The sequence below is a fragment of the Balaenoptera ricei genome, chromosome 2 (genome assembly GCF_028023285.1).
Source record: "Balaenoptera ricei isolate mBalRic1 chromosome 2, mBalRic1.hap2, whole genome shotgun sequence".
Lineage (NCBI taxonomy): Eukaryota > Metazoa > Chordata > Mammalia > Artiodactyla > Balaenopteridae > Balaenoptera > Balaenoptera ricei.
This window is the reverse complement of record NC_082640.1, coordinates 138,203,495-138,672,227: the sequence shown is the minus strand read 5'-3', so window position 1 is coordinate 138,672,227 and position 468,733 is coordinate 138,203,495. Positions and strand designations below refer to the sequence as shown.

At 37.6% G+C, this 468,733-nt stretch overlaps 6 protein-coding genes, 2 non-coding genes and 1 pseudogene across 13 annotated transcripts; 7 read left to right on the top strand and 2 right to left on the bottom strand.

Moving 5' to 3' along the window:
• Nucleotides 1-46,142: 46,142 nt before the first annotated feature.
• On the top strand, nucleotides 46,143-82,008 carry SAV1 (salvador family WW domain containing protein 1). The gene is made up of 5 exons (XM_059915700.1): nucleotides 46,143-46,596; nucleotides 49,376-49,819; nucleotides 71,784-72,054; nucleotides 74,736-74,879; nucleotides 80,615-82,008. Exons 1-5 carry the CDS (start codon nucleotides 46,503-46,505, stop codon nucleotides 80,814-80,816), a joined length of 1,155 nt encoding a protein of 384 aa, XP_059771683.1. The 5' UTR covers nucleotides 46,143-46,502; the 3' UTR covers nucleotides 80,817-82,008.
• Nucleotides 82,009-83,137: 1,129 nt separating this feature from the next.
• Nucleotides 83,138-170,741, bottom strand: ATL1 (atlastin GTPase 1). 3 transcript variants are annotated; one of them, XM_059914197.1, is made up of 15 exons: nucleotides 170,466-170,741; nucleotides 160,179-160,348; nucleotides 120,931-121,178; nucleotides 118,789-118,923; nucleotides 118,219-118,323; nucleotides 112,797-112,847; nucleotides 110,595-110,651; nucleotides 95,860-95,952; nucleotides 94,621-94,759; nucleotides 90,838-90,965; nucleotides 89,614-89,670; nucleotides 88,734-88,805; nucleotides 86,656-87,087; nucleotides 85,413-85,427; nucleotides 83,138-83,525 (listed from the first exon to the last, which is right to left on the bottom strand). In XM_059914197.1, the coding sequence occupies exons 2-15, from the start codon at nucleotides 160,210-160,212 to the stop codon at nucleotides 83,415-83,417; spliced, it is 1,677 nt and encodes a 558-aa protein (XP_059770180.1). In that variant the 5' UTR covers nucleotides 160,213-160,348; nucleotides 170,466-170,741; the 3' UTR covers nucleotides 83,138-83,414. The 3 variants fall into 3 exon arrangements, with proteins under 3 accessions (XP_059770180.1, XP_059770181.1, XP_059770182.1); XM_059914198.1 differs by lacking the exon at nucleotides 85,413-85,427; XM_059914199.1 differs by lacking the exon at nucleotides 110,595-110,651.
• On the top strand, nucleotides 170,589-315,215 carry MAP4K5 (mitogen-activated protein kinase kinase kinase kinase 5). The gene is made up of 33 exons (XM_059914200.1): nucleotides 170,589-171,004; nucleotides 171,214-171,430; nucleotides 193,732-193,789; nucleotides 230,699-230,789; nucleotides 231,276-231,340; nucleotides 234,255-234,310; nucleotides 238,205-238,252; nucleotides 238,673-238,715; nucleotides 239,495-239,567; nucleotides 243,049-243,180; nucleotides 245,083-245,145; nucleotides 247,458-247,539; nucleotides 248,703-248,819; nucleotides 261,151-261,229; nucleotides 270,405-270,463; nucleotides 271,490-271,557; nucleotides 274,058-274,100; nucleotides 274,737-274,890; nucleotides 275,820-275,917; nucleotides 276,086-276,127; nucleotides 277,021-277,105; nucleotides 285,001-285,080; nucleotides 285,381-285,441; nucleotides 288,661-288,663; nucleotides 288,747-288,861; nucleotides 289,234-289,292; nucleotides 291,695-291,798; nucleotides 293,633-293,810; nucleotides 303,298-303,366; nucleotides 305,757-305,849; nucleotides 308,401-308,471; nucleotides 311,145-311,200; nucleotides 313,590-315,215. The coding sequence occupies exons 2-33, from the start codon at nucleotides 171,323-171,325 to the stop codon at nucleotides 313,675-313,677; spliced, it is 2,541 nt and encodes an 846-aa protein (XP_059770183.1). The 5' UTR covers nucleotides 170,589-171,004; nucleotides 171,214-171,322; the 3' UTR covers nucleotides 313,678-315,215.
• On the top strand, nucleotides 268,485-268,588 carry LOC132361139 (U6 spliceosomal RNA). Its single transcript, XR_009501450.1, has one exon. It is a non-coding gene; the product is annotated as a U6 spliceosomal RNA (small nuclear RNA).
• A 26,381-nt stretch (nucleotides 315,216-341,596) lies between the features above and the next one.
• On the top strand, nucleotides 341,597-397,030 carry CDKL1 (cyclin dependent kinase like 1). Of its 2 annotated transcripts, none has more exons than XM_059914192.1 (10): nucleotides 341,597-341,700; nucleotides 342,334-342,621; nucleotides 371,307-371,428; nucleotides 381,675-381,747; nucleotides 384,149-384,239; nucleotides 384,824-385,024; nucleotides 387,845-387,927; nucleotides 391,455-391,511; nucleotides 392,675-392,830; nucleotides 395,058-397,030. In XM_059914192.1, the coding sequence occupies exons 2-10, from the start codon at nucleotides 342,454-342,456 to the stop codon at nucleotides 395,163-395,165; spliced, it is 1,059 nt and encodes a 352-aa protein (XP_059770175.1). In that variant the 5' UTR covers nucleotides 341,597-341,700; nucleotides 342,334-342,453; the 3' UTR covers nucleotides 395,166-397,030. The 2 variants fall into 2 exon arrangements, with proteins under 2 accessions (XP_059770175.1, XP_059770176.1); XM_059914193.1 differs by lacking the exon at nucleotides 341,597-341,700 and adding an exon at nucleotides 341,933-342,187.
• DMAC2L (distal membrane arm assembly component 2 like) lies at nucleotides 395,378-408,393 on the bottom strand. Of its 2 annotated transcripts, none has more exons than XM_059914195.1 (5): nucleotides 408,303-408,393; nucleotides 402,474-402,585; nucleotides 400,967-401,175; nucleotides 400,204-400,375; nucleotides 395,378-398,433 (listed from the first exon to the last, which is right to left on the bottom strand). In XM_059914195.1, exons 2-5 carry the CDS (start codon nucleotides 402,575-402,577, stop codon nucleotides 398,319-398,321), a joined length of 600 nt encoding a protein of 199 aa, XP_059770178.1. In that variant the 5' UTR covers nucleotides 402,578-402,585; nucleotides 408,303-408,393; the 3' UTR covers nucleotides 395,378-398,318. The 2 variants fall into 2 exon arrangements, with proteins under 2 accessions (XP_059770178.1, XP_059770179.1); XM_059914196.1 differs by having other exon boundaries at nucleotides 400,204-400,372.
• Nucleotides 408,188-467,419, top strand: L2HGDH (L-2-hydroxyglutarate dehydrogenase). Of its 2 annotated transcripts, XM_059914190.1 has the most exons (10): nucleotides 408,189-408,676; nucleotides 416,447-416,562; nucleotides 417,245-417,396; nucleotides 422,399-422,530; nucleotides 445,541-445,703; nucleotides 446,962-446,996; nucleotides 455,095-455,262; nucleotides 456,160-456,317; nucleotides 457,412-457,543; nucleotides 465,431-467,419. In XM_059914190.1, exons 1-10 carry the CDS (start codon nucleotides 408,537-408,539, stop codon nucleotides 465,624-465,626), a joined length of 1,392 nt encoding a protein of 463 aa, XP_059770173.1. In that variant the 5' UTR covers nucleotides 408,189-408,536; the 3' UTR covers nucleotides 465,627-467,419. The 2 variants fall into 2 exon arrangements, with proteins under 2 accessions (XP_059770174.1, XP_059770173.1); XM_059914191.1 differs by lacking the exon at nucleotides 455,095-455,262 and having other exon boundaries at nucleotides 408,188-408,676.
• LOC132359706 (histone PARylation factor 1-like) lies at nucleotides 449,647-452,665 on the top strand (annotated as a pseudogene).
• Nucleotides 467,420-467,510: 91 nt separating the features above from the next.
• On the top strand, nucleotides 467,511-467,674 carry LOC132361498 (U1 spliceosomal RNA). The gene has a single exon (XR_009501783.1). It is a non-coding gene; the product is annotated as a U1 spliceosomal RNA (small nuclear RNA).
• The last annotated feature ends 1,059 nt before the right edge of the window (nucleotides 467,675-468,733 follow it).

Genomic DNA, 468,733 nt, shown 5'->3' with positions numbered 1-468,733 from the left:
TAGTGCTAAGCCACAGAGTTTGAATTTCATTCTATAGTAGATAAGAGTCATCAAGGTGTTTTTTAATGGCAGGAAAGGAGGAAAGGTTGTATAAAAACAGTTCGATAGAAAGTATGTTAGTATTATGTTAAACTTGCCAGTCACTTAGGTTCTGGGCTTCAGTGTGATAGTCTTTATCATTGCCCTTTGAAATGCTATTATTTAAATTAATTAGCCACTCCTTAGTTTTCTTTATTCCCTTAAACCTTGATACTTGTAGATGCCCTGCCTGAAACTGGGTGTAAAATGAGGAGTTAAAGGTATAATGAGGGAAAGGAGATTATAAGATATTAACTAACAGGAGCAATAATAAAATTATCCTAAGGCTGCTGACAAGTTTTCCCACCCTAACCAAGACTATATATTCTAACCATAAAGATTAGAATATCTCTTCTAGACAAGGTTTTATACAGAGGAAGAGTTAAGGAAAAGTAACTGCCAAATCTTACCTCTTTATTTTAAAATTTGGCTCATGTATTATAACAATCAGTAGGTTGTATGTGGTTATGAATGGGAAACTCAGGCACCTATTGTTAATAACAGTTAAACACAGTTCACACCCTCAGAAATTTAAGTTATAAAAGTATTTTTATATTTTTAGAGAATGAATAAAGAAATAATACCTAATTTATTAGGTTGAAAAATACCTTCATTTTTGAGCCCTCAAATATCAATTTGTTCTTTTTATTAGTGACTTCTACAAACATATTATGCAAAGAAACAGCCTGGAATAAGTGGATTTGCTCTACTTGTATCCCTGGTGCCAAGTCTGATGTTAAAGCTGTATTGTAAAATGAAATAATATAATTGATAGAAGCCATTTGCCTTTATAAACAACTGTCCTATGTCAGACCTTAAATTTAAAAGAATTACAGAAATGGAGTCAAGATGTTTCTGGTTCTGTTTCTAGCTCTGCAAGAATACTAAAGCAGATGAGATGGTGAAGGATTTGTATGTGGAAAATGCCCAGTTGTTGAAAGCTCTGGAAATAACTGAACAGCGACAAAAAACAGCAGAGAAGAAAAATTACCTCCTAGAGGAGAAGATTGCCAGCCTCAGTAATATAGTCAGGAATCTGACACCAGCACCATTGACTTCTACACCTCCCTTAAGGTCATAGCCAAGCCAAAGGATAAACACTCATAGTTGTGCACTTTACTGAAATGGATGGAGCATTTCAGTATGTTCTCTCAATCGTTGTTTTTTGTGGGTTTTTGTTGGTTTTTTTTTTTTAACTTTAATCGCTTAAAGTTAAGCCTAACGTAAAACTTCCAGCAAAAGAATTAAAAACTCCATTCATTGTAATTAGTTTTTCTAAATAGACTGTAATGGAAGTTGCAAACAAATACATATTTCACTGTTTGAATTATTCCCAAGCTTCGAATTTTTAAAAATATTCTAATAGCCACCAAGAAGGTGATATGAAAACAACTCAAGAATCTTAAAACCCCAGTTTTGAATGAGTTTTTGAAAATTACTATTATGTATAAGTTTATATGTAAATTGCAGATATTTAAAAGTTGAGAAATTATTAGCTGGCTGTTTTGATCTTTATTTTATAACCAAATGTATGTCTTCTCATACATTTACCTATGAAAAAGTCATTCCGTTTCTAATAGTTCTGGTTTTTTTGAATTAATTGTTAGACTTTGTTTGGTAAGAGAAGCTGGTCTTAATAACCACTGAGGTCAGAAATGCCAGAGTCCATAGAACTCTACCTTCTAACACCTATGACAGTATTACCACTCTTTATGTATTACAGATATAAAACTCATTTACTCAACTGCACTGTTAACTAATGTTAAAACTTTACCTTCTTTAAACAGTCTTTTTCTTTTTTTTTTCCTTCTTAGAAGTTTCATTTGGGAGCTTGTCTTCTAAGAAATGGATAAAGCCACATTCTTAAAGCATTTGAACTATAGGGTAAGCACTGAACAAACTGCTTTGGAGTAAACAGCTACTCCTAGAAGAGAGAGAAGCAAACCATGTGGGTTTTTCTCTCTCTAAAGTCTTGGATTTCATGAACTTATATTTGGGGTTGCCTCAAGAACTCAGGGAACAATACTTTAAGATGTCTTCCTGAAATACTGTAGGGCCTCTTTAAGAATTTGAAATGTATAAACCATGTGACCTTATTTATTTGTCATATATTTAGAGCCATAGTGGGATTTTTATTTCTACATTTTTAGTGAATTTCATTTTCTGGAAAAAGGCCTTGATTTTAGAGTTAAAAACCTCTTCTAACATATGGAAGAGTTATTGTTTGCTTGTTTGTATAATATAGGTCAAAATTTCCATGCTTCCTATTTCTCTGCACCTCAAATCTGATCATAAGAATTTCTTATTGTGATAAGCATTCGCATGCCATCTGAGGTAAAGGAGTGCCAAATAGGATTTTTCCATTCAGTCTCAAGACTAGAACATTATAGAACAGTAAACATTTTGAATAACTTTTTTCCCCAGGTAAAATTTCTGCTTCTAGCCTACTTCAGCCAGGAGTTGGTTGGTAAATAACTTACTATGTGTGGGACACAAACAGAGCTCATCACAGCCACCTATTTGTTTTTGTGGAAGAGTAATTAGATCAGAAAAATTCACTTTGATATATTCCAGGAAAGCCAAGCCCATCAATTTATAAGAGGTATCACAGCAAAATCAAACACTGCCTTATGGGCAGGAACAAAAGATGAAGCAAACTGCTTAAGAAGCCACGTCAGAAACTCAATATCAACAAAATAATTTGCATTAAGGAACTTTAGAGTTCCTTGGGCCTAACCGTATACTATTAGTCCTACCTGCCAACACAGGAGTCCTTGCTACAAGAGCCCTGACAAGGCAAGGTCATTTGTGGGACTGGGAGTTCACGCTTCAGAAGCAGACCTTTTCACTCTTGAACAGCTCTATTATCAGAAATATCTGATTTTCCCTTGGAAAAGAATTAATTTTAATCCTTCCCTATAATTATACTTCAAAACATTTGATATCTGCTGTCATGCCTCCCCTAATCATTTTTCTCCAGTGCAAACATTACTAGTAAACTCAACTACTTGTATGGCATTGACTTTAACACTTAAAACTGTGGATAGGCCTAGGTTAAGGTCATAAATAAACTAAGCACCTGTGGTGTATTTATGTGATATGCTTTAAGTTATTCAAGGTTTTTGCCATCAGAACTGAACACCAAGCATATTTTTCAAATAGATGGCTTACCATATGATCACATATGTTGTATTTTTTATCTTTATTTTTTACATTATGAAAAGTATAGGTTAATTTGTTTCTTATAAATCTGTATGTGTATATAAAGTGTTGTACAATGAATGTAAATATGACTTCTGGAAAATTTTAGACTACATTTAGAATCCCTTTATCTAAAATCAAAATGCTGCTCAAATGAAAGTTAATTTAACTAACACCTCGGTGCTTACTTCTTGCTTCACTGCACTCATAAAATTGGAAAAAAGATCAATACAAGAAATATATAGTTACCTTAAATTATATATTTGTGCAGCAGATTATTTTTGTAGACTAGAGTGGGAATTTAACTGGCAATTTATAATATAGCTTACAGCTTTTAAAAGGCCTTTTAAAGAGATTAAATGTAAACTATTAAATGTTTAGATTTTGCTTTCAGACTTTATAATAGAACTCTTTACAGTCACCTTATATATCTTATAGGCATTTAACTCCTCATTTATTAAAAGTACTGGTTGTTAAATTCTCTTGATTTCTTAAGAACAGTTATTTAAATTAGTCTTAGGAGATAGGATCTTCATTTCAAGGAAAGAGAATCAAGTTTGCCTTTGTGATAATGTTACCCTTAGAAAAGGAAAGTGTGGATAATAAAACCTACATTGTTCTATTTTGCTTTCTTCTGCTTTTTAGAAGCCTGAGCTATTAAGTTCAAATTTGTGAAGGGAGAGAAGTAGAAGAGAGGGGTAGAACCAATCACAGTATTTATTTTTCTAAAACTTAATAAACCCAGATTTTTAAAAACTATTTTAAATGTGAATTCTTCCCAGAAGCTTCAAATGCATTGTTTATATATTTAACCTTAAACATAAGTAGATCACAGTCATAGGCTTTCAAGGTTTATGAGGAGTTCTTACAGGTCTAGTATTTCGATAATGTACCAATACCCAGGGCAGGTATTATGATGAGGAACTTTTGTTTTTTTAAGAGTGAATAAGACTTTATGGTGGACTTTAACGTGTGAAAATGAATTTTTTATTTTTGTGATTTTTTTTTCTGAGTAAAGGAAAAGAGAAATGTGTTGCTATTGTCAGCATCTTAAAGGTAGTCTGACTCAAGGCAAGGCTAAGTGCTTCGTGATAGTATTAAGCAAGTCTTGTTTTGAACGGATTACCTAATGACTCACTAGAATGATATAAATTATACAAGTATTGCCAAAACTAAGTCAAAACCTAATAACCAAAGCATTCCTTATTTAAAACTTATTCACTATATCATGTTCGGACCTATTCGAACATCTCAGCCCTGTAAAACAGTTTTGGTTTTATGACATATGGATAGTGGTTTAATAATAAATCCAAGTTAGCTTTTTGTTTCTCAGCTTTTTTTGAATGATATACATTAAATCTATTCTTATTGGAAGACATTATCACAGCATGATTGAAGGGAACATTGGTTTTATAAAGGAAAACCCGAGTTCATCAATAGCCATCACTAGGATTCTTTTCATATAAAGATTAATGCTTATGTGTTTATATCGACTTTGTATATTTCATCTTAGCCATTCTATCCTATAAAGATTTTACCATGAGCTTAAAATGTAAATAAATAATTTTGCGAATATGGCTCTTTTTTTCTATACACCTTGAACTTTTATAAACAGTTTCAGTATGTTTATCATTGGTTTTTAGAGTGAAAGCATCAAAACATTGCACTAAACATATTTTATAAATGCAAAATCTCTGGAGCATTCACTCCAGACCTACCAAAATAGAGTCTACATTAAAAAAAAAAAAATCCCCAAATTATTTGTATGTGATTTAGAGCACTGGGACTCCATTTCTGTCACAGAATTGATGACTTTCACACCAGCCAGTTTGAGATCCCTGTACCCTGTGGTGGTTCATAATTTACTTCTAAAATCCTGACAAACTCAGGTGAGGCCCTGCTTGGGATTTTGGGTGCTTCAGAGGTGGCTTTATTTCATTTTGCCATATTTATGGGTGACTCAGACTTTTTTAGTTGAGCTACTTGTAAATGATGAGATATATGCAACTATTGGTATAAAAGTTAACCTAAAAGCACATTAAGTTAATATGCTGAGTACTGAAATTTAGAATGGAAATATTGGCCAAACTAGACCTATCTCACAAGGCTTGTTTTATTTGCAAAGCTTTTATACCAATCTCACACTGCCTTTATGAGGCAATAACTAATATTAACCCCATTTTACAGATGAGAAAACTGAAACTTAGCAAAGTTATGACTTACTCAAGGCCACACAGCCAGCTAAGTAGGGGACTCAGGACTCACTAAGCAGGTTTGTCTGTATTGATATGTTGCAACAGGTATCCATTTCTCTTTCCCGCAAACAACATTTAATTGGTGCGATTGAATACTTACCTTGTGCACTGCACTCTAAAGAAAAATATAAAAAATTCTTGGTTTTCTGTTTACAGACTTGGGTAGAGTAGTAAGATTTATGCACGAGAAAAAATTAGAAAAAATTACATCGATAACAGAAGACAATCAAGTTTTATTGATGGACTCAGTGCTATAGGCACTAAGATATGGAATATTAGTGCCCTCAGGTATTTTAATACAGGAAATGGGGAAAGTTCTTAACCTAGCATTAAGTATAATTCTGCACTTATTTGAGATTAGTGTAACCTGTTTGTTTTGTAGTCTCTTTTATTCATTTTGCATTGAAAAAGTCTTATTTTTCTAATATATACCTGATATACATTTTCCCATAATAATGGTCAAATTTTGTCCAAAAGATCAGAATTTTGACCTAATGCAAAATGTCTATAATCTGTAAAGTTAAATTTAATATAGTTAATATGTTATAAGTCACAAAATTGTTTATTCTTTGTTTGGTTTTGCCTCATTTGCAATCAGGAAAAATGGCTAACTTTGACAAATGGACATGTTAAAAAAATTAAAACTTCAAAAAAGGAACTATAAACTGAATCAGTGAAATGCTATAAATTAAAGAGTAGGTAACAATGTAAAAACAGAGCTGGAAACCCTTAGGTTAAAATAATATTTAATTCTGAGAAATGATTTCATGACATGTGCTTTACTAGTTAAGGCAAAGTAAACAACTCTGAACAGTCCGTATGGCCCAGATGAGCATTTACCAGTCATTTTTCTTTCCTGTTTGAGTATCTGTCTTTAAGATCTTAAGCAATAAATAAGCATTAGAATATGGATGGTAGATTAGAAAACAGTATTGTATCAATGTTGATTTACTTAAGTCTATAAGTACTGTGTTTATGTAAGAGTATATTCTAAGGAAATACACACTGAAGTATTTAGGGATATGTAACTAATGTATGCAAATTATTCTCAAATGATTCATAACAAAATTACAGAAAGGTATAAACAAATCAATGAAGCAAAATGTTTTAAAAAATAGGTAATGGGTATGCAAGCATTATTTGCATTATTCTTGCAATCTTAAGTTTGAAATTATTTCTAAATAAAGCATTTAAAATGTTACAGATAGAAATTTACTAAGTGTGGTACTAGGCACTTAACTTTACCTTCCTTACCCTCATAGCAATTCTGAAGAGTAGACAGTATTTCAATGGTACAGAAGAGGAAACTGACTAGAAACCATTTATGGCAGCCTATCCGCATGCCTGTGGTCTATTATGAAAAGTTCAGCATAATCAAACATTTTTCCTATTTCCCTGGCATGTAGAAAATGGGGAAACAGGGGAAACTGAGGCAGTTGGCAGAAGAGGTAAATGCCAAAAGGAAGCATTAAGGGGGCACATAAGGAACAGGACAGGCTGTTAAGCAAATGAATCCCACACACACACGCAAATGACAGTCATGAAGCAACACCTAAAGGTCCAGTGGGGGCTCAGGATATCTCTAGTATACACTGCCCCCTCCTCTATCTCTACACCTGATAGCACACAAGTATTTTTCTTGAGGTAAAAGAGACACTTTATCCATGTCTTTTACTCTGTTGCTACCTTAGGAAGAATTTGACAAAGAAACAGAAACCTGTTCTGACTAGTCTACGTAAAAGGGGATTAACTATAAGGAATTATATTTGGTTCATGGAACCAAAGGGCAGGAAATACAGACTTGATGAGGCATTAAAACAAAGACCTTTGGTGCTCTTCCCTACTCTCCCCCTCCTTCTCTATCTCTACTTCTCATCACTTGGTCTCATGTTTTTCATTCTCTGCACCTGTTTGTTGAGGCTGGCGGGGTGGGGGGGGGGTGGAGTTGTTGTTTGTTTTTCCTGCTTTATCTCACTTTCTTGTTTAAGTGCCAAATGGAGTCCAACAATTACTTCCAAGTCACAATTCCAAATTCTCAAGGAATCTGATTGACCACGCATAGTCTTTCCATAATCCAATCAACTATGGCCAGCAAGGGTCATGGTCTTGGGGTACAAGCTGCAGAGGCCACCACATCACAGAGAATACTGTCACAGATAAGGGGTTGGAGCAGTTAGTGAGGGAAATTTGGACTCAAGATGTGTAGACAGTAGATAAAAATGGCTTTAAAAGGTAGGATCTCAAAGAAAGATTTTCCTCTTTACTCACATTTTTATGGAAGTGTACTGTCTATTCAAAGAGAAACACCATTTTAAAATGCTGCCTGGTGACAAATGTCACTATTACTCCTGTTATCCTATCTTTTGTCCTTGTCCCCTGCCCATACTCCTTTGTCCTGATTCCTACATATTCTCTAGATATCACATATAGAGCTTCATCAAGGTGTCCATCCAAGTCACAGTGGGTATAATAAATGCCACCCATCATATCCTACTTAAGTGGCATAATCCTGCAGTAACTTATTTCAAATACTGCCAGAGAAGGCAAAAGTTAGAGGTCTTTTGAAAAATATAATTAAAGGAGATTTAAATTTTGTATTAAGACCATGAATAAAAGAAATTCTATTGAACTTTTTCAAGATACCTTCCCTTACTCTTGAAGAATGGGGTAGGAGCCCCTCCTATGTGCTCGCATGAGCACCCTGCACATTCCCAGGTAAAGCAGATGCCACTGTGTGTAACTGCCTACTGACTTGTCTGATCTCCATTAGACTCATCTTTTAAGACAATGATTGCTGTCTTATCACCATGCTATTCCCAGTTCCCAACTCAATGCCAAAAACAAAACTGTTGGTCAATATTCATTATACAGATGGAAGAGTATGTACATTTCTATTTTGAGTTTGTCATCCTGAAGAAATTTTTCCAAGTAATTTAAGGAAAAATCATCTTTCAGCGTGATAAAAGTTAAGTGCTATATTCCAGCAGTTGAAAGAGTATCCCTTTTGGGCCCATAAATCACAATCTAATAACTCTGACAATAAGTAGTACAAGCTCATGATATTTACTCAGATTAGTGGTTTGTAACAACTGCAACAAAGTAAACGTGACATTTTCTAAAGAAAGAGAACAAAATTCTTGTGGCTCTCTTTTTGGTAGCGGTGCTTGGCTTACGTTATCTCATATAATATTGTGATGTTTAGTTTTTGCTATTCAATACATTCCAACATTATCATTTTTTCTGATGGAAGCAAAAACTTGAAAGTTGGTTTATGTTCTGATTTCAGGAAGTGGGGTGAGCCTCTGCCTCTAGGTTTGTGCCTAGATGTGATTCAGATGTCTTCCTACAACAAATTTTCACCCACCTGCTTAAATCTAATAATCCCATGGTACAAGAAGACTAAGTCACTTCCCATCTGCTCCTTATTTCTATTTTCCTGCTCATTATACATGTAGTTAAATTGAAGATAAGGCAAGGACCAGAGCCACTTCAGAACAATCCATTAAAATTTTCTCCCAAAATGATAAGTAACTTTGCATCTTCCTAAATTCAAAGATGATACATATTTTGAAAGAATATTCAGGCATTTAAAAAGAGCACTATAAAAAAGGTAAAGATTACCCAAAATCCTACCACCCAGTGGTAGCCGCTATCAATATTTTGGTGAACTCTCTTCCAGACATAATTTTATGCTTACAGACACACATACACACATTCACACTTACACAATTTCATATAAATGATAGCATACACATATATGTGTATACATATTTACAGACATGTACATATGGTTTCTTCCACAATGGTTTTCCTCCCCCTCCCTCTATGTAAAGAATGCCACATTATTTCCTTTAACTAGTATAAATCTGGCTTCAAGCTCCTCATTCTGATATCAGTGATTGGTCATAATTGAATGGTTCTTCTCCTCTTTAAGTTTGTACAGCAGTCCCATCTCCTGACCTTTAGGCTACTGCCCTCCTTTACCCCCATTTATTGAAGAGTTTAGCACCTGGGTCACTGTCTTCTCAACAAATATTCCTATCATTATCCTTGGTGACTTCAATTTGCACATAAATGACAAGAGCAGAGGAAGTAAAGAGTTTAGGCAGCAAATAAGTTGGGCTGTGAAAGGGAGGAGGGAGAGTAGGTGGTAGAGGGAGATATGGCCTAGAGAAAAGACTGTTGTTTTTCAGATAGGAGATGCTTGAGTTTAAATGCTGTGAGAAGATGCCAGTGGAAAAGGAGGGAATAACAGAAACAATAGTCATGATAAAGTGAAAATCGGGGATGTGTCCAGGGTAGAGGTTTAGTTAGGAGCATGGAATCTAAGCTAGGTAAAGAGGGCAGTGAGGACAGGAGTTGGATATGGGTAAGTGGTTGATATACAGAAGGCCAACTGTAAAGGAGGTGAGCATCTATAGACTTTGGTATCTGAGCAGGGGTGAGGGAGTGTCCTAGAACAAATATCCCATGGAAACTGAGAGATGACTGTATGCTGAGAAGTGATAGAGCCAGTGTTTTGGAGTAAAGACATTTTGAAGTGAGGGTGCTAAAGTAGATGAGTTTGAAAGGTAAAAAGTGATGTATAAAAGACTTCTGAGGTGGTCTACATAATGGTGGTAAAGGGGGTAGAGGAAAAGATCAGGAGAAATGAGATCAAGGATCTGAAAGGCCAAGATTTGGGACTGCTTTCTTGTCAGATGCCTGTCCACATTATTTCACCAAATCTGCTTGCCAATGTCACCATGAATGGTAAAGTTACCCTACTCCAACCTGTACTCCACACAGCCTCAAAAAGTAGTCCTAAAATAAAATTGCATGTCACACTAATGTTTAAAATCTTTCAGTGGCTCCCCATGTCCTCAAGTTCAATCTCTGTTCTTTAATATGACTTAGGGCAGATCATCCAGACAGAAAATCAATAAGAAAACACAGGCCTTAAATGACACATTAGACCAGATGGACTTAATTGATATTTATAGAGCATTCCATCCAAAAGCATCAGAATACTATTTTTTTCAAGTGCATATGGAACATTCTCCAGGACTGATCACACACTGGGCCAAAAAGTGAGCCTCGGTAAATTTAAGAAAATTGAAATCATATCAAGCATCCTTTCTGATCACAATGCTATGAGATTAGAAATCAAGTACAAAGAAAAAACTGTAAAAAAAAAAAACACACACACACACACACAGAGGCTAAGCAATATACTACTAAATAACCAATGGATCACTGAAGAAATCAAAGAGTAAATTTAAAAAATACCTAGAGACATATGAAAACGAAAGCAAAACAATCCAAAACCTATGGGATGCAGCAAAAGCAGTTCTAAGAGGGAAGTTTATATCAATACAAGCTTACCTTAGGAAACAAGAAAAATCTCAAACTACCTAACCTTACACCTAAAGCAACTAGAGAAAGAAGAACAAACAAAACCCAAAATTAGTAGAAGGAAAGAAATAATAAAGATCAGACCAGAAATAAATGAAACAGAGATAAAGAAAACAATAGAAAAGATCAGTGAAACTAAAGGCTGGTTCTTTGAAAAGATGAACAAAATTGATAAACCTTTAGCCAAACTCATCAAGAAAAAAAAGGGAGAGGGCTCAAATCAATAAAATTAGAAATGAAAAAGAAGTTACAATGGACACCAAAGAAATACAAAGGATCATAAGAGACTATTACAAGCAACTATATGCCCAAAACTTGGACAACCAGGAAGAAATGGACAAATTCTTAGAAAGGTACAATCTCCCAGGACTGAACCAGGAAGAAATAGAAAATATAAACAGACCAATCTCAAGTACTAAAAATGAAACTGTGATTTAAAAAACCCCAACAAACAAAAGTCCAGGACCAGATGGCTTCACAGGTGAATTCTAGCAAACATTTAAAGAAGACTTAACACCTATCCTTCTGAAACTATTTCAAAAAATTGCAGAGGAAGGAATACTCCCAAACTCATTCTGTGAGGCCACCATCACCTGGATACCAAAACCAGACAGATACCACAAAAAAAAGAAAATCACTGGCCAATATCCCTGATGAACATAGACACAAAAATCCTCAACAAAATACTACCAAACCAAATCCAACAAAACAATAAATGATCATACACCATGATCAAGTGGGGTTTATCCCAGGGATGCAAGGATTTTTCAGTATCCACAAATCAATAAATGTGATACACCACATTAACAAATTGAAGAATAAAAACCATATGATCATCTCAATAGATGCAGAAAAAGCTTTTGACAAAATTCAACACCCTTTTATGATAAAAAACTCTCCAGAAGGTGGGCATAGAGGGAACATACCTCAGCATAGTAAAGGCCAAATATGACAAACCTACAGCTAACATCATACTCAATGGTTAAAAGCTGAAAGCATTTCCTCCAAGATCAGAAACAAGACAAGGATGTCCACTCTCGCCACTTTTATTCAACATAGTTTTGGAAGTCCTAGCCACGGCAATCAGAGAAGAAAAAGAAATAAAAGGAATCCAAATTGGAAAAGAAGAAGTAAAACTGTCACTGTTTGCAGATGACATGATACTATACATAGAAAATCCTAAAGATGCTACCAGAAAAGTACTAGAGCCCATCAATGAATTGGGTAAAGTTGCAGGATACAAAATTAATACAAAGAAGTCAGCTGCATTTCTATACACTAGCAATGAAAGATTAGAAACAGAAATTAAAGAAACAATTCCATTTACCATCGCATCAAAAAAAATAAAATACCTAGCAATAAACCTACCTAAGGAGGCAAAAGATCTGTACTATAACTATAGAAAACTATAAGAGGCTGATGAAAGAAATCAAAGATGACACAAACAGTTGGAAAGATATACCATGTTCTTGGATTGGAAGGATAAATATTGTCAAAATGACTATACCGCCCAAGGCAATCTACAAGTTTAATGCAATCCCTATCAAACCGCCAATGGCATTTTGCACAGAACTAGAACGAAAAATTTTAAAATTTGTATGGAAACACAAAAGACCCCGAATAGCCAAAGAACTCTTGAGAAAGAAAAACGGAGCTGGAGGAATCAGGCTCCCTGACTTCAGACTACACTAAAAAGTTACAGTAATCAAAACATTATGGTACTGGCACAAAAATCGAAATATAGATCAATGGAACAGGATAGAAAGCCCAGATATAAACCCATGCACCTATGGTCAATTAACCTATGACAAAGGAGGCAAGAATATACAATGGAGAAAAGACAGTCTCTTCAATAAATGATGCTGGAAAAACTGGAGAGCTACATGTAAAACAATGAAATTAGAACATTCTCTAATACCATACACAAAAATAAACTCAAAATGGATTAAAGACCTAAATGTACGACCGGATACTACAAAACTCTTAGAGGAAAACATAGGCAGAACATTCTTTGGCATAAATCGCAGCAATATCTTTTTTGACCTGTCTCCTAGAGTAATGGAAATAAAAACAAAAATAAACAAATAGGACCTAGTTAAACTCAAAAGCTTTTGCACAGCAAAGGAAACCATAAACAAAACGAAAAGACACACCACAGAACAGGAGAAAATATTTGAAAACTATGTGACCGATGAGGGATTAATCTCCAAAATTCACAAACACCTCATGCAGCTCAATATCAAAAAACAAACAAACAACCCCATCAAAAAATGGGCAGAAGACCCAAACAGACATTTCTCCAAAGAAGACATACAAATGGCCAAGAGGCACATGAAAATATGCTCAACATCACTAATTATTAGAGAAATGCACATCAAAATTACAATGAGGGGGCTTCCCTGGTGGCGCAGTGGTTGGGAGTCTGCCTGCCAATGCAGGGGACTACGGGTTCGAGCCCTGGTCTGGGAAGATCCCACATGCCGCGGAGCAACTAGGCCCGTGAGCCACAATTGCTGAGCCTGCGCGTCTGGAGCCTGTGCTACGCAGCAAGAGAGGCTGTGACAGTGAGAGGCCCGTGCACCACGATGAAGAGTGGCCCCCACTTGCCACAACTAGAGAAAGCCCTTGCACAGAAACGAAGACCCAACACAGCCATAAAAAAAAAAAAAATTACAATGAGATATCACTTCACACCAATCAGAATGGCCATCATTAAAAAGTCTACAAACAAAAAATGCTGGAGAGGGTGTGGAGAAAAATGGAACCCTCCTACACTGTTGGTGGGAATGTAAATTGGTACAGCCACCATGGAGAACAGTATGGAGTTTCCTTAAAGAACTAAAAATAGAGTTATCATATGATCCAGCAATCCCACTCCTGGGCAGAGCCAGGATGTGAATCGAAGCAGACTGATCCTGGAGCCCTGGAGACTTAACTGAAAATAGAGGCACAGTCAGGTGACCCGGCACATGCCTTCCCCTCTGGTCCTCAGTTTTCCCATCATCCTTTTTTTTTTGGCCACACCTTGCGGCATGTGGAACTTCATTGACCAGGGATTGAACCCACATCCCCTGCAGTGGAAGCTCAGATTCTTAACCACGGGAACACCAGGGAAGCCCTCCCCGCTTCTGGGCCTATATTTGGACAAAGCCATGGTTTGAAAGGATACATGAACCCCAGTGTTCACTGAAGCACTGCTTACAATATCCAAGACACAAAAGCAACCTAAATGTACATTGACAGAAGAATGGATAAAGAAGATATGGTACAGGAAATTCCCTGGCAGTCCAGTGGTTAGGACTCCATGCTCTCACTGCCAAGGGCCCAGGTTCAATCCCTTAGTTCAATCAGGAAACTAAGATCCCACAAGCCGTGATTTGTGGCCAAAAAGAAGATGATGAAGAAGAAGAAGGAGAAGAAGATGTGGTACATATATACAATGGAATATTACTCAGACATTAAAAAGAATGAGATAATGCCATTTGCAGCAACATGGATGGACCTAGAGATTGTCATACTGAGTGAAGTAAGTCAGACAAAGACAAATGTCATATGATATTGTTTATATGTGGAATCTTAAAAAAAATGATAAGAATGAAATTATTTACAAGACAGAAACAGACTCACAGATTTAGAAAACAAACATGTTTACCAAAGGTAGGGGGAAAGGGAAAGGTAGAGGGGAGGATACATTGGGAGCTTGGGACTGACATATACACACTACTATATTTAAAATAGATAACCAACAAGAACCTACTGTATAGCACAGGGAACTCTGCCTAATATACTGCAATAACCTAAATGGGAAACGAATTTGAAAAAGAATAGATATATGTATATGTATAACTGAATCACTTTGCTGTACACCTGAAACTAACACAACATTGTAAATCAACTATACTCCAATATAAAATTTAAAAAATTTTAAAGATAAAAGAAAAGACAGAGTGGCAGATAGGACTGAAAAAACAAGAGCATACAATATGTTGCCTAAAGGAGACCCACTTTAGGTCAAAGGACACACATAGATTGAAAGTGAGGGAATGGAAAAAGATATTTCATGCAAACAGAAATGACAAGAAAGTGGGCATTGCAATACTCATATCAGACAAAATAGACTTTAAAACAAAGGCCATAAAGAAAGATAAAGAAGGACACTCTATAATGATAAAAGGATCAATACAAGAAGAGGATTTTACACTCATCAACATATATGCACCTAATACAGAAGCACCCAAACACATAAAATACTAACAGACGTAAAGGGAGAAATTGACAGGAATACAATAATAGTAGGAGACTTTAACACCCCACTCACATCAATGGACAGATCATCTAGACAGAAAATTGATAAGGCAACAGAGATCCTAAATGATAAAATAGAACAGTTAGACTTAATTGATATTTTCAGGACATCACATCCAAGAAAAGCAGAATACACATTCCTTTCAAGTGCACATAGAACATTTTCTAGGATTGACCACATACTAGGACAAAAAAACAAGCGTCAAATAATTTAAGAGTATAGAAGTTATCTCAAGCACCTCTTATGACTACAACAGCATGAAACTAGAAACCAGCCGCAGAAAAAGAAATGAGAAAAAAATGATTACATGGAGACTGAACAACATGCTACTAAAAAACCAATAAGCCAACAATGAAATCAAACAGGAAATTTAAAAATACCTTGAGACAAATGACAGTGAAAACACAACCATACAAATCAATGAGATGCAGCAAAAGCTGTTCTTAGATGGAAGTTCATAGCAATACAGGCCTTCCTAAAAAAAAATACAAACAAGAAAAATTGCAAAAAACAATCTAACCTACCACTTAAAAGAATTAGAAAAAGAAGAAAAAACAAAACCTAAAGTCAGCAGAAGGAAGGAAATAATAAAGATCAGAGAGGAAATAAATAGAGATTTTTTAAAATAGAAAAAAAAAATCAATAAAACCAAGAGCTGGTTCTCTGAAAGGGTAAACAAAATTCACAAACTTCTGGCCACATTCACCAAGAAGAAAAGAAAGAGAACCCAAATAAAATAAGAAGTGAAAAAGGAGACATAACAAGCAATACCACAGAAATACAAAAAACCATAAGGGAATACTATGAACAATTATATGCCAACAAATTCAAAAATCTAGAAGAAATGGACAAGTTTCTAGAAACATACAGCCCACCAAAACTGAATCAAGAAGAAATAGATAATTTGAACAGACTGATCACTAGAAATGAAATAGAATCTGTAATGTAAAAAAACTCCCTACAAACAAAAGTCCAGGACCAGATGTCCTCACAGGCGAATTCTACCAAACATATGAAGAAGAACTTATACTGAGTCTTCTCAGACTCTTCCAAAAGACTGAAGAGGAGGGAACACTCCCAAAGACCTTCTATGAAGCCATCATCACCCCAATACCAAAATCAGATAAAGACACCACCAAAAAAGAAAATTACAGGACAGTATCTTTGATGAATACAGATGCAAAAATTCTCAACAAAATATTAGCAAACTGAATCCAACAACACATAAAATAGATCATACACTACGACCAAGTGGGATTCATTCCAAGTTCACAAGGATGGTTCAACATATGCGAATCAATCAATGTGATACACCACATTAACAAAAGAACACACAAAAACCACATGATCATCTCAGTAGATGCAGAAAAACATTTGACAAAGTTCAATATCCATTCATGATAAAAACTCTTACCAAAGTGGGTATAGAGGAAACATATCTCAACATAATAAAAGTTACTTATGACAAACCCACAGCCAATATAATTCTCAGTGGTGAACAGCTGAAAGCCTTCCACTAAAATCTGGAACAAGACAAGGATGCCCACTCTCACCTCTTCTATTCAACATAGTATTGGAAGTCCTAGCCACAGCAATCAGACAAGAAAAAGAAATAAAAGGTATCCAAATTGGAAGTGAACATGTAAAATTGTCATTACATGCAGATGACATGATACTATATATATAGAAAACCCTAAAGACTCCACACAAAAACTAGTAGAACAGATAAACGAATTCAGCAAGGAAACAGGATACAAGATTAACATACAGATATAGGTTGCATTTCTTTACACTAACAATGAAATATCAGAAAGGGAATGTGCAAAAATCGTACCTTTAAAAATCACACCCCAAAGAATAAAATACTTAGGAATAAACCTGATGAAGGAGGTGAAAGACTTAAACTCTGAGAACTATAAAAAATTAATAAAGGAAATTGAACACAATTCAAAGAAATGGAAAGATAGCCCATGCTCTTAGATTGGAAGTATTAATACTGTTAAAATGGCCATACTACCCAAAGCAATCTACAGATCTAATGCAATCCCTATCAAATTATCCATGACATTTTTCACAGAACTAGCACAAATAATCCTAAAATTTATAGGGAACCATAAAAGACCCACAATGGACAAACAATCCTGAAGAGAAAAGAACAAAGCAGGAGGGCTTCCCTGGTGGTGCAGAGGATAAGAATCTGCCTGCCAATGCAGGGGACACAGGTTCATTCCCTGGTCCAGGAAGATCCCACATGCCACGGAGCAACTAAGCCTGTGTGCCACAACTACTGAGCCTGCGCTCTAGAGCCCGCGAGCCACAACTATTGAAGCCTGCGCACCTAGAGCCCGTGCTCCGCAACAAGAGAAGCCACCGCAATGAGAAGCCCATGCATCACAACGAGGAGTAGCCCCCACTCGCTGCAACTAGAGAAAGCCTGCGCACAGCAACAAAGACCCATCACAGCCAAAAATAAATAAATAAAAATGTTAAAAATAAAAATAAAAAAAGAACAAAGCAGGAGGCATAACCCTCCCAGACTTCAGACAATACTATAAAGCTACAGTAATCAAAAGAGCATGGTATTGGGACTTCCCTGGTGGTCCAGTGGTTAGGACTCTGTGCTTCCACTGCAGGGGGCACAGGTTCGATCCCTGGTTGGGGAAGTAAGATCCTGCAAGACATGTGGCCACTTGGCATGGCCAAAACAAACAAACAAACAAAAAACAAGAAACAGAAAACAGCACTGTAATGGCACAAAAACACACATACGGATCAATGGAACAGAATAGAGAACCCAGAAATAAACCCACACATATGGTCAATTAATCTTCAACAAAGAAGACAAGAATATACTATGGGAAAGAGTCTCTTCAGCAAGTGGTGTTTGGAAAGTTGGACAGCCACATGTAAATCAATGAAGTTAGAACACACCCTCTCACCATACAGAAAAATAAACTCAAAATGATTTAAAGGCTTAAACATAACACATGACACCATAAAACTCCTAGAAGAGATCATAGGCAAAATATTCTCTGACATAAATTGTACCAACGTTTTCTTAGGTCAGACCTCCCAAGGCAATAGAAATAAAAACAAAAATAAACAAATGGGACCTAATGAAAGTTACAAGCTTTTGCACAGCAAAGGAAACCATACACAAAAGGAAAAGACAGTCGACAGAATGAGAGAAAATATTTGCAAATGATGAGACCGACAAGGGATTAATTTCCAAAATATACAAACAACTCATACAACTCAACAGCAAAAAAAAACAAACAACCCAGTCGAAAAATGGGCAGAAGACCTAAATAGACATTTCTCCAAAGAAGACATACAAATGGCCAATAGGCACATGAAAAGATGCTCAACGTCACTAATTATTAGAGAAATGCAAATCAAAACTACAATAAGGTACTACCTCACTCCAGTCAGAATGGCCAGCATTAAAAAGTCTACAAATAACAAATGCTAGAGAAGGTGTGGAGAAAAGGCAACACTCCTACAATATTGGTGGGAATGTAAGTTGGTGAGGCCAGTATGGAGGTTCCTCAGAAAACCAAAAATAGAATTAACATATGATCCAACAATCCCACTCCTGAACATATATCAAGACAAAACTATAATTTAAAAAAATACATGCACCTCAGTGTTCATAGCAGCACTATTCACAATAGCCAAGACATGGAAGCAACCTAAATGTCCATCGATAGGTGAATGGATAAAGAAGATATGGTATGTGTGTGTGTGTGTGTATATATATATATATATATATATATATATATATATATATATATATATATATATATACACATAAAAATTATATATATATAAAATAGAATATATATGAAATATATATATTATATATATAAATTTATATTTGTAAAATATATAAAATGGAATAGCCATAAAAAAGGACAAAATAATGCGATTTGCAGCATTACTGGATGCAACTGGAGATCAACATACTAAGTGAAGTCATTAAGAGAAAGACAAATACCATATGATATCATTTATATGTGTCATCTAAAATATGATACAAATGAACCTGTCTATAAAACAGAAGCAGACACATGGACATAGAGAACAGACTTGTGGTTGCCCGGGGGAGGGGGTTGGGAGAGGGATGGAGTAGGAGGTTGGGGTTAGCAGATGTAAGCTATTATGCATAGAATGGATAAACAAGGTCCTACTATATAGCACAGACAACTATATTCAATATCATATAATAAACCATAATGGAACAGAATATTTTAAAAAAGAATCTATATATATGTGTATAACTAAATCACTTTGTACAACAGAAATTAACACAACATTGTAAATTATACTTCAATTAAAAAAAAATAACAGAAGTATAAAACCAACCAGAAAACAAGTAACAAAATGGCAGTAAGCACATACCTCTCAATAATGACTTTAAATGTCAATGGACTAAATGCTCCAATCAAAAGACATAGGGTGGCTGACTGGATAAAAAAATAAGTCCCACCTATATGCTGCTTAGAAGAGACTCACATCAGAGCTTGATGACACACACAGATTGAAAGTGAAAGAATAGAAAAAGAAATTTCATGCAAATGGAAACGACAAGAAAGCTGGGTAGCAATACTCATATCAAAGTAGACTTTAAAATAAAGTCTATAACAAAAGACAAAGAAGGACATTATGTCCTGAGAAAGGGATCAATACAAGAGGGTATAACATTCATTAACATATATGCACCTAAAACAGGAGCACATTAATATATAAAGCAAATATTAACAGACATGAAGAGATAAGTTGACAATAATAATGCAACAATAGTAGGAGACCTTTAACACCCCACTTACATCAATGGACAGATCTTCTAGATGGAAAAATCAGTAAATACTGGCATTAAATGACACATTAGATCAAATGTACTTAATAAATATACACAGGACATTCCACCCCAAAACAACAGAATACATATTCTTTTCAGGTGAAAAGGAATGTTCTCCAGGTCAAATCACATGCTAGGCTACAAAACAAGTCTCAACAAATTTAAAAGGATAGAAATTATATCAAGCATTTTTTTCTGACCACAACAGTTATGAAACTAGAAATCAATTGCAGAAAGAAAAATGGGAAAAGAAACATGTGAATGCTAAACAACATGCTACTAAAAAAAAAAAAAAAAAAAAAAAAAGGTCAATGAAGAAATCAAAGGAGAAAACAGAAAATACCTTTAGACAAATGAAAAGCGAAACACATTCCAAAATCTATGGAATGTGGCAAAAGCAATTCTAAGAAGGATGTTTGTAACAATACAGGCCTTCCTCAAGAAACCAGAAAAATCTCAAATAAAAAATCTCACCTCCCACCTAAAGGAATTAGAAAAATAACAAAGACCAAAGTCACCAGAAGGAAGAAATAATGAAGATCAGAGATGAAATACAATAAAGAACAAAAAACAATTTAAAAGATCAATGAAACCAAGGGCTGATTTTTGAAAAGATAAAAACAATTGATCAACCTTTCGGCTCACCAAGAAAAAAAGATAAAGAACCCAAATAAACAAAATAAGAAATGAAAGAGGAGAAACAACAAAAAATACCACAGAGATACAAAAAATCATAAGAGAATACCATGAACAGTTATGTGCCAACAAATTCTAACAACCTAGAAGAAATGAACAATTTCTGGAAACATGTAACTTTCCAACAGTGAATCAAGAAGAAATAGACAATTTGAACAGACTGATCACTAGTAGTAAAACTGAATTTGTAATTAAAAAAATAAAAATAAAAACCTCCCAGAAAACAAAAGTCCAAGTCTGGAGAGCTTCACAGGGAAATTCTACCAAACATAAAGTAGAACAAATACCTAGCCTTCTCAAACTATTCCAAAAAAATTGAAGAGAACAAAACACTCCCAAATTCATTCTATGAGGCCACCAGTACCCTGATACCAAAACCAGACAAAGACACCACACACACACACACACACACACACACACACAAAGAAAAAAAAAGAAAGAAAAGAAAAGAGAAGAAAAGAAAATGACAGGCCAGTATCTTTGATGAATATAGATGCAAAAAGCCTCAACAAAAAATTAGCATACTGGGGCTTCCCTGGTGGCGCAGTGGTTGGGAATCTGCCTGTCAATGCAGGGGACACGGGTTTGAGTCCTGGTCTGGGAGGATCCCACATGCCGCGGAGCAACTGGGCCCGTGAGCCACAATCACTGAACCTGTGTGTCTGGAGCCTGCGCTCCGCAACAAGAGAGGCCGCGATAGTGAGAGGCCCGCGCACCGCGATGAAGAGTGGCCCCCGCTTGCCACAACTAGAGAAAGCCCTCGCAGAGAAACAAAGACCCAACACAGCCATAAATAAATAAAAATAAATAAATAAAATTTTTTAAAAAATTAGCAAACTGAATCTAACAATATATGAAAAGGATCATACACCATGATAAAATTAGATTTATTCCAGGAGCTCCAGGATGGTTCAATATTTGCAAATCAATCCAAGTGATACACTACAGTAACAAAAGTAAGGACTAAAAAATAATCACATGATTACCTCAATAGATGCAGAAAAAGTACTTGACAATATTCAACATCGATTCATTATAAAAACTCTCACCAAAGTGGGTATAGAGGAAACATATCTCAACATAATAAAGGTCATTTATGATAAATCCACAGCTCACATCATACTCAACAGTGAAAAGCTGAAAGCATTTCCTCTAAATTCAGAAACCGGAAAAGGATGCCAACTCTCACCATTTCTATTTAACAAAGTATTGGAAGCCCTAGCCACAGCAATCAGATAAGAGAAAATAGAGAAATAAAAGGCATCTAAATTGGAAGGGAAGAGGTAAAACTGTCACTATTTGCAGATGATATACTTCCCACAGAAAACCTTAAAATCGCCATCAAAAAACTATTCCAACTAATAACTGAATTCAGCAAAGTTGCAGGATACAAGATTAATCTAGATACCTGTTATTTTTCTATACACAAATAATGAACTATCAGAAAGAGAAAGTTTAAAAATATCCCATTTAAAATTGCATCAAAAGAATAAACTTAACCAAGGAGGTAAAAGACCTATACTCTGAAAATTATAAAACACTCACAAAGGAAATTGAAGATGATACAAAGAAATGGAAAGATACCCTGTGCTCTTAGATTGGAAGAATTAATGTTGTTAAAATTGCCATACTACCCCAAGTCATCTATAGATATAATGCAATCCTTATCAAAATACAACATTTTCACAGAACTAGAAAAGTTATTTCGAACAAATAATCCTAGATTTATACGGTAGAACAAGAGACCCAGAATTGCTAAAACAATCTTAAGAAAAAAGAACATAGCTGGAGATATCACTCTCCCAGACCTCAGACTATACTGCAAAGCTACAGTAATCAAAATAGCATGGAAATAAGGAAACACAAGCTTTAAATGACACATTAAACAAGATGAACATAACTGATATTTATAGGACATTCCATCGAAAAACAATACACTTTATTCTCAAGTGCTCATGAAACATTCTCCAGGATAGATCATATCCTGGGTCACAAATCAAGCCTTGGTAAATTTAAGAAAATTGAAATTGTATGAAGTATCTTTTCCGACCACAACGCTATGAGACTAGATATCAATTACAGGAAAAAATCAGTACAAAATACAAACACATGGAGGCTAAACAATACACTACTAAATAACCAAGGGATCACTGAAGAAATCGAAGAGAAAATCAAAAAATACCTAGAAACAAATGACAATGAAAACATGATGACCCAAAACCTATGGGATGCAGCAAAAGCAGTTCTAAGAGGGAAGTTTAAAGCAATACAATCCTACCTCAAGAAACAAGAAACATCTCAAATAAACAACCTAACCTTACACCTAAAGCAATTAGAGAAAGAAGAACAAAAAAACCCCAAAGTTAGCAGAAGGAAAGAAATCATAAAGATCAGATCAGAAATAAATGACACACAAATGAAGGAAACAAGCACAAGGATCTATAAAACTAAAAGCTGTTTCTTTGAGAAGATAAACAAAATTGATAAACCATTAGCCAGACTCATCAAGAGAAAAAGGGAGAACACTCAAATCAATAGAATTAGAAGTGCAAAAGGAGAAGTAACAACTGACACTGCAGACATACAAAGAATCAAGAGGGATTACTACAAGCAACTATATGCCAATAAAATGGACAACCCGGAAGAAAGGGACAAATTCTTAGAAAAGCACAACTTTCTGAGACTGAACCAGGAAGAAATAGAAAATATAAATAGACCAATCACAAGCACTGAATTTGACACTGTGATTAAAAATCTTCCAACAAACAAAAGCCCAGGACCAGATGGCTTTACAGGTGAATTCTATCAAACATTTAGAGAAGAGCTAACACCTATTCTTCTCACTCTTCCAAAATATAGCAGAGGGAGGAACACTCCCAAACTCATTCTATGAGGCCACCATCACCCTGATACCAAAACCAGACAAAGATGTCACAAAGAAAGAAAACTACAGGCCAATATCACTGATGAACATAGATGCAAAAATCCTCAACAAAATACTAGCAAACAGAATCCAACAGCACATTAAAAGGATCATACACCATGATCAAGTGGGGTTTATCCCAGGAATGAAAGGATTCTTCAATATATGCAAATCAACCAATGTGATACACCATATTAACAAATTGAAGGAGAAAAACCATATGATCATCTCAATAGATGCAGAAAAATCTTTTGACAACATTCAACACCAATTTATGATAAAAACCCTCCAGAAAGTAGGCATAGAGGGAATTTACCTCAATATAATAAAGGCCATAGATGACAAACCCACAGTCAACATCATTCTCAATGGTGAAAAACTGAAACCATTTCTACTAAGATCAGGAACAAGACAAGGTTGTCCACTCTCACCACTATTATTCAACATAGTTTTGGAAGTTTTAGCCACAGCAATCAGAGAAGAAAAAGAAATAAAAGGAATCCAAATCGGAAAAGAAGAAGTAAAGCTGTCACTGTTTGCAGATGACATGATACTATACATAGAGAATCCTAAAGATGCCACCAGAAAACTACTAAAGCTAATCAATGAATTTGTTAAAGTTGTAGGATACAAAATTAATGCACAGAAATCTCTTGCATTCCTATACACTAATGATGAAAACTCTGAAAGAGAAATTAAGGGAACACTCCCATTTACCATTGCAACAAACTGAATAAAATACCTAGGAATAAACCTACCTAAGGAGACAAAAGACCTGTATGCAGAAAACTATAAGACACTGATGAAAGAAATTAAACATGATACAAACAGATGGAGAAATATACCATGTTCTTGGGGTGAAGGAATCTACATTGTGAAAATGACTATACTACCCAAAGCAATCTACAGATTCAATGCAATCCCTATCAAACTACCAATGGCATTTTTCACAGAACTAGGACAAAAAATTGCACAATTTGTATGGAAACACAAAAGACTCTGAATAGCCAAAGCAATCTTGAGAAAGAAAAACGGAGCTGCAGAAATCAGGAGCCTGGACTTCAGACTATACTACAAAGCTACAGTAATCAAGACAGTATGGTACTGGCACAAAAACAGAAATATAGATCAATGGAACAGGAAAGAAAGCCCAGAGATAAACCCATGCACATATGGTCACCTTATTTTTGATAAAGGGGGCAAGAATATACAACGGAGAAAAGACAGCCTCTTCAATAAGTGGTGCTGGGAAAACTGGACGGCTACACATAAAAGAATGAAATTAGAACACTCCCTAACACCATACACAAAAATAAACTCAGAATGGATTAAAGACCTAAATGTAAGGCCAGACACTATCAAACTCTTAGAGGAAAACATAGGCAGAACACTGTATGACATAAATCACAGCAAGATCCTTTTTGACCCACCTCCTAGAGAAATTGAAATAAAAATAGAAATAAACAAATAGGACCTAATGAAACTTAAAAGCTTTTGCACAGCAAAGGAAACCATAAACAAGACAAAAAGACAACCCTCAGAATGGGAGAAAATATTTGCAAATGAAGCAACTGACAAAGGATTAATCTCCAAAATATACAAGCAGCTCATGCAGCTCAATATCAAAAAAACAAACAACCTAATCTGAAAATGGGCAGAAGACCTAAACAGACATTTCTCCAAAGAAGATATACAGATTGCCAACAAACACATGAAAGGATGCTCAACATCACTAATCATTAGAGAAATGCAAAATCAAAACTACAATGAGGTATCACCTCACACCGTTCAGAATGGCCATCATCAAAAAATCTACAAACAATAAATGCTGGAGAGGGCGTGGAGAAAAGAGAACCCTCTTGCACTGTTGGTGGGAATGTAAATTGATAGAGCCACTATGGAGAACAGTATGGAGGTTCCTTAAAAAACTAAAAATAGAACTACCATACGACCTAGCAATCCCACTACTGGGCATATACCCTGAGAAAACCATAATTCAAAAAGAGTCATGTACCACAATGTTAATTGTAGCTCTATTTACAATAGCCCGGACATGGAAGCAACTTAAGTGTCCACTGACAGATGAATGGATAAAGAAGATGTGGCACATATACACAATGGAATATTACTCACCCACAAAAAGAAATGAAATTGGGTTATTTGTAGTGAGGTGGATGGACCTAGAGTCTGTCATACAGAGGGAAGTAAGTCAGAAAGAGAAAAACAAATACCATATGCTAACACATAAATATGGAATCTAAAAAAAAGGTTCTGAAGAACCTAGGACCTAGGGGCAGGACAGGAATAAAGACGCAGATGTAGAGAATGGACTTGAGGACACGGGGAGGGCGAAGTGTAAGCTATGATGAAGTGAGAGAGTGGCATGGACATATATACACTATCAAATGTAAAATAGATAGCTAGTGGGAAGCAACTGCATAACACAGGGAAATCAGCTCGGTGCTTTGTGACCACCTAGAGGGGTGGGATAGGGAGTGTGGGAGGGAGACACAAGAGGGAGGAGATATGGGGATGAATGTATATGTATAGCTGATTCACTTTGTTATACAGCAGAAACTAACACAACATTGTAAAGCAAGTATACTCCAATAAAGATGTTAAAAAAAAAAGAAAAAAAAATCAGAAAAACAAACAGCCCAATCCAAAAATGGGCAGAAGACAAAATAGACACTTCTCCAAAGAAGACATACAGATTGCCAACAAACACATGAAAGGATACTCAACATCACTAATCATTAGAGAAATGCAAATCAAAACTACAATGAGGTATCACCTCACACCAGTCAGAATGGCCAGCATCAAAAAGTCTACCAACAATAAATGCTGGAGAGGGTGTGGAGAAAAGGGAACCCTCCTACAATGTTGGTGGGAATGTAAATTGATACAGCCACTATGGAGAACAGTATGGAGGTTCCTTAAAAAACTAAAAATAGAACTACCATATGACCCAGCAATCCCACTACTGAGCGTATACCCTGAAAACCATAATTCAAAAAGAGTCATGTACCACAATGTTCATTGCAGCTCTATTTACAATAGCCAGGACATGGAAGCAAGCTAAGTGTCCATCGACAGATGAATGGATAAAGAAGATGTGGCACATATATACAATGGAATAGTACTCGGGCATAAAAAGAAATGAAATTGAGTTATTTGTAATGAGGTGGATGGACCTAGAGTCTGTCATACAGAGGGAAGTAAGTCAGAAAGAGAAAAACAAATAGCATATGGTAACACATAAATATGGAATCTAAAAAAAAAAAAAAAAAAGGTTCTGAAGAACCTAGGGGCAGGACAGGAATAAAGACGCAGATGTAGAGAATGGACTTGAGGACACAGGGAGGGGGAAGGGTAAGCTGGGACGAAGTGAGAGATTGGCATGGACATATATACACTACCAAATGTAAAATAGATAGCCAGTGGGAAGCAGCTGCATGCACAGGGAGATCATCTCGGTGCTTTGTGACCACTTAAAGGGGTGGGATAGGGAGTGTGGGAGGGAGATGCAAGAGGGAGGGGATATGGGGTTATATGTATACATATAGATGATTTACTTTGTTATACAGCAGAAACTAACACAATATTATAAAACAATTATACTCCAATAAAGATGTTAAAAATATAAGTAAATAAATAAAAAATTTTTTAAAAAACAAAACAACAAATCAGACCTAATTAAACTTAAAAGCTTTTGCATAGCAAAGGAAACCAACAAAACAAAAAGACAACCCACAGAATGGCAGAAAAAATTTGCAAACAATGTGACCAACAAGGGCTTAATATCCAAAATATATAAACAGCTCATACAACTCAATATCAAAAAAACAAACAACCCAATAAAAAAATGCACAGAAGGGCTTCCCTGGTGGCACAGTGGTTAAGAATCTGCCTGCCAATGCAGGGGAGACAGGTTTGAGCCCTGGTCCAAGAAGATCCCACATGCCGCGGAGCAACTAAGCCCATGAGCCACAACTACTGAGCCTGCGTTCTAGAGCCCGCAAGCCACAACTACTGAGCCCGCGTGCCTAGAGCCCATGCTCTGCAACAAGAGAAGCCACCACAATGAGAAGCTCATGCACCTCAACGAAGAGAAGCCCCCACTCGCTGCAACTAGAGAAAGCCCGCATGCAGCAACAAAGACCCAATGCAGCCAAAAATAAATAAATAAAATAAATACATTTTTTAAAGAAATTATTTTTAAAAAATGGGCAGAAGAACCAAATAAACATTTCTCCAAAGGAGACACACAGATAGCTAACAGGCACATGAAAACATACTCAACATGGCTAATTACCAGAGAAATGCAAAACTACAATGAGGTATCACGTCATAGCTGTCAGAATGGATATGGTCAAAAAGACCACAAATAACTCCCAGGTATATTTCCAGAAAAAAGGAAAACGCTTATTTGAAAAGATACATGCATGCTAGTGTTCACAGCAACAGTATTTACAATAGCCAAGATACGGAAGTAACCCAAGTATCCATCAACGGATGAATGGATAAAGACTTGGTGTGTATGTGTATGTGAGGGATTAAGAGATACAAACTAATATGTATAAAATAGATAAGCAACAAGGGTACATTGTACAGCACAGCAAATTATAGCCATTATTTTGAAATAACTTATAATGGAGTATAATCTATGAAAATACTGAATCATTATGCTGCATACCTGAAACTAATATAATACTGTAAATCAGCTATACTTTCAAAACACACACACACACACACACACACACACACACACACACACACACACACACAAAATGAGGTATCACCTTAAACCTGTCAGTATGGCTATGGTGAAAAAGACCACAAATAAGGATGAGGATGTGGAGAAAAGTGTACTCTTTTTGGGTTTTTGTTTTTTTGTTTGTTTTTTTATACTGCAGGTTCTTATTAGTCATCAATTTTATACACATCAGTGTATACATGTCAATCCCAATCACCCAATTCAGCACACCACCATCCCCACCCCACCGCGGTTTTCCCCCGTTGGTGTCCATACGTTTGTTCTCTACATCTGTGTCTCAACTTCTGCCCTGCAAACCAGTTCATCTGTACCATTTTTCTAGGTTCCACATACATGCATTAATATACGATATTTGTTTTTCTCTTTCTGACTTACTTCACTCTGTATGACAGTCTCTAGATCCATCCACGTCTCAACAAATGACTCAATTTCGTTCCTTTTTATGGCTGAGTAATATTCCATTGTATATATGTACCACCTCATCTTTATCCATTCGTCTGTCGATGGGCATTTAGGTTGCTTCCATGACCTGGCTATTGTAAATAGTGCTGCAATGAACATTGGGGTGCATGTGTCTTTTTGAATTATGGTTTTCTGTTGGTATATGCCCAGTAGTGGGATTGCTGGATCATATGGTAATTCTATTTTTAGTTTTTTAAGAAACTTCCATACTGTTCTCCATAGTGGCTGTATCAATTTACATTCCCACCAACAGTGCAAGAGGGTTCCCTTTTCTCCACACCCTCTCCAGCATTTATTGTTGGTAGATTTTCTGATGATGGCCATTCTAACTGGTGTGAGGTGATACCTCATTGTAGTTTTGATTGCATTTCTCCAATAATTAGTGATGTTGAGCAGCTTTTCTTGTGCTTCTTGGCCATCTGTATGTCTTCTTTGGAGAAATGTCTACTTAGGTCTTCTGCCCATTTTTGGATTGGGTTGTTTGTTTCTTTAATATGTAGCTGCATGAGAAAAGTGTACTCTTGTACACAGTTGGTGGGAATGTAAATTGGTGCAGTGACTATGGAAAACAGTATAGAGGTTTCTCAAAAAACTAAAACTACCATATGATCCAGCAATTCTATTTCTGGGTATATATCCAAAGAAAACAGAAACACTAACTGGAAAAGACACATGCACCCCAATGTTCACAGCAGCATTATTTATAATAGCCAAGCTACAGAAGCAATATAAGTGTCCATCAATGGGATAAAATGTCCATAAATGGATAAGGATGTGGGAGATACACACACACACAAACACACCTACAATGGAACACTAATCAGCCATAAAAAAGAATGAATGAAATTTTGTCATTTGCAACAACATGGATGGAACTTCAGGGTATTATTCTCAGTGAAATAAGTCAGATAGAGAAAGCCAAATACTGTAATGTTATCACCTGTATGTGGAATCTAAAAAATAAAACAAAGGAATGAGTTTAACAAATGAGAAACATACAGTGAACAAACTAGTAGTTACCAGTGGGGCGAGAGAAGGGAGGAGGGGGCAAGATAGGGCATGAAGATGTATGAACTCCTATGTATAAAAATAAATAAGCTACAGGTATATGTTGTACAGCACACGGAATATATCCAATATTTTATATTAACTTTAAATGATATATTAACTTTAAATGGATTATACTCTATAAAAAACATTGAGTCACTATGTTGTAAAACTGAAACTAACATTGTAAATCAAGTATACTTCAATAAAAATTTTTAAAAAGGAAATGTGGTATATATATACAATGGAATATTATTCAGCCATAAAAAAGAAGGAAACCCTGCCATTTTTGACAACATGAATGAGCCTTGTGGGCCTTATACCTTGTGAAATAAGTTCAGACAGAGAAAGACAAATACTGTATGATCTTACTTATGTGTAGAAAACAACTGAACTCATGAAAACAGAGAATAGATTGGAGGTTGACAAAGGTTGGGTAGGGATGGGATGTGTGGAAGAAATTGGTGAAAGTGGTCAAAGAGTACAAACTTCCAGTTATGAGATAAATACCTTCTGGGTATGCAATGTACAGCATGGCGACTATAGTTAACAGTACTGTATTGTATATATGAAAGTTGCTAAGAGTAGGTCTTAAAAGTTCTCACCACACACATACAAAAATTGTACCTATGTGAGGTAATGGATGTGGTAACCTTATTGTGGTAATCATTTTGCAATATATACATGTAAACCTATCATCACATTGTACACCTTAACTTACAATGTTATATTATATATCATTTATATATCTTGTTTATATCTCAATAAAGCTGAAAAAAAGAATGATAGGAAAACTATAGTTATTCAGATCTGGTATCTGGACGTTTTCTTGAAAATGAATGAAGCGAACCTATAATTTCAAGAACTGACTATTATTTATTGTCAGTGACCAAATTTAAGCTTTCAAGAGAAAGTTAGAATTTTGAAAAACCTGTATCTGCTGTCTGACTTTGATAGCTTCCCAATATTTAAAGATATTTTAGGCTAAATCAGTGGTGATATCTATGAATGTGATTTTAAGATATTGTAATGATACACATCAGCAGGTAGAAGACCTGCATAACTCAGTATCAGTAGTTTCCAAATGACCAATGCATGGTGTTATAAAATCATTGGTAGATAAAAGATACAAATTCCAAGACAGACCAATGGGTATTAATGTAACAGAGTACAAAAAGTTCATTGGTATCATTTCAGATTCCACACTACAACCTTCCTTTGAGAAACTACAATTTGTTGTATTCGGTTTAGTATCAATAAATAATATCTGTAATTAACTGGAAAAGATATAAAAATATTCCTTCCTTTTCTAACTACTTACCTATGTGAGACCAGGTTTTCCTAATATTCTTTGAACAAAACAATACAGACATACAACAGATTGAATGCAGAAGCAGATGGGATAATTCAGCTATTCTCTATTAAGCTAAAGAGATTTATTTATAGCTCTTCTCAACAGATAATTTTGTTTTGGAAAATATGGTCAATTCACAAAAATATGTTATTTGTACTAACATGTAATGGGCTTATTATTATTGTCTTAAATAATACTTTAAAACTTTTCTCAGTTTGAAATTCTAACATAGGTAATATTGATAGATATAAGCCATATAAGCAAAATTTCTTTGAGGTTCTCAATAATTCTTAAGAGGGCAAAGTGGTCCTGAGACCAAAAAGTTTGAGAACCATTATTACATGTTATATACAGTTAGCCTACAGACAAATCTAATTTTGTCAACCTGATGTTATTTTATCCACTTTTCATCAAAGAATACATTTTTATGGTACCATAAACCATGATTTATCAATCTATATTCCACTCATTTTTCTGCAGCAAGAGAAAAAGACATATTACATAGAGAGTAACAAAATCTAAAATGACAGTGGATTTTTCAAGAATGTAAGTAAGAATATACTGGAATAACATCTATAAAATATTGAAAGAAAATAAAACTGCTAGCCTAGAATTCTTTACCCAATGAAAAAACAAAAACAAACAAAAAATTATTAAAATAACAAAAAGTGAAACAAGGACTTTTTCAGACATAAACAAGCTGAAATATTACATCACCAGTAGACCTGCACTACAAAAAAGTGTTAAAGGAAAGTTTTACATTGATAGAAAATTATACCAAATGGAAATCTGGATCTAAACAAAGAAAAACAAAATGAAGAGCACTGGAAATTCCAACTACATGGGCAAATATATTATTTTTCTCTTGCTGCTGTAGCAAATTAGCACAACTTCAGTGGCTTACACAATACATATTTATCTCACAGTTCTGTAAATCAGGAGTCCAACACAGGTCTCATTGGGCCAAAAATCAAGATGTCGGCAGGGCTGCATTCCTTTCTGGAGCCTCTAGGAAAGAATCCATTTCTTGATCTTTTCCAGTTTCTAGAGGTCACCTACATTTTCTGGTCATGAATCTCTTTTTCCCTCTTTAAAGCAAGCAATGTTGAATTTCTCTGACCCTTTTTCCATAGTAAGTCTCCCTCTGATTGTAACAGGGAAGGACAAATCTGACTCCATATTGGATCTGTTTCTTTTACATTAACTTTTGTATTCTATTGTTTTTGCTACAAGTTAATCACTAAAGGAATGTTGCCTATAGCTTAAAATATATTACATAATGGCTCACCTCCAGGAACCCTGCCTCCTGTGCCTGAGCTTAAGCTAAAATACCTTTATTTAGCTCATAGGAAACATCCTGACCAGGCCCACCTGTGAATAGCTGCAGGAAAGAAGAAATTAACACATTCTCTCCAGAGTCTCTCCAGAACAAGGAAATATTTACAACAACTTACGGCCTTTTTCATGGTACCTTCTCACCTCCTCCTCTTTGCTCTATACAAGAAACTAGCATCCAAACCCAGGCAAGATGGTTCTTTGGGACACTAGCCCACCATCTTCTCAGTCTGCTGGCTTTCTGAATAAAGTGTTATTCCTTGCCCTAACAGCTCGCCTCTCAATTTACTGGCCTGTTGTGCAGGAGCAGTATGAGCTTGGTCTTGGTAACATGATTACAGCTGGGAAAAGTTCTTTGCTGTTAAGGACCTGTGATTAAATTGGACCCACCTGAACAATCCAGGATAGTCTTCCCATCTCAATACCCTTAACATGATCATGTCTGCAGAGTCCCCTTTGCCATGTAAAGAAACATATTCACAATTTTGAGGATTAGGACATGGATATCTTTGGGGACTGTAAGTGTGCTTACCACAGATGTAGAAGACTTGAACACTATCAACAAATTTAAACTGACATTTATGGAACATCTCACCCAACAACAGCAGGATACACATTCTTTTCAAGTGCATATGGAACATTTACCAAAATAGACCATGTTCTGAGCCATAAAACAAATCTCAATACATTTAAGAGGATTCAAGTCATACAAAGTAAATTTTCTTTTAAAAGATTTTTACTAAGTATGATGAACTCCCAAAACTCAACAATAAATAAACCCAATAAAAACTGACAAAGGGACTTCCCTGGTGGTGCAGTGGTTAGGAATCCACCTGCCAATGCAAGGGACATGGGTTTGATTCCTGCTCCGGGAAGATCCCACATGCCACAGAGCAACTAAGCCCGTGTGCTGCAACTACTGAGCCTGCACTCCAGAGCCTGTGAGCCACAACTACTGAGCCCACAAACCCTAGAGCCCACATGCTGCAACTACTGAAGTCCATGCACCTAGAGCCTGTGCTCTGCAACAAGAGAAGCCACTGCAATGAGAAGCCTGCGCACCACAACCAAGAGTAGCCCCCACTCGCCGCAACTAGAGAAAGTCCATGTGCAGCAATGAAGACCCAAGGCAGCCCTGCCCCCCCAAAAAACTGACAAAGACTTGAACAGGCACCAAATAATATATAAGAATGGCAAATAAGCACATGAAAAAAATCTTAACATCATTAGTTATTAGAGAAAGGCTAACTAAAACCACAATAAGATATCACTACATACCTACTAAAATGGCTAATGAAAAATGACTGAACAAAACAAGTGTGGGTAAGGATGTAGAGTAACTGAAATTCTCACACACACTCACTGATGGTGAGACTGTAAAATGGTACTTTGGAAAACAGTTCGGCAGTTTCTTAAAAAGGTAAATATATGTATACCTTGTCATTACTTTCCTGATATTTTACCATGAGAAATGAAAGCACATGTTCACAATAAGGCACATACATGAGTGTTCATAGTAGCTTTATGATGGCCAAAAACTAAGGACAGCCCAAATGTCCATCAACAGATGAATGTATAAACAAACTGTGGTATGTCCATAGAATGAACTACTATTCCAATAAAAAGCAATGAGTTATTGTACAAACAACATGGATGAGTGTCAAAATAATTATTTTGAGTAAAAGAAACCAGAGAATAAGAGTACATATGTATAATTTCATTTATATAAACTTCAATTACCTGCAAACTAATCTGTAGTGACATAAAGCAGATAAGATGGAAGGTTGTGGGAAGGAGTGGAAAGGGAGAATACAAAAGAGGACAGGGAAACTTTTGGGAGTGATGGCTATGTTCATTATCTTTATCACGGTGATGGTCTCTCAGGTTTTATACACATGTTAAAACTTATAAAATTGTATATTTTAAACACATGCATTTTATTTTATGTAAATTAAACCTCAGTAAAGCCGTTGAGAAAAAAAAAAACATGAAGGGTAAACCTGATAGAAACTTGTGTTAGAACGCAGATGAGAAAAAAATATGGAAGAATGTGTTAATCACAATCTATGCTCAGGTGTATATAGACCTGTGTAGTATATTTATATTTATTTCCTATAATTGTTTTTCCAATTGCTTGTATCATTTTGGTAACAAAATAGCACAGTGGGTCTGCTAAGCTTGCCCTTTTACCACGAGATAAGGGATTTCTGATACTTTTATACCTACTACTTTATGCTTTTCTTTTCTTTTTCTTTTTAACTCTAAAACGCATGATATGATACCCAGCCTAACTCAGAAGACTCAAAGTGGAACTTATTTCTTCAAAAATAAAAAACAATTCAGGTCAAATTTTTCTTCCATGCCTTCTTACTCTACTGAAATGCATTAACATTGTTAATATATACTTTTGTGGATCTATCGGGTTCAGGATACTTGTGTGAGATGAAAAGAGAGATAGAGGACATAACCTACACCATAGCAAAGTTTACAGACTACTGATATGAAAAGGGACATGAATAGAAAAAAGCAGAGATCAAAGAGAGACACTCTCATACATTGCTGATGGGAAATTTGGCAATTAAAACCTTGAAACTATTTGCAAACTCTCTGCATTAGTTTCTTATTGCTGCTGTAACAAATTACTACAAATTTAGTGCCATTAAAAAACACAAATTAATTACTTACAGTTTTGGAGGTTAGAAGTTCAAAACCAGTCTCACTGGGCTAAAGTCCAGGTGTCGGCAGGGCTGGTTCCTTCTGGAGGCCCGGAGGGGAGAATTAGTTTCCTTGGCTTTTTCAGCTTCTGGAGGCTACTTGTACTCCTTAGCTCACGGCTCCTTCCTCGAATCACTCCAACCTCGTTTCCATCATCGAATCACCTACTTCTAATCTTATACGTGTTGCCAGAGCCGCTCCAGGCCTTTGCTCAAAACTCGCCAACCCCCACCTTAGCAGGAGTTAACATAAATCTTTAAGTCAAATGTTCCAGAAATAAGAAAGAAAGCTACAAACAAACAAAAAAAACCCAGATGGAACCGGCTGAGACCAAGATGGCGACGAATGTGACCTCCAACAGACCCTGAATCTCGCATTATACAATCATTTTGTTACATTAACATATTAAATGACACACCTACCGATGGCCATGACCAGGCATTAAGGACCAAAACAAGGATTAAAGGGGGTGGCACCACACTCCCTCGAAAAACCACTGCCCCCTTCCCTGGTAGACTAACGTGTATGCCTCCCCATCATTAGCCTCACGATCCTCCTCCCGCTGTCTCTACTCTTTAAAATTAAAACTCTCTTGCCAGGTGGGCGAGAAGTTGATCTGTGAACTTAGTTCCCGCTTCTCCATTCTTTGGCCACGAAATAAAGCTTGTGCTGCCTCTATCTCAGCTTTGGTTTCCTTATTGGCTGCTCGAACCCAGAAAGAAAAAGAACCCTCCCCCGCTCAGGCGGGGAGCCTCAGGTGGGCTAGGGCCCCAGCAGAGTCTGTATGACTTAATTCGGTAACACAGAACGCTTATGATTAAATTGGGCCCACCTGGAAAATATAAGCTGCTCTCCCCATCTTGAGATTCTTAACTTATTCACATCTGTGAAGTCCCTTTTATTATGTTAATGTATTCACAGGGTCCAGGGATTAGAGTGTGGACATCTTTGGGGTGCCATTATATAGCCTACTACACTCTTTGACCCAGATATTCTGCCTCTAAGAGTTTAATCCAAAGGAAATGTGCACAGGAATTCAATTATAGGAGTATTCACATGAGGGACCAATCACTGATTTGATCCTAGAAGAAGGAATTTTCTCCATATAACAAAAGCTACAGTGCTTGTATTTATCTGAACTGTCCTGGCCATGGATCCTCATATTACACTCAGTAGTGTCAGTACTACAAATATTAGTTACTAACGTTACTATTAATAATATTAGTTATTAATATTAATATTACAATAAAGTTTAGTATTTAGATGGAAGCAGTTTTGTAAGAAATGATGTGTGTGTTTATGGGGTGAAAGAAATGGAGACAGTAAAGAAAGTAGGCTGAAATTTCTTTTTTTCCCCTATATTCTCAGTCATTGTAATCCCAAATCAAAAATACCATCAAAGTTGTCATTGGAAAGATTGATGATACTATAATTAAGAAAACTGTCTTGCAAGGGCTTAATTTCCAAAAAATACAAAGAGCTCATACATCTCAAAAACAAAAAAACACAAACAACCCAATTGAAAAATGGGCAGAAGACCTAAATAGATATTTCTCCAAAGAAGACATACAGATGGCCAACAGGCACATGAAAAGATGTTCAACATTGCTAATTATTAGAGAAATGCAAATCAAAACTACAATGAGGTACCACCCCACACCAGTCAGAATGGCCAGCATTAAAAAGTCTGTAAATACAGGGGTGGGGGGAGGGATAAATTGGGAGATTGGGATTGACATATATACACTACTATATATAAAACAGATAACTAATAAGGACCTACTGTATAGCACAGGGAACTCTATGCAACACTCTGTATTGACCTATATGGGAAAAGAATCTAAAAAAGAGTGGCGAGGGATTTCCCTGGTGGTCCAGTGGTTAAGACTCTGAGCTTCCAATGCAGGGGGTGTGGGTTTGATCCCTGGTTGGGCAACTAAGGTCCCCCATGCTGCACAGTGTGGCCAAAAATAAAAATAAAATAATAAAAAAGAGTAGATATATGTTTATGTATAGCTGATTCACTTTGCTGTACACCTGAAACTAACACAACATTGTAAATTAACTATACTCCAATAAAAGTTTTTTTTAAAAGTCTACAAATAACAAATGCTGGAGAGGGTGTGGAGAAAAGGCAACCCTCCTACACTGTTGGTGGGAATGTAAGCTGGTGCAGCCACTATGGAAAACAGTATGGAGGTTCCACAAAAAAATAATAATAGAGTTGCCATATGATCTAGCAATCCCACTCCTGGGCATATATCTAGAGAAAACTATAATTCAAAAAGATACATGCACCCCAATGTTCATCATAGCACTATTTACAATAGCCAAGACATGGAAACAACCTAAATGTCCGTCGACAGATAAATGGATAAAGATGTGGTAAATATATACAAAGGAATATTATTACTCAGCCATAATAAAGAATGAAATAATGCCATTTGCAGCAACATGGATGGACCTAGGGATTATCATACTAAGTGAAGTCAGTCAGTCAAAGACAAATATTACATGATATCAGTTATATGTAGAATCTAAAAAATAGTACAAATGAACTTATTTACAAAACAGAAACAGACTCACAGACATTAGAGAACAGACTTGTGGTTGCCAAGGCAGAGGGGGAGTGGGGGAGGGATGGATTGGGAGTTTGGGATTAGTAGATGCAAACTATTATATATAGAATGGATAAACAAAAAGTCCTACTGTATAGCACAGGAAACCATATTCAATATCCTGTGATAAACCATAATGGAAAAGAATATGAAAAAGAATGTATATATATGTATAACTGAATCACTTTGTTGTACAGTAGAAATTAACACAACATTGTAAATCAACTATAATGCAATAAAATAAATTTAAAAAAATTAAAAGCTCAAGAAAAAGAAAAGAAAAGAAAGTTGTCTTGGCTGACAGATATGATCATTCAGGTCTTCTAACTAATCATGTATGAGATAATCAGGCCCTTGAATGCAAGTCCATACATGCTCTAAATGTGGAGGACACTATTATGGAAATCCCGAACATTAATTTGTTTAGAGGCCTAATAGCACTGTGAATTTAACAATGAAGCCCATCAGTGAAATACAATGTTTTCATGGTACTATTAAACGATTTGGAATAGAAGTTCCAAAAAAACTTCTCAATAGAAGTTCTAGAATTTAGAGGCCTCTGAGTAATACATGAATCATAAGGAAGCAATCTGTTATTTTTATGCCTTTTATTTGTATTATCCTGGGACATTCCCTTCATCCTTTTTCAGTGGCTCATAGTTTGTTTTTTACCATATTCCATGTCTCTGACATGCTGCCTTCACATTCCTTAACTTTCTCATTTCCATCACTTCCACCTCTACTACACGTACTGGCTAACATGGCCAAACTTGCTGTCATTTAAAACTCTTGAAATTCCCCTCTGACCGCAACCTCCTGTTCATGCCCTCCAATTTGCTCACTCCACTGAATCTACCCTTTGTCTACAATGTTATTGTTAGTTCCTCAGTCCTGATCAGCATGAGGTAAACAGATCACTAGCCAAAGGCAGAGGATCTTGATATTTAGTGTCTTGTTCAGACCTGTCTTGACTAAATGCATGATTTGGGTCAAGTTTTTAAAGATATTAAGCTCTTAAGGAAAGAATTTTAAAGACATATTGACATGGGAAAACCCAAGGCAAAGTCTGCTTTCTTTAAAAATCTTGATTCCCACAATTGTTTAGGCTTTTCTATATTAAAGTGTTTTTAATATTTATCACCAATCCATTTTCAACTACTCCTCCAATCCCAAATTTTAAATTTTGACTAATCTTGGTTTGTTGGATTTCATCCTCAAGCAAGTCTTTTCAGAAGGGTCACAATGCTGTATTCCCTCAAGTTTTGCATGTTTCATTGCCTTCGTTCCTTGAATGGTCAGCCTTTATCATCTTCTTAATTTGTTCCAAATTGTACAGATTTCTTAAGTTCCATCTTTTCCTAGGTACTTCCTCCTAGAATCCTCGTAAATTCCAATCTGGATTAATTAAGTTCCAGCTGTGCAGCTGTGATACTGAGACAAGTTCATTTCTCTCCTGAGTTAGAGTCACTATTTCTTTAATCTCCATTTTCCTATCTTTGTTTTGTTTGTTCTTTGTGGTGTGAGAATTATAACATCATTTTGTTAGAACTTATCTTCTGGTAACTTACTAGGATAGGATATTTTCCGAGTCCCTTCATGCCCCAAAATGTCTTTATTCTCCCCTAGCTTTTGATTGCCCTTTTGGGTGGATATGGAATTGTAAACTAAAACTGATTTTCCCACATTTATTAGAAGGCATTGTTCCATTGTCTTTTCGCAGTCCCTGATGATTAAAACTATGATGCTAGTCTGATTCTCATTCCTTTATAATTGACCTTTACTTTCACTGGAAGCTTTTAGGATCTTCTCTTTATCCTTGGTCTGAAATTTTACAATGTCACATTAAGACATGGATCTTTTTTCATTATTTTGTAGGGCACTTGGGAAACCCTTTCAACTGGGAAATTCCTTTCCTTCATCTTTGAAAAAATATCTTGTATTCGTTTTTGATGATGCCCTCTCCATTTTCTCTATTATCTCTTTCTGGAACTCACATTTTCAGGATACTGGGCCCCTTATATAGAACCTATTTCTCTTATCTTTTCCCTCACATTTCACACCTCTTTTTATTCTGTGTTCTGGGAGATTTGCTCAACCTAGTCTCCTAACTTTCTTTTGAATATTTTACTTGGCAACCCCTATCTTTAATTTCTAAGAGCTCTGTATTGCTGATTGTTCCTTTTTTATTTTAATTTTAAAAAATTTATTTATTTTAGGCTGCGTTGGGTCTTTGTTGCTGCATTCAGGCTTTCTCTAGTTGCGGCATGTGGGAACTAATTCCCCGACGAGGGATCGGACCCGGGTCCCCTGCATTGGGAGCACGGAGTCTTACCCACTGGGCCACCAGGAAGTCCCTCTTTCCTAACTTTCTTAACTGAACCAGTTAATTGTGCGTCCTAAGTCTCTTCTAGATCTTTGGCTGTATGTGCTTTCACAAGTATTTTAGGCTGTGGCTTCCTCTGTCCTCCTTCCTCTGCTCTCTTCAACCTCTTTTCTACCTTGCCTCAATCCCATCACTCTCTAGTTGAAATTCATTGATGTCATGTCTACCAGTGGCCCATCTTGTGTTCTCATAATGAGTTCATTCCCCTTTTATTTTTTCATTGTCATTTAAGTGGGGTTCCAGGAGGGAGAGAAGATATATTTATGTGGCCAGTCTCCATATGGAACAGGACAGTTCCATTTTGTTTCCCTTAGAGCTTTGCATTCTGGCTCTAACTGCAAGAATTCCACTTAAACTGCTTTCTTGAAAATATTTCAAACAAGTGTATTTTTCATTCCCCCCTTCCCCATAAATATGTTTACCTTGCACCCTAAGCCTAAGCTTATTGCCCCAGAGAAAAATATCAGTGGGTCCTTCAAGAAAGCAGGCCACAAGATAGGGAAGAGGTGATATAGAAGAAGTTCCCACAAGACATGAAATGAAAGTAAAGAAATTTTGGCAGGGAGAAGAAAGACTTTGAGCACAGAAAGTAGGTCCCAGCCTTGAGTAAGAGATGGTAGCATTAAGAGTCTAGTGAAATCCGTACAGCTATTGAAGACAGAGGAATGCTTTATCTTGATTTCCATTTGAGACTCCTGAAAATCATCTTTGCAGGGGGCCTCTGCATCAGCCTGGAATGGCCACAGCGAAAAAGAAATAGTGGTGTGGCTTGTTAGATGGTGTTTCTGATTATCCCTTGGCTCCCATGTGGTGTAGAAGGGATGCAGGTGTTTCCCCAGTAGATATACATCAGTAGACCCCTCAGAATGAGAACCCTGGGTGAATTTTTACTGGGTTCTCAAAAAAAAAAAACTTACTAAAAGCCAAGTAAATATTCATCATTGCGAAGAATAGTTAAAAACAAAGTTGAAAGTGACTGAAGACACGGCCAATGTTGGAAGAAAGATAAAGGTTTCTAGGGTTAGAGAGGCAGAGAGACAGAAAGGCCTATAAAGACAGGCAACTGAAGTCAAAGGCTAGCGTTGCCAAGCATAAAAGATTCATTTTGGCTACCTATCACAGTTTTAGAGGACCTCTAAATCCAGGCAGTAATAGTATATAGGAACCAGACCTAAGGTTAGTAACACTGAATCTCCTAGCTTGATTCCTTTTGATCAGACTTGTGATACTAATTTTCTGCATTATTTGGGGGTGGGGGATGATTCATCAGACACTAGAAGAGTTTGGGAACCCAACTTAGTTGTTAATACTAAGTATATATTTTCAGAGCTGTATAGACATCACAAATCCTTCTCCTTCATAGGAAACAATTAAAGCTTCTGCTTAAAAGGGTACTCAGGAATTTACCTTCCCAGATTTTAAGAGTAAAACTTTGGAGGCTTGAAGAGCCAGCCCTATATTCTAGCATAATCATTACTTCTTCCTGAGACAGATTGTTTATCTTGTTATATGACCAGGAAGAGTGGGTTGGAGAGTAGAAGATCCTCTTTTTTTTTTTTTCTTAAGAGGCTCCATATATAGGGCTTATTTCCACTTCCACTTGGTTCTTTCTTGGACAATCCTCCATTAGATAGTTCACCCTTTTAAATTTCACATGCTTCTAGCAAGAGAAAGTAAAAATAGGATAACAACTTTGGCTCTCTCTTTTTTTTTTTAATGTTTATTTATTTATTTATTTATTTTCTTATTAGTCATCCATTTTATACACATCAGTGTATACATGTCAATCCCAATCTCCCAATTCATCACACCACCACTCCCATCCCCCGTTTGGCTCTCTTTGAAAGTAGCAACTTGGCATAAAATTTTATTTTTATGCTAATGATGACTTTATATGATGCTGATATTTTAACACTTGCTTTAACAGTTTTTTAAATTTAATTTACTTTTAATTAAAAATTAATTAATTAAAATATTTTCTTTATTGCTACGGTTTTATCTAAAAACTGTTATTTAATCTTTTAAATAACAGTTTTTAGATAAAACCGTAGCAATAATGATAAATATTTTTAAAGAAATCACCTATATCCCTATTATACTACTAGGATAATTGTTTTTATTTTTGTATACTTCCTTCTGCCTATGTGGCACAAAACTGTAGGCCTGAAAGACACTTTGGAAAACAATTAGTTCAAATTCTTAATTTTCATGTGAGAAAACTAAGATTTTTCTCCACAGAGAATGCAACTGCAAGGGGAAAAAAATATCGCTATTATGTAATATAATATTAGCCTTCTCAAAAGCTATGTCTGGAGAATTACAGCTGCAAAATCTAGATTCCTTAATAAAAACTACCAGAAATCCAGGAATTTCTAGAAAGTAGATGTGAATTCAAAGTGTCTGGATTTAAGGATTTGAATTCAAAGTTCACATAATGCTACTGCTGATGCTGTCTGCAGACTGTTGATTTTGGAATGCACCCTCCTTGATAAAAAGGTAAATTACATCTCTTAAAAAGAGCACCTAGTTGAGGCTTTCTCTCAATTCAAAGAATTGAAATAACACTGAAAAGGGGAGTTCTTTGTTTGGAACATGAATGGCTTTCAAAATAACTGTTAGAAACTGGACTTGCATTAGCGGGACTCTTCATGTGCTGGAGCAGGAAAAGGTCCAAAATGGGAATAGAAAACTCCAGTTCTGAGATGTGTCTGCTACTGACAAGGAATAAAATCTGAAGCAAAACATTTAACTTTTCTAGCTTGGTTTCCACATTAATAAAGTGAGGTTAGCCTAGCTGATCTAAGATTCTTTTCTAACTATAAAATCCTATATTTTTCCTTACATAAATGTGCAAGGCATCCTGTATTTCAGTCTCTAGGAAAACCACAAGTGTGAAGAGTTGGCTATATTAACAAGGTCTTAATATGCTTTTGTTCTCTTATCCTTCTGAAGTAAGCCCTAGGCAGAAACCTGGCACTTCTTTGGCGCCCCCTTCCCTCCCTTCATCTCTCGCCATCATACCCTATCTGTAACAAAACCCCATTGTCTCGCCATTTATGTTTCATCACTCCTCCCCATCCACACGACCAACACTTTAGTACTGGTCCTTATATCTGAACAACAGGAACAAGTAACTGCTTTTCTGATGTTCCTCTCAGAGTACAATCTGCTATTCTGGTGAGATTCTATTCTATTCTTTTTTTTTTAATTGAGATACAGTTGATATACAATATTATATGTTATAGGTATACAACACAGTGATTCACAATTTTTAAAGGCTATACTCCATTAATAGTTATTATCAAATATTGGCTATATTCCTTGTGTTGTACAATATATCCTTGTAGCTTATTTATTTTATACATAATATTTCTGTTTTATTGTTAAGATTTACATACCCACAGGAGTGATCCTTGATTTCTCTCTCTCACATTCCGTATTCAATCTGTTAGCAAATCCTGTTGGCTCTGTCTTTAAAATATATCCAAAGTCTGACCACTTCTCATCATCTCCACTGCTGTTAGCCTGGTCCAAGCCAGCAATAGCTTTTGACTGATCTCCCTACTTTTACCCTTGCTCCCATTCAGTCTATTTTCAACACAGCATCCAAAGCCATTCTATTTAAAAACATTAACTTAGATCATGTAACTCCTCTGCTCAAAGTGAAATTCCTTACCTACAAGGCCCTAGGTGCCATTGTTACCTCTCTAACTTCATTTCCCACTACTACTCTGCTCCAGCTACATAGACCTTCTTACATTACTTCAAACTGCCAGGAACATGGTAACTTGCAGTGACTTTGCACTTGCTGTTCTTTCTGCCTGGAATAATTTTCCTCCAGATAGCTGCATTGCCAATTTCCTTTGTCACTTAACTCCAGTGGCTCCTTCTCATGAGCTAGTCACACTAAAATCACAAACCCTCTTTTTCCTGTTTAATTTTCACCTCAGCACTTATCACTATGTAGCACAGTACATTTTATTTATTTTTCTTCTTTATTGTCTCTCTTCCCTATGAGAGTAGGGATTCTTTGCCTATTGCTATATCCCAAGCACCTAGAACAGTGCCTAGCAGAGTGGGTGATCAATAAATATTTGTTGGTTATTGAATGAATTGTGAGAGATTTGTACCAAGGGACCATAACAGTATGCAAAGATGGAGACAGGCACTAGACACAATGTCTTATTTGTTTGTTCATGGCAAAACAAAATTTGAACAGCTTCCTAACCTTGTATAAGTAGAAAATTCCTGCCTTTTGTTAACTGTTTACATCTCTTGTAGGATGTTTCCTATCTCAGGGAAAGCACTTTCCATTGTCAAAGCCTCAATTTGGTCATTTGGGGTTGGATCCCATCTTATTTTCCAAATGTTATCCTGTACATTTTGCCCCTCTGCTAAGTTATATAGAAGAAAGTAGGGTCTATTTTTGATTCAGAAATCCCAGGTCTTGACCTTTAGTGCTCAAAATTCTCAAAAAATCTAATACTGGAATATTTAAGAAAGAAATGTTCACATATTGAGCTATAAGGAAGTCATTCTGGATTACACGAGTTAACTTTATGTTAGCTAAAATAGCCTGTGGCCTATCAAACACACATTGTACATGTGCTTTAATTATTAAAAAAAAGAGCTCACTTATCAAAACTAAAGAATGTCAGTGTTAAAAACAAAAATTAAATGCCTCCCTTCATGGGCCACCAATGCTGTTACTGCTTCAATGATAAGACGCCCTTCCCAGGTGCTAAGGCCATACTGACTCGCTGTATTCCAAACTGATACATTTTTTGGAAACCTTGAAGGAACGCATCCCTGACTTGTTGAATGTTCTTTGTTCCCACTAGACAGAAACCTACGCCGAAAACTATGCTTCCCCCAGCACTTCCTTAGAGTTATCTGAGAAGCTGTCTTCTGGGCTTATACTTCCCAGTTTGGCTCAAATAAAACTCTTTTCTATGCCTATTGTAGATTATTTATTGATTTTTTCCATTGAGAACTCCAAGAAGAAATATGTGGTTAGTTCGTATAATAATGATAGTGGTGATTAAATAAATTATGCTAATAATCAAATTTATCTTACATCAGAGATCGTAGAAACTCCATTTTGGCCTCTTCCTCCGTTTTTTCCTTTATCAGAAAGATGCACACTCCCCGGCACTTGGGAGACTACAGATTCATACTGTTTAATTAGTATTGGCCAGACTAATGTTTTCAACAAAAAGAGGGATCTAGATTTTTTTTTTGGTGCGGCACTAGCCTAAGCGTGGTGTTCCTTAAACTCTATTGGTGTTCTGTGCTATCACGGACTTGAATTTACCAGCCCAAAAAACTCCAAGAGGGACGTCCTCTTTCGTGGCCGGGGACGGGAACGCATCTTGGGGGCGTCACCGGCTCCCTCGAGGTCCTGAGAGAAAAATCTGCGGGTACAGGAAGCTCCTTTGCAGGAGCGTGCCACGGCCTCCCGCGCTCACTCTGGCGGGTTTCGTCCTTCGTGTCCGCGGGACCTGCTTCTCGCCAAGGGGTAGTGAGGGAAGCCGCAAACCCTCCTGTAGACACCGGGGCCAGCCCGTTAGCTAGGAGCTCAGCAGGCGTCCGGCAGCCCGAGCCGCGCCCCGGAGCTGGGGTGGGGGAGGGGCGCCGGCGCTCGTGCTGCGTCGAGTTTCCCAGAATTCCCAGCGGCCGCGGGGAAAGTTTACGGGACGTAGGCGGCGGCGGCGGCGGCGGCGGCGGCGGCGGCGGCGGCGGCGGCGGCGGCGGCGGCGGCGGCCGTAGCGGTTATTAGGCGGCCCGCAGCGGACCATGGCCCTGCGCGGGCGTCTCTGGCCTCTCTTCTCTGAGTTCTCGGGCAGCGTCGCGGAGCGGGCAGACTTCCGGGAAGGAGCTGACAAGAGATTGAGCGGTGGCCGGCGCGCTTAGCGCCCCGAACATGCGGCAGTCCCTGTGGGCGACCCGGGGCTGCGGAGAGGCGGCGGCGGCGGCGGCGGCGGCTCGGGAGGGAAGGAGGCGGCGGCGCCGGCGGAGGTGGCGGCGGGGACGCCCGGCGCCCGGCGCGGAGCCCTAGGGCGGCTGCTTGGTGTGGCCTGGGGCCTCGTGGACAAGGATGCTGTCCCGAAAAAAAACCAAAAACGAAGTGTCCAAGCCGGCCGAGGTGCAGGGGAAGTACGTGAAGAAAGAGACGTCGCCTCTGCTGCGGAGTGAGTGTCGGGCGCCGCGCCCACACCTGGCCGGGGCAGCCACGGGCTGCCACGGGCTGCGGGGACCCGGGCGGGGTGCCGGACGCCGCTCCCCGCGGCTTCTCATTCCTTTTTGGTCTCTGTGGAATATTGGTTTTTGTTTTGTTTTTGTTTTTTAATTTTATTATGCCTGGTGTTCGTTGTTTGAAAGCTGATAAAGAGTAAGAAACTTAGATTAGTCCACCTCCGCCCCTCTCCCCCCAAATAACCACAGACTTCCCGGTCCCCTTGTGGCAGTGTCGTTGGTTTTGATTACTGGAAGAAAGAGGTTCTTTAGGAAACACTTAAATTGCTGATCCCCTGATTTTATAGGAATTAAAGTGTTTACACTGGGGCACACGTTTTTCTCTTCTCGTTACGTCGAGATTTGCTTTGTGTTTGTAAACATTGAGGGTGTCACTCGCCCGTGCTGGAAGCTGTGCGAACACTTGGGTAGAATTCCTTAGCCCGTCAGCTGTTGGATGCAGAAGTAAGGAGGTGAAAGCTGACCGTCGTTATTGTAGCCACTACCCAAAGCCTCATCCATAGTAGATCTCAGGGTGGAGGAGCCAAAATTATGTTTGGCTGTGTTCGTGAGAATTGCTTCAAATAAAGCACCCTAGAGACCCAAAAAAGAAAGTACTCAAAATAAATTCTATCATATTTCAGGGTACATTACGAAAAAGTTTTTTTTTGTTTTTTATTTGGTTTTTAAAAAAAATTTAATAGAGTGCATTTTTCTCCCCCCCCCGCCCCCCACACTGGCGCTTTTCTTATTTTCAATTTAAGTATTTGACTCTGATTTTCCGGCGGAATCTTTTGAATTTTTAATTCTTGCTTGTGTGTTCAGAACATCTGTGAGCTTAGGAGCTAATTTTTTGGTGCTCATACTGCTGGGCCCTTTGTGTAAGTTTACTTCTTGGAAGCTGGTGACTTTGTGACTTAAGCATTACCTCATATTGTAATTGGGAAAGCTTTTCATAGAGGTTCCTAGTAATATTTGCCCAAGATCACACAGAAAGGTGTGGAGAGCGTGTTTTTTCCCTTATAACCACATCATCAACTTTCCAGATTTATCCTTGTATTTGCAGTGCTTTCTTACAGAACAGAAGAGATCAGATGGGTACATCAGTAACCTGAAACTTGATTTTTAAGCCTTTTTTAACATTTTGATTTTTGGTTACACATCCTCTTAGGATTTTGGCTAAAATAGCTTGCAGTTTGCTGCAAATAAAGTTTATTGAACATTACTTGAAATCATGAAATACATTTGCCACACCTTTAAGCAAATAACTTTTGATATAGTACTTTCTTAGTTTCATCAAATGTTGAGCCTTGTTTATTTGGATACTTATTTTTGTCTAGTTAGCTTTTGTTGCATATTAATATGAGTGCTCTCCGATACTGTTTACTTAATGAACTAATAAAACGGTCTCCAAATCCAGTTTTCTTCTTGCTATAAAGGTATTTGCTTTCTAACCAGGAATACCTAAGCTATTTAAGTTCTGTGTTAAGAAGTACTGTATCCTTAAAGCCATTGTTCTGTTATCTTCTGTTTTGAGTTATAATTGTTCTTAAAGGAGCCATAGTTTTAGACTTGGCGTTTTTTTTGAACTGATTCAACATTTGTGTGTCTCTTTGAAATGAGATTCTTTTTTTTTTTTTTTTAAAAGATTTTTGGCCGCACCCTGCGGCATGTGGGACCTTAGTTCCCCGACCAGGGATGGAACCCACGCCCCCTGCATTGGACGGCGGAGTCTTAACCACTGGACCACCAGGGTAGTCCCAGAAATGAGATCTTTTCATTTTTTAATTTTCATAGCTAAATTTTTAGTTTTTCCGTGTTTTGATTGCTGTACTACTGCTACATAATTCCAAGAGTAGGAAGGCCAGGTTAATAATATTAAAATCTTTTTAGAGGAGTTCACCTTTACATGTTTGGGAATAGCATTATGTTCTGTTTTATTTTTTAAATTGTGTTTGTTTGAAGAAGGGCTTGGGGAATTTTGAAAATGAAGTAAAATCAGCAAAACAAACTGTAATGTTAAGTTATGCTGGTAACTTTGTATCCATTTGTTAGATTGTTTACACGTTTATTCATGAGTGTTTCATTAATGTGTATTTCATAGTTAAGCTTATTGACATTTAATCATATTATGTATGGTAGTATGCACAATATGTCCGATTCTGGCAGAGCTTACATATAACATGTTTATACAAATTATAAATTCATTTGAGTGGGAAGACGTCAATCAGCCTCAATTTAAAAATACCCAGGGACCTCCCTGGTGGCGCAGTGGTTAAGAATCCACCTGCCAATGCAGGGGACACGGGTTCGAGCCCTGGTCCGGGAAGATCCCATGTGCCTCAGAGCAACTAAGCCTGTGCGTCACAACTACTGAGCCTGTGCTCTAGAGCCCGCGTGCCACAGCTACTGAAGCCCACGCGCCTAGAGCCCGTGTTCTGCAATGAGAAGCCACTGCAGTGAGAAGCCCGCGCACCGCAACCATGAGTAGCCCCCGCTTGCCGCAACTAGAGAAAGCCTGCACGCAGCAATGAAGACCCAACGCAGCCATAAATAAATAAGCAGACAAACCCAAATACTTTCCTAGAATTTTAAATTGTGTTTTCTTAAGTCCAAATTTTAAATTGTGTTTTCTTAAGTCCATTGAAATTTTTCATTTTGGGGTGATAGATGTAAATGAACAACTTTTGAAAAGTGTATTACTTACTGGTCATTTTACTCTTTGTTCTATTATAGATCTTATGCCTTCATTTATCCGGCATGGTCCAACAATTCCAAGACGAACTGATATCTGTCTTCCAGATTCAAGCTCTAATGCCTTTGCAGCTTCTGGAGATGGAATAGTTTCAAGAAACCATAGTTTCCTTAGAACTCCAATTCAAAGAACACCTCATGAAATAATGAGAAGAGAAAGCAACAGATTATCTGCACCTTCTTACCTTGCCAGGAGTCTAGCAGATGTCCCTAGGGAATATGGCTCTTCTCAGTCATTTTTAACAGAAGTTAATTTTGCTGTTGAAAATGGAGACTCTGGTTCCCGATATTATTATTCAGATAATTATTTTGATGGTCAGAGGAGGCGCCCACTTGGAGATCGAGCACACGAAGACTATAGATATTATGAATACAACCATGATATCTTCCAAAGAATGCCACAGAATCAGGGGAGGCATGCTTCAGGTAACTTAAAATTAGTTTGTATTTAGGTTTATTAACACTTCATTAAAAAGATGTTCTTTTTCTAGATTTTCTTGGGAAGCTAACAGATACTTCTAGAGAACTACTACTCCATTTTGCTAGTCTTGCTAAGCCTGCTTGCAAATAATTATTAACCTACATTGAGGGAAAGAATTTTGTGTCCATTAACTCACCTAATTAACTTGTTTTATAAAAACTTGATACGTATCTGAAGGCTATCTAGACTGTTAACAGTATGAACCTTGAAAACTTAGAGATTTTAATGTCTGTAGTTGGATTGAATCTATGTTTAGATTTGGTAGAATGGGACGGTTAGGGATTCAGAGAAACTGGACTTAAACCTGGGAAAGGAAAGGCAAATAAGAATTGGGCATGGTAGGTGATACCACAGGCAACTGCATCATTACTTAGCTAGCACTTGCACTGTTTCTTTTTTAACAGAACTGTTTTTGTAGTTAAAGAATTATTTCCCTAGGTTAAAAAGACTTATTGTCAAATGATTGTGTGTTAAGTGTGTCTTTTTGTTGTTGTGCTTTTTGCAATGGGCAAAAATATTTGCCATATAATTTTCAGAAGTCTGCTCTCTATATTTCATGACTTTGGGATAATTTTCCTGACAGGGAGCAGAAGAGATAGGAGAAATGCACAGTTCTACTTTATTCCTAAAGTACTAGATTACACTAGGTAAACTGAAGCAAGCTGAAAATTAAACTTTTTAATCTGATTGGTTTTTTTTCCTAGTAACTTGTAGGCTTTAAATTTTGGCAGGATAAAAATAAAAAATACATGAGATTTACTTTTTTAGCCCATGAAACTTCAAATAAAGTGACTTAAAAACAGTTTGGTGTATGAGCGTTTTGAGTGTAGAAAACATTTCATTCACTTAGTATTAATCATTTATGATTTATGTGTCTATCATTTTCCCTTTTGGTATCTGACTTCTGGTACCTTATTTGGGAGAACAAAACCAATATATGAAAAATGATGACAGAACAGTTAGTTGTTATACTATGTGGTACCGACTGAGTGCATTAGGGAGCCAGAAGAGAGAGAGATCAGGGTAGGCTAGAATACTTAGAGAATGGTTCATGGAAGAGGTAGGACCTGAACTATTTTTCTTTGTGCTTGGACTGTAGATTGATACGGGATATAGGAAGGACATTTTAGGTGAAATAATCAGTGAAAACAGCAGACATGTAAATCCAAGTAACTGTGTAATTCTGTCTAGTTTGAAGAAATAAGTTGTAAGATGGAGTGGAGATTAGTGATGCAACAACAGGCTGTAGGATTTAAACTTGAGTCAAGCAGAAGCCATTGCAGATTTCAAAAGGACAAGATTTTCATTTTATGAAAGCAGTGTTCAAAGATTAGTTTACTAGCTGTACTCAGGATAGATTGCTAGAGAAAAGAGAACCTCAGGTACCAGTGGTAATGCAAATCTATGATGCTTTTGGAGGAAAAATGAGACTTAATTATGGTTTTGGGAGAAGGTAAATCACTGAAGTTTTGAAAATTGAAGAATAGTATGGAACAGTTGGCAAGAGCAGCTTATTTTGTGAAAGCTGACGTTCAAGTCTCACTGGGATATTGAAGAGGAGAGGTTTTCTAGGCATATAGAAATACTGTAATGAAAATAGGTGAGTGCCGTTTTTGTTTGTAAAGAAATTCGAGGTTAAAGGATTAGACAACTTGCATACTTCAGTGTTTATTTTGGCTATTTCTGATATCATGTAGTTTTAAACCTCAGAAATGATTTGTTATCCAATCAAAATAGTAAGTTTTAAAAATAAATTCATTCTAATATATTTTTTAGAGTAATACCTGCTTATTATAGGAAATTTGCAAAATGCAGAAAAGTAAAGGTAAAGCACTCATTATGCCAGAGGTTCTTTGTATTTAGTTATTTCCTTCATCTTTTTCCATGACATTTTTTTTTAACATTATCGTGATTACACTCTGTACAGTTTCATATCCTTGCTTTTTTACTTTAATGAGTTTCTTAATGTTAAACACTATTTATATGTAGTTTCAAAGCTCCATAGTTTTCCATTTGGTGTATGTCTTATGGTTAATATTTTAAATGTTAATGAGGATTTGACCTAGGCTGGGGACATTTGGAAAGGGGCGAAGTGAGACACATCTGCATTGATGGGCCTTGGCCACTAATGGTTATTGAGGGATAAGGGAAAGAGAAGAGTCAGATAGGATTAGCAAAGCACTTGACTGTATAAGAGGTGCTCTAAAAATGAATGGTTGAATAAGTGAATGGATCCACAGATTTCAAGTCTGGAGTCTTAAGACATTTTTGGTAGCCAAGGGGTAGCGGGAATAATAGCTTATAACAATCTGTTTTTCATTAATACAGATTGCTGTTCTTCGTACTTAACATTTCCCATGTATATTTATGTTGCAAACATCACTGATAGCTCATGACACTTTTATGCCTGAAGTATGAAGAATTAATGATACCAAGTTAAAAATCTTATTTTAAAATTCTGATTCACAAAATATCTTTGAGGAAATACTGTAAAAACTAAATTTCTACTGATCCTCTCTTAGGACCCTTTTTATGCAATTTGATATAGTTTTTGTAATTTTTATGACAGACTTTAAAACAGCTTTCCCCAATCATATTTTAGAAATGAAATACAAGTTAATTGGATACTTTTTCAAATTAAAGAATGTCATTTAAAAAAAGATCTGCACTTATTACGACAGTGATACATGCTTGAGAAATTTCACTTAACATTAATTTATATCAGGGCAATAAGATTAATGTTTTACCTTTCAGAAAAAAACGGAACTTCTTTGCAGGGGTCTCTTAAGTGGCAGGGAAGGATTAACAACCAATTATTAACCAAACAGAAAAGCCTAACAGCTGTGTCTTCCAGAAGAAAAAAAATCTGAATATGAGACAATAGCTGGAAGTTTCTTGAATTCATCTTGAAAAGACTTGTAACTTCTTATATTTTCCAGATTTATGCTGGAGAGAGTTCAGGGAATTTGAATGAATGGAAAGGAGAAAGTAAGTTTGTGGGAGAGTAAGGATGTGCTATAGACAGATTTATTTTCACAAGGTTTAAATTTTGATTGCTGTTACTAATGTAATAAGCATAAAAAAGGTGTGAAAGAAAATAGTTTTGTAGTGACTTGACAGTAGTAATTCCTGCCAATTAGTTATTACTTAGACTTTTAGGAAACGCCTTATCTCAGGGGTTAATTTCATCGTACTGTGTTGAGCAGAAGTACAAAAAAACAAGTTGTATAATATCTTAAAGGGTTTTAGGGCCTAGCACAGTTCTACATTTAGCTGTGAAATTTGACCTTTAACATTTTGGCCTACAGGCAGTTACTGTATGTGCCAGAGGAAGGAATTCTGCTGTTAACAGGAAGTCTTTAGTTGGAATACTAAAGGCAGATTGAATTCCTTTGTTCTGCGCCTAAATAATTTAGTTCTATGCAATTTTAAGTAACAAACTTTTAACTTTTATTGTTAAAGACAGCTAAAGAAATCAAGTAATAAAGATCAAATTAAAAAGTTCCAGGCTTTACCAAAAAAAAAAAAATACTAGAGTTGTGTTTACTCCAGGAAATGCATAAGTATTAGTTAACCAGAATCTTCTTTTGAGGAAGTGTTAATAATCCTTAGGAGCACAACTTTATTTGTAGTTATTTTGGAGAGGAGGAAAAAAGGCAGTTGGCTTAGTTTAATCCTTATATCTTTTTATCAGCGTCTTGATTATAACATGGGCTGTAATGTTTAGTATTACCCTGGAGCTTGTAACCTTCATTAGAGTTCCATATTCTATTTTATTCTTTGTAGCCACTTCAACATTAGGAAACTAGAATTTTTGAGCTTGTCTCTAAGGGCAGATCTCGTAGAAATCTGCCAATTTTGTATGACAGTAAGTTCTTTGGAGGCATATCTAATGTGAAAGCTTGGTGGAGAGACAAAGTAATACTTTATCTGTGTCTTTGGGAAATCATGTATGTAGCTTATTAATGTTCTAGTTTATTTTATGTAAGTGGAAGGTGCTTGTGCTATTAATTCCTGCAAATGGAAGTTATTTTGAAGATTATGAATGCCACTCATTCTTTTCTGGGACTAATAATTGAAATTATGGAAAACTATTTTTTTCCTTGTAGCTCAGAAACAAGTTCAGAATTATAGATTGCATTTTCTTTTATTAGTGGCAGTCATATTTTCTTTGAAGAATTACAGTTGATCTTTTGGGGTAAGATTACGTGGTTGGTAATAAATTTGTCATTTGACCTTATATCATCTGTGTGGCCTTCGGTAAAATAACTTACTTGAACCTTTGTTTCCCCATCTGTAAATTGGTAATGATACCACTACCTCATAGCGCTGACTGAGTATGAAATAGTACACATGGAAAGGGCCAGGGACAGAGTAGACATTCATTTGTTAGTGCTCATGTTTTTTGTAAGGTATCATATGCTCTTGTATGCTTTTTCCAGATTTGGCATGTTTGGTTATTGAAGTTTCAGCTTTCTAACTGAACTTAAGAGTGGAGGTCTTGTGTGTTAGAGCTTGATATAGCTTTTTTTTTTTTAAGTCTGCTAGACTTATTTTATTACTGATAATATTTTATGTTTTAGATTGGTGGTTTCCAGTCTTTTTGTACAATACATTCATCTCTCAATAGTTTTATAGAATTATCCAAATAATAGTTTGAAAAGAATTTAGTGCACATGGCAACTTCAGAAAGTGGGGGGGTGGTTTGTCATTGAAACTAAATAAACTGTTTATAGACAGCTCTGAAAAGGTTAGGAATCATGGTTTCACATGGCATTGGTAAAGCTGATGAACCTATTTGGGACTTTGTGGACTTCATGGCTCCCTTATCAATAACTTGTCAAGGTTTAGTTCCTGGACACAGAGGTTTTACAGAGAGGTCTTTGTGTTTCCTCTAAATGTGAATTTCAAGTTTATCATGGTTTAAAATCTGCTGTTTAGTACCTACTATTGTTTACATGTAACAGTACATGTGTTTCTAGATTTAGGCAAGTTCAGTATATGGAAATTTGGATTTTCTAAGCAGATGAATGAAATTGTCACAAACTCTCTAAGCCTGTACAGTTTTAAATTACTGTAATAGCTTTTTGTTTTTAATGCTGCATTTAGAAATCTGTGTGTTTCCAGGGGGACCTCTGTCGGGCCAAAATGTTATAGGTCTTATCAATAACTCAATTTGAATACATTGAATTGACTATAATTCTTTTTAAAAATTGCTATCCTTGGTTGTGGCTAGTACTACAACATTTTTAGTGATGGAAGTATGAGAAAGTATAAAGCCACTGCATGCTTGAACAGCATGATTTTAGTTATTTGCTATGTATGTCTTTAGTACATTGGCTTATTTCTTTTCTCTTTAAATATTTTCTCTTTAAGTACTGAAGTTGCTTAAGCTACACTTACTAAATAAACGTTCATTTGCAGGTGACAGAAGCCAAAGTCAGTTTCACCGAAAGGCTTGTTAGCTTTGTTTTGTTTTATAGTCACCATATGTTTTAGAAATATATGCCTTTCTTCCCAAAGGGTACTGAGCAAGAGTGATTTTGTTTTCTTTCTTGCATTTTCCGTTCTGCCAGAGTGCTTCATAGGTGGCGTTGTGTACGTTCTATTGCATCAGTTCCAGACACACATAATGACTGATTTCTCTTTTTGTGATATTAAAATTGATCATGGGATCAGATGTCATACCAATTCATCATCATGATGTTGTCCATCAGCTTTTCACCTATTGATTTGGAAGCCATTAATCATTATTGGCTAGATCCAATATTTCGTTAGCTGTTGCAAATAGTGACAAGTATTCCTCAAAACTGTCGTTTCTTTATTAGTTGGAATTCTGTCATGAAGAGCTCTATAATGAAGAACTTTCCTTTATCAATTATTTGGTTTCATTTATCAATATTTTGGCTCTTCATATAAGACAGGATAAATGCTAGATCTTTTCCTTTCTTACTATTTTTCAGAATAATCAGTTGATACCCTAACCACCTCCAGAGGTAAACAATGAGGTTTATTTTTTTAGTGTCTTTATGAACTCAAGGATTTTAAAAAAATTAAATACCAAGCTTTATTTGGATTTCACCAGCTTTTTCCTTAATACTCATTTTCTGTTACAGGATCCAGTGCAGAGTACCACATTGCATTTAGTTGTCATATTTCCTTAGTGTTCTTTGGTGTATGACAATTTCTTAGTCTTTTCTTGTTCTTCATGACCTTGACAGTTTTGAGGAATACTTGTCAGATATTTTGTAAACTGTTCCTCAGTTTGGATTTTGTCTGATGTTTTTCTCATGATTAGACTGGGCTTATTGGTTTATGAAAAGAATACCACGGAGGTGAAGTGTCTTCATTATATATAAAGGAGATACATGATCTCTATATGACATTGGTGATGTTAACCTTTAGCACTTGGTTAAGATTTGCCAGGTTTCTCCACTGTAACAAACACTGCATGTTTGTTCTTCCAGTTTTTATCTTCATCTTTATTTCTTTCCTAAGCACACCTATTTTCTCTATTGTCTTTACGTCTGTTTTGGGGGTTCTTGCTTTGCTTCTTTGTGGTCTTCCTTCAGAGAGTTGATTGCTTCATTCTTTTTTCTCTTTTAATTTATGGCAGTGGCAGAATATTTAATTTCATTTTGCTCTCTACTTTGGGACTTTTTTTTTTTTTAATAAATTTATTTATTTATTTATTTATTTTTGGCTGCATTGGGTCTTTGTTGCTGCGTGCGGGCTTTCTCTAGTTGCGGCGAGCGGGGGCTATTCTTTGTTGTGGTGTGCGGGCTTCTCATTGTGGTGGCTTCTCTTGTTGCAGAGCATGGGCTCTAGGCGCGCGGGATCCAGTAGTTGTGGCTCACGGGCTCTAGAGCGCAGGCTCAGTAGTTGTGGCGCATGGGCTTAGTTGCTCCGCGGCATGTGGGATCTTCCCAGACCAGGGCTCGAACCCGTGTCCCCTGCATTGGCAGGTGGATTCTTAACCACTGTACCACCAGGGAAGTCCATGGGACAAAATTTTTTTGAATGTTCTTTTTTAATCAACTTTGTACCTTTTTGCCTCTTTAATTTTTCTTATAGACTTGATGTTGGGCTGTCCTAATTATACATTATTGAATAATTAGGGATTTTCCTCTGCCAGTTATTTGAAATTGGCTCCTGTGGTTGCGAGGGGTGTAGGGGGTTGCGTAGGGAAAAGGAAAAATTACCAGGGTAGTGTGTTGAGCTACTTGGTTTTGCACAGTGCTCTGTTCTTATTTCCACTTCTTTCTTTACTGTTCTTCTAGCCCAGCTGCTTTTGGCAGTTTTTGTATGTATATTAGATTTAGGGATTATACCTCTCTAATTTTTTTTTGAAGTCTAGTTGGTTTACAATATTGTGTTAGTTTCAGGTGTACAGCATAGTAATTCATTTTTTGCAGATTGTATTCCACTATAGGTTATTACAAGATATTGGGTATAATTCCCTGTGCTATACAGTAAATCCTTGTTGCTTATCTATTTTATATGTACTAATTTGTATCCGTTAATCCCGTACTCTTGATTTGTCCCTCCCTTCCCCTTTTGGTAACCATAAGTTTGTTTTCTATGTCTGTGAGTCTGTTTCTGTTTTGTGTATAGATTCATTTGTATTATTTTTTAGATTCTACAAATAAATGATATCATATAGTATTTGTCTTTGACTTATTTCACTAAGCATAATATTCTCTAGGGCCATCCATGTGTTGCTGCAAATGGCAATATTTCATTCTTTTTTAGAGCTGAGTAATATTCCATTGTGTGTGTATGTGTGTGTGTATACATATATATATGTATGTATACACACACATATATACACCATATCTTCTTTTTTTTTTTTTTTTTTTTTTTTTTTTTAAATATTTATTTATTTATTTTGGCTGTGCTGGGTCTTAGCTGCAGCATGTGGGATCTAGTTCCCTGACCAGGGATTGAACCCAGGCCCCCTGCATTGGGAGTGTGGAGTCTTACCCACTGGACCACCAGGGAAGTCCCTACACCATATCTTCTTAAGCCAATCTGTTGATGGGCACTTAGGTTACGTCCATGTCAACTATTGTAAATAGTGCTGCTGTGAACATTGGGGTGCATGTATCTTTTCGAGTTAGAGTTTTCCTCTTTTCCAGATATATGCCCAGGAGTGGAATTGCTGGATCATATGCAACTCTATTTTTAGTTTTTTAAGGAATCTTCATACTGTTTTCCATAGTGGCTGCACCAATTTACATGCTCAACAACAGTGTAGGAGGGTTCCCTTTTCTCCACACCCTCTCTGGCGTTTATTACTTGTGGACTCTTTGATGATGGCCATTCTGATCAGTGTGAGGTGATGCCTCATTGTAGTTTTGATTTGCATTTCTCTAATAATTAGCAGTATTGAGCATCTTTTCATGTGCCATCTGTATGTCTTCTTTGGAGAAATGTCTGTTTAGGTCTTCTGCGCTTTTTGATTGGGTTATTTGTTTTTTTAACATTGAGTTATGTGAGCTGTTTGTATATTTTGGATAGTAACCCCTTGTTGGTTGCATTGTTTGCAAATATTTTCTCCCATTCCATCGGTTGTCTTTTCATTTTGTTTATGGTTTCCTTTGCTGTGCAAAAGCTTGTAAGTTTGATTCGGTCCCATTTATTTGTTTTTGCTTTTTTTTTTGCCTTGGGGACTGATCTAAGAAAATATTGCTACGATTTATGTCAAAGAATGTTTTGCCTATGTCATCTTCTAGGAGTTTTATGGTGTTATGTCTTAAATTTAGGTCTTTAAGCCATTTTGAGTTTATTTTTCTATATGGTATGAAGGAATGTTTTAATTTCATTGTTTTACATGTAGTTGTCCAGCTTTCCCAATGCTGCTTGTTGAAAGAGACTGTCTTTTCTCCATTGTATATTCTTGCCTCCTTTGTCATAGATTAATTGACTGTAGGTGAGTAAGTTTATTTCTGGGCTTTCTATTCCATTCTGTTTATCTATTTGTCTCTTTTTGCATCAGTACCATGCTGGGGGTTTTTTTTTGTTTTTTTTTTTATAAATTTATTTATTTTTGGGTGTGTTGGGTCTTCGTTTCTGTGCGAGGGCTTACTCTAGCTGCGGCAAGTGGGGGCCACTCCTCATCGCGGTGTGTGGGCCTCTCACTGTCACGGCCTCTCCTGCTGCGGAGCACAGGCTCCAGACGCGCAGGCTCAGTAGCCGTGGCTCACGGGCCCAGTTGCTCTGCAACATGTGGGATCCTCCCAGACCAGGGCTCGAACCTGTGTCCCCTGCATTGGCAGGCAGACTCTCAACCACTGAGCCACCAGGGAAGCCCACCATGCTGTTTTGATTACTGTAGCTTTGAAGTATAGTCTGAAGCCTGGGAGACTGATACCTCCAGCTTTGTTCTTTTTCTCAATATTGCTTTGGCAACTCTGGGTCTTTTGTGGTTCCATATAAATTGTAAAATTATTTGTTCTCATTCTGTGAAAAATGTCATGGGTGTTTTGATAGGGGTTGCATTAAATCTATAGACTGCTTAGGGTAGTATGGCCATTTTAACAATATTAATTCTTCCAGTTTAAGAGCATGGAATATCTTTCCATTTCTTTGAATCCTCTTCAGTTTCCTTTATCAGTGTTTTGTAGTTTTCAGCATATAGGTCTTTCATCTCCTTGGTTAAGTTTATTCCTAGGTTTTTTTGTTTCTGTGTTTGTTTTTTTTGGATGAGGTTTTAAATGGAATTGTTTTTATCTTTACTTTCTCTTTCTGATATTTCATTATTAGTGTATAGAAACGCAACAGATTTCTGTATATTAATCTTGTATCCTGCTGCCTTGCTGAGATCATTTATTTGTTCTAATAGTTTCTGTGCAGAGAATTTAGGGTTCTCAATATAGAATATTTTATCTGTGAATAGTGACAGTTTTACTTTTACCCTTCCAATTTGGATACCTTTTATTTCTTTTTCTTGTCTGATTGCTGTGGCTAGGACTTCCAATATTGTATTAAGTAGAAGCAGGGAGAGTGGGCATCCTTGTCTTGTTCCTGAATTTAGTGGAAAGGCTTTCAATTCTTCACTGTTGAGTATTATGTTGGCCATGGGTTTGTCATAAATGGCTTTTATTGTGTTGAGACATGTTCTCTGTATACCCACTTTGCTGAGTTTTTATCATAAATTGTTGTGGAATTTTGTCAGTAGTTCTTTCTGCATCTGTTGAGATGATGATATGGTTTTTATTCTTCAACTTGTTAACGTGGTGTGTCACATTGATTAATTTGCAGATATTGAACCATCCTTGCATCCCTGGGATAAATCTCACTTGGTCATGATGTATGATCCTTTTAATGTATTGTTGAATTTGATTTTTATATTTTGTTGAGGATTTTGCATCTATGTTTATCAGTGATATTGGCTTGTAATTTTTTTGTGGTGTCTTTGGTTTTGGTATCAGGGTGATGCTGGTATTGTAGAATGATTTCATGATCATTCCTTCCTGTTCAGTTTTTGGAATAGTTTGAGAAGGATAGGTGTTAACTCTTCTGTAAATGTTTGGTAGAGTTCTCTTGTGCAACTGTCTGGCCCTGGTCTTTTGTTTTTTGGGAGTATTTTTTTATCAATGATTCAGTTTCATTACTAGTAATTGGTCGGTTTGTATCTTCTATTGAATATTTCTTCCTGGTTCCATCTTGGGAGATCGTGCATTTCTAGGAATTTGTACATTTCTTCTAGGCTGTCCATTTTATTGATGTGTAATTATCCATATTAATCTTTTACGATCCTTTGTATTTCTGTGATATTTGTTGTAACTTTTCCCTTTTTTTCCTGATTTTATTGATGTTAGCCCTCTCTTTTTTTCTTGATGAATCTGGCTAAAGATTTATCAATTTTTCTTATCTTTTCAAAGAACCAGCTCTTAGTTTCATTGATCTTTCCTATTGCTTTTTTAGTCTCTATTTCATTTATCTCTTCTCTGTCCTTTTTGATTTCTTTCCTCTTAGTAACTTTGGGTTTTGTTCTTTTTTTCTAGTTCCTTTAGGCATAAGGTTAGATTGTTTATGTGAGATTTTTCTTGTTTCTTGAGGTAGTTTTGTATTGCTATAAACTTCCTTCCCTTCCTCTTTCGTTCTCTTCTCTTGTGATTTGATGACTAACTTTAGTGTTGTGTTTGGATTCCTTTTTCTTTTTTGTGTGTGTATTTATTGTAGATTTCCGGTTTGTGGTTACTATGAGGTTTTGATATAGCAGTCTGTATATAAACAAGATTGTTTTAAGTTGCTGGTCTTTTGATTTCAAACGTATTTCCAATATCCTGCATTTGTGTTCTCCTTTTCTCACAATTGCTGGTTTTGATATATTTGTATGTGAATGATTTTCTAGCTTTACTGTATGTTTGCCTTTACCTGTGAGCTTTTCCATGTTTGCTTGTCTGTTCTTCAGTTTTTCTAGGTCTTTGTTAAACATTGTTCTTCTGCGGGTTTCATCTTGTTCCATCATCTGGGACCTAATCCTCTGCCGTCTCCTTTTGTCTAACTTTCTGTGATTGCTGTTTCCTTTCTGCAGGCTGCAGGATGGTAGTTCTTGCTTCTGCTGTCTGCCTTCTGATGGATGAGGCTGTCTAAGAGGCTTGTGCAGGCTTCCTGGTGGGAGGGGCTGGTTCCTGCCCAGTGGTGGGTGGAGCTGGGTCTTGTCCCTCTGGTGGGCAGGGCTGTGCTCCGGGAGACTTTTCAGCCACTTGTCTGCTGATGGGTGGGGCTGTGTTCCTGCCCTGTTGGTTGTTTGGCCTGAGGCAACCCCAGCACTGGAGCCTACAGGCTGTAGGGTAGGGCTAATGGCAACCTCCGGGAGGGCTCACACCAATGCATACTCCCCAGATCTGCTGCTGCCAGTGTCTTTGTCCCTGCCATGAACCACAGGCACCCCCCCACCTCCGCAGGAGATCCTCCAGTACTAGGCAGGTAGGTCTGGCCCTGTCTCATATGGGGTCACTGCTTTTTTCCCCTGGGTCCTGGTGAGCACGAGACTTTTTGTTTGCTCTCCAAGAGTAGAGCTTCTGTTTCCCCCAGTCCTGTGGAAGTCCTGTGATCAAACCCCACTGGCCTTCAAAGCCAGATTCTCTGGGGACTCCTCTTCCTGTTGCCAGACCACCAGGCTGGGAAGGCTGACATGGGGCTCAGAACTTTCACTTCTGTGGGATAACTTCTGTGGTTTAATTGTTTTCCAGTTTTTGGGTTGCCCAGCCAGTGGGTATGGGATTTGATTTTATCGTGATTGCGCCCCTCATACTGTCTTGTTGTGGCTTTTTCTTTGTCTTTGGTTGTAGGGTATCTTTTTTGGTAGGTTCCAGCGTTTTTTTGTCAATGGTTGTTCAGCAGTTAATTGTTATTTTGGTGTTTTTGTAAGAAGGGGGTGAGCTCACATCCTTCTACTCTGCCATATTGAGCTAATCTCTTCTGTTATAAACTTCCATCTCAGAACTGCTTTTGCTGCAGTGTGTAGATAGTGGATTCTTGTGTTTTCATTTTCATTTGTCTCCAGGTATTTTTTTAATTTCTTCTTTATTTCTTCAGGGATTCGTTGGGTTGTTTATTAGCATAGTTTAGCCTCCACTTGTTTGTGTTTTTTGCTATTTTTTCATTGTAGTTGATTTTTAGTCTCAAAGGGTTGTGGTTGGAAAAGATGCTTGACATGATTTCAGTTGGCTTAAAGTTACTGAGATTTGTTTTGTGGCCTAGCGTGTGCTCTATATCCTGGAGAATGTTCCCTGTGCAGTTGAAAAAAGAATGTGTATTCTCCTTTTGTGTGGAATGTCCTATATATATTAAGTCCATCTGGTTTAATGTGTTGTTTAAGACCAGTGTCTCCTTATTGATATTCTGTTTGGGTGATCTGTTCATTGATGTTAAGTGGGATGTTAAAGTCCCCTAGTATTGTTGTGTTTCTGTGAATTTCTCTCTTTACATCTTTTAATATTTGCTTTATGTATTTAGGTCCTCCTATGTTGGGTGTATACATATATATACAATTGTTATGTCTTTTTCTTAGATTGCTCCCTTAATCATATGAATGTTCTTCATTGTCCCCTGTTACAATCTTTGTTTTAAAGTCTGTTTGGTATAAATATTGCTATCCCTGTTTTCTTTTCATTTCCATTTGCATGGAATACCTTCTTCCATCCTGTCATTATCAGTCTTTGTGTGTGTTTGGATCTGAAGTGAGTCTCTTGTAGGCAGCATATATATGGGTCTTTTTTTTTTTTTTTTTTGTATCCATTCAGCTACTCTATGTCTTTTGGTTGGAGTGTTTAGTCCATTTACATTTATAGATGTGTACTTATTGACATTTCTTAATTGTTTGGGGGGTTGTTTGTAGTTCCTTTTGTTCTCTTCTCATGTCATTTGATGACTATTTTTAGTGTTATATTTGGGTTCTTTTTCTTTTTTGTGTATTTATTATAGATTTTTGGTTTGTGGTTACCATGAGGTTTATATATAGCCATATATATGTGTGTGTATATATATGGTTAAGTTGGTGGTCTCTTAAGTTCAAATGCATTTTAACAACCCTGCATTTTTACCCCCCCCCCCCCCACATTTACCGGTTTTGTCATGTTTTATTTCTTTTTGGTTTGTGTATCCCTTAACTTCTTATTGTGGATATAGATGATTTTATTACTTTTGTCTTTCAACCTTCCTAATAGCTTTATACTTGGTTTTCTGTTGGGCAGAGCCATGTCCCAGGGTCCCTGGCTATAGGGCCCTGTGGGATCCTGGAGCTGGTATTGGCCCTCAGATGGGTGGGGCTGGTTCCGGATACAGCTGTCGGCATGGTCCTGGCAGTCCCAGAGCTTGTGTTGGACCACTGGTTGGTGGGACTGGATCCCAGGTTGGCTGCCTAAATTGGCTTAAGGTGTCCCAGATCTGGTTTTGGCCTGCTGGTGGATGGTGCCAGGGCCCAGGGGGTCCTGGGGCTGGTGCCATCCTACTAGTGGGTGGGTTGGGTCCTGACAAGCCAGGCTGCAGGGCTGTGGTGGTCCTAGGGCTGATGTCTGCCCACTGGCAGGTGGGGCCGGGGCTCAGGGGATCCAGGGGCTGGTGCCTACTGACCAGTTGGTGAAACCAGGTTCTGGGGCTAGTGCCACCTCACTGGTGAGCGGAGCTAGGTCCTGGGGTCTCTGACTACAGGGCCCTGGGGGTCCTAGAGTTGTTTGTCAGCTTGCTGGTGGGTGGGTTCAGGTCCCAGGGGGTTCTGAAGCCAGTGCCTGCCCACTGGTGGGTGAGGCTGGTCCTGGGGCTAGTGCCAGCCCACTCGTGGTTGGAGCCAGGTTCTGAGGTATCTGGCTGCAGGGTCCTGGGGATTCCAGGACTAGTGCTGGTGCACTGGTGTGTGGGTCTTGGTCCTAGGCCCTCTGGTGAACAGGGGCATATCCTGGAGTGGCTGTGGTCACAGGGGGTTTTAAGGCAGATGGCCTGCTGGTGAGTGGGGCTTTGTCCCAGCTGGGTTAATTGCTTGGCTTGACCTGTTGTGTCCCAATACTGGTGCCCATAGGCTGGTGGGCAAGGCCAGGTTCTGGTGCTAATAAGTTAGAGGGAGAATTCCAAAATAGTGCTTGCCAGCACCAGTGTCTTTGTGGTAGAAGAAGCTCCCAAAATGTCTGCCACAAGTGTCTGTGTCCCCAGGGTCAGCTCCAGTTTCCTCCTGCCTCTCTGGGAGGCTCTCCAAGATTAGCAGGTGGGTCTGACCCAAGCTTCTTTAAAATTACTGCTTCTGCTCTGGGTCCCAGAGTGTGTGAGTTTTTGTGTGCACCCTTTAAGAGTGGAGTCTTTATTTCTCACAGCCCTCCAGCTCTCCTGAAAGTGAGCCCTGCTGGCCTACAAAGACAAAGGTTCTGGGGACTTGTCTTCCTGGACAAGGTCCTTCCTGGTGTAGGACCCCTGGGCTGGGGAGCCCAGTGTGGGGCTTGGGCCCCCTTGCTCCTTGGGGAGAATCTCTACAGTTGTAATTATCCTCCTGTTTGTGGGTCGCCCACGTGGGGGTAAGGTTCTTGACTATACTGCGTTTCCACCTTTCTTATGGTTCCTTCTTTGTATTTTTAGTTGTAGAAGATCTTTTCTGCTGGTTTCTAGTCTTTCTCATCAATAGTTGCTCTGTAAATAGTTGTAATTTTGGTGTGCCCAAGGGAAGAAGCAAGCTCAGGGTTTTCTTACTCCACCATCTTGACCACACCCATTTCATTTCTTTTGTCAGTGTTTTGTCATTGTCACCGTACAGATCTCACAATTTTTTTTGTTAAAGTGATATGTAAATATTTAATTTTTGGGAGCTAAGTGGTATAATTTATTTTTAATTGTTGTTAGTATAGAGATACTTAATTGATTTTTGTATGTTGACCTTATACTGTGTTATCTTGGTAAACTTACTTAATAGTTCTATGGTACAGCCAGGTTACTTTTAAGAAATTACAAACTGGGAATAGTTTTACAAGTTCATTTTTGCTGTTTTAGATGAAATGTCAAATCTTAAATCTTGAATGAGGTGAATTTTTCTTTTCCTCACTTTTTCTTTAGCAGTATACATGTAATATTTACTTATTAGCTTTGTTAGTAGTTAAATATTTGTATGGCCTGGTGATGGAAGCATCAACCAAAAAAGCCTGATTTCAAAGAGGGAGCCTAGTTTCTCTCTTCTTTTGTAATTAAATAATAGTAACACTGGCTAGTTTTATGAAAAATTTTATTTGCAACAGTAAAATCGTGATTTTTTTTAACAGGAAGAATACGATTGGGATAGTTAATTTTTTTTTTTTTTTTTTTTTTTTTTTTGTAATGTCTGAAACATTTATATTAACATGTTTCCATACAAATAACCCAATGAAAGTTTAGTATTAGTTGTTTTGTTTGTTTTTTTATACTGCAGGTTCTTATTAGGCATCAGTTTTATACACATCAGTGTATACATGTCAATCCCAATCGCCCAATTCAGCACACCACCATCCCCACCCCACCGCAGTTTTCCCCCCTTGGTGTCCATATGTCCATTCTCTACATCTGTGTCTCAACTTCTGCCCTGCAAACTGGCTCATCTGTACCATTTTTCTAGGTTCCGCATACATGCATTAATATACGATATTTGTTTTTCTCTTTCTGACTTACTTCACTCTGTATGACAGTCTCTAGATCCATCCACGTCTCAACAAATGACTCAATTTCGTTCCTTTTTATGGCTGAGTAATATTCCATTGTATATATGTACCACATCTTCTTTATCCATTCGTCTGTTGATGGGCATTTAGGTTGCTTCCATGACCTGGCTATTGTAAATAGTGCTGCAATGAACATTCGGGTGCATGTGTCTTTTTGAATTACGGTTTTCTCTGGGTATATGCCCAGTAGTGGGATTGCTGGGTCATATGGTAATTCTATTTTTAGTTTTTTAAGGAACCTCCATATTGTTCTCCATAGTGGCTGTATCAATTTACATTCCCACCAACAGTGCAAGAGGGTTCCCTTTTCACCACACCCTCTCCAGCATTTGTTGTTTGTAGATTTTCTGATGATGCCCATTCTAACAGGAGTGAGGTGATACCTCATTGTAGTTTTGATTTGCATTTCTCTAATAATTAGTGATGTTGAGCATCTTTTCATGTGCTTCGTGGCCATCTGTATGTCTTCTTTGGAGAAATGTCTATTTAGGTCTTCTGCCCATTTTTGGATTGGGGTGTTTGTTTCTTTGATATTGAGCTGAATGAGCTGTTTATATATTTTGGAGATTAATCCTTTGTCCGTTGATTCATTTGCAAATATTTTCTCCCATTCTGAGGGTTGTCTTTTCGTCTTGTTTATGGTTTCCTTTGCTGTGCAAAAGCTTTGAAGTTTCATTAGGTCCCATTTGTTTATTTTTGTTTTTATTTCCATTACTCTAGGAGGTGGATCAAAAAAGATCTTGCTGTGATTTACGTCAAAGAGTGTTCTTCCTATGTTTTCCTCTAAGAGTTTTATAGTGTCCACTCTTATATTTAGGTCTCTAATCCATTTTGAGTTTATTTTTGTGTATGGTGTTAGGGAGTATTCTAATTTCATTCTTTTACATGTAGCTGTCCAGTTTTCCCAGCACCACTTATTGAAGAGACTGTCTTTTCTCCATTGTATATCTTTGCCTCCTTTGTCATAGATTAGTTGACCATAGGTGCGTGGGTTAATCTCTGGGCTTTCTATCTTGTTCCATTGATCTATGTTTCTGTTTTTGTGCCAGTACCATATTGTCTTGATTACTGTAGCTTTGTAGTATAGTCTGAAGTCAGGGAGTCTGATTCCTCCAGCTCCATTTTTTTGCCTCAAGACTGCTTTGCCTATTCGGGGTCTTTTGTGTCTCCATACAAATTTTAAGATGATTTGTTCTAGCTCCGTAAAAAATGCCATTGGTAATTTGATAGGGATTGCATTGAATCTGTAGATTGCTTTGGGTAGTATACTCATTTTCACAATGTTGATTCTTCCAATCCAAGAACATGGTATATCTCTCCATCTGTTGGTATCATCTTTAATTTCTTTCATCAGTGTCTTATAGTTTTCTGCATACAGGTCTTTTGTCTCCCTAGGTAGGTTTATTCCTAGGTATTTTATTCTTTTTGTTGCAATGGTAAATGGGAGTGTTTCCATAATTTCTCTTTCAGATTTTTCATCATTAGTGTATAGGAATGCAAGAGATTTCTGTGCATTAATTTTGTATCCTGCAACTTTACCATATTCATTAATTAGCTCTAGCAGTTTTCTGGTGGCAGTTTTAGGATTCTCTATGTATAGTATCATGTCATCCGCAAACAGTGACAGTTTTACTTCTTCTTTTCCAATTTGTATTCCTTTTATTTCTTTTTCTTCTCTGATTGCCGTGGCTAGGACTTCCAAAACTATGTTGAATAATAGTGGTGAGAGTGGACATCCTTGTCTCGTTCCTGATCTTAGAGGAAATGCTTTCAGTTTTTCACCATTGAGAATGATGTTTGCTGTGGGTTTGTCATATATGGCCTTTATTATGTTGAGGTAGGTTCCCTCTATGCCCACTTTCTGGAGAGTTTTTATCAGAAATGGGTGTTGAATTTTGTCAAAAGCTTTTTCTGCATCTATTGAGATGATCATATGGTTTTTATTCTTCAATTTGTTAATATGGTGTATCACATTGATTGATTTGCGTATATTGAAGAATCCTTGCATCCCTGGGATAAATCCCACTTGATCGTGGTGTATGATCCTTTTAATGTGTTGTTGGATTCTGTTTGCTAGTATTTTGTTGAGGATTTTTGCATCTATATTCATCAGTGATATTGGTCTGTAATTTTCTTTTTTTGTAGTGTCTTTGTCTGGTTTTGGTATCAGGGTGATGGTGGCCTCATAGAATGAGTTTGGGAGTGTTCCTTCCTCTGCAATTTTTTGGAAGAGTTTGAGAAGGATGGGTGTTAGCTCTTCTCTAAATGTTTGATAGAATTCACCTGTGAAGCCATCTGGTCCTGGACTTTTGTTTGTTGGAAGATTTTTAATCACAGTTTCAATTTCATTACTTGTGATTGGTCTGTTCATATTTTCTATTTCTTCCTGGTTCAGTCTTGGAAGGTTATACCTTTCTAAGAATTTGTCCATTTCTTCCAGGTTGTCCATTTTATTGGCATAAAGTTGCTTGTAGTAGTCTCTTAGGATGCTTTGTATTTCTGCAGTGTCTGTTGTAACTTCTCCTTTTTCATTTCTGATTTTATTGATTTGAGTCCTCTCCCTCTTTTTCTTGATGAGTCTGGCTAATGGTTTATCAATTTTGTTTATCTTCTCAAAGAACCAACTTTTAGTTTTATTGATCTTTGCTATTGTTTTCTTTGTTTCTATTTCATTTATTTCTGCTCTGATCTTTATGATTTCTTTCCCTCTGCTAACTTTGGGTTTTGTTTGTTCTTCTTTCTCTAGTTTCTTTAAGTGTAAGGTTAGATTGTTTACTTGAGCTTTTTCTTGTTTCTTTAGGTAGGCTTGTATAGCTATAAACTTCCCTCTTAGAACTGCTTTTGCTGCATCCCATAAGTTTTGGGTCGTCGTGTTTTCATTGTCATTTGTCTCTAGGTATTTTTTGATTTCCTCTTTGATTTCTTCAGTGATCTCTTGGTTATTTAGTAACGTATTGTTTAGCCTCCATGTGTTTGTCCTTTTTACGTTTTTTTCCCTGTAATTCATTTCTAATCTCATAGCGTTGTGGTCAGAAAAGATGCTTGATATGATTTCAATTTTCTTAAATTTACTGAGGCTTGATTTGTGACCCAAGATGTGATCTATCTTGGAGAATGTTCCGTGCGCACTTGAGAAGAACGTGTAATCTGCTGTTTTTGGATGGAATGTCCGATATATATCAATTAAATCTATCTGGTCTATTGTGTCATTTAAAGCTTCTGTTTCCTTATTTATTTTCATTTTGGATGATCTGTCCATTGGTGTAAGTGAGGTGTTAAAGTCCCCCACTATTATTGTGTTACTGTCGATTTCCTCTTTTATAGCTGTTAGCAGTTGCCTTATGTATTGAGGTGCTCCTATGTTGGGTGCATATATATTTATAATTGTTATATCTTCTTCTTGGATTGATCCCTGGATCATTATGTAGTGTCCTTCCTTGTCTCTTGTAACATTCTTTAATTTAAAGTCTATTTTATCTGATATGAGTATAGCTACTCCAGCTTTCTTTTGATTTCCATTTGCATGGAATATCTTTTTCCATCCCCTCACTTTCAGTCTGTATGTGTCCCTAGGTCTAAAGTGGGTCTCTTGTAGACAGCATATATATGGGTCTTGTTTTTGTATCCATTCAGCCAGTCTATGTCTTTTGGTTGGGGCATTTAATCCATTCACGTTTAAGGTAATTATCGATATGTATGTTCCTATGACCATTTTCTTAATTGTTTTGTGTTTGTTTTTGTAGGTCCTTTTCTTCTCTTGTGTTTCCCACTTAGAGAAGTTCCTTTAGCATTTGTTGTAGAGCTGGTTTGGTGGTGCTGAATTCTCTTAGCTTTTGCTTGTCTGTAAAGCTTTTGATTTCTCCATCAAATCTAAATGAGATCCTTGCCGGGTAGAGTAATCTTGGTTGTAGGTTCTTCCCTTTCATCACTTTAAGTATATCATGCCACTCCCTTCTGGCTTGCAGAGTTTCTGCTGAGAAATCAGCTGTTAACCTTATGGGAGTTCCCTTGTATGTTATTTGTCGTTTTTCCCTTGCTGCTTTCAATAACTTTTCTTTGTCTTTAATTTTTGCCACTTTGATTACTATGTGTCTCGGCGTGTTTCTCCTTGGGTTTATCCTGTATGGGACTCTCTGCGCTTCCTGGACTTGGGTGGCTATTTCCTTTCCCATGTTAGGGAAGTTTTCGACTATAATCTCTTCAAATATTTTCTCTGGTCCTTTCTCTCTCTCTTCTCCTTCTGGGACCCCTATAATGCGAATGTTGTTGCGTTTAATGTTATCCCAGAGGTCTCTTAGGCTGTCTTCATTTCTTTTCATTCTTTTTTCTTTAGTCTGTTCCGCAGCAGTGAATTCCATCATTCTGTCTTCCAGGTCACTTATCCGTTCTTCTGCCTCAGTTATTCTGCTATTGATTCCTTCTAGTGTAGTTTTCATTTCAGTTATTGTATTGGTCATCTCTGTTTGTTTGTTCTTTAATTCTTCTAGGTCTTTGTTAATCATTTCTTGCATCTTCTCAATCTTTGCCTCCATTCTTATTCCGAGGTCCTGGATCATCTTCACTATCATTATTCTGAATTCTTTTTCTGGAAGGTTGCCTATCTCCACTTCATTTAGTTGTTTTTCTGGGGATTTTTCTTGTTCCTTCATCTGGTACATAGCCCTCTGCCTTTTCATCTTCTCTATCTTTCTGTAACTGTGGTTTTTGGTCCACAGGCTGCAGGATTATAGTTTTTCTTGCTTCTGTTGTCTGCCCTCTGGTGGTTGAGGCTATCTAAGAGGCTTGATGGGAGGCTCTGGTGGTGGGTAGAGCTGACTGTTGCTGTGGCGGTCAGAGCTCAGTAAAACCTTAATCCACTTGACTGTTGATGGGTGGGGCTGGGTTCCCTCCCTGTTGCTGTGGCGGTCAGAGCTCAGTAAAACCTTAATCCACTTGACTGTTGATGGGTGGGGCTGGGTTCCCTCCCTGTTGGCTGTTTTGCCTGAGGCAACCCAACACTGGAGCCTACCCGTGCTCTTTGGTGGGGTTAATGGCAGACTCTGGGAGGGCTCACGCCAAGGAGAACTTCCCAGAACCTCTGCTGCCAGTGTCCTTATCCCCACGGTGAAACAGAGCCACCACTCGCCTCTGCAGGAGACCCCCCAACACCAGCAGGTAGGTCTGGTTCAGTCTCCCCCAGGCTCACTGCTCCTTCCCCTGGGTCCTGATGCACACATTACTTTGTGTGTGCCCTCCAAGAGTGGGATCTCTGTTTCCCCCAGTCCCGTCAAAGTCCTGCAATCCAATTCCCACTAGGCTTCAAAGTCTGATTCTCTAGGAATTCCTCCTCCCGTTGCCTGACCCCCAGGTTGGGAAGCCTGACGTGGGGCTCAGAACCTTTACTCCAGTGGGTGGACTTCTGTGGTATAAGTGTTCGCCAGTCTGTGAGTCACCCACCCAGCAGTTACGGGGTTTGATTTTACTCTGCTTGCGCCCCTCCTACCGTCTCACTGTGGCTTCTCCTCTGTCCTTGGACGTGGGGTATCCTCCTTGGTGAAGTCCAGGGTCTTCCTGTCAATGATGGTCCAGCAGTCAGTTGTGATTCTGGTGCTCTCGCAAGAGGGAGTGACAGCACGTCCTTCTACTCCGCCATCTTCGGGATAGTTAATTTTTTAAGTGTTTTTCATATGGCATATTTTTTAGCTATGAATAATTGTTCTATTTCTTCTCTTTTTCTCTTTCTTCTCAGGTATTGGGAGAGTTGCTGCTACATCTTTAGGAAATTTAACTAACCATGGTTCTGAAGATTTACCCCTTCCTCCTGGCTGGTCTGTGGACTGGACAATGAGAGGGAGGAAATATTACATAGATCACAACACAAATACAACTCATTGGAGCCATCCTCTTGAGCGAGAAGGACTTCCTCCAGGATGGGAGCGAGTTGAGTCATCAGAATTTGGAACCTATTATGTAGATCACACAAATAAAAAGGCTCAATATAGGCATCCCTGTGCTCCGAGGTAGACTATCAACTTTATCTTAACTCTTGGTTTTGGGATTGTCTAATGTTAGATTTTGAACTCATATTTTCATCAAAGAGAAAGATATCCTGAAGTTTGATTTAAAAACTTTATTTTTCACAGCTTATGAGATTTTTTCCTCTGGACTTATATTTAGTAATGAATGACTTTAATAATTAAAAAACAACTTTTTAAACAAACCTCAAAAACAGGATCAATATTCTTATGATCAGATTCTGCTTTCATATGCCAGAATGCTTTTGTTAAAGATACCCAGAAATTAAAGTAAATAAATAGAATATCTGCCTCTTTACATTTAAATTTCTATAAAAAATACACATCTACCTTCTAATGTGTCAGAATATATTTTGAATTATAATGTTTTGCTGATTTTATTCAATTTAGAGATATTTTATGTTTTTTAACTGTTGCCACACAAGAAAGTGAAAATTATCTATTTTATTTATTTATTTTTGGCTGCATTGGGTCTTTGTTGCTGTGCGTGGGCTTCCTCTATTTGCAGTGAGTGGGGGCTACTCTTCATTGCACTGTGCAGGCTTCTCATTGTGGTGGCTTCTCTTGTTGTGGAGCACAGGCTTTCGGCACGCGGGCTCAGTGGTTGTGGCGCACAGGTTTAGTTGCTCCATGGCATGTGGGATCTTCCCGGACCAGGGCTCGAACCTGTGTCCCCTGCATTGGCAGGCGGACTCTTAACCACTGCACCACCAGTGAAGTCCCTACATTTTAATATTATCACCCAGAAAACTAAGCTTTGTCACTATTGCGCTGTTTTAATCATTTTACATACTTGGATTTTTAATTCAAGTTTGAAAAACAGTTTTTTTCCAGTGATTCCATTTAGTGGCACTCAGTGTTTATTGAAAAAGTGAGGTTGTCATCCCTTCAAAAGAACCAAGTCAGCCTCTCTGCCTGTGTTGGGCTCTGGCCCCTTTGCCTGCTCTCCTTACCATCTCAGGCAAGCTGCTGCTCTCCCTGGCTTCAATTTGCAGGCCGGTGACATAGGGGTAATTTGTAGCCTCCCTCCCACCTGATCACAACCCTTACCCAAGGGCAGGGATGAGTTCCACGTATTCCTGCTGTGTCCCCGGCACCAAACACAGAGACACACACAGGTAGATGTTTTGTTGAATGAATAAATGATAGAAATGCACAAAAAAACCCCTAAAAACTCCCAACAAAACGTGGTTACGGTTTGCTGTCACTGGATCTCAGAGGCTTTCTGGTCCATAGAACCAGATTTGAGAGTATATTGAGCTTAGTTTTCTGTTTATCATCATTAATTTTATATTGAATATTATTATAGAATTTTATAGTTTACAAAGCATTTTCACAATTAGTTAATTTGCTTCTCTCAGCAACTCTGTAGACTTTAAGCAGGAGAGAATAAACACCTTCCTTAAGCTCAGATAGGTAGTATTGGCAGCTATTTGGCTGTCTGTATTATGCTAATCCTTATACAGAACTCTTGACATATATTAGGTCATTTAATCCTTAGAAGAGTCATTTTTGGTATGAATTTATTCTGGTTTTACAAATAAAAAGGCTAAGGTTCAGAGAAGTGAAGCAGTTTCGCTTACATTCGTGCAACTTGTAATTGGCCAAACTGAGGTTAACCCGCACTCCCCCCAGGGTGTATCTGACTTCGAAGCCTCAGTTCTTTCCCACCTCCCAATTGTGCTATCAAGGAATATTTGACTTTGCACCTACTTATGAAAGAAGAGTTGAAGATAAAATTCAGTGCCATTTGCACATTGATCTTTAAATTGTTAACTACAGTCTAATCCAACAGTTACTTTAGTCCTGGTTTAGTATTGGAATGATCTTTCCTGATACACACATAAACCTTTATGTTTGGAGGCAGGCTCTTCCAGTTTTATCTCCAAGTCTGGAATAGGCCATTATGGTCTCCCAGAATTCAGTCTTTAACCTTCAAGTGGGTCAGTGCTTTCCTTAGCATCTTCCCATTAAGAGCCCTTACCCCACCTTGCTGTTCTTTCCTTCCCCCCCAACTTATAGGCTGTTAGAACTAATTAAAAGCACGGTCTTTTTTTTTTTTTTTTTTTAAGTCTCTGACTTAAAACAGGTTCTAATCAACGCTAACTCCCATATGCTCTCTTAAGGTGGTAAAAGTGGAAAGGAAATAGTATAGTTATGTGGATATTTCAAGCACAGTACTCACTCCTACTGTAGTACCTGTTCCAAACCCCCTTTTCAGCCTAAAGGAGAAAGAAAATATCCATTCTTATTTTGAGAAAAATTATCAACTTTTCCAGTATAAATTTATAGCTAATTACTAGTTATTACTAAAATTTGATTCTAGTTTTAAGCCTCTGTATAAAGATTATAACAGCTCTGACTTTTTTAATAGCCTTCTTTAAAGTTGCCCTTGAAAAGAATAAATATCAGCCAGATGAAATCTCTTAAAAATATGTAAAGATTTAGCTTAGTTTTATATCCATCACTAATGACCTACAAGTTTCCAAGAGAAGGTGCATTTTACTTCCCCTATAGTATGGTTTAAAAAAAAGCCAGATCCTTATGTTTTTTAGGTGGTAGAAGTTTGGGCAAGAGGCATATTGAAAATCACTTAAATATTATTCTTATATTTCATGTTTTATTTAGGGCCTTTATCCTAATGAACATTGATTGTTTCTTCTTAGTGTACCTCGGTATGATCAACCTCCTCCTGTCACATACCAGCCACAGCAAACTGAAAGAAATCAGTCCCTTCTGGTACCTGCAAATCCTTATCATACTGCAGAAATTCCTGATTGGCTTCAGGTTTATGCTCGAGCCCCTGTGAAGTAAGTGAATTTACAGCACAGATTTTTGTTGAGTGGTGAGTAGAAGCCTGAATGGAGTCTCAGGGCTGCTTAAAACACACAGCACCATTTTTTTTTTTAATATTATTTAAAAGCCCATTATTATTTAAAGAAGGGATATCACAGCTTATGAAGTTGAAAAGTCATTGATTAGAAATAGAAGTTTTACAAATATTTATTGAATCTTCATTTTCTATTGTGTGCAGACCTAGGCTATTACAGGGATGCAGTAAAAAGCTTACATTCTCATAGGGGTAGAATAACTTGTAAATAAGTGATGCAATACCTTGTGATAAAAGGAAGGAACCAGGTAAGTCCTAGGTACATAGGTGAATCAAAGCAGGACACAAGAGTGTTGAGGAAATAGTATGTGTGGTGGCTCAAGTTCTGGGAGGAGATGACCTGTGTTCACTGATACTTTAGCTTTGTTACCCTGGGGAGGGTGCTTAACTTAGTTTTGTTTTCTGTAAATTGGAGATAGTAATAGTACCTTCTCTTAAGGTTATTGAGTATTCAATAAAATAATGCATCTAAAATATGTATCACAGTGTCATGCACATTGAGAGAGCTTAGTAAATGGTTACTGTTATTATTGTGGGTAAAGGTATAGAATAGTGGTTAAGATCAGTCAGGAAGGAAACTGGAAGGAAAGCGTGATTTCTGTCTCCATCACCTACTTACCGAATGACCTTGGGCAAGTTATTGAACTTAGTTCTAAGTGTTTTTCCTCTACTGAAATACAGGGGATAATAATCTTATCTACTTTACTTGGTGTGGTGAGGCTTAAAAGTGATCATGCTTTTTTTTTTTTTTAATATTTATTTATTTTTGGCTGCACCGGGTCTTAGTTGTGGCATGCAGACTCTTAGTTGCAGCATGCATGCGGGATCTAGTTCCCTGACCAGGGATTGAACCTGGGCCCCCTGCATTGGGAGCATGGAGTCCCAGCCACTGGACCACCAGGGAAGTCCCTGATCCTGCATTTTAAATCAAATGGCACAGTGGCTGACTTGAGTAAGCCCTTAACAATGGTTTCTTATTATTATGAGTGAGCAGGGAAAGCTGCACCAAAAAGGAAAATACATGCACTAGTTTTTAAAGATGGCTATGAGTTTGCTGGCTCATTGAGGATATTTATTGGGTGCCATAGTAGGTACTGTTCTTGGAATATAATCATGAATAAATGAAATATTTGCCTCAAAGAGCTTCTCTCTTCTGGGAAAACAGAAGTAGGTATTCAGATCAATAATCCAGTGTGGGTAAGGATCAGTGACAGTGGTATATACGAAGTGCTATGATTTCAGAAAAGGGGATGTCTGAAAGTAAATAGTTATTGATAATCCAGTGCTTCCTGTACCATACTGTGCTAAACTTTTACATATAATCTTCCCAAAACCTATTTTACAGCTGAAAAAAACTCTGTCTTTGCTAAGATCACACAAATATTAAGTGGTAGATTTCAAACCTTTCTCTCTAACTTCAAAGTTCATACTCTTAACTTTTGTCATTACTACTTCTTATTTAATAATAATTATCATTTACTAAGTATCTGTTAAATTCCTGGTACTTTGCTAGGTATTTTACACATAATAATTGCATGTACAATACTGTTAACAATTATATAAGGTGACATTTTGCAGCCTTACTCTTAATATTCCATTCATATTTCAAAAACCAAAACTATCAGCATAAGATAGCCCAAAGAAGAGTTTTTAGAAAGCTTAAGATGATTGTACAATGAATTCAGAATAAAATAATTAAATCTCATAACGTTACTGGTCATTTACTATGAACTATTTGTTAATTCTTGGCCAACATAACATTCCCTTACATTCCCTCTGATCTTTTCAGACTGTAAATTCATGGCTGTTGATCTGTGTGGCCTGATGCAGAGAGACAAGATGATATTATAAGGGTTGTAGTCTAAAATCATCAGTTTTTTTTTTTTTTCTAAGTCAAATTTAAGCCTTGTCAGTGTAATTTTTAAAAAGGTTTTAATTATAGATATTATTCTACAGAGTATAAACAGTGCTTGTCAGAAGTTTGGTTTTAGTTTATTTGAAATTACGTACACATTCATCCATAAAATTAAGCATGGTTTGGTGTCTTAGCTAACCTACAGAAACCTCTTTATCTGATAATATCCATATACTGTAGGAATAGGATGAGGAATGATAGCAGATGGACTTTTCTTCCCTTTTTCCCTCTCTTCTTTCACTCTTGATACCACTTGATCTACTGCTGTCTGTGGCCTTTGTTCATATGCTGATCCTAAGTCATATGTAATATGTGCATGTATTTATATTTCCTTAAGTCTGGAAGAATATGTGCCTAACTGTTTAACCTTTGTTATTTCTGGGAGTTGATAAGATTGAGTAGGGTTATTCTTTCTTCTTTATGTTATTTGTACTCTATAGCCGTTGTTAGAAAGAAATAACATAAAAAGCTTTCCTTCTTGGGGGAAAAAGATGGTACTTAAATGGAATTCTTTGCTTCTGATGAAAAGAAATGACTCCTAAAGATTACAGTCCCTTTCAACTCTGGCTCTGTGAGCTAACTATTAGAACTTTAGGAAACTAGCAACTTAAGTTTTTTTCAAATAGATCAGAACTCCTCCCAGAATGGGCCAGTGAGAAAAGAGAGCAAGTACTTCTTTACTGCTTAAAACAAGAGGTCTAGGTCTACCTTTTAGTTGATACTAAATTTTTGTCTCTAAAGAGGATTGGAAATGGTTAATATTGTTCTATCAACAGAAGGTGAGTTGTTATCCATGAATTAGGTAATGGAGAATCAATTACTTATCCAAAAAATTAGCTTATTTCTTCCTTTTGTTTAACAAACAATTGACATTATCTAGCTTTCTAAAATGCTTTATTTCTATCTCTAGCAGTAACTTACCAAAATAATTTTTGCATATACTTCCAGAACTGACTTAGAACAGATAATGTTCTAAATTTTTATTTATTAATTTTAGTAAAGGTATGTTTCTAAGTTTGCTCTCAAAAGTCTGTAATGTATCATGTACCTGTAAGCAAGCTGAACTATAGGATAAAATTAAAAGATTTAATCTTTAACGGGAAAAAGACCATCAGGAACATGTTTACTTTCCATTATTCCTCATGCCCGCCCCACCCCGCAACACCAGTCCCCAACAGCATTGTGGCACAGACTCTATTTTATCCCTGTGTCTGTGATCCTGCAGTATCACTGCTGACTCACTTCTGGGTGTAGGAGGAAAGGAAGAGTGGGCATACTGTTACATAAGACAGGCACAGGGAGCTTGGGCTACATTACAATACCCGGGGCTGGAATAGCAGTACTTTTGGCTCCTGAAGGCAGCATCCACTGGAGTGTGAACAAGGTTTTTTGGTAGCATTACAGCAATTGCTGTTTGCCTATATGGGTTATTTATAAGTACTGTTTGAATAGAATACTGCTGTAGGAAAAATATAGCAAGAGAGATGCTATGAGAAAAGGATACTGGAGTAAACAGCCTATTTTCTGAACGATTTACCTGTATATTTAGAGTATAGTGGCTAAAAAGTTAAACTGAAGCAGATTATTTGGCTCCTTAAGAAGAAAAGAATGGGAATTACATACTTTTCTTAAGAAAAGTAAATGGCGGGCATAGGCAGAAGGGAAGTCACTATATAGAAACAGCAGGGGCAAGGATTTGGAATGGAAATTGACACATTGCATACTTTTCTCATCTGTGGTCTTCCTTAGAGTACTTTTTCTTCTTCCCAAAGTATTTTCACTAAATATTCTGATTTTCTTGCTTCTACACAAAATCCTATTCTTGATGCTAAATGCTGTGATTGGGAAGTCAGAAAATTGTCTGAAGCTTTTTTCTTTTTCCCTTTAAAAAAAAACTTAAATGCTTATACAGAATGATATTCATGTGTTACAAACAAGTTTGATATTTACCAATATTACCATATTCTTCTCCCTTCTTTTCCTTGCTAGAATGTACCCAGATGATACATGGGCTTTAGTGTTCTTATGGTTCACCTGGCATAAATTTAAGTATCTTGAATCAGTAGACATTGCTGAAATGCCCCTTAGCAATGGAATTCAGACTTGGGAAGATTAAGGTTTTTTGTTAGGAGTTACGAATTTGTTTCAAACAAATAAGTAAAATCTTAAGGTACATGAATGGCAGAGGTTCTAGGAAACACCTTGCAATTGTTTCTTCATGGAGGCTCATTGAGTATTTCTTGTAGTATTTCTCCAATATATGTTGGCAAATAGTTGGAGTTTCCCACTAAAGAGAATATAAAGCTTTCTGCCAAGTATATCTTTTAGTAAATTTGCAGTGCTCGGTAAGTAAATTAGTAAATTTGGGATCCAACAAAATACGTTTACCTTGTGATTTTTGTGTACTGTGCTGTGCTTTTGGTATTCCTGGTACACATAACCAGGTTGTACAGAAATGTATGTCAGCATACCAAGCACAGTATGTAGCTCATACTGGCTGCTCTGTATTTGTTTACTGTTTCCCTTTTTTAAAAAATATTACGTGATCCCCTTGGAATAAGATGGTAAATGAATTACCAAACAAAGGAAATGGGTAGGAAATGTTATAAATGATTATTAAGAATAAATTTACTAGAATTTACATTTAAAGTTCTTTCTTCCTATTATGTCTGTTGTGCAATGTGATTTGAGAAGTGTAACTTTAATATTATATAGGTATATGCCTTGCTCCATAAAAACTTGTTCAAGTTTTTTCTCTAGTCTTAGTAGGTATTATCATTCAAAACTATTACTGTGATGTGCCTTGGTCCATACAGTTCTCTGCCTTTCTGATCTTTTAATCACTAAACAATTTTGCAAGAGATATGTATATAGCCTCTTTAGGTTTCATCTATAAAATGAGAAGATTGGAGTAGAGTGCTGTCTTCAGGTCCCTTTCAATTCAAAGTGTAAATTACTGCTTTAGTAGTTTGTTGCATACTTCATCTCAGTATGTGATCTACTTACCACTGAAGAAGGACTAAAAACCTTCTGAACTGTATATAAATAAACTTATGTGAGTCCGGCCCTATATTGTGCAGTCTTCTACAGTCTGTTTATTCTGTCATTTTGAAAACAGCTTATTCTTTCCTTTCTGCTTGAGTTTTTCTGTATTTTTTGTTGTTTGTTTGTAATATTGTATACTCAACCTCAGGATTATTCAGCCCACAAATGATGGTTCCTTTTCATTCCTCTACCTGTTTAGTTCCTTGTTTGCTGTAGTAAACAGTATGCCTCAAAAAGCTTTATCAACACTAATGACACAGATGATCTTGCCTATTTTTCCATATTATTCATTGCAGGAACAATGTGGTCTAAAGTATTCTTACCTTCCTGACAATTAACTTTGGATGAACTTATGAATAGCATGGAATATGTTCTTCAGAAATTATAGAACCACAGTGGTTTGAAATCTTTGTTCATTATTATCTAGCATTAATATTAGAATAACTGATACATAAGATGAATGGAAATGGGTATTTTTTAACTTAGATTGAAATGAAGTAATATTAGTAGTTTTCTCCTCTCCCTAAAAAATAGTGTATTTAACTAGCAGTTAATAACTCGGTTATTTTAAATTGAAGTTTATGGTTTATTTAGTTATAATAAAATTGAAATTTATAAAAATAGAACAGTTTATTGTTATAAATACATATTTATGAATATGTTGTGAACATATGTCTGATTGTGTTTTAAAACAGATATGACCACATTCTGAAGTGGGAACTCTTCCAGCTGGCTGACCTGGATACATACCAGGGAATGCTGAAGCTGCTTTTCATGAAAGAACTGGAACAGATTGTTAAAATGTATGAAGCCTACAGACAGGCTCTTCTCACGGAGTTGGAAAATCGCAAGCAGAGACAGCAGTGGTATGCCCAGCAACATGGCAAGAATTTTTAAGTTAATTTTTTAAAAATAAAATTTAAGTTTTATAAGGGCTTTAAAATACTTTCACAGATTTAAAAAAACCTGCAAACAAGTACTTTGGTTAATAAAGGCAGCTTACTTTTTTGGAAATTATAAAATTCTAATTTTACATGTATTTTGTTATTAAAAATATTCTTTTATTGAGAAAAAAATGAGTTTATCATTTTAAGAGCCAACATGGCAAACACTTCTAAATGCTGTATATTTGGAAACGGCTTTGAATATTCTCGATGGAGACAAATGCAACAAGAAATGTCATTTAACCAGATATTAAATAGGAAATGATCAGTTGTTAAACTCTCACAGTAGCAGTACCTTTCTTCAAAAAACAGAGAATGAGAGAGATAACCTATGCAGTATTTAAAAAAATACGTTTACTGCTTTAGTGTGGAATATTGTCTGGAATTGGATGGTTGAAATATTACCATTGTATAGAGCAAAACATAAAATGGGACTTGGGACCTTTATTGTGATAAATTTTTATATGTAATGTATGGAGTCACCCCCCCCCCCCCCCCCCCGCACACGAATGTAAAGACCCCTTTTAAAACATGTTGAGAAAGTATTTTTTGGTATGAAAGGGTGAAGGGTCTATAATGTTTCAGGAATAAATTTAGGTATAAGGCCTTAGCCTGTGTGGGAAAAGTGTGCACAGCACTCAAGAGTTGCTAACATTACAGTACTTCCTTACTTTGGACTAGGGCTTTTATGGCATTTAGTAACATGGTGCTGATGAGACAGTGGAGGCTTTTCAACAGCATAGCACGTTGCCATCCCAACAGACTGGGTTGAACTGCCAAAAATGACAATCAGGGACTCATTAAGAAATCTTGGTCATTAAATTGATTCTACATATCTTTTATCTTCTAAGAGTTTGTCACAGAACTTTAAAACCCAGTATTTCTCTCCCAGTTTTTTTTCCTTTGGTTTAATAGTTATTAAGACATTGTTCATAATTAGCACAGTACGTTTGATTGCAGGCAAATTTATGGCATGTCTAGCCAAAAATCTCTAGAATTCTGTGAATTTCAAAACTTGTTGAAATAGCTCTTCAGTTATATTTACATGTGTTGTAAATATGTAAATAAATTTTTAGTTTAGGTAATCTTCCAAAATATAAAGCTCTCCCAGTTAGATATCAGTGAATCTGAATTATTGATAAAATGTTGAAAATGTTAAATGTTTGATTTTATATAACAAGCTTATTAAATATATTTTTGTGGAAACTAAATGTGTTGCGTTTGAGTCCATGTTTTATGCATAGCACTTATATATATTCGATTTTTCCATTCAGAGGCCCATAGGCAAAGGAAGCAGTATAATGAAAGGGGTATTCCACAATGAAAATTGACTAGTGGAATGTTATCAGTGGGAAAAGTTATTTTGCAGGGCATGTGATCAGACTTTCCTAAGATGTGAGCTTAAATATCTTATGAACTCTCACACACTCTTCTATTTTAATCATTCTTTACTCCTTACTAAATATTACCATTTCATTTAATTAAAGCTTAGCCATTTCTAAGAAAGTTAGAAATTACTCTGTTTTAGAGCTCCCAGATCAGAGGCATTACTTTTTTTTTCATTACCACACTTTTTTTTCCTCTAGAAAGTAAGCTCAATGAAATTCCACTACAGATTTTAGTAATTAGAAAAACAATATAGAATCACTGGTTTAAAAGAACTGGAAGATACCTAAAAGGGCTTAGTGTACATTCCTTAAAATGGAAACCTAAATTTGTTATGGTGTCAACATTAAAGAAAATGCATTTTGAATTTAAAAAAAGAGATAGAAATCTTCATCATTCTATATCATCACCTCCCAAACATTTCCAAATTCAGTTGTTTTTAATATTGGGAACCAGAGTAAACTTTAATAATAGTTCACATGTTAAAAGAATAAACCTATGATGAATACATTTCTTTGTGTACCAAATGAAAAAATATACAATGCAGTGAAACTCAAATACATATACAAAGTGATTTTTTGTGCATTTTTGATCAAGAGGTTTATATTCTATATTAAATCATGATAGAAAAGCAATATATAGTTTTTGATAAAGCAACTGAAAAGCTCTCTTATATGTCTTTTATAATAAGAGCTAATGGTATATGTAAGATGGTATAGATTGAATCAAGCCTATTGAGTTATGATGCTATGTTTTAACAAATGACTATGTGAAATAATTTAAAAATTCTTCTGTAGAAATTAAATGAGCATATCCAAATGTGGAGTAATATTACTACATGGTTTAACTATAACCCGGTAGTAGAATTTAGTAAATTCAAGCAGAACACGTGTACTGTTATCATAAATAGACAAATTCTTTAAATTATAACAGCATATTTGAAGACAAAATCAGGAAACTGTACATGTTAACAAAATAAAACCATGCATACATACATCTGCTTATTAAACACTGAAATAAAGGAACTAAACCATTTTGCAATCTTCAGAGGTGCTTGGTATTTTACCCTGTTCTGATGGAAGCACTTTGAATGTTTGCATGGAGATGTAAAACAATATTTAACTGACAGCTTGGTCATGCACACCTGTATTTTTGAAATTTTGGATTAAATTTTCTTCTTTTCTGATTGTTCAGTAGATTCTGACTTTGGTGCAGGAAAAGCTTGATGATACAGATGTCTGTGGGTTGCTGCTGCACTATAAAGCTTGTATAAAGCCTAGAAATAAAAGAATCAAGATTATAAAACATTGTATTAAATACACAGATATAAATTTTTTCCTTTTTAGTGTAATTAGTTTATGGTACGATATCAAATTTAGCATGCTAAATTTGGAATCCTTGTATCATTAATCTGTATGAGATATACATTAATAGCTAATATCTTAGAACGCAAAAGTATTTTCAGCTGTCCAATGTGTGGGTCGATCTTCATGGTAAATGTCCTATTCTCAGACTGCATTTTCTTTTACCTTTCACACCTTTTGGAGCAGAGCTTCCTAACCACTGTGCCCCAGGGGTGTGTTGAAAACTCATACTGTGAATATTATTAGTTTTAGGGGAATTATAGGAGCTCATAACTTCTGACTGCCAATAGCTACTTTATTATACATAGGTAGACCACTTGCTATTGGAGCTTCCTGATAGGTTTTTCAAAAAGGGACCACTTTTATTCTCCATGATTTCCTGATATGGTCATGCAAATAAGCATGTGTGTTACCCTCTCTCCTGCCACACTGGGCTCTCTCAAACATGCTCTCTTGCCTTGTTTCCATTAATTAGTTCATATCTTACGAAATGTTATTCAGAAGCGTTACCTCAGAAAGTCTTTCTTCACTAAAACTACCTCTGTCATTGTCTGTTTAAGTGTGTTTGAATCATAGGAATTTTTATTGCTTTATGTAAGTGTCCATAAATATTTTTATGTTCTTTTCTTTCCCCTCAGCTAGTGTCTAAGATTCATTACCTCCTCTGACTTTCTCATAATGAACACTCAGTTAAGACCAGTTTATCTGATGTAATTCTGAAGTCTGTAAAAAGTCTGAATATTTTTAAAAGTTGGATAAAAGCTTGATATCCTTAAATAGTAATCAATTCCCAGGAAATTCCATTCATTTTTATCTTTTTGAGTCTGCATGGCTACTTTCTTTTGATTTTCTTAAGTCTGAATTGTACCATCATCAATTCTATGAATGCATATTGGTGCAACCTTAGTTCTATTGTATTATGATTCTAACACATTCAATTTAATCCATGTTCTCTTAAAAGCTTAGATTTTTTTCTTAAGGCTTGATTTACAAAGTTGAAATTTGTTTTTACCTTTTTAGTGAATTCATTTTACTGAATCTTACATAAAATAATTCCTTATTGACTTGTAAATATTAAATGTATCCTTGGTATTTGATTGGAGGACGTAATCTAGTTATATATGACAGCAGAAACTGAGGAAAGAATTATGTGCTGTCTCTGTAGTTGTTGAAGATCAGTTTTGCTTCCTGAAGATAATGACCTAAATGATTCCACAGAGATAATTTTTCTTATGTAACAAGTGATTTCTTCTTAGAAGCTTAGATTTTTTCCTCCAATATAGAGTTTTGTACATGTGCAGTGGGAGAAATGAACACTAATGTACAGGAAATTTACACTGCATACTGGTCTGGAACCTGCTTAAAGTGGTATAGGTAACTCACTCAGAAGCCAAAGTTAAAAACAACTTCTAAAGATTGTAGCTCCATTTACTCTCCAGTAGTTAAGTTTCCTGAAGATTCATAACTGTACTTGTTTCACTCTGCAGTAGAGCAAAATGCCCAATGTTGGAGCTTAAGAATTTTGAAATTTTCTAAACATTCAGGAAAAAAACCAAAAAATATTCATGATAATTCTTATGTTTCATATGCAGATAAAATCATGTCCAGAATAAGTTAAATATTTTAAAACCATTGCCAAAATTCACAATTAAAATTGTAAATGCTAGAAGAACATAGGAGCTGTAGTCACCAAAGATTTTTTAATCTACATTGAGATATCCTTTAATGGCTACTTGGTTTATAAAATATCATAATGTTTATAAATACATGCTCTTAATTTAAGAAAAAATTTAACTTACCTCATTTGTACTTCCCTGTGGCAAAGGCAGTTTAAAAGGGAGAAAAGAAAAGTATATATCCTGCTTCATTAATAGCATTATGATAATCAACTTTGTTTACAGTAGTAATTTGTGAGCATTTAAGAACAAATAACCCTGCAGATTTTTTCAGTTTAGATTACATATTTAATGTGAATCTTTTGAAGAACCCAATTCTATATTCATCACAGGTTTCAGCATCATATTCTAGGTGGGCTTTGGGATTTACCTCAAATAGCTTCTCTTCATCTTTTGAGGTTGAAGGGCTATTTGAGGCAGTGGCTCAGAGGATCCAATTTTAATTCATTCTTTTCCCGTAGTGTTACCATTTATTTATCTCAACTAGATTCTTCAAAGACACACGGAAAATCCATCAGTTACAATTCTCTTTTAAAGAGTATGTATAATTACACTCTTAATGCTGGGAGAACTGTACCTATTACTTGCTACCTGGAGACCATAAATACAAGTCTTAACTCCAAACTTTTAGGAAGAATGTCAACTTTAGCTTCACTAAATTCCCCTAAATTTAACTGAAGACACTTCCAGAATGACAGTGAGTTGATTATTATTCTAGGTGTGTTTATAATTGTCTCCCCTATCCATACTCAATTATTTGAACAGTGGACCATGGTGACCCTGGGTTGGTTAATTGGACCATAAAGGACAACTGACCCATAAGCAGCTGATCCAGAGGTTGACCTGGACTCATGCCAGGGCCTGGTACAAATGTAAAGTTCAAATAGAGACAATGTGAAGTGATCAGATACTGTGTTGAGGGGTTTTACTGAAAGAGACAGTGATATGACTTCAGATGGTGGTTTATATATGCTCCTAACAAAGCCAGTGCTAGTCAAATGATAGGTTTTAAGTATGAAGTAATCAACACATAATTGAATCACAATCAGCTAAATAAAAACTTGATTGTGTCTTCTCACTTAACAGCTTTAACTTTTAGGATAAGAAAAAGTGAAAACACTACCTAATCCACGTATTTTTGAAAAATATTGAAATGTTGACTGGAAAACAGTTGTGTAGGACTTTACATGTTATATTATAGTTAGCTGTTTGTATCTGGCCATCTTGACAGATTCTAAAGTTCTTGAAGACCGGGGCCCAAGTCTCCTGTTCACCTGTATATTTACAACATCTAACATAGTGTCTGGAACATAGATAGCATTCAAATGTGTGCTGCATTTAGTTGAAGAGAATTAAGTGTTCCTACCTGGTCCCACAAGGCTGCAGCCACTTGGTCTATTACAGCACCCAGCTCTCGGTATTCTCCAGAGTACCGGATGTATGCCCAGGTGCACAGAGTGATAAGGGTCAGTCCCATTATCATATTGCATAGGCTAGCTATGATGTCCAAACCAATGAATCCAGTCACACCAGCAATCACATATGTGATAAAGATGACAACAAACAGTGTGGCTGGGGTACGAGCTGCATGGAAGATATTTTTGCTATCATTGTGCTTGATGTACTGGATGTAAAGGTCATCTATTTCACTCTCCAACTGTTGCAGGTAACGCCGGCTAAATTCCTCCCCACCCATCTTCTTCACCCCTCGGAATAGCTTCACAGATTCTTCCTTAAGTTCCAGATGTCTCGTCTGCAGGTCATTAGGGGCCAGAAATGGTTTGTCACCACCACAGATCTGTATCGGATAGAGAAGTATTCATGCAGTGCAGAGTACAACTAGCAACTGTATCACAATTTTGCACTTAGCTAGTTGAATTTGTTAGAACACATTACTAATCAGAAGGAGCCTGCATTATGTTTTGTCAACCCACATCTTTCCATACTCCATTTCTATCAGGCGGGGTTATAAGTGGGACTTGTACTTTACAGGTGACTTATATAAAGCCTTTCTTAATTTTTATTCTCTTTTCGACATGGGAAGGAATATTCATGACTTAATCCAATTTCCTCAAGATGAGGAGGTGAACTGCAAACTCAGTTCATTCATAGAATGAATCCAAATTTAAGAAAACTACTTACAGTCAAGTTCCTGTAGGAAATTTATTCTAACTACACTGAACTAATTTTGACCAAATGAAGTTTAATTTAAAACAATGAGCAATGCTATAAAGCCCTAAAGTAAAATTGTGAAAAACGTTTCCTTCAGCAGTTTCACCGAGTTTTGTTTGGAGCCCATTCGGTATTTTCTTCAAGAGACTAAATGGAAGCGTATTAAATGTTCTTGGACCAAATTTTCAACTTTTTTTTCAAAAGTTACATGGGAAATCTCAGGTACCCATACCATTCACTTCAGTTATTTGTGATTTAACTATATAAAGGAGACTCATTCCACTTCCCCTTTAATTATGTTGTAAACACCATTCCATATACTGTATTTCCCTTGATTCTAAGACTCTATCAATTTTGGATGCAATTTTGATTTTATAACATTTTCAGTGGAAAGAAAACTCATCATATTAGTAGATACACACCATAATCATTAGATGCCCCCTAATTCAGAAAGTTAAAAAGAGGAAATATAGTACTTAGAAATATTGGTCCTTGCAGTTTATTTTTTTCTAACAGGTTTTTATATTTAAGATAGAAGTTGGACTGTGGAATGTAGGGAGGTATAGTGGAGAGGGTAGCATATGTTATTTTAGCCACTAGATCTTATAAATAGTGGGAAAATCTGTACCCCTCCACCCCCGCAAAATGTGTGTGTTATAAAGAGATAATTCATTTAAAATACATTTAAATTGTGCAAACGTCATGTTCTCTTCTTGATTGGTTTTTAAAATATTTTAGGAATACCATAAAAAGAAATGTGATACACATAGTTTGAGAAAGAATAAGTAAAAGCCACTTCTGCATGTGTATACAGTGTAACTTGGAAGAAAAAAGAATGAGCTCATGGAAGAAATACTGATTTTATTTGAAACATCATTTAAGGGACTTCCCTGGTGGCGCAGTGGTTAAGAATCTGCCTGCCAATGCAGGGGATGCAGGGGACACGGGTTCGATCCCTGGTCCGGGAGGATCCCACATGCTGTGCAGCAACTAAGCCCGTGCGCCACAACTACTGAGCCTGTGCTCTAGAGCCCGCGAGCCACAACCACTGAGCCTACGTGCCACAACTACTGAAGCCCGCGCGCCTAGAGCCCCTGCTCCGCAACAGGAGAAGCCACCGCAGTGAGAAACCCGCACACCAGAACGAAGAACAGCCCCCACTCGACGCAATTAGAGAAAGCTCGCACACAGCAACGAAGACCCAATGCAGCCAAAAATCAATCAATCAATCAATTAATTAAAACATCATTTAAAATACTATTTAATTCTTACCTCTTCCATTTTTTTATTGTATGTATCCTTGGCAGTTGCCACGGCTGCTAAATTGTTAGCTTCTGCTGTGGCCTTTGGACAAAGTACAAAATATGATGTAAAATGGAATTCATATTTTAGTAAACTTCCACAGGCAGTTTTCATATATGAGCATCATGTGCAAGAAATACGCAAGGACCCAAGGTCATCACATAATTTGAAAAGTGTTGAAATATTTCTACTACATCTTTTAAAATTAGTAAAATTAAAATTTCAAAATGCATAAAATATAGTTTACTCAATAAACCATAGTTCTAAAATGAATTTTCATTTAGAAGATTATTCCTCTTTATAAATATTTTTAAGCCTTTCACCAAATATGGGGGGGGGTCTATAAATCCAAACACATGGGAAATAATATATAGTACATTTTATATATACTAATATATAAAAAAACATGTCAACTTTAAGGATTACTGATAGAACAATGTATCACTGATAACAAAAAGAAACCATCAAGAACTTAAGAAATTTAAGAAATAAGTATGGAAAAAGTGAGTTTTTCCTTTCCTAAGTATAGAGGCCACTTGTTTAAAACCTGCTTTTCTACTTCTTGTTACATGTGTGAATCTAAACCACAGTCTGAGTCTTCTCTAAACACATTTAGTACAAAGACAATGCAGACTCTTGTATATCAGCATAAGTGAGGCTGCTATATGTGTATGTGAAAATGTTTAGATGAACACACAAATGGGTAGTTACTAGAAAAATAATCTTCCAATAAGTCATTCCATCTACTATTTTTATTTGGTGATTTCCAACAGCCAGATTGGAGCATATCGTTAGCTTAGCTTTAGTGACAGTATGTTTTAGAATGTCAAGCCTCCTGATGGATAAATACCTGTAACATGGATTTGGGATGTGGTAATTCTTCACCTTGATAGATCTTTATATAAGCCTAAAAAAAAAAAAAAAAAAAGAGAGAAAAAGAAAAAAAGAAAAAGACTCATGTTCAAGTAATTGCATTCAATATTTCTCTAAGCCTGTTAAATTGTATTCTAAGGTCGAAGGTCTTGACGGTTCAAAAAAATAAATAAGGTCTTGATAGTTTCAGGAACTGTTATCTCTTTCTCATACTTTAATTCCCTCTTTCTTAATTCTTGTTCCCTTTTCCTGAAAGGTCCTTTTCACACATCTCCACTTGCCAATCCCACCCTTCTTAAAGGCTTAACTCGCTACCACCTCCTTTAAAACTTTCTGAGATCCCTCTGCTAGGAGTAACATTTCTTTTTCAGTTACTCACAGGAATTTGTACCTGCTGCTGCCACAAGCTTTATGGAACAGATCTGTTCAAGGGCCCTGAGTCTCCTACTAAATTCTAAGCTCCTCCACAGTGTTTTATGCACAGCAAGAATTCAAATTTTAGATAAATAACATGTCATTTATTGCTGAGAGTGGTGAAGGTAAATAATCACACAGGAGATATACAACCACATTTTAAATGACAAAACGTGGATTTTAAAAATTGATATTTTAGTCTTTGGAGCATCAATCCAAAAATTATATTGGTAACTGAAATCCACTATATATGTGTGTTGGTTACAAAAAAAAGTGTTGTATTTGGGGCTCCCTGAGGTAAATAGGTAAATGCAAATTAAAATAGTTCCACTTCAAATTGGCCCTTGGTGCAGAGAGCAGGAAGTGTGGAAGAATTTTCTCCAGTAGGAAGGCCAAGTATAGCCCGTTAGGGAAAATCTTCAGAATGAAGGTGAAATTCAGTACAGGTCATGACTGAAGACTAAGTGGTATGAACCCTGGGAAACACCTCCTCCCCCAAAAAGAGATAGACTTTTCCAACTCCTGGATACATTTATGTTTCAAAATATATTTCCCTCAAGATGAAAGGCGATAGTAAAGTTACCTCAAGGAGTTTTCTCAAAAAATAATTTCAGAAAGCAAGCTCCTCTTGGGAGTCTAATCTTTTTAAAGATCATTTCTATATAGTCCTCATGCCTTTGCCCCTATATTACAAAGTCTATAATTTTTTGTTGTTTAAAACAGGAACTGCATTCCCAAACATGTCAAATCTAAGTACTCACAAATTCTCTAGAAATGAGAGTGATACCTTGAAGTACTCCACCAGACCTCGGCAGGTGATTTTGTTCCCATTGATCTCTTTAACGTCTAGGCTCTCAGGACTAAGTAGCCAAGGAATTAGTATTTTCAAGTTTTTGATGAATTCTTCATCTATTTCTACAAGTAAAAGCAAATTCATCATTATTTTAAAAATCCTGTCCAGTCCTCCATGCCATAAAATAAAACATCCTTTGATTTCCTCTGTTTCTTCCCCAGTGATAAAGCTATTACATACTTTCCCATCATCTAAATTACTCCCGAAACCCACTTTTCTCAGGGTGAACGATACTCCTCGCCAAGTCTCCTATGGCTGATCTTTCTTATCTTCACTCCAATTACTTATTTATCTTGTCTTCCACCTATAAAATAGCTTTCTTGATATTAAATGCTATACAAATGTTTTACACCCCATTCACATAACCAGTTCATGTATTCTGATGCCTTTAAGTCCTGTTCATGGTTCATGGTTTTATATATATAGGGTCATAAAGGGGGAAAGGGTGGATATTTACTGCTTTATAAGATGCATTCCCTCCAGAAAATGTATCCAAAAGTTGTTCTGTATTTAGTGTGCCCACCTTAGGACAAGTGTATAGAAGTGGGTAAGGTGTGGTAACTACGACTCAAGTTCAAAAAGATAGTGATGCCGCTGCTGCCTCTAGTAGTGAAACGCAGCAACACAAAATAACATCGAAAAAGGCAATGGAGGCCTCGTAGCTAGTGGATCAGAGGTAGTCTGAGTTATTTGGTACGATTGATTGCCCATAACCCATTTTATAGCATTAGGTTCAAACTTAACATTACGGATTTAGCAAAGTAATACGGAAAACAGATCTTCAGAGAAGACTTTTGAACACAGCAATAATTTTTTTAAATCATTATTTCAAAACATATAGAAAAATACATAAAAAGCAAGATATGTCCAGAGACTTGGTATCTAAGAAAATGCAGTAACTGCCTATAATTTTTTAAAATCTGAATTTCAGCAGAGTCACTTCAGCAAAGTCAGGCTTTGGGACTGGTGATTTCTGAGGTCTTAAGGATAAAGATTCAAACCTTATGATTGTGTTCGCATGTTCCCTGCTTGTTATTATGACCCCAACATACACTGAAATACTAGTTCACATACGAATTTATGGTTCTCTTCTCTTGCTTACTGCTTTTATGACATGTATGAGCATGACACTGGAAATTCTTCCAACTTTTTTGCTTCATGTTTTGTACAGCTTTGAAATTCGTGTCCGTATTTCATGAGGACTTGGACAGGAGTTTATTCAAATTTATTTTTCTGTTTGCACTGTACCAATTTTTACTGATAATTGTGCTTTGTATTAGTATAGGTTTATTCAAATGTATTTATTATTGTGGTTTGCTTTTAGTTACCAATTTTCACTGAAATACTGGTATTTGTATTATGTTACTATGTTCCTTTGTTGTGTTTTGTTGCCTACTATGTATTCGTATTCACTGATGCTAACAGTTTCCTTTTTTGCTATATGATTTTATGCTTTTTTCAACATTAGTAGAATATTACTATATATCTAGAATATATGAATTCTTCCTGAATTTCTGTATAAAACAAAAAGATTTCTCCTTATAAAACCACTTTAAAATCACCTTCAAAACATGTACTTAAATTCCACTCCCCCCAAAAATTTCCTTATAAAATTGTTAATGGAGTAAGATACAACCTGTGTATCTAATGCACCAGCAACTGTGTGAATTATCATCAAAGTAACCAGTGTAGCACCATACATTTGGATTAAAAATGTGTTCTGAAGATAGCATTAGCCATAGTCTATTTCTACAAGTGTGTTGAAAGAGTATGTGAGAAACTATCATCAAAGAATTTTTGCACAATTGTTTATTCAAAGACATTTCTTCCCCAGAGGCAACCACTCAGATGCCAGCCCTCTGGAGAACAGCATGGCCAGCAGACAAGACATCCTGGATAGAAATAACACAACATTGTAAGATTCAGGATGGAAAAATAATGTAGATAGCAGACTTTCAAAACTGCCCAAAGAAACAATGAGGCAAAGTAGAACATTTGGGCACACAGAGGGATTTAGCAGCAGTTCTATAAAGCCTCAATTAAAATGGAAATTTGATGGGCAACTGAAGCTGCCTTTCATTTCTCTTTCTCTCGGGCTAGCCACTTTGGTAAACTCGCAACGTATGGGTAACTGTAAACCAACTGTATGAGTCAATATATGTTTAGACATGTGAGTAAAATTAGATGGAGAACAAATCTATTAAAAAGTACAATTTATATCTGCATGATTGTCTTAAACTCTCTCCCTGAGTTCTTTCATTGCAAACTGTATCCATTAATTTAAGAACTGTAGCTGTGTACTACAGGAATGAAACAAGGCAAAGTACTTTTTTGTCCCAGTAAAGGACTGTTGTTGAAGGCCTGCCCCTGCTCTGCCTGTTTATGGCTCTCCAACCCCAGAGAAGAAAGAAAGGCCTTGTGGGAGCCCTCTCTTTATGTAACATATTCAAAACACATTGAAGCCATTAGGTAATTGCACAGTATCAAGAGGTCTGTGTGCTCACTAGTGGGTTGGAATTCATAAGTGACAGTGAAATTGTAGGATCCTTGAATCCATGCATTAATATGTGCCTACAGCTGTCTGTTCTGTTGTATAAAGAAGAGACAATTTAAAACATGTATAAAAACAATGCTGATGATTGAGAAATTGGGGGTTCTATTTATGATATTAGCTGCCATAGTGAAATATAAGTTATCTGAGAATAAACGCCATGGATACATGGGGAAAAATATAGGTTTGCTTTTCAAACTTGCCAGTTCCATAAAACTGGACACAATGTTATGTTGTCCTTTTTAAAAGTAATTTCAAAGCCCTTTGAGAACAACTGTGCTGCAAAGCTTGTTATGTCACTGTCTCATCACCCCTGGCACAATGCAGAAAGGCCACAGTAAATTAAGCAAATGTCTGAACTCAGTGGTGTACTCAATGCTAGGCTTACAAGTAAAGAAGTCAGAAATGTCTTTGTACCACCTTGTATCAACTGCAAAGCAAATATCTAAAGACCTGGTGATTATTAGGCAAGATTAGCTTCTGCTTCTGCAGACCCCTGCCTCCACCTCCCACTGCCCCCTCCCCCTTTTTTTTTTAACAATTTGAGTTGCTTTGGAATCTTTAAACATTAGTCATGCCTCTGTTTAAGAGATAATTACATGCTGTTAGTTTGAAAAACACTCTGGTGCTTTTGGTTTTTTAAGAAACTGGTCCTCATCCAGAAGAGGATTTCATTATTACTGAAGTTTTTAATGATTTATAATTAAATTCTTTAGCAGCAGTTTTAAAGAGCTTCACTTCAGTACTATGCAATATTTCTTTCTATCTCTAATTATATAACTTAATACAAACATTCCAATAATATAGGCATCTATTTTCCTTTTTCATGTAAATAAGGAAAATTAAAAAGAAAGATATTAAGGAGCATTTCTCAATACAGAGGTGAGCAGGAACCTATGAGAAAGGGCGAGGGTTACTGCCTCCCAGGTGAATGCAGGATTTAGCCTATTTTCTCAGTGTACGTATTCAGTACCCATAGAATCCCACAGTTCACCAAGGAGGTACTCTAGCATGAGCCCGGGATTCCCAATCCTCCTGAAAATGTCTAATCATTAGCCTCACATCAGTGGATAAACTAAACTAGCAGCCATAAGCCCAACGGATAAAATGACATTTTTGTAATCAGACTAAGTGATATAAACAAATACATTAAAAGACAGACAAACCTTTCAGTTTTCCATCAAAGTTTGGATTGGTAGCTACTTTTAAGCCAGGATGAGGTAGCAGAAAACAGGAAATTTTGGTGAAACAGGAATGGATGTGTTTTCGAACATTCTGTAGTTCTTCATGCTGGTTCCCCGAGACCTGTAGTAAATCATTCTGAAGTTTAAACTACTTTCAACACAAATTGAACTCCAAAAGAATTCTGTGGCATTTATATTTGCTGTGTCTGTCTGGTCACAATGATAAAAAATGATAGGACAGGGCTGATACTAAATAAGGAAAAGTTTGGGGTGAATTTGCCACATGGCCATATCTAAGTATAGCATACATATGGCATTATTATTACAATTAACAATCGTCTACTCTTACGCTAACTTAGATGGGCCTTCCCATTTTTTAGTATAAATTAGTGGGGTTTCACTCTAGCTAGTTCCTACAAATTCAAATTTTAATTCAAAGTACTCACAAGAGACATGAGTAGATCATAAGATATTCCTACCTTCTTTTCAGGAGGTACTCAAGACAGCCTCTTGTCACCTGGTAGGTATACATTTAAATTCTAGAAAGGCATCTGGATAGTTGGATGTTTATTTGAAAGCTAAACTGCCCCCTTTTTTCACATGTATTTGACATTTAACAGTACAAACTACCCTAAAAGTAACCATCATTTAAAAAGGTAAGCTTAGAGATCCTGATTATCGAGGAAGAGTTTTTAATCTCCATTTTTTTTTTTTCTGATTACTCAGTAGGCATTTTGGGAGATATCTGTTCAGTGTAAATAATTCATTCAGTATTGAACTATCATGACACAGCAAGTGGAAAGCCTCCTAATATCACCTTCTGTGAACTACTAGCAAAATGTCCTGAGATTGACTTTGGGGATTTCAAAAATTAAATATTTCTGTTAAATTGACTTTAAACCTCTATTAAAACACGAATCCAGATATTTGTATGTCAGTCTTGAACTGATTTAATTCTTCAAATTAAAAGTTTTATCTTTAGGAATAAATCATGGTTTTATAGATATTTACAAAAGAACTCCTTTTCTGTATCATAATTATTGATCATGTTTACAGTTGTAACTCTGACATTATTTTAAGTATCAATCTTAGTTTGTTCATAGAGATACTATGAAGGTCAAATGAGATTGTGACTACTGAGTATCTATTCAGCAAATCATTCAACAAAAATAATTTAGGTTACTATTGGCGAAACTTCATGCACCTAAATAGTTAACAAACCTTGAGGCGTTTTTCCAAGAATTTGGAGCCACCGTCAGCTCCATATGAAAATTCGTATGGGAAACTCCAGTCTCGAACAAGAAATATCAGACTCTAAGAAATAATAAGAGAAGATTGATAAAGGAACTCTAAATTTCCTCCCTCTGTTTTTTATTGAAATATATTAGATACTATTGTCATTTGAATAGTGTTCTTCTCCACATAATGGAATTAATAAGCAAACATAAAACCTAAGAAAGTTGTTTCTGAGCAATCTCCCCGCTCTGAGATCATCCTCCCTGTTTCCACTGAATGTGAACAGAAAGCTGCTCCCAGACTGATTATTAAAGTTACATAGTGCCATTCAGCCAGTTTGGGGCATGTCTGTCAGTTTTCAGGAAGCTTTTTATGACGATTCAAGTTTTATTTGAGGAAAGTTTTCTCCTTTCATCTGTCTAAATATTTTTCCTCTATTACATTTGTTCCACTCTCTTCTGCAGGGGCTCTCATTATGCATATCTGGTAGGCAGAGGGGTGAGAATCCAGGTTTTGCGGGGCCCTGAAGGTTATACAATCTGGGGGGGGGGAGGGCTCAATAGGAAAAAGGTACAAAAATGGGCTTGAAAGTTAATTTATTTAGAGTAAGATACCTTTGTAATCCTTTTTTCCCCCCAGTTTTCAGCTGCAAATGCTTTGATCACTTCTTCATATGATAGTTTTGAAATATTTTCTGTTGGAAAGCTAATTCAGTCTTTCCTCTAACAAGGCCAAAACTTTTTATTATAAAAATGTTTTTATTATTAATAGTTTAGAAATATTTCAGCTTCACAATTTTTTATGTGTAATGTCATATACATTTTTAGTTTCTTCATCTGTCAAATAGAAATAATAATGGAACATGCCTCACAGGAATACTAAATGAGATAGTATATATAAGGCATTTCGAACAGCGCCTGGCACCTAATGCTATGTTAGCTATTTGATTTTGATTTCAGTGCCCACATAATATTTTCACACACAGATAGGCCATAGTTTACTTTGCCATTCTCCTAGATGTCTTCCAGTTTTTCTACTATTCTAAGAAATACATTGATAAACATTCTTGAAGCTGAATATTTGTTCACATCCAGAAGGATTTTATCAGGAACTGTTTCCCAAATTAGAGTAATCATTAGAATCATTCGAGAGGCTTTTAAAAGTACAGAATTCTTGGGTCCCACCCCATACCTACTGAAACCAAAGTAAGAGTAGCTTTCATTTATTGAGTGCCTATTATAAGCCAACCACAATACCAGAATTATACACATGGTATTTCATGCACTCCTGCAACAGCCCCAAGAGAGGTTATAATTTATTATTCACCTTAAAAGAGATATATAAAGATCACCTCCACCCTCACCTGACATTAAGTAATATGCCCAAAGCCACACAGCCAGAGTGGAAGAGTTGGCATTTAAACTGGGCACTTATTCAAAATCCCTGCTGCACTGCCTCAAAGTTAAGTATAAAACATATAGTTTACAATCTGAGGCATTAAAGCACTCTTTATAAGTTAGATTAAGTTATAGTTCAAATTTTAGTTTCTGAAAAAATGTAGGAAGTTGAGAAAAAGTAAGAATATTTAATGAAATTAGCTATCTTTGAATATTCTAAGAGTTTACATCTTTGGGTTTCTCATTGAAGCTTTTAGTCTTCCCCATTAAATTTTATTGATATCTCTTCTAAGCTATAGGTTCCTTTTCCATCCCTTTTTTCCCTTCACAGTTTATCTGCTGAAGAACCTAGGAATTTGACATGTAGAGAGTCCCACAACCTGGACCTTGCTGACTGCATATTCACGGGGCATTAACATGTTCTTTTGTCCTCTGGATTTCCTGCAAATTGGCAGCTGGATGCAGAGACTTGATCTGACTCTGGTTTTATTTTTTTGGCAAGACTATAGGAAGCAGAGTGTTCTTTTATTAGGAGGCACATAGTATATGATTATTTCTCCTTTGGTGAAGTTATGTTATCTTTGCTTAACTGAAGCTCATTCTTCAGTAGATTTCTCATTAAGGGCTCATGGAAACAACATTCTTTGTGTTCTTACATGCTGATAACAGTTTGTGCCCTTTATAAGTGAAAGTCAGTTTTGCTGGATATAAAATCCTTGGCTCACATTTTCTTACCTTAAACAGGGACACTTCTTAGTTTGAATTATGGATATTTCTTGTTTCACTACAGTGGAAGCCCGTCCCCCCACCTCTCGCTCGCTCGCTCTCGCTCTCTCTCTCTCTCTCTCTCTCTCTCTCTCTCTCTCTCTCTCTCGTGTGTGTGTGTGTGTGTGTGTGTGTGTGTGTGTGTGTGTGTGTCCTGTGGATTCTTGTGGGGAGAGGAGAGGTTCTTGTGGAGAGGAGATTTTTAAAACACCTATATACACTATCTTTAAATAGTTCACTATCTTTAGATAGATGTCCATTCTTGTCAACATTTTGTCAAAATATGATAATTTGTATTTAGAACACTTCTACCTAAAACATGCATTTTGAAAACAGAGGTTAGCTAAGAAGCAACTTTTGCGAAATAGAGGCTCACGAACCAGGATAAATGAAACCAACTATGTGGATTTGGCAATTTTCGCATTTTTCTTGGGAGCGTTTAGTCTCATTTCTTGGTCTTTTTCACTGGGCATCTTCCCAAGTCAACATAATGAGGACCATGTGTAGAACAGGATCAAAGATGAAGTCTTATTTGCTTAATAAGCAATCTATATTCTATCTCCCTATAGTGTCAAATTCCAAGCTCCCTGCCTAATGGTCCCATCCAGTGACGTGCTGGTGTAAACTGGCTCTCCAGCAGCAGCAGCATGCCTTGATTTGTAGCATTTGACAATTTCTGTTGTGCAAACATGCCTACCATGGCTGATGTTAAGCTACTAACAGTTTAATACTTGGCTTATATAATTCCTGAATATTTACTAGTTAGCTCTCAAAGTGGTATGAGCCAGCTACAGTACCGCCACTGGCCCCATCGCCTCCCAAAATAATTTGTATGCTTTACATTTATCCTGTATGGAATGCTGTGAATCTCAGTTCTTATTTCAAAGGCCATCCATTTTTCCACACTGCTGAATTTTGATTTGTTCATACATATAGGTAGAGATAAAAAATCAAGAATACAAATTACCCTAAATTGCTCAGATAAGAATATCTGAAGTCATACTTTTTAAAATAAATTAAATCCAGTCAGGCAACTGGGGCAAATGATGGACCTACACCATGCGTATCCTACAAATGATCATATTTTTAAAATCATGAAAAACATCGTAACCTTTGTTTATTTCCCTTTGGAGACCATATCCTTTAGGAAATTATTCAAAAGGAGTGCTATAGCACTACTATTAGTAGTAATGAAAATGGAAAAAAAACCCAAATGCTTAACAATTAATTGGGAATGGCTATACAAATTATGGCATATTCATATATTACATAGCTATTAATATTACAAAATGTGGAATATATCAATACATGTGTTGATTATGTCAGTATAAAAAAGCCTATATAAAACAATGTTATTTGAATTATAATGCTAAATTTATGTGCACATCCATTATAAATATGTGAAAATACTCCCAAACTCCCAGGAAAAAACTCTTGTAGTGCCATGTAGCCAGTAAATACCTGAACTGGTTGTAACCTGTTTAATCAATCAATTTCAGTTTTAATTTCAGTTTCGGGTAATAAGTAAATACTAGAGCTTGTTTTAAACCCATCTAATTAACTAGCAACTCACTTCAATCAACAGCCCACTGAAAGCCAACCAGTGACAGCTTCATACTTTAAAACTCAGTCAAGTAGCAGAAGACTTGCTCCAGAAAACTGACTGAGGCTGGTGTCAACCCATTTCTCACCTCTATAACCAACACGAAACATGCTTCTGTGTACGACAAAAAAATCATTCAAAAACTGATGTCAACCCATTCTTGTTTCTTTAAACCATGCAAATCCAAAACAAACAAGCCCCTAAATCCTACATATAATCGTTAGTTTGTTCTGCTCAATGAGACTGTGCCTCACAAGCATAACTCTTTCACTTAGCTCACCAATAAATTCAGCTTTAGTTTTTGTATCAGATTTTGAGTGATGGTCTCATCCTCTGGCGATTCTGGAAGCCCCACTGAGACAGTTTTAAGTGCCCTCACTTGGCAGCTTTCCCTATGACCCTCAGACTAACATGTGCATTCTCCTTGTCCTTGGTTCCCAAATTTCATTTGTCCTTCGAATTTACTTGCAGGTGAATTTATCTCAACAACGATCTGATTTGAGTTCTGATTTGTTTCACTGAGCTCTTGTTGCTGATTGATTTGTTACCCTAGGATTTTTGTTATAAAGACTCAGTGGGTCTTTATATGGGTCATTCGTTCTAAGTCTTTGTTTAACCTTTAGTTTTGGAAGTGTACTCATTGTATAAATAATTATACCTAATTTCTGTGTAAGGTTATTAGAAATTTTGGTTTAGAGGTATACTATTTAGGAAATGTTTTTGCCATTAATCTGTTTATGGTTTTGCTGCTTGCTTTACCTTCTTTTGTTTGAAAATTTGTACAAAGTCTTGTCTCATGTATTTTATCTTGAATTGTCTTTTGTCACTGAATGTACAAGGAAGTGCTCTATAAAGGACAGATAGAGGCAAAGGCCTAAAAAGTCCCCAGATTAATCAGGATGCCCCAAAGACTAATGGCTGGAGGTCGGTTAAACTAGCAACAAATTTATGCAAAAATAATTAGTCAAATTTTGCCTTGGGTCCTCTAACAAAGCTTTCAAGAGGACACTCTCGCTCTTGTCAATTTGTGAGTCTCTTTGTTTAGTCCATAATGCAGGATCAATGATTGTCAGATTATTGATTGTACAGCACTGTTCTAACCTCTCATTGCTTGAGGAACCAGATGCTTTTCATAAACACACAATTTGACCAGCTTGTTTGTTACAGGCGTGTATATATCAAAGCTGCAATCTCCTCCTGGAAGAATTTCTGCTTCCTATTTGCATTGCATTATAATCCTAATATTTGCACTTACAATAATAAATGATCTTTAAAAAATTTAGAATAACATTGTGTTGAGCTCTGGACATGTCAAAATAAATAATTAATACAGTTTAGAGGTGCTCTATAAAAATCAAGAGAAAATATCAAACACTCATTAGTTAGCTTCTTTGATTAGTAAACTGAGGCCTCAAAACAAACTGCTGACTCCCAAATAATGTTTGATTCAACTCTATCTTTCTGAAATTACCCTCCCGTATCTCTCTCTACTCAGTTTTGTCACCAATCACTTCACCCCTTCAATTCCTTCTGCTCCTTCCCCTGACCTCCTAAACCATTTCCTAAGGAATTTTTGCAGGAAAAAAACGTAGTCACATTGCCCCAAACTACTTAAAATTGCTAGACCGGAAGGCTGTTGTAAAGAAGCTGAATTTAAACCCTGGTCTAGAGTTCAGTTTTAACGAATTTCTTTTAGCCCAGGAAGACAGAAATTTGCTGCAGAAATTCAGGATTTTGTTACTTACTGTCCTGAACTATCAGTTATTTTCCAACTAGTTCACTTAATTGTTAGTCCCTCAGGTGGGAAAAAAATGGCTAAAAGCAGTAGGATAAGAAAGCCCAGAAGGACATTTAAATAACTCAGGTCATTACAAAAAAAATTAAAAATTTTTAATAGCCTTTCAAGGGCAAGAAAAATAGAAAAAACACCAAACAAGGCCATTTCAGAAGACTTTCTCTTCAAGATGAATTGGACATAGATTCAAAATTGTGAACAATATAAGAATGAATCAATAGGAAACTTTAAAAATAGGGTTCAGGAGATTTTCAAACAATACTCTGGGTACCTAAATAGTCAAAGTAAAGGGAACCTTGTCTTCTCTTTTTAAAATGTGCTCAGACATAAAATACAGGAATCAGAAATAAACTTGAATGAGAAATTATCAACTTAGAAATTTCCAATTTATGGGTGGCTTTTCAGAAGGGCTTGGATAGTTAACAAGGTAGAAATAAAAAAATTTGTGGCCCTCCAGATAAAAACGACCAAAATATCCTCTGTTCTCTAAGACTCAGGGAGCTTATCCATGAGGACAGCTATAGATACTGCAAGCAGAAAATCCACTGGAAGAAACAAAGTTTCATATTAGCTAAAGATACCTACAGTGTGTATGATTCAAAAAGAAACTGAAGAATCTCTTTGAGTAAAAGTCTCTAAGGACATAGACAGAAAAATTAGAGAAGACTCTATAAGAGTCCAGATTAACCCCTTTCAAATTATCGTAAATCTTTCTTTTTTATATACATAAAAAGATTAGGTCATGGCAGGTATTAAATCAGCAACACGGTCAACATCAAAGACTCATTGCCTTTTATGGCCTATTCCTTGTTTCTGTAGCCAAGGCTTATCCTCCTTGCCTCAGAGCAGTTGCAGCCTTGTTAATTACTTGAAGCATCTACAAACTGTACTAGGACCACCTTTAAATCTGATGGTACAACATACAATCACTATTGCTAACTGAAAACACCTCACTTTTTTCTGTTCATCTTAACTAATGCAATGTGGTGTTTTGGTTTTTTTTTGGTATTACCATCCATTGATTTAATACTTTCAATTAAGAAACTCTACTAACTTTATCCACTGAAAAATAATTTCATGATGGTGTTTCTGCAGTTCAAGAAGGGCCATGGCACCTAGTATAAATATTTTGGACACTCTCACACCAATTTATGACTTACTCTTTCTTAAAAATGTAAAGAGGTAATACTAGGCTGGGTACATAATAGCACACCAAACTTGAATCCAGGTATTCCAATTTTGAGTCCAATGAGTTTACTTGTATAAAAACTATATACAATCCTAAAAATGCATATAACACCATAATTAGCAAATATTAATTGGACATCTGCTGTATGAAAAGTAGGTGCTCTAGACTAAAAAAAGTAAACTACAAAGCTCCTGTTCTTAAGATATTTATAATTTAGTTAGTGGGATGGGATGTGCACATTCAAATATAAGACCACAAGCTATAGCTCAATAAGTGCCTAGGATTAGGAGGAGGAAGAGAGACATTAAGGTGTGGTGGTGAAGTGCAAGGGCTTTGAGCCTGTGGCCTAGGTTGAAGGCCAGCTCTGCAACTTAAGGATACATGTGACCAAGGACAAGTTTCTTAACTACTTTAAGCTGCGGTGTTTCCTCATCAGTTAAAAAACAGAAAGAAAAGAATAAAAAGGAGTAATAACATTACTTATTTTATATAACTATAATGAACATTCATTTGAATCATGTAAGAAACATATTTAGCACAGTGCCTGGCACAAAAATAAGTGCTCAATAAATTATTATTATGTAGGCCTTCCAGACATTTCATGTACCTACATGTGGCCATTGGGAGAATCCTGGTCTACACTGCTGACCTAATTCTGTGTAACCAGATGAATATTTTATTCTAATTTCATGTTATTCCCAGATCACCTAAATTGCTCTCCAAACAGAACGTGGGATAAGGCAACTTTCCCAGACAGAGAGAAAGCTTTTCCTTTTCCTCAGCCCCACCAATGTGTCTTTTCCTTTCATTTACAGCCCAAGGAGCCAAACGACAGCTTCTCATTTTCTCAGTGAAATCATGGATTTCTCTGGTATGACTTGGCAGTTGCAGTCATCATAGATATGACCAAGGATGTTTTGTTTCAAAGTCGCTGAAATCACTATCAAAGAATTTTATTCTGTAGAGGAACACTCTTAAATCATGGGAAAAAGGGTCCTTAAATATAATTAAGTAAACTAGTGTAAAATAATTCCTAATTTGCCATATGTAGGCCTAATTTGAATGGGAAATTGTGAGAAACAGGTTTATCCTAATATAATAGTACATTATTATATGCTTCCTCTACTATTATTTTCTAGCAATCTTCAGTTTAACCTTAAAACTGGCATGGACTGATCTCCTCTCTAATAATTACAAATCTACTGAAAAGAACATGAAGAATTGAGTTTCACTCTTATCTCACAAAGAGAATTCAGATCTTTTTTTCCCACTTTTTTTGAGATATAATTGACATATAATGCACTGTGTACATTTAAGGTCTGCAACGTGATGATTCGAGATACCTATATACTGTGAAATGATTAACACAGTCAGGTTAGCAAACACCTCCATCACCTCACATAGTTACCATCTGTGTGTGTGTGTGTATCTGGAGAGTCAAATCTATTTCTAAGGTTTAGGGTACTGGTGGGCCTTTAAGTGTATAAAAACGGTTAATAAAAATGCTATGGGAGAAAACTGGGATGAATTAATCCAGGAGATGGAGTACTTAATACTGGGGAGATGAAAGAGAAGAGAATAAATGTAATTAGTCCTAAAACATATGCTCAAGAATCTTTCATTCTTGAGCATAGGCTTCTAAGAGAAGGGAATTCAAGTTTGTGTGCAAGAAAATTTTTTTAGGGTTTATTCTTCTTTCTATTACAGGCAAATCTTAATTTACTAACTACCTGTGCATAGAACTGTACATAGAAATGGTATCCTATCTCTCTGCTACCAGAACCTCCCCTACCATAGATGTCCTCTGCTGGCGTGTACCCAGTTGCTAATTCAGTCCCCAAATATCATGTACTTAAGAATGACCTGGCGAGGGGCTTCCCTGGTGGCGCAGTGGTTAAGAATCCACCTGCCAATGCAGGGGACATGGGTTCGAGCCCTGGTCCGGGAAGATCCCACATGCCGTGGAGCAACTAACCCCGTGTGCCACAACTACTGAGCCTGCGCTCTAGAGCCTGTGAGCCACAACTACTGAGCCCACGTACCACAACTACTGAAGCCCACGTGCCTAGAGCCCGTGCTCCGCAACAAGAGAAGCCACAGCAATGAGAAGCCCGCGCACCGCAACAAAGGGTAGCCCCCGCTCGCCGTAACTAGAGAAAGCCCGTGCACGACAACAAAGATACAACACAGCCAAAAATAATAATAAAATAAATAAATTTAAAAAAAAAAAAAAAAGAATGACCTGGCGAGTGCTGATTCCCTGGTCCCAACACAAGGATTTAATTCAACAGAACTGGGATATAGCTCAGAAATCTAACTAATAAGCTCACCAGGTAATTCTAATCTAGGTGCTTATAAAATCTTGCTCTGTGTCTATCACCAAGGCTGCAGATCTCATTAAAAGTCATCTCTTCTGTGTTAGCACACAACCTAAATACTGACAGCAGTCTTACCAACCTATCTCAGGGCTCCATGCCTCAGAGAGGTCCAGGAATTATTGGATATATTCAAGGCTCTGGCTTAAAGGGACCAGGATTGAGGAATAGGACCAGGATTGAGGAATATTGTGGCTAGTATTTAAACTTACTAGAAATTAAATAGGCTTTTGTAGACTGGCTTATAAAGATACCCACCATACAGAAATGCCACTGGGAAATGTACTGATATCTAAAAATTGGTTCAAGTGAAGCTTGAGAATATACTTTAGTAAATTGGGGGATGTAGCCTATATAATTAAGAGGACATGAAATGGTTAAAGAGTAAACTCCTGGGCTGCTATAGCCAAAAGGCACATTTCATGACATGAACGCTTCTTAGAGTTCACTTTCCAGCTTACTGGGGAATCCTTTTCAGCTCAGGCCCAACAGCAAACTTACTGTTATCACCACATTATAGAACAAGTGGAAATCCTCTCCACTACCTCAGCCCAGCAGAGTTGAGAGAACATGAATGCCCAGCACATAAAGAGAAAGCTGTAGAGCCACGCAGTGGAAAATGAGCCTTTCCCAGGGTAGGAAGTAACTAATGGCTGACCATTTAGCACAGAGCATTAGAGGAAGACAGTCTTGCTTGGTACTGAAAATCAGTCTGCAAATGAAACAGTTCATTTAAAGTGCACTTCAAATAAGGTCTAACAATCTGAAAAACTCCTAGTAAGGATTTTGTAATAAGTAATAAGGATTTCGACACAAGGATGTAATCATCTCACTGTAGAGCTATGTGGGGCCTTATGACCAAGGAAGAAAAATTCATAGACCCAGATAGAGACACATCTCCTACCACACCTGCGGAGATATTTTCACCAGGTCCTTAGAGCAAATTGGAAATTATTACCTAAAGTCCTTGTCAAATATGTATGGGTATTACATGTTTAAATTAATGGAAATGTATTCATTCTCAACCAAACCTCTTGACGTCCTAAGGTAGAGAAGCTAAAGAACCTAGTTATTTTTAAAGAATAGTTGTATTAATGAGGTAGCTCCTGCTGGATCATTATACTTAAGATTCAAGTGCTCATCATGAGCAAACCAAGTGAGAAAATAAGTAACGTCACTCAGAGAATGCTATATTATGCCTTAATTTGGATTATACTTCTTGAGTGTAGTTTACAGCTGGCTTTTATAGGCTTGCAAGGAAGACTTATTACAATTTGAGGAATTTTACAAATCAGGTTTGTAAACAAGCTATAGCATGTTGGTAGCTTGAAACTGGCCACAGTAGAAGTATTTACACCACAGAAATCAGCAAATGCTACAAATCAGACCCACCTCCCCCACTTCCCTAGCCAGTTGTAAACATTAACCAGCACACCATTGGCTAAACTTAACACTTCAAAATTGCTTTTAAACTGAATTCACTTAGCTTTTAGTTCTCTTTTTTTAAATATAGTTTTAAAATACAATTAGCACAGATATTTTGTTTGCTTGGTATAAACTGGCTTTTGGTTTAAGAATCCAATTACTCTGTTAATTCAGCTATTCATTTCATTGGCTAATTGCCCTCACTTTTGCTGCCTGAGACAGATCTTGTTTATTATTTATAATTTCACTCTGTTTCAGAGTTAAGAATTCTTCTATTTTAAATTTGTTAAATTTAGTTTTAGTAAAAATTATTATTTTAAAAATATTATTGCCCCTCACTTCATTTTCTCAGGCAGTATTTAAAATTTCTCCACAATTTTATCCAAATAAATAAAACTATCTTCTCAGATAGAGGAAGAGGGTAGAAAGTGACCTGCTGAAAAAACTGCTGAAATTAATTAAACTTTTATTTAAAAGTTATTTTATTTTGGAATTTTTTCTATGTTTTTTCTAATTTAAATGTGAATTATTTTGCTGATAGCTTAAATGTTCTGAGATTTGAGTATATTTGCATTTTATCTTTTAATTTCATGATGTGTAGTATTTTTGTCTTGAATTTGGTTGCTTTAATTTTAAATATTATTTTTAAAAATAAATTTATTTATTTATTTTTGGCTGTGTTGGGTCTTCGTTGCTGCACGTGGGCTTTCTCTAGTTGCGGCGAGCGGGGGCTACCCTTTGTTGCGGGGTGCGGGCTTCTCGTTGCGGTGGCTTCTCTTGTTGTGGAGCACGGGCTCTAGAGTGCAGGCTCAGTAGTTGTGGTGCACGGGCTTAGTTGCTCCGCAGCATGTGGGATCCTCCCTGACCAGGGATCGAACCCGTGTCCCCTGCATTGGCAGGTGGATTCTTAACCACTGCGTCACCAGGGAAGTCCCTTAAATATTATTAAAGTAGCTTTGGAAGCTACTTTTGCTACTTAATGAGTTTCTCATTTCAATTTCAGATACTTAGATTTATAAGTCCAAACCTGTTCAGGAGTCACTCTTGACTCAGTCAAAACTTTTTCTTTTCATTGACATTTGTTAACGCCAACAGTTTACCAACAAGTAGTGATCTCTTAAAGCTTATTCTATTGTTTGTTTTCAGTTTGTTGTTTTTTGTTAGTTAGTTTAGTTTAGTTTTGTTTTACCAAAGGTCTGTTTGCCTGCCTATCTATCCATCTATCTATCTATCAACAGAGCACTGGTTGGTCTCTTTTGGTTTTAGTTTATCTAGCAAAGTATAAGAAGCAGTGACATCTGCTGGTAAGACTGAAAACTCCTTTCCAGAATTTACTATGAAGTTACCCAATCTATGTCAATGAGTCCTGAGGTAGCAAGTTCAGAAAAGAGAAAAGTCAAAGCAAATAGCCTAATCACTATACAACACTTCAGCTATCAACATGACGAATGATTTCTAAAAAAGACAACAGAGTCTAACGGGTATTGTAAACCACACAGACGATTGTAAGCAGGGACTTATTTCATTTTATATCAGCTCCTCTCCCAATCTGCTTTGCCAGATCTGAGAGGACAGATTCATACTCCTTCAGTCACAGCACACCAACATCTCTCCATGCAAAGGTCCCTTTTTTGTTTTACTTTATCATATTTTTTCCCAGATTCCCACTCCCATTCCTCAACTGTCTGCTCTCAACTACACTTACTCTAACATATATTATTTTGTGTATGTAGAAGTTTTTAAATCACAGATAGTGTCATACTATAGAACTCAAACTTTTTCCCGACTTAATTCAGTATTAATTTTAACACTTTACTCATGCCACTCTATACTTTGGGTTCATTGCCCTTGGATGTTGCAAAATATTTCAGAGTATGCTTTTCACCTTATTTTACGTATCTGTTCTTCTAGTGATGGACACCTAAGTTGCCTACAACTTCCTGCTACTACAACTCTATCAGTGCTACAGTGTCCTTATATATTTGCCCTGCTCCACAGAATGGTTGTTCCAATCTGCACTTTAACCAACAGGGCTTGAGTGTTCCCATTTACCCAAATCCTAGCTATCATTTCATATTTATCCCCATGTTCTACTTTTTTGCCTATCTAATGAGTATAAAGTGGTATCTCATTGTTTTAATCTTTAGCTGATTATCAATAAGACTTAACATCCCTTAGAAAATGTGTTAGCCATTCAGGTTTCCTTTCTGTTAATTGTCTATACATCCATTGCCTAATTTTTTTATTAAGTTCAGTTTATCATTTGTGAATGGCTTGGGATTTTTTAAGACCTTCTTTTAGAGCAGTAAAACTGAGAGGAAGGTACAAAGATTTGCCATATATATACCACCTACCCTGACACATGCATAGCCTCTCCCACTATCAACATCACTCGCCAGAATGGTATATATTTTTTTAAGCAAGAATGAACCTACACTGACATCATAATCGCTCCAAGTCCATAGTTTATCTTAGGGTTCACTCTTAGTGTTGTACATTCTATGGGTTAGGACAAATGTATAATGACATACATCCATCATAATATCTTACAGAGTATTTTCACTGCCCCCCAAATCCTCTGTGCTCTGCCTGTTCATTTCTCTGCCCCTCATGCTGCACCTTTGGCCCACCCCGAAACCATTGATCTCTTTATTGTCTCTGTGGTTTTGCCTCTTCCAGAATATCATATAGTTGGAATCATACAGTGTGGAGCCTTCTCAGATTGATTTCTTTTGTTTAGTAATGTGCATTTAAGATTTCTCCATGGCTTTTTGTGTCTGATAGCTCATTTCTTTTCTTTCGTGTTGAATAACATTCCATCGTCTGGATGTACCACAATTTACATATCTATTCACTTACTGAAGGACATCTTGGTTGCTTACAAGTTTTGGCAATTACGTATAAAGCTGCTACAAACATCTGTGTGCAGATTTTATGTGGACATAAGTTTTCAACTCCTTTGGGTAAATACCAAAAAGCACGATCATTGGATTGTATGGTAAGAGTAGGTTTAGCTTTTTAAGAAGTTACCAAACTATCTTTGAAAGTGGCTGTACCATTTTGCATTCTCATCAGAAATTTATGAGAGTTCCTGTTGCTCTACATCCTCATTTGTGAAGCATGTGGTGCTGTCAGTGCTCTGAAATTTGGCCATTCTAATAGGTGTGTAGTCGTTCCTTTGCCTGTTTTTGATGGGCATCCCAGTCTTATTTGCAAAACCTCCTTGCACATTCTATATATTAATCCCTTATTGATTTTTGACATTGTCATTATCTTCTACCAATCCAGTTACTTTGCTTATAGAGTCTCCTGATAAATAGAAATACTTTATTCTGATATAGTAATATCCATCAATTTTTCACTACATTTTTTTTAGTGGGGGGGGTCTTAGTGAATAACTTTCTTCACCCCAGTTCAGAAGGATATTCTCCAATATTTTATTCTATTAACTTTATAGTTTTAAATTTCATATTTAGTTCTTTAATACAATTGGAGCTCTCTTCCACATATGGTGTTCAGTAGAAATTCAACTTTTTCTTCAAAAAGTGAATTAGCTTTCCCAAACCCCAGCTATTAATCCATCCATTTCCCACTGGTTTATGACATGACCTCTACTGAATACTAGGTTTCCATATATAGAGGGATATTTCTGAACTCTGTTTAGTTTCATCTGGTTTTCTCGTATCTGTGCAGAATCACACCATTTTCATTGCTATGGTTTTCCAGTATGTATTCAATCCCCCAATTTGGATTTTCTTTTTAAAAACTGACAAATCAAAAGAGAACTTAATTTTTCCATGTAAGTTATAGAAAAATGTGTTGAATTTCTCAAAAAATCCTGTTGTAGTTTTAATTGGAATTGCACTGAGTTTATTGATTAATTTGGGGAAAATTAAATTCTCTACAACATTAAATCATCCTGTCTGGAATCATATTATATCTCTCTGGTTTATATAAATTTTCCTTTATGATCTTTAATGAAACTTTGAAAATATTTTCTCCATAAAGGTCTTTATATTTTGGATTTTGGTAGTTAACTATCAAAGCTTTTTTTTTTTTCTTTTTTGCTATTGTGAATGGAGAAAGAAACATGACCCTCTCAATTAATATACCTGGTTATAATCTTCAGGGAACTCTAATAAGAATTTATCATCATTTTATACCCACTCACCTGAAATGGCTTCAGGAATGTTTCCTCCATTGCCAGCCTGCCATACTCAGTGAAAAGCTACAAGGAAAATCACACACACACACACACACACACACACACACACACACACACACAGAAAACTTCAGTATCTGCAAAGTTCTACTTCTTGGTTTTCTTCCACTAATTTTTTTCTCTAGCTGTAACATAATACTATATTATTAAGATTAAAATAATCATTTTAAGTAACTAAGTATTAGATAAAGCAGAGCTACAGTAATTATATATTTTAAAATTAAGGACATAAAGTACATTTTAAAAATGAAGTTTCCATTTTAAAGGTAACACCTTTTATATCTAAAATGTAGGGCAACTTTTTTTGTGGGGAAGATGGGGGACAAAGAAACATGTTAAATGACCTTTCAAAGCAAAACTTGCATAGATTAGACCAGAGAGCTATAAACTAAGTAGGATAATTTACTGTTGTTGCCAGAGGAAATTTAATGTCCCGATGGTCTTGATCATTGCAAAGACATACAGGCATTTGGTTTAAGAAGTGAAGAGTCAAATACACCACCTTCTTTTATTTTTTTATTGCTCCCAATTGAGAGGTACCATATCATTTTGTGTTGCCAGAAATGTAAAGTTTGGGAGAACGTAGACTTGAGGGGGTGATTGTGATTGGGCCTCTGGTGAGAGTTCCGTCCAGAATGGCCAGGTGGATTTCCCCATATGTACACAGGAAATGCCGCTTCATCACACAAGAGTACCAAGCCACAGAGGCTTCTCAGAGCTGGGGAAGGATGCCGGCACAGAGGATTCCCCTCCTTTGCCCCTTTAGAATAGCCCCCAAAGTACCACACTGCCTCTCCTGTGAAAACTATGGGAATCTAGAAAGCAAATGGTAATAACTAGGCATCTGATTAGAGTGATTAAATGAAAGTCTAGAATATGTCTAAAAGGCAGCAGGTCCAGGGATTAGAATCATTACTCATTCTCATTAGAATCATTTACTAACATAATTTGAATTCACAATCTTTTTTGAGGAAGGATGAGGTGTTGTCATTTACAGGAAAATTTTTAAATGATCTCAAAAAAGATCACTTAATATCAAAGTCCAAAATCAGTCCTTTTTTAGAAATCCTAAACTGGTATTGAACAGTGCCATGTCATTAACTTGCAAGGCAACTGGCTAGGTTATGACACATGCCTAAAGAAGCAATTGCACTCATTCTAAGATACGTCTAACAATTATTGGGCATATTGCCTATTTGTCATAAATGGTCAGTGTGATGTACTAGAAACATATTTGGGAGTAATGCTAGATGTGAACTCCAAATGATATTTCCACTCTCACAGATCACCCTGCATTATCATCCTTTGTTATTTGTTAAACTGCACAAGGTTCTTATTGGCAAGATAAAATAATACATTGAAAGCAAAATTTTCTATAAAATATGCAGAGGAAAACTATCAGAGAAACAATAGGTTTTTCTATGTAGCCAAGAATAACATGAATTGAAAAAGAGTAGACAGCGTGACAGAGATGTGAACTATCTTTAGGAAACATCTGATCTTCTACTTATTTGAGATTTAAATGCTGCTTGGAGAGTGGAAGAAGCACCGAGTCCAACCAGATGATCAAATTTCTATTCCCACTCTGCCACTAACTAGCCACATGAGTTTAGGCAAGTCATTTTTTTTTTTCAGAAAAAAATTTCTCATCCATAAAATATTAAGGATAAATTAGGTGTCACTGAGATCTTTTTCAGATATAAAATAGAATTCTATGAGTAATCATCAGGTAGTCCCCCATAGTTCTTAGCTATAAAGTGGTCCACAGGAAAAAAAATCTGGCATACAACTGATATCATACTAACAATTATTAAATCCCTAACCATAAGACTTCAACTTCACATTTTGGGTCACTTTTAAACCAAAGGTTCTTTCTCCACTCTAATTTGCCATATATTTTTCCATATACAGGGTTGACAGCAAATAGCTTTACTGAAACAAAGGACTTTGAAAACTGAATTAGAAAGAATATAATCATACAGGGCTAGAACTAGAAACTTGGAAATGGGACAACCTCCATTTGGTTACATTTTTAAATCTTTCTGACTGTTATGTTTTCCAAGTACAAGAAGACCCCCAAAAATCCTAAAGTTCTGCTGTACATGCCCAAAAGATTACCAGATATACAAAAGAGACTGTAAATATTGTTACCTGAAGGTGCTGAAGATCATCCTCCTGCACATTTTGAGATAAGTTATATACCTTGATTAAGAAATAAAGTCAAAATAAGAAAATAATTAGCAGCATACTAAGCACTTATTTTGTTATTCTCTATTTTTTGAAATATCAATTTCACAAAATCAAACTCTCTCACATATATTTATAAGACCTTGAGAGAGGAGTAAAGAAAGCCTGAGAGACAATAAATAATGTACAATGATCATAAAACTTTTCCAGAAATACAGTAGCTACCTGATTTGGAGACAGAATATTAAAATTATTTTATGAATCTAATTCAACAATTAGTAATAAAATAATCATTCTTACAAGCATATCAAAATAATAATAATCTAGATCTTAATAACCCATATATAAAATTTTGTCTTGAAAAATTATGTTGGCTTCTTTACAATCAATTATTTAAGTCTATAGAGAGTTCCATCACATGAAAGTTAAGTTCTGAATATCATGCTTACATCCTCAAACATATGCATTATTGCTTCACGAACAGATCACAGCATTAAGGTGAAATTCTTTTTTTCTAAGTAGGAGGATAAATATCAGTAACTTCAAAGAAAAGTTAATGATGTTTATATGTTTATATACTGATACAAACAGTATACTCTGTGTACTTATTTAAATAATAGACCACTTCTCAGATAATAATAAAAAATAGTCATACTAAGGACTTAGATTTTTCAGCAAAAATATTTAATGTCTCCAGGAAAAATATAAATAGTAAATAATAAATATTTAAAAGGCAAAATCAATCTGGTTTTAATTGACTTGTGTAAATTGCACATACTGTTGACTATGAAGAAGTTAGATATTAAGTTGGTATTTTAAAGGCTAATTAAATTAAGAAGTATATTTTTAAAAGTTAGTCAGTCTTACACCTACATTAATGAATAGATCATCCAGACAGAGAATCAATAAGGAAACACTGGACTTAAACAATACATTAGATCAGATTGACTTAATAGATACATAAAGATCATTCCATCAAAAAGCAGCAGAATACACATACTTCACAAGTGAACATGGAACATTCTCTAGGACAGATTATATGTTAGGTCACAAAACAAATATTAATAAATTCAAAGAAGAATGAAATCATATCAAGCAGCTTCTCCAACCACAATGGTATGAGACTAGAAATCAATCACAAGGGGAAAAAATGGGGAAAAAAACCACAAAAATGCTGAGATTAAACAATGTGCTACTGAATAACCAGTGGATCATCAAAGAAATCAAAGAAGAAATTTTTTAAAAACCTAAAGATAAATGAGAGCAGAAATACAACATACCAAAATCTATGAGATGTGGCAAAAATGCTTTTGAGAAGGAAGTTCATAACAATATAGGCCTACCTCAAAAAAACAAGAAAAATCCTGAATAAATAATCTAACTTTACACCTAAAGAGACTAGAAAAAAGAACAAACAAAGCCCAAAGTTAGTAGAAGGAAGGAAATAATAAAGATCAGAGCAGAAATAAATAAAATAGAGACTAAAAAAAAAAATAGAAAACATCAATGAAACTAAAAGCGAGTTGAAAAAATAAAATCAATAAGTCATTAGTTAGACTAACCAAGAGAAAAAGAGAGAGGGTTCAAATAAATAAAATCAGAAATGAAAGAGGAGAAATTACTATTGATACCACAGAAATACAAAAGATCATAAGAGACCACTATGAACAGTTATATGCCAACAAATTGGACAACCTAGAAGAAATGGATAAATTTCTAGAAACATGCAATCTTCCAAGACTGAATCATGAAGAAAAAAAAAGTCTGAATAAACTGATTACTAATAAGGGATTGAAACAGGAGTCAAAAATCTCCCAACATACAAAAGCCCAGGACCAGATGGCTTCATTGGCAAATTCTATAAAACATTCAAAGAAGATTTAATACCTAGCTTTCTAAAAATATTCCAAAAAATTGAAGAGGAGGAAAATCTTCCAAACACATCTTACAAAGCCAGCGTTATCCTGATACCAAAACCAGAGAAGGACACCACAAAAAAGGAAACTACAGGCCAATATCCCTGATGAATATAGGTACAAAAATCCTCAACAAAATATCAGCAAACTGAATCCAACAATACATTAAAAGGGTCATACACCATAATTATGTGGGATTTATTCCAGGGATATAATGATGATTTAATATCCACAAATCATTCAACACAACACATCACATTGAGAAAATGAAGGTTAAAAATCATACGATCATCTCAATAGATGCAGAAAAAGCATCTGACAAAATTCTTCCATTTACGATAAAAACTCTCAACAAAGTGGATATAGAGGAAATGTACCTCAACACAACAAAGGTTATATATGACAAACCCAGAGCTAACATCATACTCAAGGCAGAAGGCTGAAAGCTTTTTCTCTAAGATCAGGAACGAAACAAGGATGCCCACTCTTGCCACTTTTATTCAACATTGTGTTTGAAGTCCTAGCTACAGCAATTAGGCAAGAAAAATAAATGGCATCTACACTGGAAAAGAAGTAAAACTGTCACTGTTTGCTATTTCATGATACTATATATAGAAAGCCCTAAAGACTCTAACAACAACAAAAAAAACTGTTGTAAAGTTTTTTTATCCCAGTAAAGTCATGGGATACAAAATCAATACATAGAAACCCATGGCATTTCTATATACTAATAATAAACTATCCGAAAAAGAAATTAAGAAAACAATTCCATTTACAATTGCATCAATAAGAATAAAATACCTAGGAGTAGAGTTAACCAAGGAGATGAAAAACCTGTACACTGAAAACTATACACCACTGATAAAAAGTTAAAGAAGACAGCAAAAAATGGAAAGATATTCAGTACTCATGGATTTAATATTGTTAAAATGTCCATACTACCCAAAGCAATCTATAGATTCAATGAAATCCCTATTAAAATGCCAAATGCATACTTTACAGAACTAGAACAAATAATTCTAACATTTTTATGGAATCAAAGAAGCCCTTGAATAGTCAAAACAATCTTGAGAAAGAAGAACAAGGCTGGAGGTATCACACTCCCTGATTTTAAACTTTACTACAAAGCTATAGTAATCAAAATAGCATGGTACTGGCACAAAAAAGACACATAAATAAATGGAATGGAATTGAAAACCCAGAAATAAACCTATACATATATGGACAAGTAATCTATGATAAAGGAGCAAAGAACATACAAAAAGGAGAAAGGACAGTCTCTTCAATAAATGGTGCTGGTAAAACTGGACAGCCACAAGCAAAAGAATGAAACAAGACCACTATCTTACACCATACACAAAAATTAACTCAAAGTGGATTAAAGACTTGAATGTAAGACCTGAAACCATAAAATTCCTAGAAGAAAACATAGGTGGTAACCTCACTGGCATCTGTCTTAGTGATGCTTTTGTGGATCTGATTTGAAAGGCAAGGGAAACAAAAGCTAAAATAAACAAATGGGACTGTATCAAACCGAAAAGCTTTTGCAGAGTGAAGGAAACCATCATTAAAATGTAAAGGCAACCTACTGAATGGGAGAAGATATTTGCAAATCATATGTCCAATAAGGGGCTAATATCCAAAATATATAAAGAACTCATACAACTCAGCATCAAAAAAACAAACAACCCAATTAAAAAATGGGCAGAGGATCTGAATAGACATTTTTCAAAAGAAGACATACAGATAGCCAACAGGCACAAGAAAAGATGTTCAACATCATTAATTATCAGGGAAATGCAAAACAAACCACAATGAGATACCACCTCCCACCTGTTAGAATGGCTATTATTGAAAAGATAAGAAATAATACATGTTGGAGAGGATGTGGAGAAAAGGGAACCCTCATACACTGTTGGTGGGATTGTTAATTTGTGCAGCCACTAGGGAAAACAGTATGGAGATTCTTCAAAAAGTTAAGAACAGAACTACCATATGACCCAGCAATTCCACATCTGGGTATTTACCTGAAGAGCATGAAAACAATATTCAAAAGGATATATGCACCCCTATGTTCAATGCATCATTATTTACAACAGCCAAGATATGGAAACACCTTCAGCATCCAACAATGGATCAATGGATAATGAAGATGTAACACACACACACACACACACACACACACACACACACACACACACAAAACACACACTGGAATACTACTTGGCCATAGAAAAGAAGGAAATCCAGACTTTGTGACAACATGGATGGACCTTGATGGTATTATGCTAAGTGAAATAGGTCACATGGATAAAGACAAATACCATGTGATTTTACTCATAAGTGGAATCTAAAAACAAAAACAAAATGAACAAATAAAATAAAATAAAAATGAACTCATAGAGATCAGATTAGTGGTTACCTGGGGAGAAGGGGGGGTGAGGGCTGGGAAAAATGGATGAAGGGGGTAACTGTATAGTGATGGGTAGTATCTAGACTTGTGGTGGTGATCACTGTATACAGATGCTGAACTATATATAATGCTATACACCTGAAACTTATATAATAATTTTTTTAAAAAGCTAGGCAATCATAGGTTATAATCATGACTTATTTTAAAGTCCTTTACAAAAAAATTCAGTCTTCCTTCTATCCATCCTTTCATTGTCCTAACTACACATAATGCCCTGGTTGCCGGTTCACTAGCTCCATTCTCCCCACATACTTATAATTTCAGCTTTGACTTACTCATCCTAACCACTTTGCCTTTCCTACCTTTTAAAACTATTTTACCTTTCTTTGATGGTCTGCTTCTTGGTTACTGTCTCTTCTCGCTCTTTCCAGTGAATAGAAAATCTAAAAATTGTCTTAAAATTTTTATGCTATGTGTTCTGTGATCATAGTAAAACCCTCAAGGACTTTCAGGACAACTTATAAAGCACACAATAACTTCAAAAACAATACTTAAAAAAGAGAGAGAGAAAAGGAAAGAAAGACATTTACTTTCCTAAATGCACATTAAGATACTACAAAAAGTTGTGAACATATATAAATGTTTTTACATTTAGAAATGTTTCTACTGGCTATGTAAAACAAAATTTGCATTTATAAATCTTACTTCATTAACTGTAACTAATAATAGGTAGTCTCAGTGCATCTACATACATTTTAAGATTTAATATTATTGACTTTACTGTAGGCTTGAAATAGAAAAAATTATCAATAAGATAATATAACATTTTCTGACTAAAGCAGGCAATTTGAAAACTGATCAGAAATTAGATTACAGTAATAAAACAATTCCACTCTTAAGGAAATCATAAGAACTGGTATGCTAATTGAGTCAAATAATATTATATAATTTACCATTTCTGTTGTTTGTCTCACTACCACATGTATATAGAAATACATATATTCATAATTTTTATTTAAAGAAACATCCATCAAAATGGATTTATTTTATTCCATACCTGTATTGAGCTGATCATTGTGCTAAGGGCAAATACTGTGGCCGAATCTCTCAAAGTTGACTGACTATCAAAGGTTCCCTGAGTATCCATCAATAGCACTGCAACCTATAGGCAAGTAGAGTACATTATTGGTATTTTATAGAACATGCAGGGTATTAGGGTTACTACAAAGTTAACACCATAAGAACTAAAGCAAACCATTAGCAATGAATACTTAATAGGTAATTTTTCACATGTGCCATGAATGCCACAGAAAATAAAAATATTAATTAGCTGCTGACTACTGTAATGATTAATTTTCACTGGTAATTCAACATAACAGAAATAGCACTGAAACAAAATATGGATGTTAGCTAGCTGATCTGCTGTTCTATTGTCCCTATGATTTTGCCTACTGTGATCAGTAGAAAGGGAAACTGGGAACATGAAATAGGACGCTACCCACTGCCCTTTTAAACTTCATGTCAAATGGTCAAAATTAGTTTTCAAAAGAGCATTTTGGAGGACCCTGAAAAGTGGTAACTGTTGGCAAGTGAAAACTCAATTTTCTTTAAGAAGTTCACACCATACCTTTTTACCGTCAGGTTTATTGATAAGGAAGACTTCACTCCATATCTGGATTCCCGTGGTCTCTCGTTCAGATCCACCTCTCCACGAGAAGCCAGTCAATGGTTCATTGTAATCTCCAACCCAATCAACTGATTCCTATAAATTAAGAAAGTCTATGATATTGAACTAGATATGTAGTACAGGTTCTTCCACTCATCCATACCAGTTTGTATCCCTCCCCAACTCTAGACAAAAGGAAACAACGTATGCACATCTATTATATTGATACACTTACTTTATTTACTCATCCAAAAAATAATTATGAAGGAGCAACCATCTGTCACATTTTATGCTACATCCTGGGGATACAAAGATATCATTCCAGAAAAGAGGAAGCTCACAGCCTAACAGGGGGACAGACGTGCTAACAAACCATTATGAGGCACTATATGCATGCCAAAATGGGCGTGTATACTAGATATAAATGGAAGCACAGGAAAAGAAACAACTAACTCTTGGTCAGTTAAGACTTCATAGGAGAAGTGATATTAGAGCTAAGACTTGAAGGACGTTTAGGAATTTTCCAGGTGAGCAAACTCAGGGAGGGCATTCCAGAAACAAAGAAATAAAGGTATAAGAGAGCGTATTATGTCAGGATATATACAATAATAATATACACAAATGTTTTGCTGTTGGGGGAGGAGGGAGCGAACAGCAGGAGGAGAAGCACCTAGTAAAAAAAAAAACAAATCTGTTACACTTTAATCTGAGCAAATGTTATTTAACATAAGCAACATGACAAGTGTTATTGAGTATTTCATTCTAATGTTTATCGCACAGTTAAAATTATGAATATGCCTAAAGCTATATAATCCCAAAGAATGGAAAGTATACTAATTTTGTTCACTCAATTTTCCCACCTACGTTAAGTAGTGTACTAATGTTGGTATGATAGAAATAGAAAGTGGTAAGAATTTTGTTTGCTTTCAAAGCCTGGAAGTATTTTGGTTGTTCTGTTCTTGATTTGTTTGGACTGAGGCTAGAGATAGAAGATGTTAAAGTTAACATTACCAAGTTGTTCAAAAATACCCTACCTATAAAAGATCAATCTAAAATGGATAATTATGATATAAATGCATAATACAAAGTTTCTTTGGGTAGTATGTCTATTCTGCCTCAACATCCATATTGGCATCCGAATTACTAAGGGTAAAAGTGTAGAAAAAAAATACTGGTATGCTCTCTACTCCTAACCTTCTGTTCCCCAACTCTAATCTCCTATTTATTCTTCTGCTTTTGGTTGATCCTAGGCCCCTTAAAGTCTCCTTTCTATGCCACACTATTGTCTCGAATGTTATGACACTGTTGGTTGCCTTTGGGGGTGGGTTAAGGGTGAGACTGAGCGGGAAAAGATAACAGAACTTTGTGGGATAACAGCAAGATACACTTGATAGGTTTTGGGGCTACCCAGGTATTTACATTTTCCAAAAAAAGCAAATGTACACTTCATACTGGTGCATGTAACTATATGTAAATTTTACAACAAAAGAAAAAAACTAAATAAATACTGAAATATATAATAATGATGTATATTGAAATATTTATAGGGAAGCATACTGAAGTCAACAATTTACTTAGAAATGAACCAAAAAATAAGATGGAGCAATGGATTGAAACAGGGAAGAATAGCTGGAGACACATGTGATAAAGCAAGAATATTAATGTTAATGGTAGAATCTAGGTAGTGCATATCCAGGTGTCTACTGTAAAATTCTTTTAAGTCTGCTGCATGCATGAAAAATGTCATAGTAAATGTTGGGGGGGAAATGATTATAATAAAAATTATGACAAAAGTTATTTGACATTTTAAACACTATTTAAGATGTAAAGTTTATAACCATATCACTGTACTTGTCTATTTTCAAAAGAGTTTAAAAAATGTTATGTTCTAAGGGAAATGTAGCAAAGTGGCTTCAGACAAAAGTGGCCTATATAGTTTGGTGCCAAAAGCACCAAAGTTGGAATGGTTACACAATAGCATTTTTAAACTAGTTCATCTTTAGGGAACATAATAATGGAAATATTGGACACTACTACTAAATAAAAACACAAAGTCATGAAAGCACAGAAATCAGAAAACTTTTCAAAGCACCTCTTCCCTACCTGCTTATACATGTATCTCAACATGAAGTCCATCAGGAATGATTTTCCTTTTCTAAATGCTCCAGCAACAGATACAGCAACGACCTCCTTGTCCCTGATAGCCTCTGAGAGAAGGATCCGATTTAGTGCAGTTTCATCTAATTCAAAGGAATGGTCATCTCTGACAATGAGGACTTGGACTGGTCCTGCCTTTTTCACTGGCTCTTCCTCTTCAGAGCTCCATTCACACCCCTTTTCTGAAAAGCCGCCTATTGAATAAAATAAGAATTTATTCAGCAAATGATCTCAAAACACAGGAAATGGATATGTACCTCTCAACATTCAAACATCTGAAACAGGAGCACAGTGGAATTAGAAATGTTCATTTCATTGACATATATTTATGTCATTTACACCATATCTCTGAAAGACTTACATCTGGTCTTTCTGATCAAGTGGCCAAATCAAACAGAATTTTATTTTTAAGAAAGCTCTAAATCAGTACAGAGATCTCTGTTTGCTGAGTAAGAAAAAAAAAAAAATCAAAGCAAAGGACTCTACTTTTGGAGAAGAATAAAATAGCCTTAGTTTACACTTAATCCCTTAGAAATAAGTTTAGTTATTCACATGAAAGATCCTTGCAACACTTTTTAAAGTTGAACATGCATATGAGGAAATACACAGAGGGACTCAGAATCACATATTCTTGAAACTGGAATAAATCTCTAAAGCACCCAGTTCAGCTCCCTCCAATGCATGCAACCCATCTACAAAATCTTAGACTCTTAATTGTCTAAAATTATATTTTCTAGCAATGGAAGTTACAGATAATTAAATTGGGTAGGGCCAGATTACAGAAGACCTTCAAATCTATGGAAAAGAGGTCTGGATATAATTCAATAAAAAAAAAATAAGAAGCTTTTCAAAAGTTACTTTGTGTGGAGATCTTATAAAAAAGGTTTGTGACTCTGGGAAATTACTAAATCTCTCAGTTTCTCTACCTGTAAAACAGAAACTATTAATAGTACCTATTTAATAGGGTTGTTGGAAAGATTAAGGGAGTTACTATACGTGAAGTGTTGAGAACAGTGCTTGGCACACAGCAAGCTCATAAAGGTTAGCTATTATCATCATCGTCACCATCACTACCTTGGGATTATAAACTGAACTAAGTATTCCCGGAAGAAGTTTCTGCCTATTTTCTATAAATTTATGTGTTTGTGTATGTGTGTGCATGGATGTGTGTGTTCACATGTGCGTGTTTTCAGAGTTTTCTATTTAATTGTCAGAAATACTGTTTCTGACAGAGGTCCTCTTTTAGAAATCATCCCTAATATACAAGAATTTTAGAACCCTAGACCTTGGCATTTGCAGTATATTACAAAACAACTTCAATGTGTCAAGTGACACATTCCTATATCCATAACCTTTTTAATGTAACTTTGTAATGTCTTCCCACTTTGACTCCGGGGTCAGCCATGTAATTTGTTTTAGCAGACATGACACAGCAGAGACTTGAAAAAGCACTTGTGTGTTTCCATTTTGCTCTTTTGTCTCTGCCATTCATCATGAGAATATTCCCAGACTAGTCTGCTGCAGGATGAGAGACACTTGGAGCAGAGGCAAACTGTCCAGGTCCAGCCAAGGCCCATAGCAAGCCAACCCCCAGCCACATGAGGGAGCCCAGCCAAGATCAACAGATTTGCCTAACAACCATTTCAACATGTGACCAATAAATACTATTGTTCTATGCCCCTGAGGTTTTGTGACTATTTATTATGCAACATAACAGGCAATAAATAACTGATACACCCTACAACCCCTTCCTCTAGAAAGACAGTATAGTGTAGTGGTTAAAAAACACAGGCTCTGGAACCAGACTGCTGAGATTCCAATCAAGACTTCCCCATTTCTTAGCTGAGTAACCTTAGATAAGTTGTTTAATCTCTTTGTGTCTACCTCATAAAGTTGTTATGAATTAATATATGCATGTAACACACTTAGAACACTGGCTGGTATATGTATTGGTATATGCTATTAGCATTATTAAGATTTACAAAACTAAAGCCAAATATGTAACTGACTTTGCCCAAGGAAAATAAATGCAATTTCTATATCAGGCAATCTACCATGGATGCTTTCTTGTGTTATTTATTTATTGCTTTCAATATTGTAGCAAGGTATTTATTATTATCTGTATTTTTGACACATGAGGAAGAACTAACTGGATTAAGTAACTTTCCCAAGATCACACCCACTAGAGTTCACATAGTAACTGTCAATTTGGGTTTAGATCCCAGGTAATTAAACTTTCATCTCAGAACTTTCCACTATAATATTCTGCCTCTTTAGTGGAAATCAAATAACTTTTGGACAACACATAAATGGGCTCATTTGCCTTCTATCAAAAGAACAGAAAGTCAAAACATACATCAATTAATTCCTCAGATCAGATATATGACCTAGCCTCAAATCAACCCTTAATAATATTAATTTTGAAATAAACTGGGCTCTTAAATAACCTTTCATCCAAATTTTTGAAAACATATTTAACTAGACATTCTTCATTATGTCTATTTGATAAGAAGTCTCACAACTAGAGAAAAACAAGGCAGTTATATCTCTCAGCATAATTTTAAATGTTTTCAGATCATATTAATGTATGTATACACATATATCACGTTGATAACTACATATATTGCTGTTCATCTGTAAGATAATGCTACTGAAATATTACAAATCTAACACATAATTTTAGTTTTTCATTAGTGGAGATAGACATACACCATTACTTTCTGAGCAACAGTATGAAGCATCTGGAGACAACAAAACCACTGCGTTAGCCATGAATCAGAGTCGTTCTCTCTGCAAAGTTAAGAAAAATTGATTTTACATCCAACAGACAATAGCTTCTATATTGCCATATCACAGATGCTGGAGTCAAGAGAGTCTTTGTTTAAATCCCAGCTTCACAACTTACACATATAAGAAGTTGTGGAATTTATTTCACTTCTCAATGACTCACCATCTTCCATCTGAAAAATGAGATTAAGAATGGTACCGGGCTTCCCTGGTGGTGCAGTGGTTGAGAATCTGCCTGCTAATGCAGGGGACACGGGTTCGAGCCCTGGTCTGGGAAGATCCCACATGCCGCGGAGCAACTAGGCCCGTGAGCCACAACTACTGAGCCTGCGCGTCTGGAGCCTGTGCTCCGCAACAAGAGAGGCCGCGATAGCGAGAGGCCTGCGCACTGCGATGAAGAGTGGCCCCCGCTTGCCGCAACTAGAGAAAGCCCTCGCACAGAAACGAAGACCCAACACAGCCAAAAAATAAATAAATTAAAAAAAAAAAAAAAAAGAATGGTACCTACGGGACTTCCCTGGTGGTGCAGTGGTTGAGAATCTGCCTGCCAATGCAGGGGACATGGGTTCGATCCCCTGGTCCAGGAAGATCTCACATGCCGTGGAGCAACTAAGCCTCTGTGTCACAACTACTGAGCCTGTGCTCTGAAGCCTGCAAGCCACACCTACTGAAGCCCGCACACCTAGAGCTCGTGCTTCGCAACAAGAGAAGCCACTGCAATGAGAAGCCCGTGCACTTCAACGAAGAGTAGCTCCCGCTCACCGCAACTAGAGAAAGCCTGCGCACAGCAACGAAGACCCAATGCAGCCATAAATACATAAATAAATAAAAGAATGGTACCTACATCTGAGGCTTTGTGATGATTAAATGAAGTAATATTCATTAACTGAAGACCAAAGAGCTTGATAAATATTACGTACCTAATAATGGTGACCACCTAATATTGCTATTATTTATTACCTATTCATATTTTATTCCAGCATTACTTACCCATCTTATTTCAGCCTCAGTAAAAGGTTCTTTCTGAGGACAACAACACACATTCTTTGATGAACCTCCTTACCTATGGTGTAGTTTTTTTTTTTTTTTTTTTTTAAATTTTTATTATTTATTTATTATGTTTATTTCTGGCTGTGTTGGGTCTTTGTTTCTGTGTGAGGGCTTTCTCCAGTTGCGGCGAGTGGGAGCCACTCTTCATCGCGGTGCGCGGGCCTGTCACTATCGCGGCCTCTCTTGTTGCGGAGCAGAGGCTCCAGACGCTCAGGCTCAGTAGTTGTGGCTCACGGGCCCAGTTGCTCCGCGGCATGTGGGATCTTCCCAGACCAGGGCTCGAACCCGTGTCCCCTGCATTGGCAGGCAGATTCTCAACCACTGTGCCACCAGGGAAGCCCTATGGTGTAGTTTTAATCTGCATATACAACTGATGTGAATCAGGAAGGCTGCCTAGACATAATATTTTGGATAGAAAAACATCTTCAGAGCTGAAAACTAGATCACAACTTTCTACAGACTGAAATAATTCTCTAAGATTGCTTGTAGCTAACTACATACATGCAAGAGGTACTCTGAATGGAATTTATGGGTTGTAATTTTTTTCAAATATTCAATTTCACAACGTGCTCAGAAATTTTTTCTAAGTGGCTGTAGCAAATTCTCACTCCCCACCCACTCCCAGCAGTTTATTAGACAGTCTATTGACTCATATTCTTTCCAACACTTGGTTTTGTCTGACTTTTAAATTTTTGTCAATTGGATAGGTATAAAATGAGTAAGTGGTATCTCACTATAGTCTTGATGTACATTTCTCTAAACGCTAATGAAGTGAGCACATGCCTTTTGTTCATTTTTTTCTATTAGATTGTCTTTTTCTTAATGATTTATAGTGGTTCTCTATATATTTTGAATGCTAGACCTTTGTTAGTTATGTGTATAGCAAAAATCCTTTGGTTTAGAGCTTGTCATTTCACTTTCCTTAAGCTGTTACTGATGAACAGCAATTATTAATTTTGACATAATAGATTTTATTAATTATTTTATCATTAGCACTTTGTATGTCATGTTTAAGAAATTATTCTTTACAAAAGCATGAAAGACATTCATATATATTGTTCTAGTTTTTAAGTTTTGCTTTTGATATTTAGGTCCTTAATCAACCAGGAGCTGCTAACTGTATAAGAGGTGAGATAGAATTCCAACTTGATTTTTTCAATATGAGTAACAAAATTTTCAGATTTCTATTTAACAAAGCCACTTTTTCCCTCTAGTGGTCTGCCACATCATAGTTAAGAGTTACACACACACACACACACACACACACACACACACACACACACACGGACCCAGAAAGAGACAGGGAGACAAAGAAAGAGAGACTTTGTTTCTGACCTCTCAACTTTTTTTCTTTTTTTTTAACATATTTTTTTTAACATCTTTATTGGAGTATAACAGCTTTACAATGGTGTGTTAGTTACTGCTTTATAACAAAGTGAATCAGCTATACATATACATATATACCCATACTTCCTCCCTCTTGCGTCTCCCTCCCATCATCCCTATTCTACCCCTCTAGGTGGTCACAAAGCACCAAGCTGATCTCCCTGTGCTGTGCAGCTGCTTCCCACTAGCTATCTACTTTACAATTGGTAGTGTATATATGTCCATGTCACTCTCTCACTTCGTCCCAGCTTACCCTTCCCCCTCTCCATGGACTCAAGTCCATTCTCTACGTCTGTGTCTTTATTCCTATCCTGCCCCTAGGTTCTTCAGAAGCTTTTTTTTTTTTTTTAGATTCCATATTTATGTGTTAGCATATGGTATTTGCTTTTCTCTTTCTGACTTACTTCACTCTGTCTGACAGACTCTAGGTCCATCCACCTCACTACAAATAACTCAATTTCGTTTCTTTTTATGGGTGAGTAATATTCCATTGTATATATGTGCCACATCTTCTTTATCCATTCATCTGTCGATGGACGCTTAAGTTGCTTCCACATCCTGGCTATTGTAAATAGAGCTGCAATGAACATTGTGGTACATGACTCTTTTTGAATTATGGTTTTCTCAGGGTATATGCCCAGTAGTGGGATTACTGGGTCATATGGTAGTTCTATTTTTACTTTTTTAAGGAACCTCCATACTGTTCTCCATAGTGGCTGTATCAATTTACATTCCCACCAACATTGTAGGAGGGTTCCCTTTTCTCCACACCCTCTCCAGCATTTATTGTTTGTAGATTTTTTGATGATGGCCATTCTGACTGGTGTGAGGTGATACCTCATTGTAGTTTTGATCTGCATTTCTCTAATGATTAGTGATGTTGAGCATCCTTTCATGTGTTTGTTGGCAATCTGTATATCTTCTTTGGAGAAATGTCTATTTAGGTCTTCCACCCATTTTTGGATTGGGTTGTTTGTTTTTTTGATATTGAGCTGCATGAGCTGCTTGTAAATTTTGGAGATTAATCCTTTGTCAGTTGCTTCATTTGCAAATATTTTCTCCCATTCTGAGGGTTGTCTTTCTGTCTTGTCTATGGTTTCCTTTGCTGTGCAAAAGCTTTTAAGTTTCATTAGGTCCTATTTGTTTATTTTTGTTTTTATTTCCCTTACTCTAGGAGGTGGGTCAAAAAGGATCTTGCTGTGATTTATGTCATAGAGTGTTCTGCCTATGTTTTCCTCTAAGAGTTTTATAGTGTCTGGCCTTACATTTAGGTCTTTAATCCATTTTGAATTTACTTTTGTGTATGGTGTTAGGGAGTGTTCTAATTTCATTCTTTTACATGTAGCTGTCCAGTTTTCCCAGCACCACTTACTGAACAGGCTGTCTTTTCTCCATTGTATATTCTTGCCTCCTTTATCAAAAATAAGGTGACCATATGTGCATGGGTTTATCTCTGGACTTTCTATCCTGTTCCATTGATCTATATTTCTGTTTTTGTGCCAGTACCATACTGTCTTGATTACTGCAGCTTTGTAGTATAGTCTGAAGTCCGGGAGCCTGATTCCTCCAGCTCCATTTTTCTTTCTCAAGATTGCTTTGGCTATTCGGGGTCTTTTGTGTTTCCATACAAATTGTGAAATTTTTTGTTCTAGTTCTGTGAAAAATGCCATTGGTAATTTGATAGGGATTGCATTGAATCTGTAGATTGCTTTGGGTAGTATAGTCATTTTCACAATGTTGATTCTTCCAATCCAAGCACACGGTATATCTCTCCATCTGTTTGTATCATCTTTAATTTTTTTCATCAGTGTCTTATAGTTTTCTGCATACAGGTCTTTTGTCTCCTTAGGTAGGTTTATTCCTAGGTATTTTATTCAGTTTGTTGCAATGGTAAATGGGAGTGTTCCCTTAATTTCTCTTTCAGAGTTTTCATCACTAGTGTATAGGAATGTAAGAGATTTCTGTGCATTAATTTTGTATCCTGCAACTCTACCAGACTCATTGATTAGCTCTAGTAGTTTTCTGGTAGAGTCTTTAGGATTCTCTATGTATAGTATCATGTCATCTGCAAACAGTGACAGCTTTACTTCTTCTTTTCCAATTTGGATTCCTTTTATTTCTTTTTCTTCTCTGATTGCTGTGGCTAAAACTTCCAAAACTATGTTGAATAATAGTGGTGAGAGTGGGCAGCCTTGTCTTGTTCCTGATCTTAGTGGAAACGGTTTCAGTTTTTCACCATTGAGAATGATGTTGGCTATGGGTTTGTCATATATGGTCTTTATTATGTTGAGGAAAGTTCCCTCTATGCCTACTTTCTGGAGGGTTTTTATCATAAATGGGTGTTGAATTTTGTCAAAAGCTTTTTCTGCAACTATTGAGATCATCATATGGTTTTTCTCCTTCAGTTTGTTAATATGTTGTATCACATTGATTGATTTGCATATATTGAAGAATCCTTGCATTCCTGGGATAAACCCCACTTGATCATGGTGTATGATCATTTTAATGTGTTGTTCGACTCTTTTTGCTAGTATTTTGTTGAGGATTTTTGCATCTATGTTCATCAGTGATATTGGCCTGTAGTTTTCTTTTTTTGTGACATCTTTGTCTGGCTTTGGTATCAGGGTAATGGTGGCCTCGTAGAATGAGTTTGGGAGTGTTCTTCCCTCTGCTATATTTTGGAAGATTTTGAGAAGGAGAGGTGTTAGTTCTTCTCTAAATGCTTGATAGAATTTGCCTGTGAAGCCATCTGGTCCTGGTCTTTTGTTTGTTGCAAGACTTTTAATCACAGTTTCAATTTCAGTGCTTGTGATTGGTCTGTTTATATTTTCTATTTCTTCCTGTTTCAGTCTCGGAAGGTTGTGCTTTTCTAAGAATTTGTCCATTTTTCTTCCACGTTGTCCATTTTATTGGCATATAGTTACTTGTAGTAATCTCTCATGATCCTTTGTATTTCTGCAGTGTCAGTTGTTACTTCTCCTTTTTCATTTCTAATTCTATTGATTTGAGTCTTCTCCCTTTTTTTCTTGATGAGTCTGGCTAATGGTTAATCAATTTTGCTTATCTTCGCAAAGAACCATCTTTTAATTTAATTGATCTTTGCTGTCATTTCCTTCATTTCTTTTTCATTTATTTCTGATCTGATCTTATGATTTCTTTCCTTCTGCTAACTTTGGGGGTTTTTTGTTCTTTCTCAATTGCTTTAGGTGTAAGGTTAGTTTGTTTATTTCAGGTATTTCTTGTTTCTTGAGGTAGCATTGTCTTGCTATAAACTTCCCTCTTAGAACTTCTTTTGCTGCATCCCATATGTTTGGGTCATCGTGTTTTCACTGTCATTTGTTTCCTGGTATTTTTTGATTTCCTCTTTGATTTCTTCAGTGATCTCTTGGTTATTTAGTAATGTATTGTTTAGCTTGCATGTGTTTGTATTTTTTACAGATTCTTTCCTGTAATTGATATCTAGTCTCCGAGCGTTATGGTTGGAAAAGGTACTTGACATGATTTCAATTTTCTTAAATTTACCAAGGCTTGATTTGTGACCCAAGATATGATCTATCCTGGAGAATGTTCCATGAGCACTTGAGAAGAAAGTGTATTCTGTTGTTTTTGGATCGTCCTATAAATATCAATTAAGTCCATCTTGTTTAATGTACCATTTAAAGCTTGTGTTTCCTTACTTATTTTCATTTTGGATGATCTGTGCACTAGGGAAAGAGGGGTGTTAAAGTCCCCCACTATGATTGTGTTACTGTCAATTTCCCCTTTTATGGCTGTTAGCATTTGCCTTATGTACTGAGGTGGCTCCTATGTTGGGTGCATAAATATTTACAATTGTTATATCTTCTTCTTGGATTGATCCCTTGATCATTATGTAGTGTCCTTCTTTGTCTCCTGTAATAGTCTTTATTTTAAAGTCTGTTTTTTCTGATATGAGAATTGCTACTCCAGCTTTCTTTTGATTCCCATTTGCATGGGATATCTTTTTCCATCCCCTCACTTTCAGACTGTATGTGTTCCTAGGTCTGAAGTGGGTCTCTTGTAGACAGCATATATACAGGTCTTGTTTTTGTATCCATTCAGCCAGTCTATGTCTTTTGGTTGGAGCATTTAATCCATTTACATTTAAGGTAGTTATTGATATGTATGTTCCTATTACCATTTTCTTAATTGTTTTGGGTTTGTTATTGTAGGTCTTTTCCTTCTCTTGTGTTTCCTGCCTAGAGAAGTTCCTTTAGCATTTGTTATAAAGCTGGTTTGGTGGTGAATTCTCTTAGCTTTTGCTTGCCTGTAAAGGTTTTAATTTCTCCGTCGAATCTGAATGAGATCCTTGCTGGGTAGAGTAATCTTGGTTGTAGATTTTTCCCTTTCATCACTTTAAATATGCCCTGCCACTCCCTTCTGGCTTTCAGAGTTTCTGCTGAAGGATCAGCTGTTAACCATATGGGGATTACCTTGTATGTTATTTGTTGTTTTTCCCTTGCTGCTTTTAATATTTTTTCTTTGTATTTAATTTTTGATAGTTTGATTAATATGTGTCTTGGCATGTTTCTCCTTGGATTTATCCTGTATGGGACTCTCTGCGCTTCCTGGACTTGATTGACTATTTCCTTTCCCATATTAGGGAAGTTTTCAACTATAATCTCTTCAAATTTTTTCTCAGTCCCTTTCTTTTTCTCTTCTTCTTCTGGGACCCCTATAATTCGAATGGTGCATTTAATGTGGCCCCAGAGATCTCTGAGACTGTCCTCAATTCTTTTGATTCTTTTTTCTTTATTCTGCTCTGCGGTAGTTATTTCCATTATTTTATCTTCCAGGTCACTTATCCGTTCTTCTGCCTCAGTTATTCTGCTATTGATTCCTTGCAGAGAATTTTTAATTTCATTTATTGTGTTGCTCATCATTGTTGGTTTGCTCTTTAGTTCTTCTAGGTCATTGTTAAATGTTTCTTGTCTTTTCTCCATTCTATTTCCAAGATTTTCGATCATCTTTACTATCATTACTCTGAATTCTTTTTCAGGTAGGCTGCCTATTTCCTCTTCATTTGTTTGATCTGGTTGGTTTTTACCTTGCTCCATCATCTGCTGCGTATTTCTCTGTGTTCTCATTTTGCTTAACTTACTGTGTTTGGGGTCTCCTTTTTGCAGGCTGCAGGATCATAGTTCCCGTTGTTTTTGGTGTCTGCCCCCAGTGGCTAAGATTGGTTCAGTGGGTTGTGTAGGCCTCTGTCTGTGTTTTGGTGGATGAGGCTGGATCTTGTCTTTCTGGTGGGCAGGACCACATCTGGTGGTGTGTTTTGGGGTGTCTGTGACCTTATTATGATTTTAGGCAGCCTCTCTGCTAAGGGGTGGAGTTGTGTTCCTGTCTTGCTAATTGTTTGGCATAGGGTGTCCAGCACTGTAGCTTGCTGGTCGTTGAGTGGAGCTGGGTCTTAGTGTTGAGATGGAGATCTCTGGGAGAGCTTTCTCCATTTGATACTTCGTGGAGCCGGGAGGTCTCTGGTGGACCAATGTCCTGAACTCAGCTCTCCCACCTCAGAGGCACAGGCCTGACACCCGGCCAGAGCACGAAGACCCTGTCAGCCACAGGGCTCAGAAAAAAAGGGAGAAAAAAAGAAAGAAAAAAAGTAAAATAAAATAAAATAAAGTTATTAAAATAAAAAAATTATTAAAAATAAAAAAATTAAAAAGTCATAATGAAAAGAAAGAAGAGAGCAACCAAACCAAAAAACAAATCCACCAATGATAACAAGTGCTAAAGACTATACTAAAAAAAACCCCCCAAAAAACGGACAGACAGAACCCTAGGACAAATGGTAAAAGCAAAGCTATACAGACAGAATCACATAAAGAAGCATACACATACACACTCACAAAAGGAGAAAAAGGAAAAAATATATATATACATATATCTATATATATTTTTTAAAAAAGAGAGCAACCAAATCAATAAAGAAATCTAGCAATGATAATAAACTCTAATTACTAAACTAAGATAAACATAAAACCAGAAACAAATTAGATGCAGAAAGCAAACACCAAGTCTACAGTTGCTCCCAAAGTCTACTGCCTCAATTTTGGGATGATTCTTTGTTTATTCAGGTATTCCACAGATGCAGGGTATATCAACTTGACTGTGGAGATTTAATCCACTGCTCCTGAGGCTGCTGGGAGAGATTTCCCTTTCTCTTCTTTGTTCACACAGCTCCTGGGGTTCAGCTTTGCATTTGGCCCCACCTCCACATGTTGGTCACCTGAGGGCGTCTGTTCCTGACCCAGCCAGGATGGGGTTAAAGGAGCAGCTAATTAGGGGGCTCTGGCTCACTCACGCTGGGGGGAGAGAGGGGTAAGGAATGCGGGGCAAGCCTGTGGTGGCAGAGGCCAGCGTGATGTTGCACCAGCCTGAGGCATGCCGTGTGTTCTCCCGGGGAAGTTGTCCCTGGATCATGGGACTCTGGCAGTGGTGGGCTGCACAGGCTCCCGGGAGGGGAGGTGTGGAGAGTGACCTGTGCTTGCACACAGGCTTCTTGGTGGCTGCAGCAGCAGCCTTAGCATTTCATGCCTGTCTCTGGTGTCCGTGCTGATAGCTGCGGTTCGCTCCCGTCTCCGGAGCTCATTTAGGCGGTGCTCTGAATCCCCTCTCCTCGTGCACCCCAAAACAATGGTCTCTTGCCTCTTAGGCAGGTCCAGACTTTTCCTGGACTCCCTCCCAGCTAGCTGTGGCACACTAGCCTCCTTCAGTCTGTGTTCACACAGCCAACCCCCGTCCTCTCCCTGGGATCTGACCTCCAAAGCCCAAGCCTCAGCTCCCATCCCCCACCCGCCCCAGCAGGTGAGCAGACAAGCCTCTCAGGCTGGTGAGTGCTGGTCGGCAGTGATCCTCTGTGCGGGAGTCTCTCTGCTTTGCCCTTTGCACCCCTGTTGCTGTGCTGTGCTCTCCTCCGTGGCTCCGAAGCTTCCCCCCCGCCACCCCCCCCCACCCCGTCTCCACCAGTGAAGGGGTTTCCTAGTGTGTGGAAACTTTTCCTCTCTCACAGCTCCCTCCCAGAGGTGCAGGTCCTGCCCCTATTCTTTTGTCTCTGTTTTTTCTTTTTTCTTTTCCCTATCCAGGTACGTTGGGAGTTTCTTGCCTTTTGGGAAGTCTGAGGTCTTCTGCCAGCGTTCAGTAGGTGTTCTGTAGTTGTTCCACGTGTAGATGTATTTGTGACGTATTTGTGGGGAGGAAGATCTCCATGTCTTACTCCTCTGCCATCTTGAAGGTCTCTCTGACCTCTCAATTTTGATCCATTCACCAATTTGTCTATACCAGCACCAACAGTACACTATCTTAATCAAAAGCTTTATAAAAATTCATTATATATAGTAGGTCCAGCCTCTCTTATTCTTCTAATTATTATTGGTCTTGGCTATTTTGACCCTTCCATATAAATATTAGAATCAATATGTTAGTTAAATTTTCTGAAGTTACATTAAATTTATAGATCAATTTGGTAGGAATCAGTACTGTTATGGTATAGTCTTCAAATCCATAAACATGAGATAGCTCTCCATTTATATTTGGTCTTTTATCCCCTTGAATAAAATTTTTATAATTTGGAGTGGTGGGGGAGAGGAGATTTGTTACATTTATTGCCAGAAACATTAGTTTTTGTTGCTAACTATAACTGGTGTCATTGTTGCTTTTTTTAAAAAAGAATTATTTATTTATTTATTTATTGGCTGCGTTGGGTCTTCATTGCTGCGTGTGGGCTTTCTCTAGTTGCAGCAAGCGGGAGCTACTCTGTTGTGGTGCACGGGATTCTCATTGCGGTGGCTTCTGTTGTTGTAGAGCATGGGCTCTAGGTGTGCAGGCTTCAGTAGTTGTGGCTGGCAGACTCTAGAGCACAGGCTCAGTAGCTGTGGCACACGGGCTTAGTTGCTCCACAGCATGTGGGATCTTCCCGGACCAGGGCTCGAACCTGTGTCCCCTGCATTGGCAGGTGGATTCTTAACCACTGCACCACCAGGGAAGCCTCCATTGTTGCTTTTTGAATTATGCTTTATAGTTGTTGCTTGAGTAACGAAATGTAACTGACTATAATACATTAGTCTCATGTTGCAACTTTTGCTAAACTATTATTTCCTATAAATTTTGTGTAGATACTTTTGGTTTCTTTAATGTAGAAATAGAAATAATTTTTACAAATAATGAGTTTTATTTCCCCCTTTTTAATCCTTATGTATTTCTTTTCTTTTTCTTGTATTATTGGACGTTGAATACAATGTTGAATAAAAGAGGTAGTAGTGGGCACAACTTCCTGATTTTAATGCAAGTGCAATATTTGAGGTTGTATTTGTTATAGTTTGGTTGATAGATACACTTTATCTTATCAGGCTAAGGGAGTTCTACTTCTAGTTTACTATTGATTTTTTAAAATCATAAATGGAAAATAAATTTTATCAAATGTCTTTTCTGCATCTATTGAGATGATCATATGGTTTTTCATCTCTAGCCTGTTAATGTAGTGAGTGATATATCTTTTCACTTTTGTATGATCCTAATATTTTCAAGGTGCAGTAGCTTAGTTATACACTATTGGATGCAGTTTGCTAAAATTTGTTTAGGACTTGCACAACTATATTCATAAATGAGTTGAGTCTATGACTTTCCTTTCTCATTTTGTCTTTGGCTGGTTTTATTATCAAAGTTACATTAGCTTTATAAAATGAATTCGCAAGTTTTTCCTTTTCTGTCTTCAGAAAGAGTTTATAGTAAAACAGTTTTTTGAAATTTTGATAGAGCTTGCCTGTAAAACCATCTGGGTCCGATATTTTCTTTGTGAGATAATTTTTAACTGCTACCTCAATTTTATTAATACTTATGATGCTATAATTATATTAGTAGTAATAAAGTTTTGTATTTCTTCTTGAGAAGCTTTTGGTACATTATATCTTTCTAGGAATTTTTCTCCATCCTCTAAAATTTCAGACAATATGTCAGTAAAGATATAGATTTGAACAGTATCATTAGTCAACCTAACCAATCTGACATCAATAATTATAGAACCAGGCATTCTTTTTAAGTTCATATGGGACATTTACCAAATAGACCAGGTACCAGTTCATAAATCAGATCTCAGCAAACTTCAGAGTATTAAAATAATACAAAATATGTTCTCTGACAGTAGAGAAATTAAACTAGAAATCAATAACAAGAAGATATTTAGAAAATTCCTAAATGTTTGGAAATTAAGCAGTAAATTTCTAAATAACTTATGAATAAAAGAAGAAATCATAACAAATTAGAAAATGTTGTAAACTAAATGATCTAATGAATGTTCTGATCCATTCATCAATCTGTCTATCTACAGCAGCAATACTACACTATCTTAATCAAAATAGCTTCATGAAAAGTCACTATATATAGTGGGCAAGCCCCTCATTTTTTTTTTTTAATTTTTTTAGGATGAGATTTGTTTTTTTTAAAAATTTATTTATTTATTTTATTTATGGCTGTGTTGGGTCTTCGTTTCTGTGCAAGGGCTTTCTCCAGCTGTGGCGAGTGGGGGCCACTCTTCATCGCGGTGCGCGGGCCTCTCACTGTCGCGGCCTCTCTTGTTGTGGAGCACAGGCTCCAGACGCGCAGGCTCAGTAGTTATGGCTCACGGGCCCAGTTGCTCCGTGGCATGTGGGATCCTCCCAGACCAGGGCTCGAACCCGTGTCCCCTGCATTGGCAGGCAGATTCTCAACCACTGCGCCACCAGGGAAGCCCCATATTTTAAAATTATTATTGGTTGTGGTTATTTTGATTCTTTCCATATAAATATTAGAATCAATATGTTAGAGTATAGTATCTTACTTATATAGAAATAGAGAAATATGACATGTTGGAAACTTGCTTAGAGGAAATTAACACCTTGGAATGCATTTAGTAGAAAAGATGTTTGAAAAATCATAATCTGATATCCATCTCAAGAAGTGAGAAGAAGAATGGCAGACTAAATGCAAAGAAAAGGTAGGAAATAAACATAATGTCAGAAATCAATAAACTAGAAATACAGATTAACAAGATTAATTTAGTAATCTAAAACTAAGCAAAGAAGATAAAAGAGAAAAAAACAAATTATCAATATCAGATATGAAAAAGGGGTATCACTACAGATCCTACAGATATTTAAAAGATAATATGAGGATATTACGAATAATTTTATGCTAACAAATTTGTTAACTTTAATGAAATGGACAAATTCAAAGAAAAACATTTATTTTAAAAATCACACAAGAATAAATAGAAAATATGAATAATCTTACATCTGGAAAATAAGTTAAATTCATACTTTAAAACCTTCATGCAAAAACAAAACGAAAAATAAAACTCCAGGCTCAGCTGGCTTCCATGGTGAATTCTTCCAAACATTTAGAGAAAACAATAGGCATCTTACACAAACTCTACCAGAGAACAGAAAATGAGGGACCATTCTCAACTTGTTTTGTGATTTCAGAATAACTATCTTACCAAAAAGTGACAAGAACATTAAAAAAAAAGAATATTATAAGCCAGTGTCTCATGAAGATAAACTCAAATATTTCAAAAAAAATAGCAATTCAACTCCAGAGACAATAAAAAATATAATACATCACAACTATACAGTATTTATTATTATAGGAATTCAAGGTTAGTTTAACATTCAAAAGGCAAGCAATATAATTGGCTACATTAAGTGAAAGAGAAAACCATATCCTCTCAATAGATTCATAAAAGCAGGTATGAAAATGCAACACTTATTTCTAATTAAAAAAAAACTCTTAACAAATTAGGAATAGAAGGAAAATTCCTTAAACTGATCAATGGTATTGACAAGTACAGCTAATATTACACTTTTTAAAAAATTTTTTATTTTTTATATAGTCATGCTAGTGAGTGTGAAGTGGTATCTCATTTTTGTTTTTGGGGCCACACTGCATGGTATGCAGGATGTTAGTTCCCCAACCACCAGGGAGTGAACCTGCACCCCCTTCAGTGGAAGCGTGTAGTCTTAACCACTGGACCACCAGGGAAGTCCCAGATTACACTTATTTTTGAAATACTGAAAGTTTTCCCTGAAATTGGGGATCTGACATGGATCACTCGTTCTAATCAGTATTATATTGGAAGTCTTAGCCAGTGCAATAGGGAAGATAATAAACCAAAAATAAAAGGATTGGAGAACAAGAAATCACATAGCATTAACCACAGATGACATGATTATGTATGTAGAAAATCCAAAAGAATATACAGATAATTATTAATAAATTTAGCAAAGTTTCCAGATATAAAGTTGACTTTTTATTATATTTTATTTTTATATACTTGCAACAAATAATTACAAAATGAAAGTTAGAAAAACACTCACATATATATAGTCAATTGACTTGTTCTTGGTCAGTTGACTTTTTGCAACAGTTTAATTGGGATGTAATCACATACCATATAATTCACCCACTTAAAGTCAAAAATCCATTTGATGGTTTTTAATATATTCAGAGTTGTGCAAACCATCACCCTGATTAATTTTATAACACTGTGGTCACCCCCAAAAATACCCACACCCTTTAGCAGTCATCCCCATTCTCCCTTACCCACCTCCAGCCCTAGGCAACCATTAGTCTGTCAAAGATTTGCCTATTCTGGACATTTCAAATAAATGGAATCATACAATATGTGATTTTTTGTGACTGTTTTCTTTTACTTAGCATAATGTTTTCAAGGTTTATCCATGTTGTAGTATGTATCAGTACTTCATTTTTTGTGGCCAAATAATATTACATTGTTTGGATATACCACACTTTGTTTATCCATTCATTAGTCGATGGGCATTTAGGTTGTTTCCACTTCTTGGCTAAAATGAATAATGCTGTTATAGACTTAATGTACAAGTTTTTGTGTGGACATATGTTTTCATTTCTCTAGGACGTTCAATTGATTTGTGACAAAGGTGCTAAGGCAACTCAATGGAGAAAGAATAGTCTTCACAACAAATGGTGCTAGAACAACTGGATATCTAAATGCAAAAAAGTAAATTTCAATATATCACACCCATACAAAATATTAACTCAAAATGGATCATAAATCTAAAGGTAAAACCAAAACTATTAAATTTTTGGAAGAAAACAAAAGAAAAGTTTTATGACCTTGGATTAGGCAATGATTTCTTACACATGATGCCAAAAGCATGACCCATTGTTTTAGTCTCTTCAGGCTGCTATAAGAAACTACCACAGACTAGGTAGCTTATAAACAACAGAACTTTATTTTTCACAGTTCTAGAGGCTGGAAGTTTTGAGATTAGGGTGCCAGCATGGTCAGGAAAGTAGCTTTTTCCAAGTTGCAGACTTCTCATTGTATCCTCACATGGTGGCAGAGACTAGGGAGCTCTGTGGGAGTCTCTTTCATAAGAGCATTAATCCTATTCATGAGGCTCCACTCTCATTTCCTAATCACCTCCCAAATGTCCTACTTCCTAATACCATTACATTGGGCTTCAGGATTTCGACATATGAATTTTGGGGAGATACAAATATCCAGACCATAACACCCATAAAAGAAAAAATTATAAACTGGACTTCCTCAATTAAGAATGTCTGCTCTTTGCAGAGGGCGATTGCCCCACCCACTCAGGCCCCGGGAGCCTGCTGAGCTCCCAGGCGGATCCCCTGTCCTCTAAAGCCCTCTCCAGGTCTGGTGTGTCCTTGGGCATAAGAAGTAGGCCGGGGGGATCAAGAGAGGCAGGCGGGAGGGGCCCTCTGGGGGGGGAGTGGGAGAGGAGTGGAGGGCGATGGTCCCGCCCACTTGCGCCCCAGAAGCCTGCTGAGCTCCCAGGCCAATCCCCCGCCCTCCAAGGCCCCTCCAGGCTGCATGGGTCCTTGGGGGCATAGGAAGGAGGCCAGGATCAGGAGAGGCAGGCGGGAGGGGCCCTCCCAGACCCTAGACTGGAGGAGCAGGAGAGGAGAGGAGGGCGTTTGCCCCACCCACTCGAGCCCAGAAAGCCTGCTGGGCTCCCACGTGAGGTCCCCTGCCCACTGAGAAGAGGGGTGGGGGGCATGCCTGGGCCCCTTCTGTTCTTTGAGCCTAAGTTCCACCTCCCACAGCCCCCAGGGCCTTTTTTGCCACCCCACGTGGCTTGCGGGAGGAAGCTCCTGTGGTGGGAGCTCGGAGTCTGAACGACTGGACTAACAGAGGACCTCAGACCCCAGGGAATATTCATCAGAGTGAGGTCTCACAGAGTTCCTCATCTCAGCACCAAGACCCAGCTCTTTCCAATAGCCTACAAACTCCAGTGCGGATAGCCTCAGGCCAAACAACCAGTAAAACAGGTACACAATCCCACTCATTAAAAAAAAAAAATACTGAGACGGCAAAAAAATACGTCACAGATGAAGGAGCAAGGTAAAAACCTACAAGACCAAATAAATGAAGAGGAAATAGACAATCTACCTGAAAAAGAATTCAGAGTAATGGTAGTAAAGATGATCCAGAATCTCGGAAATAGACTGGAAGCACGGATTGAGAAAATACAAGAAATATTTAACAAAGATCTAGAAGGACTAAAGAACAAACAAACAGAGATGAACAACACAATAACTGAAATGAAAAATACACTAGAAGGAATCAATAACAGAATAATGGAGGCAGAAGAACGAATAAGTGAGATGGAAGACAAAATGGTGGAAATAACTGCCAAGGAGCAAAATAAAGAAAAAAGAATGACAAGAATTGAAAACAATCTCAGAGATCTCTGGGACAACACTAAACGCACCAACATTCGAATTATAGGTGTCCCAGAAGAAGAAGAGAAAAAGAAAGGGACTGAGAAAATATTTGAAGAGATTATAGTGGAAAACTTCCCTAAAATGGGAAAGGAAACAGTCACCCAAGTCCAGGAAGCACAGAGAGTCCCATACAGGAAAAACCCTAGGAAAAACACACCAAGACACATATTAATCAAACTAACAAAAATTAAATTCAAAGAAAAAATATTAAAAGCAGCAGGAAAAAACAAAAAATAACATACAAAGGAACCTCCATAAGGTTATCAGCTGATTTTTCAGTGGAAACTCTGCAGGCCAGAAGGGAGTGGCAGGATATACTTAAAGTGATGAAAGAGAAAAACCCACAACCAAGATTACACTACCCAGCAAGTATCTCATTCAGATTCGATGGAGAAGTCAAAAGCTTTTAAGACAAACAAAAGCTAAGAGAATTCAGCACCACCAAACCAGCTTCACAACAAATGCTAAAGAAACTTCTCTAAGCAGGAAACACAAGAGAACAAAAAGACACACAAAAACAAACCCAAAACAATTAAGAAAATGGTAATAGGAACATACATATCGATAATAACCTTGAATGTGAATGGATTAAATGCCCCAACCAAAAGACACAGACTGGCTGAATGGATACAAAAACAAGACATATATATATATATATATGCTGTCTACAAGAGACCTACTTCAGACTAGGGACACATACAGACTGAAAGTGAAGGGACGGAAAAAGATATTCCATGCAAATGGAAATCAAAAGAAAGCTGGAGTAGCAATACTCGTATCAGATAAAATAGACTTTAAAATAAAGACTGTTACAAGAGGTACGGAGAGACACTACATAATAATCAAAGGATCAATCCAAGAAGAAAATATAACAATTGTAAATATTTATGCATCCAACACAGGAGCACTACAATACATAAAGCAAATGCTAACAACCATGAAAGGAGAAATCGACAGTAACACAATAATAGTAGGGGACTTTAACACCCCATTTACACCAATGGATAGATCATCCAGACAGAAAATAAATAATGAAACACAAGCTTTAAATGACACAATAGACCAGATAGATCTAATTGATATTTATAGAACATTTCACCCAAAAGTGGCAGAATACACTTTCTTCTCAAGTGCACACAGAACATTCTCCAAGGTAGATCACATCTTGGATCACAAATCAAGCCTCGGGAAATTTAAGAAAATTGAAATCGTATCAAACATCTTTCCTGACCACAACGCTGTGAGATTGGAAATGAATTACAGGAAAAAACTGTAAAAAACACAAATACATGGAGGCTAAACAGTGCGCTACTAAATAACCAAGAGATCACTGAAGAAATCAAAGAAGAAGTAAAAAAAATACATAGAAACAAATGACAACGAAAACACCATGACCCAAAACCTATGGATTGCAGCAAAAGCAGTTTTAAGAGGGAAGTTTAGAGCAATTCAATCTCACCTCAAGAAACAAGAAAAATCTCAAATAAACAATCTAACCCTACACTTAAAACAACCAGAGAAAGAAGAACAAAGAAAACCCAAAGTCAGTAGAAGGAAAGAAATCATAAAGATCAGAGCAGAAATAAATGAAATAGAAACGAAGAAAACAATAGCAAAGATCAATAAAACTAAAAGTTGGTTCTTTGAGAAGATAAACAAAATTGATAAACCCTTAGCCAGACTCATGGAGGAAAAAAGAGGATGCAAATCAATGAAATCAGAAATGAAAAAGGAGAAATCACAACTGACACTGCAGAAATACAAAGGATTATAAGAGACTACTACAAACAACTATATGGCAATAAAATGGACAACCACGAAGAAACGGACAAATTCTTAGAAAGGTACAATTTTCCAAGACTGAACCAGGAAGAATTAGGAAATATAAACAGACCTATCACAAGTAACGAAATTGCCGTAATTAAAAATCTTCCAACAAACAAAAGTCCAGGACCAGATGGCTTCACAGGCGAATTCTATCAAACATTTAGAGGAGAGCTAACACCAATCTTTCTCAAACTCTTCCAAAATACAGCAGATGGACAAACACTCCCAAATTCATTCTACGAAGCCACTATCACCCTGATACCAAAATCAGAAAAAGATATCACAAAAAAAGAAAATTATTGACCAATATCACTGGTGAACATAGATGCAAAAATCCTGAACAGAATACTAGCAAACAGAGTCCAACAGCACATTAAAAGGATCATACACCATGATCAAGTGGGATTTATCCCAAGGATGCAAGGAATCTTCAATATACGCAAATCAATCAATGTGATACACCATGTTAACAAACTAAGGAATAAAAACCATATGATCATCTCAATAGATGCAGAAAAAGCTTTCGACAAAATTCAACACCCATTTATGATAAAAACTCTCCAGAAAATGGGCATAGAGGGAAATTACCTCAACATAATAAAGACCATACATGACAAACCAACAGCAAGCATCATACTCAATACTGAAAAACTGAAAGCATTTCCACTAGGATCAGGAACAACACAAGGATGTCCACTCTCACCACTATTATTCAACATAGTTTTGGAAGTCCTAGCCACAGCAATCAGAGAAGAAAAAGAAATAAAAGGAATACAAACTGGAAAAGAAGGAGTAAAGCTGTCACTGTTTGCAGATGACATGATACTATACATAGAGAATCCTAAAGATGCTACCAGAAAACTACTAGAGCTAATCAATGAATATGGTAAAGTAGTAGGATACAACATTAATGCACAGAAATCTCTTGCATTCCTATACACTGATGATGAAAAATCTGAAAGAGAAATCAAGGAAACACTCCCATTTACCACTGCAACAAAAAGAATAATATACCTAGGAATAAACCTGCCTAAGGAGGTGAAAGACTTGTACTCAGAAAACTATATAACACTGATGAAAGAAATCAAAGATGACATAAACAGAGGGAGAAGTACACATTGTATACAGTGCAATCCCTATCAAACTACCAATGGTATTCTTCACAGAATTAGAACAAAACATCTTACAATTCGTATGGAAACACAAAAGACCCCAAATAGCCAAAGCAATCTTGAGAAAGAAAAACGGAGTTGGAGGAATCAGGCTCCCTGACTTCAAACTATACTACAAAGCTACAGTAATCAGGACAGTATGGTACTGGCACAAAAGCAGAAATATAGATCAATGGTACAGGATAGAATGCCCAGAGATAAACCCACACACATATGGGCACCTAATTTACGACAAAGGAGGCAAGAACAAACAATGGAGAAAAGACAGCCACTTCAACAAGTGGTGCTGGGAAAACTGGACAGCTACATGTAAAAGAATGAAATTAGAACACTCCCTAACACCATACACAAAAATAAACTCCAAATGGATTAAAGACTTAAATGTAAGACCAGACACTATAAAACTTCTAGAGGAAAAACACTCTTTGACATAAACCACAGCAAGATCTTTTTTGATCCACCTCCTAGAGTAACAGAAATAAAAACAAAAATAAACAAATGGGACCTAATTAAACTTAAAAGCTTTTGCACAGCAAAGGAAACCATAAACAAGACAAAAAGAAAAGCCTCAGAATGGGAGAAAATATTTGCAAATGAAACAACAGACAAAGGATTAATCTCCAAAATATACAAACAGCTCATGGAGCTCAATATCAAAAAAACAAACAATCCAGTTAAAAAATGGGCGGAAGACCTAAACAGACATTTCACCAAGGAATACATACAGATGGCCAAGAGGCACATGAAAAGATGCTCATCATCACTATTAGAGAATGCAAATCAAAAGTACGATGAGGTATCACCTCATGCTGGTCAGAATGGCCTTTATGAAAAAAGCTAGAAACAATAAATGCTGGAAAGGGTGTGGTGAAAAGGGAACATTCCTACACTGTTGGTGGGAATGTAAATTGATACAACCACTATGGAAAACAGTATGGAGGTTCCTCAAAAAACTAAAAATAGAACTACCATATGACCCAGCAATCCCACTACTGGGCATATACCCTGAGAAAACCATAATTCAAAAAGAGACATGCACCACAATGGTCACTGCAGCACTATTTACAATAGCCAGGACATGGAACCAACCTAAATGTCTATCGATAGATGAATGGATAAAGAAGATGTGGCACATATATACAATGGAATATTACTCAGCCATAAAAAGAAATGAAATTGAGTTATTTGTAGTGAGGTGGATGGACCTAGAGTCTGTCATACAGAGTGAAGTAAGTTAGAAAGAGAAAAACAAATACCGTATGCTAATGCATATATATGGAATCCAAAAAAAAAAAAAAAATGGTACTGATGAACCTAGTTACAGGGCAGGAATAAAGACGTAGGCATAGAGAATGGACTTGATGACATGGGGTGGGATGGTGAAGCTGGGGCAAAGTGAGAGTAGCATCGACATATATACACTACCGGATATAAAATAGCTGGTTGGTGGGAAGCAGCAACATAGCACAGGGAGATCAGCTTGGTGCTTTGCGATGACCTAGAAGGGTGGAATAGGGAGGATGGGAGGGAGGCTCAAGAGGGAGGGTATATGGGGACACGTGTATGCATATGGCTGATTCGCTTTGTTGTGCAGCAGAGACTAACATGGTATTGTGAAGCAATTATACTCCAATAAAGATCTATTAAAAGAAATATATATATATATATATACTTGATTTACAGTTTTGTGTTGATTTCTGCTGTACAGCAAAGTGATTCAGTTATACATATATACCCATTCTTTTTTAAAATATTCTTTTCTATTATGGTTTATCACAGGGTACTGAATATAGTTCTCTGTTCTATACCATAGGACCTTGTCATGAAAATTTTTGATAAGTATGTCGGCTAAAAAAATATTCACAACCGAAAAAAAAAAAAAAGAAGGCCCGCTCTTCAAAAAATATTGTTAAGAAAATGAAAGGACAAGCCATAGACTTGGAGAAAATACTTGCATATCATATATCTAATAAAGAACTTATATAAGGAATTCATAAAGAACTCTCAAAACTCAATAATAATGAAATAAATTACCCAATTAAAAATGGGAAAAAGACTTGAACTGACAATTAAGGAAAATATATGGATGGAAATTTTACTGTATGTATATTATACCTTAATTTTTTAAACAATAAAAACACCAGTTACACGTCATTATAAAACCTGATACATCTAATAATAAATTTAAATGATGTGCTGGTAGATATTTAACAACCAGCTCTTAGAGGTAGGTGGGTGTGGAAAAGTCCTGATTTGTAGCATTTGCCAATTTCTGTGATATAAATACTACCACTATGACCCCTTTCAATCACGGAGTGTGCTGCTGGGTAAAGATGCACCTGATCATCTCTCATGAGCTAGTATGAGCTGGCTCCAATGTACCACTGAAATCTAATGACAGATATTTAAGACTTGTACAGAAATATACAAAACATTATTGACAGAAGTATATATTGATACATGTTCTCAGATTAGAAGGCTCTCTGTTATAAATGTCAATGCTCTCCTGGATTCTTAATTTGGTTATAATACCAATCAAATTCTCAGCAATATTTCTAGTTGATTAACAAGTTTATTTCTTTCTTGTACAAATCCTTTTTATGACGATTAACTAGCTCATATGGAAAGGCTAAGAGCCAAGAAAACAAAGACCACCTTAAAGAAGAACAAAGTTGGGGGATTTACACTAACAGACACCGATAGATATTTTAAATCTACAATAATTAAGGCAGGGTGATATTCTCACAAGGATAGACAAGTAGACGAATAGAGAAGACTAGAGATTTCAGAAACAGACCCACATAGACACAAGCATCTGACTTACAACAATGTGCAATTGCAATAAATGAAGAAAGGATGATCTTCAATAAAGGATGCTAATTAAATTGGATATTCATATAGGGAAAAAAAAAAATGAACCTTCATCCCTAGCTCTCACCATAAATAAAAATCAATTCCAAATAAATCTTAGATCCAAATGTGAAATAGGAAAAGTGGACAGAGGATACGAACAAGCAACTGACAAAAACCACAATATCAAATGGTTCCACACACAGGAAAAGATCTTCATTCTCATGCAAATAAAAATGAAAAAATATATTGATACATTTTTTACATATCAGATTTACAAAGATCAAAGATAATTCCTTTCATTAGTTGGAATGTGAATCTGTATCCTCAGACACTGCAGGTAGGAATTTAAATGGATTCAGCACCTTCAGGCAGCAATTTGGCAAATAATTGTGAAAAATACAAATATACATACTCCTTGACCAAGCAATGCTATTTCAAAGAATTCATCCTGCAGACAGACTCATACACATGCAAAAAACCAGAAGCAGTGTTAATGCCCATCAACAAGGGACTGATTAATGAACTATGGTTCATTCACCTATGAAATATAAGGTAGTTACAAAGAATAAGGAAGCTCATTTGAAATAACTGCCAATATATATTATGAAAAAATAATACAAGGTATAAAACAGTGTGTATTGTATAGTATAGTATCACTGGGGAAAAAAGTGTGTAGGAGAGTGTGTTTGGCATATGTGAGGAACAGCAAGGAGTATGGTATGGATGGAGCAGGTTGGGAAGATTATGAAGGGCCGGATCATGCAAAGCAAGACAAGCCAAATCTGAAAGGATTTTGGACAGAGTGGATATTGAGGGTGAGGGAAAGAGAAAAGGCATCAGTGGATGTTTGTATATGATTATCCTGTCCAACTCTACCTTTATATGTTAGGTGTGGATGAGATACATAACTCTGAACTTTTAGTTTAGATGTTCAAGGTCTTTGAGGAGCTACCAACAGGCTAAATGAAGAGGAAGGAGATTATATATTAAGTGTGACGTAAGTATGCTGTAAAATAAAACAAATATCTGAGTTGTGACTTTAAAACAATGAGATAGTTTACAGGAAAAAGTCTCATGACAATGTAAGCCAATTACCATATTAAATATTCCTTTTTGGTATGGAAACTTTTAAAAATACAGAAATATTTTGTTATTAATAGAATGAAAAATGGAATTGAATTAATCTGTGGAATATTCATAAATATATAATCATTAGTTTGTATTTCATCTAAAGTTAAGAAAGGCTTCCTATCTAAAACCTATTGCTACCATCAATCTATACATATATTTATGGTAATCAATATTTACATATAAAACTATTTAGATAAGCTAAACCCAGATGTCTATCAACTGATAAATGGATCAACAAATGTGGTATACCTATACAATGAAATATTATTCAGCAATAAAAAATGCAGAACCAATACATGTTAAAACATGGATGAACCTTGAAAACGCAATGTTAAATGAAAGAAGCCAGTCACAAAGGACCACATACTGTATGATTCCATTTATATGAAATGTCCAGAAGAGGCAAATCTATAGAGACAGAAAGTGGATTAGTGGTTGCCTAGGACTGGGGAGTGGAAGGGGATTAGGGGGTGATGGCTAACAGGTATAAATTTTCTTTTGGGGGCTAATGAAATGTTCCAAAATTGTGGTGATGAGTGCACAGCCCTGAATACACTAAAAGCCATTGAATTATACACCTTTAAGTGGGTGAATTGTATGGTATATGAATTATATCTCAATAAAGCTGTTTAAAAACCTATTCAGAAAAACTTCAGTTTCTGTAAAAAACGTCAAAATTGAAAACACAGACTGAAAATATCTGGAGAGCAGAGATTGTCTTACTCATGTTTCCATTTCTTAAAAACTTGTAACAGAAGCTTACACAGTAGGCACTCAATAAATATTTATATGAATTTAACAGAAAATAACTGAAAAGTATTAGAATATACAGGATAATCAAGAACAAATATTTTGAGCTTGATTCATTATTCATAACTATATTTTATCTAAGCAATAAATATTACTCTTGCTCTAAAAGAATCCAAAAGTCCATTGGAATGCATGCCAAATCTCTTTAGCACCAGATTTCTACCTTCTTAAATATGTTTTGCTTAAACTAAACTTAGTTTCAATTCCTGGAGCACTATGTAAATCTTTAAAAAGCAGGAAACAGGTCAGAAGCAAATCAGATTGGGATTAGCATTTTACTATGGATAATACAAATGTATAGCTTACAAGGAGAGAACCAAAAAATATATATCGTTTCGCCTTTTTACAGACTAAATCTTATATTCAGTAAAGGGATTTTAGGGACTTTTCCATTCTATGTGGTGTTTTAAATCACTGGAAGCTGGCCACTCAGCTACCGAATTAAGATATGTTGAAAGGGAATCTTCAAAAACTTATATATGGAGAATAATCATTTTAATATACTGGAAATGCTGTGGGTGCGTATTTCTAATTTTAATTGTAAACTCTGTAAAAATAAAATCTATACTTCATGTCTCCAGCAAAAATTAAACCTCACAAGATGACTAACTCTGAGTATGTTGAAGCCTTTATAGAGAAAAAGACATAGCACCTAGGAAACCGTCTCTTGGCAACTGAAATTAAAAGGAAATATTATTTCTTCTTAAACTATTATGTCTCTTTCTAACAGTAGAATTTGAAGAATGACAGAGAAAACATTTGAATGAGCACCTGAGAATGACTTCCAAAAACACAGCAAAAGGGAGTATATACAGAAAGGGACAAATAGAGTTGAGGAAACAAAAACAAAAGATTAACTCATAAAACAAATTTTAAGAATGTTTCAGCAAGAGTAGAGATAGAAATTACAATGAGATGATTACACATAACAGACCACAAAACACTACCATGCAGACTCTCAGATTGTTCTGCTGTTAACACCCTTGAGGAGGAGGGTTAAAAGGAATAATGCAGGTCCTGCAACTTCAGAGCCTTGGAAGAAACAAGTAAATCATTTGGCAGGCTGTTTATTTATACTGAATCCAAAAGCATTGCATAAATGGTTAAATGATGCCTCTAGAAGAACAATGTCATCATGATTAGGGCACTGTGTGTGTATATATATAAAATATATATACACATATATTTCATATGTTCATGTATATACATGAAAAGACTTCAATAGAAAGATAAGTAACTGATAAAAAGAAGAAATACTAATGGTTAATAGACACAGGGGGAAAAGTTAGGTCTTCTCAGTAATTAAAGAAATAATGCTAATTAAAAGGAGATAAACTTCTTAGCTTTTATAACTTGCAAAGGTTAAAAAATATATACAGAGTTGGAAACATTAAAAAACACTAAAAAAATATATATACCCTTTAATGAAACAATTCAATTTCTAGGAATTTATCCTAAGGAAATTATCAGGATTGTGCATATGTATTTACCTACATAAAGGTTCATTACAGCATTATTTATATAACAAAAAATTGGAAACAATCTAAATCCCTAACTCTAGGGTACTGTAAATAAATTATGTCACAGCTATACTATGCAAAATATGGAGCCATTTGAAAGCATGTTATAGAAAAATACCTAATCATGAGAAAATATGTTCACATATTTTAAGAAAAAAAAGCAGATGGGAGTGTAATCCCCATTAAGGAAAACAAATCCTCATGCAGTTATAGTATTTGTTTTCTAAGGAACTGTCTCATCCTTTAATCACCTCTGAGTCAGCTATTTTGAAAATGAGTGGCTACTCTTTCTGCTGAATATTGTCTGTGTCATGCTCAGGTCTATCTCCACCATTCTAAGCTCTTCTTTTTTTTTTATTTAGCCACTGTTTCTTCTTTTTTTTTTAATTATTATTTTATCTTTATTTATTTATTTTGGCTGCATTGGGTCTTTGTTGCTGTGTGCGGGCTTTCTCTGGTTGTGGTGGCAGGGGGGCTACTCTTCGTTTTGGTGTGCAGGCTTCTCATTTCGGTGGCTTCCCTTGTTGTGGAGCACAGGCCCTAGAGCGCGCAGGCTTCAGTAGTTGCCGTGCGTGGGCTCAGTAGTTGTGGCTCGTGGGCTCTAGAGTGCAGGCTCAGTAGCTGTGGTACATGGGCTTAGTTGCTCCGCGGCATGTGGCATCTTCCTGGACCAGGGGTCAAACCCGTGTCCCCTGCATTGGCAGGTGGATTCGTAACCACTGTGCCACCAGGGAAGTCCCTCTAAGCTCTTCTTTACATTGCAGAGACTGGAAGTGTGGAAACTACAGTACTACAATTCTTACAATCCCTTCTTAGCAGGGTTCTGGTCTAGACTTTGCCCATGAAAGGCACTCATGACATTCGGAGGCAAGAGTGAAGATGAAACCTTTACTGCCTTCTAACAGAGTGGACAGATATGTGAGCAGATATGTGAGCACCTATGAGGCTTGCAGCACATGCCAAAAGGAACAGAACTGCAACAATTCACAGACAGTAGCCAACATTTTGAAGGTACTTTCAAGAAGTATGTGCCTGGACCTTTGGAGTGGGAAGAAAGTGTAAGAATATTTGGTCCCATGTGAATGCTTACCAAGGGGCATTTACTGTAGAGGAAGCTCTCAAAAATCAGATGGACAAGGTGACTGACTCATTTTGTGAACGTCAGTTAGCCTCCTACTCCAGCCACTCCTGCTCAGTAGGCCCATAGACTAAAACAGCAAATGACGTATGAAGCATCTATATTAGTATCAGACAAAATAGACTTTGGGGCAAAAAGCAATACTCAGGAGAAAGAGGTTCACTACATAAAAATAAAAGGCTCAGTTCATCAGGAAGATGTAACAAGTCCACATTTGTGTGCACCTAACAACTTAGCTCAAGGTCCATAAACAAAGCTTAAGGGAATATTAAGGGAAAATTGGCAAATCCACTGTCATGTTTTAAAACATCTCTCAGAATTTTAAAGTATCTATCAGATATCAGTATCTGGTAGATCAAGCAGTCCAGAAATCAGTTAGAGTTTGAAAGATATGAACAATACATTTAATAAGCTTGAGCTAACAAACATATATAGCACACTGCATCAAAAATTAGTAAACAAAAAGTGCTTTTCAAACCTACATGGAATATGTATAAAAATTAAACACGTAGTAGGACATAAAACAAGTTTCAACAAAGTTCACACCAGGTATTCTATAAACCTGAACTGCCCAATATTGCAGCCACTAGCCACATGTGGCTGTTTAAATTAATTAAAATTAAATAAAATTAAGTGTTTGGTCCTCATTCTCACTGGCCATACTTCAAATACTCAAAAGACACATGGCTAGAGGCTACCATATTGGACAGTATAGATACAGAACATTTCTATCAGCATAGTAAATGGTGCTACTGTACAACATATTCTCTGACTAGAATAAAATTAAGTATGAAATCAATATCAACAAAAATATAATTTAGAAATCCATACTTTCTGTATATTCACAGGTAAAGAAAGAAATCATTGTGGACATTTAAAATACTTCATACTGACTGAGATTGAATCTACTGCATATCAACACATATAGAATACAGCAAAATTGATATTTAGAGAAAACCTATAGCCCTAAATGCATATATTAGAAAAGAAGGCAAGCTCAAAATAAATGAGCTCAGTATCCAACTTTTTTTTTTAAGTTAAAAAGAGAATATAGAATGAAACCAAAGAAAGTACAAGAAGGAAATGATAGAGATGCACAGAAATTAGGTAAATATAAAAGAAAAAAAGGAGAGATTAACAATAAAAGATATAATAAGGAAGATACAGATAAAATTAAGCAGAGAAAATAATAGAAAATTAAGAACAATCTCATGCCAAGTTGACAAAATGGACCGATTCCAAGAAAAATATAAATTACTAAATCTGTCTCAAGAAGAAATAGAAAGCTTTAATTGTTCTATAACCAATACAGAAGTTGAATCAATAGTTCAAAATCTTACTAAAAGAAGACAGGAGGTCCAGATGGTTTAATAGATTAGTTTTCCCACACTGGATCATTCTAATCTCACATAAACACTTCTAGAGAATCAAAAAGAAAAGAAAAAAAATTTCCCCCCACTCATTTTATAAAGTTAATATAACCTTGATACCAAAGTCAGAAAAGGAAAGTATAAAAAAAGAAAATTAGTTGTAAACATGCTTGGAAATATCTTTAAAAGATTAGCAAACCCAGCAATGTATTTAAAAAGGTAATACAGTAGGTCTAGCCTGGGTTTATTCCAGGAATGCAAGATCACTTCAACAAAGAAGATCTTTTAATATAATTAAACACATTAAAAAATTAAAGAATACAAGCCATATGATTATTTCAATAATTACAGAAAAAGCAGTCATTATAATTCAATATGCAGTGATGAGGTTTTAAAAAAATATTACTTAGGAATAAAGGAGAACATTCTTAATCTGATTAAGACAGGAAAAAGACATAATAGACAAAGATTAAAAGGAATGAACAAAGCAATAACTACTGCAGACGATAGGTTTCTTTATGTAGAAAACCCTAAAAAATCAAAAGGCAGTTTAGCTGAATTAATAAGACAGTTTAATAAGGTTCCTAGATATAAGATAAATATGTAAAAGCCGATTACATTTTATATACTATTAATAGCCAAATATATATATATGTATATATATATATATATATATACACATACATATATATATATATATACATATATATATATATATATATATATATATATATATATATGTATATATATATACACACAGTTGATATTTGAACAACACAGGTTTGAATTGCGCAGGTCCACTTACATGTGGATTTTTTTTTTCAATAAATACACAGTTGGCCCTCCATACTGGCAGGTTCTGCATCAGTGGATTCAACCAACTGTGAATCATACACTATGTTTACAATTCGTGGTTGGCTGACTCTGCCTAAGCAGAACCCACAAATACAAAGGGCAGACTATAGGACTTGAGCATCTGTGGGTTTTGGCATCTGCAGAAGGTCCTGGAACCAATCCCCCACAGATACTGAGGGATGATTGTAATAGGGGAAAAAAAATCATAACAACAAAAAATGTAAGGAACATAAGAGCAAAACTAACAAATGATAAGCAGGCCATTCAAGGAGAGTTTTTAAACGACTGCAAGGAGAGTTTTTAAACTACTGCAAGACCTCAAGAAACAAAAGCTAAATAAATGAAGGAATATGCCACGTACATGGATAGGAATATTTAATATAGTAAAAATCTTGATTCTATCAAATTAATCTACAAATTGGATGCAATTTTAATTTTAAAAATCCCAACTGGGCTTTCCAAAGAACTTGAAAGCCAAAAGCCAAGAATAAAGAACAAGAAAAAGCTATAAGGCATATAGAAAATAAAGAGCAAAATGACAGAAGTAAATCCCTCCTTATCAGTAAGTTACATTAATGTAAATGGATTCAGCTCTCCAATCAAAAGACAGAGACTGGTATAATGAATAAAAAAAAATATGATCCAGCTACATGTTGTCTACAAGAGATTCACTTTGGATCCAAAGACACAAATAGGTTGAAAGTGAAAGGATGGAAAAAGATATTCCAATTCTAATGGTAAGCAAAGGAGAACAGGAGTGGTTATATTAATATGCGGACAAAATAGACTTTAACTCAAACAGTTGAAACAAAGAGGGACATTATATATTAATAAAGGTTCAATGCAGCAAGAAGATATAACAATTATAAACATTTATACATTTAATAACAGGCCATCAAAATATGTGACGTGTTAAGTTGGAGACTTCAATACCCCACACTCATAATGGATAGAACAATCAAACAGAAGATAGGCAAGGAAATAGAGAATCTGAACAACACAGTAAATCAACTAGGTCTAACAGACTTATATAGAACATTCTACCCAACAACAGAATACACATTCTTCTCAAGTATATATAGGACATTCTCTAGGATAGATCATATGCTAGACCACAAGATTATATGCTAGACCACAAATTAAGTCTCAGTGGATTTTTAAAAGATAGATATCATATAAAAAATATCTTCTCTAACCCATAGTGGAATTAAGTTAGAGATGAGTAACAGAAGTAAAACTGGAAAATTCACAAATCTGTGGAAATTAAGCAGCACACTCATAAACATCCAATGAATCAAAGAAGAAATAAACAAGAGAAATTAGGAAATGAAATGCAAATAAAAACTACAATGAGATACCACCTCACACCTATCAGGATGGTTACTATTCATAAAAACAGAAAAGAACAAGTGCTGGTGAGGATGTAGAGGAATTACAACCCTTGTGCACTATTAATGGGAAAGTAAAATGGTACAGCCACTGTGGAATACAGTATGAAAGTTCCCCCAAAAATTAAAACTATAACTACATGATTCAGCAGTTCTACTTCTAGGTATATACCCAAAGAATTGAAAGCAGGTCTCAAAGAGATGTATTTGAACACCCATGTTCATAATAGCGTTATTTACAGATGCCAAAATGTAGAAGCAATGTAAGTGTTTATTGACAGATGGATGGATAAGCAAAATGTGGTATATACAGTCAATGAAATGTTACTCAGTTTTAAAAAGGAAGAAAATTCTGACATATGCTACAACATGGATGAAACTTAAGGACACTACGCTAAGTGAAATAAGCCAGTCATAAAAAGACAAATACTTGATTCCACTTATATGAGATACTTAGAGTAGTCAATATCACAGAGGCAGAAAGCAGAATGATGGTTGCCAGGGGCTGGGGGAGGAGGGACTGGGGAGTTAGTGTTTAATGGGTACAGATGCTTTGCAAGATGAAAAGAATTCTGGAGATGGATGGCAGTGGTGGTTGTACAACAACATGATGTACTTAGCACTACTGAGCTGCACACTTAAATATGGTTAAGATGGTAAATTTTATGTTATGTGTATTTTACCACAATTTTAAAAAAATGAAAAAAAAGAGACATGCAAAATTTTAAAACCAAATATTATAGGAGAAAATTTTATAACTTTGAGGTAGAGGAAGATTTCTTAAAACACAAAGAGCACAAACCATAAAGGAAAATATTAAATTGACTATTTTTAAATATAAAATTTCTGTTTACTAAAATATACCATCAAGAGAGCAAAGTCACACCACAAAGTAGCAAAGGACAAATAACCTGAAAAAAGATCAGCAAAGGGCAAACAGGCAGAGTAGGAAATAGTAATGGTTAATAAATGTATGAAAATATACTCACACCTCATTGGTAATCAGTAAAACACAGATTTAAACCATAGTGAGATATCATTTCACATCTATTATAATACCAAGTGTGGGTATTATAAGTAAACAAAATACTTTGTGGAAAAATGTATATGCTAGATTCCATTTATTTTAGGTTCTTAAAAATGTAAAACTAAATAATATATAATTTAGTGATATATGTTACATATATATACATATACATATATATTATATATATAACATATATATAATATATATGTTATATATATAATATATATATATATATATAAAATGATCAGGAAATGAGAAACACCAAATTTATGAAAGTATTTATAAGGAGACGTTGCCATAAAGGAGGGGCACCCAAGCAGTGTCAAAATATTGATAAAGTTCTATTTTTTCAGCTGGGGAGGGGGGATACAGGTGCTCATTATTATACTTTTTAAAACTGAACATCTATGTTTTATTTTTCTTTTGTATATATAGACATTTTTATAGAATAATTTTTATGTAAAAGAGCCTCCAAATTTTAAAATATGCAACTATTTTTTATGACTAAAGTTTCTCACAGTAAATCATTTTCCTGATGATCACAGGTTATACTTACAGTCTAGTCACTGGTTTCTAAAGATAATAAAGGCTACAGAGTTTGAAATGGAGGAAAGATATAACCCAAGAGCCATCAAGACAAGGTAAACAGATATAAAGTATAAAATATATATATATGAAAAAATATGTAGGGAAGGCAAATTAAATTAGAATAATGTGGAGGGAAGAGTCTGTAGGGGAAGTACATGTATGACCCAACAGAAATTTTATTTTGTTTCAGGAGGAACAGATATATAGAAAATAAGGTAAGTACAAAGGGACACAGGGTCTCATTTCAAGGAAAACAGAATACAGCCAATTGGAAAAGAAAGATCAGGAGATTACTATAATCAAGGTTGTTTTTAACCTTTCCTCAAAAAACAAAAACAGAAACCTAAAAATTAATTTTCAACAAATGCCTTTTCAATAAATAGACATTTCCTACACTTACTGAGAAGCTAAGAGTTTTTTTTAAAGGGGCAGGAAAAGCTGACACTTTAGTGCAAATATTCTTCTTCTAAAGCAATATTGCACCAACAGTTTCTGTTATATTGCAGAAAACTCAAATTTCCAGGTGGTATCCCAAGTTTTTAAGCAACTGTGATTAACAGAAACAAATAAATAAAAACGGGTACACTTCTGTTTTGTTTCTGGGAGTACTTAAACTCTAAGCCCAACATTGAAATACTGCTTTCTGGGCTACTGCTTCTGATATTCATCTGTCTCCTTTGTCTTCCATACTAGCATATTCTTTGCCTTCTTTTCTAGTCCAAAGCGATCAAGTTTATAGAGCATTGATTTCTTATACCAGCTTAAGCCTAGACAGGCTTGTTGTGGCACCTATTGGATTCTATTTTAATTCCTTGTCCTCATCACATGGACCAGGTAAACAAACAACCCTTAATTTATATCCTAGGTCTATAACATAAATTATCAAACCTCTGGGAAGTTATACTCTCTGAGTCTCAGATTCCTTATATATTAAAATAAGGATAATAATGCCTACCTTTTAAGAATTGACTTTTAAATGCTTAAATTTATTCAAACTTCTAGTTCAGTGTAGATTCAGGTACAGGTGGTGGGATTCTCAGTTTTGGAAGCACAGATTTGCTTCCCAGTTGTATGTATGGGTATGATCCTCAAACACCACCCAACTCTGGGTGTCAGCAGAGATGCTTTTCTGTTTTCTAGCTTCCATGGCCCCTGTAGGACCTAACAGCTCTCTGACCACTCAGATAAAAATAATACCTGTTATTGGTCCTATAGGGCCCTTATCTGAACTTTAGGTCCCCCGTACAAATTTTGCAAGTATCTCTCTTGCCCTTTTCTTGGAAATGCTATATTTTCCAATTCTGGATAGTTTAGCTTTCCCCTCTGCCCTTTGATTTCTAACTCGTCTGAAAAGTATGTGTTTAGCTAGATGATAAGGTCAGTTTACTGTCTTCCTTTCTAAGCTATCACCTGAGTTTTTTTCTCATCAGAGACCTCTGCCTTCTATGAGGGCCTGTTTTCTCTATTAATCTCACACCATGCCCCATTAAACATAAAAACACTCCATAGCATTATGTTATAGAAAATAAATTAGAAGACAACTCTAGGTTCTAATCTCAGTCCTTTAACTTACTAAATACTATGTGACTTTCACCAAGTTATTTAACCTACCTGAGACTCAGTTTTTTCATCTGCAAACAGGGAATATGTCTTGACAACTTAGGAGGCGAAAGATCAAATGCAATAATGCAGATGAATGTGTCTTTAAAACTATAGTTCTGGGGCTTCCCTGGTGGCACAGTGGTTGAGACTCTGCCTGCCAATGCAGGGGACACGGGTTCGAGCCCTGGTCTGGGAAGATCCCACATGCCACGGAGCAACTGGGCCCGTGAGCCACAACTACTGAGCCTGCGCGTCTGGAGCCTGTGCTCCGCAAGAAGAGAGGCCGCGATAGTGAGAGGCCTGCGCACCGCGATGGGGAGTGGCCCCCGCTCGCCGCAACTAGAGAAAGCCCTCGCACAGAAACGAAGACCCAACACAGTCAAAAATAAATAAATAAATAAATAAATTTATTTAAAAAAAAAAAAAAACTATAGTTCTAAACAGTGCGGAAAGTATTATCCATTCAACAAAATACTGGCGATGGCAAAAAAATCAAGTCAAACTGCCAGAGTTGGAGTCCTAGCTCTATTATTTACCTTTTAATATGTAAAATGAGGATTATAATACCTACTTCATATGATATTAGCTCAGTGATGTTAGTTATTATTGTTATTATTAAATGCCTATTACATGTTAGGCATTGTACTAGATGCTGGTAATAAAATGGAATCAAGACAGACATGGCTAACATCTTTGCCAAAAACTTCTACTATGTCCTACTCCATATGCTACATTTTCTAAGTCATTTATGTCATATACACTTTACAGCAAAGAAAAATCTGAGTAGTAAAGCATTTCCATAGAGCATCAAGATAAGACCCTACAATTCCACTATTTCTTTTCTGTGAAATTTCCAGTGAACACATAGTAACTGTGGTATTTCTTTTCTTAATTCATCACTTGACTCAAAACTCTTTTCACGACTTCTGGGTAAACTGCCTAGAATACGTTTCTATCAAATGTAAATAAGACAGTGTTTCTGAAGGTAACATCCAAAGATGATCTGCTTCTCAATCACCTAAAATGCTAATAACAGGCAGATTCCTAGACCTTATTTCAGACGTATTGATTCAAAAGCTCTGGCTGGAAGATGTGGGAATCTGCATTTCTAATAAGTTCCCAGTGTGATTTTTATGCAAATCCCATTTGAGAACCACATTCTCAAGAAAGAAAAAACCTCCACTACATAAGAAATTTATAACCAAAGGCAATACTGAAAAATAATGATCCAAAGCTTCGTGAAGGAGAAAAATTTTAATCGTCAGAATAAATTTTCACATGCCTGTCTCTTAACAGGGTTGAGTCAACAGTGCACAGACACACCTTAACTGTGACTGTTCAAGAAACTCCTATTCTGGAGGCCAAGGGAAAGGATGGAAAGGGGACACTCTGAAAAACTTTACCGATATTTCAGAAGACGCAAACAAAACGGTGTTATTGCAGTAGTCACGCCTACTAAAATTGGGATTTGGTGACAACAGAAAATGGAACCGATTTCTCTTAAACTCAGACAACTAAAGACAGACCTCCCTGCTCCAACTTCCCACATCTACCATAAACCTTGGATAATCTCTCAAATGTAGACTTTGTCTACTTGGGAGTTAAGCTGGTCCTGTGACCAATCAGAGGCAAGGAAAAATATGATCTTTTGATAAAAGATAATCAATTTTCATAAAAGATAACCAAAATGACTAATGAAAATTTAAATTTATACCTCTCAATCTGATGGACAGTTATAGAAGAGATCTCACTGAGACACGGAAGAGAGTCAATCAAGGAGCTCTGAACTCCTAGTGCCTGTAAACTTTCCAAATAACAATTCAAAGCTAATGAACAAACTACTTCTCTGCCCACTAAGCCACACTGGTCTGAGATCTGCTCTGGTGCAGATAATAAAATGCCCTAAGATGGCAGTGGGTTCACTGTGACTGGAAGAAGTCGGGAGCCCAAAGAGGAAAAAGACGCCCAACCTGCCCACACTAACCGTCCGTCCGCACCCAGTATGGAGCAGCAGAGCGGGCGGGGCTGCGATTTCTCCCGCATCACTGCGCTCTCTCTTCTCCGCCTGCGTGAGCGCCGCCCTCCCACTCGCGGCGTGAACCCACTGGGCCTAGCCTTTCCTTCCCCCTCCCCTCGGCCTGATGCTGAATCATGAGCCCTATATCTCCAAAAGGTAAAATCTAAGAACAATGCCACCCTTAGGGCCGGCCTGAATGGGGTACCAGGTCGGGGTGGGGCGGAAGGCTGGAAACCACAACTTTGCTCCCCTTCTTCCCAAATTCCCCACCCAACCCCCAGATGAAAATGAGTACCGCAGCCTTAGGGGATTCCCAAGCGGCACCCCTTCTCAGGCGTCGCTCGGGTTGGCAACGGTCAGACCTGGGCCCGGCGCGCTCCGCCTCATTGTTCCAACGCTGCCTGCCAGCCCGCCCGCCCTCCTGCCCGAAGTCCGAGCCCTGCAAGGCCGGGGAGCTCGCAGCTCGTGGGGAAGGGGTGGGCGATCTCCGCCCCTCTCCTGTAACCACCGCCCCCTGCCCACCACCCTCGCCCTTCCTGCCAACCTCCTTTCGCTAAAGCGGAACCAGCGAGTCCCCCGGAGGCGACCGGGTGGGTGCTGTCCAAATGCTGGGAGGAGGAGGACTGGGGTGGGGAGGGTGGGGAGAAGCGAGAGTCTTCGGCCTGCGCTCGGCTGCAGCCTTCGCCCCACCGCCCCACAGCGAGATGCCGGTTCCACGGGTCCCGCTCGGCCACGGTTCCTCCCGCCCGACAGGGAGCCGCTCGGCGGTGGCCATCTCCCAGCCCTGGATGCTGGCGCCGAGCAGCCCTTGGCCCTCCTCGTCTCCAGAAGCAGAAGGCGGAGGGCCCGTCCCCGTGCAGGCTGCAGAAGTCACCATATGCTACTCACCCCAACTGTTTCTGTCCCTGCGGTTCTTGGCCATGGTGGTCCGGGGACTGGTGGCGGTGGGGCGCTGTCACGGCGCTCGCTCTTCCCCCGGCCGCAGGTTGCTGGCGGTGGGAGGCTCTGTGCCTGCGCTGGGCGCAGTTCACTCAGACTCTGAGGATGTTGCTGTGGCGCTGGTGGGAAGGAGTGGGGAGGAGAAGGGAGGAGAAAGGGATGAACCAAGCTCAGCATCACAAGCCCAAGTTCACACAAATACCAGCGTCACACCCTCCCTACCTCAGCCCACCCCCAGAGCCTGAAGACAGTGACAATGTACTGCAACATTTTCGATGGAAAAAACATACAAATAAACAGCACCCCCTTACACACTCAAAGAATTTAACAGCATTATACAGTCAGAAATAACACAAGCCAATATACTGCATGACTCTGTATGTTCAAATACCTGTTTCCTAGACGAGTTACATATTAGTAGAAACATGCTGGCAACATTTATATAGCCAAAGAAATTTTAAAAATCTGCATTTATCTACCAGGTACCATTCCCCCCCTAATTTAAAAGCAAGGTCACATTAGTAAAGAGGGTATCATGCATTCTTGTACCTGTATACTGAACAGGCCTGTCTTTTAAAATTAGGATATCAAATTTAGATTAAGATCAAGATAAATGAAAGCTGGAGATTCACCATAATCTGTAACTAACTCCATTCTAGAGGGCAAAATTTCCCACTAGATGTGCAGAGATATCATCTGGCATTATACTGACAAATATTCTAAGTAAAGTCATACTACATAGTCTGGAAGAGCCTTGGCCGTAACAAAGGTTGCAGGCAATTTTGAAAGCAAAAGGCAGTAAATACTTTAAAAAAACACTCTCAATCTCTCCCTTTTCACTGGTTTCTTCCTCTTTCCCTATAAACTTAATTTTCAATGTCCTAGAAACACTGTCCCTTCATGCTACCTGACCCTCAAGATACCATCATCCCATTCCTCACCTCCTCACACAGTTTTCACCTGCATTTGGTTGTTGCCCATACTCTACACAGATCAGTTCTGCCTAGGAGATTATTGCTAGCTTCTTAATTACCAGATCCTTGGTCTCTGTTTACTCCTCATCATAAGCAACTCTTCACTCTGTGTGCCCTCAATGTAATTTACTATGATGGCTTCAGACAGGACCTCCATCCATGCTGTTGATTCCCAAATCTACTCTTCTAGTCTGAAGCTCTCTTGAGGAGAGATAATCATCATTCCAGAGCTGAATTTATAACTGCCTGAGGTCATCTTCACTTTGTTTTCCTACTGACACTTCAAAATCAATATGTCAAAAACCAAACTCTCTCACTCACCACTGCCAAATCTTATGCATTTCATATTTCAGTTAATGGTTCTATGACCTCAGAACACTGTAAACAAAGTTTACATTACAGTTTTAAAGGAGACTGTGTTCAACAGAGTTGCATTCCCTAAACACTAATGAGACAACATAGGAAGATAGAAATTAACTCACCCCATACCTACAAACCAAATTCATTAAATAAAAAGAAGCGTGTTCTGCTTTTCTTGTATTTCTTTACTATAATTCTCAGCTCACATTCTAGCCTGACAATCCCTTTCAGGTGAATCCCATTAAAAAAGAGTACAGTAGATTCCACCCCAAAAATGTTATATATGTAATTCAGTATCTATTCCTAATTGAAAAAGAAACTTATCTTTAAAAAACCCTTTTTCTGTTGTAATCTGTGAGATAATACTTGAGACTGTGTGAATGTCTTGGCCAAGAACTTTTCATCCAATGGTTTTTAGCATCCACTGACATCCTTGCCTGAACTGACTTTACATTAGTGATTTTAAAATAATTATACCACTTCTTTTACATTCTACATTTAGTAGTTGGCATTTCTTCTGCCACCTTTGTTTGTTGAGTACCACTATCCACTTCATGGATTCATAAAATCTAAAAAAACTTCACTGTATCATTTACCATCATTATTCTTTCTAATGCTCAAATTGCCCTAAACTTGACCAATGGTAGCCCCTTCAAGTTAACACCTGTGTCCTTTTAACATGTCCTATTTGTCTTTGATCATTTTCCTTGTTTTCTGGCACAAGAAAATGTTTCAAGTTTCCCTTGTATTTTCCCTGCCTCAGAACTAGGATTAACTGGTCCTCCAAGAAACTCTGGCTGCTTTTAATGAGAAAAGGAATTTAGAAACCAAGATCTGAATGCTAGCTGTGCTCACTGCTAGCTGGAATTTCACTGTTTCTAGACTCTTTCAGTGGACATTGTTAGAACACATTTATTTTTTAAAACCATAAGTTTAATCTACTCTAAAGAAACACCTCCAACAGTACGAAAATACATACATACAGAGTAATTTATTGCAGCATTTTTGTTATTGCAATATGTTGGAAATAACCTAAATGCCCATATATAGGAGAGTGGTTAAATACACTATAATACATGTGCACAATGGAATACTATGTAGCTATAAAAAAGAATACAGAAGATCTTTATGAACTGATAAATACTGATTTCCAGAATACACTGTTAAATGAAAAAAAAAAAACCCCAAAGCACAAATACTTTACCCATCCTGTAAGAAAGAAAAGCATATAAAAAATGTATGTGCTCCTCTGTGCAAAAGAAATACAGGATAAACCAGAAACCAATGAGATAAGTTATCTACAGGAGATGAGTGAGAATAGGATGGAAGCAATGGAAGAATGGGAATAGGGTAGCAAGGATTAGGAGGACTGATGCTTCTCTAAGCGTAACCTTTTCATAAAGCCCTGATTGTTAGAACCATGGCAATGTTTCACATTCTCCAAAATAAATAACTAAAATCAATCATGGTGGGATGAAGTGGGAGATTGGGATTGACATATATACATTAATATGTATAAAATAGATAACTAATAAGAACCTGCTGTATAAAAAATAAATTAATTAAATTTTAAAAAATAAATCAATCAGGATATGGGGCTAGGGGTGGAAGGAACTCAAAATGGAATTACAAACAGTAAAAAAAAAAGAAAAGTGAACCTAACTATATTACAGGGGAATAACATAACTACACTGAAGTGCTTTCTAAACCTGAGGAGCTTTAGAAAATAGTATTTTGATTGTATGCTGTAAGACTAAAGACAAAAACTGTATACAAGTATTGCTCTTTAGTTCATATTTTTTTTTCTCCCAGGACATACGTGGGTTAGCAATTCTGAAATTATTTATGTTTGCAGTATAATTGCAGTAATTTGCAGTAATTTGCAGTATAAATATATCATGTGTAATCAGAGCCAGATTTCTTGCTTTTGGAGATGAAGTTATAATAAGGAGAGTGGAAGGACAGAATGAACCCTGTGGTGTTGAACTGGAATCTGAGGTATCAGTATGATACAGTAAAAACACAAATAGCAGAATTAAAAAAAAATGGGCAGAGGCTCTAAATAGACATTTCTCCATAGAAGATATACAAATGGCCAAGAAGCACATGAAAAGATTATTTAATGTTTTTAGTCACTAGGGAAATGCAAATCAAAATTTGAAAAACTACAATGAGACATCACCTCAGACTGTAACCAAAAAGAAAGACAATAAAAAGTGTTGGTGAGGATGTGGAGAAACTGGCACTGCTGGTGGGAATATAGCCACTTTGGAAAACAGTCTGGCTGCTTCTCAAAAAGTTAGATATAGAGTTACCAATTGGCTCAGCAATTCCACTCATAGATATATACCCAAAAGAAATGAAAAACACATGTTCATGCAAAAACTTGTATAGGAATGTTCATAACAGCATTGTTTGTAGTAGCCAAAAGGTGGAAACAACCTAAATACCAATAACTATCAATGGATAAACAAAATGTGGTATACCCATAAAATGGAATATTATTTAGCCATAAAAAGGAATGAAGTACTGATAAATACTATACCATGAATGAACCTTGAAAACATTATGCTAACTGAATGACGCCAATCACAAAGACCACGTATTGTATGATTCCGTTTATATAAAATGCCCCAAATTGACAAATCTATAGAGACAGATAGTAGATTAAAGGTCGCCTAAGGCTAGAGAGGGTGGGTGGGAGGTTGGGGAGAAATTGGGGAGCAATTGCTACTGAATACGAAGCTTCTTTTGGGGGTAATAAAAATGTTTTAAAATTGATTGTGAAATCAATTCTGTTCAACTCTGTGAATATACTAAAAATCACTTAGTTATATAAATTGGTGAATTATATGGTATGTGAGTTATATCTCAATAAGGCTGTGTTTTAAAAGTCAAAGTCAAGTTTATTTTAAATCAGAAAAAAAGAAGAAAAGGTATTTGTACTTTAGTACTCTAGATCCTCTCTTCTCCTGACTCCTCTGGGATATTACTCCAAAAATTATTCCCTCCCTCCTATATCCTCAATTATTTTTTCTTCTATTGGTTCCTTCACCATGCTCATTTTCCCCCAAAAAACTCTCAATCAGGAGTTTTTCAGTAATCGATGATCCAACTTGCTCCTTCCCTCTATAACTAGCAATCTTGGAAAAGTATATCAGTTAGAATGCTTTTGGCTGTAACTCAAAATGGCTTAAATAAAAGGACATTTACTGTCACATAATTTTTTTGAAGACAGGTTGGTTCTATGGTGGTTCATTCATCAGTGCAACATCATCATGGATTAGTTAGGATAAAGAATTGGCTGCTGTAAAAAAAAAACTACAGTGGCTTAAGACACTTATTTCTCTCTCATGAAATAATCTGAGTGTAAGCCATCCAGGGCTAATATGGTGGCCTCTTTATACTTTCTTCCACCCTTAACTTGGGACTTCCATCATGTAATCCAAGATGGCTGCTTGGACAGTCACATCCTCATTCCAGCCATGTAGAAGGGAAGAAAAGGAAGAAGTGGATATATCCAATCTGAGGGTACAACCCAGAAGTTGCACACATCACCTCACCTCAAATACCATTGACCATACATGTCCCATGCAGTTGATAAATATACCATGTATTTAACTAAAATTTTGGGAATCTAATACCACAGAAGGAAGGGAAATGGATATTGGAGAATATAAGCAGACTATTTCACTAGGACCAAGATTGCATTCTACCATACTGTGTGTGGGCTTATTTTCTAATGCAGGCTCCTGCCATAGTTCCAAAACGGCATCTGCCATTCCAATCATCAGAGGCAGACAGCCATGCCTAGAGACAGAAAAAGGCATGTCTATGTCTTGTGTACCTTGTTAAAAAGCACTCCAGCAGACTTTTCCTCATGTATCATTGTCCACAATGGTCTAAGCCTAAACCATCCCCTTAACAAGAGGAATGAGGCTAGGCCAATCGACATTTACCCCCTAAGATTGGGGAAGGTCTCAGTCTCCTTTAATGGACATAGCCACTCAGAAAAGGTCCACAAAACTGTGGTTCTGATAATACAGAAAGAGGATCGTTTCTGAGCAGAATGCCCAAGGTCATAACCATAACTTCCATTTCCCCCTTACCCTCCACTAGTATCTCAGCTGGTAGGGCGATCCAAACTTTACTCCCATAGGATCCAAGTCCTTAGTGGTCTTATATTTACTGGATTGCTGCAGTTCCCCATTGTTCAGTAATTTTGGACATATGAAAACCAAGAGGTACCCTAGTGCATACCTGGGGTTCCAGATATAGTCCTTATTCTCTTTGTCGAGCAACAACCAATTTCCCCTTGGTAATTAAGACCAATCACTCCAACCAGTACAATGACCCCCTCTCTAACTGTTGGCTCAGTGGTCTGAACACCTCATATAGCCCAGGTGGTAGTGTCAGCTTCCTATTTAATGGAACTGTGACTGGGTTATCTGGGGAAAGTATCTGTCCCTTGCACACCAGGGCCTTCAGATCCACCAAGCCCGATGTTTTAGTCAAAGTTGTACAGACAAAAATTCTTCAAGTGAATTACTAGGAATAATAAAAGGGTCACTCCTACCTCCACCCCCTGGTTCCTCGGCCCATGCATTCTGAATATGGGGTAGATGGCAATATATAGTGGCTACTGAGTTAAAACCTCACAGGGGTTATCTCTCAGCCAACTGATCCTTCAGCAGGACTTTCCTCCATTGTATCATACTAGATGCTTCTAAGTGATGGGTTTGAGGTTAAGATCAGTTAATTTCATGGGCATGACTCCATTGCCACACTTCCTCATAGTAAAATGAGCTACTTGCTCAAATTTAATGTTGTTTGTGATACATAGTGATGAAATAAGGCATTCTGTAAGTCCATAATTGTGGTACTAGTAGAAGCTTTCCAAGCAGGGATGGTAAACCTGTATCTGGACTATGTATCTATTCCCATGAGGACAAATTGCTCTTCCCTCCATAATCAAAGGGACCTGGTTTAATTAAACTGCCACCAGGTAACTGACTGGTCTGTCTAAGGAATAGTACCTTACTAGGGTCACTGCAATGGCCTCTGCTGTAAGGAAGTTAAATACACCATAGAGGCAGTAACCGCATTACCCTTGGCAAGTGGAAGCCCGTGCCACTGAATCCGTGTTTAGCCTCCATTCCTATTGCCACATGGCCCCACTGAACTAGTACTAGGGTGACTAGGTAGAGGCTGACTGACATCCGTAGGACAGATCATCTTGTATACCTGATTACTGGGACGGATGCCCTCTTGTGGGCAGTCAAATGGTTCACAGACATTTTCACATTCCAGGTTAATTTTGAGACACCATCCATAATACATCTCCCACTGACTTCCTTATTTCTGATCATCTTCTTTCCAAGTTATTGCCAGCCTATTAATTACTGTGCATAAATCAGTATAGATCCATACCTCAGGCAATCTTTCATTCCTAACACAGAGGACAACCAGATGTTTTATTCAAAATTATGCCCTCTGGGAAAATTTCTCTTCATCTCTATTTTTCAGGTCCACTTCACTATGAAGTAGGGCCATAATTCAGTGGGTGTTAGTGTATCATCCAGACCATTAATAAACCAGGCCCAACTTTTCCTTCCTCTGCTAAATGACCATGAGCCCAAAGATAGGTTCAAAAAAAGGTGGCAAAGAAGTAGGGGCAGGTACAATGAAAGTTAGTCCATGTACTTTACTTGTGCCTTCCAGATCAGCTCAGGCCACCCCAGTATATACCTTTCCATTTGACAATGGAATTCTGCTGCCTATGTTCAATTTATGAGTCATCAGATAAAACCCAGTTCCTAAAGAGCAGTTCGCAGCACAAAATCACTTAGAATCCTGTGGTCAGGTGTTTAGTATCTGCCGAGCCCTGGTAGCAAGCCAAGAGTTGCTTTTCAACTGAGCTGAATACAGGAACCCTGATATCAATTCTCATATAAACTTTCAAACCACGCTGGGGATCAAAGTTACATATCAGATGATCAATTTAAGCTGGATAAAAAAAGGATGTGCACTGCCTTCCTCAACTCTTCTTTTTAAAACTCCCATTATAATGACCTGATACTGATTCTGAATGAGACACATGTTCTACTGCTCTCCAGAACAAAACAGAATTCTCCTACACTTTGAAAACACAGTTTTGGCCTCAACAGACAACTGATCTTCATTAGTAACAGAAAGAATAGTTTAACTATTTCAAAATCCAAATGATAATTATGGCAAATGTCTTCCAATATTTAATTGATTTATATTTAACAAACCTATAAAGCTCAATCACATAAAATTACATTTTGCAACTAGTTTATGTTGGAAGATTCATCAGGAAATTATATTGTTTAAGCCTATATGTTCCATACTGAAATTATTTTCCTCATGCTCTGTTTTGTCACACTTGAGGGTTTTAATTAGCCATTCTGTCTTGGTTACTAAATTGTGAAACTTACCTAGGTAGAAGTTAAAAAAATTTTATGTCCTTCATTTTGTTTTCTGTTTTTTTGGCTGCACTGTGCTGTATGCAGGAACTTAGTTCCCTGACCAGGGATCTAACCCACGCCCCCTGCAGTGGAAGCGCAGTGTCTTAACCACTGGACTGCCAAGGAAGTCCCTGTGTCCCCCAATTTTAAAAAATTAAGCCTTGGCTAAAATTGAAACAAGAGGCCACAGATTATAATTAGCATTTTACTAAAGAACTTTGAAAGAAGGGAAAAACACTATAAAGCATAGAGCAAACCATAAAAGGTTGTTAGGCAGATAACAGGAAAACATGGAATATATTAACATGTCATATTATGAAGACACAAAGAATATATGACAGTTATATCAAGCCATACTTATTCTTACTCAATACCTTGGCATTATGAAATTTGGTAGTTTGTAAGAAACTCTTCTGTGCTCAGTTGAAAACTTTTTATTGTTATGTTACCTTCAACCTTGAAACCATGTGCTTAATTGTTTAGGACGTAAAATTAAATTTATGCACTGTATGTTTATTCTATGGAAATTGAATGTGAATTTCTTTACTAACCATGAAATATTTAACAGACAAGCTATGACTTCACTGATCTTGATAAAATTAACTCAACCAGTATTTAAAAATTCTAAAGATTCTCTTGGAGTTAGTATAAAGCAGATGTTTTTTGCTTGCAACAATTGTGGTACAAGTAAAAGAACGATTATGGCAGGCACTTCTTAACCACCACATAAAATCTTGACTTTTTCCATGCTAGCCACCTCTGGGTTGATGATCAAAGCATGTGGATCTGCCATTACTGGCAGCATAAAGTATCTGCACTCCAGGGTCTTGTTGAAGCCTATGACCTCAAACTTTTTATTGCCTAATTCAAATCAAACATTGTGTTTCAAGAATAACATGCTTAAAGGAGTGTCAGAAAGACATTTATCCTTGTTTCAAACTGGGAATTCAGAGTTTCCATTTTAGGAAGGCCCATGAGGTAAGTTTTCCTAAACTCTTAGTATCAGGAAAAGATGTAACTCTCTCTCAATTAATTGGTTTACTGTGGTCTCAAAAACACTATGAAACCCTCTGCTTTGGCCAATTTGCTGTATTGTTCTGGTATCTTATTTTTCCTTTCTTTAACATCATACCTATTTCCTCATTTTTATCTTGTGTTATAGTATGCATTTTCTGTATGCTGCCTCAAATTCTCTGAGGAATAATGTAGGTATAAATAAGTAACGATAAATAAATTTCAGACTAGAAAAAGGATCAATGCTTATAGGGTCAAAGGGGGAAAAAAAGAAATCTATGACAGTAAATAAGTACTAGGATACCAATAGAACATTTGAAAAGATTTTGAGTCATTGAAGCCAAAAGTATTTGCCCACCAAAACAAGTGCCAAGAAGCTTTGAAAGAAGGAACTGTTCTTCAACAATTTTTTCAATGCAGCAAACACATAGGCTTTGTCCATAGAGCATGTAAGTCTGAGCTTACTTATGTTCCCTAAATAAGTGCCCTTTGTGCACGGAGCACAAGAAAATACATATATTCCCTGTCCTGTTAAGGTGTGAATTTAATTTCTACATTATGCAATTGATTACAATGATCAACAACAAGGAGTACATTGCCCAAGAATGGAATTGAATTGGATGTTCAAAGCCACAAGCCAACATCTGCAACTTGCTCTTTTGTGATTTTTTCAGTCACTAAATGCAATGGCCAAGTGTTAGCTGGCTTTTTTGTTCAAAACCTTCACAGGGCTCTAGAAATAACTTTGCCAGTATACAAACTGGCAACTTTATTTCTACCTTCAGACCAAGACTGGAACTGAAACTACAAAACAGCTTGTTAAATATCAGCCAAATTACTTCCCTAAACTCCTGTTTCATATTCTGTGCATTGTGAAGTATTTTTAAACCTTTTATATTTTGAGAACCCTCTTTATAATCCTGTAAAATGCTTTATAAACACTTCCTTGGGTGTCAGATGCAAAACCTTATCCTCTTCATGCTGCAGATAAGGAAACGGAGACATTGCCAAATACGATGTCTTTCTTATCCCAGGTCACATACTGAGGAAGTGGTAGAGCCAGAACCAGGTCCCTGACTTTGTTTCAGATTCTGCAAAACTCCTGACCCAAGGAGCGATACCCGCGTTCAGACAGCGCGTGTGCCCAACAGGGATAAAGGCCATCGAGACTACCTAGGAATTCAGACTTTCAGAAATGTCTTGGGAAAACTCAGTAGAAGACAGGTTGCGCAGGTGTGCAGTGAAGCCTCAAACTCATACCACTGAGAATAATTTGCAAAACAGGACGGTGCAGTAGGGTGTGCCGCGACTTAGTTAATCTGGCACTCCACTCCCCCACCTCCTTCCCTGGTGCCCCACTGCCAGGTGACTTCTCACCTGGCCCAGTGCCCTCAACGTACCTTTTCTGAACTGGGAGGGCTGCGTTCCCTTCGCCCTCGTGCTCACCCTTCTCCCTCTAGCCGTCACCTTCAAAGATTACCCGACAAAGCGGGGGGCGGTTTAGCGGATGCGCTTCGGCCCACGAATGCCCGGGGGCTTCCCTAAGCCCCGAGGGTGGGAAGCAGAGCCTGGGCCCGGAAAGGACGCGCCGGCCTGGGGGGGGGCGCGGCGGCCCGGCCGGGAGAGTGTCGTGTCCCGAGCAGGCCTCAGGGCGGCACTCTGGCCCTGCGGCCGGCGTGCTCGGGCCGGCAGCTGGGCGCCGACCTACGCTGGCCGGGAACGTGTCTCCCGGTGACGCAGCCCCGGGTGGAGAACGTGGTGCGGCGGCAGCGACGGTACGCCCCTCCGCCGTCCGCGAGAGAACGTGCGGTGCAGCGGTAGGCGGCGACGGCGCCGGACCGGGAGCGGCCGGCGGGCGCCGGGAAGCAGGACGCTGGCGCCGGCGAGGAAGTAGGTCCCGGGCGCGGCGCTCAACAAAGAGTGGAGCCGCCCCCCTCAGGTACCCAGCCGGCCCCGGGCCCCGGCGGGCGGGCAGACCCGGCTTGGCAGTTCGCGGGCGGCCGGGGAAGGGGGAAGGGCCGAGGCCGGAACGCGGCGGCTAGGCGCCGGGGAGAGCCTTTCAGGCCCGCTGGTTCGCTGGCCCCAGCCGGGCGGAAGGGACGGGGCTGGGCCGCTCGGGGTTGTAGCCTCTGCTCGTTTCTCGTGCAGGCGGAGCTGCGGGCAGAGGCTCCATGTTAGGAAGCGGCGCCGCTCGTCCTTGTTAGCGGGAATCGGGGCGCCGCGGGCAGAGCCGGCGGGAGCCGGGCCCTGTGCGAATATGGAGGCCCCTATGCGGCCTGGCGCGGACATCCTGAGGCGGAACCCGCAGCAGGACTACGAGCTCGTTCAGAGGGTCGGCAGCGGCACCTACGGGGACGTCTATAAGGTGAGGCAGGCCGGGCTCTCTCCCTGCGGTCCGCTGGCTCCCGGGTATAGGGCCACTTTCTGGGGAAGTATGAGGAGGGGGGAGGATGCTTTTATTGTTGTATCTTGGAGATGCCGCGGCCGGGTTCCGTGTACTCGATTCAGGGCACCTTCTATTCACTGCTTGCTCTAATCGCTCCAACAAGCAGAACTAAACACACCTTTGCAAACTACCGTAGTACTTTTTTGTGGTATAAAGGCTTTTTAACGCCTATTTATGGTATCCAAGGGAGTTCGAATCCGCTTATGGAGTTGCACTTGAGGATATTCTTGTCTTAGCATGGAAGAATGCTTCCTGGAAGACAGTAGACAAAGTATGTTGGCATTCCGACATTTGCATAAAAAACTTTTTGATGGATAATCTTGGTTTAAAAAGTCCTATGAAACCCTGTCTCTCAATTTTATCTGTAAGCAGGCTAATACTGGGTCAGAGTGACTTGTGCACAAACATTACCCTATGAAGAACGATTCTTTTCCCGGCAGAAGTTTCATTATTTGTATCTGATTGATGATTCTTTTTCGACTTTAGCAGTTCCTCTCTTTGGGATTTATAACATACCATGACCAAGAGTGGTTAAGAGCTGCTGTATTTTTATTATGCTCGTTTGTTTTATTTGAGACAAATGATGAGGATGAGTTACTCTTAATTTGAGATTTAAAAAAACATCATAGAGAAGCAAACCCAGTTCTCTAAATCCACTGAGTTCTTGAAGGATGAAGAGGAAAGATTGTTTTAGATTGCCTTATGCTTTTTGTTCTCTGTTCCAAAAAGGGAGCACTAATGCAACTCACATGGGTATATCAAGGGGCATTTCCTTTGATTTGGAACAGCTTTGTTTATTGGATTTAATCATGTTAGGTATCCCATTATTCCAAACAGCACTCCTGCATATACCTGAAATGGCCTTGTGTCATATGGGTAATTAACCAGTAGAAGCCTTTAGGGTATGTTGTTTTTTACAGGTAATATGGAAGAAAAAACATCCCTTTTTCCTAACCTTTCTGTTTTTGTTTAATATTCTCCCTATTAATAGTAACAATTTGAGGTTGTGTTATGACAGTTCTAGCACTGTTTGATTCTATTGAGATGAAATGTAATGGGTAGGCTTTTTATTCTTTAAACAAGGATTTGAATCTTCTGTACTAGGTACTGTTCTGTATGGGATGTTGAATTGGGAGGAAGGTTCCAGCTTTTGCCTTGTGAATAATTTTAATTCAAAGTAGATAATTATAATAGAATCCTCTTCTTTATGTAGAATTAGGGGTAGTTAACTCTTAATTGTTTATTCATGGATTAGCCATTTTGTGGAATGCTTTTTAAAAAATTGAAATTCCTTTTTCCCTTCTCAGTCCCACTTTTTGGTCACCTCCATCTTATGATTCACTATGTATTACACTAGTTCATGTTAGTCATACAATTGGTAATCATCAATTCAGTTCATGTTCATAATACAATAATCTGAATTCCAATTCTTGTATATTTTCTCTCCTCCCTACTACAAGAAAATTTAAAATGTTTTCCCCACAAAAATCCCAAGGCCTTCACCTTTTTTCTTTATAAATATAACAACTAAAGCAACTATCTGGAGCAGGATTTTATCCTTGCCAGGGAAAGCAAAGGGTTATATTAAAGGGACAGCTAATGCTTGCCTTTTACCCTGGTGCCTCCCTGCCCTATCTCTCTCTTCAACAGCTCCTAAACAGAGGATCAAGAAAATATTTATCATACACCACTTTCAAACACCCTCCCCCCAAATGATCCCCTTCCCTCATATTCATGCTCCCTCACTTTATGTGTATACTCATTCCACACCAAGCCAGCTTCTAATTCCTAAATATCCTCAAAACCCTGGTTCCTTGTCTTTGTTTTCCTTTGTTCTAATTACCTGGCATCACCTCCCACCCCCATTTCCAACTGTTATAGCCTGCCTTACTCAAAGCCTCCAGGAGGCCCCAGCCCCTCCGCCTTATCTCTCCAACCTCATTTATTACTCTTCACCCTGCTTCACTCTCTTCTAGCAACACTGGCCTGCTTGCTCTTCCTTAAACATAAGGAAGAGCAAGCAGGCCAGTGTTGCCATCTTCCTACCTTTGGGCCTTTGTTCTGGCTATTGCTTCTGCTCAGAATGTTTTTCTTCAGACAGCCACATGGCTTGCTCCCTTCCCTCCTTGCTTTTATATCCTCTCAGTCTTTTTTTCCTACTTCTTTTTTCTTTGCACTTATCACCATCTAATGTCATTTTTAAAAAATTTTATTGGAATACAATTGCTTTACAATGTTTTGTTAGTTTCTGCTGTACAATGAAGTGAATCAGCTATATGTATACATATATCCCCTCCCTCTTGGACCTCCCTCCCCCCCACCCATCCCACCCATCCCACCCATCTAGGTCATCACAGAGCACCAAGCTGAGCTCCCTGTGCTATATGGCAGGTTCCCACTAGCTGTCTATTTTACACATGGTAGTGTATGTATGTCAAACCTAATCTCCCAATTCATCCCACCTTTTTACTTATTTTTTCTTGTTTATTATCTATCTCAATCCACTAACCTACTCTCTATGAGGGCAGGAATTTTATCTCTTTTATTCACTGCTCTATCTCTAATAGTTCCTAGAATTATGCCTGGCACAGAGTAAGTACTTTCTGAACATTTGAGGAATGAATGAATGAATGGCTATCAGCCTTTCTGCCCCCTAATTCTCTGGGCATATACTTTATACTTTATACTTACTGGGCATATACAACACTAAGTTAGCATTTAATACTCTATATATTCCTGTAATGCCTATTATGATATCCTGTATATGTATTTTTATTACAAATTTCAATTATTTGAGCCCTCCAGGAAAAATATTTCTGGAAAACTATTTCATAGCATATCCATTTTCAGCATTCGAAGTCCTATAGAATTTTATCAGTTTATATTTACTCCTTAATATGCCTAAAAACATGTAACATTCAAACTGTAGTGCTGAAGTTTTTAACTCAGAGCACTTAGAGTAATTTTGTTATTTATCACTGTGTCTAGGATGAGCTGAAAATCCTAAGAAGTTTTAGGAGAATTTCAATCTGTGATGTAAACTAGCAAAATAATTACAGTTAAGAATAATGCAGGTAAATTAGTTGCTGTTCTAGTCAGATATTATCCCTACTTCTTTTTTTATCTTATGGAGCTGGAGCTTTAAAAGTACCACAGCTTTGAGATTTTTTGTGAATTATTTTTATGTTTTTCAAAAACACAGATCCCCTTTGAAGCGCCTGTCTTTCCTGAGACTCCTCAAGAGGGGAGAGCTCAATCTTAAACTGGCTATTCCCTGGTTGAAAGAAGAATACTATAAAGCTTCTTTTAGATAAATAGGGTAAATCATTGAGGGTGAAAGCAGGAAATAGTGGAGGGGAAAGAAACACAAAAGAGAAAAGAAATGTGGTGGAAGATGAAGGATTAAATTTTAACTGAGCAAATTTTATTTATAATTATCATTAATTTTTAAATCTTCTAACAGGAAGAGGAAGCTTGGAGATTTAGTGCCTCTCCTACCTTCTGTCCATAGTGACCTGGACTATTGTAGTATCATGATACAGTTCACAATTAACAGTACAAGCCATTTGGGTGGTCTTTATCCAAATATTTAGATCAAAACTGTCCGCAATCTAGATTCCAGAGAAGTTTTAGTAATTTTTTTTTATTTTTTGTGGGTTATAAATTTGGAGTGGGCAATCTCATGTATTTTTTTCTAACCTGTATTGCTTTTTCCGATTGATTATAAAAGTGTGACATGTTTAGCTCCAGGAGGACAGGAACAGATGTCTCCTGCTTTTCACTGTACAGTAGCAGACAGATAGATGCTCAATAAATATTTATTGAATGATATTAGTTGTAGAAAATTACCAGAGATGAATACTGTTAATAATTTAATATAGTTTATTTCAGGCTTTTTTCCTAAATGTTTTTAAACCAGTATGTTTAAACATGGCTTTTATAAAATTGGGATCATGATGTATCTCTTTTTTCTACTTGATTGGAATGGCCATCATTTTCCCGGTCTTTAAATAGTCTTCAAAAATACCATTTTTAAAGGATCCATTGAACAAACTCTCATTTAGTTAATCGTTATGAGTTTCATATTTGTTTTCAATTTTTAATTTTTGCAATTTTAAATGTTATAATTTGTGTAGAAATCTGTGTCACTCCGTCATATCACTTCTGTGGGTTCTCTGGGTGCTGGATGAACTGGGCCCACTGTAATGAATCCCCTTTTTATATATGCCCTCCCTCTCTCTTCCCCAAGCCAGAAGTCACAATTCTGGAACGGCTTTTGATACTTTAAAGCTTACCCCAGGATCCCATCGTATAGAGACAAAGCTTGTTACATCACAACACTTCTGTAAACATTCATTTATTCAAGAAATACTTATTGAGTGCCAACTGTATGGTAGGGTATGGGGATGCAAACACGAGAAAGAGAAAGTACACTGTCAACATATAGGAACATATAATGTAGTCAGGAAAACAGACATATAAAAGCAGTCATAATTTGGTAAGTGCCAGAATAGAAGTGAAGTGGAAGATATGCCCAACTTTGTTTTTTGTGGGGACTGGGGAAGGGAGGAAAGGAGAGAGAACTATGATGTGAACCAGGGAAGATTAAAAGCGAAGGGGACATTGACTGGATTTTAAAAGAGTGCAGGGTGATTTCCAGGTGGACAAGACAGGAAAGAAATTTTAGGCTGTGGGAATAGGGTGTGCAAATACCTGGTGGCTTGAGAAACCATAGTGAGTCTTGAGGGATCTGCATCTGCTTTCCAAGTTTGGTGTGACCAAATCTGGCAGGGATTCCATAGATGGCAAACAAAAGCTATTTTCTGGCAGAAAAGGACCAGATAATGGACCTTGTATGTCATAGCAAAGAATTTGGACTTCTTCCTGTAAACTGAAGAAAGACTTTAGGAGGGAAACTCTCATGGTGTAGAGGCTGGATTAGACAAAGTTTCTGGAAGTATAGGGAATGAAAGGAAGTGATAGATTCAGATGATCGAATTTACCTGGTGATGAGTGAGGGACAAACAGGTAGTCAGTGGCATTTAGAATTTCTGCCTTGGGTGACTACATTTATTGGTGCCATCAACAGAATTAGGAACTACCAAATTTGTGGGGTCTGGATCTTGTGTTTGGTTTTGGATGTATGACAGTGTATAGGTGGTTATGTCCAGTGTATGGTAGGAAATTCACCTCTGGCCTTAAGAGAGCTGGACTGGGGATACAGGTTTGGGAGTCATTGTCACTTTATGGGGTGGTACCTGTGTACTATAGGTGAGGTCACCCAGGAGAGTACATTTGTAGGAGAGCTGAGTAAAGGCAGTAGTCTTAGAGTAGTGGCAGAAGAAAATAATGTATTGAAGGTGTCTGAGAAGAAACAAAATGTTATGACAAAGTTCTTTCCATAGAAATCAAGTTTCAAGAACTCTTCTCTATCATCACCTGTGTTCATTCTTGTTTCCTCCCACTCTAGTAAGGCAAATGTTTTCATCTTCCAAAAAATATAAATCTGAGGTTTTGTGTCATTCCCTTTTATTCTCCTTGTCCATAGAATAAAGTCTTAGAATGATATGGCTTTTAAGGCCCTGCCTGTCCTGAGACTAACCATACTGAATTTCCTTCGGTTCTTTATATGCACTCTACTCTTGTCCTTCAGGTTTCTGCAGGTACTATCTCCTTTAACTAGAACAGTCTTCCTCTTGTCTTTCATCTGTCTTCTGTTTGCATTTCTCTTTATAAACATTGCATTTTCAGTGAGGCCTGTCCTTTAGATAAGGTCATATCTGTCTGCTGTTTGACTTCTTACATAATACTTACCATTTGTCACTCATCATTGTTGCTGTCAGTCTTCCTTCTCTGCTCAAACTGCAAGACCAGGGACTTGTGTTTACCACTGAATCAGCTAGCCTAGCATAGTGCCTGGCATATAATAAGTGCTCAATAAAAATGTTTTGAAGGCGTGAGCAACATAGTGGTCATTTAAGTAAGGAGTTGAAAGGGTTCATTAAGAGCAGAAGAGTTGAGGTGTGAATGGTCAATAAGGAAATAGGAGAAATGTAGACCACTTTTTAAAGCAGCTTAGCTATGAAGGGAAAAAGAAATGAGACACACAGATGTTTTTTCCACTGTTTCTGTTTTTTTTTCTTCCATTGAGTCTGATTATATTTTTTCAGTTATTATTCCTTAAAATTGTTTTATCACTCAATTGACCAGGAGTATTGCTGAGTTTAGAGAAGGAATTTCACAGAGAAGGCAATCAAGACAGAATTTGGGAGGAATTGAAAATTTAGGAAGATTAAATGTAAAAATTTAGGGTGGAATTGTTGGGGACCAAGGTAGGGGATAAATTTAAAACCTCCTTCCCTCCTTTTCTTTTTCCTCCCTCTTTCCCTCTCTCCTTCTCTGAAATAGAGCCTCCATTGATTTCCAGCCCCAGTTTTTCCCCTATGGGTATGGTTAGGATGAGGCACATTGATGAATGGGGAACTGGAATGCAGCCGGGGAATGACAGGGTAGAAAGGAGTATTTAAGATTCAACCAGTATTTATAGAGAGCCTCTGATGTGCCAGACACTGTTCTGGGGTCTTGGAATATACCAGTGAACGATGTAGACAAAGATTCTTGCCCTCAAACAATAAACATAATAAATAAGTTGTATGATATGTTAGAAGGTGATTAAAGATGTGGAAAGAAGAAAACACTGAACAAGTTAAGGGGTTCAGGATTGCCAGGGTGGGATGGGGAAGGCAGGTTGAGGAATTATATTGGGATGGACAGGGTAGGCCACATTGAGAAGGTTAGATTTGCGCAGAGACTAAGGAGTTGGCCAAGTGGATATCTGGGTAACCAGAGGAAGTCTTAACTATCTCTCTCTCTTACTGAATCACCTGAACCTATCTCTACAGCTAAATTGTAAGCTTAGGGTTAGAAATTAGAACTGAGACACAGTCATTGCCACCATTGCATCTCATTGGCTTGTGCAGGGGTATAAGTCATTGTGATTTAAATTAAGTTCAGCAGTTGTATGTAAGTTACCCATTTCTATGTAATTTTTTAAAATTTTTATTTATTTATTTACGGCTGTGTCAGGTCTTTGTTGTGGCATGTGGGATCTTCGTTGCTGCACACGGGATATTTTTGTTGCAGCACGTGGGTTTCTCTCTGGTTGTGGCATCCGGGTTTTCTCTCTCTAGTTGTGGCGCATGGACTCCAGAGTGCACGGGCTCTGTGGTTTGCAGCACACAGGCTCTCTAGTTGAGGTGCGTGGCCTCAATAGTTGTGGCACGTGGGCTTAGTTGCCCCACGGCATGTGGGATCTTAGTTCCCTCACCAGGAATCGAACCCATGTCCCCTGCATTGCAAGGCAGATTCTTTACCACTGGACCACCAGGGAAGTCCCTCTATGTCATTTTTTAATAGCATGATTTTGCAAACAAAGGATATGTAGCTGCTTCTACTATATCTTTCCCCACTCGTGTTCTCTAATCTTTAAATGCTAATAAAATAGACATGCCTAATGGCCCCAAATGTGAAGGTGATAGAGGATGGATGTATATTCTGCTTGTACTTTCTCTGACATTTGATATCAAAACATCACCCACTTCTTCTTCTTCTTTGTTTTTTTTTGGATTCTAACACAGTTTGTGTGAACATACTATCCTTTCTGTGTCCTGGTAATCTGACATAAGAGACTGTTGGGTTGTCATGTTAGGGTGAGAGAGAGTGAATAACTTGCAAAAATAGGTTAACAGCGGGAAATAAGAATCTTATTTAAAATTATGCTTTTTATTAAGCTAGTCGATATCTTATTAAAAGTTATTTAATTAGATATTATGTTAAATATTGTGAAAGGTTACTATGAAAATAAAACATGTTTTATTAGGATGAAGTGTTCTGTTATGGATGTTTACCATTGTGCAAATCATCTGGTTAAACTCTTATTTTGTATTTATTTTTCTTACTGCTTAGAAGTAGGCTTATGTTATGACTGCCTGGAAAAAGACCATGGTTCTGATGGTGGATGTGAAGCTCTGGATCATGGTTAGAGGCAAATAATTTAAAAACGCCTTTCTACTTTCATAGAAATGTTGTGAAAACTATAAAAGTCTTAAATACTTTCAACGTTGTGAAAACAGACATAAAACAGTGCCATCACTGGTGCAGGTATATAAATTCTAGTTCCAAAATTGACTTTTAGATACAATCTCTGCCTTAGGCTTATAATGTATCTAGTATTCTTTTTATTTTCATAGGTTCAGTGTTTTCACTTTAACCATCATTTCCACTGTTCTTGATGAAGACAATGGGATAGAATGCAGATGGACTTAGATTTCTTATTCTAGTTTTCCTTTCAGAATTTATAAAAGTTTCACTCTTAGCTTAAAATTGTGGTTTCAGACCAAATACACAGGAAGAGGAACATGTGATACTTATTAACTTATAAACAAGTGATACTTGTGTTTTCAGGGCTTTGTTTTCAATTTGAGAACTTAGTCCTAGATCAGATAAATTGGAGCAGGCACTTTCTCTTGGCTGCATTGGACTATTTTGAGTATTTGTACATGTTTGAATGTTAGTAGAAGGCTATTGCTTTTCAATTATGTGAAGGACTATTTAAGTTAGAGAGTGTAGATAACTCTTTGAAAAAGGCAAGATGAATTGATGTCTGGTGTAACTCTATGTCTGTTAAATGTCATAATCTCCCACTGAGGTTTTGAGAAGATGATGTGGGAAGCCAGGCTGATAGACCAGTCTATCCTCGGAGGTGTTTGGGCCCATGAATCATATAGGCCCCCACCTTCTAACATTTTTATAAAAATGAAATTGGATTAAAATGAATGAGTGACTAATGTTTGTTTAGCTCTTTCATAATCAGTATATTACTTGTTTCTCACAATAATCCTATGAGGTAGGTGGTACAGATGCATTATCATCTCTAGTTTACCCAAGAAGAAGTTGTATGATATTTGCTTGTATCATAAGTTGTATGTTGTATGTATATTATGTTGTATCATAAGTTGTATGATATTTGCTCTAGATCTTACAGATAGTAGGTGGCACTGTGAGGACATGAATCCAGATCTTCTGGCTCTATGATCTCTGTTCTTTCCACTATACCAAACTGCCTCGGGACTACATCTTTAAATTCGTTGCTGTATACATAGCCCTTAACACATTGTCTAGCACATAATAAGCTCTAAGCAAATTATGGACAGATGGTCAAATGAGACTTGGCAGCCTTACCCCTCTGCTGAGAGGAGAGGGATCTTTTGGATTGATTTGAATATGCATATAAGCTTCAGGTCTCAGCACCAACTCTCAGAAGTACTATTTCCTGGTTACCCACCTGGTTGTTACTCTTACCCTTAAAACTTCCAAATTGGAGCCCAGGCTTGACTTGCTTTTACTGTGGAGAGGAACTTATCAGTAGCTTATAGCCACCCTACAATGTTAATAAGTAAAAAGAGAAACTTTTTTTTCTTGGTTGTTAGACACCCTTCCTGATGTGCCTTCTCTTGTGCTCATTTTGTTGGAACTTTAGACTTATTGTTACCTAAGATAACTGAGTCCCATAGACTAGATTTGGTAATGCTATTCTAAGTTAAAATAAACAAAATGCTAATTCTTTCAGGCAGTAGAATAGCCTACCTTGTGTAGCATTAGCTGGTTACTTCTGTTTGCCTATGTCTAATTTGTCACAGCCTGAGAAGGATGTCTTGTGAACCAATGTGTTACCCCTCACATACATGCACCCTCTTTTCTAGGTACCCTGTGCCTTTTTGTCCTTTTTTAAACCTACCTCTTATCAATATCAGGAAGGATCCAATGTGGGCATGACAGTATATTTTAATAGACATAAGTTGCAATAAATTATTTACAACTTTTGCATTTTTGCAAGTTTTTTAGTTCCTAATTGTAATAGTGGAGATGCTTGGGTCCCCTATAATGTTTTTTTTCCAGGAATAATTTCCTATTCTTTCTGTAGATCCATGGGTAGGACTTGCCTTCCTATTTGCCTCTCTCGTCCTCGCCTCAGAATAGATAGCCTTCTTTCCTACCTTCTTTTCAAAAAATACATTTTAAGTAATATGTGTTTATTTTTGAAAACTTGGATATAGGAGTAAATGAAAAATTACATGTACCTCTTTTACCGAAAGATGAACATTTTTGTGTATCTTTCAAGACTTTTAAAAAGTCATATTAAGGACACATACATAGATCATAATATATATTATATAAGCATATATTTAAGCATACTATATGTAGTATATTATATAGCATATATATTTGATAAGGTACTTTTTTCATTTAACAGTATGTCACAAACAACTTTTCATGTGAGTAGATATACACATTTAATATTTGTGTATTATTTCCTTGTATCATTGTACAGTGTTTAATTCATTATTGTTGAACAAGCAGATTATCTCCAGTATTTCCTTATTATAAGCATGCTGTGATCCGTATCCTTGAACAAATTCTTTCCACATATCTAATTATTTCTTTAAGTAAATTTCTAGAATTAAATTTTCTTTTTTTCCTTGTGTTGAGATCTTTATCCACGTTGTTAATTTCACACTGCATGAAAATGTGGCTGCACATGGGGCAAGAGATGCCAATCCTGGGGGAGTCCTTCTGGCTAAAGTTTTAGTGAATTTGACCTATTATTCCCCTCAGTAGTTGCACCCACCAGCAGTGATTGAGAGTTTACATATTTCCTACCTCTTTTTTTTAGTATTAATAATGTAATGTAATGTATTTCTGTTACCTTATTTTACACTTACATTTTCATGTTTGTTTTTTCCCTACCTCTTTTAATCTTAACTCAAGCCCTTTTCTCCCTTTGCTTTGCCATGAAGGCCTCCAGATAATTACAATTTAAGTAATCCTCTAGAAGGAATGCTCCCTTTAATAAAATCAATCTGTATTAGGAGAGGATTAGAAAAATTCTTTTCAAAGACAAGTAAGTATCCTAACATACTAAGGCTTTAGTGTGTCCTGAGATATAAGTCATCTGGACAGATTTGGGGTCACCCTAACAGGCAGGCCTTAGACTCTGAATATGTCTGCCTGGTAGTGGGGAAACCCTGCAGTACAGCCTCCTTCTGTGGGAGACGGAGCACCTGTCTAGATCTGGAAGGCAGCTTGGAAATAACTTGCCTCACAAAAATTAAGGAATTTGGGAGCTGGCAGGGACCTCTTACACAGTACATGTGTCCCCTACCCTATCCTTGACAAAGGGTCATTTAACTTATTTAAATAATGATATACTAGAAGCAGTTGGTTCCTTTTTAAGTGCTATAGAAAACTTTCCTGTTTGGATCTAAAATCTGTCCCATTGAAACTCAAACAAGGCAGATAAATCTTTAATTCTTTGCTGTCACCCCACCAGTACTACCCTCATACCTGAAGTACCTGATGCATAAGGGATGCTGAGTAAATGAAAAAATAATGAATGACTAATCTTTATACTAAATTTTCATGTGGAGGATATGCTATGTGTGGCTCCCCCCTTATTATATTTTGTTGACATAAATTTGATAATCTTATTGGAAGTGGTTTCCTTGAAATTTACATAATTTATATAGTATATAATATGTGTTTATGACCTCCCTTTTTCCCAAAAAGATTTATAATAGAAGTAAAATGAAGCACTTTACTCTTACCACAGGATAAAGTACTGCATTGTGTTTTGAATATAACACTTTCAACATTTATTTTTAAATTTTAAAAATATCATAACTTTATAGAAATTTGAAGAAAGAAAAGTCACTTATAACATGACTTTTGTAATGAATCTAATATTTTAACTACTATCATTTTTGTTGGACATCAGACTTTGAGCACATAGTCAAAACACATAGTAATCAGAATGGTGGTAAGGGTCTGGAATCTGTATGTAGCATGTTGAAGAAGTTAGCATGTTTCATCCATATATAGAAGGGAGCTTTTATGTTTCTGTCTGAGCAGAGTTAAAATTAGAACTAGGCCCCCTAACTGCCATAGGAATGGCAATACATACTTACTGAATAAATCAATACATACTTACTGAATAAATCAATGAATTTAGATATCTGAAATCTGTCATAGGAGGAATAGACTCAATCAACTTTATCTCATAGACCAAAACTGGGACCATTGAGGAGAAATTATAGGAGAGTAGATTTTGCTTATCATAAAAAGTCTTTATACAACTAAATTTATCCTACAAAATGAATGTATGAGATTGATCAAATGACCTCCATAAACTAAGAAGAAGAAAATTGCTTTTTTAGAAAAAAGATTGAGTTAGATCATTTCCAAAATTTCCTCCAAACTGAGATTCTAATAGAACAGTATCTCTAGAGTAGTTGTAGTTTTAGTTTTGTCTGTTTCCTTCCTCCCTCCCTCCCTTCCTTCCTCCCTCCCTCCCTTCCTTCCTTCCTTCCTTCCTTCCCTCCTTCTTATCTACCTACCTACCTACCTATTTTTAAAATTTTTATTGAGGTGTAGTTGACTTACAGTATTATATTAGTTTCAGATTACAACAGAGTGATTTGATATTTTTATACATTACAAAATGATGACAGCAGTAAGTCTAGTTACCATCTGTCACTATACAAATTTATTACACACTGTTATTGACTCTATTCCCTAGGCTGTATATTACATCACTGTGACTTATTTATTTTGTGACTGGAAGTTTGTACCTCTTACTCTCCCTCACTTATTTTACTCATCCTTCATCCCCCTCCCCTCTGGCAACCACCGGTTTGTTCTTTGATCTGTTTCTGTTTTGTTTTGTTTTGTTTATTTTGTTCTTTAGATTCCACATACAAGTGAAATCATACAGTGTTTGTCTGACTTATTTCACTTAGCATAATACCCACAAGGTTATCCACATTGTCACAAATGGCAAGATTTCATTTTTTATGGCTAAGTAATATTCCTGTGTGTGTGTGTGTGTGTGTGTGTGTGTGTGTGTGTGTGTGTGTGTGTGTATCTCCACTTGGGTTGCTTTCATATCTTGGCTGTGGTAAATAAATCTGCAGTGAATAGTGGCACACACGTATCTTTTTGAATCTGTATTTTTGTTATCTTCACATACATGCCCAGAAGTGATATTGCTGGATCATATGGCAGTTCTATTTTTGAATTTTTGAGGAACCTTCATAATGTTTTCCATAGTGGCTGCACCAATTTACATCCCACCAAGAGTGCATGAGGGTTCCCTTTTCTCCACATCCTTGCCAACACTTTTTATTTGTTTGTTTGTCTTTTTGGTGATAACCATTCTGATAGCTGTGACATTGTGGTTTTGATTAACATTTCTCTGATTAGTGGTATTGAGCATTTTTTCATATGTATGTTGGCTCTCTGTATGTCTTCTTTTGAAAAGTGTCACTTCAAGTCCTCTGCCCATTTTTTAATCTGGTTTTTTGGGTTCTTTTTTGATGTTGAGTTGTATGAGCCGTTTACGTATTTTGAATATTAACCCCTTATGGGATATTATGTTTGCACATATCTTCTGCCATTCAATAGGCAACATTTTTGTTTGTTGGTAGTTTCCTTTGCTGTGCAAAAGCTTCTTAGTTTGATGTAATCCAGTTTTTTTATTTTCGTTTTTCCCTTACTTGAGGAGACATTCAAAAAAATATTGCTAAGACCAATGTCAAATAGTGTACTGCCTGTGTTTTCCTCAGTTTTATTGTTTCAGGTCTTACATTTAAGTCTTTAATCCATTTTGAGTTTAAGGTATATGTATATGGTGTGAGACAGTAGTCTAGTTTGATTCTTTTGCATGTAGCTCTCCAGTTTTCCAAGCACCATATTTTGAAGAGTCTGTCTTTTCCCCATTATATAGTCTTGCCTCCTTTGCCATAGATTAATTGTATAAGTGTGGATATTTCTGGGCTCTCTATTCTGTTCCATTGACCTATGTGCCAGTACCATACCATTGTGATTACTGTAGCTTTATAGTATAAATAAATCAGGGAGTGTGATACCTCCAGATTTGTTCTACTTTTTCAAGATTGTTTTGGTTATCTGGAATGTTTTGTGTTTCCATATAAATTTCAGAATTATTTGTTCTAGTTCTGTGAAAAATGCCGTTGGTATTTTGACAGGGATTGCATTGAATCTGTAGATTGCCACCGGTAGTATGGTCATTTTAATAATATTAATTATTCTAATTCATGAACATGACATATCTTTCCCTTTGTTCGTGTTGTCTGCAGTTTCTTTCATCAGTGTCTTACAGTTTTCCTAGTACAAGTCTTTTACCACCTTGGTTAGATTTATTCCTAAGTATTTTATTCTTCTTGATGCAATTGTAAATGGGATTGTTTTCTTAATTTCTCTTTCTGATAGTTAATTACTAGTGTATAGAGACACAATAGGTTTCAAAACAATCTTGAAAAAGAAAAACAAAACTAAAGGTATCATGCTCCCTGATTTCAAACTATACTATAAAGCTACAATAATATATTAATTTTTATCTTGCAGTTTTACTAAATTTATTTATTAGTTTTAATAGTTTTTTTGTGGTATCTTAAAGATTTTCTCTCTATATAATATAATGTCATCTACAAACACTGACAGTTTTACTTATTCCAGTTTGGATTCCTTTTATTTATTTTTCTTCTCTAATTGCTGTGGTTAGGACTTCCAAAACTGTGTTGAATATAAGTGGTGAGAGTGGACATCCTTGTCTTGTTCTTGCTCTTACAGGAAATGCTTTCAGCTTTCCACTGTTAAGTATGATGTTGACTGTAGATTTGTCATATATGGTTTTTATTGTGTTGAGGTATGTTCCCTTTATACCCACCCACTTTGTTGAGAGTCTTTATTATAAATGAATGTTGAACTTTGTCAAACGCTTTTTGTGCATCTCTCAAGATGATGATATGATTTTTATTCTTCAGTTTGTTAATGTGGTGTATCACATTGATTGATTTGCAGCTTTTGAACCATCCTTACATCCCTGGGATAAATATCACTTGATCATAATGTATAATCCTTTTAATGTATTGTTAAATTCAATTTGCTCATATTTTGTTGAGGATTTTTGCATCTATGTTCAGTGATATTGTTGTTTAATTTTCTTTTTTTGTAGTGTCTTTGGTTTTGGTATCACGGTGATGCTGACCTCCTAGAATCAGTTTGGAAGTTTTCCTTCTTCTTCCATTTTTTGGAGTAATTTGAGAAGGATAAGTGTTAACTCTTCTTTAAATGTTTGGTAGAATTACTTTTTAAGATGTCTGGTCCTGGAATTTTGTTTGTTGGAAAAAAAATTTTTTTACTGATGTAATTTCATTACTGGTAATTGATCTGTTCATATTTTCTGTTTCTTCCTGATTCAGTCCTGAGAGCTTGTATGTTTCTAGGAATTTGTACATTTCTTCTGGGTTGTCCATTTTATTGGCATATAATTGTTTGTAATATTCTCTTATGATCCTTTGATATATGTGATGTCAGCTGTAAGTTCTCTTTCATTTCTGATTTTATTCAGGTCTTCTTTCTTTTTTTCTTGATGAGTCTGGCTAAAGATTTATCAATTTTCTTCATCTTTTCAAAGAACCAGCTCTTAGTTTTATTGATCTTTCCCATTTTTAAAAATTTTCTATTTCGTTTATTTCTGCTCTCATTTTTATTATTTCTTTTCTACTGACTTTTGGTTTTGTTTGTTCTTCTATTTCTAGTTCCTTTAGGTGTATGGTTAGATGTTTATTTGAGATTTTTCTCGTTTCCCGAGGTACACTTGTATTTCTATAAACTTTCCTTTTAGAACTGCTTTTGCTGCATCCCATAGATTTTGGATGGTTGTGTTTCCATTTTCATTTGTCTCCAGTTATTTTTTGATTTCCTCTTTGGTTTCTTCAGTGACCCATTCGTTGGTTAGTAGCATATTGTTTAGCCTCCACGTGTTTGTATTTTTTGCAGTTTTTTTTTTTTCTTGTAGTTGATTTCTAGCCTCATATCATTGTGGTTGGAAAAGATGCTTGCTATGATTACCTTCTTCTTAAGTTTATTGAAATTTGTTTTGTGGTCTGGCATGTGATCTGTTGTGGAGAGTTTTTTTTCCCTATCCCTTAAATGTGGGTAATATTCTAGGATTCTGCTCTTGAATCTCTTTTCTTCTAACTCTACATACTCCTCCTAGGTTATGTCATCTACTGGCCTGGATTCAATAATATTGATTATGCCAATCTGTCTCCAATCCATGTTAGCTCTTGAGCTTCAGGAGCTATTAAGTGGCTTACCGGATATCTCCATATCTCCAGTTAGTTTTCCATAGGAACCTAAATTTTAAATATGTTCAAATCTGAGGCCCTTATCTATGTTCCTTCACTGTCCTTCCCCTCCACCCATAAAATGTGTCCATCTTCCTGTGTCTGTCTTCTTAGTGAATGGAATCACAGTGTGTATTCACTTGTACAATCTAGAAACTAGGGGTTATCCTAGACTTGCTATTCCTTTGCATTCACATTAGTTTGCTAATTCCTAATGGAGACAAGCTGGACTAGAGCATAGCAGAGAAGATAGAGGAAAGTTAGTGGATTTGCTTTATATTTTTAAGCCATCACTATTTGCTGAGATATCAGATGTGAAGAATGTGAAGGAAAGAAATGAAGAATGACCTTGGGTTTTGTACTTGAGCAACTGGCTGGCTGCAGTAAATTTTATTTAGATTGGGAAGATGTGAGGATGAATGGGTTTATGGAGCAGAGAAAACTGAGTGTTATGTGTTAGGCATGTTAGGGTTGACATGCCTGTCAGGTTTCCATGGATTTAGGAGTCTGGAGCTGGGTGAGGAGAGATTTATCCTGGAGATGGTTGTTAAAGCCATAGGACTACATAGGACAGTGTTAGGTAAAGAAAATGTGAAATTCTGTGTTAGGATAGGTAACAGAGGAGTGAGTAAACAGAGGCTTAGGCATTATTGAAGGCTTTAAGAGAGAGGTATAAAATGTTCTTTTTGAAGAGTAGAAAATCAAACCTAATGGAGAAGTTGTAGTTTGTAGTTTGAGGTTTGTGTTATGATTTGAAAATAACACCAGTTAGTCTGATTTTATACATTTTTCCCCAGTATCATTTAGCTATTCAATATCAGTATGGAATTAGTGGATAATCAAGTTTAATCAGATTAGCATTTTGCTACACTAGTATGACAGAGGATAAGAGGAGAAGGAAGTTAAGGTTGTTTGTAAGGGAGTGATTATAAATAGAGTGGTGCACCATGGAACCCTGACAGTTAAGGGAAGATGTGAGGAATTGAGAGATGTAATTGGTAGTCATATGGGAATGCACTGGATTGATGAGGTGGAAAGATCACTGGAATGGGAAGACTAGAGTAAATGAGCTGAAAGGGTAGGAAGTCATGATCAGGAATTACGATGTTTGAAGTCAAGATTCAGATAGGAGGCTAAGGATTGAAAAGTCAGAGAGTAGATCTGGATGTTGAAGTCTCTAAGAATGGTACCAAGAAAAGGGGTGGAGAGGAAGACTGTGAGCCAGGAACCATAAAGTCCTGAGTGAACAAGAAGGGGTGACCAAGAAGTTAGTAGATGATGGCTACAATAGGATAGTGGGTGATATAGTCTTTCCTGAGCTTCAAAGGAATGTTGTCTCTCACCATCGTCTCTTTACACTCTTATGTTTCCCTTAATACAAGATAATTTTACTACTTTGAAATGATCATGTTTTCTCCTATCTTTACACCTTTGCCTGGAATTCTGTTATAATCCCTTACCCCACCCCACTCTTCCCAAGAAAGTCTCTCATAATATCCATGTTTAGATTTACTTTTTCCTGGAAGCTTTCTGCAACCAGCTTTGACTTGGCTCAGAACCCTCCTGTGTTGTCTTGTATCACCTTTGAGAGATTTGTCACACTTTGTTGTATTTACTATTCACTTCTCTGTCTCACCAACTGATAAAAAGCTTCCTAAAGACAGCACTGTTTTGTTTCGTTATATCCCCAGTATCAATATCAGTGCCTGGCACATATTTGTTAAATAATAATATTTGGTATTCAGTGTTCAGTAATATTTGTTGATTGAATGAACCTGTCAAAAACAATGTTCCATAAAGAATCAGATATAGAGGTTTTACAACCTATAACATAATTGACTGCTTACTTCTTGTGTGGGCAAACCAGCTACTTGGCTTTCTTCAAACTTTACAGATGCTGTGTTACTACTTTTGTATCGTAGTTCATATTCTTAAGTTTGGGATGCATACTTTTGACTCTGAGAAGTAGTCACTAGCCACAAGAGATAGCTTGTTAAATATTGAGATATCTGGATTATCTATTGTTATATTAAAGAATATTTTTGGAGGAAAGGTGTATATTTGAAATTGATGCCCCCAGTTGGCTTCATGGAAAAGTTTTGTGACCCTAAGAAATGCTGGAAGGAAGTTACCTGGGGATAGGATGAGGGGCCTAATGTGAAGAACAGTGAAGTGGAATACAAGAGCTGATCTCATTTATCTTCATGGTGACCGTCTTGGTTGCTATAACTTTTAGATGACTGTCAATACTTGCCAGTTACATTTTTAACCCCTGTTAAAAGAAATTATCTTCCAGCTTCCTCACCACTGAGAGGTACTGTGCCTTAAATCATATCTTTCTATTCTTTGTTGATAACTCAAGACTTTTCTTTTAATTATTTTTTAGTCACATTAAAAATTTTACAGCATGTTGGAAAGTTCATGGCTTATAAAACTGGCAACTGCATAATATTGTTGAAATAGAAATGGATAAGTTAGGAAGATAAACATCTTTAATTGTTTTTTCTTGGTGCAAGTGGAAATTTAACTTTTTACTATGAATTAAAAATCCAGACAGGAGAGTTTGAGTAAAAATACGTCTCCGGTAGTAAATTGACTTGGAAATATTAAGAGATAAGGGAAACACCTTGGCAATGAGAATAGAAACTTAATTTAAGTGAAAAGGCTCTTTTATGGATTTTATAGTGACATTGATCCCATTTATTATTTATCTTTTTCCACCTAATAATTTTAATTCCTGATTAATAAAGAATTAAATAAGAGATAAACTATAGTAAAATATTTTATTGGACTTCTAGGTGTTCGGTATACCCTTAAGTCTAAATATTAGTGTATAGCAATAACCTACTAAAATAAATAGGAATCAGAAATATATTTAGATCTTTTTGTAGAGGTGCTGTGGTATTTCTGTTAGTTCCTTTTATAAACACAGTGTAGGATCTTTAAATTCTTGTGTGTTAAGGTTAAAAAAAATACTTGAGAATATCACACTTAATTTGTTGAAAGGAAATGTTGGGTTTCAAAAACTAGTATTGCGTATGACTCCACTGGATTATAGTGTGAAATTGTATAGTTAAATTTCTGAAAGATCTCTTTAGTAAATTGAATCTGTGAAGTCTCTGTTTAGATCTTTTTTTCTGAAAGCCTCTTTGCCTTTCATTATAAAAGAGCCTGGTACTGCTTTCTGTTTAAAAATCCAGCTGGAAAATTACAGAGTATGAACATTTGCCCATCGGTTCTTCATTTGGAGAGAACAGAAATATGTCTTCAAAATGGAGACTGACACTTAAGTGTTTACTCTGTCAGTGGGAGTTATAGCTTATATTCTTTTTTTTTAATTTCTGTAACGGCATATAGTACATTTTGGCTTATGCATGGTGTAGCTGAATTTTAAAATACCATATTTATTTTATGTGGTTCTGTGATTGTTCAAATCTTCCAGTGATCTGTTCCTTCCCGAGTCCCTCAGAATCTCTAAAAAAAGGTGTCCTTGGTTCTTGCGTCATTTTGGTTCTGTTAAATTGAAATACAACATATTTGTGTTGATTCTAATCATAAAAATTGACTTAATATGTCTGAAAGTATCAATATACTTAAAATTTAATTTTATGTATATTCTTTTAAAAATAATTAATAGATTTAATTTTAGTATAGTTTTATATTTACAGATTAGTTGAGCAGATACATAGACTTACATTCATCCACACCTCACCCACCACCCACCTATGCAGTTTCCCCTTTTATTAACATCTTGCATTAAGTGTGGTATATTTATTACAATTATTGAACCAAGTATTACAAGTATTGATATATTATTATAGTTCATAGTTTACGTGAAGGTTCACTCTTTGTGTTGTACAGTTTTATGGATTTTGACAGATACCTAATGACGTGTATCCATTACAGTTTCATATGAGAATAGTTTCACCATCCTAAAAATTCCCTGTACTTCACCTGTTCATCACTCTTCACCCAGACCCCTGGCAACCATTGTTGTTTTTACTCTTTCTATGGTTTTGCCTTTCCCAGAATGTCATATAGTTGGACTCATATAGTATGTAGCTTTTTCTGACCGGTTTCTTTCACTTAGCAGTATGCATTTACGGTTCTTCCATATCTTTTCATGGCTTGATGGCTCATTTCTTTTTATCACTGAATAATACTCCACTGTATGGATATAAAATGCTGAAAGATCTTAGGAATGGGGAAAAGACCTGAGGCGATTCTTTTGTCACAGGCAAGGAAGAGGAGAGGGTAGGAATGGTGTGAGGCTTCTGGCTGACCTTTTCCCATTTCTCTAAATGCGTTTGCAGTTGGGGGAAGGGTAACCATGGATGGGGGGAGTTAAATTGTTTGTTTTCTCTTCCTGAGACTCCTCCTTACCCTATTTACCGCCATAGATGGGGAAAATATGAACTTCTCATCAGAAAATATTTGAGACTGCTGCTGTAGAAAAAATCCTTTTTTCTTCTACCTTTCTGTTTGTGACTTTCCCTCTGCATCCGTCTCCCCCATTCTATTATTTTTCTCACCCTCTATATGTCATTTCTAGAAATATCCCTTCTGAGGCTCTCTTCCCTACATTCTTTGTCATTCTTTTCTGTTTTATCATATGCTCCTTATTTATGCCAAGTGTGAAAATTCATATTCAAATCTAATATACTAAAATGAAAAATGTTGCAGATTATTAAATAGCATTTCCACATAGAGCGTGCCACACTGGGTGTAATGAAAATGAGCACTCATATTAACGTTGACAATATTATGGCACAGTGCTTTTAGACGATTTTGGCAGTATGTGTTGATGGCCTTAAATGTTCATATTTATACCCTTGACCTAGTAATCTCATACCTTAGAATCCATTTGAAAGAAATAGTCTTAAATAATGAAAAGACTATGTATAACATCCTTAATATCTAACAGTAAGGGAAAATGGTTATATGAACTATTATACAGACATTTAAAATTATGTAGAGCACTGAGAAAGTACATAATTTTAAAAAAATAAAATAAAAATCTGTACCTATAGTACAACTTGGCAGATGTAGATTTAACATCTAAGGTTGGTGAGAGTATGAATCCCCATAATTTTTTTCAGAGCAATATGGCAATATGTCCATTTTAAATCCACATACTTTTTAACTTAACAATTATGTTTATAGGTTGCCTTACTGATAAACTTTGATACATGCTAAAATATTTGCAGTGATAATCATTGAAGCATTAATTATACTAAGTCTATCCATGATATTTTCTTAAGTGGTAAGTAGTTTCTCTTCTAGGAATTTATTTGAAGGAAATAATCAAGGCTGTGGATAGATATAAAGCTATGAGATATATATATATCTCTCTATAATTCCAAAATAATATTAAAATCCTAATAACAGATAAATTAATTCCTAATAGCAGATAAATTAAATAAATTATATATACCATCAGTGGAAAATCAGGCAGCATTGCACATCATGTTGTCGAAGACTGTGATGGCACATCTTCTATAACACGTACACACTTGAGCACACATACACAGGGCAAAAAAGGAAATACGTACACTAAGCGTTAACTTTTTTTCTCTAGGTAGTAAGATACAGATGATTTGGTTTTTTATTTTCCTTTAATGACCTATGACTGTATTTATAAAATATATAAAAACCATGAGTATTTTTTAAATTAAGTAAATATAAGGAAAGACTTGGAGGAAGGACACCAAAATTTTAAACAGTAGTTGTTTTTTAGTGGTGGGATTAAAGAGAATTTTGTGTGTGTGTGTGTGTATTTTTTCTATATTTTCTTTATTGGGAAAATGAGTATACTCATTTCACTGGAAATAAAGATTTTGTTTTTCAGTTTTGTTAAAAGCCTGATTGATAAGCAACTAATTAACATAGTACCAAGTAACTTTTATATAGTTGACAGACTTTTTTAAAGTTTTACTTTCATTTTTATTTTAGGCCAGAAATATACATACGGGAGAGCTGGCTGCAGTAAAAATTATCAAATTGGAGCCTGGTATGTATTAAAACTCTCAAGACAATTTTTGAACACTTTTCTTGTGCAGTTCATAAATATTTCACTTAAAAGCATTTTCCATATTTCCTTCCTTGTTTCCCTTCTTCCAAAAGAGTCTTATGTTGTCATAAAAAGGGTATCTCCTATATGGTTACATTAAATTCCACTGGAGGTTGTTGGTTAAAGACGAATTTGATGCAGTAGTTTTGTTGCTAAAGTCTGAAATATGCACATTCAAAAATTGAAAGACACATTGACAAAAAGTAATGTTAAAGTAATGTTAAATTAATTTTCTTTTAAGATGATAGTGAAATATTTGGACTTCAATTTTAGCTTTTATGAGAATTTGATTAGTAAAGTATTCATTGATTTGGGGGAATATTTGGTGAAATTCAGGATAATTATATTTTATATGTCAGCCATTCCCTGGCTGGTTGATAGGTTTAATAATTCTGGTCTTAGCCTAATGCTTGTATTTTTACACTTCTATCTGTCCGAAGACTGTTTGTTTTAAAACATACTGAGTAACTTGCTTTGAAAGTAAAACAACTGTATAAAACCTGAAACTATTTACTTATTTTGATATCCTAAAAGTTTCTAATGAGAGCAGTAGTAGCTTTCTTTTTTCTCCAATTTCTTTTTTTTTCTCTTTCTTTCCCCTTTCTTTCATTCTTTTTACTGTGGTAATGTACACATAACATAAAATTTGCCATCCAAACAATTTTAAAGTGTACATACAGTTCAGTGGTATAAAATACATTCATAATGTTGTGCTACCATCACCACCATCCATGCCAGAATTCTTCTATTTTTATTTTTTTGGAGGACCACCATACTGTTTTCCACAGTGGCTATACAATTTATATTCCCATCCATACTACACAAGTGTTCCAGTTTCTCCACATCCTTTACAACACTTGTTATTTTTCTGCTTTATTTGTTATAGCAGCCACCCTAATGGATGTGAGGGGGTATCTCATTGTAGGGTTTTTTTTGCATTTCCCTAATGATTAGTGATGTTGAACATCGTTTCGTGTGCATATTGGCCATTTGTATATCTGCTTTGCAGAAATATCTATTCAGATCCTTTGCCCATTTTTTTTTTCACATCTTTATTGGAGTATAAATGCTTTACAATGTTGTGTTAGTTTCTGCTGTACAACAAAGTGAATCAGCTATATGTATACATATATCCCCATATCCCCTCACTCTTGAGCCTTCCTCCCACCCTCCATATCCCATCCCTCTAGGTCGTCACAAAGCACCAAGCTGATCTCCCTGTGCTAGGCAGCAGCTTCCCGCTAGCCATCCATTTTACATTTGGTAGTGTATATACGTCAATGCTACTCTCTCACTTCATCCCAGCTTCCCCTTCCCCCCCATGCCCTCAAGTCTGTTCTCTACGTCTGCATCTTTATTCCTGCCCTGCCACTAGGCTCATCAGTACTGCTTTTTAAACTTCTATACATATACGTTAGCATACGGTATTTGTTTTTCTCTTTCTGACTTACTTCACTCTGTATGACAGATTCTAGGTCCATCCACCTCACTACAAATAACTCAACTTGGTTCGTTTTTATGGCTGAGTAATATTCCACTTTATATATGAGTCACATCTTCTTTATCCAGTCATCTATTGATGGACATTTAGATTGCTTCCATATCCTGGCTATTGTAAATAGTGCTGAAATGAACATTGTGGTACATGTATCTTTTTGAATTATGGTTTTCTTAGGGTATATGCCCAGTAGTGGGATTGCTGGGTCATACGGTAGATCTATTTTTACTTTTTTAAGGAACCTCCATACTGTTCTCCATAGTGGCTGTATCAATTTACATTCCCACCAACAGTGCAAGTGGGTTCCCTTTTCTCCACACCCTCTCCAGCATTTATTGTTTGTACATTTTTCGATGATGGCCATTCTGACCGGTGTAGGTGATACCTCATTGTAGTTTTGATTTGCATTTCTCTAAGGATTAGTGATGTTGAGCATCCTTTCATGTGTTTGTTGGCAATCTGTATATCTTCTTTGGAGAAATGTCTATTTAGGTCTTCTGCCCATTTTTGGACTGGGTTGTTTGTTTTTGTGACATTGAGCTGCATGAGCTGCTTGTATATCTTGGAGGTTAATCCTTTGTCAGTTGCTTCATTTGCAAATATTTTCTCCCATTCTGAGGGTTGTCTTTTCATCTTGTTTATGGTTTCCTTTGCTGTGCAAAAGCTTTTAAGTTTCATTAGGTCATTTGTTTATTTTTGTTTTTATTTCCCTTACTCTAGGAGGTGGGTCAGAAAGGATCTTGCTGTGATTTATGTCATAGAGTGTTCTGCCTATGTTTTCCTCTAAGAGTTTGATAGTGTCTGGCCTTAGATTTAGGTCTTTAATCCATTTTGAGTTTCTTTTTGTGTATGGTGTTAGGAAGTATTCTGATTTCATTCTTTTACATGTAGCTGTCCAGTTTTCCCAGCACCACTTATTACAAGAGGCTGTCTTTGCTCCATTGTATATTCTTGCCTCCTTTGTCAAAGATAAGGTGACCATATGTGCATGGGTTTATCTCTGGGCTTTCTGTCTTGTTCCATTGATCTATATTTCTGTTTTTGTGCCAGTACCATACTGTCTTGATTACTGTAGCTTTGTAGTATAGTCTGAAGTCTGGGAGCCTGATTCCTCCAGCTTTGTTTTTCTTTTTCAAGATTGCTTTGACTATTCAGGGTCTTTTTGTGTTTCCATACAAATTGTAAAATTTCTTGTTCTAATTCTGTGAGAAATGCCGTTGGTAACTTGATAGGAATTGCACTGAATCTATAGATTGCTTTGGGTAGTATAGTCCTTTTCACAATATTGATTCTTCCAATCCAGGGGCATGGTATATCTCTCCATCTGTTTATGTTATCTTTGATTTCTTTCATCAGTGTTTTATAATTTTATGAGTACAGGTCTTTGTCTCCTTAGGTAGGTTTATTCCTAGGTATTTTATTCTTTTTGTTGTGATTGTAATGGGATTGTTTTCTTAATTTCTCTTTCTGATCTTTCATTGTTAGTGTATAGGAATGCAAGAGATTTCTGTGCATTAATTTTGTATCCTGCAACCTTACCAAATTCATTGATTAGTTCTAGTAGTTTTCTGGTGGCATCTTTAGGATTTTCTATGTATAGTGTCATGTCATCTGCAAACAGTGACAGTTTTACTTCTTCTTTTCCAATTTGTATTCCTTTTATTTCTTTTTCTTGTCTAATTGCTGTGGCTATGACTTCCAATACTGTGTTGAATAATAGTGGCGAGAGTGGACATCCTTGTCTTGTTCCTGATCTTAGAGGAAATGCTTTCAGTTTTTCACCATTGAGAATTATGTTTGCTGTGGGTTTGTTGTATATGGCTTTTATTATGTCGAGGTAGGTTCCCTCTATGCCCACTTTCTGGAGAGTTTTTATCATAAATGGGTGTTGAATTTTGTCAAAAGCTTTTTCTGCATCTATTGAGATGATCATATGGTTTTTATCCTTCAGTTTGTTAATATGGTGTATCACACTGATTGATTTGAGTATATTCAAGAATCCTTGCATTCCTGGGATAAACCCCATTTGATCATGGTGTATGATCCTTTTAATGTGTTGTTGGATTCTGTTTGCTAGTATTTTGTTGAGGATTTTTGCATCTAAGTTCATCAGTGATATTGGTCTATAATTTTCTTTTTTTGTGATATCTTTGTCTGGTTTTGGTATCAGGGTGATGGTTGCCTCTTAGAATGAGTTTGGGAGTGTTCCTCCCTCTGCATTTTTTTGGAAGAGTTTGAGAAGGATAGGTGTTAGCTCTTCTCTAAATGTTTGATAGAATTTGCCTGTGAAGCCATGTGGTCCTGGACTTTTATTTGTTGAAAGATTTTTAACTGCAGTTTCAATTTCATTACCTGCGATTGGTCTGGTTATATTTTCTAATTCTTCCTGGTTCAATCTTGGAAGGTTGTACTTTTCCAAGAATTTGTCCATTTCTTTCAGATTGTCCATTTTTTTGGCATATAATTGCTTGTAGTAGTCTCTTACGATCTTTTTACTTCTGCGGTGTCAGTTGTAATCTCTCCTTTTTCATTTCTAATTCTATTGATTTAAGTATTCTCCCTTTTCTTCTTGATGAGTCTGGCTAATGGTTTATCAATTTTGTTTATCTTCTCGAAGAACCAGATTTAGTTTCATTGGTGTTTGCTATTGTTTTCTTTGTTTCTATTTCATTTATTTCTGCTCTGATCTTTATGATTTCTTTCCTTCTACTCATTTTGGATTTTCTTTGTTCTTTTTCTGGTTGCTTTAAGTGTAAGGTTAGATTGTTTATTTGAGATTTTTCTTGTTTCTTGACTTGAGCTTGAATTGCTATGAACTTCCCTCTTCGAACTGCCTTTGCTGCATCCGATAGGTTTTGGATTGTCATTTTTTCGTTGTCATTTGTTTCTAGGTATTTTTTGATTTCCTCTTTGACTTCTTCAGTGATCCCTTGGTTATTTAGCAGCGCACTGTTTAGTGTCCATGTATTTGTGTTTTTTACTGTTTTTTTCCTGTAATTGATTTCTAATCTCATAGCATTGTGGTCGGAAAAGATGCTTGATACAACTTCAGTTTTCTTAAATTTTCCAAGGTTTGATTTGTGACCCAAAATGTGATCTGTTCTGGAGAACCTTCCATGTGCACTTGAAAGAAAGTGTATGCTTTCGCTTTTGGGTAGAACATCCTAAAAATATCAATTAAGTCTCTCTGGTCTGTTTTGTCATTTAAAGCTTGTGTTTCCATATTTATTTTCTGTCTGGATGATCTGTCTATTGGTGTAAGTTTGGTGTTCAAGTCCCCCACTATTATTGTGTTACCATTGATTTCTCCTTTTTATGGCTGTTAGCATTTGCCTTATGTATTGAGGTGCTCCTGTGTTGGGTACATAAATATTTATAATTGTTATGTTTTCTTCTTGGATTGATCCCTTGATCATTATGTAGAAAGATGGTTTGCAAATATTTTCTCTCATTCTGTGGGTTGCCTTTTTACTGTGTTGATAGTGTCTCTAGGTGCACAAAATGTATAAATTTTTTTGAAGTCCAGTTTGCCTGTTTTTCTTGTGTTGCCTGTGCCTTGATCATTATGTGCCTTTGGTGTCATACCCAAGAAATCATTGCCAAATCTGATAACGTGAAGCTTTTGCCCATGTTTTCTTCGAAGAGTTTTATAGTCTTAGGTCTTTGATCCATTTTGAGTTAATTTTTTGTATACAGTGTTAGGTAAGGGTCCAACGTCATTCTTTTGCTTACGGATAGCCATTTTTCCCTAATATCATTTGTTGAAAACACTGTCCTTTCTCCGTTGAATGGTCTTTTTTTTGTTTGTTTGTTCATTCTTGTTGGCTGCGTTGGATCTTTGTTGCTATGCACAGGCTTTCTCTAGTTGCAGCAAGATGCAGCTACACTTCATTGCAGTGTGCAGGCTTTTCATTATGGTGGCTTCTCTTGTTGTGGAGCACAGGCTCTAGGGCGCACAGGCCTCAGTAGTCATGGCATGTGGGCTCTAGAGTGCAGGCTCAGTAGTTGTGACACATGGGCTTAGTTCCTCTGCGGCATATGGATCTTCCCGTACCAGGGATCGAACCTGTGTCCCCTGCATTGGCAGGAGGATTCTTAACCACTGCGCCACCAGGGAAGTCTCCTGTTGAATGGTCTTATTAGCACTCTTGTCAAAAATCATTTGAACCGTATATGCGAAGGTTTATTTTTGGGCTCTTTATTCTATTTCATTGGTCTATATGTCTGTAGAGTACCTGTATCACACTGTTTAGATTTTAGTAGCTTTGTAGTAAGTTTTGAAATCAGGAAGTATGTGTCATTAGTTCTGTACTTCTTTTTCAATATTGTTTTGGCTCTTCAACATCCCCTGTGATTCCATATAAATTTTAGGATGGGTTTTTCTGTTTCTGCAAAAACTGTCATTGGAGTGAGGAGTAGTAATTTTTGACCAGGTGAGTGAATATTTGATCTGTTCATTTGCTACTTCATAAAGTTAGACATGTAGAGTAATTGTGTCATCATAATTATGCCAATTTCTTAATTTGCGTAGTTAAAATGGTTTTACATTTCAAATACAATATTTTGATCATTATGTGTATGATTCATTAGGGAGAGATTACTGAGGTAGCATATACTGCAACACTTTAAAAATAAGCTTTCAGATACAGCACAGTATCTTTTTTTTCCTGGATAATAGAAATCATTATAATAATACCCTTTTAGAGTCTTCTAGTTAAGTTCCACCTAGTAAGTGTAGGATGGTCTCCAAAATGTCACTAACGCACATAGAAGAGACTATAATATAACAGAACTGTGTAAGCATTTGCCTCTCCTTGAGTTATTTGAACAAATAAATATTCAAGTTATGTTCAAAGAACAGTTATAGTCCAGATAATGAATGGGCTGTTTTTGCAGAGGAAACAAAGAGCAAAACAAATACCGTATGCTAACACATATATATGGAATCTAAAAAAAAAAAAATGGTTCTGATGAACCTAGGGGCAGGACAGGAATAAAGACAGATGTAGAGAATGGACTTAAGGACATGGGGAGGGGGAAGGGTAAGCTGGGATGAAGTGAGAGAGTAACATTGACATATATACACTACCAAATGTAAAATACTTAACTAGTGGGAAGCAGCTGCATAACACAGGGAGATCAGCTTGGTGCTTTGCGACCACCTAGAGCGGTGGGATAAGGAGGGTGGGAGGGAGATGTAAGAGGGAGGGGATATACATATGCATATAGCTTCTTCACTTTGTTATACAGCAGAAACTAACACAACATTGTGAAGCAATTATACTCCAATAGTTAAAAAAAAAAAAAAAGATGTTTATCCCTTGTCTGCCTTCAGCAAGTACACTGGGCTCATCATAGCACAGTTTCACTTATTCTACTTAAGGGCATGGCCTACTTTTGATTATGATTCATGTAATGAATTAATGAATATATTTTTAAAATCCTACAATTCTGACTTCTCAAGAAACCATAAAAAAGAAAGTGTACCATTATATGATGTTATTATTTAACAGATAAGGGTTAATTGCTGGGACTGTAAATTAAGACTCTTTGAAAGGTTGTAATTTCTCACTGCTTGGCTTTTTAAAGTTGCTGCCTTTATGTTAGAGTTCACTCATATACAAAGGTTGACTAATGTTTAAATTCTTCCACCCCAAAAGAATCACATAGAAGTCCAGTAAATGCTTGATGATGTGATTTTAATGCCTGGCCATTTTAGTATTGTTAATTGTTTATAGTTATGCTTTGTTCAGTTCTATAAGGTTATTTGTTTTTTTTAATTGATTTTTTAAATTTTAAATTTTTTAATTTTGTAATACAATTTTTAAAGGTTATACTACATTTACAGTTACTGCAAAATAGTGGCCATATTCCCCATGTTGTATAATACAGTACATGTTTGTAGCCTGTCTTACACCCAGTAAGTTTGTGCCTCCCACTCATCCACCCCTATATTGCTCTTCCCCCTGCTTAACTGGTAACCACTGGTTTGTTCTCTGTATCTGTGAGTCTGCTCCTTTTTTGTTATATTCACTAGTTTGTTGTATATTTTAGATTCCGCATATAAGTGATATCATACAGTATTGGGTTTTCTCTGTCTGACTTATTTCACTTAGCATAGTGCCCTCCAAGTCCATCCATGTTGCTGCAAATGGCAAAATTTCATTCTTTTTTATGGCTGAGTAGTATTCTAGTGTGTGTATGTGTGTGTATACACCCCCTCTTCTTCTTTATCCGTTCAGCTGTTGGTGGACACTTAGGTTGCTTTCATATCTTGCTTACTATGAATGTTCATGTATGAAAGATACATGCACATTGGGTTGCATGTATCTTTTCAAATTAGTGTTTTTGTTTTTTCAGATATATATCCAGGAGTGGAATTGCTGGGTTATATGGTAGTTCTATTTTTAGTTTTTTGAGAAACCTCCCTACTGATTTCCACAGTGGCTGCACCAATTTACATTCCCACCAACAGTGTGCGTGGTTCCCTTTTCTCCACATTCTCGCCTAACATTTGTTAATTTGCATTCTTTTTGATGATAGCCATTCTGAGAGGTGTGAGGTGATATCTCATGGTTTTGATTTGCATCTCCCTGATGATTATTGATATTGAGCATCTTTTCATGGGCCTGTTGGCCGTCTGCATATCCTCTTTAGAAAAAATGTCTATGCAGTTCTTCTGCCCATTTTTTGATTGGGTTGTTTGCTTTTTTGATATTGAGTTGTATGAGTTGTTTTTAAATGTTGGATATTAATCCCTTGTCAGTCATATCATTTGCAAATATTTTCTTCCATCTGATAGGTTCTATTTTCGTTTTGTCAGTGGTTTCCCTTGCTGTGCAAAAGCTTTTAAATTTAATTAGGGAAAAAATGGATGACAGAGTGATAAGTTAAAAGCTTTTAACAAAGAGTTAGAAAATATAAAGAACAGCCAAACAGATGAAGAATACAATAACTGAATGAAAAATAAACTAGAAGGAGTAAACAGTAGAAAAATACACTAGAAGGAATAAACAGTAGAATAAATGATGCAGAGGAATGGATCAGTGAGCTGAAAGAGTAGTGGAAATCACTGCTGCTGAAAGAAAAAGGAATGAAAAGAAATGACCATTTAGGAGACCTCTCAGACAACATCAAGTACATTAATATTCACATTATAGGAGTCTCAAAATATTTGAAGGCATTCTAGTTGAAAGCTTCCCTAACCCAGGAAAGGAAATTGTCCCCCAACTCCAGGAAGCAGAGAGTCCCATACAGGAATAACCCAAAGAGGAACACAGCAGGACACATTGTAATTAAAATGGCAGAAATTAAAGATAAAGAGGGAATATTAAAAGCGGCAAGGGAAAAGCAGCAAATAACATACAAGGGAACTCCCATAAGGCTATCAGCTGATGTTTCAGCAGAAACTCCTCAGCCAGAAAGTAGTAGCATGATGTATTTAAAGTGATGAAAGGGAAAAAACTACAACCAAGAATACTGTATCCAGCAAGGCTCTCATTCACATTTGATGGAGAAATCAAAAGCTTTACAGACAAGCAAAAGCTAAAAGAGTTCAGCACCACCAAACCAACTTTCCATTAAATGTTAAAGGAACTTGTCTACGTAAAAAAGAAAAGGCTGCAACTAGAAACAGAAAACTACAAAATGAAAAAGCTCACCGATAAAGGCAAACACATAGTAAAGATAGGAAATCATCCATACACAAAGCTAGTAGAGAGGTTAAAAGACAAAAGTAATAAAACCATCTACATCCACAATAAACAGTTAAGGGATTCACAAACAATTAGATGTAAAATATGATATTAAAGATGGTAATCATGAGGGGAGGAGAGTACAAATGCAGGGTTTTTAAAATGCATTTGAAATTAAGAGATTGGCAACTTAAAACAATCTTGTATATATATAGACTGCTATACAAAAACTACATGGTAACCACAAACCAAAAATCTTCAATAGATATACATACAAAAAAGAAGAAGGAATCCAAACACTAAAGATAGTCATCAAATCACAAAAGAAGAAAAGAAGAAAGGAAAAAAAGACCTACAAGAACAAATCCAAAACAATTAACAAAGTGGCACTAAGAACATATATATTGATAATTACCTTAAATAAACAGACTAAATTCTCCAACCAAAAGACATAGACTGGCTGAATGGATACAAAAACAAGACCCATATATATGCTGCCTACAAGAGACTCACTTCAGATCTAGAGACACATAAAGACTGAAAGTGAGGGGATGGAATAAGTTATTCCATGTAAGTGGAAATCGAAAGAAAGCCAGAGTAGCAATACTTATGTCATACAAAATAGACTTTAAAATAAAGACTGTTACAAGAGACAAAGGAGGACACTACATAATGATCAAGGGATCAGTCCAAGAAGATATAACAATTGTAAATATATATGCACTCAACATAGGAGAACTTAAATATATAAGGCAGATATTAGCAGACATAAAAGGAGAAATCAACAGTGACACAATAATAGCAGGGGACTTTAACCCCCCACTTACATCAATGGACAGATCATCCAGATAGAAAATCAATAAGGAAACACAGGCCTTCCATGACACATTAGACCAAATGGTCTTAATTGATACATAGAGAGCATTTCATCCGAAAGCAGCAGAATACACATTCTAGTGCACATGGAACATCCTCCAGGATAGAACACATGCTAGGCCACAAAACAAGCCTCAGTAAATTTAAGAAAATTGAAATCATATCAAGCATCTTTTCCAACCACAACACTATGAGACTAGAAATCAACTATAAGAAAAAAACTGCAAAAAACACAAACACATGGGGGCTAAACAATATGCTACTAAACAACCAATGGAACACTGAAGAAACCAAAGAGGAAATAAAAAAAGTACCTAGAGACACATAAAAATGAAAACAGGATGATCCAAAACCCATGGGATGCAGCAAAAGCAGTTCTAAGAGGGAAGTTTCTTATTGATTTTTAGATGCTGTTTACACTTTGAAAATAATAACTTTTCATGTGTTTTAAAAGTTTTCTTCAGTTTGTCTTCTATCTTTGTACTCTGCTTATGGTACTTTTCTGTATGGAAGGTTTTTTTTTCCCTCCTAGGTAAATTTGGTTGTTCTCTTTCTCTATTCCTCTCTTCCTCATACTTAAGCTTTTTGTACTAGTCAACTCTAAAGATATTTAACTGCAGTTTCTTCAAGTTTTTTCCCCCTTCCAACATTTAAATATTTGCTCCATCAGGGACAGTTTTGTTTTAAGATGTGATGGAGATCTTTGGTCTGCTCTTTTTCAAATGGCTAGACAGTTTTCCAGAGCTGTTTATTCACAGGTTTGAAATGCCTCACTTGTCATGAACTGAATTTCCATGTAAGTATGAGTTTTGTTTTCTGTTTCAGTGATTCTTTTCTGCCTCCCATTCGTACTTCAGGATTATCCTGTTTTTACTACTCTGACTTTTCATTGCATTTTGTAATCTTCATTGCTTTTATTTTTCAGTTATTTCCTTTCTGTTTTAATAATTTTCTCCCAGGAGAACTTTAAAATCATTTTTATCAAAGTAAACAAAAAGCTTGTGAGAATAATTTAGACAGCATTTGACAATAGTAAGGATTTTTTCTTATTCAGGTCTTCAGGAAAATATTATAGCTTTTGCCACAGGCCTTCATATTTATGGTGATTCTTGCTACTGTGAATAGCATTTTTCCTCCTCTTATACTTTCTAGTTGGTTACTGTTGATACTTACGTATCATTGATTTTATTAGATTTATTTTCTCTGTGACAGTCTTACAGAATTCGTATTTTTTCTGATAGACTTGTTATTTTTAGTGTTCTTTGATGCTCTTTTGGCGTTGAATATAACTTTGTCAAACATTGCTATTGCCAACCCTCCTTTCTTTTTGTTTATGTTTGGGTAGCATATAACAAATGGATAATGCTGTTATATTTGGGCCTATCATTTTACTTTAATCCTTTCTAGATCATTGGTTTTTAGGGTTTGTCTTGTAAGTAATCGTATTGAAATTTTATTTTATAACCCAGTTTGAATCCTTCTCCTTTTAATAGATAGGTCAGTCACTTTATTATTGTTTAGTGAGATGATTAATCATCTGTTACTGTGGTTTTTAAAATGTTTTTCAAAGGTTTTAAACAAAAAATGGCTAGAGGTTTCCTTTATTTTTATTGCTGATAATTTGAAAGATACACAGTCCATAGTTTTGTCAGAGGATGGCTTCTAAGACTTTGAATAATATACTTAAATTTGTGTTTTTAACTTACCAACTTAAGAAATGAAACAGGCATTGACTTCCTAGGCTGAAAGATGTTGAACTTTATACTCCTGCCTCTTCATCTCCCAGTTTTCAGACGTTTGTTAGTTTATTTGGAGGTTTTAGTCTGAGAATTTTTTGATTATACTGGGGCATGAGTGTGCATTTAATCTGCGTCTTTTTTTTTTTTAATTATAAGATACCAATTATTTAGACTTAGTTTTATATTTAAACAGAGTCACTCCCGACTGTTTGTCCTTTCATTCCAAGTCCTTGTCATTTTGACTGACTTATTTTGTATCAGTTGTTGATAAGTTGGATCATATCATCACATTGATTTTCCTGTGAATATCAGGAATAATATAATTTTGATCCACAAGTTAGTTGTTCTTCTCAAACTTGCTCTTCCCTCAGTCTTCCCCATTTTGCTAAGCAGTTAGCCAAGCCAAAAATGTAGGCATTGTCCTTGATTTCTCTTTCATTTGCACTCCAGAGTCAGTCTGTCAGCAAGTTCCTTCAACTTAACCTCGAAAACATATCCTGAATCCATCTACTTTTCCTTATTGCCATCTTTACTCTCTCGTCTCCCTGTTTCTTCTCCCAGACCTCCCATCTGCCACCATCTAGTTTCCACAAAGCCACCGGAATGATCTTTTTAAAACACAAATCAGATCGTAGTGCTCTCCTGCTTAAAACCTTTGTGGAGCTTCCAAATTCCACTTAGAATAATATTCAGATTTTCAGCCTTGCTTATAAAACCCTATGTGATTGGCCCTACTTCTCTGAACTCATTATGTATCTTTTTCCCTTCTCTACTCCTCTCTTCTTTTTTCTTCTTATTTATCCAGTCCAAGATCAAACTGGCTCTTGCATTCTGCCTAAAGTACCGTTTTTCACAATCTTTGCCCAGAAGACCTCCTGGTCATTCGGATTTCAGCTTAAATGTTATATATATCCTTGTAAAGACCCATTTCTGACTACCTAATTTAAAGTAGTCACCTAGACCCTTGTTATTTTAGTTCTCTGCCTAGGACATGTGACTGCCTGACACTTTTCTTATTTATTTGTATTTGTTTGTTTAATGTCTGTCTCTCCTAGAATGTAAGAACCATGAGAATAGTGTTATGTCTTTACTGCTATATTTCATCACCTGAAACAGTTTAGGCACATAGTGGGCATTCAATAAATATCTTTGTACAAAGGAACATTATAAATGTCTTTCTGTTGCCTTTGAATGAGAATGACCAGTTGACTAGATAGATATAGAATTAGTAGTACATCATACATTCTTTTATCCTCAAAAAGTCTGTAGACGTTTTCTCCTTTGAATATTGTTAGAGAAAACCGTAAGGATTGCCTGACATTTTTCCTCTTGTAGGTGACTTGCTGCTTCTGCCCTATTGTCTGTGGCACTAATACTGCATATCTTCTCTAATCTGTGATGTTCAGAAAATAAGGTCTTAATATTTATTATATCTTTAGATTTCAATTCACCCTTAACAGTAATTGTGATTTTAGTAAATTTAGTAAATAACTATAAAATTAGTCACCTGAGAAATAAGTTTTTCTTATGCTTTAAATATATATACTTTTTTTTAGTAAATAGTTTCATTTATTTTCATAATCTATGTTTTAGAATTTGAGAAATTGGTCTTCTCTTTGTGACAGTGATTTTATTCATTTGGATTGTTTCATTACATTTTATTTGTGGATTTGTTTTGTTTTGTGCCTTAAAAAATGTTTTCTATATTGATAGTAGGTTTTTTTCTTTTTTAGCATTTTCAGAAAAGCCAGAGCAGATGGTGGTTTTCACATTTTTGAAACAGTTAGGGGAGTTTTTATGTCAAAAATATGATGGTATAGTAATGAATTTTGTCAACATTCAGTTCAGATACCTCAAATAATTCTGGAGACAGCTATATTTCAGAAATGAATTCTTGACTGTACTCAGCAGCTTTTTAAAAAATTGCGCTAAAGCCGGTATAATGCAAAAGTGCTTCCTTGTATTTAACAGATGAGCTGGTTTAGAATTTTATTGAGACATGAGAAGATAATCATTGTTCCTGGTAATTTAATTTTATAATATTATATTTAAAATTTCACTGAGACAGATTGCTTTTGAGAGTCTTCTAATATTTATAAAATTCCTAAAGTGAACCTAGGGTTAGGAGCAAAAATAGATTAGCACAGAGAACTGTTTTTTTTAATTAACCACAAAAATAATTGATAAAGAAAATGAGTGGGTATTCTTCCCTATATTTGTTGCCCTTTGTATATATATACAAACAAATGATTATTTTCAAGAGTGATTTAACCATTTCTCTATCTCATTTTTATAGTATATACTTATTAAATATAGGTACCATTTTATAAATGGTGACATTTAAATAAAGTTTGACTTACTAGTGAGTAGTATTGAAAATAAACAATACCAATGATACCATTTTGAGTTTTGTTATCTCTTTGGTCAGGCATCAGGACTGCCCTATAAAAGTAGGCAGATATTATGATGATGCGTGTCACCATGTTTTCCTGTCTGTGTCTGAATTTCAGCCTACCCTCTAACTCATTTTACAGATGCTTGATTTGCTCAACAAGTCTGTAGCTAGTGCCTGCTGACAGCCAGAACAAGATCAAGCTTTCCTGGGAAAGCTGATCATCAGAATCCTAATTTGCCTTCCCATCTCTTCTCTCCTCCCATTATCCCCTTATTATGGTGGAACTACATGACAGTACTTTTAAATTTTGCAAATTATCATTTGTTTAAAACTGTGAGCCTTGCATACAGGGATGGAACTTAATAAAATCATTGCCCAGGGTGATTAATGCAATACTTTTTTTGTTTGCTTGTTTGTTTTTTAAAGTGCTAAATTGGAAATATTCATGAAACAGTCCAATATTCATGAAATAGTCCAATAGTCCAAATATTCATGAAATATTTTATTTTTAAATAAAATAACAAGTTAAATGTAATTTACTAGATTAGTCAGTTTTCAGAGTAAGTGGGAATCTTTAAAAATCTTTCATTAGGTGTTTAAAAATTTTTTCAGTTTTACTTTATGATATCTCATCTTATTTCCTAGAAGTATAAATGGAGAAAGTACAGTAAATTTTTTTAAAGTCAGAAAGTATGTAAAGATTTAAACAGCAATTAATTTGCCTTGTTAATGTTCTTGAAACAATTCCCAAAGTAGGAGGTTTAGCCAAATAGGACAAATGTCAGCTATTCTGATTAAGTGGTATGTTCTTGCTTTTCAGTATTTACTTCTATTTTAATGTGTTCGTTATTTTCTTTTTAATAAATTTATTTATTTTTGGCTGTGTTGGGTCTTTGTTGCTGCGCACGGGCTTTCTCTAGTTGCGGCGAGTGGGAGCTACTCTTTGTTGCAGTGCGTGGGCTTCTCACTGTGGTGGCTTCTCTTGTTGTGGAGCACGGGCTCTAGGTGTGTGGGCTTCAGTAGTTGTGCCACTCAGGCTCAGTAGTTGTGACTCGCGGGCTCTAGAGTGCAGGCTCAGTAGTTGTGGTGCACGAGCTTAGTTGCTCCGCAGCATGTGGGATCTTCCTGGGCTGGGGCTCGAACCTGTGTCCCTGCATTGGCAGGTGGATTCTCAACCACTGCGCCACCAGGGAAGTCCCTGTATGTTCTTTAATACTTCTATTTTAAAATGTTCTTTTATTGGTTTTAAATAATAGATGCAGAAAACTAATAAAGGCTAAGTAGACATTTTCTGCCATTTAATAGGTAAAAATCACTTGTAATGCTAGAGTACTCTGTTTCCCTTAGATTCCAGTTTCCTTCTGAACACAAGATAAAATTGAAGTGAAGATACTTTTTGTTACAATATATAGAAAAGGTGAATTTCAATATCGGATTCTAATTTAGAATCGATAAATAGATATTTAATCAAATTTAAAACTGAGAGGGATTTTCTGTCTAGGTGAATTTTCAGAATCTAAGATAGGCATTCCAGAGAAAATGTTTTGTTAGAAATGATTTTTATTTATATTTTACATTCATTTTGCTCAATGGAAAACATTCATGAATATTTCCTTATTAGCAACCAAAACAGTCAAATTGACAAGATTGCCACCACTATATTTTTCATGGACATTTGAAAATTAACTGACAGAATATTTAGAATTGGATTAATTGATTTTCTGAAGATAATACTGCCAATTTATTACTGTACAGTAAAATCAGTTTTCACTTCAGAATCTATTTTTAACACTGATTTTATTTCATAAACTTCACAAATGTATTTAGTACTTAGTGCAGAAATCTTTTGCCAGTGCTTGACATTGTAAATATATATATTTTTATAAATAGAAATCCATTTTTAATTTATTTATTTTATCTCTGGCTGCATTGGGTCTTCGTTGCTGCACGCAGGCTTTCTCTAGTTGTGTGGAGCCGGGGCTACTCTTTGTTGTGGTGCACAGGCTTCTCATTGCGGTAGCTTCTTTTGTTGCAGAGCACGGGCTCTAGGCACGTGGGCTCAGTAGTTGTGGCTCACGGGCTCTAGAGAGCAGGCTCAGTAGTTGTGGCGCACGGGCTTAGTTGCTCCATGGCATGTGGGATCTTCCCACACCAGGGCTCAAACCCGTGTCCCATGCATTAGCAGGCGGATTCTTAACCACTGTGCCACCAGGGAAGCCCAACATTGTAAATACTAATTAAAAGATCTACTTCTTGCTTTGTAGTTTTGCTATATATATTTTTATATATATGTATTTTTTGGAGTATAATTGCTTTACGATGTTGTGTTAGTTTCTGCTGTACAACGAAGTGAATCAGCTGTATGCATCCTTATATCCCCTCCCTCTTGGACCTCCCTGCCATCCACTGCCCCCATCCCACCCATCTGGGTCATCACAGAGCACCAAGCTGAGCTCCCTGTGCTATACCACAGATTTCCATTAGCTATCTATTTTACACATGGTAGTGTATTTATGTCAAACCTAATCTCCCAGTTCATCTCACCCTCCCCTTCCCCTGCTGTGTCTACACGTCCAGTTCTCTACATCTGCATCTCTATTCCTGCCCTGGAAATAGGTTCATCTGTACTATTTTTCTAGATGCCATATATATGCGTTGATATATGATATTTGTTTTTCTCTTTCTGACTTACTTCACTCTATGACAGACTCGAGGTCCATCCACATCTCTACAGATGACCCAATTTTGTTCCTTTTAATGGCTGAGTAATATTCCATTGTATATACGTAACACATCTTCTTTATCTATTCATCTGTTGATGGGCATTTAGGTTATTTCCATGACTTGGCTATTTTAAATAGTGCTGCAATGAACATTGGGGTACATGTGTCTTTTTGAATAATGGTTTTCTCAGGGTATATGCCCAGTAGTGGGATTGCCGGGGCTATATATATTTTTAAAGAGTATTTTTTTAAACTTAAATATTCAACCATAATGAAATGGTTAAATAAATTAATCTATATTTACATAATTTGAAATTATTTTATATTACAGTAAGAAACATAAACTTTACCATCTTAACCACTTTTAAGCACATGGCTCAGTAGTGTTAAGTATATTTACATTGTTGTGAAAGAGATCTCCAGAAATTTTTCATCTGGCAGAGCTGAAACTTCATATCCATTAAACAACTGTTCCTCTTTGCACCCTCCCCCCAGTGCCTGGTAACCACAATGTACTTTTCATGTTTTTAAATTTGACTGCTTTAAATACCTCATATGAGTGGCTCATATAGTATTTGCCCTTTTCTGAGTGGCTTGTTTCACTTAGCGTAATGTCCTCAAGGTTCATCCATGTTGTAGCATGTTACAGGATTTCCTTCCTTTTTTAAGGCTACATGGTATTCCATTGTATGTGTATACCACATTTGATTTCTCCATTTCTCTGTTGATGAACATTTGAGTTGCTTCTTGACTATTGTGAATAGTGCTGTTAGGAATATATATATTCATAGTGCCCACTTAATGGGCATGCAAATATTTCTTTGAGATCCTCTTTCAGTTCTTTTGAATATATACCGAAAAATAGGATTACCAGATTGTATGGTAGTTCTATTTTTGATTTTTTGAGGAACTGCCAGACTGTTTTCCATAGTGGTTGCACCATTTTATAATACCACCAACAGTGTATCAGGGTTCCAACTTCTCCACATCCCTACTAACACTTGTTCTCTTTTTTTTTTGATAGTAGCTTTCCTAATGGGTGTATCTCGTTGTGGTTTTGACTTGCATTTCTCTGATGATCAGTAATGTTGAGCATCTTTTTAATGTATTTGTTAACCATTTGTATACCCTCTTTGGAGAAATGTCTTTTTACGTCCTTTGCTTAGTTTTTAATCAGGTTACTTGTTGTTGAGTTGTAGTAATTCTTTACATATTTTGGATATTAACCCATTATCAGATACATGGTTTGCAAATATTTTCTCCCATTTCATAGGTTGCTTTTTCACTCTGTTGATTGTGTCCTTCAATGAACAAAAATTTTTAAGTTCGATGTAGTCCCATTTGTCTATTTTTGCTTTTGTTGCCTGTGCTTTTGGTGTCATATCCAATAAATCATTGCCAAATCCAGTGTCATGAAGCTTTCCGTCTATGTTTTCTTCTAGGTGTTTTATAATTTTGAGTCTTGCATTTAGACCTTTAATCCATTTTGAGCTAAATTTTGTATATAGTGTAAGATGAAGATCTAATTTCATTCTCTTGTGTGAGGATATTCAGTTTTCCCAACACTTTTTGTTGAAATGACTGTCTTTTCTTCATTGAATGGTCTCGACACCCTTGTTGAAAATCATATATATGTGGGTTTATTTCTGGGCTCTCTGTTTTGTTCCATTGGTCTGTATGTCTGTATGCCAGTAGCACACCGTTTTGATTACTGTAGCTTTGTATTATGTTTTGAAATCAGGAGGTGTGAGTCCCCCAGCTTTATTCCTCTTTTTAAAATGGTTTTAGCTGTTTGGGTTCCCTTGAAATTCCATATGAATTTTAGGATGATTCTTTTCTATTTCTAAAAAAAATGCCATTGGGATTTTGATAGAGATTGTGTTGAGTCTGTAGATTACTTTGGATAGTATGGACATGTTAACAATATTAAGTCTCTTAATCTGTGAACCTGGGCTATCTTTCTGTTATTTGTGTCTTTTTAAATTTCTTTCAGCAATGTTCTGTAGTTTTCAGTGTAAAAGTCTTTTACCTCTTCAGTTGAGTTCATTCCTAAGTATTTTTTTTATCCTATTGTAAATGGAATTGTTTTCTTAATGTCCTTTCTGATTATTCATTGTTAGTGTATAGAAATGCAACTGATTTTTTTGCACTGATTTTGTATTTTACAGTTGACCCTTGAACAATTCAGGGGTTAGGGGCACCAACACCCTGTGCAATCAAAAATCCAAGTATAACTTTCAACTCCCCCAAAAGCTAACTACTAATGGCCTACTGTTGACCAGAAGCCTTACTAATAATATAAACAGTTGATTAACACATATTTGTATGTTACATGTATTATATACTGTATTCTTACAATAAAGTAAGCTAGAGAAAAGAAAATGTTATTAAGAAAATCATAAGGTGCTGTACACCTGAAACTATCACAACATTGTTAATCAACTATACTCCAATATAAAATAAAAAGTTAAAAAATTAAAAATAAAATGCACATTCCAAGAAAAAAGAGAAAATCATAAGGAAGAGAAAATATATTTATAGTATTGTACCATATTTATCTATACTGTAAGTTTACATCATGTGTTTACAAGATGAATTGTCATCAATAATGACATCAATATTCTTTTTTTTTTCTTGTGAAAAGTTTTTATTTTATTTTATTTTATTTTTAACATCTTTATTGGAGTATAATTGCTTTACAATGGTGTGTTAGTTTCTGCTTTATAACAAAGTGAATCAGTTATACATATACATATGTTCCCATATCTCTTCCCTCTTGCGTCTCCCTCCCTCCCACCCTCCCTATCCCACCCCTCTAGGTGACCACAAAGCACCAAGCTGATCTCCCTATGCTATGTGGCTGCTTCCCAGTAGCCATCTATTTTACATTTGTTAGTGTATATATGTCCATGCCACTCTCTCACTTTGTCACAGCTTACCCTTCCCCCTCCCCATATCCTCAAGTCCATTCTCTAGTAGGTCTGTGTCTTTATTCCTATCTTACCACTAAGTTCATGACCTTTTTTTTTTTCCCCCTTAGTTTCCATATATATGTGTTAGCATACTGTATTTGTTTTTCTCTTTCTGATTTACTTCACTCTGTATGACAGACTCTAACTCCCAATATTCTCTTTTGTGGTACAAAACACTGCAGATGTTTTATGTATTTCTAACCCTAGACATAAAAAATGAAAAGATAATGTGAGAAAGAGTTTTATCTTTATTTACAGGTATAACGATTCATGCATTGATAGTGAAGAAACAGCAATAAGATTGCTTTATGGTAGCCTAGTGTAATCAGTACAGTTGCTTCATAGTAGCCTAGCCTATACACTGATGAGTGAATCATAAAATTTTTATAGCAGACAGTATTGAAGTTATGTAATACAGTCTTGAAAACATTGTTACATTTTTTTTAAAAAACCATTTACCCATGATAGTAAGCTGATATGTACTTTGTCCATTTATGAGGGAGAGAGGCACAGGGTACAGTAGTGTAATTCTTTGAAAGCAAAGTTATAAAATAGTAAGAAAACTAACACATTGTTAATTTTATGTTAAGTATCACTCACTTATGCCTATGTAAGTAGACCCACATAGTTCAAAAACCTGTGTTGTTCGGGGGTCAACTGTACAGTTTTGCTGAATTTGTTTATTAGTTATAACAGGTTTTTTGGTGGAATCTTTAGAGTTTTCTACATAATAAGATATGTCATCTGCAAACATAATTTTACTTATTCCTTTCCAATTTGGATGCCTTTTAAATGATTTTTACTTCTGATGAAGTAATATTTGAAGAAAGAAATGGATATAGTGAGGGAGCAGATCAAATGGATACCTAAGAGAACAGCATTCCAGGCACTGAGAACAGCAAGGATAAAAGCTTTAAAGCAAGAGTGTGTCTGGCATGCTTGAAAATGAAAAGCCCAGTGTTTCTAAACTGAACCAGAAGGGTGGCAGAAGATAAGATCAGAGAGGAAGTAGAAGGCCAGATCAGATATGGCCTTTTCAGCCATCGAAAGGACCTTGGATTTTATTCTGAGCAAGACAGCAAACCTTTGAAAGTTGTGAGCAACATAGTGTAGTATCTTACCTTAGTATCAGAAGGACTGCTCTGGTTGCTGTTTTAAAAACAGATTCAACATAGTGTACGGAGTGGGAGGGAGAAAATAGGGGAGGTTGATATCAAGGTCTAAAGCAGGAATATCATGACCATAATTCATGCTAGGGTTCAAGTGGCTTAGACCAAAGTGGCAGCAAAGGTGTTGAGAAAATGAAGAGTCTGGATATACTGTCATCCCTTGGTATCCATGGGGACCTGGTTCCAGGACCCCCTTAATTTTATGTAATAGTTAATAATAATTAAAAAATACTTTTTCGCTGTCCTAAGGAGTTTGTTTTGTATTCCTCATAATATAAGCAACAACATATAGCTTTACTCAGTTCTCCATTTTCAGAATTGACATGTTAAAAGCTATAGTATAAAATAATTGATTAGATTTCTCTTTTTAATTGCTCAATAGCCAGTTACCTTATCTAAATTTACTATTGCTGAAGAAAAAAACCAAAACACAAAGTGATGAATTTAAACTTTTCTAATCTTCTGAAATACACCAGTGCAGTAGAAGTGATAATAACAACAGACATTTACGTGGTACTTATATATATCTTAGAAATATTAACTTAATTCTCAAAGTAATTCTCTGTGATTTTATTATATCCTCATTTGTAGATGAGGAAACGGAGACACAAAGCAGTTGAGTGTTTTGGAATTAAGTAAGGAATAATGAAATGCTAAAACCTGGAGAAATGGCCAAGGTATTGAGGCAGGCTTAAATCTTGAGGAAACTGTTTACAACCAAATAAAATTGTGATTTGCCTTTTAGATCCTTCACATCAGGCATAAAGGATAGGAGACAAAGTCCAAGACCCATCCTAGGTGAAAAGTCAGTATCCTACAGAAAGCTGGACCACCCCCAAAGGCCTTTTACGTGGGAAAACTAGGAATAAATTAGCCCATCCCCCAACCAGGGACTACAAAAAGTAATGCTTGTCTTGAATTGCAGTCACGCTATTTGTTTGGCTTTAAAAACATTGGTTTTTTAGTAATAAATATCTCCTAGGGTAGCACGTCCAGCCACCTAGCAGAAGCTAATGTAATCTCTCACCTTTAACTCACGCTTCAAAGAATTCACATAGATAAAATTCTAAGAAATAAGAGCTCGGAGTCAAAAATTGCAGAAGACACAAGGTGCCTTGAGTAAGAGTAAGCAGAAACAACAGACTCATGAAGACATCAGATTTTGGAATTACATACTCTATATATGACAAAATTAGATAAATAAAAGAGTGATTTGAAGCTATGAGTGAAAGGTAATAAACAAAAGAAAGAAGCAGATTTGAAATATCTATGCAGATTGGCCTTCTAGGTATGAAAAATAATTATAGATTTAAAATTCAGTAGATATAGCAAGTTAAATGTTGTTAACTTGGGCAAAGGCAATATTTGAAACATTTATGTTGAAAAATTTTCCAGAACTGATAGAAAATACCAGATATTTAAGAATTCCAGCCAGAATTAATAAAAAGAAATGTGCATGTGCATATGTCATAGTGAAACAGCAGAATACTCAAGACAGAAGAACCTTGAAATCAAGAGAAGGATGACGTTACATAGAAGGACTATTAAGACTAACAGTGATTTAAAAAGCCATGAAGGAAGAAGGCAGTGGATAGCTTCAAAGAGCTGAAAGAGAAGGACTATCAATGAAAATATTTTTCAGTAATGAAGGCAAAGTAAAGGCATTTTCAGACAGAAACCAATGTGTTTGGCACAAGTAGACCCTCACTAAGGAAATTCTAAAAGATAAACATTAAGCAGAAGGAATATGATCCCAATTGGTAAGTCTAAGATGCAAAAAGGAAGGAAGAGCAAAGAAAATGATATATTGGGTTGGCCAAAAAAAGTGCCTTTGGTTTTTAAGTTAAAAAAAAAAAAAGCCACATTTTTCATTTTCACCAAGAACTTTATTGAACAACGTATTCACCCTTTTGTTCCACTACCTTCTGCCACTTTTCAGGCAACTTCATAATTCCATCTTCCCGAAACTTTTATCTTTTTGAGTAAAGAACTGTTGCAGGTGCCTTTTACAGTCTTCCAGAGAGCTGACGTTTTTTCCAGAGAATTTTGTGAAGACCGAAATAAATGGAAATACAAAGGTGCAATGTCTGGTGAATATGGTGGATGAATCAGAACTTCCCAACCAAGCTGTAACAGTTTTTGCCTGGTCATCAAAAGACATGCGGTCTTGCGTTATCCTGATGGAAGATTATGTGTTTTCTGCTGACTAATTCTGGACGCTTTTCGTCACAAGCTGCTTTCAGTTGGTCTAATGGGGAGCAGTACTTGTTGGAATTAATCATTTGGTTTTCCGGAAGGAGCTCATAATAGAGGACTCCCTTCCAATCCCACCATATACACAACATCACCTTCTTTGGATGAAGACCAGCCATTAGTGTGGTTGGTGGTGGTTCATTTTGCTTGCCCCACGATCTTTTCATTCCACATTGTTGTACAGTATCCACTTTTCATCGCCCATCACAATCTGTTTTAAAAATGGAACGTTTTATTTATGTTTCAGTAGAGAATCTCATGTGGAAATATAGTCAAGAAGGTTTTTTTTGCTTAGCTTATGTAGGACCCAAACATAAAAGAGATTAACATAACCAAGCTGGTGCAAATGATTTGCAACAATTGATTTGGATATTTTGAGTATGTCAGCTATCTCCCACGTGGTATAACATTCATTGTTCTCAGTTAATGTCTTGATTTGATCGCTGTCAACCTCAGTTGGTCTACACAACGGTGGAGCATTCTCCAGCTCTCCAATCCACAAACCAATTTTTTTTTTTTAACATCTTTATTGGACTATAATTGCTTTACAATGGTGTGTTAGCTTCTGCTTTATAACAGAGTGAATCAGCTATACATATACATATACCCCCATATCTCCTCCCTCTTGCGTCTCCCTTCCACCCTCCCTATCCCACCCCTCTAGCTTGTCACAAAGCACCGAGCTGATCTCCCAGTGCTCTGCGACTGCTTCCCACTAGCTATCTATTTTACATTTGGTAGTATATATGTCCATGCCACTCTCTCACTTTGTCCCAGCATACCCTTCCCCTTCCCTGTGTCTTCAAGTCCATTCTCTACATCTGCCTCTTTATTCCTGTCCTGCCCCTAGGTTCTTCAGAACCATTTTTCTTGTTTGTTTGTTTTTAGATTCCATATATATGTGTTAGCATACGGTATTTCTTTTTCTCTTTCTGACTTACTTCACTCTGCATGACAGACTCTAGGTCCATCCACATCACGACAAATAACTCAATTTTGTTTCTTCTTATGGCTGAGTAATATTCTATTGCCTATATGTGCCACATCTTCTTTATCCATTCATCTGTTGATGGACACATAGGTTGCTTCCATGTTCTGGCTATTGTAAATAGAGCTGCAGTGAACATTGTGGTACATGACTCTTTTTGAATTATGGTTTTCTCAGGATATACGCCCAGTAGTGGGATTGCTGGGTCGTATGGTAGTTCAATCTTTAGTTTTTTAAGGAATCTACATACTGTTCTCCACAGTGGCTCTATGAATTTACATTCCCACCAACAGTGCAAGCGGGTTCCCTTTTCTCCACACCCTCTCCAGCATTTATTGTTTGTACATTTTCTGATGATGGCCATTCTGACTTGTGTGAGGTGATATCTCATTGTAGTTTTGATTTGCATTTCTCTTAAGGATTAGTGATGTTGAGCATCCTTTCATGTGTTTGTTGGCAATCTGTATATCTTCTTTGGAGAAATGTCTATTTAGGTCTTCTGCCCATTTTTGGACTGGGTTGTTTGTTTTTGTGACATTGAGCTGCATGAGCTGCTTGTATATCTTGGAGGTTAATCCTTTGTCAGTTGCTTCATTTGCAGATATTTTCTCCCATTCTGAGGGTTGTCTTTTCATCTTGTTTATGGTTTCCTTTGCTGTGCAAAAGCTTTTAAATTGCATTAGGTCATTTGTTTATTTTTGTTTTTATTTCCCTTACTCTAGGAGGTGGGTCAAAAAGGATCTTGCTGTGATTTATGTCATAGAGTGTTCTGCCTATGTTTTCCTCTAAGAGTTTTATAGTGTCTGGCCTTCCATTTAGGTCTTTAATCCATTTTGAGTTTCTTTTTGTGTATGGTCTTAAGGAGGGTTCTAATTTCATTCTTTTACATGTACCTGTACAGTTTTCCTAGCACCACTTATTGAACAGGCTGTCTTTTCTCCATTGTATATTTTTGCCTCCTTTATCAAAAATAAGGTGACCATATGTGCGTGGGTTTATCTCTGGACTTTCTATCCTGTTCCATTGATCTATATTTCTGTTTTTGTGCCAGTACCGTACTGTCTTGATCACTGTAGCTTTGTAGTGTAGTCTGAAGTCTGGGAGCCTGATTCCTCCAGCTCTGTTTTTCTTTCTCAAGATTGCTTTGGCTATTCAGGGTCTTTTGTGTTTCCATACAAATTGTGAAATTTTTTGTTCTAGTTCTGTGAAAAATGCCATTGATAGTTTGATAGGGATTGCATTTAATCTGTAGATTGCTTTTGGTAGTATAGTCATTTTCACAATGTTGATTCTTCCAATCCAGCACATGGTATATCTCTCCATCTGTTTATATCATCTTTAATTTCTTTCATCAGTGTCTTATAGTTTTCTGCATACAGGTCCTTTGTCTCCTTAGGTAGGTTTATTCCTGGTTATTTTATTCTTTTTGTTGCAGTGGTAAATGGATGTGTTTCCTTAACTTCTCCTTCAGATTTTTCATCATTAGTGTATAAGAATGCAAGAGATTTCTGTGCATTAATTTTGTATCCTGCTACTTTACCAAATTCATTGAATAGCTCTAGTAGTTTTCTGGTAGAATCTTCAGGATTCTCTATGTATAGTGTCATCTCATCTGCAAACAGTGACAGCTTTACTTCTTCTTTTCTGATTTGGATTCCTTTTATTTCTTTTTCTGCTCTGATTGCTGTGGCTAAAACTTCCAAACTATGTTGAATAATAGTGGTGAGAGTGGGCAGCCTTGTCTTGTTCCTGATCTTAGTGGAAATGGTTTCAGTTTTTCACCATTGATAACGATGTTAGCTGTGGGTTTGTCATATATGGCCTTTATTATGTTGAGGAAAGTTCCCTCTATGCCTACTTTCTGGAGGATTTTTATCATAAATGGGTGTTGAATTTTGTCGAAAGCTTTTTCTGCATCTATTGAGATGATCGTATGGTTTTTATCCTTCAGTTTGTTAATATGGTGTATCACATTTATTTATTTGCGTATATTGAAGAATCCTTGCATTCCTGGGATAAACCCCATTTGATCATGGTGTATGATCCTTTTAACAGCTGTTAAACCTTATGGGGATTCCCTTGTATGTTATTTGTTGTTTTTCTCTTGCTGCTTTTAATATTTTTTCTTTGTATTTAATTTTTGATAGTTTGATTAATATGTGTCTTGGCATGTTACTCCTTGGGTTTATCCTGTATGGGACTCTCTGTGCTTCCTGGACTTGATTAACTATTTCCTTCCCCATATTAGGGAATTTTTCAACTGTAAAGTCTTCAAATATTTTCTCAGTCCCTTTCTTTTTCTCTTTTGGGACCCCTGTAATTCGAATGTTGGTGCATTTAATGTTGTCCCAGAGGTCTCTCAGACTGTCCTCAATTCTTTTCATCCTTTTTTCTTTATTCTTCTCTGCAGTAGTTATTTCCACTGTTTTATCTTCCAGGTCACTTATCCGTTCTTCTGCCTCAGTTATTCTGCTATTGATTCCTTCTAAGAATTTTTAATTTCATTTATTGTGTTATTCATCATTGTTGGTTTGCTCTTTAGTTCTTCTAGGTCCTCGTTAAACGTTTCTTGTATTTTCTCCATTCTATTTCTAAGATTTTGGATTATCTTTACTATCATTACTCTGAATTCTTTTTCAGGTAGACTGCCTATTTCCTCTTCATTTGTTTGGTCTCGTGGGTTTTTACCTTGCTCCTTCATCTGCTGTGTGTTTCTCTGTCTTCTCATTTTGCTTAACTTACTGTGTTTGGGATCTCCTTTTCGCAGGCTGCAGGTTCGTAGTTCCTGTTGTTTTTGCTGTCTGTCCCAGTGGCTAAGGTTGGTTCAGTGGGTTGTGTAGGCTTCCTGGTGGAGGGGACTAGTGCCTGTGTTCTGGTGGATGAGGTTGGATCTTGTCTTTCTGGTGGGCAGGTCCGCATCCGGTGGTGTGTTTTGGGGTGTCTGTGAATTTATTATGATTTTAGGCAGCCTCTCTGCTAATGGGTGGGGTTGTGTTCCTGTCTTGCTAGTTGTTTGGCATAGGGTGTCCAGCACTGTAGCTTGCTGATCGTTGAGTGGAGCTGGGTCTTAGTGTTGAGATGGAGATCTCTGGAAGAGGTTTCGCCTTTTGATATTATGTGGAGCTGGGAGGTCTCTGGTAGACTAGTGTCCTGAACTCGACTCTCCCACCTCTGAGGCACAGGCCTGACACCCGGCCGTAGCACCAAGACCCTGTCAGCCACACGGCAAAAGAGAAAAAGGAAATATATATATATATATATATATATATATATATATATATATATATATATATATATATCATTGCTCACAAAGTCCACCACCTCACTTTTGGGATGATTCTTTGTCTATTCAGGTGTTCCACAGATGCAGGTACATCAAGTTGATTGTGGAGATTTAATCCGCTGCTCCTGAGGCTGCTGGGAGAGATTTCCTTTTCAGCTTTGGATTTGGATTTGGGTTCAGCTTTGGATTTGGCCCTGCCTCTGAGTGTAGGTTGCCTGAGGGCGTCTTCTTCACTCAGACAGGACAGGTTAAAGTAGCAGCTCATTAGGGGGCTCTGGCTCACTCAGGCCACGGGGAGGGAGGGATATGGAATGCGGGGCGAGCCTGCGGCGGCAGAGGCCAGTGTGACATTGCACCAGCCTGAGGCATGCCGTGTGTTCTCCCGGGGAAGTTGTCCCTGCATCATAGAACCCTGGCAGTGGTGGGCTGCACAGGCTCCCGGGAGGGGAGGTGTGGATAGTGACCTGTTCTTGCACACTGGCTTTTTGGTGGCTGCAGCATCAGCCTTAGCATGTCATGCCCGTCTCTGGTGTCCATGCTGATAGCTGCGGCTCGTGCCCGTCTCTGGAGCTCATTTAGGTGGTGCTCTGAATCCCCTCTCCTCATGCACCCTGAAACAATGGTCTCTTTTTTTTTTTTTTTTAATTTTATTTATTTATGGCTGTGTTGGGTCTTCGTTTCTGTGCGAGGGCTTTCTCTAGTTGCAGCAAGTGGGGGCCACTCTTCATCGCGGTGCGCGGTCCTCTCACTATCGCGGCCTCTCTAGTTGTGGAGCACACGCTCTGGACGCGCAGGCTCAGTAGTTGTGGCGCACGGGCCTAGTTGCTCCGTGGCATGTGGGATCTTCCCAGACCAGGGCTCGAACCCATGTCCCCTGCATTGGCAGGCAGATTCTCAACCACTGCGCCACCAGGGAAGCCCAACAATGGTCTCTTGCCTCTTAGGCAGGTCCAGACTTTTTCCCAGACTCCCTCCCGGCTAGCTGTGGTGCACTAGCCCCCTTCAGGCTGTGTTCACGCAGCCAGCCCCAGTCCTCTCCCTGGGGTCTGACCTCTGAAGCCCGAGCCTCAGCTCCTTGCCCCTGCCCACCCCGGCGGGTGAGCAGCCAAGCCTCTCAGGCTGGTGAGTGCTGGTCGGCACCAATCCTCTGTGTGGGAATCTCTCTGCTTTGCCCTCTGCACCCCTGTTGCTGCGATCTCCTCCATGGCTCCGAAGCTTCCCCCCCGCCACCCCCCCGTCTCCGCCAATGAAGGGGCTTCCTGATGTGTGGAAACTTTTCCTCTTTCACAGCTCCCTCCCAGGGGTGCAGGTCCCATCCCTATTGTTTTGTCTCTGTTTTTTCTTTTTTCTTGTGCCCTACCCAGGTACGTGAGGAGTTTCTTGCCTTTTGGGAGGTCTGAGGTCTTCTGCCAGCGTTCAGTAGGTGTTCTGTAGGAGTTGTTCCACATGTAGATGTATTTTTGATGTATTTGTGGGGAGGAAAGTGATCTCCACGTCTTTACTCCTCTGCCGTCTTGAAGGTCTCCCCCACAAACCACTTTTGACACGTTCATTCACTCACAGCACTTTCTCCATATACTGCACAAATCTTTTTTTTGTGTTTTGGTTGTGTTTTTACCTTTCTTGAAATAATGAAGCATGATATGCCGAAAATGTTGCTTTTTTTCTTCCAACTTCAATATTAAAATGGCTACACAAAAATTCACCAATTTTGATGTCTTTTTGTAAATGCACGCTGATATGACAGCTGTCACATACAGTCTAACAAAATTGTTCTGAATGAAGTTAGAGACAACTAAGTGCTACTAGAGCCATCTTATCGAAGAAACCGAATGAACCTTTTGGCCAACCCAATATATGGGTAAATCTTCAAAAAGGAAGATATACCTATATAAAATAATAATGAAAATGAAGATGATGTTTTGTGAGGTTCTAGAAAAGAAGTAAAATTCTGACCAACAATAGGAGGTGAGTTGGGAAGGGGTAATAGAGTTAATGCATTCTAAGGTTATTGTATTATTTGAGAGGAGAATAAAGATATGAATTATGCGTAACCTTTACCAAGGAAAGTATGTGCGTTAAAATTTCTAGCGTAACTTCTGAAGAATAGAGATAGAGGATGTCAATTCCAAACTGGTTGTGGAGAAAAAAAAAGACAAAAACAAACCAAACAACAACAAAAAACTCAATCTAAAAGAAGGTAAGACAGGACAAAAAGAAGTATAGAATATGGAACCAGTAGAAATCACAAAATAAGAAGTAGATAGTTATCCATATATTTCAGTAATTACTAGTAAAAGAAAAAAATATTTAAATGACCTAGTTGACAGAAAAAGATGTTCAGACTAGAGTACTATCTTTTGTTAAAGTACTGTTAATGATGTTTTTGTTTTTTAAATCAAACCAACACAGAATGGTTTGAAGTGGAAAATAAGTTCTCCTGGCTGCAAGTCTTTTTTCCCTCTCACAGAAGTAACTACTATTTTTTTCCATTTCCTTCCAGACATTTTCTATATATTGTTCTCCAGACTTCTTTTTTTGTCCTCTCACTTTACAAGTGTTTGAACATTTTTCCATGTTACCATATATTGCTGTTATTTGTTCTTGTTAATAGCTGCAGAGTATTTTGTTGTACAGAGGTAACATTCATTTAATCCCTTATCGATACACATTTAGGTTATTTCCACATTTTTTTGCTGTTGGAATCAGTGTTGCAGTGAACATCTTTGTATGTGTTGTTGGGTATATAAAGTTTGATTAATAGTGCCAAATGGCTTCCAAAAAGCATGATCAGTTTTTCATTTTCACAAGCAGATTTGAAAATATGTTTCTCAATACTGTCTCCAAAATATATATTACTGGGAATTGTAAAACTTCTGCAAAACTGATGGGATTAAAAAATAGCTTTGATTTGCGTTTCTTTAATTTGAGAATAAGCATCCTTTATAAGTTTATTGGCATTTATATTTCCTTTACTATGAAATACCCATCCATCCTCTTTTCTTAGCCTGCTTTTGAAGGTGTGTATGAGAGTGGGGTTATTTGTGAAATACTTTTTGAAAGTTGATTTTGAAATTCCAAGATTCTTCTTTTTTCTTTTTATAAATTTATTTATTTTTATTTTTTTTATTTTTGGCTGTGTTGGGTCTTCGTTTCTGTGCAAGGGCTTTCTCCAGTTGCGGCGAGCGGGGGCCACTCTTCATTGCGGTGCGCGGGCCTCTCACCGTCGTGGCCTCTCCCGTTGCGGAGCACAGGCTCCAGACGCGCTGGCTCAGTAGTTGTGGCTCACAGGCCCAGCCGCTCCGCGGCACGTGGGATCCTCCTGGACCGGGGCACGAACCCGTGTCCCCTGCATTGGCAGGCGGATTCCTAACCACTGCACCACCAGGGAAGCCCCCAAGATTCTTCTTTATCTCAGGATAATTTTTTATTATTTTTATGGAGTGCTTAGAAATGTCTGATGGAGAATACTAGTACTAGAAATTAGTTGGTGCAGTCCAAAGGATTCCTTTCAAAGACTTATAGCCAAGTTCAGAGATCCGGAATATGACATTGGTTATCAGTTGTTATGTTTGGTTCTTCTTGGGCTAACATCCATAAAATGGATGTCCAGAAAGTCTACTCTACCTTTGACTATATTCCATAGAAATCAGCAGTTCTTTCTGGATTTAATCTCTTCCTTGCTCTGATTTTGTTTATTTTTTAGTCCATGCTGTGTTGGCATTCTAATCATAGGCCACATTTCAGTAAGGTAGTTGTTCCTCTTTTGCTGGAAAGGAAGACATAGTAGTAAGTACTTTGCCAGGGTCCTGGGAGTTATTCAGCTTCCTCCCAGATACTCGCTTTCCAGTTGCCAGGATCCTTTTTTTTTTTTTTTTAATTGGTTGCAGTTGGAAAGTCAGCTGGGGTTACAATGCAGCAACTCCAGAGATCACTTTCTGATTTTGGTTTAGGCCTCATAATGATGCCGTTTCCCTTTATGTCTTGGGCCAGGCATTCCAGAAATTAGGATTGTCCTTTTCTTGCTGCAAACTGCCCTGTTGTTTGAAGCACTAAGTGACTCTTCCACACTATGGCTCATTCTTTAAGCCCTTTAAATTGACCTAGGTCAGCAGCTATTTATGTAGTTATAGATATTGGTTTAATTAATTAACCTCAGTATTAAATTCATGACCTACTACCATATTGTTTCAGGGAGGGATGTGATGAATCGTGTGGCTGCCTTTCATTTTGCCACAATCAGATTTTTAATACCTAGGACCCTTTTTGTTGTTGTTGTTAAAATCTGAGAGGCATATTGCTTTTAGTCATTTCCCAAGTACTATTTTTTAGGACCCATTTGATTACCAAAACCCTTAAGAGGATATTGAATCCAAGTGTAATCCAAAGGACCCTTATTATACACGAGGGGTGCAACCAGCTTACCTCAATTCAGTTCATTCCCAGAGTGGGAACACTTAAGCCCTTTATGTCAACTTGCCAATGGTATCAAAAGGCCCTACAGTTCCAGTCTCTTACCTTCCACGACTTCTACTCTTTCCTTATTATGTTTTTATAAATGTCTTAAGTGTGGCATTATTAGAGTCTAACTTAACGCTATTTTGATGGACTGATTGTAGCAGAAGCAACTGGTAGCTAAGTAAACACTGGCATTGGCTAATTGTATCCAGAGCTAAGAAGTTGAAAGCAAAGACCAGACTCCAGAGTGACCCCAGATACTAAGGCCGTATCTTATAGAGTAGAATGTTTTGGGGAATGGGCTTCCTACATCAGTTAAAAATTGTAGTTGAGGGTTGCCGTGTGCTGCTAGACAGGAGATGGCTTAGGAACAATGTACAGTGGTAGAGTTTGTCCACCTTTAAAACTTGGTCTTCAGAATCTTGTAGTGCTTGTTACCCTTATTATTAGCAAATCTGTCTCTGAGTTTTAGCCTTGAAACACTGTGATGAAGGCTGGGATCACTGAATGTGCCAAACAAACCTTAATACAGTGTTTTTTTCAAAAAAATTTAAAACATGAATCCCTGTGTCAATACCATCTAGAGGGACTTCTCTGGCGGTCCAGTGGTTAGGACTCTGCACTCCCAACGCAGGGGGCCCAGCTAAGATCGCTGGTCAGGGAACTAGATCCCGCATGCTGCAACTAAGGATCCCGAATGTGGTGACAAAGATCCTGCATGCCGCAACTAAGACCCGGCACAGCCAAATGTAATAAATAAACAAGCAAACAAACCATATAGAACTCTATAACTAATACTGCACTTTTCAGTTCTTTTTTACAGCTACCTCTCAGAGCTCAAGCCAGTCTTAAAAACACTGAAAATCTGAAGTGGTTCCACTATACCGTCTCAAACACAAGAGCTACTGTCTCTCTTTCTTCTCTATGGATCACCTTTCTGGCTGAAGGGGGCCACTTGTTTTTTTCCTAGGACTGTCAGGTTGAGTTCCCTAACACACAGCTGCCCTTATCAGAGAAGAAGGGCAGAAACACCCACACATTCTGTCTCTGGTGGATTTTTCCCTTCCTATATAAGGACATACCCATCAGCCAGGGTTTTAGTAGGACATTTCTAGGAACCTTAGCCACAGTCACTCATGGCTCTTATTCTAATATTCTACTTTTAATGTGATTCTCCTGTAACTAACAGCTGACTCAGTTTCCATGCTTCAGGTTTTCAAGACACCAAATGTGATTGGCTCATCCCATTTTTTAACGTCACTTGTCCCACCTCAGTGCGTTCAGCAAGTAGAAAACCACAAGGCACACACAGTAGGTCCTGCTGCATGGAGGTGGATTCTCTTAGGAGGGCTGTGGTCAGGCTGGCAGTGGTTAGTCCTTTAGAAAAAAGTGCCATTAGCACAAGTAGGAAAGTCCAAAGAGAAAATTGGTGTCTGAGAGAAGATGTGGCACCCTCAGGCGTATTAAATTCAAGGTGCTAGCAAGGCATTCAGGTGAAAATAACAGGTACGTAGTCAAAACAGCAGATATGGGGCTCTGTTCCTCAACTACTCTCGTTGACTCCTGGGGTTTGAAGAATGAAACTTCTCTTTTTTGAGAAAATAGCTTCTCAAAACCCATTTATGCATGAACAACAGAGCTGGAACCTACAGGCCTGAGGCCTCTGTACTTAGTGGATTTTATGCTGTATCTCAGTGAAAGGTAACAGTGATCTGGTATCACCCAATCAGAAGAATGAAATGAATCCAAATTTCAAGTAATTTTGATGAGGCTGATGTAAGCCATCAAAGAATAGCTATATCTGTGATAAATAACTATTTAGCTTACTTGCCTTTCAGGATGAACTTCAAAATATTATCTTTATGTAAAACTGCTTCATGGTACAATTTCGGTTCATAGAAGATTCTGCCCAGTTTGCATTAAAGCTTAAGACAATACTGTGAAATAGATATTTGAATAACATACTCAGAACTGAAGTTTATTCACTAAGTTGCATATATTAAAGAAGGCACAGTCCCCAAACATCTGAGTTATTAATGACCTGTTCTTGTGAATTCTAGCTTCTAGCTACAATCATAAAAAGCTGTCGCTCAGTCTCAGCAAGACCCTGTCTTTCCTGGCAGAAACCTCACACAGCTACTACTGGGAGCACAGTTGTGGTGTGGAACTCAGCTGATTTTCCTGAAGAATTAGTGTCTGTTACTCGTAGTTTTAATTCAGCCATATTATTGACTTTTACAGGTCAGTTTAAGAATTTAGACATCATTAAGAAGTTAGGCACCATTTGTGAAGTTACTCCTGTGAGAAAATATATTCTAAATCCTAGACTTAACTAAAGAATTGTTCAGCACAGCTCAGATATAAGACTTCTGTGCACATTTAAAAGTGATTAGGTAAGGAATTCCCTGGCAGTCCAATGGTTAGGACTATGCGCTTCCATTGTAGGGGGCACAGGTTGTTTTTTTATTTTGTTTTGTTTTGTTTAAATTTATTTATTTATTTATTTTTGGCTGCGTTGGGTCTTCGTTGCTGCAGGCTTTTTACTGTAATCTTCAGGAGTTATCCCGTACTTCTGCCTCGGTTGATAATGGGGAACATGAAATTATCATCTATTTTGGATTATCTTCATTGATCCCCTTTTACTGGCAGATTATTTTTTAAATAATTAATTAATTTAATTAATTTATTTTTGACTGCATTGGGTCTTCGTTGCTGTGCGCAGGCTTTCTCTAGTTGCGGCGAGTGGGGGCTACTCTTCTTTGCGGTGCGCGGGCTTCTCATTGTGGTGGCTTCTCTTGTTGTGAGCGCAGGCTCTAGACGTGTGGACTCAGTAGTTGTGGCATGAGGTCTCAGTAGTTGTGGCTCGCGGGCTCTAGAGCACAGGCTCAGTAGTTGTGGCGCACGGGCTTAGTTGCTCCGTGGCATGTGGGATCTTCCCAGACCAGGGCTCGAACCTGTGTCCCCTGCATTGGCAGGTGGATTCTTAACCACTGCGCCACCAGGGAAGTCCCTATTGGCAGATTATTAAGAAATTATTTTCTTCCTCACTTTTTAAGAACTCTGTTTGGTGCTTGCTGAAATAAATTTCTAATGGTAAAATGTTGCCACTGTGCACTTATGTTTAAGGTATATGTAACCATTCATGTGATACAGGTTTTGCCATTTTTACAAATAAAAGCTAAATTTTCTTTAAAGAGTTTTACTCAGATTTTTGTTAGAAAATTGTACCCTTATTTGATTTACCTAGTTCTTTAAAATTGTTAACACTAAATTATTTAACTGAATTATCAATTAATGTTAACATGAAAGGACTGTTGAAAAGAGTGACAATGATTATAAATAAATTTGGTGTGTCATACCTAAATTAAATATATGTATAAACCACATCAGTAATGACTGGTTTTTTTAAAAGGTATTTTATGGCATAGAAAAATATTTAAAGCTTTGTTTTGGCTCTGAATTGAAAGTTGTAATATAAGGGGAAAATAACTCTGATTTGTGTGAGAATTTTATTTGTTTATTTATCTAAGGCCTAATTTCTAAGTTTTTCCTTCTTGGCCTTGTATGTTATTCTAAGATGACTTTAAGTTAGAGCTAGAGCTTATCTGGACACCACTGGTTTTAAACCTGATGTTGTTTTACAAAAGACCATTGCAAAACACTATCTAACAAAAAATATCTTATGGTGATGTCCTAACAAGGAACACTTTTGTTTGTATCTTTCTTGCCTCCAACATATAGTAATATCGCTATTGCATTTATTGTGTCAAATATTGTATTAAATGCACTACATACTCTTTCTCACAGCGTTCCCAACTGAGGGACTTGCATAAACAGAAGCTTAGGGGCACGAGAATCTATTACAAAAATGGCCAGCAACTGGTATTACCAAAATGTAGGGAATGTTTCTGGAAAGTGGTAGATAGGGAAGCCAAACAGGTGGAATGAATTCAGATGATACTTTAATGGATTCAGCTGTGATTCAGAAGCGTTAGATTGCCCAAGGTTACATTGCCAGTGAATGGCTGAATCGGGACTTGAATCCAGGTATGTCTAACCCAGACCTCAAGCTTTTCTTCATTATATTGCATTTACATAATACAAATGCAATCATTTTATCAACTTCTAAACTCCTTTTACTGGAGTAAAACACTGTTTCTATGCAAAATGAAGTTTGGTGGTGACAGTGTCATTCTAGGCAGTATTCTCATATTAACCATAAAATTCCCATAAATAACCAATATTTTATTTTAATATAACTTTTTCTAGTTAAACAACCCAAATAGGTTTTTGGTAGACAAATTGGAAAATACAACTCAAAAAAGAAGAAAGCAAAGTTACTTTGAATTTTACTACCCAGACATAAACATTTTGTATGTTTTTGAGACATTTTTTTCTATATACATATGTACTTATATAATATATATATGATATCCCTTTTTCACTTAATATATCATGAACATGTTTTTATATCACAACATGTTTTAACTGTGTTGTAATATCTGTGACTGTACCATAAGTTATTTTACCATGCTTTCATTATTAAGTAACACTGTAGAGAATATCATCTCTGCATATCTCAAGAAAATGAATTTTGAAGTGAAATTATGAGTTCTAGGATTTTATACATTTTTAAGGCTTCTGGCTTTATAGAAAGAATGTACCAGTGTACATTCCCATTAAAGCATTAAGAATGTCTAATTTCTCATCTCTGATACTTATTGTAAAGTTTTCCTTCTTCCTATAGATAGAGACACAAAATGTAACATGGTGACCAAGTTATTATCATTTTGTTTTTCAGGAGATGATTTTTCTTTGATTCAGCAAGAGATATTTATGGTTAAAGAATGTAAGCATTGCAACATTGTTGCCTACTTTGGGAGCTATCTCAGGTAAAAAACACAAAAGCATCTACTCTGTATTTCATATTTCTTTGGTCCCACACCCCCTCCCTTTCATGTAAGTGCTGTTTTGTATATAAATTTTAAAAATTATTTGTCTGAAGTTTTAAAATTTCTCAGGTCTTCTTACTTCTACTCTTTTACATTAATAATGACAGCTTCATTTATGCATTTGTACCTTATCTGGCAACCTTAATGAAATACTATGAATGATTACAAGTAAGTGTTTTAGCTTATAAAACTGATCACATTCTAAAACACTTAAGGTGGGAACAAAGCTGAAATTAATATGCTTTTCTGTATTCTGAAGAAAGACTGCAAGGGCAATTTCCTGTTGCAGTCTATCCTAAACCTGCAGTGTGTCCTAAACCTGCAATGTATCCTAAACCTTTGTGTGCTGAAGAGTGACAGCCTTTCAAAGTATGTCAGTCGCTGAGAATTACTAACTAATATAATTTTCTTTCTCTTTCATGTTAGTCGGGAAAAACTGTGGATTTGTATGGAATACTGTGGTGGCGGATCACTTCAAGATATTTACCATGGTACTGTTAATTTGACTCCACATTTTAAAACTTTGACCTTAATGACTGTTATTTGACATTTCTTGTTAACAAGGGATACTAACAGATAGATTTACTGTTCTTCTGTCCTGCTCCTGGAGTATTAAGTAAAAGAAACCTATATTTTATATTTTGTTGGTTATTCAGTTAAATTGCTGGAGACTGAACTGAGAAATCGGAGAGTACTTGAACAATCCAGATTTTACTTTTCAGACGTAGTCTCTAGGAAGTCTTATGTAGTCTCTAGGGAAGTATTTTATCTACAAACAAAACTGCCTAAACTTCCTTGTAAATTAGAATTGAAATGCAAAGGGTGACTCTCACATAAAGCAAATTACATGTCTATCTTAGTAATAACTTAAGCTGCTAACTAGGAAAACAATTTAGTTGTTGCTATAATATTTTTGTGTTAAAAATATATAATTTTAAGAATTTGGAGTATTTTATTTAGCATTATGTTAATTTAGACAACTTTCTGAATTGAATTTTCCCTTATAATACTATATTAGAATGACTATTCTCTTTTATTTTACCCCTGTTGTTGATTTTTAAAAATTATTGGTAGAAAACAGCTCTGTGCCACTTGGTTTAAAATTCTTTTCTATGGGACTTCCCTGGTGGTCCAGTGAGTAAGACTCCGTGCTCCCAATGCAGGGGCCCCGGGTTCGATCCCTGGTTGTGGAACTAGATCCCGCATGCATGCCGAGACTAAGAAGTCCACATGCCGCAACTAAAACAAACAAACAAAAGATCCCGCATGCTGCAACTAAAGATCCCACGTGCTACAACTGAGACCTGGTGCAGCCTAAATAAATACTAAAAAATAAAATTCTTTTCTATGATTTTATGAAGAATTATGATCTTTTATATGAAGAATTTTTATCTAATATCAATATTTATAATTTTTATCCACACTTTCACAGAATGAGAAGTCAAGGATATGGATTAATAAAACTATGCAGTGGGCATTTTTTTTTTTTACTACTTACCCTTTTAAATTGAAAGAATTGTTTTGAGACATTAATTTTATTTCTTTATGAAATTTCTGCTTTCCATTATTAAACCTGCTATTTATTGAATTAAACTGAATCTAAAAAGTATTCATCCCTGTAAATAATATACTAGATAGCATAATAATCACGAACAACTACACTTATAATACCTGTTAATAAAGTGGTTTCCCTTCTTTTACTCCTATTTCATCAAGTTACTGTGAATCAAAATTCTATGTTCCTGAGTAGGTGTAGAGAACCAGTGATTAAAATATGTAGTAAAATATTTTCTTAAGTAAAGATTACATGTAAGTATATCTGATTTTGATTTCACTGTCAGCAAATACCACCCCGGATTTCAAATATTCTTTCATGATATTGGAAGGCGTATTTCCAAAGCCCCTAGTTGGGTACTTGCAGAAGTATTTTATATTTCATAGGGAGAGATTTGATTGTCAGAAGTGACCTAATTGCTTTTTGGATACTTAGGTAAGGTATTGGATCAAGCTCCTTGTTTCGATAGATATAGTAAAGAATTATGCTAAGGAAATAATATCTTGACTTTAAAAAAAAGTATATGATGCTTTTTAGTATATTTCAACAATCGATCCCTTTATGGTCCTCTAACTTGTGTATGTAACTGTAATTAATTATATATGTTTTTCTCATTTGGGGGCTTTATTGTTTAAAAAATTGTTCAGGATTGAGATCATGTCCATTGCTTTGTATAGAACATCCTGTGATGTCTAGTACTGTGCTTTGCACATTATGGGTGCTTAATATTTTCACTGTCCAAAGTTGTTACAGAACAAATCTTCCTTTTTTTTTTTTTAACATCTTTATTGGACTATAATTGCTTTACAATGTTGTGTTTCTGCTGTATAACAAAGTGAATCAGCTATATGTATACATATATCCCCATATCTCCTCCCTCTTGTGTCTCCCTCCCACCCTCCCTATCCCACCCCTCTAGGTGGTCACAAAGCACCGAGCTGACCTCCCTGTGCTATGGGGCTGCTTCCCACTAGCTATCTGTTTTACATTTGGTAGTGTATATATGTCCATGCCACTCTCTCACTTCGTCCCAGCTTACCCTTCCCCCTCCCCGTGTCCTCAAGTCCATTCTGTACATCTGCATCTTTATTCCTGTCCTGCCCCTAGGTTCTTCAGAACCTTTTTTTTTTTTTTTTTTTTTTTTAGATTCCATATATATGTGTTGGCATACAGTATTTGTTTTTCTCTTTCTGACATACTTCACTCTGTATGACAGACTCTAGGTCCATCCACCTCACTACAAATAACTCAATTTCATTTCCTTTTATGGCTGAGTAATATTCCATTACATATATGTGCCACATCTTCTTTATCCATTCATCTGTCGATGGACACTTAGGTTGCTTCCATGTCCTGGCTATTGTAAATAGAGCTGCAGTGAACACTGTGGTACTTGACTCTTTGAATTATGGTTTTCTCAGGGTATATGCCCAGTAGTGGGATTGCTGGGTCAAATGGTAGTTCTATTTTTATTTTTTTAAGGAACCTCCATACTGTTCTCCATAGTGGCTGTATCAATTTACATTCCCACCAACAGTGCCAGAGGGTTCCCTTTTCTCCACACCCTCTCCAGCATTTATTGTTTGTAGATTTTTTGTTGATGGCCATTCTGACTGGTGTGAGGTGATAACCTCATTGTACTTTTAAATCTTCCATTTTTAAAGTACATTTAAAAATTTTCAACTTTACTATTTTTTTGTTTCCTGATTATAAGAATAATATATGCTCATGAGGAGAAGTCACCCAATGATTTATACAGAAGAAATTTTATAATTGTTAGTCATTTTTAAAATGTTTTTAATCTGTTGAATTCAAATGTATAACGATGTGGTCTCTTTTTTTCTTTCTAGTTACAGGACCATTATCAGAATTGCAAATAGCCTATGTATGCAGAGAAACTTTACAGGTACTATGTTTGCTTATGTAGATAGAAATGCAGTTCTAGTGTCACAATTGAAAACGATAAAATGGTGATCTGCCCAAAAGAAAAAGAGTAAACCAAATTTTTCTGTTAACCTCTCGTAATTCTGTAAGCCTAGTTATTTCTTTTGTGAATGAGTCCCAGAAATTCATTGAAGTTGATGTTGGTATACACAATGGTGATGTTTGGTGTTCTACTTTGTAGTGCTTAGCCCTCAATTGCTGCAAAGCTGAGGAAAGCCATAGGTGTGAATTGTTTTTCATGAATGAATCACCAGACCTCAATTATAACAACTTGTCTAAGCTTTCCCTTCAAGTTTTATGACAGTAAAAGGAATCCTTTTGCAAAAGACATGAGTTCTTTTACCATTTCTCCCAAAATGAGAGTAGAGTTGCATAACAATAACCCAGAATGTTATCTGGAAATCTTTGTTCTGTGTAATATTAATAAGTGCTATCGTTATCAGAATCCTTTTTAGAAGCTTCTAAACATTGTATTAAGTCAAGATTTCTTTACTTCCTTATTTCACATCCTGTGAGCGCTTTTAGTATGTTAAAGTAGGTTATGAATCTTCAATAGGTATATAGAGTATGCAGCATTTCTTCCAATTTATTTTGTTAGTTCCTTGAAAGATTACTCATTGAAAAAATTAGCAGTTAATAATTTTGTTCATATACTTTAAGGCATTTAATTTAGGAAACAAGATTAAGTAGTAGGGACTGTGTTTTTTATTTTGGCAATTCACAACTGATACTTGTTAATTGATGCTTCTATCTCTACATTTCCTAGATTGTGTAATTTGTTTAGAAGTGAAATTGATGTTCTATATGTTATTCTTCCATATTTTAGAAATTGGGAATTTGACCTGATTTAAGAGAAAGCTTTAGTCATTTCCAAAAGAGTTGGTTTCCACATGCTTTAAAATTTTATTGTTAGATATATGAAAGTAAACATATATATAAATAATTTATATTTCTGTAATATTTACATAACAAAGAAATCTGCTTTTTTGGTATCCATATAAAATAGAAACCTAATCATGCACTCAGAGCAGAAGATTGTTGACAGATTAGTGTTCTTTATGTTTTAATTTCCAAAGGTCACTGCCTCTTTAAGTAATGGACAGAGTACTGAATGGAGGTAGAAAACAAAACAAAAACTTGTGTTTGCAGTCTGGCCCTGGCATATGACCATGATCTCATCTATGGTTGTAGTTCCCCAAGTATAAAATGAGGCTGTAGAAGGGATGACCTCCAAGATATTAGTTCCAATTTTAAAATTCTCTTATGCTGACAAAGTTCCACATCTAGTGTCTGTCAACCGGTGAATGGATAAAGAGGCATGGTTTATAAATACAGTGGAGTATTATTCAGCCATAAAAAAAGAAATCCTGTCATTTGTTACAGCACAGATGAACCTGGAGGACATTATGCTAAGTGAAATAAGCCAGGCACAGAAAGATGAATACTTGTATGTAGAATCTAAAAAAGTTGAACTCACAGAACAAAATCCTCAACTTCCACCTTAAGAAACTAGAAAAAGGTGATCAAATTAAAGCCAAAGTAAGCAGAGGAAGGAAATAATAAAGATCACGGTGGAAATCAGTGAAATAGAAAGCAGAATAATATGAGAAAGATCAATGAAACCAAAATCTCATTCTTTAAGAAAATCAATAAAATTGATAAATCAGATTATCAGGAAAAATAAAAAGAGAAGATGCAAACTACCAATATTTGGAATGAATGGGGGGACGTTATGACAGAATCTACAAATATTAAAAGGATGACAAGGATATTTAGTAGCCAAGGAATATTATGAACAACTTTATTCCAAAAAAGCCTGCAGTTTAGATGAAATGGAAATGGACAGTGTCCTTGAAAGGCACAAACTATCATAGCTCAATTAGAAATCATCTGGGTAGTCCTCTATCTATTCCCACAAAGAACAGTCCAAGCCAGATGATGTCATGGATAAATCCTACCAAACATTTAAGGAAGAAATAATGCCAATTCAACACAAACTCTTCTAGAAAATTGAAGAGTAGAGAATACTTCCCAGATCATCTTATGGGTCAGCATTGCTCTGAAACCAAAATCAGACTTTACAAAAGAACAAAACTGTGAACTAATATCCTTCATGAACGTTTAATAGATACAAAAATTAAAAAGGAAAGTAAAAGGTTAGCAAAGGTAATCCAACAATATAATAAAAAGATAATACATCATAAACAAGTGAGGTTTATCCTAGAACGCAGTGTTGATTTAACATTCAAAAATCATTTCAAGTAATTGATTATATTAGCAAACAAAAAGAGAAGCAAAACCATGTGATCATCTAAATAGACACACAAAAAAGCATTTAGCTAAATCCAACATTTATTTCTGATAAAAATTCTTAGCATAATGAGAAAAGAAAGGAACTAATTCCGCCTGCTAGAGAGCACCTATGACAAACCTATGACTAAATCATGTTTAATGGTAAAAGACTAGATGCTTTCCCACAAAGGTCAAAGTGGAACAGAATAGAAAGACCAGAAGTAATTCCACGCATATATGGCTACTGATTTTTGACAAAGGTGAAAAGACAATTCAAAGGAGAAAGGATAGTTTTTTCAATAAATGGTTCTAGAATAATTGAACATATATAAATATAAATATAAAACCTCAACCTAGAACTTCTAGAAGAAAACATAGAAAATTTTGCAGTCTTGAGTTAGTAAAAGCCTTTTCGGACATAACACAAAAAGCATGATCCATAAAAGAAAAACTTGGCAAATTTGACTTTGTCAAAATTTAAAACTTCTGCTTTTCAAGACACACTGTTAAGAGAATAAAAAGACAAGCTGCAGGCCAGAGGAAGATATTTGCAAAGTATCAATCTGATTAAGGACTTGTATCCAGAGTATATAAAGAACTCTCAAAACTCAATAATAGGAAAACAACCACCAAATAAACAAATGGACAAAAGATTTAAACAGATGCTTCACTAAAGAAGCTGTATAGATGGCAAATAAGGACATGGAAAAGATGCTCAATATCATTAGTTATTAGAAAAGTGTGAATTAAAACTACAATGAGATACCACTACATACCAATTAGAATGGCTAAAATTAAAAAGACTGACCTTCGGAAGGTTGGTGAGAATGTGGATTAACTGGAACTCTCATACACTGCTAGTTTCAATGTAAAACAGTACAGCTGCTGTGGAAGACAGTTTGGCAGTTGCCTAAAAGTTTAAACTTGTACCACCATCTGATCCAGCCATTATACTCCTAGGTATTTACCCAAGAGGGAAAAATCATACAAATACTTGACATAAATCTTCAAAGCAGGTTTATATATAATAGCCAAAAGCTGGAAACAACCCAGCAACCCAAATGTCTATCAACAAGTGAATAAATAAACAAATTCTGTAATATCTGTACAGTGGAATGCTACTCAGTAATACAAAAGAATGAAATATTGATAACACATTAACAAGGAATGTCAGATTAATTATTGTGAATGAAAGAAGCCAGATGAAAAAGAATATACTGTATGATTCCATTTACGTAAAACTCTAGACAATTTTGAAAGTATTTATCGCAACAAAGTATATCAGTGTTTATGTGTGGGAGGAACTTTTGGGAGTGATGAATATGTTCATTATCTTGATTGTGGTGACGGGTGTTATAGTAAAATATTTCTGATTTTTATCAGAAAATGAATTCAAAGGTCTTAAAATACAATAAACATTGATTAATAAGAAGAAACACATCTAGGTGTTTTCCCCTCAAATAAAGGACATTCTAGTTTTTCTTATTCAATAAGATCTTTAAGTAGAAATTTAGATATGAAGTTTGTAGTTTTGCTAATGCATAATTTTTTTTTTAAACTTCAGGGTCTTGCATATTTGCATACTAAAGGCAAAATGCATAGAGATATCAAGGTAAGTTTATTTAACTCAATTTAAACTCTGTGTTTAAGACTCAAAGGCATAGAGAACAGACCTGTGGTTGCCTAGGGGGAGGGTGGTGGGGGAGGGGAGGACTGGGAGTTTGGGATTAGCAGATGCAAACTATTATATATAGCATGGATAAACAAGGTTCTACTGTATAGCACAGGGAACTATATTCAGCATCCTAAGATAAACCATAATGGAAAAGAAGATTAAAAAAAAAAGAATGTCTCTATGTGTATAACTGAGTCACTCTGCTGTACAGCAGGGATTAGCACAACACTGTAAATCAACTACACCTCAATAAAAGAATAATAATAATAAAAAATAAATTCAATATGTCTAAATTGATAATTTTATTGAAAGGAATTTTATGATGCTAATTTAATGGTATTTGTATTTTTGTTTTAGGGTGCAAATATTTTATTAACAGATCATGGTGATGTAAAATTAGGTATGTTATTTCATATTCCTAAAATTTTTTTTCAAAAAATTTTAGTATAATTTTAAATGAGAATAACATTATACAAATTTAATATTCACATGAAGAGCCACAATAATGTTCATCTTTTGACCCAGTAATTTTGCTTTATTCAGTTTAAGGAAGTTAATCCTAAAGATAAAAAATCCATATTCACTGAAGTATTAATCATAACATTATTTATAATAGGGAAAAAATGGAAACATAGGTCTAGCAGTAGCAAAACTGTTAAACTGTGATAAATCAACTTATGGAACATTATTCAGTCATCAAAATTAATAGTTTAAGAAGAATAAGAGTAAAATCCCCTAATGTGTTAAATGACAAAAATGAACTATATGAGTCTTTAGTTTTTTACAACCATGTTTAACAGCAATAAGAGAAGTTTATACATAGAAAAAGAGACTTTTAAGAATAGCACCAAAATTCTAACCTGGTTGTGTTAGAATAAAAGCAATCCAAGTGGATTTTTTTTTTTCCAACTTAACTCAAGGTACCTGTAATGGAAATTTTTTTATTATCTGTGTTCTTAATAAAGTATGTTTTCATTCTAATAAAGTACCAATAAGTTATTTTCTTTTAATGATTATGTTTTGAACTAAGCAAGAAGAGATTTAGGTATTCAGTATATATACATTTCTTTAGTATTACTATCTGAATTATTAATAATGGCATCCCTGAGTGTGAAATATAGAAATGGTGGTGGTTTTATTGAAAACCAAAATTTTCTGTTCTGTTTTTTTCCCCACCAGCTGACTTTGGTGTGGCTGCAAAAATAACAGCTACCATTGCCAAGAGAAAATCTTTCATTGGCACCCCTTATTGGTAAGATATTATTATAATTGAATTTTGTGCATTTTTATTTCTTCAAGGTTAGTGATCAGCATTGTTGCTTAGTAATACAATTCATACTTGACTGGAGTCTGGAGACTTGCATGTTCCTTGACACTATCATAGGTCTGATTGGGTTAGGGAATTTTGGTACTCATCTCCATTGTCCAGCTTTCCCTGTGTTAAAGTGCTAATAATTCCTACTGTCCCTCAGATGCTGTGTTGAGAGGACTCATAGGTAGGAGATTTTCAAAAGAAAATTGCATTATAATCTTTTGCATTTTATTACCCTTTCTTTGGTATTGCTTCTATTTTAATCTAGGACTTTACTTTCTTGTTAAAAGTCATGCATCCTACACTACCATTAGTCCTCACCAGCCACCCTACTTCTAATGCATCCTACCAATTACTAACAAAATAATCTTTCTAAAACACTGCTTTCATTAAAGAAGTTAGATAATTGAAATATAATAAAAAGCCTAGTAATAAACCTTAGTGTGTAAAATAATTTAATCAGTATTATAAAAAGTGACATTTAAAGTTTATGTGAAAGATTGGATTCTTTAATATACAGTGCTTGGATAATTTATTATTTGGAAAGAATTTTAAAGTAGCTCCATACTTCATACCTAATGCCAAAATAAATTGTAGATGGAACCTCAAAGAGTTATTGATCAGGGATGATGTTTATACTAGATTTGATGTGTTCAGTCTTTTTATCTCATTAGCAAGTTTTTATATAAAGGGTTTTTTTTGAGGGGGGGCTGCGTTGGGTCTTTGTTGCTGCGCACGGGCTTTCTCTAGTTGTGGCGAGCAGGGGCTACTCTTCATTGGGATGAGTGGGCTTCTCATTGCTGTGGCTTCTCTTGTTGCGGAGCACAGGCTCTAGGCGCACACGCTTCAGTAGTTGTAGCACGTGGTCTCAGTAGTTGTGGCTCGTGGGCTCTAGAGCGCAGGCTCAGTAGTTGTGGCGCACATGCTCAGTTGCTTCATGGCATGTGGGATCCTCCCAGACCAGGGCTCGCACCCGTGTCCCCTGCATTGGCAGGTGGACTCTTAACCACTGCACCATCAGGGAAGCCCTATATAAAGCTTTAAAACTCACATTGCTAATACTTTTTCTTTAAAAATAAAATTCACAAGTTATACAATAAAAATCCTCACTTCGATTTTCAAAAGTTGTGTATGGAAATTGTTAAATATAAAGATGAAACCAAAAGAACTGTCAGTGACTGACTGCTTCAAGAGTTGAGTAAGCCTTTCTTGGCATAAAAGTATAAAACATTGCTAGATTTGTTTGATAGATTTAACTACATGAAAATTTAAAGCTTCTATATGTCTACCAGCTTAAACAAAAGTAAAAGGCAAGTAACAAATCAAGAAATAAAATATGACAAATTAGGTTTTAATATCGTTAATATATAAGTTCTTAACAATTCAATAAAAAGAATGTTTCTGCTAATTAGAAGCAGTTATTAAAATATATGAAATCTCATAAAATATGAAAATTGTTTCCCCCAATGATGACCAAAACTGTACATTAAATAAACAATGATAATCTTTTCTATCAAATTAAAAAATATTTGGAATCATGGGTAATACCTATGACTGTCACTAAATATTTGACAGTGAAAGTGGAAGTTAGTAGAACAGTTTTGAAGGATAATTTGGCAGTAATGTTTTTCAAAAACCTTAAGCAATGTTTATGTTCTTTAGTCTCAATTCTGCTTGTAGTAATTTATCAGAGAGGCATAAATTGATATATGAAAAGCTTTATCACATTACTTTAATAATGAAAAATTGAAAGTATGCATATGTAACAGGAATTATAAGGAAATTATGTACAGTCATTCAAGTCAATGGGATAAGTTGCTGATATTAAAAATCATGTTGTAAAAGATGAATGGTTAGTGGATAGGCTCACGACTGTTGACAACAGTCCTGGTCAATTTGGCGCTCAGTTAGCCACCACTGATTCTAGTGGGCACAGGAGATGAAATCTATATGTTTTCTCTGGATTCCAGCTCAACTTCCTTACTCTGTGAAACTTGCCTGTAATCATCTTGTTCCATGGTGATCATTTTCTTCTCTTTAATCCTATACCCATTATTATGTATGTAGTACTTGCATGTAGCATGTACATCTACATGTTGCATTTTTCATATAGGTGTTTTATATCCTTAACCATACTTAAGTTGAGAGACATTGTGTTATATAAGTTTGTGCAACCTAAGTGCACATAAAAACAACTTCTACCTTGTGGATATTCAACATAAATAAAAAATAATTTAAAAATTATAAACATTCAAAAAATAAAAGAGTATGTCCCCTGAGCAATATCATCTATGCTTTATAACTTCAGATGCCATCATTATACTCCATTGACTCCCAAATAGATAACTCCAACTCAGCTACTCAATTGACCTCCAGTCTTATATATACTCAACAGTTGTTTGGTAATAGCACTACTTCAGTATCCACAAGCATTTTATACTCAAATCAATCTCTTCAGTCAGCCCCTTTCATTCTATCCCCCCTGCCACTGCCTTTGAAAAGTCCTTTATTTTTCCCTTGTGTTTTTCAGGTAGTCTTCTAACTCATCTACCTGATTCTGGTTTCACCTCCTCTCACACTATCCTTCATGTTGCCATGAGTTTTATGTCATAATTAAATCTTTCATTTTTATAGTAAAGTCTAAACTTCCTTATATAATCAGTAGACCATTCATTATCTAGCCTCTGTCTCTGAGGTTTATTTTCTGAATACGTTCTAGACCCTCTCAAACTGTGATGAATGACCTTGTTTTATTTTTTTTTCATTTTCTGTCCATCACAGACTAATACCTTTATAAAATAAATTAAAAATAAATTACTAAAAAAATGATCATTTATCTGGATGAGAATACCTACTCTCAGTTTCTGCACTTATCACAGACTGATAACAAGCTGTTTATGGCCCCATACCTGTCTGTAGATCATACATTGAGTAGCACTGTCCTATCACCTTTCCAGGTGTTCCGTGCTCTCCTGTCCCCCTGCATTTGTACTTGTTTCCTCTGACTAAAATGTCCAGGTTCCTCAAGCCCCCTTAGCTCCCTGCTAATTCATTCTATAAATCTCTCTTCCTTTGGGAGCTTTTCTCTGACCTTCACAGAGATTAAGGTGTTCTTTTTCTTTTCCCATGTTATAAAACAAGATTCACAAAACAGAAACTAAAGTAAGACAACACAGCTTTTCCTCAGAGCAACAGTATTCAGAGGAGAAGATTCGAAATTTTTAAATAATAAGTTTTAAAAGAGTGTGTGTATCTGTGTATATATGTGGTCTTATATTAAGTCTTTTCTAGTTAAGTTTCTTCTTTCCTAGTAAATGCCTCTCAGCCTCTTTCCCTCCAAGAAGTCTAGTGAATATAACAAAGAACAGATTTCATACCATTTTTTAAAAATAAAAATGTTATATTAATTGATTCCTTCTAGGATGGCCCCAGAAGTTGCAGCAGTAGAAAAGAATGGTGGCTACAACCAACTCTGTGATATCTGGGCAGTAGGAATAACAGCAATTGAACTTGGAGAACTTCAGCCACCTATGTTTGATCTTCATCCCATGAGGTGTTCTCAGTATTTACAATTATGCAGTTACTAGTAAGGTCTTCAGGGAGAGTGAAATACTCATAACTTGGGTATTCCAGGCTCATTTTAAAGTATGTTGAAATAGTGAAAGTGTTCTGAGGGACTTAGGGATAATCTTACTTAAAACCTGATCTCTCTTGTATTGCTACTTCTAAGACAACATAGAGTGAATCATCTATACTGTCTGAAGCGTGTAACAAATTTCCTTTAAAAATCATACTAGGATATAGCAGTTATCATTAAAAAAGTCTTTTTAAGTCTTTGTTTATTCTTCTATTAATTAAAAATGTTTTTTTTTGTCCTAAGTGGATCTATAAACAGATGATACAATGCAAATGAGGTTTTTTTTCTATTCTCATTTGATTTTGTTTCTTTTTACTTTGTCTAGGGATAAGGAGCAGGTAGATGCTTAGTATAATCATTTATATTTTAGAGTATATTATCTCAAAAAAATATTTGAGAGACTGTGAAGGGGTTTTTAATATTTGAAGGAAAAAATAAATTGGGCTACAATTTAAACTTTTATTGTAAATAGTATAAAGTTAAAAAGAAAATCAACAAAATAAGGAGAGTGTTCTCCTAACATATGATAGACAGCAGATTACTATATATTACGTAGGTAGCTCATTCAAAGAGTCTAAGAGCAAAAGATAAATTGTTTATGAGCAAGTACCAGATACTAAAGAAACATGGAAGACTATTTAACCTCACAAGTACCTAAAGATATATAAGTTCAAAGGTATCTGCTTTTAGCTGAAATGCTCTTAAGTACAGACCTTTAGGAAAATAATTTAGATGTTATTTGTTATGGGCAATAAAAATGTTGTACTGATTCCACTATTGGGAAAGTTATACTTAGGAAATAATTTAAGAAAAGAAGAAGCTAAGAATTATTCACTTAGGGATTACAGGGGAAAATCTAAATGTCCATTCGTTGGTGAATTGTTAAGCAAATTATTTAGCAGTTAAGGGCAGCAAATATATATATATATATAAACCAAAGCAACATGGAAAATTGATTATTAGTGAAAAAAGCAGAACATAATATTACCTATTATAATAATTTAGTAATTGGTTAATATTTAGATAAAGACTGAAAAGAAAAGCAGAACATTTTAAATAATGTCTTAAGGTGGGAGGAATCAGGCTTTTTTTCTTTTAAGGTTTTCCTTTATATATGAATCATTTAATTTTAAAAAAGAGAAAATATCTTTGGTATTTAAAAAAAAAGACTAAGGAGTTTACTTGGAAATATGGGGTTTTGTAGGAAATAGTGAAATAAAACTTCCTTCTTAAATCCTCCATCCGTCTAGCCCCATAGTCCATTAAAAAAATTGGTCAAAGGTAAATTCATCGAGAAGGAAAGTCCTCTTGTAGGTTGATTTCTGTATCATTCATAACAAGAGAATGTGGAAAATTATTGTCCAAAAGGGGAAACAGACTAGGAAGTGGGTATAATTTGCCTATTCACCCAAAATAATTGTAGAGGCTAATCTTTGGTTAAACATACAACCTAATGTTAGAGCAGCGTATCATCTCTGTGTGTTACAGAATGATACACAGTTATATAGACTTGTGCTTAAGATATAACACTAGTTATATATGTAATGGTATGGTAATAAAAACCTTCTCAAACATTTGGTCACTTTGCCATGTGAATAAGAGCTTGTTGGAAACTTAAAGATCCTCTCTGTAACCAGGAGAAATTTTTCATAGGGTATCCAAAATATAAAATATTAATTTCCATATTCCATATCAGTTGTCATGAGTACCTACATGTGTAGTAATCTTGCATAAATTCATTACAGAATATGATTCTGATTATTCAATGTAATAATAAAGGTGTTTTGTATTGCTCTTTAACTGAAATTTTTATTCCAGGGCCCTCTTCTTAATGTCAAAAAGTAATTTTCAGCCTCCGAAACTAAAGGACAAAACAAAATGGTGAGTTATAGAATATATATAGATTTATAGCATTTTATGGCTGAAAGGGACAGAGGTTCAATTCCCTTATTTTAAAAGTGGTGAAACTGAAACCCAGAGGCATTAAACAGTTTCCCTGAAGTTACACATATAATTTACTTGCAGAGCTATTGCAAGGATCTAGGTTTATTTTCTGGTCAGTGTTCCTTTATAATGTACTTCTCTCATAAAACTCTGAGCATTTATTAGTTTTTGGCAGCTTGAATAGGAAGTGTGCTGAGGAAATGATTTGAAATGAATATATATATTAAGATTTTGGAGATTCATATTTTGCCCTGTATTCCTTTACTTCCATTAATTACATGTTGACTTCCATGAGAAGTAATAGGAGAAGATTTCCCAGATACAGTGACATTTAAGATCAATCCCTACTGGCTTTTCTCTACTTCTTTCCCTGACATTCAAAAGGTTATTACTTATTTGCATCCTAATCTTTTGTTTCTCGTACAAAGTAAAGCAGTTTGCCTATTACAGTCCGTAAGGACATCTTCAATTAGATGGGAAAAATTGAAAATTGTTTTTCTAGTAATGTCTTTCCATACATTTAATAAAAGAAACTGTGGAAATAAAAGTTTCCAAATTCTTAAATTCAGTAATTCTTCATCTAGATTACATGCATCTCTTGGGAGATCTTGGGAAATCCATGAGCCCCCAGAATTCTTTATGTGTATTCATTTTTTCTGGGGAGACAGTCCGTATCTTATTTCAGATTCTAAGAGGCCTGTCCCCAAAACAAGTTCTAAACCACTTTTTTTAAAAAATTAATTAATTTATTTATTTATGGCTGTGTTGGGTCTTCGTTTCTGTGCGAGGGCTTCCTCTAGTTGTGGCAAGTGGGGGCCACTCTTCATCACGGTGCGCGGGCCTCTCACTATCGCAGCCTCTCTTGTTGTGGAGCACAGGCTCCAGACGCGCAGGCTCAGTAGTTGTGGCTCACGGGCCCAGTTGCTCCGCGGCATGTGGGATCTTCCCAGACCAGGGCTCGAACCCGTGTCCCCTTCATTGGCAGGCAGATTCTCAACCACTGCGCCACCAGGGAAGCCCTAAACCACTTTTTTATGTTTATTAGCCTGTCTGTATGTACATAGTATTATTTAGGAGCCAGGCTATTCTGGGGATAATGCCAGGAATGAAAGGCAAATCACACTGTAGAAGTAAAGGAGTTTATATCCTTCTGCTAGCTGTATTCCTTTGTATTGACGTGGGTTTCTTCCTATTCCTTGTTAGCCTAAGTTCCTAAACAACTGGAACTGGAGGACTTTATGCCAGGAATGACTGAATATTCATTCAGGAATAAATAACTGTTAGCTAAAACAACTGCGTTCATAGTCAGATTCCAGAACAGTCATTACCATTGGAGTACCTTTGCCAGTCTCAGGTACCTTCTCACTCCATGATATGTGTGCCACAAGCTACCAAATGTAATGTAGCGATTTGATTTCTCTGAAGAGAACTGCTGTGTTGTTGCTGTCATTGGTAATGATTAAGGTTATTCTCTTTGGTTCTTGCCCAGTCCCTCCTCCAATGGAATCTCGGCAGTACCTCTCTTTGCCTTTAGTTCATAATCAAAATATGATTCCCTTAATTAATTAATTAATTTTTTGGCTGCTCAGCTTGCGGGATCTTCGTTTCCCGACCAGGGATCAAACCCGGGCCCACAACAGTGAAAGCGCCGAGTCCTAACCACTGGACCGCCAGGGAATTCCCAGATTCCTTTAATTTATATCTTCTTCCTTTCCCATTTCATCAATACAGATAGCAGGAAAACTCATCTGTTTACAGAGATCGCTCCCTCCTCTTTCACCATGTTCCTGAGAAATTCAGTGACTTTTTAAGGGTTTAAATAGTCTCTTACATTACTCACCCTACCTCATGCCACCCAACAATTTGGATATAACAAAACATTTACATACTGTATAAATTAGGCAATGAGAAAAGGTCATTTTGACTCCTAAGTGGTACCTAGAACACAAGGTTATAAACCTTATAGATGACACACCTACCCATTTCTAGTTTTTAGTGTATGTTTTAGAGATTATATATTAGTGTTCTGTTGACTTATTGCATTTTACTTAAGAGATGAAGCTGGTATATTCTCCAAGGAATATACTGTGCTTTGGGTTTAGTTTTTTGGCTTATATAGAGCTAAGAAGCCAAAGAAAAAAAATCATGTGTTTCAGTCTTTCTAACTGCTTGTAAGTTAATTTTATTTAGTAACACCAAAGAACTAATATTAGTGAAATATTTTTGTACGTGTCTCTTTTTATTTGAAGGTCATCAACATTCCATAATTTTGTCAAAATAGCACTAACCAAAAACCCCAAAAAAAGACCAACCGCTGAAAGACTTCTGACTGTAAGTCATTGAATTTATAGGAGTATTTTCTGTAGTCATGCAGTAATTAGACGTATCACTAGAACAATAGTATTTAGATTTTTATTATAAAAATGTTAGTGATCTCTTACAGCAGGGGTCAGCAAACATTCTGTAATGAGCCAAATAGTATATATTTTATGCTTTGTGGGCCATACAGTCTCTGCTGCATCTCCTCAGTTTTGCCGTGGTAACACAAAAGCAGCCATAGACAGTATACGTGAAGGGTATGGCTTTAACACCCAATAAAACTTTATTTACAGAAGGAGGCAGTGCACCAGATTTTACCCATGGACGGTAGTTTGCCAACCCCTGCCTTAGAGAAAACTCTTAAAAATGTTGCTTTCATCTAAAATTAATTGCTTTAGCCGCATAGCACAGGGAGAACAGCTCGGTGCTTTGTGTCCACGTAGAGGGGTGGGATAGGGAGGGTGGGAGGGAGACGCAAGAGGGAGGAGATATGGGAATATATGTATATGTATAGCAGATTGACTTTGTTGTACAGCAGAATCTAACACACCACTGTAAACAATTATACTCTAATAAAGATGTTTAAAAAATAAATAAATAAAATTAATTGCTTTTCTTGGCTTCTTATGTAAATTTGTAGAATGCTCTTATGTGTGCATGTCTTTATAAAATACTTTTATATTAGAAAAAGTTGATTATAACAATCTAAGAAAACTTTATTTAAATGTTATAAAATTTAATTATGTATCTTTCTATATTAACATAATTTTATTGAATTAAATTTATGCAAACATAGATGCTTTTTTTCTTATTGTGATATGGACTGTACCTCAGTATTCATTTGCATATTATTATAATGACATGCATAATAAATGTCATTGTTATAGCCAAGGTTGTAATTTGACAACCTAACATGGATTGGTTAACTTTAAATAGAGAAATTATTCACGTTATAAATTTACCTCACAGTGGTTCTTTAGCTTTATATATAATTATGAATTCTCTGATTAACAGTAGTAGTTTTACTAATACATTCCCTAATTTATTTGCATTAGTAGGCTTCCATATGCTTGTCTCTGATAGTTACTGAATGGAAAATAACAAATAGCCATTTCTATGAGCCATAGATATAAAAGCATACTCATGAAGTTTTGTTTTGTTTTGTTTTTACTTAGCATACATTTGTAGGACAGCCAGGTCTCTCTAGGGCCCTAGCAGTTGAACTGTTGGACAAAGTGAATAATCCAGACAACCATGCACATTACACCGAAGGAGATGATGATGACTTTGAGGTAAGGAATGCTTGCAGTCTAATATTTGAAAATAAATGTTTAATGTAGCCTTAGACTTTGTTTTTTAATTCACTCTTTTAAGTTAGTTAAAACAGATTTAGTAACAAAGATTAATTAGCAATGTAAACTACACTTGTCCTCATAATTACCAATTGATACTTTTCTTAATCCTAGTTTTGGGAAGGAACTAGGATTACTGTTCTTCTTAGCACTATAACATTTTGTTTTCTTAGTTGGTTTGCTTAAAGTTATTAAGAGGTATCTACAATTAGAATCACATCTGTGCCTTTTTCCTCCCGAAATCCACAAGTGTTTTCTCCCTAGACCTCAGCTTCTGTAGTGAGAGTCTGATCTTTTCCAAGACAATACAGGTTTTAGGAGCATTGCTTTGCACTAAGAGAACAAAAGTTTAGCCAGAGCACATGTACATATTATTTTTCACAAAAGAGACTCCCTAGAAATCCATGTGGTCATTTTTTTTTAGTTTTTCTGTTACACAGATCATAAACAGAATACAAATCATTTTTTTAAATTAAGCTGAGGTTCCCATAGAAAAAGCTATATTTTCTAATACTTATTCAAAACTATTATTTCTTATGTAATTACATATAGAGCTATTCATAACTATGCTTGTCTTCTCTGAAAATATGTAGAATTATTTTGAATATATTTAACAACACAACTTGTAAATCAGGAATGAGGGACTTCTGCCCATTGTCGGGTACCTGTTTATGCCTCTCTATATATAGAACAAATGTATTTTTTCACTGGTATCTCTTTCTCTCTTTTATGATTCCTTTTTATTTCTGTCTCTTCATTTCTCTTTATGCCTTTATTTCCCTTTATACCTCTGTCTTCAGTTCTGGTGAGACTATAGGACTAAACTTTATGTGTTATCATTTATAGAAGGAAATTTTCTACCTCAGGTACTTAAGTTTTAAATTATATTGTATAAGTATCATGATAACTACGAAACACTCATTGGGTAGTCTTCGTGTACCAAGTATTAGGCTAAATAATTTCCATGTTAACTCATCTAATACTCAAAACAGTCCTTGGCAATATGTACTATTACTATCCCCATTTTACAAATAAGAAATGAAGGAGAAAGAATAGAAGTAATTTCATTTGCCCAAGATCATATGCCTAGCAAGTAGTGGAACCAAGATTTGGATCCAGGCAAACTGACTTTAGAACCTACTCTTAGTTAATATACCATCATTTCTATATATGTACTTAATACAAATAGTCATTAAACAGTCTTTGCAAACTAATCATTGTCTAGTATATAACATAGTCTTGTCATGTCATAAGGTACCCAGTGAATATTTTATTGACTGTTAAGTGAACTTTAATTGAAAATATTAAATAAACCAGCCATACATAGATTTTTTTTTTACTTAAACCATCATTTGCAGACTTGTAATAATTAATAATAAGATTTTAATCTCTTAAAAACTCAAAATTGTTCAAATTGTTATAGTTTAAATGAAGCATTAGATATTACTTGATTCCTCAATTAGTGTTTCACTGGTTATGTAAATAACTAAACTCCTCTTTCATTCCCCACACAATTTTGCCAGGCTTCCTAAATCCACTCTTACCTTTGGAATTCTCTATTTCTGTTTAATGATATCGCCATAGTTTTTAGTCCTTGAAATGCAAAACCTTGTTCCAGGCAGTTGGAGACACAATAGTGCATGAGATTGACATGATCCCAATCTTCAAAGAACTTACAGAATGGTCTCAAAGGAAATTTAGAAATACCAACAAATAATTTGCAAGTGTGATAACTGTTACAAAATGGGAAATACAGGGTGCTATGCAGGCATATTTTAGGGACAGGAAAGGACTCACTGTAGAAGCAATATGTAAGATGAAAGCCTGAAGGATAAATAGTAATTAAAAGACCAGTCAGAAGTGTTCTGAGCAAAAGGAATAATAGCATGTTTGAAAACCCTAGTGATAAGAGAGAGTGTGGTATACTTGAGGAACTAAAGAAAAGTTAGTCTGTTCGAGCAGAAAACAAGGAAGGAATTTGGTGGGAGACGAGGTCACAAAGCTAGACATTTCAAATGAAAAAAATTGGGGGCTTTAAGGGCAGTAGCAACCATTAAAGGGTAAGGGAGTGATGTAATCAGATGTGCATTTTTTTTTCTTTAAAGATCTCTGACTTCAGAGTGGTGTTTTCATTCCTAAAGTCCTGTTAAGAGACTGTTGAAGTTATCCAGGATAGAGATACTGATGTTTTGTAATAGGATGGTAGGGAAAGGATGGGAAAGACTGAACTAATTAAAGAATTATATGAGAGAGTTGGTGATTGGATGTAGAAATGAGGGAGGGGCATGATAAAAGCGTTACTCCCAGATTTTGACTTGAACAGCTGGGTGGATATAAAAGTGCTACTTGTTGAGATAGAAATACTAAAGATCAGATTTGGGAAGAAAGGTGAGTTCAGTTTTGTATATGGTAATTTTAATGTTGTACCAGATTTCCAAATGGAGAAGTCTCATTAGGAGTTAGATATGTGGTTATAGCTTGGGGAGAAAAGTTTGGACTAGAGATATAAATTTGAGAGTTATTAGATATAATGGTTGTAGTTGATACCTTAAAGAGTAAATGTGATCATCCAAGGGAAGCATGTAGAATGAGAAGAAGGCCTAGGACAGCTTTTGGGGGAAATTTCTCCCCCAAATTAAAAAATCTGGTATGCTAAGAGGAATGGCAAAGGATTAATAAAGAACATTAAAAGTAGGAAAGTTTCAACAAGAATACTGCCTAGAAGTACATTAAAGAAATCTTTGGATTCAGGTGTTGGTGTTTGATTACTTTAAAGGGATAATTTAGGGACTTTCCTGGTGGTCCAGTGGTTAAGATTCCACCTTCCAATACAGGGGACGTGGGTTCAATCCCTGGTCGGGGAACTAAGATCCCACATGCCGCAAGGCATCTAAGCCCGCATGCCACAACTGCTGAGCCTGTGCACTTTAGAGCCCGTATGCCACAACTAGAGAACCCGTGTGCTCTGGAGCCTGGGCGCCACAACTAGATAGAAGCCCGAGTGCTGCAACGAAAGAATGCGCATGCCACAATGAAGATCCGGCGTGCCGCAACTACGACCCAACGCAGCCAAATAAATAAATAAATATTTTTTTAAAAGGATAATATAAGAATACTAGAGGTGAAGCTAGGTTGGAGTGGTTTGAAAAATAAATTTATTTATGAAATTTAGTTGTGAAAGATAAATTTATTTTTGAAATTTAGTTGTCAAAGAAGGGGATAAGATAGAGCAGTAGTTGGAGGAAAATGAGTTGACAGTGGATTTGTCTGTCTTCTGTCTCTATTTTTTGGCTATTGATTTTTTTTTTTATATGGGGCAAAAAAGTTTAAACAGGATGCTTATGAAAAGGATCCAATAGTTAGAGATAGAATAGTCAAGAAGCAAGGTGAATAGGCAAAGTCCTTGAAAAGGAAAGAGAAGGTGAGATCTAGATTATAATGAGGGACTTGATCTTAAACACTTCTTGAAAGGCTTTCTTGGGAAATGTGGCATAGATAGTGCCTTGAAGACCTTGAACTTACCTCCTCCAATGGCCACACCAAATTTCAACTATCTATGAGAATGACCTGAAGACTAGCATAAAAGACTTTCCACAACTGAAGATATAAATAAGGAACCACAATGAGATGGGTAGGAGAGGTGGAGACATGGTATAGTCAAGACCCCCCTCCCTGGTTAGGCGACCCACAGACAGGAGGATAATTACAATTGCAGATGTTCTCCCCAAGGAGCAAAGCATCTGAGCCCTGTATTGGGCTCCCCAGCTTAGGGGTCCTGCACTCGGAAGATGGGCCCCCAAAACATCTGGCTTTGAAGGACATCCTGGGCTTGCATACAAGAGAGCCAAGAGGGCTGTAGGAAACAGAGACTCTGCTCTTATGGGGCGTATGCAAAGTCTCACATAGTCCAAATCCTAGCACAGAGCCAGTAATTTGAAAGGAACCCACCTGCTGATCTTGCAGAACCTCTTGGAGCGGCAGGAGACAACTGGTAGTCCCCCTAAAGATATAGATGCTGGCGACAGCTGTATTGGGGAGTTTTTTCTACCACTAGGACATCAATGCTGACAAGCACCATTTTGGAGTCCTCCCGCTACCCTATTAGTGCTGGGGGCTTATCTGCCCACCAGTGTGCTGGCACCAACCCCAAGCTTCCCTGGTCCCCATAGCTAGCTACCTTTGAACCTGGCCCTGCCCACCAGTAGACCAACACCAGCCCTGGGACCCTGCACCAGTAAGGTCCTAGCAGCCAACTGGGCCGGAGGCCATGCCTACCCACCAGCACACCCACAGTGGTCAGCCTTGCCACAACAGAAGGGCCCACAGAGCCCACATAGGGGACGTGCCTAGAGTATATAGCTCTGCTGCCCAGAGGGGTGTGCTGCTGGGTCCCATAGGATGTCTCTTACATAACGCCACTCCTCCCAAATTCAGGAAACATAGCTGATCTACCTAATACTTACAAATAAACACAGAGAACTAGGCAAACAGAGGCAGAGGACTATGTTCCAAAGAAAGGAACAAGACAAAACCTCACAAGAAAAATTAAACAAAGAGAAGATACACAGTCTACTGATAAAGAGTTTCAGGTAATAATTGTAAAGATGCTCAATGAAAGCAGGAGAGGGATGGAAGAACACAGTAAGAATTTTAATAAAGAGTTAGAAAATATAAAGGAGAATCAAACAGAGCTGAAGACTACAATAACTGAGATTAAAAACACACTAGAAAGAAATAATAATAGATTTGGTTATATAGAGGAACGGATCAGTGAACTGGAAGACTGAGTAGTGGAAATCACCTAAGCTGAAGAGGAAAAAGAAAAGAATTTTTTTTAATGAGGGTGGTTTAAGAGACCCCTGAGACAATATCAAGTGTACTAACATTCACATTCTAGGGATCCCAGAAGAAGAAAAGAGGGAAAGAAGCAGAGAACTTATTTGAAGAAATAATAGCTGAAAACTTTCCTAACCTGGAAAAAGAGAAACCAAGGTTCATACCAAGACGTATTATAATAAAAATGTCAAAAATTGAAGATAGAGAATCTTAAAAGCATCAAGAGAAAAGCAACTAGATATGTACAAGGGAACTTCCATAAGATTCTCAGCTGACTTTTCAGCAGAAACTCTGCAGGTCAGAAGGGAGTGACACATTAAATTCAAAGTGATAAAGGAAAAAACCTACAACAAAGAATACTCTGCTTGGCAAGGCTATCATTCAGTTTTGAAGGAGAGATAAAGAGTTTTACAGACAAGCAAAAACTAAGAGTTCAACACCACTAAACCAGCTTTCAAAAAATTTTCAAGGGACTTCTCTAAGTGAAAAAGAAAAGACCACTATTAGAAATATCAAAATTACGAATGGAAAAATCTCACTGGCAAAGGCAAACATATAGTAAAGGTAGTAGACCAGTCATTCATAAAGCTAGTATGAAAGTTAAAAAATAAAAATAGTAAAATCATCTATATCCACAGTAAATAGTTAAGGTATTCACAAAACAAAAAAGATGTAAAACATGATGTCAAAAGCATTAAACGTGAGGCAGAGGTAGGGGGTAAAAATTCAGGGTTGTTAGAATGTGTTTGAACTTAAGAGATTACCAGGTTAAAATAATTTTGTGTGTGTGTATGTGTGTTGTTGTTGTTATCTGTGAACCTCATGGTAACCCCAAACCAAAAACCTATAATAAATACACCCTAAAGAAAAAGGAATCCAAACATAACACTCGTAATTAAATCACAAGGTAAGAGAGCAAAAGAAAGGAACAAAAAAGAACTACAAAAACAACCAGAAAACAGTTAACAAGATGGCAACACCTGCATACCTATCAATAATTACTTTAAGTGTAAATGGACTAAATGCTCCATTCAAAAGATATTGAGGGCTTCCCTGGTGGTGCAGTGGTTAAGAATCCACCTGCCAATGCAGGGGACATGGGTTTGAGCCCTAGTTAAGGAAGATCCCACATGCCACGGAGCAAGTAAGCCTGTGCACCACAGCTACTGAGCCTGCGCTCTAGAGCCTGCAAGCCACAACTACTGAGCCCACGTGCCACAACTACTGAAGCCCACACACCTAGAGCCCATGCTGTGCAACAAGAGAAGCCACTGCAATGAGAAGCCCGTGCACTGCAACGAAGAGTAACCCCCACTTGCCGCAACTAGAGAAAGCCCGCGTGCAGCCAAAAATAAAAATAAATAAAATAAATAAAATTTTTTTAAAAAAGACATAGAATGGATGAATGGACCCAAAAATAAGACCCCTATATATACTGCCTACAAGAGACTCACTTCAGATCTAAAGACACACACAGATGGAGTAAAGGGATGGGAAAAGGTATTCCACACAAATGGAAATCTGTAGAAAGCTGGGGTAGCAATGCTTATATTAGACTTTAAAACAAAGACTGTAGCAAGAGGCAAAGAAGGACATTACACAGTGATCAAGAGATCAGTCCAAGAAGATGTAACAATTGTAAATATATATGCACCCAATAGGAGCACCTCAATATATAAAGCAAATGTTAATAAATGTAAAGGGAGAAATTGACAGTAACACAATAGTAGTAGGGGAATTTAATACACCACTTACATCAATGGACAGAAGATCCAGAAAGAAGGAAACACTGGCTTTAAATGACACATTAGATCAGATGAACTTAATAGATAAAATAGAACATTCTATCCAAAAGCAGCAAAGTATATATGCTTTCAAGTGCTACCTTCTCCGGGATAGATCACATGGTAAGCCGCAAAACAAGGCTCAATAAATTTAAGATTGAAATCATACCAAGCATTTTTTCTGACCATAACAGTGTAAAACCAGAAATCAACTACAAGAAACAAACTACAAAAAACACAAACATGTGGAGGCTAAATAATATGCTATTAACCAACCAAGGGGTCACTGAAGAAACCAAAGAGGAAATCAAAAAATAACTGGAGACAAATGAAAATAGAAACACAACCATCCAAAACCTATGGCATTCAGCAAAGGCAGTTCTAAAGGGGAAGTTTTTAGGGATAGATGTCTACCTCAGGAAACGAGAAAAATCCCAAACATCTGACCATACACCTAAAGGAACTAGAAAAAGAAGAACAAACAAAACCAGAAGTTAGTAGAGGGAAAGAAATAATAAAGATCAGAGCACATATAACTGAAATAGAAACTTAAAAAAAAATGGAAAAGAACAATGAAACTAAGAGCTGGTTCTTTGAAAAGATAAACAAATTGATAAACCTTTAGCCAGACTCATCAAGAAGAAAAGAGAGAGGATCCAAATAAAATCATAAATGAAGTTACTACTGACACAACAGATAATTGAGAGAATCATAAGAAAATACTGCAAACAATTATACACCAATAAAATGGACAACTTAGAAGAAATGGATAAATTTCTAGAGATGTACAAACTCCCAAGACTGAGTCAGGAAGAAATAGAAAATAAGAAGAGATGGATTATATTAAGGAAATAGGATCATTAATACAATAAACTTCCAACAAACAAAAGTCCAGTACCAGACAGTTTCACAGGTGAATTCTGCCAAACTTTTAGAGAAGAGTTAATAACTATCCTTCTCAAACTATTCCAAAAAATTGCAGAGGAAGGAATGCTTGTGAACTCTTTCTACAAGGCCAGAATCACCCTGATACTAGAATCAGACAAGGACACCACCAAAAAAAAAAAAAAAGGAAGAAGAAGAGAAAGTTACAGGCCAATATCACTGATGAACATAGATGTAAAAATCCTCAACAAAATATGAGCAAACCGAATTCAACAATACGTTAAAAGAATAATACACTATGATCAAGTGGGATTTATCCCAGGGATACAAGAATCGTTCAGTATCCACAAATCAATCCATGTGAGACACCACGTTAACAAACTGAAGAACAAAAATCATGATCATCTCAGTAGATGCAGAAAAAAGTTTTGACAAAGTTCAACATCCATTTATGTTAAAAACTCTCATCAAAGTGTGTATAAAGAGAGCATACCCAACATAATAAAGACCCTATATGACAAAACTACAGCCAACATCATGCTCAACAGTGGAAAGCTAAAAGTATCTCCTCTAAGATCAAAAACAAGACAAGGATGCTCACTCTTGCCACTTTTATTCAGTATAGTATTGGAAGTCCTAGCCACAGCAGTCAGACAAGAAACATAAGGAAAAGGAGTCCAAATTAGAAAAGAAGAAGTAAAACTGTCACTGTTTGCATATAACGTGATAGTATATATAGAAAATCCTAAAGATGCAGTAAAAAAGAAAAAAACAACTATTAGAACTAATAAATGAATTCAGTAAAGTTGCAGGAGACAAAATTAATATACAGAAATCTGTTGCATTTCTATACACTAAAAAAGAGCTATCAGAGAAATTAAGAAAACAATCCCATTTACAATTGCATCAGAAAGAATAGGGACTTTCCTGGCAGTCCAGTGGTTAAGACTCTGTACTCCCAATGGAGGGGGCATGGGTTTGACCCCTGGTTGGGGAACTAAGATCCCACATGCCCCACGGCACAGCCTAAAAAAAAAAAAAAAGCAAATGGAAAAATATACTGTGCTCTTGGATTGGAAGAATTAATATTGTTAAAATGACCATATTGCCCAAGGCAGTCTGCAGATTCAGTGCAATCCCTATCAAAATACCAATGGCATTCTTCACAGAACTGGAACGAACAATTCTACAATTTGTGTGGAAGTACAAAAGACCCCAAATAGCCAAAGCAACTTGAGGAAGAAAAATGGAGCTGGAGGAAGCAGACTCCCTGATTTCAAACTATATCACAAAGCTACAGTAATCCAAATAGTGTGGTACTGGCACTACCACAGACATATAGATCAATGAAACAAAATAGAGAGCCCAGAAATAAACCCACATTTATATGGGCAATTAATCTATGACAAAGGAGGCAAGAATATACAGTGGTATATTCCCAATAAATGGTATTGGGAAAACTGGACAGCTACATGCAAAAGTATCAAGCCAAACTACTTTCTCATATCATATACAAGAAAGAACTCAAAATGGATTAAGCACTTAAATGTAAGACCTGAAACCATAAAACGTAGAAAAAGACCATATGTTGTATGGCCTTTGACATCAGTCTTAGCATTATTTTTTTGTATATGTCTCCTCAGGCAAGGGAAACAAAAGCAAAAATAAACAAATGGGACTACATCAAACTAAAAAGTTTTTGCACAGCAAAGAAAACTCAACGAAAGGGTCGTTTACTTAATGGGAGAAGATATTTGCAAATGATATATCCTGATAAGGGGTTAATATCCAAAATATACCAAGAACTCATACAACTGAATATCAAAAAAAAAAAACCCGAATAAAAAATGGGCAGAGGACCTGAATAGACATTTTTTCCAAAGAAGACACACAGATGGCCAGTAGACACATGAAAAATGCTCAACATCACTAATCATAAGGGAAATGCAAATCAAAACCGCAATGAGCTATCACCTCACACTTGTCAGAATGGCTAGCATTAAGAAGACAGCAAATAACAATGTTGACAAGGATGTGGAAAAAAAGGGAATCCTTGTGTTATTGCTGGTGGGATTGTAAATTGGTGCATCCACTATGGAAAACAGTATGGAGGTTCCTCAAAAAATTAAAAACATAACTGCCATATTATCTAGCAATTTCATTTCTAGGTATTTACCTGGAGAAAACAAAAACACTAATTTGAAAAGATACATGTGCCAACATTACTCACAATAGCCAACATATGGAAGCAACCTAATGGATAAAGAGGATATGGTGTGTATATATTCAGTGGAATATCACTTAGCCATTAAAAATGAAATCTTCTCATTTTTGACAACATGGATGGATCTAGAAGCTATTATGCTAATGAAATAAGTCAGACGGATACCACAGACGGATCTTATTTATATGTGGAATCTAAAAAGCAAAACAAAATAAAATGAAAACAGACTCAGATACAGAGAAGAAACAGGTGTTTGCCAGAAGGGAGGCTTGTGGGTGTGGGCAAAATAGGTGAAGGGTATTAAGGGGTACAGACCTCCAGTAATATAATAATTAAGTCACAGGGTTTTATATACAGCATAAGGAATATGGTCAATAATATTAATTTTGTATGGGGACAGATGGTTACTACACTTATAGTGGTGATCACGTCTTAATGTATACAAATGTCAAATAATTCTGTAGTACATCGGAAGCTAACATAATATTGTGCGTTAAATATATTTCAGATTAACAAAAAAAAGAAATACTTCTTTCCTTGCATTAAAGAGGAAGATAGTTTGAGAGTATAGCTAGAAGTTATCTTCTGTTTGACTTCTGTTTTCTTTGTGAGCTAGGTGGCAATGTCGTCTCCTGAAAGTGTGGAGGAGGTGGGTTTGAAAAGTGTGGTGAAGCTATGAAATAGTAATTGAGGAGAATGGATGGGTTAAATGACTAGAGAAATGTTTGTGGGCAAAGTTTAAGGCTCAGATGAGATTAATTTTCAATGTGTAATTTTCCTCCAGCAGTGATTGGTACTTCAGATATTAACCAAAGGTAGGTAGTTTAAGTCATCCAGGGTTGTCATTTTGGTATGCCAGTGTACAGAAGGACAGCAGGGGTTGGGGAGGGGAGGCAAATCAAATTTAGGATATATGCAAGAGATTGCTTGAAATTATGGACCACCAGCTCTAAACTGGATAGGAAGAAAAGTGAAGATAGGAGAAATGCATGTGGAGAGTGAGAAAGTAATGGATTGATAGACTTGAGAGTTCAGTGTGAGCATTTAAAAATTATTGGAGTAAATGAGAGAGTAAGCTCAAAGGATGAGAAGTTTGGAGTATTATGTGAATTCATATATCAGAGCGGATGACAGAGTCCAGGATATGATCTTAGTAGTGTAGAGTGCATTGAAGTATGGTAGAAGTTCTTCAGAGATGAGGTCAGAAAACTTAAATCCAGAGCAATGGTCTTTTGAAGTCCTTTGGTATGATGGTGGGTCTTAAAGTAGAGAAAAAGACATCTGAGCCACTGTCCGAGTCATCAGTGAATGAGAATGAGTCATCAGAAATTTGGTAGATAGGGGTTGAGCTGAAGGCATTGTTTCAAAAGATCAGGAGCTTGTACAAAAGGGTGGAAGTGGTAAGCTTTCTCCCTTGGTTTACTACAGTACTCTTACTCAGTCTCCCTCCGTGCAGTATTTCTTCCCTCCATACCCTCTTACATACTTAATCAGGTTACTCTTAAAGCTGACTCTTGTGACGGCACTCCCTTTCTGTAGAATCTCCAAAAAATTCTTTTGCCAAGAAATTTTGCTAGGACATTCAGAGCCTTTCATGATGTGGCTCATCCTCAAGTCTGTCTTTCCAGCTTTGTCATCTCTTCACTTAATGTTCACTGCAGTCACATAATAACCAACTCCAATTCCCCTAAACACTCCACAATTTCCTTTTTTTCTTGTATCACTTTGTTCATATTCTTTGTGCTGTCTAAAATGCTTTTCCCACCTTGCTGCACATTCAGTGCCTACTTGTCCTTCAAGGCCTCACATAAGATTACAGCTCTGTCATGAAGAATTTCTTTACCCCTTCAGGTGGAGGTCATTTCTTCTTCCCCGGGGCATTAATAATAATCTTAATGAATGCCACTTATCCTTTTCTAATATTATAAGTGTTTGTGTGTCTTATCTTCCTAGACTATAAGCTCTTTTGAAGGTGACATTTCCATCTGATTTTCTTTGCATCTCTTCAGTATTTTATACAGTATAAACATGGACTAAATGAATACACTTTTAAAGTATCTTAGTGTTCTTTTTTTTTTTTTATAAACTTATTTATTTATTTATTTATTTATTTATTTATTTATTTATGGCTGTGTTGGGTCTTCGTTTCTGTGCGAGGGCTTTTTCTAGTTGTGGCGAGTGGGGGCCACTCTTCATTGCGGTGCGCGGGCCTCTCACTGTCGTGGCCTCTCTTGTCGCGGAGCACAGGCTCCAGACGCGCAGGCTCAGTAGTTGTGGCTCACGGGCCTAGTTGCTCCGCGGCATGTGGGATCTTCCCAGACCAGGGCTCGAACCCGTGTCCCCTGCATTGGCAGGCAGATTCTCAACCACTGCGCCACCAGGGAAGCCCAGTGTTCATTTTTTAAAATATTTATCCTACAATTTATTAGTAAGTAGTCATGCTTGTCAAAAAAATAATAATTTAGTTAAAAAGAGAAAGTTTGACCTTCTAACTTTGTCACTGAATTTTTTTAAAGTATATGTATTATGTTTATATTCACAGCCCCATGCAATCATTCGTCATACCATTAGATCTACGAACAGGAATGCCAGAGCTGAACGGACAGCTTCAGAAATAAATTGTATGTGTTTGGTATACATTTACAATTGGTGGTTTTGGAGGGTTGAGCTGGGTGTTCTTGTGGAATTTTTTGGAATAATAAAATCTCACTAACTGTGGCTGCATACTTTAACATAACAGGATACCTCTAAAATAAAGGCTGCTTTTCTGGCTTGTAATGGAATTCTCTTGGTTTTATAATTAAATAGTTTTTATTTTCTAATTATAAAGTTCAATATATGTCTATTGCAGAAAATTTGAAAGAGGAAAAAAGTAGAAAATTAACATTGCCCATAATCATATCACCCAACACCAGCCCACAGATAATATTTTGCTGAATTTCCTTCACATTTTTTCACATATAGTTTTACATGACTGAATTTATACTATACATAAAATTTTGCTTAACATAGTCAGAAGTATTTTCTATGTATTAGCCTAGGCTTTGTAACCATTATGTTTAATGGTTTTATCCTCTTTTATTGAGTTGATGTATTGTAACTCCTATTGTTGGACCTTTGGGTTGGTTTCAGTTTTTTAAGTCAAGGTAACAATAAGGTGAATATTTTCTAAAATGCATATTTAAAGGGGGAAATTGATTTTTATTCAATAAATCATTGACGAAAATTTTATATTAACAATATTTGTCATTTTAGCCACATTAATTTGGAAGAACAGATTTGCAAAGAATTTTTAGGTATAAGTATATTGACTTAAATGCATAATTGTTTCAAAAAAAGTTTACATTAAAATAAGCCATAAATAAAAATTATAAACCATAATGGAGGAAGATAATTTATTATATATTTAGGCTAATTAGAATTATTGCAGATGAGCATTTTGTTTTTTTGAAACCAGACATTTCTAGCTTTCTGGATACAGCTTTGGAAATCTAGGTCATTGGAGAGTTAGAATGTCCTTCCCATATCAGTTGTTTCAGTCAGATCTTTTCATAGTTACACCAATAGTTGAAGATTTTCTGTGTTTGTTAGTCCCAGATTGTTGATATGTTCTTATGCTATGCTATCTTCTTATATAATCCCCAATGAACTCTCTGGGCTTCCAATACCAGACAGAAAAGTAGCAAAGTTATATTCCATTAAAAGCTATTGTGTTTATTTTATGCAGCTGTATAGTATTCAATTAATGTAGTCTAAGTGTATCTTTTCTTGTATAGCTTTTGTCTTTTGTGTCATATTTAGTAAGGTCTTCCTGATTTTAAGGTTATAAAAGGATTTTCCTATTGTTTCTTCTTGCATTTTACAGTTTCATGTTTTTAATATTTAAATGTTTGATATAAGGTATTAACTTATTTGGTAGAAGGTATGAAATACGAATTCAACTTCAGTTTCATTCTAAATATCTACCCGTTTGCCTCAATGCTATTTATTAAAAACTTGATATTTTTGCTAATAGATTTGATATGCCATCTTTATTATGTACTAAATTGCCACATATATTTTAGGGTTTTTTCTGGAAATTCTATTCTGTTGCATTAATGTACCTAGTCCTGTGCTGGTCACATACTTCTGATTATTATGTCTTTATAATACCTGTTAAAATGTGATAGAAATAATCCTCCTCCTACTGTCCCTCACCCCCTCCACACAAACACACACACAAACACCATATTGCTATACTTTTTTATTATGATATTTGGCTATTGTATTTTCCCTACATAAATGTAAGAATCAGCTTACCAAGTTAAAAAAATATCAGTGTTTTTACTGAGATCTCATAAATTTGTACACTAACTTTGGGAGAGTTGACATCTTTATGATATTCTGTCTTCTTAATCAAAACAGGCTTCCTCAGAGAGCTCAAGACTTAGTTCTTTTATAAGTGTCCGGAGTACTAATATCTTCATGGAGTGAGCCCTATGTGCTTCATGTACCAGACAGAAGACAGTAGAATTGAAGTTCATTTTATTGGTCGATTTATCTTTAAATTCTCCCAAGTCTTCTTTCGTGTCCATCAGGAGCGTTTTATAGTTTTGTTTTTGTTTGTTTGATAGATTTCATACACACCTAGTTAGTTCTATTCTTAGTTTTTTGTTTCAGTTTTTTAAATTGATCTGATAACTCACATACAGTAAACTGCTTAAGTGTACTGCACAATGAATTTTTAAATTTGTATACACTCATGAAACTACCACCCAGGTCAAGATATAGAACATTATCAGAATCTCTGAAGGCTTCCTCATGCTCCTTCACAATCAATACCCTTCCATCTTCCTGTATCCCCCTGCCCTCCCGCTGCCCAGGCTAATCACTATTCTGATCTCTGTCACTGTAGATTGGTTTTTACCTGATCTTGATCTTCAGATAAATAGGATCAACCAATATGCACCTTTTTTTGCCTGATTTCTTTTGCTCAACATTATGTCTGTGAGAGTCATTCATGTCATGTGTAGAAATAATAGTTTATTGTTTTCATTGTAATGTAATATTTCATTGTATGATTATACCACAATTTATCCATTCTTTACTTGACAGGCATTTGATTTGTTTACAGTTTGGGGCTATTATGATTACTATAATCATCCTTACTATGTGTTTTTAGTAGACATAACTAATTATTATGATCCTGGACTGACCTAAGACCACCAGGGACAAATGTATAGTCCAACAAAGTCAGGTTTATTGACTCCTTGCAATGAGGGAGAACACAGTACCAGAGGAACCATGGAACATCTCATTAAACAGGAAAAGAAGAGTTAGAGGGTTTTTGGAAAAAGTGGAGTTCAAGTGAAATTTAGGTGAAACCTTAAAGCAAAGTAGGGATGTGTATGAAAGAGTCTATACTGTAAAAATAGACTCAGAGGCCTGTTTCCTTGGAAACTTGGAACGTTGTATTCAGTAACCCCTTTATTTGAAGCTCTGTATGTAGGTTGGAAATTAAGGCTGCTTCTCTCTGTCACTGACTTAAATCTTACAGGCAAGAATGGAATGGTTCATTTTAATGAATATGATTTCATACAGCAAAATTTCTGACAGTCTGTGATTTTAGAGAATGATGTTTCTCAGTAAGATAGCATTGGTAATTCAGAGGGGGGGGGTCATCATGTGATACTTTACATATGCAGCATATCCTTGGGAGAAACATTGTTTCTTCTTGACTTTGCATTTGGATTTGTGTCTGTCCTCCCAGTCTGATGAATGGCAAGGCAGATTACTTTCTCATTCTGATCCAGATATGGGTGTGTTACCTAAATTCCCTATTTTTAAAAAAAAAAAAGTTTTCATCTGAAAAGTCACTTTTTGGTTGAGTCCAGTTGATGCCGAAAGCTCGGCCTCTGTGCACTGGTACCAAATCGAATCTTGGAGACAGAGTTTGGGGTGAAGTAGAAAAGAATAGCTTTATTGCTTTGCCAGGCAAAGGGCGACATAGAGGGCTCCTGCCCCTAAAAACTGTGTGTCCCGACCTGGGAGGATTTGATGAGGAGTTTTATAACAACCGTTCAAGGGTGGGTTTGCTGATAAGATTAGAGTGTGTGCAGGGCCTCCATTCTTCTAATCTGGCCTCAGGTAATCTTAATGAGCTTCTCTGGTTCTTTTAATGTAGCCTCAGGTGGTCTTTCTCTGGTATGAAGAATGCTGACCTCTTAAAAGAGCTTAAAGGCATTGTTATGTGTATCCCTTGAGGTGGAACCAGGACCCTGTCCCAAGGCTGCACTGTTGTTCCCTGGCTGCCCCTCCCTTGTCTTTGCATCCCTGCCCGGATTAGCAACAGTTCGAATCTGCCCTCTGGAATTCAAGGAAGGTCATGGAGGCTGGAGTCAAGAGACAGGGGACAGAAAGGCTTCCGTGCCCAGGAGCCCCATAGGGTCCTGCTCGGTTTCACAGTTACCTAGGAAGCCAACTAATTACAAAGAATTGGCACCAAAGGGATATGAGAGGTATCAACAAAGAAAATGACTGCCCAACTGTCAGTTTAAGTGTATGATTTTAGCTGACTCACAAGTAAATTTTAGCCAGGTATTTGGACTCATACCAAGGACTCACTAAGGTTACACAGAGCAGTATTAAGAATAAAGACTCGGGCTTCCCTGGTGGCGCAGTGGTTGAGAGTCTGCCTGCCAATGCAGGGGACACGGGTTCGAGCCCTGGTCTGGGAAGATCCCACATGCCACGGAATGACTAGGCCCGTGAGCCACAGTTACTGAGCCTGCGGGTCTGGAGCCTGTGCTCCGCAACAAGAGAGGCCGCGATAGTGAGAGGCCTGCGCACCGCAATGAAGAGTGGCCCCCGCTTGCCACAACTAGAGAAAGCCCTCGCACAGAAACGAAGACCCAAGACAGCCATAAATAAATAAATAAATAAATAAATAAATAAATTAAAAAAAAAAAAAGAATAAAGACTCTACAGGTATCATGATTAATAGGTAACAAGTCTGTCAACAATCCAAAAGTTTCAGCTCGCAAAGGAAGAAAAAATGTAGCTCAAGAGCTATAGTATGCACATTAAAGTATGATAATCAGTGTCTTCGGTCATCTTTTTCCGTGGGTCTTGGGCAAATGATTCATTTCACGTTGTCATCAGCTAGATTCAACAGACTTGTGTAGAAACTGATTTTTGCAGTCATCTACTTCTGAAGATTTTTTTTCATCTCCAGTTTGACATGTCCTACTAAGACAATCTTGCATTGATTTAAATTGGCCCATGTCTCTATAATTAAGAGACAGGACTACAAGGATCATCACCCTGTTTTACTGTTGTGTTAGTTGTTAACAGTACCTGGCAAGATTCTGTTTATTGAGGTTAGAGAGAAGTTTTCCAGAAGGCAGTTTCTGAGTTCTAAACCATGAAAAGGTTATTCAGAGGAAACACTTCTTGGACATGTTTGAGTATAAAACTGTGTGTACTGTACAAGTCTCAGCTATATTAGTCTGTAATAATGTAGAAACTGGAGTTGGGGGCAGTATTCCCAGATGTATAAGATGCTCAGTTTTGGGTTCATTGGGAGAGGGTTAATGGGCTCCTAGGGAATTGACCTCATTTTCTTTCAAGCCAAACAAAGAAGCAAAACCTACTTTAGGCTAAGGAGATCTAAGAATTTCTGAAAGTTTACCCAACTTAAGTTTGAAAATTCCATTTGTCCTTTTTATTTCATGTGAAGACTGGGGATGATAAAGGTGATAGAGATTTTGAGATGTATTGTCTCACAAATCTCCTTAGTAACAGTTCTAGAGAAGTGAGTGTTTACTAGGTAAGTAATTAGAGCTCTCCCAGGTAGGAAACACAAACTCAAGCAGCATTTTTTGACCATTGTTAAAGTTGAGCCTTTTTAAACAACCTTTGATCCATCCTAGAAATAGACATACAATAACCAAAACAAAAGCATTTGTTGTCAGGAAAACTATTTATGAAAAATTATCTGAAGTATAGCATACCCATATGTTCTTCTACATTGGTATTTTTTAAGCTGCAGGTTGCAACACAATCCATGACATCAATTCAGATTTTTTTTTAAAGGCACAGAATAGCAAGTATTTAAGTGCATCAGTTGGATTCTTAATAGGTACTATACCTTGAAACTTTTGTGGATTTTTTTGTTTGTTGCTTTGTTAGCAATTTGACTGTGATGTGCCTAGGTGCATTTTTCTTTTTGTTTGTTCTATTTGGTGTTTATTGAGTTTCTTAGATCTATGAATTGATGTTTTTCTTCAAATTGGGGACACTGTTTCTTCAGTTTTTCTGTCCCAGATTCTCTCTTCTCCTTCTGGGACTCCAGTTACATGTTAGACCACTTGATGTTGTTTCATAGGTCACTGAGGCTCTGTTCTCCCTGACCCCCGTAAACACACATAAGGTGTTTTTGTTCTCTATACTTAAGTTTAGTTTCTATTGCCCTAATTTTAAGTTCATTGACCTTTTTTTCTGTAGTGTTCAGTCTGCTGTTTAAGCCCATCAGTGAATTTTATTTCAGATACTGTATTTTCTGGATCTAGACTTTCATTGAGATAGATAGATACATAGATAGATAGATAGATAGGAAGAAAAATGGATGGATGGTTACATACATATATAATACACATACATGTATAGTTTCTATCTCTCTACTGATAATTTCCATCTGTTTACTTATTGTGTCCATCTTTTCTCTTAAATCCTTGAATATATTTATAATAGATGTTTTAAAGTCCTTGTGTGCTAATTTCAACATCTGTGTCATCTCTGAGTCTATAATATCTATTTTTTTAAACTGGTTATGATTTGTATTTTTCTTCTACTTCTTTAGTCATTTTTTTATTGTATCTTGGATGTTGTGATACAACATTGAGTGTCTGGATTTTGATCTCTTTAGAGTGTTTAAAGCATAAATTAACTGGTAGGTCATTGCATCACCTGCATGGGTGAGTGGGGATCTTAACACCATCTTTCAAGGATTACAACCCTGTGATGTCTGTTAATCCATTGCCTCAAATAATTGCTTCATATAGCTTGTATGCACACACATATTTGGGTTATATGTTGTAGTTGTTTATAGCAAAAGGGTAAGTCTAATTCCTGTTACTTATTATACCTATAATTATTATGCCTATAATAAGTAACATCTTGTGGAGATAAATGAGGATGTACAATAGAAGACCTCCCCATCTTTGTATTTTTATAAGCCAAAGACACACCCAAAGGTACTGCCAGGATTTTCTTTAAAGCAAAACAAAACAACTTGGAGTCCGTTCTTGCATACAGAACAATGATACTGGAGACTCTAGCATTCTTTGCCATAAAGTGTGGCTGTAGTAATTTTAGACTTGTCATAAGGAATTTGATTTTTTTTAAGGAATACTTTTCTTACATGTTAAAGTTAAACATCTTAAATGTTTATGCTGATATAAAAGAAATGAAATTGAAATTTTTATTTTCAATCACTGATACTGGTATGGATGGATGCAGTTGATATTTTACTATATGTTTAATTGAAATTTATGAGCTCATTTTTCTCTGGTAATTTTTTAAGCCTTGAAATTTGCTGATTATGTAATTATTGAAAATATTTTCTTTCTTTCCTTTCCATATTTATGCCTTTTATAATTTATCTCTAGACCTGCTTGCCAGTATTTCTAGTTGTGACCAAAAAAAAAAAAAAAACTTTAACTCATCTCTGTCTCAAATGAGTGAAGTGGTTCTTCGTGAATTATAGTAATGGCTCTTGAATTAAGATGTTTTTAAATTATTTTAAGAAGTAAGTCATTAATGAACAACTTCTTTTATTTTAGATTATTTTTGAAAAGTAGATACTATATTTTATGGAATGTCTTTGAAAATTTTATGGTGCTCGCTTCGGCAGCACGTATACTAAAATTGGAACAATAGAAAGATTAGCATGACCTCTGCGCAAGGATGACATGCAAATTCGTGAAGCAGTCCATATTTTTAAAATTTAGTTTGACAATAACAAACACCTAATTAACGTTTCTAACTATAATACAATCCCTCCTGACGCACTGTGGGTATTGCATACACTAGCAACCAGTTTATTAAAACATTAATTGCTGTTGGATTTGTTTTGGGATTCACGCATAATCCATTTAGTACATAGCAGAACTAACTCATTTTGAAGGAATTATAAATGAAATCCTCCACAAGTCTATCATTTAATTCACATTGTAGTCAAGGAAGGGGAAGGTTTGCCTTCAGAAAATTCTGTGGCTCTCCTGGGATCTTTGATGTGGCCCGCCCTCCCTCTCTCCCTCCCACCCTTCCTTCCTCCCTCCCTCCCTCCCTTCCCTTCCTTCCCTCCCTTCCCTCCCTCCCTCTGGGAAGGTACCCAAAATGTGTTCATGCAGTGTACAGACAAAAACTGCAAAACTCAATCAATCAAACTTACATTCCTTGCTGCTTTGGAAATTGGCACCCCCATTTTGGAAAAGTGAAAGCATTTCCTAGAGCTGAATACTTGTCTACCTTAAGATAGCAATTCTACTGCCAGATACACACAGAAACATGCCCACATGTACACCTACAAGACACTTATTAGAATGTTGGTTGCAGCACTGTTTGTAATAGCCCCTAACTGGAAACTACCTGAATACCCACCACCAGTAGAATGGGTAAATAAATTATGGCATATTCCCATAAAGGAAGAGTGTACGGTATAGCAATGAGAAAGAACAATCTACAAAGCTCAGAAACAAGCAGAACTAATGCATGGTGCTAGAAGTCAGGAAAGCAGCTATCCTTGGAGTGGGGAGTAAATGGGAGTGTTTGGGGTCTGGTAATGTTGTCTCTGTCTGGCTTCTGGTTATGTAAGTGCTCAGTTTGTGAAAATTCATTGATTATGACAGGTGCACTTTTATGTGTGTTATATTTTAATAAAATTTGCGAAACAAAAACAAGAAGGAAAATTTTATGACTTAATGTTTTTATTTAGTGTAATGAATTATATAAGTACTCTGTATTGCTTTACAAATTTTGGTTTTAGGAATAAAGACAACTAGATACTTTTTGAAAGTGCTTTTTTTTAGTGTATTTTGTTTACCAAGATTGTATTTAGGAAACTTGTATCTCTGTGATGCAAGTGTATATTTTAATTTTTTTGGTCTTTTAGTCACATTATATCTTAGAATTTTAAAATTCTGTGTACTTTATGAGTAGATAATAAGCCATCCTTTTCTCTGATTTATAGACTATTTCATATAAAAGAAGTTACTCTTTGACTATTAGGAATAATTCTAAAATTGGTCTCATTAGGCCAAATAAAATACACATTTAGGAAAATATAATATTAGATTCCTGAATGCCATAGTAATACTTAATTTGACAAATATTTGTTCTTTTTAGATAATTATAGGTGATTTGGCAGGGCGGGGGGGTTCATCCTACCATAAAGTTGTAGTTTAAATTAGTCTCAAGACAGAGTCTATAGCCTAGATAGAAACATCCTTAAATGTTTGCTTAGTCACCTACTTTTAATTAATTTTTTAAAATCTTTTATATACAAAATTGCTGTTTAATTTCCTGATTCTGACCAACAATTAAGTAGAATTGTTAGGAAGATACCAAATTGTTACTTTCTTTTGGCGAGCATAAAGGAAGGGGTCCTCTGTAGTAAAAAATTAAGAGTTTTTGTCTTTTCCTCTTTCTTCTCTTCTCCTCTCTCCCTTCCCCCCTCCCCAGTACACATGCTTCTCATCACATTTCCAGGATTGATCCTTTAAGATAGAATTTGTGAATATATGTTATATTTTACAGTTGACAAATTACAATTTGAGCCTCCTCTGAGAAAAGAAACAGAAGCACGGGATGAAATGGTAGGAATAATGACTTTTAAAGTATTTTACACATTAAAATTTGAGAAAAGTTATAGTCAGGTGTACTTTGACTGAAGAACAAAGTAATACACTCTTCAGAGCATTGATTTTAATAACGTATTTCACACATTAAAGTTTGAAAACGCTTCTAGTTAGGTGTATTTTGACTAGGGTACAGTGTGTAATATACCATTTTAACCATTCATTTTGACACTTCTGAGTCTTTTGAAGAATTCACATGAATTTATTAAGTATATGGAATTTGATCCTCAGCTTTAAGCTCTCAGGATCTTTTTACTTACTGATTCTGTTAGATTTGTAGTACGATTTTGCATTGCCTTACTGTTTTTAATATTTATTTGTTAATATAGCTTCATTTTTTTTTTTTTTAACCATTGCTCTTATTTTGAGATTACTATTTGGTTAACCCTTTCCTTAACTAAAACGAAAGAAACAATAGATAGAGCAAGATATTATTAGAGTCAACCTAGATGTTATCCTAACATCTACTTTATTTTTAACTAATAGTAAAAGTATAGTTTTTAGAGTAATTGTCTTCTGTTAATGGATCTCTTCATTCTTAACATCTGCAAGTGGTGCTCTTCCTACTGTATGTGTTGCTGGACAATAAATTATCAATTTCCATGCTAGTCAGAAAAAGTATGGCACCAGTAAATTAAAGATGATTGAATAATACAGTGTTTAGTTCTCCACGCTAATGGAGTAGTGATGCACATAATTCAAAGTTAACATTTTTCTGTTTTGCTTTGGAATATACTAGTATATTGGTAAAGAGGGCTTGTCACATTTTAAGCTATAAGTATGTTTATAGATTCTGTTAAGTTTAAGTCATCTAATAATGAGTTATTGACATAAATGTGTCAAATGACAGCAAGTGTAGCTAGAGATTAAACCGTTGAAAGCCAAGATGATTAATAATCATGACAATGAGTATGTTCTTGAATCACATAAAATGAATGATACCTGTTATAAGGTAGCATCTTAAACTCTTTTTTACCTTCACAGGGAGTGTCTTCAGACCCAAACTTTCTGTTACGGTGGAATCCTTTTGTTGATGGTGCAAATACTGGCAAGTAAGTTGTTTTTCTAGCTTAACTTTATTTTACTTAATTATATAAGAACAGTATTTGATGGGGAGTGCTTTATTCTAATAAGCTTTAATTTTTTTCTTATAAAAGTTGTACTATGCCTTTTGTCAGTGAAAAGCTTCTGACTTTTTTTAATTGCCCAAAGGCATAATGTGTTGATCATTAAGGCTTTGTAGTTTTGTTCTTTAAATCAAAATACAGTACGTGTGGTGTTAATATACTGAAAGATGAGCTACATGATCTCATGGGAAAAAATACGATAGTAGGAATCAGAAAGCCCCAATTCCATCTCTGCAATGTGGTTACTTCATATTCTAGACCTGTCTTTCCTCAACGATTAAGTGACAGGGCTGACCTAGATGAGTTGTTCCAAACCTATTAGTGCATTGCAGTGCCTAGAGAGCTCTTTGGAAATACAGATTCCTGGACCCCACATTAGGCCTGTGGATCTGGGGTTAGCAGAGTATGGCCTGTAAGCCTATAAACCAGATCTGGCCTAGTGCCTATTTTTTGTACATCCTACGAACTAGAATGATATTTACATTTTTTTTTTTTAATATTTTATTTATTTATTTATTTATTTATGGCTGTGTTGGGTCTTCGTTTCTGTGTGAGGGCTTTCTCCAGTTGCGGCAAGTGGGGGCCACTCTTCATCGCGGTGCGTGGGCCTCTCACTATCGCGGCCTCTCTTGTTGTGGAGCACAGGCTCCAGACGCGCAGGCTCAGTAATTGTGGCTCACGGGCCCAGTTGCTCCGCGGCATGTGGGATCTTCCCAGACCAGGGCTCGAACCCGTGTCCCCTGCATTGGCAGGCAGATTCTCAACCACTGCGCCACCAGGGAAGCCCTATTTACATTTTTTTTTTTTTTTTTTTTTTTTTTAAATTTATTTATTTTATTTATTATTTATTTTTGGCTGCGTTGGGTCTTCACTGCTGTGCGCGGGCTTTCTCTAGTTGCGGTGAGCGGGGGCTACTCTTCGTTGCGGTGCACGGGCTTCAGTAGTTGTGGCTCGCAGGCTCCAGAGCGCAGGCTCAGTAGTTGTGGCACACGGGCTTAGTTGCTCCGCGGCATGTGGGATCTTCCCGGACCAGTGCTCGAACCTGTGTCCCCTGCATTGGCAGGCGGATTCTTAACCACTGCGCCACCAGGGAAGTCCCCTATTTACATTTTTTAATGGTTGAAAAAAGAAGAATGTAATTTTGTTACACGTGAAAATTATATGAAATTTAAATTTCGATGTTCATAAATGAAGGTTAGTTGGAACACAGCCATGATCATTAGTTTATATATTATCCATGGCTGCTTTCACACAGTAAAAGAGTTTAAGTAGTTGTGACCACTATATGATTCATAAAGCCTGCAAAATTTACTGTCTAACCCTTTATAGAAAGTTTCCTAACCCCTGCTATAGAATACAGTCTTTGGGAGTGGAATCTAAGAATCCTGAAAGCTTCGCAATTGATTGCAGTGACTATGGATAAATGTGTGGAACCAGTGGGCTAGATGAGTGATTCTCAAGTTTTGATGTGCCTGGAGGATCACCTGGAAATCTTGGTAAAATGCAGATTCTGATTAAGTAGGTCTGGAGGATGCATTTATAAAAGTTTCCATGGGAATTCCCTTGCAGTCCAGGGGTTAGGACTCTGCGCTTTCACTGCTGAGGGCCCTGGTTCAATCCCTGGTCGGAGAACTAAGATCCTGCAAGCTGTATTGTGCAGCCAGAAAAAAAAAAAAAGTTTCCAGGTGATACCAATGTTGCTCATCTGTGGACCCCACTTGGAGTAACAGAGGGTTTGATGATACAGCCATTTGAATCTATGATTCACTGTGGATTCCAACTCTAAAATTCCAAATCTCTTTTTCACTACTAAGTTTAATATCATTTTTATTACATATTAAATGTTGCAAAGCGTAACGATAAAGTAAAAAACACTTCGTATTCACTTTATAAAAACTCTATTTTATAGTCATACTAATACAGTTTGACAGAGTGAGATCTTAGGTCTTCCTATAGCTTTAAAAAATACTCTGGGGCTTCCCTGGTGGCGCAGTGGTTGAGAATCTGCCTGCCAATGCAGGGGACGCGGGTTCGAGCCCTGGTCTGGGAAGATCCCACATGCCACGGAGCGGCTAGGCCCGTGAGCCACAACTACTGAGCCTGCGCGTCTGGAGCCTGGGCTCCGCAACAAGAGAGGCCGTGATAATGAGAGGCCCGCGCACCGCGATGAAGAGTGGCCCCCGCTTGCCACAACTAGAGAAAGCCCTCGCACAGAAACGAAGACCCAACACAGCCATAAATAAATAAACAAACAAACAAAAAGTAAAAAAAAAAACCACATGTTAAAAATACTCTGTACCATGATCTAATTGTCTTTTATATCCCCTGAATAGAAGCAGATTTTAATGCACATCTAATGCTCTCTCTGTGTTTTATGTTATGGTCATTTATCACCATCTAAATTGCATTTTTCTCTTTGTATTAGATCAACCTCAAAACGTGCAATACCACCTCCCCTACCTCCTAAGGTGAGCTACTTAAAGATTTTCAACAATATATCCTTGTTTAAATAATAATATAAATTTTTTAAATAACTTTATTGAATTTATTCAAAATTCTCTTAAATATATTTTAGGGTAAAGTTTTCCTCAAGAGCATATTATGAAGATGTAAAAATATATTAAAGAAGATTTCATGAGAAATATAATATTTTTATAGCTATTAGAAAAAGGCAAAGATAGGTTATTACTCATTTGAGGCAATACTTGACCACATGGAGAGGAGAGGAGTTCATCATTTACAGTCCTCATTTATTACTACAGTTGGACAGTGCACTAGAGTCATACTTTATTAAGTCACTTTCCTTGCTTGTTTGTAGTTATTAAATATTTTGTGGATTATGTATATGATTTTATTGGTTATAAAAACATCAGTTTGGGGTTAGGGCTGCTTAAAAGTCACATGGCAAGTTCATAGCTGTGTTGGGATAGTAACTCAGCTCTTGCTTACCTTGCTTACTTGGCCCAGTGAATTGAACTATACAGGAGAAAGAAAAAAAAGGCATATTCTCCTCCCCCTAAAGTTTTTGATGCATAATAATAACAAAGTGTTAATGTTTTATGTCCAAATTTATTAAAGTACTTTCGTTTCTTATTATCAACTAGCCAAGGATAAACAGTTACCCTGAAGACAACCTCCCAGATGAAGAAAAATCATCAACTGTAAAACGTTGTCCTGATTCAGAGAACAGAGCTCCCCAAGTTCTCAGAAGACAGAGTAGCCCAAGTTGTGGTCCTGTAGCTGAGACTTCCTCTATTGGTATGGCTAGCAGTATCAGCAGGCCTGGAGTGCATACAGCTAGATACTGTGATCTCGGTAAATAAATCAAAGTGAAGGCTGAAAAGAAGGCCGTTTTGTTCATATTTTAAAGAATGTCTTTTTTCTTTAGTCAGTCTTATTACTGTTTGAAGCTTTGTGAAGGTTCTTTAAAGTTCCACATGGGTGGACTATAAATAGATTGAATCCAATTCAACCCTAATTTGATCCCTTACTAAATATTATAGGATCTAGAAAGATGAATGGATGACCCTGCCCTCAGGAAGTTCAGGGTCTATAGCAGAAGTTATACCCATGTGCACATAATATCAGACAAGACATTTTGTTTAAGTGTCTCCTACAATAAGTAACTATACGTAACAATGCAAGAGATCTCTGAGGGAGATAAGGATAGGGAACAGAGGAGGTAGGCCCTTGCAGAGCATTAAACGGCTTGGTGAGCCTTTAATAGGTGGAACCAATACTGACAGGCATTCTTAGAGAACAAGAAAGAATGAACAAATGCACTGAAGCAGGAAAATCTAGAATGTGTTGGAAGTACAGTCTAGTATGGTAGAAGTGTGAGCTTTTGAAGGGTATATACTGGGAGATAAGCCTTAAAAAGGTAGGTTGAACTTAAATTATGACAGGCCTTGAATATCAGCATTAGTAGGTTAGATTTCATTTTTCTCACAATATGGAAAGACATTTGTTGTTTTCATGGATTAAGACCACTGCTATAGATGCAGTGCTGCCTCTACATAAGCTAGAGAAAGGCACCAGAGATGCTTTAACTCATCTGACAGTAGAGAATATTTCCCTATAAAGGAACACCCAAATGGAAAACAAGTACTGGGGGGAAGGGGAAATGATTTTTCAAGGAAAGTACTTATTTGTATGGTCATTCAGCTTTTAACCATGATTCTCTTTAGGAAATGGTGATGGTATTTCAAAGCTGATGAGTGAAAACACAGAAGGATCAGCGCAAGCACCACAGTTACCACGAAAAAAGGACAAGCGAGATTTCCCTGTAGGTATAACAGGTGTTTGGTGATTAGTTGTAAATAATACTGTATTTATCATATAAAGGGCATAGTCTGTTTAATTCAGGAATTTGAATAACTGGATTTCTAAATGTATAAAGTTTTTCTTAAGGCTTTAAGAGGTCTTACAGTATTAAAAATCACTTTTCCCACAGAAACCAGTAATCAATGGCCTCCCACCCACCCCAAAAGTGCTGGTAAGGAATATTTTTATGTGAACCACTTGCCAATTTTTCTCTCTTTAGAAGCAACAGAAGATTGTTTATTTGCTATCAAGTATCTTGAGCCATTGAAAGGAAGGATTCATAAAATACAAAGGCATTAAATGCATTTGGATATACCATGGATCAAATCATGTACCCTAATTTGAGTGAGTTAGTTAGAATTGGGTAAATTTCACTTTTTATAAGTACGGACAGTTGGGTTCTCTGATTAGCCTACAAAGGCCAATTTAATTTTAATGTGATGGTATTACTAGTACTGTGTCCTCTTCATTATGTTGGTTAAATATCTTTCTACCCCTGAAGCCATTTTTACATTGAACTATACACAGTGAAAAGGAACAGGGAAGCTCCTGTTAACTCTTGTTCTCTGGTCCTTCTGTAGAACCTACCTAAGGTAGTTCAGCCAGTCATATGAATGGGTGCCTTATAAATTGTACCTTTTTATACAGTAAAACTTTAGTGTAAATATCAGTCTTTCGCCTTTCATCACTATTATGGAGGTATACTGCAATTATAATCACTATGATGTTACTCAATAAAATCATTAATTGTTTCCCATTATTAAATGTTAGTCCTAAAGATAAGTAGTCATGTAAAATTCCTAGAATGTATCATTGACATATGTAGACGTTTTGATAAATTTGATATTTTTGCTGTAAAGTAGTGGATTACACAAGGAAAGAGTGTAAAACTCTCTTCATAGAAGGCGCTAAATTATACCAAAATATGAATTTTGTTTTGTAATGAGACCACAAGTGTATGCAAATAAGAGTCAGTTTAGCATTTCATAATAATCTTAGCTATTTTCTAAGAATGTATAAAATTATCTAATCAAATAAGTCAACATTTCTTTCTTTATAAATAAGATGGGAGCATGTTTTTCCAAAGTTTTTGATGGCTGTCCTTTGAAAATTAATTGTGCAACATCCTGGATACATCCTGATACAAAAGGTAACATTTCTGAATTTTTATATATATCTCCAACAAAATATTCATTATCAGAAAAGATCCTTATGATCAGTGAACTGAGGGCTTTTTACTTTAAAAGTTCAACTTAGAGGCTAAGGAGTGTAGGTATTATACTATTTAGTGTAACAACCTAAATAGATAAATAGTTTTAGTTTAAGGCATCAGAATTCAAGAGGAACAGTTCCTGGTTAAAGGAGACTAAAGAGACATCACAACTGACTGCAACCATAATTCGGCATTTTCATTTATGTAAAAGGACAATACTGAGACAATTGAAAATCGCTTTCAGTAAAATCAAGATATTAGATAATAGTATTGTTTCAGTGTTAATATCCTGATTTTGATCATTGTTGTGTGGTTGTATAAGACCTTTTTTTTTTTTTTTTTTTAAAGAAATGCACACAAATATTTAGGAATAAAGGGGTATCATGCTCATAACTTAAACAGTTCAGACAATGAAGACAAATATGTGTGTACAGAGAAAGAAGGATAAAAGCAAAAGTAGTAAATTTAACTTCTATTGTGTGTGTGTGATCATGTGGTGTCTTTATTTTTTTTTTGAATGTTATTTTATTTTTTATAAAGCAGGTTCTTATTAGTTATCTATTTTATACATATTAGTATATACATGTCAGTCCCAATCTCCCAATTGATCCCACCACCACCCCCACCTGCACTTTACCCCCTTGGTGTCCATACATTTGTTCTCTACATCTCTGTTTCTATTTCTGCCCTGCAAACCGGTTCATCTGTACCATTTTTCTAGGATCCACATGTCTGCGTTAATATATGATATTTGTTTTTCTCTTTCTGACTTACTTCACTCTGTGTGATAGTCTCTAGATCCATCCATGTCTCTACAAATGACCCAATTTTGTTCCTTTATATGGCTAATATTCCATTGTATATATGTACCACATCTTCTTTATCCATTCGTCTGTCGATGGGCATTTAGGTTGCTTCCATGACCTGGCTATTGTAAATAGTGTTACAGTGAACAACATGTTGGGGTGCATGTGTCTGTTTGAATTATGGTTTTCAGGGTATACGCCCAGTGGTGGGATTGCTGGGTCATATGGTAGTTCTATTTTTAGTTTTTTAAGGAACCTCCATACTGTTCTCCATAGTGGCTATATCAATTTACATTCCCACCAACAGTGCAAGCAGGTTCCCTTTTCTCCACACCTTCTCCAGCATTTGTTGTTTGTAGATTTTTTGATGATGGCCATTCTGACTGGTGTGAGGTGATACCACACTGTAGTTTTCATTTGCATTTCTCTAATAATTAGTGATTTTGAGCAGCTTTTCATGTGCTTCTTGGCCATCTGTATGTCTTTTTTGGAGAAATGTCTGTTAGGTCTTCTGCCTGTTTTTTGATTGGGTTGTTTGTTTTTTTAATATTGAGCTGCATGAGCTGTTTACGTATTTTGGAGATTAATCCTTTGTCCGTTGATTCATTTGCAAATATTTTCTCCCATTCAGAGAGTTGTCTTTTCGTCTTGTTTGTAGTTTCCTTTGCTTTGCAAAAGCTTTTAAGTTTCATTAGGTCCCATTTGTTTATTTTTGTTTTTATTTCCATTACTCTAGGAGGTGGATCAAAAAAGATCTTGCTGTGATTTATGTCAAAGAGTGTTCTTCCTGTGTTTTCCTCTTAAGAGTTTTATACTGTCTGGTCTTACATTTAGGTCTTTAATCCATTTTGAGTTTATTTTTGTATGGTGTTAAGGAGTGTTCTAATTTCATTCTTCTACATGTAGCTGTCCAGTTTTCCCAGCACCACTTTTTGACAAGACTGTCTTTTCTCCACTTTATATCCTTGCCTTCTTTGTCATACATTAGTTGACCATAGGTGTGTGGATTTATCTCTGGGCTTTCTATCCTGTTCTATTGATCTATATGTCTGTTTTTGTGCCAGTACCATACTGTCTTGATTACTGTAGCTTTGTAGTGTAGTTGAAAGTCAGGGCGTCTGATTCCTCCAGCTCCGTTTTTTTCCCTCAAGACTGCTTTGGCTATTCAGGGTCTTTTGTGTCTCCATACAATTTTAAGATTTTTTTGTTCTAGTTCTGTAAAAAATGCCATTGGTAATTTGATAGGGATTGCATTGAATCTGTAGATTGCTTTGGGTAGTATAGTCATTTTCACAATATTGATTCTTCCAATCCAAGAACATGGTATATCTTTCCATCTGTTTGTATCATCTTTAATTTCTTTCATTAGTGTCTTATAGTTTTCTGCATACAGGGCTTTTGCCTCCCTAGGTAGGTTTATTCCTAGGTATTTTATTCTTTTTGTTGCAGTGGTAAATGGGAGTGTTTCCTTAATTTCTCTTTCAGATTTTTCATCATTAGTGTATAGGAATGCAAGAGATTTCTGTGCACTAATTTTGTATCCTGCAACTTTACCAAATTCACTGATTAGCTCTAGTAGTTTTCTAGTGGCATCTTTAGGATTCTCTATGTATAGTATCATGTCATCTGCAACAGTAACACTTTTACTTCTTCTTTTCCCATTTGTATTCCTTTTGTTTCTGTTTCTTCTCTGATTGCCGTGGCTAGGACTTCCAAAACTATGTTGAATAATAGTGGTGAGAGTGGACATCCTTGTCTTGTTCCTGATCTTAGAGGAAATGCTTTCAGTTTTTCACCATTGAGAATGATGTTTGCTGTGGGTTGGTCGTATATGGCCTTTATTATGTTGAGGTAGGTTCCCTCTATGCCCACTTTCTGGAGAGTTTTTATCATAAATGGGTGTTGAATTTTGTCGAAAGCTTTTTCTGAATCTGTTCACATGATCATATGGATTTTATTCTTCAATTTGTTAATATGGTGTATCACATTGATTGATTTGCGTATATTGAAGAATCCTTGCATCCCTGGGATAAATTCCACTTCATCATGGTGTATGATCCTTTTAATGTGTTTCTGGATTCTGTTTGCTAGTATTTTGTTGAGGATCTTTGCATCTATGTTCATCAGTGCTATTGGTCTGTAATTTTCTTTTTTTGTAGTATCTTTGTCTGGTTTTGGTATCAGGGTGATGGTGGCCTCATAGAATGAGTTTGGGAGTGTTCCTTCCTCTGCAATTTTTTGGAAGAGTTTGAGAAAGATGGATGTTAGCTCTTCTCTAAATGTTTGATAGAATTCACCTATGAAGCCATCTGGTCCTGGACTTTTGTTTGTTGGAAGATTTTTAATCACACTTTCAATTTCTTTACTTGTGATTGGTCTGTTCATATTTTCTGTTTCTTCCTGGTTCAGTCTTGGAAGGTTACACCTTTCTAAGAATTTGTCCATTTCTTCCAAGTTGTCCATTTTATTGGCATAGAGTTGCTTATAGTAGTCTGTTAGGATGCTTTGTATTTCTGCGGTGTCTGTTGTAACTTCTCCTTTTTCATTTCTAATTTTATTAATTTGAGTCCTCTCTCTTTCTTGATGAGTCTGGCTAATGGTTTATCAATTTTGTTTATCTTCTCAAAGAACCAGCTTTTAGTTTTATTGATCTTTGCTGTTGTTTTCTTTGTTTCTATTTCATTTATTTCTGCTCTGTTCTTTATGATTTCTTTCGTTGAACTAACTTCGGGTTTTGTTTGTTCTTCTTTCTCTAGTTCCTTTAGGTGTAAGGTTGGATTGTTTATTTGAGATTTTTCTTGTGTCTTGAGGTATGCTTGCATTGCTATAAACTTCCCTCTTAGAACTGCTTTTGCTGCATCCCATCGGTTTTGGATCGTCGTGTTTTCATTGTCGTTTGTCTCTAGGTATTTTTTGATTTCCTTTTTGATTTCTTCAGTGATCTCTGGTTATTTAGTAACGTGCTGTTTAGCCTCCATGTGTTCGTGTTTTTTACGTTTTTTGCCCTGTAATTGATTTCTAATCTCATAGCATTGTGGTCAGAAAAGGTGCTTGATATGATTTCAGTTTTCTTAAATTTACTGAGCCTTGATTTGTGACTCAAGATGTGATCTTTCCGGAGAATGTTCCATGCGTACTTGAGAAGAAAATGTAATCTGCTGTTTTTGGATGGAATGTCCTATGAATATCAATTAAATCTATCTGGTCTATTGTGTCATTTAAAGTTTGTGTTTCCTTATTAACTTTCTGTTTGGATGATCTGTCCATTGGTGTAAGTGAGGTGTTAAAGTCCCCCACTATTATTGTGTTACTGTCGATTTCCTCTTTTAGAGCTGTTAGCAGTTGCCTTATGTATTGAGGTGCTCCTGTGTTGGGTGCATATATATTTGTAATTGTTATATCTTCTTCTTTTTTTAAATTATTATTTACTTTTGACTGCGTTGGGTCTTTGTTGCTGTGCGAGGGCTTTCTCTAGTTGCGGCGAGCGGGGGCTACTCTTCATTGCAGTGCACGGGCTTCTCATCGCAGTGGCTTTTCTTGTTGCGGAGCATGGGCTCTAGGCGCGTGGGCTCAGTAGTTGTGGCGCACAGGCTTAGCTGCTCCATGGCATGTGGGATCTTCCAGGACCAGGGATCGAACCCATTTCCCCTGCCAGTGCAGGCAGATTCTTAAGCACTGCGCCACCAGGGAAGCCCTATATCTTCTTCTTGGATTGATCCCTTGATCATTATGTAGTGTCCTTCCTTGTCTCTTGTAACATTCTTTATTTTAAAGTCTATTTTACCTTATATGAGTATTGCTACTCCAGCTTTCTTTCGATTTCCATTTGCATGGAATATCTTTTTCCATCTCCTCACTATCAGTCTGTATGTGTCCCTAGGTCTGAAGTGGGTCTCTTGTAGACAGCATATATATGGGTCTTGTTTTTGTATCCATTCAGAGAGCCTCTGTCTTTTGGTTGGAGCATTTATTCCATTCACGTTTAAGGTAATTATCGACATGTATGTTCCTGTGACCATTTTCTTAATTGTTATGGGTTTGTTTTTGTAGGTCCTTTTCTTCTCTTGTGTTTCCCACTTAGAGAAGTTCCTTTAGCATTTGTTTTAGAGCTTGTTTGATGGTGCTGAATTCTCTTAGCTTTTGCTTGTCTGTAAAGCTTTTGATTTCTCCCTCGAATCTGAATGAGATCCTTGCTGGGTAGAGTAATATTGGTTGTACGTTCTTCCCTTTCATCACTTTAAATATATCATGCCACTCCCTTCTGGCTTGTAGAGTTCCTGCTGAGAAATCAGCTGTTAACCTTATGGGAGTTCCCTTCTATGTTATTTGTCGTTTTTCCCTTGTTGCTTTCAGTAATTTTTCTTTGTCTTTAATTTTTCTCAGTTTGATTACTATGTGTCTCGGCGTGTTTCTCCTTGGGTTTATCCTGCCTGGGACTCTCTGCACTTCCTGGACTTGGGCGGCTATTTCCTTTCCCATGTTAGGGAAGTTTTCGACTATAATCTCTTCAAATATTTTCTCAGGTCCTTTCTCTCTCTCTTCTCCTTTTGGGACCCCTATAATGCGAATGTTGTTGCGTTTAATGTTGTCCCAGAGGTCTCTTAGGCTGTCTTCATTTCTTTTCATTCTTTTTTCTTTATTCTGTTCTGCGGCAGTGAATTACACCATTCTGTCTTCCAGGTCAGTTATGTGTTCTTCTGCCGCAGTTATTCTGCTGTTGATTCCTTCTAGTGTATTTTTCATTTCAGTTATTGTGTTGTTCATCTCTGTTTGTTTGTTCCTTAATTTTTCTAGGTGTTTGTTCTTTAATTCTTCTAGGTCTTTGTTAAACATTTCTTGGATCTTCTCGATCTTTGCCTCCATTCTTTTTCCGAGGTCCTGGATCATCTTCACTATCATTAGTCTGAATTCTTTTTCTGGAAGGTTGCCCATCTCCACTTCATTTAGTTGTTTTTCTGGGGTTTTATCTTGTTCCTTCATCTGGTATGTAGCCCTCTGCCTTTTCATCTTGTCTATCTTTCTCTGAATGTGATTTTTGTTCCACAGGCTGCAGGATTGTAGTTCTTCTTGCTTCTGCTGTCTTCCCTCTCAGTAAATGTTAACATTTGTGTAATCTGCATGAGGCATATTTAAGAATTGTTGTATTATTATAACTTTTCTGAAAGTCTGAAATGATGGCAAAATAAAATTTATTTTTAAAAATTTAGGCTGTGTAATTTTAAAGTGAGGAAGCATAATACATGGAGGCAAAAATTTGGAATCAAAGAGATCTGGGTTTGAATTCCCACTCTGACATTACTGTGTGACTTGGAAAAGATACTTAACACCTCTGGTTCTCAATGTGGTCATTTATAATACATATCCTCATAATACTCAACTTGTTGCAAGGAAGGTAGGAGCCTACCTGGTTGCCTGGAAATTAGCAGAGGTTAGGCAGTAGAGGATGTTTGGGAAATGTTTGTTTCTACCTCAGTACAGTCATAAAGACAGGTAGTGTAATTATCTGTTTTAAATGCCGCTATTAGAAAATATAACAGAGAAAAAGAATTTTTAACAGTAAGGAAACAGGATTTTTTGATATTTGTACCTTTATATTTTGCTATGTTTATACTTACAGAAAAGTTAGAGAAATATATATTGTAGTACAAGAACCCCTATATACTCAGAATCATCAGTTGTTTCTTTTTTTTGTTTTACGCTCTCACCATCAGATTATTTATTTATTTATTTACTTTATTTTATTTTAGTATAGTTGATTTACAATGTTGTGTTAGTTTCAGGTATACAGCAAAGTGATTCAGTTACTCATATACATATATCCCTTCTTTTTTAGATTCTTTTCTCATATAGGTTATCACAGAATATTGCATAGCATTCCCTGTGCTCTACAGTAGGTTCTTGTTGGTTATCTGTCTTATATACAGTAGTGTGTGTATGTTCATCCTTTTGCCACATTGGTTTTACTCTTTTCTGTCTGTATGTGCATTTTTTTCTCAATCACTTGAGAGTGAGTTGTGGACATCGTGCTCCTCTTCCCCTTATACTTCAGTTTGTATTTTCTAGGAACAGGAATCATCTCTTACATAATCACAGTACAATTATAAAGATTAGGGAGTTTATCACTGATATAATCCTGTCTTTTAATCCACAGTCCATATTTAAATTTTATTAATTATCCCAGTAATGTCTTTTATCATCTTCGCCCTCCTTTTTTTCCCCAATCCAACATCCAGTTCCAGTTCACATGTTGGATTTAGCTACCATGCCTTTAGTCTGCTTTAGTGTGGAACAGTTTCTCAACCTTTTTTTCTCTCTTGATCTTGCCATTTTGAGGCTGCTTATTTTGTAGAATGTCCCTTAATTTGAGTTTGTCTGATGAGTCCTCATGCTTAGATCACGTTATGCATTTTGGGCAGAAATATCAGAGAAATGTTTCTGTGCTCTTCTTAGTCCATCATATCAGGAGGCACATGGTATCAGCTTGTCCAAATACTAGTGATATTAACATTGACCAGTTGGTTAAGGTGGCGTTCACTAGCCTTCTCTTCTGTCAAGTTCCTATTTTTCCCTTTCTAAGTAATCGCTTAATTATTTAGTTTCCCAAAGTAATTAATAAGTAATTAGTGTGAAGACTCATTGAGACTTTATACATATCCTCTTGCTCATTAGACTTTCACTGACTAGTTTTAGCATCTGTTGACAATCCATTGACATCTATTGACAATTTCCCTTCTTTCTCATTTATTTACTTATGTTTGAATAAATGACATGTGATGAAAATTATGTTTTAAAAAAGGATTTTATAGTAAGATAAAGCAGAGTTAGTAACAGAATATATCTACTGTTAAAAAATAAAGAGTTGGGGAAAGAGGTAAAGAAGGTAGCATGGGTTTTAGAAAATAATTTTTCTTTGGATTGGTGGGTGGCTATCTAACTCTTAATACCATTAAAATATAGGGCCATTATTTTAGTGAATGATTTCAGAAAATGATAGTAAATTCTGGTGATTTATCTCAACTATTTTAGATCAGTACATTATTTTTGGAACTGAAGATGGTATTTATACATTGAATCTCAATGAACTACATGAGGCAACGATGGAACAGGTAATTTAGGAGTTTTAACTCAAAAAATTAGTTTGAGTCAATTGAATAAAGTAAATAACTTAATTTTAAAGCAATTTATATGGGCCTCAGTTTTAATTTTTATGATTTAAATATTTAAAGGGGTGAAATTGTACTCTTCACATGTTCATGTTGAAAGATTTTTTTCCCATAAGGTTTTGGTAATATACTGAAAGGTAGAAAATACTTGTTTTTCTACTCTTTCAGACTGTTGCAATTTGGAGGTTAAGGGGTAAGGGAATGAAAATCGGAGAGTTTTAATTACCTTTTTTTTCTTAATAGTTATTTCCACGGAAATGTACTTGGCTCTATGTCATCAATAATACTTTAATGTCATTGTCAGGTATGTATATTATGAAAATGATATGAAAAATAAACCATGGACAAGCAGAGAAATGTAATTTTAATACACATTATTTTAAAATGTTATTCAGGGTAATTATAATCTAGTATAGTTAACTTTGAGACTTGCAGGTATTTTTTACCGATGTAGAATTGGAAGAAACTTTGAGAAGGGACCTTGTTGTCAGAGCAGTACTTCCCACACCTGCCCAGGAACTACATAGTTGGGGAACATGACAGTGATTGTTCCCTGAGGCCATCCCCTTCTCCACAGTCTCTGTTACTGTCACCATCCCTGCCTTCCACTGAGAATCAACAGTTGAAGGGAAAGAATCAGAGGATCCAGATGCTTCCTTTCTTTGTAACCTTAAGCCAATCACTGTCTCTTGTCTCTCAGCCTCAGTTTTCTTTTTTTTTCATAAATTATATCTTTTTTTTAATTTATTTTTTATTGAAGTATAGTTGATTTACAGTGTCATGTTAATTTCTGCTGTACAACAAAGTGATTCAGTTATACATATATATACATTCTTTTTCATATTCTTTTCCATTATGGTTTATCACAGGATATTGAATATAGTTTCCTGTGCTATACAGTGGGACCTTGTTGTTTAAACATTCTGTATATAGTAGTTTGCATCTGCTAATCCCAAACTCCCAGTCCATCCCTCCCCCACGCCCCCTCCCACTGTCAACCATAAGTCTGTTCTCTATGTCTGTGAGTCTGTTTCTGTTTCGTAGATAGGTTCCTTTGTGTCATATTCTAGATTCCACATATAAGTGATATCATATGGTATTTGTTTTTCTCTTTCTGACTTAATTCACTTTAAGTGTGATAATCTCTAAGTCCATCCATGTTGCTGTGCTCAGTTTTCTTAATTGTAACATAAGGATGATGGTAACAATAACAGCCTCACAAGATTGCTGTGAGGATCAAGTGAGATATCCAAAGTACTTAGAAAACTGTGAAGATGCTTGCTGGTAGAATTCATGTTATTATGGACCACATATTTACTAACCAACTTGGACCAATGCTTTCAAGTCTCATAAATAATCAGATGGGTTCCAGAGCAACCTATTCTAATTTTGTTGTTTGTATTTTTCTTTTTTCGTTGTTGTTGGGCAGGGGGTGGTGTTCAGGCTTTTTCCCCTAATTGTTACCTGCCAAAACCTATTTTCTTACATTTTAGATTTAAGTGGCTACCTGAAGGCTTGCTGCTTGCTTTCATTCTGATAGTAGAGTACAGTTGGCCCTCTGTATCTGCATGCACAGATTCAACCAACTGTAGATAGAATTTTTTTTTAATTCCAGGAAGTTCCAAAAAGAAAAAACTTGCATTTGCCAGGCATTGGGTCACTATTTACATACATTTACATTGTATTAGGTATCATACATAATCTAGAGATGATTTAAAGTATGTGGAAGAATGGGCATAGGTTATATGCAAGTACTACACCATTTTATATAAGGGACTTTTTATAAGGGACCTCAGATTTTGGTATCCGCAGGGGGTCCTGGAACAATACTCTGTGGTGGGACCACTATACAAGATAGTTAATTATTTCTCTCTGTTCCTTAATCCTAATGCGATCAGCTATTAAAATAGCATTTATCCCTTTCTCCACTTTGAAAAATTATTTTAACATTTCTTAAATTTTTTTCAGTGTTTTTGTTTGATACTCTTTCATGCTCTGTATCTCAATAGATATGTGATGAATACATCCTAGCTCTTATTTACTGTACTGTCAGGCTTTTCATTATTAAGTCTACCTTTCAGCTACTTATGCGTTAAAGCATCAGTGCTGATATAGTTTTAACTCACTGACAGATCATTATGAATTGTGGTCTAATTTAAGAAATGCCATTTTCATAATTTTAAGTATGTGTGTGTGAGTGTGTATAACTTAAACTCATCTACTAACCATCGCCTAGTAGAGATTCTTCAGGAATTTGTATATTTGAGCTGATGACAGTGTTTACAAAGAGCATATTATTTGATTGTCTATAAATGTCTTTTAAAAAACTGGGGTCCTCAAAATATTTAATCTCTTTGATTTTGATTATGTTTCCCCCAGTTTTCTTACTTTTGTTTAATAAAATATTAATATATCATATTACTATTATGAAAATATAAACTTAAACCCCGATCTGTTTGAATTAACAATTCTGAGTTATATTCATATAGAGTCACTTTCCTCTAACTCTCTTACTGCTTTTATCCCTATTTATGCCTGTCTTTGGGAATAAGCTTAAAAGCCACCCATAGTACATCTTGTATATTTATAAAATAACTACAGAAAGACGGAAAAATTAGCCTATAAATTGGTTCTTTCCAAACTGTAGTTAAAATGACCTGTGGAACTGAATGAAGATAGGTAGTAGTGCTCAATAGGAGAAAACGTTCTGTTTAAGGGTCTGCATTTCTTTGCATGTGTGCACAAACATGTACATGTGTTAGCTGCTTGGGTAGCTAGTTATATATAAAGGGGTACTGGAGAAAGGAAGGGTGGTATAGTGTTAGGCAGAATGTTTGCATTTTGAGAAAATACAGAAAATTTTGTTGAGGGTAAAACCATTTTTTTTTTTCATGTTTTCTAGTAGTAAAATGATAAATACTATTTTGGGTTGTTATAGTACCATGTCATGTATATAAGGAGTCAGAAAATGTTTACCATATATCCCCCTTTTTAATACAGCTGTGGTTTTGATTATATGGAAATTGTAGCTCTATTGTCCCATATAAATTATAGGATATAATTGTAGCCCTACTATATCCTATGGCATATAATATTAGTTTGCTTTATTTTTCTTAGTATTTCAATGTTATCTTCAAGACTTCATTCACAATCAGTTTTTAATCCAAGGTAATGTGGTAGATTATTGATAAATAGGACTATCTCAGAAAGATAATGTGGTATAGTTATATAATTTTCCATGTTGTACTGAAATAATCACATGTACATCATTGTAACTCAGTCTATTGTACAGTGTTTAACAATTTCTTTTTCTATGTTGGCTTCATTAAGGTTTACATATATTCTGCCCAGATCACCTATTAGTCAGAATATATCTAATTTATGTACTGGGAAACAAAATTATCTACTTTCTTAAAACTCATTTTACTTATTATCTTTCAAAATAGTATTAACTAGGTTTTTTTGTTTGTGTTTTTCTCTATTTTTCTTGGCTTTTTGAACATGGCTGGACTCGTCATTTTAGAAGGTAATTATCTTTTCTTTTGCTTGAAAATAGTATTTCTCTGCTTTAAATAATTCTAATAAAAATAACATGTTTCTCTTTTATAGGAAAAACCTTTCAACTCTACTCTCATAATCTTATAGCTTTGTTTGAACAAGCCAAAAAACCAGGACTAGCTGCCCATATTCAAACTCATAGGTTTCCAGACCGCATACTACCAAGGTACAGAATATTTTGATTCTACTGGGAGTGAGGGGAATTAGTGTCTATTTTTAAAACAGCCAGTCTTCCTTGCCCACTAAAAAACTTTTTGTCTTAATTTTGAAAGGTAGTTTACACTAAAGTAAATGTCATCTAGAATTCAAAAGATAAGTGTTTTGTAACTTGACTGTCCATGTCAATCATCCATAGAAGTTTTATAATATAGATTCCCAGGTCCTGCCTCAGTTCTTTAAAATCAGATAGTTTGGGGTCAGAGTTTAAGACAGTGGTTTTTAGAGCTCCTTGACTGGTTCTGATGGAACTGATTCACCCGTCACTCACTGTTTGGGAACCACTGCAGTAGAGTACATTTATGTTGTCTTATGTTTTCAGAAAGTTCGCTTTAACAACAAAGATTCCTGATACAAAAGGCTGCCACAAATGTTGCATAGGTGAGTAAATGCTGTTTCTCAAACTGGATGATGAGAACTTTTAACATCTTTAAAATTATCTGTAGAGTCTTATAGTATTAAATGAAGGAAGGTAGGCTTTATATTTGTTCTAAATAAGGAGTTAAGGGGCCATTGAAGCTCAGGAATGTATAGTCGGACATAAAAATGCTTGAAGATAATTGCTCTGATGCTTTCTCAGAGCATAGTGTTCCTCAAATTTTTTAACCATAGTCCCTAAGGCTCTATCTCTGCTAATATCCTAGCTTTCATTTAACACTTACCATTTATTTAACAGTTATTGCTTAGTGTTTTATGAACATTATTATTTCAGGAGTTTGGCCAACTATGAAGTTAGAAGGAACAGTCCACACAAGACCACTCACTTCTGATACCAACTACAAGTTTGGGGAGTTCCCCAAACCACCTTCATGTTCAGTAATTCACTAGAAGGACTCACAGAATTCACTGAAAATGGTTATACTCTGGTTATGGTTTATTACAGGGAAAGGATATAGATTCAAATCAGCCAAGGGAAGAAGTGCATAGGGCAGAATCCAGGAAAAATACCAGATGTAGAGCTTCTGTTGTCCTTTCTCTATGGAATAATAGACAGCGTATGGACAGTGTTACTTTTCTGACAGTGATGTGTGACAATACACACAGAGCATTACCAACTAGGGAAGCTTACTCAGCAACCTCAGTGTCTGGAGTTTTTATTAAGGCTCTATCACATGGGCATGCTTGATTGCCCACATGGCTGATCTCAGTATCTATCCCCTCTGGAGGTCAAGTGATATTGCCTGACCCAAAGCCCCTACCCTAAATTACATGGCTCGTCTTTCTGGCATTACTGTCCCCCACCCTGAGACTCTCCAGTGTTGCCAACCCCCACTCTAAATCATATTGTTGGAGTATACGGTGACCAAGGCCCCAGGCAAACAAAGACACTCCTGTCAGGCATGACATTCCTGAGGCTTAGACATTAACTCCCAAAAGAGAGGACAAAGGCCAGACCTCTTTTGGGGCAAGGTTAAATTCTGTGCTATATAATTATCTTCTCTCGCTTAACCCTTAAACAGCTTATGATACTTATGTCACTAGTAGCAGAACCTGGGATCAGACCTGGTCTGTGGCTTCAAATTCTGGGCTCCTAACTTTCTGTTTATTCTTTTTGTTTAATCAGTGAGCCTAAACATTGATCTTCATGCTGCATTAGGTCCACAGCATACTCTCTGGTTATAAGCAAATTTCATGAGCATTTTTCTAGGGAGATGCAGGTCCATTTCTGTTATCAGATTCCCAGTATCTCTGACTCAGGAAAGGTCTCGATGCTTACAATCTGAGGTATAACTCATAAATATCTTAAGATAGAGCTTACTGCAAATAACTACTTTTATAATCAAATACATTACTGTTGATGGGAATCAAATTGGGGAGAAGGAAAGACCAATGTGAATTTCTGTAGATTTGAGTCAAGGAAGTTACATCTTTATTAAGCTATAAAATAATTAGTTATTTTCATCTTGTCTTAAGTAGACAGCTGTAAACTATTATACCAAAAATGGAATCATAGGACTTCCCTGGTGGCACAGTGGTTAAGGATCTGCCTGCCAGTGCAGGGGACACGGGTTCGAGCCCTGGTCTGGGAAGATTCCACATGCCACAGAGTAACTAAGCCCGTGCGCCACAACTACTGAGCCTGCGCTCTAGAGCCTGTGAATCACGACTGCTGAGCCCGCGCACCATAACTACTGAAGCCCGCATGCCTAAAGCCCTTGCTCCACAAGAGAAGCCACCGCAATAAGACCAGGCACCGCAACAAAGAGTAGCCCCCACTCACCACAACTAGAGAAAAGCCCGTGCGCAGCAATGAAGACCCAATAAATAAATAAATAAATAAGTTTTGTTTAAATGGAATGATAGATTTCAGTTGCCTTCTAGACCTTATTCACTAGACCTAGAATTCACTCTTTTGGTCCATTTACTTAAGCAGCTCTTTAGATTGTAAAATAGTTTAGGTGTTTTGGTGCTTAAAATACTGTTTTTATGTTTAAGAACCTAGTATATTAAAGATGTTTGGAAGTAAATGTATGCAATTAAAATTGAGATAAGAGAGTGAAAAGGAAAGGGTATAACAAAGCCAAAGGAAAAAGATATCATCTTTCTTTACTTTCTGCACTCTTATCATCCTAGTTCAAATGATTATTCTTCCATTCATATTTTGGTACCAGTGGCAGGCCACATTTAATTGGTTTTTCCTATGTATCAGCACTGCCTTTATTAAGAAAGCTGGGTTAGCTTTTAGGTGAGTATAACTTAGTAATTGCTTTTAGCTAAACTTTGTTTTTATATAAAAATATTCAGTGTTTTGGGTGTGTCTGTTTTGTTTTGTTTCTTTCCAGTCAGAAACCCTTACACAGGACATAAATACCTCTGTGGAGCTTTACAGTCTGGAATTGTTTTACTTCAGTGGTATGAGCCAATGCAGAAATTCATGTTAATAAAGGTATATATTACTTTGCTTACATTTTTTTAATTTAGAAAACACTAATGTATAACTGAGCCTGAAATTTTAAGACCCCAATGCTACCATCTAGGGTTAGCATGTTTATAGTTTTTATAGCTGTTTATTTGGTTTAGGGATTTTTGTGTTCTTAAGATTTTATCTTTAACTTATGTTAATAAACTTCCAGAAATATCACAGCCATAAACAAGAATATGGCCAAGTCTCTAAAACATATTTTTATGGAAAACTGATTCTTATCATAATATTTAAAGGTAGTCCTTTTTTTAATTGAAGTATTATGATATTGTGTTAGTTTCAGGTATACAGCAAAGTATTCAGTTATTTCTTATTTTCCATTATAGGTTATTAAAAGATATTAAATATAGTTCCCTGTGTTATACAGTAAATCCTTCTTCCTTATCTATTTTATGTATAGTAGTTTGTTAATCCCATACTTCTTATTTATCCCTCCCCCACTCCCTTTCCTCTTTGTTTTCTATGTCTGTGAGTTTGTTTCTGTTTCGTATATATATTCATTTGTATTATTTTTTAGATTCCACATATAAATGATATCATATAGTATTTGTCTTTGTCTGACTTACTTCACTAAGCATAATATTCTCTAGGTCCATCCATGTTACTGCAAATGGCAATATTTCATTCCTTTTATGGCTAAATAATATTCCTGTGTGTGTGTGTGTGTGTGTATCAATCACATTTTCTTAACGCCAGTCGTCTGTTGATGGGCACTTGGATTGTTTCTGGTCTTGGCTGTTGTAAATAGTGCAGCTGTGAACGGCATGGGGTGCATGTATGTTTTCAAATTAGAGTTTCATCTTTTCCAAAAATATGCCCAGGAGTGAGATTGCTGGATCATATGTTAGCTCTGTTTTTAGTTTTTTAAGGAACCTCCGTACTGTTCTCCATTGTGGCTACACCAATTTATATCCCCACGAACAGTGTAGGAGGGTTCCCTTTTCTCCACATCCTTTCTAGCATTTATTATTTATAGACTTTTTAGTGATGGCCATTTTGACTGTTGCGAGGTGGTACCTCATTGTAGTTTTGATTTGCGTTTCTCTGATAATTAGCGATGTTGAACAACTTTTCATGTGCCTGTTAGCCATCTGTATGTCTTCTTTGGGAAAATGTCTATTTAGGTGTTCTGCCCATTTTTTGATTGGGTTGTTTTTTTGATATTGAGTTATATGAGCTGTTTGTATATTTTGGAAATTAACCCCTTGTCAGTTGCATCATTTTCAAATATTTTGTCCCATTCTGGATGTTTTCTTTGTTTTTTTTATGGTTTCCTTTGCTGTGCAAAAAGCTTTTAAGTTTGATTACATCCCATTTGTTTATTTTTGCTTATTTTTATTTTTTTGCCTTGGGAGACTGATCTAAGAAAATAGTGCTACGATTTTTTTCAAAGAATGTTTTGCCTATGTTCTAAGAGTTTTATGGTGCTATATCTTATATTTAAACCTTTAAACCATTTTGAGTTTATTATTGTATATGGTGTGAGGGAGTGTTCTAACTTCATTGATTTACATGAGGCTGTCCAGCTTTCCTAACACTGCATGTTGAAGAGACTGTCTTTTCTCCATTGTATATTCTTTTCTCCTTTGTTGTAGATTAATTGATCATAGGTGTGTGGGTTTACTTCTAGGCTCTCTATTCTGTTCCATTGATCTATATGTCTGTTTTTGTGCTGATAAGAGGTAGTCGTTTTTCAGAATTAGATCAATCAAGAAAATGAAAGCCTTTCTGTTGAATTTATTCAACAATATGAATGAGGAGATTGTTTCTAAATTATACATCTGTTTATTTTTTGCAGCACTTTGATTTTCCTTTGCCAAGTCCTTTGAATGTGTTTGAAATGCTGGTAATACCAGAACAGGAATACCCTATGGTCTGTGTAGCTATTAGCAAGGGCACCGAATTAAATCAGGTAGTTCAGTTTGAGACAATCAATTTGAACTCTGCATCTTCATGGTTTACAGAAATTGGTGGAGGTAAGTGTTTTTTACTTTATGTTAAAATATTGATGCTTTTGCCTACAAAAGAAGCAGAATAGGTTCAACCTGCGTGGGCTCTTGCAAATAAAGATTCAGAACATAGTTTCCCAAGTAAGCCCAGAGGATCATGTACATATAGTTTATGATCTCTATTTGCCTGAGGCAATTTGATACAAAGTATTTTACCAAGGAAAATTTTAATGACTCCTGACATTTAAGTCTTAGTTGTTATCCGTTAATCTTTAGACTTATTAAATAATTAAGTTTTCTAAGATACTTTTCAAATTTTATCAGCTTCTCAAGCAAAGAAATAACTTTTTTTTTCCTATCACTTTTTTCCCCCCACACTTCTTAAAATCATTGAGTTCTGGTACTTTTCATACTTGAATAGAAGCCTCTCATGTGTGGCCTCCAAGCTTTACCATTTAAAGATACAGGAAAATATCTCTTGCATTTTCTGAGAATGGTTTGTTAGCCTAGGATTTTATCAAACATGTCTCAGTGAAAACTCTGAAAAGGTTGAGAACTTTATTTTCAAACTTTAAAATTGGAACAAATCAATCAAGAATTCATGTCAAGGGAATTCCCTGGTACTGCAGTGGTTAAGAATCCACCTTCCAGGGCTTCCCTGGTGGCACAGTGGTTGAGAATCTGCCTGCCAATGCAGGGGACACGGGTTCGAGCCCTGTTCTGGGAAGATCCCACATGCCGCGGAGCAACTTGGCCCGTGAGCCACAACTACTGAGCCTGCGTGTCTGGAGGCTGTGCTCCGCAACAAGAGAGGCCGTGGTAGTGAGAGGGCCCGCGCACCGCGATGAAGAGTGGCCCCTGCTCGCCACAACTAGAGAAAGCCCTCGCACAGAAATGAAGACCCAACACAGCCAAAAATAAATAAATAAATAAGTAAATACTAGTCATGCTTTAAAAAAGAATCCACCTTCCAATGCAGGGGACAAGGGTTCGATCCCTAGTCAGAGAACTAGATCCCACATGCATGCCACAACTAAGAGTTCACGTGCCACAACTAAGGAGCCCATGAGCCACAACTAAGGAGCCCGCTGGCCGCAACTAAGAAGCCCACGAGCCACAACTAAAGAGCCCACCGGCCGCAACTAAGGAGCCCGTGAGCCGCAACTAAGGAGCCTGCCTGCCGCAACTAAGACCCAGCGCAACCAAACTAAATAAATAAACTTTAAAAATTTTTTAAATAAAATATTAAAGAATTCATGTTAAAAAATAAGTAAAATGAAGAAGGTCTTCATTTTGCCAGTTTACTGTTTTTGTTGTGCTAGTGTATTATCACCCAGATTTATCAAGCCATTTTTACATATGAAGTCAAGTAAGCTTTAGTTATAACTTATTTCATTTCTGACCACTGTTACATTCTTTATCACCTCGAGAAGTCTGTTACAAGTATTATAAGTTTGAAGGTTCTTATTAAGTATCTTTGGCTTTTGATCATTTATAGGCTAAATTATAAGAACACTTTTATAAAACCCAGCTACTTAAGTTAATGTAGAACTGCACTAATGTCACTTTCAGAATCACTGTGAACTAGTGGTGTTCTAGTAAATGTTTAACAATAGACTCTTGGGGTGCAGAGAAGCCTGGTTGGTACCAGTTGCCTATTTCTGTGGTATAAATGCTCCCACCACAGCCAGTTTCAGACTACCAACTTGATGTCATCTGGCTTGCAAAATTTCTGAAAATTTATCAGTCCAGTACAAGCCAGTTCCAGCATGCCGTGGTCTAATATCACTGTCTTTATAGACCAAATTATAATTTCCAGTAGAATAAAATAGGAATGTATTCTTTTACCCTCCCACCCCACCTGCACCCACCTTTGTTTCTAATAATGTTTTTGGCTGAGGTAGATGCATATCTTCCTGGTATACCTAACAGAAAGGTGGAAATGACATTTATTATCATAAAATATAAACAACCCAAATAGAAGCGTGTTCCTATCATGTAATTATTGCTAAAAAGAAGAGTTATGGGTCAGTTTATTTAAAAACCAAGATCATGTTTGTCAGACAGCCCCAACTTGTTTTTACTGGTTAGTATACAATAATAGTGTAGAGAAAGTCATTTCATATGATTATCTAATGTGAGTTTTCAAACAACTATCTTCTGTATGATGTATTAGGAGGTTACATTGCTTAAGGCTGGGCATTCAGTGAGTCATCTTGTGAATTTGCAGGGGTGATGTTTGAGAGGTTTTTGTTGTTGTTTGTTTTGTTTTTTTAATGCCAGAGGCAAACGGTTCTACCCACTTTTAACATTGTCTAGGCTAAAATTAAGGCAGACCCAAAATTACTTCCTAAGGAGAGCCAGGACTCTGAGGGTAAACATTCAAATCACCCTAAAGCAGAAACTGTCTTTATTAGCCTTTTCCATTTTCATAAATGATTGCTAATCTATCTCCCAGGTATGTTGATTGTTGAGGCCATGCCTTGAATTGGCAACAGCTGAAACAGTTAAAATGAACTCATATTCCAAGACTCTTTCAGTCATAGTTTGATGTATTATTGCAGTATCCTTTTCTCCAAGGATGGTGCTTAGCACTTATCAGCACTCAATAAATGTTGAATAAATGCACGAACATAGCTTTACTGAGAAAAGCTATTTTTTGGAATGTTGCCAAGGGACAACAGTTTACCAGTTCTGTACATCTGGATTCTTCACTATATAGGGACTTTGGAAGGTCCACAAAAACCCAAAGTAATAATTTTGTGTTTATGCTCAGATGTGCAGTTTTTAAGGGAGAGGAGTTACGGGTGTCCCAAAGAGACGTAGTTAAGAATGACTGCTCTGAGATTACAGTGGCAAAGGATGAGTGGGAAGTAAATAAATAGAGACAGCAAAGGTAGACAACATTTTTTGATAGTTTGAGTGGGAAGAACAAGAGAAAAATGTTAGCTGAAAGGAAAAGAGGAATTATTGAAGTGCGGCTTGCAGGATCTTAGTGCCCCGACCAAGGATCGAACCCTGGCCCCTGGCAGTGAGAACGCTGAGTCCTAACCACTGGTCCGCCCTGGAATTCCCAAGTGTGTCATGAACGCAAGACATAAAGTATATTCATAAGAAGCTTAAAGAGGAGAAGCAAGAAGAACTACAATCCTGCAGCCTGTGGAGCAGAAACCACATTCACAGAGAGACAAGATGAAAAGGCAGAGGGCTATGTACCAGATGAAGGAACAAGATAAAACCCCAGAAAAACAACTAAATGAAGTGGAGATAGGCAACCTTCCAGAAAAAGAATTCAGAATAATGATAGTGAAGATGATCCAGGACCTCGGAATAAGAATGGAGGCAAAGATCGAGAAGATGAAAGAAATGTTTAACAAAGACCTAGAAGAAATTAGAGAACACACAGACAGAGATGAACGATACAATAACTGAAATGAAAACTACACTAGAAGGAATCAATAGCAGAATAACTGAGGCAGAAGAACGGATAACTGACCTGGAAGACAGAATGGTGGAATTCAATGCTGCGGAACAGACTAAAGAAAAAAGAATGAAAAGAAATGAAGACAGCCTAAGAGACCTCTGGGACAACATTAAACGCAACAACATTCACATTATAGGGGTCCCAGAAGGAGAAGAGACAGAGAAAGGACCAGAGAAAATATTTGAAGAGATTATAGTCGAAAACTTCCCTAACATGGGAAAGGAAATAGCCACCCAAGTCCAGGAAGCGCAGAGAGTCCCATACAGGATAAACCCAAGGAGAAACACGCCGAGACACATAGTAATCAAATTGGCAAAAATTAAAACAAAGAAAAACTATTGAAAGCAGCAAGGGAAAAACGACAAATAACATACAAGGGAACTCCCATAAGGTTAACAGCTGATTTCTCAGCAGAAACTCTGCAAGCCAGAAGGGAGTGTCATGATATACTTAAAGTGATGAAAGGGAAGAACCTACAACCAAGATTACTCTACCCGGCAAGGATCTCATTCAGATTTGACGGAGAAATCAAAAGCTTTACAGACAAGCAAAAGCTAAGAGAATTCAGCACCACCACACCAGCTCTACAACAAATGCTAAAGGAACTTCTCTAAGTGGGAAACACAAGAGAAGAAAAGGACCTACAAAAACAAACCCAAAACAATTAAGAAAATGGTCATAGGAACACACATATCGACAATTACCTTAAACGTGAATGGATTAAATGCTCCAACCAAAAGACACAGGCTTGCTGAATAGATACAAAAACAAGACCCATATATATGCTGTCTACAAGAGACCCACTTCAGACCTAGGGACACATACAGACTGAAAGTGAGGGGATGGAAAAAAGATATTCCATGCAAATGGAAATCAAAAGAAAGCTGGAGTAGCAATACTCATATCAGATAAAATAGACTTTAAAATAAAGAATGTTACAAGAGACAAGGAAGGACACTACGTAATGATCAAGGGATCAATCCAAGAAGAAGATATAACAATTATATATGCACCCAACGTAGGAGCACCTCAATACATAAGGCAACTGCTAACAGCTATAAAAGAGGAAATCGACAGTAACACAATAATAGTGGGGGACTTTAACACCTCACACCAATGGACAGATCATCCAAAATGAAAATAAGTAAGGAAACAGAAGCTTTAAATGACACAATAGACCAGATAGATTTAATTGATATTTATAGGACATTCCATCCAAAAACAGCAGATTACACTTTCTTCTCAAGTGCGCACGGAACATTCTCCAGGATAGATCACATATTGGGTGACAAATGAAGCCTCAGTAAATTTAAGAAAACAAATCATACCAAGCATCTTTTCTGATCACAACGCTATGAGATTAGAAATCAGTTACAGGGAAAAAAATGTAAAAAACACGAACACATGGAAGCTAAACAATACGTTACTAAATAACCAAGAGATCACTGAAGAAATCAAAGAGGAAATCAAAAAATACCTAGAGACAAATGACAATGAAAACACAACGATCCAAAACCTATGGGAGGGAGGCAGCAAAAGCAGTTCTAAGAGGGACGTTTATAGCTATAAAAGCCTACCTCAAGAAACAAGAAAAACCTCAAATAAACAATCTAACCTTACACCTAAAGGAAGTAGAGAAAGAAGAACAAACAAAACCCAAAGTTAGCAGAAGGAAAGAAATCATAAAGATCAGAGCAGAATAAATGAAATAGAAACAAAGAAAACAATAGCAAAGATCAATAAAACTAAAAGCTGGTTCTTTGAGAAGATAAACAAAATTTATAAACCATTAGCCAGTCTCATCAAAAAAAAGAGGGAGAGGACTCAAATCCGTAAAATTAGAAATGAAAAAGGAGAAGTTAAAACAGACACCGCAGAAATACAAAGTATCCCAAGAGACTACTACAAGCAACTCTATGCCAATGAAATGGACAACCTGGAAGAAATGGACAAATTCTTAGAAAGGTATAACCTTCCAAGACTGAACCAGGAAGAAACAGAAAATATGAACAGACCAGTCACAAGTAATGAAATTGAAACTGTGATTAAAAATCTTCCAACAAACAAAAGTCCAGGACCAGATGGCTTCACAGGTGAATTCTATCAAACATTTAGAGAAGAGCTAACACCCATCCTTCTCAAACTCTTCCATAAAATTGCAGAGGAAGGAATACTCCCAAACTCATTCTATGAGGCCACCATCACCCTGATACCAAAACCAGACAAAGATACTACAAAAAAAGAAAATTACAGACCAATAGCACTGATGAATATAGATGCAAAGATCCTCAACAAAATACTAGCAAACAGAATCCAGAAACACATTAAAAGGATCATACACCATGATGAAGTGGAATTTATCCCAGGGATGCAAGGATTCTTCAATATACGCAAGTCAATCAATGTGATACACCATATTAACAAATTGAAGAATAAAAGCCATATGATCATGTGAACAGATTCAGAAAAAGCTTTCGACAAAATTCAACACCCATTTATGATAAAAACTCTCCAGAAAGTGGGCATAGAGGGAACCTACCTCAACATAATAAAGGCCATATACGACCAACCCACAGCAAACATCATTCTCAATGGTGAAAAACTGAAAGCATTTCCTCTAAGATCAGGAACAAGACAAGGATGTCCACTCTCACCACTATTATTCAACATAGTTTTGGAAGTCCTAGCCACGGCAATCAGAGAAGAAACAGAAACAAAAGGAATACAAATTAGAAAAGAAGTATAACTGTCACTGTTTGCAGATGACATGATACTATACATAGAGAATCCTAAAACTGCCACCAGAAAACTGCTAGAGCTAATTAATGAATATGGTAAAGTTACAGGATACAAAATTAATGCACAGAAATCTCTTGCATTCCTATACACTAATGATGAAAAATCTGAAAGAGAAATTAAGGAAACACTCCCATTTACCATTGCAACAAAAAGAATAAAACACCTAGGAATAAACCTACCTAGGGAGACAAAAGACCTGTATGCAGAAAACTGTAAGACACTGATGAAAGAAATTAAAGATGATACCAGCAGTTGGAGAGATATACCATGTTCTTGGATTGGCAGAATCAATATTGTGAAAATGACCATACTACCCAAAGCAATCTACAGATTCAATGCAATCCCTATCAAATTACCAATGGCATTTTTTACGGAACTAGAACAAAAAACTTACAATTTTTATGGAGACACAAAGGACCCCGAATAGCCAAAGCAGTCTTGAGGGAAAAAAACGGAGCTGGAGGAATCAGACTCCCTGACTTCAGACTATACTACACAGCTACAGTAATCAAGACAATATGGTACTGGCATAAAAACAGAAACATAGATCAATGGAACAGGATAGAAAGCCCAGAGATAAACCCACGCACCTATGGTCAACTAATCTGTGACAGAGGAGGCAAGGATATACAATGGAGAAAAGACAGTCTCTTCAATAAGTGGTGCTGCGAAAACTGGACAGCTACATGTAAAAGAGTGACATTAGAACACTCCCTAACACCATATACAAAAATAAACTCAAAATGGATTCGAGACCGGACACTATAAGACTCTTAGAGGAAAACATAGGAAGAACACTCTGACATAAATCACAGCAAGATCTTTTTTGATCCACCTCCTAGAGTAATGGAAATAAAAACAAAAATAAACAAATGGGACCTAATGAAACTTCAAAGCTTTTGCACAGCAAAGGAAACCATAAACAAGACGAAAAGACAACCCTCAGAATGGGAGGAAATATTTGCAAACAAATCAACAGACAAAGGATTAATCTCCAAAATATATAAACAGCTTATGCAGCTCAATATTAAAGAAACAAACAACCCAATCCAAAACTGGGCAGAAGACCTAAATAGACATTTCTCCAAAGAAGACATACAGATGGGCAAGAAGCACATGAAAAGCTGCTCAACATGACTAATTATTAGAGAAATGCAAATCAAAACTACAATGAGGTATCGCCTCACACCAGTGAGAATGGGCATCATCAGAAAATCTACAAACAACAAATGCTGGAGAGGGTGTAGAGAAAAGGGAACCCTCTTGCACTGTTGGTGGGAATGTAAATTGATACAGCCACTATGGAGAACAATATGGAGGTTCCTTAAAGAAATAAAAGTAGAAATACCATATGATCCAGCAATCCCACTACTGGACATATACCCAGAGAAAACCATAATTCAGAAAGACACATGCACCCCAATGTTCATTGCATCACTATTTACAATAGCCAGGTAATGGAAGCAACGTAAATGCTCATCGACAGACGAATGGATAAAGAAGTTGTGGTACATATATACAATGGAATATTACTCAGCCATAAAAAGGAATGAAATAGAGTCATTTGTTGAGACGTGGATGGATCTAGAGACTGTCATACAGAGTGAAGTAAGTCAGAAAGAGAAAAACAAATACTGTATATTAACGCATGTATGTGGAACCTAGAAAAATGGTACAGATGAACCAGTTTGCAGGACAGAAGTTGAGACACAGATGTAGAGAACAAACATATGGACACCAAGGGTGGAAAGCCATGGGAGGGTGGGGGTGGTGGTGTGCTGAATTGGGCGATTGGGATTGACATGTATGCACTGATGTGTATAAAATTGATGACTAATAGGAACCTGCTGTATAAAAAAATAAATAAGATTAAATTTTAAAAATTTTTTTAAAAAGCTGGACTTCCCTGGTGGCGCAGTCGTTGGGAGTCTGGCTGCCAGTGCAGGGGACACGGGTTCGAGCCCTGGTCTGGGAAGATCCCACATGCCGTGGAGCAGCTGGGCCCGTGAGCCACAACTACTGAGCTTGCGCGTCTGGAGGTTGTGCTCTGCAGCGGGAGAGGTCGCGACAGTGAGAGGCCCGCGCACCACAATGAAGAGTGGCCCCAGCTTGCCGCTACTGGAGAAAGCCCTTGCACAGAAACAAAGACCCAACACAGCCAAAAATAAATAAATAAATAAATAAATAAAAATTAAAAATAAAAAACTTCAAGAGGATTGACGTATACACACTACTATATATAAAATAGATAACTAATAAGAATCTACTGTATAACACAGGGGACTCTACTCAGTACTCTGTAATGACCTATATGGGAATAGAATCTAAAAAAGAGTGGATACATGTATATGTATAACTGATTCACTTTGCTGTAGAGCAGAAACTAACACAACATTTTAAATGAACTATACTCCAATAAAAATTAGTTTAAAAAAAGCAAAAAACAGACAAAAAGAATGACTGCTCTAAATTATCTAAAATCTTTTCTTAGCTTCATCTAGACCATTCATGCAGTCTGTGTGGCTAAAATAAATTGTTTTACCAAAAATGTTTTGCAAAAATGTCATCACTTCTATTAGCAGATGTTAAGAGAAGTAGCCCTGTGAATATCAGCAAAGTGATGAAAGTTGCTTCCTGCAAAGATGTTGTTGACAGTATTGTTCATTATGCTACCCTGGTGTCCTGTTAATACAGGAACTCCTTCCTACGTGCGTGCACGCACACACACACACCATCCCACCCCACCCCCCAATACCAGGAAAATTTCTCTCTAATAGTTTTGTTAATCCTTTTGCTTTTTCTGAATTACTGACTTATTTTTATCTCAGGGACAGTGTGATGCATCTAACTGATCTTGTTTTCATCTTCCCATTGGCTACTGTAAAATGCAAAGCAAAATCTAGTCACTGTATAGTATGCCTCTTACTTTCTTCCCCATATTTACCGTTTGCTTCATTTTATTTTTGTAACTCATCTTTCTAGAGCTAGCTGAGGTATTAACTAAATGTAATATTGAGCCTTTCTCAGCTCAGTTAGCCTTGCTTAGGACTTCGTTCTTTTAAATTGACTTACATACAGTTTTTGACAAGACAATTACAAAATATAATTTCTGTGTTTATTTCAAAGTCTAGTTTAAAATCACAGAAAAAGATCAGAATTTGTGTTTCTTTTCTAAGTTCTAGTTTTTAAAGCATGTTATATAACTGTAACCTTGTTTTTTTTCCCCCCAAGGCAGCCAACAGTTAGATTCCATTCATGTAACACAGCTGGAGAGAGATACTGTTTTAGTGTGTTTAGACAGTAAGTATTATTTTAAAGTTTATTCTAAGTATACTACTTGATATACCTTTTCATGGAATTGATTCTAATAGAATCAGTACAGTAGATTTGCAGTTTTCCACCTTAAGTGGCATTGTTTTATTGATGAAAAACCTAAATTGGCTACAGATATAGTAACTAATTGATCTGTTTGTCAAACTATCCTCTGTGACCTTTTTCTTTATTCTGTTTGGCCTACTTGGAAACATTATACAGTCAGCCCTCTGTATCTGTAGGTTCCACATCCTCTATTCAGCCAACCATGGATTGAAAATATTTAGAAAAAAAATTCCAGAAAGCTCAAAAAAGCAAACCTGAATTTGCAAGTGCCTGGCAACTATTTATATAGCTTTTGTGTTGTATTAGGTATTATAAGTAATCTAGGACCTACTGTATAGCACAGGGAACTATACTCAATATTATGTAATAACCTATAAGGGAAAAGAATCTGAAAAAGACTATATCTACATATATATACACACACATATGTATAACTGAATCACTGTGCTATACACCTGAAACTTACACGATATTGTAAATCAACTATATTTCAATAAAAATATTTTTAAAAATTAAAGTCTATGGGAGGTTGTGTATAGGTTATATGCAAACACTAGGCCATTTCATATAAGGCACTTGAGCATCCATGGACTTTGGTCTCTGTGAGGGGTACTGGAACCAATTCCCTGTGGATACCGAGGGACAACTGTATTAGAACAGTTTGCCATAACCTTGGGGTAAAATTCTGTATTAAATTACTCTGTATAAAATTCTGTATAATTCATTGTAATTAATGAAATATAGAAGGTTATACTAATTTGGTCACTTCTAGTCATATAACATGAACTTTTAGAATCATGTCAGTGTGATTTTCTAATGCACAAATAGATTTGACACCTTTACCTGCTAGTTGTGATTCTTTTGATGCAGCAAGAGATGTTATCGATAGATGTGTGTTGTACTGTATATGCAGTGGAAGAGACAGAAAAACTTTAACAACAGGTGTTTTCAATTTTGCAAACAAAGCACTCTAGTTCTTAAAATCCCCCTTACTTTAATGCAATGAATCCTGCAAGTGAAATTCACCCAGACTTGGAATTATATTTGAAATTTGGCAATATTTGCTGTGGTTTGATTCATTCCAATATTTTAAAATTACTAGACCTGCCCATAGATGTTTAGGGTTATTTTTAAAATTGTTCCACTACAGAATTTACCTGTATTTTTGTCTTAATTTCTATTCTCTAAAGTGTTCCCTAGTGGATTTGCCTTATAGAATCATAAAGATCATCTAATATTATAGATAAGTAAACCAAACCCCGGAGTGTTTCATTTGCCCATTATCCCTTAAGTACTTTTGATTCTTTGAATACTGATAAGATTGGCATGTTGTTTGGTTACTCTTAAGTGAATTTGATAAATTCTTTTTTACCCAAACAAGTAGAAAGCTCAGTACTGATTAATGAAATAAACAGATGATCAGAATTTAATTGTAGTAGTGTTGAACCTTTAACATTAAATGCCTAAATACCTTCTGAGTCATCCAAGGAAAATAAATTGTACTTAGTTTTCATTTTGTTGATTTATGTATTTTTAAAAAAAATTTTTTAAACCTTTGATTAACTAGGACTTCCATTTCCCAGCTATTCATGGTAAACGGAAAGTTGACTTTCTTCAGTTGTTCTTTTTTTCTTAGGGGAGCAGTGTAACACTTTGAAAATTGTTTGTCAACTCTATGGTATAAATCAGTTTTACTAAGCAGCAATGGAGATAGGTGTGTAATCACAAATAATGGTAGACAGATGAGAAAGTAATGCAGAGAGAAGATATCTTCCAAGTCAGAGCTAAGATGGCTAAATTAAAAAACAAATGGACAAAAGGGAAATAGAAATATTCACATATACTCTCTATCCCAGAGTTTACTTATAAAGAAATTCTGACTTTTGAGAGTACTATTTTTCCCTCCCTTGTACTTCTGTAGAATATTAGTTACATACTAAAATTAAGAATTACTGCAGATATTACTTATATGTTATGTAATTTTTAAGGGGAAAAAAACCAACTCTTATTGCTGAATATTTAGGCACCAAGGTAACCACTATTAAAGAAACACTTCACTTTTTAAAAAATGAGAACATAAGTGTTCAGTATGAACTATGAAAAAAAAATACTGGTGGGATTGCCATTTACGGAGGCCTCACTCTTATAGAACATATCAGTGACAATTTTTCACTGGGCATACTTGAATCAAGAGAAATAATTGAACTTTATTAAGAATATTGTTATATATCCATGTAAAGTCCACTTATCAAGTTACATTTATTTTAGCAAATCTGCATTTCCAGTCTTGACTTGTTTTTTCTTTTTTTAAGAATTTGTAAAAATTGTAAATCTACAAGGAAAACTAAAATCAAGTAAGAAACTGGCCTCTGAGCTAAGTTTTGATTTTCGCATTGAATCTGTAGGTAAGTCTCCTTTTTTAATAATGCATTTAGAGTACTTGGTTTTTTGTTCATTCTATACTTAGGGTTATCTAGACCAGCACTGTCTCAAAGAAGTTTCTTTGATATAGAAATGTTCTCTGTGTTCTTAAATACAGTATTCATTAACCACACTTGTTAAGTACTTGAAACATGGCTAGTGCTACATTTTAATTTTAATTTTTTAAATTTTAATTAATTTAAATTTTGATGTAAATAGCCACACAGGACTAGTTACTATAATATTAGACAGTGCAGGTCTGGACCATAATAAATCTTTTATTGTCGTTTCTTGAATATTTAAAACATGAAATCATTTCTTCTATTCATTGTTCCCTTTGCTGCATCAAGTGAATTATACTTCTTCCAATTCTTTCCAAATCATGAAGGTATTTGTGTGATGTGATTAACAATGTTAGATATGCTAGAATTCTTTGCCGTGTAAGATTCTGGTTGGTGTGTGTTGATGGTTTTTGCTTTTAGGTCTATTTAAATATAAATAACTAGTTTCCCACAGAATCTGGAAAATACTATGCCATTTGAATTTGCTTCCTTGTCAATGAGTGTTTTACTCTGTAATATCATTGGTTTTATGATAAAAATTATTATTGTTTGCATCCTCACTGATTATATGTCAGTAAGTATTTTCCTCAAGGGTGATAGAACTTATGAAAAAGTACCATGGGTGGAAACATTTTGAACAATTCATGATATGGTTCTACTTTAAGTCAAAAACAGTTAAAACAAAATTGGTGATTTTTATTTGAGCCGTAAAAAATATATGTATTTTATAATTAAATGTATATACTTTTTAAAATGTGTTTCTCACTGTTTAGAAAGTTTTCTGTTGATTTTTTTTAAATTTAATGGTTTCTCAAGTGGAGTTTTGCCCTATTGCAAAGTACATTCATCCCTCTGGGTAAACATCTTACATAGAAATAATTTGCTTATGATTGGAAATTTTATTCAAGCAGAAAACCTAAACTTTCTGTAGATGCCATGACAAAAGGAATTTTGGAAATATTTTCTTCTTTTACTCCTTTTTATGCTGGCTATTGCATGCCAGTTTCTAAGATTTAATATTTTCAATAGAGATTCCAATATACAGATCTTTAGGTCCTCTTAATTTTAACTGAAACACACTAGTACCTCAACTTTTTCATATATGCCAAATGTTTTAGGTTATTTTCGTTATACAAAAGTTTGTTCCTCCTAGGCTACCATCTCTTCTTTCCAGTGAACTTTGGAATAATTTCAAGGATCCTCCTGGGTAAAAAGAGTCCCTTTAAGTCACCTTTTAAAAACAAAGCCAGTACTACCTGTTTTTTTATTTCATGGCTAGTGAAACTTGTATGATTTGTTATTGTAAAATACTTTTATGTTTATTGAGCTAAATTATGTTTCCAGAACATTCTTACATTAACTTTTTACAGAGTCAATATTCTAGTAAGAAATATAATAAATTTCAATCACTTTCTCCCATCTTTACTGGTATAGGGCATATGGCTAACTCTCCAACAATCAAATTGGTTTTCTCCTTCTCTCACTGTGCTTTAATGACTCTAGCCTCTGGCCAGGAAGGACCCAGAGGCCCTGCTGCCTCCCCCCCCCCCCCAAAATTGGAGGCCCTGCCACTCTGTTTCTAAACCACTAAGTGACCCCATATGTGTGCTTCAGTGGGCCCAGCACAGGCAGGACACAGAAATGGACAAGGCACAGCGATAACAGGTTTTCCTCCAAGACCCTCAGGCCACCCCAGGGGATCGTGGGAGATGGGTGGAGAGCAAGAGGGGATATGGCATGTCATGAGGTGGCCACACTTCGGGGTCACGGTCGTTCCTGAATCCAAAGCCATCAAGAAGTTGGGCAAGCTTGGCTCAAATCTGTGACCACCCTTGTGAACAGTGGGACCTGCAAGGCCAGGGCAAAGGCCCGGTGGGCTCTGGAGGCCTGATGGGGTTGGGCAGCAGCAGTGAGTACTATAGCTGAGAGCCCCTAGCCCCTCCAAATAAGAATTGGTTCACAGATCAAAAATATTCAGAGTGTGGTTAAATATTAGATTACAGGACAGGTTTATTTTTAAAAATTAATTTTATAATAGGGAATATGTGAACAGAAATAAAAGATGCTTCCTGAATAGCTACTTCTAAATATATCACATTATTTAAATAATCATGTTTTTTAATCCAAAAAACCAGTTATGTTTTTATTATTTTACTTACCTAAGACAAAAGATAGTATATGAAAGAAAAATTAATATGCGGATGTCCAGCTCATCAAAAATTAGCCCATTTTAAAATAAATGCCTGTTATAATGTATCTTTGAAAACTTCCATGACCCTGCCTCAATAAATTATTTGAGCTTTGACATGACTTAGCCACAAAAATGTTGGGAACCAATGGTCTAGACAGTGGCATTTTGCACCAAGCACTTGAATAGCCTTACATTATCATTTATTAAAGACAGTTAAGGAAAATGTATAATGCACTACTACTATGTGCCTTATTTTAGTCCCGTTCTCCCTTATCTTTTTAGTATGCCTTCAAGACAGTGTGTTGGCTTTCTGGAAACATGGAATGCAGGGTAAAAGCTTCAAATCAGATGAGGTAAGATTTCTCAAATTACCTCCAGTGATTCCCATTAAAGATTTTAAATGTTGAAACATTCGTTTTATGTATTTTCTTTCTGAAGCCACATTGCTATGTTTAATGCCTTTAATGCCGGTAGAACAAAACTGCCAGTATTTTTCCTTCAGATAATGTTCAGTTTTGTATTTATTGTATTCTCAGTGGCCACAAGGAATTGTCAAACATGAGTTTACACAATTTCAGTCCTCTTATTTGTAATTTATAAATATGGTTGCTAAACTTACTAAACTTTTCTAAAGGTAATAAGCCTTTTCCATAGTCTATAAATGTGCAGCTTCTTTTTTTTTTATAAATTTATTTTATTTATTTTTATTTTTGGCTACGTTGGGTCTTCGTTGCTGCACGTGGGCTTTTCTCTGGTTGCGGCGAACGGGGACTATTCTTCGTTGTGGTGCGCAGGCTTCTCGTTGTGGTGGCTTCTCTTGTTGGGACCACGGGCTTTAGGCGCTCGGGCTTCAGTAGTTGTGGCACACGGGCTTAGTTGCTCCGCGGCATGTGGGATCTTCCTGAACCAGGGCTCGAACCCGTGTCCCCTGCATTGGCAGGCGGATTCTTAACCACTGCACCACCAGGGAAGCCCCTGCAGCTTCTTTTTTAATGTTATATTTAAAATTCTAAATTAATATGTATTGGATCACAGGACTAAGGAAAATCTAAGAAAATTAATTTGTTTACTAAATATTTATTGAGTATTAAATACATTTAGGACACTATTCTTATTATAGCACTGAAGACATAATGAAGCATAATTATAAATAACATCAAACCCTTATGATGTCTATCTTCCAGGCACTTTACAAATACTAGCTTATTGAAGGCTAATAATATAGTGGGGTTTAGGTACAATTCAAAGTAAAGTTATGTACTATTCATATTCCCGATTTTACAGGTACAGAGTGGTTAAGTAACTTACCCAGAGTTACAGAACTAGTTAAGTGACAGAGCCTGGATGTGAAGGGTCTCCAAAATCACTTCTACTGAGATAATCGGGATACATTTCATGTAGGAGGTGGGACTTGGACTCCCACCTTGAGAGGTGAATCCTAACAGTTAAGAGAATACTAACAGAGACATTTCCCATTTGTGTGAGTACCTGTGTAATTCTTGCACACCAGGGCCTCACAAATTTATGGACTTATTTTGAAGCTTAAAATCTTCTATTTGAATTACCTTTACACTGTTATTTAGATATAACTATTTCCACCTTTTATATGAATGCAGAAGTAGAATGCTTCCAAGTAAAAATGATGTAAATCAGTGGAATTAGAATGCTTCCAAGAGAAAATGACATAAATCAGCTGTCTTTGAAAGCATCCGTTTAGTTACTGACCCATGTCACTAAATGTCACCAGGCCCCTGCATTTAATGAAGCCTACAGTCCTACTTACTGCCATAACATTAATTGTCCTTAGATACTATTTTCACTGTGTCACTCCTGTGGTTAGAAATCTGTAGAAGTTACTTGTTGTTTACCATATCAAGTGTGAATTCTACCTCCTATTTTAAGTCATCTTGCTTACCTTTTTCTTTCTGGTTTTGTTCTAATCCTTCAATTTGAGCCTAGCTATAATGTTCATAAAGTAATATTCAGCCATTCTAGTCCACAATGATTGGAACATTTCTGAACTTAATACTCTGAAAATCAGCTGCATTTAGTATAGCACCAGATTTGTTTTCTGATTCAAGTTTATTAATTCCATCTTCCCAGCTAGACTGCAAACTCATTGATAGCAGAGTATTTTTATACTTATTTTATATCCACACTGTCATAGTTTGGGTTCCTCCAAAAGCTGACCCTAAAACAAGGTCTCAGGTCCTTGTTTATTTGGGAGTAGATCCCAGAAAACAAGTGACAGAGTAAGGAATGTAAGATGGAGAGGGACAAAAAGCCAACAAAGAGCACATTAATAAACTGGTTCTCAATATGGGCAACGAGGGCTTAATCCCATAGGGACTACTGAGGAACAGTGTGGAGCACACCTCAGAATTGGCTCATCAGAAGGTGGGGAGGCGGGTGCATTTATACACCAACTGCTGCCCCTGGTAGTTAAGGGTTTCCCCCAGAGGTGTCAACTCCCCACACTTTGGAATAGTACCTGTGCACGACTGAGTACCTTCTTTCTTTAGTTTTGGAGAAGACAGAGCAGAGGAATACCCCCGGTACACAGATGTAAGACACTGGTGCACGGGAATGTCTACTGCAGCTCTGCTGAAATCAGGTGGGCTGAGGGGTGCCACCTCAAGCATCTGCCCTATGACATAAAGGAAGGAGTAGGGGCTGTGCAGTCCAGCAAACCTGTACTCAGATCTTGGGTCTACTAGTTATATGACCTAAAAGTAAGTTACTTAACCTCACTGAGTCTTAGTTTTCTCTTTAATAATATGGGAATGATAATACATAGCATAAAAAGTTCTAAGGAAAGTGCTTGACCCATACAGATATTCCGTAAATGTTGATTTGTTTCTAGTAATAAGCAGTCAAAAAAAAAAACTTACTAAAATCTATTTAATTTGAGGAGTTGAGTCTATCAAAAATTATCATTCTTTTTAATACTTGCTCTATCTAAATGATCTTTAAATTATAATTTAAATAATATGGTGACTAATAATATGGACTATTTTCTTTCATAGGTTACCCAGGAGATTTCAGATGAAACAAGAGTTTTCCGCTTATTAGGATCAGACAGGTAATAGTTTGGTTGTTTTATTACCAAAGGAGTTCAACGATTGTATTTTTAATTATACTGTCAACCTCTGACTGTGTTCAAACAGAACTTCTTTTTCAATATACTTATTTATATTGTTTCAATATGTTTATTTATATTGTTCAATAGAAGTAACATTGGCTTATAACATTTATATAAATTTCATGTATACAACATTATATTTCTAGTTCTGTATACCCTGCAGTGTGCTCACCACCAAAAGTTTAGTTTCCTTTCAACACCACATATTAACCCCCTTTACCTACTTCGCTCTCCCTCCGCCCCTACCCCTGGTAGCCACTCTGTATCTACGTGTTTGTTTTTGTTTGGTTTGTTCATTTATTTATTTTTATGTATGTTAAACAAAACTCTTAGAGGCTTCAGAATCTTAGAGAAATTTCCCTGTATCTTTATTGAGAGAGAGAGAGAAATACTTTAATTAGTCAGTTAAGCAAGCTTTTGTCAGTGTGAGGATCATGATTCTAGAAACAGTTATACTCAGCCAAGACAAAATGTGTTAAATAGGTGTTTATGTCCCTAGTACCATGACATATTTCAGGCTCCTTTGTTTTCATCATTTCTTCCTGGCATGTTAACTTCTATTAACTGTTACTGTATATATCCAACAGAATGTGCACCTCGTGACATTTACTTTTATATCACAAGATATTTGACTGAGTCTCTGAGGTCATTCTAAATTAGAAGGAATTATGTGGTCTCTGTGATCAAAATGAAAGATAAGTTCCAAAACTATGCCATCTCATGAAAAAAGAATTATAGCTTTTGTTCTTCAAAGTCTATGTTATCTACCTCTACAATGAATAAAATACCTATCCCTTCCTATTTTCCAAAAGTTGTTACTGCAGCAAAACTGGCTATACTGGTATACATTAGTCCTAAGGCAAGGATTGAGAACCTCTGATCTTCAAGTTCAGTCTAGTCACAAAACCATTGCTTAGATATTACACACTTAAGGAAGGCGGGGAGAATTGGAGTTATGACTCCATAAAAATTTTTTAAAGAGAAAAAGGATTTTTGGAAAATGGCAACTACCCATTGCCATTGAAAAGGCAAGCCCAGAGAGCATGGCAACCTAGTAACTAGTCCTGCAAAAAAGAGAATTGGAGGACCACCTGGTAAATGACTGTCGAATGGGAGGCCCTTTGCTTCTCCAGGAAGGGCTGACAAAAGAATTGTAGATCATTCAGTGATCCTGGCACAAATAGCACTCTGGTGAGACATAGTATGAGAGATTTCTGCTTGATAGAGGGTAGGCATCAGAAACCATTTCTCTTAGTTACTTGTTTCCTTCCAACTCCCTCCCCCAGAATTTTCAGAATTTTCTCTTTCATCTACCCCTTCTTTGTTTGTATTGTTTCTCCATTCTGTCACTATTGCCCTAAAAAACTACTTTTTTCAGACCATTGCCTTGTTCTGGTTATCTTCTTACTTGGGCATCTCCTTGATTTTAAGACATATATCTTAACCAAGGCTTTTGTTTTGTCTTAATTTTTAAAGTGATTTGTTAAATTGTATTGTGTAAATATAGGTATTAATGTCTAGGAGGAAAGAAAACTATGTCAGAATATTAATAATGGTAAACTTTGGGCAGTTGAATTATAGGTAATTTTATTTTCCCTTTCTACTTTTCTTTAATGCATACTTTAAGTATATATTACTTTTTTGTTGTTTTCATTTCAAGAGTAATAATATGCTAGTTGTAGGAAATTCATACACTAGAAAAATAAAAATTATTTATGCAACTCCCCCCCCCCCCATTTCCCCTTCTAGACTTTTTTCTCTGCATGGGCATATTGTTTTTTATTTTGTTCTCAAACCTGTCTTCCCACAGTGTAGATCCTATGATATAACACTTGATTGGTTTTTCTTCCTATTGGTCCTTTCATTGAACTCTTACCCTGCCTTTGTTCCAGGGACAAGGGAGATGACCCCATTTCATACTTTTTAAAACTATTTATTTGCAAATACCTTGAAGAACAGTGTGAGTGGGTGCCTCTTAAAATCCTCAGCCCTTCCTCCATCCCCTTCTTGTTCATGTATGTTCTAAAGCTTTATTATACCTTTTTTTGGCATATATGAGCAAGCAAATTTGTTTTTAGTTGGAATAAGATGAGACTATCCTGAAATGTTTTTAATATTTTATATTCATAAATTCATCAATTCTTACTCAGTTTTGTTTTTAAGCTGTAAAATGTAAAGCTGAATTTGACTGTGCATCTATTAATGTGATCTCTGTGTAATTTTATGTGAATGTGAACAATGATATTCTTTCCTGGTTTGATGTTAGTATTTGAAGATGAAATCTCTGTTTCTACTCTTTAACAAGACTTTTGTTTTGATTTAATTGCAGGGTTGTTGTTTTGGAAAGTAGGCCAACAGAAAATCCTACTGCACACAGCAATCTTTACATCTTGGCTGGACATGAAAATAGTTACTAAGCAACAGAAACTGGTCTCAAATGACAGGAAAATGAATACACTCCATTGAAAGCAAAAATATCTTAAGGAAATTCAGTACAAACTACACTATGATTTGCTTTAATTGTTATGGGTTATATCTCAAATGATCTGTACTTTAAGGTAGAATTCAGTATTTTCTGTAGCTGGAAACAGCTATTCTATCTCTTGCCACTATGTGGTGGTTTTATCAAGTTTGCTTAATAAAAGCTATGAGACAGATAGTCCTCTAGTTCCAGGAAACACAGTCTTTTTAAAAAAAATAATGTTTGTAACAAGGATGCCATGGTATTTTTAGATAACAGCTTATGTGATTATCTTCAGAGAGGTAAATTTAGTGACAGTTTTCTCATTTTATACCATGTTTTATTCCTTCTTAATGAACATAATTTGATAAAGAAATTATCAGGTAAGCCTTTCACTTTTACATTGGCCATTCTGTATGTTTTTGTAAAATAGAATATTTAATCCTTATTTATTAATCTCTTGCTGGAGTGGTGTAATGTATCTAACTTTTAGTAATGGAAGGTTGCAGAGCAGCTTAAATTTTTTTATAATATATAAAAATTTTGTTTACCTTTTCAGACTAGTACTTTGAGGGTTTAAAGGCTGTGTTTGGAGGTTCAATACATACATGCAATATTATTTAACACAAGTATTTTGTAATATAATATCATCCAGAATTGCCTTAAAAGAGAGTTTTGTGTTTTCAACTACATATAATTGTAGGGGTTCATACAGAAGATAATGATGATGGTTGAAATATTATTAGAAGGAGTGTGTATTTCTAGATGTGACTACCGTGTGTATGTATTCTTGACAAGCAGTATAATATACCTGTGATTTTTTTTTTTACATTAGGGATAATGCATAAGAAATTAATCTTCATATATATTATCATCCCTAATGTAGGGGGGAAAAGTGTTTAACTGCCCGTGATATGTATTTTACTTATAGTATACCAGAGGGGAAACTGTAAAGCAACTACATGTGTATTCTTGGGTTTTTCACATATATAGATCCTCATTTTTAGTAGGTTTTAAAAAAAAATCTTTAAATGAAATTTAATTCCTGATGGGGTAGTATAAATAAGTATTATAAAAATCAGTATTCTAAAGATAAGTAAGGATTGGGCCATTTTTGAGTTTTCTTCCTTTCTGCTATTGTTAGTATTCAAAATGAAAGCATCACACTGGTACCTATTGTCTTAATGCATGTAACAGTTATTGTTGAGATGATGAACAAGGGGATGGCAAGAGCAGACTACAGATTCATTTTCAGCAGTTCCTTGAGAGGAAGACAGTGTAACTATCTCATTCGGTCTTTAGCAGTCCTGTATAGTAGGTATTATCATCATCTCCTTTTTTCAGATGAGGAGATAAGGGGTTAGCAAGGTTAAGAGACTTAACCCAATTCACACAGCAAGTTAGTGGTTGAGCCAGACTATGAGTCTTGTGACTCTGTTCTTTTCACTATGCAATATGCAAACAATAAAATATTATGCAAATGAAATATATAAAGTATTGTCCTTTAAAAATGCTATGATTTCAGTAAGTGTGTTGCTGTTTATTTTGGGTATGTTAAATGGGGCCTCTGGACTGAAGGACACTGGATACAATAGATGGCAGGGGACCATACTCAAAACAGGAAATATTTACATTCTGGATACAAAGACCAATATCCTCCTCCTCCTCTCTGAGTCCTGGCAGCCAGATCTTCCCATCCTAACAATACTGGAAGAGTCCTCTCTGTGCCATCTGGTCAGTGCAAGTGGAAAGACCTAAAGAGATCCTGACATCAGAAGTGTCCTGGCTAAACTGCCCAGCTGGATAAATCTACAGTGAAAATCGTAATATGCCCACCACCCTTTGCATGCATCCAGAGCTTACAGTTAGTCTTTTAGTCCTATGCTATTAAAAATGATTAAACAGGGACTTCCCTGGTGGTCCAGTGGGTAATACTCCGTGCTCCCAATGCAGGGGGCCCGGGTTCGATCCCTGGTCGGGGAACTAGATCCCACATGCATGCCACAACTAAGAAGCCTGCATGCCGCAACGAAGATCCCGCATGCCACAACTAAGACCCAGTGCAGCCAAAGTAAATAAATATTTTAAAACAATAATAAAAATGATTAAACAACCAGGAATTATGAAACATCTGAGGAAAGCCTCTTACAGGAAAGAGAGAAAACAATAGGGGAAAAAGCACCTAATGGAAACAGACTATGCAGAATGAAGAAAATGTCAAAAGAAAAAGTATCTTTGCAAAGATGTTGCAACTGTGAATCAGGAGTAGGATACTAAAAAAGGAGCTTTCAAAAAAACAGAGCTATTAGAAAAAATATAGCATAGCTGAATAATTCAATAGATGGTTTAGAATATAAAGTTGAAGAAATTTCTCAGAAAATAAAAAGAAATGAAAATATTGGAGAAAAAAATTAAGAAAATTAACAGGCCAGGAGGCCCAATATCCAATCTCCCAGAGTTCCAAAAAGAATAGAGAAAATAGAGAATCAGAGTATTTCAAGAAATATTCTCAGTACTAAAGAACTTCAGATTTTAGATTGAAAGAACACAGTGGATGAAAAAAATCTATAATGAAATTTCAGGCATGTCAGGGTCAAAGAGAAGATCTGTTATGTTTCTGAAGAAAAGGGGCAGGTCAAATACTGAGAAATAAGAATCAGAATAACTTCAGATTTCAACAGAAGCAGTGCCTTCAAAATTCTGAAAGAAATTTCCAACCTAAAATTCTGGATTCAAATAAACTATTAATTGAACCTAAGGTTATAATGAAGACATTTTTATTTGTACAAGGTCTCACAAACTTTACCTTTCGTATAGTCTTTCTCAAGAACCTACTAGAGGATGTGCTTCATAAAAATAAGGTCATAAACCAAGCAATATGAAGACATAGGTGCAAAGACTGGGATTCAGCATAGGAGAGAGATGAAGGAACTCCCCAGATGATGATGATGAGATATCCAAGGATGACACCACACCAGACATACAGAACATAGTGAAGCATATCAGAAGTTCCCAGAGAGGCTTTTTCAGAAAGACTAAATAATAAATTACCTGATGCATCTCCCAGACCCCGAAAAATCAGAGTGAGGGACTTGTGATACTGAAATGAAGAAGGAGGAAAGGTCAATGTAAAGGTGTATTATTGAGGTCATTGCTGTGTAGACAATGGCAGCTTGATCCACCAGGTCTTCTGTGAAGCTCTGTGATAGTTCCCACAATTGTCTCCTGAAAGACAAGTGTCTGGACCATTTATCTTGACACGCTCCTCACAAGGTGAGTTGCTGCCGGGACATTACCTCCTGAAGTACCAAGTTGCAGCTTGTACTTGGGCCACGTGGGCTCCTTCAGTGTCACAGAATGCCCTGAGGCAGAAAGCTGGAAGAGTAGGAGATAAATCTGAGCTCTGCCTCTGTGGCTGAAATCAGAAATGGGTGGAGGGATTCAATCAGTGATGATATTATTTCTTTTTTTTTTTTTTTTTAAAGATTTTTTTGATGTGGACCATTTTTAAAGTCTTTTTTGGATTTGGTACAGCATTGCTTAGTTTCATGTTTTGGCTTTTTGGCCACAAGGCCTATGGGATCTTAGCTCCCTGACCAGGGATCGAGCCCTCACTCCCTTGCATTGGAAGGTGAAGTCTCAACCACTGGACCGCCAGGGAAGTCCCAATCGGTGATGATATTATTTCTAAGCAAAAACTTACCTAAGGTTGAACCAGATAGCTTCACAGGCAAATTCTATCAAACATTTAGAGAAGTGCTAACACCTATCCTTCTCAAACTCTTCCAAAATATAGCAGAGGGAGGAACACTCCCCAACTCATTCTACGATGCCACCATCACCCTGATACCAAAACCAAAGACGTCACAAAGAAAGAAAACTACAGGCCAACATCACTGATGATCATAGATGCAAAAATCCTCAATAAAATACTAGCAAACAGAATCCAACAGCACATTAAAAGGATCATACACCATGATCAAGTGGGGTTTATCCCAGGAATGCAAGGATTCTTCAATATATGCAAATCAGTCAATGTGATACACCGTATTAACAAATTGAAGGAGAAAAACCATATGATCATCTCAATAGATGCAGAAAAAGCTTTTGCCAAAATTCAACACCCATTTATGATAAAAACCCTCCAGAAAGTAGGCATAGAGGGAACTGACCTCAACATAACAAAGGCCATATATGACAAACCCACAGCCAACATCGTTCTCAGTGGTGAAAAACTGAAACCGTTTCCTCTAAGATCAGGAACAAGACAAGGTTGCCCACTCTCACCACTGTTATTCAACATAGTTTTGGAAGTTTTAGCCACAGCAATCAGAGAAGAAAAAGAAATAAAAGGAATACAAATTAGAAAAGAAGAAGTATAACTGTCACTGTTTGCACATGACATGATACTATACATAGAGAATCCTAAAGATGCTACCAGAAAACTACTAGAGCTAATCAATGAGTCTGGTAGAGTTGCAGGATACAAAATTAATGCACAGAAATCTCTTACATTCCTATACACTAGTGATGAAAAATCTGAAAGAGAAATTAAGGGAACACTCCCATTTACCATTGCAACAAACAGAATAAAATACCTAGGAATAAACCTACCTAAGGAGACAAAAGACCTGTATGCAGAAAACTATAAGACACTGATGAAAGAAATTAAAGATGATACAAACAGATGGAGAGATATACCGTGTTCTTGGATTGGAAGAATCAACATTGTGAAAATGACTATACTACCCAAAGCAATCTACAGATTCAATGCAATCCCTATCAAATTACCAATGGCATTTTTCACAGAACTAGAACAAAAAATTTCACAATTTGTATGGAAACACAAAAGACCCCGAATAGCCAAAGCAATCTTGAGAAAGAAAAATGGAGCTGGAGGAATCAGGCTCCCGGACTTCAGACTATACTACAAAGCTGCAGTAATCAAGACAGTATGGTACTGGCACAAAAACAGAAATATAGATCAATGGAACAGGATAAAAAGTCCAGAGATAAACCCATGCACATATGGTCACCTTATTTTTGATAAAGGAGGCAAGAATATACAACAGAGAAAAGACAGCCTCTTCAGTAAGTGGTGCTGGGAAAACTGGACAGCTACATGTAAAAGAATGAAATTAGAACACTCCCTAACACCATACACAAAAATAAACTCAAAATGGATTAAAGACCTAAATGTAAGGCCAGACACTATAAAACTCTTATTAGAGGAGAACATAGGCAGAACACTCTATGACATAAATCACAGCAAGATCCTTTTTGACCCACCTCCTAGAGAAATGGAAGTAAAAACAAAAACAAATGGGACCTAATGAAACTTAAAAGCTTTCGCACAGCAAAAGAAACCATAAACAAGACAAAAAGACAACCCTCAGAATGGGAGTAAATATTTGCAAATGAAGCAACTGACAAAGGATTAATCTCCAAAATTTACAAGCAGCTCATGCAGCTCAATATCAAAAAAACAAACAATCCAAAAATGGGCAGAAGACCTAAATAGACATTTCTCCAAAGAAGATATACAGATTGCCAACAAACACATGAGAGGATGCTCAACATCACTAATCATTAGAGAAATGCAGATCAAAACTACAATGAGGTATCACCTCACACCAGTCAGAATGGCCATCATCAAAGAATCTACAAACAATAAGTGCTGGAGAGGGTGTGGTGAAAAAGGAACCCTCCTACACTGTTCGTGGTAATGTAAATTGATAACAGCCACTGTGGAGAACAGTATGGAGTTTCCTTAAAAAAGTAAAAATAGAACTACTATACGACCCAGCGATCCCACTGCTGGGTGTATACCCTGAGGAAACCATAATTCAAAAAGAGTCATGTACCACAATGTTCATTGCATCTCTATTTACAATAGCCAGGACATGGAAGCAACCTAAGTGTCCATTGACAGATGAATGGATAAAGAAGATGTGGCACATATATACAGTGGAATATTACTCAGCCATAAAAAGAAACGAAATTTGAGTTATTTGTAGTGAGGTGGATGGACCTAGAGTCTGTCATACAGAGTGAAGTAAGTCAGAAAGAGAAAAACAAATACCGTATGCTAACACATATATATGGAATCTAAAAAAAAAATGCTTCTGAAGAACCTAGGGGCAGGACAGGAATAAAGATGCAGACATAGAGAATGCACTTGAGGACACCGGGAGGGGGAATGGTAAGCTGAGACGAAGTGAGAGAGTGGCATGGACATATGTACACTACCAAATGCAAAATAGATAGCTAGTGGGAAGCAGCTGCATAGCACAGGGAAATCAGCTTGGTACTTTGTGACCATCTAGAGGAGTGGGATAGGGAGGATGGGAGGGAGACACGAGAGGGAGGAGATATGGGGATATATGTATATGTATAGCTGATTCACTTTGTCATAAAGCAGAAACTAACACACCATTGGAAAGCAATTATACTCCAATAAAGATGTTAAAAAAACAAAACAAAACTTAAGGTTGAAATCAAACAAAAAACTGCCAGTTATTAACTCCAGGAAAGCAAAACGTTATAAGAAAGAATAGGTAAACTATGACCAGTGGTTGAATGCCATAAAAATGTTAACAGTAAATAATAGTCTAATCAAAATTACAGCATAATTATATTGAGAGAGGATATGGTGGTGTGGAGGTGAGGTAGAAAAAATACCTAAATCCTCATCTCTACAGTGGGAAATCAATGAATAATATCTAAAAATTAGAAATCAGGAAGTAGCTTAGGGCTTCCCTGGTGGCGCAGTGGTTGAGAATCTGCCTGCCAGTGCAGGGGTCGTGGGTTCGAGCCCTGGTCTGGGAAGATCCCACATGCCGCGGAGCAACTGGGCCCGTGAGCCACAACTACTGAGCCTGCGTGTCTGGAGCCTGTGCTCCGCAACAAGAGAGGCCGCGATAGTGAGAGGCCCGCGCACCGCGATGAAGAGTGGCCCCCGCTTGCCACAACTAGAGAAAGCCCTCGCACAGAAACGAAGACCCAACACAGCCATAAATTAATTAATTAATTAATTAATTTTAAAAAACCATTCTGTAAAAAAAAAAGAAGTAGCTTATTTAGTGACATGGAAATAAAATAATCTGCTAAAAGAAGGAAAATGGTTTTTGAAGAAAGAGAGATGGGGGAAGGGCATGCTTTTTTTGATGACAAACCTTATAGGACTATTTGGTTATTTATGTGTGTGCCTACTTTTTTTTTTTTTTTTAATGTAAAGGAAGACTTTAATTACAAGCATGTTTCTGTTACATGACAGAAGCAATATGAACAAACATACAAGTTCAGCTTTTTATACTGTACCTTACACATAGTAGGCATTCAATAAATGTTGATTATAGCTAAGGTATGCATAGTGTGGAAGTAGGCAGAGTAATTGGGGGGTACTGGTTAAGTAAATGCAGAAGGTCTTGTGAGAGCATTTTTTATCAAGCTCCTTTTTTTCTTTTTTTTTTTCTTTTTTTTTTTTTAATTTTTTGGCTAAACCTACTTCCCAGCCTTCTCTCCTAGTACTCCCTGGAACACCAGCACATAAAGGCCATGATCATTTCACCTTCATTGCTTGACTCATAATGGCTCTCCCATTCTGAAATTCTGATTTTTCACCAAAAATTTAAATCCTTTACTTCACTCAAGGTACTCAGTTTACTTCAGTCAAGCTGTAACTTTTACATGACATCTCTGACTGTTTATTTTCTATTTTCTGTTTTCCAGAATTTCTACAGCACATGTAGATTATACATCTCAATGTAATTACTCAGTTGCCACCTACCAGCCAAACCATTTAGCCCTTACCACTTACCTTAGATAAATTACTCAACCTGTCTAGGCCTCCATCTCCTTCTCTGTTGATTGCAAATAATGGCCACTTCATATGGTTGTTAGGAGGGTTAAGTGAGATTGTGAGCATTAAAGTTTCTTGCTTATGGTGAGAAAAAAAAAACAGTTGGCTCCTTTATTTTTAACCAAAAAGTTCATTAAAGGCATAAAGAGTGCATTTTCATTCTTTAGTTGTTCCGTTCGGTATGTCACACATTGGTAGACTTATCGTGGGGCTTTTTAAATTCTGCTGTTTTCAAGTTCCTTACATGCCTTTTCATTAGAAAAATAACTGATATCTTGTATCATAGGTCCAAGAAACTTCCATATCAAACCTAGCAGCAAGGATCATTATAGGTTTTACTGAGAATTTCAGATTGTTCCTAATGGATCTTACTTAGGAGAAGAATAAGAAACATTTGTTAAGAATCTACTATATTGACATCAGGAATGAATCAAATATTCTCACTCTCACCACTTGTTATTCATTGTACTAGAGGTCCTAGTCAGTTCAATAAACAAAGAAAACTAAGAAAAAAATTAAAAGATTAGAAAGGAATAAAAATGCCATTATTTACAAATAAACTGTTAGAAATCGTAAGTGAATTTGGAAAAGCAGATGGATGCACTGTCAACATAGAAAACAATTACATATACATATACCTGCAATAAACAGAAAATGAAATTTTAAAAGGATACCACTTATAGTACAGAAAACTATTCAATATCTAAGAAAATGAGATGCAAGATCTCTATACTTAAAACTATCACTGAGGACTCCAGGGGCATGCATGGAGGAAAGGCCACATGAGGACACAGCAAGAAGGCAGCCATCTACAAGCTGAGGAGAGAGGCCTCAAGAGAAACCAGCCCTGCTGACACCTTGATCTCAGACCTCTAGCCTACAGAACTGTGAGACAATAAATTTCTGTCCTTTAAAAAAATAAAAGATAAAACTCTATCAGTGAAAAAAATTAAAGACCTAAATAAATGGCATATTATGCCATGTTAATGAATTAGATTTGATATTGTAAAAATGTTAGATTTAAAGATTCTCTGTAATCCAAGCAGATATTTTATGAAAATTGACAAGTTGATTATAAAATTACATAAAATGCAAAGGGCTAGGGATACCAAGGCAATCTTGAAAAAGAAACCTGGGAATCTTAGGTACCAGATTGCAAGAGTTATGATAAAGCTGCTGTAGCAGTTAAGTGTGACACTGGCATGAAGATAGACAATGAAATACAATTGAGAGTACAGAAACAGACCCATGCTTAGTCACCTTACGTATAACAGATACCCTGCAGTGTAATAAAAAAAAGGATAGCCTTTTCAATAAATTCTTTTGAAAATTTATTGAAAACAATAATGGAAAATCAAATGAATCTTGACTGCAACTTCACTCAATAAACAAAAATGAATACCAAATAGATTGTAAATAAATAAATCTAAATAAATAAAATATATAAAACTATAATGCTTTTAAAAATAAAACATAATATCTTCATGAACTTGGGGTAAAAAAAGATTTCCTAAACAAAACATTAATACTTTGACTATAAAAGAAAGAGTTGGTAATATTGACCTAATTAAAATTAAGTTGCTCTGTTCATCTAAGGACACCTTTACAAGAGTGGAAATATAAGCCACAAAATGGAAAAGAGGCTTGCGTTACATATATCCGCAAAAGACCTACTCAGAAGATATAAAGAACTAAGGCAGACAACCCAATGAAAAAATAGGCAAAGGATTTTGAATAAGCACTCCGCAAAAGGTAACATCCATGTAGTCAATAAATATGTGTGAATGTATTCACTTCCTTGGTTATCAGAGAAATGAAAATTAAAACAAAAATGCCGTACTTTACACACCCACTAAAATGACTAAAATGAAAAAAAAGATAGAACCAAATGTCTAAGATTGTGGAGAAACTGGGGTGCTTGCTCATTGCTAGTGGGAATGATGCACACTTTGGAAAAGTTTGGCAGTTTCTTAAAAATGTTAAACAGATTCACCATATGACCCAGCAATTCCACTCCTATGTATCTGCCCAAGAGAAAACATGTCCACACAAAGACTTGTATGTAAATCTCCATAGCAGCATTATTCATAATGGCCAAAGGTAGAAGCAACCCAAATATCTACCAATTGGTAAATGAATAAAATTAGTCATATCTATGCAATGGAATGCTATTCAGCAATGAAAATAAAGTGCTGATACATGCTACAGTGTGGATGAACCTCAAAAACATGTTAAGTGTGAAAGAAACCAGTCACAAAAGATCACATATTGTAGATTCCATTTATATGAACTGTTCAGAAAAGGTGGAATCTATAGACAGAAAGTAGACTAGTGTTGCATGGGGCAGAGGTTAAGAATGAAGAGTGACTGTAAATGGGCATGAGGTTTCTTTTTGAGATAATGGAAATATTTTAAAATTAGATTGTGATGATAGTTGCATAACTCTGTAAACTTACTAAAAATCATTTATTTACAGACCTAAAATGACTGAATTTTATGGTAAGTAAAATGTACCCCAATAAAACCAAACAGAGAAAGAGAACATCCAAGGGGTCAGTAAACACTTTGAAAGGTATTAACTTCATTAGTTACCAGGGAAAAACAAATTAAATAATAATGCTGCTACAAAATGAATCCACAATACAGTGCTATTGCACATTCCCCCAGAATGACTAAAATGAAACAGGAGGAAAGTATGAAGCATTGATGAGGGTATGGAGCAACTGGAACTCTTTTTTTTTTTTTTAATTAATTAATTAATTTATTTATTTATGGCTGTGTTGGGTCTTCGTTTCTGTGCGAGGGCTTTCTCTAGTTGTGGCAAGCGGGGGCCACTCTTCATCGTGGTGCGCGGGCCTCTCACTGTCGCGGCCTCTCTTGTTGCGGAGCACAGGCTCCAGACGCGCAGGCTCAGCAATTGTGGCTCACGGGCCTAGTTGCTCCGTGGCATGTGGGATCTTCCCAGACCAGGGCTCGAACCCGTGTCCCCTGCATTGGCAGGCAGATTCTCAACCACTGCGCCGCCAGGGAAGCCCTGGAACTCTTATATACTGTTCGTTGGAGTGTAAATTGGTACAATACCTTTGAAAAACTCAAGGTGAACATACACATACCTTATAATCCAGCATTTCCAGTTCTAGGTCTGCACCTAAAAAACGTGTTCACCAAAAGACACATAAGATTGTTCACAGCAGCATTATTCATAGTCACCAAAACTTGGAAACAACCCAAATGTCCATCGAGAGTAGAAAGAATAAATAAGTTGTGGTATATTCACAGCTCAAAATACTACAGTACCATCAAAAAGAATGAACTCCTACCAACAACAACATGGATTTCAATCCTCAAGAAATTTAAGTTCTTTGTAAGAATTCAGACATTAAAAGTATACTGTATAATTTCACTTAAATGAAGTTCAAGAACAGGCAAACTATAGTGTTAGAAATCAGGATGATGGTTACCTTTGAGGAAGAGTGAGGGAATAAAGATTGAGATGGGGCATGAGGGGATGCTTTAGAGGTGCTGGAAATGTTATATATTTTCACTTCTCAGCAAGCTGTACACATGATTGACGCATTTTTTTTCTGTATGTACTTATATTGATACTTCAATAAAAACATTTATTAGAATCTGTGCCAAGACCTGTACTGGGGAGAAATATTATCTAATTTTCACATTAATCCTATGAGATAGTAGGGTTCCTGTTTATAAATGAGAAAACCAGAGGTTGGTCATTGTCATGGATTGGGTTCTCTAGAAACAAACATCAAGATGGAATTAGAAGTGCAGGAGATTTATTTAGGGAAATAACCTGTGTGGAGAACAAAAGGAAGGATGAACAGGGTAAGCAGGAAGACTGTCAGTGCAGAGCTGGCACATGTGCAGTGAGAAAGGGAGGAAGGAGGACCGCATAGAGCCTCAGACCACAGTGCAGCCCTGAGAACACCTTGGCCAGTCAATGGGGAGCTCCAGAGCAAAGATTGTCCACTAGAGGAATCCCGAGTTGGAAAGGAATGGCTCAGCTTTCAAACCCATACAGAAGAACTCATTCGTTAGCTGGGAGCAGCCCAGGGAGAGCTTGGCCAGCGCTGAGGTGAATTCTGAAGGTTAACTAAATTCTTGCAGCAGGTTCTCTCCTGAAGGGAGATCTGACCGACGCATATCTACAGCTGCCACACTCACATATTAAGTTGTTCGGAAAGTTGGGATGAATCTGTCTGAACCCAGACAGTCCCTTTATGACTACTTAAATGGAGACCTATCAAGTGTAGCTCAAATGTCTAAGAAAACCGTTAAACAAGTCCATATTTCTAAAGGAAACATAATATTTGGAAACATAAAGAAGAGAGTAAAGGGCATTCCAGGCAGAGGAAATTGTATCTGAAATAAACATAGTTGAGAGTTAAGCTCCTGTATCAGGGTTCTTTGGCTGTTCTTTGGTTGTTATGGATTAAAGAAAAAGCTGAAAACTGGGTTCAGAGAAGACCTAAGGACAGGAGACAGTGGATAGTCCCTTTGGGCCCTCAGAAGGAATCCACTCCAAAAGACTTCTGCACTGTGTCCTTTCATGCAAGAGCCAGGTTCCTAGGGAGCAGAATCTGCTTGGCCTGGGTTTGGTTATTCCTTGGTCATGGAGGGTGCAGTACCTTGAACAATAGTCCCGCTGAGACAGAAACCCAAAGCACAAGAAGGAATGGATATTGGGCTTTTGACAAGAAGGAGAAATGGATGCTGGGCTGATAAAAGAAACAGATGTCCTGTATAGTTATAAACCATCACTTGATGAAGCTTAAAAAAACAAACCCATTCACCAAGTGTGAGTGAAATGGTTCACTAAATCATTATGATCTTCAGCCACAAGTTCTTCCCTCAGTAATTTTGGTAAGTGTAAGATTTAACACTTTCTAGATAGGACATTTAATTTTGGGTATATGACTTCATCCTGGTCATGCTTCTCAAATCTAAATCTTCCTGGATTAGTTACTTCAGTGTGATTATCTTGTGATAACTAGAGGACACAGAGAATCCTGTGATCTGGATTGAGCACCTGCCTGGGCATCTCAGCCATTTATTTGACCTTTAAATGCTCCATATAAAGCACTGACTATGTATCAAGCTTTCAAATATATATTTCTCAGTTTATGGTTTCTGAAAACCCACAGTGGATACCAATGTCCACTTAAATTCCTTAAAGCCCAGTTCCAAAGTCTCCTCGAGGATCCCACAACCTCTTGTGCATCCTTGATTACAGCTCCTGTTGCTAAATGATAGGTATTTCTATTCTCTCTTAAGGGTAAGAACAATGACACATTTGCATCCCCAGCACCTAACAGTTCCTGACACATCATCGGTGAACAGTAAACGCTCGTTGAATCAAACTACAATAGGATGAACATTGTGAATCAGTAATGGAGTGGCTCGTTCAGTGGTGTAACTTGTTCATGGGTGTAACTCTAAGAAAAACTTTTGTTGCCTCTTAGAGTCTAGCTCGTGCAAAACGCAGATACATTACAAGAACCTGCCAGTTTTCTGAAAGTTAGGAAAGTCGTGTGAGTAAATCATTTTAGAATATTGAGCCTAGGTATACAGGCTCAGGGTCTAGGCAACCAATTATTTAAAACCATTGAGCCTAGGTACCTAGGCTCAGAATCTAGGGTCAGTCAGGGTCTAGGCAACAAAACAGAAAACCACAGTAGGTATTTTACTAGAGGAGAATCAAAAGAATATAGGGGACTGTTACACAGATGTTGGAGGACTGAAAGAGCAAAAATAGGACATTAAGACAACTCAGAACAACTGCAGGAAGCAGTTGCCAGCAATAGGGTTGGAGGAACAGAAGGGTAGAGTATGGGATCGCCAGAACCCGGGGGCTCAGAGAAGACCCACCGTGTTAGAGCTCCGGCCCCAGGCAGGGTCTGCTGCCTGGCTGCCACAGCTCATCAGGCGCTCAGAGGAAAGGTCCCGTGAAGCTGGGGCTCAGACCTTGAGGAGAGGGGCTGCCGCTGGTTCCTCTGAAGGTGTGTGATGAGGCCGGTTCTGGAAGGGCTAAAAAGCTGGAGTTAAGGAATTGCAAGAAACAAGCAGGAAGCTTTTTTCTCTTCCTCTGCTATCCATTGTCCTAACGTCTCCAGTTGGTCCACCCTAATTGGAATGGATTCTGGAAGATACAGTTTGCAGACTTCTAGCCCCAGTATAACAGAACAGAATATAAAAGGGTTAATTTGGAGCTGAAAGACATTAAATAGGCAAATAATATACTTAGGGGCATTGTTTGACCTAGATTGTTATGTAGGGATCACTTTAAATATGATCCTCAAAAGAGGGACTAATGTGCCATCTAAATGCAAATGGCAAGAATGTCACTTTATTACATCTGTGTCACATTCCCTTAGCAATTTCTTTTTTTTTTTAATTAGTTATTTTTATTTATTTATTTTTTGGCTGCATTGGGTCTTTGTTGCTGTGCGTGGGCTTTCTCTAGTTCCGGCAAGCAGGGGCTACTCTTCGTTGCGGTGCGCAGGTTTCTCATTGCAGCGGCTTCTCTTGTTGCGGAGCACGGGCTCTAGATGCGTGGGCTTCAGTAGTTGTGGCCCGTGGGCTCAGTAGTTGTGGCACATGGCCTTAGTTGCTCCGCGGCATGTGGGACCTTCCAGGACCAGGGATCGAACTTGTGTTCCCCGCATTGGCAGGAGGATTCTTAACTACTGCGCCACCAGGGAAGTCCCAGCAACTTATTTTCTTATATCAGTAAAGTTGGAATTTTAAAGACACTAAATATAGGTATAATTGCTTTACATCCATTTCACTGAGGCCCTTTATCTAACCAGCTTTTTAGTAAGACTTAATAAGGGAAGACTCGTGTGATATTTATTGGCAACTAATATCTAAATAAATTCTCTGCAGATTACTTTTTCTTTATATTTCCACATAATTCTCTGTACTTCTATACCACTAAGTTTTAGCAGAGCAAGTTAGAAATTTTCAGTATGTGGTAAAGCAACAATAAATTAATAGTCTTGAAATATATCTTACAATTGATGAAATATATCTTACAACTGATGAAATATTATCTAATCCACTCTGATTAGCCAAAATACAGTTACTCAGTCTACTTTTTCATTGTGGTTCCCATAAATTCGAATGATAAGCTTAAACTGCTCTCAGCCTTTGAAAATGCACATGGATTTTAATTTCTAGCATATGGCATATCCTTTGAGAAAGCCTTCCAACATTCAGTTTAATTCAGCATATTCATATCAATCCCCTACTAAGGGTATGGCAGTGAACCGTAGACTTGGAGAGAGGTGAACATGAGTAAAACAAAGTCAGTCAGTGCTCAGTGAGCACAAAGTCTACTTTGAGATGGACATAGACAAAATAGCTCTAAAATTGGGCAGACTGGCAGTGTAGTGGAGATTGTTTCCAGCTGGAAGATCTGGTAGGAAGTTTTGTACAATGTGGCATTAGACCTGGGTCTTAAAGTTGGTTTCACTTTCCTTCCTGAGACGAGTTGAAGAATGCTTTGCCAATGTCATCTCAACAGTCTTAATATTTATCGAACATACTGTGGTTCCCATTATATTAAAAGTTAAATCTTGTCTTCCCAACTTGAAACAGTGTGTGTGTGTGTGTGTTAGATTAACACATATGTACTCCCCTTTATCAAACTGTGTCTACTTGATCTTAAGATAGCAGTGATGGGAACGAAACCACAGAATCCTTGCAGAAAAAAAATTTATTTTTTGGCTGTGCCGCACCGCATGCGGGATCTTAGTTCCCCAACCAGGGATCAAACCTGTGCCCCCTGCAGTGGAAGTGCGGAGTCCTAGTCACTGGACCGCCAGGGAATTCCCCAGAAATTTTTTTTTTAATTGTTGGCATTTCCATATATAACTCTCCAAAATGCAGATAACTTAATATAATACCACACTCTGTACTTGCTTCTATTGACTTGCCACATTGTATTCTAATTATATTTCTAATTAATTCTAATTATAATATATTCTAATTAATTCCCTCTGGAATTAATCCCTGAGAACAAGGACTGTATGTTAACTTTGTATCTACAGTATGTTACAGGAAACGGTTACTCAATAACTTTCTATTTCTATGACTGTCTATTTCCCAAGAGAGAATTTCAAGATACTTCAGTAATCCACAAAATCTTAACTTTTCTGCCACTTATTCTGTAATGTTTTTACTGAGTCTCAGCTTATCACAGCCCTTCTGGTACAGGAAACAGCACCCCTATCTCCATCACTTTGCTGTCCTTTGGTGTCCTTTTCTTCCCCAAGAATCCTTTTACACTCCTTCAAGGGACCAGGGCATTCCTGCTTCCTCCTGTCTGCTCCAAATCAAAAACCTGCTCTCAAGAGCCTCCATTGATGGCAGCGTGATACAACAGAGCTAGATGGTGGTTCAGTACCTCACCCTCCTTTTAGCAGAGAGAGGCCCAGAGAGGGTAATCAATTGCTCAGAGTTGTACAGTTAGTTATAAGGAGATGGGATTTGAACTTAGACCTCTTAATGGCCAAAAGAGTGCTCTTTCTAACATATAATGTAGGCTTGTATTAATATGCCATTTATAGCCTAAACTAGCACTCCTTTTTCAGATATTTGCCTTCTTTCAAGATCAGAACTTAAGCTAAAATAATAACGTGGAACTCTATGTTCAATAGGATATTGGTGGGGGGTGTCATAGAGCTCTTTTGAGGTTCCTAAAGTTGTATCGTACAGCTGCCTACAAAACAGCCTTATGTCACACAGGAAGTAACTCACAGCTTACATTTTATTGAGAGAAACAAGGATAACATCATTGGCATCTGCAATGTGCCAGAAACTGTGTTACAAACTTTACATGTGGGATTTCATTTCATCTTTAAAACAAGTCAATGAGGTAGCTATTATCACCCTATTCATATTTATAAATGTATATACTCATAAAATTTTTATAATATAAAAAGTTATATATTTAGAAATAGGGTAGAAAAGTACAGTAGGTATTTCTCATGCTTTGTGACTGTCTTTGAAAACCCTTCCTACATCAGAGTAAATTCCCACATTGTGAATCTGAACTCCCCAAGGCAGAAGCCCAAACTCTCTTGCTCAGCACCTTGGCAGCTAGAGTGCAGGCTCTCCCAGGCAGGCGTACTCACACAAGTCTCAGTCGAAAAAAGAGCAGCATGAGGAAGCAGGTGCTGTGTTGACTCCATTTTTTCTGGCTTGGATGGTGACGAGGAGTCCCGTCTTCAGTGGCAGGAATGGTGGAGAGTCTTGGGTGTAGTGTCCACTCATCTACAGCACCAGTGGCAGCAGCACTGAGGTAGCTGAGACAATCCCACATAGTGGTTTTGGTATTGTTTCTGGATGCGTAGGCTCCAGATCTGACTCTGACTCTCCCAGAGATTCTCCAAACTATTTAATATCCCTTAATAAATCCTTGAACTAGCTAGTTTAAGGAACTAGCGGCTTCTGTGGTTGGCAAGTAAGATCCCAGTCCCCAAATCAAAACCACTTGGGATATCACCTCAGTCCCATTAGGATGACTACTATAAAAGAAAGAGAGGGGAGGAAGGGGAGGGAGAGGAAGGGAGGGCAGGGAAGGAAAAAAATTGTTGGCAAGGATGTGGGAAAATAGGAACCCTGTGCACTGTTGGTAGGAATGTAAAATGGTATAGTTGCTGTGAAAAACAGTATGGTGGTTCTTCAAAATATTAAAAATATAATTACCATATGACCCAGCAATCCCACTTCTGGGTATATACCAGAAAGATTGAAAGCAGGGTCCTGAAGAGATATCTGTGCACCCATGTTCATAGTAGCGTTATTCACAGTAACTAAAATGTGAAAGGTACATAGAGTAGTCAGAATCACAGAGACAGAATGTAGAAGGGTGGTGGCCAGAGGCTGTGGGTGGAAAGAAAGGGAAATTATTCTTTAATGGGTACAGAGTGTCCATTTGCAAGATGAAGAGGGTTCTGAGATATATGGTGATGATTGTTGCACAACAATGTGAAAGCACTTAGTACCACTGAACTGTCCACTTAAAACTGGTTAAGATGGTGTGTTGTGTGAATTTTACTACAATTTTTTTAAAAAGGTTGACAGTACCAAGTGCTCGCATGGATCTGGAGCAACTGGAACTCTCACATACTTCTGATGGGAATGCCAAATGGTACGGCCATTTTGAAAAACCATATGGCAGTACCTCAGAAATTTAAACATACATTTACCATACAATCCAACCGTTCCAATTCTCAGTATTTACCCAAAAGAAATGAACACATATGCCCACAAAAAAATTTATTCACAAACAGGTGTCAGCGATGGAGGAAAGGGCAACATGAGGGATACTTGTAGTGATAGAACTGTTCTGTAGCTTGACTTTATCAGTGTGAATACCCAGTTGTGATACTGTACTATAGTTTTACAAAATGTTATCATTGGAGGAAATGGGGGAAAAAAGTTTATGAGATCTCTATGTGAATCTAGAATTATCTCAAATTAGAAAGGTTAATTTTTTTTTAAACTCTTTTTTAAAAATTATTTATTTATTTATTTATTTATTTTTGGCTGCTTTGGGTCTTCATTGCTGTGCGTGGGCTTTCCCTAGTTGTGGCGAGCGGGGGCTACTCTTTGTTGTGGTGCGCAGGCTTCTCATTGCAGTGGCTTCTCTTGTTGCGGAGCACCGGCTCTAGGTGCGTGGGCTTCAGTAGTTGTGGCACACAGGCTCAGTAGTTGTGGCTCGCGGGCTCTGGAGCGCAGGCTCAGTAGTTGTGGCGCACGGGCTTAGTTGCTCTGCGGCATGTGTGATCTTCCCGGACCATGGCTCGAACCCATGTCCCCTGCATTGGCAGGCGGATTTTTAACCACTGAGCCACCAGGGAAGTCCCTAGAAAGGTATATTCTTTAAAAAAACAAACAAAAAAATCCCAGACCAATACACGAAGTAATTTTCCTGGTTTCACACAACCAAAAAAGCATAGACCCCAGAGATGAACCCAGGTCTGGTTCGTCCTCTATCACATGCTGTCTCCTTTCTTAGAGATCATCCCATGGGCAGCATGATGTGGTGGGAAGAGTGTGCTCTGCCAGTGGGAAGTGCTGGCTTCCTGAGTAGAAACCCCTGGGAGTGTTTCTTAGTTCTCTGAGTGACGAGAAAGATGATGTTTTTCCTTGATTGATAGGTGTTAAGTGAATCTATAAATTTACATTTGTTGTCAGTAAAGTCTTGAATACATTTTAGTGTAAATGAAATTCCCACCTGAAAAGAAAACAGTATACAGAGATCATTAGTATCATAACAATAATAACAATTAAAGCTAACATGATTAGAGCACTCATTTATGTTCACAACTTTAAGAGGTAGCTGATTTCTAGGTTGCCGATGAAACAGATGAAGCCTAAGGAAGTTGAGTAACTTGCCTCACAGATGGTTCATAGCAGAGCTGGATTTGATCCCAGGCAGTCTGGCTCCAGAGTTCATCCTCTTAATGGGAACTTCAGGTGAGATGATATTGTAGAAAAAGAAATATGTTGCTGGTGAAGGATTTCTTATCATTTAGCGGGAATATTGTTTAAATTCATATTTTTCACAAGGACCTACATGTGGATTCAGTTTAGATGCTTCACAATAATATCTCACTACTAATATTTGACAATGAGCCATTCTTATGAAAGCTATTTACAAGAACAGGATTTCCCCATGTGGTGGTAACTATGATCTCCATTTAATCCTTGGCATGCATACAGCTTGAAGATGACTTTATGAAACTATTTAGATCTTCTGGATCAATAGACACCTAAAAATTCAATGGGAAATGTATCGAGGGTGCCAGAGATTTCTGTTTGCACAAAGAGTTATTTAGACACCAATGAAGAAGCATCATAAAGTTTCTCTGAAGAGGGGAAGTTGAGAAGACTTTGAGTATTAAGTCCATTCAAGAAACATATGCATTTCTAAAACAATCTGTATGGAATCTCACTTTAAGTAAAGAATATTTTTAAAATGCAAGTAATTTCTACTTCCTGCCCTCCTCCTCCACCTTGTCACACACGTGAATATTTGTTTTGATACTGGGTTTTCTTAAGGCAGATTTACACTTCTTTAACCATGTAATTAGAGCTATTTAATTTAAAGCCACAGTGTGGTACAACAGATGGAAAGAATACAACTCAGAATTGAGACACAGGTTCTAGCCCTGTTTGTTGCCTAGAACAAATCTATTTTTTTTTTAACATCTTTATTGGAGTATAATTGCTTTACAATGGTGTGTTAGTTTCTGCTTTATAACCAAGTGAATCAGCTATATGTATACATATATCCCCATATCCCCTCCCTCTTGCATCTCCCTCCCACCCTCCCTATCCCACCCCTCTAGGTGGTCACAAAGCACTGAGCTGATCTCCCTGTGCTATGCGGCTGCTTCCCACTAGCTATCTAGTTTACATTTGGTAGTGTATATATGTCCATGCTGACAAAGGATTAATCTCCAAAATTTGTTTTTTTGACTCCTAAAAAGTCATTTAGATTTTTGGTAGCTGTTTCCTCAAATGCCAAATGTGCCCTCTCTCCTTCACAGAACCTGGTGAAGTGTTTTGAGAAGCAAAAAGTACAATGTGAATTCCAGCCCTCCAAGGTCTCCTATCTCGCTTCCTCCAGGGAAGACACTCGCGGAAGGGGAGGCAGGAGAGCAGGCTGTGCATGATGATACAGTGCTTGGTCTCCGGAAAGTCTCTTCTCAGCCTCCAGAGCCCAGCGTGGTGTCTGACCCAGGTCAGCACCCAGCAGAAGTCTGCTTTCCAAACAGCTATTTCTGTGCCATGGCTTTAAGTTGAAGTTCACAAAGTAATTTATGTTCTTTCTTATTTCTTGTCTCATAAATTTTTTTTGACATTTACCTTTTCCCTAGAATATAATGATTCAAATATCATACAAGCCCAGAAATGTACATAGGTCGTCTGCAATTAAGTGTGGTTAGCAATCATCTGTCCAGAATGGCAGAGATGTACACCATGAGATCTGGAGACTTGTCTCCTGAAGAAGGATCACCGTATACATTGTCTCACACACTGGTGGCCCAGGGCCAACCACATAAACCCTCCGGGGTTTCGTGTTAATCTTGCTGAGCTCTCACAGTATTTGGGTTCGTTGGCAAAAGTACCGGGTGGTTGTTTTAAAATCAGAAGATGCAAAAAAAGTGTTGACGTTGTTAAAGGTAGACTCAGAAACATAGGAAGCTTTTAGAAGAAGAGGTGCTTTAAAAGAATGGCTTATCATATATAAAATGCAATGGGTACCTAAAGGGAAAAATACACACAAAATAACTAAGGTTATGGTGATTAGGGATGAAAACACTTTATTCTCTTGTTGGTTGGGCCCACATAGAAAGTCAAGGATGATAGGCTTTTATTTAAACTGACTTTCCAGTATTTACACTGATTCACCTTTACTATCTCCAGATAAGGGAGAAAGTTATTTACACAGCTGGTTTTGTGACTTTTAAGCAGTGGCTGGTCAGGAAGAACCTGGCTGACACTTGGCTTCTCTTTAGGTTGTTCACAAGGTGTTCTTAGTTGTTGTAACTCCATTCGCCACTAGAGCATGGGCTTTGGAAAAAGGTGGAGTCGGGTTTGAAACCTGCTGTCAGCCCTGGAGAGCTGGGTGGCCTTGACTACGTGGACCAACCTCTCAGAGCCTCAGCTTCTTCTTTAGTAAGATGGGGTAGTTAATAATGCCGACCAGTTAACAAATCCAACCACATAAGATTGTTATAAAGATTAGAGATAATATAGATATTGAGCCTGAAACGTAAGTACCCCTAAAGGGTAGTCATGAACTCTTTTCTGTAAGTGCCCTGGAAATAATTTCTAAATCCACTTAAAGCAGAGAAAGTAAATTCAAGTATTTCCTCAAGTGGCTGTATAGCGTCATTTTAAGATCACAGTGACTAAGCTCACTTTTCCTTACAGGAAGCATAATTGGGGGTGGCGGGGAAGCTTGAACCATTGCCCTGGTTTCAGCACTCAGATGAGGCCTCAGGATTCTGCCCAACCTCACGGAAGTTTGCTCTTCAGAGTTGGGAGCTGCACACAGAGGAATTTGCTGAGCCACCGTGACAAGGAAGCGTAAGGACAAGACTTGCCTTCCTGGCAACTTAAAAAAAGGAGGGTACTATATTGCATGTAATATGTACTTTGGGTCAACTCCCAATGTCCTATACATTAACTCAAGAATCCTGACAACCACTTCTACTGTGTTAGGTAGTACTAGCAAACGGGTTAGGAGCAAAGGGTCTGTAGTCAGACTGCCTTCATTCCTGTCCCCACTTCACAACTCGCTAGTTTTGTGTCCTTAGACACGTGACTTATCCATTCTAAAACTCACTTTCCTCATCTGAAACCCAGGATAATATTGATGCCCATCTCCTAGGGTTGTTGTAGGGCTCATACATAAAATATTCTTAGCTTAACGCCTGCCACGAAGTAAACACTAGTTAAATAATTATTGCTGTTGTTGGTTGGCCAATAGTCACTATCTTGCACAAAATCAAACACCAGTAAGAAGGTAAAAATGCTGGTCTTCTGATGCCAAATCCCAGGCTCTTTCTCTTACCATGTGTTACTCTACTGAATGTTTATTGCTTGCTTAAATGATTAAAATACCACAGTGCTGTTTGTGTTATCCAGGGGCACTGAAGTATTCTCTCTAATTATGCAGAGGTGCAAATCAAAGATCGCTCCAAGTAGAAAAATCATAATGTTGTTTCACTGTTCTTTGCGCTTGCTTGAGAAAAAGAACCCACATATCAGACCATTTCTCACCCTCCCAGGAACTCTGCTTCCTGGGAGTTACAATTCTTTGATATCAAAACCAGTTCCAAAAAAAAAAAAAAAACCAGTTCCAGTCGTGCCAGCTGAAAGGGCTGACTGCAGTTTGACAGTGTAGAGGCCATAGCATTCTCTCTGTTTGGGGCCAAGTGGTGACGTCAACTGTTTGTCTCCCTTTCAAAGTTGTTCTCTTGTATTTTGCTCCAACTTCCTCCAAATACAACGACTGGTACAGCTGCAGGTGCCACCAGCTCTCTGGCTCATTGCTTAGTTAGGCTTAAATGACTGTGCGCTTGCTCCCTGCTTCCCTATTGGGCTTGGCACAGCTCCAGGCTGCTTGGGTACTGAAGCCTGTGAAGTCCATGAAGTTGGTTTTCCAGACTAACTTTAACCTGGAATGAACTTCAGACAAGGTAGCTCTGGAGAAATTCATATTTACTTTCCTACCTCATTTACAAATAATTTTTCAAATTGTCAAAGAGAAACATTCACCAACATAGACCATACCCTGGGCCATAAAACAAACCTCAACACGTTTGAAAGAAATTAAATCACACAAAGGGATTTCTCTGAAAGCAATGGAATTAAACTAGAAATTGATAACAGAAAGATATCTGGAAAATCTGTTTAAAAAAAAGTTGGAAATTAAAACAGCACAGTTCAGAATAGCCCATGGTTCAAATAGGAAGTCATGAAGGAAATTATAAAATATTCTGAGCGGAATGAAAATGAAAATACAACATATCAAGATGTCTGGGATGCATTTAAAGTCATGCTTAGAGGAAATTTTATAGCATTAAAGGCTTATATTAGCAAAGAAGAAAGATCTAAAATTAATGATCTCTGTGACTTCCCTGGTGGTCCAGTGGTTAAGACGCCACGCTCCCAATGCAGGGGGCCCGGGTTCGATCCGTGGTCAGGGAACTAGACCCCGCCTGCCACAACTAAGAGTCTGCATACCGCAACTAAAAGATCCCGCGTGCCACAACTAAAGATCTCGCATGTCGCGCAAAGATCCCACACACGGCTATGAAGATCCCGCGTGCCACAACTAAGACCTGGCACAGCCAAATAAATAAATATTTTTAAAAAAATAATAATAAAATAAAATTAATGGTTTAAGCTTTCATCCTAAAAAACCAGAAAAAGCAGCTAAAAGCAAAGCAAGGCGAAGGAAGAAAATAATAAAGAGATGAATCAGTGAAATTGAAAAACCACAGAGGAAATCAATTAAGTCAAAAGCTGTTTCTTTTAAAAAATCAACAAAATTGGTAAGCCTTAGTCAAACTGATCAGGAAAAAGAAGGAAACCCCCCCAAATTACTAACATCAAAAATGACAGAGAGTACACTACTATACAAAGGATAATAATATAATACTATTATATATGAACAACTTTATGCCCATAAGTTCAAATATCTAGATGAAATAGATAAATTTCTTGAAAGACACAAACTACCAAATCTCAAGAAGAAATACATACCCTGAATAGTCCTATATTTTATATAATAAAGAAGTAGAATTTGTAATTAAAAATATTTCAACAATGAAAATTCCAGATGGCTCTACTGGCAGATTTTACCAAACATTTAAGGAATAAATAATACCAATTTAATATAAACTTCTCCAGAAGATAAAGGAGAAGGAAACACTTGCCAACTCATTTTATGAGATCAGCATTACCTTGATACCCAAACCAGACAAAGACATGAAAATTAAACTATTAATATCTCTCAAACAATGTAAAAATCCTTAATAAAATATTATTAATAAACTCCAGCAGTGTATCAAAATGATAGAACACCATAACCAAGCTGGTTTTATCCCAGGAATGTAAGGTTGGTTCAACATTTTAAAATCAATCACAGTAATTCACTGTATCAACAGACTAAACAAGAAAAGTCATTATTTCAATAGATGCAGAAAAGTATTTGACAAAATTCACCATCCATTCATTATTAAAAACAAAACAAAAGGGCTTCCCTGGTGGCGCAGTGGTTGAGAGTCTGCCTGCCGGTGCAGGAGACGCGGGTTCGAGCCCTGGTCTGGGAGGATCCCACATGCCGCGGAGCGACTGGGCCCGTGAGCCGCAATTACTGAGCCTGCGCGTCTGGAGCCTGTGCTCCGCCACAAGAGAGGCCGCGATAGTGAGAGGCCCGCGCACCGCGATGAAGAGTGGCCCCCGCTTGCCACAACTGGGGAAAGCCCTCGCACAGAAACGAAGACCCAACACAGCCATAAATAAAATAAATAAATAAAATTTAAAAACAAAACAAAACAAAAAAACACCTTTCAGCAAATTGCAATTAAAAAGAACTTCTCTGGACTTCCCTGGTGGTCCAGTGGTAAAGAACCTGCCTTCCAATGCAGGGGACATGGGTTCGATCCCTGGTTGGGGAAGTAAGATCCCACATGCTGCGGGGCAACTAAGCCCGCGCACCACAACTACTGAGCTCTCACACCTCAACGAGAGAGCCCGCGTGCCGCAAACTACAGAGCCCACACGCTCAGGAGCCTGCACACCGCAACTACAGAGCCCATGCACCCTGGAGCCTGCGTGCCACAACCAGAGAGAGAAAACCTGCACGCCACAACTAGAGAGAAGGCTGCGTGCCACAACGAAGAGCCTGTGCCACAACAAAAGATCCTGCACGCCTCAAGGAAGACCCCGCATGCCACAACTAAGACCCGACACAGTCAAAAAATAAATAAAATAAATAAATAAATATTAAAAAAGAGAACATTCTCAATCTAATAAACAGCTTCTGTGTTAGTTCTATATTGCTGTGTAGCAGCCCCAAAGCATAAATGTCGAACAATGATTATCTCCAGGTTCTGGAGGCTGGGAATCTAGGTATGACTTAGCTAGGTGCCTCTGAATCAAGGTCTCTCACAAAAGTGAACTTATGTTGTCAGCTGGGGCTACAATCTCATCTGGAGACTCACTGGAGCAGGAGCAGGTGTGGTGGTAGGGAGATCCACTTCCAAGCTCACTCACAAGATTGTTGGCAGCATTCAGTTCCTCACAGAATACTGCATTGAGTGACTACGTTCTTCTTGGCTGTTGGTTGCCTCAATTCCTTGCCATAGGGCAGCTCACAACATGGCATCTGGATTCCCTCAGAGGCAGTGAGCAAGAGAGTACAAGAGAGTACTCAAGGCAGAAATCACAGTCTCTTTGTAACCTAATCTCAAAAGTGATATGCCATTACTTTAAACATATTTTATTCCTTAGAAGCAAGTCACTAGGTCAAGCCTACACTGAATATACAAGGGGAGTATACAAGGGCATGAATACCATGAGGCAGGGATCATTAAGTGCCATCTTAGAGACTGCCTACCACAACCTCTACAAAGAAATCTAGTTAGTGCAGGATATCTAGTGGTGCAAGATTGAATGTTTTCCTCCTAAGATCAGTAATAAGGATGTCTGCTCTCACCACTCCTATTGGATATTACACTGGAGGACGGACATACCAAGTGCAATAAGGCAAGAAAAAGAAATAAAAGGCATACCAGTTAGGAAAAACTAAACCTGTCCCTATTTGTAGATGACATGATTGTCTACATAGAAAACCTCAAGGAATTTACAAAAAACCTTCTAGAACTTGTGAGAAAACATCCAGATGGCAAATCAGCATATGAAAAACTGCTCAATGTTAGTCATTAGGGAAATGCAAATTAAAACCACAAGAGACCATTACCCACCTTTTAGAATGACTGAGTCAAAAGAACTGAATACCAAGTGTTGGCAAAGATGCAGAGTAATTGGAACATTGCTGGCAGGAATGTAAAATGGTACAGTCACTTTGGAAAACATTTTGGCAGTCAGTTACAGTAACACATACTTAACATATGACCCAGCAGTACTCCTCCTAGGTATTATTTTCCCAAGAGAAATGAAAACATATGTTCACACAAAAGACCATGCATGAATATTTACAGTGGCTTGGTTTATAATCACCAAAACTGGAAACAACTCAAATGTTCTTCAACTGGGAGTGGATAAACAATAGCCATACAATGGAATAGTACTCAGTAATAAAAAGGAACAAACTACTGATAAATGCAACAATATGGATGAATCTCAAATACATTAATACTAAGTGAAAGAAGATTAGCCTCAAAAGGCTACATAATGTATAATTCCATTTATATAACATACTGGAAGAGGCATAACTATAGAGACAGAAACACATCAATGGTCGCCATTTGCAAACCATTTCTGGGAGGTTCACCTCCAGCCCATCCCTGGACCCCATCTATATGCCACTCCATTTTCAAGGCAGCCACCAATCTCTCTCCTCCCAGCTCCAGCTCCTTCCTGAATCCTATCCTGATTTACATTTAGTGGCATGCTGCTTGGCACAGGATTGGTCCCCGTTTCTAGGCAGTATGCAAATTTTCTCTCCTCAGCTATTGCTTCCAGGCAACACCCATCTCAATGCTGGGCATATGGAATGGGATAGATGATAAAGTACTGAGGCAATCTGCCCAGTGGCAAATTACCTTATTTAGTGATTTCCTCCAAGTCCGTTAATTTTCCACCATTGTGCTCCGACCTGAGCGAGTAGGAGCCAGTCGGGAGAAGGATGTAAATAAGGAACGTAAGATAGGGCAGGCTCTGTAAGCCTCCATCTCCCACATTATAAGCCCAGCTCTAGTGGAAGTCAACGGTCAAGCACCGCCCCGCCCCACCACAACTCCCAAGCTAGTGGGGGTACGTGCAGACTCTCACCAATTTCAGTCATCGTACTGTCATCATACTTCCTCTTTTCCTCTCCCCCTTTCTCTCATTCATTCATTCATTCATTACTGGCTGCTACAGCACTGACCAGGACAGACACAGAAGCTGCCCTCAAGGCGTTCAGTCTCGCGGAGAATACAGGGGAGTAATCACAACAGTTATCACACGGGGTGGTACAGGCTGCGTGGGGTGAGGGGCTCCTAGCGCAGGCGTCTTCCCGGCAGACTCTGCCAGAGCTGCGTTTTCCACGACCTGCTGGAGTTTGCCATCTTGCAGGCCTCCTCTCCCCGGCAGAGGGACGTGCAGGGACCCGGGCCCACGTCCAGAACAGCTTCTCCCAGGCTCCGAGGCAGCCCACCAGGGCCTTTCGCCGCAGCAAGGACGGCGACCGGGTCCGGGAGGGAAGCTGGGGCGCTGCGGCCCCGCCCTGGCCAGGCCGGGGCGGGGGCCGGTTCCCATAGGGATCGCGGGCCGGCCGGCCGCGACCGAGCTGGGCGGGAGTCGGCGAGGCAGGAGCTAGGCCGGCCCGACAGCTGCGGCACCGTGAGTCCTGGGCGGTGAGGGAGGCGGGGGCCGGGCCGCCACGTGGCGCCGCTCGAGGCTGCGCGGCGCGGGCCGGGGCGCGGGTGGGAAGCCGGGGCGGCGCTGGCGGGTTTCCCCGCGGCCGCGCAGCAGCGGCGGGGCGGGAGAGGTGGCCCCGCCCAGCGGCGGGACGGCGCGGCCCTGCTTCCCACAGAGTTCCGGGCCCGCCCCTGGAGGCGCGGGGCGCCGGGCGCGGGGCGCGGGGCGGGCGCCTCGCAGGGCTCTCCCCTCCGGCGGGGCCTCGCCACCGCCGCCCGCGCGGGGAGCCGGGCGGTGTCTTCTTGCCGAAGGGAAATGAAACCCGATATCAGAACCGGGGAAGCCCTTACCCTTCCCGGTCCTCCAGCCAGCGCATGTGTCTTAGATAGGATGAACTTACCATTAAAAAGATAGATTGTCTTACAACTCAGTTCGTTTTAGGATGACGGGTTACATTTTAACTTGCAGGGTATATAACAGACGATTAAACTTGAGTTACCAAAGGCAGCTGACTCCAGGCTGTCACCCTTGATCAAGTGGCCACGGCTGAGGGGCGAGGCTTTAAGGGAATGGGTCGGTTCCTAATTCTATAACGAGTGCCGTCTTCTGTTCTAGGTCCTTGACAAAGACCCATCGTTGCGTGAAGCTCTAGTGCAGTGTGTTCATGTCAAGATTTTATAAGCGACATTTTCAAACAATGTGAAGATCCGTTTAAAGAAGATTTATTCTTCTGTGATGGAGAAGTATGAAAAAATTGGGAAAATTGGCGAAGGATCCTATGGAGTTGTTTTCAAATGCAGAAACAGGGACACGGGTCAGATTGTGGCCATCAAGAGGTTTCTGGAATCAGAAGATGACCCTGTCATAAAGAAAATCGCCCTTCGAGAAATCCGCATGCTCAAGGTAATGGATTTTTTTTTAAATTAATTTATTTATTTAGGCTGTGTTGGGTCTTCATTGCTGAGCGCAGGCTTTCTCTAGTTGCGGCGGGGGCTACTCTTTTTTTTTTTTAACATCTTTACTGGAGTATAATTGCTTTACAATGTTGTGTTAGTTTCTGCTGTATAACAAAGTGGATCAGCTATATGCATACATACATCCCCACATCCCCTCCCTCTTGCATCTCCCTCCCACCCTCCCTATCCCACCCCTCTAGGGGCTACTCTTCACTGAGGTGCACGGGCTTCTCCTTGCAGTGGCTTCTCTTGTTGTGGAGCACCGACTCTAGGCACTCAGGCTTCAGTAGTTGTGGCTCGCGGGCTCTAGAGCGCAGGCCCAGTAGCTCTGGCGCTCGGGCTTAGTTGCTCTGCTGCATGTGGGATCTTCCCAGACCAGGGATCAAACCCCTGTTCCCTGCATTGGCAGGCAGATTCTTAACCACTGCACCACCAGGGAAGTCCTGGTAATGGATTCTTTAAAGTGAATTTTCAGGGACTAAAAAAATGAAAGTGAGTCATGTTATGTGAAATAAATGCCTTGAGATGTGGCCACATCTTCTTCCTTCACGGACTTCTGTCCTCAGTGACACAAATGGGACATCTGTGCACGAGTCACCAATTATATAATGAATTAGAAAGTGGAGACGTAAGTGCAGGGAACGATGGTATTCACTTTCAGACTTGCTGTGGGATATTTTATTTTTCTTCCCAGTGGCTTCTTTCCCATGTCACCTGTAGATCTGGTTCATGAAAAGCCATCAACTTTTATAGTACAGGAACTTTCCATGATTTTTAAACTTCTAGACTAGTTTCTGTTGATGTTCTGAGTCCATGAAGAGAATTAATCATTCACCTGTTTTCAAACAGCTAGGAAGCTGACAGGTTTTCATTATGCCTCACATTTATCTACTGCTGAACTATATAACGTCTTGTCTCTAGAAGAAGGATTTTTCTCAAAAAAGTGAAATGATTGCTTTAAGACTGTTCATCAGTTAACTCTTGGAGACCATGATATGGGGGGGGAGGGGAACTGTTTATTATAAGCTGAAGGTATTTTTTTCCTGGAATGGAAATGAAGAAGGAAAGTATCTTTCCTTCTTTTCTGAATTTCTGTGAAGATGAAACCCAAATCCTACCCTACGCAGAATGCGCCCTGTAATGAATGCAGTGTGGGTTAACTTTCAACAGATTAACTTTCTCCGTAGGGGTTGGTTAGGGCCTCTGTGTTCTGACAAGTACAACTAACTATCCAACAAGGAAAGAGCAACCTCGTGCGAGCTCAGTGGAACATCCAGGAGATTTTCTCTTACCTTTGCTTCTCCATTTTCTCCAGGCCTCTCTAAAAGTCTTCTTCTCCCCATGAATTGAGTGTGTGGGGTTATCTCTGGATAAGGACCCCAAATGGGAAGTGGAGGGCTTTGGATAAATTAAAACGGGTGGGGACGACTTTGTCTATTTGGGTCTAGGACATTCTTTACCAACTGGATGTTGTCAATTCTGAGAAGACACTTCCAAAGCCCCTGTGAAGTACTCCCCTAGGAAAGAGCGAGACAAGCAGTGTTTGCCCATCCCACCGCCTGGTTGCCCTGCCCTCCCACTCTACACAGGGAGAGAGAGGGTCTCACTGTTTCTCCGGGGCCCATGGATGTTTTTCACTTTCTCAGGCTTTCGCTAGCGGAGAAGGTGATAATTGTATTTCAAAGGGCCCATTTACTCCAAAGAAAAGCCAGTCTGTTTCTAGTGGAGAGATACTCTTTTTCTGGTTCTGAAGGTCACCTGTGAGCACCTCTCTGAAACCTCTCACTATTCTTTAGCAATACGGTGTTTACAAGTTTAGTCCCTGAATTAATTCAGTTCCGTCAGGATGGGGACCTCACCTCTAGATCTCTGTATCAACCACTTGGCATGTAATACCAATAAATGTTATTGTTGGATTGAAAAAAAGATGTTAACAAAATAAACTCTTAGGAAGGGTAGATGTTGCCAATAAATTAGGAAGTCAAATGTGTTCTCTTGAGTAACTGAATATTGATGTCCTCTGAAGGATACAGCTGAGTGCACAGGAGCCTGATGACAAAGCACACAGCATTCCATTCTCCAAAATCAAGTGCACAGCTGAGACTCCCCTGATCTGTATCAGGTGATGGGACTAGATTATCAGTAGAGCCTGTCCCTTCAAGCCCTAACTTTTCAGAATTCTGTGATATTCCTAACACATAATGGGTGCTTAAATATTTGCTGGATAAATGAATTGAGGGTTTGTTAAATGAAGTCATACTTTCTCCATTTATTTATTCAGTAAATATTTATGGAGCCCCATTGTACCTAAAACAATGTTTACGTGAAGTTGTACATCCTGCCTTTCAGATGCTTAACTGGCGGAAGATGAATTTCCCCTCAGCTCTTACACCCAATAGACTGGGTTCCTAATGGGCAGGGCCTGTGTCATTCACCTTGTCTCTCTATGACTGTCATGAACCCTCTAAATAAAGTGTTTGGAGGCTTGCTTGAACTAGACTTTGAAATGTTTAGGGAGACATGGAATAAGAGATAAGGCATTCAGGGCAGACAGTCTCTCCTAGGGAAAAAAGAGGTGCATACGTGGAAAACAGTATATTGAAGGAACACAGGTAATAACCCCAAAGTCTTAGCCAAGATGCCTGCTGGGCTAACAGGCCTGGGAGAAAAGAGAAGGAAAGGAAGCCAGCGTCCATTAGGAGGGGGTGTGAGGAATTTCTGGGAAAACAGGTCTGGCCCTGGGATAAGTGATGATTAGCACATAGCTGCACCTTGGTCCCAGGTGGCCTTTGGGGTTTGGAACCTGCCTTGGGGACATGTTGTTGTCCCTGAGAACAGGAAACTGCTGAGGTCTAAGCTAGTGTTTTAGGGCCCCATCTGAGCTGCATTCAAGGCAGAGCTCTAGGGCCCATGGAAGGGGAATACTAAACCGGAACCAAGCACAGTTCCATGGGCCCAGGTTCAAGGGCTCAGGGGCTCAGTGAGTGTGAGTTCCTAGGATTTTCCTTGCACACCCCTCACAGAACTGGGGCTGTTAATGACCCCTGCTAAGGTCAAGAACTAGGAAGACTGAGGCTGAAGGTACCTCAGTGACCTTAGCAGGTGAGAACAAGCAAGGGCTGAGGCCCAGACTGCTCTTATTATGATAAGGAAAGCAAGAAAGGTAGATTAAGACCAGATGTAGAAGGCTTTGAATGCCAGGCTGAGGAATCTGGCTTTCACATGAAAAGAGGGAAGCCAGCCAAGATTTTTTTTTAGAAAGTTATCATTTGCAGACTTTTGAATTTCATGGACCAATAAAATTTCAAAAAAAATTTTTTTTTTTTTACAGATTGGTCAGCATTTTAAGAGACTGGGTTATCACCATCACTTCATAAATGAAAGGACGTTTTAATATTTTAAAAAAACTAGGAAAGACCCAATTTTAGGAAAAAAGCAGTCTTCCTGAGAGAGTAGTTGACAACTAAAACAACATCTCTCTATATATACATTTCTCAGGTGTGTGAGAGTGTATGAGTGTAGGGGTGTGTGTGTGTGTGTGTGTGTGAGAGAGAGAGAGAGATCATTGCCCTTATTTTTCTCATTTCACTATCCATTGATGAAAATGAAGACATCATCTGTTTTGTGCAGCCTAAATTTCATGAAAGTTAGTACTATGTCTGCGAACAAAGAGACTCCCCAGATCAGATGATGTCCTACTTATAGGATCTATCTGATACAACGAAATACTAATACCACAAAAGAACTGAATGGTCCCTTGGATTTTTTTTTTTTTTTTTTGGCTGCGTTGGGTCTTCGTTGCTGCGCATGGGCTTTCTCTAGTTACAGCGAGCAGGGGCTACTCTTCGTCGTGGTGCACGGGCTTCTTATTGCAGTGGCTTCTCTTGTTGCAGAGTGCGGGCTCTAGGCGAGCAGACTTCAGTAGTTGCAGCATGAGGGCTCTGTAGTTGCAGAACGCGGGCCCTAGAGTGCATGGGCTTAAGTAGCTGTGGCACGTGGGCTCAGTAGTTGTGGTACATGGGCTTAGTTGCTCCGCGGCATGTGGGATCTTCCTGGACCAGGGATCGAACCCGTGTCCCCTGCATTGGCAGGCAGATTCTTAACCACTGCGCAACCAGGGAAGTCCCTGGATTTTATGTTATAGAATTTGGCATGTATCTGTCCTCAGAGAATTGCTTGTATGTTTTTTAAACCATTTATTTAATGATTTAAAGCAGCTCCCAATAGTTGCTGTCAAACTCTTTTAAAAATTACAGTTGTTTCCATTAAGCAGATAAGATGATGGGAGTGAATTGTCCAGCAGTCAATTGCATAATTATTAAGGCACCACATCTACAGTGTTTCTCGTTCTTGATGTGAAAGCATATATGAAGATGTAACTATACATTGGTAAATGATTTTAAGGATAATAATTATTATCAAGAAACCTATTTTGCTAATATTTTTAGAAAACATTTTTTCTGAAAATTTGAAACACTTCAAATAACATTACTTCATGCCATTTGGGGAAAAAAGTGTGACACATTTTTATGAGATAAATTCAGTATTTGTGCTAATAAACTGCTCCCTAAACTAAATGTAATTCGCTCTTCACCAAGAGGTCCTACTGCAGTCAACCCTTTAATGTTTTCATTTGAATCTTATTTTTTCCAGGCTTTTAGAAGAATAAACAATTGCTCCAGTTAAAGTTAGTCAGCTCATACTCTAAGAACATTAAGTACCATTCTAGTGACAGTAATAAAATTATACTGCCATACCTGAGCTCAAAGCAACTATCCTACCCTTTCTCAAGCTCACTTTCCATTGTGGAAAAAAAAGAAAGAAGTCAATATTTTCAGTCAGTGTTTTTGATGAGACACCTGTGTGTAAGAGAGTTGACATGTGTTCATTTGGCAAGTTTTTACAGAATTCCTGCCATGTACCAGACACTGTTCTAGGCTCCTGTCCTCACAAATAAGGAGAGACTAACAGTAAACAAATGATTATATGTCAAGTGGTGAAAATGAAGCAGGATAAGGGGGTAAAGGTGATGGAGGGGCTTGCTTTTTTATATAGAGTGGTTAGGAAGAGCCTTCCTGATTAATGACATTTGAAGACATTCCAGCAGAAATGTGAAGGAGTGACTCTTGAAGCTATTTAGGGGGAAAGCATTCCAAGCAAGGGGAAGAGTAAGACAGAGGCCCCAAGGCAAGATCAAGTGAGGTGTTCTAGGTGTGTTCTGGTGTGTTCTAGGAGGAGCAAAGAGATGAGGGTGGCTGGAGCAGAGGAAGTGAGAAAGAGAGCCATAGGAGATGAAGTTAGAGAGATGAGGGGGTTAGATATGAGGGCCCTGTGGGCCATGGTAGGAACTGTGGATTTTACTTTGAATGAGATGGGAGCCATCAGAGGGTTTTGAGCAGAGGGGTGCCCTGGCATGACTTATACCCTAGAAGGGTTCCTCTAGCTGCTGGTTACTCCAGCTCCATGAGCAGGAAGATCTGTTAGAAGACTGCTAATGTGATCCAGGTGTGAGGTGATGGGGTTTGGGTCAGAGGGGCAGCAGTGGAGGTGGTCAAATTCAAGATTTATTCTGAGAGAAGAGCACATAGGAATCCGATGGTTGGATGAGGAATCACGAATGACTCCAAAGTTCTTCAGTTGAGTACCTGGAAGAATGAAGAGATCATTCACTGTGATAGGGAGACCCAGGTGCAAATCTGGGGGAAAGGAAGTCAAAAGTTCTGTTTTGGATATGTTATATTTGAGGTGTAAACCCACTGTAAAGTGGGCAATTAAATGCACAAGTCTGGCATTCAGGGAAAAGTCCGGGTTGGAGATACCACCATGGGGAATGGAGAGACAAATACCAAAGATTGAGCCCTGGAGCGCCAGCATCTGGAGGTCAGGAAGCTGAGGAACCAGCAAAAGAGGTAAGAAGGGGTGATCTTCAAGGCAGGACAATCCCAAGAGCAATGTTCTTAAGAGCTGAGAGAAGGGAATTCCCTGATGGTTCAGTGGTTAGGACTCTGCAGTTCCACTGCAGGGGGCCCGGGTTCGATCCCTGGTCTGGGAGCTAAGATTCCATGAGCCGTGTGGTGTGGCAAAAAAAAAAAAAAAAAAAAAAAAAAGCTGAGGGAAGAAAATGTTTCAAGAATGAGGGGGATGCTCAATGGTGTCAAAGGTCACCTTTAGTACAGGCTTAGAATTAGCCATTGGCTTTGAAAATATTAGGGTCATTTGAGACTAATGAGAGCTATGTGGGTAGAGTGGTAGGAACAAAAGCTTCATCAGAGAGGGTTCAAGAGAGGATGAGAAGAGCAAAGTGAAGACAGTGATAGAGGCAACTCTTCTGAGGAGTTTTATTATAAAAGGAAGCCGAGAAATGGGGCAGTGTGTGCTTGGAAGGATGTGGCATCAAGAGAGAGTTTGTGAAGTTGTTTTTAATATGGAGAAATAAGTATATTCGTATGCTAATGGAGGGAGAGAATTCCTGTAGCCATGACCTTGAGTTACCAACCTAGACCATGACCCAAAATAACTATTATAATAAAAGACCAGTTCATGGACCAGCTAGGAGATTAGGCCACTTCTTCTTTTTTTTTTTTTTTTTTTTAATTAATTAATTAATTTATTTATTTATTTATGGCTGTGTTGGGTCTTCGTTTCTGTGCGAGGGCTTTCTCTAGTTGTGGCAAGCGGGGGCCACTCTTCATCGCGGTGCGCGGGCCTCTCACTATCGTGGCCTCTTTTGTTACAAAGCACAGGCTCCAGACGCGCAAGCTCAGTAATTGTGGCTCACGGGCCTAGTTGCTCCACAGCAAGTGGGATCTTCCCAGACCAGGGCTCGAACCCGTGTCCCCTGCATTGGCAGGCAGATTCTCAACCACTGCACCACCAGGGAAGCCCCACCTCTTCTTTTATTTGGAATGTTGCTAGGTTCTTTCCACACACTCTTCTTAGTCTTTAGGTAACAGGACCCACAGCTGTCTTAAAGCTGTTGGCCTAGAACTTCTTCTAGCAGGGTGTACGACATCTGATTTGTGTGGTGAGCCATGACCCCTTTGGGAAAGTGTTCACCCCTTTTCCATAACTAGGGTTCAAGCATATAAAGATATATTTTTCTAATTAATTAATTAATTAATTAATTTTGGTTGTCCTGGGTCTTTGTTGCGGCGCTTGGGCTTCTCTAGTTGCGGCGTGCAGGCTCTGGAGCAGGGGTCCCCAACCCCTAGGAACCGGGCCGCACAGCAGGAGATGAGCAGTGGGCGAGCAAGCAAAGCTTCATCTGCCGCTCCCCCATCGCCAGCATTACCGCCAGAAACACCCCACACCCCACTCCCGGTTTGTGGAAAAATTGTCTTCCACGAAACCGGTCCCTGGTGCTGAAAAGGTTGGGGGCCGCTGCTTTAGAGCGCGGGCTCAGTAGTTGCGGCATGTGTGCTTAGTTGCGGTATGTGGGATCTTAGTTCCTGGACCAGGGATGGAACCTGGGCCCCCTGCATTGGGAGCATGGACTCTTAACCACAGGACCACCAAGGAAGTCCCAGGCATATAAAGATATTTTGGATAGGAGGCGCCACGGTCATGACAGAAGCCAGGTTACAGAGAGAGAGAGAGAGACAGTCCCTGAAAGGAAGTCATCTTAAATCAAGAAGTCTGGCATCACAGGCCTGTGGCGGGAAGTGGGTACTGCTTCTGCATAAAGCAGGTGGCTGTAATTGAACCCAGCCCCCTGGGGAATATCTGTGTGTCCAGCAAGCAAAGAACTGTGTGGTTCAAAACAAACACAAGCCAACCAACCCAGAATCATTGTATTACTAAGGTCCCAAGCCTCTATGCTACTGAACCTTCTCTCTGTGCGATGCAAATGGTAGAACTATTGGAAGAGGAATCAAAGAATTCCAGCCAGCAGCTATGAGGTGCCTGGGCAGATGTTGGGCAGCGAGGCAGACGGTACAGGGGCCTTAGAGTAGATCAGACTAACATCAGTCAGAGTTTGACTATTCTCCTTCCAGAAGATGAGAAAAGCAAGAGCAACAACAAGGAGAAGGAATCATATTGCCATTTGGTGACTCAGTGGTCTTGGGTGAAATGCCAAGGATTGTTACCTAGGATGCACAAACTACACTTATAACAACCTTAGGAGGTGTGTATTGTTATCCCGTTTTACTAATGGATGTAGGTCAATGATTTGTCATGGCCTCCGGGTTAGTGAGCTGGATACCGACACAGTTCTGTCTGTGCCCATGTCCATGCCGGGCTGCTGCCACACCTCAGAACCATCATGTTACACCAAACATGTACACCACTGTACTCTTTCTCAAGTCTCCCAGAGACTGGTCCTCAGGGTTTATCCCGCCCTTGCCTCCAGCTGGCCTTAGTGCTGAGACTCATGGCTTTCGTGGAAGCCTGGGGTTCTTACTGGAATATCAGTTTTTTCCAATTCTTATTCCTTAACTCTATAGATTATTTTAGCAGGCACAAAGTTATGGTTTGCTACCAACAAAGGTGGGGATAAGCATGGGGGAAAAGGTCCGTTTAAAACTTTACTATAAACATTACAATAAAGTTCATTCACTCTTAATGAGAGCAGTGTCACCCCCAGGAGGATGAAAATTGGTTCTTAGGAGTTGAGTCCTCACATTTTTATTGTATAAAGCACAGGTATACATACAGTACATATACATATATACAGTATATTTTTGGAATTAAAATTTCATTGAGAGATGATTAGGGAAAATGTGTAAAAAGACTCTTTTGAGTGACAAATATGAAAAAAAACAAAAAGGTCCACGGGGTATGGGAGGTTGAGAATGTTGAGTGTGTACTGTGTGCCAGAAACAGGCTCTCATTTGACTGTAATTAATCATGAATAGTAGTAACCTACGGAATGTTCAGAGCATTCCCTTTTTTCCTACTGTCTCCTCACTTTCAGTAACTTCCAGCGAGGCTGTGGGCGGTGTGACTGCTCGGGGACAGGAGCCACAGTTAGGAACTGCAGTTTCTGATCTGGCTCAAAGCTGTTGGGTGACCTTGGGCAAAAGCTCCAGTGCCCGCTGGAATCCGGCCCACCTTATTGCCGTGATTTATGTCTCTGTTTGGCATTGCTTTGCTGACGTTGCTGAAGGTAGCAGAGTGCTTTGGGGACAAACACTGAACAGCAGTCAAGCAGCCTTAAGGATGCCAGGGCAGGAAAGTAGAGGGTCCAAAAGAGCAGTAGCAAAGGAGAGAGGAGAGAGGAGGAGAGGGGAGGAGCAGTAGAGAAAGGAGAGAGAAAGGCACAGGTGGGAAGGCAGAAGGTGGGGTTTCAAGGGGAGGAGCTGGAGGTGAAGCACTGCACGTGGTCTCCCCCGTTTCAAAACATCAGACCAGAAACACTGCTGGGCATATTACCATCCCGGTGACGGTAATGTGCTGCGGGGAGCAAGACTGTCAAGGTTCCCTGTTTTTCAAAGCATTTATGCAGTGCTTAATACCACGTGCTCTTGTGTCAAGGCCCCATTCCATGGAATGCTAGCAGAGTACCATGTAAATGCTCCCTAGCATTAGAATCTAAGCAGAGTTTTCATAATTTCTGAAGGCTTCGTCTCCCCTAGTATTAGTTGAAGGAATATTTCCCCTGTATTAGTTGAATAGCATTTCCCAACTCAATAGAAGTCTCCAGGGGAAATCCTGTGACATCTTTAACAATTTAATCTTGCTGTTGCTAATTGGTGCCATTTCTAGGTCCCTTTTCTTCATATTGCTTAATTGGCTTATTGAAATATAATAGATTAGTAACATATTTCTGTAACTTGTTTTAGCCATGTTCAGCATTCTCTGTTATGGTTTATGTGGGATTACAAACTCAAAAGTCTGTGGGGAATCACAATGGTAACATAAATGAGTGGAGTGGGCTGAATGCAAGACAAGATGGAGCAGTGGAGACTAGGGCAAACTGGAGACTGTCTTGTGGGAAGTGGGTGGCCACTGCCCACCCAGCTCACAGGCTGCAAGGGGGCTAGACTTTCAGAGTCTTTTTTTTAAAGCCAGAGATCAAAATTTTGTGTTAAGTCTCCTGGGTTTTCCCCCATAACTCTTGTTTTGAAAAAAAATTCAATATATATGCACACAAGAGGAAAGAATAATACAATGAATACCTACATATCTTTAACTAGATTCACTAATCTAGTTCATTCTAATGTTAGAATTCTGCTTCATTTCTTTTCTATCTCTGTCTCTGTCACACACACACACACACACACACACACACACACTTTTTTGGCTGACGCACACACATTTTTCCTAAGTATGCAGCATGAATCTCCTAGAATGAAGAAAATTTTCTATGTACCACAACGTGATTTCCACACTCAAGAAATGTATCATTGACTCAATACTATTATTTAATATACAGTCTGTGCTCAAATTTCTCATATTGTCTCAATAATATATTATTATTATATATAGTATAATTATATATGTATATGTGTGTATATATGTGTATATACATATGTATGTATGTATGTGTATATTTTAATCCAGGATCTAATCAGTGAGCATACATTGCATTTAATTACCATGTTTCCATAGTCTCATTTAATCTAAAACAGTATTCTAAGTTTTTTTAAATTGAAGTATAGTTGATTTAGAATATTGTGTTAATTACTGCTGTACAGCAAAGTGATTCGGTTATACATATATATACATTTTTTTAATATTCTTTTCCATTATGGTTTATCATAGGGTACTGAATATAGTTCTCTGTGCTGTACAGTAGGACCTTGTTGTTTATCCATTCTATATATAGTAGTTTGCATCTGCTAATTCCAACCTCCCACTCCTCCCTCCCCCAGCCCCCTCCCCCCATGGCAACCACCAGTCTCTTCTCTATGTCTGTGATTCTGTTTCTGTTTTCATAGATAGCTTCATTTTGTCATATTTTAGATTTCACATATCAGTGATATCATATGGTGTTTGTCTTTCTCTTTCTGATTTACTTCACTTAGTATGATAATCTCTAGTTGCATCCATGTGCTGCAAATGACATTATTTTGTTCTTTTCATGACAGAGTAGTATTCCATTGTATATATGTACCACATCTTCTTTATCCATTCATCTGTCGATGGACATTTAGGTTGTTTCCATGTCTTGGCTATTGTGAATAGTGCTGCTATGAACATAGGGGTCCATGTATCTTTTTGAATTATAGTTTTGTCTGGGTATATGCCCAGAAGTGGGATTGCTGGATCATATGGTAATTCTATTTTTAGTTTTCTGAGGAACCTCCATACTGTTTGCCACAGTGGCTGCACCAGTTTACATCCCACCAACAGTGTAAGAGGGTTCCCTTTTCTCCACACCCTCTCCAGCATTTATTTGTAGACTTTTTAATGATGCCCATTCTGACTGGTGTGAGGTGGTACCTCAATGTAGTTTTGATTTGTATTTCTCTAATAATTAGTGATGTTGAGCATCTTTTCGTGTGCCTGTTGGCCATTTGTATGTCTTCTTTGGAGAAATGTCTGTTTAGGTCTTATGCCCATTTTTCAGTTGGGTTGTTTGTTTTTTTGTTGTTGAGTTGTATGAGCTGTTTATATATTTTGGAAATTAAGCCCTTGTCGGTCGCATTGTTTGCAAACATTTTCTCCCATTCTGTCAGTTGTCTTTTCTTTTTGTTTATGGTTTCCTTTGCTATGCAAAAGCTTATAAGTTTGATTAGGTCCCATTTGTTTATTTTTGTTTTTATTTCTATTGCCTTGGGAGACTGACCTAAGAAAATGTTGGTACGATTTATGTCAAAGAATGTTTTGCCTGTGTTCTCTTCAAGGAGTTTTATGATATCATGTCTTATGTTTAAGCCTCTAAAACCATTTTGAGTTTATTTTTGTGTGGTGAGAGGGTGTGTTCTAACTTCATTGATTTACATGTGGCTGTCCAACAGTTCTCTAACTTTTAAATTCTTTTTTCCGTCTTTCATGGTATTGACATTTTTGAAGAGTCCAGGTCAACTGCTTTGCAGAATGTGCCTCAACATAAGTCTCACTGTTTCCACATGATTTGATACAGGGTAAATGTTTTCAGCAAGGATACACGTGGACGAAGCTGTGTCCATCACACTAGTTCTCTTCAGGAAGTACATGATATCATTTTGTCCTGTAATTGGTGCTCTCAGTTTTAATCTCTTGGTTAAGATGGGTCTGTCATATTCCTCAACTGTAAAGAAACATTTTCCCCTTTATAATTAATAAGCAATCTGTGGGGTGACACTTTGAAACAGTGTGACTGCCTTGTTCCCCAACAACTGTCACCCAATGATCCTTGCCTGAATCAATTATAATAAGAGTTATTGTAAAATGGTGATTTCAAAAATTCTTTCTACATTCATTAGTTATAATTTTTCTGTAAAAAGAGCTTTTTTCACCCATGCCCCTGCCCCCAATACACACAGTTTTTAGTGTCACTGTGAATTATGGATTTTTAAAAAATTCAACGTGTTACAAATCATCGCTGTCATTCTTTTTGATTCTCATATTGTCACACATTTGTCCATTTGGGGCTCCTTGGACCCAGCTCCTTGGTCTGACAGATGCCTATCATTCCTTGTGTACTTCTTTACCGTGGGGCATAACGAAATGTTCCAGGCTCATCCTGCCCCAGCTCTAGAATCAGCCATTTCTCCAAGGAGCCCTGGTTCCTTTTAGTGAGAATGCAATATGATTTTAAAATGTTGACAAGAAATTTAAAAAAAATTTTTAACACCATTCAGCCCCAACAAAACACATCAGCAGACAATGTTTGACCTGCAGGCTCAGTTTGGGACCTTTCGATTATACAGCTTTTATTGTATGCAGATGTTCTCACTAGAGACTGGCAGATCTGACCCCTCGAGGTTCATTGCTAATGTATGTAGGTGTTGGGAGTTTATGGAAACTGGTTGTCAGTTGGAGGACAAAGCGAAGCATTCCCTTGCCCACAATGATAGAAACCAAACAAAACCCGTTATCATCCTCTCTCCCTATTTGTTCTACAAGTGGAGACCTGTTTGATTTTATTTTTACAAGATAACATACTAACTGCAAATAGTAACAGACTGTTTTGTTTGTTTATTAGAGGATTTTTTTGGCTTAACTCACAGTGTATTTGTCTAGAAAGATTGTTCCCCCTGTGTAGTGACCTCCTAAGAAATAAAGCTGCCATGCTCATACTTCAAGAACAAAAGAAGCAGAAATCAACAAGCTGGCTCTTTACCTTTTTAAAAATACCCAATTTGCAAGGAGATTAAGCTCATACCGTCATCTGTCAGTGCTCTAAACGCCCTTACACACATCCTGCCACACACCTTACTCTAGAAAATAAAACATCATAGAGCAGGAGGAGGCTGAATAAATGATTTTATAATGCACATTGATAAGAAATATATTCTGTTGCTTTCTTTGCCACTTAATTTTATTTCCAGCAAAAAAGATTTATAGGTAGACAACTATGTTACATATAGTTATTATCAAATATTCAAACCACACTAGAAAGTAGTACTTTTTACGTGCAATAAAAAAATTTTTTAACGGGCCAGGCTCGTATCTTTCATTCTTATTTTTTTAATGTTTTAATTCACCTTTTTATTTGGCAGGATTGATGTTTTAGGCCACAAATTTGCTTTCAACAGGCATATTTTCTTGCTAATTATTAATCTTCTTTGTTACTTATTAACTTTAAAAAGCACTGTAGTAAAAATGCTTTGATGTAAAATTGCCCTGTTGAAAATCTTTGAACTCCATTTCTCTTTTTGTTAGAATAATGAAAGGTGGGTTTCTAAACCAACTGACACTATCAACCAAACCAAAAACCTAAAAACCAAACTAATCATTTGTTTTATAACTATCAGTACGTTGCTGCATGAATATTTGGCCGTGTCATTGTTAATTCTCATTTTGATCTCGTTTGTACTATTGCTTCTTTCCTAGTACTTTTCATATACTTTATTAGTTAGTAAAACAGTTTAAGCCTCTGCTGTGTACATCCACATCCTGGGCTGGGTCCTGAGAGGAATCCACAAGAGGTCTCAGCCCAGGTCTCTGGCCAGAGGACCAGCCTGGCACATTCTGTTCTGTCCGTGTTGTCTGTTGCCGACCTAAAATAAATTAACTTCACCTCTTCACCTGTAATTCCAGGTTTTTTGATACTCCTCGCCTCTTCTAGCCATCCCCAAAACTAAGCCATTAGCCAGGGTGTCTACCACGGGGTTCTTGGCATTTGGAGAAAATGTGGGATCAAGGCAGCTTTTCTTTGTCAAAAGAGAGTGTTCTTCCACTCCTGGTTCCCAGACCAACGGATTAGCCACTGAAGACGCGGCACCATGTAGTGGCTGCTGGTTCAATGAATATACCCTTGAAGGGCTGGGGTACAGGTCCCACCATTCCATTAGGCTGGCTGGTTGTAGGTGATGAGGTAGGTAGTAAAACCAGTGGATCCCATGGCCATGTGCTAACTGTCATGCCTCCTTTGCTGTAAAACGGGCCCCCGGTCTGATGTTGTGTGGACTCCCACGCCAGTAAAGCCCTCGGACTGTGGTGCTGGCGGAAGAGGCAAAACCCATATCTAGATTTAGTATCAGTCCCAGTAGGGACAATCTCTACCCGCTCCGAGTGACAGCTGGTCTCCTTAAAGGACAGTGCAGATCAGTGCCTCAGTATCTGTTTTTTCTATTGGAGAGAAAGCCAGTGCTGCTGGGCCACGTATAACCACCATCCCTGCAGCTGTGGCCACTCTGTTCATAGGTCAATTACACAAGGGTTGGGCCGGCCAAAGACAAAGCAGGCTGACCCCTGAAAAGACATCCTCTGCCTGGTTGCTCAGTGCTTCCTCTGCAGTAGATGCTCTTTTGGTGGGTATTAATATGAAGCCCAAAGATCCTCAAGCTCTGTGCTCACTCCCACAAGTACAGTTTGTGCCTCTTCTCCAAATGATCTTTCCGTCTCACTCCATCTGGACTCTTAATCAACTAGGTGAGCTATGTGCCCCTGCCCACAGGTCCATGCCTGTCTCAGGTCCTTTCTTCCTCCATACAGAGTCAACCTGTCAGTGCACTGCTTGAAGCTCTGCTCAGGGGGAGGATTCCCTTTCACCACGTCCTTCGAGGCTCTGCCAGGTGGGGCTATAAGTATATTGGCAGTCCGTCTACAACTAGGTGACACAGGAGAATAGGCCACCTATTATTTGTAACTTGCTTGTTCCCTCCAGACCTGCTTAAACTGGGTAACAAGTGAATACTTTCCATAGTATAGTGGATTGCTGTTGCATCCATGCAGTCTTATGACAGTGGATCTCTATCACCCACTTCACAGTGGGCAGCTCTGGATCACATAGTTACTTGATGTCCCATGGTCAGGTGCTCAGTCTCTACTAGGGCTCAGTGACATGTCAGGAGCTGGATACCTCTAGCATGATTGGATACACAGCATCATATGGCCTGAGTGGTAGTGTAACTTTGACCCACTGTAAAGCTCTGTCTTGCTTTTGGTCCTACTCAGTATTGGCAGCCTTCCAAATCGATTGCCTGGTAAATTAAACAGAGCAGTATTCCCAAGGACTATATACGCTGCCTCCAAGATCTAAAGAGAACCACTAAGTGCCATGCCCCCTTTTTAGTGGTGGAGGATACAAGGTGCAACAATTTGTCCTTTCTTTTAGAGGGGATGTCTCAGCCTGCCCCAGGCCATCGGACCCCTAGAACATTACCCGTATGCCATGCCTCAGAGGGTTTTCTCCCACGCTCTGGCAGACGTGTGTCTTAATTGGGCATTCAGAGTACTTGTCATTTCCTGCTCACGCAGGGGGTCCGATTAGCTTGGTGTCCTCAATGAAGTGGGCCAGCTTGATATTCTGTGGAGTGTCAAGATGATCAAGGTCCCTGTGGGCTTTTTGTAACAGGGAACAGGAGCGTTAACCTAGGCCTTGGGCAAGACAGTGAATGTGAACTGCTATCCAGTCGACAAAAAATGAACTGTTTGATCCTCTGTACTGATAGGGATTTGAAAGAATATATTCATCAGATTAGTAGTTTCATGTCAAGTACCAGGGACTGTGTAGATCTGCTCCAGGAGAGATAACCATACCTGGCTCAGTAGCTGCAACTGGAGCTATGATTTGGTTGAGTTTAGAGTAGTCTCCCAGGTGAACTGAGTAGGGGTATGATGGGGACCACCACTCCTGCATCCTTTAAATCTTTGATGGTGGTACTAATCTCGTCAGTTACTTCCTGGGATGTGGTTTTGCTCCTGATTTACTGTTTTGGCCAGGGTCATGTTGGGGGCTGTGCAATTTCAGGCGCTTCTATTTGGTTCCAAATCATGGAACCAATGTGTATCCATCCCAATTATTCACTTGGGAGAAGAGGAAATAATCTCAAAAGTGGATCCATGGACCCTTGAGGCCCACTGTGAGGCATTACTCTAACGTGGGGCATGATAGCCTTTTGGGTCCCCAGATATCAGTGCCACCTTGGACTTTGTAGCCACAGCTCTTGAAAGGTCTGGGTATTTCCCTTTCCTCAGCTACTCTGGTAAATGGCTACAGATTGCTTTGGGAAAGGATTGAGGAGTACTTGTGGTAGCATTGTAGGATCCTTTGGCAAGGTGACTCAATCAACAGCACTTTTTGGCCTACAAACTTGACTTAGATCTAGAAACTGGGTGAGGACTGCAGTTTTCTAACAGTTGACATCAACTTTCTGCTCGCCATGTCTCCATTTCTTCTGGTAAGACAAACCTAGTAACACACCCGCCAACTGCCCTTCTATTTTACCTATAAGAACTCCATGGTGAGTTCCTATCTGTGCATTAGCACAGATTTCTGGGAAATGAGGCAGCTGGCCTTACTTCCCATAATGGTCTCTATGTACATCTTGCCACTGTCAGCACCTGGTCTCAGCCACTCCAGAATCTTATCACTCCCACTGGAACCAGAGAGCCTAATGCCATGGTAGCATCTCTAGCCTACAAATGACAAGCCTGTCCACCCAGCCTACAAAGGACAGCCACCACTGAGCTTCTCAGAGATGCTGTTGATCTCCTTCCCTGTGCCTTCCTTACTGCTTTAGTGCAGGGAGTATTCTCCTGGCCTCCCAAGGAAAGATAATGAGGATGTGGGTTTTGCAGTGTCGCCTAATAGGTCCACTCTAACATTTCCACCTCCTTGATTTCCCAGACCCCTTCCTCAATACTCTGCTGAGGCAGTTCCAGCATCTCCATCTTAACCTATTGAAAGCCCAAGTTTCAAATACCAGCAGCATACTAAAGATTGTCTCCACGTGTCATTGTCAGGAAATAAGTCCCAAGTTACAGGAGAGTGCTTCATGTCAACGAATCCTCCTCCCCGCATCCAGCTGTATATTTCACTACTGTCATGGTCCAACACCCTCAAGATTACTGCTGTTACATATGAGCCAGGCCTTGAGTTCTTTGAGTACAGTTATTTCCTCCTGGAGCAAGAGCCGTGCTGCCCTGCTCAGGCGCTGCTATAAACCTCATCCTAGCTACAGGTCTGTGTGCCCTGGGAGGAGGTGGGGATAGAATCTAAGGAGGATGCACATCATCTTCTTAAAGAGGCATTTTCCTCAAGGAGGTATTTTCAGGGTCTCTGTGTGAGAGGAAGTGTTTCACTTTGGCTAAAGGGCAGAAGTTGCTTCTCCCAGCCCAGAGAGTTTAGGGAAATTTGAGAGTTTAAGAGTCTCAGGCTCATCCTCCTAAATGTCCCTATTCCAGATCTCAGCGTCCCTCTCATTACTCACCAGAGCCCTTACGTTGGCCTAAGAGACCTGTTGAGGCTAAACGTTGTCTCCTTTGTATCTCTGCTACTCTTATTAAAGTCCTGAGCCTGGTTTTAGCACCTGGTGTCTGCAGGAGATAAATGTCTCTCTAAATACTGCCTTAGAGGCCTTCTGATTCCTGCAGTTGACCGGTGGCTAACCCAAACCTGTCATTCTTCTCTCTTCTTTTTTCAACAACATAAAGGTGTTAACAAAAGTCAGCTCATTCAGTAATCCCTGTAGTCACCACTGCCCCACACCACGCGTGTGCACTGCCATTGCGTGAGCCAAACCTGCACCTCATTCAAAACCAGCCTAATGGAATCTTAGTGATTGTGTTGCTGCAGCTCCCTAGGGCTTCTCTTACCCGACTTACCGCCAGCAGAGGGGTCCTTGTTGCCATCCGCCTGGCGATTGATCCAGTTCCAGAATCCCATTCTGAAGACCCACTGGCTAGAGTCACTTCTGGTACCACGTGTCTTAGCCTGTGTATCTACCAGAAAGTAAAGTCTGAGACAAAGGATTTCTGTTCCAGGATCCCATCTAGGACACCACATTACATTTAGTTGTCATGTGTCCCTAGGCTTCCCTTGGCTGTGACACTTTCAGACTTTCCATGTTTTTTTTTTTTTTTTTAAAAGGGGAAGAGGAGGAAAGGAGTCTTTTTTTTTTTTTAATTGATTGATTGATTGATTGATTGATTGCTATGTTGAGTCTTCGTTTCTGTGCTAGGGCTTTCTGTAGTTGCGGCAAGTGGGGGCCACTCTTCATCGCGGTGCGCGGGCCTCTCACTATCGCGGCCTCTCTTGTTGCGGAGCACAGGCTCCAGACGCGCAGGCTCAGTAGTTGTGGCTCACAGGCCTAGTTGCTCCGCGGCATGTGGGATCTTCCCAGACCAGGGCTCGAACCCGTGTACCCTGCATTGGCAGGCAGATTCTCAACCACTGCGCCACCAGGGAAGCCCCAGACTTTCCATGTTTTTGATGGCCGTGACACTTTTGAGGAGTACTCGTCAGGTGTTTTGTAGGCTGCCCCCTATTGGAATTTGTCTGGGGTTTTTTTCATGGCTAGACTGGGGTTATGGGTTTTGGGAAGGAAGACCGAATCACATCAAGTGTATATACTGTCACTATTGATGTTGATCTTAATCACCTGGTTGAGAATCACCTGTTTGACTGTTTTCTCACTATAAAGTTACTCCTATTCGGCTTCTCCACACTGTACTCTTTTGGAAGGAAGTCACCATATGCAGCCCACACTTAAGGAGTGGGGAGTTAGGTTCTCCTCCTTGATGACAGAGTATTTACATAAATTATTTGGAATTCTCTTACATAGATTTATTTATTCTCTCCATTCATTCATTCATTCATTCATTCAGTATTGACCTATGGATATTTGTGTCCCTTTGACATACCTCCATCAATGTAGGGTTTGTTTTTGTTTTAGCACTTTCCTTTCTGGCACTGCAAGATACTTCAGCCTCATCTTGGGTTTTCCCGCCCTATATGGAATCATCCATTTTCTTTAAGGAGCCCTGGTTCCTTTTATTGGAGAATGGTATTAGAGACTAAGATCTGAACACTAGGAGTAGCTGTTGCTACTGGATGTGGTTGTTTCTAGGCCCTCGCAGCTGAGGAAGCAAGGTAATGTATGTGTGCATACTAACCTGTGTGTATACACTTAGCTATCGTTATTCCTATTTGTGTCTGTATCTATCTTAAACTAAACATGACTTTATACTGGTGCCTCCGGCTCTAGTCCGTGCATGGATTGGATCATGAATTACACTAGCCTCCTCTCCTTGCTTAGATGTAAAGTCCCGCGCTAACAGGGAGAACCTGGCTTCCCTATCCGACATTCATTTACTTCATTGTTCAATTCCAACGTACATGTACAGCATTATCAGAATTGCTAATTCCTACTCCCATGGGAAACAGCTTTATCAACAAGATTATAATGCTTATGTGTAGTTCCTTTTGACTTTTGTCTTACGCTGTCTACCCATTTCCAAAGTTACTTAGGTCAGCACTTCCTCCCCTAATCCTCTTCAGTGCGGTGGTTTCATTTGTAATACAGTTAGATTCTTTTGTCACATTCTGCATTCCCTAACCTCCTAAATGATTTTTTAAAATTTGCATACATTAAGGTTCACTCTTTGTGCTGTAAAGTTCTATGTGTTTTGACAAATGTGTAGTGTCACATATCCACCATTGCAGTATCACACAGCATAATTTCAGTGTCCTAAAAAATCCTGTGTGTTTCATCTGTTCAACCCTCTCACATATCCTTTGAACCCCTGGCAACACTGACCTTTTTACCGTCTCCATAGTTTTGCCTTTTCCAGGGTGTCATATAATTGAAATCATACAGTATTTAGTCTTTTTAGACTGGCTTCTTTCACCTAACAATATGCATTTGTTTCATACATGCCTCTTCATGCCTTAATAGCTCATTTCTTTTTATCACTGAATAATATTCCATTTTATGGATGTAGCACAATTTACCTATAGGAAGACAATTTGTTTGCTTCCAGTTTTTGGCGATTAATAAACATTCGTGTTCAGGTTTTTGTGTGAATATAAGTTTTCAAATCATTTGGGTAAACACCTAGGAGTGGATGGCTGGACCTTATGGTGCAACTGTGTTTAGCTTTGTAAGGAACTGCCAAAGTGTCTTCCAAAGTGGCTGTCCCATTTTGCATTTCCACCACCAATGAATGAGAGTTCATATTGTTCAGTATCATCACTAGCATTTGGTGTTGTCAGCTTTAGCCATTCAGATAAGTGTGTAATGGTATCCCATTGTTTTTCTAATTTGCAATTCCCTAATGAAAAAAGATGTTGATCATCTTTTCATATATTTATTTCCCATCTATTTATTTTCTTTGGTGAGGTGTCTGCTCAGATTTTTTGCCCATGTTTTTGGGGTATATTATTTTGATAAATATTGCTTAAACTTTCCCCAAAAGTTGTAGCAGTTTGCACTCTAACCAGCCATGTGTGAGAAGATCCATTTCCCTGTACCCTGGGCAGCACTGGATGTTACCAATTTTGGAATGTTTTCCTATATGTTAGGAAAAAAAGTCGCACCAAGCTGTTGCTCTGATTTGCCTTTCTCTTACTACTAGTGAGATTAAGTATCTTTTCATGTCTCTTGATGGTTTATATTTCCTTTTCTGTGTATGTGTTACCTATTTATAGCTTTTGCCCATTTTTTCCACTAGGTTGTCTTTTTCCTCATAGTACATACAACTTCTTTGTAATATTAGGACTACCATTCTCTATTTGTCATAACTTTAACAAATATTTCCCTGACAATTATTTGTCTTTCGACATTGTTTATAGTGCACTTGTTGTTGTTTTTTTTTCTCTTGCAAACCAACATTATTTTATCTTTTTATTATGGTAAAATACACATATCATAAAACTTACCATTTTAACCATTTTTAAATGTACATTTCAGTGGCATTAAGTGAATTCACATTGGTATACAACCATCAGTTCAACCATCTTCAGAACTTTTGTCATCTTCCCAACATTATTTTATTTTTATGTAGCTAAACTTACCTATCTTGTTTTTTTTCTGCTGGAACTCTTGTATTGTTTTTAGGATGCTTTCTCCCCAAGCTAAGGTCCTACAAAGTTCTCCTAAATTTTTTCTACTATTTATATTATTTTATATTAAAACATTTAATATATTTATGTTAAATGTTTACAAATGTTTTAATGTATGTAAAATTTATTCCTGTGTATGGGGTGATGAGATATGGTTCTAATTTTCCCGATGAGTAGCCAGTTTTCCCAGACTCATTATTAAATAAAGCACATTTTTCAACTATATTGAAATACTACCTTTGTTATATGTTAATTTCCCTTACGTATATGGATCTAATTCTAGACTCGGTACTGCTTCTGTTTGTTCATTTCTGTGTCTGTAGTCTGCTGGGCTGTTGATGATGATGACGATGATGACAATTACAGGTGCTTTATAGAAAATTTAACCATTTGGTAAAGCAAGTTGACCCAATTTTTTCCTTGATGATTTTAAAACAGTCATAGTTCTATATGAACATAAAAGCCATTTTATCTAGTTAAAAAGATCCTTTTTGTATTCTGATTGGAATTGCATTACATCCACGTATTTTTCAGAAGAACTGACATTTTTATGATATGAATTCTTCACTGGTATCATTTTATCAGGACCATACTTGTACTTCCAAAGTCCTAAGTCCTTAAATGAGGTAAAGGTAAAATCTAGAGCTTTCTTTCTGAATCAAAAGCGAAATTGGGTACTGCTGCTATTAACTCTTACATTGAGTTGCATGATTTAGTTGAGAGCATTCATCCGGGTGAGAAGGAAGAACGAGAGGAAATATGAAGAACCTTGATTCTTTCTTAGTTTAGACAAGCTCTAAACCTTGCTGGGTCTCAGGTTCTTGAGAGTGTTATAATATGCTGATCTGGGAATCCTTGGGAAGTACCCAGGATTAATTATTATAAAGGAGGGGGACATCACTTTTCTCCATTCTGGGTAAATGTTAACTGATAAAAGATTCTTGCAAAGGGCTCTGTGTAACTGAGACCAAGAGTCGAGTTCAAAAATTGTAAAGGCTTGTGAAAAACATTTTACCAAGACAGCTCTCAACTTTCTAAACTTTAATGCCTGTTCTTTTTTTATTTACCACAAATTTGTGGGAAAAGAAGAATGTTTTTGAAAGGAAAACAAGATATGATCCTTGAGAAAATGGTCTGTTTTCCTCTAAAGCACAGACAGGATAAATATCCCCCCATGCTCTGCACAAAGAACAGAGACCAGAGAATCCTTAGCACTTGAGGGATAGGAGAGACCACAGATGTAATGGTCTGTACACTGGTCAATCCAGAAACGTGTGAGCGCTGAGGCGTCCCTAGGGTAGAGGTCCCAAACCCAGTACCTACAGGGGCCAGGCAGGTGTGGGAGAAATGATTCACTCTCACAAACAAATATATTTTTTCTTATTTGTCTTAAAATATGCAGTTATTTCTATTGCTTGTACATTTTCCCACTTTTGATAGAGATATGGGCACATTAAATATGTCACTTTTAACTTTAAGAAAATTAATACTGGAGAGTGATGATAAAGGGCAACTTTCACTTGGCCTTAGTGTCAGGGAGTGGTCGGGCGTGTTGGGACTGTAATGAACTCAAGTATCCAGCCTTATCTAACGTGGACAGCTGCTTCTCAGTCCCGACCCACTGACGCCACCGACTGCAGGATTGCTAGATCGCCAGCGTTTTCAAGAGGATCTTGGTAACCAGGGTTTTAAAGTAACATTTCCTGATCTGAAATGTTGGCAGCTGGGTCAAAAATTCTTCAAAATGCTAAGGCCAAACGTTTGACCTTAGAGGATGTAGAAGCCTGAGCTTATCACAACGGATAGGTGGGCAGTGAGGACAAAGGGCCGATGACAAGGTGGAGGCGGCTGCCCAAGAAGCATGTGTAGCCTTCTCAGCTCTGCGGGGGAAACCAAGCGGGGCTCAGGTTAAATTCAGTGGATGAAAATAGCATTCTTTTTTTAATGTCAGAGAAAATGCTTCACTTCGCAGCATAATAGGAAATATCCATATTCAAAAAGCAGAGAAAATAAAAAGGAGACCAAAATAAAATAGCAGCAGCAAAGGCAGAAACTTTATATAAGAGACACTAAATCTGAGTCTGAGGCGGCCCAGGCTTCTAGGTATAGAATAACTGAAGGATGGTGACTGGCCTGGGAAGAGGCACTGACATCCTCAAGATTGAGCCAGCACAATTCAGAGTGCTAAGGAATGAGACCAGGCCTGAGGCTTTGGTTTCACATACTCATAAACAGGAAAGAATTAGAATTAAAAGAGCCCTGAACTCCATCTTCGTAGTACATATGATAATTTAGTCTGTTCTATTAAGACTCCTATGTATAATAAGCATGTTGAGTAAGCCTGTGGACAGTCCATCCAGCATGTTGCTTGGTTCCTCTCATCTAATTCCTCCCAATGCCCCTAAAGGAACCCATTCAAGGTTGAAGAAGAAACATCCAAACCTTCGTCAATGCAAACATTCACAATATCGGAGCCTTGATCAAGACCTCCAGGCTACCAATTGCAGACTGGATTCAGGACCAGAGGTGTCCCTCTGAGCTCTGCCCCTGAGGTCAGGGGAGTCAACAGAGAAGAGTACGGTTTGGGGATGCTAAATCCGCCACATCTGGCTCCTGATCTCACCACTGCACTGACGCTGCTTCCAGTGAGGTCACACGAACCCCTTTGGGACGCCCCCCCGGGCGCCTCTCAGGCTTCTTCCCACTTGACTCTTCAGCACATCATCACCGTGGACCACTTCCTCCTTCCACGATATCTCTGTAGTGTCACGTTCTGCTGTCTTCTCTCTTATCTTGGGGGACCTTCTTCCCTTTCCCCTCCTCTGCTTCCTCCTCATCTACCACATATCTGGGTGCTGGGGTTCCTTGGCCTCTTCCTTCTCGCTCACTCTTCTGGGCAATCACTTCTAGCCATGGCTTTGCTTACACTCACGCTGACTCCCCGGCTTTTATCTTCAACTCAAACTCCAGCCGACCTGACGACTGTATTGGTATCTCGGAGTCCCTGTCAACCCAACATGCCAGAACAGTAGTTCCTTCCCCCCAAAACCTGCCCTTCCCCAGAGTCATGGCACCACCATCCACCCCCATTATACAAACCTTTGGTCATTCTTGACACCCTCTCCTCCATGCCTCACCTCCAGTCCATCACCACCTCTGGACTATTCTAATAATAAGATCTCTCTCCAAACAGTGCCTTTCTTGCCATCTCCCCTTCCTCGGCACTGGTCCAAGCTGTCAGCTATCAACAGGCTCTTCACTGGTCTCCTCTCACCATATTGCCTCCTCTGAGCCATTCTGTATCCTGCCACCATAGTGAGCTTTTAAAAACCCAAATGGTAAATTATCACATCTTGCTAAAAATTACTTCTGGTAGCTTCCCACTGCACTTAGGATGAAACCTAAATTTCTTAGTATGTCCTGCAAGGCCCCACAGGACCTGCCTTCTGCCTGTCTCACTGGCATCAGTTCCATGTGCTTGACACTCAAACCACACCATCCTGCAGTTCCTTAAGTGGCCTAAGTTCCCTCCTGGGTCAGAGCCGGTCCTCTGCCTGGAAAGCCACCATCTCTCTACCACCACCCCTTCCCTTGGTCTGGTCAGACCTTTCTCACCCTCCAGGACTCAGTTCAAAGTCACTTCCTAAGGACAGTTTCTCTAAGGCAGCCTAGTCTTTTATATATGGAGGGCTCTTCATGGCACTTCTTTGCTTAATGCCCGAGTCCTCCGTCCCATTCACCAGTGTGTCCCTAGTGCCTTGAACAATGCCAGAGGCTGAGCAGACACTCTCACATCTTTGTTATAATATAACAAAGAACACAGCCAGGACAGGGACTGGCTCCCAGATATCTGCTGCTCTGGAGTGTTTTCAGGTCACCCAGAATCCTGGCTACCTACAGAGAGTTAATAATTTATTTTAAAATATTTATAATTTAACATTTGTAAGTCCTAATTAGAATTTAGGCTTAGCAATTGAGTTTTCTAAATGAAGAATTTTCTGGAAATCAGTTGAGAAATAAGTCATTGGCTATTTGCAGCTACATAAAGGTTGTCTCATGGCAGGGGATAGGAGAGACAAGTGGCTTAAGTGTCACATGACATCTTCCTATGTTGCCAGAGGCATTGGAAGCCCTCGAATTTGACGATAAACGTCACAAGCCTTAAATGTCTATATGCGCCTCAGTGGTATGGTGAAAAGTACTCCCACACTCCTGGCAGAGGTGTAAGTATGTTTGATCCTTTTGGAAAGCAGTTCAGCCATATCTGTTTAGAGCTTTATGTTGTACTCCTGGGACTCTAAATGGTGCCCAACTAACTTCTTAAATGGCCACCTTCCCCAAGGAGATCTTCCCTGGGCCACTCACTACCCTCGAGCCAGGTACCCTTTCCTGGGGGCTTTTTGTAACACTTATCATGTCTGTAGTTACTTGTTCCACATCTGTCTCCCCTCCTAGGTTCTAGGCTCCTTGAGAGTAGGGTCAAGTACTTGCTTTGTTTGTCTCTATATCCTTAGGACTAGCAGAGTGCCTTAAGCACATTAAGATAGATAAATACTTGTTGAATAAAATGAATTGAGAAAGTCAGCCTAAGTAGAAATAGATTGAACCCCCAATAACAATATTAACAGTTAAGCTTCCTGGAGAGAACAATGTGGCCTGACACTGTTTCATGTCCTTTGTGTTATGAAGCTGTCACGGCAGCCCTTGAGCTTCCTGCTCTCACAGATGGAAAACTGAGGCCTAGAGACATTAAATTAAATTATTCAAAGTCAAGGTCAGCTGGCTAGTAGCTTGTTCATCAAAACCTTATTTATAATACACAAAAATTGGAGAGAATCTCTATGTTATTTGAATAGAATATCCAGCAATTATTAGAATCTAGGTTTTCAAAAGGTGTGCAGTAACAGGAAGATGGGTGTAATATAATATTTACAGTCTCACTCGGTTCAGTGGATCCTGCTGTGACAATGCTCTTTACCTGCCACATGGTCCCCATGCTTGGGTTGCGGAGTTATAGCTCTTTTAGTTCATACCAGGGTGTCGGGTGGGGCAGAGGCGGGCCAGACGTAGAAAGTGCCATCTGGAGGATGGGAGTGTTTCAGAGAGAGAACTGGGTGAACAGGTCCTGAAGCGAGAGGAGGTGTAAGCCTTTGAAGAAGTGAGAGAAATTCAGTGTGTCTAGGGTTTAAGAGATGCGGCTGCAGAAGTAAGCAGAGGTCAAATTGAGAGGATCTTTGGGCTTTATCCTGTGGCAGCAGTGCCCCTGGTGATCACTGCAGGTATGGATGTGACAAGTTGGAGGTGCCAGTCTTGGCATCTGAGAAGGTCCAGGTATTTGTTTCGGTAGAATTGATACATTTGTACTTTTGCTAAAAAAGTTGGCTGAAGATGTGAGGACTACATATGGAACATGGAAAATGAAAAGAATCTAAGATTTGAGGTCTGGGCCTTCGGACAGTTATTTTTCAGAGGCTGTAGGAAAATCTCTGCTTTCCGCTAATTGTCATAAAGCTGCTATTTACCCCCTTTAAACTTGCTTGTTTGCTTTCTGTTTGAGACATCTGAGCCAATGCAATTCTTTGGTTTAAAACAGCAGTCAGTTCTGTCCTCCTATATCTGGAAAGTGTTAGTTCAGGCGAAAAGTTTCCAGCTATGGGAACGTGAATCTGGGGCTTTATAGCCTGGAGTGCCTTCTGTTCTAAGGCCCAAATGTGGCTAATGGGCTTTAGAGTGTCTTGGCTGTTTTATATTTGTTTCATCAAGTGTAATCGCTGGAGCAGGAATTTCACATCTTGAAGATAGAGGGGTTTTACAAAGAAAATGAGAAAATAATTGTCTTTTTTAGTATTTCTCTCGATGACTGTTTCTCTTCTCACTATCTATACAATTGTGCTAGAGTGTGCAGTTCAAGAACTTCAGTTTTTCTCCTTCTGTCTTTTACCATTTATGAAATATCTGTTTACCTATGATTAATACCTCTGTCTACATATCAAATCACCTGGAGAATTTGGGGAAATAAACCAGATGGCTGGGCCCCTGTCCAAGACCAATTCAGGATCTCTGGGGGTGGTGCTGGGGCATCTGCAGTTTTCAAAAGTTCCCCTGGTGATTCTGCTACAGGGTTATTATCTAGTGCTGCATTAACAAACCTCCTCAAAACTTAGTAGCTTAAAAAAGAATGATTTCTTACTTCTCACAGCTGTGCCTTGGCTGCGTGCTCCTTCAGGGGGTCTTGCGTGGGCTCGCCCACGTAGCCGAATTAGGTGAGGGCTGGCAGGGGCTGAGCTCAGCTGGGACACCTGCGCCCTGCTCTCCTCGTGGTATTTCATCCTGGGCTGGATCTGGGGGGGCGGGGGGTCTCATGATTGCTTTGACCACTAGAATGAGGCAGAAGTTATATCACCTGATTTCTGAGACTAGGCCTTAAGAAGCTTTTCGGCTTCCTCTTTTGCTCTCTTAGATCACTGCCCAGAGGCCTTCAAGCCCTAAAGAAAGTTAACCATTTTTGCTCTCTTCACAGTAGTTTGCTTAGTTGTAGTGTTTCCAGTAAGATCATGGACAAGGAGGGGCCAGAAAGGTAAGTACAAGATTTATCTCTGTCAACACCGACATTCATTCCTGCCTGTGTTTTCTAGATACACTCCTTCAGGCATATCAGATTGGAGAGTCTTCCTCATTTTTCTCTTTTCAAAGGTTTCATCAGCCTAGGAAACCTGATTTACTCATTCATTCACAAATAATGATCGAATGCCTATTATGTGCAAGGTCCCATGCTGGGAATACAACATCATTCTGCGTAAACAAGAGAACACAGACCCTGATGTTTGTCATGGTTCTTATATTCTATAGAATGTATCCATTATATCTGTTGGCAGCAGAGGACATTAAACAATCAACTGAACAATTACTTAGTAGTTTTGAAAGAGTCCAAAAGATTCATACTTCAGGGGGGCCACGAGGGACACTGAAGCAGTCTAGGGAGATCTCTTTAGGAGGGGACATTTTCATTCTTTTTTCCCAGCCTTCTCATATCTCTTTTTACCTTCACTAACCACCAGGGTCATGATCATTTTTCACTTGCAGGCTGCTAACGAACAGCTCATAAAGAGAAGAAAGATAGTGCTATCGACAGCCTCCATCAATACAAGACAAGAATTTTTCTAAAGGACAAATAACTTTCTTCTATTGGGCCAAAATTAGAGAAAACTGTCTTTCACACTTCCACTTTAACACCTTGATTTTTGTATTTTCAGCAACTCAAGCATCCCAACCTCGTCAACCTTATCGAAGTCTTCAGGAGGAAGCGGAAGCTTCACCTGGTGTTTGAATACTGTGACCACACGGTGCTCCACGAGCTGGACAAACACCAAAGAGGGTGAGTGACCTGTCGTTTACAAACAAAACACAGCAAAACACCCTAGGGTTTGCGAGGGAAAATGAGTTATGACCCTTTTTCACAGTAGACAAGGACAGCCAGTGTTTGGCCAGCATACTCTGCTGCTGAGGGGTTACCGGAAATGTTGAGAAAGAAATCATAACTCATCATTTTCATGAAGAAAGCAGCAACTACATTATTCGGTTGAACTTGATTTTTTGGTATATTATCTCTGCATAAATGCTATGTCAGTCTCTAGGAAAGAAAAGGAGGGATATTAGTTACTCCGTGCCTGCCTAGGGAAGCATAAGGACTTGGAGGTTGAAAGGAAGAGGTCAAGGACAATGGCTAATAGGAAGTTTAAGGCTAAAACAAACGTGGTGTTTTATCTGAAGCAACCCAGGTATCTGGTCTGCTCTATTGGTCAGAACTTTTTTGGTTACAAATGACAAAAAAACCCAACTGAAGCCGGGTGTAGGTGAAAAAGGAAGTGGTGGTGGCTGTGATTGGAGAGGTGACTCTGGAGGTCCCGCTGATCTTATAACACATTTCTAGCACAGGCAACACCTTTGTGTGCAGCAGCAGAAGGCTCGGTGAGCAGACAGAGCCTTTGTTTGAAAAAAAAAAAAGGCAGGGGGTGGGGGTGAGATCCCTTCCTCTGAAGCTCGCTCCTTGCCAGGGCGAGCAGAATGCAGGCTGGATTTTGGCTCCCACCCACTCCCCAGCTGGGCATCTTTAAGGCACAGTGCCTTAGGTGGGGCCGTTCTCTCTCTCTCTCTCCCTCTCCCCGGCACCACCGACTCCCAACTCTTCCTCTCTGTGTTGGCTTCATTCTGCCTTGGAGTTGAGTCTCCTTTACAGGGTTGATTTTGGAGGGTATGCGTGTGTGCTGTGAGATGGAAGCAGGTAGGAAGGGAAAAGTGTGAAATAGAAAGCATTGCCACAGACTTTTATCAACCTGTGTAGCCATTCTAGAAGAAAGGAAGTTCTAGAAGAAGGTAGCGTCTGCATACAAAGTCCAGTAGAAGACTGATTGGCTCAGCTCAGGTGATGCAGCTACTCCTGGAAGCAGTCACTGTGCCAGAGGGAGAGGGTAGAATGATGAGAAGGCCCTGGGAGATATGATTCAAAGTGGGTCAATCAAAGAAGACTTCTTGGAGGAGGTGGCCTTTGACTTGCAAGGTGAGGAGACTCCAGAGAAGTCGAACAGGGAAGGATATCTCCTCTTCTCTGTCTTTTGCTGTGTTCCTGGGAGCCCAACTTTGGCTGAGGACGATATGCAGAGTGCACTGGAGATCAGAGTGATGGAATGGCACCCCATCCTGGCTCACATTCGCACTCCAGTGGCTGGAGGCTGAGGCTCTTTCAACAAGGCTTTCAAGCCTTGTCCAAGAGCTTGCTCTGTCATGTGGTGGTGGTTATGTATGATCTGCCATGACCTCCGGGCAGATGGGATTAAAGAGGTTCATGGTTCGTTAGTGACCATGGCACAGGCTTTTCTTGTTAATTTACACAGCCAGAGGGAGCCAAGAGAACAGACACCTCCCTCCCTTCAGCAAGTCATTGATACAGAGAAATGATGTGTTCAAGGGAGAAAACATTGACTATGTTGATATTTGCTCTTTTGACAGCTTGCAAGTGACACTTCAATTAAACCTACTAGTATAAGTTACTCGTGCTATGTGGAACTAGGGGGTTGTTGCAGGGAGTTTGATTAATCATGTTAGATTGAGTCACTTAGAAACACTGATTAGTGGGGGGTTGAAAGCAATTGGGAGTCAGTTCTTTTTTAGCATATAGTTTAAGCAGAAGAATAAAAAGACAGGATGAGGAGTGACTAGAGTCTTGGAAGCAGATTTTTTTTTAACTCCACTGGCTAAAATCTGTTATATATGTTCCAGAAAATGCTTTAATATAGAGGTGGGTTAGAGAAGGGAAAGACTGGTAGACATGTGTGTGGTTAAATACAAGCAGCTTCATTTCCAACTGACACTGTGCCATGGTTTGTCAAATATAAGATTGACTTAAGGAACACTAATAACTGAGCAAGTTTGAAAAGTAAGATTTATTCTAAGTCAGATCATATGCATTTACTTTGAAGTTTAAGGATGTGTGTGTGTGTGTGTGTGTGTGTGTGTGTGTGTATGTGTTTTAAAAATGAAAGTTATTTTCCATTATCCTGACTGTTTGGATTCTCCGATCTTTTAAATGCTATTTCAGAATTTTGCTTGTCATCATTAAGGAGTAAATGTTATTAACTCTGTCAACCAACGATTTTGAAATTCATAGGAAAACTTTATGTTTCAATGTAGAGATCTACAAAATAAAGCTATACTATAAAATAAAACTTTGTGAGTGTATTCCCAGTAAAAGTGGGCCAGCATCACCTGTGTGACCTTTAGCAAGTTGCTTACAGGTGTCCTTACCTCTAAAAATGAGAGTTTAGTACCAGGTAAAATTTAAGAGAACTTCCAGCTCTACAGTGTTATGAGTTGATGATCTAATACCTAGAGCTCAGAAGACTGCAGTTCTCTTTTAGTTTCATATGTGATCTGTTAGACAATATCAACAGAAGATAATGTGCTAATGCTGATGTTTTTCCTGCCTGGTGGCAGGTTGGTCCTCCCTGGGTTTGCACGTTTACCCCAAGAATGTCCTGTGATCACTATACTTCTGGGTACAAATTTCTAAAATATAAAGTGGATCATGCCACTCCCCTACATAAGTCATTTAATAGCTCCTCAAAGCTTACTGGTGTGGTAAAAACCCCTAGCATGGGATACAAGATCTCACTCACTCTGCAAGATCACCCCATTTCCCACCAGTTTCCAATCCCATGGAGTCATTTGCATCCTAGGCTTTAGGACACCTGGGTTGCCCTACCTTCTGTACTCTGCCTGGCAAACTCCTGCTTGCCCTTGGATACAGCTTAAAGATGACCTCCTTATGATATCTACCTTAGGAGACTCAGTAGTCCCTTCCTCTGGTATCCATTACATCTTCTGGAATTATTTATGTTTGCCCAGTAAACTATAAAATCCTCAAGGGCAAGAGCTGTGCCTTCCTCATCTGTGTCTCCCCAGTAATTTTTAACTTAATTCTTGGCACTTGGTATATTCTCAATACTTGTTGTGGAGTGACTGAGTCAGCAAACTGATAAATTGATCCTTAAAGATGATTTTAAAGAAGAGTAATCATAACAATGTTTTATTTTTCATTTAAAAATACTTACTTTGATTAAAAATTTCTAAAACCTAATATTGTCAAAGGAAATTATTAGTACACTGCTAGAGCAACGTGTCCAGAGGGCAGTTTGGCAGTGGGTCTACTTCTGTTAATTTACCACAAGAAAATAATTGAGTATGTGTGTAAATATTTAGTTTAAAAAGTGTCTATTGTTAAAGTATTGTTTATAATAAAAAAATTGGAAACAACTGAAATGTCCAATGATAGAGGATTGGTTAAGTAAATTATAGTATGTCTTTACAATGGAATACAGTGGAGCTGCTAAGAATCATGCTTATAAGATAAAACAAACATTGACATAGAGAAATGTTCATGAGTGGTTGCAAAATGAAGAAAAAATGCTATAATAAAAAAACATTTCACTTTCATAGAATTTATATATAGGTAGAAAATAAAGAAAAGTAATTAATATACACGTTTTAATAGAGATTATCTCTGAGTGATGATTGTATAGATATTTTCCACTTTGTTTTTTTATATATCTCCATGTTCCATTTATTACTTTGGCAATGTTTTAATTATTAAAAATAATTCCTGCTAAATCAGACTCAAAGACTTATCTCTACTTTGAATCTGAAATGGATACTAATTTATCTCCTTGTAAGATGTTGGTAACTTCTTGAACTCATTTGGAAGGCTTTTGGAGAAGATTCACATTCATGTTGCTACTAACAAGCAAGTTTATGCCAGAATATATCCTGTTATAGTGGCATAAATACGTGTCCATTATAATTCCCAGTACTGTGTTCGTGTTGCTTATATTTGCTCTCACACAAGGATATTCCTTATCTTCTGTAGGACTGAATAGGCCTTGTACTTGTTATTCTATTAACTATTGGTCTCTCCTCTGTTAAAGTTTCATAAACAACTGGTTTAGGTGTTCTCATTTTTCTGCCCCTAAGTGCAGCCAGACACTTCACCCATTTTTTTCCTGTGCAGATTCCATTACCACCAGATCTTCCTCTGACTCTCACATAGTTTGTTCAAAGAACATCTGGTGGGTAAAGGGAATTACTACAAGTTTTCAGTTTCTGACAATGGAATTCCAGAACTTTTCTAAAACTCTAAAAATCTCTTTTTTAAAGTGATGCACTGTTTGTTGTAAAAATGTCAAGCAACATAGAAACATATAGAAATAAAGTTTGAGAAATGGTTTTCTAATTATTTTTCTATGCATATATATATTTAAAGAGATTGAACTCTACATACTGTTCATTTTTTAAGTGTGTTTGGGAGCTGTCTCCCTATTCATACATACATCTCTACTTTTATATTTTTAAAATGGTATCGAATTCCATGGTGCAAATATACCATGGTTTCTTTATTCAACCCCCCCATTGATAAATATTTAGATTGTTTCTAGTTTTTCTCTAATAATAAGGCTACAGTAAACAATAACTTGCATAAATATTTCTATAGGATAAATTTCGAAGAACATATTATTTCTGTAGGAGCTTGGCCAGCCCTTTCGTCCCCATCTTTGTTGTAGCCTTGTGTAGAAGTGAAGCTTGAATGGATGTTGATTGTTTGACTTCTTGTAATGTGACAAATATCAGAGGAGCAGTGGTGGAAAGGACCGTTACTGTATTGAGAACCTGGGAAGAGATCCATGGTCTTTCTTTGTCATCTCTCTCATCTCTCTTATTTCTGAAGATGTGTTTAAAATGCAGTTTGATCTGTTCACTTTCACACAGCAGTTGTTTAGGTTTCTCTCTGCTCATTTCAATTTTGTTATCAGGACATTAGGGTCATAGTCCATCCTTTCCAAAACTTGGAAGGAGAGACAGAAGATTGCTTTCTGGGAGTTATTTTGTGAAACCAACACATTATGCATCGGGGCAGATATGCAAAGCATCCTTAAAGGGATAGGAGGCTGCCGGGCTGGTTAGATGTGACTGATTACATACGTTTTATCTAAGGAGGACACCTTCCTAATTTGGAGATGGGTGCAATTAAACTGTCTCAGCATAAAGGCAATAACCAGTCAAACTGTGTACTTTCTCTCATTCCAACTCTTTGCTCATCAAACACCATTCTGATTAGAACTTGAGTTTCTCTATGGAATTGCCTACAACGAGAGCATAAGCTGGCACTCAGAATTTAAAGATGGATGAATAAATTAGCATTCTGGCTTTATATATCAGGCTGGTAAATTTGTGTAATGTTCACCTGCCCCTTTGAAATGGATGCTGTCTTGGTGTGCTGACAGAACTAAGTGTCTGTATATGAAAACCCTGAAGACCATTGTAAAAGGAGCCAGGCTGCTGGCTGCCCTTCCAGATGAAGCACCACATTCACCGTGTTGCTGTGATGAGATGACTTTCCCCCCGAGTTCTGTTCTTCACTTAATATTTTCTCATATGCATTTCTCTCCCCCACTCCCCACCCTCCCGCCTGCCTCTCCTCTCGGCAGGCACGCGGGATCTTAGTTCCCCAACCTGGGATCTAGCCCGCACCCCCTGCAGTGGAAGCACGGAGTCTTAACCACTGGACCGCCAGGGAAACCCCTCATGTGCATTTCTATATATGCTGCAGTATAATTTTTAGATCTATTATTCACTATAAGATGTTACATCTAGTTACATTACCATCTAACTGTCCCTCCATTGTTGAACATTGAGGCCATTTTCAGTGTCTTGTCTGATAAATGATTCTACTCTCAAAATCTTCCTACAAAAAGAAGATTTTTCTTCTTTTGCACTTTTTCTTTAGAAGTTCTCAAAATGGGATTATCGGCTCATAGGGTTTGTCAAACTGAACCAATTCACCTTATCACCAATGATGTGGATTTATATATATTTTTTCCTTATAGTCATGCTACTTTGATTTCTATTGTTAAAATATTTGATGAATGAATTCCTTCAAACATATAAGGTAGAAATAATAGCAATCCTACACAAACTCTTTCAGAAAATACAGAAGGAAGAGATACTTTCCAAATCATATTGTGAGGCCACTATAACCTGATACCAAAACTAGATGAGGGCATTTCAAGGAAAGAAAATGACAGATGAATATCCCTTGTGAACTTAGGTGTAAAAAACCTTAGCAAATTAAATCTAGCAATGTAATGTAATAAAAAGAGTGATGTACTGCTATTTCTTGATGTATTAATTTTTAGACATTTTTAGACATTATCTACAGACTATTCTGATAGATGAGGATTTAGCTCTCTTACACCATTATTTCCTCCGCTTCCCCTTCTCCCCCCAAATAGTTACATTAAAGTTTTATTAATTCAGCATCCACTGTTCCCATTATTATGCCTATGTAAATATTACTTATAGCTGAGCATTTTACCATACTAAGGTTTCTTTTTGTATTTTTTCTGCAAATTATATTTGCCTTGCTTTTTAAATTTGCTTATTCTATTGCTAACTTTTCCCACTCTTTTTAATAGTCTCTCAGTATACTTTTCCACAGGATAATCACATCAGGTAATCCATTAGTTCATTTTTTTGCCCCCTTGGTGATATCCTACCTTTAGACCCCCATTCTCCATCTGTTTGGCTTGTTGTTCTCCAAGCCCGCTGACCAGCTGTCCTCCTGGGACTTCCCTTTGCTGTCATCCTTTGAATCCCGTCTTGGAATTTCTCTATGGTTTGATTCACCACTTCCTGGATCTCCGGTCTTCCTCTTTCTGGGTTTGCTTACTTAGTGTGGCCAAGGATCTCTGTCTCCAATTGGCTAAAATGATGGTACAGTCACACAGAAATCTAGACCACAGACATTTCTAATGATACCCCCTTACTCCTCCTTGGAGCCGAACACTTGGGAAGCTTTTATGTTCCTGGGGGTGAAACAAAGTCCCCAAAGCAGGCAGGAGGAGTGCCGCGAGGTCACACTGGTGGAGGACCCAGGAGTGCACTTCTCCTGCACCTCTTCCCACGAGTGGAAGATGGATTCCATTCCACCCTCCCTGGAGGGAGTACCTCCGTCAAGCTGGACCACAGCTCAGTGGGCTCCAGAGGGACAGCTGTAGCTCTCACCTGCTGTCACCATGTCTTGTCTTGTACTTTTATTTTCCCAAAGATACTATAAGCTGCCTGAGGGTGAGATGATGTCTTATTATATTTAGATTGAGTTTCAGTGTCGTTCTAGTTAGGTTTTAGGAGAGAGTGAAATAGATGGGTGTGTTTAATCCACCATCTTAACCCAGAAGTCCTTTGAAGCACTTTTTTCAGTTGGCTTCAGTGACACTGTGTTCTCTTGAGTGTCATCTTAGTTCACTTGGTGTTCAACCCCAGTCTCTTGCTGGGTCCCCCTGCTCTTTCTGATCTCTACATGTTGCAGGGCCTCAGGGCTTGACCTTCTTTTCTTTTTTCTGGATTCATTCCTTAAGTGGCTTCATCCACTCCTAGGCCTGTAAGTCCCATCCTTATGCTTATGCTTCCCAAATTTATCCTTCTGGACCTTCCTTCTGAATTCAGGACTCCTTTCCCAGAGTCTTCCCTTGTATGGCTGAGAAGCATCTCACCCAGCCACCCTCCCTTCCCCTCCCCGAAACCGGCTTCTCCCCCAATGTTCTCCACAGTAAAGGGCCCCACCATAAACCAGCAACTTAGGCTAATTACTTGGTGTCATTCCTTGATTTCTCTCTGAATCTCACATCCAATCTCTCAAAATCCTGAAGACTCTATTTTTAAAATATAGTCCAAATTTGGCCGCTTCTCATCACCTTAACCACTACGTCAGATGTTGTCCTAAGCAGAAAAGCTTTCTGGAGCACGTGTATAAGATAGCACCCTTTTCAGCACAGCACCCTCTGTACATACGTGTGTATCCAGTCCCAGTGAGGCGCCACAGAATAGATTCTATTTTTCTTCCTTTCCGTATCTGTAACTCCCTCCACCAACACTGAAAAACCTGGCTCCTATCATCCTCAGCTAAAAAGGGTCTTAGAGATAGAATCTGAGGCCCTGGCATTCCAGAGCAGAAACAGAGTAATCAAGAAGTGAAGTGAGGGACCTCCCTGGTGGTCCAGTGGGTGGGACTCTGTGCTCCGGATGCAGTAGGTCCGGGTTTGATCCCTGGTCGGGGAACTAGATCCCTCATGCACACACAACTAAGAGTCTGCATGCTGCAACTAAGAAGTCTGCAAGCCACAACTAAGAAGTCTGCATGCCGCAACTGAAAGATCACGCATGCCCAACGAGGATCCCGCGTGCCAAAGCTGAGACTGGCCCAGCCTAAATAAATAAATAATAAATAAATAAATAAAATATATATTAAAAAAAAAAGTGGAGTGAGTAGCTGACCCAAGATGACACTAGGTAGCTTGAACAGAATTTTTACGTTTGAAAACTGTGTAACAAGGTTGCTTAGTGTTAGAGGAGCGCTAATGATACGCTATTATAATTTACTTTTAAATGCTCTTTTTGCGTAATTTCTTTTGGGAAATGTTCTTAGAGACTAAAATTGCCTGGTACTGAATAACCTTATATTAATACTTAATTCATTACATAATCAGAATATGTTCTATTATTTTCTGGGTAAAAAATGGAGGCTGGGGGAAAGCACGTCCCCTGAAATGTCCTCTTCTTAGTTGTATTTTTCTAGGCCTTCTTTCTAGACAGGTGAGATTTTCTGGCATCTGTACCTTTATGTCGCTAGAATAAGGAAGGGAATTTGGAGAACAGCTACTTCAGCCCAGGAATGTCCCAGCTCTTCTTCATGGAAGTGGCCTCTTCATTTCCTCCACATTGTCCCCTGTTCCAGCTTCCCCTTATCTGCTTGAAAGGATTTCCTGAACATCTGGCCTGTGACAACAGTAACAGCCTCATAGCCCCTCCCGGAGGCTGGAAGTGACTTTTTTGGGTCACCTTGACACAAGTACTCCAGAGTTTCCTCCCTGGTGTACATATTAGTTCTGGCTGAGGATCACAACAACATTGTTTAATGTTTGATTTGTAAAAACAGTTAAGTCTAACTGGTGGGCGGGGGTCTTTGAAAATAAATGTACTCTCTCTGTAGTTCGTTTTGCTCATTGCCTAATATTTTTTTAAAAAATGCTCTCAGAGCAGGTACTGTTTTCTGATTCACACGAAGGACCTACTGGGGCCACTGGTTGCCCTGGTTATGTAAGCTTAGAGTCAGGGAGGAAGTGCTGGGAGCAGTGGCATGAGGTTTAGATGCTGTAATAGAGGATGGGGCAGGGAGATGTGAACAGGATGCAGCCAGCTACCAGAGAGGAGCGGTGTGAGGAAAGAACCAAGATGCCTACGTGGGCGTCTACTTATTCTGACCTTCTGTTGCCTGGTGTGCAATGTAAACCTCTTCCTTACCATGAGTAAAATCCTCATTACCTTAAAAAAAAAAGTGCTGGGGCTTCCCTGGTGGCGCAGTGGTTTGGAGTCCGCCTGCCAATGCAGGGGTCACGGGTTCAATCCCTGGTCTGGGAAGATCCCACGTGCCATGAAGCCTAGAGGGGAGCCTGCATGCAGCAACGAAGACCCAATGCAAGCATAAATAAATAAATTAAAAAAAAAAAAAAAAAAGTGCTGCCTAGGGAATCTGAAGAAACCATGTGCCCACCTGTGGAAGATGAGTTCTGCTTCAAGGCCATCAGTTGGGGCAACTTGAAAAAATAAACAGCATCTTTCATGCTTGATATTTACTAATAACTTGCCATCAACAAAAAGCTCCTTATAGAGACGGAGCTCAAGTTACCAGGCAGGTTCCCAGTGGTGCCACAGATATTCGAGGTAGGTGGTCTTAAGTACTGGTTGAAATCCCTGTGGGTCTTCCTGGTCCCTCCCTCTAGACGTAGATGTTACATTGTTGTTACCTTGCTGTCCCTGGAATTCAGCAGTGTTCTGATCACGTGTTCTCTACACTTTGGACCCCTGGAATGCCTGTCGCATGAGTTGGATGACTGTATGTGTGACCTAGGATTTTCCACTACTTAAGCCTGTCTTGGTTTGCTTTTTTCTTTTTTTGAGGTGAATTCCATGGCAACACTAAAGAATGTGTCTGTGTTGCTTTTTTTTTTCTTTAATAGGGTACCAGAACATCTTGTGAAGAGCATAACTTGGCAGACATTGCAAGCCGTAAATTTCTGCCATAAACACAATGTAAGTCTCATGATCTCCCTCTAAAAACCAGAAGGCTGCCCTTAAGCTGAGGTGGAGCCTTTGTATGAAGTTTATATCATACTTTTGTGGATAGAATTTTTTACCCAAATCTTCGTAAGCCTGGTTGGAGTAAGTAGACGCTAAAAATGCCAACCTCGCTAGGTCTTCTTGTTCAGGTTTTAAAGATGCATTTTTATGATTTTAAGAAAGTAGTTATTTTTACGTTGCTTAGGAACTGCTCAGATTTAAGGTAGAATCCCATTCACTTGGAGTCCGTGTTGGTCTGGAACCCTCAAAATACTCTGAAATTGGGGAGGGGAACCCCAGGTGGCTCATGCTTGTTGAGTGCAGTACGTGGAGTCTCAAGTGCAATGCACACGTACTAGTGTCTGCATTGGTGAGATAGAGGTGCCAAGTCTGCAACAAAGCAGCCAGTGGAAACCTCTAGCGCTCCCAGCCACAGCAAGGCTGGCGGGAAGCACAGTGGACCGCTGCCCAGGTGGTGTGACTTCACAGATGCTGGGAAGCCTGCTGTTCCTTCCAATACAACATGGCCCAGTCCCCGTACACAGAAGCCAGACTCCAACATCAGAGCTTCATTTTGGCCACAAGGGCAATTTACTGCAATATGTCATCCTGACAACAGCCAGGGTCCAATTTCACTGGTGGGGCTGAATCCCCTTCCTCACGCTGTTCTAAATGGTTTTTTTTTTCCTGAAGCTGCCTTCCCAGACAAGCAAATATGAGAGTAGGCAGCACTTCTCCCTGCTGATTCCCCACCTAGCTCACGGCTACAATCCTTGTCCAAATGCATGCGTAGCAGGGAGCGTGAACACCTTATAGGTACTGCGAGTGAGGTCTAGCAGTTTCCTGAGAGCAGGTTTTAGGACGGAGGAGCAAGAGAGACTGCAGAAAGGCCCTGGTGGGGAAAAGCAGAGACACTAAGAACAAATATAACGCATACCACAGTTCCCTGGAGAGCCCCTGAAGCTGTTTGGCCACATGTGCATGGGGGGAGGGTTGTAGAAACTTGTAAAGAATTCCCAGAACAGAATAAGAGCACATTCTTGCTTACAAGTACTTCTGACCATCTGTCATCATGATATTCAGGGGTGTACCCATTTATAGTAATATTTGAAGCCAGTGGTAAAAAAAAGTGGAGATCTCAGGGTCATTAATTGCTGAGAATCAGATAGTTTGTAATAAAATAATTCAGAAACTGTCTTCCCCCAGTTTTTCCAGAATAATAAATACCCATGGGGAAACACACTGAGGTCTCACCCTGAAGATCCTTTGGAGTGAGAACTAGGCCAGGCCCAAGAGGAAACTCTGTCATCTCTCCAGATTCTAGAGAGTCAAGAACATCCCAGGGTATCAGCCGCAAGCCAGAGAGGGTCTCTCAGGTTGCAGAAGGCTCCAGCATTCTCCTCCAGAGAGGAACACACTTGGAAGAAGGGAAGGTTATTAGGAACCTGGACAGTACGATGACCCCACAGTTGTTTTTGTGTAATTTTAATTAGGTTGATGATTTGTTCCTTGCCAAAAAATTGCTATTTAATAAGAAAATCATGTGAAGATTCTTAAACATTCTTCCAGCATCACCCTGTTAAGCAATGTCAGCTGTGGTTTGGAAACCACAGGTGATTTGTGTCTAAACCCTGGCATGGGGGCTACATCCCGTGGGGTGGAGGCACAGAAAGAAGGCTGGATGTGTGTGGGATGGAGCTGACATCTAGCGACTCCCCAGAGGGTGAGCACTGCCTGCTCTTATTTATCTGGTGGGGACGAATGTCAGAGCTGGAAGGGAGGTCTCTTGGCAAGCTGCTGCTTCCCGCCCTTCTCTTTCCCAGCTTATCTCAGTAGGCCCAGGGCTTGTCCTGTTTACCAGGCGGAATGTGTTCTGTTCTCAGTTAAACAACTGGATTGTGAATTCTGCTTAGGCACCAACTTGCAGCTCCTGCAGCCACGCTGCAGGCCTCACCCAGAGGCCTTTTAACATTTTCCCTGTCACCTGAGGTAGCCAGATTAAATACAGGACACCCAGTTAAATGTGAATTTCAGGTAAACAATCATAACACTTCAGTATAAATATGTCCCTAACATTGCGTGGGGCATACTTATACTAAAAAATTATTTGTTGTTTATCTGGCTACCCTATTTTCATTTTGCCTTTCACACTTGTTGGTCTTTAGGGGCCCTTCAGGAGTTTGGGCTGACTCAGGCTATGATGGGTATGGTACTAGGTTTATTTTAGGCTGCTGTTTTGTAGTCTGTTTTCCAAAAGGCCAGTGAGAGGTTCAAACAATTTCTCAAATATTTGCTAAATATTCATATGTTTTATTTAGTCCCTGTGTTATAGTTGCTCCTTTTTAATCTGCTTTGGTTTGATGTTTGTGATTAGTGCATACACAGAGATGTAAAGCCAGAAAACATCCTTATCACAAAACATTCTGTGATTAAGCTTTGTGACTTTGGATTCGCTCGGCTTTTGAGTGAGTATTGAAGTTTTCTTTAGTTAAGTGTCAAAGCTGGAAAGATTTTTAATATGATAAAGAATCTAAATGCTATAGAAAGCTGGTTCCTGTATATTTAGGGCATAAGCTTGCTATAAATTACATGTCTGCAATTAATTGAAAACATGTAGATATACACTGGTTTAAAATGTATGCTATCTGTAAATTTTACCACAGTAAAGTGCTTATTAAAAAGTATGTTACCCTCCTGGTTTCTACCATGTTTTGCTAAAATAGTACTTTTTAGAACTACTATTTTAGAAGAGTAGTTTTCAACCTCAGCTGTAGATTAGAATCATCTGGGAAACTATAAGCTCTAACTATAAAAACTATACTGATACCCCTCCAGGGATTCTGGTTTAATTGGACTGGGGGGTGCCCAAACACCAGTAATTTTAAAAATACTGTATTCCAAGTGATTTGAATGTACAACCAGTATTGAACCACTGATTTAGGAAAGCCACAGATGGAACACAAGCTTGATTTCTCAGGTCTTCCCTCTCCTGGTTTTGATTCCTCGCTTGCACTGCTCTCTCTCTTTTCCATGTCCCATCACTGGCCAGCTGGACCGAGTGACTACTACACAGACTACGTGGCCACCAGGTGGTACCGCTCCCCAGAGCTGTTGGTGGGGGACGTGCAGTACGGCCCCCCAGTAGATGTTTGGGCAATTGGCTGTGTCTTTGCTGAGCTGCTGTCAGGAGTGCCTCTGTGGCCCGGAAAATCAGATGTGGATCAGCTCTATCTGATTAGGAAAACCTTGGGTAAGTGGTGTTTCTGTCCCGCCTTCTGAAAACTGGATAGTTTTACCTGTGTCAGTGCTAGGCAGAGCCAAGTTCCTAGTCTCATCTAATGCCCTTTACAGTCACAAAGAGGGAAAGTCTCAAGGAAAGGGCTCCATGAAAGGTGTCCGGGTTTGTTTTAAGAAAAAGAATCGACAATTTTGAGTATGTTCTAATTGTCCAAAAAGACACAAGATTCTCTCTTCAACGTAGTTTGGATCAAGTTAAACTCCGAATAATGATGATAACAACAATAAAAACATATATTTCTATAAGGACCTAGCAGTTTACAGAATGCTGTTGTGTTTCGCTTCATTTATTATGATGTGGTAATTCCTTCTCTGGATGTCCTTGACTCCAGCCTGTCAGGCTAGTTTGCATTATTCAGATGCCATTTAGAAGACGCTCAACCTTCTAAGTGTCGGGAAGAAAGCCTGGTTCTTCTTATGTCATCCTTCTTGTTTTACTTCCCCACCCCAAAGTGGAAGGAAGGGACAGATGAAGAGATCTGTGAGCAGTGATTGATCCCTTCAGAAGTCAGGGAGTTGAGCTATGACTCCCAGTTTAAAGCAAACTTTTCTTCCTTGAAGCTCATGTAGCATCTGCCGTGGCTGTGTCTTGTGCTTGCATCATTCCAAAGGAACTGTAAGCTGCCTGAGGCTGAGATTCTGTCTTTTATTTCTATTTATCCACCACCAACATCTGCACACAGTAGGCAGTAAATATTTGCTGGTAGCTTTTGTTGAGTGACATGTAAGTCACCTTGGAGCCCTGCCAGGGGCACTAAGCCTTCCTTTGCTGTGTTTTCCCAGTGATTTTAGGGCACTATGTCCACGTCCTACCCCCCAGCTCTCTGGTGGAAGAAGGTTATTAAGGTACAGACAATGTGCTCATGAGGAAGCTCACTGAGACCTGGGACAAGGCATTAGAGAGCGTATTTTGGCTGCTCGTCCAAAATGGGCAAGGACGGCAGTTTTTGGATTTGAGTGAAAGGTAAAGTTCCGAGACAAACTGGTAAATTTAGACAACTTGATACCCTGAGGTCGGAACTCCAGCCCAGTCCAATAGCAGCGTTTCCGGGGCCCTGGCTGGCAGGCTTTCACTGTTCACTCTGCTCTGGGAAGTGGGCCTGGGTGTGCCAGGGGCGCCCTTCTGAGCATCTCCGTCTGTTCTCTGAACAAAATTCCTCTTCAGGTGTCATATCCCTGGAATTTTACATGAGGGCGATTTTAGCTTATTTGGCTGAAATGTGGGCAGGTGAGCCTCACATAATCCCCCAGAATATAGAAATGCTCCTTTTGTTTTATTACTTCACATCTTAAGTACTTCTAAACAGTACATAAAGTGGGATTTCCAAGTGATTGCTATTTGGTATAACAAGTAAAGGTGGTTCCAATATGGAAACATATTCCTTCTAGCTAGATCTTCCATGCTTTGTTTCCTCCCTCCCTCCTTCCCTTTCTCTGCTCCTTTCCTAACCCTAACCCTTCCTTTCTCAGATATTTATTGAGTGCTTGCTACGTGTCAGGCGCTGTTCCAAGCGCTAGGCCAATACACTTTTATCTCGACCCATCAGTATTCAGTGAATACGATTTTGATTTGTGGTTGTTGCACTTTTGCTATTTTTTTAAATTTAATTTAATTTATTTATTTTTTATGAAGCAGGTTCTTATTACTTATCTATTTTATACATATTGGTGTATACATGTCAATCCCAATCTCCCAATTCATCACACCACCACCACCACCCCCCGCCGCTTCCTCCCCTTGGTGTCCATACATTTGTTCTCTACATCTGTGTCTCTATTTCTGCCCTGCAAATGGTTCATCTGTACCATTTTTCTAGATTCCACAAATATGCATTAATATACGATATTTGTTTTTCTCTTTCTGACTTACTTCACTCTGTATGACAGTCTCTAGATCCACCCACATCTCTACAAATGACCCAATTTCGTTCCTTTTTATGGCTGAGTAATATTCCATTGTATATATGTGCCACATCTCCTCTATCCATTCTCCTGTCGATGGGCATTTAGGTTGCTTCCATGACCTGGCTATTGTAAATAGTGCTGCAGTGCACATTGTGGTGCATGTGTCTTTTTGAATTATAGTTTTCTCAGGGTATACGCCCAGTAGTGGGATTGCTGGGTCATATGGTAATTCTATTTTTAGTTTTTTAAGGAACCTCCATACTGTTCTCCATAGTGGCTGTATCAATTTACATTCCCACCAACAGTGCAAGAGGGTTCCCTTTTCTCCACACCCTCTCCAACATACTTTTGCTATTTAAACAAAGCCATTATTTGTTAGTGTGTGTATGTGTGTGTGTGCGCACACGCTTCTGAGTTGTTTGGTTTGGACTCCTGAAACACTTTGTGAGCCTTTGAGGGACAAGAACGTTGCAGCCTTCAGTTTCCGTTCATGCCTCCTCTGTGCCTAACACAGTACTGCACCCACTGTGGGTCTCGGCACAGTTTGTTGCAAGTTCCCTCAGTGCCTCTCCCTCTGATTGGAGAAGCAAATTGCAGCCTTTGTAGGTATAGGCACTGACCAACACAGCACCAGTGGAAGGAAACTACAGAGCAGTGCTTGCTAACTGATCTAATTTTTTTTTTGAGAGGATGAAAAAGACTTTATTTTCTATTTATTTTCTGTGGGTTTTTTTGGTTTTGTTCTTTTAAATTTTTATTGACGTATAGTTGATTTATAATATCGTGTTAATTTCAGGGAGCTATACTCGGTATTTTGTAATATATACAACCTATCTAATTTTACCTTTCTCTTTCTTCTTGTCCAAAGGAGACCTCATTCCTAGGCACCATCAAGTATTTAGCACAAATCAGTACTTCAGTGGGGTAAAAATTCCAGACCCTGAAGATATGGTGAGTGACCCATTTTGGAAAGAGCTCTGCACGTCAGGGCTAAGGTTACCAGGGTGTTTAAGGGGGATCATTCTCACTCGATGAATGTACATGAGGAGTTGCAGGCTAACTAGGTTTTGGTAGCTATGCACCACCCTGAGCCCCATGGTCCACTTTGCAATGGAAGATCAGTCTAAGAGTAAAAAAGAAAACTGGGGCAAATTGGCTAGCAAGATCATGGCCTTCAGTGCTAATTTATAGATTGCTGATAGCAGAGCTTAGCCAGCATGTTGGACAGGAATGCAGAGCTACCTGCCCCAGCCTCACTTGTCCTTCATCATTTTCAGCAGTGGAAGCTATGAAGCTTAGAGCCAATTAACTTTTAGACAATGTCTCATCCAGGGAAAATCTAGCGTTGTCCAAACCCCCTACTCTACTGTGCTTTCACTCCCAGACTGGGGGAAAACGGTGATGAACTTGCTTGGCCAGCCTTACTCTCATACCTGTCTTCTATGGCCAATGTGGGGAAAACACTTATTTTTCAAAAATTGAAAAAAATTTCAAACGTGCATATCCTAACCCACTTTCAAGAACTTATTCCAATGAAACTATTAGACAAAGGCATAAAGATATGGCATTCTTTTTTTTAATTGGTGTATAGTTGTTTTACAATGTTGTGTTAGTGTCTACTGTACAGCGAAGTGGAGTTCCCTGTGCTATACAGCAGGTTCTCATTAGTTATCTATTTTATACACATCAGTGTATATATGTCAATCCCAATCTCCCAGTTCATCCCACCCCCACCCTTTTCCCCCTTGGTGTCCATACGTTTGTTCTCTACATCTCTGTCTCTATTTCTGCCTTGCAAATTGGTTCATCTGTACCGTTTTTCTAGATTCCACATATATGCGTTAATATATGATATTTTTCTCTTTCTGACTTACTTCTCTGTATGACAGTCTCTAGGTCCATCCACATCTCTACAAATGACCCAGTTTCATTCCTTTTTATGGCTGAATAATATTCCATCGTATATATGTACCACATCTTCTTTATCCATTCATCTGTCGATGGACATTTAGGTTGCTTCAGTGACCTGGCTATTGTAAATAGAGCTGCAATGAACATTGGGGTGCATGTGTCTTTTTGAATTGTGTTGTCTCAGGGTATACGCCCAGTAGTGGGATTGCTGTGTCATAGGGTAATTCTATTTTTAGTTTTTTAAGGAACCTTCATACCATTCTCCATAGTGGCTGTATCAGTTTACATTCCCACCAACAGTGCAAGAGGGTTCCCTTTTCTCCACACCCTCTCCAGTATTTATTGTTTGTAGATTTTCTGATGATGCCCAATCTACCCGGTGTGAGGTGATAACTCATTGTAGTTTCAATTTGCATTTCTCATGACATTCTTTAATAGAAATCATTTCCTTTAGTGTTCCATCAGTAGGGAATTAATTAAATAACTTATGGTATGTCCTTACAATAGAAGTACCACATAGCTAATAAAAATAGAGTCATATGTAATCACCTAAAAAAAAATGTCCGCAACATATTGCTAAATGAAAAAAAAAGTTACAAAACAGTATATATAATTTGACATAATTTTAATAAATATTTAATAAATACATGCATTTACATGTATAAATATTTAATAAAAACATATATTTACATGTATAAATATAAAATAATATGACAACCTCTGGAAAATCAGGCAAAGATTTTTACGTTTGTGAAATAAATGGCTGCAAAGATATATACCAAAATATTAACAGTGAATGTCTCTTTGTGGTGGGATGATTTGTTTCTTTCTTTATGGTTTTTTAATATTTTCGAAAGTCTTCTAATGAGCCTGTATTATACTCAAAAACATTTCTGAGCACAGTTAAGGTCTGTGAGATCCTGAGTTCCTACTGCCTAAGGAAGGTACTTTCAAACTGAACTAACCCTTCTCCATTGCTCAGTTTCCAGATGGAAGTTCCATCCAGTTCCACTGGAGCTGTCTGTTCTCCCAGCCTCTTGGCCTGTCCTGCAGTGAAGTCTCCCACCTCCCACTTCCCCGCCACCCCTGCTCCTGCAGCGCTAGGAATAGGAAAACTGGGGCAGCTGGGAGCCTGCGGGGCCGCAGAAGCAGGAATGACACCTGGCATATGGGAGGTGACCCAGCCGGCTCCCTTGTGACCTGGACGTTCCCAGTTTCACGCTAAATATCCCTTAGCGATTTCCTGTTCGCTTTTCTACCGGGGAAGCCTCCGAAACAACCCAGGTTTCATCAGTTTCATCAGTGTAAAAGGCTTCCTATGGTTTCCCAGAGGTTGTGCTGCAGGGGATTTCCTGTTGACAGAAACACAGGAAGAAGTAGTGCAGGGGCTGTGCTGGTTGAACATCTGTGCCCTAGTCCCTCTGCCGGTCAGCAACCCTGCCCGGGAGAGGCCTGCTTGCTTCTGGGGCAGGGAAACCGGCTAAGCAGGCGGGATGGGCCCATCCTATCACAGCCAACCAGCCGGCCTCGTCCCAGGCGTCCTTGCTGAGACAGCAGGGCTCAATGTCAGCAATGTCAAGCCAATGTCAAGGCAATCCCCAGAGGTGCTCAGATTCAACACACAGAAATAGCAAGAGAAATAGTTTAGCTATGGGGGTGGAGAGGGCCGCTCTCAAAGGCTGATACAAATCCGCTTTAGGATTTTTTTTTCCCTGTTGGTCTTAAGAGCCTCAGTTTTCGAGTTTCCTATCTCTTACTCTTATTAGTGATGAATAACTGCACACTCAGGAATTGGTCATTTATTTGACTCCGCTTGGCTAGCTCTTAATTTCTCAGCTCCCCTCCTCTTTAGCCTCTTTATCAGCTGTATATCTCTTTAACTGGCCTGTCTGCCTGACATAGGCATTCCTTCTACTTTATAGTGTTTATTATTCCTGATTGTCTCCTGCCTGTGACTGGAGCAAAATAGCCTTAAAGGGCCAAAGGGAGATTGATGAATTGTCTGCTCAGGAGACTCTTTAAATAGTAGGATGATCAGGGAAACAGCAGGCTCTTGTGGGAGGAGAGGACAGTGTTTATTCCAGAAAACCAAGAAACATTTTCTGGGTAGGGAAAAAAAAATCTATTTTGTAGCTCCCTTTATGTAAATGTCAATAAATGCAATAATCAGAGCCCCTTTCTATAAATGCCAAGATAAATGCCAAAAGTTATTCCAAGGCAAGGCAAGTTATATAAGTTGAGGCAGGAAAAAAAAAGGAAATAACAATTGCTTGACGAGTGTTTTGGGTTTTTTTTTCTTTCATTAGTATTCCCTCACAATTTGCTACCTGCATCAGTTCTTCAGGAAGTGAAGGGGGTTAATGGTTAGGAAGAAAATTTGGAAAAGCAATTTGGAGGTGGGGAGAGAAGGAGCTTATGAAACAGACACAGGGAGGTGGGGTGGGCAGAGGGTGGGAGAGGCGAAGAAGGTGCCAGGAAGATGCTTCTCTCACTCAAATTCAATCTGAGGTAAACTTATATTGGAATATATGCTGTAAATAAACTCCCTGTTTTCTTTTCTTTAACAGGAACCACTTGAATTAAAATTTCCAAACATCTCTTATCCTGCCCTGGGGCTCTTAAAGGTAAAATCATGGCTTCCAACAGACCTGGAAGCACACGGCAGCTGTATCACTAGAGAATCTGAATGATGTATGTCAATCCATGGATTGAAAAGTGTTCCTTTTAGAATTCTTCTTCTCCTTTGAAAAGTATACATATTTTCCATTTCTAAAAATGGGTCACATAACAGTGAAAACATCTGAAAGTATTTTTCACTTTAAATAAACTTAAACTGCATTTGAAATCTAAATTAACACAAAATAGAAATTTAAGATTGGGGTGGTTTGTTTTACAAAAAGATCCTTTTCTTCAAAAAAATGTTTAGCCATAGGATTCTTTTAAATAGCCAACTCCCTAGCATATTGGAAATAGGTTTTGATTTTAAAACTTGATTTATATACACATTTTCAGAAATATAATAGCCCTTATGTAAAATGAGGTACCAATTAAAATGTTTGCAAGTTACAGACAATGTCCCACCCATTTCAAAAAGTATGTAAAACATTTACTATTTTAAAAAATGAGACAGTTCCTCGGGGTATGTAGTTGTGAGATTTAATCTGTCCAAGTATGAGCCCTCTGGCCTATTTACTGGCAAAGCAAATAGTTAAGAATGATGTAACATAAAGAGATGTATATTATGCCTCTCCCTCCTTACATACACATAGATACTTGTAATGCATGGACTATTTCTGGAAGAATATACTTAAAATAACTGATTTTAGAAGGGAGAATGGAAGAACTAGAGTGCTAGAGAGAGACTGCTGCATGCTGTATAAATTTTATTTTTACCATGTGTGATTTTTTAAATAAAAAACTAGTTTTTACTAAGTACAGGCAAGGAACCAAATGGGTTAGGTGGATTATTCTAGTGAGACACTGAGGTGAACTCAAAAATCGTATCCTACTCCCTCAGGGCAGAGCACCAAATGCCTCAAGAACAGAACAAGGTGGAGAAAATGATTTTTTTTGTTACTATTCCTAGAAACTATTTATTAATTCATTATGTGGTTACCCATGAATGATTGTGGAAGGACCGAAAGTCATGATTGGTGTGTTTTTTCCTACTTTTTCCCCCCTTTTGTTCCCAACTGAAGAGTTTAATCTTTCAAAGAAGAAAAAAATGACTTTAAGAAGTTAATGCAATTTTAAAGAAGTAAGAAGAGGGTATTTTCTGTTCTTTCAGGGCTGTCTCCACATGAATCCTGCCGAGAGATTGACATGTGAGCAGCTGTTGCGGCATCCATATTTTGACAGCATCAGAGAAATAGGGGATTTGGCAAAAGAGCATGAGAAATCAACAAGGAAGACCCTAAGACAGAGCCAAAAGCACCTGCCGCGGGTAAAAATGGGGCACTGCTTTACAGAAGCATCCAAGGTTGCAATTTCAAATAAGCTCATACCTGCCACCTGGTGTGGAGAGTCTGAATCTATACTTGAGGTGGCAATTGTGGCTTGCAGCTCCAGCACCTTTATTCCTGCATGAGGACACACAGGTCACAAGATCTACCAACCAGGGTCCCAAAGACACCTGCCTGCTAAGGGCCCTTCTCCCAGAATCCTACAGGTGACCTTGCCCAGCAGCTCCCTGCTGCCAGCCAGGGGCCAGGGCTTTTGGTGTGCGTGAGCATAGGTCCCAGCCAGGGACAAGAAGCGTGCTTCTTATGCTTTGGAAAACGAAATCAAATTTATCCCGGTTAGCTCTCTGTCATCGTGTTTACCTTCAGTATTGATTGGCATTCCAGGTTTATCTAAAAAAGGAACTGTTTTCCTCCCTGATCCAGTAATCATCAGAGTTGGCTAGTGTACATGTGGTGATGATGAGTGCTTTCAGTGAGAGCAGCAGAACAGTGCATTTAATCAGATCACAGCATCCAAGCTGCACTCTGGGAGCCTGTGGAGAATTGTGATTGGTGTAAAGTGGCAGAATGGCCTTACATTAAGTGTCTTGTCATAAGCCAAAAGCCGTAATAATTTAGGATGGACTGTAGTTGGAGCCACAGTTAAGATGAGCTGGCTGCTCCTGGTTGCTTCTGGATCTGCTCAGGTACCCCTTAAGCTATAAGTTATCTTGTCTTAGTCCTTCCCTTTGCAGCCTCCTCTGCCCAGTATGCTGAGTGGCACCTGGGTGGTGTTTGTGAGGTTTGGAGGAGAGAAGAGGGTGGACAGTCCATTATGAACAGGTACAGCATGAAACGCAGGGCCCTAAGAGACCAGAGTTACGAAATTAAGAATGCTTTTAATGCAAAACAGACTGGAAATAGACTTTCCCCTCAGAGTTACCCCTTATCTTGCTGTTTCTTTATTTCAAGAATCTTAGAACCCTTGACTTACAAGGAATTTTAGAAAACCTCATCCCTTCTTTTAAAGAAACTGGAATTAAAACTTTAAAAAGTGGGACTTCCCTGGTGGCGCAGCGGTTAAGAATCTGCCTGCCAATGCAGGGGACATGGGTTAGAGCGCTGGTCCGGGAAGATCCCACATGCCGCGGAGCAACTAAGCCCGTGCACCACAACTACTGAGCCTGCAGTCTAGAGCCCGTGAGCCACAACTACTGAGCCCGTGAGCCACAACTACTGAGCCTGTGTGCCACAACTACTGAAGCCCACACACCTAGAGCCCATGCTCTGCGACAAGAGAAGCCACCGCAATGAGAAGCCCGCGCACCACAATGAAGAGCAGCCCCCACTCGCCGCAACTAGAGAAAGCCTGCACGCAGCAACAGACCTGACGCAGCCAAAAATTAAAACAAAAAACAAAAACTTAAAGTGGATTGTCAATGGCAGAAAGTGAGACTTGTAGCAGAGTTGTGACTAGAACCTCAGGATGAGCCACCTGCCCGTAAATGCTACTGAAATAGGCACCAATTTAAAAAAAAAAAAAAGAGGCTCTTGATGGAAGTATTTTTACTTGAAAGACTAGGGGAACCCAACTAATTTGTGTGTTGCTTGTAGGTCCCAACTGTTTGATTTAAAAGTACTTGTTTTTCAGATACCTAAGGCCATATAGTACTGTACAAAAAAATATGTGTTCCCTTACTTTCATTTGACATTGACGATAAATTCAAACATTTTCTGGCAGCGTGAAAGGAGCAGTTTTGCCTTTTTAACTAAGGTAGTAGGTGGGCAAATCACCTAAGTGCTCCAGACATCAGTTTTCTTCACTACAAGACAAGATATTGGCTTAAATGATCCCTAAGGTCCCAGCAAGCTCTTAACCCCCATGAATCTATGCTTTTTTCCAGTAATGTTAACATGTAGATTTTTCCCTTCTTTTTCATATTCTCTAAATTTCCTTTAATGTGCATGTTTTGCTTTATAATATAGAATAAATATTGAAAAGAAAAAGCAGAGACCAAATTTATGGGAGGGGGTGAGCTCCAAATCCTTCAATTCCGCCCCTGAGCAGAGACCAAATTTAAACATTTTGTCCTTTCTCAGATCCTGGATTCTGAGCAGAAAAAAGTATTTCTGTGCTGGAAAAGTTGTTTGTTTACCTCTTTTCGATGTGTTATCAATAATGAAAAAAGTGTACGGCGTTGAACGTAACTCTGTGTTTCGTATTTTCAGTTGCAGTACCTACCTCAGCTGACTAGCAGCAGCACCCTCCCAGCTTTGGACAACAAGAAGTACTACTGTAACACCAAGAAACTTAACTACCGTTTTCCAAACATTTAAAGAGCTTGGAGATTGATAACAAAAAAAGAATTGATCATTAATTTGAATAAAACATACATTTGATTGGAAACAAATCACAATGTTGAAAAAAACATCAGGAGAAAACATAAGTAACTAACTGGGGGAGGCCACTTGGCAAGACGTGAAGGGAAATTCCAGAGGCAGTGTTCCATGCTTGATTGACGATGGTGTCCAGAACAGAAAGGAAAAACTTCTTTGGATTTTTTTCACTTTTATTTTTGTTGTATCTAAGTAGCTGAGCTTATGGACAGAATATAAACTATCTACTGCGCTCGCCCATACCTCCGGCAAAATTAGAGATAAAAAAGTTTATGCTTCAATTGTACCACATGCAACAAGTGAAAAAATGGATTACAGAATGCCCATATATGTTTCCTTGGATCTCTGTTGCTTTGAGTCCTATCTCCTGCCTTTTCAGATTTTCTCATCGTATTTAAGGAGAGTTAAGGTTCTCGAAACCAAAATGTTTAAAGTTCCATTTCTGCTTGCTCTAGCTCTTGATTTTTATATATTGAAACTTTTTTGAATATATGAGATGTTTAAAATATTTAAAATCATATGGATGATCATAAAAGACTAATTTACATGCTTATATATTTAATGATATGTTTATAGACATTTCTTACATATACTTTGGTCTTTACCTTTAGTAAAGGATGCATCTTAGTCATTTTTGCAGGCAAGATGGATTTACTATAATCCATCTAAACTTGTTCACCCAATTCCCCTTGCAAACAATGGCATGAAGCTTGGCAGCTGACCCAGGGGTAGAACAAGAACTACAGGCTTCACAGGAACTGGGCCTGCCAGCCTGAAAGTAATTAGTACTTCATTCTCTCCAGCTCAGCCTCAGACTTGGAGACAGAGATACTGTCAGGACTATAGTGATCTGGGTTTTGGAAGAAACTGCTTATGAGCTTTTACTTGGGTCATAAAAGACATAAGGTTATAAGCTAATGTTTTCCCTGAAATATCTTTTTACACTATATGTGTATGTGTGTATATCTATAGTGCACACACATATATATGTGTGTGTATATACCAACCTAACAACTAGAAGTTAACAACTAATAAGAAAATAGACCAAAATGACATTATTGAGAATTCCTAGCTTTGTACAGTGATACTTAAAATGATGACATATAACTAGCTTTGATTTGGCCTATTGCTCCTATTCAAAAAGCTTTTTCATCCTTGTCCCCTGGACACAAGGGCAATATGAAGCTGATGTCTGCTTCTTATTGCTCAACCCCATTTTTGATTGATGTGCTGCTATTTCCTAGCAGTCCTCCGCCATGGTTTTTGAAGATGTATTTTACTGTATCTTCAAAACCTTTCTTCTGCATTCTCAGTTTACTGCTATGTTAATTTTCTTCATGAGAGCATTTGACCTTATTCACTTACTGCTAAGTAATCCACCAAATTCTGGCATCTGTTCAATAATTTTGGCTACCCCAGACCGTTTAGTGATATCCTGAGGCTTCCTAATGTATGTAGCTTCTTGCATAGAGCTGATAGCGGGTTAAATACTAGTCACAGTGTAATCTAATTCTTGTTATGTAGACTTGATTCAAATGACAAAGAAGGACATCCAACTTCTGCTAATAGTTTACATTTTGTGTTTTTCTTTTTTTCCTTACCCCCAACAGTGTACCTGACGAGGCAGATGACTGTAACAGCCTAATTTATCCAGTAGTTTTAAGGAATACCATTCAGAGTAGAAAAGTAGCTCCAGACTAACCTGTGGTCAATCAGTTGCTTCATCACATAGTAATCAAACAAGCCTGAGATAGAAGTGGTCATTTATTTCTAATGAGTTCTATTAAATATATGCTTATACTTAATTTAACCATATCTGTGATCTTTTCTTCAGCATGGAATCGCCACTGTTTCACATGAGACTGTTCTACATCCTTATCATTTTTTTATTTACTATTTTCTGATTTTTAAAATGGCAGTGGCAATTATATTAGTAAACAGTATATCATTTATGGTATGTGCTATTTACATAAGCTGGTTCCTAACACAACTAAAATTCATTTTTCTACTTTAATGCTGCATCACAGAAAGTGTTTATTTTAAAATTATCTCCAGTCAAGGTTATATTCAACAGATTAATATTCAAACCAAACATACAGAAATACACAAACAAGTTGGCATATAACTAACAAAAATAGAATCAGGACCATTTGAAGCAGGTAAAAATAAAAATCTGTTTATACCTATTTATGATATTCTTTATCACTGCTTTCTAGATGTAAAGTGAATTTGTGCTTATACTTCTTATGATGTCCCTTGAGCTCATGGGAAGTACTATCCAACATATATGAGGGAATACAAATTAGTTTCTAATTGACATGTTAAATTTTTCTGTTTGAAGCAGTTTTTTAATTTAAGCAAAAAGTAAGTATAGCTCTGATGGCCTTCATCATTGTTTCCTCTGTTCTATTGCAATCACCAAAGCTATTTAAATCCAGCCAGGTATTTATGTCTAGTTTTAATAAGACACTAGACTAAGCCTACAAAATAGACAAATTAGCCAGAAACTGTTCATTCAGAGAAAGGATGTATGGTATAAAGAGCACAGGAATGCAGGATCATGACAAATGCATGCAAATCCTGGGAAGCAATATGAATGCCCCAGCAACCGCTGACTACTTTGCATAATTGACTCCATCAATGAATATGAAATTCAGCTTTCAGTTTTTCATAATTGTATATTTATAGTAACATGCTTCAATAACTTTAAAGTAAAATGCAACAAATTACTGTTAAAAAATAAAGAATATCTGTTGTACATTTAAATCATTTTAAAGAACTCTTAAGTATCTACATCAACAGATATTTATATAGGATTGATATAAAATAAGGAATATATAAGAATTAAAATGGTACCTGGTTTGCGTTTTTCTTAAAATGGTTTAATGTACCTAAATTCTCACTTCTAACTTAGTAACTTTAGTGAATCACATCTGAATGTTTATTTTCTACATGATGGACTCTGCTAGAATGTTGTAGTATATAACATTCTTATAGTTCTGTTGACGATTATGTAATATTTGTTGCTGTTTAGGATCAACAATTGCACATGATACTTTATATTGAAATAAGCACTTACTGAATATTATTATTTTACTTCAAGTCTAATTTTAGTTCCAGAGAAGGCAGTGATGTTTTAAAGGCTTGGACAATTTTTTCTTTTTCTTTTACGCCAGGAAGATCACTTAAAAACAAATACTTGAGGTTTCTGCAAAAAGAGAAATTTTTAAAAGTTAATTTAATTTGGCCTTTACTCTTACAGCATTAAAAATAAACTTGCTTTATTGACTTAAAAAAGCTACACACAGAATGTGTTCATATCATCCTACACTTTCAAAATGACTTTTAGAATGGTAGTCTTAGAGTACTACTTTAAATGAAATTCATGCTAGGCACTAAGCCAGACCTTGGACAGTTTAGTTGTTCTGAATTACATCAATAATGCTGAATTCTTCCAAATATTTTATGTATATTATGGCATAGAACTCCTTTAAATATAAAATATGACATCAGTCATGGTGATGATTTTTTGCACCTGACACTAAAAGCAAAAACAACTAAAGCAAAAGTAAACAAGTGGGACTACATCAAATTGAAAATCTTACGTACAGCAAAGGAAACCATCAACAAAATGAAAAGGCAACCTACTGAATGGGAGAAAATATTTGCAAATCATATATCTGATAAGGAACTAATATCCAAAATGTATAAAGAACTCATACAACTCAACAGGAAAAACCCCAAACAATCCAATTTTTAAAATGGGCAAAATATCTGAATAGACGTTTTTCCAAAGAAGACATACAGATGGAGAACAGGTACATGAAAAGATACTCTACATCACTATCAGGGAAATGCAAATCAAAACCACTATGAGATATCACCTCACACTGTTGTTAGAATGGCCATTATCAAAAAGACTAGAAATAAGTGTTGGTGAGGATGTGGAGAAAAGGGAGTCCTTGTGCACTGTTGGTGGGATTGTAAATTGGTGCAGTCATATGTGAAACAGCATGGAGGTTCCTCAAAAAATTAAAAACAGAACTACCATATGATCCAGCAATTCTACTTTTCAGTATTTACCTGAAGAAAACAAAAACACTAACTCGAAAAGGTATGTGTACCCCCATGTTCATTGCAGCATTATTTACAATAGTCAAGATACAGAAACAATCTAAGCGTCCATTGATGGATTAGGTAAAGAAAATGTGGTATATGTATACAATGATGTAGTTTCAGCCATAAAAAAATGAAATTCTGCATTGGCAACAACTTGGATGGACCTTGAGGGCATTATGCTAAGTGAAATAAGTCAGAGAAAGACAAATATTGTATGATGTCTTATATATGGAAGCTAAAAATAAATAAATAAGCAAGCTCATAGATACACAGAACAGATTGGTGGTTGCCAAAGGCATGGGGTGGGGAGTGGGAGAAATGGGTGAATGGTTTCATGTTTTTGTTTTTAGTTTAAGTAAATTGAATTTTAAAAATATGAATCTTAACCTAGAAAGGAAAAGAAATCGGGAAAGTTCTTAAAGGAACTCAAGTGTGTATTAAAAGGTGAAGCCTTAAAGCCTCATGTAAGAGATAAACAATCTAGTACTTTTGGTTCTAATGTTTAAGATTTCTCAGACTTCTGTGATGCTGAGGTTATTGGCAGAACATAAGGGAAATTAAAAGATGGGGAGGAAGTATAATAGCTAGTGCTTATTGAAAGCTTTCTGTAACAGGAACCATGCTAGGTGCTTTATGTAGGTCAATTTTTTAAAAAGATGCTCCCTAAAAAATGCAATACAACCATAACATATTAAGGGTGATAATTTAAACTGTTTTAAAATATTATAGCTGACAGTTAAGTCATTTTCATAAATTATATTTTTCAGAATTAAAAAAAAGACACCACCTCTCAACTGTTTTAAATTCCGATTATTCACCTTAACATTATCAAGTTTCCATTTTGGCACTGACCACCTACCTTAAATGATGCAAAGCAATGATACCTTTGTCTGTGATATTCCCACATGAAATTATTTCCATTTCCAACATGCTTTTTTGTAAATTTTCAAGTTGACTAAGTCTCTTCAAACAGTCATCCTCAATATAGTGACACTTGCATAGCCTTATTTTTTCAACATGCTGTAGGCCTTCTGGGGGAAAAAAAGTACAGTTTAAGAACCTGCTTTACCATTAAGATGATCAACTATCCTAGTTTGTCCAGAATTGTTCTAGTTTTAGGATTGAAAGTCCTAAGTCCTAGGAAACCTCTTAGCCCCAGGAAAACAGTAACGGTTAGTCACCCTATTAACCATACAAGGTATTCACTATACAGGTTGTGCTGATGGACAGGGCCATTCTGCAGTCAGATGCCCAATGCACTGGAGGAGAGAAATGCCCACACAAGCAGAAGCTGTGTGGATATAATTATTTCTACATTAGTGAGCGTTTCTCAATGACAGAAGTTTGACAAAGATAATTTGACAAACAAGGCCTTGAATTTTAAGTCAATAAAGCACAGAACAAAGGCATGTAGAGACAAGCTTAGTGCAGGGAGAAAGGAGAGGAAGGTATCTGTAACCTCTATTTAATTTAAAAATAAATATCATACACAGGAAGAAACAAGCTGGATTGCACTGAAAAAGGCAAAAAGGACACACCTATGACTATAATAGTGAGTCAACTGCAACCAAATGTCACTGCAAATCACCTGCATTTCCCATAACAAATGATAGGGGAGTTACCCATGTGATCAAATCCAATGCTCATGATACAAGAATCAGTGGCATCAATTGCCTGGATCTTGTATTTGTCCAGGGGGCCTGTTGGGAGGTGGTTGTAATCCTTCTGCCACCTCTCCTGGCCGTGGTAGCGCACCACAGCCCCACAGCGCAGCAGCCACTCGGACGCCGCCCTGTCAGGGCCAACATCCCGGATGCGTTCATGGTCCACTCTGTTGGCAAGAGAACAAAAGCAGGTAGCTTTTACTATAATCACTAGCTTCTTAACTATGTTCACCAACGTAAATACAGAAGAGCAACCACTTTTCACTTCACGTGATGAGGAGGGAGATAAAGTATTAGTGAAATCCATGTAAAGAAAACATTCAATGGCTCTACCTGCTACCTTTTTTGCTTTTGTTTTTGTTTTCAAGTGAACTCTGTCAAGGCATGTTATCCTTATGTGAGTTTATCAGGCAGACATTGAGTCTTCATTGATTCGTATGTGGCACAATAGCTTCACACCAGGAGGTACTCAGTATCTGTGTTTTGAATGAATGACTACACTTGGTTATCATTTTTATTAATGACAAAAGATTAAAAGGAATAATTTTGAACCTTTGTTCAAATTAATGTCATTAAGTGATATTCATTAATTTTAACATATGCTTTTTTCTCTAGTTAGTGGTATTAATGCTATATTAAGCAACAAGGAGGTTAGTTTTGTCAGTTTCAAAATATTTCTAAGCATGCCACCAACTTTTTATTTTATTTTATTTTTTAAAATAAATTTATATATTTATTTTTGGCTGCGTCGGGTCTTCGTTGCTGTATGCGGGCTTTCTCTAGTTGCGGCGAGCGGGGGCTACTCTTCATTGTGGTGCGCGGGCTTCTCATTGCGGTGGCTTCCCTTTGTTGCAGAGCACAGGCTCTGGCTGCAAGGGCTTCAGTAGTTGTGGCATGTGGGCTCAGTAGTTGTGGCTTGCGGGCTCTAGAGCGCAGGCTCAGTAGTTGTGGCGCACGGGCTTAGTTGCTCCGTGGCATGTGGGATCTTCCCGGACCAGGGCTCGAACCCGTGTCCCCTGTACTAGCAGGCAGATTCTTAACGACTGCACCACCGGGGAAGTCCCCCAACTAACTTTTTAAAACCTTGATTTCCCTTGATAGTATTCAAAAGGTTAATTACATCCCTTAAGAAGCCATAGAATAAAATATTCTAAAATTACATTTACTGAGCTTTTCTGATTACAAAAGTAATAAATGTTCATTTCAGAAAACTTGAAAGGCATTGAAAGGATGAATGAGAAGAATCACTGAAGTCCTGTAACCCAGATAGTTAATATTCTGTAATCTATATTCTGATCGTTATTCAGTGCTTGTATGTTTTATTTGCTTTAAAAGAAAGTTAGGATCGTACTGCACGCACGACACAAAAAACATTTGAAACACAAGAAGTAACCAAATTAGCTACTGGGAACTCATCAAGCTGTAACAATTCCCATGTTTCTTCACTTTAGTTAGAGTAACTTACTTATTAAACACTGCATTCAACCAGCCCCAGAAGTATCGGGAGTCACGTGACCTTGGGAGTTTCTTTAAGCCACAGAACTGCCGGGAAATTTTTCCAAACAGCATCACTTGACCTAGACACATAAAACAGTATTCATATTAGATCATCAGCTGGCAATCAGAGTCCCATACATACAGTAACTGACTTTACAACTTCAGAGTCAGTGCTCTTGTGCTGATAAAGCTGATGACTCACTTGCCACTCAATACTTATTAAGCAAGTTACTCCTGTTTTTTGGTTTCTTCTGCTGCAAAAATGAGAGGCTGAATTGAATGGTCTCTATGGTTCCTTCCAGCCTTGACATTGTTCTTTCTACTTGTTCACTCCTCAATTGGAGTCAGCCTGCCGTGGTGCCACCTGGTGTCCATTCAGGCAGTGCATCTACAAATTTACTGAAACCAGCTCCAGTCCCAATCTACATTTCCAGTACCAAAATGACAAACTAAAATCACCTAAGGAGCAATGTGTCAAGGTTAAGACACTTACATCCAGAAAAGGAGAGGAGTCGTGGAAACAGATCTTCCTATCACAAGGCTGCAAGTAGTGTCCCCAGAACAGTGCAAAGCAAGAGCTGTACAAGGGCAGCTGGGAAAGACGGGGCAAGTAACTTCACCTCTCTGACCCTTGGTTTTCTCATTTGTAAAATGAGATGGTTTGCTCAGATGATTTCCAGCTGTAAAAACCCATAACTATGAGTTGAGAAAGCGATTTTGGAATTGGGTCTCAACCTGATTTATCTGAATTCAAGTTTCTCTGATAGTGTGCCAGGTGGGGGGAAAACAAAGATAAATGAAACATGGTCTCTGCCTTTGAGGAGCTGACAACTTAATGCAGGGTGGAGTGAGCTAAAACAAGTTACCAGGTAGTTAAAATAAATGATAGAACCTGGAAAATACCTCAAACGAGTTAAAGACACACAAGGATTTCAATAGGCAAAGATGCCAGGAAAATGTAGGTCAGGTGATAAACTGAGGCAGGAACCTTTAAGGCATGTTGTAGTTCAGTTGGCTCAGCACATGGGGGTCATGAGAAGAGGAGGGAGACAATGTGCACAGTCACATCGGGAAGGGTCTCCCATGATCAGCCAGAAAGTTTGTCTTCTGCAGGTGGCTGGGAATCACTGAGATTTTAGCATAGAGCACTGGCATGGTTAGAACTATGCTTCAGGAATATTACTCAGACAGCAGCATCAAGATTGAGGGTCATGTAGAGATGAGGAAACTGAAGCCCTGATAATAAGTAACTTGCTGACACCCTAAATCCTTTCTGGAACAAGGTGGGGTATTAATAAACGCATGTGCTTAAAGGGACTTGTCCAATGTTTCATGGCTAATTGTTAGCAGTGCTGAAACTGGAACCTAGTTTTCTCTCTTATTAGTCCGGGGCTCTTTCCTCAGTCATTGGATGGTTCTAGAACTCAGGAAAAAGAAGAGGACTAGAAAGAGGCCTGAGTGGGAACTACCTTAGAGCTGAGGAAGTGCCCAAGGATGTCGGGTTGTAGAACAAAGAGAACTGAGGTCTGAGGACAGAACCCTGGGGTCATCTACTAGCCTCTTTATCCTTCCTCCATCATCACTCTGCCTTCATTACTGCAAACTTCTCCCCCTGCTACTTCCTCCCACATTCTCAGCCCTTTCCAGCTTTTGGTTAAATCTCTCTCCACCTGTGCCCATCTCAGTAACTCCTTTGGCTGCCAACCTTATTTACAAATCTGGGCTTTCTGGCTTCATCTCAGGCTGTTCCCTCCATTTACCATCCCTCCCCGCCCCCCAGAATCCTATGGAAATCTTCCCCAACCTCAAGACCTTACTCAAATGCCATCTCCATCCATCCATTCATTCAATAAATATTGAATGTCTGCTATACTTAGTGCAAGAGATTCAATGGCAAGACAGAAGCAAAACAAAACAACACAGGAGAGAGAGACCGAGAAAAACATGGTTCCTGTCCTCATAGAATGTGTAGTATATGTACCATATATGTATAGATGACATATAAACAAATGAATAACATGCAACATGATGTCTTAATGGAGGTATGGACAAGTTCTGTGAGAGCTTAGAGAAGGGAGTGAGGGATAGGCTTCATACTAGAGGTGTCTTCTGAGATGGGTCTCAAAGGATGATTAAGAGTTTCCAGTTAGGCAGAAAAAAGAAAAGTATGAAGGGCAAAAGGAAGAGCAAGAATCACATATTATTCATTTCCATTTTCCTTAGCACCTAGCACAGCACCATCCCCTAATGCAAGTTTAATAAATATTTGGCAATTAATAATCTTCAATGGGTGATACATTTTCATGCAGAAACCAGGGAAACTCATTAAGCGGGTAAATTAGAGAGGTTTGTGAAAACTGAAGTACTTTCACTTGATTCATTTTGGCCCACCGTGTATTTCAGCTTAAGGGAAAGATTAAACCAAATTTACTTCAGCTTATGATCTGTAAGAATATTATATATTATATATAAAATAATTTAAACATGAAAATTAAGTTTTTATTTAGCGAAAAATTAAAAATATGAATTGGTAGGTTTTTGCATTCTCAACTGCTACTTTGTTAATTGATATTAGGAATTTTAGATGAATTCAAGCAGCTACCTCTGAGAATGCTTTCTAGAGGGAAAGAGGAGACCTCTGGCGGTGAGTTGATGAATTTAGCTTTAATAAATTAAAAGCAACAAGTGAAATGCAAGTTAAAAAATATCCACTACTAAACTACCGCTGTGATAAATAATTTAGGAATTAAAATTATTTTAAAAATTCTTCTTACTACCATAACACAGCTTAGAGCCATAAGTTTGTAACAGAGTTTCTAAAAGTTGCTATTATGTTTGTGACTTAGAGAAGACCAGACCTCTAATGTGTGACTCAAAATAGGATATGGAGAGTCCCGCAATTTGCATATAAACAAGTTTTTGTTTTAAAGTGAAAGTTCTTTTTTTACATATTAAACATAATTACTTAGGTGGGCTATTCAAAACGTTGGCTATTTTAGTGGTCAAAAAGACTGAACTAGCCAACTCGTTCTTGAGGGCAGTAAAAGTGTGAAGAGAGAGGTGGGGTGGTATTAGAACTGGGGAGGTTTTTTTCCCCAAATTATAACCCCACTTCACTGCAAATTCATCCATTACTGATGCCAATTCTTATTCCTGAGGTGTCTAGAGTCTAGTGAAATAGAACAGCAGAGCAATTGCTTAGGAATTAGAAGCAAAGGTTCCAAAAGCCACTCTTAGGCTAATATCACTTGACACTCATTGAACTAATTTCCCGTAGGTTCTGACCTAGATGGAAGATGAACACGAATTCTTAGCTGAGGAGGGTGGTGGCTGGAACACAAATGTCTCTAGCCAAAGACATTACAGGGTGAATGAATGTAAGGTGAGCTCTTGATGTGAGATTATCTAAATGAAACAAATTAATGTACAGTCAAGCCTAGGGGAGAAGGTAAGCAGAGAAAATTTTATAAAAAGAGCATGTGTATTTTGAGTTCTTTCACTTTGCTAAACTAAGAAGCACATGCTCAAAATCACAGAGTAGTAAAAAAGTCACTACTCTGGGCTGACCCATGAAAGCCTGACCACAGACCCTAGAACTGTATAATTCTGTACTCAACCTAGTAACAAATCAACTACATCCCATGCAACGGTTAAAATAAAAAATAGTGATAGTACCGAAAGTTGGTGACACTGAAGAGGAACTGGATCACTCAACATTGCTGGTGGGAATGTAAAATGGTACAGCCACTTTGGAAAACAGTTTGGCAGTTTCTTACAAAAGTAAACATGTGCTTATCATATGACCCAGCAATTGGACTCTTGGGCATTTATCCCAGAAAAACAAAAACAGGCTCGCACAAAAAGCTGTACACTAATTTTCATAGCAGGTTTATTTGAAATAGCTAAAAACTAAAAGTAACTCAGATGTCCTTCAATGGGTGAATGGTTAAACATGCTGTGGTACATCCATACCATGAAATACTTCTCAGTAATTAGAATGAACTATCAATACATGCAACAATTTGGATGGATCTCAAGGGATTATGCTGAGTGAAAAAGCCAATTCCAGAAAATTACATACTGTATAATTCTGCTTATGTAACATTCTTGGCATGACAAAATTTGAGAAAGGGAGACTAGAATGGGGAAGAGGGTGCCTTGCAGGAGAGAGGTGTAGTTATAAAAGGACAACGGAGGAATCCTGGTGGTGATGGAACTGTGCTGTAGCTTGCCTGTGGTGGATACAAGAATCTACACATGCGGAATTCCCTGGCGGTCCAGTGGTTAGGACTCTGAGCTCTCACTGCCAAGGGCTGGGGTTCAATCCCTGGTCAGGGCACTAAAATCCCAAAAGCCCCACGGTGCGGCCAAAAAAGAAAAAAAAAAAAAACCTACACATGTGATAAAAACTATACAGAACTAAATACATGCACAAAGGTAAAACTGCGGTTAACTGAATAAGATCCATGGGCTGTGTCAATGTCAATTTCCTGGTTGAGTTATTGCACTATCCTTTTACAAGATGTTACCATTGGGGAAGACTGGGTAAAGGGTACACAGGATCTCTACTGTTTCTTACAACTGCGTGGGAATCTACAATTAGCTTAAAACTAAAAAACTGAACTAACAAAATAACCATTTCTTATTTTTTTTCATTTGTGATGACCAAGCAGGCAACATTCCACATTATTTTCGCAAATAAAGAAAATATGTACAACTGTCCAGGTGATAAAACCATATAAACATAATAAAAGCCATCATTTTATCGAGCACTTTACTGTGCTAACATCTGATGAACCTTATCTCGTGTAATCCACACAAAAGTCCTATGAAGGAGATCCTGCTATTACTCCTAGTTCACAGAGAAGGGTCTGAGGCAAAGAGGTGAAATGACTTCTCCAAGCTACCCGACTAATAACTGGAGCCAAGTTCACGCAGGCAAGTATAAGTCCTTCCAGCAATAAAGTTAAATGATCCTATTTTTGTTCAGCTGTCCTGACCCTAAAAATTAAACAACTTCCATCAAGCAGAGAGAACAAATGTTAGTTAAACAGGCATGGTGATAAAGGATCACGTAATTTAACACAGGTCGTTCATACATTACACGGTCCACTTCCCTCATTTTACAGATAAACAGGGGTGAAGTGACCTGCACAGGTGAGTCGCTGTTCCCAGGCCCGCACAGCATATTTAAAAGTATATCTCGGTCCAGGATTTTTTTTAAAAAGGAAATAGATTGCTAAATGATGTCAGAGACCGAGCCGTCTGGTTCATCTAGGCGCTCAATATTTACAGGACCAATAAATGAATGAATGGCACGCCAGGAGCCACATATACGAAAGTCCAGAAGACTGCAGGCTATCAGGCGCTGCCATGACAGAGCCTCCGTCCGGAGAGGGCTAGGGCTGGACAGCGAGCGGCTCTCCAGTGGCCACTCCACTGGGTGGGAGCCGGGTTGGAGATCGCGGTGCCCTGCAAGGAGCCTCGAGTGACGCGGGGCGGGGCTGAGGGGGGCGGGGGTCGAGGGGGGCGGAGCCTCGAGTGACGCGGGGCGGGGTCGAGAGGGGCGGGGCCTGGCGGGAGGAAGGGAGGCCGCTGGGCCTGCCCAAACGACAGTTTTCACCATAATCATCCCGACTTTGTCCCGCGGCCCCGAGTCCGCTCGGCGGTGAAGATCGAGGACGCCCGACTCGGCGGGCCAGATTTTCAGTCAGCCTAGCGATGGGAGAGGGGAAAGGGCAGAGGGGTAACCACCACCCTAGACCCGCCCCACCCGGGGCCTAGCTCCTCTACTCACAGCGTCAAAAGGAGAGAGTGAGCTAGCGTCCCCAGCGTCTACGGCGGCGCCGGCCTGCCCTTCGCCCTCTGCCGCGCGAGTCCATTGGCCACTGGAGGCTGCTCTCACGTGGGGTGAAGGCGCGCCCCTCATTGGCCTCTGCTTGGGGGCGGGGCTAGAGAGCGCCTGGACCTGAGCAGTGTAGGGCTCAAGGGCCGGCTTCTGGGGCTTGAGGCAGGGGAGGAGGCGCAGGCGATGGTGCCGGCGCTACGTTACCTAGGCAGTGTCTGCGGACTGGCCCGCGGGGGGTTTCCCGGGGGCTTCTCCGCGGCGTGCGCGCCCGCGCCGGGGAAGCCCTGGCTGTTGTGCCAAGGTGGCCGCAGAGCCAGCACCAGGTGAGTAGCCGCTGGCCCGACCCCCCGCGGTCTGCGCTGCTTCTCTCAGAGGTGCCTCGTGCTGGACCTCTGCCCCTGCGCTACTTCCCTGTCCTCGGCGTGGGAGAGGGTCGGGATTCTGTGAATCCCGGGCTCCAGCCTGTGATGCCAGGAGCTACCTGCCTGGATCATCTGTAGGTTTGTGGGCGAGAGGAAAAGAATAAGAAAGGCAATGTTTAGTAGAGGTCAGGAACAGTTCTGGCTTTGAATACAACCCCGCCACTTCCTATTCAACTCTGGGCGGGTTACTTAAGCTCCTTAAAGGCTCAGTTGTGAATAGGATCCTAGTCTCTCGCGTTAAGTGGTCGTTTTGAGGATTAAAGGACCTAACACACTGTAAGCAATCAAATATGCTGTTTATTCGCTGGCCTTCCTGATGTTACTTGGAAGATCTAAAACCGGTCTTATATCAATCAGTTCCTGGCACACGCATGCTGCATAGAGTTGCCTCTGTGAGAAGCAGCTCAGTTAGTTTCTAATCAAACCCTGCAGAATTCAGCGTCCTGTGATTTGAAGTTTGGAGACCACATTCGCAACTACTGTTTTTCTCTGCTCTTTGTAGAGGGAATGGTTTATGCGAAGGTGTCAAAGCTGGAAAGGTCTTGGCTGTTTCGGGAACTAGAATGTGGGCAAGATGAGTGTGACTAGAGCTTAGCGGAACAGAGAGGGTGTGGAATGACACCGGAGAGGGGCTACATCACAGCACAGTTTTTGTTTTAACTACACGTGAAATTTTATTCTAAGAGCACTGGGAGGCTTTTAAAGGGTTTTAAAGAAGTGGTTAAATGTTGATGTTTCAGAAGTTGATTCTGGCTGCTGTGTATTAGTGGATTGGAGGGGGATTAGAGTGGGATAGAATTTGTGATTCCTCGTGGGGGTTTGTAGACAGCTCTTTTGGGAACCTTTTTTTAAGGGAAGAAAGGTAAGGTTAGTGAAGGTTTTGTTTATACTTTTTATTTTTATTTTTTCTTTTTATACTTTTTATTTTGAAATGATTATAGATCCGTAGGAAGTTGCAAAAGAACAGAGAGCTCTCATGTACCCTTCTTCACCGAATTTCCCCCAGCAACACCTTACATAACTGTAATAACAGTATCAAAACCAGGAAATTGACGTTAGCACAATCCACCGGCCTTATTCAGATTTTCATCAGTTTTAGAAGTATTGCACTTTTTTTTTTAAATTGCTTTACTACTTATAGACCTTTATTCTATATAACATTTAGTATCTTAAAATATTATTTTGAAAATATTATTGAAATTATATTAGGTATATAGATTTGGGGGAGATTTACTTCTTTATAATTTTGAGTTTTCCCATCCATGAACTTGACATATCTCTTCATTTATGCATACTCATTTGTTATTTAAAGTTTATTTATTTGTTGATTTTTTGGCTGCATTGGGTCTTCGTTGCTGCGCAGGGGCTTTCTCTAGTTGCAAAGAGCAGGGGCTACTCTTTGTTGCGGTGCGCGGGCTTCTCACTGCGGTGGCTTCTCTTGTTGCGGAGCACGGGCTCTAGGCGCGCGGGCTTCAGTAGTTGTGGCACACGGGCTTAGTTGCTCCACGGCATGTGGGATCTTCCTGGACCAGGGCTGGAACCCGTGTCCCCTGCATTGGCAGGTGGATTATTAACCACTGCGCCACCAGGAAAGTCCCTCATTTGTTATTTAATAGAGTTTAAAATTTTTCTCTGTGAAGTTCTTTTTTCTTAGGTTAATTCTTAGATTCCCTTATTGCTTTGTTGCTACTGTAAACAGTATCTTAATTATATTATTCTTTAAGCTGGATCTTACTGGTATAGAAGATGCTTCTTTGTACTTCTTATCAGGTTTTGGAACCTGGTTCATATGTGCTTCATAAAATGAGTTAGGGAGTTTTCAGCCTTTTAAATTTTTCTGGAATATCTTTGATGATAGAGATTATCCGTTCCTTGAAAGTATGGTAAAATTTATGTGTGTGTGTATTTAGGTAGAAAGCTTTTGATGACTATTTTAATTTATAGTGATTGATTCAAAATTTCTATTTCTTTGTGCCTCAGTAATTTTGCCTGAGGAGTCCCCCACCCCGTTTCATCTATGTTATCAAATTTATTAGCATATAGATCTCCATGATACTCTTTGATTATGTTTAAGATCCTTGTTGTGTCTTTACGTATTTTTTCTTTATTATTCTTTTTTATTTATTTGTGTCATCTCACTTTTTCCCCCATTACTCTTGCCAGAGGTTTGTCTACATTATAAATCTTTTCAAATAAAAGATTTTTCTTCTTTATTATATTTTGTTATATGTATGTTTGTTTTATATATTATATATACATGTTTATATGTTTGTTTTTCTTTATTATATTTAACTTCTTGAGTTGATAACTTAACTCATTAATTTTTGGTCCAGGAGTATTTTTAGGAGTGTCTCTTGCATGTTAAAGTTCCTGTAGCCTTGTTTACCCAAGAATATCTTTATTGAATCCTCATATTTATTTATTTATTTATTTATTTTTTAACATCTTTATTGGAGTATAATTGCTTTACAATGGTGTGTTAGTTTCTGCTTTATAACAAAGTGAATCAGCTATACATATACATGTGTTCCCATATCTCTTCCCTCTTGCGTCTCCCTCCCTCCCACCCTCCCTATCCCACCCCTCTAGGTGGTCACAAAGCACCGAGCTGATCTCCCTGTGCTATGCGGCTGCTTCCCACTAGCTATCTATTTTACATTTGGTAGTGTATATATGTCCATGCCACTCTCTCACCCTGTCACATCTTACCCCTCCCCCTCCCCATATCCTCAAGTCCATTCTCTAGTAGGTCTGTGTCTTTATTACCATCTTGCCACTAGGTTCTTCATGACCTTTTTTTTTTTTTTCCTTAGATTCCGTATATATGTGTTAGCATACTGTATTTGTTTTTCTCTTTCTGACTTACTTCACTCTGTATGACGGACTCTAACTCCATCCACCTCATTACAAATACCTCCATTTCACTTCTTTTTATGGCTGAGTAATATTCCATTGTATATATGTGCCACATCTTCTTTATTCATTCATCCGATGATGGACACTTAGGTTGCTTCCATGTCCTGGCTATTGTAAATAGAGCTGCTATGAACATTTTGGTACATGACTCTTTTTGCATTATGGTTTTCTCAGGGTATATGCCCAGTAGTGGGATTGCTGGGTCGTATGGTAGTTCTATTTTTAGTTTTTTAAGGAACCTCCATACTGTTCTCCATAGTGGCTGTATCAATTTACATTCCCACCAACAGTGCAGGAGTGTTCCCTTTTCTCCACACCCTCTCCAGCATTTATTGTTTCTAGAATTTTTGATGATGGCCATTCTGACCAGTGTGAAATGATATCTCATTGTAGTTTTGATTTGCATTTCTCTAATGATTAATGATGTTGAGCATTCTTTCATGTGTCTGTTGGCAATCTGTATATCTTCTTTGGAGAAATGTCTATTTAGGTCTTCTGCCCATTTTTGGATTGGGTTGTTTGTTTTTTTGTTATTGAGCTGCATGAGCTGCTTGTAAATCTTGGAGATTAATCCTTTGTCAGTTGCTTCATTTGCAAATATTTTCTCCCATTCTGAGGGTTGTCTTTTGGTCTTGTTTATGGTTTCCTTTGCTGTGCAAAAGCTTTTAAGTTTCATTAGGTCCCATTTGTTTATTTGTGTTTTTATTTCCATTTCTCTAGGAGTTGGGTCAAAAAGGATCTTGCTGTGATTCATGTCATAGAGTGTTCTGCCTATGTTTTCCTCTGAGAGTTTGATAGTGTCTGGCCTTACATTTAGGTCTTTAATCCATTTTGAGTTTATTTTTGTGTATGGTGTTAGGGAGTGTTCTAATTTCATACTTTTACATGTACCTGTCCAGTTTTCCCAGCACCACTTATTGAAGAGGCTGTCTTTTCTCCACTGTAGAATCCTCATATTTAAATGGGATAGTTTGGGCTTCCCTGGTTGTACAGTGGTTAAGAATCCACCTGCCAATGCAGGGGACACGGGTTTGAGCCCTGGCGCGGAAGATCCCACATGCCGTGGAGAAACTAAGCCCCATGTGCCACAACTACTGAAGCCCAGGCGCCTAGAGCCCGTGCTGCACAACAAGAGAAGCCACAACAATGAGAAGCCCGCACACCACAACAAAGAGCAGCCCCCGCTTGCTGCAACTAGAGAAGGCCCGTGCGTAGCACTGAACACCTAAGACAGCCAAAAATAAAAACAACTAAATAATAAATTAAAAAAAAAAATAAAAGAGATAGTTGAACTCTAGGTTAGAAGTCCTTTTTTTCTCCTTGAAAATAATGCTCCATTGACTTCTTGATTTCAGTGTCACAATTTAGAAATCTGATGTCAAGTGAATTCATGTTTTTTTTAAATTTATATTTTATATTGGAGCATAGTTGATTAACAATGTTGTGTTAGTTTCAGGTGTACAGCAAAGTGATTCAGTTATACATATACATGTATCTATTCTTTTTCAAATTCTTTTCCCATTTAGCTTATTACAGAATATTAAGCAATGTTCCCAGTGCTATACAAAAGGTCCTTGTTGGTTATCTGTTTTAAATGTAGCAGTGTGTACATGTCAATCCCAAACTCCCTCCCTCCCCCGACCCTGCCCCCTGGTAACCCTAAGTTTGTTCTCTAAGTCTGTGAGTCTGTTTCTGTTTTGTAAATAAGTTCATTTGTATCATTTTTTTTAGATTCTGCATATAAGCAATATCATATGATATTTATCTTTCTCTGTCTGACTTACTTCACTTAGTATGATAATCTCCAGGTCCATCCATGTTGCTGCAGATGACATTATTTCATTCTTCTTAATGGCTGAGTAGTATTTCATTGTATATATGTACCACATCTATCCATTCATCTGTTGATGGACATTTGGGTTGCTTCCATGTCTCGCTATTGTAAACAGCGCTGCAGTGAACATTGGGGTGCATGTATTCTTTTGAACCATGTTTTTCTCTGGATACATGCCCAGGAGTGGGATTGCAGGGTCATATGGTAGTTCTATTTTAGTTTTTCAAGGAACCTCCATACTGTTCTCCATAGTGGCTGTACCAAATTATATTCCCACCAACAGTGCAAGAGGGTTCCCTTTTCTCCACACCCTCTCCAGCAGTTATTGTTTGTAGATTTTTTGATGATGCCCATTCTGACTGGTATGAGGTGATATCTCATTGTAGTTTTGATTTGCATTTCTCTAATAATTAGCGATGTTGAGCATCTTTTCTTGTGCCTGTTGGCCATCTGTATGTCTCCTTTGGAGAAATGTCTATTTAGATCTTCTGCCCAGTTTTTGATGGAGTTGTTTGTTTTTTTGATATTGAGTCACGTGAGCTCTTTCTAAATTTTGGAGACTAATCCCTTGTTGATTGCATCATTTACAAATATTTTCTTCCATTCTGTGGATTGTCTTTTCATTTTGTTTATGATTTCCTTTGCTGTTACATGCAGTCATTTGTGTGTGTGTTACTATGCAATTTAACCACATGTGTTAATTTGTGTAATTGCCACCACAATTAAGAAACAGAAATGTTCCATCAATACGGAGATTGTGTTACCTACCCCTTTATATTCACATCCCATTTCTCCACCCTTTCTAACCTCTGGCAACCACGAATCTATTTTTCAGCTCTATAATTTTGTCAGTTTGAAAAGGTTGTATAAGTGGAATCACACAGTATGTAAGCCTTTGAGATTGGCTTTTTTCATGCAGCATAATGTCCTTGTGATCCATCTAAGGTGTTGCCTGTGTTGATAGTGGGTTCCATTTAATTGCTGAGTAGCAGTCTATGATATGGATGTATCACAGTTTGTTTAACCACTCCCCAGTTGAATGGTATCTGGGCTGTTTCAGTTTTTGGCTATTATGAATAAAGCTGCTATGAACACTTATGTACAGATTTTTGTAGGAATGTAAGTTTTCATTTCTCTGGGATAAATGCCAAAGAGTGCAGTTGCTAAGACATGTAGTAAGCACATGTTTAGTTTTTTAAGAAACTGCCATACTGTTTTTCCGGAGTGGCTGTACTATTTTACATTCCTACCAGTAACGTGTGAGTTGATCCAGTTCCTCTCATCCTCACCAGCGTTTGGTGTTATCATTTTTTTTTTTTTTAAAGCCATTCTGATAGGGGTGTAGTGATGCCTCATTGTAGTTTTAGTTTGCATTTTCCTAATGACTAAAGGTATTGAATATATTTTCATGTACTTATTTGCCATCTATATATCTGTCCTCTTTGATGAAATGTTTGTTCATATCTTTTGCCTATTCTCTAAATGACTTGTTTGTTTTAATAAATTTATTTATTTATTTATTTATGGCTGCGTTGGGTCTTCGTTGCTGTGTGCGGGCTTTCTCTAGTTGCAGAGAGCAGGGGCTACTCTTCGTTGTGGTGCGCAGGCTTCTCATTGCGGTGGCTTCTCTTGTTGCAGAGCACGGGCTCTAGGCATGTGGGCTTCAGTAGTTGTGGCACGCGGGCTCAGTAGTTGTGACTCGCGGGCTCTAGAGCGCAGGCTCAGTAGTTATGGTGCACAGCTTTAGTTGCTCTGCAGCATGTGGGATCTTCCCAGACCAGGGCTCCGACCCATGTCCCCTGCATTAGCAGGTGGATTCTTAACCACTGCGCCACCAGGGAAGTCTTGACTTGTTTATTTTTAGAGTTCTTAATATATATTTGAGAAATGAGTCCTTTGTCAGATATATGGTTTGCAAGTGTTTTCTCCCAATTTGTTCATTGTCTTCTTATCCTCTTAGCAGAGTCTTTTGCAGAGCAAAAGTTTTTAATTTTGATGAAGTCCGGTTTATCATTTTTTTTTCTTTTATGGGTCATGGTTTTGGTGTGAACTCTTCAAGTAGCCCTAGATACCAAAGATTTTCTCCTATGTTTTCTTCTAAAAGTTTTATTGTGAATATTTGATGATATTTAAAAACTGAATTTTTTGGTTAGAATAATGACATTGTGTGTGTGTTTTTAAAGAGCCCTTTTAGAAATAACATATTGAAATATTTACAGATGATGTTTAAGATTTAGATCGAAATAATATAATGCAGGAGGGGGTGAAAAAAAATAAATGGGGGGAAGAAGCAAGATAGGCCACGTTCCTGTAAAACCTAGATTTGTTCACCATGAGATCAGTGCTTATGGTAATCTTTTAAGCTTCTCATTTTGTATTTAGATAGACTATACATACCCTTTCTAATTTTTTAAATGATTGTGTAATCAGAGTTATGGCTAAAACTGGTTCTGAGCCCGTTTCTGGACCACTTATTTCCTTAAGTTTGATGTTCTCACTGACTGTTTCCTTCTCAGCAGAAAAAAAAATTTATAAATTTTTGTACACTAGGTGTTAAAGACTTAATGTTAACTTATCCTCAAGAATATTGCACTTGAATTTTTAAAGAATAGATGGTAGAGGAGAGATTGTGATAGTTAACAGAGTAACCACTGATGTAGCCAGATTGGGCAGAGTATTATAGAGACTTAGAGCAGCTTGGGCAACCAGCCACTCTGCCTGCTGGCTGTAGCTGATTATACATGCATGTGACTTTTAAAGGTTTCTTTGTTAGTATAAAGCTAAATATCACAAAGCCCAATAAACATTTGATTTTAATGGTTACTAATTAATACTTTAATTGTCAGTTGATGATGAAAATGTGAAGTTTGATAAAGTCTATTGTAAACATGCATTACTTTAAAGGTGGCTTTCTCTTAAAGCTCATTTGATGTAGTCATTATTGGTGGCGGAATTGTGGGGCTTGCCTCTGCCAGAGCACTCATCCTGCGACATCCAGCTCTTTCCATTGGTGTTCTGGAAAAGGAGAAAGATTTAGGTATGTATGTTCTCAGTGTTGCTTAACCTGAGCACCTGCTCATTTTGTCAGTTCTACATCTTTCATGCTGAATGTCAATGTTAGTGTCCCAGTTTGGATTCTTTAGAAAGCAGAGCCTAGGACTAGGATTTGGGTGTCGGTGGTTTTTTTCAAGGTTATCCGAGGAGGCAGGCGTGAGGAGGTGGGGAGAGTAAACAGGGAAGGAGGAAAAACCTCGTGAGGGTGCGTTATCCAGGTTGCAGCTGTGAGCTTAATTCCACTGAGCCCTCCGAGGAGCTACCTAATGTTTCCCAGGATTGTGCTCATTTGTCCATCAGCTTCTGTCCCTTTGGTTGAGGGTTGTCCATAGGGTGTTGAGCCCCTCTGCCCCCAAATATTAGAAAAGGCCCTGGAGCAGAAGGCAGAGAGCTGTAGTGGACCCTTGAAGTGGTTTGCTGGTGGTGAGGGGGGGTGGTTTGTGCACCAGAGTTGTAGCTGAAGTCAGAGATGGGCTGGAGGGATGTGACACAGACGCCATGGTTGGCTGCTACAGGAGGCTAGAAGTGCTCTGACTATAAGAACAAACTCAGGCAGAATTTTAAATAGTGGTCTCTAATAGCTTCAACTGTAAGTGTATTCCCCCACTTCTTAAGTTTTGAATGAGTCATGTACTTTCTCTTAACCTGTTTCTCTTGTTCCATAGCTATTCATCAGACTGGACATAACAGTGGTGTCATACATAGTGGAATTTATTATAAACCTGAATCTCTGAAAGCTAAGTTATGTGTAGAAGGCGCAGCCCTCATCTATGAGTACTGTAACCAAAAGGGAATTTCCTACAAGCAATGTGGCAAGGTATGGCATTTTACTAGGGCCTTGACTTATTTATAAATAGCATTTTCTTAGTAATCTTTAATGTTTACTTAAAAAATGCCTGGCTTTTCTTTCTCTGTATCCATGTAATTTGCAAAATCTAGATGTTTCATATAAATGGGATCATACAATATGTTGTCTTTTGTGATTGGCTTCTTTCACTTAGCATAGTGTTTTCAAGGTTCATTCATCTTGTGGCATGAATCAGTACTTCATTCCTCTTTATACTCCATTGTATTGGTATACCACATTTTGTTTATCCATTTATCAGTTGATGGACATTTGGGTTGTTTACAGTTTTTGGCTACTATGAGTAATGCTGCTATGGACATTTATATACAAGTTTTTGTATGAACGTATGTTTTCATTTCTGTCAGGTATATATCTAGGAGTGGAGTTGCTAGGTCATATGGTAACTACATGTTTAACATTTTGAGGAAGTGCGAAACTGTTTTCCTAAGTGCTGTACTATTTTACATCCCCATCAGCAGTTAACGAGGATTCCAATATCCTCACATCCTCATGAACACCTGTTATTGTCTGTTTCATTTTAGCTATCCTAGAGGATGTGAAGTGCTATATCATTGTGGTTTTTATGTAATTAAACATAGTAATTAATGATGTTAAGCGTCTTTTCATATACTTATTGGCCATTCATTTGTCTTCTTTTGAGAAATATCTATTCAAATCTTTTGCTCATTTTAAAATTGAGTTATTTGTCTTTTTATTGTTGAGTTGTATGTGTTATTTATATATTCTGGATATATAAATATCCCTGATCAGCTATATGATATTTACTAAAATACTATTAAAATATTAAAAAATATATATATTTTTAAATAAAATAATAGTGATAGTAATGATGGTATTTTAAATATTAGTAGATATTTTCTCCCATTCTGTAGATTTTCTTTTTTACTTCTTGATGGTATCCTTTGAAGCACAGAAACTTTCAATTTTGATGAAGTCTAGTTTATCTTTTTTTTTCTTTTGTTGCTTATACTTTTAGTGTCATATCTCAGAAATCATTGCCTAACCTTAGATCATGAAAATTTGCCCCTACATTTTCTTCTAATGTCAAAGCCTTAGCTCTGATGTTTAGATCTGTGATCGTTTTTTTCCCCCAAATGAGTTGGTTTAATTCTGAATGTTATAGAATTGGAGCTAGAACAAAGACTGAAGAACAGACTTTGGCAGGATTCTGGGCTGGGTTTACTCTGACCTCACAGCTAAGGTAGAAATGGCTGAATGAGAAGAACTAAAGAGAAGATGAACCACTGTATGATTTCATTTTTTTAAACTTTAACAAAAGTTTGTTCTTAAATGTACAGCAGGCTTCAAGACAGCACTTCGTTCTAACTATAGGTGGCAACAGATGTTATGGCAGGGAATCCAGTTATTTAAACAGGAATGGAATTAAGGATCACCATTGCCTTTGGCACAAGGAACAGCTTACTTTTTGGCAGATTTCTTAATTCCAACTGTCGCCAGGAGGGCCTTCCCTGCAGCCTTTGCTTTTAGCTCCTCAAGTTTCTTTTGCTTCTCTTTTTGTTTCTGCTTGAATGCCTTATCATCCTCATCCAACTCCTTGGCCTGCTTCTTGGGCTGCTTCAGGTGCTTCTTCCCACCTTTGCAGTTGGCCTACTGCCCCTTCCCCAGACCCCACCACCAGAAGCAGAGCTTCTACCCCTACACGTATTCCTCCAGTGTAGGTTCACTTTTTAATTAATTTTGGTATATGGTGTGAGGAAGAGTTCCAACTTCATTCTTTCGCATGTGGATATCCAGTTGTCCCAGCACCATTTGTTGAAAAAACTATTCTTTCTACATTGTTTTGGCACCTGTATCGAAAATCAGTTGAGCATAAATGTAAGAAGGTTCGTTTAGGATTCTCAATTCCATTCCATTGATGTGTGTCTATCGTTATGCCAGTACCACACTATCTTGTTTACTGTAGCTCTTTATTTTTTGAAATCAGTAAGTGTGAGTCCTCCAACTTTGTTCTTTTTCAAGAGTGTTTTGGCTATTCTGGGTCCCTTGCATTTCCATATGAATTTTTGGGTCAGTTTGTCAGTTTCTCCAAAAAAGGCAGCTGGGATTTTTGTTAGAGATTATATTGAATCTATAGATCAGTTTGGGGAGTATTGCCATCTTAACAGTATTAAATTTTGCAAACCATGAACTTGGGATGTCTTCCCACTTATTTAGATCTTCTTTAATTTCTTTCAACAATTAAAAAAAATTTTCATTTTACACGTCTTGCACTTCTTTTGTAATTTTATTCCTTGATATTTTATTCTTGCTGATGCTTTTGTGAGGGGAATTGTTTTCTTAACTTCAGTTTGGTTTATTCATTGCTAATGTATAGAATATGATTGATTTTTGTATATTGATCTTTATCCTTCAACTTTGGTGAACTCATTTTTTAGTCTAATAGTTTTTCGTATGTGTGTGTGTGTGGATTCCTTAGGATTTTCTATATGCAGGATCATGTCATCTGCAAATAAAATAGTTTTACTTTTTTTCTTGCCTAATTTACCTGGGTAGAATCTCTAATACAATGTTGAATAGAAGTAGTGAAAGTGGATATCTTTGTGTTGTTCTTGATTTTAGGGAGAAAGCATTCAGTCTTTCACTATTAAGTATAATGATAGCTGTGGGTTTTTTGTAGATGCCCTTTATCAGACTGAGGAAGTTCCTTTTTACCTGCAGTTTGTTGATTTTAATCATGAAAAGGTGTTGGATTTTCTCAAATGCCTTTTCTATGTCTCTTGAGGCAGTCATGTGGTTTTTGTCCTGTATTCTATTAATATGAATTTATTACATTAATTGACTTTTGGCTGTTAAATAGATCTTGCATTCATGCAATAAATCCCACTTGGTCATGGTATATAATCCTTTTTATATGTCACTGCATTCAATATACTAGTATTTTGTTCAGAATTTTTATATCAATAGTCATAAGGGATATTGATATGCAGTTTTGTTTTCTTTTGATATCTATGTCTCGTTTGAGTGTTAGCTGGCCTTATAGAATTAGGAAGTGTTCCCTTCTCTTCTGTTTTTTGGAAGAGTTTATGAAGAATTGGTATTAATTCTTCTGTAAACATTTGGTAGCATTCATGAGGCCTGAGCCTTTACAGTTACTAATTCTGTTTCTTGTTATGGGTCTATTCAGATACTCTTTTTCTTCTTGAGTCAGTTTCAAAAGTTTGTGTCTTTCTAAGAATTTTCCCATTTCATATAGATTATCTAATTTGTTGCATACAGCTGTTCATAATATTTCCTTATAACTCTTCTTCATGTAATTTTTAAGAATAAAAGTTCATTGTCGCCATTAAAGATGCTATGAAGAATTTTTTTTTTAACGATGTGGGAAAATGGTCCTGATACAGTGTTAAGTAAAAAAAGCAAGATATAAAACTGTATTTACAGTTTTTATGGTTGAGTTATGAGTTTTTTTTTTTTTTTTTTTTTTAATCCTTTAAGCCGAAGGAACCAGACAACATCCACAACATCCACCTTTGAGAAACATACCATGCACCATGCCTACCCATAGGATGATTTTGAGCTCTGTAACACCTACTTTCTAGAGCCCTGAACACTACTTCATATTCCCTCTTCACATCAAATCACATCATTGCTTCTAACCCATCTCAGCTCAGCTCCAGGTATTAATTTACAGATTGCTGCTTCCAGGCCACAACGGTGTCAATGTGACTTAATGACCTGATTTCAGAGTTTTCCTGGTTCAGTCACTGATTTGAGCCTCTGAGTGTCTGCCCCTCCCCAACTTCTTTTTTTTTTTTTTTTCAAGTTTGAAGTCCTTTTATTTCTTTAAATTGAGGTATGATTAACATATAATATTATATTAGTTTCAGGTGTACAACACAATGACTTGATATTTGTATGTATTGTGAAATGATCACCACAATAAGTCTAGTTAACATCTGTCACCATTCACAGTAAGAAAAAGAATTTTTTTTCTTGTGATGAGGACTTTTAAGATCTACTTTCTTAGCAACTTTCAAATATGCAATACACAATTATTAACTATAGTCACCATGCTGTACATTACATCCCTATGACTTATTTATTTTATATTTGGAAGTCTGTACAGAGTTTCTAAAGAGTTCTTTATATATTCTGCATGTTAGAGCCTTATCAGCGATAGTGATTTGCAAGTATTTTCTCCCATTCAGTGGGTTATCTTTTCACTTTCTTGATAGTACCCTATGATTCCACATATATTTTTAAGGTTAGTTATTTGTTGATTTAAATAACCTTTACACCTTGATTAGAAGTATTACTTTATGGAGCTCGGTTGACTCCTTGCTATGAAATAGTGATTTTTGAATTCTAATGTACTTGTGAACATCATCTGTGCTTTCCTTTGCTGGTAGCTGTTAAGTAAGAAACTACCTCAAACAGATACTTTGCCCAGAAATAAATAGAAAAAGAGTCTGGATGGATTTTCTGTTTTTCTCCTCTGCAACAGAATGCATTAGTAAATACTTTGAAATGTACTTTATTCCAAAAAATAAAATAGTTTTCTGTTAGTGATATTCCATTATACTGAATATTGCCTGTCTTTCTGAGGTACTGGTTTTTGTTTAGTTTTGTTTCGCTTTTGTTTTTTGTTTGGTTTTTAATGTAAAGACTAAGCAACCTGTGCTTCTTTCCCCTCTGGGATTGAGGGAGTGATGGTGATACTTCTGGCCAAGGTGCATGTAGCAACTGTGATAGCAGATGTGACAATTGAGGCTACATCTCACCTTTGTTTTAATGCAGTCTTAAGACAAATTTTTTTGGTGGAGGAAGAAAGTGAAGTCGTGAAGAAAGGGAGAAGTAGATACATGAAGCAAAAACAGTTTTAAAAAATCAACCCAATTTGAATCATACACTAATATATGATTTTCTATTGATTTTATCTATCATAGCTGATGATATATTTAACTCTATTCATGTTCTTTATCTTTTTAAGCTTATAGTAGCTGTTGAACAAGAAGAAATTCCCAGACTTCAGGCCCTGTATGAGAGAGGCCTGCAGAATGGTGTCCAGGACCTGAGGCTGATCCAGCAAGAGGACATAAAAAAGAAGGAGCCATATTGTAGGGTAAGTGACTCACTAACTGCACACACAGGCTCACAGGGTTAGGGCTCAGTCCTGTGACATGGAGGCTGAGGGTGAGTTTATAGGAAGCAGGAATCATAGAGACAGTTAAATAATCCTGTTACAGAAGCATTAAGGTGCCAGACACAAGAGGGCCTTGCCACAAACTCTGGACACCTGATTTCTTCTTTTCCTACAAGAAACTACCAGGTCCTGAAGAACATAGGCAAAAGCAAGAGGAGGTCTGAGACTCTATGGCATGTTTGGAAACCACTGAGTGGTGAGATGTGGTTGGATCATAGGGTGTGTAGCAAGAGATAATAGATGAGACTGGGAAGGCAGAATTAGCCCACATAAAGGGCTTGATATCCATGCTGATAACTTTGAAGTTTATCCAGTAGGCATAGGTAGCCACTAAAAATTTTTGCGGAAGGTGGCTACAACGTTGGATCTGTTTCAAGAGGGTGGGTTATAGAGTTTCTGGCTTAAAACATGCTGTGGGGAAAACCAGATCTTCTTTCTTGTATTTGTGATAGAAACACGAATAATAATATAATAGTTACTCTGCATATCAACTTCCATTGATAGCCTTTTAGAGGCTATCCGTCCAACTCTCATTCCACTGACTGTTCCAATGAATCGCTATATCTCCTGTTCCCCATTCCTCAGTGTTTTAATGACATATTCCAATAGCTGGACTGTGGGTACCTGTCTTAGCGAGTGTGACCTTGAACGCACTGTCAGGCAGTGCTTATCAAAAGCTTGCTTTAGAGAAACACTATTTAAGGGAGAGAGCCTGGATGATATGTAGACCATTCATTCTTGTACATCTCTCCAGACCATCAGATTGTAGTACACCTACACTGTAGTGTTTTTCTCTCCCCATCCTACTTCTTGACCCCAGATTACTCTCCTTGCGTTGTGTTTTGGTTTTATGGCATCAGCCTGTGGAGAAAGTCATTGTGTCACTCACTGAGGCCTCTACTATAAGGAGGTGGTTGAGGACATAGGTTCACTGTCAAACAACATCTCTCTGAGAACACTCAGGAGAAATTTCAGACTCCAGTTCTAAGAATAATTTTGTTTTTCCTGAGCACAATTGGCTTGTTTTTATCTATGGGCACTGTGAATTCTTTAACTGATTGTATTGTCCTGTTTGCCTTGGCTCTAAGCAGAAACACATTTGTGCCCTACTCTTGCCAAATATCTAGAGCATTAAGCATACATTTTTATTTTCATGTACTAACTTTGCTCTTTGTTTCATCTTATCTTTCCACCTTTGTTTTCTATATGCTCTGATTTTTTGGAACTATTTATTGAATCACAGCATACATCCAAAATCATAAATGTATACAGCTTGATGAATTTTCGTTAAGTGTGATCAGCATCCAGATCAACAAACAGAACATTACCAGCTTCTCAGTATTCCCCTCATGCCCCCTCCTAGACACTACCTTTCCCTTAAGGATGACCACTGTTCTTTTACATCATAGATTTTTGAATTTTATGTAAGTAGAATCATATAGTATGTGCTCGTTTGTGTCTGGACTTCTTTTATTCAGTATTGTTTATAAAATTCATCCATATTATTGCATGTAGTTTTAATTTGTTGTCATTGCTGTATAATAATCCTTTGTATGAATATAGCATGGTTCTTTATACTGTGGTTGGGCGTTTTGGGTAGTTTCCAATTTGGAGCTCTTGCAAATAGTGCTACTAAGAACATTCTAGCACATCTATTTTGGTGAACACATGTACACACTTTCATTGGGGATGTACCTCGGAGGGAAATTATGGTCATAATTTATATATACGTCTAGCTGTGGCAGGTACTGCCAAAGAGTTTTCCATAGCATTTGTCCCAAATAATACTCTTATCAGCAGTGTATGAGAGTTACAGTTGCTCCTTACCCTCACCAACACTTGATATTGTTTGTTGTTTTCATTTTAACCATTCTGGTGGCTATGTAGTAGTATAATATTATAGTTTCCCTGTTGACTCATAAAATTGTACACCTTTTCATATGTTTACTGGGCATTTGGATATTTTCTTTTGTGAAGCAACTAAGTCCTTTGCCCATTTTTCTATTGGGTTGACTGTCCTTCTTAACGATTATTAATTCTTATTAATTTTATAAGTTCATTATATAGTCTGAATATGTGTCTTTTGTTGTATATATGTGTGTGTGTGTATATATATATATATACAATAGATATCTTTTATGACTCTGCGGCTTGTGTTTTCACTCTTAATAGTGTCTTTAGATGAACAGAGATTCTTAGTCTTAATGTAATCATTCAATCAATTTATGCATATATTTGTCTTTTATGCTTAGTGCTTTTTTGTACTCTGAGAAATCTTTGCCTATTTCAGCATCAGGAAGATATTCTCCGCTTTTTTTCTAAAAGCTATGTTGTTTTATCTTTCGCATTTAGATCTACCATCCATTTGGAATTGATTTTTGTTTATGGTATAAGATAGGGGTCAAGGTACACTTCTTTCCCCTCATATGTAGCTATCCAGTTAGCCCAGCACCATTTATCAAAAAAACCATTATTTCCCCACTGCACTGCCGTGTTACCTTTGTGATATCAGGTGACTATATATACGGGGGCTCTATGTCTGGAGTCTCTTTTCTGTTGTCTCTTCTTGTACCACTACCATAATATCTTAGTTACTATAGCTTTTCAATAGGTCTAGACATCTGGTTGAGTAAGTCCTTCAATTTTGTTCTTCTTCAACATTGTATTGCCTATTTTTGGATCTTTGCATTTCCATATACATTTTAGAATTAATTTGCTAAAGTCCACAAGATAACCTGTTGTGATTTCGATTGAGATTGCACTGACTATGTAGGTCCACTTGCAGACAGTTGACATCTTTACAGTATTGAATCTTCCAATCCATGAACATGGATCACTCCATTTATCTGAATCTTTAATTTATTGAAAAAAATGTATTACAGTTTTCAGTGTAGAGGTCTTACATGTCTCTTAGATTATTTCTAGGTATTTGATTTTTTATACTCTCGTAAATAGTATTGTTATTTAAAGTTTATTTTCTACTTATACATTACAGATATATGGAAATCAAATTGGTTTTTGACCATGTATTCATCTTGGTTGTTGAAATCACTTATTGATTCTAATAGTTTGTCTGTAAATTCTTTTTTTTTTTTTTTTTTTTGGCTGCGCCACATGGCATGTAGGATCTTAGTTCCCCAACCAGGGATCGAACCCACGCCCCCTGCAGTAGAAGTGTGGAGTCTTAACCACTGGACCACCAGGGAAGTCCCAATTCTTTTGTATTTTCTATGTACAATCATGTCGTCTTCAAATAATAACTTATTTCTTCCTTTCCAACCCATATACTTGTCTGGCTCAATATTTAATGCTAGCATATATTGTTTTGTATGTGTTTCTTGTTTGTTTGTTTTTACAGGGTGCTTCAAATCCTTTCACAAAAAGACAAGATAGAAATAGATTTTTTTCCCTTAAGTTATCTGTAGTTGTGCAGTTAAAGTTAGATCAAAATATTTGATTTTCTTAATTAGTATAACGTTCCCAGGAGACTAGGAATCCAAACAGTGTTAAATGAGTTCTTCCTGCAGAGAAAGTCATAGCATCTTCAACTCCAGAAAACCTCACCTTTCCCTCCCCTCAGACTCAGTCAGAATAATCAAAGTGTTTGGCTTCTGGGAGTAGGTCTTCTTCTCCCTTTTCCTCTCCCCATGTATTTCTTATCTCTCTGAGATGGTGAATGAATGACTGATTTTTTTAAAAAAAGAAGACACCTTCACTGAATATCTAATTTTGGCTATTTCTTTCAGGCTTTGGGCAAATGCTACATGGTCTTAAGCCAGGATTGGCAAACTATGGCCTGTGGGCCAAATCCAGCCCACCACATGTTTTTAAAGACCTATAAGCTGTTTTAAATGGTTGAAAAAATTAAAAGAAGAATAATATTTTGTGACACATGAAAATTATATAAAACTCAAATTTCAGTGTCCACAAATAAATTTTTATTGGAGTACAATCATACTTATTCATTTATGTGTTGTCTATGGCTGCTTTTGTGCCAAACAGCCAACTCGAGTAGTTGAAACAGAGATCCTAAGCCTCACATGGGCAAAAATATTTACTATCTGGCCCTTTACAGAAAAGATTACCAGCTCCTGATCAAACAGTAGGGAGCCACTGAAGGATTTAGGCAAGAAAATGATATGCATACTGTGCTAATTTAGGAAGGTTAATCAAGTTCTGGTACGTAGGATGGAACTGGACATGGGAGAGAGGGGAGCCTTGAGGTGGGAGGTCAAAGCCATTTATATTTATTTTTGGAAGGCAGCTATGCTCACCATGATACCATCAACACCACTTATTTATAGTTATTTTTAGAATACCTGATTTCTTGCTGCTACTCTTGAATATCATAGGTTAGTAATTTCTAGACTTCAGGGAATTTTGACATATTATTCTTTATTTTATCTCACTATATTCTGTCTTTTTTTTTTTTTTTCCATAAAGTGAGATCTGACATAAGGTGAGCAGCAGAATGTGGTGGCTGAGAAGCCAGACAGACATAAATTTAAATCTCATATCTGCCTATTTAGCAGCTGTTTACCTTGAGTGGGTTAAAATTGTTCTAAACTTCAGACTACTCATTTGTAAAATGCAGGTTGTTCTGAGAATTAAATACAGTGATATATGTAAGGCATCCAGCATATGTTAATCCTCAAGAAGTGGTAGATGTTATTTTGGGCTTATTTAAGCAGTAATTCTAATGAATTCAAATTGGTTTTGTCTGAGATACTTGGGGATTTTTCATGAAATCTGTTAAGATAACTTAGTTATGTTTGTTCTTTTCCTCCTGCTTTACATTTTCCCCTTTTCCTGATGCTTTGCTTGTAACTCATTATTTTATTCTATTTATTTTCTTTAAGCCATATCAATTTCTCTGCAGAGTAAAATAGGCTATTTAAAAACATTGTAGAGAGATCCTAGGATGTCTTCAAACCAGGGTTGTGAATAACTCATATAAGAGCTTGTCTTAGTCAGTTGGGGCTGCTGCAATAAAGTACCGTGAACCAGTTAGCTTATAAATGTCAGATATTTATTTCTCACAGTTTTAGAGGCTGGAAGTCTGAGATCAAGGCTCTGGAAGATTTGATTTCTGGTGAGGACCCACTTCCTGGTTCATAGACCATCTTCTAGCTGTGCTCTCACATGGCATGAGGGGTAAGGGAACTCTCTGGAGTCTCTTTTATAAAGGCACTAATCCCATTCATGAAGCCTCCATCCTCATGACCTAATCACTTCCAAAAGGCCCCACCTCCAAATACCATCACATGGGTCATTAGGTTTCAACATATGAATTTTGGAGGCACACAGACGTTCAGTCTATAGCAGAACTGGTTGTTTAGACTGATTCCATACTTAAGGGGGAAAGATACTAGTATTAAAGAGATTAGGAGATTGGTTCAAGATGGCAGAGTAGAAGGACGTGCCCTCACTTCCTCTTGTGAGAGCACTGGAATCACAACTAACTGCGGAACAATCATCGACAGGAAGACACTGGAACTCACCAAAAAAGATACCCCACATCCAAAGACAAAGGAGAAGCCACAATGAGATGGTAGGAGGGGCACAATCACAATAAACTCAAATCCCATAACTGCTGGGTTGGTGACTCACAAATTGGAGAACACTTATACCACAGAAGTCCACCCACTAGAGTGAAGGTTCTGAGCCCCACATCAGGCTTCCCTGGGGGTCTGGCAACGGGAGGAGGAATTCCTAGAGAATCAGACTTTGAAGGCTAGCGGGATTTGATTGCAGGACTTCGACAGGACTGGGGGAAACAGAGACTCCACTCTTGGAGGGCACACACAAAGTAGTGTGTGCATCGGGACCCGGGGGAAGGAGCAGTGACCCCATAGGAGACTGAACCAGACCTACCTGCTAGTGTTGGAGGGTCTCCTGCAGAGGCGGGGGGTGGCTGTGGCTCACCGTGAGGACAAGGACACTGACAGCAGAAGTTCTGGGAAGTACTCCTTGGTGTGAGCCCTCCCAGAGTCCACCATTAGACCCACCAAAGAGCCCAGGTAGGCTCCAGTGTTGGGTCGCCTCAGGCCAAACAACCAACAGGGAGGGAAACCAAGCCCCACCCATCAGCAGACAAGCAGATTAAAGTTTTACTGAGCTCTGCCCACCAGAGCAACAGCCAGCTCTACCCACCTCCAGTCCCTCCCATCAGGAAACTTGCACAAGCCTCTTAGATAGCCTCATCCACCAGAGGGCAGACAGCAGAAGCAAGAAGAACTACAATCCTGCAGCCTGTGGAACAAAAACCACATTCACAGAAAGACAGACAAGATGAAAAGGCAGAGGGCTATGTACCAGATGAAGGAACAAGATAAAACCCCAGAAAAACAACTAAACGAAGTGGAGATAGGCAACCTTCCAGAAAAAGAATTCAGAATACTGATAGTGAAGATGATCCAGGACCTCGGAAAAAGAATGGAGGCAAAGATCGAGAAGATGCAAGAAATGTTTAACAAAGACCTAGAAGAATTAAAGAACAAACAAACAGAGATGAACAGTACAATAACTGAAATGAAAAATGCACTAGAAGGAATCAATAGCAGAATAACTGAGGCAGAAGAATGGATAAGGGACCTGGAAGACAGAATGGTGGAATTCACTGCTGCGGAACAGACTAAAGAAAAAAGAATGAAAAGAAATGAAGACAGCCTAAGAGACCTCTGGGACAACATTAAATGCAACAACATTTGCATTATAGGGGTCCCAAAAGGAGAAAAGAGAGAGAAAGGACCTGAGAAAATATTTGAAGAGATTATAGTTGAAAACTTCCCTAACATGGGAAAGGAAATAGCCACCCAAGTCCAGGAAGCACAGAGAGTGCCATACAGGATAAACCCAAGGAGAAACATGCCAAGACACATAATAATCAAATTGGCAAAAAAATTGGCAAAAATTAAAGAGAAAGAAAAATTATTGAAAGCAGCAAGGGAAAAATGACAAATAACATACAAGGGAACTCCCATAAGGTTAACAGCTGATTTCTCAGCAGGAACTCTACAAGCCAGAAGGGAGTGGCATGACATTTAAAGTGATGAAAGGGAAGAACCTACAACCAAGATTGCTCTACCTGGCAAGGATCTCATTCAGATTTGATGAAGAAATCAAAGGCTTTACAGACAAGCAAAAGCTAAGAGAATTCATCACCACCAAACTAGCTCTACAGTAAATGCTAAAGAAACTTCTCTAAGTGGGAAACACAAGAGAAGAAAAAGACCTACAAAAACAAACCCCCCAAAATTAAGAAAATGGTAATAGGAACATACATATTGATAATTACCTTAAACATGAAAGGATTAAATGCTCCAACCAAAAGACACAGGCTTGCTGAATGGATACAAAAACAAGACCCATATATATATATATATGCTGTGTACAAGAGACCCACTTCAGACCTAGGGACACATACAGACTGAAAGTGAGGGGATGGAAAAAGATATTCCATGCAAATGGAAATCAAAAGAAAGCTGGAGTAGCAATACTCATATCAGATAAAATAGACTTTAAAATAAAGACTGTTACAAGAGACAAGGAAGGACACTACATAATGATCAAGGGATCAATCCAAGAAGAAGATATAACAATTATAAATATATATGCACCCAACTTAGGAGCACCTCAATATATAAGACAACTGCTAACAGCTCTAAAAGAGGAAATCGACAGTAGCACAGTAATAGTGGGGGACTTCAACACCTCACTTACACCAATGGACAGATCATCCAAACAGAAAATTAATAAGGAAACACAAGCTTTAAATGACACAATAGACCAGATAGATTTAATTGATGTTTATAGGACATTCCATCCAAAAACAGCAGATTGCACTTCTCAAGTGAGCACGGAACATTCTTCAGGATAGATCACACCTTGGGTCACAAATCACGCCTCAGTAAATTTAAGAAAATTGAAATCATATCAAGCATCTTTTCTGACCACAATGCTATGAGATTAGAAATCAATTACAGGGAAAAAGACATAAAAAACACAAACACATGGAGGCTGAACAATACATTACTGAATAACCAAGAGATCACTAAAGAAATCAAAGAGGAAATCAAAAAATACCTAGAGACAAATGACAATGAAAACACGACGATCCAAACCTATGGGATGCAGCAAAAGCAGTTCTAAGAGGGAAGTTTATAGCAATACAAGCCTACCTCAAGAAACAAGAAAAATCTCAAATAAACAATCTAACGTTACACCTAAAGGAACTAGAGAAAGAAGAACAAACAAAACCCAAAGTCAGCAGAAGGAAAGAAATCATAAAGATCAGAGCAGAAATAAATGAATTAGAAACAGAAAACAATAGCAAAGATCAATAAAACTAAAAGCTGGTTCTTTGAGAAGATTAACAAAATTGATAAAGCATTAGCCAGACTCATCAAGAAAAAGAGGGAGAGGACTCAAATCAATAAAATTAGAAATGAGAAATGAGAAGTTACAACAGACACCACAGAAATACAAAGCATCCTAAGAGACTACTACAGGCAACTCTATGCCAATAAAATGGACAACCTGGAAGAAATGGACAAATTCTTAGAAAGGTATAACTTCCAAGAGTGAACCAGGAAGAAATAGAAAATATGAACAGACCAATCACAAGTAATGAAATTGGAACTGTGACCAAAAATCTTCCAACAAACAAAAGTCCAGGACCAGATGGCTTCACAGGTGAATTCTATCAAACATTTAGAGAAGAGCTAACACCCATCCTTCTCAAACTCTTCCAAAAAATTGCAGAGGAAGGAACACTCCCAAACTCGTTCTATGAGGCCATGCATCACCCTGATACCAAAACCAGACAAAGATACTACAAAAAAAGAAAATTACAGACCAATATCACTAATGAATATAGGTGCAAAAATCCTCAACAAAATACTAGCAAACAGAATCCAACAACACATTAAAAGGATCATACACCATGATCAAGTGGGATTTATCCTAGGGATGCAAGGATTCTTCAATATACGCAAATCAATCAATGTGATACACCATATTAACAGACTGAAGAATAAAAACCATATGATTATCTCAATAGATGCAGAAAAAACTTTTGACAAAATTCAACACCCATTTATGATTACTCTCCAGAAAGTGGGCATAGAGGGAACCTACCTCAACAGAATAAAGGCCATATACAAAAACCCACAGCAAACATCATTCTCAATGGTGAAAAACTGAAAGCATTTCCTCTAAGATCAGGAACAAGACAAGGATGTCCACTCTCACCACTATTATTTAACATAGTTTTGAAAGTCCTAGCCAGAGCAATCAGAGAAGAAAAAGAAATAAAAGGAATACAAATTAGAAAAGAAGAAGTAAAAGTGTCACTGTTGCAGATGACATGATACTATACATAAAGAATCCTAAAGATGCCACCAGAAAACTGCTAGAGCTAATCAATAAATTTGGTAAAGATGCAGGATACAAAATTAATGCACAGAAATCTCTTGCATTCCTATACCCTAATGATGAAAAATCTGAAAGAGAAATTAAGGAAACACTCCTATTTACCACTGCAACAAAAAGAATAAAATACCTAAGAATACACCTACCTAGGGAGACAAAAGCCCTGTATGCAGAAAACTATAAGACACTGATGAAAGAAATTAAAGATGATACAAACAGATGGAGAGATATACCATGTTCTTGGATTGGAAGAATCAATATTGTGAAAATGACTCTACTACCCAAAGCAATCTACAGATTCAATGCAATCCCTATCAAATTACCAATGGCGTTTTTTACAGAACTAGAACAAAAAATCTTAAAATTTGTATGGAGACACAAAAGACCCCGAATAGCCAAAGCAGTCTTGAGGGAAAATAATGGAGCTGGAGGAATTAGACTCCCTGACTTCAGACTATACTACACAGCTACAGTAATCAAGACAATATGGTACTGGCACAAAAACAGAAATATAGATCAATGGAACAGGTTGGAAAGCCCAGAGATAAACCCACACACCTATGGTCAACTAATCTATGACAGAGGAGGCAAGGATATACAATGGAGTAAAGACAGTCTCTTCAATAAGTGGTGCTGGGAAAGCTGGACAGCTACATGTAAAAGAATGAAATTAGAACACTCCCTAACACCATATACAAAAATAAACTCAAAATGGATTAGAGATGTAAATGTAAGACCAGACACTATAAAACTCTTAGAGGAAAACATAGGAAGAACATTCTTTGACATAAATCACAGCAAGATCTTTTTTGATCCACCTCCTAGAGTAATGGAAATAAAAACAAAAATAAACAAATGGGACCTAATGAAACTTAAAAGCTCTTGCAAAGCAAAGGAAACTACAAACAAGACGAAAAGACAACCTCAGAATGGGAGAAAATATTTGCAAATGAAACATCAGACAGAGGATTAACCTCCAAAATATACAAACAGCTCATGCAGCTCAATATTAAAAAAACAAACAACCCAATCCAAAAATGGGCAGAAGACCTAAATAGACATTTCTCCAAAGAAGACATACAGATGGCCAAGAAGCACAAGAAAAGCTGCTCAACATCACTAATGATTAGAGAAATGCAGATCAAAACTACAATGAGGTATCACCTCACACCAGTTAGAATGGGTATCATCAGAAAATCTACAAACAACAAATGCTGGAGAGGGTGCGGAGTAAAGGGAACCCTCTTGCACTGTTGGTGGGAATGTAAATTGATACAGCCACTATGGAGAACAGTATGGAGGTTCCTTAAAGAACTAAAAACAGAATTACCATATGATCCAGCAGTCCCACTACTGGGCATATACCCAGAGAAAACCATAATTCAAAAAGACACATGCACCACAATGTTCACTGCAGCACTATTTACAGTAGCCAGGTCATGGAAGCAACCTAAATGCCCATCGACAGACAAATGGATAAAGAAGAAGTGGTGGGGGAGAGGAGAGAAGATGGCGGAAGAGTAAGACGCGGAGATCACCTTCCTTCCCACAGATACAGTAGAAATACATCTACACGTGGAACTGCTCCTACAGAACACCCACTGAACGCTGGCAGAAAACGTCAGACCTCCCAAAAGGCAAGAAACTCCCCCCGTACTTGGGTAGGGCAAAAGAAAAAAGAAATAACAGAGACAAAAGAATAGGGACGGCACCTGCACCAGTGGGAGGGAGCTGTGAAGGAGGAAAGATTTCCACGCACTAGGAGCCCCTTCGCGGGCAGAGACTGCGGGTGGCAGAGGGGGGAAGCTTCGGAGCCACGGAGGAGAGCGCAGCCACAGAGGTGCGGAGGGCAAAGCGGAGAGATTCCCGCACTTCCCGCACGGAGGCTCGGCGCTGACCAGCACTCACCAGCCCGAGAGGCTTGTCTGCTCAGCCGCCGGGGCAGGCGGGGCTGGGAGCTGAGGCTCGGGCTTCGGTCGCAGGGAGAGGACTGGGGTTGGCGGCGTGAACACAGCCTGAAGGGGTTAGTGCACCACAGCTAGCCGGGAGGGAGTCCGGGAAAAAGTCTGCAGCTGCCGAAGAGGCAAGAGACTTTTTCTTCCCTGTTTCCTGGTGCGCGAGGAGAGGGGATTCAGAGCGCCGCCTAAACGAACTTCAGAGACGGGCGCGAGCCGCAGCTAACAGCGCGGATCCCATAGCGACAGGGGCGCAGAGGGAAAAACGGAGAGACTCCCGCACAGAAGCTCGGCGCTGACCAGCACTCACCAGCCCGAGAGGCTTGTCTGCTCCCCCGCCGGGGCGGGCGGGGCTGGGAGCGGAGGCTCGGGCTTCGGTCGGATCGCAGGGAGAGGACTGGGGTTGGCGGCGTGAACACAGCCTGAAGGGGTTAGCGCACCACAGCTGGCTGGGAGGGAGACCGGGAAAAAGTCTGCAGCTGCCGAAGAGGCAAGAGACTTTTTCTTGCCTCTTTGTTTCACAGCGCGCAAGGAGAGGGGATTCAGAGCGCCGCCTAAACGAACTCCAGAAACTGGCGCGAGCCGCGGCTATCAGCGCGGACCCCAGAGACGGGCGTGAGACGCTGGGGCTGCTGCTGCCGCCTCCAAGAAGCCTGTGTGCGAGCACAGGTCACTCTCCACACCGCCACTCCCGGGAGCCCGTGCAGCCCGCCACTGCCAGGGTCCCGTGATCCAGGGACAACATCCCCCGGGAGAACGCACTGCGCGCCTCAGGCTGCTGCAACGTCACGCCGGCCTCTGATGCCGCAGGCTCGCCCTGCCTCCTCTGTACCCCTCCCTCCCCGCGGCCTGGGTGAGCCAGAGTCCCCGAAGCAGCTGCTCCTTTAACCCCGTCCTGTCTGGGCGGGGAACAGACGCCCTCAGGCGACCTACACGCAGAGGCGGGTCCAAATCCAAAGCTGATCCCCAGGAGCTGTGGGAACAGAGAAGAGGAGGGGAAATCTGTCCCAGCAGCCTCAGAAGAAGCGGATTAAAACTCCACAAACAACTTGATGTGCCTGCATCTGTTGAATACCTGAATAGACAACGAATCATCCCAAATTCAGGAGGTGGACTTTGGGAGCAGGATATATTAATTTTTCCCCTTTTCCTTTTTTTTTTTGTGAGTGTATATGTATATGCTTCTGGGGGAGATTTTGTCTGTATAGCTTTGCTTTACAATAGCTTTATTTTACTTCACTATATTATAGCTTCTTTCTTTCTTTCCTTTCTTTCTTTCTTTCTTTCCTTCCTTCCTTCCTTCCTTCCTCCTTCCTTCCTTTCTTCCTTCCTTCCTTCCTTTCTTTCTTTCTTTCTATTTTTTCTCCCTTTTACTCTGAGCCGTGTGGACAAAAGGCTCTTGGTGCTTCAGCCAGGCATCAGGGCCGTACCTCGGAGGTGGGAGAGCCAACTTCAGGACACTGGTCCACAAGAGACCTCCCAGCTCCACGTAATACCAAACGGCAAAAATCTCTCAGAGATCTCCATCTCAACATCAAGACCCAGCATCACTCAATGACCAGCAAGCTACAGTGCTGAACACCCTATGCCAAACAACTAGCAAGACAGGAACACAGCCTCATCCATTAGCAGAGAGGCTGCCTAAAATCATAATAAGGCCACAGACACCCCAAAATACACCACCAGGCGTGGACGTGCCCACCAGAAAGACAAGATCCAGCCTCATCCACCAGAGCTCAGGCACTAGTTCCCTCCACCAGGAAGCCTACACAACCCACTGAACCAACCTTAGCCACTGGGGACAGATACCAAAAACAACGGGAACTACAAACCTGCAACCTGTGATAAGGAGACCCCAAACACAGTAAGATAAGCAAAAATGAGACGACAGAAAAACACACAGCAGATGAAGGAGCAGGGTCAAAACACACTAGACTTAACAAATGAAGAGGAAATAGGTAGTCTACCTGAAAAAGAATTCAGAATAATGATAGTAAGGATGATCCAAAATCTTGGAAATAGAATAGACAAAATGCAAGAAGCATTTAACAAGGACGTAGAAGAACTAAAGAGGAACCAAGCAATGATGAAAAACACAATAAATGAAATTAAAAATACTCTAGATGGGATCAATAGCAGAATAACTGAGGCAGAAGAAAGGATAAGTGACCTGGAAGATAAAATGGTGGAAATAACTACTGCAGAGCAGGATAAAGAAAAAAGAATGAAAAGAACTGAGGACAGTCTCAGAGACCTCTGGGACAGCATTAAACGCACCAACATTCGAATTATAGGGGTCCCAGAAGAAGAAGAGAAAAAGAAAGGGACTGAGAAAATATTTGAAGAGATTATAGTTGAAAACTTCCCTAATATGGGAAAGGAAATAGTTAATCAAGTCCTGGAAGCACAGAGAGTCCCATACAGGATAAACCCAAGGAGAAACACGCCAAGACACATATTAATCAAACTGTCAAAAATTAAATATAAGGAAAACATATTAAAGGCAGCAAGGGAAAAAAAACAAATAACACACAAGGGAATCCCCATAAGGTTAACATCTGATCTTTCAGCAGAAACTCTGCAAGCCAGAAGGGAGTGGCAGGATATACTTAAAGTCATGAAGGAGAAGAACCTACAACCAAGATTACTCTACCCAGCAAGGATCTCATTCAAATGTGATGGAGAAATTAAAACCTTTACAGACAAGCAAAAGCTGAGAGAGTTCAGCACTACCAAACCAGCTTTACAACAAATGCTAAAGGAACTTCTCTAGGCAAGAAACACAAGAGAAGGAAAACACCTACAATAACAAACCCAAAACATTTAAGAAAATGGGAATAGGAACATACATATCGATAATTACCTTGAATGTAAATGGATTAAATGCTCCCACCAAAAGACACAGGCTGGCTGAATGGATACAAAAACAAGACCCATATATATGCTGTCTACAAGAGACCCACTTCAGACCTAGAGACACATACAGACTGAAAGTGAGGGGATGGAAAAAGATATTCCATGCAAATGGAAATCAAAAGAAAGCTGGAGTAGCAATTCTCATATCAGACAAAATAGCCTTTAAAATAAAGACTATTACAAGAGACAAAGAAGGACACTATATAATGATCAAGGGATCGATCCAAGAGGAAGGTATAACAATTGTAAATATTTATGCACCCAACATAGGAGCACCTCAATACATAAGGCAGGTACTAACAGCCATAAAAGGGGAAATCGACAGCAACACAATCATAGTAGGGGACTTTAACACCCCACTTTCACCAATGGACAGATCATCCAAAATGAAAATAAATAAGGAAACACAAGCTTTAAATGATACATTAAACAAGATGGACTTAATTGATATTTATAGGACATTCCACCCAAAAACAACAGAATACACATTTTTCTCAAGTGCTCATGGAACATTCTCCAGGATAGATCATATCTTGGGTCACAAATCAAACCTTGGTAAATTTAAGAAAATTGAAATCGTATCAAGTATCTTTTCCGACCACAACGCTATGAGACTAGATATCAATTACAGGAAAAGATCTGTAAAAAATACAAACACATGGAGGCTACACAATACATTACTTAATAATGAAGTGATTACTGAAGAAATCAAAGGGGAAATCAAAAAATACCTAGAAATAAATGACAATGGAGATACGACGACCCAAAACCTATGGGACGCAGCAAAAGCAGTGCTAAGAGGGAAGTTTATAGCAATACAAGCCTACCTCAAGAAACAGGAAACATCTCGAATAAACAACCTAACCTTGCACCTAAAGCAATTAGAGAAAGAAGAACAAAAAAACCCCAAAGCCAGCAGAAGGAAAGAAATTATAAAGATCAGGTCAGAAATAAATGAAAAAGAAATGAAGGAAACAATAGCAAAAATCAATGAAACTAAAAGCTGGTTCTTTGAGAAGATAAACAAAATTGATAAACCATTAGCCAGACTCATCAAGAGAAAAAGGGAGAAGACTCAGATCAATAGAATTAGAAATGAAAAAGGAGAAATAACCACTGACACTGCAGAAATACAAAAGATCATGAGAGATTACTACAAGCAACTCTATGCCAATAAAATGGACAACCTGGAAGAAATGGACAGATTCTTAGAAATGCACAAACTGCCGAGACTGAACCAGGAAGAAATAGAAAATATGAACAGACCAATCACAAGCACTGAAATTGAAACTGTGATTAAAAACCTTCCAACAAACAAAAGCCCAGGACCAGATGGCTTCACAGGTGAATTCTATCAAACATTTAGAGAAGAGCTAACACCTATCCTTCTCAAACTCTTCCAAAATATTGCAGAGGGAGGAACACTCCCAAACTCATTCTACGAGGCCACCATCACCCTGATACCAAAACCAGACAAAGATGTCACAAAGAAAGAAAACTACAGGCCAATATCACTGATGAACATAGATGCAAAAATCCTCAACAAAATACTCGCAAACAGAATCCAACAGCACATTAAAAGGATCATACACCATGATCAAGTGGGGTTTATCCCAGGAATGCAAGGATTCTTCAATATATGCAAATCAATCAATGTGATACACCATATTAACAAATTGAAGGAGAAAAACCATATGATCATCTCAATAGATGCAGAGAAAGCTTTCGACAAAATTTCAACACCCATTTATGATAAAAGCCCTGCAGAAAGTAGGCATAGAGGGAACTTTCCTCAACATAATAAAGGCCATATATGACAAACCCACAGCCAACATTGTCCTCAATGGTGAAAAACTGAAACCATTTCCACTAAGATCAGGAACAAGACAAGGTTGCCCACTCTCACCACTATTATTCAACATAGTTTTGGAAGTGTTAGCCACAGCAATCAGAGAAGAGAAAGAAATAAAAGGAATCCAAATCGGAAAAGAAGAAGTAAAGCTGTCACTATTTGCAGATGACATGATACTATACATAGAGAATCCTAAAGAGGCTACCAGAAAACTCCTAGAGCTAATCAATGAATTTGGTAAAGTAGCAGGATACAAAATTAATGCACAGAAATCGCTTGCATTTCTATACACTAATGACGAAAAATCTGAAAGTGAAATTAAGAAAACACTCCCGTTTACCATTGCAACAAAAAGAATAAGATATCTAGGAATAAACCTACCTAAGGAGACAAAAGACCTGTATGCAGAAAATTATAAGACACTGATGAAAGAAATTAAAGATGATACAAATAGATGGAGAGATATACCATGTTCCTGGATTGGAAGAATCAACATTGTGAAAATGACTCTACTACCCAAAGCAATCTACAGATTCAATGCAATCCCTATCAAACTACCACTGGCATTTTTCACAGAACTAGAACAAAAAATTTCACAATTTGTATGGAAACACAAAAGACCCCGAATAGCCAAAGCAATCTTGAGAACGAAAAATGAAGCTGGGGGAATCAGGCTCCCTGACTTCAGACTATACTACAAAGCTTCAGTAATCAAGACAGTTTGGTACTGGCACAAAAACAGAAATATAGATCAATGGAACAGGATAGAAAGCCCAGAGATAAACCCACACACATATGGTCACCTTATCTTTGATAAAGGAGGCAAGCATATACAGTGGAGAAAAGACAGCCTCTTCAATAAGTGGTGCTGGGAAAATTGGACAGCTACATGTAAAAGTATGAAATTAGAACACTCCCTGACACCATGCACAAAAATAAACTCCAAATGGATTAAAGACCTAAGTGTAAGGCCAGACACTATCAAACTCTTAGAGGAAAACATAGGCAGAACACTCTATGACATACATCACAGCAAGATTCTTTTTGACCCAGCTCCCAGAGAAATGGAAATAAGAACACAAATAAACAAATGGGACCTAATGAAACTTAAAAGCTTTTGCACAGCAAAGGAAACCATAAACAAGACCAAAAGACAACCCTTAGAATGGGAGAAAATATTTGCAAATGAAGCAACTGACAAAGGATTAATCTCCAAGATTTACAAGCAACTCATGCAGCTCAATAACAAAAAAACGAACAACCCAATCCAAAAATGGGCAGAAGACCTAAATAGACATTTCTCCAAAGAAGATATACAGATGGCCTACAGACACATGAAAGAATGCTCAACATCATTAATCATTAGAGAAATGCAAATCAAAACTACAATGAGATATCATCTCACACCGGTCAGAATGGCCATCATCAAAAAATCTAGAAACAATAAATGCTGGAGAGGGTGTGGAGGAAAGGGAACACTCTTGCACTGTTGGTGGGAATGTAAATTGATACAGCCACTATGGAGAACAGTATGGAGGTTCCTTAAAAAACTACAAATAGAACTACCATACGACCCAGCAATCCCACTACTGGGCATATACCCTGAGAAAACCATAGGTCAAAAAGTGTCATGTACCATAATGTTCATTGCAGCTCTATTTACAATAGCCAGGACCTGGAAGCAACCTAAATGTCCATCGACAGACGAATGGATAAAGAAGATGTGGCACATATATACAATGGAATATTACTCAGCCATAAAAAGAAATGAAATGGAGGTATTTGTAATGAGGTGGATGGAGTTAGAGTCTGTCATACAGAGTGAAGTAAGTCAGAAAGAGAAAAACAAATACAGTATGCTAACACATATATACGGAATCTAAGGAAAAAAAAAAAGGCCATGAAGAACCTAGTGGCAAGACGGGAATAAAGACACAGACCTACTAGAGAATGGACTTGAGGATATGAGGAGGGGGTGGGGTGAGATGTGACAGGGTAAGAGAGTGTCATGGACATATATACACTACCAAATGTAAAATAGATAGCTAGTGGGAAGCAGCCGCATAGCACAGGGAGATCAGCTCGGTGCTTTGTGACCACCTAGAGGGGTGGGATGGGGAGGGTGGGAGGGAGGGAGATGCAAGAGGGAAGAGAAATGGGAACATATTGTATATGTATAACTGATTCACTTTGTTATAAAGCAGAAGCTAACACACTATTGTAAGGCAATTATACTTCAATAAAGATGTTTAAAAAAAAAAATAATGTAAGCTGGGTCCAACTAAAATTTTTTTTTATTAAAAATATTACACCATCTGCAAAAAAAAAAAAAAAAAAGAAGTGGTACATATATACAATGGAATATTACTCAGCCATAAAAAAGAAACGAAATTGGGTCATTTGTAGAGATGTGGATGAATCCAGAGACTGTCATACAGAGTGAAGTAAGTCAGAAAGTGAAAAACAAATATCGTATTTTAATGCATATATGTGGAACCTAGAAAAACTGTACAGATGAACCGGTTTGCAGGGCAGAAATTGAGACACAGATGTAGAGAACAAACGTATGGACACCAAGAGGGGAAAGTGGCGGCGGGGCTGGTGGTGTGATGAATTGGGAGATTGGGATTGACATGTATACACTAATATGTATAAAATGGATAACTAATAAGAACCTGCTGTATAAAAAATAAAATAAATAAAGAGATTAGGAGTCTGTACGTATGGGGGGCAGGAAGTATATGGGAAATCTCTGTACCTTCTGCTCAATTTTTCTGTGAACCTAAAACTGCTCTAAAAAATCAAGTCTATTAAAAAAAAAAATGAAGCAATTAAACTCACATCTAAACAGTGCTTTACAAAAATTATTGAGCGCTTCCTGAATATAAAACAGCTAAACCGGTTGCTGTTTTATAGCTTTATGTGATTTTGATGGGATTTGGTTGTGAAATTATGATGTCAGAATCTCACTGATCTGTATCAATTATTACCTTGCCATTTGAGAATAAAATAATTTATAACCTCCCCCAGGAAGGCATGCTAATTTTTAACATGTGTTTCTCTTTTTATGTACTAATGAAAAGCTCTTTCACACTTTAAGGTTGGTGTAAAAAAATAAATAAATAAAAGGACATATGAGCCCCTGACCCCACTGTGGATTTAGTCATGATATAAAAGCAATATTGATTATGGAGTTTGGAAAACAGGATTATTGGTTTCGTGGCAGTACTGAAATCTGGAGTATTTGGAAGATTCCAGCTAATCATCTGGAACAACAATCGTTGTCTGTCATGTATCCTTGTCAGCACTTTAAAGGTAGAAAAAAAATAGAAACATGGACCCATGGTTCTTTTTTTTTTTTTAATTTATTTATTCAATTTATTTATTTTTGGCTGTATTGGGTCTTCATTGCTGTGTGCGGGCTTTCTCCAGTTGCAGTGAGCAGGGGCTACTCTTTGTTGTGGTGCGAGGGCTTCTCTCATTGCGGTGTCTTCTCTTGTTGCAGAGCACGGGCTCTAGGCACGTGGGCTTCAGTAGTTGTGGCTCACGGGCTCTAGAGCGCAGCCTCAGTAGTTGTGGCGCACGGGCTTAGTTGCTCCACAGCATGTGGGATCTTCCCGGATCAGGGCTTGAACCCGTGTCCCCTGCATTGGCAGGTGAGTTCTTAACCACCGCGCCACCAGGGAAGCCCCATGGTTCTTTATATCATGCCTAACTGTTAAAAAAGAAACAAAAAACAGGACAACTCTTCATAAATCATAAAGGTTAAGGATGAATCTGGATATTGTTCTGTGTACCTGACCATGTGATCCTCACGTGTCTTGGAATGAGGTAGATGAAGTATGTGTGTATAGATAATCAAATTACGTATGCATGCATATTTTTGTGTCTTATAAGTAAAGAAACTGGTTAAGGTAATTCTCCAAGGTTGTACAGCTCCTAAAGAGTTCCCTCCTCCCAGATCTGACTCAGAACTTGTATGTTTTTGTTCAGTTTAACCGACATTTTCTTCTTTACTATGTGCCAAACACTATGTTGGGCACTGCAGATGTGAAGGTGAGTAAGACATAGTTGTCATCCTGAAGGAAGTTGTAGTATAGCAGAAAATACAATTTTAATACAGTGATAAGTCTTCTGATACAACTGATACTCTGTCTTGTGCCAAGGTAAGGGAGAGCTTTTAGCTTAGTCTGAAAGTCTAGGAAAATCTTTTCAGAAGTGAACCCCCCACTTGAAAGATGAATAAATAGTGTAACTTATAAAAGAGGTATATCCTACTTTTCTCTGAGTCCTCTGCAGTAGTGATCTGCTTTATAGAATGCCACATTATAGTTATCAATGTCTAGGTGTATTGATATTTAGGGGTGGCAATGCATAGCAGAAAATATACTCTGGTTATTTCATGGAAGTGTCTTCAGTAAATTCCTTCCTTTTCCCCCAACTTCACCACCACTACCAAGAATGGGTGGCAAAATTTCCATAGTATAGGGTCACATTTGTTTCTTCCAGGCCCTCCAGAAAGAAACAGTTTGCCAGGGGAACTCTGAAAGGGCTTCTTGGACCAGATCTCTTTAAGAAGAAAATTAAGTGCCCCTAGGGGAAGTATCTTGGAAAATTTTAAACTGCCTCTGTAAACTTTGACTTTGAAGGATAGCTCTTGTCAGTGCTTGCTATGGGTAAATCCTGACTGCTTCCTCTGACCTTAGCTGTGGTGATCCGTCTGCCTTTTCTTGAGCACTATTGGTCAGGCACACGTTCCTTTGTTCCTCTAGCCTCCTGACTGACTTCCAGCTCCCAACTTTCCCTGACCTGCTTGCCTGGTTCTTTTCCAGCCACCTGACCTACCATAACCTCAGATTCAAGCTCTGACCTGCTAACCTGGACAGTGCACGCCCAGCCTGCTGGCTGACAGACACAGTCAGCCTGTCCCCCAACCCTGCCCTGGGCAGAGTGTCCGACTGCTGGGCAGCAGTGACTCGCTCCACCTTCCCCCCACTACACATATAGGCGGGGCACACCAACATCTCATGGGGACAGTCACAGCCAAGGCTAGAAAGGGAAGGAAGAAGGAAAACTTGTTAGGGAAGGTCTGGGGCAGGGGAGGAATCTAGTATGTTTAAAGACAGCTCATTCAGTCAATAAATAGTTGAGTGCTTCTGTGTGTCAGGCATGTGCTGGGTTATAGGAGTATAAGATGACTAAGGAGGATATTTGGGATTATAAAAAAATATTGATATGAAGCACTTTTACAGCATGTTTTTATCACCCTGTTATCACACTTGTCACATAGTTGTTATGCTACGTAAGGAAGTTTTTTGTAACTAAACTCTTATTTTTTGTGGCTAAACTCTTAGTATTATCCTAAGTTAGCTTCCAAGGTTATTGTACCCCAAATACCATTTGTAGTTTGAAGTTGAATTATACTTATTTGACCTGCGAATTTAGGAATTTCAGGCAATATAAGTTCTAATGTAAAATCTTACGTGTGATTGTATTGAAACAGAAGGAATGATTTCCTGTTCTTGGCAAATGCTGTCATATTCTGGAAGCAAGGCTGTCAGGAAAATGATGAAGTTTGCCAAATGTTATGTTCAGTTTGTGAAAAGAGACTGTGAGGCATTTTGTGAGCCTTCACCTTTAGTGTCATCTGGCCATTTGGAAGCATTGGTCAGGGATGGGTGGCAAAGTCAAAAGCTTTTAAAGGCCAAGCAGGTAAATGCACTGGGGTAGAGGTGGAGCAGTGAATACAGATGAGATATTTAAAATAATATTATCAGATATCATTTTAAAACTGCAACAACAGTGCAGTCCTGGCCAAACAGGAGGGTAGCAGCATTTACCTGTCGTGCTCAACTTCTGGGTGCCATTTATCCTGGGAACCAGGCTACCCTCTTAGGGGCAATTGATTGGGAAAACTGATATACTCTTATATACAATAAGGCAACAGAAAATGGTGCCATTTCCAAGGATTCACCAAAATGTAGTCAATACTTTGTGAAATGCTACTCGTTTCCTTTTCTTCAGAATTAGAAAAGCCAATGCACATTCAATACTTATTCCAAAAAATTAAATAGGTGTGGTTGTAGATCATTCATTTATAGGGTTTAAACATGTTTTGAGTGACAACACACACACACACCCCAACATAGCAACAAAAGACCCAGACTATTAATTTCTCATATTACCTGAAGAGAAAGTTTGAATTAACCACATAAAATCTCCATTCAGTAGTTGTAGTCTTGAAGATAGATTCTGCAGCAAATCAAATCAACACTCGGCAAACACTGTGAACAACTCTGAGCTCTCACTGAGTGTGCATGACATATAATATACAACTGGGAAAAATCTCTAGTTTGTTTAAAATATAATTGGTGATACACTATTTGATTCAGAATCAGATATGAATCAGAATCAGATATGGTAAGGGATAAATAAAACAGAAAAACTCATTGTAGCAGCTGGAAGAGCCTGGAAAAATTAACTCCTCTAAGGAGGAGAATTATTTCCTGACTATAGAGGTTTTCTTATTTAGCTAGTATTATTTCTTTTATCTGTTAGACAAATTATATATGTATTCAATTTCAAATTTAGGCATTGAATTGAGCACTTTTATTTTTCTTTAAGACTATCAGATGTTTGCCAGGAAAGGCTAATTGTGTGTTATCCATCAATATAAACAGTAAAAAAATTCAGCCAAAAATCAAATTTATTGCGCAACCTATGCTCAGTGGTTTTTAATTGTATTGTCTTGACGTTTTCACAATTCTGTCCCAGGGTCTAATGGCTATTGATTGTCCTCATACTGGCATTGTGGACTATCGGCAGGTGGCTTTGTCATTTGCCCAGGATTTCCAAGAAGCAGGTGGCTCTGTTTTGACCAATTTTGAAGTAGAAGATATTGAAATGGCTAAAGAAAGTCCTTCAAGAAGTAAAGATGGTAAGCTATCCTTGTCTTTTCTTTTGAATACTGAATTCTAAACAAACTCGGGACTATTTTTGGCTAGGGTAGCGCTGATAAGAGGGCCACCAGAAGCTAGGCTACAGTAGGGCACAGAGCTGGAGGCAGGTACAGAAGGGGTGAGGGTGAGACCGGATATGGGAGAACTGGGACTTCTGGTGAGTCTTGCGCTGGTAGAACTAGGCACTGATGGGACACTTCTGACGTGCTAAAACCCGAACTGCCAAGGCTGTTTATGGAAAATTAGCCTGCAAACACTTCCCTATCCAGTAGGTTAGAGTCAGAATCCCCTGGGAATGCTTGTTAAAAATGCAGATTTTAGCATCACCCAGTCTTACTGAATCAGACTGTCTGGGGATAGGGCATGACTCAGCCATTCTGAACTCCCCCTCCACCCCACCCAGTTCCTCCATCATAGCCTGTACTTAGAGTTTGTTTTGTTTTGCTTTGGGGACAAATTTTTGTTTAAAACCAAATGGATTAGTTTTTAAGCCTTAAATTCGTTGTTGGGAAATTTGAAGGAGAAAAAAAGTAGTGCTCAGTTCATTCTTCCTTGACAGGGTTTTAAGGAGATCTGGGCTATCTGAGTCATTCTCCCAGCGTCCTTTTAAATTCTAAGATGATGAGCAAAATTGTTAAATAATTGAGATTGTTAGGTAGCATAGTCAATCAAATCTATGATATAAGTAAGTAGATCATATGTTTTACCTGCTGTACATATGCTTTATAGGTCTTTGAGATCACATGTATCTGATTGGGAACTAATTTTATAAATAGTTTATCATTGGAAATTTTGTGTTGTGATAACTCTTGCTTCTCTATACAACTTAGAATCTGCAAGGATTCAGATAACCAAGACTTGAACAACAAGTGTCATAGCATGAGTCCTGTGGGAAGATGCATACTGATTTATGATGACCCATTTTCTAGCCTGTTTTCTAGGATTGCAGTTCACGGAAAAGCTAGGACTGCCTATTTTGGAGCTGGGGTGGGCATGGTTTATAAGTATAGATTAAATGAATTAAAATAAAATATGCTAAAAACATGCCAGAGTTTTGTATATTGTCAAATATGAACTAGTTTAATCTTGTTACTTGGTAAAAAACTTTAGAATGAAAAGTAGGGGGCAATAATGGTTATGACAGAGACAATCCTTTAAATTTATTACTAGAATAATATTTCATTTAATGTAGGCTTTCTTTTGCTAAAAATAAATATTTCACTACTTTTTTTTCAGGGATGAAATACCCAATTGTTATAAGGAATACAAAGGTAAAGATTCTTAAGCAAAACTACTTTCATCTACTTTATCTACTGTCATCTCCTTTCTTAAAAAGTTGAATTAACCACAGTGCTGTATTTTATGTCATTGAGTGAAATTTGTCTAATGTAAAAGTTATTCAGAGAGAAATCCTTTGAGAGCAGTGTAACAGCTTTCATTCTAAGAAGGGTTTCAACTTGGAAATGTCTTCATGAAGTGATTGTGCCAGCAAAGGATAGGATTATAAGCACTTAGAGTAATAAAAACTGATGGTTTTATTGCTCTGCCTACTTATCTACATTAACTTATTAACTGTCTGCTAATGAGAAGACTTTGCGGGCAGGGAGCAGGTTGTGCAGTGAGAGATGGACTGCTTTTCTTCATCTTCTCATAGTCTAAAACAAGAATTATTGAATGGCATAGAAGCATTTCGTTAGCTGTATGTTCACTGAATGGTCAGAGTTCAGTCAGGAGAGTAGAGTCATCAATGAGTATATTATAGGAATTAGGCCTTACACAATTTTTAAAAATATTTGTTTATTTATTTTGGCTGTGCTGGGTCTTAGTTGCGGCACGTGGGATCTTCACTGTGGCATGCGGACTCTTAGTTGTGGCATGCATGCGGGATCTAGTTGCCTGACCAGGGATCGAACCCGGGCCCCCTGCATTGGGAGCGTGGAGTCTTCCCCACTGGACCACCAGGGAAGTCCCCTTACACAATTTTTAAAGGATCTGGGGACGTGCGGGTTCAGAAGGGGAGCTGGTAGATCAGAGGCATCTCCAGCCTGTCTGAGAAGCCACGTGTGTCTAGCTGCTGAAGTGGGAATGCAAGCAGGAAGCTCATGAGGAGATATGGGGAGCTCTTGCCTCTGTCTCTACCCAAGCAGTGGGCTGGAGCAGTGCTTGATCAGTAGGATCGGTAGTTGGGAAGCTGAATATGGAGCTGTAATTTACTCTGCAGTGGGTGTTTGTCACTTCATTGGACTAGAAGGACCTTCAGAGAATAGTGGCTGCTGCTGTACTTCTGCCTGCCAAACCATATGCAATTCCTGTTTGGTCAGCTTTAAGCTGGAACCATATAGGGAAGCATTGTCGTTCCCAGCTTAACCAGATCGACACAGTATAACCCCCTGCAGTCCATCCCTTTTCAACTTGGCATCCGTTCACACCCCTTATAACCATATTTAACTTCCAAATAAAGAGAGTAGAAAAATTATGCTTCCATCCACAAGGTGCAACTATCTTCCATACACCTGAAGACATGCTTACTCTCCAAAAAAGATACGAAGTCTACTTTATTGATCGTGAATGTTCATTTCTTTTCTAGCTGAGTCACTCTCCCCCTTTGAGATCCTGCAACTTAAATACTGAGATAAAAGGTTAACCACAATTCAAGCGTCTTATATTAAATCAGTAGTTCTCAACTGGAGGCAGTTTCTCCTCCTAGGAGACATTTGGCAATGTCTGGAGACATTTTTATTGTCACATCTAGTAGAAGGGGGGCAATGCTACTGGCATTTAGTGGGTAGAGGCCAGGGATTCTGCTAAACATCCTACAATGTGAGAGACAGGCCCCCAGAACAAAGAGGTATCTGGCCCCAAATGTCGATAGTACTGAAGTTGAGGTGTTACACAATAGGGAAGTGACAGAGATGGGTGTGTCAGTCGTCTAGGACTGCCTTAACAGAACACCACAGACGGGGTGGCTTTAACAACAGAAATTTATTTTTTCACAGCTCTGGAGGCTAGAAATCTAGGGTCAAGGTGCCGTCAGGGTTGGCTTCTGATGAGATCTCTCTTCTCAGCTTGTGGACGACTGCCTTCACACTATGTCCTTACGTGGCCTTTTCTCCATGCGTGCACATGTGCAGAGAAAGAGCGGGAGAGAGCAACCTCTGGTATCTCTTTGTCTTATAAGAACACCATTCCTATTAGATTAGGGCTCTGCTTTTGTGACCTTATTTAACCTTAATTACCTCCCTACACGTCCTGTCTCCAAATACAGTCTCGTTGGGCGTTAGGACTTCAACGTATGAATTTGGGGAAGACACAGTTCAGTCCATAATAATGAGGATAAAGAAATAATTGGGTAATTTATAGACAAATATATTTATTTCAAAATAAGGAAGAAATACCCATAGCCACTACACTCCTCATTTCTGTCGCCAGTCATGTGGTCATAGCTGATATTTATAATTTCCTCCTTCCACTACTCATTCCATAGTCCCTTTGCCCTTGGCAAGCATCTCAGCTGGTCATGATTCCTAGTTTGGTGGGGTAACTCAAACTTTCATTCCTGAAGTGTCTGTGCCATTAGCAGCCCTGCCTGTTTTGGGTTGTGGTACTTTCCATTAACTTTTATAATAATACATGGGAAAATTAAGACATGTCCCAGGAGAGCTACATTCCAGACGTACTCCTCTTTATCATCCCTGAGCCCTCTATGTGGTAGCAACTCAGTTTCTCCTTGAGAGTCAGAATCAATTACCCCACTCAGTACAGTAATCCCCTCTGCCTATTGATTCACTGGCAGGGGGAACCCGAAGTGGCCAAGTATTGCAGTATCAATTTCTAACTTAATGCAACCATTGCTTATTCTCTAATGGAAGCGTTTTTCCCTTGGGAACTAAGACCTCTAGACCATCAGAGCCAAAAGTTGTAGGGATAGGAAGCAAAAAATTTTACTGTAATAGTAAGGAGCTACTCCCATTTTCTACCTCTTGATTTCCAGGCCTGTGAATCCTGGCTATGGGAGAAACAACACCATATATTAGTCACTGGTTTAGAGCATGTAGAGAATCCTGGAAGACATTGCCCCAGGCCTGTAGGTGTTGCCAGCCAACTAGTGCTGTTATTGAATCTTCAAAAGCCCATTCTACTTTTTGTCACCCAGCAGCTTCAGGATTGTGGGGAAAATGATAAAATCAGTGCATTACACAAGCATGAGCCTATTGTTATACTTCATTTCCTGTAAAATAATCTCACTGATCAGAAGTAATTCTTCTAAGTAAAATACCATAACAGTGAATAAGGCACCCTATAAGTTCACAGATGGTGGTTTCCATAGAAGCATTGTGGGCAGGGAAGACAAATTTGTATCCAGAGCAAGTGTCTATTCCAGTGAGCACTGAGTGCTGCCTTTGGTTTTTGATTGAAGTGGTCCAGGGACCATATCAGTGGCTCTGTTGATTCCGCTGTTGGCAGACTGAACATTCAGCAGTGGCTGTAAACAGATCAGCTTTGGTGAGTAAGTGCATGTTGCTGAACCCTTGCATTACCTCCTTGCTGCCATAAACATTTAGTTCATGAAGCCATTGGGTGAGGACAGGGGTGCCTGGGGAAAGAGGCTAGCTAACGTCCACAGAGCAGGTCGTCTTGTCTACTGATTATTAAAATCTTCCTCTTCCATGATCACTCTTTAGTGAACATTCATATAGTACTCAAATATCTTTTTTTATCTGAGCCTGTTTGGAGAGGTCCATTCGCATACCTCTTCTCCAGAGCTCTCTTTTCTGACCATCCAGCAAACCATTAGTCATTGCACATGAAGCAGTGTAAATCCATACTTCTAGCCATCTCTCCTTCTAGGTAAGATAAATAACCAAGTATGATGTTCAGTGTTCTGCCCCCTGGGAGGATTTCCCTTCACTACAGTTCTTCAGGGCCACTCCCGACTGGGGCTCTGGTGCTGTAGCTGTTCATTTTCAAGTGATGCCAGAATGTTGTGCAGAACCATTTGTAAACCAGGCCTGTATTTTTTTCTTCCTTGGTCAGCCGATCACAGAGAACTTTCCATGGGGCCATGGGGGCAGGCTGAGAGGGAGGAGATGATTTAGCAGTAGAGGTCATGGGAATTTGAGCCACTTGCCTGCACAACTTATGTGTGCCTACAGGACCTATACAACCCTTATCTTGTATATTCCACTTCCTCTTGATGACAGAGTGCTGTGTACACACCCAATTTTACGGCTTGGTAAGTCAGACAATACCTAGTTCATAATGGGTAGTTCACATGGTTACTTGGTGACCTGTGGTCGGGTGTTGAGTCAAAGGCAGAAGCACTTTCTCAAAAGGAGGCTAATTACCTGCAGAGGATGGTATAACTTTCCTCCAAAATCCTAAGGTTCTGTACTGTGATTCCACCTCTAGGGGCCTACCACAGTCTCCATAAAACATCACTATCGGCCACGCACTTCAGTTACCATCAGAGCTGCTGGATCATGTGGCCCAAGTGGCAGAGCAACCAGGGTCTCCATTCAAAAAAGGATGAAAAAGCAGAATGGTTGGCAGTGGTGGGAAGTGCAGGCCTGGTGTGGAAGAGCAACAGTGTGAAAAAACATTTGATGTGAAGGAGGAGTAAATCCTGTAAAGCTGATGTCTCCAGTGACTTTAGAAAAGAAGTAGAAAATCATCATAAGCTTTCTCTGCCTGAAGATTTCTTTTTTTATGTATAAATTATTTTATTTATTTATTTTTGGCTGTGTTGGGTCTTTGTTGCTGCACGCAGGCTTTCTCTAGTTGAGGTGAGCGGGGGCTACTCTTCATTGTGGTGCGTGGGCTGCTCATTGCGGTGGCTTCTCTTGTTATGGAGCATGGGCTCTAGGCGTGCAGGCTTCAGTAGTTGTGGCACGTGGGTTCAGTAGTTGTGGCTCGCAGGCTCTAGAGCACAGGCTCAGTAGTTGTGGCGCATGGGCTTAGTTGCTCCACGGCATGTGGGATCTTCCCAGACCAGGGATCGAACCCGTGTCCCCTGCATTGGCAGGCGGATTCTTAACCACTGCACCACCAGGGAAGCCCTGCCTGAAGATTTCTATCACTTCTGGAATTTCTGTGAAGAACTTGATCCTGAGAAGTCGGCTGATTCACTTTTCTGCAAGCCTTGGCCTTCGATTAGTGGGTCTTTGCGAAGTATAAAATGAACAAAAAATTAGCAAGCCCAATGTTAACCTTCACTGGAGATTTTACTATGACCTTCCTGAGTTCCAGACTGTTATTACTGGAGATAATAAAATTCAGTTCCACATGGGGTATTTCAGGGAGTCTCCTGATGAACCTCCTGTATATGCTGGTACAGATGGAGCAAAGAAAAATTGTATAATTGATCAAAATGGAGATAATGTGTTTGCTGCAGTCAAATTTGTTTTGATGAAAAACTTAAGTAACATAAAAAGAAAACTAGTCTCTTGAAAAACATAGATGAAAACTGCACAGAAGCGGCCAGAGCACTGGGTTACTCATTGGAACAGAGAACCATGAAGATGAAACATAGAGATAAGAAAGTCAAGACAAAGACTTTTCATGATGCAGGCTTAGTCGTCCCAGTAGATGAAAATGATGCTGAGTACGGAGAGCTCCCTGAAACAGATGCCAACTTCAAGGGAATTTGCAAGACAATTGTTGAAGTACAAAGTGATGAGGAGAGACTAAAAGCTTTTGCTCCCATTCAGCGATGACTTTTGTGCAGTTTGCTAGTGATGAATGGGATTATGGGATGGGGCTTAAGTGGGAATGGACTTCCTTGTTATGGTTCAGACTATTGTCATAAAGTTACCTGCCAGCTTTTACCTCTTACCTATACTCTGTTGAAGAGAAGTCTCTTTGCAGAAATTATTGAAGATTATCTGGTAAACAGGAGTAAAGAAAACACAGACCAATTTGCAGCATGAATGAAAATTGGCTTTCTTTGGTGTATAATACTTTAAAGCATTAATATTAAACCTGTGATTTTTTGTTTTTAAGTAGTATATAAAATAAACTGATGGAAACGTTTACTAAAAACTTTTATAAAGCTAAAAAAAAAAAAAAAGATTAAAAGTCTGCTTCTGCCCCTGCCCTCATCTAAGGAACATTTTCACTAGAGTACAGCATCATGTGATGCAAGATATGCAGGGGCCTATGGGTTACCAGTGGTTGTGTATTTCACCCACATTTGCTATAGTTGTTGCTTTTATTTTGACATTTTCTTTTAGTATAGTTAAATAATATAATTTAAAATTTAAAATATAATATTAATATATATTTTAAATTATAAAATATAATTTAAAATGTTGAGGAACTTCCCTCGTGGCACAGTGGATAAGAATCCGCCTGCCAATGCAGGGGACATGGGTTCGATCCCTGGTTCAGGACGATCCCACACGCCGCGGAGCAACTAAGCCCGTGCACCACAACTACTGAGCCTGTGCTCTAGAGCCTGTGCGCCACAACTACTGAAGCCTGCTCACCTAGAGCCCGTGCTCCACAAGAGAAGCCACTGCAATGAGAAGCCCATACACCGCAACGAAGAGTAGCCCCCGCTCGCTGCAACTAGAGAAAGCCCGCGTGCAGCAACGAAGACCCAGCGCAGCCAAAAATCAGGTAAACTTAAATCTTTAAAAAAATTAAAAATAAATTAAAAAAATAAATAACTGGAATTGTTTAAAAAAAATGAAAAAATAAAAGTTTGAGTCAACTTATCAAGTTGAACATCTATGCTTTTATGACAGGTTAAAAGAAAATGAATTTTTAAAATAAACTTTTGGGGAGAGGATTTGCAAACTAAAGATTTATAGATTGCATATGGGGAAAAAGTCTTTCACTTATGAAATAGCAATAGTAATGCATAGTTTATTTTTTTAAAGAAATTTATGTTTGAACAAATAATTCAATGTAAATTCAAAATTTCCATTTTGGGTGTGAAATTAATGTGTTATTGAATTTAATAATTGTTTCGTGTATAGCATAAACTGATTTCAGAGATGTATGACAGTTTTTAATCATTTTTTTCTTCAGAATTGTTCCTTGAGCTTTTAAGAGAGAACTTCTAGGTTATTGCATTCTGGTACCATTCTATAAATTCTCTTATCTTTACATTTATAAAGCTCCTCTTCATTTTATGTTGTAAGAACAAAGAGTTGCTGACCTTTAAAGCATTAACTAGAAGATTTATATCACATCAAGAATTTTTTTGTACTTCTGGTATATAACTCTAGATGAACAGGAAAGATACCAACCTACTTTTGTTTTTGTTGACATGGTCCTTTGACTTCAAGCATCTTAAAACTTTCATGGTTTAGTCTAGCTAATTTGAATTCACTACAAAGAAGTTTCATCTGATTTTTATCATCAGTGTGACTTGTATAACTCTTGAAAAGATGCTTATCTTGGTAGCTTAGCAAAAATAGGATGCACACAGAGATAAAATAAGGCTGAATCAGTAAGGGCTACAAAGAAAGAAAAACCGTTGAGGCAGGTGAGAACTCCAAGGCTTCAGAAATAGGTCCTCGGGGAAGGAGATGTAGGAACGAATTACCTGAAGCAAGAAGGTGTTAGTTGTCTCCTCTGTTAGAAATAAAGCGATAGAAATTAGAGTGTGGTGGTGAATTAGGGTTAAATGAAATCATTTAGGAAATAGAGTTGCAAATTGGCTAACCCTGGCAGAGTAAAGCTAAAAATACGCAGATGATAATCACAAAATAAAATTTATGAGAAAACACAGCCTAAGATTAGCAGTCTCCTAGTCATTAAAGCAAACCTTGACTGTAGTGTGCGTTCTCAGTAATTGTGGGTTGAATGAATGAGTTTTTGAAAGTAGCCTGTTTGCAAAGTAGATACTGATCAGGAAGCAGAAATTGGTTGGTGGGTAGGTTACAGTTGGAATTGTGCAAGGTTATTGAGTAATAAGATCAATTACTCCTAGGTAAGACAGGAGAAGCTATCTGAAATACAAAGGAAGCCAAATTGGTTGGGGCCACCTAAATGAAGTTTGCTACTTCATGCAACAAGTAGTTAAGTTCCGTGCTAGGTCTTAGTAAAATCCGGGTGTATGTGTGTGTGGCTTGTTAGGTATCCTCACTAGGTCAACCACTATATCTCTAGATTAAAGTACAAAATTTAAGGTACATCCTCTTGTGTGCCACTGCCCTAAGTTCCTACCTGCCACCTAAATGCTGAAGAACTTATTTTGCTGATACTTGTATTTAATTTTCTCTTTTAAAAGGAATAAAAAGAAAGAAGTCCATATCTGTGCCCTTATTGTTTTTTCTATCATCTATCCGCCCTCTCCCTCTCCCCCTCGTCCACCTAATCTTTCTACTTCCCACAAGTCACTGTTCTTTTCTCTTGCACTAGGGAGAGGAGGTTCGATGTCAATATGTTGTGACATGTGCAGGACTTTACTCAGACCGTATTTCCGAGTTGAGTGGCTGCAATCCCAATCCGCGAATTGTACCATTCCGGGGAGATTACCTGCTCTTGAAACCAGAAAAACGCTATCTTGTAAAAGGGAATATTTATCCAGTAGGTAGTGATGCTTCTGCCTTCTCAAGATGGTTGTGGGCAAAAAGGGGAATGAAACAAAAACTTTTCCCAGGGTGAGAAGTAAGATATTTTGAAGGGCTTTTGGTGCAGTCATTCCACCTGTTTCTCTTGTGGTTGAATCCCCAAATCTTTATTCCAATATCATAGTCATTAAATTATAATGACTTGCCCACAAGTACAGGAAAGCTTGAGTGCACCATGGGAAGGGCTGTGAAGAAAGAACCCAATTCTTCCACTTCTCTGGTGGAAGGCGTACTCATAACAGAACTTTTCCTTGTAGCAGGCCCAGATGCCAACCCTCTTTCTCAGTTCACTGTCTATAAGTGCAGAAAAGGGGATTTGGCCACTGTGTAGTTTCATGGTGTAGAGAAGACAGAGCCGTTTAAATGAAAAGCTCATTCTCCTGTCTGGAACTACTAGGTTGAACAACCAGTATTCAGCTATTTAATGTTTTTGACCTTGCCAAAACTTCCATTTCATCTGTTCCAAGTATTGCATTCCCACTTTACAAAAGCCTGTGCTATGAAGGTGTGTTTTTTTCCAGCAGCTCTGATTTTATTTGCCACCCGCATATATCCCTACTTGGGGAGGGTGGAGGCGGGGAATAACCTAAAGTAGGACAGTTGTTTTTTTTCTTTACCCAGAAAGAGGAATAGATGGGACAATGTGCCTTATTGTCATAGCATCGGGTTTCCTGTGTGGCATTTCTAGGCAGAAGCATGTAAATAGAAAAGTATTATCTGAGTACAGATCAAAAGTAATGCAAATCAGATGCATGGGAAGAAAGTGTTTTATATTACCAGTTGAATGTTTGCATGTGTAATAAAATGCAGTATGAAATGGGGCTAATAGTTCTTTGCTCTGTTAAATCCATAGGTCCCAGATAGCCGATTTCCTTTCCTAGGAGTTCACTTCACACCAAGGATGGACGGCAGTATTTGGTTAGGGCCGAATGCAGTTCTTGCCTTTAAACGAGAGGGTTACAGACCCTTTGACTTCAGTGCCAGAGATGTTATGGATATAATTATCAAGAGGTAACTTTATTTCCTTAAAAAAAATGATTTTATGTGCTTTTATTTTTAATATGGAATTTTTTTCTTTCTCGATATTCTGTTTATTGGATAAATCTTCATATTTGTGATTGGTATATTGATTTTTTAATTAATCCAAATTAAGAGCTTTGTGGAATAAGCATAACATTTTAACTAGTTCAAGAACACTCTGATGAGCCAGGGTGATGTTTTGGTTAAAAAGAACAAGACCAAGAGCCAAGAGCGATCACACATCTGAGAATCCAGATCTTGTTTTGCTAACCTTCTAGCTGAGCTTGAAAAAAAACAAGCTTCTCTCAAAATCAGTAGATGGTTTACTTTGATAAGATCATTTCAGGCCAGTCACCATGATTTTGAAAACCTCTGGAGAAACTGCTGATAAGCAAGATTGTTTCTTTTTGTGGAAGACTAACAATACTGCTGTGTTGACCGGGAATGCAGATTGTTTACTATTGTAAGAAATAACTCAGTGAAGTGTTTTGTCCTTTTAGCACTGTTACTCTCTAGAGGGTTTCACATCATCAAAATCACTAGAAAGCTTTTAAAGCTATACTTGAGTTTTACCCTGCACAGATTCTGAAACAGGTTTAGGATGTGGCTTCCTAGCACGTATGCTTGTAAAAATACAGATGTGCGTAGGTTCCCCAGAGTCTCACTTGAGAATCACTACTAGAGCATCTTACCTCTGGCTGACTAAAGAAAAGTAGGGTAAATGTCCCACATGTTTAATGCCATGATTTAAAGATCTGTAATGCCTTTTAGGTGTGTTTTGAAAGCATGTAACATTGCATTAGAAAGCCTTGATGTTGGCAGGCTTTATGCTAGTTTGAAACCAGTATTCCCTGGGAATTTGAGTTTGAATGGTGTTTACTTTTAGAGTTTGGAAGGTATCCCTTTGATGAAGTTTCCTTCTTATGTAGGCCAAAAGCTGATTTTCTTTTAATATGTGGTTTTTCTGACTTTGCATAGATTTCTGTGATGCCACACCCCACCCCCAAATCTAATAGTTGTAAAGGTGTTGTATGATAATAAAGAATTCCTTTCTCTCATAAAGATTTTATTTTCTTTGCTTTCAGTGGCTTGATTAAACTGGTGTTCCAGAACTTTTCCTATGGAGTTAATGAAATGTACAAAGCCTGTTTTCTCAGTGCAACAGTGAAGCACCTTCAAAAGTTTATCCCTGAAATTACTGTCAGTGACATACTTAGGTAAGGAAAAGCCGTAAGGGTTGTAAATACAGTCATGTCCTAGGTGAACTTGGGAGGTGGGTCTGACTTGGTGATTTGTAAGCACACTTTCAATCAGTGTGTCCACTGAATTTTTGTGTGCTCTCTCTTTCCCAACAAGCTGTTCATTCCCCTTGCAGTTTGGGCATTGCTGCATCATGGCCCTTAGTGCTTGAACTAGGTCCATTTATGGTTATCTGGACTACCTTACAGCATTAAGCTGAAATCTCCATTGCAGTTGTGTTATGATGCCGCCTTCACCTTTGTGTATAGCTATCACTCATGATGAACATCTCACCTGAAGTTTTTTTAATCTCCCTGGCCACTTACTCTTGTGATTCCAAAGCCTTCTGACTTTTAATTCTGTATAAGATTATTGATCACCATGTTACCTAATTAGGTAATAAGCATATTAAAACATTATACTTTGATTGATTCTTAAAAGCTTTTAGAAACATACTCATACCTGGCATCTTACCTTGCTTCCTCTCTACTTATTTTGTTCTTTCTTGGATCCTACTTCCCTCAAGGACTATTTGCAGAACAGAAGTGGGAAATAGTATGGTAGCAATCAGTCTAATTCCTTGCTATGGGGGTGTGGGGCAAAGGAAGGATTACTTAAAAAAAAATGTTTTTTTCTTAAAGATAAAAGGCTTTCTGGACTTGATCTATACCTTGTTCTAAATACCACACGAGCCTATTTTCTTTTTGATGGTATTTTTAGGGTGTTCATCTTTTTCCCTGAACCAGCCATTTGTTAGGCCTAATCAGCAGTGGTCTTTGAGATCCTCTCCTCCCTGAATCCATCCTGCAATGAATCTCTAGAGCAGTAAGTGTCTGTCTGCTCAGTAACAGCTGCTGAACTTGCCTGGTGTAAAATATCAGCAGCTCGATTCTGTATCTGGGAAGAGAGCAATAATCACGTCAGCTGTCTCCCTCAGGGGAGCCTCCTGGTCTAAATCTGATTCTCATGTATCATTCTCAGACCAGCCTCTTTGAATCCTTAGAAGAACTATTAAAACCCAGCTAATGTTTTTAACTCTTATCTCTCTCACCCCTCTACTCACCTTCTGAAATAGAAGGGATAAAAATATCTAGGCTTTATGTTCTTTCACTCACCTATAAATGAAGGCTTTTATGTTTTCAGTGGTCTGCTTTAGCAGACTTGTTATGTTTTATATCTGAAAATAGATTGGTCAAATCTAGTATCTTTTACTGCTGTTAATATTCCTTGGAAAACACAATAGGTGGGCATAGTGAATTCTGTGTATAAATAGTTGCAGTGAATTCACTACCCAGATATGATTACCACTCTTTTGTAGAAGCCTGAGGAAAACTCTTTAGACCAGTGGATTTCACATGGTAGAGCTGAACCTTGGGACTTGTGGGTTTTGGTGAATACCCTTGTCTCTGGGTGGAAGGGTGTGAATTTCAGTTATCAGTTTCATTACCAGGTAGTAGAAAAGGGCACACAACACTGTAGGCAGGTGCATTTGGGGAAAAATTCAACCCAGTCACAGATGAGTTTCTCTCTGAAGATAGAGAAGCTGAACATATTCAGCAATTCCATTTGATTCCTGTAGCTCTTAAATGTAGGAAATTATCAGTAACAAAAAGAAAATTGTAGAAGATATGTTTGATACCATTTATATGTTTATACTGTGTATGTATATGGATTGCACATGTAATGTGAAAATAAAAACAAACATGAGAGTGATAAACACCTAATTAAGGAGACTGTTTGTCTCCGGGGAGACAAGAGAATGGGATGCAGAGAGTTTGACAGGGGGCTTCTGTCATATCTATAATGCTTATTTCTTAAGCTGTTTGGTTAAAAAAAAAAAATTGGTGTTCATTATGTTATTCTCTGTACCTTGTTATATGCCTAGAATCTTAAATAATAATAATACAAAAAAATAAGATCAATAGACTTCCCCACATTTTGAAGCCCAAGTCCTGTTTGCAACCAGTATAACACCATAAGTGCTCTATCATTAATATTGGGGAAGAAGCATATTAGGCAGTTCTGGGTAGTAAAAAAGAACCAAAGCAACACTTTTAGTGGGATGTTTAGCTCAAGATGGTGTCCTTTAGTTGCAGTAGCTACCAAAGGGGATCCAGTTTGACTTCTCATTGCCCAGCCAGAGTATCTTGGGCAATAATTTACCAGTGAACATTAGATTGGAATGTAAAGTTATAACCTGTCAAATGTATGCATTAGGTATACAAACTTCTCATTATTAAATGATGATCTCTAAGGTTCCTAATTTTAGCTCTAAAGTCCTTTAATTTGTTCTGTGATTAATTTTGACATGGTAATCTAACAGTAGTTTGTATCTGTTAGCATTGTAAGGATGTAAAATATGACGACATATTTGCCAAGATCCCGTCTTTTTCCCACACTTCATTTTGAAAATATCTTCTTGGGGGAATTCTGTAGTAAATTTTCAGGCAAGATGTTTTCATTGTAAGTGATAGCTAAAGACTACACTATTGTGAAATGCGAGGGTAAAAGCCAAAAATCCTGCAATAAAGGTGATCTAGACCCTTTTGCAAAAAAGGGTTTCTCATTCTTGGTACTGTTGACATTTGGGGCCAAATAATTCTTTATTGTGGGGGACTGTCCAGTTCACTGTAGAACGTTTAGCAGCATCCCTGGACTCTACCCACTAGATGCCAGCAGTACTCCCCTAGTATGACAACCAAAAATGTCTCCAGACATTGCCAAATACCTTCTAGGGGGCAAAATCTCCCCTGTTTGAGAGCTACTAGTCTAGAGAATTTGGTAACCCTCACACTACAAAATACTAATAAGAGAGTCTGGAGAAAATACAATAAAAATCCCTTGAAATACTTATAGCTGAGAGTGCAAGAAAATAAGGGCATCCCAGAAACGAAAACAGAGAGGAAGTTGAATACCCAAGAACTAAGAGGAATTAGTGCTGATGCTGACCTGGAAAGGTGGGGAGGATTTTCTGATTTTGATGTAAATATAACTGAGTTTTGTTTTTAATTGATATGTGATTTACAGACAATAAAATATGCAGATCTTGAGTGCTCAGTGAAGTTTAGAAATTGTATAAACTCATGTATCCACCACATAAATCAAGATAGAAAACATTAGGGACTTATATTTTAATTGCTACTCAAGTGCTGGAAAGGAAGCCTTGGGTCTGTAAAAGGTAAAAAGTTGGAACTGAGATCCCTTTGTAAAACCAGGGACTCTGGAAGGGCTATACCCTCAGTGAAAAGGAAGTCTAGGAAAAAAATCTCCTAAAAATCTAGAACCCTCACAAGTACTTGGAGCTTCAATTTGTACCACTAGTTTGATCTAGGAACTTTAAGCTGAGAAATGGATCTAGCTTAAAAAGTAGATCCATTCTTATTTGGATCCTGCTTCAGACTAACACTTCTCCCTCTCACTCTCTCACTTTAAACAGATTAGAGTGAGTGAAAATCAGGGTAATTTGACCACAGACTGAATATGGTTGATACTAAGCAGTTAGTAGTTTCGTATTAAGAATCCTTTTAAGAGAAATATACATTGAAGTGAAATGATATGCCATCTGGGGTTTGCTTTAAAATAATCCAGTGGAGAGAGGTAGACAGAGTGGGGATATAGATGAAATAAGATTGGCTGTGTGTTGATTATTACTGAAACTGGATAATACGTACATGGGAGTTCCTTATACTGTTCATTTTACTTTTGTACATGTTTAAGATTTTCCATTAAAAAAAAAAAAAGGTGTTCCTAGAATGGTTATACACCTGGAATGTCTGATAGAAGCAAATATAAAACCTCTGTGGAGGGACATAATTTCAACCCAACGCCCCCTGCTGAATAGGAACTCACCAGCAAAAGTTCCAAAGCACTATAAGTGAGAGTAAGCAGATAGAATAAATACTAGAATTAGACCTCTAACAACTTTGGGTAATAGTAATATTAGAAACCATAAAGTAAGTATGCTCCAATGAATTTTAAAAAGAAGGGAATGAAAAAAACTGAAAAAGAATAATAATTTAAAAAATACCCTAGGCAGATTTAGAAACCAAGTAATCAGAATTTCTAGAAATGAAAAATATAGTTCTTAAATTTTAAAACTCAAATGATTAAGTTAGACAACTGGTTGGACCTCCCTTAAGAGAAAATTAGTAAATTGGAAGGTAAATCTGAAGAATTTAGAGAACAATGTTGTAAGCTAAAGATGCATCATGTGCAAATTAAGACATGGAGAAGATGAGAAGTTTCCAGCCTACATCTCATAGGAGTTCCAGAGAAGTTGAGAAGGGGCAATACTTTGAAGAGAAGTATTTGAGAATTTTCTGGAATGGACAAAAAGACATAAAATTCAAGATGCACAGTGAGTCCCATCTGAATAAAAAACTAAATACAAGAATGTAAATAGATTATATAACTTCCAAATAGTAGAGGAAGAAAAAAGAATGTAGAAAACTCAGTAAGTCAAGAAAGGAGGTGGGAAAACTTCAGAAAAAAATCAGGTTAAATAGCATAAAATAATATAGTAGAAATCAAATATCAGAAATTATAATAAATGCAAGTGTGCTTAACAGTTAAGACAGAGATTATCAGGCTGGATTTTAAAAATCCACCTATGTGTTAGGCAAATGCTTATTCAAAGAAAGATGAGTCCTAGGTTCATTTTAGATAAAAGACACTTTAAGGTAAAAAATTATTGTTAGAAATAAGGAGAGTCACTATAAACTTGTTGCATATGATAACAGAGCTATGAAATACAGAGAACAAAAACTGACATAACTGGAAGCAGAAATCAAATCTACAGTTGTGGTGGGTGATTTTAAGACATGTCTGTTGATAGACGATAGCTCAAGCAGATAAAATATTAGATTTGAGGGGAATTCCCTGGTGGTCCAGTGGTTAGGACTCGGTGCACTGCTGGGGTCCAGGTTCAATCCATGGTCGGGAAGCTAAGATCCCCACAAGGCACTCGGCATGGCCAAAAAAAAAAAAAAAAATTAGATTTGAATAACACAATTAAAACACTTGATTTAGGGACTTCCCTGGCAGTCCAGTGGTTAAGATGCTGTGCTTCCAAGGAACTAACATCCCACGTGCCATGCGGCACGGCCAAAAACTTAAAAAACAAACAAACAAACAAAACCACTTGATTTAAGGGATGCATAGAACTCCCTCACCCCCGTTATAGAATACTCATGTTATTCAAGCCCTCACAGAACATTTACAAAGGCTCAAAATGATCTACGCCCTAAACCAGTTTGTCAACAAAATTCAAAAACTGGGCATGGAAAAACCATGTTCTCTTGTTGCAATCCAGTTTGGTTGAATATTAATAACAAAAATACCCTTCCTTCACATTTGGAAATTAAGATAGAATGGTTGACTTGCCCTATATCACCACTCCCAATTTAAATATGCTCCTGAGAACTTCTGTTTTTAGATTAACAGTAGATCCCATGTGAGTTTTATAAAATACTAAATTGTCCTATTTGGAACTGGCCAAAGATGTCAGTTGTAGCCTGTCATAGCTGTTTTCTAGCCCACAGGATTATGCCTGCCACAGAATAATAAAGCAATAAATACAACACTTCTCAGAAGAATGAGTGCCATTAGTTACGTATTTACCTGTTGTTTCTAGACATACTTAAGGGTCTAGGGCTTGCATTTCTACTAAATTTAGCTACAAATACGGCAAAATATGTGGCTACAAATAGCATTAAACAGTTAAATATAGCTAAATTCACAAATATTAAATTTGCTGAATCATTTGTTCTTAGCTATTAAAATAGAATTTAAAAGTATTGAGAGTTAAACAATTAAAATTTTCTATCCCTATTGAATACTTCCTATGTACACAAATCTAGACATGGGGGCAAAATAGGGCTGTTGTATAAGATTCATTTCTGGCCCTGAAGATGTTTATGGTTTATTTTACCTGAAATTTCAAAATTATAATATTCATCTCAAGCTGAGATATTCTGAGGGGGAATGCCTATATGTATGTAATCATGCAAAGAAAAACCCTGAAATTTCATTAAGTGCTGAATAGGGAGCATGAAGAATTTGGTAATTTAAACATGCCATGTTAAATAGTTACTTTAGTTTGAACTAAAGTGAGTTTCTTAGAAAAAGTTAATCTTCTATATTTTTTTTACAGTTTGGATTATAGGTTTTGAATACTTGGGCGGGAGTGTAGGGGATGTCGAGAACATAGTTGGTGTTTGTAAGAGGAATAAATAAATACAGACACATTTTTAACTGTAGTTAATCAGTATTAACTTCTATTTGCTTAGAAAGAGTAAGGAGAATACACTAACTAAACCTTCATGGAGAGGAAAGTTTTTATTTTGAACACTCAACATCAGTAGCCAGTCATGCCACTGTGTGTCCCCTACATGTTGGCTTTCTGTGAGATAAAAGGAGAAGGACAAGAAAACTCATAGAGATGCTCACAACTGCAACAGGTGCATTATCCAAGAAAAGAGAGGAGAAATGCTGTTTTGATTGGTTGAGAGAAGCTACAAACACAGAATGTACAAAATAGACCATACACTGGCTAATAGGCTGTTATGTATCCTCACCCTAAGAAATTTCAGCTTCAGTCCCATTCTGTCTTTTTGTGCTGTAAGTGTTGTATCTGATTCTTACTTGGAAATCCTTACAGCTCAAAAATCTCCTGTCCAGATTCCCTGCAGCCTTCTATATTACAGATTACTTTTATTACAGAACCTGTCACCCCTGTTGTTGTAATTCTTATTTATCTCTCTACAGATGAACTGTATAGCTATGTAACTTTAGGCAAGTTACTTAATCTCTCTATTTTCTTTGCTGTTAAATATAAACAGTATCAGCCTCTTAGAGTTGTTGTGAGGATTAAATGAGAGAATTCCTAGCATGGAGTAAGCACTTGGTAAAAAAAATAGCTATTATTATCATGATCTCTCCTCAGCCAGGCTGAGGTCTTAGAGGGCAGTGCTCTCGTATTGTTCTTTGTATCTTCCTCAGGTGCTTATCTGCATCGGCCCAGAATCAATAAAAAGTGTTTAATATTGTTGCCTGATTTCTTGAGTCTTGCTGGTGTGTATAAGGCAGCTGTTTGCAAACTGGGTTTTCTTAAGCAGTTTCAGAGGAGGCGCTTTTGGACTCCAAAAATATTTTATCCAGATTTTATCTGTAAACTTTATTTTTAAAACTAAAAAAAAAAAAAAAAAAAAAATCTAATTTTTAAACTCAAATGTTGTAAAACAGAACTTTTAATGTTAAAGGCTCTTACTGTATTAACATGCTGTTAATTCATTTTTGTGCTTTTCCTTTAATTAAGAGAGTGTGTCATTTCTCTTTAATTAGTTGAAGGTTATCCTTATATTAAATGCTAAACCGTTAAAAATCAAAACAAACTACAAAGCCAGAATTTGCTGCCATTTGCAAATATTTTTTTCCATAACTTTTAATAGTGTACAACCAAAACAAAACATAAAAATACTTAGAATTCTGTAGCGCATGTAGGAATGTAGCTGACACACATAATTCTTGCTTTCTTTACTTTGTATTATCTTGCTTTCTATTCTAGTGACTGATTTTATAATAAATTCATTTTGTAAATTTAAATAAAAATACATCTATTCTAATTAAATATGGGTTTATCTGCTACTTTTGGAAAGAACCCATTTGTGTATTTTAGGGTAAGGATATATGCTTGACAGGCTACAACTGGCAGCCTTTGGCTAAACACAAACCTATTGGGTTTTCACATAATTGTGCATTGAGAAGAATAAAGACTTTATTGCTTTAAGAATACTTTGAAACCACTGACACGTATGTAAAGTGTCCTGTCGCTTCTAGTCAGATGACTACCACTCTTGCTTTTGCAGAGGTCCAGCTGGAGTAAGAGCCCAAGCCCTGGATAGAGATGGAAATCTCGTAGAAGATTTTGTATTTGATGGAGGAGTTGGGGTTATTGGAAATCGCATTCTTCATGTGAGAAATGCACCTTCCCCTGCTGCCACTTCTTCCCTTGCAATTTCTGGAATGATTGCAGATGAAGTACAACAAAGATTTAAATTGTAAATAATGAAAGGAGCTAGGTATGCATTTTAATCTCCACATTCAGCAACAAGAATGTACTAACTGCATTCTTTAAGTCTCATTTAAGAAAAATGGTTTAAAATGTCATTTTTAGGTATACCATTTAGATAACCACTGAATTTTTTAAATTATGTAATGTGGAAATAATAATTTTTTAAAGTCCATGCTCTTTAAAAAGGTACAGTTGTATCTGTCCTGAATTCTTGACTTTGTTAATGACCTGTCCTCACCAACCATGATCTAGAGATTTGGCTTTTTTGGAATTTCTGGGAACTACAGCATGAAAAAGTGATTATTCCCTTAACTTTTTGGCTTTATAATATCTAAGCTTTTTTATCTTTCCTAGACAAGAAAATATATTGTAGGTTGCAAACCTTTTAATTTTGAAGAGTCATAGAAAAGCTCACATCATTTAGAGCAACAGTATTTGTATTTGGGAATTTAAAATTGTTGATCCAAATACATGAAATTTCACATTTTGAAGTAGTTTGAATAAGATTCTATCTTAGCTACATTTGTAAGAAATAACTTTGCAAAAGAAACTCAAAGCATTTATTATTCCCAGTTTCTTTATAATTGACTTGGTCTGATGTCATCCCTAAATCTAAACAGCAGTCCACTCTGAGTATTTTACTTACTCTTCAGTCTTCTGTGGTTGAGAAACTAAAAGAACTTAGAATCCTGACACTGACATACAGAACTTTGTAATTTAAAATAGTATTTATCTCTTATATCTCTGTTCTTCAGTCATACCAAGGTTCTCAAATGTTGGCCAAGATCACTAATGATTCATGCCTACTTGACTTTTCCAGAATCCTATAAACCTTTATGAGGATATTTCTTCATTTTGGGGAAATACCTAATTTTGAGGCATTCACTTTTGTACACCGCAAAAGTGCCTTACAATCATGTGTATTTCATGAATATTTTAAATTGTTGCCCAGTGCCATACTGTATACTCTGTACTATATATATATGTGTGTGTGTGTGTGGTATCTGTTGAAATGATTCTTGCAATTCAGAATGTTGGAAAATAGAAATATAAATGAAAATATGGTATAATATGGGGAAACTTATTGCAGAACCACCATTTAGGTGAGAAATTTTCATCCATTCCCTCACATATACTCTCTCTGGATTAATCTTCCAGTCTTCATTTTTTCTTTCCTCTCGTCTCTCCAAAACTGTGTGATGGATGAGTTAGAAAGATGAGCATTTTGGTTGATAGCAAAACTTACCAGTTTTCTTCCTTTTCACTTCAAGCCAATGATTACATTGATTGAGCTACCTCATCAATTAATTTGAAAGGCTACACATCATCAGCTCATGTTACAGAATAGCACATCTCAGGTGAATAGATTAGACAGTTCTTCAACACTTGGGATGAGAACACTGAAAGCAGTTGGAAAGTATTCACAGAGGAAACAAGCCCTAATGGTTCTTCATAACAACTGATTCCTCCAAGAAATGTGATACACAGGGTATTTTCTGTTTCATTGCAAGACTATTAAGAGATGGAAAATATTACAATTCTCTATTTCATTAACAGTAAGATTGCATATACACTAAGCTGTGAAAGACTGAAGTTATAAAAATAACTACCCTAATTAAAGCAACCCCCATTCCATTTGGGTCTTTACTCCAAAAAATACAAGTGAAAAAATTATTGAAAGCGTTTTGAATGTGTAGATTATTCTATTTGTAAAACGTTTTTATTTATGTCAATAGAGTTTTGTTGTGGAATAATGCTATAATATTTAAAAGTTTTGTGTATTTCTAAGAAGAATTGTATATTAATATTAAAAATATTTTAATGAGTTTTGGTGTTGTGAACGTAATTTTTAGTTTCATAAAAACTCTGATTCGATACTTACGTGGGAGGGGATATACCATGATCATGAAGGTGGTTTTCCCAGGGTGCAGCTCATGCATTGCACTCCGGATGTGCTGACCCCTGCAATTTCCCCAAATGTGGGAAACTTGGCTGCATGATTTGTGGTATTGGGGAACTGTGTTTGAGCTTTCCCCTGTTTTTTTCTATTTTAACCATAGAGATCCTTCAAGACCGTTTTCTAGGGGTCCAGTGGTTTGTGTTTATCTAGTACTGAAGAGAACCTTTAGTGTATCATCCATTTAATATGGGTACTGGATGGTGGTTAATATGACACAGGGATATGGAGAAATAAGGATTTTTTTAAAACTCTGATTCATATAGATTTTGAACTATCAATAGGCTTTAAATAGCAGCCAATCAAGAAAAAAGCTTGTATTTGTATATAATGTAAAAATGAGGTAGAGTAGTTTATATTTTGGGTAAAAAGTGGAACACTAGGGACTTCCCTGGTGGCGCAGTGGTTAAGAATCTGCCTGCCAATGCAGGGGACACAGGTTCGATCCCTGGTCCAGGAAGATCCCACATGCCGCGGAGCAACTAAGCACGTGTGCCGCAACTACTGAAGGCCACGCGCCTAGAGCCCATGCTCCGCAACAAGAGAAGCCACCGCAATAAGAAGCACGAGCACCGCAACGAAGTGAGGCCCCCACTCTCTGCAGCTAGAGAAAGCCTGCGTGCGGCAATGAAGACCCAACACAGCCAAAAAAAAAAAAAAAGTGGAGCACTTTCCTACTTACAAAAAATGGCTTTCCATTTGGTAGTGGTAGCAATATCTGGCTGTGCTTTTTCCATGGGGAGGAGGGCAATAAGTAAATCGATCTTTTGGAATTTCATACAAAATTATTGTTCCTCTCGGGAAGACATTTTTGGTATGCTACCTCTTACACGGGGTTGGTTGGGGTTCTGGGCATGAGCCTCCCATATGGGTTATAGGGCAAATGATCTGTCTGAGTGCCTGCTCCAATTTCTTTCCAGTAGGTGGACTGTTAAGAGGACCAGAGTTAGCTACAGCAACGGACCATGAAAGTGAGTGACAACAACATTTATTGTTTCCTGTGGCATTGCTTTGGTTTGCTACTGACTGGCAGCACTTGTAGCTTTAAATAAATGGAGGAAGTAGGAGAGAGTAAATGGGAGAAATGTTAGGTCCTCCTTGAAAATGTTTTTCAGTGAGAGAATATTAGTGGTAAAATTT

Excerpts from the sequence above, each read along its gene's own strand:
- SAV1 (XM_059915700.1), top strand. The coding sequence starts at position 46,503 with ATGCTGTCCCGAAAAAAAACCAAAAACGAAGTGTCCAAGCCGGCCGAG. Across the intron at positions 72,055-74,735 it reads AGGCATCCCTGTGCTCCGAG|TGTACCTCGGTATGATCAAC; the intron begins GTAGACTATCAA and ends GTTTCTTCTTAG. Across the intron at positions 74,880-80,614 it reads TATGCTCGAGCCCCTGTGAA|ATATGACCACATTCTGAAGT; the intron begins GTAAGTGAATTT and ends GTTTTAAAACAG.
- ATL1 (XM_059914197.1), bottom strand. The coding sequence starts at position 160,212 with ATGGCCAAGAACCGCAGGGACAGAAACAGTTGGG. Across the intron at positions 121,179-160,178 it reads CAGGGACAGAAACAGTTGGG|GCGGCTTTTCAGAAAAGGGG; the intron begins GTGAGTAGCATA and ends TTTATTCAATAG. Across the intron at positions 88,806-89,613 it reads ATCCCAAATCCATGTTACAG|GCCACAGCAGAAGCTAACAA; the intron begins GTATTTATCCAT and ends CTTTGTCCAAAG.
- MAP4K5 (XM_059914200.1), top strand. The coding sequence starts at position 171,323 with ATGGAGGCCCCTATGCGGCCTGGCGCGGACATCCTGAGGCGGAACCCG. Across the intron at positions 238,253-238,672 it reads AAATGCATAGAGATATCAAG|GGTGCAAATATTTTATTAAC; the intron begins GTAAGTTTATTT and ends TTTTTGTTTTAG. Across the intron at positions 277,106-285,000 it reads GATACATCCTGATACAAAAG|ATCAGTACATTATTTTTGGA; the intron begins GTAACATTTCTG and ends CAACTATTTTAG.
- CDKL1 (XM_059914192.1), top strand. The coding sequence starts at position 342,454 with ATGGAGAAGTATGAAAAAATTGGGAAAATTGGCGAAGGATCCTATGGA. Across the intron at positions 371,429-381,674 it reads CTGGACAAACACCAAAGAGG|GGTACCAGAACATCTTGTGA; the intron begins GTGAGTGACCTG and ends TTTCTTTAATAG. Across the intron at positions 384,240-384,823 it reads TGGATTCGCTCGGCTTTTGA|CTGGACCGAGTGACTACTAC; the intron begins GTGAGTATTGAA and ends ATCACTGGCCAG.
- DMAC2L (XM_059914195.1), bottom strand. The coding sequence starts at position 402,577 with ATGCTGTTTGGAAAAATTTCCCGGCAGTTCTGTGGCTTAAAGAAACTC. Across the intron at positions 400,376-400,966 it reads CATTGGATTTGATCACATGG|AAGGCCTACAGCATGTTGAA; the intron begins GTAACTCCCCTA and ends TTTTTCCCCCAG. Across the intron at positions 398,434-400,203 it reads ATTGCTTTGCATCATTTAAG|AAACCTCAAGTATTTGTTTT; the intron begins GTAGGTGGTCAG and ends CTCTTTTTGCAG.
- L2HGDH (XM_059914190.1), top strand. The coding sequence starts at position 408,537 with ATGGTGCCGGCGCTACGTTACCTAGGCAGTGTCTGCGGACTGGCCCGC. Across the intron at positions 417,397-422,398 it reads CCTACAAGCAATGTGGCAAG|CTTATAGTAGCTGTTGAACA; the intron begins GTATGGCATTTT and ends TATCTTTTTAAG. Across the intron at positions 446,997-455,094 it reads TTGTTATAAGGAATACAAAG|GGAGAGGAGGTTCGATGTCA; the intron begins GTAAAGATTCTT and ends CTCTTGCACTAG.